At 39.6% G+C, this 576,716-nt stretch overlaps 9 protein-coding genes and 1 pseudogene across 16 annotated transcripts in view; 3 read left to right on the top strand and 7 right to left on the bottom strand.

Annotated features, from left to right (window-relative positions):
• Positions 1–32,058: 32,058 nt before the first annotated feature.
• tcima (transcriptional and immune response regulator a) lies at positions 32,059–33,244 on the bottom strand. The gene has a single exon (XM_066714525.1). The coding sequence runs from the start codon at positions 33,162–33,164 to the stop codon at positions 32,865–32,867; it is 300 nt and encodes a 99-aa protein (XP_066570622.1). The 5' UTR covers positions 33,165–33,244; the 3' UTR covers positions 32,059–32,864.
• A 42,789-nt stretch (positions 33,245–76,033) lies between these two features.
• On the top strand, positions 76,034–114,578 carry LOC136759480 (zinc metalloproteinase-disintegrin-like berythractivase). Of its 2 annotated transcripts, XM_066714519.1 has the most exons (24): positions 76,034–76,184; positions 83,179–83,267; positions 83,363–83,439; positions 83,522–83,600; positions 84,985–85,061; positions 85,586–85,766; positions 85,937–85,999; positions 86,323–86,394; positions 86,956–87,122; positions 88,189–88,270; positions 88,535–88,665; positions 89,197–89,374; positions 96,810–96,899; positions 100,704–100,899; positions 103,003–103,105; positions 106,207–106,363; positions 106,804–106,884; positions 107,251–107,344; positions 108,132–108,167; positions 111,115–111,214; positions 111,557–111,647; positions 111,975–112,043; positions 113,017–113,088; positions 113,440–114,578. In XM_066714519.1, the coding sequence occupies exons 1-24, from the start codon at positions 76,124–76,126 to the stop codon at positions 113,470–113,472; spliced, it is 2,379 nt and encodes a 792-aa protein (XP_066570616.1). In that variant the 5' UTR covers positions 76,034–76,123; the 3' UTR covers positions 113,473–114,578. The 2 variants fall into 2 exon arrangements, with proteins under 2 accessions (XP_066570616.1, XP_066570617.1); XM_066714520.1 differs by lacking the exon at positions 108,132–108,167.
• Positions 114,579–120,391: 5,813 nt separating this feature from the next.
• ppp3ccb (protein phosphatase 3, catalytic subunit, gamma isozyme, b) lies at positions 120,392–233,804 on the bottom strand. 3 transcript variants are annotated; one of them, XM_066714521.1, is made up of 14 exons: positions 233,231–233,803; positions 172,453–172,650; positions 169,891–170,015; positions 159,444–159,555; positions 152,632–152,777; positions 151,988–152,127; positions 148,440–148,517; positions 147,523–147,617; positions 145,702–145,827; positions 144,815–144,892; positions 140,542–140,626; positions 136,213–136,310; positions 128,584–128,610; positions 120,392–124,599 (listed from the first exon to the last, which is right to left on the bottom strand). In XM_066714521.1, exons 1-14 carry the CDS (start codon positions 233,280–233,282, stop codon positions 124,418–124,420), a joined length of 1,542 nt encoding a protein of 513 aa, XP_066570618.1. In that variant the 5' UTR covers positions 233,283–233,803; the 3' UTR covers positions 120,392–124,417. The 3 variants fall into 3 exon arrangements, with proteins under 3 accessions (XP_066570618.1, XP_066570621.1, XP_066570619.1); XM_066714524.1 differs by lacking the exon at positions 233,231–233,803 and adding an exon at positions 188,375–188,444; XM_066714522.1 differs by lacking the exon at positions 128,584–128,610 and having other exon boundaries at positions 233,231–233,804.
• A 7,979-nt stretch (positions 233,805–241,783) lies between these two features.
• Positions 241,784–277,123, bottom strand: slc39a14 (solute carrier family 39 member 14). 3 transcript variants are annotated; one of them, XM_066714517.1, is made up of 10 exons: positions 276,894–277,123; positions 257,848–257,930; positions 257,462–257,752; positions 256,394–256,580; positions 253,554–253,723; positions 250,780–250,902; positions 248,260–248,442; positions 247,333–247,540; positions 246,565–246,749; positions 241,784–242,931 (listed from the first exon to the last, which is right to left on the bottom strand). In XM_066714517.1, the coding sequence occupies exons 3-10, from the start codon at positions 257,714–257,716 to the stop codon at positions 242,782–242,784; spliced, it is 1,461 nt and encodes a 486-aa protein (XP_066570614.1). In that variant the 5' UTR covers positions 257,717–257,752; positions 257,848–257,930; positions 276,894–277,123; the 3' UTR covers positions 241,784–242,781. The 3 variants fall into 3 exon arrangements, with proteins under 3 accessions (XP_066570614.1, XP_066570613.1, XP_066570615.1); XM_066714516.1 differs by lacking the exon at positions 253,554–253,723 and adding an exon at positions 252,364–252,533; XM_066714518.1 differs by lacking the exon at positions 253,554–253,723 and adding an exon at positions 252,364–252,533 and having other exon boundaries at positions 247,357–247,540.
• A 2,753-nt stretch (positions 277,124–279,876) lies between these two features.
• Positions 279,877–319,679, bottom strand: piwil2 (piwi-like RNA-mediated gene silencing 2). Its single transcript, XM_066714515.1, has 23 exons — positions 319,481–319,679; positions 318,462–318,958; positions 317,638–317,737; positions 317,115–317,244; positions 316,306–316,542; positions 313,878–313,988; positions 313,058–313,175; positions 312,046–312,170; positions 306,158–306,238; positions 305,450–305,563; positions 303,773–303,961; positions 302,071–302,155; positions 301,602–301,691; positions 300,605–300,745; positions 300,217–300,330; positions 299,621–299,809; positions 295,496–295,597; positions 294,873–294,989; positions 291,508–291,596; positions 290,956–291,061; positions 290,460–290,713; positions 281,671–281,778; positions 279,877–281,146 (listed from the first exon to the last, which is right to left on the bottom strand). The coding sequence occupies exons 2-23, from the start codon at positions 318,945–318,947 to the stop codon at positions 280,990–280,992; spliced, it is 3,243 nt and encodes a 1,080-aa protein (XP_066570612.1). The 5' UTR covers positions 318,948–318,958; positions 319,481–319,679; the 3' UTR covers positions 279,877–280,989.
• A 26,025-nt stretch (positions 319,680–345,704) lies between these two features.
• Positions 345,705–409,392, top strand: htr7c (5-hydroxytryptamine (serotonin) receptor 7c). The gene is made up of 2 exons (XM_066714514.1): positions 345,705–346,682; positions 408,060–409,392. Exons 1-2 carry the CDS (start codon positions 346,216–346,218, stop codon positions 408,796–408,798), a joined length of 1,206 nt encoding a protein of 401 aa, XP_066570611.1. The 5' UTR covers positions 345,705–346,215; the 3' UTR covers positions 408,799–409,392.
• An 89,708-nt stretch (positions 409,393–499,100) lies between these two features.
• atad1a (ATPase family AAA domain containing 1a) lies at positions 499,101–514,294 on the bottom strand. 2 transcript variants are annotated; one of them, XM_066714513.1, is made up of 10 exons: positions 514,139–514,294; positions 513,160–513,367; positions 512,788–512,886; positions 512,133–512,253; positions 508,044–508,244; positions 507,464–507,570; positions 506,270–506,359; positions 503,583–503,633; positions 501,747–501,919; positions 499,101–500,054 (listed from the first exon to the last, which is right to left on the bottom strand). In XM_066714513.1, exons 2-10 carry the CDS (start codon positions 513,331–513,333, stop codon positions 499,928–499,930), a joined length of 1,143 nt encoding a protein of 380 aa, XP_066570610.1. In that variant the 5' UTR covers positions 513,334–513,367; positions 514,139–514,294; the 3' UTR covers positions 499,101–499,927. The 2 variants fall into 2 exon arrangements, with proteins under 2 accessions (XP_066570610.1, XP_066570609.1); XM_066714512.1 differs by lacking the exon at positions 514,139–514,294 and adding an exon at positions 513,829–514,124.
• Positions 514,295–514,648: 354 nt separating this feature from the next.
• On the bottom strand, positions 514,649–525,302 carry LOC136759475 (indoleamine 2,3-dioxygenase 2). The gene is made up of 10 exons (XM_066714511.1): positions 525,149–525,302; positions 523,922–524,017; positions 521,602–521,721; positions 518,843–518,961; positions 518,674–518,688; positions 518,469–518,568; positions 517,604–517,721; positions 517,157–517,208; positions 516,265–516,413; positions 514,649–515,998 (listed from the first exon to the last, which is right to left on the bottom strand). Exons 1-10 carry the CDS (start codon positions 525,245–525,247, stop codon positions 515,646–515,648), a joined length of 1,221 nt encoding a protein of 406 aa, XP_066570608.1. The 5' UTR covers positions 525,248–525,302; the 3' UTR covers positions 514,649–515,645.
• An 11,271-nt stretch (positions 525,303–536,573) lies between these two features.
• LOC136758340 (UDP-glucuronic acid decarboxylase 1 pseudogene) lies at positions 536,574–539,120 on the top strand (annotated as a pseudogene).
• A 13-nt stretch (positions 539,121–539,133) lies between these two features.
• LOC136759474 (disintegrin and metalloproteinase domain-containing protein 9) overlaps positions 539,134–576,716 on the bottom strand; it is a 68,003-nt gene continuing 30,420 nt past the window's right edge. Inside the window, exons 4-23 of one of the 2 annotated variants that reach the window (XM_066714509.1) lie at positions 575,373–575,451; positions 566,608–566,684; positions 559,548–559,746; positions 558,902–558,967; positions 558,024–558,095; positions 557,163–557,332; positions 556,561–556,642; positions 555,938–556,071; positions 553,918–554,089; positions 552,778–552,870; positions 552,176–552,371; positions 550,897–551,002; positions 549,553–549,736; positions 548,863–548,943; positions 547,701–547,806; positions 547,045–547,186; positions 546,136–546,214; positions 545,573–545,602; positions 542,410–542,480; positions 539,134–541,824 (exon numbers count right to left, since the gene is read on the bottom strand). In XM_066714509.1, coding sequence (XP_066570606.1) covers positions 541,767–541,824; positions 542,410–542,480; positions 545,573–545,602; positions 546,136–546,214; positions 547,045–547,186; positions 547,701–547,806; positions 548,863–548,943; positions 549,553–549,736; positions 550,897–551,002; positions 552,176–552,371; positions 552,778–552,870; positions 553,918–554,089; positions 555,938–556,071; positions 556,561–556,642; positions 557,163–557,332; positions 558,024–558,095; positions 558,902–558,967; positions 559,548–559,746; positions 566,608–566,684; positions 575,373–575,451 — 2,197 coding nt within the window. In that variant the 3' untranslated portion in view covers positions 539,134–541,766. The remainder of the gene's footprint in view (positions 541,825–542,409; positions 542,481–545,572; positions 545,603–546,135; positions 546,215–547,044; positions 547,187–547,700; positions 547,807–548,862; positions 548,944–549,552; positions 549,737–550,896; positions 551,003–552,175; positions 552,372–552,777; positions 552,871–553,917; positions 554,090–555,937; positions 556,072–556,560; positions 556,643–557,162; positions 557,333–558,023; positions 558,096–558,901; positions 558,968–559,547; positions 559,747–566,607; positions 566,685–575,372; positions 575,452–576,716) is intronic. The other variant, XM_066714510.1, reaches the window with a different exon arrangement.

Here is a 576,716-nt window from a genome sequence, read left to right as displayed (position 1 = left end):
TACAATGTACTTATTAAACGATTATTTTTCCACGTTTCCAAACCACATTCAACACTCAGACTACCGTCTGCGCTCGGAAACACACATGTGCGCTCGAGTTCCAGTCAATACAGAATAAATGGCAATAGCTGGCTGTGTGTGTAGCTTAATAATATTAATGTGTTTGTATATATATATATATATATATATATATATATATATATATATATACTGATTTCGTACATAATAAAATGCAGCAGAAGCAGAAGCTTAACTGATAAATATAAGAAGGTTCTACCTTAGGTAGTATGTCTTGCAGTCAGGACACATGCTGCACACAGAGCAGACCCCAATATTAACAATTACTCCCCTGTTGATGTTTACACCTCCTGTCCCAACATGCACCTCCTTAAAGGGAAGCGGTAGGGCTTCATGCATAGTCCATAAATAGCACTAAAATATATTTCTCAAATAATTTCCTAATATTGTATGCATACACTATACATTAAAAATATATACTGCAGTTGATAAGCATATATTGTATTATTATTAAAATATATTACACAAATTCCAACGGGGCTACTCGAGTGTATCCAAGAGTATTCTAGGAATCTACGGTATTTGTTTTTCATACAATTGCGTCTATTAATTTAATTATAATTTCATTTTATTATATTTTTTAAAGCATAATAGGTGAAACATTGTTTTAATCGGCACAAAGCAACACAGACATAGCACAAGCGAAAGACGCGTTTGGGTTGAATCGGTTGTTGTGGGGGGGCAGATTGATGTCACTTGTGTAATAAATAATCATCTATAACTTTAAAAGCATAATAGCAGAAATATTGTTTCAATCGGCACAAAGCAGCACAGACGTAGCACAAACGAAAGAGATGGGTTTGGTTTGAATCTGTTGTGGTGGGGGGGCTGACGTCACTCGTGTAATAAATAATCATCAATAACTTTAAAACCATAATAGTTCAAACATTAGTTTCAACGGCACAAACCGGCACAAACGTAGCACAAACGAAAGAGGTATGTTTGGTTTGATTCTGTTGTTGTGGGGGGGCTGAATGACGTCACTTGCCGAAAATAAATACATGTTAATATCTTAAAAACCAAAGCAGCACAAACGTTTATTTCAACGGCACAAACAAGCACAAACGAATGATATGGAATTTATCGTTTGTGCTGTAAGTGGGGGGGGGGGGGGGCAACTTCACGGAGATGTCCAGGCATCAGGGAGTATACCAAGGTAATTGTGGTGGTAACTTTATATTAAATCTTTTTCAGAGGCTTCTCTAGTGTCAATTTCCACCAAGAAATGTCCATTGTCTGAAAAAACAGAAAAGACACGCTGAGCCGAGTGTTCTAGTCGGATGCAATAATGAAATTAAGAGGACTTCCAACTGGACAAGTCCATTTAAATTTGATTCTGGTATTCTGACTGAAAAAGCAATTTTAACACACACACACCCACACACATCTTTCCTCTAAGCCTGTATAATATAAAGAGTTGGACCTGGGAGATTACCAAGAAAGGCAAAGGCACATGGAGGACTGTGATTACAAGCTGAGAAATGCAAGTGCAACTTTACATTTTTACTGACTATGTTCAAGAGAATTGTAATTTTAATGTAATGTGAATTTACAAATGTGTGGGTAAATTACTACTATTCAATATTCCCCTCATTGATTTGCTTCTTGTGTTAGTTTTGTTGTGTTAGTTTGCATATATTAAAACAGGTGATGGATCTGTGTACATTTTACTATTCATTTTGAAAGTTTGTATTTAAAAGTTAAAGTAAATTGTGCAGCGGAAAGTGATTTTGCATTCCCAGAATAAGCAAAAATACATAGAAATTGTATATATAACTTTAAACATATTGTTTGTTAGCATAATTTCTACAGAAATGCACTTCTGTGTACATACTGCAGCTATGTTGTTAGTACGCATATGTGGTGGTGTTGTTGCTTTAAGAAGAGAGTTCAGGGGAATTACCCTTCATTACGTTTCACCGGAAAGTTCACCCTGACCCTTGTGTTTAATGGCCCTTAACTTGGTCTCCCGTTTTCCATCTTGAATGCTTTGAAGCCCAGATTCCATTTGTGTCCCCGGCTCCACGTGTCCCTGCTGATTTGGAATAGCTCCTCTGATTTGACGTGGTCAATGCCTTTCATGATCTTGAAGACTTGAATCAAGTCCCCACAAGTCTCTGTTCCAAGGTTCAGTTCCCTCAGTCTCTCAGAGTAGGACATTCCCTTCAAACCTGGAATAAGTCTGGTTGCTCTCCTCTGAACTGCCTCTAGAGCAACGATATCTTTCTTAAAGTGTGGTGCCCAGAACTGTACACAGTATTCCAGATGAAGTCTAACTTGTGCATTGTACAGTCTTTAACATTACTTCCCTTGTTTTAAATTCTACACTTTTGACAATACACCCTAGCATTTTGTTTGCCTTTTCTATTGCTTCCCGACATGGTTTGGATGGGGAGAGTGAGAAGTCCACATAAACTCCTACGTCTTTCTCATGTGTTACATCCAGGTGTCAGCCCACACCTGAATGTAATCTCACTCCCTTTGAATAACCCAAGCTGCTGAGATTCTATATGCTGAGCCACTTATTTTTGTATTATCTGCAAAGTTGACAAGTTTGCTAATGATCTCAGAGTCTAGATCATTAATATAGATTAGAAAAAGCAAAGGCCCTAATACTGATCCCTGTGGAACTCCACTAACAACCTCACTACAGTTAGAAGCAACTCCTCTCATCGACACCCTCCGTTTCCTATACATCAGCCAGTTCATAATCCATCTACTTAACTACAGCGTCTAATTTTAGGATCAGTCTTTGGTGTGGAACCTTATCCAAAGCTTTCTGAAAATCTAAGTATATCATATCATATGCTTTCATGTGATCAACAGTTGCAGTTGATTGTTTAAAGAACTCTAATACATTAGCAAGAAATTATCTGCCTTGTCTTAACCCATGTTGACTATCACCAAGAATATGGTTTTCATTAAGACGCTCCTGTATTTTATGTTTAATAATTTTTTCCAAAGTCTGTAATTTCCTGGCTCAGTTTTTTTCCCCCTTTCTTGTAGATAGGTATTACATTAGCAGTTTTCCAGTCAGTTGGCACATCCCCGGTTTTAAGTTCATTTGGAATATTTAAGTTAGCAGCCTATAAATAATTTCCCTCACTTGTTTAAGTACTGTTGGAAATATACCATCTGTCCCAGGTGATTTGTTTGTTTTTAATTCTGCTAGTCCTCCTCATTTAACCCTGATCTGTCTTAGAGTTTGACTGGACTGATTGTTAATCTGTGGCATATTATCTGTTTTTTCTTTTGTAAAACTCTCTGTGAAATACTCATTTAGAAAATTCACCACATCCTGTTTATTTTCTAAGATACTTCAATTTTTGCCCTTTATCTGTTTGACTTCCTCCTTTATTGACCTCTTGCTGTTATAGTATTGGAAAAAGATCTTTGGATTAGTTCCAAGAGCTATGTTTCTTTCTATTTCCCTTATTTCTATTAAGTTTTGGTACAAATATCTTCTTGGCCTCTAGTAGTATATTCTTGATATATAACAATCAATTTTCGACTGAATCTGTATCCAGTGTGCTCCAGTCTAATACCCAGTTTCCACTAGCCACGTTTAGCTGCACCTCAGCGTGACTGTGCCAGTGTTACAACGAATTCAGTGACCGCTAGGATTCTTGTGAGCAGGTGGATGTGCGCATGCGCCAGGTGCAATCCCCGCTATCTGCCCTACGGTAGCACGTGATCACTCACTCGCGGCGCAAAGCACGTCATTGTCAATAGCGAATACGCACTGCTGCAAACAGAGCCAGTTGAGCGCTCCTGCGCGGCGCATAGCTGTCTCTACAATTGTACACGCTGAATGGATTGTTTAAAAACAACAGCAACTATACAAATTGTTTCTTGAGATGTGTATACATTAGTTACACTTACTGTAGGATGTAAGTATATGTACTCTAACTATAGGTTATCGAACTTTATATGCATAGTTAAAGTAATTGTAAGTACTGTACGATGTACGTGTATTTTTCACAGACCACAACAAACCCATTGACACTCTCGTTTACATTCATTTTTTTATTACTACTCAAGTAATACCACTTGTAAACATATGCAGACATCATACACTTCAGTGACATAAATGCAGTACGATCTTGTAAATGTTTATTTACTTATTTATTTGTAAGTAATTTAATTCCTTTTCAGCTTTTCACAACGATCACACACAGGTGAAGCAATAACAGAAACTTTGAACTTTAAAGGAGATTATAATGGTCAATAATGTGCCATCTGAATGCACATTCACACTTTTGCGGCACAGTTTCGTACATCATACCGCCTGAGTCCCAAACTGGTCCGGGGCACGTACTATGACGTCCCTTACACAACGCCACTGCATTTTGATGTACAGTAATGTAATGTAATGATGGCTGCTCTCGATGCGAGAGAGTAACTTTTCCAAAGAAGTGTGTTTACGTTTGGAAAATGATTAATCTGGAGCAGTTATTAATGCACGGTGGAAATGTGCCACACAGGATTAAGTGCTTGGAGACAGGGGCGTCGCAAGGGGGTAGGCATTCCAGGCAATTGGCATCCAAAAGATCGCGAAAATCCTGATGGAGAAAGGACTGCATCGGACTGCAATACAATGTGCCGTGACGAAACACTTTCCTTTTTTTTTACATATATATATAAATACACGCAAACATGAAATATTCATCCTGGATTTAAATTAAATGTCCCGATGTCTTGTAAATTCTCTCAAAATAACTTAAATGGCAGTTTTTAGCTTTCCCCTGTTTACACTATCTTAAAACTATTAAAATGTTTAAAACCGAGGCTAGTTTTTATGTAATCAATCGTATGAAGAAGCGCATATTTTCATAAGTTCATATTTATATTTGTAAGCCCTCATTATCGCTAACTATATATTAATGGTAATGTGAGAGAGGGTAAGGACCTCGTTAGCATGTAGGTGCAGGTAAACCAGTTCGTAAGGTAAAGTAAACAGGTGCCTGAGGACAGGAGTCACGATCAGATGACTGGACGCGAGAAACAATATTCCACAACTGGATGTTTATTAATTCTCCTTGCAAATTCCTGTAAATTGCCTTTGTTAATTGCTCATTTTAATTGCCCATGTTAATTGACCATGGTCTGTAAATAAACAGAAATATATATTTTTACAATAAGATCTGCATCAGTAATGTTTACATACACAGAGGAAACAGCATTAACTTAGTTAATAACAATAACTGCAGAGCTACATTCACTATAAACATGAAAAATACAGTTCAATGTTGATCTTATTATTATATAAATCATCCTGAATTAATCATAAACAGAATCGGGAACTTACATCTCCGAATTGACGAACGGATGGTGTAGAAAAACGGCAAGGAAAGGAGAGGAGGTTTGTTGTTTACTCTTTCTTAGCTAGGCATCCCCACCGCAGAAGTTGGTGCCCCGATCTGAAAGTATTTCAAAAGGCTTACCTCGGCGAGATACAAACCGTCGAAAGGCCATCAAGAATGCATTAGTGTCGAGGCTCTCTAGAAGATCCAGATGCACACAAAGGTGGTAAGGCACTTGAAGATTATTCCCCATCGTTTCTGCTGTTTCTGCTGACTTTAATGGTAAAAGGACCAAAGCAGTAAACTCCCGTAGACCAAAAGGGAGGTTTATAAAGACATAAGTGTGCTGGAGGTAAATCAGCCATCTTTGACACCTCAGGGTTGGATTGCCATCTACGACATTGCATACAGTGATTCTGGTGTCGTCAAATGGCCTCCCTACCATGCAGGATCCAATATTTCCGTTGGATCTCAGCAAAGTCTCGTTCCAGACCAGGGTGAAGGAGTCTCTCATCGTAATCTTGTATGACGAGCTTAGTTATAGGATGGCTTGGGTCCAATACAATGGGATGTATCATGTCCGGATCCAAGCACTCCACTTGAAGCAGACTATCACCCTCTCTGATGAGTCCAAGGCTCTTGTCATACTCTGGGGAAAGAGTCATTAGACAACTGTTTGCAGGTATTTCCTTACCTGTCTGCAGGACTTTGAGGTCATTTGGAAAGCTATCTGCCTGAACTCGTTTGAGAAGAAGAATCTCAATCTCCACTTGATGTTCAGCTGTGTACTGAGTGCTTGAACCAATGTCAGCTGCCCCATCCGGGGACTGGTGGGCGGCCATGACCAGGTCATTCCATGTACTGAACTGACTAGGATCCAGTAGGTGATTAATCTGCTGTACAGAAATATTTCCACAGAACATAGCCTTCTTTAGTTCGGCAGAGGCCTCATCCCACTCTTCTGAGGGCATCACTGGCCATGAATCTGCTGGCTGACACAGGAGTCAACTCTAGCAAGAGATTTCCTCTTGTGATGTCATCTGCAGGATTATTGGCTGTGTCCACATAAAGCCAACTTTGCATGTCCGTGAGATTCTGGATCTCTGATACACGAGTCCCTATGAACACCTTATATCTACAGGAATCAGATTTCAGCCAAGTAAGAACGGCAAAGTCACTCGTTGGATGGTCAGTGTGAGCTCTATGGAGAGCACTTGGGAGAGCTGGACTCCGGTGAGAGCTGCACAGAGCTCAAGACATGGCATGGAGAGCTGATGCTTAGGAGCTACACGAGATCTGGCCATAAGAAAGCTGACGTGGATGTGACCGCAATCATCCTCAGTGCGCAGGTAAGCAACGGACCCATATACACGTTCAGAGGCGTCGCAGAAGATGTGGAGATCTCTTTTTGCAGTTGGTGTGTCAGCACAAGGTGGGGTGTAGCACCTAAGGAGGGTAACTTGTTCGAGGTCTTTCAGCTCACTTTCCCAAGCAATCCATCATTCAAGCAGGCTCCCAGGCTTGATAGGATCGTCCCATCCTCTCTCTGTCTTCCACAGGTCTTGGATGAGCACTTTAGCTCTGGTAGTATATGGAGTGAGGAAACCAAGGGGGTCGTACTGACTGGCAAGGACTTGTTGAAATGTTCCTCATGGTAGGCTCCGAGTACTCAACTGAGCGATGCCTGTATCCAAGGGTGTCTGTGCTGCAGTTCCACCGCAACCCTAGTGTTGGTTCCTAGGGCTCTCCTATGCTCTGGGAGAGCCACAGTTCACAGCTTTCAGATCTGGCTTCAGGTGGTAGATGCTCAATAACAGAAGGCAGGTTGCTTGCCCACTGTCTGATCTCAAAGCCTCCAGATGATAGTTGCTCACGCAACGCTGGTCAATAAGCTGTTTGGCACTGGCTGCCGCTGTCAGGCTCTGAAGGCAGTTATCAACATAGAAGGCTTTGTTGATAGAATCCAAGACTTCCTCATATCCTTCACTGTTGTCTTGTGCATTCTTGCGTAGGGCAAACGTGGCACAGCATGGGCTACAGGTGGTGCCAAAGGGCAAGACTTGCCATTCATAGACATTAGGGGGTTTGTCCCGGTCCACATCTCTCCATATAAAATGGAGAAGTGGCTTGTCTTCAGGCAGGAGACGAACCTGGTGGAACATTGCCTTGATGTCCCCACAGATTGCAACAACATGCTGTCTGTACCTGATCAAGACTCCCAGCAGTGATGGACCAAGGGTAGGTCCTGGAAGTAGATGATGGTTGAGCACCAGGCCGTCATGTTGGAATGAGCAGTTGAATACTAGACGGTTCTTTCCATTGTGTTGAACAATGTGGTGTGGTAAATACCAGGACTCCTCAGAAGTTTCAATTTCCTCTGCAGTCAGTATCTTGACATATCCTGCTTCCACTAACTTCCGTATCTGCTGACTTTGAACCTCCGCAAGTTCAGGGTCTCTGATGAGACGTCTCTCGATGCGTCTTAGGTGAGGTAGTACAGCTTCCTTGGTGGCTTGGAAGAATGGAAAGTCTCGGGTCCGAAGTAATGGGGTTGCGTAACGCTGTACTCCATTAATGTCCACCCTTATGGTATTTGCCTCCAGTAGTTCTACAACCTGCTGATCCTGCTTTGATCTAGTTGCATACTTCTCATTAATATAAGGCAGGGTGTCCACCTGCCAGAGTCTTGCAACATTCTTCTGCAGATCAGATGTTGGAGGTGAGATAGACGTCAGCAAGCATTTCTGTTCTCCTGCTTGATGCTTGAGGAGACCAGCGGGGCCTTGCAGTGTCCAGCCTAGATTAGGGCGAACTGCAATGTGCCACTTGGACCTAGAGTCACAGGCATTATCGGTACTACCAGATGTGGGAAGTCCGAGCCGATGAGAACCGCTGGCTGAACCTGGTCCAGGTGAGGCAGTGGGAGCTCACGAAGATGACAGCCTCATACAGTATGGTGAGGTGAAGCTCTTTGCATATGCTGCATGGCTTCTTCAGGGTACAGGCCTCCAGTGAGAGTGAACGTCCACATTTCCAGCAATGCTCCTTCTCATTGATCCACTTATTTATCTGCCCAGTGGACAGCTTCTTAAATTCTGCACAGGCATTGAGGTAGTGCTCATTAGTGTTACAAAATGGGCAGTATGGCTTTGGCTTGTCTTTAGTCTTAGTGTCCAATGACTGACTGTTTGAAGGGCGTGAGCTTAAATCAGGTGGAGCTGTTTCAGCATTGTAATAGACAAAGGATGGTTTCTCCTTCTTCTTGGAGGTATATTGCTGCTCCCTTTTATCCGGCTTGGAGCCCTCACCTTTGTAAAGGACTGCTGCACGGTCAGAAATACGTTTGGCACGTGATTTGGTCTGAAGCCAGATGGACAGGTCATGAAGAGTGTAGGTTTGGTCTGCATCTCCCCTGAGTATGCCATGGTTGATGCAGTACTCCACAAATCCATCACGGTAGCTGGCTGGCAGTTTGCTAATCAGCCAGTGTGAGCCACACTTTAGCTCATAGCCGTTTTCTCCCACCAGTGCCTGTAGCATGCCAACAAGAGAGTGGACACACAGTGCAAACTCATCAAAGGCTTCAGCATCTCCAATTTTGTTCGGTGGAGCAGTCATGATGTTGCCCATCTCACTCTGAACAAGCTGACGGGGCTGTCCATATTTATCCTTCAGAGCTCACAGAGCAGTGGTATACGGATTGGGGTCATGCATAAAGGCCTTGGCTAGTTTACATGCAGTGGGAAGCTTGAGGCATCCTAAAAGCACTTGATATTTGTACTGCTCAGTGAGGAGCGTATGGCTATCACATTGTGACTAATGGCATAGGCCGAGTAGCTGATATGTTGTATCTGCGTGTGATCGCTGGGGTGCTGAATATGTCTCAGCTCAGTTCTGGTTCCTGTGACAGGTGTGATGTGCTGTGCTGGGGCACAGAGGGTTGGACGGCTGCTGTAATGCTGCTGGGGCTGCCCTGTTGCCTCTCTGGGTTTAGAGCATTAGGCTGACTGGCTGGAGTGTATGGGCCAGCATTAGCATTCAGAGTGCCCTGTATAACACTGGAACTCCTCACAGTCTGCTGGCAGCCTGTTGAAGGTATCACAGTATTGCTAGCTGAGGCAAATGAAGACTGCTCCGCAGGCATGTCCCCAGTAGGTGCCGCCATACTTGCCTCCTGTTCGTTTTGTTTGATGAAGGATGTGATCATGTGAGCTTCATCTAATTCCCTCTCAGCCTGTCTGAGACGCCGCTGTCGGGACAGCTGTTGGGTTACCATTTCTTTCTGTTGCAGGGCCTCACGTGCTTGATGATCTAGCAGTCTAAATAGTTCATCAGCTCTGTTTTTCTCATCTATCTGAAGTCAAACTCCTCTAACGCAGCCCGCTTCTGCTCCTCACTAAGAATGGCTGACTGCGTGCCTTTGAGAGATATGCTGGAAACCTGCCTTAGTGCTGTACACACAATGCGTTGTGAGGCATGGCCACTTTGCTCAGTTGTAACTGACCTGTTACTATAAGATGAAGAGGCTCTTGTTGGGATCCTTACCTTGCTGCGCTGTGTTCATGCAGAATGTATGGAGGAAGGTGCTTTCTCCCTCGATGGGTGGTAACCTAGGTCAAAGTCAATGAGATGATGTGGAATGTGTGTCTCCCGGTGGGCTCGGCTCCATACTGATGGTTGGCTGTGTGTGCTGGTGACAGGACCGCTTCGGTGGTGCTGGCTGCAATAGGATTGGGTTGGCTGGAGGCTGCGGATTCAACCTGTGTAGCACTGTGGTCATCCATCACGTCTGCACCGGCCATGCAGTGAACAGGGTCTGGTCCATCAGAACTTTGCTTCTCTCCCATTTTATCCTCAGGATACACTGTTTGGAGATCTGGCTCGAAGGACCATGTGAGAGAGGGTAAGGACCTCATTAGCATGTAGGTGCAGGTAAACCAGTTCATAAGGTAAAGTAAACAGGTGCCTGAGGACAGGAGTCACGATCAGATGACTGGACGCGAGAAACAATATTCCACAACTGGATGTTTATTAATTCTCCTTGCAAATTCCTGTAAATTGCCTTTGTTAATTGCTCATTTTAATTGCCCATGTTAATTGACCGTGGTCTGTAAATAAACAGAAATATATATTTTTACAATAAGATCTGCATCAGTAATGTTTACATACACAGAGGAAACAGCATTAACTTAGTTAATAACAATAACTGCAGAGCTACATTCACTATAAACATGAAAAATACAGTTCAATGTTGATCTTATTATTATATAAATCATCCTGAATTAATCATAAACAGAATCGGGAACTTACATCTCCGAATTGACGAACGGATGGTGTAGAAAAACGGCAAGAAAAGGAGTGGAGGTTTGTTGTTTACAAGTTTGCAGGAGAAAAATGGCTACCTAAGGAAATTTCTAGAAATGGCATTAACTAAATGTTATAACAAATGTGAACCCTAGAGAGCGACATCACAAGCTAAATGGACTTTCTGACACAGCCGCCCCCAAATTTGTATAACAAATTTGAAAAACATGAAGAAAGTCTTAAACTATTTCAAAGCAAAGCACACATGGTAAGATACACCAATGCATAAGTAACCTACATTTAATATTATCTATTGGAACAGGCATGGTGATATTAAAATGCAGGTTTACCAGTATTCATTTCGATATATTAAAGCTAGGGTATGCAATCCCGAGAGGTCAGCAGTTCGCAGCTTGTTTTGAAAGCATAGAGCCCGCCCTCGCTTCAGAGGTGTCTCCAAAGCCACGCCCCCTCTATCACACATGCGCACACACAGAGCAGAGTCTCAGCGCCAGGAGGAGAGACGTGTTGGTGGAATCGATCGCAACGCTTTCAGATTACCTCATGTCTCATTCACAGGTTAGACATTACAATAATAACGAACGTAAACAAATTATTTACGGATATTATGTTTTAAAAAATAGTAGCTGCGATTCGCCTTCCATTCTCGCGCTCGCCTCTGCACAGCGTCAAGGTTCCCGCGCTGATGACGTGTGATTGTCTGCGCGAACAAGTTGCGCGGCGGTATGCAAATATAGATTGACAGACAGGAAGGACATTATATCATTACATTCGGACCGAATGCAATGATAGGTCGATCCTTTTTTAGTCCTGTCCCTTCCACAGAAGATGTGTGTATATATATATATATATATATATATATATATATATATATATATATACAGTGAGGGAAAAAAGTATTTGATCCCCTGCTAATTTTGTGCGTTTGCCCACTGACAAAGAAATGATCAGTCTATAATTTTAATGGTAGGTGTATTTTAACAGTGAGAGACAGAATAACAATAAAAAAATCCAAAAAAACGCATTTCAAAAAAGTTATAAATTGATTTGCATGTTAATGAGAGAAATAAGTATTTGACCCCTTCGACTTAGTACTTGGTGGCAAAACCCTTGTTGGCAATCACAGAGGTCAGACGTTTCTTGTAGTTGGCCACCAGGTTGCACACATCTCAGGAGGGATTTTGTCCCACTCCTCTTTGCAGATCCTCTCCAAGTCATTAAGGTTTCGAGGCTGACGTTTGGCAACTCGAACATTTCTTTAGAAATGTTGGCCCATATTGATAGGATAGCATCTTGCAGTTGATGGAGATTTGTGGGATGCACATCCAGGGCACGAAGCTCCCGTTCCACCACACCCCAAAGATGCTCTATTGGGTTGAGATCTGGTGACTGTGGGGGCCAGTTTAGTACAGTGAACTCATTGTCATGTTCAAGAAACCAAGTCCTGCAGACTGTGCTAAAGTTGGAGGACTTTGGAGAGGATGCCCATACCTTCACTGAGCACATTAAAGCAATGCACCTAGAGATGGCAAAATGTAGGCCAAATCTGGAAACTGTCAAAGACAGAATGTACCACACTGTACATGGAAGGACAGAATTGATGCAAAGGCCTACTGCAGAAGTCACAGTAGTTTCCATTTCTTCAAATTCCTCAACTGGTAATTTATTTTCTATCCTTCCTTTTCAACGAGTTTTAATGAGCAGAGTACACTGTTGATTTATAGGATTGTTATATATAATATTATATGTAACTAACATGACCCTTGATTTGAACAGCAATATAAACATTGGACTCCATTCCACTGCTCCCAATCTTAACAAATGCAAAGTGTTGGGCATTTGAAAAACTATTGAAAGGATATATCCATGAAAATGTAGAGGAGTTCAAAAGGAAAGGTATGATAATTGTAAAATGTAATGAACAGAGCAAAATGTATTTAGATTTTACTACTCTTGTTCTTATACAGAGCTCACTCGACTCACTCCCTGGATTGCCTGAGATGTTGACTATACAGAGAGAACCACAAGATTGCTTTATAGCACTATGCTATGGTGTTTCTTTAAGAGAAACACTGTTCCCTTTGTTTGACTGCAGGTTTTAACATCCATCCCCTACACTTACAGTGAAGATAGTCACTGTGAAAGTGTTTGTTGTTAAATCAGTAATCTGATTTATTTTTGTCTTTTTAGAATTAGAAACCAATGCAGCAGTTTTGTTCCTTCCTTCATTATTTAGAGAGAATGGAAAACTAATATTTTGTGTAAACAAGGTGAGTAACTTGATTTGGGTTAATAAATTCAGCAGTCATTGTCTGTGGGTTAATTACATTTCCTCAATTGATAAAGTAAAAGGATATATATTTACCATGTTATTTGTGACATAAGTATCTGGAATTAATTTTGTGTGAGCATTTACCGTGTAAGAAATTGAGGAGTTTGGTTCCACACAGTGCATATAGGAAATTAACAGGGACATGCAGAAAGGTGGGGGGACAGGGGTGGTGCACTTTGGTCAAGAGACTCCCCCACCCCTCGCCGGATCCTGCTGTGTTTATACTAGCCAACGATACATCAGAGGGGCTCAACACACCCTACATTGTATGAACACATTTTTGTTCAAATTAAATAAGGAGAAAATGAAAATGTTAATACTGGTATTAAGGATGTGCTATATGTTGTCCTAAGAAAATCCAGATTCTATACACTTTTAAGGCATGTTGAGTGTTACATATGAACAAATAATTGTTATAAGCTTTTTGTTTTTGGTTGTATGTAATATAAATGTCAGCATAGTTTTAGCAAACTTATTTTTCATGTGTGTATATTTAAATACTAAATCATTGTTTGCTAATAGTTCACTTTTTAACAATATGAAATACCAAATACTTTTTTTTAGTTTTTTGTATGTAATTTAATAGTTTCAAGCATAGTTTTAATGAATCTACTTATTTGTATATATATATATATATATATATATATATATATATATATATATATATATATATATATATATATATATATATCATTATTTGCTAGTAGTTAACTTTTTACAATATTAAATTAAAGCAATGTTTATGTATATATGAACAGGATTACTTATTTGTAATTATTATTTTAATATATATTATATATTAATTTATATATATATATATACACTCACCTAAAGGATTATTAGGAACACCATACTAATACTGTGTTTGACCCCCTTTCGCCTTCAGAACTGCCTTAATTCTACGTGGCATTGATTCAACAAGGTGCTGAAAGCATTCTTTAGAAATGTTGGCCCATATTGATAGGATAGCATCTTGCAGTTGATGGAGATTTGTGGGATGCACATCCAGGGCACGAAGCTCCCGTTCCACCACATCCCAAAGATGCTCTATTGGGTTGAGATCTGGTGACTGTGGGGGCCAGTTTAGTACAGTGAACTCATTGTCATGTTCAAGAAACCAATTTGAAATGATTCGACATTTGTGACATGGTGCATTATCCTGCTGGAAGTAGCCATCAGAGGATGGGTACATGGTGGTCATAAAGGGATGGACATGGTCAGAAACAATGCTCAGGTAGGCCGTGGCATTTAAACGATGCCCAATTGGCACTAAGGGGCCTAAAGTGTGCCAAGAAAACATCCCCCACACCATTACACCACCACCACCAGCCTGCACAGTGGTAACAAGGCATGATGGATCCATGTTCTCATTCTGTTTATGCCAAATTCTGACTCTACCATCTGAATGTCTCAACAGAAATCGAGACTCATCAGACCAGGCAACATTTTTCCAGTCTTCAACTGTCCAATTTTGGTGAGCTTGTGCAAATTGTAGCCTCTTTTTCCTATTTGTAGTGGAGATGAGTGGTACCCGGTGGGGTCTTCTGCTGTTGTAGCCCATCCGCCTCAAGGTTGTACGTGTTGTGGCTTCACAAATGCTTTGCTGCATACCTCGGTTGTAACGAGTGGTTATTTCAGTCAAAGTTGCTCTTCTATCAGCTTGAATCAGTCGGCCCATTCTCCTCTGACCTCTAGCATCAACAAGGCATTTTCGCCCACAGGACTGCCGCATACTGGATGTTTTTCCCTTTTCACACCATTCTTTGTAAACCCTAGAAATGGTTATGCGTGAAAATCCCAGTAACTGAGCAGATTGTGAAATACTCAGGCCGGCCCGTCTGGCACCAACAACCATGCCACGCTCAAAATTGCTTAAATCACCTTTCTTTCCCATTCAGACATTCAGTTTGGAGTTCAGGAGATTGTCTTGACCAGGACCACACCCCTAAATGCATTGAAGCAACTGCCATGTGATTGGTTGGTTAGATAATTGCATTAATGAGAAATTGAACAGGTGTTCCTAAAAATCCTTTAGGTGAGTGTATATATATATATATATATATATATATATGTTTCCCACTATTTAACAAAGAAAAACAATGTTGAATGTTTATATAAGTCTGGTTATCCATCCATTTCAATAAGAACTTCATCCAATACAGGGTCACAGTGAGCTGGAGAAAATAAGCTGACCAGGCATCTTATATAAACACTTCTATAAATAAGTTCCACTAAGGTTTAATATGAGGTATATTAAAGCATTTCTTATTACATCAGAAATGTCAAAGGGATCATAAGGATATAGATCCCCCAATGGTTCTATGCCATGATACAGAAATCGCACCCTAAAAGGTTCCATTCAGAACCATTTTGGTTCAGTGGAAAGAACCCCTCATGGTTCTTTTGAAAGAACCCCTAAAAGGGGTTCTATATAGAGCCATTTAGGGTGCCATATATGTATCATCGCATAGAACCTTTTGGGGATCTATATAGAACAATTTCTTCTAAGAGTGCTGTTTCTACTTTTGAATATCTGGTATAACCTATGCTATAAGACTATGTTAGATATCGTAAAAACATTTCAGCCCAAATTTTATTGCGCTTTAATCTTAGAGGTATTTTAAAACACTAAAAACCAGAGTGCTGAGTGTCCCAGACTGCAATTTGACATTTCGTATCTCACAGTCACTTCCTAGGGCAGCTGTACCTCACGACAATGAAGGGAAATGCTGCCGGGCATAATTTAGGTGCACGGTTATAGCCCACGGGGGTGCACCTAAACATGGAAATGGGGTATAACTCTTGTAAGTACTGCCTCATACCTTCAAGGTTTGCTTTTCTAAAATTGTAGAGCATTGTTTTAATCTTGGTCCTTGTTTTTTTAAAGTATGCCTCAAAGCGAACCATATTGTGATCACAGTTGGTTCTCTAACTAGTGTCCCTCTGACTCTATCTTGGTCATTTGAAAATATCAAATCAATGCATGCACTAGTACCTCCTCCTCATTTATCCTGATCCTTCTTATAGTTTGACTGGACTGAATGTTAACCTGTGTATTTTTCTTTTGTAAAAACCTCTGTGAAATACTAATTTAGAACTTCCATTTTGCCCGTTAGGTGTTTCACTTCCTCCTTTATTGACCTCATGCTGTTGTAGTATTGAAAAAAGCTATTTGCTTGTTTTAGCACCCTGTTCTGGGGGGGGAGTGCGCACCATGGTGCTCTGGTGCTCAATTGCCCTCCTATCACCCTCTGAGCTGTCACTTTCCAACTCGGTGTCCCCCAGTTGGAATCTGTTGGGCATTTCTAGCTCTTGGGATGTCTCTAAGGGTTGTGCTTGTGTGAGTTCATCCAGGAAGGCAATCATTCTGTAAACCTAACACTGTAGTGGCCACATGCTTCTGAATTTTTTTCTGAGTTTTCTTTTTTTTGGTCTCTTGGTTTCTGTCCCCTGGTCAACTGCTTGACTTTCTTGTTACTGAGAAACTGTAGACAGAGGTAGACAGAGATGATGGATCCAAGTGCAGAGCTAGTATAGACTGTATGAAAAAACAGGCGAAAGGTCTGCGGCCGTGAATAACTTTGTCAAAGAGATCCGTAAATCAGGGTCGGTAAACAAGCAGGAAGTCAGGCGATCAGGCATACAATCCAAGACAGGTAATCCAGAAGGCAAGGTCAAGGAAGGGAAAGCTAAGGTCAATAACTAGTATGCTTAATAACAGAAGTGAGGAAATACTGACAAGACTTCACGAAGAGGTTATCTAACATATGAGAATATATAGAGAATGAGAAGAGATAGGTAACTGGGGACAGATGTGTGTTAATTGAACTTGAAATGTAACTCAATTATTCAATAATAAGGTGTGGGACAGAAAGCCAGGCAAAGGGGAGAGACAGTGGTGAAAAGAGTAGGGTGTCCATTTTAGGACATCCACACGCATCAGTCATCCTCGAGTCAAGTATCAAGCATCACCCACTCAAGTCTCCGGTATCAGGATCATTACTCACCCCTCCCTCAGTCAATCGTCACTGCTCCTCCTCACACCTAATCCTCCGACGTCAGGCATCAGGCATCAGGCATCACGCATCAGGTATCAGTTATTACGCATCTGACATCAAGTATCAGGTATCAGGCATCAAGTATCAGGTATCAGGCATCACGGAGCAGGTACAGTGAGGGAAAAAAGTATTTGATCCCCTGCTGATTTTGTACGTTTGCCCACTGACAAAGAAATGATCAGTCTATAATTTTAATGGTAGGTGTATTTTAACAGTGAGAGACAGAATAACAACAAAAAAATCAAGAAAAATGCACACACAAAAAAAAAAGTTATACATTGATTTGCATGTTAATGAGGGAAATAAGTTCTTTGTCAGTGGGCAAACATACAAAATCAGCAGGGATCAAATTCTTTTTTCCCTCACTGTATAACGTATCACGCTTCAGGTATCGGTTATCGGGCATCAGACATCAGGTCTGCTCCTCACTGCTGTTTTTTTTTTATGTTACAAAATCACACCTCACCCACTGATCCAGTCAATCTTCATTTAAATAAGGAGCGGGTTTTAGACGTGTGTTTGGGTCACTGCATTGCGATGTGAAAAACCCGGGTTTGAATCCTGCTTTGGGAATCATTAATATAGTACATTGATTTTTACCTTTCTTAATTAATAGAAATGCATCTTTACGCAATTAAATGTGCTGTATTGATTACTGTATTGATCATGCCTTTAAATACTTTGAAGAATATGGGATGGAAATCCAAGACTGTATCCTTTAAAGACAAATATTAATTGCTAATTGACTAAATCACCTTTCCTTCAACCTATTTACTTTCACCAACTCAGCAGCTCTACAGATTTTACTTAAATTAAGGCAAACTACAGACAAGACTAACTTCAATAAAAGCAAAATTAAAACAAAATCAGGACTGCTAGTGTGGTGGGTACAGAAGCGTGAACAGACCAGAGAGTATTAACTTTATGTGACTAAAATTTTGTGTATTTTAATGTACTTTATAGTAGGCATTACACTTGTTAATGTGTGATGATCGATGTTTCTGGCCTAGTTTTTTGGAGCAGCTGATTTTTCTGATCGTTCACCAGAAATGTGGCATGTCAGCGATGTTGCAATGTCTGGCTCAGGGAAAATGCAACAATGTAGCAACGACGATTTGGGACCATCACCACATCTTTCAATTAGCACAATTTTCCATCAAATCATACTGACATTAACAGCATCTGAGACTGTCCGACAGTTTATTAATTTCCCCACTGCGCTGCAACTATTCCTTAAACACGCCACATTCATAATCAATGATTATCCCTATATAATCAATGCTAGCCTAATCAATTCATAATCAATGCTAGTCTATATTTATGAAGGGCTTTACATTACATGTAAGACCATTTTAAACACAAATACAAGTAAAAAACAATCCACTCATTTATCCACATACAAAGCATTTTCATAATAAACTGTATTCGCGGTGAGGAATGTATTAATTTGTATTTTATTCAGTACAGAAAAAGTGTCTGAAATAGCGAATCATACAACGGAAGGATAAATAGTGTTCAATTTTAAGATGCATTTGCAGGCAAATATAAGGCACTTATAGATATTATAGTATAGATATTGCAAAACTCATGAAATCAAGATTGCCGGAAAATACACTCACCTAAAGGATTATTAGGAACACCTGTTCAATTTCTCATTAATGCAATTATCTAACCAACCAATCACATGGCAGTTGCTTCAATTTCTCCTGAACTCCAAACTGAATGTCTGAATGGGAAAGAAAGGTGATTTAAGCAATTTTGAGCGTGGCATGGTTGTTGGTGCCAGACGGGCCGGTCTGAGTATTTCACAATCTGCTCAGTTACTGGGATTTTCACGCACAACCATTTCTAGGGTTTACAAAGAATGGTGTGAAAAGGGAAAAACATCCAGTATGCGGCAGTCCTGTGGGCGAAAATGCCTTGTTGATGCTAGAGGTCAGAGGAGAATGGGCCGACTGATTCAAGCTGATAGAAGAGCAACTTTGACTGAAATAACCACTCATTACAACCGAGGTATGCAGCAAAGCATTTGTGAAGCCACAACACATACAACCTTGAGGCGGATGGGCTACAACAGCAGAAGACCCCACCGGGTGCCACTCATCTCCACTACAAATAGGAAAAAGAGGCTACAATTTGCACAAGCTCACCAAAATTGGACAGTTGAAGACTGGAAAAATGTTGCCTGGTCTGATGAGTCTCGATTTCTGTTGAGACATTCAGATGGTAGAGTCAGAATTTGGCGTAAACAGAATGAGTACATGGATCCATCATGCCTTGTTACCACTGTGCAGGCTGGTGGTGGTGGTGTAATGGTGTGGGGGATGTTTTCTTGGCACACTTTAGGCCCATTAGTGCCAATTGGGCATCGTTTAAATGCCACGGCCTACCTGAGCATTGTTTCTGACCATGTCCATCCCTTTATGACCACCATGTACCCATCCTCTGATGGCTACTTCCAGCAGGATAATGCACCATGTCACAAAGGTCGAATCATTTCAAATTGGTTTCTTGAACATGACAATGAGTTCACTGTACTAAACTGGCCCCCACAGTCACCAGATCTCAACCCAATAGAGCATCTTTGGGATGTGGTGGAACGGGAGCTTCGTGCCCTGGATGTGCATCCCACAAATCTCCATCAACTGCAAGATGCTATCCTATCAATATGGGCCAACATTTCTAAAGAATGCTTTCAGCACCTTGGTGATTCAATGCCACGTAGAATTAAGGCAGTTCTGAAGGCGAAAGGGGGTCAAACACAGTATTAGTATGGTGTTCCTAATAATCCTTTAGGTGAGTGTATAAGATATCTCTAAATCATATAGAGATATCTTTAAATGATTTAGAGATATCTCCAAACGATTTAGAGATATCAAAATAAGGTGCTTTTTAAAGATATATCTAAATGATTTGCAGATCTCAAAATGATTTGAAGATATCTTTAATCAATTTAGAGATATCAGCAAATAATTTAGAGATTTCTGCAAATCATTTAGAGATATCTTCAAATCACTTACTGTATGCAGAGATAGATAGAGATGTCTCTAAATTGGAGGTCATTTGCGGATATCTCTACATGATTTTTAGATCTCTCGAAATGATTTGCAGATCTCTTCAAATCATTTCGAGATATCTGCAAATCATTTAGATATCTTTAAAAAGCACATTATTTAGATAGCTCTAAATCATTTAAAAATCTCTGTTGACCGGACCAGCTCGCAGCATTACACAAGTCTTCAAGTGTGGCACTGTGAAATAGAGCCGACGACGTGGCCTTTCCCTTGTTGAGTGTGCTGAGATGTGTTCAGGCATGGGAAATTTAACAGTCTCATAGGTGAGCCTGATCGTGTCTGCCACCCAGTGTGCCATTCGGTTTCGAAACCACACTCCCTCTGGTAATGGAACCGTAGCAGACAAACAGTCTGCCTTGAAATTTCTGCATGGGAGAGACCTTGGTGATGCAGCATAACTACCTTGTGCCTTGTGTCTTGTTGCTGTACTCAGTCTTGCCATGGTGTATGACTTTTGACAGTAAACAGTCTTCAGCAATCTCACCTTGTTAGCTGAGTTTGGCTGTTCCTCACCCAGATTTATTCCTCCTACACAGCTGATTCTGTTTCAGTGAATGATTGTGTTTCAAACAACATATTGAATTGATGATCATTAGCACCTGTTTGGTATAATTGATACACCTGACTATATGCCTACAAAATCCCTGACTTTGTGCAAGTGTACCTAGAAGAATTGATGCTGTTTTGAAGGCAAAGGGTGGTCACAACAAACATTGATTTGATTTAGATTTTTATTCTGTTCACTCAATTTGCATTTAAGTAATTGATAAATATAATCTATTAACATGTCTATTTTTGAAAGCATTCTTATTTTACAGCATTTTTTCACACCTGCCTGAAACTTTTGCACAGTACTGTACATGCTTCTCCCTTGTTCACAAAATATTCTCTCGCATTGATTTCTTTCTTACTAGTAACTCAATCATGTCAGACATATCAGAGACTACAACTCACCCAATATAATATCTGACCATGCACCGATCACATTTACTTTAAACAATCGACTTACAAAAACCTCCCACTAGATGGCGACTCACTACGTCACTGCTTAAAGATGAAGAATTTGACACATTCTTCAAGAAAAAGTGGACATTCTTCAAGGAAATGAATGATTCTCAAGAAATATCATCATCATTACTATGGGAAACAGCTAAAGTAGTACTGAGAGGGAAAATCATATCATACTCATCATATAAGAAAAAAAGACTCGTATGCTAACAATCCCACAGAAACAGTTCAAAACGAATTAAGAGAAACCAAATTCAAACTCAATTAAACTGTAAATGAAAAAAACACAGTTCTTGGTACAAAGACTCAGACATAACAACTTTGAATTTAATGATAAATCCACAAAATATTTGGCAAACCAACTCAAGTAAAATCAAGAAAAATCAACCATTTCAGTTATCAAGGACTCAGAGGGAAATATCATACAAACTCCACAGGACATCAATAACACATTCTGCACATTCTACAGTAATTTATATAAAGCCCTAAGAATACCAAGCATAGCAGCTATCGACTCCTTTTCAAACAACATAATATGCCCAAAGCTCAATAAAGAACAAGCAGATAAGTTGGATACACCTCTCGTAGCAAACGATTTCGAAAAAGCAATCAACTTTATGTCAAACAATAAGGCTGCAGGAGGCGACAGCTACCCTATAGAATTCTATAAACATTTATGGCAAACAATCTCACCCTCATTTACCAAAATGGCATCCAGTGTTTCCAAATTAATTATTGTATTCCTTCTTTCAAAGCTGTGCAACTGCTGCCCAGTAGTGTGGATCAGCGTCTGTCGACTCTCTCTGGCACTGCGCTGTGGATTGTGGGCTGCTGCCCCCTCCACCTACTTATCCATGTACAATGAACGGACCCCAGGTACGAGGAACGGGGCCCTGATTTCAGGAAAAGGGGTAAACAAGGAACTGTTGCAAAACAACCCTTAAACAGCACTAAATAGCGACACTTTGATGAATAGGGCCCATTGTCCCGTGGTAGGCATCTTGCAAATATTTGTTCAATTTTCTTTCTTTGAAAGTTAACAATTGCCTGTACTTCCACGAGTTAAATCCCTGCTAACACACAATGTTGCCACAACGTTGTAGCAACGTACTTTATATAATTGTTAACTGGGATGCTGACTAGTTTCCATTATGTCTGCTTATTGTAGAATGGCGCAGAATCACCCGCTCTTTGGCTAGAGCAGCGTAAATAAAAACAATGTTGCAAAAATACTATTAGCGGGCAATTGCCTTACACTTGTACACTTTCATGTAATTATCTAGAAGTATTCAGTAATCTCTTACTCTTTTAAAAAAGTATTGGTAATCAGAACACTGGTCTGACAGGAGTAACTGTAACTGAAATACAGTTATCGAAATTCTGCAATCTGACTAAGTAACGCTACTACTTGTATTCCGTTACTCCCCAACCCTGCTTATTGACTAGTGTATGCAGAATTAATCATTTGTATTTGAAAACACAAGGATTTCTATGTTGAATACATACAAAACCAACACAATTTTAATTAATTCTACTGCCAGGTATTGAACGCTGCCTTGGTAATGGGTAAGTCCGTGCTGGTACTCATTTACAATAAATGCCAACACGTCACACCAGTTTAAATTCAAACTTGGATTCCATAGGTTTCCGCAATTACAGTTAGGTCCATAAATATTTGCACAGTGACACAATTGTCATAATTTTGGCTCTATACATCACCACAATGGATTTGAAAGGAAACAATCAAGATGTGCTTTATGTGTAGACTTTCATCTTTAATTTGAGGGTAGTGTAAGATATTATTTGTTAGAATGTATTTTTCTATGGGGAAATATCTTTCTGTCTGGTTTGGTACAGGAAACCGACATCTCCCTCTTTTTGCCTAGTTCCTTAGATTCTGAGGGGGCGCTAGCAGTTAAACTAGATATAATAGTTCAAGGGCAAACACCTCAAAGAGGCCAAGCAGTTAGGTTTCTTATTGCTACATCAAAATATTTGTATCACACACCCAAACCATGGTGTGATGTTAGCAAAATGTGATTGGTTAAAGAGAAACCTTATAAAAGAAGGAAAGGACAAAGAGGACAAAGAAGAAAGAGAAGATGGAGACAAGAAGAAGAATAAGAGCAAGAAGAAGAGAGAGAGAGACACCCGCTGCCGACCTGATCTGACTGACCTAAGCTGCCCTGTGAGGAAAATAGGAGAATAGGGGTAATATCCTATCCTTTCTATAATCCAATAGAAGCTTAATATTACTTACCTTCAGTAATATAATTAAGTATTCGTTTTCTATTTTTGTCATAAATGATTATTGCACATCTGTGACTTGACTGCATCTTCCCTCTAAAAAAAATCTTAAAAGAGAAACCAATTGACCTATGAGTTTTCAGTTCAATTATTTATTTAGATTGACTGAAAAACCAAGCATATGAAATTCTCTTAAATATTGGTGGCCAGTATGAGGAGGACGGATATTTGCTACAGTAGTTACATCCAAATTGGGTGAACGGTGTAGAAATTACACTCATTTTTATATGTGGTCCCCCCAATTTTAGGGGCTCAAAAGTAATTGGACAAACTAACTTAAATTGAGTTTCAATACTTGGTTGCAAATCCTTTGCAGTCAATGACTGCCTGAAGTCTGGAACCCATAGACATCACCAGATATTGGGTTTCTTCCCTGTGATGCTCTGCCAGGCCTGTACTGCAGCTGTCTTTAGTTCCTGCTTGTCCTTTGGGTGTCTTGCCTTTAGATTTGCCTGCAGCAAAGTGAAATGCATGCTCAATTGGATTCAGGCCAGGTGATTGACTTCGCCATTGCAGAACATTCCACTTCTTCGCCTTAAAAAAGTCTTGGGTTGCTTTCCCAGTATGCTTTGGGTCATTGTCCATCTGCACTGTGAAGCGCCGTCCAATGAGTTTTGAGCAGATACTATAGCCCTAAACACTTCAGAATTCATCCTGCTGCTTTTGTCAGCAGTTACATCATCAATACATACAAAACCAGTTCCATTGGCAGTCATACATGTCCATGCCAAAACATGCTTCACAGATGAGGTGGTATGCTCGGACCATGAGTAGTTCCTTCCATTCTCCATACTCTTCTCTTTCCCATCATTCTGGTAATTATGAAGTTGATCTTTGTCTCATCTGTCCATAGGATATTGTTGCAGAACTGTACAGGGTTCTTCAAACTCTAATGTGGTCTTCCTATTTCCATTTTATGGTAAACCCTCTGTATTTACTCTGGTGAAGTCTTCTTTTGATTGTTGACTTAGATATGCCTACCTTCTGGAGGGTCTTCTTGATCTAGCAACCTGTTGTGAATGTGTTTTTCTTCACCACAGTTGTTTTCTATGGTCTTCCAGGCCTTTTGGTGTTCCTAAGCTCACCAGTGTGTTCTTTCTTTTTAAGAATTAGTTGATTTGGCCACACCTAATGTTTTTTGCTCTCTCTCTGATTAGTTTGTTTTGATTTCTCAGCCTAATGATGGCTTGCTTCACTCACAGTGGCAGCTCTTTGGACTTCATATTGAGGGTTAACAGCAGCAGATTCCAAATGCAAATTCCACACTTGAAATCAAACCTAGGGCCGGATTAAATCAAAACTTTGACCCACCCTCTAATAGAAAACTATAGAACTGTACTTAGTTGTGGCTTCATTTTCAGTAAGATGACACTTTCTTCTAATCATAAATGTAACCGTTATGATGTATAGGTTTGTAGTTTGCTATTAGCGGGTGGGTCAAAGTTTTGATTTAATCCAGCCCCTAGACCTTTTATCTGCTTACCTGTAATTGAACTAATGAGGGAATAACACACCTGGCCATGGAACAGCTGAGACAGGTGAGCAGCCAATTGTCCAATTACTTTTGAACCCCTAAAATTGGGGGGACCACATATATGTGTAATTCCTACCGTTTACCCAATTTGGATGTAACTACCCTCAAATTAAAGATGAAAGTCTACACTTAAAGCATATCCTTTCAATCCATTGTGGTGACAAAATTATGGCAATTGTGTCACTGTCCAAATATTTATGGACCTAACTGTACTTCATTACCAATTTACAAGAAGAATCTGTACTTCAAGTGCATTAATACACTTCTGTTTCAAACATTGCACCATAACTGGAAGTTAGATCTGATAAAAAGGTAAATATGAAACTTCTGTATACTCCCAATTAATTTCTCCATTGGTCCAGTAGGTTTGAGTGACGGTTCTTCCTAACCCAATCAGTGAGCAGGGTGGGCTGGTCTGACAGTCACTGCTCTGCAACACATCTGACTTCACCACTGATTGGACCCATAGACTGAGTGGGTGCAACTACATGGCTTCGGAATTTAATTATAAACAAAGCATGTTTTTAATAAAAGTTGTGGACAATCGCTTTCTACATATTACATGTGTTTATTTTATACAGCATTTATTCTCATCTTTATCAATGGCGCCAATAATTGTGTGCATATGTATATCCGAATACACAGGCATCGTATTCATTAAGAGCATGTGATGTCCCAGTTTATGTTTAGGTAAGAAACACAAACACACACATACATACACACACACACACACATATATATATATATATATATATATATATATATATATATATATATATATATACACTCACCTAAAGGATTATTAGGAACACCTGTTCAATTTCTCATTAATGCAATTATCTAACCAACCAATCACATGGCAGTTGCTTCAATTCATTTAGGGGTGTGGTCCTGGTCAAGACAATCTCCTGAACTCCAAACTGAATGTCTGAATGGGAAAGAAAGGTGATTTAAGCAATTTTGAGCGTGGCATGGTTGTTGGTGCCAGACGGGCCGGTCTGAGTATTTCACAATCTGCTCAGTTACTGGGATTTTCATGCACAACCATTTCTAGGGTTTACAAAGAATGGTGTGAAAAGGGAAAAACATCCAGTATGCGGCAGTCCTGTGGGCGAAAATGCCTTGTTGATGCTAGAGGTCAGAGGAGAATGGGCCGACTGATTCAAGCTGATAGAAGAGCAACTTTGACTGAAATAACCACTCATTACAACCGAGGTATGCAGGAAAGCATTTGTGAAGCCACAACACATACAACCTTGAGGCGGATGGGCTACAACAGCAGAAGACCCCACCGGGTACCACTCATCTCCACTACAAATAGGAAAAAGAGGCTACAATTTGCACAAGCTCACCAAAATTGGACAGTTGAAGACTGGAAAAATGTTGCCTGGTCTGATGAGTCTCGATTTCTGTTGAGACATTCAGATGGTAGAGTCAGAATTTGGCGTAAACAGAATGAGAACATGGATCCATCATGCCTTGTTACCACTGTGCAGGCTGGTGGTGGTGGTGTAATGGTGTGGGGGATGTTTTCTTGGCACACTTTAGGCCCCTTAGTGCCAATTGGGCATCGTTTAAATGCCACGGCCTACCTGAGCATTGTTTCTGACCATGTCCATCCCTTTATGACCACCATGTACCCATCCTCTGATGGCTACTTCCAGCAGGATAATGCACCATGTCACAAAGGTCGAATCATTTCAAATTGGTTTCTTGAACATGACAATGAGTTCACTGTACTAAACTGGCCCCCACAGTCACCAGATCTCAACCCAATAGAGCATCTTTGGGATGTGGTGGAACGGGAGCTTCGTGCCCTGGATGTGCATCCCACAAATCTCCATCAACTGCAAGATGCTATCCTATCAATATGGGCCAACATTTCTAAAGAATGCTTTCAGCACCTTGTTGAATCAATGCCACGTAGAATTAAGGCAGTTCTGAAGGCGAAAGGGGGTCAAACACAGTATTAGTATGGTGTTCCTAATAATCCTTTAGGTGAGTGTATATAGTGATCACGCTCTCCCGTAGGCAGATAGCGGGGATTGCACCTGGCGCATGCGCACATCCACCTGGTCACAAGAATTCTAGCGGTCACTGAATTGGTCGTAACACTTGCATTTGTGATTGTACTGCTCAGCTCAATATAATCGCATTTCGGATTGGATAGTAAATAGCTGGTCTCGTTTTAAAATGCATTGATTTGAATGGAAACCTGCTTCGGTGAAATCTATATCATTTTAACGCATAATTCGGATAAGTGAATAAAGTTACCTGGTCCCGTTCACATTTTCACAATGCAATTTTCACGTGTAAAATACATACTGTTGAATTTCAGACTTCAATCATACTTAGTACAAGACAAAACAGTAGCAAGTTACCAGCTACACACTTTTAATTGACAAAGTAGTTTGAACTGTTTACATCATTATAACTCATTACTTAGCCTATACTTTTATAATATATATAAAGATGTGAGCTATCGAAATGTATCTGTACATTTAAGGCTAAAGATCAATATGACATTCAAACAATATAGAGACAATTTGTGTGTCCTGTGCAGTGTGTGAGCTGTGTCGGTGTTTATTCTGCGGTGGCGAAGTGGCGTCTTGACTCAGACACTGAGTCTCTGGGGGCGGGGCTTGAGTTGCGTCACACGCCCAGGGCCCGGCACGTTCACATTCACTTTTAGGTCGCCTTTCGGCCGCCTCGAAAGATAGGGACTAGTTTTGACCCGGGTCAGGGCCGCCTTAAATCAATGACCCTGTTCACATTTGAGTTAAGTTGGCCCTGGGCCAGCCTAAATCTCAAATGTGAACGGGGTCATAGAAAATACTAGTTGACTGCTAACTGAGGCAAATAGATTTGACAGCTAAAGATATATACGTTATATACATAATATACATACAAATGTATCTATTAGTATCTGACAATTCACGTAAATATATTGTTTAGCACATACAGCTAGTTTAAAAGTCTATATGTATGCTTTTACCTCATTTATGTACTTAATCAGATTGAGCAGTTTGGCTTTGTAGAGAAATTAAAAGGTTAAATGAAGAAAGATTAAAAAAACTAAATTTGAAATATCTACTTAAAATCTGTGCAATCTTCAGTAAGTGTATAGACTTATATTACCATCTACAACTGCCCTACCTTTTATTTTTTTACAAAGCAGAATCATGAATACATGAACAGTAGCTGCACAAGGAAAATTTAAGTTTTTCCAATCCTGGTAAAAACACAGGGAAGCTTCCTTTCAGAACAAGTAGCATTACTACTACTAATAATAATAATAAGGAATAATTAAATAATGACTATGCAGATATTGGACTGTTATGCCCTTCCTCACAAGGACAAGAGAAGTGTTGCAGGGAGGACAATAGGGATACTCTGTCGTTACTGCCCATTGTTTAAAAACTGAGGGAGACAGTCAGTCTGAACGCCACCTTATCCCACCCAGACCAGAAGCCTCTGAACAGCAATCCAGGAAGAGGTTCACTCTGTCTGGGGCGGCAAGGATGGACACCGAAAACAATAGAAACCCCACAAGGGCAATCCTGAACTTGACACAACTGCTCTCTGTTGTGTGTGGAAGAGAAACACATTTTAAAGTACACTGAGTGCTGAGCACTGCAGAGGTCAGCCAGTAAAATGACCTTGAGTTCATATTAGGATGCCATACATAGACCAAAACAAGAGCCTTTTTTCCAGTTTCCAGCATTCCACTGGTTTTACAAATAATACTGTAATAATATTACATACATTTTAAAACAACAATTCACTAGATTCAATGCTTTGGAGCATATATTGATTACATACACCTAACTCTGGATACAAATAGAAACAGTTGAAAATATACATTTCAACATTTGTTCTCCTCTATTGTTCAATGTTATAAATGAAATGTGTGGAACAAAAGCATACAACGTTTGCATGAATCTATTTTTTGTCTCTGGCAAATGTGAACATGATGTCATGGGTTAGAACCTGCTTTATCTTGATTGTGTCAAGGGGGCTGGTTATGGCTGGGGGGCGAGTTAAAGTTTCCAGGAGTAACCACCCTGGACTATTACAGAGGACCCAATTTGCTAAATAATGATTCACAACTTAAACCTATTAGTGACTAAGTCCATTCCCTGTCTCTCATAGCTCACTCCTGGCTTATGTAATAACTCTTACTTCTACTGAAATCAGCAGTGAAAAAAATATTAATCCAAATTAGTAAACAATATCAAATTTTCAACATTCCAATAGAAGTGTGGAGATCAGAATCACTATTTCCTGTCTTGCAGAATGAATCCATTCAAAATGCACAGCCACATTTTTAAACTGCTACTCATCAATGCCATTTTAAACTGGCCAAGCACAACAGTTCCGGTCATCATTTGGTAGTAAAGCTATTTCCATAACTGAAAAAAGGAGGATTTTAAAAAGGATTTAACGTGTGGGATTCTAACTGTATTGCAATAGATCATAGTTGTCATTCTGTTTTATTACTGTAATTAGTTAGCCTGGATGGCAACAGTAGATTGTCAGAAAGGGTAGCTTTCTTGCCCCACCCCCAAGATTAAAAACATGTATTGTAGTTGAGCTTGGTGGTCATGAACATTATGTAGCTCCTACAAGGTAATTAATCCAATTCTTGAAAGACTCTGGTGAATCAACATCCTGGACATAGTTGATCGATTTCTCCCAATAGCTCTTGAATGTCACTCTGTTGAAAAGATGCCCATTATTTCTGATCAGCATGACATAACCTCCACTTAGAAAATTCTTAGAAAATGAACACAAGAGCATTAACCATATGAAAGTAACCGATGTACAACACCGTTTGCCACACTTTTCCCCACCGCACCGGTTAACACAGTCTGGATAAATCTAATGGCTTAGTAATGCAAATTATGTGGTTTATTTTCTCAGAGACATGCAATAGTTTAAGTTTAACTTCCTCTTCCTAACCACACTCTTACAAACCGGTTTTTGCTGGAATTCAAGGCAGGACCTGTGTGGAGGAAACTCACCCGCCCTGCTGCCCTCCCTCCTTCCCTCCCAGAGAGTCTGTGTCTCTTCCTGTCGCTATAGTAATGGCCCAAACGCAGACACTGGAAAGCCTGCTGCTTGGCTGTCTGACAATATCAAGGCACTCCTACACAGGGCTTTGTGGAGAGCAGGAAGAGGGTGGGATAAGACAGACACTCACTGACCATAGCAAAAGGTGAGGGAGAAGACAGAGGACCATCTAATCTGAAAATATTTATCTTTCTGCCTTGAACAAACAATGGACTACTCTGTAATGTTTTTTTTATGTTTATATATATATATATATATATTTGGAGGAGGGGAGGGGTAAGATATTTTCACTTTCTGACAACTTTGGAATGAAATATGCATGAAGCTCTACCTGAGCTTTAGTGTCAACACTAGAGTCTTGCCTATTTTTCATGGCTATTTAGTTCCAGAACTAGGGAGTAACGAACATGTTAATATGATGTGCATGTGAAATGGATGCTGTTGTAATCCTGGCCATAAATTAAAGCCCCGTTTTCAGGAATCCCCCTAATCAGAAATAGGGGGATCATCCAAGTTTCAATTCTATCTACATCTCTCTCTTCTCTTTTGAGAATGTCTTAGGATGTTTTTTTTCACTTAGCCCTGTTACCCTTAGACACTGTGATACCCTGTATTAAAATATAATTTTAGAAAACATCCCATCAAAATCAATTTCTTTCAGTTGATGGGAATAAAATAACAGTTATAACAGTTATTAATGGTAATAGTTTCATTGTGATAGCTTGGCAATTTGCATTTATATTTTAAATGTTCCACTAGTTAATATTAGCCAGATTTTTACACTTCACTCGATCAGCGAAGTAATCACTATTGCTATGGCCTGGCAGATTGAGTGAAGGTAAATCAGTATTCCACATCTGATCACGGATCCTGTGTTAATTAGGAGTATTAATATATGAAACCAAAAGATCACAGTTGGAAGCCCCAAACATGAACCAACCTCCCTATCACAATATAAGGCCTCATTTGAACTCATGGATACAGAAAAAAACACTGTTTATATCAGTGGCGTGCATTGTGGGGTGCATGGGCTCAAGCCAAAAAAAGAGCACCCTGTGTTCACTGTGTGCACCTTGTGTTAAGTGGGGTCCGGGGTGGGGGAAGCCGCCAAAGTGTGTTCCAGGGGGGAAGCTGCCGAATTGTGGTCCGGGGGGCAGGTGCTCGTGAAAAAGGGCACTTTGGAAGTCTTATGGAAAAAGGGCATGTGCTCTGGTTGAGCCTTGCCTGTGCATGTGCCTGGTTTATATGCAAAAAACTTAAAACAATATCAATAGTCTTGCCTTTTTTACTTTTTACATTGCCAATATGCCTACCCTTTTGCGAATTACTTCACCTGAAATAATCACAAAAACTCAGTAAAATTGTTAGTTTTTCTATATAAAAATAAGGAAATAAGGAATAACTGTATTCGATACAACACGTTATCCAAAGACACACAAATACATAATGGGGGAAATATTGCTTAAGTAATTACATATTTGTATTAGAATGTTTACTTCTGCAAAACTGCAGAAATCTATCCTACATAGAACATTAAGCTTAACCCCCCTTCCCCCCACCCTCGGAACTCTAAATACAAACATTTTAGGTCCCATACAGTAGAAACGATAAGGGCACCTTGGAATCCTCAAGCCATGTCTTTATTTCCAGAGAAACAATGAGTTGTGTCTTTCTATACCCTCCTAGGGTTAAAAGGGTTGGGGGTTAAATATAAATATTTAACATTTATATTTATATTTTAACATTTAAATGTAACATTCATATTTAACTTTTACATGTAACATTTATATTTATATTTAACATTTAGATTTTACATTTATATTTAGACTAAATATTTATTTAATAACTATATTTATTTTGTGACTTCTGTGATTTAGTTACATATTTAATCAAACAATAAATATTTATTTTTCAAAAACGGAGATTAAGCATTTATTTAAGTATTTATTTAAAAAAACGAAATCTTTCTAAATGTGGAAAAAAACAAGGTTTAAGTTAAATGTGTTAAAAAAGACTATTTTACATTTGGTGCCCATAATAATGTAAATCACTGCAAAAACAATACTAAAAGGGTACATTTCAATAGAAGAATAATTTATTTAACAAATTACAACATGACTGCGCCCAGCGGCTGTCAGACACTTATGATAGTTATCATTACATATTTCTGTGGCAATGTCATTTAGGGTCACTGATCAACACAGTGTAAACAGGTATTACAGACCTTAATTGACACAGAGACAAGGCACAGACGTTAAACAGGCATTTGCGTTAAAACAACAATGTTTTCTGTATGCCATAGCATAGGTCTCGAGTAAAAAAAGAAAACATCTGTGCACACCTGCAAAAACGTCATACACCTATAAGGTGCAATAATGTATGGGCATTTTAACAAATGCATACAGTGACACCAATTAATCATACGATTAACTGTGTCTGTAAAGAATAGTCTCGATTTTGTTTAGCTTCCAAATGGGACCCGTATTGAAAGTCCACAGGCACTTCTCCATCCTTTGTTTTGTTGTCTCTTCCCCGGGCTCACAAGAGACGTAGGAAATGTATTTCTTGTGCTTTCGTGGCAGTGTTAGTGCAGTACTTGAACAGTTCTTGCTGGTTCTTGCTGATCTCCTCTACTCGTTCTTTGCCAGGTAGAGCCGCTATCTTGTTCCAGCAGACGTATTTGGATTCCATTCGCTCGGTACTGCAAGTCAAAGCTTACACTTACAGTGAGTTTATTTTCATAGTATGCTCCGGCGGAGCAGAGCAAAAGTGTCAGTGCAGTTTCAGGGAATACCTAGCCAAACCCACGATCTGCAGAAATTTATCTTTTTTCCTCTGTTTCAGTGCCATCAAGGCTTTGGCCGTTTCCTCTGGGTCTTGGGCAAATGAGAAGATGCTCTTCGCTCTCTCCTCCGCCTTCATGTCACCAGATTTCTTGAAGAGTTTCAGCATTGCGTCCTGTTTGACATTTTCGAAGATGTTAGCCACTGCTTTTTTGCGGTGGGCTGTGTCGAATTTGTTCCCGGTGACGACCGGGCACACTCGGCGCGAGTGAGAAGTCTCGAAAGACATTTTGTATCTGTTTTATGTCTTCGTAGATTGGTCAAGATGTCCAGCCTGTCCTACTCCAATGCTGAGCTGAGCAGTGTGCGAACGCTATATAAAGCCTCAGTGGCACCGCTCAAGCTGTTAAGCCCCGTTTATGACATCACTGATATACACACCCTGTCCAGGAACGCCTGTTTCTAAGCAGAGCAACCTCCAGTCAACTTGTCAAAAGTGTACGGTACATGCAAGTGGTGGTGTAGCAATCCCCGCTGCTCTGCAGTTGTACAGAGCATTCTAGATACAATGAAATTACTACGGTGTATGTCATATTTAAAACTAAGAAATAAGATGAACGAGTGGATGTTGTTAAGATAAAGATACAAATAAAAATGTGTCACGAGAAGTTAATTAACTCGTGATATGTTTATGCAGGGGGATTTTTTGCTAAGGAATTATAAAGAAAAACATACCACGAAAACATGAATCCCAAATCTAGACTACATTTTTACTTATTGGACGCTTTTTTACAGGAATTTTTATTTCCTGTGAAGAGCGTTTCCTAATAGTAATTACGTTAAACGTATTCATACTAATAATAATATTCAAACAATTGGTAGCAATGGCCATGACAAAGAAGAAAAACGTGTTGTTCTTTAACACTTTACGGAGTATGATTAATGTATTCATTTTCATTAATGCAACACATTTTGTATTCATTTTAACTTATGCTTTGTGTTGGAATGTATAGGTTACTTATTACACAGGATCCTTCGCAGATTGTTAAAATGAATGTTCAAGTATGAATACAATTTCAAAATAACAGTCCAGCGAAACCCATTTATGCGTCTTTGAATCAGAACAATATGTCACATATATGTGGGTGAAATTCATACGTAAATAGAAGAGCAAAACTTTTTTCCGGTGAATAAGGTTCGTATTGTTTTGTTTTTGGTTTATTTTTAAATTATATTCACAAAAGCCCAAACTATTTAAAACATTAAATAATTAAACCACATGTGTTCCAAGAAATTACTAAAAACTTTGGACTTCGATCGACCTCGATTTCAAATCGATCTTGATCAATGTCTGAATCTATATACTTTGTACAAAATGGTAGTGCACAGTGCCAGTCAGTTTGGTCCTTCAGTACAACAGCCACTCAAGATGCTTCACCAGTCAGACCAGTGTGGCCAGTGTGACATGTCCACTGTATGCTCTACCGCCAAAAAAAAAGGGCACGGTCTGTCTCTTGAACCAAGTAAGTTGATGTTCTCGGTGCCTGCATGGTGGGTCCACCAAGGTAAAGGTGGTCAGCACAGGCCTATAATATTCAGCCATACTGGTGTACCAATCTGGTGAAGTATGATGCATGGATTGGCCAATAAGCAGTTTTGATAGACAAGTTGTACGTGAGGCGAGGTTCCATGGTAATAGTAGTAATAGACTTAAGCCCCCGCCCCCCCCCCCCCACACACACACACACACTTTGATTTGAAAGATAATTACATTGCAGTGAATTCAATAACGTTATGTCCCCACACTTGTGAAGCCTATGGTGTCGTTGGATCATTTTGTTTGTTCTTTGTTTCTTCTTCTGTCTCCCCCCCCGACCCCCCGTCATAATTTATTGTTCCTGAAGTAATACATATTTATTGTATTTTATGTTCGTGTATGCTCATCACACCACATCATTCCCTAGTCCTAGTGTGGAATGTTGTGACCCCCGCCCCTTCCATATTAAATGTGCATATTACAGATCTTAATTTATATTTTTTGCAAGCAGATATGAACAGAAACATGGCTGACTTGAGCAGATTAAAGGCAAACACATTTAAATGAAAGTGAACTCCAGTACTAGTAGTATGCTAGCTAGTAATCACCAGAAGTGCACTGTTTATAAGAGTCTTTTCATAGTTCCTGTAAACAGTCCTGTAGGTTGTTTTTCAACAACCCCTCCCTCCCAATCCCCCCCCCCCATCCCGCCACCACCACATCCACCAACATCCCCACCCCAGGTTTACGCACTAGTATTTCCTAGACAGGAAGTAGAAATGAAATGAGAAACACATGACCTTTGGTTTTGGAGAAGTGATCATTTTATATAAGTGGGAAAAAAAAATGTTTTCCCTTTCAGTTTAATACTAAACTGGAATTTAATCAATACACTAACCAAACAATTCCAAGAACACTCTATTGACAGTAACATAGTCAACCTTTTCCATGGCAGTAGACAGTATTCTCTGGCCAAATATTCACACTTTACCTAAGAATGGTGGAAGCCCTCACTAATACAGGATGTCTATTCTTCACATGATACAAGGAACTTGGGTGTAAATGGCGTCGATGGAGAATTATGCACAAAGGGAGACATGATATTAACATTAATCACCAAAAAGAAAAAGATTTATTGAACTTAGGCTGGCAGACAAGATGCCTTGACTTGAAATAAAACTTCCCTTGAGTAGGAAGTGATGGTCAGAGCCATTGACCTTATGTTGCTGTAGAAGCGAAACACAGCAATGGTTCTGATAAGTATGGCTATATTTAGAGGCATCTTTCATCATTTCTCACAGAGTAAAAAACATAGGGCCTGCTCTGTCTTTCACTCAAACTCACATACTCTTATGTATACACAAGAAAATTAATTGATGATGAAAATGGGAATGTAAAATGTAGAAAATAGGAATGAAATTGCTGGAACAGCAGATTTCTTCATTTAGTTTTTTAAAATATGTAATAGAATGCTTTTTCATTTCCATTTCTACCTTCCTGACTTGAAAGCACCAGTGGTTATCAATTTGGCTCGGTGCTACAACCCATGTACTAACGCAGGAGAGATGTAGACAAGATTATTGCGTCCACAGATACTTGCAGTGATTATCTATTCACTGCAAGTCCACTGCACAAACAACAGAACTAGAGCATTGAAGGGAGGACTAATGCTGCTCTCAATGTTAAGCGATGCTCACAGACAAGAAAGAAGTTACCAGGGACACTGCTGTGTCAATCAATTTTCTGTGGGGAATCCCAGGTACTGTGGGAGGACACCACTCATATTCAAACCAGCATTTTCTGAGGCCCAACCTGCACTCCAGAAACTGTACCAATTCAGCCACTCAGGAGCCACACAGCAGCAGACTTTTCTACCTATCTATGGATTGAGATCATTTTGAAACTCTATTAATCTAATATGAACATGCTTCATGTTGGTATGTGATATAACACCAAGTATTTCAGCTCATGTAGCATATTCATTACAAAGCCATCTGGAACAGTTAAGTAATTATATACTCACACGGCCTATATACATTCAGATTTACAGCCCTGATATCAATGTATTGTCCTGCACTGTGATAAGATGCAGAACTGGACAGTTCATATGTTATGTGGTAATCCCCTATACCCAATCATCCCAGTCTAGTAAATTAAAAAACTGTATATTAACAAGTGTTTTCAGACAAGGCAAAATATTATTACAGTTCATCCCAGTGGTAATGCAATGTGTTCAATGTCTTTCTCTTTCAACCTCCCTCTGCCACTGTCCCACCTTTGTGAAAAGGAGCATTAGTGTGTTGGCAGATTCTTATGCTTGCATAACAAATGTCCATCAAAGCTAGCAGTCCACTGTTGTTCAGAATGGTATGATACATATTGGCAACAGAAAGTGCATTGCAGTGCATATGAATTCAAGCACGATCAGTTGAATGAGGCTTCTCCCATTATATTTGATAAGATAGCGTCGAGGGCCTTACATAATAGCTTATACAAACTAAAAACATTTTCAGCACAAACTTATTGTTTACCCATTACATAATCTTGTGTTGTGCACTATAGGCCAGATATATGAGGGTCTTGTTCACTGAAAAAAGAGCAGATTTTACCTGCAATGTCACTGTGAACTCAGCTGGGAAATTAAGGCAAAGATATAAAATTGTTGTACCTCATAACCAAAGTTGTTTGTCTTCTGCTCAATATTAAACTTTTTGGGGGGTTTGTGTGCAGAGAGACAGTGGTGACATTATATAATTGTGATTTAACTGCACCCATTTATACTGACTGTGGCTTAATGTCAACAAGTACACTACTGTGAGCTTTGATCACTCAGGACAAAAGCATACATTTAAGAGAGTGTTTTTCTCGATAATTGGAGCAGCCGAGTTAAAGTCTAGCTTATGGGCTAAAGTGATAATCAGGGAGATAATCAGCAAAATTGTGTTTTGGTTTTCTTTTTGCAACACATGATTAGTTTCTGTGCAGTGCAATACAAAAGTACTCCTGGCAAATTAAATCAAGTCTCTGGTTTTTTCACTGTACTTGCCTGTCATTCAAATCATGTCTTGCCCTTATAAAAACAAGATGCAAAGAAATACTTGTAAAAGGCCATACATGGCTTCCAGTCCAGTTCCTAACCCTTTTGCACTTTATTGTTTACTTCATGGTAAAGCTGCTTCAGTCATTAATTGCTAGCCTTGCTCTTGTTTCACAGAAACAGAGTTCAAAAGGAGACAAATTCCCCAAGGAGACACAACAATTTACTGCCCCATAGGCTAGAAATAATGCTTCCTGAGTCAGACTTGTCAAACTAAACAGGGAACATTGTCCAGGAATAGTTGCTTGCTTTTATTCTTCATAATTAATCAAATATATAAACTTCTCAAGTCTAACTTGGTTGGTCTGTAGACTTAATGTTATTCCTGTTAAACCCTTTAATGTTAAACCCTCTATTCCTGAGCCCTTAATAAGATCCTGCTTTTACTCCACTCATGCTAGTTTCTATTTGTTTCTGTGTTCGTTTTCTTGCTTGCTTGCTCTGCTCAGCAGTCTTGGGTGAAAATCCCCTAAAGTGAAATATCAACATGGCGTCAGTGTTTTGTTTTAGTTTTATGACCCATGTGTTTATTTCTTAAAAGCTTATTCCCAATGACCTCACTGAATCTATTGGATTATTTTCTCTGTTAGCAGTTAGGAAAAGTACCTTACGGGAGGTGTAATGTACAGCTATCCCACCCATGTGCTTTTATGGAAAATGTAACCAGTGATAGATAATGGCTAGACTAAGACAGTACTTCTGGTAAACTGTACTTTATTTTTCACCACAAGTGTGCAAACTACCCAGGCTTGGAAATGAGAGATTCAGTCCAGGTCCTGTCTTGATATGATCAGCATGATTCGCAAAAGCAGTCAGATACCTGATGGGAGTTGCTCGCAAACTAAGTGATAGGAACAGTGGATGCATGATACATTTCACATAAACCCTTGGAAATGAGTTTAAGTGAAACCCCGTGGGGATTTAGACATTACAATGACAACCAATGCCCCTTTTAAAATTACACTGTAAATCAAAGATTACATTGTCTGTTCACAAAAACTGCTCCGGCAGGAGCTTTCCAAGACCACCTTTTAAGAAATCCCTTCCCTTCTAAAATATAGCATTCACAACACATTTAAATTGGTTTCTAAAGCAAATGTACAAATTAAAGTTCCTCTCTATGGGGGGAACATGATACCAATTGGTTTCCAGTAAGTCCACACACACAGACCTAAGGAAGTGTAAAGGAAATGTATTACTTTAAAGCACAGAACTTTATAAAATGTTTATGGCATATGAACACATTTTAAAGCACAGAGTAACACAGACCTAAGGAAGTGTAAAGGAAGTTCACAGTAAATTATTACCTTAAAGCACAGGACTTTATAAAACTTATATTGCATATGAACACATTTTAAAGCACAGATCATAACTCTTCATAAGATTCATAATTTGGTTCTTTTTAATTGCAAATACACTTTTATGTATTATATTTCACCTTATCATAACCCCCCCCCTCCTGAAATCTTCCCACAATTACATTTGAACATGAAAATGCAGTTTTGATTCAAGCAGTGTATGCAAATAACTTTTTATATGCATAATAACCTTTTCATGTAGTATGCAGACTTTACTTGATAAAACAGGGGTTACAGTCGAGACTGTTCATATGGCAGGCAGTGGGCTTAACAGGGCTTGTTTCCCAGCATAAAACAAAAGGCACGGGGTGCAGGCACCAAGAGGAATTTGCACTGTGAGAAGGAAAACAAAGGACCTAACAGTAGAATCAATACTGCCTCTATTGTAACTGGGTGTGTTTATGGTAAGTTGTATGAGCAGCAGTTAACAATTTACTTCAGTTTGTTTACTCATTCTGAGGCAGGGTTACGTTAATGTGAGCTGAAGTCTAAGCCCCCACAACCCCCCCCCCCCCCCCCTTCGGCAGAGCACTGGCACTACTGTATGGGCCGGTAATGGAGGGAAGGGACTGCTTCAAAGCCTACAGTTGAGGCACTTACATTAAAAGTTCACATACTAGATGCTTAACTTCATCCTCAGGTCCTTAGGTTAGGTTAGGTCCTTTGTCACAAGTCCCAAAGGCTGTTTCAGATGACAGATAATATCATTTTATATCAAAGTTCAGCTCCTGGAAGCAGTAAAGCCATCCTAATGTTAATAAATAGAGGGGTTACTGTTAAAATATATCACCTGCGTTGCATTGCAAAGCAGGTTGCTTTAAAGGGGCGGCTGTCATTTTTATTTTATGGAGTTTTATCTGATGGAGATCACAGTACCAAAAAGTTGTTGCCATTTATGTCTACTCAATACATAATCTTTTTCCCATTCATGCATCTTGCAAATGTTGCTGCACTAAAATTGGAAGCTGTAGGTATTCAGGGTAATATAAGTAGATTATCTGGTTCATGTATAGGAAACAGAGGGTGTCAATAAGAGGAGTTGCTTCTAACTGGATTGAGGTTGTTAGTGGAGTTCCACAAGGATCAGTATTAGGGTCTGTGCTTTTTCCAATCTATTTTAATGATCTGGACTCTTGGATAGTTAGCAAACTTACAGATGATACTAAAATAGGTGACTCAGCAGATACAATCTCGGCAGCACAGGTTATTCAAAGGGACTTGAAGATAATATTCAGTTGTGGGCCGACACCTGGCAGATGAAATTCAATGTGGACAAGTGCAAGGTATTACATGCAGGTAACAAAAATGTCCACTATAATTACACTATGGGAGGAATGGAACTAGATGAAGTAACTTACCTAAAGACCTAGGAGTCTACGTGGACTCCTCACTTTCTCCATCCAAACAATGTTGGGAAGCAATAAAAAAGGCAAACAGAATGTTAGGGTATATTGTCAAAAGTGTAGAATTTAAAACAAGGGAAGTAATGTTAAATGTACAATGCATTAGTTAGACCTCATCTGGAATACTGTGTACAGTTCTGGGCTCCACACTTCAAGTAAGAAATCGCTGCTCTAGAGGCAGTTCAGAGGTGAGCAACCAGACTTATTCCAGGTTTGAAGGGAATGTCCTACTTGGAGAGACTGAGGGAACTGAACCTTTTCACCTTTGAACAGAGAAGACTATGTGGGAACTTGATTTAAGCCCCCATATAATGAAAGGCATTGATCACATCAAACCAGAGGAGCTTTTCAAGATCAGCAGGGACACACGGACCCGGGGACACAAATGGAAATTGGGCTTCAAGGCATTCAAGTCAGAAAACAGAAGACACTTCTTCACACAGAGAGTTGTTACAATCTGGAACTAAATACATCATTTTTTCTTAGTTCATTTTTTGGTGAATGCTGGTGAACTCAATTTGCCTTGGATATAGGTGGCAGCCACATAAACAAATGGAAATCAATTTTTTTCTCTCTGAAAACTTGACCCACTGAATATAAACCCAGGCAAACTAATTGTTTTAAGCAATGCACAGATGGCCTGACATTCCTGAGTCAACAAAGGGCAGACGTTGTGATGTCAGTGCCAACGTAAGTATTTGGCAAGTGCCCCTGCACTAACGACTTTGTGCTTCCTTGTTTTTCCCCTCCAAAGAGACTTTAACAAAACTGCAGACTCCAATGACTCATGCCTGACTCGGTGCTACACAAGTGCTGAAGCCAGCAGTATTAAAAAGAACCAGCCTGAACTGGAATCTCTCTCAAGATAATGAGAGTAGTGAGCTTTAGTGCCCTATCTGTCAGTTATTTCACTTCTTACTTGAACTCTGGCAAGACATTAAAGACATGATCAGGTGGAATACGTTAGGCCATTTATTTGGAAGGACGAGAAGGGGTGGCAACAACTGGGTAAGGGTCAATGCAGCAAGACAATCAAAGCCAATTGAACTTGGACTGCATTGAAATTACTATACTTTTACACTGCTGGGAGAACATTTGTGTATATGGGTTTGTCTTTTTTTATCTTCTAATTATTTGCTGTTATCACACACCAACACAAGGTTAAACTAAAACTGAAAAATAGACCAAAATATAAAATAATCCCTCTATGATGTAGTGGGTTTATCTGTATCTTTGAGTGTATTGAAATGCACACAAACAAACAAACAAACAAACTCCTGATTGTCATTTACGGTTTTGTATGGAACCTGGAAATAACCATTGAAATTCACTCTGCTGAAATTGTTCAAGCATCTTCAGTTATGTAGAACAGGCCTCTTATTAAGTGTCCCCCCACCTTAAAAAGTACTCTTTATCTGGAAAAGTTGCTTCAGTCTCGGACACATCTCTAGGGTACATATGTTTGAGCTGCACCATGACCAGGCAATAATTTACTCTTGTTTGCTAGCAGGAAAAAGGGGCAGGGCTGCGGCTTTTCTGATTCACTTGCTAGTTCAGGACTGTCGCCAGTAAATTATTATTTACCCTCATATTAAACATCTCATTTCCAAACTAAGGCAAATTAACACCCCAAGTCTACCCATGAATCAATAATACCCCGTGTCCACTAGCCACGTTTAGCTGCACCTCAGCGTGGCTGTCAGGGCCGGCTCATACGTTCTGCCGCCATAGACAAAACAATATAATGCCTCCCCCGACCCCCCAGAACAGGTGATGACGGTGTTTTGTCCGTGGTGCTAGCGGGGGGTGCTGACGGTGTGTCCTTCGTGCTAGCAGGAGGGTCTGATGGTTTTCTTAAAATAGAAAAAAAAAAAAAACACTCCTTTGGGCGCCCCTAGGATGGACAACGCCCGTAGCATTGGCCTATTCCGCCTATGCCACGGGCTGGCCCTGGTGGCCGTGCCGGTCCAGGGGGTCTCCACCAGGGCCCAGCTGTGCTTCCGCCTGTCCCCGAACCAGCCCCAGACGTCACAGCCTCGTACATCCTACCGCCTGAGTCCCAAATTGGTCCGGGGCACGTACTGTGACGCCACTGCATTTGGCTAGTGGAAACGGGGTATGAGAATGCAAGTAGTCAATCCCTCTGTTCTATTAAATCCACATTGATACAAGATCACTATTTTAGCTCTAATTTATAGTTATCAATCTCCCACTTTACCATAGCTCTACCCAAAAGCTGGTGTGGGGGCCACAATTTAACCAATTTAACAAGGCCACCAAGATATCCACTAAGCCGTGTGAACAAATATTTCACCTGTTCGTTTTTTTTCCTTTTTTTTTAAGCTACACTTCAGAAACGAGTCTCTGCAGGACGCTAGCGTGCATCACAGTCATTTTTGCCCGATGATGTGCATGTGCTTATTTATTAGACCTCCTTCATAAGCAGAGCCAGAAGGAAATGGGAAAGTAGTGTAGGCTGGTTTGTACGTAAATCAGATTGTTAGTTGTTTGGGCCCCGGCTTGGACAGATGATGTAAACAAATGTCAGGCTGCTTTAGGCAATAAGACTGAGGGAGACGACGGAGAGTGAATTACCGAGCAAGATGTTTGTGTGGTTTCCCACATAGGAAACCTCACTCAAAACAAAAGAGATCAATCAGTATTTGGATTAATCATGGTTATCCAAAATAAAACAAATCATTAGGGTTATGAGAACAGCTTGGGAGCAGTCTGGCAAAGATAATGAGACTAGAGTGAAGGTTTCTGGGAGAAGGGGGAAGAAATGTTAAGCCTTGCTCTTAAGAAAGAAGGGGAGAATGAAAATCAGAATGAAAATTCAGGGTATTGTTTTGTTTGTTTGATTATTTATTTATTTATTTATTTATTTATTAATTTAGATATGTTAAGTACTGGATGCAGAGCTTTGAGAAAGAGCATGCCATGTGGTTTGTAGGTGGCAGCAGCAAATACTCAGTGGGATTTTCCAAGGCAAGCTATGATAATTTATACCATATATTGTGACACTGCGTGGGCATGGACAGTTAGGCAGGTATTACAGTGAAAAGACGTGCATTTTGCAATCATTTCCATAAACAGGACAGGCTTCAGGGATTACATACCCCTCTGTGTACAACAATCATGTATAATTATTTTCCTGGACTTTAGATTTATTAACCTGACAAAACCCAAAACAGAGATTGAGACGTAGGTCAACAGCATTGAGACTGTGACTGGAATAAGAAGCCTCTGTTATGGCTTGCAGTTTCAATAATTATGAGAAGAAAAGCAGACCTGAAGGTAATCAGAGCTGTCCGTTTCACTTTGCTCTGTTATCAAAGCTTAATTATCACACATGATGAGTGACGGAGAGAGCAGTGACTTATTAAAGTTGTTCCTCACTGATTTTTATTAATGCAATTTATGTTTTCTTTATTGCCACAGAAACAGTAACTTACATTTCTTTACAACAAGGCATATTTTGTTTATGATCACTCATCAGATGAAAATAAGGAAATACAACTTCTGAGTCTGAGTACTATATAATACTATAATTTAGAATGAGAGAATTTATGTTCGCATTGGTTATATGGAATTTGGAAAATACGATCCCATCAGAACATTTGTATTTGTTGGTTTTAAAATGAATGAATAATCTGAATATCATGTGTATCAAAAACAGCAGCTTTGTTTCATATGACAAGAAATATGTTCATAGGCGATCCTCCTTTGTGTAACTGGAAGAATTTAATGAACCAGTCAATCTAAAAGTCTGGAATATAATATACTAATTTCAAACATTTCAGGTATTTCAAACCAATATCCAGGTCCTGCACATCACCAAGCTATAGTTACAAAGGTTACTGGAAGACAGAATTTGAAACTCATTCAAATCCAAACACTTCATAGCTGTTGGCCCAAACATGTGCCAACACATGTTAAAGGATTGCACTCTTGTGGATGCAAATGGTAACTGCAACAGCTCCTCAGTCAAAATAAAATAACTTCATACAAATAATTGTTTGAATTGATGCCTACAATTTCCTTGTTTTGTATTAGGGGTATTGTGGTACAGTACTACAGGGAAATAGTTTAGATTTCTATATGTTAATACAGGGGTAGAGAGAATCCCACATTATATAGTGGAATGTGGTCTGGGAGGTTTTATCAAGTCCGATAATGGTTCTGACACTTGACTAACACGTTATCTCAAACTATGTCATACAGATAGATTTTTTTTTGTTTTTTTCAAAGATTGGGATTATTGTTATCATTATCCACACTTACTGCAAAACAATTATTAGCCAACAAGGACCCTCTAACTAAACAGTAATTCTACACACCAATACCAATAAAATACACCTGCCCCCTTAAGTTCAGATAACATTAGCAGTTTCATTCGCAATGGGAACCAGTAATGTATGTTAATGTTGTGTACAGCAAGAATACACTGGACATCACAAATAAAACTACATTTATACACAGAAATAAGTATTTTTGCTGGTAATGCACATCTCAACAGGGGAAACTAAACTGAAACTCAGTTCTCTCAAGTCCTTGGAAAAAAAGCTTTTTAAAACTCTTCATTCAGTTTATGTGACCATTATTGTTGGTTTAATCCTACATAATGGGTTATGTAAAATCACTGAAATATCTTAATTGTCCACGTATTAAAACCTGTTATTATTATTACTATTATTTATTTCTTAGCAGACGCCCATGTCCAGGGCGATTTAAAAATATAATACCAAATCAAAGTGCAATAATACAGTGCAGTTCAAGGCATAATGCATTTTACAAATTCCAATGTACACAAGTGTATACGAGATATACAGTGAACAATATATAAGGTTTTACATCCTAGATTGGAAAAGCTGATACATGCAGACAAGATGTTACGTCACAGTCAATGGCCAAGGGAAAGGGAACATAGGGGAAATCAAAATAAACAATACAAGTTCTAGTAAGGCAAAGCAAAAAATATGACAAAACGTATAAATGCAATCTTACAGGAGAGTAAAGCCCCGTTTCCACTCTCGGACGCGTCCGGACGACCAATGAGGAAATCCTTCTCTTTCAGGAGCGGAGATGTGCTCTGGACTTGCAGACAGACAGGGAAGAGATCAGATACATTGTGTCGTAGCAGCCGATGTTATTAATATTGTATGATCAGCTGGCCGGTGTTTCAGGCTGTTGATCTGTGGATGGTTTGCAGGTCTGTTGTATAACAGCCCCGCGGAGACAATCAGTATGAAGGCGAACACGAATTAGTTAACGTGTGCTCATTTACAAGTTAAATGAATGCATAAATAAATACAGCAGATCTGGGTTTCCCTCTAAAACATTAAGGACTGGTTTAATAAATGCGTCCATAAGTCCATAAACGCCATGACTGAAACGTGCACACTTCAGTTAAATTATATTGTAGCTGCTGTTACTGTATGATTCATCGTGAAACGTGTGCATTTTGTTTAAACTGTAACTTGTCCTGGTTAACGACGTCTTACGTTGTCCTGGTTAACGAGAAGGGCCTTAGTCAGGGAGGTGACCAAGAACCCGATGGTCACTCTGACAGAGCTCCAGCGTGTCTCTGTGGAGAGAGGAGAACCTTCCAGAAGAACAACCATCTCTGCAGCACTCCACCAATCAGGTCTGTATGGTAGAGTGGCCAGATGGAAGCCACTCCTCAGTAAAAGGCCTGGAGTTTGCCAAAAGGCACCTGTAGGACTCTCAGACTATGAGAAACAAAATTCTCTGGTCTGATGAAACAAAGATTGAACTCTTTGGTCTGAATGGCAAGTGTCATGTCTGGAGGAAACCAGGCACCGCTCATCACCTGGCCAATACCATCCCTACAGTGAAGCATGGTGGTGGCAGCATCATGCTGTGGGGATGTTTTTCAGCGGCAGGAACTGGGAGACTAGTCAGGATCGAGGGAAAGATGAATGCAGCAATGTACAGAGACATCCTTGATGAAAACCTGCTCCAGAGCGCTCTGGACCTCAGACTGGGGTGAAGGTTAATCTTCCAACAGGACAATGACCCTAAGCACACAGCCAAGATAACAAAGGAGTGGCTACAGGACAACTCTGTGAATGCCAGAACCCAGACTTTAACCCGATTGAACATCTCTGGAGAGATCTGAAAATGGCTGTGCACCGACGCTCCCCATCCAACCTGATGGAGCTTGAGAGGTCCTGCAAAGAAGAATGGGAGAAACTGCCCAAAAATAGGTGTGCCAAGCTTGTAGCATCATACTCAAAAAGACTTGAGGCTGTAATTGGTGCCAAAGGTGCTTCAACAAAGTATTGAGCAAAGGCTGTGAATACTTATGTACATGTGCTTTTTTTGTTTTTTATTTTTAATAAATTTGCAAAGATTTCAAACAAACTTGTTTCACGTTGTCATTATGGGGTATTGTTTGTAGAATTTGGAGGAAAATAATTAATTGAATCCATTTTGGAAAAAGGCTGTAACATAACAAAATGTGGAAAAAGTGAAGCGCTGTGAATACTTTCCGGAAGCACTGTAAGTAGAAGTTTTAAGGACAAATGTAAGCTAGCCTACATTTCCGATCAAATATGATATGATCAAATACCTGAACACTGATGCTGTGTAATGACTTCCTATTCACATAATCCTCCTCACATTCTCCCAGGGGTGCTCTAATGGGGATATGCATACAGTCAATCGCACCAATCACCCTCGGGATTCCTATGCAAAAAGGTGTTCTGTATATAGGCCCAGCCTATGCACATTAAAAATAGACCAAGTATTTTTATATTGCGAATTACCTGCAATCGCATAAAAAGCTTCTTTGATCTTTAGAAGGCTTAAATAGCCAGGGAACACAACAAATGCATCCAGCAGTTTAGTGAGAGCAAGTACCACCTTGCGAACTGCACGACAGACAGTATTCCTGCTCAGAGGTGCAGCATCACCGATGGGATACATGAAGTGTCCACTGGCAAAATACCGCACAGCAAGGCACACTGTCTGTTCAACAGTGAGGGCATCACTCCAGCGAGTGGCATTGAAGACGTCTGGCCCTAGAAGCCGGCAAAGATACTGAATTCCCTCAGATGAGAATCGATATCTTTCACAGAGAACATCATCGGGGTGAACTAGAGGAGTTTCCCGGTCTCTAAACACCCTCGACCTGTGGAGTGAGCCCCTCACAACCCGTGCCCAATGACGATTGGGTCCCGACAAGATTGTGGGCGGAGAGGCGGTGCTTACATAGGGTAACATCGAGTTAACCACAAAGATACCCTGCTCGGAGCAGTGTAGAGATGCTGCGTATATTGCCATGACAGCATACCTCGGGTAAAACTTATTCACCTTTCGTAGTGTGGGTTAACCGGAAAGTTACACCCGCCCTCACAAAGTTACTCCTGAAGTTACCTGGATAAGCCAGTTACCTCACTTCATAGTACACCCCTCAGTCTCTATCGCTCATAGTGTTTTCTGTCTTTGTTTTTAAAATGAAACAAACCAAACCCACAATCGCTATGCTCCTCCCACAACAAGGACGGACTTGATACAATGGCCTGGTTTTACAAAAAAGCTTGGGGAACAGCACCCAGGACGGCACGGCATGGCACGGATGCCCAAGCCAGTGGAACCGAGGAATACTGTCTGAAACTATGTGTTTTGAGTAAGTGTCGGAAGGAGGTCAAGGACTCGGCTGTTTTGACTCAAGTGGGAAGGTTGTTCCACCACTTAGGGTCCATGGATGAGAAGGAGCTGGCTCTGGAGGAAGGAGAGTGCAGAGGAGGCAGAGTTAGTCTTTTGCCACCGGAAGACCACAGTGGTCTGAAGGTGCAGTATGGTTGAGACAGCGGTAGGTGAGGGTTAATGTCTTGAACTGAATGCATGCCGGTATTGGGAGCCAGTGGAGGGAGCGGAGTAGTGGAGTAGCGTGTAAAGAAATACCAGGTGAGCCACAGAGTTCTGGATGCATTATATTGCACAGTGCATATTAAACAACTAAATTAAATAATACAATACTATCAAATATCATTAGCTGAAAACTGGCAAATTACTGTAGTAATGAACTACAAGCTAATCATTATCATCATTTGGATGGCAACTGGCAGTAGGCTAGTTATCAAAGTGATGTGATTGGTTTTGTGGTGGAGGGTTTCATCACAATGTTCAAAAAAGAGATCATTACTTCATCTGATTGAGCTGGATTATTGCTTTATATATAATTTGTGAAGATATGTTAATTTCTCCTCACAAAGTTATGACATGTTAAAGTCCCACTACTTGGAATATAGAAAAAAGAGAAAACTGCAGTTAAAGTTCCACTGACATTCTCTTCATAAACTCCTTAGCAATATACACTTACATCCATCATATTTACATGACATTTATCATACATATACCTAACGTGTGTTTTGACCTCACTCAAGACATTATGCTTGAGTCACATATTAAATTACCCTCTCCCTCTCGAGTTTACATAGTCTTAGTTTATTGCACTTGGTACGAGCTGCTGTTTCCTGCAGCCATGCGAGGTCTTGTGCATTAAGCCTTGTTGTTTAATACTTTGTTTAATGATCTTACAGAGTGGTTTTCATGTCACTGATGAAGCTACAAAGCCATGTTTTACAAAGTTAGGATTACAACACGATGTACAGCACTGAACCGTGCACAACAGACCCACAACAATAAAGAGAGCATAATGATAGGAAACAAAAGCATTCCGCATTGCCATTAACCATGAAACCCATAATAAACGGACCAGTATCTTGCACTTTTAAAATGTTGCCATTTCAGGATATATAAGATTATCTTGGACAGCAGCATTTGCACGTAAACTGTGTGTTTTCGTCATTTTTACACCATTTACTGGAGTATATGGGATTGAGCCTGTTTTTCTCTGTGGCTGTACACCTTGATTAAATGCCTTCAGATTACTCTTCTTGAGCAGCTGGGTTGAAATGACACCGTGTTTGACAAGAGGAAAGCCTGAGCTTTGTTTGGATACTAAACATCACGGCTTTCAGCACCGGCTTGACACACAACTATTACATATAATAATATGCTAATTTGCTCAGACACGTTCAGACAAGAACATTCCTTTCGTGAAGCATTCTAAAATTAGTAGTTCTATTTTATAATTATTATGTTTTATTAATGCAACTGCTGGGGCGGCCAGTGAGTTGATTTTTATGGAGTGTAAATAAAAGTATATTACATTACAAAAGTTTTTATGTTTTTCCCCCCAGTACATTTCTTTCATTTTTTAATAATTTGAAAAAACATGTTATCTTTCAAGTTGGAAGCAATGCCCAAGGTGGAGGGGTTTCTGCACACTTCCATAGGAACCCAATCGAAAATGTCACTCAAAAGCTATCAAAGCTGCCATTGGCCCCTGTGCATGTCACTCAAAACAGGTCCCTTCCCACTTCCTGTTCTATAAAACATGACGTCTGCGCAGGTTTGTGTCTGTGTGTTGCCTTAAACCTTAAAAACTGTGTAATTCACTGGCTGGCTTCACTAATACTGTTGTTCACACAATGGCTGCCAAGGAGTCAGGAGGGCACAGATGTGGTATATCCTGTTATTCAGGGCAAGGATGGCCTCATCTCGCTTTCTGTCCATGGAGCACGGTCGTTTAGCACCTGGTGCCAAGACGGCGGTCAAGACCAAATTAATTGCCCCATTGGGGTCATATTACAAATTTTACAAGAGCTGTTTGACCATGGTAAGTCCCCATCCACGCTCAAAGTGTATCTGGTGGCAATCTCCAAATGTCATGTCCGGATTGGTGGTGAGCTCCCTGGGTCTCATTTCCTGGCTGCACAGTTTCTGAAGGGAGCTTGACGGCTATGGACCCCTTCACTGCCCGCATGATGCCTTGATGTAGTGCTGGACGCACTTTCCCAAGCCCCATTTGAGCCACTGAACTCAGCTGAGCTGAAGCTAGTGTCACTGTGTTTTTGCTGGCAATCACCTCTGCAAAATGCTTGAGCGATTTACACGCCCTGTCTGTACACCCATCGTGTGTCCGTTTTGTGGGAGATTGTTCCAGGGTTACACTATGGCCTAACCCTGCATTCCTCCTGAAAGTGCTGTCTCTATTTCATGTCAACAGACCTATTGAGTTGATGGCTTTTCATCCTCCTCCCTTCTCTTTGGAGAGTCAGCTTCACCTGCTCTACCCTGTGCCCTATTTGGAACCCACTAAGGACTAATTAGGCGCTCTGACCAACTGTCTGTGTCTTATGGAGCACGGACCCAGGCGCTTTCAAAGCAGCGCCTCTCGCAATTGGATTGTTGACACTATTATCATGGCCTACGAGTCCACCGGGACCCCGGTGGATGAACACCTGGTGGCCCACACGTCTCAAGGTGTTACCACATCATGGGCCCTTTTTCAAGGTGCCCCCTTGGCAGACATTTGTGAGGCCGCAGCTTGGGCTTTGCCACTTACATTTGACAGGTTGGATTTGAGGGGACCAGTCCCTTCCATTGGGAGCATGGTATTTGGCTGAAGTTGTGCCCCAGTAGCCCACGGCCTCTGGCTCCTGATTTCCCCTACCAGTCTGCCCCTGTTAAGCGCATCCTGATGGAGCTATTTGAACCGTGTCTTTCGCTTCCACCGGACAATGCCTTCCAGTCAAGCACCCACACAAGCTGCTCCTGAACTTGCTGACAGCTTGTCGATGTGTTCCCAGAGATGTGTCATTCGACCTCTAGGTACGTTGCCTTAAGAGGCCACCCTGTATATAGTTAGTTCATTATTGCATTGTGTTGCGGTGGTGCAGGTGTCACTATGTATATAATAATGTGTAAACAGCAGGACAGTGGCTCTGTTCTATCTTGTGTAGACGGGAGCTCACTACCGCTATTCTCAGCTGATGGCACTCAAGTTGTTATATATAGTTCCTTGGTCAGCAGGTCTGTGGCCCGCTCTGTCTGTCCTTAGTGGTAAGCACTTGAGCGGGCTCTCGTATTCTGCTGTGTACATATTTCATTTGTCAGCACAGTAGAACTAATGTTGCCCTGCGTTAGCTGGTCTAATCAGCAGGCGTCAACTCTCCTGTGTTCTGCGAGTGGCGCATGAGTTGGTTCCTGTGCCCCGTTGTGTATATAGTTCATTTGCACAACATTGAAGAGCTGGTGTGGCCTTGCTGCTAGCTGGGTTAATGGAGCAAGTGGCCAGTGCTCCCATGTTATGCAGAGAGTGCATGAATTGTTTTCCTACACAACGCAATGTTTATGGTTTGATTGTCATGGTAGAGCCTGCTGTTGTCCTGCTAATAGGTAACAACTGCTCCAGTGTTACGTGGTGGTGCATGATCTGCTTCCTGCACCCTGCAATGTGTATAGTTGTTATGACAACACAGTGGAGATGGCTGCTCTGTACCGTTCAGTGAATGTGATTTCTCCTGTGCTGCGTGGAGGCAGCATGAATGTTCCTGCTGTCATGCTGTATATACTGTTATGTCCAGCTGTGGCTACTCAGTTGACTAGCCAGCTGTGTGCTATTCAGTGGGTCTGTGGCCCCACTCCTGCAGGATCAGGGGTTCGCTGCCACGTTGATGCGCGGAGGGTGCACAAGTTGCTTGATTGCCGTGCCATATATTGTGCAAGTAGATATACGGCCTTGCTCCTAGATGCACTAGTAGAGCAGCCAACCTTGCTATTGTAAACGGAGGGTGTAAGAGTTTACCTGGGGATATGTAGCCCTGCTTTGTATATGCTGATTGCAGACAGTTCCCATTACAGCGTGACTGCAGTCATCGCTCCTGGGCAGCCCAGATTGGCCCCAAGGGTCCTCTGTGGCTCCTGTCTGGAGTTGTGTTGCCGAGGCCCTCTTGCGGTCGCCTCGGGGCAGGCTCCCTTATTAGCTTGCTGCGTCCTCCCTTATGACAGCTCCCGGCAAAAGAGGACGAACCTGTGCAGATGTCATGTTTTATAGAACAGGAAGTGGAAAGGGAGCTGTTTTGAAGGGCCAATGGCAGCTTTGATAGAGTGACACTTTCGATCAGGTTCCTATGGAAGTGTGCATAAACCAGTCCCCCTTGGGCAGTGCTTCCTTTTTTAGATAACCGGGGTTGTATTTGCAACCAATCGTTCCTCTTAGATGTTCTAAACTCTGTTAACCCCATACACTTCTATACCAACCCACTAGAGGGAGGCCAAACCATTAATTTGGAAGTGACTTTGAAACCAACTCCATTGTGGATCTCTGAGTAGAAGAAATTCATATGAGCTGTAATCACAAATATACAGACACCTATATAACCAAAGTAGTCAACAGAGAATAATTTCCTTTTTTTTGGAGTATGTATTGGGATATTATGAGAAGCATGCAGGATAAGGAATAATTATTATAATCTATAATCTATAATGCTCTTTAATCAATTCATGTGAAATAAGGTTTTAACAATAGATATAAGTTTCAATAGTTTAAATAATTTCTGTTTACACCTAAAGTGGCAGGTACATGTTTAAATATCATAACAACCCGTGCCCCATTACATATAACAATGGCTGGGTGTGGGGGATATTTATATGTTTTTAAGGACAAGTGTTGTGTTAGCAGCTGGAGTAATAAATTAATGTGCTAAAAGAAGAACTCAAACATTGCCCATTTTTTACATAATCCTATCTTAACAGTTCAAGAGTGATCCTGGTGATGGGACGAATTTGCTGTAAAAGTGTGTTAAGTTCTGGCAATTTGTCTTAATTATATGCTTATTATAAATCAGAAATAACTTCACAGGGGATTTTTTATTTTTTTTTACATTAAATGTAACAATCAACCCCCCTTCACCCAGTTTGGATCAGGATCCACTGTAACTGACCAACAGTAGCAAGTAGTATACATAAGGTAAGAGACTGTTTGGGAATGCTGCTTTGTGATTGGCTGGAGGGAGTGTGCATGTGATTATTAGTTAATATATTCTGTTTTAGTGGAGGCACACTCACTTCTCCTATAGGGGAATATAATGCATTTCAAAGAAAGATTGCCTTGTGTGATTATGGTTCATAAAAAATATGTAAAAATAATGTGATTTTGGTATGTAAAATTTCGTATTAATGTATTTCTAAGATTGTTTAATATGATTACTATTATATTTATTGTGGGAATGTGAAAATGTACATTTATAGAGCCACTTGTTGTAATGGATGGTTTAGCCAGTGGGAGGATCTTATTGAGGGTAGGATTAACAAGACCTCAGTAGGAGGCATCTGTTTTGGTGAGGTAGTAAGATACCTCAGAGTGTGCTGCATGATTTGCTAATTTGAACAAGTTATACCAATTGTTCTAGGAAGGTTGTTTCCCTCACTTATGTGTGGAGGGGGTGATTTTTTTAATTTCAAATTTTGTTATAAAAAACACTTAAAATTCAGAGGCCCCCAGGAGCACAGTGTGGCTGATTAACATCATCTTTTGATAAACAGGCTGGGTCTGACTTCCCTCCATGACCACATTTCCAAACTCAGTCAGCACTCTTCAACTCTGCCTGACTGGACAGAATTGCATCATCCACACAACTATGAGCAGCGTCATTTGTTCCCCATAATACCAAAACCCACAGAGTCAGAAATGTATTGCTTCATATACTTATATGATTCATATGACTCATATGATTGCTTCATATTTATTTAAGATTGTAGTCCTATTTAGGAAGTATTAGCTTCAGCAAACCCACAAAAAAACAACAAAGAAATAAATGGAGACCAGTTCCAAAGGCTTGTTGAACATTTCTAAAAACACAATTTTACAATTTTACAATTTTACAATACACCCATCAGCTGAAGGAGTGTAAAAACTAAAAAAAAAAGTCAAGCAGTTCAAGTACTGCCCAGTGTATTTCATGTTATTTCATAAGATCATTACATTCGTCGTGGAAAATCTGGTGACTATTTTTACAACTCTTAGGATTAACAAACATCTAAATATGTTGTCCTTGAAATGAGTAATGTTTATTCATGTTAACTAAGTAATTTATTCACCTTTGTAATTGCCTTATTATTCAGACATGAAGAAAGACAAACCAATACATTAATTCCTGGAGTCGTTAATTCATTAGTTACTTTTCATGACTTGTTGATGCATTAATTACTGGTTTGTTCATGTTAACTAACATATTAGTTCATATCTGATAAGGGGTACTTATTGTAAAGTGGTACCGCACAACCCGTTCTCAGTGTCAACTGGAATATTTTAGTTAGCGGCATATAAATAATTTCCCTAATTTCTTGAAGTACTGTTGGAAATATACCATCTGGCATAGGTGATTTGTTTGTTTTTAATTCTGCTAGTCCCTTTAGTAACTTCTCTTCATTTATCCTGAAGTACCGGTACTGGTAGTATTTCGGAGAAAACTACAGTGGAGGTTCTGCTCTCAGATTTAAGCTCATCTGAAAGTGGTGCCTTCAGTGGTGTAATTGGCAAAAAATAATGTACACCTCTTAGCCCTTGCTACAAAAACAAGAAGTTCAGTGTAAAAATAAACAAAATTAAGTATTCTCACTCAACTACATTGTGCACCATCAAAAGTTGTTCACTCCTTGACTTATTTCTTAAGAGATAGGATAAAAACTCAATTTCAAAAGACAGTGAGACTGCAGAGCCATGACAATAATGCAATGTGTCACTTAGGATGTACTGGGACCACTGATCTTAAACTATTTTTATCTGGGAGAGTGTGACGAGGGGGCAGGGCTCTAAAATCTTAAAAGCACAAAAACACACACATGCTGAGCAAAATTCGCAGTAGCAACTGTACACATCAAGGCAAGTACACATCTTAATGTAAAACATCTGCCTCTACAAGTCTTTTAGAATGTTATCCACAATGTGTGACTATTAGACTTGTTACACAGAAAAATTGGGTTCTGTTTACCACGGGCAACTAGCAACCTGTTGTTAAGACCAATTGTTAAAACTCTGTAAGACTGCATGATCAGTTGTGCAAAACAAAGACTAAAAACCAGCCAATTCATCTCTCACATTGACAGCTTTAAACAAGAGAACAAGAAACACCTGCTCTCTGTTTATTTACCCATTATACCCAATACTGATTGTTGTTTAACAATGGGACAAATTCTGCGTGCAGTCTTAACTGTATTGTTTGTTTGCTGAGGTTCATTAGCAACAATCAGTCAGAAAGATCTTTAGATTAGATGGTATGGAGCAAGGAATCAATAGTTAAGCAAGTTATATTAATACTACACATTACATTGTCTTACCTATTAAAAATTATATTCTTCAGTCAGGGGCATAGATTTTTTTTCAGAATTGGGGGGATGTGTCTCCTATGCCTATGGAATCGGTCATACATTATTGGGGGGGACAATTTAATGTTCCAAACCAAACCAAAGCAAGGCCTATGTCTTCTATGAGAATTTACCATGACAAGATCTTCTTAATACAGGTTGTGGCCTTATTAAGAAGGTTATCTTTCAAGTTGAAAGCACTGCCCAAAGGTGATTGGTTTCAGCACACTTCCATTGGAACCCAATCGAAACATCTCTCTATCAAAACTGCCATTGGCCCTATGCCCGTCATTCAAACAGGTCCCTTCCTACATCCTATTTGTATAAAAGGTGACGTCTGCACAGGAACTTTCTCTTTTGCTTCTTCGCCTTTGGAACATCAATACGTGAGAGCTCTCTGTGTGTTTGTTTGCAACACGAACTTGCACTTTCAGTTGGCTGGCTGCACAAATAGTGCTGTTCACCCAGAGATTCACCACATTTGTCTGTCTCTATGTGTATTTTTTTTAGTTTGTTTATTAACTTACACCATTCTGTGCCGACTGCCCTGTGGATGGGGACATTGACATCCTGGAAGAGACAACTCCCATTAGGATAAAAATGTTTCTTAATATGATAAGGGTGATCACTCAGAATAACTTTGTAATGATTTGCAGTGACTCTAAGGGGAAAAGCCATGCCAGGAAAATGACCCCCACAGTATAACAGAGCCTCCGGACCACCTCACTGTAGGGGTCAAGCAGTCAGGCCTGTGCCTGTTCTCTTGGTGTCACCACATATGCGCTCACCCACTTGTTGAGAATATGGTGAAGGATGACTCATCTGACCATATCACTTTTTTCCACATCTCTGTAGAGCAGTGTCTATGGTTTTTGCACCACTGACCTCTCAAATGGGCATTTGTCTTTGTAATGAGGGGTTTATGCACTACAACCCTACTAAAATATCCCTCTCTGTGTAGTTATTGCTGACACAGTCTGATCACATCCTGCATTGACATTCTCAGTCACCTCGGAAAGAGTTGCTCTTCTGTTTTATCTTACATATCACAGTAATGCACAAGCATCACGGTGATCGAATGTGTGCTTTTGACAACGATATCCAACCCTATTGACTGATGCAGATCCCATAGATCTAAATGCAAGTGTAACTTTAGTCACTTCCTATTGAAACACTACTTGAGACATTACTACCAGTTGAGCTGTCTTTGTGAATGAAGCTCCTGCCATTCATGCCCAATAATGACCCCTCTTTCAAAGTCACTTAGATCCTCTCCTCTTGCCATCTTGATCCAAAATCGAGGTCAACTGGGCCTGCTCAGCATTTTATATGCCACAGAGCATGATAGGATGTTAATTTCTTAATTGTATCATGCAGTACATCTGTATTCGTTATTTTCCTCCACTCATTTATTCAAGTTTTTCTTTTAATTTGTCATCAACAACACCCCACAAAATGCCCCAACAAGCAGGAACTAAAGACAGCTGCAGTACAGGCCTGGCAGAGCATCACCAGGGAAGAAACCGAGCATCTGGTGATGTCTATGGGTTCCAGACTTTGGATTTGCAACCAAGTATTGAAACTCAAAATTTAATTAATGATTATGTTTGTCCAATTACTTTTGAGCCCCTAAAATTGAGGGGACCACATATAAAAATGGGTGTAATTCCTACACTGTTCACCCAGTTTGGATGTAACTACCCTCAAATTAAAGATGAAAGTATACACTAAAAGGACATCTTGGTTATTTCCTTTCAAATCCATTGTGGTGGCGTACTGAGCCAAAATTATGACAATTGTGTCACTGTCCAAATATTTATGGACCTAACTGTATATAACACACACACACACACAGATGTATATATATGAAATAATTAAAGCACATATGTGTATGATTATATATATATATATATATATATCCACGCTGCTTTTTTTTTTGCCACTTTTTGGAATATTTACATTACTATGGAATGTAGGAATAAAAGTAATTTCCCCACATGCAACAAACTGCGATGCACTGTGTTATGACACCTTTCTATCAGAACCAGCATTAACTTTTTCAGCAATTTGAGCTACAGTATCTTGTCTGTTGGATCGGACCACACGGGCCAGCCGTTAATCCTCACATGCATCAATGAACCTTGGCCGCCCATGACCCTGTTGCTGGTTCACCGCTTTTCCTTCCTTGGACCACTTTTCATAGGTACTGACCACTGCAGACTGGGAACACCCCACAAGAGCTGCAGTTTTGGAGATGCTTTGACCCAGTCGTCTACCATCACAATTTGGCCCTTGTCAAAGTCGCTTAGATCCTTATGCTTGCCCATTTTTCCTGCTTCTAATGCATCAACTTTGAGGACAAAATGTTCACTTGCTGCCTAATATATCCCACCCACTTACAGGTGCCATGATAATGAGATTATCAATGTTATTCACTTCACCTGTCAGTGGTCATAATGTTATGGCTGATTGGTGTATATACACATTTAGTGCTCTTGGTCTTTTCAAAAAGTTTGTATTGTGTCCTCTTCTTCATCATCAACAGGAGATGAAGATGGACTTCTTTTTTTTGCTCCTCCCGAAAGGAACTTTAATAATGCTCCTGTGGAAAGATAAGAAAGCGTTGACTGTAAAACAGCATGTTTGTGTAGTCAATTTACCACTTATCAATCAAACAAATAAGTATAGCTAATGATTCTTGCAGAATATGAGAAGATGTTTTTTATTTTAGCAGAATATTTACCGAAGATTAAGCAATAAATCTGGATGAGGGATAGATAGATATCTATCATCATACAATTTCATTTACAAAATAGTTTTCACATGCTTGTTTCACAAACCAATGTAGTCTCCATTAGGCCTATATTTGTATTAATCTCAGTTTAGACCTAAATTTCACATAGGCCTATATAATATTTTTAGATTTTTAAATACAAATGAGACTTTACAATAGACACCTTTTCAAGCAAAATAACTTTTGCTCCAACAACCAAAAACAATAGAGTCAATTTGGGTAACTGTTTGTAGAAAACTATTCTAGCAATCTAGCTAAGCTAAGTTAGCAAACTATTTTATTAACTTTAGCATTGCTAGTACAGTGCCAATGATGGTGTTGCATTACTTAGCTAGCTTAGCTTAGCTACATTTACTTTTTCTGTGACAGCTACACACTTGTTAACTTCAAAACAAACTCGCACGAGAATCATGGGGCCCCTATAGGGAGGTTTGCGAGATGTACTTGCAACAGTAGTTAGGAGGGGGCGGGGAATCCAGGGATTTTTATTTAGACGTTGATGTCAATGCTGTGGATTCGATTTGGCTGCCGCTCTGGGGCCCCCTAGAGTCTTGCCTGGCCTTTTACGCTTCGCCTCTGCCGTGTCTGACCCCAAGCACGGGTAATCTGTCATAAAGATTTGATCTAATCAAACCAATTTCAATATTTTTAATCAAACCAGACAGTCCTATACCTTGTGATGGGTATAGGACTGAAACACATTGTCAATTTATTTGGTTAGTGGTTTAAAAAAAAAAAAAAAAGATACATAAATTGCAGGCTCAATTTGAACAGGCTCCAGAAGAAATTAAGTGCACTTTTCACAAACATATATATATATTTGTAAACAATTCAAAGGTGCAACCCCAGAAGAAAGAGGATATATATATAATCTTCAACTACATTGGTGGAGGTTGCTACATTAAAGCTCAAATTATTTATGAATAAAAGCATGTTCTTTTAAAAATCCTTTAAAAAAGTAAGCTACTTGAGATCTCCTTTTCGTTCAAAATGTATTTACCATAATTAATCATAAATATATGAACATAGAAACTGGTATTAGTGCCCTTCTAGAATGTCGAAGCAAAATAGCTTTTTTTCTTTTTTTAGAATATTGTCATGGACACTTCTCTTTTTGCAATACTTCTCTTGGTGCAGATAAAAACCTTTTATGAGCTGTTTCATAGAGTGGTACAATGCATTATGTAATTATTGCAGTCTCTACACTCTAGTTCCCTTTTAAAAAAAAAAAAAAAAAAAAGCAACATTGTTTAATGTGTCTCTTTCATGCTACAATGTTGAAGTAAGCCGACAGCCATCTTTCATTTAACTGTGGTCTTCATATTATACAGTGCTTCGGGAAGTATTCACAGCGCTTCACTTTTTCCACATTTTGTTATGTTACAGCCTTATTCCAAAATGGATTCAATTAATTATTTTCCTCCAAATTCTACAAACAATACCCCATAATGACAACGTGAAACAAGTTTGTTTGAAATCTTTGCAAATTTATTAAAAATAAAAAACAAAAAAAGCACATGTACATAAGTATTCACAGCCTTTGCTCAATACTTTGTTGAAGCACCTTTGGCACCAATTACAGCCTCAAGTCTTTTTGAGTATGATGCTACAAGCTTGGCACACCTATTTTTGGGCAGTTTCTCCCATTCTTCTTTGCAGGACCTCTCAAGCTCCATCAGGTTGGATGGGGAGCATCGGTGCACAGCCATTTTCAGATCTCTCCAGAGATGTTCAATCGGGTTCAAGTCTGGGTTCTGGCATTCACAGAGTTGTCCTTTAGCCACTCCTTTGTTATCTTGGCTGTGTGCTTAGGGTCATTGTCCTGTTGGAAGATTAACCTTCACCCCAGTCTGAGGTCCAGAGCGCTCTGGAGCAGGTTTTCATCAAGGATGTCTCTGTACATTGCTGCATTCATCTTTCCCTCGATCCTGACTAGTCTCCCAGTTCCTGCCACTGAAAAACATCCCCACAGCATGATGCTGCCACCACCATGCTTTACTGTAGGGATGGTATTGGCCAGGTGATGAGCAGTGCCTGGTTTCCTCCAGACATGATGCTTGTCATTCAGACCAAAGAGTTCAATCTTTGTTTCATCAGACCAGAGAATTTTGTCTGGTCGAATGGTCTGAGAGTCTTTCAGGTGCCTTTTGGCAAACTCCACGCGGGCTGTCATGTGCCTTTTACTGAGGAGTGGCTTCCATCTGGCCACTCTACCATACAGGCCTGATTGGTGGAGTGCTGCAGAGATGGTTGTTCTTCTGGAAGGTTCTCCTCTCTCCACAGAGACACGCTGGAACTCTGTCAGAGTGACCATCGGGTTCTTGGTCACCTCCTTGACTAAGGCCCTTCGCTGTGAATACTTTCTGGATGCACTGTAAGTCCATGATGTTAACTTTGGAGATGTTGATGTTGATTCCTTAAAGTTTTGAGGAGGATAAACGCTAAGGAAAAATTTCAGTAAGCTGAGTACAGATATCTTTCAAGTTGGAAGCATTGCCCAAGTGGGAGGGGTTTCTACGCACTTCCATAGGAACCCAATTAAAAACGTCACTCTATCAAAGCTGCCATTGGCCCCTGCTCACATCACTCAGAACAGGTCCCTTCCCACATCCTGTTCTATAAAATGTGACATCTGTGCAGTTCATCCTCTTTTACCATTTCGCTGGAACCCGAGTACATGAGCTATCTGTGTCTGTGTGTTGCATTAGACTACATCTCTGTCTTATTAATTATATTTATAGCTAATTTCGATCTTGTCCATCCTATTCGGTTCACAAATAGAGCATTTAAAAATAATAATCATGTTAATATAGTGCTATATTATCCGATTGCTTGCTGTGTTGGTTTTTTGTCCATAGGGCTTTTTCCTCCACAGCAGGCGCTAGCAGCGGAAGTAAAATCCGAGGTGAGGCTGCTCGGCCTAAGCCTCAGTCTGTCGTAAGAGATATCACTCCCGAGAGCTGCTCCTCCGACAGCTTGCGCCCGCACTACAGGTTGCGGCTGTAGGAGATCTCCCTATCTCAGCTTGCTGGGATCGAGCTCTGCTGTGCTCCACCATCTGCGGGTGTGGCCTTGGTTCTAGGCCCCATTTCGGCTGGTGGCCTGCTGCCCCCCGGACCCCACGCTTCACTCGGTGTCCACGACAACCCCCTCTCCACTTGTTACGGCAGTGTTTCAGTTGTTATTTGCCCCCTGGTACAAACAATGAACGGTGTGCCCCCACTGCACATTTCCCTGGTCACGCGTGTGTGCTCGATGATGAGCAGCCCAGGCCCTGACCCCCCCCACATCTCGAGTCTCCACCGCAGGCCCATGTGCCACTGGACTCTGAGGGGAGCCTCTGTGCCCTGTCTATGGACCAGGGCAGCAGACAGGTCATATGGGAAGAGGACTGCCTATTACTTGAATAGTAATAGCAGGCTTGAAGTCAGAGGCGGAGCTCATGGAGGGGGAACCGCCTCCCCCCCCCAACTCCATTGAGCAACAACACTCCTCCTGCTCCTGTAAATCAGGACCAGGAGTTCTGGGCGGTGATCCAGAGGGCCATGGACTACTTGCAGATCCCCTGGCCCTCTGACCCCACACCCCCATGCTACAGGTTTAAGAGGAAGCACCGGCCGCAGCAGCCCACAAGGGCCCTCCTGCTGGTGCCGGACCTCCTGGATGATCTGAGAGCCACCTGGGACCATCTGGCAATGGCCCCTGCCCAGGCTCATGTGGGGGAGGCCTATGTCAGAACCCAGGGTGCAGCTGAAGTGGGCCTGGTGGACTTCCCCTGAGTGAACTCTACCATCGCTGTCCACGGAGTCAAGTGACTTGGCCTGTCCTGACAGGCAATGTCGTGTGACGGAGACCCTGCTCCGGAGGGCCTACGAGGCTGGAGCCCAAACGGCTCAGCTGCGTAACACCGAAAGCCTGCTGGCCCTTTACCTGGCTCAGCTGGCTGAGGCCCCAGCCACTGCATCACAGGCCCTGTCCCCTATCAGAGAGATATCGGTGGCGGCTGACCTGCTGGTCAATGTGATGAGTCACGGCCCAAGGGCAACTGGACACTCCTTGGCAGCCATTGTGGCCCATCCACCCCCCTTCTGAGGCATGGTGTGGATGCGAGTGAGGGACCCGTTGCAGTGTGTGGCACTTTGTGTTGAAATCGCCGCTCTCCTGGAGAAGCAAGCAATTTGCAAAGCGCCCCCACTGGGGCAGCATTAGGGATTCTAATACCCACACTTCCTAGTAGACAGGAAAAATGGCAGTTTCCGACCCATCTTGGATTGGAGACGCCTGAACCGCCACCTCAGGGTGTTGCACTTCAGCACACTCAACCTATGCACCATGTCCCAGGCCATCAAGCCCGGTGACTGGTTAATTACTGTGAATCTGAAAGTCGCTTACTTTCACATCCCTATTGTGCAGGTACACAGGAAGTTCCTCCGATTCGCCTACGACGGCCGAGCATTCAAGTTTGCTGTTCTCCCCTTCGGCCTGTCACTAGCCCCACACACTTTTTCCAAGTGCATGGACGTCGTGTTCGCGTTGCCAGGGGGTCCATGTCTTCAATTATGCCCTGGCGCCAGTGGGTGGTTGCCTCCATACAAGCGTGTCTCTCCCTCTTCTGACTGAGAGCTTGTGTCAGGGTGTCCCCATGCCAAAGGCTGCTGGGCCTCCTAATGACAGCATCACAGACCCTCCGAGGACGCAGCAGTGGTGTTTTGGGTCTTTACAGATGCATCCTTGCTGTGATTAAGCACGCCGAGTCACAGTCACTTCAGCGTGCTGGAAGGTGCTCCGTTGATGGCGGAGCCCTTACAATTTGACCATCGGTGTGCCACTGGAACCAGTCTGGTGATGATGACAGATGCCTCCAAACAAGGTTGGGGAGCAGTGTGCGATGGACGTGATGTCCGAGGCAGGTGGACAGAGCCCGCACGGGCCCTCCATATCAATGTCCTGGAATTACAAGCAGTGCTCCTCGGACTGTGTCATTTCCTGCCAGTCCTACAGGACAGACATGTGCTGGTTCGGACGGACAACACAGTGGTGGTTGCTTATATCAACAGGCAAGGAGGTGTCCGGTCATGCAGACTGTCCTTTCTAGCATGCCGTCTGCTTCTGTGGGTGCAGCTATGGCTCCGCTCCATCAGAGCAGTTCACCTCCCCGGCCTATAACATTGTGGTGGACCTCCTCTCTTGGGGAGGCCTCCTACCACTGGCAGACGTTTAGCACCTTGGGGTCATATGACAATTTTTACAAGAGCTGTTGGACCACGTCTGGCGGCCATCTCCACTTGTCATGTCCGGATTGATGGCGAGCCCCCTGGGTCTCATTTCCTGGCTGCACAGTTTCTGAAGGGAGCTCGACAGCTACGACCTCCTCGCACCCCTTCACTGCCCGCATGGTGCCTTGATGTAGTGCTGGATGCACTTTCCCAAGCCCCATTTGAGCCACTGAACTCAGCTGAGCTGAACCTAGTGTCACTTAAGTCTGCGTTTTTCCTGGCAATCACCTCTGCAAAACGCGTGAGCGTGTTACACGCCCTGTCCGTACACCCATCGTGTGTCCGTTTTGCGGCAGATGGTTCCAGGGTCACGCTACGGCCTAACCCTGTGTGCCTCCTGAAATTGCTGTCTCCATTTCATCTCAACAAGCATAATGAGTTGATGGCTTTTCATCGTCCTCCCTTTGGTTCGGAGCAAGAGAGCCGGCTTCACCTGTACTGCCCTGTGCGGGCCCTCAGGTGCTATTTGGAACGCACTAAGGACATTAGGCGCTCGGACCAACTGTTTGTGTCTATGGAGCGCGGACCCAGCCACATTCAAAGCAACATCTCTCACATTGGATTGTGGACACTATTATCATGGCCTACGAGTGCACCAGGACTCCAGTGCCTGAACACTGGTGGCCCACTCGACTCAAGGCGTTGCCACATCAATGGCCCTTTTTCAAGGTGCCCCCTTGGCAGACATTTGTGTGGCTGTAGCTTGGGCATCGCCGCTTACATTTGTCTGGTTCTACAGGTTGGATGTGACGGGGCCGGTCCCTTCCATTGAGAATCCGGTGTTGGCTGCAGTTGAGCCCCAGTAGCCCACGCGCTCTGGCTCCTGATTTCCTCTCCCAGTCTGCCCATGTTAAGCACATCCTGATGGAGCTACTTGAATCGTGTCTTTCCCTTCCACTGGAGTACCAATGGCGCTTGAGTTGTTTCTCGCTACCTCGCTGTCTATATAGTTCCTTGATCAGCAGGTCTGTGGCCCGCTTTAGCTGTGTGCCATAGAGCAAGAGGCTGCTGCTGCTGTCCTCAGCGGTAAGCACTTGAGCGGTATCTCATGTTCTGCTGTATACATAGTTCATTTGTCAGCACAGTAGAGCTAATTTTGCCCTGTGTTAGCTGGTCTAATCAGCAGGTGTCAACTGCTTCTGTGTTCCGTGGGTGGCGCATTAATTGGTTCCTGCGCCCCATGGTGTATATAGTTCGTTTTGGACGACATTGTAGAGCTGGTGTGGCCTCGCTCCTAGCTGGGCCAGTGGAGCAAGAGGCCAGTGTTCCCATGTTATGCAAAGAGTGCATGAACGGTTTTCCTGCACAATGCAAAGTATATGGTTTGATTGTCATGGCAGAGCCTGCTGTTGTCCTGCTAATAGGTGACAACTGCTTCCATGTTACTTGGTGGTGCATGATGTGCTTTCTTTACCCCGCGATGTGTATAGTTGTTATGACAGCACAGTGGAGCTGGCCGCTCTGTATTGTTCAGTGAACATGATTTCTCCTGTGCTGCGTGGATTCAGCCTGAATGTTCCTGCTGCCACGCTGTATATACTGCTATGTCCAGCTGTGGATACACAGTTCACTATTCAGTGGGTCTGTGGCCCCGCTCCTGCAGGATCAGGGGTTCGCTGCCACGGTAATTTGCTGAGGGTGCACAAGTTGCTTGATTGCCAGCACCATATATTGTGCAAGTACATATACGGCCTCGCTCCTAGATGCACTAGTAGAGCAGCTGGCCTTGCTATTTGTAAGCGGAGGGCGTAAGAGTTTACCTCTGCTTTGTATATGCTGATTGCAGTTCCCAGTAGAGTGTGACTGAGCAGCCCAGGTTGGCCCCAAGGGGCCTCTGTGGCTCTTGCCTTGAGTTGTGTTGCCGAGGACCCTTAGTGGTCGCCTCGGGGCAGGCTCCCTTATCAGCTCGCTGCCTCCTCCCTTACAACGGTTTTGTTATACAGTAACCCCTCCCCCTTGGGCAGTGCTTCTGACTTGAAAGATAACGATAGGTTGCGAATGCAACCCCGGTTATCTGAAAAAAGAAGCACTGCCCAAGTGTTGCAAGGTCGCACAGGAGTCCTAGCTCCCGGCAAAAGAGGACGAACCTGCGCAGACGTCGCGTTTTATAGAACAGGAAGTGGGAAGGGACCTGAAGTAACATGCGCAGGGACCAATGGCAGCTTTGATAGAGTGATGTTTTCGATTGGGTTCCTACAGAAATGCCCAGAAACCCCTCCCCCTTGGGCAGTGGTTCCTTTTTCTGACAATTCGCAACCTATCGTTTGAACCATTGGGTGATTTTTCATCTTTTAAAAATGGGGTTGGAAATTTGCTGTATAGGTCTGTCTGATTGGTTCACATGGTTTAAATAAAGTAGACTAAAGTGTGTTGATAAGAAATCCCCAATGGGTTTATGAACAGGCACACAAGATCCATATAGTAATGGAAAATTTGCAAAGTTAATGGAAAATACAAGAATCTGGTCCCAATATAAATAATGATATGATGTACATAGATTTTCAAAAAGCTTTCGAAAAGGTGAAATTCATTGTGGAAAAGTGCAAGTTATTACATGCAGGTAATAAAAATATCCACTATAATTACACTATGGGAGGAATAGAACTAGAAGAAGTAATGCATGAGAAAGAGTACGTGGACTCCTCACTTTCTCCATCCAAACAATGTGGGGAAGCAATAAAAAAAGCAAGTAATGTTAAGACTGTACAATGCACTAGTTAGACCTCATCTGGAATACTGTGTACAGTTCTGGGCTCCACACTTCAAGAAAGATATTGCTGCTCTAGAAGGAGGTTCAGAAGAGAGAAACTAGACTGATTCCAAGGGAATGTCCTACTGGGAGAGACTGAGGGAACTGAACCTTTTCACCCCTGAACAGAGGAGACTACGTGGGGACTTGATTCAAGTCTTCAAAATCATGAAAGGCATCGACCACATCAAATAAGAAGAGCTTTTCCAGATCAGCAGGGTCATATGGACCTGGGGACACAAATGGACTTCAAGTGGGCTTCAAGGCATTCAAGACGGAAAACAGGAGACACTTCTTCACACACAGAGTTGTCACAATCTGGAACAAGTTCCCCAGTGATGTGGTTGAAGCTGAAAATTTGGGAACATGTAAAAATAGACTGGATAGGATCCTTGCATCATCAATCAAGCATGATCTTTGTAAGAATGCAGGCAAATTAATACTACTGTTAGAAAACTACAGGGTCATAGCACACAAAGCACAGAGGCACAAAAGAATTTCAATTTTTCTCCACAGCTGGGTAGTCTCCTTTGACCATGTAGATTTTCAGTTTATTTCCACCTGGAAATAAAATAAATAGGCTTTCCAGCTATGACGATAGTCTCTCCAGTATAGGTCTTTGGTGTGAGTTTTGAATGTGTCAGTGAAAGGTGGTTCAGCATTTCTTTAAACAGTTTTTCTCATATCAGTGAGACAGCTGCTCCAGCATCGATTTCCATCTTGATTCCCTGTCCTTGCAACAGTGGTGCAACACCTTATGCTATATAATCTACTTTTACTGTCAATACCTTGATCAGTAGCTTCTCTAAAGAGTTTATGTCTCTATTTGACTTTTCCTGCTTTATAACATGCAGGTGTTTCTTCTTGGCATGTCAGTTGGCTGTATTTCCTTTTCCTGGTTTTTCCTTATAGGTTTCCTTCACTGGTTTCTATATTTTGACTTTACAAGCTCACTACATTTGTCACTTCTTTTCACAATAATGATATGTCAGCTCCTTTGCCCAGCATGCATATGGGTGACCCTGTTTTCCACCCTTTTTGTTTTACCTGTGCTACTGTTACACTGTGTACTCTTGCTGCAGCCCCCAGCTGTTGTGATTAGCAGCTACCCCCACCCACAACCTTGACTGCTTTCTGTAATGTGAGATTGTCTTCAATGAGTATGTGCTTCTGTATTGCCTCACTCCATTAAGCCACACACAAGCGGAATGCGGATAGTGTCATTCAATGTGGCATTAAACTCACAATGTTCAGTTTTTTTTTTGGAGAATTCTCCCTCATCTTGGTTCCTTTTGTGAAACCTAATTTTTTGGGGAATTACAAGGGACAAAAATGTCCTTCAAAGGTTTCCACAATATTTACAAATTACTGGACACCTGGTTTCTCAGGTTGGACCAAGTTCCTTAGTAAGATAAATGTTTTAGCATCCATCACACTAAGGAATACTCCTCTACGTAGGAATGATCTTCCCCCCAGACAAGGTCATCGCAAGACTAGTGACCCGAATTATATTTCGGTTTGTCTGGGGGAGTAAAATGGAGAGGCTGAAAAGAGTGCAGATGGTGAAGGGTACCCTGGATGGAGGCAGGGGGGTCCCGGACGTTGTGCGGCTGATAAAGGCGCAGGGGCTGGCCTATGTGGTCAAGAACATCCAGGCTGCTGGCAAGAAAGTGAGTTTCATGAACCGCTTTTATTTTGCCAGCAGCCTGAGACCTTTCAGCCTCTGCGCCACGCAGGGTCACGCTACGGCCTAACCCTGTGTGCCTCCTGAAATTGCTGTCTCCATTTCATCTCAACAAGCATAATGAGTTGATGGCTTTTCATCGTCCTCCCTTTGGTTCGGAGCAAGAGAGCCGGCTTCACCTGTACTGCCCTGTGCGGGCCCTCAGGTGCTATTTGGAACGCACTAAGGACATTAGGCGCTCGGACCAACTGTTTGTGTCTATGGAGCGCGGACCCAGCCACATTCAAAGCAACATCTCTCACATTGGATTGTGGACACTATTATCATGGCCTACGAGTGCACCAGGACTCCAGTGCCTGAACACCTGGTGGCCCACTCGACTCAAGGCGTTGCCACATCAATGGCCCTTTTTCAAGGTGCCCCCTTGGCAGACATTTGTGTGGCTGTAGCTTGGGCATCGCCGCTTACATTTGTCTGGTTCTACAGGTTGGATGTGACGGGGCCGGTCCCTTCCATTGAGAATCCGGTGTTGGCTGCAGTTGAGCCCCAGTAGCCCACGCGCTCTGGCTCCTGATTTCCTCTCCCAGTCTGCCCATGTTAAGCACATCCTGATGGAGCTACTTGAATCGTGTCTTTCCCTTCCACTGGAGTACCAATGGCGCTTGAGTTGTTTCTCGCTACCTCGCTGTCTATATAGTTCCTTGATCAGCAGGTCTGTGGCCCGCTTTAGCTGTGTGCCATAGAGCAAGAGGCTGCTGCTGCTGTCCTCAGCGGTAAGCACTTGAGCGGTATCTCATGTTCTGCTGTATACATAGTTCATTTGTCAGCACAGTAGAGCTAATTTTGCCCTGTGTTAGCTGGTCTAATCAGCAGGTGTCAACTGCTTCTGTGTTCCGTGGGTGGCGCATTAATTGGTTCCTGCGCCCCATGGTGTATATAGTTCGTTTTGGACGACATTGTAGAGCTGGTGTGGCCTCGCTCCTAGCTGGGCCAGTGGAGCAAGAGGCCAGTGTTCCCATGTTATGCAAAGAGTGCATGAACGGTTTTCCTGCACAATGCAAAGTATATGGTTTGATTGTCATGGCAGAGCCTGCTGTTGTCCTGCTAATAGGTGACAACTGCTTCCATGTTACTTGGTGGTGCATGATGTGCTTTCTTTACCCCGCGATGTGTATAGTTGTTATGACAGCACAGTGGAGCTGGCCGCTCTGTATTGTTCAGTGAACATGATTTCTCCTGTGCTGCGTGGATTCAGCCTGAATGTTCCTGCTGCCACGCTGTATATACTGCTATGTCCAGCTGTGGATACACAGTTCACTATTCAGTGGGTCTGTGGCCCCGCTCCTGCAGGATCAGGGGTTCGCTGCCACGGTAATTTGCTGAGGGTGCACAAGTTGCTTGATTGCCAGCACCATATATTGTGCAAGTACATATACGGCCTCGCTCCTAGATGCACTAGTAGAGCAGCTGGCCTTGCTATTTGTAAGCGGAGGGCGTAAGAGTTTACCTCTGCTTTGTATATGCTGATTGCAGTTCCCAGTAGAGTGTGACTGAGCAGCCCAGGTTGGCCCCAAGGGGCCTCTGTGGCTCTTGCCTTGAGTTGTGTTGCCGAGGACCCTTAGTGGTCGCCTCGGGGCAGGCTCCCTTATCAGCTCGCTGCCTCCTCCCTTACAACGGTTTTGTTATACAGTAACCCCTCCCCCTTGGGCAGTGCTTCTGACTTGAAAGATAACGATAGGTTGCGAATGCAACCCCGGTTATCTGAAAAAAGAAGCACTGCCCAAGTGTTGCAAGGTCGCACAGGAGTCCTAGCTCCCGGCAAAAGAGGACGAACCTGCGCAGACGTCGCGTTTTATAGAACAGGAAGTGGGAAGGGACCTGAAGTAACATGCGCAGGGACCAATGGCAGCTTTGATAGAGTGATGTTTTCGATTGGGTTCCTACAGAAATGCCCAGAAACCCCTCCCCCTTGGGCAGTGGTTCCTTTTTCTGACAATTCGCAACCTATCGTTTGAACCATTGGGTGATTTTTCATCTTTTAAAAATGGGGTTGGAAATTTGCTGTATAGGTCTGTCTGATTGGTTCACATGGTTTAAATAAAGTAGACTAAAGTGTGTTGATAAGAAATCCCCAATGGGTTTATGAACAGGCACACAAGATCCATATAGTAATGGAAAATTTGCAAAGTTAATGGAAAATACAAGAATCTGGTCCCAATATAAATAATGATATGATGTACATAGATTTTCAAAAAGCTTTCGAAAAGGTGAAATTCATTGTGGAAAAGTGCAAGTTATTACATGCAGGTAATAAAAATATCCACTATAATTACACTATGGGAGGAATAGAACTAGAAGAAGTAATGCATGAGAAAGAGTACGTGGACTCCTCACTTTCTCCATCCAAACAATGTGGGGAAGCAATAAAAAAAGCAAGTAATGTTAAGACTGTACAATGCACTAGTTAGACCTCATCTGGAATACTGTGTACAGTTCTGGGCTCCACACTTCAAGAAAGATATTGCTGCTCTAGAAGGAGGTTCAGAAGAGAGAAACTAGACTGATTCCAAGGGAATGTCCTACTGGGAGAGACTGAGGGAACTGAACCTTTTCACCCCTGAACAGAGGAGACTACGTGGGGACTTGATTCAAGTCTTCAAAATCATGAAAGGCATCGACCACATCAAATAAGAAGAGCTTTTCCAGATCAGCAGGGTCATATGGACCTGGGGACACAAATGGACTTCAAGTGGGCTTCAAGGCATTCAAGACGGAAAACAGGAGACACTTCTTCACACACAGAGTTGTCACAATCTGGAACAAGTTCCCCAGTGATGTGGTTGAAGCTGAAAATTTGGGAACATGTAAAAATAGACTGGATAGGATCCTTGCATCATCAATCAAGCATGATCTTTGTAAGAATGCAGGCAAATTAATACTACTGTTAGAAAACTACAGGGTCATAGCACACAAAGCACAGAGGCACAAAAGAATTTCAATTTTTCTCCACAGCTGGGTAGTCTCCTTTGACCATGTAGATTTTCAGTTTATTTCCACCTGGAAATAAAATAAATAGGCTTTCCAGCTATGACGATAGTCTCTCCAGTATAGGTCTTTGGTGTGAGTTTTGAATGTGTCAGTGAAAGGTGGTTCAGCATTTCTTTAAACAGTTTTTCTCATATCAGTGAGACAGCTGCTCCAGCATCGATTTCCATCTTGATTCCCTGTCCTTGCAACAGTGGTGCAACACCTTATGCTATATAATCTACTTTTACTGTCAATACCTTGATCAGTAGCTTCTCTAAAGAGTTTATGTCTCTATTTGACTTTTCCTGCTTTATAACATGCAGGTGTTTCTTCTTGGCATGTCAGTTGGCTGTATTTCCTTTTCCTGGTTTTTCCTTATAGGTTTCCTTCACTGGTTTCTATATTTTGACTTTACAAGCTCACTACATTTGTCACTTCTTTTCACAATAATGATATGTCAGCTCCTTTGCCCAGCATGCATATGGGTGACCCTGTTTTCCACCCTTTTTGTTTTACCTGTGCTACTGTTACACTGTGTACTCTTGCTGCAGCCCCCAGCTGTTGTGATTAGCAGCTACCCCCACCCACAACCTTGACTGCTTTCTGTAATGTGAGATTGTCTTCAATGAGTATGTGCTTCTGTATTGCCTCACTCCATTAAGCCACACACAAGCGGAATGCGGATAGTGTCATTCAATGTGGCATTAAACTCACAATGTTCAGTTTTTTTTTTGGAGAATTCTCCCTCATCTTGGTTCCTTTTGTGAAACCTAATTTTTTGGGGAATTACAAGGGTCAAAAATGTCCTTCAAAGGTTTCCACAATATTTACAAATTACTGGACACCTGGTTTCTCAGGTTGGACCAGGTTCCTTAGTAAGATAAATGTTTTAGCATCCATCACACTAAGGAATACTCCTCTACGTAGGAATGATCTTCCCCCCAGACAAGGTCATCGCAAGACTAGTGACCCGAATTATATTTCGGTTTGTCTGGGGGAGTAAAATGGAGAGGCTGAAAAGAGTGCAGATGGTGAAGGGTACCCTGGATGGAGGCAGGGGGGTCCCGGACGTTGTGCGGCTGATAAAGGCGCAGGGGCTGGCCTATGTGGTCAAGAACATCCAGGCTGCTGGCAAGAAAGTGAGTTTCATGAACCGCTTTTATTTTGCCAGCAGCCTGAGACCTTTCAGCCTCTGCGCCATGGATAACACCAGGCCGCACTCGTGGGATCCCCCGCCGTTCTACAGGGCGCTCCGAGCCTTTGCGCTCGAAGTAGGCCTCCATAAAGCCGTGCTGGCCTCCTGGGATTATAAGACCATCTGTAGCCAGATGAGATCTACCCAGGAGACCAGCCGGATAGAAGATTTCCCTCATGAAACCTGCCGGTTTATCTGGGCTAACGCTACGCACGTTTGCCTCACGAATACGCAGAAAGATGTCTCCTGGATGGCTGTGAGTCGGTGTCTCCCCACCCGAGTGTTCATGCACAGAAGGGGCATAGCTCCTTATGACACCTGCCCCTATAAGGGTTGCCTGGGGAAGGAGACGGAGGCTCACATCTTTAGTGAGTGCCCCTCCGCCCACAGGGTCTGGCTCCTGTTTTCTCCGTTCCTCCACAGGTTTGCCGTTCCTGCGCGGGCGACCGCCCAGCAGATCCTGTACGGTCCGGCCAGGGGATTATCATCATCCACCCTGAGGTGCTGGTGGCGTGTCGTCTGCGCAGTGAAGCAGGCACTGTGGGAGGGACGGAACATCTGTCTATTCAACAAGCAGGAGCTGGACCCGATTGTCATCGCGCGGAGGGGCATGGTGTTCGTAAGGGACTACGTCAATCTGGAGGTCCATCAGAGGGGCAAGGAGGAAGCCTATAAGAACTGGCACATACAAGATCTGGGGGAGCTCAGGATCCCATGATGGGACCCACCTCCGGGGACGGTCAGTTCCCCCTGCTGGAGCCCGAGTCCAAGATCTTTTAATTATTTTATGGATGATTGTTTTTAAAATGATTTTAAAAATGAATCTTAATTGTTTTTAAAGATTTAGTTGTTTTTAAACCACTAATTGTTTAGGTTTTTTTTGGTTTAGTTTTGTTATATTCTTTTGTCAAATACATTGACCGTTTTGGATTTAATTTTAAATGCATTGGACCTTTTTTGTTTGTTTTTTATTTTTACCTTTTTAATTGTTTCTTTATTTTGTCCAATGCATTTTCAGTTATTTTCAATGTATTTGACTTTTATGTTGGTGAGCAGTTTTGCTTTAATCACATTTTTTTTTGTTGTTTTGGGCACGTTTATTTGAAGTTAATTGTTTTGTTTTTTGTTAAAATCAAAAAGATTTTAAATGTTTTTAAGTGATTTTAAGAATTGATTTTAAAAGATTTTAATCATAAGTATTAAAAAATTGAATTGTTTTTATGTAAATGCAAAATACTAAATACAATAAAATAGTATCTTGGTTCCTTTTGTGAAACCTAAATTTTTTGGGAATTACAAGGGACAAAAATGTCCTTCAAAGGTTTCCACAATATTTACAAATTACTGGACACCTGGTTTCTCAGGTTGGACCAGGTTCCTTAGTAAGATAAATGTTTTAGCATCCATCACACTAAGGAATGTTCCCACTTTGACTTACCAAACTGACCAAATGCCAGAGGCCAGACCAGAGGCATTTTGTCACTTTTTGGGGGTTTGCTAGTGATTCTCTTTTACTAGTTTACTTCTTCCTTCACTGTGTTTACCATTTTATATGAAATTTTCTTCTACGTGTTATCTAACTCAGAGGTTGCCAAACTGGGGTCCGCGGCAAAATCCACCCCCCCCCCCAAAAAAAAAACATTTTTTTAAATGTTTGTTTTTTAAATGTGGTCTGGTACTGAAAATACCATCAGTCCCCACCCAAACAACCCCTCCCACACTCTCTCATGTATTTACCGTCAGCACCCCCCCACTGCTCTCGTAAGTTTTTACAGTCAGTTCAAAGAGCAGATGTCCACATACTTTTGGCCATGTAGTGTATATTGTATGCAGAACTATCAGCCGTTTGCACAACACAAGCACTCAGTCATACAACAATGAATGAGCAATGGAAGGATCTTACTTTTACTTTCATCACCATTGACATCCAGAGAAAAATGCAGCATACTCTCAGTCCTCATTGCCAGTTTCTTTGTTGTGTCTTGACCCTTCCAATTAACTTAGACTCACTCAGACATGGTAGGCAACAGTGCTACATTAGTACATATTATTATATGTTATTGCTGTATGACTCAATGTAATGAATGTTAAGTAAATTGCAGGATTTGCAGGTTGTAATACAGTGGTATTTTACACACTCATGGTGCCCCCTAAACCATGGTGCCCAGGCAACACTGAGAAGACACTGTTTTGTGCTTCAAGTTAAAAACTATATTTGAATGGAGGGGTGGTTGTAGATAAGTAGAATGGAACATCTACCATTGCCTAGGTTATTTTAGTAACACCATAATTTAACCTACAGCGTTTATTCAGGTTTCAATCCAAACCCATTGCTACAAAGCTTGCATTTAATTAAGGAATAATTAAGGAAAATGTTAACATTTACTAATTTTATTTGGTATAGCACCCTTTGACGAGTTGCCACAGAGCACTTTACATATTGAGATCAGCAATGACAAGATCATGGTAAAGTAAACCATTTGGCACAGATGAGAGAAAAGCAAAAACCCCTATAGGATGACAGACTGTTAAAGGAGAAAATATATGTGGGGTCCATGACTTAAGGCCTAGGCCTAATGGTTGCCTCCCCTCCAGGTATAAAGGGTCACACAGAGACACAAAATTATGAAGTAAAGCAATAAAAAAGGGTGAAAACTACCTACATTTGACCAACCTCCCTTCTAATGATATGGGTAATGAATGTAGACGATTTATGAGCAAGAGCAGTATTTTCTGAATAAATCTTGTTTTTCTTCAATTGATTTGATTTTAATGGCAATATTTTACATCCCAGGTTAATCCCATTTTTAAAAAACAATCCATCATACATTTACCACTAGTGTTTATCATATGCAGAGGTTGTGTAGTGCGATTTAAGTAAATTGCAAAATGCACAATAATACAGTAAAACAGTACACCAACTAATGTCAACAGACCTTATTTTTTTCACATGTAAAACTGAATAAGTTTCTATTGATGAATATGGATTTCGCTCTTTAAAACAACAGCTAGCATTATAACACTTGTTAACTGAATAAACACATTGTTTTTATTCACACTTATGTGAATCACTCTATGCGTCACTTATTAGCATATCGCAACAGCCCATAAGAACGAGAAACAAGTCCTACATGTAGTGAATTACAGTTTGTTTCCCTCTACATATATGTAATGTGAAATTTTATGTAAAACAAAGCCACTATATTAAATAAACCCTGAACACACACACACACACAATCATTAAATAAATACGTTCTGGGAAAATTGGGAAAAATCTTAAAGCTAACCTAAGCAAATGAATCAACCATTATCTTGGCAAGTAGGCTGGTGCAAAACACTACCTTTCAGAAGTATTATATAGTTAGGAAAAGTATTGCACAGCTCACCTTTCACTTTCCGTTGTATTAACTTCATTTTACACACGTGATACATAATAATAAGTATTTCGTAACTAAAATGTGTTTTGCAATTGTACTGTTGATGAGCCAAAGAGCTTTCATATATATATAAAAAAAAAAATCGCTTATGCAAATGTGGTGACCAAAAGTGTTCTTGCGCTAAATTTAAACTTAAATTATTTCCCAAACGTCTGGTAACTTAAGGTGTAAATAGGCAGAGGCTGAAAGTGATGTAAAAAAATCGAACTTTTATGTGACGTTGATTTAAATCGAGACAATTGACAATATTATACCTGTGCCACATTCTTTTAATGTTAAACGTCGTGTTGAAACAAAGCTAACAGAAACTGAGGAAGTTTTTTTTTTTTTTTTTTTCCCAGACTAACACTAAATAAGGAGTGGCTTAAGCCGCTTTCGTGGGGGCAGGTGATCTATATAAACGTCTTTTTTTCATTCTCTTAGATCAGAAGCTCTGCCCAACTCTACAATGAGAAGCACAGCTGTTTTATTATGGATCGTTACACTGTCAAACTTAATCCATACTTCTGGTAAGTAACTGAATATCTTTCAAGACAGACACGTAAATGTAAAAGTTACTTTCATTATCCTTGTTGGACCAGTGTCTGTATTGACAAAAGGTGTGCACTTGAAAAATCTCGCTTCAGGTTACCAATCTGGATGGAGTAATATTTTGAGACAGAAATATTATGGTGAACGACAATTCTCGTGTTTTTTTTTTTCTCTAATAGTTTAGTATGTCAATTTATCATGTGAATAGGTATGTTGATTTTGTATTTGTCTGAGAGAAATGTAATCGGTTTCCCCCTTCATGTACAAGGAGAGAGTACATTTGTATATAGATATGCCAAATCCATAATTAACTGCCAAATAAACTAGTTTCGTACTTTCTTTACTGCGATTCTTGATTCTTAAAAAGGGAAAGCAAATATTGAATATTTTAATTCAGCCCCATTTTTTTTTTTTTTTTGGCCAAACCCAGCACCCTGATTCTTGTTCTGGGAGAGGTTGCTAAACCAAAGTAATTTACCTAATTACACTTTATATTTGTTTACAGCTCCTTAATTGCTGGTCTCAAGACAAGGAAACCGCAAAAATCTTAATTTAAAGCAATTCGTAGGTGCTGAGAAATGCAAGAATAGCCTGATTTCACAGATTGCAAATCTGCATAACCAACTGATAAGGTTTTAACTATGCAAATTTAGTTAAATTAACTTGGAGCCCAGCTGCGACATTAACAGAAGACCAGAGCTGTGTGCCAGGAACATAAAAATGCTGTACTTCCTGATCTCTCTTAATGCAGAAGTAGCTGGGCATTTCTGTTCAATAAGATAAGTGATTGTCTTACATTACACATTTCACATTACATTGGCAATATATCATAAGGAGCTGCAAGGTTGTAGTCAATTGGCAATGGAGAGTACAGAAGCTCAGAAACTCAACTGAATTGGCACTCGGCAGGAGTGGGTGCTGGAGACCACTGTATATGAGGAGAAGAGACAAGACCGAGAGTCTTGAAGAAAAAGTGATGTGGTGACAATTGTACAGATATGTTCAGGGATTTGGGGGAGAGGTCTAAATGGCTGGCATGGAAAAGATGAATGGACAACTTTCCAGCATCCAGCAAAGAACACTTTATTTTGATGTTGAAACAGTACCATGGGCAGAAGACTGCATCTCCCTCTAAAAAATCTAAAATCGATCATGTTACTCGTGTGCTTGTTGTCAATCCCTTCAGGCTCCTTTTTTTCCCTCTCTCTGTATTGACCGAAGCTGGGAGGGGAAGTGAATATGAGCTTAGGGTTTACCATGCACTTCAATGTAGGTTCAGCTAATGAAATGACACTGTCTTGAGGATTTATTTATCATCCTGTACAAAGTTCAATTACTCACTATTACTTCATCCTGCCAATATGACCAAGTTGCTTAAATGTGATTTGTGAAACTACACTTGTGCAATGGTGTTTTTATACTGCAATCAAGACCTCCATTTTTGTACTGTAGTCTGGACACCAGTTTTCTTAAGTGTTTTTAAGCCTTTGCCCACATACTGTTCATAACTAGTAGTCTCAAAGCAAACCAGAGCAGCCTATTGTTGTTGGTTTTGTGAAGTAACTTTATTGTACAAGAAGCTCATCCTGCAATTCTTGGATGGATCCTAGGGACTTGTGTAAAGTTAAAAAAAAAAAAAAACACAGCAGCTCTTTATTTCAGTTTCACCCATTAAGCTTGAAGTACATGCTTTGAATTGACCAGATTGAACACTCTCAATTTATACCTTCAAAATCTAATTAATTTTAAACCCAAAGTGATCTCCTTTACATATCTGTTGGTAGGTTTGTTTAGCTTTCTGGTCTTTCTATATTGACTGACTGTAAATAACAATGAAATGGAGCTTCCATATGTTGTATTCCATAGCTGAATTCTGAAGCCATTGTGAATGTGGGAACAACTTGCAAGTAGGGGTGGGCGATATGACTATTTTTTAGAAGTTTGGGTGATACACGATATATCTCTTTCTTGTTTTTATCCAATCAAGCTACAAAATAAGACCAAAGACATTCAAACTACAAGTATTTTGTTAATCGTTAAATATGCAAAACTAACAAATCCCACATGCAGGCTGTCATGGTAAAATGCAGAATTCAACACATTACAGCATAAGTGTTGTGTGATTACTATTACGTGTGTTATGGGATATATACACCGATCAGCCATAACATTATGACCACCTGCCTAATATTGTGTAGGTCCCCCTTTTGCCGCCAAAACAGCCCTGACCCGTTGAGGCACAGACTCCACTAGACCTCTGAAGGTGTGCTGTGGTATCTGGCACCAAGACGTTAGCAGCAGATCCTTTAAGTCCTGTAAGTTGCGAGGTGGGGCCTCCATGGATCGGACTTGGTTGGCCAGCACATCCCACAGATGCTCGATTGGATTGAGATCTGGGGAATTTGGAGGCCAAGTCAACACCTTGAACTCATGACTCATCAGACCAGGCCACCTTCTTCCATTGCTCCGTGGTCCAGTTCTGATGCTCACGTGCCCATTGTAGGTGCTTTTGGCAGTGGACAGGGGTCAGCATGGGCACCCTGACTGGTTTATGGCTATGCAGCCCCATACGCAACAAACCTTTCTATCAGAACCAGCATTAACTTTTTCAGCAATCTGAGCTACAGTAGCTCATCTGTTGGATCAGACCACACGGGCCAGCCTTTGCTCCTCACATGCATCAATGAGCCTTGGCCACCCATGACCCTGTTGCCGGTTCACCGCTTTTCCTTCCTTGGACCACTTTTCATAGGTACTGACCACTGCAGACTGGGAACACCCCACAAGAGCTGCAGTTTTGGAGATGCTCTGACCCAGTCTTCTACCATCACAATTTGGCCCTTGTCAAAGTAGCTCAGATCCTTACGCTTGCCCATTTTTCCTGCTTCCAACACATCAAATTTGAGGACAAAATGTTCACTTGCTGCCTAATATATCCCACACACTCACAGGTGCCATGATAACGAGATTATCAGTGTTATTCACTTCACCTGTCAGTGGTCATAATGTTATGGCTGATCGGTGTATACACATATACAGTATGATTTACTGTTACATAACAATATCACAAGTAATAGTAATCACACAACACACACGCTGTAAAATAATATAGATTCAGGTAGATTTACCATAGCCGGGTTTATAGTGGCGCATTTAACATCTGCTAGACAGTTACATTTCTTCTCTGACTGTCGCGTTTCGATTCTACTTACCGGTACAGCACGTGTTAATACAAAATAGTTATTATAATAATAATAATAATAATAATAATAGTATAAAAAACTGTTGTACAACTTCATCATATTAAGAAAAAGAAAAATAAACTTTCTGCATCTGTTTGCATTGCTTTCCAATTTATTAAAATGCAAACAGACTTTATTCTTTAATTTTATACAAATTGTATACATCTAAATTAGCAGAGGTGGGGGGTGCTTGCAGGTCGATTTTAGCCCGCCAACGAGAGCAGGGCGGAACGTGTGCGCTAGTGCATTAAAGTATCTTTTGGTTATTTTGGTTATTCTGTGTCGAGGTCACTCTCCATGTTTGTGTTTGTGAATGCAAATTTCTTGCCTGCATCCAGCATGTGTAGAAGAAGTGGTAAGAACGCAAAGCGTCACCCAAATGACGAAAAATATTGCCGTAAAGAGTTTTGCGACGCAACGTCACACGATAGATATCGTCATATCACACAGCCCTACTTGCAAGTATTCAACAGCTTCATCAAATGTATTGGGGAAATCTCGGGAAAGTTTTATTTCTGTACCACAGGTGCCAAATTGTTTATGAAAGGGAGAGAGTGTAGTGTAATGATTTATTGTTGCTGTTGCTGTGAAAGTGGTAGTAAACCGTTCACAACAGAAGTCAACTGATTTGCTTATCTTGTGTTCAATTCTGTATGCTCATGAGATATTTGTGCATTCAAAGTACACTGGTACTGCAAACACTATATTTGCATGTATTTCAAAACCATGACAATGGTCATGGTCATCCATAATGAAAAGCCACAGACACATTTCCCACCAGTGAATTCAGATTGTGCAAATTCATACACTGTAAATACATTCAATCTCTCCTATCCTATTAGTTTCGGAAGTAAATATCCCCCTTTATGGATATTTCCAGTCTGGTTAGAAATCATGCAGTCAAACAAATTGAAACAACCTTCCATATTGAGAATATTCCCTCTAGTCTTAGGATGAGTGAGAAGACTACGTGGGGACTTGATTAATGTCTTCAAAATCATGAAAGGCATTGACCACATGAAGTCAGAGCCGCTTTTCCAGATCTGCAGGGACACATGGACCTGGGGAAACAAAAGGAAATTGGGCTTAAAGACATTCAAGACAGAAAACAAGAGCCACTTCTTCACACAGAGAGTTGTTACACTCTGAACAAAGTCCCCAGCAATGTGGTTGAAACAAACAATTTGGGAACATTAAAATATAAACTGGATGTGATCCTTGGATCACTTGGTTATCAATGGACACTAAACAAGCACAATGGGTCAAATGGCCTCCTGTTGTTTGTAAACTTTCTTATGTTCTTATTTGTGCATCTTGTACTATTACAGGTTCTCTTATGCACTCCAGATAAAAGTAGACTTTCTCTTTGCACCTCTAGATAGAAGTGTCTATCTTTGACTGTCACAGTATACCTGTAAGTGCAATTTTAATAAAGGAATTCCAGCAACAAGGCATAAAGTTTGAATCACTATTGGCATTCAATGTCCTATATATTGGTAAATGTAATGGGTGTTCTGCCCCTTTTTGGTAACTGCTTTGGGACAATGGTGGAGAGAGAATTTGGGGGAGAGTGGGCAAATGCGACAAGTTATATATTGGCAGTAACTTGGTAATCTTTAACAGCAAATCTATTCTGCTTTATCTTTCGTAACCAAAACCTTTTAATGATGGAAGATTAAATATTCTTTTTCCTTTATCAAATTCAGATCACTCATTCATTCCTTTAGTCTCTCAATGAACCTGAAACAATACATCCCTTTGTTCAAATCTTTTTTTTTTTTTTTTTGTGCACCTTGCATCTACAATATTTGACAATGGGCTTAAGTATATGCTCCTGAACTGAGCAATGGACCTGATGTTATGTTACTGAAATTGTATTTCAAATATTCTTTAGATGAATGCCCATTATTGTAATTATAGTGTAGCAAAAAAACTTATTGGATATTAAGATTATTAACATGGTATTTTTGTATCACAAGTAACATTTTGAATAATTACCCCCCTCAACATTCTAATGATTAACTACAGCAGGGGTGTCCAACCCTGGTCCTGGAGAGCCCCAATACACTTAATCTCTTGTTACCCTAAATAACCAATATCTAAATACTGGGAACAAAGGGGAGTTACTAATCAATTAAGTCATCCAAGGGAATTCTTCCCTCAGGAGGCTGCAGGTATTCAGATAATTGCTCCAATGGTGTCTAAATTATTGAATTTACCACACCACCTGTTTCACTGATCAAAATGATATATTTCCAGGTGTTTATAAATTGGTGATACAAAAGGAGACCTCTAAAACCTGCTGGATAGGGGGCTCCCCAAGACCAGGGTTGGAAACCCCTGGATTACAGGTTATCTGTTTTTCACCTGAGAGAACTCTCTCAGTAACATCTGAAATAGCTGGAGGCATTTGTATCTAAAGTGGTGAACTCAATTAAATGTTGCAAATAAAATACCCCACCTCTCTAATTGGCTATTGAAGGACCAGGGGGAAGATACTCATCTTATTAATGTAATAACCCCTTCAACTGCTGTGTGTTAGTACAATGTACATTATACATTGTTCTACCCTGCCTTGGTGCCCTGCATCATCTATAGGGCTAAGCTCTGCTTGACCCTGAGTGTCTGTAAATAAGATCTTATCAACTGTGGGAACTTGATTGTGCGAGTCTGTAAAGAACACTCATTCAACATGCAGATCCACTTCTCTGTGACAAGGTCTGATTTTCCCCAAAGTATTTTATAAATATTTTATTATGCGTAAGACCAGTTTTCATTCCATTTATTGCGTTGAGCAGTTTTTCCAATTAAGATGGTTCATGGGTGCTTTCTTACTACTGTTTTATGTAAGAGGACAAGGTGCATCATGTTACAGTAAATCTTTACCAACTTTGAAAAATCAGGGCCTTTACTCTTTGTGGTTGTGTGTCTGTGAATACAGTGCGGACAAATTTCAGTATTAAAATACAATCTCTTTTCTTCCATTTCCTTACCTAGTGCTCTCCACCAAACCTGCCTTGTTTGTAACTCTCCTGGGCTTTTAAATTTTAGATTAAACTTCTATCTGCACTGATGTGAACATTCATGTTAATAGCATTTAATTCTACTCCTATGCCCAAACATGAATAAAAAACCATTGCTTAAGGGTGAAAGATAGTGTGAAAAAGTGTTTATTCGTATAACAAGTATAACAAGTAAATGCTTATCTAATGTGAATATTTGCAGGGAGCTGTCTTCATGAAAGCCGATGCCATAAACCCATTAAACACTGTCCTGTTATTGAACTAAAAACGTGAAACACTGATGTAACCAGTTATATTGATTATCTGCTAAATGCAAATATAGATGTATACACATTAAACAAGAAGTTGCACTTAATTAAGACCTTATATATAGTTTACTGTATATCTCGTATACACTTGTGTTAATTGAAATGTATTATGCCTTGAACTGCACTGTATTATTGCACTTTGTATTGCTCTTATATTTTGCAAGTCACCCTGAATAATAAATAATAATAATTATGACCACAAATGTTAATGAATTTGATTTACAGAGTTTATGAAAGGCCAGAACAAAAATCAAATGGTGCACTGTGATGTATGCAAGCAGTTTAGTCCTTACAAAATCATGCAATCCCTTCATGCAAATTTGTGGCTGAGAAAAGGAATGCTAAACTGATAAGTCGTTTCAACTTGTGCTCAACACCTGTGTCTTGGCTGTGTTTCAGTTGGACACCGTTCTGTTTTAGAGGGAGTGGAGAGGTACGAAGTTGTGAGACCACGAAGTCTTCATACACTACATAAGCGAGAGACGAAGGTACGCTGACTATATGAATGCAAGATCATATACCGTCTGATATAATTCAACTGGAAGATTGATTACTTCTGTCTTTTTGTTGACATTTCCTCCAGGCATCTCGGCCAGACATTGCAAAATACAGCATACAAGTGGGAGGAAGAGAGATTGTGATGGCTCTTGAGAAGAATGAGTGAGTAGGACTTCTACATTGCAGGACCAGCATGGACTGCAACATGACAACAAATATAATTTTATGTTTATTCTTCTCACAGGGGCCTGCTAACCAAAGACTACACTGAGACCCATTATACAGATGATGGTCAGAAGATGACAACAGCTCCTGCAGATCTGGTAAGTCAGCTAATTTGTTGGAAGTTAAGTGGTTGGTAGAGCAATGCTTGAAATGCTTGGTTATTTTAAACGGAACTTTGCTGAATTCTACAAATTCCATTGGCCCTGGACTTAAAGCTACACCATATATAATCAGTCAACCCTTGTTCTAGAAAGCTGTAGTACCTTCTGATTTTCATACCAGCTCAGAATTATTGCATCATTCACACAGAACGAAAGACAAACAAAAAACAACTTTCAATTACCAATTGATAGACCTATAGAAAACCCTTTTAAATCAATTACTTTCTAGGACTACTTTTTAATGAGTAGTGTGATAGTGGGGGGGGAAACCGTGAATTTGGCACCACTTTTTATTGTTTCTGTATGTTTTGTAAATGGGTTACAATGTTACACCCTCCCCTGCATGTAATGTCTGCATTACTGCTCCTTTAATTGAAATTTTAATTTTACATGGCAAATGTCTGCACATTAAAGCTAGGGTATGCAATCCCGAGAGGTCAGCAGTTAGCAAGCTTGTTTTGAAAGCATAGAGCCCGCCCTCGCTTCAGAGGTGTCTCCAAAGCCACGCCCCCTCTATCACACATGCGCACACACAGAGGTGGAATTGATCGCAACGGGTTCAGATTACCACATGTCTCATTCATAGGTTAGACATTACAATAATAATGAACGTAAACATCTTATTTAGTGTTATTACGTTTTTAAAAATAGTAGCTGCGGCTTGCCTTCCATTCTCCCGCTCGCTCTGCACAGCGTCAAGGATCCCGCGCTGATGACGTGTGATTCTCTGCGTGTACAATTTGCAAGGCGGTATGCGAATATAGATTGACAGGAAAGACATCCTATCATTACATTCGGAACGAATGCAATGATTGGTTGATCATTACATTCGGACCGAATGCAATGATTGGTTGATCCTTTTTTTAGTCCTGTCCCTTCCACAGAAGATGTGTATATATATTTGTTTTACATTTAGACCACTGAAATTATTGATTTCTATCAGGATGTGAAGAGACTTTCAACCAGTATAACAAAAAAAGTTTCTGGAAAAGATTGCATACCCTACCTTTAAATGCAGTTCCCATTAACTGGTTTCTACATAGTAACTGATGCATAATGCCTACCAAATCCTTGGTGGAGGATGGAGGATATGACGAAAGCACCACTGATTAAGTTAATTTTGATTTGTTAATTCTATTGATCAAGGAACATCTACTTTTCATCAAGTGTAAGTAGATCAGTGAATGAAATGGGCAATGTATTATATGGTCAAAGTCTAATGAGGACTGCTGTGTTACATGAAAAGCCCTAGAGGAAAGAACGCAGGAGAGGGCTACAGTGTGCATCAGGAAACCTATCTTTGTTTAAATTCTGCTTGCAGGATCACTGTTACTATCATGGGCACATACAGAATGACAGCGACTCTGCGGTTAGCATCAGCACCTGCGATGGACTGAGGTAGGACTGAGTGTCTGGGAGGCAGTTGTGATACAAGCACATATCCTGTTTGGGCTCCCAAATAGTGACACTGGGCAGTTCCTACAGGTTTTATAGGTACCATTCCTGGAAAAGACTGGTCTGGTGCTGTGACTTCTTAGCCCAAAAGTGTTTTCAGGATGGTAATCAAGACCTGAGGAATATATGAAAACCAGAAACCCCAGTGTCCCTCAGGGACTGGAAATGCCCCACCCTTGACCTCTGAGGCAGAGGCACAAAATGGGGGGAGACTGGAAGACCGCAGGGCCCTCCAGGACAAGAGCTGTGCAAGCCTGATGTCAGGGGTCTCAATCTCGTCGTTCTACATTCTTAAGTGTAGCTAACTGTTGTAGATGGGGATTAAGAGGTGTTGACCCTCAAATTGCTACATTCCCAACCTGCAAAGCACTATAGGGACTGCTTTTGGAGATGGTTTCATAGAACAAGCAATGCCTTCTTATTAGCATTATAGTTGTTGTTCTCCTTCCTCCTGTGGCTCCTCTTAGGGGCTATTTTAAGACTGCTGGACAGCAGTATCTGATAGAGCCCCTGTCCAAGGATGACACTGGTGAGCACGCTGTGGTGAAGTATGAGAGTGTGGAGCAGGGGCCTGCTGTCTGTGGAGTCACCAACACCACCTGGGATGAAGACTACCCTGTTGTCAGTAAAGTGCGTTCCAGAACATCGGTAAGATGTTTATAGGGCAATTAAACCTTTTTGTTCATAAATACAACCTCATAAATACAAGGCCTTTATTTACAGCATGTAAATGTAAAATACTGTAAAAAATGTAAGATTTAGAAATGCATTCTTGTCATTATGGTTGTATTGCTTCTATAATACTTTTTCAATTTCAGGGGCCATCTCTCATGAAACAGGATAAATATATGGAGCTGTACTTGGTTGCTGATAACAGAGAGGTGAGTTAAAAGGGCAAAGTTCTGAACTGAGGTTGCACTATGTAACTAACTGTAAACTGTAAAACAAGAAATCTTCGCTGTTTGTAGACCTACAAATCAACATTATGTAAATATTTACCCAAAACATTATTTGCGTGTTAATTGCAATGAATGAAAACTGAAACGGTCTTGAAGCCAAATAGGGCATGTACTTCAGTTAATATTAACTGCTGTTATGAACTAAAACATGCTTTGTATTCCCCTCGTACAAATCTAATCAGTGACCTCTTAATTTTTCCCTTCTCCACTTACAACTGACTTGCACAGTTTTGTACCCTTTGCAGTACGTGAAAATGAGGCGCAATCTGAACGATTTGAGAAAGAGGGTGTTTGAAATCATTAACTTCTCCAACATGGTGAGTCCTGTCTGCATACCCAGGGACTGAATGATACATATGCAAATAGGAATTGAGAATTTCAGTTTCTTACTGTCATTTTAAATGTATCTGGGAGGGGGGGGGGTATTTTATTTTAACATCAGATATTTTTTTTTTTTTCAAAGCAATTTCAAACCAATCACTATAATGTTATAGACTGGATCTAACTGTATGTAGTGCTTTTACAGAAAACCTATATGAATATTGCAACAATACATGAAAACCTTTTAGCCACCACTTGAAGATGAACCTTTCCATTTTACTGACATGGAATTGTGTTGATGTTTATTTTGCTTAACATAATGTAACTTTAAGGCATCAATATTAAATAGTTAAATGCAATTTCCAGACAAATACCTTGAGCTCTGTGGTTGTTTCCTAAAGGACCACACGTATTTCAGGTATTTAAAAGTATTTTACAGTCAAAAGCCCATTCTTGTGTGACACGGTTGACTTGCTTGTTGTGAATCCACGTTTGTGAATTGGTAGTGTTTTTTTGTTTTGTTTTTCCCTGTGTTGACTAGTGGTGTCTTTGTGCAGGTGTACAGGCCTCTGAAGACATTCCTAGCACTTACTGGACTGGAAGTTTGGACAGACCAGGACAAGTTTGTGGTGGAGGCTGCTGCTGGAAATACCTTGGGCAAATTCACAGATTGGGGCAAGGCCAACCTTCAGGACAAGAGGCATGACAATGCGCAACTCCTAACGTAGGTCAAGGGATTGTTTGGCTAAAACCCTGACCCTTTTTCAAAGTGAGCAGAAGTGATCCCATTGTCGAATTTGTGAGTGGACCTGGGATTCAAATCGTGTTTGCAGACCCTTACAAACACCCCCCCAGACAAAATCAATCCATGTCATCAAAAGACCAGTATTCAGTTGTGTAAATGTCTAAAGTAATTAATAATTTGTGTTAAATGTATAAGCTTTTTCCTTAACCAGCATATTGATTTTGGTCAGGTGCTTCATGCAACACCCTTAAGCTGAAAGGAGACTTAAGTACAAAACCAAATTTATCTTGTTTTTGGCAACTGGCCAAAATTCAACAAACAGTGGGGTAAATATTATATTATAATACATATTATAAACTCCCTTTACCCTTCCACCTCTCAAACATTGCAACTCCCTTTTCTAGAACATATGATGGGGGGGGGATTCTATGAGTTTTGTAAAATGTAAATACTGTAATCAAAATCTGGAGAGTCAAAAAAACAGGACGTTTCTGAACAAGAAGTTGATGAATGGACCTGCGTTGAGGTGAGCCCAAATTAGAAGCACAATCAAAACGTTTATACAATGCAAAGAAAAATCCCACTCTAACCTTGACTTTTCCTGATTCCAAATGCAGAAGCTATGCAACACAAAGGAATTTATAACTGTATGAAACCAAGTCCTATCTTGCTCCTGCTTTAGAAACTCCTGCTGCAGGGCTCATGTACATTAACCTGACATGCCTTTTACAGAGAAATGTAGTGGTGCTGAATCAAAAGATATTTTGGAATTACACCACATGTGTGAACTTGAGACAGTCCTGCATCAGTAGCCATTCTGTACATAGCATCTAGATGAGCACAGTGATGACATGGTCATCTTAATTGTAGTGCAGAAGTTGGAATCGTGAATCTGACTAACATTGGTTTACCTATTACCCTTGCTTCTCCAAACCAGAATGTGTGCCACTAGCAAACGGAGCGAAGGGAAAGCTCTTGAAGGAGCTTGCCTACTGGGAAACTGCATCTCCAAAGCTCCTCAACTGTTCCCTTGCTTGTTTTTTAGTGCAATTGACTTTGAAGGCCCTACAGTTGGATTGGCATACATAGGGACTTTGTGTTCAGATCAATCCACCGGAATTATACAGGTATTTTGTCGGTGTTGCATTTCTCTTGTGCAATCTTATACTATTGATGCATATCTTTATTACAGATTAGATTTCTTTTTAGTTGGCTGAATCCACAATTAGTCCAACAGGTGCAGGAGTTTATAAATGTTCAGAAATAACAGGTATACAGTGTTTTATAACCTGAAAGCTATAGCTGTGTGAGCGAGTCCATACGAGTGTCTGTTTATTTACTTTATTTACATTGAAGTTCCAAATTTGACGTCTGGAATACTTGTCTTTCAGGACCACTCTAATAGTGCCATTGCTGTGGGGGCAACCATATCCCATGAGATGGGACACAATCTGGGCATGAATCATGACACTAGCTCTTGTATCTGTGTGGATAGCTCCTGTATAATGGCTGCTGCCCTGAGGTACAGCAAACACGGGGTGGACAGATTGGTGACACAAAGGCACAAGGCTTCTTTACATAGACTGGCTTGACTGCGCAGGTTTAGATGGGAAGTCCAGATTTAAACCTTTATAAATCTTCACCCACATCCCAGTTCTCTAGTTTCATGTAATCAAAAATTGTGTACAGTAATGTAAACAACCTATGCTTAGTTCTTGCCAAAGCAGTCTTCTATAAGCAGGAATTCCTACAAAGTTAACAGTAAAGTTAGCACAGGACAGAATTTTCCTTTTCCATCACCAAATACCCATTATTGGAGAGCCTGATTTCTATACAGTAGTTTTCAAGAAAATATCCAATCTTTAAATATATAATTTACACACAAAGGCAATACTTCTTCACAACATTTATTTATCATTTAGTACCTTAAGCTCTGAAATATTATTTCAAATATTATGCTGTGCATGATAGAGGGGATCCAATGAAGTGAAGGTCTGTGTACCTTAACATGCCTCTTTCATTGCACAGGTCTGAACTTGTCTTTCTTTGGCAGCTATGATACTCCCAGACATTTTAGTAGCTGCAGTGACACGAGCTACGAAAAGTTCCTCAATGAGAGAAACCCAGAGTGTCTTTTAGACAAGCCAGCTAAAGAGGCCATCATTACCGATCCAGTCTGCGGCAACAGCTTCATAGAGAAGGGAGAGGAATGTGACTGTGGAATTGTGCAGGTACTGTACAATATTTTGGGAACCGCTTCAATTTCTTTCTCCATTGCTCCATAGCACATTTTTCTGCTCCATGGCTAAGTTTAATGGTCAGCTACAATTGCCTTCATTCTTCAATAACAGTATGTGGTGTAAGTCCTGTTGGAAACCAGTCCACCATTTTTTCTGTGATGGCGTGAGAGGGAAGTGGAATTTTAACATTTTTGTGATTACTTTCTTCATCTGCAATTTTTGCCTGTGCCTTTATATGTTAGCAGATCAGTGTAGTTTTTCAATGTCCTAGGTGACTGCAGCTCTGTGCAACTGGGCTAATAAGAGAAGTGCTGTATACAGTTATGCAATTCAAACTAAGCAAGGTTGCAATTTAATTAGCCCTTTTCTATTCTGTTTCCCGAACTTTGTAGAGAATCAAAAGGCAGAAGACCTTTAGGCTCACTAGCCACTAGCACAATGGCATTGGTTCAGAGATCAAAACTAGAACTGGTAAACAGGGACGAACTGGGACTAAAAAGCTGCCCTGGACTTTGGCCCAGTATCCCTGCAGATACTCAACCACCCAACATTAACCTGTTGAATGTAATTTAAAAAATACACCCAAAAGTAATTATTTATCATAAGAGGGTCATACACAATAACTATAATGCTGCATGCCAAAATAAATCTTAAAATCTCACTTTTAATAAATTGCTCAGGTGTACAATCACTTATGGAAATATGAAATTTATATGGTAGTCCCTATTCAATAAACATTGAAGAAATAGGGCTTGAAATGACATGCCTAGCATGTACATTAATCAAAAATCTGTCTGGCATCATCTTTCTGCTACGGTTTTAGGCTAGTTAGCTGGTAGGGATGTTAAATTTTGTTTAAATTTAGTAAATGTTTAAACTTAAAAAAAAAAAAAAAAACGTAACCTCCATAAACATACAACCCTTGCATGCCAAACAACCTGACTCTGACCGCTACTTATCAGCGTTTCTTTTTGTGTGTGTTTTTTATTTTTATATATAATTCTAATCTGGATCTAAGATCTCACTGGAAACAGTGCCCAAAAAAAAAAAAAGGGTTGAACAACAATTAATAATGTTCAAAAACCGGAATATTTTTTACCCATCAATTTTGATTTTACTTATTTTTTATATTTTAAAAATAAAATGGCATTCAAGAGAAAATAAACATTTATGAATGTGTTTAAATTGTAAACTAGCATGCACAATATAGTGTTATTTGTTTACCACTCTGCCCTGGCTCTCCATTGCCTACTGCTTGGGCTGCAGCCACTGCCCTGATTTTCTGTCTGTCTCCTTCTTCTGCTAATAATTCTCTAGTTTGAACCGTGCTGCAGTTGTGGCATTCTTGGAGTACTTTTATTCCTTTTATTTCACTTTTCAAACTATAACAATTGTATGAGTCTTCAGACAGTTTGAATTAAGTGTTAAGAGATGCAAAAGTTACCATTGAACATGGTTTCTTAAGTTCTTAACATGTATCTAATACCAATATTACTAGTCACTTTACTACTTAGTACATGTAGTTGTAAAATAAATTTCAAAAACACAAGCCCCTCTGTTTTTTTTAGGCAGTAGCCTGCTGCAATAGGGGGAGTTTACATGCAGTGGTTTTAACTCGTGACGTGATGATGCACATGCACATTTGGCATCAGTTTTGTGGTCAAGAAAAATGGCCCCAGAGGACAGGGTCAATGCCAAATTCTTTAATAAATTATGTTAAAATTAGGAAAAAACTGAAAAGAATGCCAATTCCACATTTAAACAGCATTGATCATATATATCCTTAAATGACTGCATTATAGTGCAAGATTTCAAGGTAAATTAAGTTGCTGATTGACTTTTCATGGTTAGCAATGTTGTATTTTTTGTTAATGGCAATGATCTTCATTTTGCTCTCCATCTTGTGGTGGGTCTGTTGTGCACTGTTACATTACATCGTTTTGTAATCCTACCTAAAAAGCTTTAAAGCCCAGCTGTACTGGTTTAATTTGAACAAGTTGTCACATGACAGCCATGAGTTCTACCTTGAATGGATTTTAAAGCATTACACCACTTGCCTTCTCTGTAACAGTCACATCATCCCTTCTCTCTCTAAAATAAAATCTGGAACGTACTGACTGCATGAGTTGACTGGCTTCATGTGCATGTTGCAATGGCTAGACAAAAATATTTTGCTACAAATTCTAATTTGTTTGGTTTAGTATTCGACAGAGTTCGGATTTGCTAAATGTGCTAAGTTCAACATCAGCAAATGCGGATGTGAAGTTCGTCACAACCCTAATGCTGTACATGATTGGAAATCCCCAGATCTCTTGGAGACATTAAATGTGTTATTCCAGCCTGATAACAGGCCCATTATAATATACATTGAGTGGGCCAGCCTAGATAATATAAATATGTATTTTATGAGTGCGTCTGGCCCTCTGCCCACAGGTCGACTGCCAGTTCTTTAGATGGCCAGTCTGCTACTGCTGGTAAAATATTTAAGTGAAACTGTGCAAATGACATCCCAGCCTAATGCAGCCCTTATCGGGGTTTTTTTTGGTGCCATTTTCTAAACTGGTATTTAAGAAAAACTCACGTCATAGGCCTAAGCAGAGCTGGCACCTGCACAAGATTCCAACACAAGGAGGAAGCTACCAAAAAGATATGAGAGATACCTGTGGTGAAACGTCTCCTTTCCTGTTTACCCTTGTGCTTCAGCACTTGCCTCTCTGTCTTTCTTTTATTCACAGCCATATTTCAGGAGTTTCAAATTACACGTCAACTGAATAACTTTGCAATCACAAAAAATATAATTACAATTTTTAATTAAAACTTATTTCATTTAACAGTCTTATAAAGTAAGGTGCAGGAGATCTTCTGTATTTCTGTTTGACATCGTTGCACACAATTTAGTACAGTTTGTACTAATCTAATCTCTGAAGAGGACTTCTACAATCAAGGCAGAGCTATGTATGTCTATCAGATGGGACGAGCATAGATAGGGCTTCAGAATAGCCTAGATATCTTGTGCCAAGGATGATTCTACAGGTTTGTCATTGAGGTGTTCCAGGAGTGCAGATTGTTGAACTGATAAAGAGCTGTGCCACACTGCAACTGCGTATTCTAACACAATACATACATAGGCAGAATAGATGAAAACCAATTTGGACTTTGATCTTCCAAACCTATTCAGTCTCCTTAATTGAAATAATGTATTGTCCGCTGTGGTGACCGTATAATTTACATGTTCGTCCCATTTTAAATTACTGTCAATTACGAGGCCAAGGATTTTAATTCTATCACATATTTCCAGAATATTCTGATCAATAGTCAGAATAGAGAGGGCCACTGGCCACTTATAGGTGATATGAAGCACCTTGCATTTCTTGGCATTCAACTGCATCTTGTGGTCCTTCACCCAGTCTATACAGTTCAGGGTGTGCTGGATTGTGTAGAGTTATACAAGACCTCTTCCACCTTTGAGACAGGGTAATCTCATCCACATATTTCCAGTGATTTGGAAAATCTAGGAGGGCGCTATTGATCAATACCTAAACCATAATGGGATCAAGAATAGTTCCCTGTGCAACTCCACATGGGGGATATTCCCAACCCGAAAACTGTCCTTGATATCGGACTTTCTGGTAACATTTAGTTATGAAGCTGCAAATCCATGGAATTAGCACTGGTCTGAATCCTAGATTGAGAATACATTGGACTGCTATTGTGTGGTATACACAGTGAAAGGCTTTTGCAAAATCTGTCACCATTGTACATACAGAAGACTTCTAGTTAGAGCCCGACCGATACAGTTTTTTTGGGTCCGATACTGATACCGATAATTGGGGTGCTAAATTTCCAGATTACCAATGTATCTAGCGATATTTACTTTTTTTTTTTGTTAGCATGCAAAACAGACAGACATTTTCTAGCATGGATCCCTCAAATTTGGCTCTCGGAGAGAAATTGTGTCAAATATGCACTGAAGGCAGGATTTTTACATTTGAATAATAAACTAACAAATTTTCATCATAAATAACAACCACAAATAAAAGATTACAAAAATAAATAAAATTAGAATAAGGGAGAATAAATGGAAAATAAAATAAAATAAAATATGCATGTTCTAGACCTTAGAACAGAGAACAGCTTGGTATATGAGCAATTTCACACACAAATAGATAAATGTGCATGTTCTATACATTAGAACAAAGAATAAGATAGTGTTAAGTTTTGGTCTAGCTTATATTAGAATCAGGTTCACAAGTCCTGCTCAGTTCTCAATACTGCCGATCCAACAGTGGCAGGTTACAGTGCAGGAATCACTAGGAGTCCATTATATTTATTTTAGTAAAAAACATTGAAATCAATAGATTAATTCCTATTTCTGGAATGTCTAAATCAGCTTCTTTCATTATCGTATGTCTACGTGCTATGCTGACAACTGTTTTATTAGGGTACATGGCTCAACTTTTATTAAATAAAGGAGACAGTTTTTAATGCAATGCGATTGAAATGACTTACAATGCGTGAATTGCATCAACCGTCTAGTAAGAAGTTGCCCTGGATAGCTGATGTCTGGTGCAAAAAAAAAAAAAAGCTTTTCAATTGTATAGGGTTCGCATGGAGTTATAGGCTACTTCCTTGTACCCAAAATGGAGTGGTGAACCTGTTGATAACAGGTAACAATTTCTGAAATGAAAGTTTATTCTTGTTGTCATGGTTTCCAGTGTTTGTTTGCGGTTTCGTGGTAAGGGTTTAGGCTTAAGCCTATAAGAAATGTAGTCCTAAACTATGAAAACGAGACATGGAGAAGTGTATGCATTGATGGCGTGTTTAATGATTATTAAAGCAAAACATTGCTTGATTGGTGTTGTCGGCAGTCCAACACCGACTCTCCTACATTGCTGTAGGCAGTCGAATAAAGAACCCTGTTGTGCAATTGCATTGCAATGTATGAGCAGAATTATATTGGAGCAGAATACATGTTTGAAGCTGGATACGGCCAAAATAGCCTGAGTGCCGATTTGTGCTGTAAAGTGCAATCATAGCATAAAGGACAGAGACCACTGTTCAGTGTTTAAAATATAATGTGTAATATCTCAAGAACCATGTTGGTACAAACAATTATTTTTGCTGCACAAACCAGCACAAACGTAGCACAAACAAATGACACCACTTCGGATCGATTTGGAGTTTAATGGGGTGCTAGTTGACGTCATTGCTGATAATTAAAAAATGAATATCTAAAACTATAACTGCACTGATGAAAACAAATACGGCACAAACCAGCACAAACATGGCACAAATGAAAGAGACTATTTTGGTGTGATTTGGATGTGGATGGAGTGCTGAGTGAAGTCACAGCTCCTAAAATATAATCTTTAATATCTCGGGAAACTATACCGGCACAAACGATGATTTTTGCGGTACAAACCAGCACAAATGCAGCACAAACAAATGGATATATTTTGATTCATATTCTGAACACGAGGTGCCAACTTCACTGAGATTTACCTAGGTCTCTCCAAATCAGTGGTTCTGATTCCATGGACCTGGGGATCCACTGCCCTGCTGATTTTATGTTTCAACACAGCTCTCGGGGTAGTTAAACATGTAGTTGAACAAATATTGATTTTAATTTGTTTGGCTTGCAAAGTTTGGGGATTCACATGCCTGTTATACCATTGTACAGTGAGGGGAAAAAAGTATTTGATCCCCTGCTGATTTTGTACGTTTGCTCACTGACAAAGAAATTATCAGTCTAATTTTAATGATGGGTGTATTTTAACAGTGAGAGACAGAATAACAACAAAAAAAATCCAGAAAAACGCATTTCAAAAAAGTTATAAATTGATTTGCATGTTAATGAGGGAAATAAGTATTTGATCCCCTATCAATCGGCAAGATTTCTGGCTCCCAGGTGTCTTTTATACAGGTAACGAGCTGAGATTAGGAGCACTCTCTTAAAGGGAGTGCTCCTAATCTCAACTTGTTACCTGTATAAAAGACACCTGTCCACAGAAGCAATCAATCAATCAGATTCCAAACTCTCCACCATGGCCAAGACCAAAGAGCTGTCCAAGGATGTCAGGGACAAGATTGTAGACCTACACAAGGCTGGAATGGGCTACAAGACCATCGCCAAGCAGCTTGGTTAGAAGGTGACAACAGTTGGTGCGATTATTCGCAAATGGAAGAATCACAAAATAACTGTCAGTCTCCCTCGGTCTGGGGCTCCATGCAAGATCTCACCTCATGGAGTTACAATGATCATGAGAACGGTGAGGAATCAGCCCAGAACTACACGGGAGGATCTTGTTAATGATCTCAAGGCAGCTGGGACCATAGTCACCAAGAAAACAGTGCCTGCAAGGTCCCCCTGCTCAAGAAAGCACATGTACAGGCCTGTCTGAAGTTTGCCAATCAACATCTGAATGATTCAGAGGAGAACTGGGTGAAAGTGTTGTGGTCAGATGAGACCAAATTCGAGCTCTTTGGCATCAACTCAACTCGCCGTGTTTGGAGGAGGAGGACTGACCCCAAGAACACCATCCCCACCATCAAACATGGAGGTGGAAACATTATGCTTTGGGGGTGTTTTTCTGCTAAGGGGACAGGACAACTGCACCACATCAAAGTGACGATGGACGGGGCCATGTACCGACAAATCTTGGGTGAGAACCTCCTTCCATCAGCCAGGGCATTGAAAATGGGTTGTGGATGGGTATTCCAGCATGACAATGACCCAAAACACACAGCCAAGGCAACAAAGGAGTGGTTCAAGAAGAAGCACATTAAGGTCCTGGAGTGGCCTAGCCAGTCTCCAGACCTTAATCCCATAGAAAATCTGTGGAGGGAGCTGAAGGTTCGAGTTGCCAAACATCAGCCTCAAAACCTTAATGACTTGGAGAGGATCTGCAAAGAGGAGAACTACAAGAAACGTCTGACCTCTGTGATTGCCAACAAGGGTTTTCCCACCAAGTACTAAGTCAAAGGGGTCAAATACTTATTTCCCTCATTAACATGCAAATCAATTTATAACTTTTTTGAAATGCGTTTTTCTGGATTTTTTTTGCTGTTATTCTGTCTCTTACTGTTAAAATACACCTACCATTAAAATTATAGACTGATCATTTCTTTGTCAGTGGGCAAACGTACAAAATCAGCAGGGGATCAAATACTTTTTTCCCTCACTCCAAATCTTAAAAATAATATAAAAACTTCAGATTAGCCAAATAGCTCCTTCAGTTCTTGTTTGGGTTAAGTAATTGAGAGCTGAGCTGCAACAAGTGAGGCCAAAGGCATCAGCATTAGACCTAAAGAAAGGTGACTTAATGGGTTCAGTGATATTAATAATTAGTTCACTTAACTAATTAGGCTGATGTAATAATTGGAATTAATATTTCTGTATTTGGGTGCGTGTCCCCAACCTCCGCAGGAATGTACAAATCCTTGCTGTAATGCGACCACCTGTACACTGACTAAGGGGTCGGCGTGTGCCGACGGAGAATGCTGTAAAGACTGTAAGGTAAGGGTTTTTTGCTTTAACGTTTTTTACTTGGGACGGGAGCTGTCTGTCAATTGGCTTTATATGATGTCACATAGATCAGGTGTCTGATTTAAGACCACACAAGTCTGACATTTTCCTTGTTACAAGCAGTTTTATCATATATCTGAAGAGAAATTACACAGGCAGAGAGAGGGCAGTCCTCACCCTTCAAGCAAGCCATAATAAAGATGCAGACAGCGGCCAATCATGAAGTTTATTTTCAGTACCGAATTCCTTTTGTTGACTAATTCCCAAATGGTCTAAGATGATTTGGCCATAAAAATAAGGTTGAGTTCCAAGGGCCACTACATTGTCAAACGAGTGTGCACTAGTTTGAACCCTAATGTGTGCTAGGTTATTACCCTCATGATACATTGGCTCTCAAAAGTATTCACCCCCCTTGGACTTTTCCACATTTCATTGTGTTACAACATTAAATCAGAATGGATTTTTTGCCACTAATCAACACAGAACATTTCCATAATGTCAAAGTGAAAAATATAATTTGCAAATTTTTCAAAATTAATTACAAATACAAAACAGAAAATAATTGAATGCCTAAGTAACCACCCCCTTTGCTATGACACACCTGATTGAGCTGTGGTGAAACCAATTGTCATTAGAAGTCACGTAATTAGTTGAATGGAGTCCACCTCTGTGCAGTTAAGGTGTGTCGCATGATTTCAGGTTAAATACACCTGTCTCTGTGAGGGCCCACAGTTGGTTAATACAATTCCTAACAACAGAAACTACATCATGAAGATGAAAAAACATTCAAATAAAATCTGGAATAAGGTTTTTCAAAAGCAATAATCAGGGGTAGGATATAAGAACATTTCCAAGGCATTGAATATGTCCCATTGCACACTAAAGTCCATTATTAAGAAATTGATAGAATAACTGTGAATCTGCTTAGATTAGACCGTCCTCAAAAACTGACTATCCGGGCAAGAAGGACACTATTCAGGGAGGATACCAAGAGGCCTATGGCAACTCTAAAGGTGTTAGTCTTCCACAGCTGAGCGGGGAGACACTGTATACTGCAACAATGGCCTGGGTGCTTCACAAAAAAGACTTTTTCTTCCCATAAAGAACTCTCATCAAATCTCAGCTAGAATTTGGCAGAAGGCATGTCAGAGACCAATTCTATGGTCTGATGAGACCAAAATAAGAGCATAAGAACATTATTTACAAACAAGAGGAGGCCATTTGACCCTTCGTGCTCATTTGGTGTCCATTAATAACTAAGTGATCCAAAGATCCAAATTTTCAGCTTCACCAAACGAGCATAATACACACCAAAATGAGCATGATGGGTTGAATGGCCTCCTCTCATTTGTAAACTTTCTTCTGTTATGTTCTTAACCACATCACTGGGGAGTTTGTTCCAGATTGTAACAACTCTGTGTGAAGAAGTGTATCCTGTTTTCTGTCTTGAATGCCTTGAACCCCAAGTTCCATTTGTGTCCCCGGGTGCGTGTATCCCTGGAAAAGATCTGGCAAAGCTCCTCTGGTTTGATGTGGTCGATACCTCTCATGATTTTGAAGACTTGAATTAAGTCCCCCCACACCCCGTAGAGCTTTTTGGCCTCAATGCTAAGTGCTGCGTTTGAGGGAGTAAATTTCTCCCTATTAATATATTTTAGGACTGTTAGTCAATTAAAATACTTGATCGGTTAATAGATGGGCATTAATTAATCGGTAAGTGTAAAGGTGCTTTCACACCGGACGTGATGCGGACGCGGCAGTGCAGTCAATGGGCGGGGTCTTGTTAAATCAAAGCTGTATGACTTTTGATTACCGAGCAATACGTATGAAAGAGCCTAACCTTTATTTTACACTATACATACCTATTTTTAAATTCCTCCACCACAATCATAATCCCCCCACAATAACCTAAATTACTCCATGCTATTGTGTGTTTGTTTATAATGGTTATTTTTGCTATTAATACGCTATATATGCAAGTTTTGTGTCATTTGCTGGATATGGTCAGAGCAGGCAACACCGTGCATTGCACACTAATATTAAGATTATGCTATTTATTTTAAATAAGCTTTAATCTGCCCATTCACCATTTATTGAATATCACAGTTTAATTTGATCGCAGCGGTGCTGTTGCACAATCCACAGAGTGATGTGCTACAACCAGGTATGACTGAAGATAAGGATGTCTACAATTTAATCACATCTCTCTGTTACAACTAATACTTTTTCGTTCTTATTTTAATATATTGCTTACATTATTATATCAAGCTAAAGTTTCTTCATTATCTTGCGATCCTGAAAAGCAATAATTATCAACCTCACATCACTTTTCGGACAAGATTGGCTTCTTAAAGTTGCAAGTTCAATGCATGTTCATTGTATTAACAGTTGTCGTATAAATATGAGATTAAAATAATGACTGATAAGTTTCTCCTCCATTTTAACTATTTCGATATTGCCAATGAACCTCATTCTCTTCTCCGATTGGCTAACAGGTGTCTACGTCAGTCACGGCACATTGTGGAGAAAGTTGAAAATAGTTTCTCTTGCATGCCACGATGCTTCGCTGCTTCTTAATATGCCATATGCCATTCCACGTTGCTGCATTGCAGCCGGTGTAAAACCCTGCTAACACAAAACATTGCCACAACATTATACAATGTTGTGGCAACGTTGTGTGTTAGCTGGGGAAGCCCCTTAGTCTAAGTGGTTGTGCCACACAGTAATACTTTAAAAAATACTAGGCATTTGACAGATTTAATTTGAATTACTCTGTGTTCCTTAATCCACTGTGCATAACCGTTTGTGACCTATCCTAAATATATGTATTAAATGTGACTACAGTGTTTTAGCTACATAAAAATGCAAAAATAAAGTTTATAAAGTTATAAACGCATTTAACTAGAATAGATTATACACGCATTATAAATAAATCCTGCCTGGTTGCAATCTGTATCTCACCTGTCTACAGTCTTTCATGTGCTTGAAAAACACACGCATTGTATAGCATTACAAGTGTCTTCTTACAACTGTAGTCAAATTGAGTGGACACTGAGAGTGATTACACCGCAAATAAACACTTGTTTAATTTATTTGTTTTGACTGTGCAGTGTACGTGTTTAGAAGAAAAAGCTCTTTGATAAGTTTTATGTTCATATTTCCATTTAAATATAAGATCGTTTGCCTATCATTATTATACCAAGAGCTATCTGTTAAAATGAGCAGTTTTGGCTCTTTTAGGTAGCTCGAAATGTCGGTGCTTCTATTGGCAAAAACTCTGATTTCATGTTGTAACACAATGAAATGTGGAAAAGTCCAAGGGAGGAGAATACTTTTGAGAGCTACTGTATTCATTAGAAAAGTTAAAGATTACTTATTGTTTCAAATTAAACATTTAAACTGCACACACACATGCACTTTACAAAGTGTGGTGGAGAAGCTTACAGACACATTGGTGTGGACTGTTAAAGGTAAAAAATATTATAAAACCATTCCAATCAAGTGGTTGCCGATCTCAAAATCCAGTAGCTTGTGATAAGTGGAGCACTGTGTACCTCTCTGACCTTAACGGCTGGTGTTTCAAGCACATTGGAAGTGCCTCGGTTCACATATTATAAATAATCCTGAACCAGAGTTTCAGAAAGCGAGGAGAGAATAAAAGGATGGGCAAACGCAGACTTGAGGGGAGCTGGTACATCAGTTCTCAATTAACATTTTTGCCATGGTTTGAGCTCCACAAAGAGTTTCAAATCAATCTTCATGCACTCTTAATTTCTCCCTTCGTCCCCCTGGCAGATCTTGTCAACAGACAGGGAATGCAGACGGCAGAAAGATGACTGCGATCTTCCCGAATACTGTGATGGCAAATCTCCCCAGTGCCCGGAGGATGTTTTCACAGTCAATGGGCAGCCATGCAGCAATGGCAATGGATATTGCTACAATGGCCTGTGCCCTCTTTTTACAGAACAGTGCATCAGACAGTGGGGACCTGGTAAGGCTGTACAGCATAAGATGCTTTGCCATAATCCAAACTGCAACAAAGTGCCCTTTGGGAACCAGTACAACAGTATACGAATATGTAGAGGAAATGCTGGGGTTTAAAATAGGGCAGAATACATTGTAGATAATTGTATAAATACATACATAGTGCCTTGGAAATGGTTTCACCCCCCTAGCATAAATTTCACATATTGATGAATTACAAATAAATGCAAACCAATGTGATGTGGTTGAAGCAGACAATCTGGGAACATTCAAAAATAGACTGGATGTGATCCTTGGATCACTTAGTTATTAATGGACACCAAATGAGCATGATGGGTCGAATGGCCCCTCTCAATTGTAAACTTTATGTTCTTATAATTGAAAATATTAAAAAAAATAATAATAATGATCAAACTTAACACCACTATACATTAAGGAGGTAATGTACCACCAGAACCCGCAAAGAAAATTAAATGTCATGATTGTATATGATTCACACACCTAGGCATAGGTGCCAACTATGCGGGGGCTCAAGGGCTTCAGCCCCCGCTGAACATTAAAAAGCGGGGCTCAGCCCCCCTGGAATTTTGATGAGTTACTTAATGATAAAAAGAAAATAAAACACCACCCCCCCATCCCCCCATCAGCCCCTCTGCTCTTGCCAATTATTTTATCTGCCAGTGGTCGTAGGGGTTTCAGCTTAGTAACTTAGAGCCCCCCGAGAATTTAAAAACTGGGTGCCTATGCCCCAAGGTCAATCTAACTGATAATCTCATTATCATGGCACCTGTCAGTGGGTGGGATATATTAGGCAGCAAGTGAACATTTTGTCCTCAAAGTTGATGTGTTAGAAGCAGGAAAAATGGGCAAGCGTAAGGATCTGAGCGACTTTGACAAGGGCCAAATTGTGATGGATAGACAACTGGGTCAGAGCATCTCCAAAACTGCAGCTCTTGTGGCGTGTTCCTGGTCTGCAGTGGTCAGTACCTATCAAAAGTGGTCCAAGGAAGGAAAAGCGGTGAACCGGCGACAGGGTCATGGGCAGCCAAGGCTCACTGATGCACGTGGAGAGTGAAAGCTGGCCCGTGTGGTCCGATCCAACAGACGAGCTACTGTAGCTCAAATTGCTGAAAAAGTTAATGCTGGTTCTGATAGAAAGGTGTCAGAACACACAGTGCATCGCAGTTTGTTGTGTATGGGGCTGCGTAGCAGCAGACCAGTCAGGGTGCCCATGCTGACCCCTGTCCATTGCCGAAAGTGCCTACAATAGGCATGTGAGCATCAGAACTGGACCACGGAGCAATGGAAGAAGGTGGCCTGGTCTGATGAATCACGAGTTCAAGGTGTTGACTTGGCCTCCAAATTCCCCAGATCTCAATACAATCGAGCATCTGTGGGATGTGCTGGCCAACCAAGTCCGATCCATGGAGGCCCCACCTCGCAACTTACAGGACTTAAAGGATCTGCTGCTAACGTCTTGGTGCCAGCACACCTTCAGAGGTCTAGTGGAGTCCATGCCATGACGGGTCAGGGCTGTTTTGGTGGCAAAAAGGGGACCTACACAATATTAGGCAGGTGGTCATAATGTTATGGCTGATCGGTGTATAAAGTAGCTTCATCAGCCTGGGGCAGATTGTGTAGATTCTAAATATTGTCCTATTTGAAAGTTTCATGATTGCAAATGGCAAGAAAGTGTGAAAACTTTGAAGGGGGGTGAACACTTTTACAGGGCACAAATTATTTTCTGTTTTGTATTTGTAATTAATTTAGAACAATCTGCAGACTATATTTTTCACTTTGACATTATGGAAATGTTCTGTGTTGATCAGTGGCAAAAACTTCTGATAAAATCCATTCTGATTTCATGTTGTAACACAAGTCCAATGTGGGTGAATACTTTTGAGAGCCACTGTACTTGTATACAACACTGTGTAATACTTGGCAGACTGATGGTTGTGGTAGGTGCTTCAACCAGTTTTGTCCCTTATGCACTGTTTTATCTCTGTGCTGAATTTTCGTAGCTTCTGTTAACTACTGCATGGCACAGAAGGCTGAACCGTTTTTGCCAAATAACTAATTCGCTCTTGTGTATTTGATTTTTTCCCTTCAGCGGCGACAGTAGCAGATGAAACGTGCTACAGTCAGAACACTCGTGGGGTGTACTACGCCTTCTGTAAACGCACCGACAATACATATATTGGCTGCCAGAGAAAGTAAGTGAGGGAATAATGAAAATGGTGGTGGAGAGCGCTGTCTAACATGTCAGTCCAAAATCTCCCATAGGTGTTCAATTGGGTTGATGTGGTGACTGCGAAGGCCATAGCATATAATTCACATCATTTTCATACTCCTCAAACCATTCAGTGAGCCCTCATGCCCTGTGGATGGGGGCATTGTCATCCTGGAAGAGACCACTCCCATCAGGATTGAAATGTTTCACAATAGGATAAGGGTGATCACACAGAATAACTTTGTAATTATTTGCAGTGACCCTTCCCTCTAAGGGGACAAGTGGACCCAAACCATGCCAGGAATGTGCCCCCCACAGCATAACAGAGCCTCTGGACCCCCTCACTGTAGGGGTCAGGCCTGTACTGTTCTCTTGGTGTCGCCACATGCACTCGCCCACTTGTCGAGAATATGGTGAAGGATGACTCATCTGACCATATCACTTTTTTCCACATCTCTGTAGACCAGTACCTATGGTACCCCAGTAATGACCCCTCTTTCAAAATCACTTAGATCCTTTCCTCTTGCCATCTTGATGCAAAATCAAGGTCAACTGTACCTGCTCAGCATTTTTATACATGCCACAGAGCATGATAAGATGTTAATTGCTTAATAGCATCATACAGTACACCTGTTTGGAGGCATCTGCATTTCTTCTGTTCTTCCACTAATTTATTTGGGTTTTTCCTTTAATTTCTCTCCCATCTGTATATCCTCTATCTGACAGAGGAGAATTGTAGCTTCACATCAGGTATTACTTCATATCAGGTATAACATCACTGTTAAAGTTCCATTTACATTATAATTTTTTTTGTAGCTGCATACACTAATATTCATCCACTTTCCAGTACATTTGGCACATATAATCCTTCCAAGATTTAAAATTAGTGTGCCTTTAACCTTTTAAGTTGACAGTCAAAATAGGGGATTTCCCCCTAAAAGGATTGGTCCAATAATTCTGTAATTACATCACATGCATATGGGTGGTATAATTTGAAAGGGAATCACTTTAATTGTCTTAATATATGTTCAGAGCATAGCTTGGAGTAACACAATACACATAACACAAGACAATGTGCAGAAAAAAATATTTGTATTATTTGTAGTTAATTTAGAACAATTTGCAGATTTGGTTTTCACTTTGACATTATGGACATTTTCTGTGTTGATCAGTGGCAAAAACTCCTGATTTAAATCCATTCTAATTTAATGTTTTAACACAATGAAATGTGGAAAGGTCCAAGGGGGGTGAATACTTTTGAGAGCCACTGTCGAAGGAGGGGGGACCAGCAGAGATCCCTCTAATTCAATCCAATTTCTTTGCAAATAGGCTTGTTTCAGAACAACTTAGCAATGAATCCAGTATATATTATTTGATGTTCTATCAAACACAGAGAAGCTCAGATCCAATTATGTTAGATCATTGTGATTAGTACACTGTAAACAGAGTTTTCCATCTTATCATTTTGAGCTCTTTACGGGTGTGTGTTGCTTCTACCAAAATGTGGATGGTTTTGTTTTGATCAGTAGACTGTAGGGTTCCAGAATACGTCAGAAAATATTCACAATTATGAGATTTTGTATTCTCTGCTCCTCTCCTCTGTCCCCAGATCGGGAGAGTCTAAAAGGCTTAACGTAGAAAAAAGCTTAACGTAGCTTAATGTGCTTTCAACATGACCATTACTTTTCTAACTTTGTATGTTTACATTTGGGCACTTATTAATGCTACCAATAAACTATGGAGACATTTAAGTAAAATTAACAATATGATAACGACGTTAAGCCCTTCATATAATACACTTAATGTGAATATTGCTCAATGTGGAAAGGGCTTATCGTGGTTTACTATACCTAAAACGTAACCATTTGTGCCCAACCTGTATAAATGACGAGGCTAGCACCACCCAGGCTGGTGCACAAAAGATTGGATGTTTAAAATGAATTTAATAGCATAATATTCTTGTTAAGCCTTAATGCAGCCAAGGTGAATTGCGCTTAACATTGAATGCGTGGAAATAGCTTAATGTGGTTCAAACATGGTACACAAAAGAATGGATGTTTAAAATTGTTTTTTAATGCATAATTGTCTTTCATTCAACATTAAGCGCAATTCACCTTGGTTACAATAGGGCTTAACAAGAATATTATACTGTTAAAATCATTTTTAAGATCCAGTCTTTTGTGTACCATGTTGGATGGTGTTAAAATTGTAATTTATACAGTTTGGGCATAAATGGTTAAGTTGTAAGTATAGTAAACCACATTAAGCTATTTCCACGCAAGGGGAAACGTCATTACAATTTCTTAAAGGCATACTTTTAACTGTTCCCATTAAATGACTAAGACCATTTTAACTGACTGTTAATCAATTAAATGCATAGATTTTAACTAATTAAACTTATTTGCACATTTTAATGAATTATTTACACCTATTCAGATAATATTTTAATGTGGGTTACATTTAACAAATTTAAGCAAACACTTTCCATCCCACTCTTTAAAGTTGTACGTGTGCTTTCTTGCTCTCTTACCTGTGTCACATTCTGCATTTAAATTGTAAAGTTACCTCTGTACTTCTTTTTCACGCAAGGAAATGCAGTTCAGAAACCCCGTTACTAATGTGGATTGTATGAGTTGCCTGTAACACATCTGGTACTGTGTAATGGGTGGAATAGGATTATTAGTATTTTTTTAGATTGGATTAAAAAAAACGAAATGTATACAGTATATTATTTACACAGGATGTGGGAAACACTGTAGGGTCTGGCGGGCAACATGTTGCCTGTGAGCCACGGGTTGGGGGCACCGCTGTTTTAAAGCCTTCAGATTGGTATAATTTCACCCTGTGGTTTAAAATGACATAAAATGTGGAAGAGGAACAACTGTGGTTTGTTTTGATACCAAATATGACTGTTTAATTAAAATAAGGATTGTGTTTTTAAGTTGCAATTCAGGCTGTAATGTTATACAGCTCCGGCCTCTTACGTGTTGGGATACCACGCCACTGAGAACATTATACACATCCTACTTGAGTTTGCTGCAAGGACAGAAAAGTGAAGCATTGGATTTGTCTTCCTCCTGGCAGGGATATGAAGTGTGGAAAGCTGTTTTGTTCCGGGGGCACATATGATCCAAAGGTCGGAAGAATGGTGCAGTTTCAGAACTGCAAAGCCAGCTTCTTCAGCACCGCAGCCAGTGACCAGGGGCAAGTGGCGATGGGTACAAAGTGTGGTGATGCTCAGGTAAGGTCTGTTTGGGGAGCTGCCCATCAAGCTGGGGTTATTGCCAACACCATAGCTTCCTTCCAATTTGTTGTAGATCTCCCATATGGCCAATATCAAGGAATATTATGTTATTCAGCCAATGCGATGCAACTGTTTTTATTTATTTATTTTAATGCAAAGTCATTTATGCCTATTCAAAATATTAACATAAGATCTGGTGAGGCTTAAAAATGTCTGTTTTAGGAAGGTGAGAAGGTAAATGGAATCAAAATGTGTTTTTAATTAATGATTGATGGAACTATTATGCATGTTCAGCAGAATAGTAATCGATGCACAGGGGAGAAAAATGGGCAGCATTTCCCCAGAACATTAGCCAGTGTCCTTTGGTCACTCTCTGCAATAGTTCAAGTTACACAGTCAAAGCTTGTAAAATACAATGTGAATTCCCTGTTTTTCAGGTCTGCAGTGATAATGAATGTGTGGATCTTGAAACTGCTTATAAATCTACCAACTGTTCCGCTAAATGCAAAGGTCATGCGGTAAGCAACTGAAATGAGAATACATGTAAGAAAGTAGAAAAACTAGGAAATGTCATTCAGAGATTGAAGAAATATTTCAGATTTTTGTACTTGGAATTCAATACCTTCGCACAGTGAGTGTGTAGAAATGGATGGACTGGTCACGTTACTGCTTTTAAGCATTTGTTTTTTGCTTGTTTTCCTGCAAGTTCTTTCTAATGCATTTGGTTAACTTGATAGATTCACTGGCTTAGTCCATTATGTACAAGGAAATTCTGGATCTTTGGTAATGTGAAATCCATTGATTGGCACAAGTTCAATTTGTGATTTCTTTGTGGTGACAATGTTCTGAATCCACTGTGCCTGTGACACTGGTGTGTACTGCAGGTCTGTAATCACAAACTGGAGTGCCAGTGCGAGCCAGGCTGGTCACTTCCTGATTGCGACCACCGAATTGAAGCTGGTGGGAAGCTGTCTCCAGGTATGTACAATGTTACTGCAACCCTTATTTGTCATTCATTTAAATCAGGGGGAGCCAGCCCCAGCCTAAAGTGCCACAGTACAGTAGGGTTTATAAGCCACCCTTGATCCTCTGTGTCTTATCACAAATAGTGCATTTTTAGTTCAGGAACAGTGTGGTCCAGAATGGTGGTTCATATTTCTATTCTAGATCTCCTAATGAAAATGACTGCTTATTCATTGATGTGAATATGGGGTTTGATATGGTAGAATGATGTGGAGATAATGGATACTTCACTCTATGGGCAGCAGTGTGGAGAAGTGGTTAGGACTCTGGGTTCAGTCCCACATGGGGGACACTTCTGTTGTACCCTTGAGCAACTTACTTTATCTAGATTGCTCCAGAAAAAAAAAATATATAATAAAAATGTGTATGTGTGTATATATATATATATATATATATATATATATATACACACACACACACATTATATATATATATAATATATATAAAACAATGTGATGTACATTGTAAAATTTATGTTTCCCTGGATAAGGGCATCTGCAATTAAATATACTAAAATGTATGTGTTGAAGCAGCAGGGGAAACCATGTAAAACTACTGTTTAGACTCCTGTTGACTGGTCTATTATTGATCAATCACAATTATTTGAATTCCTTCATTTACAAAATCTTCCAAGCTGCATTGAATTAAAAACATGTATTAATTGTACAAAATGGTCCCGATCCATATTGTTGTAAGCTTGTAAACCCTGTGATTTTGCAACTAACTAAATTATGTTGAACAGTCGACCAGATATCAGATTCTTATACACTGGAATTCGGTAAGTGTAGCAATCCTCTGGACTCCCTGTGTGAACTCTGTCACTTTTTTGCAATCAATTATTCAGATTTATACCCAGCATGCTGATTTTAGCAAGATCTGTAGTTAATGCCATTGATTACTCTACTCTAATGAACTTATGAGAACTACAGCAACCCAATCATCACGTTTTAAGTTTGCAGGGGGAAGATATTCAAGGACAGCATAATACTTCTTAGTCCTATTCTAGTTTCTTTATCCACTAATACTTTTTCTTTATGGTTCACTTGGAATCTTCAGACCCTCAATCCTACTAACTTTACATTTTAAGTTCTGCTGATTTTTACTTGTGAACTACTTTTCTCTTAATTCTGCAGAATTTAAAATAACATTTTGTATATAACTGAGTATTTTCTACTTATGTGCATAAGCATTGGCCAGTGTTGGATTACCTAGCCGTGCTCAAATACCTAAATCCTGAAATGACCAATCAGGAAAGATTGTCACATCTGACTTGCTGTAATATTCAACATGGCAGTGGTATGGTTTTTGAGCATGGTATTATAATTGTTTTTAGGATACAAATATAAGAACAGATATTTATCTGAAATATCAGCTATATACAGCTCTGGAAAAAATTAAGAGACCACTGCAATTTTTTCTTAAATCAGCATCTCTACATGTATGGCAGCCATTCCATTCCATTCATATTTTTATTTGGAATTTGGGAGAAATGTTGTCGGTAGTTTATAGAATAAAACAAAAATGTTCATTTTACCCAGACGCATACCTATAAAAAGTAAAACCAGAGAAACTTAATTTATTATTTAAATAATCGTAATTACATAAATTAACATAATTCTTTCCAGAGCTGTATTTATAGTTTGTTCATAACTTGCATCTACTTCATACCTTCATACTTTACCCATGTTCCTCTAGTCTTGTTGTCGGTTTTACTTATTTGAATTGTTCTGTTATCTCATCTCAGATTTTACCCGCATCTGTCATTTAATTCAGCGTTCAAAAATGACCACGTTTGTGTTAGGTTGTTTAGTGTTCTCCAAAAATGTTTGCCGATGTATTTCTTGCTGATGTGGCGACGTTGGGGGCGACTTGCTGGTTCCCCGGAAAGAATTGGCATAGCACTGCCAAGAAATTTCAATGATGCTTGCCGAATAAAATACAGCATCTTTCCCTGTCCATTAGTGTCCCCAACAAACCTTGGTGCCAAAAACTAATGGAGTATTTTCAAATTTAGTTGCCGAAGATAAGCACTGTAAATCCACATTCAAATAATATTCAATGACAAAATCATACTACTGATCACTGGCTCCATTGATTAGTAACAACGTCGCAAGAACGTGAGAATATCAGTGTGACTAAATTAGCTAGCTGGCTATGATGATGAAATGTAATACATGTGTCAGTTAGTTAGGGAGCAAAATTTTACAAAAACACTTCCTTCTGCCAATAAAACTCTCATTCAGAAGAAGCAGTGGTGCTGCTAGTACCAGTTGGAAATTAGATAATGGACAAATGGGATACTATCTGGCAGCCAGAGTCGGAGAGTGAGACAGAGAAATCAAATCAAGATGAGTGGGAGGAGAATCTTGAATAATCCACTGAAGAACAGCAGCTCAATCACTGTGAATCACTTTTGAAAACAGGGTGGAACAGGGTTCTCCACATTTAACAGTTAAGATTGCATGTACCTGCATGTCCCCATGGGTTTCACATTTTTGCATGATGTTAGAAGGAAGTGCATTGGTAAAACTGGGTCTTCATATTTAGTGAAGTTCTGTTTGAGAGAAGAGTAATTTACAGGTGCTCCCACATCCTTATTTTAATTGAATTAAACCACTTTAAAGGATCACATGGCTAACCCCCCTCCTACACACACAAAAAACAAAGATTGCAATTGTATTTAACTCAGTCTCCAGTTCTAGATTATTCTCCTTGTCTTTGGCCATAATATACAGAGAACGTCAGATAATACCTGACTCTTGACAGACCCTACCCAGAAAAGACACTAGACATCACTATTCAGGATAAGGACAGGCCACCATTTTAGCATTTGTCATGTGGTTTCCACTGTCCTATTGTGTGGCATATGTGGGCCCCCTCTATGGTGGGGTGAGTTGTTGTAAAGGTAACTGTCAATGAGGAACACATCTGCTTACCTCAGATCCACCACACTGTCATGGAATCCAGTTCTGAAGTCATGCTTTGTGCAGGCAGTGTTGCTACTTTGCTCCTCAGGTTTCTCCCTTTTTGTTGCATGTTGGCAACACTAAGAACACAAGGAATAGTGAGCAAATGGGTAAAAAGAACAGTGTGAACAGGGTTCGTGGATAATTTTGCCACATTAACACCACCACTCTCTGGAATGCACTCTCATTTTGCACTTTTGGAGTAGTTCTCGTCTTTGGTAGAAAGAATTAGCTAGGGTACTGTGCCTCCTTATTAAGAGGCTCAATTGCCATTCCCCAGGGGCTGAAATTATCTGTCAGTCATCTTTTTTATGGTCTGGATTTATTTACTCAAGTAAATTTATACAATTCTAGTTTAAACTGATTTCCAATTAAAACATTTACACACCCCTGGATTAAACTTAGAAAAACGTACTCCAGGCTTAATTAGAACACACCTCTCCAAAGATAGATAAATCAGTTTTGTTCAATCAACAATCTTTCTTAAGCTGAATGACTTAATGTTTCAAACCAAAGATGACAATACTTTCAACTGTGTTCATTCCCCTTCTTTAGTGTGCTGCATTTGTTAAGTATTTTTGTATTATGTAAATCTTAACAAATGTGCAACAAATAGCATAAGCATAAATAACAAATAGATTAATCTATTAACTTTTCTCCTCAAGAGTGCAGCCCTGGTTCCACATCTTTCATTGCTAGGCTGCCTGTAAGTCTCCTAGAATGCTGACTTATTGTCTGTCTTGTCCTCTATCCCACCAGGAGCTATTGCTGCTATTGTCATCTTAATCTTCCTGGTGGTCTTGATTGTTGTCATTACTGTGGTCATCGTGCTCAAGCGAAAGCGTGACCGGCGACTCAGGTGTGTAACGTGCAAGGATTTGGCATGTGGTGGCTGCTGCAGCCGTTGCTTGGGAGAGGGAGAGGACTGCAAAGAAGACTGCTCCTTAACCCTTCAATGAAGAATAGTGCCAAACAACATGTGTATCAATAAAATCGGCATTGTGCAGAGAAAACAATACTACCACCACCACCCTAAAAAAATCCGTTTCACCTCAAAAAGGAGCAAACAAATAGTAGACATACACATACCTATAGGTTTTATTTGCAAATCTTAATTTTAAAAAATACTTTTCATTTACGTACCCAAGCTACAGAAATCAATGCGTTAAGGTACTCACTGTAACACTCTGTTTCCCTGCAGACCCCCATCTTACCTAAAGACCCCTGGTGTGACCAACCCAAACTTTGCCGGGCAAAGGCAGCAGGAGGACAGGTTACAAGGCTACAGTCCGGTAGAAATCCAAGACAAATTACATTTTCCTAGGATTTATCTGCTATGTAAAGCCTTCATTTATGGGTTTAATTTATACACCTTAGTTGCCATGTGCATTCCTCATAGAGAGAGTCTTCTGCATTCAGATTTTACACTTTGTTTATTCCCCTGAACCCTTTTTATTAATTTTAGCATTCTGTTTAAACACATTTGGAAAAGCAAAAACTGGTCAAGGTATTAAAAGATTAAGGGAAACAAAGATGTGCATGATGAAAGATTTAAACTTTGATTTAAAAAAAAAAAAAGACCATGCTTAACCACACTCTACTTTGTTTTCGTTCCTTAGTATCCAGTGAGGGCAGCCCCACCCCCACCACCTCGCACTGCTGCAGCTTCAGCTCCCCCACTACCTAAAGTGAGTATTTCACCTCGCCAATACATATATACACATATATACATATATATGATAAATGGAAGGATATAAAAGTAAGAAAAAGTGCTATTTTCCAAACTGCAAAAATTGAGTGTACACACAGACATAAAGGAGTCAATCATGTTTGTGTAGCATGGCAAGCATTTCTAATATACACAGTATGTTTAGCTTTTAAGTACTAAAAATAAGCCATTATTTGTCTGGTTATGTCTAACATGATTATAGAAGTACTTGAAGTACTGATCCCATAATCCACTGCACAGTATCTCCCTAATGTACTTAAACGCCAATACGTTTTACAAATGTTCACAAAATTAATTAATTACATTAAGCGTTATACCATTAAACCATGTACTCACAATTTAGGTGTATGCAGTTGAAGAACTGCATTTCTTTCCCTGTGTGTCTGTGTGAACAAGGTCACTGTCTCATGGTCTTACTGTGCTACGGTACTGTGCTATAGCTCAACCCCGATACCTAGAAAAACCAGGTCTGATAAGAACCAGTTTTCACCAGCAATTTGGGCTTGATACATTGTACAAATCCCTCTTATATTAAACATTACGTATGCCTTAAATTTACCCCGGTTTAGCCATATATGTGTACCGAATTTCCACTCATCACGGGTGGAAGTTTTTAACTTCTCTAAGACTGTTCTTGAGATTGCCTCTTCCTTGCAGCTGCTTATAATAAAAACCTTTTGATTGGAGGTGCATCTCTCTCTGGATTTCTGCAACTCTTCACAGTGGTCTAAATAGCAGTGTCTTTCCAATGTACTTTTAACTACTAAAAATATTGCTTCTATTTGGGGCTATTTGTTTTAAAAATATGCTTTGAAGCAAATAATATAGACATGGACATATTAATTGAAGCATTTAATAGTATTATACAGTGGCAAATGCTACTTGAATTACTAATTTTTTCTAAAAAATAAATGCAAAAAAAATGTTTGCAGGTGGCACTGAAGCCCCATCCTCCTCCCATGCCCCCAGCTAAACCTGGCCAGTCTCCTGCAAACTTCCGAGCTGTAAGTACTACTTGGATTTAAAAAAAACAAGGAAGAACATGCGTACCTCCACGGTTTTGTTAGGTCTTGAGCTTTTCAGTTCAGTAACGTAACATTATAATGGGGGGGTCTCTCACAAACCTTCCACATTCTACTATAACTATACCATCAGTACTGTGTATAACAAATGGATAGTCTTTAAAATATTTGCATTAAGTAGAAATGTGATGCATGAGGCCATCTGCTAGATATAATCATTGTGTGCTATAGGTCTACTCCATCTGTAATTCTGTCCTTCTCACTTTAGACCTGTGGCAGCACCCCTGGTTCCCTTAACACCATCTTTTATTCCCCCCACCCTTACACACACAGGCTCTTAAACCAGTGAATAGCCCCCGAGTGTGAGTTTCTGGAGTACAGTGGAGAGAAAGTGAAATCTCAAGGTTTGGAAGTGCACGGTTGCCCCACACAGATCTGGATCTGCAAAACCTCTGCTCTCACTCTCGTATCTATCCTAGTACTACTAGGGATGTAAATTTACATGTTGGTATTGTCAGTTACAAAAAGGTCCCATTTATGTTAAAACAAGTTTTAATCTTTTTTTAATATCTTTATTTTTACCTGGTTTGATTTGTGAGAGGACTGTTGAACATCCATGAAATATGCAGTGTCGATAGGAGTGTTCCATTTGTTCAGATTGTACCTTAATGGGACAGGTTACACATATTGTGGGACTGGGAAAACCCAGATTTTATTTTCATTTGACGGTTACATGTTTAAAATGGACAGTTCTTGAGTACTCGAAGAATGTAATGTTTTAACTACTGGTGATCTAACAATGGTTATCATACTATGCAAATCAGATGCAAAATTACACAAACTACATTAATAACCCACATGCCCCCCTCACAAATTTAAGTTATCATTATCATGCTTGTTTACACTAATATAGTGACTTAAAGACAGAATGTAAGGCACATGTATAGTAAAGTGAATCTGGAAGGGTGTTTTTTTTTTTTGTAAATAGGGGAAATCTTTACATTTAAAAAATATTTTTATTATATTGCCCGTTTTAAATTTGTCACAGCTTTGACTGAAATTTCCTCAATGTATGATGTTAGCGATGACTGTGTGATCTTTGTAATTCCTATTATATGCACTCTTATGAATATAACAAAAAAGCTCTCGGATTGGAAATTTGTGTAAAGTCTGGAGTATAGTGGAAACTACAATGGAGATAAGATCATAAAAACATGAAATCTCGATGCAGTCTCCCCCAATGAACTTCAGGACAAATTACTGCCTAAGTGCACTAACTGCTTGAGAACCAATAATTTAATATTAATATGCTGAAAACCATCCAGATTGCTCTTGATTTCCAGTCTGAGAGCTAGTTGTTTTTTTTCTGCCCTTCCCCCCTTCCCAAAAGCTGAAAACCTTTATGTAATCGTGAAGTTTTGAATAATAATAATAATACAAACATTTCTAATAAAATGTCACTTTTAATATCAGCTGCATTTGCCAGACCAACTCGTGTAGATGGGTATATTACAAAATAAATCCACCACTGAACTACACATGGCAGGGCCATGGGTCGTGTAACCACTAGGTGAACTAGGTAGTCATCTACAGCTTCAAATTCTCTGCAAAGACTCTGCACATTGTACATACTACATAGCAATACTAACAGCCTGGTAAAAAAAATACAACTTTAGTCATTGCCTGAAGGATGCAGCCATGGAGTTTGGGGGAGATAAGAAGTAGAAACGCCATGCATTGCTTCCCCCAATGAACTACAGAAACTGCTGGATGCAGGCAGCCAGGGGGACAATATGTCTAGGCTACCCTTGTGCTAGCCCTTGGTGCAGCTAACAAAGTAGGGAAAGTGGGGAAATTAAGCAATGAATTACCAAACTGACCCTTTCTGTTGTAGGAACTGGAAATCGGCATTCCTTTCTTTGAGAGCTCTGTGGGATCTTTGAATGAGCACAAGTAGGAAAGATCCTTTAATGTCTCATCCAAAACACAGCTGTGACCCCCTTTCATCATGCCTGGAATTTCTGGTTGAAGGGATAGTGCCACCTACTGGTCAGCTAGCAAATTTCCCAGCAGCAATCGCATTTCCCTCAGAGGCCAGGCTTTAAAATGTCAAACCGTGAGAATGAATATACAAATAATCCAGGTCATCATTTTTCAAAGTCTGGGTCGGGAGGTTATAAAATTGGTCGCGAAAACGAAATGTAGAATGTATTTTTCTGTCTGTTTTTCTCTCGAAATATAATAATATGCAGTACACCTGATAGCCACATGAGGCAATATACAGCAGAGCACTCTATAAGCATGGCTATTAGTGAGCGCCCAACTGAAACGGTCTGTCGCTGGACCAAAAACTTGGCAACAGCAAGCTGTCCCGAGCCCCGAGCCCCGAGCCCCGAGCCCCAAAACTCATTAGAGCAGACATGGAGGATGAAGCAGTTCAATCTTTTTTTTTTATTTTTTTTTTTTTACCTCGGCAGCTTTGCTCCTAAATCGGAGACAACGCTGCAAAAAAACAAACAAACCCAAAAAATAAAAATAAACACGTGTGAAATCCACCTTAAAAGAGAAATTAGGAGGATCCCACAGACTGATACAAGAAATTAAATTGGGTGACACTGAACTAGGCCTATATCATTTCATTATTTCCCATCACTTGTTTATTGGTAGCTATTCCGTTTTTAAATGCATATAGGTGTGAATTTATCATCATTCTGGATTAGCATCTCAGCAGAATATCCAGTGCTAAGTAAAGCTAGCATGTGGATGGTTTTGCCTTTCACAACGACTTGTAAATGCGATATATGATTTTCCATTTTGACGAATAAAAACAAAGTTCAGTTTATTTCTGCACTTTGTGCCTGATATGCGCATTGCCCTCTCACCCTGCACACCGGACTGGACTGTGATATTGACAAAAAACAAACGGCTCATCTGTCCCATCAATTTTTGAAATACATGCACGCATTAGACAGGGCTCGCCAGTAATCAGGTGTGCGCAGCCTCAAAGGACGACAAGACGTCTCCAAGGTTACAAACCTGTCAAAACTAAGGTCGTGTCATGTATGTCCCACCTCCTAAAGGCAAAGGTAACCAATCAAAAACATCTCATACATGTTCTGCCCCCAGAGCAGTTATATCCTATAAGCGTTGGTTTCCTCCAAAGCCTCGCTTCTGCTTGAAGGCGGGAACTAAGCAGAGTGACAGTGCAGAGAGCCTTTGACAGGTTATAATTATTTTAAAGAAAAAGCCAGGAGAAATTAATGTTGATGTTTGGAAACCTTGGGGAAGCAAGGTCTGTTGCAGGAGAAAAGCCATGTGGGCAAACTTTTATTAGTGGTAAGAATATAATTTTGCTTTCTTGCTGTCTGGTGAATGTTGTGGGGGCGTTAGGTCATGCAAATTAAAATAATGTCTATATTTTGTCTATGCAGATATAGATATAATCGAGATTAAGTTTCATAGAGTCAAAGACGTGATTACTTTGTTTAACCTCCGACCATGGTCAATGGCTGAACTGTTTCTGGAATGGTGTGTTGCACCACCTTGCACACCGAGCCCGTCAGTGTCGATGGAGGTGCGTCAATGAGTTCGATTCGATCCATTTCACGTGAGCTACAAATGACATTGACCAATGGAAAACCATAGGAAGACATGTGGCTTGATGGAAAAGCTTATCTACTTGTCTAACCATGAAGAATGAAGTTTACAACAAAGCAAATAATTCGAAAATATATGGCAATAATTATATCGTGGAGGAGCAGGACACTACTGATGTAACTAGAAGTGGGAAAAGCACAGATAAACAACAAAAATGTGACTTACATTATTTACAAATATTTGCACTTTCAAATAAACAGTTAAATGTTGAACCGTGCATTCTGCTTTTGTTTCTTTATGGTGAGGTGTTCTTTGTTAGTGATTTTATTTTTAATCAGTGTAAAAATTAGGAAAGAGCTCCTTTATTTCTTCAGCTCAAAACGATGGACTATCTGTGGATAGCACTTGATACTAGTTTTAAGAAAGCTTTTAAGGATCTCTGTTAGATGCATGTTTTTAAATCCTCTTATTGTTTTTGGTAACACTTTACAATAATGGGCATTCATTCCTCATGAACACAGGAAAGACGCATGAATACATGATGTAATTCTTGTGAACTCAGATAAAATTAATTTGTAAAATCAAGTGTGTGAATTCATAATGATTTAAAGGCTCTTATTCATATGGAAATATTTTTTAATAAATTAAGTTGATCATGAGATATTTATATATATATTTTACATTTAATTCATGTTTTTCACAACCTCCTGGCAAGCGAGTAAGAGGGCATGAATTCATTACGATTCATGGTTATTAAAGGTCTTCTTTTCTCTGGTATGTTCCTCATGAATTTATGCTTAATTCCTTTGTAAAAAAAATGGTGTTGATCACGTGTACAAATCGGGAATGGCTATATGAATAAAATCAAACAAAATATATGGATTCATCACAGTTTTGAATTTTAAAATGTATTTTTTCTTGCAATAATCGGCGTTATGCCAAGTTACTTTTTCTTGGAAAGAATCATGCTTATTTACAAGCTAATCACATGCACTTCATGTTTACAACCAATTATTTTAAAGTCATGACTTATTCATGTTATTTCCTAATGAACACTGCATGAGCAGACCATTATAGTAAAGTCATACACGATGCATGGTATTTCCTAATGAACATAATAATAATAATAATAATAATAATAATGCCTTTATTTATTCAGCGCTTTCTTCATGGGGGGTGGGGGGGGGACAACAGAAGTGATACATATGGATGTTGCTGCATTAAGTAGCTGCTGCTCTGAAAAATAAAGCCTGTTGCAGGAAATATGACTCGGGTCCGATTATTTGTTGTTGGCGATCAACCTGGCGGATGGTGGGAAGAAGAGGGAGACCCGGGGAAACCGCGCAGACAGACACCGAGCCGAGACCCGAACCCAGCGCCACCGTGCCGCCCCCAAAATAAAAATACTATTTTATATGAATGTGTTATTTATTATTGTTTCTTAGATTTTTTGGAGTTATTCATATTTGCTAAAGCCGTCTCTCTAATTTTGCATTTCCCAAATTAGCTCATGCTCTTGTCTATTAAATCCATAAACGGCTCCTTCTGATGGAATTGTTAACGTATGTTTTCTGTTAGCACTTAATAATAATAATAAAAATAAAGCACTGTCACACTGCCTTGTAATAATTAAGTACAGTTGTTAATTTAGTAAATCTAGCTACTTTTAACCCCATTCTGTCTCCTACCTAAGCTTTCATTAATTCTAATACATTTTAGGACAGCCCTATAACTCTTAATATGTCACCACAAAGTGGACAGAGAGCAGAAGATACAACAATATTAATGACACTTCGCGCTCTGCGCAGTTGGCGCCGTTTCTCAGACTCTGTTGGCTCTTCTGAGAAGCTGCTCGGCCCACGTGACTTGCTTGCTGTCCAATGGCGTCAGTCAAATGTATTTCACAATGTACCTCCCTTTCCGTAATGGTTTCTGAAAATGCTGCAGCAGCTGCTTTATTTTTTCAGCAGTTGCACTTCAGGGCCACCGTAATTTTTCATTGTGGTGTGCATGTTTGAGTTTTTATTGCATATTGCCCGTTTTATCTTTTTGCTGTGTCTGTTCTGACTCTCGCTTGACTTGTAGCACTATGTGTATGATAATAGCGCGTTATTAATAAAATGTATTATTATTATTGTAGTTGAGGAGGTAAAGAAACAGTGGCATAGTTTGCGAAGCGCACACGGGTGTAAGAAACAGGAAAGCCTGTGTGCTTGGCGGTTGAAACACATCTAATGTGCAATGTCCTTGACAGACAACTGTTCAGGTGACGGATGGTGTCGGATGCACTGAGCAATGGCCTTCAGATCAGGCTAATCATACGTTGTTCACACAAAAACAAATCTCACAAATCAGACACGCAAACTCCCAGATACTATCCCATCAAATCTACATTTCCATTACCCCACCCTGATTTGTCACGATTGGCCAAAAATGTCCAAATAATACAATATCGGCCAATTAATTGACAGCAAAATTGCAAACCTAAATGTCAATTTGCACGGTGCGCGCAGTCTGAACTCCAGAGGAGGTGATCGCTGTTTGGCACTAGAGCTAATGTAGATGCGTTTTAAATGTGCCTTTAAATCTGTGCACGCAGTGTCAGCCCTGCTAACACAATGTTGTAGCAACGATGCATGTTAGCGGAAGCCCCGATGATTAATAAAATGGAAGAAATAAAAAGTAGGTCGCGACAAGTAGCTCTCATGTAAAAAAGGTTGGAGACCCTGGTTAAGATTAAATCGCCATAACGTGCATACTCTCCCAATCGGTAACATTGCTCGTTTTTGTGGAGGCAGGACGTTGAACAAATCTCAATGACTTGTTTGTTGCGCACAGTAATTCACCATAGGATTAAGGATTTAGCAACAATTTTAAAATCGCGTTCTATTTAAAAGTGTCCCGGGATTGTGGGGCCGGCTAGCAACCCTACTTAACGAGAGAACGAATGCTCTGGTGATATAATAATATTGTACTTAATGAGAAATTGGGCCGTATAGACTTTGTCTGATTGCATGTTCTGTGCTTTTTTGTGTAGTCATTGTTAGTTGGGTCGTGAAGGTTTGTCATTCTAGAAATGTGGGTCGCCACATCTAGGTAATATAGCTATTCATAAAATGATTTGCTTGAGTCCTGTATTAAGATCTTCACTTTGATTCTACAGAGGTTTCATTAATAATTCTGGGGAAATTAAAATATAAGTTTAATAATGGTGCACTTAAAGTGGAAGATCACTTGAAAATTGATCAATTACAAATATATATTTGTTAAGGCCCATTTATACTTGATTCCATTTTAACAGGTTATTGTTAAATTATGTCCCTAAATTAAAGTGCGCACAATCTGGTGTAGGTAGGCAAGTACCCATTCTGATCATTCTTTCTGTGAAGGTGAAATTGACCACATTAGGGATACCTTTCTATTGCTGAGGTCTTTAACTACCCATCATAAATCCATTGTTAATAGTTTCAAGTGTTAGGAACTACATGCTATATAAAATAATATGCAAGTATTATGCCTCAGGGATTAAAACGATTTAAGATTAAAAGGCCACTGTGGAGTCAATATCACCTCAAATAAAGACATCAGCCAAACAGATCTGTAACAAGTCAATCCAAACTTTTTAAACCCTTCGTCTTAAATAGGTTTAGAATACGAAAGACCAAAACACATTAAAATAACAACAAAACAAGGTTGATTTTTCTCTATTTCTTCTCTTTTTTTTGAGTGATACAGCTACATAAATCAAGATTAATAGAGGCCTTGCAATACAAGTACTTGACCAAAAAAAAAAAAAAAATTACAGCTATTAAGAAATTCTTAATAAACAATATTTCTGTACATTCTGCAAGATATGTTTTGAAACTTAGACAGAACTCAGAAATGAAGCCCGGAACTGGGCCTTACGTTCCCCATCTTTCACACCCCATCTTGTGTTTTTGAATGTGAAAGAAGATATTTGAATCTGCAGAGCCCTTCTGAAAATATTGAGAAACTGCCCTGCAAAGTTGAATGACATCCACAATTAAAAAAAAAAAACAATAATTATAATAGTCCATATATCTAAGTACTAAGTAACCATGTGCTCCCAAAATCCTACGACACTTTGAGACAGGGTTTAAAACTAACTTCCTCCATGACAAATACATAGAAAGTAAACATGTACCATAAGGATGAAAGGAAAGTCTTGTTTTTCAGACCCGCATTTGTTTTGCATCTCCCAGTTTCTTCCCTTCATACATGTTGCAAATGCTTTCGATATACCGGGTGATTCTTTCGCTGCATTTGCAGGTTAAACTCGCTCTTGACAATGCCAGAGGAGGAAAACAACCTTGTCAAAAAACTCTGTGGAACTGGTTTCTAAGACATGTGTGAGGGGTCATAAATGGTGGTTGCACCTTGCTGAATGCCCATTGAGGCAAAGTGTGTAATACCTTCCCCCCTTCTCTGCTTCGTGAAACTTTTAAGTACGTTTTCTGGCAGAGTTAACATGGCACATAATCAACACAGAACGCATACACTGGGTTAAACATCAAGAAAGAAATTGAATATGCAAATCCATATGATACCCACACTTTTTACCCTCCTTTAAAATAATTAAAATACTACACTTGAAGCTATGAGCATAGAAGGACATATAGGCAACCTCACTAAACACACTTAAGCATGTGTAATTAAGATATATTGTTTAATCAGTTAAACTGTATCCCTCAAAAGGGCATTTCCCTATCACACTTATCAGTTCCTTCTAATCATTAACCCCTTATAATTGTGTGATCACCAGTGACACAATCTCCCTTCCACCGACAACAAATTGAGATGAAAAAAAAAAAAAATCGAATTAAGAGGATGCGTTTTTTTTAACAGGAGTTTGCTTAAAAAAAAAAAAAAAAATACCCCACTTTAATTAGAGAAGAAAAAAAAAAAAGTTTAACTTCCTTCCCGATTGTCTCAAATTATCTTAGGACTGTGGGACCAACTGGCAATGTAGTTTACAACAGAGAAACTAGAAATTGTTTAAACAAAATACATTTTGAAAAATAAAAATGGTAGAGAGGGAGATAAAAAGAGAGAAAAAACACTTTTACCAGATGCATGTTTGTTAGAGCTCCCATCTTGGGAAACAAATGTTGGTCTTCAATGGAGATATGGGGAATTTTAGGCTATTCACAAACCCATTATAAAAAAGGTTTTTATCAGCCCATGACACTGTGTCCATCACACCACCATACTTGTGATCATCCCCGTTTGCTTTCAGATGCCATAGGACACACAAAGACTCAAGGGAAATACCAATTTCCTGGGGGTGAGGGTGTAGGGGTTGGTGTATGTACTTACATCTATTTTGGTTCTCACATGCTGGCCATCTCACTGTAAGCCAGTAGTACATTTCAGTCCTAATCTCACATCACAGAAAGCAACACCAAATCAGGGACCAAATTAAAGAGTTTTACTCAACAGATGAAAATAAATGGAGCTGCATCAAGAGATTATTCAATCCCATTCTACTTGAAGGAATTTAATAAATTGGGGTAGAGCAAATGCATTCTAGTTGCTTTCTATAAATTTTCAGGTTATTGCAATCCTGCAATCAAATGAAAATTCCATTCCATGTTTAATAAGTACAGCATTGTGTAGCTGTACTTCAGTTTTAAGTATCAATCATCCAATAATCACTCTACGCAGCTATAGAAGACTTGATTTTAATACTACTGAATCCACAACTAAAGTATACGTTTTTTGTATAGAGCGAAACAATACTGGGAACCGAATGTATGCATTGCTTTTTAATACACAATAAATTGGTTTCAGTAATTTCTGTGAGAATATTTCTCCCCCTACCCACCCTTCCCCCAATTTGAAAAAGTTATTCCTCATTTTGGCTTGAAGGATATTTTCATTGGAGGCTTTTCTGCTGGGTGTTTCTGCTCAGATCAAGGATTAGCTCTTTATTGTTCTGTTTTTCACGCCCAGGAGATTTCTAAAGAAATAACGAACAAGATGTCACAAACCTGTCATCTTTATTATTATTATGGTTCCAGTTGGTGATTAAAATGCAATTAATTTTTTTTTTTTTTTTTTTTTTTTAACTTAATTTTGTTTGCTGAAGGAGCAGATTCATGTATGGTTCTTTACGATGTAAAATAAACTGCTTTAGAAGAGACATTCTATTGGGTTCCATTGAGAGGCAGACCCAGTGATTTTGTGCAATCCAGAATAGTAGCAGTTTTAGTCAGTCGGGAAATTACTGACTCATACTGCATTCAGTAAATCAGTTAAATGCTGCTGGCAGCACCAAATCAAAGCAGTGTAAACAACATGAATTGGGAAGTCTGAGGACCCATAATACAAAGTAACAAATATAAATTCAATGGTGGTCTATAACCTATCAAGAGAATTTAGCAAGTTGGTATCTACTGCTGTTTATTGCTCTTCCCTTGGCTACAAAAACATATGTATTGAATGGTCTGTTGGCCTTTTCTGGTTGTGTATGAATTGCGACACACGCATCACCTCCAACTCAAACAGACAAAAATCGATTTTATATGTAATAACTAGGAAAATAACCATTAATAAAATAGCATTAAGTATATTTAAACAACTGCTGCCATTGAAGGGAACTTACTTGTGTCTAACACACTTCAATAACACTGCCAAATGCAGTATGCTAGGAAGTGGAGACACGACGAGATCAGCGGACAAAACCAAAACAGAACAAGTGTTCCAATAATAACCCTTAAATCCCCCGTCCCCAAACAATTTTCCACAGATTTTCTTCATAGTGCTGAAGAGTGGGCCTCTGTACCATAATTTCCTGTTGTTTGACAGTTTGGAAACAAAATCAAAACAGAAACAGTCTCGTTTAAATAAGGGAACACTTAAAAATAAATATATATAGAAATTAATGTGTTTATATATACACGTTATATTTTATATATATGCACACATGTACATGTATGCACATACATATATGAGCGCCAAAAAAAATAAAAAAAAATAAAAGTTGAAAACATTCATGCAATCCTTCATTCCTTAAAACACTTTACCAACACCCTTCACACTTTTAAGGATGTCTACAGATTTTCCATTCTGCTGCAGGGGACTTTGTGATAGTCTGTACCTTCTCTTCTCCTCACACTTTCTCCATTAAGTTTTTATTGATTGCTTTCCTATAAAAAAACTAGCTAGCTTTTTTTATTTTTTATTTTCAGTTGGACACATGTAGAATATATATTTTTTTCAAATGTTCCCCCACAAAGGACATAAAACACAATACAAGAAGAACTCAATTGAACTAGTCATACAGAACTCTTAAATAATAAAAAGGTGTCCTATTTATTATTATTATTTTAATCTTATACACCAACTCAAGTTTACAAAATGGTCTGGTTACTGTTGACATCATTTTGGGCATGGGGCCCCTTTTTTGTTTCATTTTATATACCTACACCCCACCCCTGCCTTTGAATATGGACAATGTTTTCTTAAGTTTCTTATTTTAATAAATACATTAAAAAAACTTTGTAATTCTAATCTTCCCTGTATATGTTCTGTATTATTTATTTAATTTCCCCTATCATTTCCAGCCTGACTCAAATGAGTCGGGAGGGAGACCCTCAGAGAGAGAGAGAAAGAAAAAAAGAAAATAAAAATAAAAGAAAGAAGGGCGGGGGGGGGCCTGTAGAGGGAGTGGGGGCAAGGAAGGCAAGCCCAGTTACTGTCCCTGGTTGTCTGTCCCATTTTTATCTGGGGAGTTGGCCGCATTTATGGAGTTGACAGTCCCATCAGGCTGTTGCATGGCATCTCGACGAGGGGGCATCCTCTCGTTTATCCTGTCCAGACCGCGCGCCTCCTCGAAGCTCCGGATTTTGTGTTGAGGCGAAAAACCTTGGATAGCTGGTGAAAAAGAATTTAGGGGAAAGACAAACAGAAAATAGGGAGGGGGGTGGGGTGGTGAGAAGAGATTAGAACATCTCAAAAGGAAGCTTACAAAACATACAAAACAAGTCTGTGATCCCAAGTGATATCACCTCTCCACACTGTGCTACAGAGTAAAACCTGTCTCTGGCCTTACTCGAAGACTTCATTCTTTTTATCTTTATCTATATCCCAACATGCTACAGGCTCCGAAAAGCTTTCCATATTCTTTCAGAATTGCCAGCCTTGAAGTCAGCCCGTAAGATGGCATTTAACAAGGCAACACTGGCTCTTGAAGCAGGTTTTATCTGTACATCATCATTATGAACACACAAGGTTAGCACAAAAACACATGACTTGTAACACCCACAGGGGCAACAGATAGCCCACCATCAGTGTTAGATTGCCTTGTGGTTTAGATTCCTCTGTATTTTAGCATCACACTGGTTAGTATTGACGACACAAAGCTGGATCATGGTTCCACTTCCTCCAGCAAGTCATTGAATGACTCACTTCATAAACAACTTTATGATCAGGTTTTATAATGACTTTACAGATCCATGTTTTTGTGCTTGCATGTGTTGGGGATCATATATTCAGTCTCACTGCATTTTATTTAATGGTACCTCATTCTAGTTGTGCAAAGCTCCCGTCTTCAAGGGTCTTCCAGTTTTCTTACATTTTATTTATTTCCACCCACCCAGATCTTAAGCAATTTTTTTGCAATATCGATACTGCAAAGACTAATGACCACCTTAGAGCAGTGCCTCATTTAAGCCAATCGCAGATCAGAGTGAGCTGAAGGCCTCAGACGATTGTAAATATATATGCCTTTTATCAAGTTGCCTTATTTTTAGGAAGGATAGCATGTCGACTGTTGTATGTGAACAAACCTGGGAAGGGAATCATGTTCCTTTCAAAATTACTCTTAAACCCTGTTAGCCTCTTGAATATCACCATGAGGGACAATTAAATTAAATTAAAGGGTTACAGCCAAGGTTAGAACACATCATAAAGCAGGACAGATCATGTTAAATACTGCAAACAAAGTGATCGAAGCTTGAGGCGTTTAACGTTCCCAGACTAAAACATTAACACTTAAACCGTGCATTTGGGAATTCCAGGTCAATCCAATTAAGTTAGAGAGGGAGAAATAAAGGTTTATTAAAGCATGACTTGTGGAATTATCTTGCAAGCTATGGAAGGTAGACTGCAAATGCCTTTCAATTAGATCTTTCCTTCCATAGTTTGTTTTTCATCCAATAAAATCATGATAATCCTCCATTACTAAAAGTTGAGACATTTTTAAATTGACTTTTATTAGAATGCTTTCAGTATGTCACAGATTTGTTTCCATTATTATTTATTACTAGAGCCAATGGAGCAGCAGGATTTTGCTATGTTGAAAGTTTTGTCAGGGAAAAATAAACCCATTAAAAGCCCATTGCTTCATTTCTTCTATGCACACCATAAGCACCACACCATTTGTATTTAACAGGTCCCAAAACGCAAAACAGTGATATCATACAAACAAGTGCAAAAAATATTTTATTTAAAAAGTACCTGCTGCCCAGAACAACCTTTCAAACTGGTTGGGTTTCTTAGTTAATAAAGTCAACATTGTAATCTTGCTCTTATGAACAAAACCAGCACACATTTAATTTTTGCATCCAATGGTTTCTCCCTAGGAAGTCACATTTGCCAACTGAATAATGCATTTTTGATCTGTAGTCAATCCTACAGAAAAGGCAATCAAAGCAAAGGTATTTGAAAAACACAAGCCACTGTTCCTTTTCAGAACAGAAAAACTGTTGCAGCCCATCTGTGTTTAATATCAATTTACAAATCATATGGGTACACAAGGCAACTTGCCTAAAGCAATATACATCACTGTTGGACTATAGTCATGGCATACTTAAGATGGGATTTAGTCAGAGTGATTATATATAAAAAAGACATTATTTAAAGAATAAAATTGTATTCCAACTAAATGGTTTCCTCTTGCATTGGGCCAATTAGAGGTGTTGCATTAATAGAAACAACAGACACTTCCTGGTGAGTTATTATTATTATTATTTTTTTTAATAACACAAACACTTGTGAATGGGGTAGTTTGCTATGATCCCAAAAAGGCAGGCAGGTACTTTTTAACACTCATAATAATGAAAATGATAATACATAGTCATTATAATCACAATCCTCATAATAAACAACATTCACAAACACACATAAAATCATAATTTAACTTTTTTTTGCTCGTTTGTGTTTGAAGATTTTCATCTAGTGCTTCCATTATTATTATCTTGGACTATTATTTTCAGGCATCACACACCGAAAACTGTTTATTCTTGCACAACCAGGAGTCTTGCAGTCTTCCTCATTATACAGGCACAGGATAGATATGCTTTAGGACTCCTCATTTCACTGGTAGTTATCAAGAGTAAATCTGGATGCCATGCTTGTTTATGACATGCACTTTGGCTTCTCTGAGCTTTTTCGCACAACAGTTTGCACCTCATGCAAAAATTGAATATAAACAGAGCAGTTGCAGGCAAGGTGTTACGTTTAAATGTATACAAACATAGCACATTTAGTGTTGAGCAAGGGAACAGATTAGACTAAAAATATCTACAAGAGAAAACAAAAAGAGCAGTTACAATGTATAAACCAACTCAGTTTGCTGATGGATCAATAATTTAAAAAAACAAAAGTAGATTTCATTTAGAGTCTCCTTAGGTTTATATTCTCCTAGAAAGGCAATTATAAACTTAGCTTTTTAGTTAAATATAAATAATAAAGCTCTTTTTATTCCCTTTTTTGTGCAGTAGGAGAGCACAAGATGGGTGTTTGTAACAATTGAAAGTTTCCCTAATTCTGGTACCTTAAAGACAGGCCAGGATGTGCTGGCCAAACCTTAAGTGACTTCAAGAGATGTACTCAAATGTCATCTGTGAAAGTAGCTACAACATACACAGTTTAACTATGCACCAAGGATCAAAAACAGAATAAAGCAGAATCCATGTGATTTGTTGAAAAAAATATATAGATTGTTCATTTTTCATCTTAGAGAACACAGTCAAGACAGACTGTGACAAAAAGAACAATTGGTTTTTGTTTTGGGTTGGGAGCTGTATCTGAAGAATGCACTAAGTTCATAAATACATTTCTCCAACTTGGGGATTTTCCTCCTTTTCATATGCAAAGGAACTGTCTCAAAGTGACAGCTTGACTTGACCTGCCCCCACAAAAACAAAAACAAAGCAAAAAAACAACAACTGAGATATGTGCTAGAGAGAATAACACTTAGATATACATGCTTTTCTCCTTCAAAACACATTTTATCAATGTTAAACAAGTGAAGAAAGCAGTTAAAGTATTCTGTTTTCATGAGCTATTTAGAGAATATTCAGAGGCCAAACTGTACTAAATCCAGAATCTCTTTTTAAGGGAAATCTGAGAGAACAAAGTTAAATCTAAAATTCATACCCTATTCCAGAATTACTAAGGCAACACTGCGACCAATGGAAAGCTTTTACCTATTGCTTTGAAAAATGGCTACAAAGCTTAGATTCTTATCTTGCAGTGTCCTGCTTCAAGACAAATCACAGACAATTAAGAAACCCCTCAGAAGCGGAGCCACGACGGCGATTCTGAATTCCTCATCCAATTTATGCCAGGAAAAGAGATGGATGTAACACTAAAGTCAGAGGGAGATTGGGGCGATAAATTGTGTGATCTGTCTTTTGAATTCCAAAACCTGGTACATGTTCACATCAAACTCCCTGCAGATCTCTGGTCACTGGTGGTGCAAGAGTATCAATTTTCCATAAGAATGCAATGTCCTTCGATAACAACAACAAAAAGAAACAGAGCAAGAAAGATATTTACAGAGACAAGAAACCACGTATTGGGGGGGAGATACAACACAAAACACTGAGATGGTTCCACAGACCAATTGCGTACCTCGTGCCTCCTCAGCTTCTACGGTGGCTGTGTAAGTGTGAGTAGTAGTGCCATGCCAAAAATGAATGAAAAAGAGTGAGTTAAGTTATCAATGCAACCAGAGATCTCCCACACATCCATCAATGTCCCACCCACCCCTCCCCACATTCCAAACACCATCCCACCCCCTCCCAACCCACCCCACAATCCCCCTCCCAACCCCGCTTTGGAAACAAAAGAAGCCAGGGGTTAGGCAAAGTCAGGTAAAATCAGACAAGCAAAGTGAGAGACAGAGCAATGGTTGGCTTTCTTTCTCCTGCTTGTTTTCAGATTCCCTGTAAAAGAACATCAAAAGACTCTCAACCTATCTCTTCCAGACATCTAATCAAGCATGTTATCCTGCTTCACTCTTTTGTCACCCCAGCCTCCTTTACAAATCCCCTTCAATCTGTTTTTTCATCACATGACCCGTTTATAGCTCCACAGATTCTCAACTTGATTCTTGCTACCCTGTCTATTTATAAAGCAGCTGGCACACATAAGTTAAGAGGCAGTAGACTTTAAGCGATGGCTGAGCAGTGCAACATACAGCTTTGCCTCAAAAAGATGGTTATAAAACGGTGTCAAAAAAAAAAAAAAAAAAAATATATATATATATATATATATAATTTTTTTTGTTTTTGTCTTGTTTTAGTCAACAGAAGATTACTATCCACAACCACAAGTATGAAAGGCTCCCAAAATAGTTTGAGCAATATTTATGAATGCTTGGATAATTTTTTGCAAAGAAGTGACTGATGCACAAGAATATTGTATACCTAAAGACAAGGGGGGAAGTTCCTGATTTCTTGTTCCAGGGATGGAAACCATTAAAAAGCCAGGGCATTGTGAGCATGGCAGGACAGCTCAGGCACTGTGGGCAGAAGCTACAAGATACTTGTGCAAGAACTTCAAGTGCAGGTAAAACTTTTAAAACATACACTTATAGGGCCAAATCCAACAATTTGACATACCTGCTAACTGCAAAGTACAAACCTGTATTCCCATCAAATTTTAATTTATGTAATTGATCTAGCCCAGGGATGGCGAACCTTTTTTAATGGAGTGCCCAAAGTCTGGTTTGTATACTTTGCTAAGTGCCAAAGGGTGATAAATTAGGGATATAACAATTTATACAGGGGCTAAACAACCCAATATTATAATATTTATATATTTTTTGTTGTAATTAGGTTATTAATTAAACATGCCAACAAAACAAACAATACAAAAAAAAAAAAAAAAAAAACTATGGACAGATAGAACTGCCGCCACCTGCATCCACTGAACCCACCCCCTTATCCCACTGTGGTCTGGAGAGCAAGTATAGCTCCTGTGTGCTAATGGGACTTCTGCTGCAGAATATGAAGCTGAATGAAGAGAGGCACATATTCTTCCCAAAAAAATATTATAAATATGGAGGTTCCATTTTTGCTCACAGATTGTCAGTTTACATATATTGTAATAGCACTTCACTAACTCGATCATTTTTAGAATATGTCCCTTTTTATTTTGGACAATGAGAATATTTAATCCTCATTCAAATTAAATCAATCAAACTTAATTGTATATAGTGGAACACCATGCCAAAGCACACCACAACATTAAAGAATAAAGAAGAAGTGCATCATACAATTAATCAATTTTAATGTTGCAGTATTGCTACAGTGCAGTAAAATGCATGAATCACATTTCATCACGCATTAAGTTTGAGGATTATAATGCTAAAGTACATTTAAAAACCCATAAAAATCACAACCTACCTATAAAACAAAGTCCCACAGATTCTCCCATTGCCCTGCCGTTTCATACAAGAAGTAGAAATTTGTTCATTTGGCTGCATTAGTAACCCTTCCATATTGTTTTGTTTGCACTTGCACTCAATCATTACCAAAGCACCTTCGTATTTTCCCCCAATGCATATTTACTTAATATTTACTGCTTTTACATTTTGTAAAATAACTAAAACTGGTAGATTAATATACATTGTGTGGCACTTATGTTTTAAGACAAAATAATGCAGTGGTATCAATCTACTGCGAGTATAAGTGTGCAGAAAATATACTTTACATATATACATCAAAGGCATAATTTTTTTATTTTTGAGATTTTACAGCTTTCTTTTGCCAACTTCATGAATTTTTTAAACTGTCTTGATTGTGGTCATTTCTCCATTTGATACAGGAGATAAACAAAATGCTTTCCCCCCGCGTGTTCAACAAACACGTCCATTGCTGACTAATCACAACAGTACAGACTTACAGTTTTTGTCGTCTTCCTGCTGCTCCCACAGTGCCGCACAGCAGCATAAACAGTCATCACAACATTAACATTTCTTTTGGCAGTTCTGCTCGGATCTGCGCAGCTCCACCAAAGGTAGCGGAGGATTCTACAGTTCTGCACATAACTGCGAAAATCTGCACACAAGAACCTGACCTAAAACATGAATATTTCGAAAATAACATGAGCGCTGCTTAATTACTTATGGGCGGTGACGTCACTGCCAAATATACTGACTGGTTTTCTAAAGTGCCAATCAGTTTAGACAATTGAGGGGCGGGCTGGCAAAAATAAAAAAAATAAACGCAGATAGTCGGTCACTTGTCGTGCCAACCTATATGGCTCTGTGTGCCACTCTGCGCACGGGTGCAACAGGTTGGCCATCCCCGATTTATCCCCAGGCCAAATCAAAAATTCGACCTATCTGCTAAACATAAATTACAAACTCATACCCAATCGTGTTTTGATTTATAAGTAGTAGAAAATGGCTTCTGAGAATAAATTAAAATACGATGGAATACAGGTTTGTACTTTGCGATTAGCAGGTGCGTCAAATTATTGGATTTGGCCCGAAGTGTGTATGTTTTAATTTTTTCCCGCAGGCTCCATAGCAAACAGTTTCCATGGGGACATAAAGTTTACAAATGAGAGGAGGCCATTCGACCCTTTGTGCTCATTTAGTGTCCATTAATAACAAAATGATCCAAGGATCCTATCCAGTCTATTTTTGAATGTTCCCAAATTTTCAGCTTCAACCACATCGCTGGGAAGTTTGTTCCAGATTGTGACAATTCTCTGTGTGAAGAAGCATCTCCTGTTTTCCATCTTGAATGCCTTTAAGACCAATTTCCATTTGTGTACCCGGGTCCGTGTATCCCTGCAGATATGGAAAAGCACTTCTGGCTTGATGTTGTCAATGCCTTTCATGATTTTGAAGACTTGAATCAAGTCCCCACGTAGTCGTCTCTGTTCCAGGGTGAAAAGGTTCAGTTCCCTCAGTCTCTCAGAGTAGGACATTCCCTTCAGACCTGGAATAAGTCTGGTTGCTCTCTTCTGAACTGCCTCTAGAGTAGCGATGGTGTGGTGCCCAGAACTGTACAAAGTATTCCAGATGAGATCTAACTAGTGCATTGTACAGTCTTAACCAGGATCTGGTTATACATTGCCTGATTCACAATAATCAATGCTTACAGAGAGGTGGAACTTTTTACAGGCTGGTGCAAAAACAACAACCTTGTACTGAATGTTGAAAAAACCAAGGATCTGATAATTGATTTCAGGAAGAAACGGCCCATGTATACCCTGATCTCCATCAATGGAACTGCTGTGGAAACTGTACAGGGTACTTAAGTTCCTGGGAGTTCATCTGGCCGACAACCTATCCTGGTCCCTGCACATCTCCTCTTTGGTGAAAAAGGCTCACCAGCGGCTACACTTCCTGCGGCGGCTGAAGAGGGCTCACCTAAATTCATCTATCCTCACCACATTCTACAGGGGCACCACAGAGAGTGTGTTGACCAGCAGCATCTCTCTCTGGTATGAGAACATTAACACCTCAAACAGAAAGGCCCTGAGGAGGGTGGTGTAGTCAGCAGAGAGGATTATTGGGGTCACATTGGCATCTATGGAGGACCTGGCTCAAAAATGAATACTGGTCAAAGTGACCAGCATCCTGAAAGACCCCACTTACCCCAGTCATAAACTTTTCTCTCTCTTGCCTTCGGGCAAGAGATACAGAAGCCTGCGTAGCAGCACTGTCAGGTTCAGTAAAAGCTTTTACCCGGCTGCTATTAGATTGTTAAACATAACACTTCAATGACTGTACCTGTCACTTATTTTATCTGCTGCTACGCAAATGTGCAATCATATTTATTGAGGTTGGTGCAATATTAATACAATTGTCTCTCATAATCTCTCTCTCTGTCCCTCACAACTCTCCCCCTCTTGTTGTGCAATAATATATTGGTGGAATATGCACTATTTATTTAGTTGTTTGTTGTTATTTATATCTGTGTTTTTATATGGAGCCAGGCTTGTAATTTTGTTCTGCTCTGCATCTTTGATGTCTTTGCTGAATGACAATAAAGAATATTCTATTCTATATTCTATTCTTCTTCTAACATTACTGCCCTTGTTTTAATGCTACACTTTTGACAATATACCCTGACATTGTTTGCCTTTTTTATTGCTTCCCCACATTGTTTAGATGGGGAAAGTGATGTGTCCACATAGACTCCTATGTCTTCCTCATGCATTACTTCTTCCAGTTCTATTCCTCCCATAGTGTAATTATAGTGGAGATTTTTATTACCTGCATGTAATACCTTGCACTTGTCCACGTGGAATTTCATCTGCCAGGTGTCGGCCCACAACTGAATATTATCTAAGTCCCTTTGAATAACCTGTGCTGCCAAGATTGTATCTGCTGAGCCACCTATTTTAATCTACCAATTTGACATGTTTGCTAACTATGCCAGAGTCCAGACCATTAATATAGAGATGATCAGTAATGCAAGGTCATTGGGAAAAAGACTGAAAGTGGGCAATCTTAATCCTTTCATCAATACTGCTCATTTCCACATAGTAAATGTGAGAGGGCTTCCTGCATGTGGATTTTAATTTGTTAATTTGATGAGGACGTTCCCTGTAAATGCGTTCCTTTAATCTCTGTCTGGATTGAGGTTGGCCAGAAATCTCTCGGTTCTCAGTCACCGAAGTGACACCGTTGGGAGTTTACACTGCTTGTTGACAAATGTATTGAGGCTAAATCTTGTGGGCACTGAAGAGACAATGGCGAGAGGCAAGAGGCTGCAAGTCGATTTATGGATCAGCCTTCCGATATTCAATGCCTTCCACAGACTTTTTCGCCTCTCCATTAATTAATCCGATTCCTGTTTCAAACTCTTGTGGATCTAAATTAAAATGGAGGAACGTGTGAATGGTGAAATTGGCTTCATTTTTATGGGTTCTAATTTAAACCGCCTTTGTACAAATTGGCCTTGCTTTTTCCATTTCAAATAACCTTAGAGCCAACCCTGCAAACACCAGTGCCACAATTTTATTGAAGTTCTGTGGAATACAATTACGTGTAGCTATTGTGATGTAGTGCAAATGTGGTGAGCATGGTGTAGGAAAACCAGCAGTGGTATGAGGATTTGACATGTATGTGTGACAAGTTTTGCTGAAATTAAGTTCTGGGATTGGTCTATCCAAACATCCTCTGCAATTACTACTACGGTGCTTCAGTCTCTCCTGGTTTCTTGTTTATAATGCAGTGGTGAGTGCATGCCCAGGGTACTAATGAGCTCCTTAAAAACAAAAAAAACACTCCAGACATTTTTAGTTTTCCACATTTCAATGCATCATCCTGTACAATCCAATTATCAACTGCTGAAATTGAAAGAGCTGAATTAAAAAATAAATATAAATGCCTGTACTTATGGACTGCATATCACTAAAATGTATACATGTTTGTTTTTCTTCTCGATGAGGAATAGTATTTGTTCATGAGAATAGTAATAATCAAGAAGCCAAGCATGCCGTTGTAGTTTAATTCAGTGTTGGCCGATTTTTGGAAATTCTCATACCTTTAGGGATATGTTATTAGTCAATGTATATTTTTATGCAGTCATGCTGCAATACCATGAGTTCTCAAGCAATATATATATATAAATATATATATATAATTTTTATAAAATAAAATAAATGCAATATGGCTCTTAACTGATTCTGAGGACAATGGAAGCAGAGACATTCCAAACCCAAGTTCTGGGTTTAATTGCTTGGTTGGTTTGTTTTCATATTCTGTTCAAGCAACCTTACTAATTCTCTACTAATAGATCCAAACATAGAAGGTCCCTCAATGGCTCCAGTTAATCTGGGATTCCTCTGAGAATGGTCTTAAAACAGCACAGCTAATACCCTAACACTGCCATGAGAGAGAGAGAGACACATTTCTTCCAAGCCTCCAGCAGAGTGCAACACTGAAGCACGCTTTGATTATATCATAAAAAGCTGCAGATTGACGGAGACTCAGACTGATATATTCTCCAGTGGATACATTTCTGAAAAAACACCCTTAAAGTTAGCAAAGGAAAATATTAGTGAGGGACAGGTAAAGTGCATCAGGCTAGACACTGGAAAATGCAAACAACTTTCAAAAGGAAGCATGCAGAAATGCACACCAACACAGCAGAGCACTTCAACATTATCAAAAGGCAAATGCACTATATGATGACATATCTATAGATCTTTTACCGCTGTTCGGAAGAACACAATTTTAAATAGGTGCTTGGGATCAAACTACTTTAAAAACACAAATCGAGTCACTTATGTATCCATAAGTCATGTTCTACAAAGTTGTGAAAAATTAGCTTAAGCTAATTTAAAGTAAAATCCAAATCAAGTAAATATATAAATACAAAGTATAAAGTCATGGCTGAATAACACTCATTTCCATTGCTATTGAAAACATTGATAAATCTTGATGAGCTGGCATACATTTGCACACTACTAAACCACCATGTGCAATTATAATTGAGATTTTTATTTTTGTATTTGTTTCTTGTATTGGATTTCATATCCCAGCCTGACTTGCCCCAGGTGATTTCTGATTCTAGCACAGGCTGTGTCCAAGCCATTCTTGTCTGCCTCCTTAAGTCTGGGGTGGACAGAATTAGAATGTGGTCACTGGCTGGGGATTATTTAAGCATTACATCAGCCAGTGAGGTCAAGGAGGAAAAGTAGGGTGGAGATGCAGGTCAGGTCATGTTATAAAATAACCTCCCTGGCACAATGAACTGGTACACCTTGATTTCTCCAACATACTTCAGAGTGCAGAGCTGAGTTTGGACCACCAGTAGCATTTATCCACTGCCTGCGTGTTTGCAGATTAACATTGCATTCAAGCAATTAATTAACTTAAACAGTGAACAATTGGATGCACCGACTTTCACACCACTTTTCACACTAATGAAAAGGAAGGAAGTTTTTGATAGTTACCTATTCACTTGCTTTAGTTTTTCCCCACGTCCACAAAAGGGTGTGAATTTTGCACATATTGGTAGAAGTAGAAATTGCCCTACTGGCTTCTTATTGTGTCTTTCTATCCCCACCCTGGAGGTATGAATCAACTTAGTGTGGTAAGAGAAGGTCTACTCTCTAGTGAAGTGTTTAGGCGCAGTGCTCTGTTGTGTTGGTTGGAAGTGACAGAGGAGGACAGCTTGCCGACGTCAGTCCAGAGCAGGGGCAGAAGGAGAAGGAGGTGGTTTGGGGAAAAGGGGGAGGTGGGGAGAGGAGGAAGGAGGGTTGAATTGGTGTTAACAACACACTTACCGCTCTGGATGGTCTGTCGCCCCCCAGACAGCACGCCTAGGGGTAAAGTCCCAGTGGGGGTCAACCCTTTGAGCTGCAGCACACTCTCGCTCTCCTCTCTGGGCAAACAAGGAATCAGTATATGTCAGCCCCACCAGTGCAGATTAATGCAGAATATCAAGGCAAAGCAATGGAATCTTTTGTCTTCCAAACGGTTCCAACTTGGGTAAAATAATAGGCCAGGCACCCAAGCATTCAAAGTATCTGTGACAATCACCAAAACTTAAAAATAAATTTATTTTCACAGCATGACTTGCCCAGATAGTGCCCAATCTGGCACTAATGATCAAAGATTTTGTTTAGTTTTTTAAGCAATGGGTACTTTTAAGGAATACAAGAAACTAGGTGTTCCTCCATTGTGTACTGTTGTGAGATATTGTCACTGCCTTTGCTGTGGAGTCAAAATATACTATATATTGCTGAAGCTCAATCACAGTGCATAACATCTTCAGCTGCATAACATGCACATGAAAAGGGGCAGGAAAACTTTGGATGAAGAATGGATTCAAATAGATTTACACATTTGCTTCTATGGTTCAAATTCATAAGTTCTTCAGTTTAAGGTTTGTCCACAATGATCCCTACATTTCGTAACAGTAAAGGCTGAGATTGTACACATGCTCTCTCACTTTCTCACATGCCCCCCATTAAGTACCACATGTCAAAGTTCAAAAGGACATTCTACTCAAACATAGAACTTAAATGTTTGGAGCTTGATTAAGGTTGTAAGGAGATGATAGATTATATTGACTGTAGCTATTACCTTTACCACCGATGGCAGGAAAGATTGTGCTGCTTGCAGTTTTGTTTGGTTTTATCAGTGTTGGTCAGTGCTATTGATGCCTCACTTTCCTCCGGTTGTGTGACCTTTACGAGAGTCAGCGCACGGTCTCTTAAGTTCTGGTGGAGAAGTTCCAAGAAAGGAACGCTGACAAAGGCGATATTTATCACCCATACACCAAGGTACTGACCAGCACTGATAATGCGAGTCCCTGCGATGTGAGGTGGGAAATAAAAAACAACAACTACATCTTCTTCGTTATCCTATGCTGACCTGGCACTGATACTAAGCAGAACTTTGTATAGCATAGTGGGGCATTCAGAAGCTTAGACATGTAAAACACTAGATCCACATATACCCAGTAGTAAAAATGGGCAGGTATACAAATACTGGCACTTCTTAAAAATAATAAACGTAAGTTTCACTTTGACAAATTGTATAAATTTAACTAATTACAATTACAACAGCAGCAGCAGCCGCCCTATTAATCGCTGTAAAACAAATTAGAAAATGTAGTTATGGTGGCACTTCCTATTGCAATGGTGTTTCTATGGTAACACACATGCTTCATAACTTGAACTTCTCCCTGCGCATGTGTGCGCAATACGTTCAAAAAAAAAAAAAAAAAAAAAAGAAAACCTATACTACACTGATTTTTCAAGTGTGAGTTAAAAATAATTCAGTAATGGATTGATTTGTCATTGAAGTAAAGGATCGATTTGCAAGATCCCTGCTGTGCATGATGAAGGTTGTGTAAATACAGGAACGGAATACAAAATAAATACATAAATAACAGTAAAAAAATTAACTGAGGCATTGAGAGCCATCTTTTTCGATGGATGAAGGGAACGATGACAGTGACATTCATTAATTCATGAGTCATCAAGTGGACATTGTTACAGTTGAAGAAGGAACAGTCGGAGAAATAAACATGAATGATTACGTGATTTAAGGTAAGCGCAATTTAAGCAAAGTTAAAATATAAAATGAAAAATGTTAACTGGAGAAAGAATAATGTGAGTTACAGCACTACAACATTTTTAGTTTTTCCCCTCTTCTTCTCATAACGGTACTTTTCCATTTGCATTTCGACCACTGCATATACCTCTATCCAGACATCATTGTGCTTTGTAGCTTATGAAGCATTGACACCATTACACCTGTACTACACAATGCCCAATACAGAAGAGCTGATCACAAAGACCTTTTTATTTGCTTCTTCTTCTCTCAATTCTCTGGTATACACATACACTCACCTAAAGGATTATTAGGAACACCATACTAATACTGTGTTTGACCCCCTTTCGCCTTCAGAACTGCCTTAATTCTACGTGGCATTGATTCAACAAGGTGCTGAAAGCATTCTTTAGAAATGTTGGCCCATATTGATAGGATAGCATCTTGCAGTTGATGGAGATTTGTGGGATGCACATCCATGGCACGAAGCTCCCGTTCCACCACATCCCAAAGATGCTCTATTGGGTTGAGATCTGGTGACTGTGGGGGCCAGTTTAGTACAGTGAACTCATTGTCATGTTCAAGAAACCAATTTGAAATGATTCGACCTTTGTGACATGGTGCATTATCCTGCTGGAAGTAGCCATCAGAGGATGGGTACATGGTGGTCATAAAGGGATGGACATGGTCAGAAACAATGCTCAGGTAGGCCGTGGCATTTAAACGATGCCCAATTGGCACTAGGGGGCCTAAAGTGTGCCAAGAAAACACCCCCCACACCATTACACCACCACCAGCAGCCTGCACAGTGGTAACAAGGCATGATGGATCCATGTTCTCATTCTGTTTACGCCAAATTCTGACTATACCATCTGAATGTCTCAACAGACATCGAGACTCATCAGACCAGGCAACATTTTTCCAGTCTTCAACTGTCCAATTTTGGTGAGCTTGTGCAAATTGTAGCCTCTTTTTCCTATTTGTAGTGGAGATGAGTGGTACCCAGTGGGGTCTTCTGCTGTTGTAGCCCATCCGCCTCAAGGTTGTACGTGTTGTGGCTTCACAAATGCTTTGCTGCATACCTCGGTTGTAACGAGTGGTTATTTCAGTCAAAGTTGCTCTTCTATCAGCTTGAATCAGCCGGCCCATTCTCCTCTGACCTCTAGCATCAACAAGGCATTTTCGCCCACAGGACTGCCGCATACTGGATGTTTTTCCCTTTTCACACCATTCTTTGTAAACCCTAGAAATGGTTGTGCGTGAAAATCCCAGTAACTGAGCAGATTGTGAAATACTCAGACCGGCCCGTCTGGCACCAACAACCATGCCACGCTCAAAATTGCTTAAATCACCTTTCTTTCCCATTCAGACATTCAGTTTGGAGTTCAGGAGATTGTCTTGACCAGGACCACACCCCTAAATGCATTGAAGCAACTGCCATGTGATTGGTTGGTTAGATAATTACATTAATGAGAAATTGAACAGGTGTTCCTAATAATCCTTTAGGTGAGTGTATAGGTATATAATTTAAGATATAAGCACTTCTTAGCTCATAGTTCTAAGATCTATGCTTATTGTATTTTGTACTGACTGTATTGCTGCAATGTATAACATTTTGAAATGTTGTGAAAAACTAAGTTGTTCTGGATAAGCATGTCTGCTAAGAAATTATTATTATTATTATTATTATTATTATTATTATTAATAGTATTATCTGCATTCTTTCACTGTTTAAATGGTATTGCTTTTCTTACTGAAGGAACATGTAACAAATCATAGGTCTCAGAACTTGAAACTAGGGATGTTTGGGGATGACCGGTGATAGCCACTGGGATAGCAAAAGTGTATGGAAGTATGGAGAGAAAAATAAAAATCACTCAAATAGTTTTGTCGTCATTAAAATCAAACACCCTTGAGTTTATGGAGGAAAATGCTCTGCCATTACCTTTTGATCCATTTGACTATCGTCACTGGGATATCTGATGAGCTTCTATGTGCTTTTAAATGCTTATCACTGAAATTGTTAATTTCAAAAGAACTCCCCAGCCTATAGACTTATAGGTATTTGCGTCTTGAATACCTACATCACCCTCCTCAACTTTACAACATTACTTTAATGCACTTCTATTTTGCACTATTATGTTCTCTTTCACAGCTCCCCATTACTTAGTGACTTATTTCTGCCCCAACTCATTTTTCCTTTTTCTTTTGTTTTACTGTAACTGCTTCTGGTTAATGGTATCTGCTCTGACCCCACTGCACTCAATATTAAAACCATCTCATCGTATTTTCACTGATTTTAGTTTAAGTAAAATGTAATGTACCTGATTGCACATACTGTAACATGTAATGTTTTGAGAAAAACATTAGTTATGACTAATGTAAGAATTAATGTAGTATAATTTTAATTACTTTTGTATTGCAATGGTTATGGAAAGCATTACAAATAATGAAACAAACCTTTAGTAGTGATTAACAGCAGTTGGAACAAGGCGCAAGTGAGAAGCATATGTATTTTTAGACTGATCCAAAGAGTGTTGTACATTCCATACCTGAGAACAGAGAAGACTCTGGCCATCTTGCCAATGGCTCTGATCTTGTTTCGGATCACCTCTTTGCGCACTGCTGGGGTGCCACCTGTCACAGAGAAACAAAAGCACATGTCACAACACTGACAGAGGCTGCAGATCCTGAGGTTTTAAACAGATGGTTCTGACAAATGTCCATTAGGGAGCCAGAGACCAGTGCTTCAGTGACACAATGGGTGTTTTAATTCACAGACAGAGGCACACAGTGAGCATTCCACATATTTTGTCTATCACACTTTGCCATTCTTTCCCTGTAGATCTTATTATATACAGTCCTTCTTCTTGTGTGGTATCTTTGATTCTTGGCATAAGACTAAAACTATGACTGATTTCTTCCAGTGACACCAACCAACATTATGCATAATGTCAAATCTTGTGTTCAGCTACCCAGAAGCCATCAGGATTAACAAGAACAAACAACACAGACAAAATGAACACAAATCCTGAGAGCGATTATTAATGGAAGGAAAACTATATCGAAACAATGCTAAAACACTGATTAGTGAGGTTTTAATTAGGTATTGAGCAAATATGGGATATCAAAACAGTAGGATAGGATACAGGATTTAACCTTGCTTTTATCATTGTGTTTTACCGTATTTGTTTTGTATATATTGATCCAAATCCAACTGTTCCATTATTGCTTGGCTAAGTCCAGATAAAAAATGTATTACAGACAAACCACACAATGATTAAACAGAAGAATTGTTGCTTTGAAACATTCAAAATAAATTATTTGGGTGATATCGTGGAAAGAATTGTTCTGGAAAGAGTCCAGATGACGAGCAAGAAAGTTAATCCCAGGAGTCACAAAAATGCTAGACAACAGACTTGCTGGCTTGAAGCAAAGATTTCACTGGTGGTGGTTAAAAGGGAAGGAAGGAAGTCAACCTGAGAAATGTCCTCACATGACACCGACCAAAGACCCAAGAACATAAATTAAAGAGACACTCATCATGTGGAATAGGAGGTCAATTCAATATGCGAAGGATCATGGGTGTTATGTGAAACAAAACCACGTGTTGAGTGTTTACAAACTGATCCTTTAATACAAAATTAAAATTCATTTCAAAATTTAATGATAATAGAATGAGTTTCTGCTTTCACCAGCTATTTGACCTTCAAAATTCTTAACCACAAATATTTTTATTTGTTATTTTAAATGCATTTGCATACTTCCTTAAAATCTAGAAAACTCAAGTTTATGGTTTGTTCAACACTAACCAGCACATTTACTCAATTTGTGCAAAGTCTTGTTGCTGACTGGCTTTAGAGCACTATAATACTAATGACACTGCACCTTAGTACACAGAAAACTATTCAAAAGCAGCAAACATCTTTGCAAAGATAACTGCAGCAAACTCCATGCAAGATCTCACCTCGTGGAGTTACAATGATTATGAGAACAGTAAGGGATCAGCCCAGAACTACACGGGAGGATCTTGTTAATGATTTCAAGGCAGCTGGGACCATAGTCACCAAGAGAACAATTGGTAACACACTACGCCGTGAAGGACTGAAATCCTGCAGCGCCCGCAAGGCCCCCCTGCTCAAGAAAGCACATGTACAGGCCCGTCTGAAGTTTGCCAATGAACATCAGATGAGACCAAAATCGAGCTCTTTGGCATCAACTCAACTCGCCGTGTTTGGAGGAGGAGGAATGCTGCCTATGACCCCAAGAACACCATCCCCACCGTCAAACATGGAGGTGGAAACATTATGTTTTGGGGGTGTTTTTCTGCTAAGGGGACAGTACAACTGCACCGCATGAAAGGGACGATGGACGGGGCCATGTACCGTAAAATCTTGGGTGAGAACCTCCTTCCCTCAGCCAGGGCATTGAAAATGGGTCGTGGATGGGTATTCCAGCATGACAATGACCCAAAACACACAGCCAAGGCAACAAAGGAGTGGCTCAAGAAGAAGCACATTAAGGTCCTGGAGTGGTCTAGTCAGTGTCCAGACCTTAATCCAATAGAAAATCTGTGGAGGGAGCTGAAGGTTCGAGTTGCCAAACGTCAGCCTCGAAACCTTAATGACTTGGAGAGGATCTGCAAAGAGGAGTGGGACAAAATCCCTCCTCAGATGTGTGCAAACCTGGTGGTCAACTACAAGAAACGTCTGACCTCTGTGATTGCCAAAAAGGGTTTTGCCACCAAGTCCTAAGTCGAAGGGGTCAAATACTTATTTCCCTCATTAACATGCAAATCAATTTATAACTTTTTTGAAATGCGTTTTTCTGGATTTTTTTGTTATTCTGTCTCTCACTGTTAAAATACACCTACCATTAAAATTATAGACTGATCATTTCTTTGTCAGTGGGCAAACGTACAAAATCAGCAGGGGATCAAATACGTTTTTCCCTCATTGTAACTAGACGCAGTTTCTGGTTCTTGTCAATCACAGATCTATTTGGTGGAGGTGTGTAACTGAAACGTATGAGGATGCACAACTTTCAATGTGTGCGCTGCTAGAAACACGCGTCTTCCTTGGAAATCAGCTGTTTCCGCCACTGACATAGGAGTTTCTATGTGAATGCAAGTCTCCTGTTGTGATGACCGAATTCATCAATAAGATCAACAGACATTAGTTTGAGGTCCTTATGTACAGGTGAATGAGTCCATAAAGTTTTTCCTCCATCATAGTGTATATAAGCACGTTACACGTACATGTACTGTACTGCTGGATCGCCTGTCTTTACGGTGTCCATTTTCACTCTTGCTTGAGTGTAGCGTGTGGGTATATGAGCGCGTTCTAAATACAATGTATAATAATGTAGCTGAGGAGGTAAAGAATCAGGGGTAGCTTGCGAAATGCACATCAGTTCAAGAAACTGAAAAGCTGAGTACTTTGTGTGGTTTTAATGAATCCAATGTGCCGTCCTGACAGACAACTTTTCCGATGACGGACTACAAATGAGGTGTTGGATCCAGAAGCAAGCATTTGCCGTGCTGGGCGTCTTCATCCCCTGTCATTATGGCTCCAGTCACAATGATGCATTAGCACCTAAAGCTTAAGAGAATACACTGGAGTCCACATGGTGCAGAAAACTGTCTCCAACGTAAATTCAATGTAAAGTGCACCTATACTTTCCACGGGTGTAGCTGCGCCCCAGGTAGACCCGAATAATCAACGATTAATTGCACTTAGTTGGGGGGACGGTGCTTCAATGTGCACTTGAGATTGTTTGGCTCTTATTGCGTGGTGTATTTTCGAAGCGATCGGGGGAAAAAAATCATTTTTTCTGTTTATGCTCTGTCTGCTTACGCACGTTATAACAATCTCGATTTCGCGATTCAGGCATTTTACACATCGTGCAAAAACATTCAAATTAATCAACTGAAATTTGATTAATCTGCCAGCCATATACCCTACATTCAAATATTGTGAGAACTAAGGTTTACCTGAAGTACTAAAAGTGTGTCGCCTTCAACCAGCTTCTATTCCCAGTCCAGGATTGTTGGTTAATCTCTGGATTCTGGACCACATGTAGAAGACTTCTTGGAAATTGACTCAAGTCTAAAGTGTTAGTTGTCCAAACAATTGCACTATGAAAGGCATGACTGAATGTTACAGATATGTACTGCACGATGCCATCAGTGTCCGGGGTGTGTTTGAAATATTTTAGTAAATTGCCTGCCCCTCCATATGGGAATCCTTATATACGATTACGAATTCACAGGATATTAATTATTTTGAAGTTCAGTAGCTTGAACAAGGTTTTCTACGTAGTTTAAGGCCCAAGTCGCTGTATTTAAACACACATTAGGTTTGCCAGTCTGCACACATGGAATGTTTCATGTACAGATTATCACCTTCTCCTACACAGTTCTGTGGCCTTGCTGTGGATGTTATCTGTCAAATTGTATGCCAATTCAATGCCAATTACTAAGAATTCCATTTTGCACAGTAATGTAATAAAGCAATTTGTTACAACATTATCTGAAATCAATGATTGGCCAATGTGAGAGTTGTAAAGGCTGCCTGAGCTATGCAGACTGCAATTTGACAACATCGCTTTCTCTGTGCATTTTGCCCCCAAGAGCTTGGGTAACAAAGGCACTGCTTCTGCTTTGATGGCGATCTTTAAAAACTTTCATGGAAGATTTTGAGATTTGGCAGAAAATTGTGAAAATGAGTAACTAACAAATATCAACAAAAAATTACCTGACAAGGAAAATGAGTTTGTTATTTAATTCAGTTTACACTGCCCCGGTCTCTGAGTTCAGCATCTTACCTTCACAGGTATCATCTCCTTCCGACATGAGCTCGTCATCGGAACAGATGTTCAGGACGTTAACAAGCATCTCTGTTACTGCAGGACAGAATCACACATCTGGATTAGGGGGCTTTTCATATTTCCGTGTTTATTTTATACTCCGTTTCACCTTGATAAAAATACAAAGCGTAGAACCAGACCTTATCTGGTTTGCAGTCAATGGAAAAGAAGTGGGGTAAAATAGAAACGAAGAAACCAATGTGATTTTTGATGTCAATGCCAAACTGAGTATATTTTAACAGTGACAAAAAGCTAGCAAATGGTCAATTTCTGTAACAAAAAGTATGTGTGGCAGAATAAAAGGCAAGTTACATCAGTTATTGTCTTATTTTGTCATACAGATTATCTGCCGGACAATTTCCCAATATTCAGTCAGTAAGTTAAAGTAGACTATTTAGTTCCACTAGGCAATCCCTTGATTAAATGTCTTCCTTTGCAACAGAGTGCGAAATATACAATGACAAACGGGGGGGTCAGCAAAAATTTTGAGAGCGGGGGAGGGGGGGCTGGGTGACGGTCCACTTTTACGTTACGATAAATTCATGTTTCGACCCCCCCTCCTTCTATTTCTGCCTCTTTCGGGGGGGTCCAAGTCTTAATTATGGGGGTTTAAATCCCGCAATCCCACCCGTAATTCGAAACCCTGCTTTGCAATATGTTTGGAGACATGGGTCCAATTTAACATGTACAGATTATATGAATGGAGTGGGATGCTTGAACTGCACTCACATACTATTGTATCGGAACATTTGTTGTGGCTATAGTTATTTAAGATCAGATCTTGTGTTCAATGAGCTCTGTTTATATCATTAACATATCATATAACACTTGTCCAGCACTCATACCCTTCTCTCCCACAAAGGGCAATGACCATGTAAAGACATCCATGAAGTTAGGGAGCCAGTACGGGTGAGGAGAGCAGTTGAACTGTCGGATGTTCATCACGTTGTTCTCGTATTTCAACACAGCAGCTGCAGTGGGAAGAGACAAGCCATAGTTCATTCCTCTTGGTCTGAGATCTTTAGCAGTCCAAGATGACCCTAACCAGACATCGCTGTTCAGATGGAGCATCAATCCCAGAGGTCGGTTTGTAGAATTAAAGATAAAAGGCACTCTTCCCAATAACCCTGGTACCAATTCAGGTTATCAAATTAAAGTATTAGTTATTATAACTATGACTATTATTGTTATTAACTCTACTGGAGGGATGGAACACCATTCTTCCAAAAGATATTCCCTCAATGATTTGCTGTGACCCTTCCCTCTAAGGGGACAAGTTGACCCAAACCATGCCAGGAAAATGCCCCCCATAGCATAACAGAGCCTCTGGACCCCCTCACTGTAGGGGTCAAGCAGTCAGGCCTGTACCGTTCCCCTGGTGTACGCCTTTCCTCCTCCCATCCTGATGCAAAATCAAGGTCAACTGGGCCTGCTCAGCATTTTTATACATGCCACAGAGCATGATAGGATGTTAACTGCTTAATTGTATCATGCAGTACACCTGTTTGGAGGCATCTGCATTCGTTATGTTCCACCACTCATTTATTCAGGTTTTTCCTTTAACATACATATATACACATACACACACACACGTATATACCGTATTCGTCCTAACAGACGTGCATGCCCCAATAGATTTTACCCCCCTCAACGAGATCAAATTTTGTTTTTATTTTTGTGTGATTTTATATTTTTTGGGTGCATGACCCAAGGTTATTGTTGCTCATGTAATGTGAACAGATTAATTAATAAATAAGATGTATTTTAGATAATACATTAAACTTGTATTTAAAGTAATAACATGAAATAAACAGGAATACTTAAATCACCAACTATGTCACCCACTGCATCAGGACTATCAATTAATTAAGCACATTAAATGGACAAAAAAAAAAAAAATTCTAACAATAACATATTTAACATAAAATAGCACAGATTTCTGGTTTCCAGGTTGTCCCAGACATGCAAAGGGACTTGTCTTTGTGCATTGGGCGTATATTAGGACAAATATGGTATCTACATACACGGCTCTGGAAAAAATTAAGAGACCACTGCAATTTTTTCTTAAATCAGCACCTCTACATGTATGGCAACCATTCCATTCATATTTTTATTTGGAATTTGGGAGAATTTGTCAGTAGTTTATAGAATAAATCAAAAATGTTCATTTTACCCAAAGACATACCTATAAATAGTAAAACCAGAGAAACTGATAATTTTGCAGTGGTCTCAATTTTTCCAGAGCTGTATACATATGAGAATCCCAGTGTTACCAGGATGACAACCCAATTGCAGAGGTAGGAGATGCCAGAGAGCTGGAGTGTGCCAGTGTGTCTGTGTTTGTTTTGAAATGTGATCTGCATTTGAGGCAGCCAGTTCACACGGCCTGCGGAGAATGAGGCTCTGTACAACAATGCCAAGAAAGCATCTGTCACACACTGCGCTGTCTGTATGAATGCTCAACACCTGAGCTGGATTTGTGTAAAATTAAAACTGTCTAAAAATACCATGGACTCTTTTTGCTAAATGGTAAAAAAAAAAAGTAGATATTTATCTATTGGTCCATGATAAAATTGATTTGTTTTTTTAATATATATATATATATATATACACATCTTGGACAAAATCCAATGTGTATTGGATTTGTATGTATTGTTCTTACTGACCTTTGTTGTTGTACACATCTAAGTAGTTTGGTGCGGAGAAAATTGTAATTAACGAGGGGAACCCCGTCGTTTGGCTTTTTCTGTACATTCGGTACCTGGGAAGGAAAAAACAAAACAGTGCAAAACAAACTAGGTAGTGACTACTGTCATTGTCCTCTTACTAGATCACTTATTTGTAAAGATTGTCCACAATAACAATATTTAATGCAATTCCATCAACAAGATTGATTCTCAATAAACAACTGCACTTTAAGAACTATGAGGGTGGTAGGTGCCCAATAGAGTTCTTGGCATCACCTGACCAATAGGTGTCTCTGGGGAGCCAAAAACCTTAGGGATTGAGCTCGTTAGCCCTTAGGAACCTGGCACTGCATACGTGTCCCAAACTGAGCCCTTTTCATATGGGCGAATATACTTTTATATACAAGCGAGTGAAATGTTTGGCGATATATACATCCCACTGGGCTCTTAGGGTTTAAATGTGATTGTCACACTCCCACTAGGCTAGAACTCAAACTAGAGACTTCAAAAGGTGTACTCTGCTCCTCAGACTGACATGATGGCCTACAGGTTAGTGTATAATTCCTGTGTTCAAAGACACAGCACATAGCAATGCAAGGGGTCTGGTGTTCTTAGACTTCCTTGAAGCCGACACTACATGCTGCCTTGAGCAGTGTGGCAGTCTGATCAGCTGTGGCAGCATTACACAAAGGTGCTCACGTATGAGCCTCATTTCTCCAATTCTACTTGTCACTCTCCATCTTCTACAGGATGCACAGAGCTAGTCCTAATTATTTACTGTACTGGAAAGTTGTAGAAAATCCCAACCAAAACAAACTCGCTAAGTCTTAATGCAGCAACTCCAGGAGATTTTATTACATTTGTCAAAGAAGGGAAGAAAAATTGCATGATCTTACCCGGCATCTTGAGCTTCATGTGCCCTTATTACTGACAACAAGTTATTATTTAGCAAAAAGTCACATACTGCTGGATAACTGAAAGGGAAACAGAGAGAGTTGTTGGCAATGGGAGAGCACACTGGATCATGCTGCTTTCCTTGAGACTGTGCGTAACTGCATTTTTTTTTAAGGCTGCCCTGTAGTTTTAAAAACTAAATAAGAAAAAAAAAAATGTTTTTCTTCTGATTTGCACTTTCCCTAACCCAACCCCACCTGATTGTAATCTCGGGCTGTGAGGTAAGGCTAACAAACAGATTCAGACTAGTTTGAGGCACCGTAATTAATGGCTTGGATACCCACAGCAGTCCCAAATGAACAAGAGTGCCCTTGATGTGGTTACTGCCGTTTGTGCCAGAGACTGCCCGGGCAATTTGGGGACCACCAGCACTTGGTTAGGGCAGCTGAAATTAATGCTAGCTGGGAAAACCGTTCAGCTTGCGCATGCAAGAACAGTGGCAAAACATTTCTTCAGGTAGAGCTAAATGAATAACCCTACATGTACAAGGTGATGCAAGGGTCTCCTGTGCCTAAATGTTTTCCCTGATAACTTGCCCCAAACTGTCATCAGTAATGGCTGATGTAATGGAAGCTTATTTGCTCTTAACAGACGTGGCAGAGGGAATGACAGCCTGAAACCTCCCTGCATGGTGGAGGGAGCCAAGGAGCTGTTGCAGGGCTGGAAACTGCAGTGGTGGAGGGATGCTAGGCGGTGCTAGGATAAGCAAAACTACTAACACAAGGGGAGGAATATGTGACACTGATGCTTTTTGTGTACTTGAGGGAGTAGCCAATTGGTTGTGCTTGGGGGCAAGAGTGAGGAGAGATGTAGGTGGGAGTCCAACTTTAGTTTTAAACTTGAAAAGACAGGATTCTTCTTCGTCCTTGCAGCCAGCAAAAGTCTGAATGACTGCACAACCGCTAAAACCAGGCTGGGGTGTCATTGGATTTGTGGGTTAGAGACATTGTGAGAGTTGGTTGAGGGAAGTGTCGGGGAAATGCTTTGATTAGGAGAACAATGTAACTGCAGCATGGCATGTGAGGGAGTCGTGTGGAGTAGTTCAGGCATCATAACTAAGTATAGGGCTCAGACTCGAGAGGGTTGTTTTACCACGTCACCCAAAAAAAAAAAAAAAAACCACATTCTGTAAATACACTGTGTAATGATTTACAAATATAACAATAATATGACAAGTACGAATCAAGCAACTAAGACCCAGTTCACACTTATTAGGCCGGCCCTGGGCTGCCTCAAATTTAGTCCTACTTTTTTTTTTTTTTTTTTTTTTGTAGGAGACCCTGTTCACATTTGCGGTTTTAGGAGGCCTAAGTGCATTCACATATGCGGGCGAAAAGGAGGCCTAAAGCTAAAGCTTACAGGTGTATGCAATGTATTTATAAATCTTATAAACTTATTAATACTGATATATATATATATATATATACATACATATACACACATATACATATATACATATATATATATATATATATATATATACACATATACATATATATATATATATATATATACATATATATATATATATATATATATATACACACATATACACATATATACATATATACACACACACACACACACACACACACACTCACCTAAAGGATTATTAGGAACACTATACTAATACTGTGTTTGACCCCCTTTCGCCTTCAGAACTGCCTTAATTCTACGTGGCATTGATTCAACAAGGTGCTGAAAGCATTCTTTAGAAATGCGTTTGTCGTCATTTTTAAAGTCTGAACTTTGCATTTTTATTTTCCTTTTAACTTGGTCGGGCGAGTGATTGATACCCATCGAAAGAAGCCTTCTGTGATCGATCGATTCTGTATATTTATATCCTCTTAGACAGCAGCGCTCATAAACTTCCTTCGGTTTCTTTTATAACTTAATCTTCCATCCACATTGTAAACAGTGCTTTAATTTCTGCATCGTCCCAGTTGTTCCTACAACGACATCATTTGTAATTGTACTGCTCAGCTCAATATAATCGCATTTCGGATTGGATAGTAAACAGCTGGTCTCGTTTTAAAATGCATTGATTTGAATGGAAACCTGCTTTGGTTAAATTTATATAGTTTTAATGCAAAATTCAGATAAGTGAATAAAGTTACCTGGTCCAGTTCACAATTTCACAATGCAATTATGATCTGAAATTTAACAGTATGCAAGTTTACCAGCTACACACACTTATTTTCATTGACCGAGTAGTTTGAACTGTTTACATCATTATAACTCATTACTTAGCCTATACTTTTTAATATACACTCACCTAAAGGATTATTAGGAACACCATACTAATACTGTGTTTGACCCCCTTTCGCCTTCAGAACTGCCTTAATTCTATGTGGCATTGATTCAATAAGGTGCTGAAAGCATTCTTTAGAAATGTTGGCCCATATTGATAGGATAGCATCTTGCAGTTGATGGAGATTTGTGGGATGCACATCCAGGGCACGAGTGGTACCCGGTGGGGTCTTTTGTTGTAGCCCATCCGCCTCAAGGTTGTACGTGTTGTGGCTTCACAAATGCTTTGCTGCATACCTCGGTTGTAACGAGTGGTTATTTCAGTCAAAGTTGCTCTTCTATCAGCTTGAATCAGTCGACCCATTCTCCTCTGACCTCTAGCATCAACAAGGCATTTTCGCCCACAGGACTGCCGCATACTGGATGTTTTTCCCTTTTCACACCATTCTTTGTAAACCCTAGAAATGGTTGTGCGTGAAAATCCCAGTAACTGAGCAGATTGTGAAATACTCAGACCGGCCCGTCTGGCACCAACAACCATGCCACGCTCAAAATTGCTTAAATCACCTTTCTTTCCCATTCAGACATTCAGTTTGGAGTTCAGGAGATTGTCTTGACCAGGACCACACCCCTAAATGCATTGAAGCAACTGCCATGTGATTGGTTGGTTAGATAATTGCATTAATGAGAAATTGAACAGGTGTTCCTAATAATCCTTTAGGTGAGTGTATATATAAAGATGTGAGCTATCAAAATGTATCTGTACATTTAAGGCTATAGATCAATATGACATTAAAACAATATAGAGACAATACTGTTTGTCTTGTGCAGTTGCGCAAGCTGTTTTGGTGCCTGTGTTTATTGTGCGTTCGCGAGAAGCAGAATCTCCTTTGACTCAGACACCGAGTCTCTGGGGGCATGGCTTGAACCGCGTCAAGCACTGACGCTTTCCACCTGGCCCAGGGCCCGTCGCGTTCATATTCACGTTTAGGTCGCCTCCAAAGATTTAGGCCGGGTCAAAAAGAGGGACTAGTTTTCACCCGGCCCAGGGCTGCCTTAAAACTATGACCCCCGTTCACATTTGAGTTAAGGTGGCCCTGGGCCGACCTAAATCTCAAATGTGAATGGGGTCTTAGTTATTTCTTTGGACAGTGTGGTGATCGAGTGACTGAATAACTGAAAACAGGCCTGAGAAAATACATTCAAGTGGTGTGTAGTGTCGCATCCCAGGCGTTCATACCTGTAGAAGTAGGAGCAGCCTCTTACAGTGTTGTGACTGAAGTGTTCTGCAGACTTCTCGCTGCCGTAGTCCTCTGAGGGATCTGACCACAGCAAGTCGCACATTGGCCCGAATGCTGGGGGCTCCTTAAACCTGTCTAACTGGAAAAACATGAGACCACTTCTCAACACACTGTGCTGTGACACTCTCCTATCCAAATCTTCCTGTTTTGGGACAGTTTAATATTGGGATATCTTTTTGCAGCAGTGGTTCAACATGAGCTCCACATCTTTTGATGCCAAGCAAAGTAGGCTGTTGACTAAAGGAAAAATAAATGCTGATTAAATCGTTGCTGCTTTGCATCTTTTAGAAAATATGCAAATGTTGCTTTGAAACTAAATTCTGGATATGTATAATACATAATACTCCTATCTATCCATGCATCCATCTATTGATTTGTCCTTTGTTTCACTGAGATGGGACGATTTTTAACAGTTGTGGGGGTTTGCAGTTTTTAAATGATGTGCTGTAGGGTGGGTGAAGGGAGGGGGGCTTTTCCTTATTCTTTCTTTCTGGCACTGTTCTGGCACTTGTTTCTGCACCATAGAGCTATGTGTGGTTATTTCAGCCCCCCCATCAGACAAGTCCTGTAAGGAGACACTTACTTTCCTGATGTCATCCAGACAGTTGATCTCTGGAGACAGGCCACCGTGCACGCACAGGAACTGCTGGTTGAGGAGGGCAGCGAGGGGGAGGCAATCGAACGCATCCATGCAGGCGTCATACACGCTCTCTGAATATTTGATCTTACCTGTGGTGGGGGGTGCAGAAGACCACAGTACATCAGTCAGCTTTCACCTCCTCCATTTTAACACCACAACATTGCCATTCGACTGCCTGGTTTGTTTTTACTGTATCCCACGTTACAACAAAGTGTTCTGGGGACACAGTTTCCAAAGATTTGCAAATGATAAATGATGCATCTTGAGAACTGCAAATCAAGAAGCGTCACTTCTGAGAAACCTCATCAGTAATTTCGACGGCATGCTGCCCTGCCTTTTGTTAATGGGTTACACAAAACTACTGTGGGGTTTGGAACAATGTGTACAATAAAATAAACTGTTTCTACCACAAGGAGGACAAAAAAATAAAGATATATAAGCCATGAACAACCTACTTGGCTCTAGAAAGACCCTGCAAGATTCTGTACAGTTACAAAATGTTCCGGATAAACAGGCCCAACTAATAATACTCTGCCTTTAAAGTCATAAAGGTCAAGAATTGAAGATTTACAGCCCTACAGGGAAGCACTAGAAAGGGGATAGTCTATCAGCTTGTTTTTAGTGTTCGAAATGAATTAATCAAAAAAGGGTTTCCTATCCCGAGTTCCCCAAACACATCCCCTAATTTGGTCAATTCTTATCTGGACTGTACCAGGTTAGAAATGTTCTAAGAGACACTTATTATTCACTGTTAGATACAGTTTGCAAACTTTTAATACATAGGCTATATACAAATATTTCAGATTATCACTTGGGAACTGTCAAACTGTCACGGAAATGCAAACCACTGTATTGGACACAAAGATTTAAAACAGAGTAATCAGGGAGGCCATAATAGATGCCATAAACATATTTGCCTGGAATATTGATTTCAAGATTTAGTTTAATTGACTGTAATGCAAAATTTAAAACCATTCAGTGTGGATTTATGAACCTCTGGCAAATCTCTTTACAACCTACATTTGTTTTTCATGAGTCTGGAATTGGTAGTAGAATTTTCTTACAAAGCCAAGCATTTCACAAAGACCACCATTCATACTCCAAAGTTTAATTTGAATTATAATATATTGGTATATATTTTATATGTAATATATGTTATATATTTTTAAATTGCTATATCAATAAACATGAGAACATAACAGGTGTAGTCAGCAGTTTACACACCCTTCATTTCAAATATTTTTCAGCCATTCATTTAACTCCATAAATATCATTAATTATACTATAGTTATTTATTAACAGTTTATTTTCAGATTGCTGAACTGAGATCCTGGAGAAAACAAAACAATTACAGCTTACTGAACCAAGCTAAGGAAATATCGCAATAAATAAAAAAAACAACCACTTTCAAATATAATGTATATATAAAGAAAGACAAGTTTATACTGCATATAGCAAACTTAAATAAGCAGCAAAGTAGTTTTATGAAGCAGTGTATAGAACCGTAAAGACAGTATAGTGCATTTAATCCATCAATTTACAGGCAACATGAAGAATATGTAAATTGGGTAACAGGTGATGCAACAGCAAATCAGTTATTTTATTACAAAAGGTCAGTGAAACATTCAGCATTCACTCTGTTCACTGTGACCCATTCTTGTGCCTTTTCTCTGCTTTAACCATGGCAGCCCACCAAATCACTGCCGATTGGTGCTCCAGTGGGAAGAGCGGTATTACGATTGGTCGGGAAAGATGCTGCCAGGTATCTAGTGTTGTTGTGCAAGCAGAGTTATTTCTGTGGTCATTAAAGTGTCACTGTGGTCACTCAAGGTGACAGTACCAGCACAGGAGGAGGAAGGCAGAAGGCGCATTTCCTGGGTTTATTTTCAACTTCCAATTCCGGTCATTCCTTGGTTGACAGTGTGTATTTTTATTTTGGGGAGATCTGCATCCACATGAAGAAACACTATAGTAGCAATATTTAGTGTTCTGTAATAATGTAACTTTTTCAGAAATGTATGCATTGGACATATTCTTCAAATGGAAGTAAAGTTTATTTTCTGGTTGTTTTGTTATGCATCTCAAAATATCCTGCATTCTCTTCAGATCCATCTTCCTTTCAATCCTAAAATGATTAAATGTTCTTTTGTTTCAACAGAATTGGAGAATCGGCAAAAGAAGATAAATATTCCTAAATGAAAACAAAACGGACATCGTAGGTATGTATTCTTCAGCACTGATAAGGAGAGTCTAACGCTAACGTCTACAAATTCAGACGACGGCTCGTTGTCAAGTCTTCAGCCTGTCGCTGTACTTTGGTTGAGTTGGGGCTTTAAACCATGATGTGGCTTTGAGGTTGTTCGATGTGATGTAAAGCACCTTATAAATAGAAGTAGTTCATTTTTGCACTGTTAAAAAAAAAAGATTGGGGAACCAGTGATAGAGAATAGTTTCAACATTAGATGCTCCTTCGGCGTGTTGCAATCATGGTTTTAATTAAACACATCTGCTGCCCCTTTGCAGTGTGGGGTTCAAAAATCCCAGATGACAATGACTAAGGCCTTGCCTCACATGGGTTATCTTCCCTTTTATTACTCAGTTGATGGCAAAATGAAATGTGTCCAGCTATAAATTACAAGATCAAACAGCCTAAGTGGTTTGTCTCTGTCCATTGCTGGGGGGGGGGGGGAGATGTTGTGAACAGGTGACCCCTCTGAGATTTCTTTAAATACCTCAGCAGCAAAGCCACACCACTAACAGGTGTCAGACTTAAGGGATAAAAATAACGATCATTTGCCTTTACCATTAAACCTATCTGTGAGGGCTATTAACACTTACAACTGGATCATCAGCACATAAGAAATAGTAGATTAAAACTGCAAACAGTGTATCCATCCTGGTCTCTGCCAAGATACTGCTATATTTTAAAATGCCTGCCCAGTTATACAACAGAGAAGATGGTTCACTATCATTTGACGAGATGAGATATTTTATTATTTTGTTTGAAATTTGTCATGATCTGTGTGTTTTAAAGAACCAAATTTTAAACTAATTTCTAGGGCCAACAAAATGCTTTACAACAAAACCATGTGCTTGAACAGTGGCTATTCTGAAGTGTTAAACTGCCAATTGTAACACATTCTACACAGTGCTGAATTCTCACTTGAGCAATGGGCCTTTCTAAATGCTTGAACTGAACCGACTTTACATAAGATTTTGTTTGGTTTGTGCCTAAATATTGTGAGAGTGAACTTACTGGTATTGCAATTTCATAAACTGAGAATAGCATCCATGTTTTTCTATACTGCATTCTCCATTGATTCTTATTGCTATGGTGCAACTTCCCAATATATTATCATTTATTAGTATGCAAACAGCACTTCTGATTTCCCTGGCATGTGACGGTGTACCGTGCCCTACCATTAAACTTAAAGTATTGTAACTAATTGAAATTGAAAGTCGTCCACATGTCAAAAATAAGCAGCAATGTCTGATTCAACCCATCTACCCACTGTTTTTGGACAAACCCTGCACTCCCCTGGGACTTTGAGCAGAACCTGGTAAACAGGCATTGGTTTGAAAACGACTTTCTGATTAAACAAAAGCTTTGTTATTCACCACATAGCATATTAACAGATTTGATGGATTGCAAGTTTCTTTTTTTCCTTTTTCTTTTTTTTAATAAAATATACATTTTGAACCTAAACAATTAAAATAAAATAAAAAGGAAAGGGAAATAAACACCACCAACCAGCTTCCCACAGAACCAGAGGTAGCAACCAAATTAAATACAAATATGAGGGACTGAAATCCAGAAAAGTGATCAAATTTCTATATTTTGTAGGCACACATTGTTTTTTAAATGGTTTAATTTTTAATGATTTTCATTATGTTAATATTAGTGATTTCAACAGATTATACAATTGTTTCAATTAGAAACACTAACACAATTAACACTGTTTCCTTCTATGTTAACATCAACATGGAACATATCAACATATATTGTGTTGATTAATATTGTATTATATTTCATACCAAAGTTATGCCATATTTTCAGGCTTCTAAACTCATTTGCATGCTGATAGCTGACATCTGGAGATTCACTTGGCTGCACAATCTAATGCAGAATGTGTAGTGTTAATTCAGACTGCTGCAGTGTTTTTCATAACATGGAAAACACCAATTGGTGTATATTAACAAATACAAAAAACAATTATTTCAATTTCTCAGTTAAAATTGGTACAACAGTTAAATCAATAAGCTGTTGTACCAATTTTGTATTCAATACCATGTTTTCTGCCGTTGACCACTTTTTTTTTTTTTTTTTTTAGTTCATATCTGAAGTGGATACAGTAATTTAGCAATATGAATCAAATAGCTTTTTCCCCTGAAGTTTCAAGTGGCATCCTGGATAAGCTATTAAGACTGTAGGGCGGACAGTGCTGATGATATTGTTCACTGGAACAAGGCATTGTTCAATTTTCAAACACTGACTTTTAAAAAATAAAGTATACAGAATTGACTTTGCCACCAAAACTCTCCTTCAAACCATCGGTGTGATTAGATCTTTAGAAGAGCTCTTGGTATTTTCTGCAATCTAATTAAAACACAGGAAGTCATATGGTTTCCGACTGGTTGAGGGTCCACAGAAAGTTACAGCTCTTCTTAACAGACCTGTTTGCTGACAGTAGTCACAGTTTGTCAGTTTCTTGGCTGAAACCATGCAAGTGTATTGAAGAATTAACATTTTCCACAACATTAAAATGCATCTTAACTGTACACTTATTTGTTCTCTCAAGCCTGTTAAGGGTGAAAGCCAAAACTTCGTCAATGTTTGCGTGTTAATTCCTTCATTACCAAACTTTTCGTGCAATATGAAATTCTGATCTGGCAGGACAGGCAAGACTAATTAAAACAAGTAGTTTATTATTCCATCCATATTGCAACACAAAACTTCACAAAAATTGAAACTTATTGGATGCCTTTCCTTATGTCTTACCCTTTCAAGGGCTATGCTTGCAAAGCACTGTTTGGCAGTGGAGCTCAAATGTCAACTGTGTTCATGCTGTGACACCATCAATCAATAGTCTTGATAAATATTCAACATTGAACTGTAGGGTTTCTTACAATTGGTGTGTGGTGAAATGTGAGCATTGGAACATACTTGATTTGGAGTCAAATTCATACTGATTGACAAATTGGGGCACAATTCAACCAGATAATATATGTGTTTGAGAATGTAATGTGTATAGCAACAGCTTGTACTTACACTTACACAGATGAACCACAAGTGGGGTTCAAGGCAGCTCAGTGCATTTCCTGCTTTGTACATATCTTATTATATTAATTTAGTTTCAACTTATTTCCCACTGAAACACTCATCAAAATTAGCGGAGGCAAATAAATAAATAAATAAATAAATAAATAAATAAAATAAATGACTGCGAGATTGCATTTGGAGAAACAAATGCTCGAAACGTCACTGATCGAAGTCTGAGCTACATCGAGAGTGCAAATCTGTAGGGAATAGTTGGATGACATTCAAGAAATCAAGCTGAGGACAGAGTTACAGCAAAATAAGCTGCAAAACAAAAAACTGACTATTAAGTTGGAAGTCAGCACAACCCCTTGAAGCAAATGCATTCTGGTCATTAGAAGTATGAAATACATAGTTTGCAGAAGTGGGGGGTGGTGGTTTCTGTTGTGTATTAAAACAGCACTTGCCAGGCATTTTGTTGAATTAAAACTATTTCAAGCAGGACTCTTAGTTTAGCTGACTACCTCAAACGCACTCAAAGGTTATCATTCTCCTGCCTCCTACTGATCAATCCCACTCACAGTACTCCCATAGCCTGTGCATGATACTCAAGAGAACACGTCTGATTGACATGGCTTGGAGGCAATTAAATGTGTAATACGAAACATTCACAACCATGGTACAGTATATATTTTTTCACATTATTATGAATTTTTAATCAACCATTAAGAATTAACAGCCTCTCTCTCTCTGCAGGGGTGTCAATGTATTACAAAAACAGATTAAATACTGCAGGTGTTCAGTCTAGATTGCCCTGGAAAGGGCTGAAGAATCCAAATGCCACAAGGAGCAAGTACTTCAGTGATCGAAAAAGACAATGTTTAAAATTCCTCTGAATAAGAGACTGCAATGAAAATATAATCTCACAGAGCCAGTGAACTGAAGGAAACACCTGCGCTTGCCTTGAGCGATCAAGCAGGTAGAATGTGACTTTATGAATACATATTAAAAGGAAGCAAGGGAAGAAATAAGTCTTGATCAAGGGGAAGCCAACAACCAAGTCAGGTCAGCAGGGGGTAAAGAAAACTTAAAATGTACACCATTTCAGCACTCACCAAAGGTGCTTTGATCAGACAAAGTAAAGCTGATCTTTAAACAGCCTATAAATGACAATGCTTTCTACGAAGGTTTGTATGTCCAATTCTGTGCCATACATCACATTCCAGAGAGTTAAGAGTTTACCAGAAGTACACATGTCCTAATTTAAGCCAAGGTACTCTAACCACAGAGCAAGAGTAATTGGGAGTGCAGAACAGGACGGGACTAAGGCCAGCACCATGTCGACAGGTTCAAATCAACAGGTGGCTGCAAATGCTGTCAGCTGTTTCTATTCAAATAACTACCATGAACATAAAGGGTGCCTGAAATGTCTATGTACTGTGCTTGTGTGTGCACACACATTCCCTTTTGGAGTCCTTGTGTGTAACTCACTACTTACACTCCTGTTTGAAGGTGAAGTACTCTGTGAGATGCCGGCACTCGTGGTTCCCTCTGAGGAGGAAGAGTGTGTTCGGATAGTTGATCTTCAGTACCCAAAGGAACAGCACACACTGCAAGAGGAAAAAGAGAAAGGACAAGGTCAGCAAAGCCCAAATGCCATAGATGGAACCAGCGGTCTCTGAAGTGCACAAAGGAAGGTGCATTTATTACACTACTTTTGGGTAGAGATGTGACTATTACTAGAGCACAGACCCAGAAGAACATTTGATCTACCTCCAAACCTTTCTAATCAGCAATTAAGCCTTTGGCACAGATACAGTATTCAAGTTCAACCAGTTTGAGCTATAAAAAGACCTCCAGACGAACAAAAAAGGACTTGCATACATTCTAGTTATTTCAAGTCAGAGTTCCAGCTTGGGACAGAATGGAGCAAAACAGCAATAAACGTTTCATTTTCCGTCATCTTACTATGAACATAGTTGCTTTTACGGGTGCCTAAATTTTGATGGATGGATCGATGGATGGCCATAAGAAAGGAAGCCATCACAGATATAGAGTTAAGGCTTTGCCTATAATCCCCAAGAGAAGACCACTGCCTTCATTAACTGAATGCAACTGCAGGCCTGTAATGGGGCAAACTCTCATTCACATTTTTTAAAAGCACAATATCAGACTAAAACAAGGTGTTGATTAATGATACAATGCAGCATGCCGATCGCAAGGAGGCCCAAATCCCAAACCAGTAGTTGCTGCATTATTAATAGTTATTCATTTTAATTTATTACTAAATTATATAGCGCCTATCATATTAAAAACAGCTCAAAGCACTTTTGAGGTTTGAGCAGGTGATCAAAATGGCCAAACTAACAAAGCCAGTTTGTCAAAAGCGGAGCAAATTTTAGGTAGATATCTGTTGGTTAGCTACTTTCCAGAGGTGTTGGACCATAGACAGTGTGCAAAAATGTGACAAGTGGAGATCTTTACTGCAAGTGTCAATGTAAGATTTCTCAGAACACCTCATGTACCTGAATGTCACTGTCTTGTTGATTCATTATCAATAGCTTTTTCATTAAGGGTATATTTAAATCATTATCTCAAGGGTAATATGTATGCACATATTGGCCTCAGCAAGGGTCACTGGCTATGTAATTCTGGGCTTGTTCTGCAGCAGAGCCTAATCAGTGTAATAGTGCTGCATCATATTTGTTTGTCAGGACTTGTGGCATTGGAAATTTAAGGAAGACATTGGAAAATTGAGTATGAAGTAATTTCCTTAAGTTACTGCTTAGGGATTGTTTTTTCTAATTTCTCACCACTTTGAATACTCTGGCTCTGTAGACCTGGGTTGCTGAAATCTCAAACCTTTTAAGGTGCAACTCAAACTAACAAAACAGAACAAAACATGGCATGGTAAGGTAACAAATTCACAGACACAGGCACGCTATGGCTTGACCTACCCTGGGATGATTGTTGCAGTCTTGGACATGATGTGAATGAATGCATTTAAAGATGTTTTAATAGAAATACAGAAATTGGAAAACAGACCGGGTGCTTTCCTTTTTAACTTGGGGAAATATTGTATACATAAAAATAAATTACCAGTCCTGTAACAAATGCAGCATCAGAAACCGAGCAGTGGGATTTATGGTCTAAAAAAGCACATTTTGCCTGGTTTCCTGGGTTAATTTTCTCCAGAAGCTAAATTATTCTATTTAGAGTAACGATTGGCAATGCAGAAAAAAAAGATCTTAAGATAAATTTGTTTGTTTTATTAATACATTAAAATACTACTAGAGAACACTCTTTGCTAACCTGAAATATAAGCTTATGGCAGTTATCTTGGTTTACAGTTTCAGACACCAAATATACCTGGAAAAGCCTTTATTTTTACAGCTAAAATATTGCAACATTTGAAATGGTAAATCAGCTTTCAGTGTGCCAATTGAAAGAAATGTCAAGGAAGCCAGTCTTCTTTAGAGGAAGAGGCAAATAAGATGTGCATCACTTTGCAATGACTCTCTGGTAGATTATACAGCCTCTACTCAAACAGAGCCATCTAGTACTGTAGGTGATTCAGAGGCAGTTCTGGTTTGTTCACATCACTAGACAATCAAATGCAAATGCTCCATTATAAATAAATCCGGATAAAGTATATTTAATTGTACATTAAAAGAAAAAGCACATTTTAAGTGGTTTAATTATTTATATGTTTGTAGGTCTAGATCAGAACCGGAAGACTTGATCTCACTGCAGCAGCACGCAAAAGACAATTGTTTTCAGGGCTGCTGCTGCATCTTCCCACTCAGTACTGGAATTGTGGTTAGTATTCAGTGTGGGAAAACAGGAAGATCATAAAGGAGATAGAAGGTAATAAAACTCAAGGCTGCTGTGGGTCACGACAATCTAAAACAAACCAATTCCATTTATGTTTTTTTCCTTGATTGCTAATGTCTTTAATATATTTATTTATTTGTCACACAAACAGAATAAAGCAATTGCTAGAGAGACAAAGGATTGGCATTCTGCAAACCAAATACCTAGGTAACCGGGGTGATGGCAGGTGCGTATTTAAATGTCAGTTGAAATTACAGATGGAAAAAAAAAAAAAAAAAAGTCCCTGCTAAGTAGAATAATAAGGAGAAAATTGCAGGTAATAAGACCATTAAGGTAATGCATTGCACAGTAGCAGTTAACAATGCTTTGGGATGTTAAGGACAAGCCTCTCTATTTCCAGATGCTTACTAAAACCATCCTGGTCTGAGTACTGCTGGGTTGGAGTGCTTCAGACTGATTTCCATTCCTAATGAGGTGAATTAACGAGACAGGGCACACTCCCTGTTCTCTTCTTTCACTCTGCACGCGAGACTGAACAAAGGGAGAGGGAGGGGTTTTCAAAGCAATGAAAAGGGAACGCCTTGTATAGTATCCGCATATAAACCGGGCTCTCCTTCCCAAGGCTGAATGCTAAGCTGATGCAAATGGTGGTATATAGCTCAAGTGAAACTGGTAGCTTTTGGACACATTTGCAAGAAGCACCACAGATGACTGAGGTGTAGTTCTAACACAATTACCACACTAGAAGCAAAGTAATCAATTGGATGACCTGGTTAAGTAATCCAATACATTGATAGACTTGGAGGTTTAATGACCATTTGTCTCCAGTGCAGGAATTACCGCAATCTAGCAGAGTAACAATACCATGTAGAGTAAAATATGTAGGGTGCTTTCTACCTACAATGTGTTTCAGTGAAAAGATGCCAGATCTTATTATCCATCACCCTCGCATTTCATTTAAATAGAAAATAAAAAACAGACTGGTTTTCAAAGACACTATTGGTAACTGACTTCTGGCAAAATCCTCCCTTGAGAAAAATACAAGCAATATTGGCAGACCAGCAAGGCAGTACTTAAGAAGGAGGAAAAACCGACAGTGGGATTAATAGAACAACACACCCCTTAGACAAAATGAGATCAAGTGTTATGATGTATGATCAGTCACTCAAGTTCATCTCACATATTCCCCTCAGAATTCTGCCTGGGTGGAATAGCCTCTCCAAGCCCGAGTCTTTGGCAATAACATGAAATCCTATAGTCTTGGCTATGGAGGTCTCTGGATCAACTCAGGTCACCTTCCCTGCGTTCTCTTCACAGTAGGTATTATACACAGGCCCTGGCACAGCTCTTGCACTCCCTGCCCACTGCAATTCAAATTTGTGATTAGTCTTATTTTATATCTGGATTTCAGCTGCACAGTAAATGTAACAAAATACTCCTAATTAAGTACCCTCCCTCCACCTTTTTTTGAGACCTGAGTAAGACCTGCTTCATTTTAAGACAATTATTTTTCTCACAGGAAGCACTGTGGTTCTGCAGTTTCCTCTAGGCTCAAAAATGGCAGTCAAGTCTCTGTCTGAATTCTAACCATTTAACTTTCCAATGGTCTTTTAAGCCAAAGTAAGAACAGCTCTCGTGACCGCAGAGCAAATGGTGTTGCTTTGCGTTTGAGTAGTATTCCCTCCAAGCTCATTTTGAACGTCTTCATTAAGAAAACTTCAGACAAAGTTAATCAGACATGAAGTTCTGAGGAATTTATTTTATTTTAAAATCATAACTTCAAAAAGGAGTTGACAATGTCAGTCTAAAACTGAGCTTAATCTTGTGTGTATTAAACTCTGTAGAGTTTTGTGTCAAACAATATTTAATGCGATTCAGAATCTGTAATATGTTGAAAGATTAATCCCCTTCTGAGAAAGACAATATTAAACTGAGCATTCAGGTGTCCAAATATAAATTCCTTTACTCTCTTAATACAAATTTGCTGAAACACCTGGCTGGGTACTTAACCCTGGACAACTGTTTATAAAAAAGATCTGGCATATAATTTTGACACTGTGCTCCAGGTTCTGATGGAAGATCACTTAAGGTTAGTCATCACTCTACGAATGACACTTTCTACTTTCGCTGATTGCTTGCTGATTGACTGAAAGTTTTTTGCACCCCCTCCCCCACCCCCAAATAAAATCTGAACTGAGGGATGACTGTGCAATGAAGAATTGAGGCCATGAATTTCTACTTTACCTGCACCTGTCACCAGGAGTGAATCGAACACCATCGATCAGCTTGGTGATGGAAAGCTAAGCCAGGGCAGCTGAGAGATGGTTGTACACTCATCTTGCACATGAAGAGGAAAAGGTGACGATCCTAGTAGTCATTTTCAAATCAGCATAGCCTGACATACTTTTCATTTTAAGGTTTACAGTTAGTACATGACTGACTACTCCGTGAGCATAATTTCCAGTCAGGTCCTACAATATTTTGTGTACATAAACAAACACTTGCAAAACAGGAACACACTCACTACCGCAGTTGATAGATTAAATGTTGTGAGGCTGATCAGGTGATCCAACTTTTATCCCGCAAATTAAGATACCTCAGCATTGTAGAGATGTAACAGTGTTAGTGCTGGAGTCACAATTACCCATAATTATTTGATGTCGGTTTACAAAGGGTGCGTAAATACTGGTGGCGACTGCGTGCTACACTGAAGGTCAACACCACTATCAAACCCTGCCTGAGCTGGGAGCCTTAGATGAAGGGACCAGAGAATACGGTCCACACTGCTGTTGAAGCTCAATACCACTCCTGCAGATAAGTCAGACCCCCTTGGGCACATAAAAGAGTGTTTTGATCACCTGAGTGACTTTGTGACAGAACAATCTCCTCTGTCAGGCCTCTTGCTCTTTCACACACATCCTTTCATCTGTGACATTTGGCCAGGTCTCATTGAGCACCAATCAAAGACCTCCTGACAGCAGTGGCAATCAATGGTCTCAGAGAGGGCCTGCCTGGACCCCCCCTCCCTTCCTCCCCCTGCTACGGAGCTCCAGCTGAGAGGCTTAGCCAGGCGCTTTCATTCCTGCCTAACCCTGGGGCTAATTTAAGCTGTACTACATTATTTAACCTGATCTCCCGGAATCCAACTTCTAAAGGAAAGGCCATGGTCTGCCTTGGTTTCTGGTTGCTCAAGCAGAGAGGTTTTGCTGGACTGCTGGAATAATAACTTTGCTTCCCACCACTTATTTCATGAATTTATGCTCTTCCATCTAATTGCCAAATCACTAAAAATGGACAGTCACTGTCATATATGGGGAAATGATTGCACCACTATAATTGAATGAATGAAATGTATGCTATTATGGCAGATGATCCTGGAATGCATTTCCAACCGATAAGAGGAGAGGAAATGAGTAAGCACAGTAAATGTCAAACAGTACCTATAATACCCTAGAGCTAGACCCTTCATCCTACTAAGAAAAATGTATGCACATTCCAATATGACTGGTAAAAATGGCAAAACAAGATCATCCAATAAATACACCTAATCAGGAGAGCCCTATTCAGTTTACTAAACTGAAATAAAAGCAGTGATTCTGGCATGAACAAGAATCATCGTGGCAGATCATTTTCTAATTCTCCTAAAACTATATTGGATGGTCAACTTTAACCTTTTAACCTACATCCATATGTCTGTCTTTATATTATTAGTATAGGAACACCAGCCAACCACCAGAGAAAAGTATCCTGAGTACTGTCATTAGGTGCAATTACACTGCCATTTCTGATCCAGATCAAATGCATTTGATTATGATCAGTGGTGTCGCGTTCACACTGCCATTTGATTAGGATCAACTTTCAGCCGCCACAGGGGTCCTCACATGCATACTAGCATGCAAGCCCAAATTTAAATATATGAATATATTACATTATTCCTTTATAACACAGCTATATCAAAAACTTTTATCTTGTTGTAAAACCAACGTATTTGCATATTTTACGCAACGGAAGCATTTTAAATACCTATACATTTTTTGCAAACATAAAATACGTTATTTTTTGCTGCCGAAGCATTTTAAATTAAAATACAATTGTATATTTTTTGCCAAGATAAAGTAACAAGGCATTTAGTGTTATTTTTAATATTTTATTTGTAATAAGGGAAGTAGGAAGAGTCTCTTTATCTGCTCCACTGATGCATGTCTGCCACCTGCCTTTAAAAGGCCGCCGCATTAGCACGTCAAACAAAACTTAATTATATGTATATTAAATTAGTCTTTTAGAACATTTTAGATATATTGTATTTATCTTTTTACAAATTATTATAGCAAGTTCAACCAAAGCACTTGCATATTTTTTCACAATCAAAGTATTGAAAATAAAAATACAAATTATATATTTTTGGTAACATAAAATAACAAGCCATCTCATGTTAGTTTTAACAATATTTTATTAATAATATGGGCAGTGTTCTCCTATCTGTTCCACTGATGTGAAGGCTTGTTTGTCTGCCCCCTGCCTCTAAAAAACATGCCGCTGCATGCCGGAACGTAACCATCTTCCTGAGAGGTTTGATCCGACTGCCGAGCTTTTACACTGCCATTTTTGATAGCATTTGATCCGGATCAGAAATGGCAGTGTAAATGTGCCTATTGTATCCATAAAAATAATTCTGTCAGCAGCTGTAAGCATCTCACTGCTGTTTCAATATTGTGTGTATAGGTCACCAAAACACTTAAGTTAAAGTACTGGTTTGGCTCATCATCGTGTAACATGAAATTGTATCTACACATTGGGCTCATCCCTAGTTCAAATCCTAAACATACAAAAACCAAAACAAAACAAAATCCTAAATTACATTTCCCACTGATCAATCATGTCACCTAAAACCAAAAAACACTGAACATGCAGTTAGTTCTGTTCCCTACTCAAATCATCTCCAACCTGTAAAATACAAATTCCACAAGCTTAGTACGTCAAGTGAAAGTTCAAAATGTATACGTGAATTAAGAAAAAAAAAAAGATTGGGTGTGTAAGTGTGTGCATACAAGTGTCCATTGCAATTTAATCCTCTAATCTACTGTTTACAGCACAAAAAAAATGTAGTGTTTCCCTTCTTTGCTTGATTATCCAGTCCCTGCAGCTTTTACTGCCTGTTGATCAGTTTCCAATTCAAAGGCATCTACCACTCAGCTATTGCATTGTGCAAGGTTGCCAGTAATACCTCAGGGTTGCTTGGCAACCAGGAGTGCAGAGGAAATTGCAAGGGAGACCCGAAGTCAATGAAAGAAGGGCAGACTCCCTAGCTGAATTCGTACCTACAAACAAACTGTTTCAATATCCTGAGAAATAGAACACCAATCTGTTAGATACACAGCTCTGACAACAGACTTGAAAATCTCGGCACTGACACACAATATCCTAAGCACAGCACAGAAGAAGCACAAAATTATTCAAGATGCAACCGTTTCTTTTGAGTTCTGGACTTTTTGACAAGGTTTTTGTTTATTTTTCTCTACTCTTTGGAGGCTAGTTAAGTTAGACCAATTAAAATATTTCAGTGTAAATATACTTACACCAATACTTATTTTAAGCACATGATAAAAATATAAATCATGTATAATGACCACCACAAAACTATGTCTAGCTTAGAGTGTAAAAGTGCAATTTACAATCAAATAAGCCACTCAAATAAGGAAAAGTAGTTTTTACTTTCTACTTTCTTTAGTTTGTTCTTCATAAATAATGCTTAGTACATACTTTCAAGTCATCAATGCAAATGTCAAATGGCAATGGTTGTCAACATAACATCAGTTTAAATCCAAATCAACAAATATTTGTATTTAATTTGTATTAAGGAATAAAAGCCTTAAAAGAAAAAAAAAAATTGTAGGGTAAATTTATAAAACGGAAACATGCTAGACTAGCAGAACACAGTCCTCTTCCATGGGACTCCATGCTGGGCCCTGTTACTGTAGCAGTGTATAAATATTGTGTATAGATACTGACTCTAAACAGAAATAGCTGGTGTTTGTAGGCTGGGATGTGGCAAGGGATGAGTTAAAAGCCACATGAGGTAGCCGAGTGCAAAACCCTCGACGGAAACACTTGACTATTGATACTGCCTCTTTCCCTGTGACAGGAATATAAACACAGGGATTTGATACAGAACTCAGCAGGGGGCAGAGGCGCCAATCTACAGTGCAGCATGGCTCCCAGTTATACACATGCTCACTTGCAATGTATTGGTCTAATCAAGTCTAATTAGTCATCAATTAACTGAGCTTCTCATGAAATCCTTCTGCAGCACCCACCAAAAAAAAAAACTAAAAAAAACGATCACTCTCGTTAATTCAATGATATTAGAGTCTGATCAGAGATGCATTTTCAATTCGCATACACGGAATCAAGTAGTATGCTAACACAATGCCCCTCCTGCCAGGAAAACACGGCAATCTCTCTGCTCTCAAGCTATTAACCTTGTGATTATCACTTACATTCCAAATTTCTCACAAAAGATAACATTTCTCCATGTTTATTTATTTTATTAATTTGCAGATAACATTGATTTACAGCCTTACTTAATAAAAGGGGGGGGGGTTCTCATTTAATGATTACAACAATTAGAAAAAATAATAGGCCTACATCACTACAACACTAATTCAAAGTAGGCAAACTGCTAATGCTTTCTATCGGACTAATAGGTTTCTGCTTCTTCACATAGTGAAATAGTATTAGAATATTTCTAGCTTAGACCAAGATTGAAATAACCAAGGGCTAAATGTAAAGGAGTGCAGAGAAAATACAGTAAGCCTGAGATGAACATAAAGTTTACAAACGAGAGGAGGCTATTCGACTCATAGTGCTCGTTTGGTGTCCATTAATAAATAAGTGATCCAAGGATACTATCCAGTCTATTTTTAAATGTTCCAAAATTGTCAGCTTCAACCACATCGCTGGGGAGTTTGTTCCAGATTATAACAACTCTGTGTGAAGAAGTGTCTCCTTTTTTCCATCTTGAATACCTTGAAGCCCAATTTCCATATGTGTCCCTGGGTGCATGCGTCCCTGCTGATCTGGAAAAGCTCCTCTGGTTTGAAGTGGTCAATGCCTTTCACGATTTTGAAGACTTGAATCAAGTCCCCACGTAGTATTCTCTGTTCCAGAGTCAAAAGCTTCAGTTCCCTCAGTCTATCCGACTGAGGGCATTCCCTTCAAACCTGGAATAAGTCTGGTTGCTCTCCTCTGAACTGTCTCTAGAGCAGTGATATCATTCTTTGAGTGTGCATCCCAGAACTGTACACAGTATTCCAGATGAGGTCTAACTAGTGCATTGTACAGTCTTAAAATTACTGCCCTTGTTGTAAATTCTACAGTTTTGACAATATACCCTAACATTGTTTGTCTTTTTAATTGCTTCCCCACATTGTTTGGATGGAGAAAGTGAGGAGTCCACATAGACTCCTAGGTCTCTCTCATGCGTTACTTCATCTAGTTCTATTCCTCCCATAGTGTAATTATAGTGGACATTTGTTACCTGCATGGAATACCTTGCACTAGTCCACATCTGCCAGGTGACTACTACAATACATTTAGAAGTGTTAATACGTTAAATACATGTTAATTTGGATTCATGTTTTTTTTCTGACAATGTGAACGAAAAGATGCACATTCGCCCGTTTTCTCATTGAAAATAGTTACATTTCAAAATATCACTGTCCTGGTCACAAAAGCAAAGTTTGTGGGTAATAACAGCCATCTTCTATACTTTTGATTCATAAGCAATTAGGAAATAACACTTACTACCCAGGAACAAAAAATTGTGTTACATAGTGTAATCAGAAATCAAAACACTTTTAGCCTCACATCTCAGACTTTGTACTAGCTTTGTTTAAAATTGTTCAATACCTTGATTTCTTGACTACCTTATCACCTTTATCAAACCATTATCAGGTGTGAGAGAAGTTCAGGAATGTGGAATTACTGCATGTATCACAAACATATGAAAACTGAAACAAGCAATTTCATGGCAATACACAGTGTTTCAAGCTGTGGGTGAGTCCTGTGTTAAAATATAATTATTGACTTGTAAGGAGTCCAAGGTGACTCACCTCAATACTGAAGTAGCCTCGATCCACATAGTCTCCCAGGAAAAGATAGCGTGTGTTGTTGGGCGAGCCCCCAACTTCAAAGAGCTTCATCAGATCAAAGAACTGACCATGGACGTCTCCACAAACTGAAACCAGCAGAAAAAAAAAAGTGACAGGAAGACTCTTTAAAATGATTTGTGAACAGAAGTGGCAGGCACTGTGCTTATCAAATACAAAATAGGAAACACTGCTCTAACCAAAGTATAAAATAGGTATGCACATTTTGTTGTCGTGTTCTCTTCTGAGCGGATGGGAGGTTTTGCAGCACAGAAACGAGTTGATTAAGAACTGATTGCAGAATTTGGAGGTCTTAAAGAAAAAACAAAAAAACACTAGCAATTTACTATTTTTCTGTGTGTGAAGAATTAGCTTGGCAGTAAGAGTTGGGGACACTCATGAAAAATTTAGACCAGGTATCATCCACAAGCAGTACACAAACAGTAATTCAAACACGGTGCAATCCTAAGAAATCTGTGATTCAAGTACTAACACACTTTTAAGACTATAATATATAGATATGGTCTGGCCAAGCTACAGGGGGAACAGCTGCAGTTCCGAGATTGGAAGAAGAAAAACAAAAAAGTGTAATGGCCTTCTCTTTTACGGCTTTTTTCTAATAACCCTAGAATATATGACTGGAATTTTAAATTTTCCTTACCAGACTGACTCACGAGCTATTTCAACAGATGTTATCTAACAGAAATCTAATGGCACAGAGCCGCCCACGTTACACGGACCCTCACACTCAGTAATCTTTAATTCTGATACTGGCAGGATTTTACCAATTCGTTTGCCTTTGTTCCAATAAGCTTTAAAATCCCCTTAGTAAAAGCAAGTGTATCATACTAGGATTTCCATCTACTGTTAAAGTTGCCGATTTGAAGAAAATAAAATAAGAGGTAGCCCAGGGTGGGGTTTAAATGCATTTAGCAAATACTTTGAAGACTGTGTTCATTAAGCTACTAATTACACCTCAAGCAATTGGAGAAAAAAAAAAAAAAAAAAAAAAAAAAAAAAAAAACTTGCCTGTCCCATCCTTTGAAGATGACAATGCTGGAGTGGGTTTATATAATGAATAGGTGCATTGATTGAGTTGCCAGGGCTGGTAATTGCTAGAGCCGAGATTTAAAAGGACTACAATTAGGGCTGTGCGATATGACGATATATATCGTATGATGATAGAAAAACGTCTATCGTTTCATATTATACTATATCGTTTATATTGTGGTGTCGCAAATTGCAATCTTTACGGCGGTATTTTACGTCATTACGACGCTTTGCATTCTTCCCGGTTCTTCCACATGTGCTGGATGCAGGTAGAAATGTGCACCAAAAACACAGACAGACATGGAGAGTGAACTGACACACAATAACCAACATAACCAAAAGGTACTTTAATGCACAGGCGCACACATTGCGCACCGCTCTCGTCGTCGGACTAAACTTGATCTCCAAGCACCCACCGCTAATTTAGATTGATATAATTTGTATAAAATTAATAATAACGTTTCTTTGCATTTTAATGAATTGGAAAGCAATGCAAACGCATGCAGAAAGTATAATTTTCTTTTTATTAAGATGAAGTGGTTCAACAGTTGTATTATTATTATTATTATTATTATTATTATTATTATTATTATTATTAATTATTAATAACAATTTTGTATTAACAACGTGCTGTACCGGTAAGCAGAATCGAAACGCGACAGTCAGAGGAGAAATGTCCCTGTCTAGCAGATGAGCCACTATAAACCCGGATGTGGTAAATCTCCCTGAATCTATACCTTCAACAGCACGTGTTGCGTGATTATTACTTGTGTTATTGTTGTTATGTGACAGTAAATCATAATGTGTATATTTATGTGTGTTCTGAGGAATATAAGTCGAAACGCGTAAGCATTATAATGTTCACTTTTTCTCTAATACATAATTTTTGAGACCTCTGTGAATATTGACTGTTTTTAGACGGGAGCTGCTGTCCTTCCTTCCTTGACCGGATAATTGTTCTATATAAAATCCCTGGGATAATCCCTGGCATTTAAGATTTATTAAAACTATTCTAACGCCAGCTATTTTTAAACTTTTATATATATATATATGAAGGATTAACGAAATACTTGTAGTTTGAATGTCTTTGGTCTTATTTTGTGGCTTGATTGGATAAAAAACAAGAAAGTGATATATATCGTATATCGCCCAAACTTCTAAAAAATAGAGATATTATTTTTAAGTCATATCGCCCAGCCCTAACTACAATCTTTAAAAGCATACGAAGAGAGCAACTACTCTGTAACCCAAGACTGACAGTCCTCAAATCAGAACTTATCAACAGAAGAGTAACAATGGCACAATGCTGAGACGTGGAGTTTAGGTGGTAGAACTAAGTCATGAGGCTTACAAGCTAGCTTCACACACCAATATCAACAACTAACATATTACTGTAGGTAATGCAGTCCAAGACCTGGGTTAATCTGGGTTTCATGAAAGCAGCCATTGAAAGCCAAAGGCTTCATTGTCACCCACCTGTGATGGGTGCCTCCACCTCGATCATGGTCTTTTCCTGGCGCAGAATGGCTGCCCCATCGTTGATGATCTTGAGAGCCACCTCCTCCTCCAGACGGCCTTCCTTGACCAGGTGGCTCTTCAGCACCTCCACCTTGGGCTTCCCATCTTCAAACAGCTCCTTCATGGTGAGGCGCACCGTTGGGGGAAAGGGGACGGCTGCAAAACACACAGGCACACACAGGACACTGTGTTCAATAGATTTTGTTACAGCTTTTAGAAATGATTACATAGTTGATCAATTGTTATTATTATTATTGCTGCTCTTGTAGTTTTTATTCTCGTTTCCTGGAGCATTTCCTGGATCACTGTATACAGTGTTTCCTACGGGATTCTGTTTGCAGCGGGGCCACTGATTGTTCTAGCAGGGTCCGGGGGCATGCAGCTGTTAGAAGGTCACCTCTGACTTTAGTGTGACAAATCAAGAGTAGAATGTTTAGTTTGTGTGCAATGATGAATTTGTATACTAGCTTATCCACTTGGTCTAAATGTTAGTAGAACGAGAAATCTAGGCAACAAATAGGTAGCAAGACATGTTTATTATAATAAATATGCTATAGATATGAATACAAAAACTAGTACGGATGAGAAGTGAATCTAACATTTGATGGTTAAAAAAAAAAAAAAAAAAGTATATATTTATTTTATTTTAAAGCCTGTACTGTTGATTGGCTCTCTATGTAGCTGTAATGAAGATTGATGGGAGGGTGGGATTTGTTATTTGTTGTCTGTGATTGGCTAACAATGGTTGTGTGCAGTTCCACTGTGATCGGTGGAATTCTGTATATCTGCGCTACAAGAACACGACCAATGGCTTCCACACAGAGAAGTTTTGCATGGAAATACTTTGAAAAAGTACATTTAAACACTGTTAAACATATAATTAGGGCTGCAACAAACGACTGTTTTGATAATAGATTAATCTGTCGATTATTACTTCAATTAATCGATTAATGGGATAAAAATAATTCCAGCATTAAATGCAAGTGTTTTATTAAAGTTTTGAGTTCCTCATCTTGCGCAATGCTATTTAAAACAACTTGAGATGGCAGTTATTAAACCAATAGAAAACATATGTGCAAAAAATAAAGGGCTTAATTGGAAATATTGTATATATTATCAGGTGTTTTTACATTGATCTCAAAACACAAAGCTGTTTTACTCTTCAGTTTGAAAGGTGCTAAACTCTTGATAAATAATGAAAATTAGAGTAAACGTCAAATTCAGTGTTTACAGGCTTTTCAACATCAAATAGCTTCCACGGCAGTCCAATACTGGACTGTGGAGGTAGATGGGTTTTTTTTTCCTGAAATGCAAGACAATATTTAAAATGTACATGCACACTGAATGATACATACATACAATCATAACTTGCATGAAAAGAAAAACATGTGTGATCATATTCACTTTCCCACCTCGCACACTGACTGTGAAACTAGTTTGATTCGAACTGATTTTATGTGCATTAAAAATGACATCGAACAATGAAACACGAGAGGAAGACGTGGATAGGAAAAGCTTATGATCTGCGTGTCTAACCACGAAAAACCATACAACAGAGCAAATAAATATAGACCGACAATATATGGCAAGCTATCACGGAGGAGCTGGGCATGAATGGTACCTACTGTCTGATGTAGCTAGAATTCTACAAAGTGGTTAAGCACAGATCAAGAACAATGTGACTTACATTATTTACAAAGACTTACACTTTTAAATAGTTTAACGTTGAAACATGCACTCTGCTTTTATGTCTTTATTGAGAGATGTAGTTTATGTGCGATATTTTTAACATTTTGTAAAAATGTAAAAGCTCATTATTTCTTAAGCAAAACGAAAACCAAACTCAAACGTTTTCCATTTGTTTTTTCATTTACAATATATATTTTGATTTAAACATTTATGGCAATAATTTGATCATATGGTCCAAGCCTTCTGCAGCACTGGGCCATGGCTGTGCAACACACTTCCAGAGGCTGTGAGAAGTGCCCCTACCCAAGCTAGTTTAAAGAAATGTCTTAAAAATTACCCCTTTAAATAAGTTTTTATGGATATCTGTTAGTTGCAAGTTTTAAAATCCTCTTAGCCTTTTTTTTATAGCTTGCTCCCATTTATTGGGTTCCAGCTTGTTTTCTTGCTTACTTTGTCTTTTTACTGTGCCTGGTTTGACTATTGCTTGAGTGTAGCGCGTGGGTATAAGATTGCGTTACATACAATGTATAATATGAATATTATTATTATTATTATTATTAACAACAACAACAACATAGTTCGGTCATAGACGGACAACTTTTCGGATGTCAGACTATAAATGACGAGTCGGATCCAGTGACACTGCCTGTACCAGCTGAGCGTCTTCCTCCCCTGTCATCACGACATCACGTGCGTTTTCTCTTCAGTGTTCATGCATCATTGTCGCGATCCCGCGCCATTTGAGTTCATCTTTGCTCATGTTGCAGCAAACCGTCTTCTTTGCAGTGTTCAGTGCTCCGATACTTTAGAAGACTTTCACGGCTTTTCACGGGTGTAGCTGCAGCCTGCGCCATCTTTAAAGTTTTTTTTTTTTTTTTTTTGTAGCTGTGCCCCGGTAGACCCAACTAATCGACAATGAAATTCTACAGCTATTTCAACCCTCCAAAAAGCCAAACACCCTGCAACACTAGCAATGAAAGAAAATGAAAGAGGAGGAAAACAAATTTAAGCTGTACACAGCCGTAACTCGAGCACACAGGTCTGTTTCCGAACGTAGAGCTGTCCGTGTTGTGTGTGGTTTGGAAATGTGGAAAAGTAAATCGTTTTGGTTAAGTAGATCGTATACATTAGATACATATAGTCCAATACATTTTGTATTTCGCTGTTATGACCGGAAAACAATGCCACAAGGACACTAATGTTAAGGCATTTTCATTGCAGTTCACGTTGCTAAACTATTATTTCTTAAAAATTGAAAAAGAAAATCATTTTGGTCGGTCAGTTACAGCTGTGATTGAAAATATTCCTTTTTAAACAAACAGTCACAACCTTTATAATTAATCTGAAATTGTAACAATAAAAAAGTTGATAATTTCACAATAATACAAGTCTGACACGAGATGCGTGAAACTAGTTGACAGGTCTGCTTATTGCTGCTGTTATGCCATTAAGAAGGTATTTTTACATAACAATGTTTATATAACAAAGTTGTTAAGTATTTTAAAATAAAGTTCACAACTTTTGCAATTGCAAAAATGGTCACATTCCATTATTTCACATTTAATGCATGTCGCATTTTGAATGGGGGGCGGGCGACTATTTGAGTTGAGGACAAGAGCTGTGGAATTTACCGAAAGTCAAGTTATTTGTCATGCACATCCGTACTGATATACGACTACATACGACTGAAATGGCGGTGTAGATTCAGCAGCGGCTGACTGTAGATTTCACCCTTTATGAGACCGAACAGTCAAACATTCCAAATTACCATGACTAATGAGGGCTTCCTCAAAGAGAAGTTTTATATTTAAATACTTTGACAAACTCAGTGTAAAATAGGTTTAATGCATTAAACTAGGGCCCGACAGATATATCGGAGCACAAATATTATCGGCCGATACTGGCCCTTTACAGAAATCTGTATCGGCATATATTCCAGGTTTTTCTGTTGGGTGTCTTATGATAAAGAAAAGTGTGTGCATTGGGATTCCATGGGGGGTTGAGTGGGTGTTTGGAAGTTATTATTCTGGGCACCTTCACAGACTTCCAATGGAAGCCACCCTGCTTCGATCAAAGAAGCCTTGATGAACCAAGCACAGCCTGATGCCATGGAGTGAAAGTAAGTGTTGAGCACAGCCGTCTGTATTGGGTAAAGCTGTGCCCAGCAAGTGCCAATTCCATCATTCTGGGCTCGAGAAGTACACTTTATGGATTGTTTCTAAGTGGCTGCTGGCAGCTAATACGCTTGGCATGGCAAACAGTGACATGTGAAGCCAGGCACATGTTTTATACAATCATACACAGCATATGGATGAGAAAAAAATATGAGAAACTGGAACATAGTGTAAACATGTAGGCCTGCATTTTCCTCATGACAAGATGGTGAAAAGATTGTTTTGACATTTTTAATGCTATTCTTAAACATTTAAGAAAAATAAACCGTGATTGATGACTAATATATTGCAACTTCCTTGGAACATAAAAAGGGCTTAATGTTGGTTGCTTAAAAATGGTTTAATGTCATTTTGATGTCAAAGATAAACTGCTTTAAAATGAGCTGAGAATTCCCAAAGACACATTTGATCTGCTAAGTGAAAGATGGAACTTCACTATGCTTGTCTGACCTTAAGCATTAGCTACACAAGAAAACTGTGATTACCCTCAACGTGCAATTATAATGCTTCTGCTTTGTTCTACCCCTAATATAGAAGATATGCAATGTAGTTATGTAATGCACAGATCCCTCATTTCTACCAGAACGTTATTTTCAGGATACTCTCCAAATCTGTATTTTGTGGAAAACCTTTTAAAATATACATTAACTTTGGTTACGTTTCTGCAATTCAAAATATGTTTTATAAACATTTGTTGGCTGGACTATTAAAATACTACTACACTAAATATTCAATCCAAAATGATAACTGTCACTCTCAATAATATGTAAATCTTGAAGCACATATGACATGGAGGGTCTCATTTCAGGAGGGAACTCAAAAATGTTTTGTTTATCATTTTATTTTTCCCAAAAAACACAAGCAGGGCTGTCCTAAGTGTTGTGGTTAGTGGGCGTACAGCAACAAGCCAGAGGGCCTGGATATGAATTGTTTTCACAAATCAGGAAACGGCTGTCTGTAAAATGCCCTGATGCTTCCACTTGCAGGGGTTTAGCACAAACTAAGCACAGGCACGACTGCCAGACTCATGTCTGAAAACCTCATCTCGGAACACTACACAGCCTACTGTAAAACGCTTGTGTACACATGTTCACTAAACACACTCGTGCCTCGACTGCACTGGCTGAAGCGGCCGCAGCACCCCAGAGCTGTCTGTAAAACCAGGCCGTTGTTGGAAGTTGGAAGACCGAAAACAACACTACGATTGATAGAGCCTGATGTGGGAGGACTTGTGTATTTTATTCTTTATGCTTTACATGATTGGAGACCTTGTAATAAATACTTTTCTGTTAAGAGATTAAGAGCTAAACGTGTATAGACAACATCATACTCACGCATTACGTTACTGAAGAAAACTTTTTCAGGTGCAACAATAAAATATTTGCTATTATTATTGTTATTATTGTAATCATCAAGATATGTGCTAGTAGATGTCTTTTAAATGGCACAACCTGACTCACTTAACTTATTACTCTTACTACAGATTTGTAACTGCAAACGACACTTTTTGACGTATTATTTTTAATTTTTAATTTACGCCCTTAACCAGGGCAAGTTAGTTGAAACAAAATACACATTCCACTATTAATCATACAGTAACAGCAACTACAATATAGCAGGTTTAATTTAAAGTGTGCACGTTTCAGTCATGGCATTTATGGACACATTCATAAACCAGTCCTTAATATTTTAGAGGGAAACCCAGATCTGCTGTATTTATTCATTCATTCATTTAACTTGTAAATGGACACGTTAACTAAATTGTGTTTGCCTTCATGCTGATTGTCTCTGCGGGGCTGCAGATATTTATTTTGTTGAGGAAAAAGGACTGAAAAGGAATTTTACTTAATTTCACTCATGCATATTTTTTATGTTGAAAAAAGATTACCATTTTTATTGTTTTGAATGTTCCACCTCAGATTTGTGAAATGATCCACTGTTTGGCAAGTGTTTGTCATGTTCTGACCATAAATAGTTTAAAATCACAATTCACCATCTGGTTTCTTCAAATTTCAGTCAGGAGAAAAAAAATCAGCCTTTAAACATGAAATAATGATTTAACATTTAATCATGATTATTGATATCGACTGATGTGATTTTTTTTTTTATCCTGACAACATTTTTGGCAGTATCACCCAGCACTAATTGGGACAAAACAAGCGCTGCATCCCTGTAAATCCCATTAAAACACCACTAAAATCCAGTTGGATTCATAACACTGCCTAATAAATTGCAAGCACAAACGTCACTGGAGCTAAATTGTCAGCCAAAGCCACTTGTTTGGAGAGCTAGTACCATGTATTCCAGGTCAGCCGATGACATGACCTTTCTGAGACTGGTCTAATCTTTATTCTCTACCTTTCTGAATATGTGCCGATAGGCTCCCATGAGATACGATTGTAGACCACATGCTCTGACAGGATAGTCATAGCCTGGGGCCGAGCATTCTGCTTTAGAGGCATCAAAATCTCTTCAGGGCAGATCAGTATCAAAGAGGCAGAGCTGGGACCGGAACAAAGCAGCTCCCAGTACCTTTACATTAACCACTGGACTCCTTAGCATGCTTGTACACATATATACACATATATATACATATGTGTGTGTAGATATACAGTGAGGGAAAAAAGTATTTGATCCCCTGCTGATTTTGTACGTTTGCCCACTGACAAAGAAATGATCAGTCTATAATTTTAATGGTAGGTGTATTTTAACAGTGAGAGACAGAATAACAACAACAAAACCAGAAAAACGCATTTCAAAAAAGTTATAAATTGATTTGCATGTTAATGAGGGAAATAAGTATTTGATCCCCTATCATTCAGCAAGATTTCTGGCTCCCAGGTGTCTTTTATACAGGTAATGAGCTGAGATTAGGAGCACTCTCTTAAAGGGAGTACTCCTAATCTCACCTCGTTACCTGTATAAAAGGCACCTGTCCACAGAAGCAATCAATCAATCAGATTCCAAACTCTCCAAAAAAGTTATAAATTGATTGCATGTTAATGGAACGGAGGACAGCCATAAACATTAGCGTTACATGGCCAATGCAGAAACCTAAATGATACATACATACAGCATAGCTTGAAGCACTTCATTTTCACCTGGGCAGCACTGCAGAAACTGACAAATCAGAATCACAGAGTTATTGACCACACATAGCATCAGTAATCATGGAGTCGCCCTTTCAGTATTGCGTGAGTTTTCCCAGAATCCATGCCTGGCTCGCTAGAAGCACAGCATCAGGATGGAGATGAACAGTATATTATATATATATATATATATTATATATATATATATATATATATATATATATATATATATACACACACACACTCACCTAAAGGATTATTAGGAACACCATACTAATACTGTGTTTGACCCCCTTTCGCCTTCAGAACTGCCTTAATTCTACGTGGTGCTGAAAGCATTCTTTAGAAATGTTGGCCCATATTGATAGGATAGCATCTTGCAGTTGATGGAGATTTGTGGGATGCACATCCAGGGCACGAAGCTCCCGTTCCACCACATCCCAAAGATGCTCTATTGGGTTGAGATCTGGTGACTGTGGGGTCCAGTTTAGTACAGTGAACTCATTGTCATGTTCAAGAAACCAATTTGAAATGATTCGACCTTTGTGACATGGTGCATTATCCTGCTGGAAGTAGCCATCAGAGGATGGGTACATGGTGGTCATAAAGGGATGGACATGGTCAGAAACAATGCTCAGGTAGGCCGTGGCATTTAAACGATGCCCAATTGGCACTAAGGGGCCTAAAGTGTGCCAAGAAAACATCCCCCACACCATTACACCACCACCACCAGCCTGCACAGTGGTAACAAGGCATGATGGATCCATGTTCTCATTCTGTTTACGCCAAATTCTGACTCTACCATCTGAATGTCTCAACAGAAATCGAGACTCATCAGACCAGGCAACATTTTTCCAGTCTTCAACTGTCCAATTTTGGTGAGCTTGTGCAAATTGTAGCCTCTTTTTCCTATTTGTAGTGGAGATGAGTGGTACCCGGTGGGGTCTTCTGCTGTTGTAGCCCATCCGCCTCAATGTTGTACGTGTTGTGGCTTCACAAATGCTTTGCTGCATACCTCGGCCCATTCTCCTCTGACCTCTAGAATCAACAAGGCATTTTCGCCCACAGGACTGCCGCATACTGGATGTTTTTCCCTTTTCACACCATTCTTTGTAAACCCTAGAAATGGTTGTGCGTGAAAATCCCAGTAACTGAGCAGATTGTGAAATACTCAGACCGGCCCGTCTGGCACCAACAACCATGCCACGCTCAAAATTGCTTAAATCACCTTTCTTTCCCATTCAGACATTCAGTTTGGAGTTCAGGAGATTGTCTTGACCAGGACCACACCCCTAAATGCATTGAAGCAACTGCCATGTGATTGGTTGGTTAGATAATTGCATTAATGAGAAATTGAACAGGTGTTCCTAATAATCCTTTAGGTGAGTGTGTATATATATATATATATATATATATATATATATATAGTGTCACAGGCTGGAGTGATGAGATTTTGGAATTAATCCTGCCACCAGGTCATTTTACACTGAAGCACTTTACCCCAGCTGAAATGTAATCAATAGTGAAATTGATTTCTTTCCTCATCCGAAGCCTATCACGAGTGAGTGGGCACAAGCTTCGTCAGACTGCTGCTGTGTTGCTGTGTATCAAACTCCCATCTCACACAGGCAGCCCAGCCAGCTGGAAAGCAATCACTATAGTCACTGGAGTGGCAGGAGCCTGCATTGCTCCCTGTGCTGACCAGCAGCAACTCCACAAACAGAAGCCTGCTTATATTATAGACCTTTCTCAGACTTCGCTTCTCCCACACAAGTGACCTATTACCAATGGGGTCTTGCAGTTTAAAAAGCAGCTGCATAACATCCCAAAAAAGGCCTAAACATACTAGTAAACAGGTGAAATGCCAGTTTACGATTACAATCCCGTGTGTAATTTCCTGGTGGGTTAGTTATGGTTGCATTTTATTCTATCCCCCACCTACCCCACATTGATTTTTAAAGGTTTTGCACTTTAATGTTTCTCGTTCTGAAAAATTGTATTAGATAGGTTCTTCTATTCAAGTGGACTTCTGGCCATCTTTAATTTTTTTCTGTGTACCACAGCACACACTCATCATAAAAAGTGATTGAAGGTTCTGACAAACAAGAGCGAAATGTGTTGCCATACGATTAATACTGTGATATCAAACGAGTTTAATAGTGGGTTTGTGAAAATGACACTTATGTCTCCACTTTGGCAGAGATGGCTTTTGTAGTAAGACTCATGTGCTTAACTCACAACTCTTAAAGCTAGGGTATGCAATCCCGAGAAGCCAGCAGTAAGCAAGCTTGATTTGAAAGCATAGAGCCCGCCCTCACTTCAGAGGAGTCTCCAAAGCCACGCCCCCTCCATCACACATGACATACACATACAGAGCAGAGTCTCAGCGCCAGGAGGAGAGACGGGTGGGTGGAATCGATCGCAACAGTTTCAGATTACCGCACGTCTCATTCACAGGTTAGAATTACAATAATAACAAACGTAAACAACTTATTATTATGTTATTATGTTTTTAAAAATAGTAGCTGCGGTTCGCCTTCCATTCTCACGATCGCTCTGCACAGCATCAAGGAACCCGCGCTAATGACGTATAATTGTCTGCACAAACAAGTTGCTTGGCGGTATGCAAATATAGATTGACAGACAGGAAGGACATTCTTTCATTACATTCAGACTGAATGCAATGATTGGTCGAACCTGTTCGTCCTGTCCCTTCCACAGAAGATACATATATATATATTTTTACATTTAAACCACTTAAATTGATTGCTATCAGGATGTGAAGAGACTTTCAACCAGTATAACAAAAAATGTTTCTGGAAAAGATTGCACACCCTACCTTTAAAAGAATAATTCACATTATAACGTATACTGGAATAAATCAGAAAACTTGGAAAACGCTTCCAAATAATGGCTTTCATACCTCACTATTTGACCTTTAAGGAGCACACATATATGTTTTTGTATAGGGATAGGAGGCTTCACTGGGCATCCTTAAACTGCATTACAACTGACAGCTATGCTAAACTAAACAGATCAACTAAATAAACATCTTACTGTTTATATATATATATATATATTTTTTTAAAGCAGATGAATGAACACAAAAAAGATGGATGATCAAAAAACCTCCCACACTTTTGCTCTCAAGTTCTCAAATTCTCCTGGCTTCACTTTTTTTGAATGAACCCTGCTAATGAATAACGACTATTTGCAAGGGAAGTAAGCACTGAAATGAACAGGTTCTGAATTATTGGCAAGTAACTGACAGAATCGCTAATATCTCCCCCTAAGCAAACTGAAAGGGAAATTAAAGAGGGAAGCATTTTGCTAAACGCCCACCTGCTCCACAACTCTTGTAGGAGGCACAGAGAGAAATTCTATTAGATAATAGGGGCCTGGGAGTGTGTAGGAGCACCTAGGGCAGTTCTGGTTGCAGATCACGCCAAGGAGCCTGAAGTAATTGACTTAGGAAGGAGGAGCACACTGCAAACTAACAGGGACGAGGTCTAAACTTTCACGCGGAACAGTGCCAATCACAAAGGGAACAAATCAGGAGATGAGCTGTCAGAAGAGCAAATTACTGGTTACATTCTGGAGGGGTTGTGAACTGGACTCATGTGGCAAGACAGAGAAAGAGAGGGAGATAGTGTAAGAGACGCATCATTTTGTACTTTTATATTCACTTTATTTAAACCCAGTGCATTAATCAAAATGCAATACAAATCACTTACAAACATAAAATTAGCTGAATACTCAAAGAAAGAAAAAAAAAAAAACAGCTCTCAAATTTTAAAAATAATCAATATATGTATATATAAACACAAACAAATTACCTTAAAACTACAATTATTCTACAGTAGTCTTTACAGATTAAGAACAATCTCTCATTCTGGCAGATAACACCATGAGTACACGTAACTCTAAACACTGCTCCACATTGTACATAATTTTAAGGTATTCATAATATACAGTTTTCTATGGTGTAGATGGGGACCATATCTTTCGAGACATGAAATGTCACCATGTCTGTAATTTCCTTCCACCGGGGCCCCTTCTTGTCATATGGGCTGACACTGGAAAATGAAGCCGCTAATGTTAGCTGTCTTTCAGCAGGGGTGTTGGGAGTGGGATAGGAGCTCACATTTGTATCTTGCAGTGCAACACATTGTTCTCGTTCCACTGTGTGTTTGTCGCAGGTGCTGGAATAGGTTTGTCGTGCTGCCACTTACTTGAGATAGCACAATAGTTTATTTGCAAAACCGAACCACTTCAGTGACATTACTGCCTTTTTTCGTAACTACCTCATCGGCATTGAGACTCTACCATTGACCGATGTGTAATTAGTGTAAAATAACATGCAGCATTTGCACGTTATGACATAAAATACCAGTTTAGCTAATTAAACATTTTACACATCGTGCAAAAATTTAATTCTTTGCCCAGCCCTACGTTGATGCTCTTTGATGTAGAAAAGTCTGAAAAACACAGAATTTCATGTGTTCTTTATTTTTCATTCATTTAGCACCTTTCAAAATTAAGAGTAAAACAGCTTTGTGTTTTGAGAACAATGTACAAAAAAAAAAAAAAACTGTTGCTAAATGCACTTTATAAAACCTTTTTATTTTTTATAACTGCCATCTCAAGTTATTTTAAAGAGAGCATTGTGCAAGATGTGGAAAAACTCGTTTCTTTTAATAAAACAATTACATTTAATGCTGGATTTTTTAAAATCTGATTTGAAGTAGTAATCGACAGATTAATCGATTATAAAATTAATTTGTTGCAGCCCTACCTGCAACCATGTAAATAATGGCTGTAGTCTATTGCTTTCTAGATAACCATGAGCTAGTTTCCCCTTGGACCACAAACAGGACACTCATCTGTTACTCTGTGGTTAATTGAAAGAAAGGAATTCTCTACTTAGGCCATATGCACCCCCTCCCCACAGTGCATCTCCAGCCCTTTTGCTCAAGGGTGGTTTATACTGCGTTTACCAGGCTGGACTGACAATACTCACTCTATATTTATTTGTCCTCTCCAGTGTGAATCGGGTAAATCTTTTAACTGTTCAAAATGTTAAAAATGATTAGTTTTTAATGAAAACTAAAAGTTTTGAACAGTTAAAAGATTTACCCGATTCATAAATAAATGTAGCCATATTGCCAAAGGGCAATTATATATTCTGATAGGCAGCAGTAAATGTAATCTGTATTTAGGTTGACCTTTTTACAATCACACAACGGGAGTTGAGGTGCATAGAAATGACACACTGCAATTAAACATCATGAATATATTTGCTTGCTGCTAATTAGTCACTGGCCAAAAGGCTATGATTGTGTAGTAGTATTCATAGATTAAATGTACTGCTGCCTATCAGAATATATAATTGCCCTTTGGCAATCTGAGAAAATCAAGACAAATGGATGACCTAAACACTTGCCATACGGTATCTCTGCCGCAAGTATACCTTCTGAAATGGGTTTCAGTACAGCAGGAAACATCAGAACTCCACAGTATTCATGACAAAAAGTATAGCTAGTTAGACTTGGCTGCCAAATACAATATGTGAAAGTTCAGTGTTCCATTACTACGCAATTTATTATTTTATGTTGGATATATTAAAAAGTTCTCCCCCTAAACTTTGATTACTTGGAGTTCTTGAAAATTGAAGTACAGAGGTTTATAAAGATCCTTTGTTTTGTAGTGTTTTTAGCCGGTTTTCAACATCATAATAAAATGATAGACCTCCAATCAAAAACGATATCATGGAATATATATTTTTATGACTATACAAAAAATCTGATATCGGCCCAGCCTATTTGTGTTATAAAAACTGGAGAAAGATGCATCTTTAATGCACTCTCTCTTTAAATATCAAATCTGGTTGTCCTCCATGGACCACACTGCAGTGGAGAACTTCAGCTCAGGTAAAGGGCTCTAAGGAGTAGTTTGAAAACACGATGCCTTTAAAATGTAATTTCATAGGACAATACTAATAATCAAAAGGTAAAAATAAAACTATGTATGTAATGTATTGCCTGCATTTTCTGTCGTCATTTATAGTACATGGGGTTCTAGAACATTTCTCTCTTTTTCAAAAGGGATAGTTTCAACCTGGAAATTATTTCAAACTTAAATGTAGAACCCCAGCTTTGGGCAGAGGAGAAAGCAGAAACATAATACATTACATTTAGGTTATTAACCAGAAGTTGTCAGGATGCACAAAATAAGGCAACACAATGAAACCTGCTTTGTGTATGGGCAGTTGCCAAATCTAATTGACAAGGAGTTTAACTGCATTCAAATTGATATTTAATTAAGGAAGGGGAACTGGAAATGAATCTCCACTGGTTTCTATCAATCACCAAACTCCATGAAAGTGCACCATCTTTTAGCTGAAGAGATTTAAGTACTTAATGAAGGACCTGGTTCTGCATAGGCATTCCCTTGAGCAGGAACTGACTGCTCACACACATTGTAAAAGCTACATGGATCAAAGTGCTTTTTCTCCCATCTGAAGTAGGGCTGTGCCGGTGACAGATTTTTGATATCGATATACCGTTGAAGAATTAACTGCAGTGATCGGTATTACTGTGGGTGGGTGTGTGGCTTTGTTCTGCCATTATAAAAAGTAGGAGGACTCTTCTATTTTATTGTTCAATCAAACAGTAGAACTAGTTACTACACAAATACAGAATAAATGTAAAATCAATACACAACACTAACCGAATAAAAAAATATTTAAAAGAATGATGTGCAGATTACATTGCAAATTATTTTATTAAGTGTTATGAGTTAAAATCCCAACTTTAAATGGAGCATCTGAAGTAGTCTTTTTACATTCAAATATTTTAAGTAACTATATATAAATTAATACGTTTCAGTGCTGGTGTTTTTAAGTGTTACAAATGTGTGCTTTCAGTGATGATGTGTGTGGCGGTTCCATGACAAAAAAACCAACATGACTCTCTGGCTTTAATGATGCTCACAGAGTTGCAATATTTCACTATTCGTTAAAAACAATGTATAAATGGAGCATAAGGTACCTGTCAATTTGTTATGTACTTTTCATGAGTTTTTAATCACAAACAATAAGGTCACAGATAAAAGACTGTCATCAACAAGTTCTCTTTTGGAAATCATCTGTGGTTAAAACAACTAGTGCTATAAATAAATACATACCAGATTCAGTATGTATTCACATACAAATTACATAAAACTCCCATAGAGCTATTAATAAATCATGAATAACAGATATAGTCAGTATTCAATTCAGTAACTACATTAATAAAACAACTACATGTCCTACAACGATTCAAAAACAGCCTTAATTTAAATCCTACAGTTACCCACTGCAATTGTAGTATTTTCAACTCTTTAATCTCACCCCTTTTTATCGATAACTCTGGCTACATGTTGTAAGCTAAGCACGCTTCCTACAGAAACCACTCTTTCGGCGTGTTTACATGGGGTGTGTTCACGTCATGCAGACTTTCCTCATTCTGCTCAGAATCTTACCATTAAATCAATGCATGCTCAGACCTTCCGCAGATTCTGTACAGAATGACTAAAGTGAATGACTGAAGCCACATAGCGCTCTGGTTTTCAAAACCTAAATGCATGAGATTTGTCATTAAAAAAGACAAACCAGTAAGCCTGAGGTGGGGGGGTGCAAGTATTTGTTAAACGCGCCGCACGCGTGAGCGAGGCGGTTGGGCATGCGCGTAGCATAGTTTGTTCGAAATGGGTGATATGCGCGTGACTTCAGAGCTATGTATGCAAACACACACTTCTAGCATAACAATCCTAAATACTGAAACAAAACAAAAATGAGGAATCTAAATTAGAATGATACTTTAAGGCCACAATGAAATCCGAATGTGTTGGATTTCATGAAATCCGAATGCGTGAAATCGCACGATTTCATCAGGTGAAATTAGATGAAATCCTGATGCAATCGCACGCTATATAAAGGGCATTTGGGAGCGAGACTACGTGGTGAAGTTTGGAGTTTTGAAAGAGAAAAGCAAGAAAGAAGATCAAGAGTGTAAATACTTCTGTATACGCCTATTTAGTTATGGCAGCTTCAGCCATGCTGTACATTGTGGCAAAAAGAAGACGGCTTCACTGAAGTCTATGCAAGTGTACACTCAGTATTTGTTGCAGATATTAATGAAAGCAATAATTTGTTCAAAACTTGTACTTTAATATTTTTGCGATTTCTAACACCGATAGTCTTACATTGTTCCATGTGTGCATGTGTTTATACAAAACGAAAACCAACAAAAAACATTGCACACTTTTCTTTGCTAAAACTATTTTTGTTACACTGAATCACGGTATGCATCAAATCTGGAAGTCGTCACAGTATATTTCTTAAGAGATAATTAATCAAGCTAATAAAAATGTCCATTATAATGACTGGCAATTATACGGTTAACACTAGAAGTGCCGACATTTCAAACTACCTACAAGAGCCAAAAAAAGTATAATAATGATAGACAAACGATAGAATAAAACTAGCACAAATTAAGTAATGTATTTAAATGGCAATATGAACATAAAACATAACAATGATTGTTATAAATGACAAAGCGTTTTTCTTCCTCAAAACGGGTACACTTCACAGTCAAACACATAGATGAAACAAGTGTTTATTTTCCGGGGGTAATCGCTCCGTGTCCACTCAATCTGACGATAGATGTAAGAAGACACTTGTAATGCTACACAATGCGTGTGTTTTTCAATCACATGAAAAACTTTACACTGTTGGTGAGGTAGAGATTGCAACTTGAACGTGATTTGCGTTTATGCAGCTAAAACACCCTAAGCGTATTTTATACATATATTTAGGAAAAATCACGAACGAGTATCCGCAGTGTATTCAGGAACACAGAGTAATTCAAATTACATTGTTAAACTCACCAGCCCTGCACTTCTAGCGTTAAATTATAAAGCCGAATCACGCAAGAGACCACATCACGAGAAGTAGTACAGTATCTGCGCACAACTGCGGGGTTACAGCCGCTGATGGGAAAACTAAACTTTGGATTCAAACTAGATTCGTAAACAAATATTGAAGACAAAGGAAAGGTTTTCTGTTTGATTTGCATGCAATGCTTTTGTTACAAGGGCAGTGTGAGTACAGCATCATGTGAGCACAACACCCATTTGCTGTGGCAATTATAATTTAGTTTGCTGATTATAAGGATTTTTTTAAATATACATCCTTATTTTATTTTTATTTTTGAAAATTAACATTACAGCATTGTTATAGTGTAATATCAATGACTAGTATTTGTTAAATTGTGTGCCACAACCACTTAAAATCTGTTACACTTATTTTAATAAGTGCCCGATTAATCAACCAATGCCCATTGATTAATCGATCAAATATTTAAATCGACTGACAGCCCCAATATACGTGTGTGTGTGTGTGTTATTGTAATGAAATGTATGGTTTGTATTATTAGCAACGGTACGCTATCCTGAGACATCGAATATTTTGCTTTTGACAACTTAAAAAGACATGAACAAAGACTAATCAAGGCTAACTTACCAGTATACAAAATAATATTTATCAATATAAATGTTTAACTTTTCATGTAATTACTGGGCAAATATTTAACACTAGAAATCTGTGAAAGAGCAACCCCATGTAAGATACAAGACTTGAGGAAGATTTGAGGAAAATGAAATGGGAGGTAAATACAAGACTGAAAGGAAAATGTTTATTTAACGGCTTTTGCCAATTTACCACAGTTTTGTGTACGAGACAGTAGCCGTAAACAGTGTGTAAACTGGCGCTTCCCTGGCTCTCCTGCAGTGTTGCCAGATTTGATTGACAGTATACAGCCCAATCACAACATAAATCCCGCCGACTCCACTAAAAACCGGCCAAATTCAATTGATGATAGAAAACCATATCTATAGCGCAATAAAACAGTACAACAAACTAAACATGGAAAATATTGCAACTCACAGACCATGGCACACTAAAATATATTAACGCTAGATTTATTAAATTAATACCAATTAACTAATTTGCAATGTAATTTAACTTGTCTGTTTATTTGGGTTAATACACCAAATCCCTTCAATATCTTTATGGAGGAGAAATAGTAAACAATTCAGTTATGGTATAAAACGTAAATAACAATAAAATGTAGATTAAAAAAAACGTCCTTACCATTATGATGAATCAACTGGTCTTTTGAACATGATTGATAAACTTGAATAAACTTGAACTATGTACAGTCACAAAGTATAGTTAATGTACTATAATATAGTTAATATGCATTTGCACTGGAACCCCTTGTAATTTCTCTGGCAAAACGAGTGTAACCATGTCATGCCAAGAAAGCTCTTTTCCAATTTAGAAATTGAATTTGATGAGTGGAACTAGGGAACATAAATCCCAAACCAACTTGCAACGTAAGCAGGATACAGTTATACAAATATGTTCTTAAAATACATTCCTTGAGTATCTGGTTGCATCCCCTGTTCATACTCAGCTGTTGTGTGTGGATTGTGTTATAATAACAACATAAATGGTGAGGTTTGTTTATTCTTAAATATGTTATGAAGTCCGAAGCTGACTTTCAGTGTCTGTTGGCTAACGATTAACCAACAGTCGCCATTACCCTCCCAAGCCCATTTTTTTCATGTACACGGTCTGTAAAATTAGCCCAATTGGGAAAGCAACACTGTTCTCTTGTCCAACTTCCAATCCGCTGTTCAAGCTTCCCAGTGACATCATAGATTTTGTCATGTGACTCCTTCTTGCTCTCTGATTGGATACTTGTCCAGTGTGATTTCATGCGATTTCATGAAAATTGGACTCTGCTCTATTGCTTGAAATTGGATAAAAATCGCATGAAAATCGGATTTCTTGCGATCTCACAATGAAATTTCGAGGAAATCCTGGGCTGCATTCGGATTACATGAAATCGGATTTCATGGAAATTTAATTGTTGTCTCGTGGCCATTATGCTCGCAGCACTTGCTCATGGAACTGCCACAGCAGGGATTCGACCCGGATCTCCTGCGCAGGCAGCACTGCCGAAACCTTACCGTATCACCAAATAGTTTTCAGAATCATTACAAAAAATATAAAAAAGACGGTATTGACGATTAATTAATTTTCACTGTGGTGAGAGGGTGACACTGCAGTGAGGCGGTATAACGTTTACGGGCACAGCCCTAATCTGAAGGGTTCGTAATAAACCCTCCCTCCTGTTTTCAAAGCATTGTCAGGTGTGAGACTTTTGAAACTAACCAAGCTACAAATCTTGAGATTTAAAGGTTGCAGTCCAGATGCACTAGCTGCTCCCCAGAACTAGTGTAAAATTCTCTACTCTGCAGTCAATTTATACATAGCATGCATTTGAACAACAATAAAAAAAGCAATGTTTGTACCTCAAGTGTTTTCTAATAGCATTGTCCTACTTAAATGCATTTTGCAGTGAAACTAATATCAATACTAACTGCTCTCTTTCCATTTCTGTGTCCCGCACTGTATGCATCAGGCTCCTGTTTCAACAGGTTTCTCAGGCTGAACAATGCTGGAATGCCATAACCTGTCTGATCTTGAGCCGAGAAATCTAGCATAGGGAATGATATTATGACAGCATGCTTCTGCCATTAAATTGTAAGACACACTGTTCAGCCTCATTCGTTCCACTACAAGGCCTAAAGGCTTAACAAATGTACCCAACATCCTGCACAAAGGACTTTTTCTTTATTTTCTTTTTTTCCTAAACCAGAGAGATTCAATAATTTTTGGCTGATAAGATATTGCATACAGAAAAATACTACTCTTACAGTGTTCCACATTTAATTAGCACTGCACTTCTAATTAGGGATGCACCGAAATGAAAATTCTTGTCAGAAGCCGAAACCGAATAATGAAACACTTGGCCGAAGGCTGAATACCGAATACCGTATACCGTTTTTCACATTTTTTTCTATTTATTTTGCCAATTTTTTCACCATTGCATAAATTAAATAGTCTAAATGTGCTTTTTACTATTTTGTCTTGCTTTTCAATGACAAAATTAATTACAAAACTACAATTTAAAAATATTTATTTAACACTGAACATTTTTTTAACATTCCAGCAGACATTATACCAACAAAGCACAACATAACTTAAAATAAATAAATAGGTAAAATAAAAATATTTTTATTTGGCCATCTTTGAGCTGGCCCCCTTTTTGAATAGCCTATATTAGGCCTATAACTTACTGAGGGTGCATAAATGTGTGGTGAACAATTATTCAGGTAATTAATCAATCACTATAACAAAAGATAATTGCACAACTGTATAGACTGGACAGGTGTGTATGAGGGAAAATGATCTGGACAGAATAAACATGCTCCCACACAGTTTCTACTTGCAAGTGTTATAAGGTCTTTGATCAAAACACTGCATTCTATTGAATTATAACTCTTGCTAGTAGAGGCGGGAGCATCGTTTTCAAATTAATCACATATGCAATAACTTGTCAGCTAATGGGGATTTGTATAAACACCAACACATGAGAAGGGGTGTTATATGGTGATACATTATTGCTCTTCATACTCTTCCTCTTCAGTGCTACTCCCTTCTGTGGGTTTCTGCACGTCAAGGTAAACAATATATAGCCTCTAGGAATAATGACAGATAGTAACGTCCTTTCCATTGGTCAATGCCATGCACGCCGCAGAATCTCCGCTACGCAGCAGAAAATGAACATCTCTATCACAAATCGTTTCCCCATAAATTAATACGTTGTAATTGATGCAACTGATTAATACTTATCTAACACAACAACTTTGTTAAATAAATATGTATGTACAAATACATTATTAGAAGACATATGGAAATGGCATAATAACAGCAGACTCTCACGCACCGTGTAGGAGTATTATTGTCCCAACATTATCATGACTTTTTATTGTCACAATTTCAAATTAACTATAAAGGTTGTGACTATTTGTTTTATAAAGGAATATTTTGCAATTACAGCTGTAATTGACCGAACAGTATGTTTTTCTTTTTCAATTTGTATACATTTTCATTCAATTGCCAGTTTAGCAATGTGAGCTGCAATGAAAATGCCTTAACATTAGCGTCCTTGTGGCAATGTTTTCCGGTCACAACAGCAAAATACAAAATGTATAAGACCTATCTAGCTAGCTAATATGTACAATCTACTTGACTAAACGACTGACTTTTCCTCTCCTCAAGTTACAGCGAAAACAGAATAAACAGCAATAGCTGGTTGCTATTTGATCGCATCATCAAAAACGTCATTGTTCAGTAAAATTTATTCGGTCGTTTCACTTATTCGACCAAACACTGAAAGTGCTATTTTCAGACTAATAATTTCAGTTGCCGAACATTCGGTGCATCCCTACTTCTAATTAATATGACAAATTTACACAGGGAAGACTGCAGGCAGAATGCAACTCACTTTGAAATTCCTAGTAAAAGCCAAGGATTCCCCAAACCTCTCAGAGGAGATTCCAGTCATTCGAGTGTATTCACTGTGGGACAGATTCACAGCACATTGCAGTGAGTGATGCCTGCCAAAAAATTCCCTACATAAAATCATTAGCTGCCTGTCTTCAGACCATACTTGACTGCTAGCTAGACTACAGCTTCCAAAGCATTATGAATCTAAAGCATGCACACCAACTTTGAAAATGACATTTATACAGGTTAGTATATGGAAATGCAAAATCTAATTGGCAAGTAATGCCCATAATTTTCAGTCTAGGAGAATCCAATTCAATAAATCCACAGCCTTGCTATTTCAAACACTTTTCTGTTAACAATAGGCCACAATCAATAACAGAATAAAGCAGGTCACAGAACAATCCCCCTATGGAAAACAATCTTTGGTTAGGATTTTAAATAGCAATGAACACTGGATACTTTAAGCCATGAACAAAACAATCACCTATTCTGAAAGATCCAGTGGTTTTATTATTAACCACATTCCTATGATCTAATGCATTGTAAAAGCAGAATAGGTGAGGACAGGTGAGGGAAGGGAAAAAATGATAAGAACACAAGTCTAAGTTATACAACTGATTAATCCTATAACTATCTCTTGGGTATTTTAAGGCATGTTATCTCAAAGTCAAATGGCTGCTTCATAAAAGGTGGACACTGACAGGAATAAATCTATCATCTCGAAGGCAAATATACATACATACATACATACATACATACAGGATAGATGACCACTTCGACACTGTTCTGTATGAATAATACATTTGTGATTATTGGGGCCTGTCTCTAGTAAAGTATCTTGCAGGAGCTAGGCTATACCCTGACAATCATGTTTCTAGACAGAGAAACATTTCCTGAACTCCAACACAGCCTCTAAACTCCACAAGCCTCATGGCAACACACGTGATCCATCCAGAGAAAAGGTAAACAAACATGGACATGGTCATTTACAGGTCACGTTCGGGAAGCGTAGATGTCCGCAGTTATGCACAGATCTGCGCTGCTCCACCAATGGGATTAGTGGATTTCTGCACATCTGTGCAAAACTGTGGAAACAAGAACACAACCACAAGCCGCTGTTGCCGTGTGTAAAGACACGGCCAGGGAGGTGAGAGTCTACTCTGCTGTGAGAACTGGAGGTGAGCAACACACAGGGTACATCCATGCCACAGTATGATCATCGCATTGTAGGGATCAATATTTAGCACGGACCTGGGTTAATTACAGATACTAATTGGTATTTGAAAATATTATTTTCCCTGTATTAGAGTATGTTAAAATAACCTGCGCCGAAACAACCATTGGTATTTGAAGTATTTTAATAAAAACATATGAAAATCTTATTCTCTGGTTATGTTTATTCTTACCGTTTCTTTTTTCTTATTCAATCAGCTCAATTGGTGCCGATCGCGTCGTAAATATTCAAACATGTTTAACAAAAACAAAAACTTTGAGAAGTTCTTTCATCAGACTCGTGGACTGGAAAACTAAAGCTCAAAACAAAATAGGGGAGGGAACACACCACAGTCTATAAGAGGAGCAGTTGAGGAATTTAAATTTCAGCTTTGATTCAACTGGTAATTTATCCCCTTAACCGACCCTGATGATAGAAGGCTCTTTTTGAAGGCACAATAAAAAGTAAAGTAGGAGTTCCTGTATAGGCTTTGTAGCTCCCCACTAGTTCTCGGGTAAAAGAGGACTCTTCTGAAACTGGCATTTCCCCCCCTTGTGCAGCACAGAGGTGGGCTGTGTTTGATGCCAGCTGTTGAGAGATGAAGGAGATAGCGATATGGGGGACCTGCTGTGCACTTGTCTCTTACAAGGACACAGACTGACAACAAACAGTGAAAGGTCTCTGATGTAGGTCGGTCCTTCGTCTTTTCTTTATTTTGATGTGGGGGTCCCTTTTGCGGTTACTAGGAATAGAAACAAGCCCAACAGTGCAGCCACATGCTACAGAGCTCAGAGCCGTCACTGAGACAGCATGAGCCAGTGTTAGCCATTCAAGTAAAATGTCAGCACAAACACTGTCCCGATTAACCCTGTTCAGTGAAGGCAAGCACACAAAGAACCAACTTATTTTGTTAGCACCTGTCTGTTTCTGTGGTCAGACCAAGTCTATGCCAAGCAAGTTATTTTCTTTACAAATCAGCAGTTTAAGATGTGCGACCTGAAAGGGGCATCATAAAATACAAGTAATTACATTTGTCCTGCAATTAGTTTCCTATTACAAGGCCTAAGATGCTCTACATCAGACCCCTTTCACATTAAATGCATTTATTTTGTTGATTGTGTTAAACGTCCTGCTTCCAATACATCCTGTTGTCTAGATCGTTATCTTTCTGGTCTATTGCTCTAATCACACTGTGTGATGTTTAATACATCAGCTGCTGTATTGCACTCCAGAGGAAGTAGACCTGTAAGGAACAATGGGCAACCCGGAAGAGAAAGCACTATTGGAGACACTCGAGCACACGCAAATGGTAGTCTTGCAGTTGGACAACACCCATCAAATCTTCATGCAGAAGGAGACCCAAGCTGAATCAGCATCCAAAGGCTGCTGGAGATTCCGGTGTGAGAAGTGGGTTAGTGGCACATCTCTCCGTGATTGGCGACAGGGTGGCTCTAAAACCACTCTGGCTCGGCTGGCCTCTCTTCGGGACAAGCTGTTGCGCCCCAACGAGATGAGTATAAATAAACCATAAGCACTCCTGGGCCTACAAGGCATGCCAGGGAAGGGCCTGTAAGCTGCATATGAGCGCTAAAGAAAGATTAGGCAAAGTCTTCATTAGCCTGAGATTCCAGGTTCAGAGACTGTTTATTTAATGCCCAGCCAGGTGCGGACAATCTCCCGAGGTCCCGTGGTTTCAGGACAGAGTGCAAGATGACAACAGCAAGGCTAGGAAGTGTCAGCTAAAACTTAGACCTATTTTCAGCACAAGAAAGGAGCCCAGAGGCCTTCACATAGTGTGCTGACAATCTTGGACAGTTTCCCCTGAGGTGGAAGGCAGCCACTATCTCGTGTGGCTAAATGTGAAAATGAAGGGTGAATTAATTTGTAATTATTTTTTTACTTGTACAAGTGACTCACCCTGAGGTTAATACAAATGCATTTATGGAGTAGCATCAAGGGGTTTTGATTCAGCTTCCACGGGCAAGCTGTGTGGCAGAGCAAACACAGCAACAATGAAGTCCTGTGTGGCTAAAGAGGGGTTAACCTAAAGCACTGGCCGATTTAAAATCCACTTGGGTCAGCAACCAAGTTTTTCTCCATGCCAAGCCTTGCTCATGTCTTAACATCTGACATTTAACTCCAGGCTGAACAGCTGCTTGAAAACAAATGGAACCTCAGGGCTGGGAAGTTACAACTTTCCCGCTCCTTGAACTCAGTAATTGCTATTCAATCCTGATAGTCATTTTACTCTTAGACCCCTTTAACACTTACTAGGTCTGCCATGGGCCTTCTCAAAATTAGTCCACGTTTTTTTTCTGAACCCGTTCACAGTTGAGGTTTTAGGAGGCCTAAGTGTGTTCACGTATGTAGCCGCAAAGGAGGCATAAACTAAACGCATGCTGGGAATGAAAACAATCTGCTTTACAAACCAGTTACGCATGACATTAGGTATGCTTACAGGTGTATTCTATGCATTTATATCACAACTTATGAATATTGACAATCACTTCTTAACCCTTTACAGACAACACTTTCTAATATATTTAAAAAAATACACAAGACATGTCGGTTTAGCAGCTTTTCAATAGGGAATCAAATGTCTATCTTCAGTTCTACAAGTCTAAAAAAAAAGTGTAAATTGTACACATTTAATGGCTTTAATTTCTACATCTTCCCAGTTGCTACCTGGGAGACATTTTGAAGTGTACTAAAGTCAAATCATTATAGTTGCATATCGGATTGCATAGCAAACAGCTTGTCTCGTCTTATACAATGCATTGTTTTTAATGGAAACATGCTTTGGTTAAATTCATAGTTTTAATCCATAATTCAGATAACTGAATAAAGTTACTTAGTCATGTTCACAATTTCAAAATGCATTTTACACCTGATAATTGCATGCTGTCCACTACAGTAAAGTCCAGACTTCAACCATTCTTAGCAGAAGAAAAACAAATGAGAATTTGTATGAGAGAAATCTGAATGAGAAACTGCAATGCTAGAAAACTGCAAAAGGACAGTAAGTCACTGGAAAGAGGGTGTGGAATGGTAAATGAAGCTGCTTGCTTCACACTTGGTGAAGTATGAAATCTAAATTTCAATTTTGTGGTTTGCAGCTGCGATCTCCAGCAAAGTAAAACACCCAAATAGTCCAATGAGATTTCAATTCTGAAATTAAAATACCGAAAGAGCGCAATTTGCATTCAGTATTCCTGGAAAGTGCAGATCAATGTGGGGAGATTTGCTAAACAAATTGACTTTGACCACATGCACCCGAAGGACCAATTATTTACTTGATGCAATGAAGCCTATTCATAAAGTGCTCATTGCAGAGTCATAATGGAGATTACATCAATAGAGTAATTTGACAATATCCTCACAAATTGGATACATTGTTCCCCTATTCCCATGGAAGCGTCAACACAAACCCATGCAGCTGTTCCTGAATTGTATCAAGTCAATCACCTCAGTGCCTTTCTTCTGCCTTCTCAGAAAATAGTAAGAAGGTTCTCACCATTTTGTGCTGTACTTAGGGATGGGCGATATATCCTAAAAATAAATCAATATTTTTTTAGAATTTTCGGTCTCAATATTTTTATTTTTTCCTCAAACAAGCTACAAAATAAGACCAAAGACATAAGTATTAACTAATATTTACTGTCACATAACACAATGTTTACCTTGCTTTGCAATTCATAAAAATGTAAACAAACTTTATTATTTAATTTTATGCCAATAAAATGAAGGGGGGGTGCGAACACGTATTGGGATGGTGGAGTAATTTCGGGGGTGCTTGCAGATCGGGCTTGGCCATGGCGAACGGTTTAGTGAACTTGCACTAAAATGTATTTTTTTATTTTAACTCCCTCCTCTTCATTCCTTCTCCCACCTTACTTTTATAAATGAAGAAAGCAATTCGCTGCTTCAAAAATTACTGATGAGTGTCTTCTGCAAATGATTGACCACATAAAGAGTGACAAGCATTTCCTTAAATGTGCAGTTACTCCTCCCAGATTAGAACATAAGAACAAAATCTACAAACGAGAGGAAGCCATTCGACCCATAGTGCTCATTTGGTGTCCATTAATAACTAAGTGATCCAAAGATCCTATCTAGTCTATTTTTAAATGTTCCCAAATTGTCAGCTTCAACCACATCACTGGGGAGTTTGTTGCAGATTGTGACTACTCTCTGTGTGAAGAAGTGTCTCCTGTTTTCGGTCTTGAATGCCTTGAAGCCCAATTTCCATTTGTGTCTCTGGGTCCGTGTGTCCCTGCTGATCTGGAAAAGCTCCTCTGGTCTGATGTGGTCGATGTCTTTTGTGATTTTGAAAACTTGAATCAAGTCCCCATGTAGTCTGCTCTGATATCTATATCTATCTTGAAGTGTGGTGCCCAGAACTGTACACAGTATTCCAGATGAGGTCTAACTAGTGCATTTTACAGTTTTAACATTATTGCCCTTATTCTAAATTCTACTCTTTTGACAGTATATCCTAACATTGTTTGCCTTTTTGTATTGCTTCCTGCTTCCACATTGAATTTCATCTGCCAGGTGTCAGCTCACAAATGAATATTATCGAAGTTCCTTTGAATAACCTGTGCTGCCGAGATTGTATCTGCTGAGCCACCGATTTTAGTATCATCTGCAAATGTAACAAGTTTGCTAACTATCCCAGAGTTCAGATCATTAATCTAGATTAGAAAAAGCAAAGGCCCTAGTACTGATCCCTGTGGAACTCCACGAACAACCTCACTCCAGTTAGAGCCAACTCCTCTAAATTGACACCCTCTGTTTCCTATACATCAACTAGGTCATTATCCATCTACTTACATTACCCTGAATGCCTACAGCTTCCAATTTGAGGATCAGTCTTTGGTGTGGAACCTTATCAAAAGCTTTTTGAAAATCTAAGTATATCATATCATATGCTTTCACGTGATCTACAGCTGCAGTTACAACTTCAAAAAATTCTAATAAATTAGTAAGACATGATCTGCCTCATCAAAACCCATGTTGACTATCTTCCAAGAATATGGTTTTCAATAAGATGCTCCTCTACTTTCTGTCTAATCATTTTTTCTATCATTTTACAAGTAATGCAGGTGAGACTGATTGTTCTGTAATTTCCTGGCTCAGTTTTGTCCACTTTCTTGTGGATGGGTATGACATTTGCCATCTTCCAGTCAGTTGGCACAAGTGTCATTTGGAATATTAGAGTTTGCGGCCTAAAAATACATTTCCCTCATTTCTTTAAGTACTGTTGGAAATATACCATCTGGCCCAGGTGATTTGTTTGTTTTTAATTCTGCTAGTCCTTTTAGTACCTCCTCCTCATTTATCCTGATCTCTCTTAGGGTTTGACTGGACTGATTGTTAACCTGTGGCATGTTATAATTTTTTTTGTAAAATACCTCTAAGATACTTCCATTTTTAGCAGTTAACCGTTTCACTTCCTGCTTTATTGACCTCTTGCAGCTGTAGTATTGAAAAAAGCTCCTTGTATAAGTTTTAGCTCAAAGAACTATGTTTGCTTTCCTGATCCCTTTCTTAAGATCTCTTTGCAGTTCAACATATTCTTTGTATTTAGTTTAATCTCTCTCTTGATTGTTTTTTACATACTTCTATTAAACCATTTTGGCCAATGTTTGTTGGTCCTCAATTTGCTAAGTTTTGTTACAAATTTCTCCTGAGCTTCAAGCAGTATATCCTTAAAATATAACCATCCATTTTTAACTGAATTTGTATCCGGTGTGCCTCAGTCTAACTCTTCTGCCACCTTATACCTTAAAGGTTTGCTTTTCTGAAATTATAGACCATTGTTTTAGACTTGGTCCTTGATTTTTGAAAGAATGCCTCAAAGCTAACCATATTGTGATCACAGTTTGCCATTGGTTCTCGAACTACTGTCCCCCTGACTCTATCTTGGTCATTTGAAAAGATCAAGTCAATGCACGTGCTCTCTCTGGTTGGTTCCCTGACAAATTGAGTTAGAAAGCAGTCATTTACCATCTCAACCATTTATATTTCTGCTTCTGTAGTCCCAACTGGGCTTTCCCAGTCTATGTTTTGGAAATTGAAATCCCCCATTATAACAGCCACATCCTTGCTACATGCAGTCCTGATTACATTGTACAATGCAACATTTCTGAATATCTGAATTTGGTGGTCTGTAACACACTACTACCACTAATCCTCCAAAGATTCTGTTTCGTTACTAGGATCTAATTTGAGTTCTTCTGCCTCAATGTAATTTTTTGACATATAATGATAACCCACAACCTCTTTGATTTTGCCTGACTCCCTCCTAAACTGTGGGTATCCTTTTAACTTGAATTCATCCTCATCATTTTCTGTAAGCCATGTTTCTGTCACTCCTACAATATGATAGTCACACACCAGCACTGTGGCTTATAGGTCTAACATTTTGTTCCTTATACTCCTGTTATTGTGGTACAAACATTTCAGGACTTTCCTACTATAGTTTCCCTTGGTTTTCTTTCCTTAGTCAAACATCTCCCATTGTCAGAACTCCCTGCCCCCATGGTCCCTAGTTTAAAAGATTCTCAATTACTCTGCACATACGCTGTCCCAATGCATTAGCCCCCCTTCTATTTAGATGTAGACCGTCCGGTTTGTACAGGTGCCACCAATCCCAGAAGAAAGAGCAATGCTCCATAAATATTAAAACCCTCCAACCACATGTTACATTTTCTAATCTCTTCCCGTCTTCCTGGTCATGCACGTGGTACCGGAGGTATTTCAGGGAAAACTACCGTGGAGGTTCTGCTCTTTAGTTTCTTTCCTAACTCTTTAAATTTGTCTTGCAGAACCTCTGCCCTACCTTTTCTTATGTTATTGGTTCCAATGTGGACCATGACTAGTGGATTCCCCCTTAGGCTTTGGCCAGCAGCCCATCTACTAGTTTTGGGAGATCTGCAATCTGAGCAACATTACATGGTATCTGGGTCTGCAGAAATACATACTTACATACAAATGACAAACTCAATACTCGTGATATATTATTTTGTGCAAAATGCTTGTATCGACTATATCGCAAAAACTCGGTATACGGCCCAGCTCTAGCTGTACTACTGACAAACTATGAACAGTTGTCACCAGCACTATGCTACTTGACACCATATAATCCCCAAGGTAAGATCACAAGCCCCTTTCGTTGACCTGTTTTGTCCAGTATCCACTGGCGGACGAGTCTGGCCCATTGACAAGTTAAATGAATGAATAAGTAAATACAGCCGATCTGAGTTTCCCTCTAAAACATTAAGGACTGGTTTAATAAATGCGTAATTTTAACTCCAAGTCCATAAATGCCATGACTGAAACGTGCACACTTTAGTTAAATTATAACCTACTATATTGTAGCTGCTGTTACTGTATAATTACATGTGAAACTAACTTGCCCTGGTTAAGGGCATCTGCTAAGTAAATTAAGAATCATAGGGCAAAAAGTGTAGTTTGCAATTACAAATTAGGGATGTGACGGAGCATCCACATCCGTCAAATGTGGATTTTAAAGCATTAAATCCATCAAATGCAGATGCGGACGTAGCATATTTAGTTGTAGGTTGAGGGGCATTTTGTATTTGACAGTATTACTGTAAAATCAGTTTGCTACAGTTTTTATTAAAAAAAATTATGTTGTATTTGATGTTAATAAACTTATGTTTTTTTTTTTAGTTTTTTTTTTTTTTTTTAACTCTGTGGGGTCCACCCTATGCAAAACGGCCGGGGCCGGGCCACGCGTTCTACGTCATATTACTCTAATCCTGTCTCCCATGGGTGCTCAAGGTAGAGCCCTGCATTTCAGCCCAAGACTTATTTACACCCCTCAAGCCAGGTTTCGGGCCAATTTTCACGTCATAGTTCACACGCGGGCCGGGCACCGTCCTGTTTTAAGCCTGCTTTAAGGCTCCTCCTCCTTTTTATATTTTAGACATTCATTAATTAAAAAAAACTATGAGAAGGTGATGATGGTAAAACAAACATAGAAAGATATATATAATCTATCACACTGACACGCATGATACAGTCTGCTCACGCACACAAGTTTTCCCACGGACAACACGAGAGCATGCTACCGTGCCTGCGCAGACTGGCTCGCATGGTGTTAGTGTCCCCACTAGTGGCAGCAGCAGCAGTGTGTCTTCAGCGCAGCTGGAAGAGGACAGAAGAAACAGGACTGGACTGAAACCTCCACTGTGGATGCTGTGCTTGTTCTCCACGATGCTCTGTAAGAGACTGTTCTTCTGGCTGTAGCCATGTTAAGACTAGGAGGCTGTTTTGTTTGTTCTTTGATTGGACTTTATTGTCATTAGTCTAACTGTTGTAGACTATTGGACATAAGAATGGCCATGTTCTATGGTGATGCCTTGATATTTGAGGTAAGGTAAGATAAAATAAAAAATAAAAAATAAAAACACACAGGTTATGCGTTTAGATCGTACAGCCTGTTCGTTCGTTTTTCCTCACGCCATTGCGAGCAGCAGAGCAGCCTGGTCAGCTTGTCAAAAATGCCTTTTTACTGTGGTGGTGATAAACATTTAAACTAACATTGTGTGATATGCTTGAAGTGTTTTATATCTATGGATTTTATTGTAGGCAAGTCAAGTGTTGATTTGAGAGGCTAAATTGATCAAACGTGATCAACTCACTGGCCCTTTGGTCCTCACTTTAAAAAACAAAAACTTTAATTTAACAAATAAAAAATGCTCCAATTTTTTTTCTAAATTAACTTAATAAAGAAACGAAAAGAAATATATAACTACTTTGCCAGCTGCAACAGTAGTATAGGCTGTGTAATGGGGGAAAAAAAAAGATTGTGATAATCTGTCGGACAAGGGCAGGTCTGGAACCTAGATTTGAGGCCCGTGCAGGGCTTTAGCTCAAGGCTGTCAAACCACAGGTCTTTAGCTTTCGAATTATGGCCATTTCCGTAGAAGCATTGCTGAGGTAGAGGCCCGTTTTAAGAAACGCGCATTTTTTTGGGGGACGCCCCAGAGGGGAGAGGGGGGCCGCATTCCAGGCCCTGTTGCCTGAATCCTGTCCCTCATTGGCAAACGGGTCTGTCACTCTCTTACAGGGCAGGACTGTAGCTTTCCAATGATACCAAATACGATACCCATGATACCCATATCCGAGCAGGCTAGGTTGCGCGGAGCGTGCGTTTGTGCGAGAGCTCACCGACCGCACATGGGAAGCAGGGCGCATACAGAAGAGAACAGACGCAATTCTCTGACAGAGCAGAAAGACGCGATACAGAAAGAACAACAAATACAAAGTAGATCAATAGAATCAGACACAAAAAATAAAACACCTTACCCTTCGAAAACAAATCACAGATGCTGATTCTGTTTACAAATCTGTAAAAGTCACTGACAGTCTATTCTGTAAAGAATAGAATAGAATAGAAAGCCATGGCCGTTTTGTGGCTGGAATGAGTACTACAACAACAGTAAAGCCTATGTGGCTATGAAAGGCCTCAAGTGACAATATTCAAAAGCCAAATGTTTGGAATTCTGTTTCCCTGTTTAGTATTATTTTTTATTTGTATATAGTTATTACGGCTGATGGTAGTCTAATACAAATGGCTGTAATTTCTGTTCTGGAGGTCAGATTTGAGTGGTTCTTTTTCATAAGACTTTGAAGTTTCACTGTCCAGTGTCAAAAGTCTGACTGGAACCCTAAAAAAAGTGTTATATTGACCATAAATTCACTTTTTTCTTATAAGCGCTTTTGTTTTTCTTCACTTTTTAGATTTATTTCTTAACTCTGGTGGGGCAAACACAATTATTTCTAGTATTTTCTGAATCTCCAGTTTGTGCTGAGTGTTTCCATAGAAGACACTTGGCTCCAGCCCTTGTAGTTACAGAGTTACAAGTAAAAATATGACAACAATTAAAATCAGGCAAAAATGGGAGGGGGGGGACCTCACAGTAATACAAAGTATTAAAGCTGCAAGGCACAGCTGTACCGGTTTAATTTGAACACATTGTCACATGACAGACATGGATTCCGTGATGGAAGAGTTATTCTTGCGCATTTAAACCAGGCATTTTCCTGCAAAACCTGCCCGAGAGCTGCACTAGAGCTACGGTGAGTGAGTGAGGTTAAAACACACATGCCAAGTCCGCCATAGATGCCACCAACAATGAAAATACATTCACTTCGTAGGGTGGTACAGCAAGATACACTTCAGCCTATCTTGCAAAGACAGGTAGTCGATACTGGTTCATTTTCCACAACAACGGGCTTTACTTTCGTTTAATTAAAGTTTCTTCAAAATATTTAGTCACCTCCTGTGGTGTAGTAGTAGAATAAAAAGGAGCAGGTGCTGCACGCCCTGTTTGTATATGAACCGTTACATTAATAAGCAGGCTTTATTACTTATTCTGATCATATTAATTCATACAAAAACACTGCGCAAGGGAATGTTTTAAATACATTTATTAATATTTGTAAATATTTAGAATTGAGAAGCATGGGATTGAAAGAGTGGCACCACTAGACCCCTGTGTCAGAGGCAGATTTTAGCACCACTCCAACAGCATTACAGACCTATCTGTAACAATCACATCATCCCTTCTTCTCTGTAAAATAACATCTGGACCATACTGAGTGAATAAGCAGACTGACCTCATGCATGTGGGTGTTGCAATGATAGACAAAAATATTTTGCTTCAAATTTGAATTAGTTTGGTTTAGTATTCGACGGAGTTCGGATTTGCTAAACGTGCGAAGTTCGACATCTGCGAATGCGGATTCGAACTTCGTCATAACCCTATTACAAATCTGAAGTAAGTTAAGGGAGTCAAGTTGTGCCGTTTAAAAGGCGCATCTGCTAGCACATATCTTGATGATTACATTAATAATAATAAATTGCAAATATTTAGTTTTATTGTTGCACATGGATAAGTTCTTACGATAACATAGTGCTTGTCTGAATAAAATGTCTATACATGTTTCTCTTCTTAATATTTCTTAACAGAAACGTGTATTTATTATGCCGTCTACAATCATGTAAAGCAGAAACAATAAAATAGAGCCTGACGTAGAAAGGGCTTTTGTGGCTCGCTCTCATAGTGTCATTTTCCGTCTTTGTTTTTAAAACGAAACACAACCCTATCCCACAAACGCCTTGGCTTCTCCCACAACAGGGGATTGATTTCCTAACAATGGCCAGATTGTACAAAAAGCTCTGGAACGCGTACAAGGATGGATAATGTTAAATTATAAGGAACAAATCTGTATTTCCCACAACAACTCAGACAAATGATTAAATAATTGACCCATGTAAAGCATGACCTTAAAAATAGGGGGCTAGTTTTTGGGTAGTGCAAGACTAGTAGTAATAAATGCATCTTAAATTAAGTCCTCAAAGAATACAAATGTTTAAATATTGCTTAAGATTTACCCCCCCACACTATTTTTATGTAAAAAAATAGAAACAGAAAAAATGGTTTACAGTATTTCTACTTATACACTGAATATCACATCCTGTGTTTTGTTATGGTATTTCACCAAAATGTTAACAGGATATTAAACTCCATAATCAAAGCCTAAAATGAAATGGAATACAATATCTCCCGTCCAATCCTGTGTCTATGCTACCTTTCTCCAGGCCAGGTCCTCTGAATGCATCATGATTTCAGCTTCTGCAATGGAGAATGTAGGCCTTTCACATGCGCCACAGGGCCCGATAGGAAATGGAGCTTGGAGCAACCATGTCATTAAGGGGTTTAATATAAATGACTGTAATCACAGCACGGATTGCTCAGTTCAATTAAATAATTATTGGGGCCGTTAGCCGTAACACTGTAGCTGCAATCTTGTTCACACCACTATTGGAATAACTAAGCAGAAATGCATGCATTCGCCTTTGTTGTCATCAGTTCATGCAAAAATACTGACTGACAGGTCTCATTTAACCTTGTATAAAGAAAACATATAAATGACTCTAGTCAAGATGCAGATTGAGCCATTTTAGGCTTTCTATGGAGCCTGTACAGCTTGAAGCAGAGTACCTGGACAAACTTGCCATCTTTACAAACTGGCTTCTACAACATTCAAAAGGAGAATCGGTGACAGTGACACGGGCGTTCTCTGTTCAGACTAATTACTCTGCATGCGCTTGAAATAAAACTTGCTCTCAAGCTTGTGCAAGAGGCAGATAAACATGATAGGATAATTTTCATATCCTGAACAATTTCAGGAACGAACTAATTGGGGGTTGTCCGGCAAACAGCACACAAAGAGATGAAAGGATTCTTGGGTATCAGATCCCTGTCAAAAAGGATGCTGAATGGACACAATCACCACTCACTCCTTCCAAGTTACAAATGGTACATGAACTACAGCCTCAGACGACATTACGGTCACATACTCTGACCAGCCACAATTCTGGATGCTGTACTTTTGGTAAGATTAATATAATTACACATTAGGAACCAAATTACCTCTCTCCCTGCATTATAGGTCACCTGATCCCCTTATAATACCAGCCTACCCAAATGAACTAGCCATGAACAGTCCGTCCTTAGTATCTCGATAACCATGAAAGCAGTTTTTCCATTCCAATTCAATTTGTAATCTGTTTTTCAACTCAGTTAAAAATCCAGTAGAGACCATTATGTTAAAAGCAAACAATCTGAGTTTGGAATGGGTCTGAGAATTGAAATTGGCATTGAAAAAATAAAAATCACCCTAACCCTGCATGCAAGGATTATTAAATGATGTATTGTTCTAGAGCAGTAGTTGCCCAGACCAGTGGTCCACTACAGTCCTCCAGGTGGTCCACAGACTGATGTAAATTCAGGCTGATCCAGAAATAATGACATTATTCTGTTGTTGAATTCATATTTTACTTCTTATAATTTAATTTAAAAGTAAACTTAATGAAAGTATTCAACAGAAAATTTTGCTTTTAATTAACAATATGGCATTTCTTATCGACTAAAGTAAGCCATCCCCGCTTCATTCAGTTAGACACACAAATGGTAAATGGCAGAGGATGATGGAAGTGCAGTGGCGGCGATTTTAGGGTTATATGTAATGGTGGGGTAAGATCTAAATGGCCCAAAAAAAGAAACAAAAATCTAGCGGTGTTAAAAAAAAAAAAAAGTATGTTCCAGTAATATGAATAATTTTGTATAACAGGAAATCAGAGATAATAATCAGAGATATCTGCTTTGGTCACCAGGGGTGGGGTGCTGGGTGTTCTAAGGAGATGTTATAGATACCAGTGAAGCACCACTGCCTGATTGGCAATTCCAACTTAAAAAGCAAGTAGTAACTCTTTTTGTTTCCACAATGTGCCCACATCAAGTATTTTCACTTTTAAGAGGTTTCGAGTCAATAACATTTTTAAGACATGAGGGCATGGATTTGAAGTTCCTTGTACAGGATTGTGGTTTCTGTTAGTTTGACATTTCACTCGGCTGCAAGATGACAACTTATTCTCCAGGCCTAGATGGGACAGAAGTGCCTATGGTAGCCAGAACTATAGACAGTGGCTATACAATCTTAGGATATTGCTCCACCTACATCAGAAAGAGCAGTTTCACTGATGCAACCAAACTGCAGTTTGGGGTTTAAAGTGAAGGCACTTTATTCCTGAAAGGAAGAAAACAAATCTAGGCAAGTATTTTTTTTTTTTTTTTAATTCTCTCTCCTAGAATAAAGACAATTGAATGGACCTGGTGAAATCAAATGCACTGAAGAAACAAAAACTGCCAGATTAGATTAACTGTGGAAAGTTTGTCCTTATGCACAAATAAATGCATGTAAAGTGTGTATTCAGCTTTGTTTGTTTTCTTCAAAATTTACTTATTGCACATAAACTATGGAGCAAGTGACAGGGGTCATATTTGGAAAATTTAGTAGTGTGCAATCAAAAACCGTCACTACCGTTTTAACGACACTTAAATGGTAGGGGTGCATAACTTATTTTTTAAAGTAATTAAGACACAAGGTCAAGGTGTCACGTCACATCGAGGTTTATAGTTTATATCAGATCAATGGGTGTGTTATAAACATATTCTACTTATACTTGATGTCTGAACTACATACAGAAAAAAACGTATGATCCTAATTTAAATTATATTTTTATTGTGGGCTGTATTGAGTCTAGTGGAAGGCCATTTCTGGACAGCAGGCCATAGGCTGTGTAACCCTGCTCAGGGTTCTTACACTTTTTCAACATTCCAGATGTTTTCCAGACTTACATTAGATTTTTCCTAATTTGTCATCTCTTTCTGAATTATCTTATTCAGTCTGCTGGCATATTTTGTCTATTTTCAGTGATATTTGATAAATTTACTTTTATTATTTAATTTTATTTCTTTTTTAAATCTGTGCTTAATAACCTACAACTGCGATAGAAACTAAAACAATTTCAATTGTTTCAAATGAAATGAAACATTGGAATAAGCATCTGCCAGATTGTTCACAGCTGTAGCATCATCACATTTCCATAAAAACTGTCTTTGAGCACGCAGATGGAGTTGCATTAACTCTGGTGCTTCAGTTGCAGGGAGCAGAAGTGGCTCAAACTCAGTCTCTCTCTTGCAGGAGCACAAGATGCCTTTCAGCCATTCTTTAGGTCCAAGAAGTGTCGGTTGTCTGTACCAAGACATTTTCCGATAATCTAATGAATTCTCCTGTGTATAGGCATAGGTTTACGACCCCCTACCCCCACCACCTGACAATTTTCTGAAAACATGGGGCTACTTCTTTTTATTCAATATAATGCATAATAAATTAAACTTGTATGGGTGAAGTTTTTTTTTTTGTCAAATAAACTAATTGAGATTGCCGTCAGTCCATGAGCAAGTGCTGCCAGAATAAAGTTGACTACTCATAGCCAGACCCAGACAGAATCTGGGGAAGTTGTCTAACTTCTGCAGAACCTTTTCTGTAAATTCTGCATTCATTATTTTTATATTGTTTTATATGCAACAAACAAAAAAAGTAATGTTTATTTAACAAAGTTGTTGTGTTAGATAAGTATTCATCAATTAGAAAGTATTAATTTATGCAGAAACTATTTTTGATAGACATGCGTTTGCGCTTGTGCAACTGCAGAATATAGGCATGACCAATGGAAAGGATGTTACTATGGTCTGTCATCATCCCTAGAGATGTTATATTTTTCTTCCCCCAATCACAGATCATGGCTCTTTTAATATCTAACCAATCCAAAGGACCTCTCTCAGCCCTGAAACTCTCAGATAAGGCAGGTGTCAGATTAGGCGCTGCTCCAGAGCAGATGAGACTATTTTACAGCGCATGTGTTGCATGACATGCTAATACATGGGGCGGTAGTGTTTAATGTTACAGTAAGTAATGCTTTAATTTAGTTTATTATTTTTTAAATGTTATTTTTTTATGCATTTTTCATAAAAACATCTGCACCAGCAGATTCTGTCTGGCCCTACTCATAGCCCATTAAACAGGAAAATACATTTGAGAATTTATTTTTTCCTATTTTAGTCATCTTACTTTTATAATTGTAAGCTATTCTAGTTTTCTTTTATTACTTACACAGTATGGTTATGATTTGTTGTGCTCCAACGATTTGATAATGTGATCGGACTAATACTAATAATAGTATTTGGCTACCATTTAACTAATAGTGAAACATTGCAGCTCCTATGCAATCATCGTTAAGTCAATATGTTGGGATTACTGGCAGGAACCTCCATACACAACATAACTGAAAGCACATGTTGTTTGTAAAACTTGTAAAACTAATACCAGCCACCATGGCACAGCCCTACGTGTGAATGAATTATGTACAGTGATGAGGTTGTTACACTGTAGTGTTGTTTTTATAGTACATTGTATACTTAACAAAAATACAAAATTCTTAGTAAAAAGAAAAAAAAAAAAAAAATCTAATGCTATTTTCTTAGCGCAAAACAATATACGATGCATATTAGAATGGTATTATAAGGTATTTCATGGATATATAGTTCGATTTTGGTTTTAAATACTAGGGTTTGGGGCTTTAAATGGGCCATTCTGAATAATGGGAAATAAGGTCCACCTGCTCATACTTTAACGGTTCAGGGTTTCCCGCAGCTATATGAATACAATGGGTGCTTGAAAGTCTAACAAAAAGTACAAAAACCTATAAAACACATTCACAACCCCCTTTAAAAAATAATTAAAAAAAAAAAAAAAAAACGAAATCAGGAAAAATGTATACGAAAATTCTAAATAAAATGTATTTGATATTGCCATACATGGAGATGGAAAAAAAACAGATCCACCCGCCCAGCAAAAAAAAGTCAAGGAAGTAATTTGGCAGCTTCTTCAAGATTAGTTCGGCCACCTCAGCACCCCATTCCTCTCTGCGACTTCAGGAAGCCATAGTAGCTGAGCTGAACCACTCCCTGCTTTCCCCTCTACTGACAGCAAGGAAGATCCTCTGGCTTGGTGGAAACTCCTGCAGATAAACTTCCCCAGAATGAGTAAGCTGGCATGAAAGCATCTTCTGCATTCCTGTAACAAACTCACCATCAGAAAGGGCATTCAGCACTGCAGGAAATGTGGTGACATGTCACCGTTCATGCTTGAAACCAGAAATGGTACACATGCCAGTTTTCATGACAAAAAACCCTTCAGGCTAGTAAAAGTGAAAGACAACTGTATACTGTATTTTATGTGGGCTTGGCCTATAGTTGACTATTTATTTCTATTTAGTTCTATATTTATTTTAAGCTGCTAATTATTAAATATGTCAAATAAAACAACTGGATGTGTTTTTGACCATGTCACAAGGAAATGTAAAGCGTATTGCCATGTCTTTTGACAAGTTATTATAAGTGGATTTCTTTTTTTTTTTTGTATAAAAGGAATTCGATACAAATAAATGTTGCTGCACAGGATGTATTCGATCTGTGATTAATTTAGTGACACTTATTGCTTATTGTAATTGATTGAGCTTATGTGGAGGTCATCTAGGAAAAAATGCTAACACTGAATTTGTGAAAAACCTTTTGAGTAATTTATGGATCCCAGTGTGTTTTAAAGCATATTCATAATACTATATAAATGTATTAGCTGCCCTTAAGAATAAGTTCTGCCAGGTTAGTTACAACCAGTTAGCATAGGCTGTGATTGTACATTACATACTGATATGCTAACACAAATGGCAACACAGGACAGTTTTAAAATCAACAAAAACATGCACTTTTAATAACGGAACTGCAAGTTTAATTATCCTGTAGCAGGGCTTAATGCTGTGGCTGTTCAATGCACTTCCAGAGGCTCTGAGGAGCGTCCTACACATTTAAAGAAATGTCAAAAAAATCTTTTTTTTTTTTTTTTTTTTTCAAAAAAGTGATCTTGGTTAGTTACAATTTTTTAAATAATCTTTTAATTAATTGCTCTCCTTTATTGGCTAACCTAGTTGCTTGTTTTCTTACTTATTTTGTTGTCTGTGTGTACTGCAGTGCACTGCTGTATTGCATCTGTGTACTGTGTCTGTTTTGACTGTTGCTTGAGTGTAGCGCGTAGGTTTAATAAGACTGCGTTATAAATAAAATGTATAATAATAATGTAGTTGAGCAGGTAAAGAAACAGGTGTAGCTTGCAAAACACACAAGAGTTCAAGTAATGGGAAAGGCTGAGAACTTTGTGCGGTTTAAACAGATCCAACGTGCCGTCCTTGACGGACAACTCTTTAGATCCAGGCAGCAGCCTGCACCAGCTGAGTGTCTCCATCCTGCCATCGCAGCTCTAGTGTGCCTCTCTTCAGCTAGGTGATTGGATATCATGCCTAATCACCCGCTGCACTTTTGATACTGTAATAACAATTAGTGTAAAATATCATTATCATAATCATGTCAATGTAGTATTTCCTTACTTGCAAATGTGAGAAAAATGCTCGTGCTGTAGAGCTCTGCATAGAGGTATAATATATGGAAAATATTTGGGATACTGAACTTATTGTTAATCAGATCATGACAGAGGCAGAAGTAATACACATTTGTAATTTCTGTAAACACGCTGCTCAAAACAGAATGGCAACTAGATGAAACAGCAACAGATATCTGGAAAATAAAACTTAATTTATAAAGTCATGGTTTCTACTTTATTCTGGTAATCCGATCAAGTAGAAACACTGCATACGTTTTGTAGAAACTAAGATAAAAATGATTACTAAAGACAAAAGATATTCTAAGTATGATTAACTCTGGTTATGCACCAGTTACATACAAAAAATATATATATTTTGAATTTAAAATTGGAATCTGGAGTCAACTGGAATGGCACTGGCAAAGACAGGGGGCACAATCAACAATAACAATACAACTGGTGGACCAAGCTGACTTCATGTGTCTTTGAAAAGGTTTTGGGTCACACTAACAACTAAAACAAAAGGAAAAAAAAACGTTTAATAGCATTTAGTAGGGCTGGGAGATATATCATGAACAAAACAAAAAAAGTATATAGTGGTATTCATTTATGGACCAGATTGGACTTTGGGTTCTTTAAAATACCCATATGACACCAAATTTTCTATGCTAATACAATGGACTAGTTATACCTCATCTGGAATACCATGTACATTTCTGGGCACCACACTTCAAGAAAGAAAATCGCTGGTCTAGAAGCAGTTCAGATGAGAGCAACCAGACTTATTCCAGGTCTAACGGGAAAGTCCTACTCGGAGAGACTGAGGGAACAAACTTTCTTCTAAACTTCTTAGAAGGAATGCAATCAATCCCTACATTAATAAATAATTACATACCAGGGCTTTCATTCAATTATTTGTGTGTTAGTGTGTGTGTTGGGGGGGGGATTTCCCTCCCATGTGTAAGTACACTGGGGGATTCCACATTTTAAGGGGGAAAGAAAAAAAAAATTGTTGCAGAAAAAGTAATAAAGTTTTAAATGTTACTCATTTGAATGTTATTTAAATTTTCTTGCTTAAGATTCCCCAAATTTGGCTCTCAGAGAGAAAATGAAGTCAGGATTTTTACATTTGAACAATAAACTTTAGGTTAATATTCATTTTCATCATAAAAAACCACAAATCAAACTAAATAAATTAAATGGAAGAATAAAAGAAAAATATAAAAATATGAATGTTCTATACATTTGAAGAATGGACAAGATATATGAACAATTCCACAAACAAATAGAAAAATACATTAGAATATTTTTATGAACATTTATAACCATAGTGGGTGTGCGCGTTTGTTTCACTATGTTTTTAAAAAAAGTGAATATAATTACTGTAAAACCAAATAAACATGTATTTATCTGAAGTCTGACGAAGGATTTTGTGGTAATTTGTAAACAAAAATATTTAGCCAATAGTTTCAGAAATTATCAGTGCATTATCTGCGTTTATTCCTGGTAATTGCCGATAGTTTCTAAAAGCTGTTATTGACCCCGATTTAATCAGCCAACTGACCTCTAATGTATAAATAAATATGTATTATATATTTCAAAACGTTGTTAAAAAAACCTGAGAAGCATAGTCTACATAAATACTTTTTAAGATTTTTTGGAGCTATAAGTGAGTGTGCAGGTATTCTTTTCTTTTTATATGATATGATATTTTTCGATACCCAACACCTCCTAAGGTAGTCAGATGTACTTGTGTATAATCTATTTATATATATATATATATATATATATATATATATATATATATATATATATATATATATATATATATATATATATACACACACACATACACTCACCTAAAGGATTATTAGGAACACCATACTAATACTGTGTTTGACCCCCTTTCGCCTGCAGAACTGCCTTAATTCTACGTGGCATTGATTCAACAAGATGCTGAAAGCATTCTTTAGAAATGCTGGCCCATATTGATAGGATAGCATCTTGCAGTTGATGGAGATTTGTGGGATGCACATCCAGGGCACAAAGCTCCCGTTCCACCACATCCCAAAGATGCTCTATTGGGTTGAGATCTGGTGACTGTGGGGGCCAGTTTAGTACAGTGAACTCATTGTCATGTTCAAGAAACCAATTTGAAATGATTCGACCTTTGTGACATGGTGCATTATCCTGCTGGAAGTAGCCATCAGAGGATGGGTACATGGTGGTCATAAAGGGATGGGCATGGTCAGAAACAATGCTCAGGTAGGCCGTGGCATTTAAACGATGCCCAATTGGCACTAAGGGGCCTAAAGTGTGCCAAGAAAACATCCCCCACACCATTACACCACCACCACCAGCCTGCACAGTGGTAACAAGGCATGATGGATCCATGTTCTCATTCTGTTTACGCCAAATTCTGACTCTACCATCTGAATGTCTCAACAGAAATCGAGACTCATCAGACCAGGCAACATTTTTCCAGTCTTCAACTGTCCAATTTTGGTGAGCTTGTGCAAATTGTAGCCTCTTTTTCCTATTTGTAGTGGAGATGAGTGGTACCCGATGGGGTCTTCTGCTGTTGTAGCCCATCCGCCTCAAGGTTGTACGTGTTGTGGCTTCACAAATGCTTTGCTGAATACCTCGGTTGTAACGAGTGGTTATTTCAGTCAAAGTTGCTCTTCTATCAGCATGAATCAGTCGGCCCATTCTCCTCTGACCTCTAGCATCAACAAGGCATTTTCGCCCACAGGACTGCCGCATACTGGATGTTTTTCCCTTTTCACACCATTCTTTGTAAACCCTAGAAATGGTTGTGCGTGAAAATCCCAGTAACTGAGCAGATTGTGAAATACTCAGACCGGCCCGTCTGGCACCAACAACCATGCCACGCTCAAAACTGCTTAAATCACCTTTCTTTCCCATTCAGACATTCAGTTTTAGGAGTTCAGGAGATTGTCTTGACCAGGACCACACCCCTAAATGCATTGAAGCAACTGCCATGTGATTGGTTGGTTAGATAATTGCATTAATGAGAAATTGAACACGTGTTCCTAATAATCCTTTAGGTGAGTGTATATATATATATATATATATTATATTATTATATTATATATTGTATTGTATATACATATATACATACACACACACACACACTAAAAGAAAGAAAATAGTTTAAAATGTTGGATTCACTTGTTGATAGTGCCATCATTAATGAAGAGTCGAATGTCTGACTATTCGGTCTCATCCACAGGAGGGACGTGCCTCTCCTGCAATCGGCACTGTGCAGCCTGCATGATGAACAGAGACTGGTGACGTGAGGGTGGCTAGGATTAATAGTGATGAGCCTAGATGCATTTGCACAATTGGAGATTCCAAATGTAGGGGAGAGAAACGCACACAAAAATTGGCGATTCCAAGAAAAAAAAAATGTACAGACCACACATTTAAACAGCCATAGTTCCCTGATGACCTTTAGCAATACTACAACTCAACATTACTGCCTAGGTCACACTACATGATTTTAAGCCTGACTTTAAGCCTGATTAGAGCCCGATTTGACCCTGCCGACAAATCGGCAATGATCATCACGACAAGTAGCCCGGTCGGGGCATGTCCCCGCCACTAATGGTCGTGTAGTGCGAGACAGTCTGCAATGCAATCACTTGCCCTACGATTTTATTAAACGTTTAATATTTACGAGTCAATCGGCACCGATCATGGAGGATGACATAATCAGCGTCACACAGAGACCGGCAGCAGCAAATGACAGTTGAGCTGAATAAACATGACAGGAGAATTAGATTTTCGTAAGTATATTAAAATACTCCAAATACCAATGTTTGTTTAGGGCCAGGTTATTTTAAAATACTAGAATACATGGAAAATAATATTTTCAAATACCAATTAGTATCTTTAATTAACCCAGGTCTGCGCAAAATATCCATACCTACAATGCGATGATCATACTGTGGGACGGATATAGTCTGTAACTGATGCTTAGCTCCAGCTCTCACAGAGTATACAGACTATTGCCCTCGCCTCTCCAGCCAGGTCTTCACCCACAGCTAGGGCTGTACCCGACAGTCGAATCAGATTTGGCTGTTCAATACAGAGATTTGACTATTCGTTCCATTTCTCTTTTTTGTTCATAATAGACTATCTGGCAATCAGAAAATCGATTGGCATGAGTTTCAGTAATGATTTCAACCACATTAACATAAGCAAATGCAACAGACTCACGGGGAAAAAAAAATTGCATTTAAAAATCGCTAGAAGACAGCTGCATATGATGCAAGATTTGAATTGCGGTCTATTTGAATTTCCGACAATGTCGGGCTACCATATGCATGTCAGAATAATGTGACAGGCAGCACACATGTATTTATTTTTAAATCAAGCTAACCAAAATGTTTTATTTCACTGTAAACATTAAAAACAACGTGTGAGTAAACAAATGACCATTTAAAATAAATTCACAACATTGCCCGACTGACATCTCTTCTTACAACAGGATAGGCCTACTTCTTTATTTATCTTTAAAACAACTAATAAGTTGTTTAAATGCCACCATACTTTAGACTTCTTCTGAGACATAGCCTTTACCAACAATTCCACCACCTCAGGTTTCAGCTTCTCTCATCAATTAAGCCGTGCCGTAAGGCCAGCGTATTTTTTTCAAATTGTTTGCAATGGGAGCACCGCGTATTTAAAAAGCCAGCAGCGTGACAAGGGGCTTGGCGTTTCTTTTCTGGTCGCCGAGAGTTGAAAAATGTTCAACTTTGGGTAAAACGCAGCATTTGCCTCAATCACTTTTTACCCAGCCAATCACAGTGGAGGAGGGGCGGGACAAATGCCACACCGACCGTCCGTCCTCTCTTTACGTGCTTCAGCCTTCCCTTCATCCAGAGCAAGGGCCAGAGCAATTACTCTACCTTGTGCCGACATTTTACATTCAGTATTTGTTAGCAACACAAACTATCTGTAACATTAGGTACTTCAACAAATTACTTCCGCGGATATTCCATATCACAGCACTGAAACAACGCTGAGCCTCCAAAGCGCTCTGGCGCTCCCAGCTGGGCGCTTTCAGGAGAGCGCCTGGCATTTTCAGCTGCAGAAAAGGCTAACCACCAGGCAGCGCATGTTGTCATGCAGATTCTTTTTGGTGCAAGGGTGCCAGCTTGCCCTGCTACAATATAAAATATAGGCGTACATCTCCAATTATTGTAATACTCCAATAACTTTTGATTTGAAAAAAAAAAAAAAGACTGCTCAACCCTCGACTGAGGGGTCTCCCGACTGATGATTCGACTCATCGACTTTCAGGGGGCAGCCCTACCCACATCCCTCTTTTCTCTCCGCTTTTTGCGCTTGTCCACACAGCAGCTTGTGGTTACGTTCTTGTTGCGCAGATGTCCGCAGTTTTGCGCAGATGTGCAGAAATCCACTGATCCCAATATCAACCAAATCTGACCTGTAAATGTCCCTGTTTGTTCACGTTTGTTTACCTTTTTTCTGGATGGTCACGGATCACGTGCGTTTCCGTGAGCTGTGGCGAGTTTAGAGTCGGAGATCCCCACAACAGAGGATTTTAGAATTAGTCGTGAAGTGTCCCCCACCCTGTACTTAAACAATCGTGTAGTGTGGCTGCTTCACAACGCAAAATACATAAATTCAGTGCAAAATAGTCGTTAAGTGTGAGCTGCCCACCGTTCACAAAATTGGGTCGGATTGCAGAAATAGTGAAGTGTGACCCCAGCTTTAGACTCATCTGTCCCCATTGTAACGGATTGGCTCTGCTGCCGAACATATCAAGAAGCAAATTTTGGCCAGTCCTGTCAGGGAAGTGTGAATTTGGCGATTCATAATCCACAAATGTGATAAATGGATATCAATTAAAATACAACATATGCTAGATTGGATATTTAGAATAACTATTGCACCTTTTTTCCCCGCTAACGAAAAACTGTGGGAATATCAACCACAGACCTATCAAGGGCCCTGATAAGAACCTCTCTCTTTCAAACTTGACAAACTCTACTAATCGAAGCTCTGTGCTGCCAATGTAGTACTACATTACACCAATCGACACTATTTAACCCCTCTAAAACAGGCCCTTCTCTCTGCTAATTGCACTCTTGGTTAATGTGGGCACTACTCGCATTCCAACGCATTCATTAGCAAAGAAGCTCATTGGAGTTGGAGGCTGAAGTACTCTACTTCAGATCTGCTCCCCAAGCTTTCAGGTTACTCATAACAACCACTGGAACCTATTCAGAAGATGTGCTTGGCCTAGATCTTGCCATGCAGCACTGAAGGGGACATCCAAAAGCAAATTAACCTTGGTTGTATCCTTTATGTTGTACGGTTACATTCCACACTCAATGGAGTGTAACCATAATTTAAAAACTACAGCTGAACGGCATCGCTTTGCCTTGAGAATGTTACATTCGGGTATGATGGTGCGATGATACGAGCCACCTAGTAGTTTCCTTGTAATGCAATCGGACTGCACAGGCACAGACCATCATGAAGCATCGTTTCTATCCTCATTTAGGGTTTCCTGCAGAAATTTGAATATACAAGGTGGTCTGATACTGAATTGTTTACAGTGAGCACCCCCCTCCCCCATTCAACAATCCACGAGCATAACACACCATCAAGTGGGCAGGGGGTGGGGGTGGCTGTTGCTTATGGATTGTTGAGCGGGGAGAGTTTTTGTGGGGTAGGGTTAGCTGTTGTGAACAAGAGCGGGGGGCAGAGCATGTGTGTTTGTGCTTTAAAGTTTGTTCAAATTTCACAAATCTGTTTAGGCAGGCAGCACTGATTTTTTGCCAGACGAGCCACCTGCATAGCACTGTGGGAAACCCTGCTCATTTCTCAGACCTTTGTTTTCTTCCATACTGCATGTGTATGTGGGATTCTAGAGATCAAAGGTGTAACTTCCCCCATGGTGTGTCTAACAAAAACAATACTTAGCGATGCTGTCCATTGCACTGTACTTCCCAAAACATCAGATCTAAAATAATGACAATGTGTGGGGATATTTTAAGTAACATACTCAAGTGACATAGTCACTCAACATGTGACTTAGGAGGTGGCATAAACTGTTAGCAGACGCCATACTTTCAGATTGACCTTAAAGCTGTGGTATCATAATTTTAGATTTTTTTCAGAATTCACTTTTAAAAGTGCTGGTAGGTCAAAACAACTATCTGTATATTTTATTTGTAGATTTTAAAGACTATAAAGTGTATACAAAACACGACTGAAGTTGACACCTGTGAAAAGTCCAGCTCACCCGAAGCTACGGATATGCATGACGTCACACCAGGTATAGCCTGCCGTCTCTCAGGCTGTTTTGCTGCATTAGCATTGACAAAAACCCGTTTCCAAAAATAATAACAATGCACCCAGGGGAGAGAGACCATGGTAAATAGTATAATATATGGTTGCATCCAGGTATATAACAGCAGCTCTGCATTATTAAGGCCCTAAAAAACTTACAGTGAAGAAACAAGACATTTTTGTACAGAATTCCAAGCTGGGAGACGCACCTCTGTGATGTGCTGCTCTGTAGGGCTGCCACCCAACACGCAATCCTGGGACATTCTGAGACAGGATGGGGTTCATAATTTGCTGCTCAATTTAAATAAATGAATGTGCTAATTATGCCTACACTTTAGCTAAAATTAATCCGGTTGCTGAATGACTGACGGTGCAACAAACAAGTCATTGTGATGATCAGTTCAACATCCTGCCTCCGAACTGCCGAGCAATGTTACCGATTGGGAAAGTAATTGCACGTTATGTCAATTTAATACAGGATTAACTTAAATAGAAAGTTAACTAACGTATCAGTGTCTGCAGATGAACAAAGGAAGTATTAGGTTTAATAATTAAATACATAAAAAGAATACATGTAAATACAGTACTGTGCAAAAGTTTCAGGCAGGTGTGAAAAAATGCTGTAAAGTAAGAATGCTTTCAAAAATAGACATGTTAATAGATTATATTTATCATTTAACTAAATGCAAAGTGAGTGAACAGAAGAAAAATCTACATGAAATCCATATTTGTTGTGACCACCCTTTGCCTTCAAAACAGTATCAATTATTCTACGTACACTTGCACTAAGTCAGGGATTTTGTAGGCATACAGTCAGGTGTATGATTAAACAATTATACCAAACAGGTGTTAATGATCATCAATGCAATATGTAGGTTGAAACACAATCATTAACTGAAACACAAACAGCTGTGTAGGAGGAATAAAACTGGGTGAGGAACAGCCAAACAGAGCTAACAAGGCGAGGTTGCTGAAGACAGTTTACTGTCAAAAGTCATACACCATGGCAAGACTGAGCACAGTAACAAGACACAAGGTAGTTATACTGTATCAACAAGGTCTCTCCCAGGCAGAAATTTCAAGGCAGACAGGAGATTCCAGATGTGCTGTCCAAGCTCTTTTGAAGAAGCACAAAGAAACGGGCAACATTGAGGACCGTTGACGCAGTGGTCGGCCAAGGAAACTTAATGCAGCAGATGAAAGGTACATCATGCTTCCTTCCCTTCGCAATCGGAAGATGTCCAGCAGTGCCATCAGCTCAGAATTGGCAGGAAATTGTGGGACCCTGGTACACCCATCTAGGGAATAAAATGAACACCCGCCAAATGCAGGTAGGGGCAGTGGCGGGTAAATCCGTCAATTTTACCAGCCATTTTGGTGGGTAGCCAACAATCGTATGGGAACTCAACTTTTAGTTTCTGATAGAGTATTTGTCGGTATGTTTCAATATGCGATTTGTTAAACCGCAATATCATGTTTTTTGAAAATATATGGCACCTGGACAGTCTTCATGAAGAGCAATGAAGCAGATGTAAGGTGGTTAAGGATGTGAAAAAATAATGACTTAATTACTTTTCATATTCATAATTACTGACTTTTTAATTACCTGGATCAAAGTGTTACAAAATTATAATATGACAGAAAAGGAAAGAGGACCGCAACGAACACATTAATAAATACACAGCCAGCTATTGCCATTTATTATGTATTCGCTGTAACTCAAAGACACAGTTATGTTTCATAACGCAGACTTGCAGTCCGAGTGTGGTTTGGAGAGGAAAAGTCAATCGTTTAGTATAGTAGTTGTAAAAATTAGCTTGCTAGATTGCTTATACATTTTGTATTCTGCTGTTGTGATCGGAAAACATCGCCACAAGGACGCTAATGTAAGGCATTTTCATTGCAGCTCACATTGCTAAACTGGCAATTTAATGAAAATGTATAAAAAATGAAAAAGTAAAACATATTAGTCTATCAGTTACAGCTGTAATTGCAAAATATTCCTTTATAAAACAAACAGTCAAAACCTTTATAGTTAATTTGAAATTGTGACAATAAAAAGTTGTGATAATGTCGGGAAACAATAATACAAGTCTGACACGAGATGCATGAGAGTTGTGTCTGCTGTTATGCCATTTGGGATAGACGATAGAGAAACGTGTGGTTTGTTTACATTTACATTGCGTCTTTGCTGGTGTGCATGGTATTGACCAATGGAAAGGAAGTTACTGTGTCATCATTCCTAGAGATTATATATTTTTTACCCAACCACAGACTCTATGAATATCTAGCCAATCCAATGAAATCCTTTTAATGACATGCAGAAACCCAGAGAAGGGATTAGCACTGAAGAGGAAGAGGAGTATGAAGAGCAATAATGTGTAACCATATAACACCCCTTCTTGTGTTAATTTAGTGTGTTTATACAGGTCTCCATTAGCTGCCATGTTATTGCATATGTGATTGTTACATTTGAAAAAGATGATCCCGCACATTGTCTCTACTAGCAAGTTATAATTCAATAAAATGCAATGTTTTGATCAAAGATCTTATAACACTTACAAGTAGAAACTGTGTGGGAGAATGTTTTTTCTATCCAGATCCTTTTCCCTCATACACACCTGTCTAGTCTATACAGGTATACAATTTGCTTTTGTTATAGTGATTGATTAATTACCTGAATAAATGCCATGTTTTAACATGTTCACCACACATTTACACACCCTCATGCATTTTTGGTGATGTTTGCTTTTGGCTGGTAAAAATACCAAGTGGCTGGTAAGTTTTATCCTTCTACCAGACACAGTGGCTAGTGCCCCAAAAAAATAATTTTATCCCCTGCACCCATCTACTGTCCGGAGAAGTTTGGTCAGAAATGACCTTCATGGAAGACTTGCGTCCAAAAAGCCATACCTCCGATGTGGAAACAAGCGACTCAACTATTCACGAAAACACAGGAACTGGGGTGCAGGAAATGGCAGCAGGTGTCTGCAGGCTACAGTGAAGCATGGTGGAGGTTCCTTGTTAGTTTGGGGCTGCATTTCTACAAATGGAGTTGGGGATTTGGTCAGAATTAATTTTCTACTAAATTCTGAGAAGTACAGGCAGATACTGATCCATCATGCAATAGCATCAGGGAGGGATCCGATTGGCCCCACATTTATTTTACAGCGTGACAAAAACCTCAAACATACAGCGACAGTCATTAAGAACTATCTTCAGCATAACAAGGAGTCCTGGAAGTGATGGTATGGCCCCCACAGAGCCCTGATCTCAACATCATCGAGTCTGTCTGGGATTACATGGAGAGAGAAGCAACTGAGGCTGCCTAAATCTACAGAAGAACTGTGGTAAGTTCTCCAAGATGTTTGGGCCAACCTACCTGCCGAGTTCCTTCAAAAACTGTGTGCTAGTGTACCTAGAAGAATTGATGCTGTTTTTAAGGCAAAGGGTGGTCACACCAAATATTGATTTGATATAGATTTTTCTGTTCACTCACTTTGCATTTTGTTAATTGATAAACAATCTATTACATGTCTGTTTTTGAAAGCATTCTTACTTTACAGCATTTTTTCACACAGTACTATATATTAGTATTATTATTCTAATTAGACCATTATTTGCCATGCATGATAATTAAGCACTATTATTAATTTGAGCAAAGGTGTAGGAGCTAATTATCAGGTTAATTTCTCTCAGTTAAGGAGTCTGTCTCAAAAGTGCGCCGGGATTACAACAGCACCCCACCACATATTAATTAAATAAAATATGTATATGTTATCCAGCTCTCCTGTATTTGATGTCAGGGACTGTGGGGGTGAATTTTCCTCCACATCAACACTTTCACACAAAATATTGGACCCAGTAACAATGCTTTCACTGTCATCTGCCATTGAACACCAGTGGTTAAAATCAGTTAAATATCTGGTGTGACCTCAAGCACTCTCACTCTTCCGGGTACAGGAGACAATTTTTTTTTATTAAACGGTCTAACAAACAAAAAAAACGTATTTTCCATCTTATAAGCAATGGATGTAAATAAAAATTTCAGGACATGTTTAGAAAGTGTAGGTACAACTTTTAATGTAAAAATAAAAAATGATACCCATCTTAAAAAAAAAAAAAAAAAAAAAAAAAATCTGCAAAGCTCTTTTCTGTTGCAACTGAAGGTACGCCACCAATTAATATAACTAACTCATTGAGTTGCACAAGAATTGTCACCCCAAGAATTCTTTCAAGAATCCAAATAAAACGTTTAGCTTGACAGCATATTTCACACTACACATCCAACATGTCAGTTTAAACCTCAGAAATATGACTCATCGTTTCAAAGCATTTTTAACCAGGCATCATTTCTAAAGTAACAGCATTCTATACTGTATGGCCTTGTAAGCTAGGGTGGCATTTGGCTGAGAGGGCTCCAAAAAGTAAAAGGGAAAAAGTTGCCATTTGGGAAGGCTTTCAGAGTAACTTCATTTGGCATAAGACTGCACTCCCTCTGCCTGAGCCACTGCAGCTGTCAGTCAGGCCAGAGAGAGGACCTCTGCGCTCACTCTTGCTTATTTGGAAAACTTATCTGCCTCCACCCTCCATCCAATCACAAACCGCACCTCCACTCACCCCAACATTCCTTAACTCTTTGCATCCTGGACTGCTTTCTTTTCTTTTTCTTAAAACCTTCAAATATGAAATCCTGGCTTTTTCCAGGACCAATTCAACTATACTGGAGGAGTCCATCAACTATAGAAACCACTATCCCTTCTGATAAAACTGGCCCAGGGAAAGGTGCCCAGGTGAACACAATTCTTCATCTAACTAATTTACTTCACTCATCATGACCCACATTAATGGCTGTGGTGCCAGGGCTGTTAGTCAATTTACAACGCTCTCCTTGACACCACATGGAACGACAGTCATTGTTATTACTGCATTCAAAATGAAAAACTATTATTTTCACAACTATTATCAGTCTGTGTTTCAGAGCAGGGTCTGAATGGTTAAGAAATTATTTATGCAAAACGCATTCTGTTCAAGCAATCTCAAAGGTATTGCCTTCACCTTCACACCTATGCATGCACATTTATTGCATTACACTTACCCATGCACAGTTTCTAGGTCACAATTCACAACCGGCCCACCAAATTCCTCTCTCCTTGGAACGTCTGAGCTGTTCAATGGCAAGCCGTTGTGACATTTAATCCTTAACCGGATGTTAATTAGTATGCATTTTTGATATCAAGAATACAATTGCCGATATCAAGAATGAACTGCCAATTGTTGATATCAAAAAATGTATTTTTTATATCAGAAATGCATACTAAATTAGCAATCAGTTCTATTTCTGATATTAAAAAATGCATACTAATTAACATCCAGTTCTATTTTTGATATAAAAAATGCACACTAATTAATATCCATTGACATGTAACTTAACCCTTCACCCCATTATTTTCAGATCATTATAAATAAAATGCATCAAATAAGTTTATCATAATACCAATAAAATAGAAACTAGAGAAGAGGAACTTTCAAACGATGTCTGACTCACGTATGTAGGGTCTTCCTAGCTTGAGCTACAGGCTTGTAAAATCTGACATTTCTCATAGTGTACAGGACTAATTTGCATATGCTCGAGTTTTTGTTTGTACCCTGTCAGCCTATTAGCCTTTATAATATGAAAGGCCACAACTTGTTTCATTTGATACAAGATAAATGCACATGGTACAAACTATCAAGGAGAAACACACAAATAAACAGGAAAAATGCCAGTAGAGAATGGCAATACCACCGAGGTTGTTCAACAGTGAACAGGGCAATGTCAGACATTAACAATGAGAGGATGGACAGTCTGAGATCTGCATTATTCACATCTACTGGGGGACTTTTCCGAAGAAAGGGAGTAACTATAACATGGAAAGCAGCCGAAACCGAATGCTAATTAGTATGCATTTTTTATATCAAAATAGCAGATAATTCTTGATATCAGAAATTCAGTTCTTGATATCAGAAATTATGGATTAAATGTCACAATGGCTTGCCATACCGTTCCAAGTCTGAATGGTGACATCATAGGTAGCTGATCAGCTGGAATGGGCACAGCTTCGTCCCTGCTTTATAACTGAAAGCCCTGTTGAAACTGTGCATGATTTTCTCAGCCCAAATCCAGCTGTCACCACTAACTCAGCAACAAGTGGTTAATAGTAGTGATTATGACACTATATAATTACTTCATGATCCCAGCTTAAGATAACAACTATATATTTCCAGTAAAGGAGAATGTTTTAAAGGGAGCAGCAAGAATTTGAAGAAATTAATATTACAAATTGTACAACATTGGGAAGTAGAGGTTACTGCTTACATTTTCCTGAATACTGCTTTTTAAGCTTATAACATAACAATTAAATTGACAATTTTTGCTGATTACTATCCATTTATTCCAGTTTAATTAAAATGTCTTTGTAAAAAATATAAAATAAATTAACACTTGAATAAAAACATATCAAGAATGATCCCAAACACTAAAACGCAGCTTAGCATGGCAAGGGACAAAACCAAAACTTCCTGATGACAGAGTAGTAAACCGTGACTCGGATCTTTACACTAATTTTTCTTTTTCTTTTGTAAGTGATCTGCCTTTGATAGCAGGGCAAGCAGGGTAAGGGTGACACACGCTGATGCCAGATGGGCTGGCCCGAGATGCTACCCTGTCTGATAGTGCACCAAAGTCCCATAACGTTGCTATAGGAATCAAAACAAGAAAAGTAAACAGCTTTTCCGCAAATCAGTTTATAGGCCAGGCATGAAGTGGCTTTGCTTGCCGAATACCCACACATGCTACAACATGCCAAGCCAAGGAAAGCACAACATTTTCTCCAATGTTGTAGAAGAGAGGTTAGGAGAACATAATCAAAACAGGCATATAATATGATTAATAAGCCTAACTGTGTGCAGAGTACTGATGAGGTGGAAAACAAACAAAAAAATGGCTCTGGATTCTCTCTGGTGCTCTGGCTTAATTTAAAGAGCATTTTAGTTCTCTCAGAGGAGGGAGAAAGTCACATGTCATTCCCAAGTTGGATATTTCTGACAGTATCACCCACAGCAAGACTCTTCTTTAGTCTTTCAGTCCCAAAGATTGAACTGATCAGCTACATCTCCAGAATAGACATAGTAAGACTTTGGAATTTACTACTTGGGACATAATCAAACAAAAATGTAAAGACCAACCGGATGCAGGGCTCAAGACTAACTTTTTTTTATTAGGAGCACTGTAGCCCTTAACTGAACATTTTAGGGGCACAGGCAGAAAATGTAGGGGTGCACACCTTAAATCAACCTGCAATGCAATTTTTCACATTTCCCCCATTTTAACTGTATTACTGATAAGTGCTTTGGTAATAAAGAAACTACAATGTGCCGTTTTATTTTAGTTCACAGTCACATTTTAATTGAATGGTGCTTAACAAATGCACAAAGTATTATTACTGTCATTACAGTGCAAAAACCAATACAAATACATTAAATGTAAACATGAGGTAAGTGGTCACTGGTCACTGTCATTACAGCATCAGAACAAGTAAACAACCAGTTGCCTCTCCTTACTCTCCCTTAGAGCACATCCCATCATCTGTTTGAGTGAATCTGCAATAGCGCGAATGAATTGCACTCATGCTGTGTTGTTACTATGTGTAGGATACATTTTTTCGCCGTTCTTTTTCAACAATTCAATGTGACCCTTGAATTTGGTAAATGGTAGTTCCAGCTTAACTATGAAATAGGCCGTGTTGAATTTCACTACCATTTCAGCCACTGACGGGTAGCTTCCTGCCTGCGAAATGCTACTGGAAGTGGCGATGCCGTTTCATTTGTGTATCTGTCTCGGCATATTTTGTTTTAAGCTGCTGTTGTGCTTCATTAAGGTGTCGTGTTTAAACTGTGCGGTGCCAGTTGCCTTGGCAAACTTGGTTTTCCCCACATGTTGTGGACCACATCTAGTGCAGTAGGTACAGTTCATGGTGTTGGTATCTTTGCTAAATCTAAGCCATGTAAACTCCCTCAGCCATTCCCGTCAGAAACAGTGTGTTCTTGCATTTTTCACCACGGCCTCTTCTGACTAACTCGCAATTTGCTGCTGTGAAGGGCCTGGCTCTGGTACAGGAGGAGCCGTAGATGGAAAAGATGCATCAATGGTTAGTTTCGCCATGGTTTACTTTTATGGATGATGAGTGTGACGCCACGAAAGCAAGACACACAAGTGTAGATGACGTTACCCACGCAGTTGACTAATCACTCACGGATCCTCCCCCTCTCACACACATTGGCCAACTCTGGCAGACTCACTCCCTCCATTTTTTTTTTTTTTTTTTTATTTCATGTTGAAAAACGTCAAATTTGCAGGACGCACATGTGCGAGTAGATGTAAAAAAAATACTTGCACGGTCTCAAAAAATGGTCTCAAAATGTACCCATTTGGTCGCAGTCTGGAGCCCTGACCGGATGAGCCGAGATTAGCGTGGGCAAAGGTAGAAAAGCTAAAACTGAAGGCCACCAGCCAAACCCTCATCTGCACATCCAAATCAGTTGAAAAATTCAGCATCCTTCAAGAGTTGCAGAAAATCAGCACAGCGATGTTTCTTTAAATTGCTTAGCAAGAAACTGGCCTTGTACCCTTCTGAACGGCCCTGCCATGTCCCATTCCAGAACCTGGTTGGGATTCACTTTCTATTACCTCAATCACACCCCAGTTTTAAATACCTCTGTTGCATAACGAACAGGAAATCCATTCTAACTTAAGGCCCTTTTTTTTCCTGGCAATGAGATGCTAACCCAAAGCGTATTTCAATTTTTCAGCTTATCTTATTTGATTTGATTATTAATTTAGGAGTCTGTGAATTCTCTCTGGAAAAACAGATTACAAATGTAATAAGTCATTAAAAGCAGCTCCCAAAAGAGATTGAATCCTGTACAGTGGTGACAAACACAGAAGGGCTTGGCTCATAGTGGAGGTGAACGTATTGAGCACAGCTAGCAAATGGGAATGTGATCATGCAAATCAGACCGTCACAGCGGGATGGGCCAGTTTTAATCAGCGGTAGCGGATCCCATAATCCGCTAAGAACAGAAACACACAACACTTGAAGACTTTGGGTAATCATTTCTTTCCCTCATTGGAGTTCCTTTAGTTACCAGTACATCTGACAGACCATCTAAAAACAAGAGTTCAAGTTTTTTTGGGATCACATAGTGAAAACATTAATGCCTTGGTTCCACTGGCTTAAGTGTCCGTGCTGTGCCATGCCATGCCGTGCCAGACGCGTCCCAGAGCTTTTTTGTAAAACCAGGCCGTTGTGAAGTCCCCTCTTATGGGAGGAGCAGAGCAATTGTGGGTTTCGCTTGCGTTTCGTTTTAAAAACAAAAGCAGAAAACACTACAAGTGATACAGCCTGACGTGGAAAGGACTTTTGTTTCCGTTTTATTCTTTCTGCTTTACATGATTGTAAACAGCGTAATAAATACATGTTTCTGTTAAGACATATTAGGAAGAGTTAAACGTGTATAGACAACATTATATTCAGAAAGGCACGTTCCTATAAGAATACGTTTCCATGTGCAACAATACATATTTGCTAATTAGTATCATCATTTGTGCCAGCATATATGTATTTTAAACGGCACAACTTGACTCCTTTAACTTATTACTCTTTCTGCAGATTTATAACTGCAAAAAATACCTTTTGCCGTATTATTTTTAATTTACTTAGCAGACATCCTTAACCAGGGTGAGTTACAGTTACAAAATACACGTTTCACGATTAATCATCCAGCTACAATATAGCAGGTTATAATTTAACAAAAGTGTGCACGTTTCAGTCATAGCGTATATGGACGCATTTATTAAACCAGTCCTTAATGTTTTAGAGGGAAATCCAGATCTGCTGCATTTATTTATTCATTCATTTAACTTGTAAATGGGCACACGTTAACTGAATCATGTTCGCCTTCCAACTGATAGATTTTCCCTGCACACCATTCACAAAACAACAGCCTGAAACACTGTCCAGCTGTTCATAAAATATTAATAAAATCAGCTGCTACCACTCCGATTATTATCCTTCAGTTTATTTTTTAACTAGTCAGGGCACTGCACCGGTCCTGTGAAATCCAAGTTTTTAATACACTCAGATATTAACTGTAAGCAGTCATTGTTTCTGTACGTGGATTTCACTCCATGCTGCTAATAAAACTGTAATTTCTTTGTGATCGCACACAGCACTTGATATTATATCTTCCAACATAATGTAGCTGATCTCTTCCCTGTCTGTCTATAAGTCAAGATCACATCTACACTGCTGAAAGCAAAGTATTTCCTTAGTGGGCGTGACGGATGCTTATGGCCAAGTCTGGCAGCAGATAGTTAACCATCCAGACGCTTAAGCCAGTGGAAACACCCGCTTAAGCGTCCGGGGCCGTACACGTCGGGATGCGTCCACCAGTGGAAACGGGGCATAACTGTGTCCCTGCATGAGCACAGGTTTTGTTAAAATTCCCCAGAGTTTTTCAGATAAAATGAAGGGACAGATATATATATATTTTTTTTTATTGGAACCTGATTCTTGCTATCCTCACTATTAGAGCCAATTCAGAATTTTATATTGGCTTGAAATTTTACTAAGAATTATACCTTGGCTTTAGCTCAAAAATTTTTCCCTTATTCATGATCCATGTATTTTAGGGTCAGTTTAAGTGAGAATCACACCAACACTATGGAAGTTGTCAAATATGTTTATACTGTTGGAAAGTTGTATCTACTTTTTGATTTAGGCCTAAACAAAGACAAACTACTGTTTAAGTAGGACAAAAATATACATTTTAATTATCTCCATCAAAATAATTGCTCTAGAGCAAAAACCTTTGAAAACCACGCTTGCCATGGTCCCTCTTATGTAATTGCCTAATTTCCGCACTGGGTTTCCTCTATCTTGGTACAAATATCAGTTTTGTACTTCACTGTCTGCATTCAAGGCCAACCTACCAGATACCATTTAACAACTCCCCCACCCTCCCATTTTGTGTTAAAGTTGCAAGAACATTTAAACATGGCAGGGCTTTGGTATCTTCTTCTACATCTTCAACACATCAGCCTTTGTTGTTGCCCGAGTCCAGCTTCTCACAACTATGTTCTGATCTTTCTCACAAAGATAAGCAACTCAAATGTCTCTACTAAGTAGCACAAGAAATGTCTAACATGAGGAACCACAGTAGCTCTCCTCTCTTGTGTTGATCCTAAGCCAAGGGTCATACAGTAAGCTTCAAAGCATCAGCCCTCCCCTTGGAGTTCCCCCTTTCGGCAAGCCAAGCCATGATGAGAGGGAAGAGTCAACATCAGATACTGGGAGTGAGAGCAGCCCTACTGATTAAAACACAGCCAAAAAAAGCAACACAAAAGCTCAGAATGTCTACAAAATGCTTTGATAAGCTGGCACTCATTAGGAGAGAAATTGCAACATACTTTTGGGGGGCCTGGTTTTGCCCGTGGGCAAGAAGTGGGAAAACTGTCCTTCGTGATTCAGTTTATATGGTTTGGGCAATAAATGTATCTAAATTATAGGATGGTAGAATTAGGGTGAAGACAGATCAATTAAAAATACTTAAGTGTTTAACACAGTAGTGCTAGACATCTCCCCAACTGGAGCTGTGCAACAGGGCTCTGGTGAGAAATATGTTTAGAATGTTAGACAAAACAATATACTTAAGAAATGAATGAATATAGCCCTGTGTAGGCCTACTTATGTGCTCTCATTACACTGTAAAATGTTGTATTTTGGTGTGTACAATTGTGCAAGTGAAAAATGTCCAAACTACACCAAAAATTCAGTACAAAAAAATAAATAGTAGAATGATCACTGGGAACGGACAACCAGTGAACACCAGTCTCCAAGATCAGCCCTAGGAAATCAGAATATGTTATGAACCTATAGAAGGCAGTCTTTGCAATGATCAGGTATCATATTGGCGAGGCTATGTATTCACGATAATGTATTGCAGTATTTTTAAATATCTATAGATAAAAAAGGTAATTTTACTTGTTGATCTGAAGAGAAGCTTTAGTTATTTTTTATTTTACTCTAACTCACAAAATGACCATTAAGTACTGTAATGAAAAGCAATCGCTCACCAAAAATAAAAGTTAAATTCTACATCGTTTCTCCGTCGTCGACTGGGTTAGGTTATTTAATACAAAGCACATCTGCTTCTGTCTGTGATTCAGATATTCTTTTTTTTTCCACATAAGCAGCAACTGGGAGACGTGACATTGCTTGGTAACAACGCATGCGTTTCACAAAATTAAGTGTATTCTTGTCAGTTCTATGAAAAACAATTCTAACAATCCTAAAGTTACTTACTTTAGTTAGTTAAGCAGTTGTTATGATTACTGCATTACAACTCGAAGTCAAGGCCAAAATATTTGCAGACCTCGTTTTCGTAAATGTCATAAAATCAAATGCCATATTCACTTATTTCAGCAGACAGAGTTGCCTATGCATTTTGAAACAAGTTAAATTAGGCCGTATTGCAAGATGCTGTTTCTAGGGAGTAATGCCACCCTCCATCTTCCTTCAAAACCCCTAAGGGGTAATGACACGTACAATACCGATGTTCTAATTAAAACCACTTAAACGATACACAAGGACCTAAGCTAAGATAGTTAAAATACAAAAACCAACGCTATGTTTCACCAGTTGTGCCATTTCCAACATAAACGCACAGTAGCCCGGAGAGAAAATAAATAGTTTCGGGTCCCAGGTCTAATTTAGTGCTAAATTGTGTTAACCCGACGTACAAAAGTGATAAGGAACCAAAATTCATACTCAAGATCCTAACGTTGCGCGATTAAAACCCACGCTGTCACTGTTTAGCCATCACTTTTCTTTCCACTCTTTGGCTTCTGATGCTTAAATTAATATCCCTCTGGACTCATCTTCCCCAATAGCCTTTCCAACTTACACATGACCAATCGCGTTTTGCTTGCAGGGTCGGCAATACAAAGTTCTATTTCTAAGAAATCAAAGAACGGGGGGACTTTTCAGATTATAAAGCATTAATTGCAAAGTTTCACCAGTTGTAGTATAATCTGATAGATTGGTTATCGTAGTTTGTTTTGTAAAGACAGACAAAAATCAAGTCACAGGTGAGCGAAATCGAGTGTTCACTCGGTGGGCCACTATCACTATCCCTGCTAGTTACAGCTCGGACGCCTTCACAATCTTGCACAACTTGCAAACTGTCTTTGGACGTGTGTGGGTCTGCAGAGTTGCAATGTATCGTTGAATCAACTGGGATGCTATTCAGTTTAATTTACCTTCATTGGCTTTCGCCAGAAAAATAAAACACGTTGTTTTCTAACCATATGTAGTAATGAAAGGTTTCGTTCGATGTCCGTCTTTTTCCTGTAATCGAGATGTTGTTGACACTATTTCTTCCGGACTAGATTATATTGCAGGAAGAGTTCAAATTGTACCATGGACTAAAATGCTCATAACTGAGCCGCAGATACCCGAATTATACATTTCAGAGCAGTCTTAAACTATAGTTTTGTAAGCTTCAGGGGATGCCTAAAAAGGTGCTACAAATATACGCGACACACACACAAGCATTCTAGAAAATATAAACCACCACGACAGTAAACTTCAATGTAATCGCTGGATCTGAATTACAAGGGTAAGCCTGTTAAAAAACAAAAACAAACAAAAAAACGTATTTTTAGCCGATCCTTGTGTGACACGAATCCACGTCCACGTCCTACAGCTAGAAACCAAAAAGTAACAAGACAACCCACCCCAAATAAAAGCAGATTTCGGTTACCAGTTCCGCTTACCTTTAATAATCCGTTCGGTGGTCGATTGTTTATTCTGGTCTTTCCCAGACATCTTTCACCTCGTCTCACCTCGGCAATTTGAAAATATTATAAATCCTCCGTGTGTGTTTATTCCTTCTTTTTCCCCCGATTTTCAAAACCAGGACAACCCAAAATGGGAGTTCCTAGGTTGGTTGGGAGGAATAACCTGTGAGGGGAAGGGGAGGGGGGAGCCCGCTTGATAAACGAAATTGTATTCGTAAATGTTGGTCTTCTTGTCTCTCCCTTTCGTTAGCGATCCAAGATCCTAATAGTTTCTCTCAGAATCAACCAAGCCCAAAAACTTAAAAAAAAAAAAAAAAAAATGCAGCCCGGAAAAAAACGATTCTGCAAATCCAGTCTCCCCACTTTTGCCGAGTAAAACTGTTTTAATGCCACAATGTTTAGCTGCTGGTCAATTTTTTTTTCTGTATTTCGTTGCTTTCGGGCCTGTGTCTGCCTCGCTTTTCTATCTCCCTCTCTTTCTCGCTCTATCTTCTAGTCTCTCTCCGTGTTCTCTCGGATTAAATTCTATAATCCTCCACAAGCGGATTTCCTACAACATGGCGGCAAGGAGTCAGTCGTTGAAATGCACTTTGGGTAACGTAGTGTTTAGACCTTTCGTGACAGAGAACTTGTGGCAGAGAAACACTACATTTCCCTAAGACCCTTGCGTCGTAATAGTTGTTTGAAAAAGCCTGGTGCGTGGATGTCAGGGAAATGTGGTTCGCATTCACATCATAGTAAATGGTCATTAGCGCCTCGAACTACATTTTCCAGAACACCTCGCTCCAAAAAATAGTACTGTGCAAAGTGGTTCGGGTAATGTCGTTTTCAGATGGTGCACATTACACGACAACTCAAGTGACAATATTACGTACATGTGTGTAATTTGTATAGTACCTAGTACTGAATCAAGTTAATACTTTTATATTACAATCACTTATGTTGCGTGCTCCGTTTCTCACGTCAAATACTATGTTATGATGATTGATGGAGCTATATAGATTGAAACAGATTTACATCAGATCAAAACTCGTTTTTAAAAAAAAATCAGCACTGAAAGCAATTCTGAAGATTTTAAGGAAAACCTAGACCTTTCACACAAAAAAGTAATAAGATTATTTATCATCTAAACAAAAATAAATCAAAGAGAAAACAGCCTGGAGAACATTCAGAGAGTAGATGGTATACTAAATGGTGAGCTAACATGCTTAAATAGGAAAGTCTGCTTCTGTCAAACCTAACAAAGTAGTATGGCAAGATGTGTGTTTGAAGGCAGAAGGAGACAGAGTAAACGATTAGGTTCACCTGTGTTCCTGTGGTAATAGGTCAGAAACGAGGGCCCTGTTTCAGAAAGCAGGTTTAACAAACTCTGAGTTGGAACCTGAACTCTGGGTTGACTAACTCTGAGCTGTCAAACTCAGAGTTTTCGGTTTCAGAACAGATGATAACAAGTAGTTCAATCAACTCTGAGTTGGGTTAACTCGGAGTAAAGCGCGTGCATGAGGAGCTCAAAAGCCCTCATCAATAGAACGCAGAGAACACGATTCAACATGGCAACAGGAGAAAAGGGCTCGAACCTCTTACTTCTCCCGAGTGGATTTAGACATATTAATGACTGCATATGCAGAATATGAGTATATATTTAAAAAAAAAAAATCAATACATTAGCAGCAGCAAAAGAACGTGAGCTGGCGTGGCAGAAATTTGCTGACCGAGTCAATGCATGAATATTAATTGAAAAAAAAAGAAAAAAATTATCTCGAGTGTTCCACTTATTCAACATTTATATATGTGTGTGTGTGTGTGTGTGTGTGTGTGTGTGAAATAGAAAAATAGAAATTCAACTGCTGGAACATCAGTTAAAGGTGGGTGAGGTGCACACAGGTGGATGATTTTACTTGTTTGAACAACACAAAAAATATTAACTACTGTACTGCATTTGTACTTGCAGGAAATAAAGAAGACTTCATAAACAGAAAGGCATATTGTCTTTATTTGACACTGGGGAGGTGATGGGTCAATCAGAAATGATGGTAGCATATTGTGTCTCAATGCTCTTCCATCTCATGCGTCAGCGGGGTGGTCAGGGTCGTTATCAGGATTGTTCACTGGTTCAGTAGGACATTGTTCTCCTCTAATTGTGGCAATGTTGTGGAGAATCACACATGCCACAATCATGCCACATGCACTTTCTGGGGTGACCCTGAGCCTACGAAGGCACTGGAACCGGGCCTTGAGCATCCCAATGGTCATCTCTACCCTGGCTCGTGTCCTGCCGTGAGCCAAGTTATAACGTTGCTGCGGGCCTGGCTTGGGCTCAGGATCAGGGTAAGGGTTCAGCAAATAGGGCTGGCAGGGGTACCTCTGTTACCGAGCAGGTAACCATCGAACTCTCCTATGATAATACAAGGATACAGTTATCAGCTGCAATAGGAGGAAACTAAATATTGATTGTAATAGGATATAGCTATATATATATATAAACTCACCACGGGCAAATCTAGCGCTCAGTGTACACTCACAAAATATTTGCGAGTCATGCACAGAGATTTCTGCGGAGTATTTGTGCTTCAATATCAACTGGCTCTTCAAGAAAAGGACACGCCATGTCTGACACCTCCTTCAGTCCGCAGGCTGCAGCTAAAGAGGAGTTAGTTAAAGAAAACCTGCCAGCGAGCAGGTCAGCTTCACGGAGTATGTTGCCATAGTAAGAGACTCAGAGTTGAGTTGAACTGGCTGTGAAACCGAAAACCCAGAGTTTCCTTCAACTCTGAGTCAACCGAGTTTTCACTAAACCCGCTTTCTGAAACAGGGCCCAGAGCTAGAAGTTTGAATTGTGTGAACACACCTGGAAGTTGGAAGGAGAGTTCCTAGAAAATAATAAAAAAATACTCAGTTTGATGAGGAGAGATGAAGACAGAAGTAGACCATACAATTGCAAAGTTTAGTATGATGGTGGCGAGCATAGATGATCTGAAATAACACATTAACAGAGACTGCACGCATTTCTCATTTTGTATTACTGCAGAGACCGTTCCCTTCCTCTTCTGTTCATTTCAAAGAACTGCTTTTCAATAGAGCACAATACACAGATCTGCTGGCTTCTTCAACCTTGATGTCATTTATTTCAATGTCCCCAGAAAGAGCTAATTTGTATGTGTGTTTTATTGCATGTGTGCATTTAAATGTATAAGCCCATTTGTATTATATTGTAGCAATGTGCAATGTCATATTTTAATGTGGCTGATTGCCAGCATAATTCCCTCAGAATCTTGAGACTAAGATTTTTAAAGTTACTATCAAACAAAATACAAATTAGCCATTATAATTTAATTAAAAAAAAACCTTTATTTGAGAAAAAAAAAAAAAAAAAATTAAAAAGACATTTTCCATTCCATACATTGAAATAGCACACAATTGCAAAGAGACAACACATTGAAAAACAAACCTGTATGTACAAAGAACATTTCTACATGTATATTTTGATTTCATGAACAAATCAATAAATATTAAAAGTACATCAGAGAGAAATTGCTAGAGAGTGCAGAGAGGCAGAAGGCAAATTGATTATTTTCCCTGTCAGTTATTGTCAACCAAAAATGGCCCCCTTCCCCAGCACACACACTGCTGTCAGTTGAGCTGACTTTGACAGATTTAGTAGATAGGGCAACAGTGTAAAGCCTTGGTCGTTTCACTGACCACCACCAGTCTAATTTGACTGCTCCAAAATCAGGTGAAAGGAGTCAACTGAAGACAAAGTAGGCCCTTGGGACTACATTTGGACAACCTAGCGTTAACTAGGGATAGGTCAACTCTCCTGTACATAATGTAGATTGTGTGCCTCGTTTCCGACACCAACCAACATTGGGACTTCTACTTTTGCTTTCATTGAACATTGCATACCATAGATCAGTTTTGTATACTTTGGATTCTATGATTCCTCCATCAAGGATGCTTATGCGTTTAATATTGCATGGACAACTCCCCCTCCCCCTCCATACATAAAGAAACACTTAACATACAGCCAACCTCGGCACATGTCAGATATTCATTTTAATTTCTGTTGCTCACCTTGCAGACCTGAGTGGATTCCAGCAAAATATATGGGAATTAAAGCTTCTGGACAAACAAACATGTAAAAGAAAAAATAAGTCCAATGCAAGACTGAGATATAGTTCTTCTGTATTATTTACTTAAACTAACAGATTCGGAGTTTCCTGGTAAGCTAAACAAAGACCAAGAACCACTTCAAGAGATCCAAGATAAGGTTTTTAAGCTTATATAAAATGCATAAGGGCAAGTTTATTAGATCTATATTAATCTATGGCTTAAACAAAATAATAATAATAATAATATGTAAACACAATGGGAAGTGCATAGGGAGCATAGTTTTAGTTCTGTAATCAGTCACCATTAGATGACAATGCCATTCCAACAAAGCTTATAGTATTAAGAACAATTTGAATGCACAATTCAAAACAAACTTCTGATACATGATAGATCAATGGCAGTCACATGATTTAGTAAAGGTTTGTTTACTACAAACAAAGAAAAGTAGGCAATTATTGCACAGACTCCCAGTTCAGTTCTATGCAATCACAACTTTGTAATGAAAAATGCTTCAGCTTTCGATGCAGAAGACACTACCAGGTCATATTGTTCTGTGAGAAATACAAGTTATTTGGAAAGGAACAAGGGGAATAATGAATGTACCAATGAAACCTACATAGATTTTTCCATATCTACACACATAAATCAGCATGTCCACCATAACTGTACGTAACTGCAACAAAAAACTAAAATCAGAGAAACCAGCCTTCGTAGGCTAGCTAGACTTTCGCTCTCTAGTGTTCCAGCGGTATCACTTCACAATTACAGCCAGGAACAGCACTCGGTTGAACTGCTTCATCTCCTGACATTTCTAGCATTGTTTCTCATCTTTACTTCTCCAAACACCTTTTGCAAAATTTGCATCAGAAATGGCGGGAAAACATATGGACAATTGCATATTCATATTTGAAGGAACCTACCTATATAAGTAATGTATAATACAATTTCCATTACAGTAGCTAATGTCAAAAGTTATCAAGAAAAAAAAAAGGAATATCACATTCCAGCCTAGAGCAGAGTGAACTATGAGGCTTGTTTTTGGTTTAGAATTTAACCATTTGAAGACACAAATATATATACGTTGAAGACATAATCTGCATATAACTTTTCCTAAGAGCAAGTTACTGAAACTGATGACTACAGATTGATCTTTGCTTATCTATTTACTTACAAACCCTTTTTATAAATGCTTATATCCAATAGAAGGCGCAGTGGCTTTAGAATAATAAGACTAATGTGCAGGTGCCATGTTGCCCTCCTGTGGTCATGAAGGGACTGAAACCTAAAAATTTGACTAAAGTTATTTTCTCTCCAAGTTTGAGAATTAATCTTGCCTGTCACAAAAATGGGGAAGTAAAATTTCAAGTGCTTGAAAACAATGAGGGAAATATGACCCCATGTTTCATAAAATGAACAATTAACAGCAAGAACCCCATGCTGAAGAAGCCAGACTTATTATCATTTGATTAAAACAAATATATCAATTTGTGAATGATTCACATATACTGGGGTCTAAATCCACAACATTTGGATTGTGTCAAGACCAATTTAAAGCTAGTGGGAGAAAAGTAAATCCTTAATGAGGTACATGCCACCTCACAAAAAAATAAAAACTTTTGAATTTATTACAAAACAATATTGCAAAATATATTATATTTAGTGTAGTGCAGTCTATCCCACTCTTTCACCTCCTCCTTCCAGAGTAAGAATATCGGCCTTTTTTATACAGTATTGCAAAGATAACCAACCAGGAGAAGTTCATTCTACCACAGAAATTAGCAGAGCTGACAAGCAGGTAATGTTTTTCTCAAAGCACCGAGATTAATAGTAAGTTGCATTATATCACTTTTAGGAACAAGGACATGAAAGAGGTGGGGAGATGCATTTGTTGATTCTCAGATGCCCCTAAACTAACTAAAATTTACCGTGCTGCCCAACCCCAACAAAAGTGTTACATGCATATATTGAACACAACAAATTTGCTGCACCAAGTGAGAACTTTAAACGGTTTCACAAACAAAGGTTTTCGCCAGGAAGCATCAAATTATCTCCTTAAAAGAGACAACTGTTAATTGCAACGCAAAGCGCACTACCACACATTCAGCTGAAAACATTCCGCAGGTGAAACTCAGAATGCCCATGAACAGAACAATCAGAACACTGCAAATGTTCCCTTCATCAAGACTGAAGCAATCCAAATCCCCAATACAACATACAAATTTCCATTGAACCCTCTGTCAGCTTAAAAGTGCATCTGAATCACCTGGTTCTAAATACTTGGAATACTTGAATTGTCAAAGTCGTTTGTTCAATTACATAAATTACTGGTCCTTGAGGTCTAAAGGGTGGTAAGGCATTTGCTCCCAACATTCTGCAAATGACAGGCTTCGATGCCTGATGGCAAGAAACTAATCTTCACAATAGTTCTACAGCTATCAGCCATGGAAGATCTCATTTCTCATTACCAAACCCGGAGTTCTTCCATACCTCATACAATAATCTGTTTTGGTGATCCCAACCTTCAAGAATACGTCGCCTATATATTCTATAGAGGCTGTCAACCCAAGCTTAGTGCACATTTCTATCGAAGCTGAGCTCCACAACACTAACACTTGGTTCATTGGGCCTTTTTGCCTATTGTCAGGTACTGAAGCATTGAATATGGTTCATGAAAGGGTTTGTTTCAGTCAGTCACTGGAAGATCAATGGGAAGAAGAACCTGAAGTGTACTTCAGGGTTGAGAATAAATCTTCTAGTATTTTTAGGGTAAAGACCCCACAGGGAAATGAATGAAATGTAGATTTCAATACATCTCTCTCTCAACCCTAACACTTCCATAACCATAAGCCTAATCCTTAGGCACATTTTTTTTTTTTTTTACTTCCCAGTCTTTAAAAGCCACAAAGATTACTTCAAATAAAGGCAATATGGTCTAAAAAGCAGATCCTTTTGTCACTTTTTACACATGCTTCTTATTATATAAAACATACTATTTGTGATCTTGAAGGCTCGGTTTTAAAATGGTTTATGGTCAAATCCCATAAAAAGTGAAGCAGTAGTAACTGTCAGTCCTGGGCATTAGGATATTACATCAGTCTGTCAATCTGCAAGAAGAAGCTAGACCAGTTGCCATAAGAATGATGTGTCCGACTTTGAATACATTGGAAGGAAAGATGTAAATAGAGCTGGATGAAACACAGTTAAACAAAATAACATAAAATGACTACAGCTGTGCTGCTAAGTAATGACATGGCAGGACTGAATGGAGGACCTGCAGAATGGGAGCTAGTGTAGCAACTGGAATCATACACGAGTATAATTATAATGTAGCAGACAAACCCCAATATTAGCTTTCAACTTGCAGCAAAAATTTGATATCAGTTTAAAAGTATCTAGCTCTTGCAACCACCTAGATCTGTATTGTAAAGTAAGTTGAGACTACTAACCATTATTATTCATTAATTACCATTATTTTTTAAATACTATTTTAGCTACATCAGTTGCAAAGCTGGGGTAAAAACTACCAGTTCAAACCGTTAGATAATAGACAATCACAGGCATTAGCAATGGAATGGAAAATGTAAACTCCATTTCTTGAGAACTAATCCAACTTTAACTTCATGTTGTCTTGGTTTTTCATTTTCACTACAAAAAATAGACACTTATTTCTATTCATTTCTATGTTTTGTTAAATTTTTGTTGTCTTCAGCACTAAAATATTCACTAAAAATATAAATAAGTATAGATTTTAAAATGTCATCAATATGATAACAGCTGAGCAGCTGCCTGTGCAAAGTAGTGTAAACCACAGAGAGCATCTCACATCTGAACACAAAAGAACAAATAGGATACCCTGTCTGTCTCCACTAGAAGAATGCACTGAGCTGAGCCTTCCTAAAGACTAAACATAAACCTGCTGCATTACACTAATACTAGGCTCTAGTGAGCTCTGGGCTATTCAAATAGTGTAGTTGTAGTGATTCCATTCAAATAATTAATATTGTGCTTCTGCTGCAGGCCTGTCAGACTCCAGTCCTGGAGGTCCAAAGTGTCTGCTGGATTTCATTCCAGCCCAGCACGTGGCTCCTTAATTGTTCTAATTAAACAATTAAGATTTAAGACTCTGAAAAGTTCTATGGTTTCAATGTTTTGAGTAAATCAACCAATTGTAAGGTAGCAGGTATACAAATGATATATTAAAAGTAAATTATTACATTAAATAATTGGAAGCTCCTGTTGGAACAAAAACACTGTGCCCACACCCCCCCCCCCCCGAACCTGGACTGGTGTCTGACACCCCTGTTCTACTGTGTACAAGCTCTTGGGATACAGTTCATGGAGAGTTGGGGAACCTTGTGTTTTCATTCCAGATGGATTACTCGATTACTACATGAACTGAAGTATTTCACTATTTAGGAGTAAGATATCAATATTCAGTATTTTATTGTAATTATGCACACACACCTACACACAATATTAATTAATTAATTAATCTTGACAAGAGCCCTAAAATTAGATTCCTTCTCCCTGGAAGATATCACTTACATCATTTCAAATTTTAGCTGTACAACACACAAGCAGACAAATGTGCTTTAGGGCTTAGCAATAGCCGCAGACCTACACGAGACACACTGTATACAAAAGCAATTGCATCAAAGCAGCAATTATGAAAAAAAAAAAAGCCCCAAAATGTAAAGCTATGGCAGCGAAGAGCTACAAAATAAACAACAAATAAACAAAAAGGACCCCCCAACAAAAAAGCCATCTCTACAGAACAGCCTGTATTTGGTCTTTGTTTCAGTCCCAGAGATTTGTTTTTGCTGGTCTTTCCAAACTTGCTCACTGACAAACAAGGCCTCCATTTGTGAACGAGGGCCATTATAATCTAATACTCCATGGCAACCAGACATCGTCAAGGCTCAGTTGAAGTACAAAGCCTGAGTCTTCATAGGATGGGAGCAGAGAAGCTTTGCTGGAGCACTGCAGAAGCATGGTTACACTCGGACATTAGACCAAACAGCTGTGAAGAGAATTCGTCGGAACTTGCAGAGCTGCGATTGTGTTCTCTCAAACCTCTTAAGCTGTTCTGCCGGAAGCTGGGTTACAAAATCACAGCCTGTCAAAACACTAAAACCCAGCAGACATTCGCATAACTCTGTAACACCACATTAGGTTTCCATGGAGCGTTTATACACCATGATCCAATTTCCAGTAGCTTAAGTAGACCTCTGGAGCTGAAGAATCTCTAGGGCAGTGTATAAAGGAAGTAATAATAATAATAATAATAATAATAATAATTTTGGAGAAAAGGTTCAGGTCATAGAGAAGGTAGTTAGGCAGATGGGACCAGGCCCGGCCAGGCGCCCTGCTGGCTGGTGTGTGATGTCCCAAAGTCAGAGCCCCTCCTGAGCCCAGGTCTATCCCAGCTGTATCTGCCCCGAATACATGGTGAGAAGCAGCATGATGATAAAGCCAGTCAGCAAGCCTGCATTCTGGATGGCAAAGCTCACCAAGGAGCTGCCAACCCCTCCTTCCTCTTCCTTACTGACCTCATTCATTTCAGGGAACTGGGAAAAGAGGGGAGAGTGAGAGACAGATAGTGGTATGAAAGATAGATGTCTCCAGATAATGTGGAACTCATGACTGTCCAGGTCTGTTGAAGTGCCCTCCCATCAGGAATGAATGGATCCAATGCATATACAGTGAAAGCAAGCCCTTGACATTGATGGGAATATTGTGATGGCGTGTATGGATTTGTGTTTTTAAAAACACACTGGCAAATGTGCATTATGCAGCACCAGCTAATTAAATGGAATAGATTTATTTTTTTCAAGTTACCACCCCAATAATCTATCTGTTCAATCCTTATGTTGTCCATTTCGATTGGTACTTATACGTGCCCTTTCACAAGCAACTGGCTCCGTATCCTCACTCCCATCTTATTTAATTTGAGTAAGCTACTTTAGGCCTAGACTGTGGTTTCAGTTAACACTAGCACCGCCATAGCCACTTTTTGAGTGCCTTTTGCAAATCAAATGTAAATCTCTGTGTATGTGAATTTCTCCCGCATGTCCATTTGTATGCATTACTAAATATTTGAATAAAATACAGTTGTTTCAGCTGTAAACTCACCTAGGCTTTGTAATAAAATCAGCCATTGTGAAAGAATGAGGCTATAGTCTTGTTGAATGCTGAAACACGAATTTCTACATATCATATATTCATATATTATCATTATTTTATTAGCAGATGTAACAAAATACACACAATTGAAGAATCGCACCTGACATAGCTCTCGTCTGCCTGTCCTCTAATCAGATTCCTTTGGAATTTAATCTTGATCATGTTGCAAACCCAAGTCTTTGGGTCAATGCCTTAAATCAGTCACCTGTTTGATCATGTATGCTAATTATTTTGTTTTAGGTCTGCCGACAGGCTGGCTGGATTAGCATTTATTAGACTGCAGTTGGCACTACAATTCAGTATCTATACAGGACTGAGAAGATGCCCCTCAGTCTTCAGCCATGAAAATGTTATGCGTGATGCTCATATGTAAAAATACATAATATGAAAAAAAAAGTTTTATCCAACTGTTTGTACTGTTGTAGGTAGTCTGAAATCTTGGAGGTTCTAGTGTTAACAAAAGCCACTTTCTGTTATAAATCATTACACACTTTTGTAATTTGCGATGGTGCGTAGTTGAAAGATTGGATATGGTCTAGAGTTCTGCAACAGTGCTGGCAGTAAACAAACACAAACACATACACATTGTACTCTTTTGGGAGGGCTTCTGAATGACACTGACTTCTAAATTACTTCAGAATAACTTGTACACATTAACAGACCTGCCAACCCTGGACATAATTTTTGGAGTAGCACATCAGCGGTGTAAGCTAAAGGCACTTAAAATTGTTGCATGTGTATGCGCAACATTCCTCAAACTGTCAACCAAAAAACAATACAGTATGCATATACTTCAAATAACAACTCCTTTATTACTTTTTACGTTAACCTGGTGTCCTGGTATCGTGATAGTTCTCCCTGATAAGCACTCTCTCTCAATATAAAGTGCAAGTAAATTATTAATAAAAAGAGCCTCTGTAGCTACCTGAAAACATAAGTATATGTAGCTCATTGCGGTTTACTTTAGCTCTCAATACAAAAAGACAAGATTTAATGAATAAATAAAGTGAACAGCAGCACAATCAATGAATAATACCTAAAATAATAGTGCCTTTTTGTTCTAGCTAACATTGCTATGCCGTGCATGGCTGCAAGAAGGGATCACACGTTAGTTTTGTTTCCAACACTCAGACATGAGAGTGGAGAGTCAGAAGATCTGAAGAGGAGCGCCAAAGGTTAATCCATTACAGTATGTTCTATGTTCAGTATTCTAATGCTACATGTATGTGTGTAATTACGGTATATTCTGTTTCCTATGATCTTATGCAATGTTGTTGTTTTGAGGGAGAGATAAAGTGGTTACTGTGTTGAGAACGAGTAATATGTGGTGAAAATACACTGTGTTAAACTATAGTGATCTCTTGTTGATTTAACAGGTAATGAAATAACACGATGTAACAATTCTTGTTCCTGGGTAGTAAGTGTTATTTCCTAATTGTTTATGCCTCAAAAGTATAGAAAATGGCTATTATTCCACACAAAATTTGCTTTTGTAACCATGACAGTGATATTTTGAAATTCACCTATTTCCAATGAGAAAACAGGTGAATTTGTCTTTTCGTTCACAAAGTCAGAAAAAAACAACATATGAATCCAAATTAACATGTATTTATACTAAAGTAATACAAAAATGACTACAAAAGATTTAGAAGCGAGTCGTTTTGAGATTTACAATTATACTGTAAGTATAAATTGCTGGGGAGTTTGTTCCAGATTGTGACAACTCTCTGTGTGAAAAACCCCAATTTCCATTTGTGTCCCTAGGTGCGTGTGTCCCTGTTGATCTGGAAAAGCTCCTCTGGTTTGATGTGGTCGATACCTTTCGTGATTTTGAAGACTTGGATCAAGTCTCCACGTAGTCTCCTCTGTTCAAGGGTGAAAAGGTTCAGTTCCCTCAGTCTCTCAGTAGGACATTCCCTTCAAACCTGGAATAAGTCTGGTTGCTCTCCTCTGAACTGCCTCTAGAGCAGCGATATCTTTCTTGAAGTGTGGAGCCCAGAACTGTACACAGTATTCCAGATGAGGAACTAGTGCATTGTACAGCCATAACATTACTGCCCTTGTTTTAAATTCTACACTTTTGACAATATACCCTAGCATTGTTTGCATTTTTTATTGCTTCCCCACATTGTTTGGATGGAGAAAGTGAGGAGTCCACGTAGACTCATGGGTCTCTCATGCGTTACTTCATCTAGTTCTATTCCTCCCATAGTGTAATTATAGTGGGCCTTTTTGTATAGTGGGCCTGCATGTATTACCTTGCACTTGTCCACATTGAATTTCATCTGCCAGGTGTCGGCCCACAACTGAATATTATCGAAGTCCCTTTGAATAACCTGTGCTGCCAAGATCTGCTGAGCCACCTATTTTAGTATCATCTGCAAATTTGACAAGTTTGCTAACTATCCCTGTGTCCAGATCATTAATATTGATCCCTGTGGAGCTCAAATAACAACCTCACTCCAGTTAGAAGCATCTCCTCTAATCGACACCCTCTGTTTCCTATACATCAACCAGTTCATTATCCATCTACTTACATTACCCTGAACGCCTACAGCTTCCAATTTGAGGATCAGTCTTTGGTGTGAAACCTTATCAAAAGCTTTTTGAAAATCTAAGTATATCATAGCATATGCTTTCACATGATCCACAGCAGCAGTTGCATGCTCACAAAATTCTAATAAATTAGTAAGACATGATCTGCCTCATCTAAACGGCATCTTTTGTATGCGCTATACAACATTTTCTTTCTCTTGATATTTTTTTGCATACTTCTATTAAACCATTTTGGCCAATGTTTTTTGGTCCTCAATTTGCTACGTTTTGGTACAAATTTCTCCTGAGCCACAAGTAGTATATTCTTAAAATATAACCATCAATTTTCAACTGGATCTTTGATGTCAAAATGAATACATGCTACGCAAAATGCGTACTGGTTGGCAGGTCTGCATTAAGTGCTAACTGGGGAGAGGTCAGTGGCCCCCAGTGCCCCCCAGTGCCCCCCACCCCCTACTCACCATGTCTGCCAGGGCAATGTAGAGGAACATGCCCCCTGCCAGGGCAAAGATCCAGTTGGCAGAGAAGTGGCTGCCGGCAAGGATCCCGAAGCCCATGCCCAGATAACAACAGCAGGCGGAGATGAAGTTAAAGAACAGAGCTTGCTGAATACTCATACCTGCATTCAGCAGAATCACAAAGTCGCCTGCATACAGGAGAGTGAGAGTGCGAGAGCGAGACAGCAAGAGTGTGAGAGCGAGGGAAGGAGAAGAGTTAGATCTTGGCTCCATAATATCAAAAGATATCTGACAATGAAGCCAAAATTAAATGGATAACATGTATATACAGTCAATACAATGCACTGTAGAAAACATTATTTGTATGCTTAATCAGTGCACTTTAGAGATGTCTGCTATGGCAAAATTAATTTTGTCCTGCCCTTTGGGAATTTGAGAGAGGGAGAGAGTGCAAGTAGAGAAGTACATCAGCGAGTGACCACCTGTCAAACCATCACAGCTTTGTGTTTAGGAGTTTAGAACCTTACATCGTGCTAGAATTAACATTTTCACATTTGAACAGTGTAGGGCTGCAGGAAAGTGTCACAATCCACAAAGAAATACATAACTAACACCACAAAGCATTTGTGTAACATCCACATTGCAACACAGAGATGCTCTTAAGTTGAAAATATGCTTTGTTCTCCTTTCCAAAGAGGAAAGAACAGATACAAGGATTATAGGCTCATGAAAATAGATAAATATGAAAATTGAATATAGCGCTGATCTAACCAAGCTCGTGTGGGAACTCCTCACACAGGATGGCCACCGAGGTGCTGATGCCCTGGAAGACTGACACAGTGAAGGACGCTCCAATGGCAAGACCGTCTATGAAATTGTGCAGCCCATCGCTTAACGTGATCATCCAGGCCAGTGTGCCGATGTCCGAGTACGCAGTCCCCTTCAGCCAGTAGCATGCACCCTGGGCACTCTGAGAGTCCTGTGTGGGGTACAGTAGAGGCTTACACACCTGCCTGCTTTGTGAAGTTGATGAAAAAAATGTCAGTTAACATCATTAGCGCCTTAGAAAGCTCTATTATCTTCGAAAGGATACAATTCCTCACAACCCAATACAAGAACTATTAAGATACAGTAATCCATCGCATATCCGTTCGTCACACATCCGCCCTGACCATTTACTCACCTTGGTCAGATGAATCACAGGAGTTTTGCGTAAAGCGCAAAGGAAAAATGGCTACAAACCCACATTTAGGAGCCATATAGTTTATTAGTTTTATTATTTAGAAGACATAATAAATAATACATTAGAAGACTTATAATTCGGTTATTAGTTATTACTATGGAGCCTCACGGTTTTCTGACCGTGTTGAAATGCCTTCGTTAATTTAGGAAATCAACCTATTAATAAATACTGTAAATAGCGGTGAATACTTATGTATAATAAAAGTTTGATTCGATTTATTTTACTACGGAGTCTGGTATGGTTTACGTGCATCACTCTGTTATCCACTCCACACAATTGGAGCTAAACTATCTTTGCTGCTACAAGTACAAGTTTGTCCCAGGAATTATAATGAATAAACTGATTGCCTTTACTCATTAGTAAGTTACATAGCAAGTGGAAAACCAGCATCAACCTTTCACTCTCCCCCTCCCCCTCCCCCAAAGGACCGAGACTCTGGCCCCCATTGCACTAACCTGGGCAGACATGGTGGTCGTGAGGACCTTCCCTTCCTCGCTCAGGCCTCGGGCTTCTACGTCAGGCCCGGGGAGGGCAGGCGGCACCACTTCTCCGTTCTGCAGCTTCTCCATTACTCCATCCTCCATGTCAGATTTGGAGGCGTAGCGCTCAGCAGGGTAGTGACTGTGACCGTGGCCTTTCTGGAAAGAAAACGCATGAAGAGATGTGACCGGTTAACTTAGAGAAAAGCTAGTCTTGAATTTTAAGAAGATCTTGTGCAAATTGAAGTTAAAATTGGCAGCCTCAAACTTAACTCCTGGAGGGCTATATAGTTAATTTTTGCTTTGTGTTTCCAACCAAGCTCCCAGAATTACTTCTACATTTTACTTCTAATATATCTAGTGCTTCTCTCCAGACTGCAAATTATGTTATAGGTAGTAGTATCTTGAATCAAAAGAATCTCTTAAGCCACCAACTGTAGAAGACCTCAAAGCAGTTTAAAAAATAAGGTTTATTGTGAGATTCCAGGCAGCTCCACTTACAACAAAACCTCCAAAAGGTGGCAACCCACAAGGAATGGAGATTGAAAAGCCCTGAATCAAATAGGAGTATCCTTAGTCAGTTTGCTGCACAAATAATGCTGTTCACCCAACGATTCGCCACATCTCAGTGTGTATTATTTTTAGTTTATTAACTAATGTCGTTCTGTGCTGTCTGTGTTCTGGAGGTCCGGCTGCGTTTCGGCCCTGCGTCACCCGGTGTCCATGGAAACCCCGGCACACAGTGTATGGTTAAGCCTACAGGCCTATGCAGTACTTGTATACCACAACAGAACACTCGGTATAACACAACTGTGTATCTCCGACAGCAAGGTTTCGGTTTCAGTGTGGTTGTGCAGTTGCACCCGTTGTTGGCCAAAGTAGCATTGCCGGGTGGAGATGCACGTACAGCGGCCAATCATGCTAGGTGCTCCACTTTGTCGCAAGGGAGCCCCACAGTTGCTGTGTGCCTCAGGTGCCCGCACTGATCGGCTCCACTGCTGCATGCTCCTGCCAATGCGCTGTGTGGCTCGCGTCAAAGCATGGAAAGACTCTGAACCTCCTCTGCTTGATCCCGCCGTTGCGCCGCTTGCGGTCATTGAATCTCGCCCCCATGAATTGGAGAGGCAATCTGCCCCGTTTGTCTGGCGACCACAGGCGCAATTCAACTTTGGACCCCAGTCCCACTAGGGCATGCCTCAGGTCCCAGTCACGTACAGGAGGCACAGATGGTACAAGCAGGCGGTGACTGCTCCGGTGTTAAGTAAGGGCACAAGAGCTGGTCTCTTTTCGCCCTGCTTGTGTGTTATAGCACAATAGAGCTTGCTGTCGCCTGCTCCTAGCTGTGCTAGTTGAGCAGGAGGTGACTGCTCCTGTGTTAGGCAAGGGCACAAGAGATTGGCTCTTATTGCCCCACTTTGAATATTTAGCACAGTAGAGCTTGCTGTAATGCTCGCTCCTAACTGTGCTAGTTGAGCAGGAGGTAGCTGCTCCTGTTTAAGTGTAGGTCACAAGAGCTGTCTCTTATTGCACCACTTAGTATACTATTGCACAATAGAGCTACTATTGCCCCACCCCTAGCTGCTAGTTGGCAGAAGGTGAGTGCTCCTGTGTTCAGCGGCGGGTGCATGAGCAGCTCTCCTGTCACCCATGCTCCATATATGATATTAGTATTTGTTGAAGGTGAGGGTAGAAGCGCTACTGGCCCTCCCCTCTCTGCATTACTGTTCCCAGTAGAGTTTGACTGATGTCCTTACTCCTGGGCAGCCAGAATGTGGTCCCAAGGGGCCCCTGAGGCCTTTTTACCTGGGTGACCAACACGCTGTCTCCTCTATAGACCAACCCAGGCCTGCTCCAGCTCTGGGCCTGGCCCATGAGAAGGATTGCTTGATAGCCTGGGGTCTGTCAGACACGGTAGTAGCCATAATACAGTTATCAAGACTTCCCTCTACATGGTCACAGTTTTTCTACTGCAAGGTCGCAATTTTTTCGCACCTGGTGCCTAGACGGTTAATTACCCCATTGGTATCATATTACAATTTGTTGGACCAGGGCAAGTCCCCATCCACGCTCAAAGTGCATCTGGCGGCCATCTCCGCATGTTGGCAAGCCGGGGTTGAATTTGCAACCTATCGTTTCAGTTTATCAAGGTAAGCAATCTGGAAACAAACTGTGCTGTTGCCAAACTCAATTAGGTTTTTATTACAGCAATTTACAAACATGTCTTCTGGTGATACTCCTAATACCAGATTCAATGCACTCTACAAAATAACACAAATACTGAGAAACAGAAATAACACTTTCAAAGGTTTTAATTTGGAAATAAACATTTGTATCATATGAACACTAACCGGTACAAGCAAAGGTTTTTCCACTGCATAACTTTTGAGCCAGGCAACATTTTAACCTGGTTCTTTGAACATTTGATCTATATTGGATCGATAAGCCAGAAGTTCAAAGACAGCATCAGCCCAATCAAGAAATTGAATGAACCCTCACCCCATCTTTTTGCTTCAGCACCATTTTGAGAACCTTCTCAGTGAAGAAGAAAAGATAAAAGCCCCCGAAGACCACAGCCGACTTGGACACATAGTAATCTTCCAGTGGGTTGAAGCCAAATGCCTGAAAGACAATAGAAGAGAAGCATGTTGCAAATCCACAGAGCCTAACGTAACCAAAAACAGCATTTACACACAAGGAGTTGGGGGCAGCCTATTTTGGTCTCCACAGAGAGCTGCGGGTGACTATTTTATGTGACCATGAACTAGTTATTGATATTTCTTAGGATATCCCTTAACTTGGCAATGCTTCTAAGTAATGCTTTGCTTCCAGTAGTTCAACTACAAGATCTTTATGAATACCTAAGGAAACGCACTCTCTCTCATCCACTTTTGAACCAATTCAGAGAGGTTCCAAAACACTGTATTTGGACAATAGTAACATTTACCTACCACAAAAAATGTGATGTAGACCGACTGATTTGGAGTTTACTTCGGTTTATTTAAAAGGCACAGATATTTGTCAAGAGGACGGTACTTTATTGGTAAACATTTAGTAGAAAGGCTACTGTTGATACAACTGTCTGTTTAGAGATGGTAACATCACTTGAGATCTTTTGAAGGTTCGGGGGTAAGATAAAGGCTTTAAACTGGAACTTTAAACTCCAACTCTAAGGACATCTTTGGACCATATTAACAGTTCCAATAATAGAAATGTATGTTCTGTGTCAATACCTTAAAGGAGCGCAAACAATACCACAGCTCTCACAGGAACAGGATGTGAGGTCTGGCTGAATACAGTGACATCATTTCAAAGCACTTGTGGTTTTAGTGCCAACTTATTGCACATTGCATTTTATTAAAGCTTTGACCAAATCTGTATATCGGCAGTGTGAATCTGCAATTTTTCAGTTGGCGAGTAAAATGTCTCCAGCTGCATTTAAGTCTCCTACACATGCTCTATTTAAGCACAGATCAGTAATCCTGTAGTTTTATCTTCATTAGACTGCTTAGTAGTATTGAAAAAAAAATGGTAAACCACTGTACATTGACAATGTAGCTTTTGTTCATTTCGATGTGCACATATTGGGCAGATAAGGCTACACCCAGTGCCAGATCTCAACATCTTGGATAAAAAATACAAACTAAAATAACTAGTCCAAATTTCCCTGCCTTATTTAATTTCTTTCTTCTGTGGGTGTTTTTTGGTGAAAACTGATTGAACTTGCTCGTAATAGAAGAATGTATGTAAAGCATGAATCCTAAAAAAAAAAAAAAATTAAAACTGAAGTAATATACCAGCATTCTTCCAATCCAAAGCTTAAGGGCCAGACAATTCAAACATCGCTGGTTTGCGATCCACACGAGACCCCAATTAGAATGCAGAGGTAGACATCCACATTATGCAATACAATTTTACCGATAATGCCGATAATTGAGAGATCTAAAAACCACACCTGACTAAGGCCCTCGAGGATTGGATTTGCAAAAAAAACCCGCTGCCATACGTCTCCTCGGCCTACCCAAGTTTAAACATTTAACAGCTTGGCGCACTTCCCCGCCCCCTCGCTCAATGCCACACTACCTCTGGGATGAGCTGAAACAAGGCGTTGGAGTAGAGGGTTCCAATCGCTAGGGCTATGAAGTACAGTAGCAGCCTCTTGTAAAAGGTTTTCCTCATGAAAGGAACCACGCAGGCTCCCACCAGCGAGCAGAGGGAGATCACTGTGACGCACAGGAAACCGTAACCCCATACTGATGCACCGCCGTGTCCGTACCAAGAAAACACCCCCGGGAGAGGACGAGAGAGAAAGAGAAAATCAATCATACACCAAAAAGGATAGGGGAAGCTCACATTGGAGAGAGAAAGAGGGAGGGGGAAGATTGAATTAGTTTTATCAGAGTGCCGTGATCCGCTCCTCTGATCTAAAGGGGAAGGCTTGTCATTTCTCCATTGCTCAACGCCACCACCTGCATTAAACCACAGCATCTAATGCAGCATAGAAGCGATCACATCAATTCAGAAGAGGAATCAAATTGAAAAGCTGGAAGTAGAAATCAATGCATTGCTCTGGTATCAGTATGTAGCTTCACTGTAGCCAGTGCAGCTACCACAAACTAGTGCTGAGAGAGAGAGATAGAAGACTTGGAAGGTTAAGCCAATTTATCCACCTACTGCAATTAGGAGATTCAATACTACACATATATTTAGAATTTTAACATGAAAAGGGTCTCCCCTCAAAAGAGGTATGCACCTTCCCAGATGTTTAGCACTATCATTCTAATTCCAGGAGATACAATATAATTAATACCAAGGGAATAATGAATTTCCAATTGCTTTTTTCCACCCTATTAGTCTGCTCCAATTGCACCACCCTCCTGTCCATCCAGACCAGTGTAAGGAATCCACAGGGCATTATGATGAATCAATTGGATGTTTATTTAATAATAAAATATAGAGCTACTGTAAGGCTTAAGCATCAATTTCTTATGGACCAATACATTTGATTAATTTGAAACTAGGGCCCAGCTATAGGAACTCTTGGAATGTACAGATCTGTGGAAACTCTCAATGTTTGGTCTGCTTTCTAGAACAGGAGATCTGGTGCAAAAATCACAGCAAAAAGAGAGCAATCATGACCTTTGAGAGAAAAGAGAAATCCTTTTATTATTACTTTATTTTCATGCAGCTCTGTGTGGATCCCAGATGAAGCCGAGCGAGTGAGAAGTGGGAATGAGAGAGGGTGGAGAGAGTAGGTGCTAGAATTACTGCACCTCTGGGATGAGCTGGAAGACAGCAGTGGAGAAGAGAGTGCCGATGGATAGGGCGATGAAATACATCAACACCCTGCGCATGAAGCGTGTCTTCATGCAGGGCACCACGAACACGCCAGTCAGAGAGAAGGCGCTCACCAGTGTCACACTGAGAAAAGCAAATCCCCACACTGCAACAGAGAGCAACAGCAAAAGCTGCAATTATGAACAGTGGCCACAAGAAGGGGCAGGAGCACTAGCAGGGAAAAAAAATAAACAATCTCTGTGGATGGAATCAGCAGGCCCAGGTTTATACAATTGTGAGGCTGGGAGTGATTTCAAGTATAACACTAATCTGATCATTTCCAAATCAGCCTTTAACACCACATTGTAAAAACCTTCCCAAGATCAGTCAAGTCCATGAAATCTAATTTCAGGCAAATCGGCAAGTGGGTATGTTTGTTTGGAAAGAAAGGAGGCTGTTTACAAAGAGAGATGTGTGAATAACAGTTTTTCAACAGTTATTTTGCATTCTTTGTTTTACTGTTAGACATGAACTGCAAATACAGATGGGTGGGGAAACAGAATAGTCTGTGACCACAATGTCTAAAGCCCCCACTTGACATGAGCCACGTTACCCCCAAGGCAGGCTCAAACAGGCCCATGGACTGCTGAGATCTGGCCTCTAACCTGCAAGGCAAGCCCCTCTGACAGCTAGATATTAGTTACTTAGATCATTTGTACATTGGGCACTGAATTATTCACACACTCCATTCATTGATAAGGTGCAGTAATTCAAAAGAACGAGGAAGCCAACTGTGGAGAAAAACAGATTAAGCAGTGTTAATGAACACCTGAGAGAACAGACTCCATATTTCCCCAGCACTACATGTAGGGCCCTTTGTTTTCAGTCTCTCTCTCTATAGGTCTTTAAATATGTAATTATTCATCCATCAATAACCACTTCATCCAGTACAGGATGAGGGCACGCTGGAGCCCAACACAGCACACAATCATTAACAAAAGTACAGTGATTTTCTTAAAAATGGTATTGCATGCCTTTTTCCAGTGTTGCATCAATGAACAAGCTTGTTAAAGCTACAGAGTGAAAACAATTGAATCAGACCAATTTTAGTAATAAATATACATATTGCTTATAATAACAGATTTAAATTGCCTGGTTACACAGTCCCACATGAACACTGTTAATGTAATATTGGGGTTTTATTTTAGGTATGGTAGTCCAAAGCTCCAATGTGTAAACAGCCATGTAAGGATTAATCAAAGTTAAAGAACTAAAAAGGAATGAGTGAAAACCTAGGGCCCTACTAACACAGAGATGTCAGATAGGAGACAAAGTCATTTTCTCAAGCGGCATTCCTAATCTGCAAAATAAAATGTGTTAATTCTGAAAAAGGAGAGCAATACTTGTTAACTGCACAGGACTCATACACTGTTCCAATGAATATAATTTAAGACAACTATTCAGGACCAAGCCCTGTGCTGCTGAATGATATTGTTAAAGGGAGCTGAAAAACATGATCTGTGACTCCAAGCTGAAGCCTTAACAGCAAAGCCCTGGAAAGATGATTTTGTTAATGAATCATTTGTTAATGAAGCTTAAGAGGGCTGTGGAATTGTACATGGCCCATTATCTTAATATGTTACTGTGTGAACCATTTCTCTTCCTGGAGTCCCAAAAGACAGAGAAAACAAGATTAAATTGAACATTGAAGGGGACTGGTAAGCATGTCAATCTTACCCAATACAGAGAGAAAGCTTGCTCACTGTATGAAAATTGCCTGCAAACGCAAAGGAGGAGATGGATTTCAAGCCACAGATTTCTACATTTCCTTATACATGATAGAAATAAGATTTTATTCATTTCTGGAATAAATAACAATATAAAAAACTAAATAACAATAGTAAAAACATCCTTCTTGACCTATGCAGACATACTATTTGACAGCACACCCAATAAAGAATTTGAGAATATTGGCGTTTATTTTAAAAACTCAGTGAAGTTCTTTTATAACAAAGGTATGCTTAGACCTACCTAAGTGGTTTAAATCAATTAAACTTCTCTTTAAAAGCCAGTGTTGGTCTTTTAATTAGCATGGGCTGCTGGTAGGCTATTTGTGAGTGTCATGGTTTGACTGGCAATCAAACAACTTTCTAAGTGAACGCGCCCCCCGGAAAGCAAAACCTAAAAAATAAAAAATAAATGTACAATTTTACATGTCTAAAAACTCCTGTTAAATGTGCTTGGCAAGTTATCTGGAAGCAACAAGTCAGTTATTTCTCAGTATCTAATCTAGGTATTTGACCTAGACAAAAAAGGGCACTTCAAGGTCTGACACAAAAGGAGAAAAAAAAAAAAAAAAACAGAAGTGTCCTGGCAGAAAATGCATTGCGATTCTGCCTGCTTTGACCGCGTGTCATTTAGCAAATGTATTCATCTTTACCAATGAGGAACAAGAGTAGATGGTATCCTGACTATCTTACAGTGGGAGGAAGATCAAGAGGTATTGGGAGTTTTTGTTTATTTAAAAGAAAATCTTTGCATTTCCAGTTCACAAAGTGTTTCACAGTGGACTCTCTTGCTTTCTTTCTTGATGAACCAATTTCTGAATCTTTGTTTCCTCATTTGTTATCTTAAAAGTATTTTAAACTAATTGGCTGCTTCTACATAGTAAAATACCAAACTAGAGTGAACTAAAATATCAGCTTTTCCTTAGTTTCAGAAATCTCCACAGGGTATAAATTTTTTTTTTTTAAATAAAAATTAACAAATAAACTTGAGCTGTTAACTCCAGCAGTTTGTACAGACACCTTATCCATTTGTGTCTGTCGAGACTCACCTTCTGCAGAGGTGGGCCCAACCTCCTGGTGGTGGTCCTTGGCCTGCTCCTCCTTGGCTTCCACCCCACAGGCCCCTGTCTGAAGCTGCTGCAGGATGGTGGGGCAGAACACCTGCAGCCCCTGCCCATCCACCCGAGAGTCCTCCTTCAGACTGTGGGCTGCCAGGAGAGACTCTGTTGAGAGGCACTGGAAGGGAGGTAGAGGGGGGGAAAGAGAGAGGAGCCCAAGTAAGGCCTGAGTCAATCCATAACTGACTAGCTGATTGACTAGCATGAGAATGCAGTTATATTGTCTGCATTGGCTGGTCGATTAACCAGTTGGGAACCTCCATGACACCTCCTGCAGCATTAAAAACCTGGCCAAGGGCTGCGACTGACAGTTTCAGTTCAGTTTATGGTTCAGCCAGTTGAGGATCAGGGTGCCAGGGTGCCAAGGTGCCCATCCTCCCCACAATGCACATTGGAGTCCTCTCCAGTCCCCTGCTATAGACTGTTTTTCCATTCATTTTCAGGCCTTTGTCACCAAATTATTTTATTTGAAGCATTGTTTTAACAAAAGATAACATCTGGTTTCCCTCTAATTAGTTTACTTTTGGGCATTGGTCACCATTCCTGGTCCTCGAGATCCCCAATCTAGCAGGTTTTATAGATCACCCCAAACAATAACTATCTATAAAGGGCTTGGGAGGGGGGTGGAGTGCTGAAGGTACTGGAACAAAATAAAAAACTTTTGTCTGGTTTCACAGACCTTGATTAACACTAGTTTAGATTAGTTTAGTCCATGACTAGTGGTAACTTGGGTCTGTGAAACCAGCCCTTAAAATGTACCGTAGCAGTACCTTCTTTATACATTTTCTCTTTCTCCTAAGAAATAACAGACTGTTAGAATGATAAAATATTAGGAGACAAAAGAAAAATTGTATACATGTAACACTGCACCAGTCTGTAACAGGAGTTGTCTATTTATCTGCACCCAGCTGCATGTTCCAAAACCTCAATACCAATCAATCAATACCAGCATATGCTCCACTTCAGTTGTTTTATGCAACTATTGTTAGAGTGCTGTACCCTAGAGATGTTGGTCTTGGGTGAACGTCGGTCTGTAGTGTTGTTTCCCAGCCCCACATCCAGCCGTCCCAGCAGGGCTCTCAACTGGGGCACAGAGAGGGTGTCGTTGTCGCCGTAGCGGGAGAGCAAGTCCTGGAGGAATTCAGCTGGAGAGGGCACCTCTGTGCCCCCTGCTCTCCCCGCTGAGAGCATGCAGAGCAGCAGGGCTAGGCTCACTGTCAGCTGGGTACAGTCATGGCCAGGCCGTTGGGTCATGACTTCAAGAGAAAGGACCTGGAGTGCAAACACGTCCTGGGAGATGGGAAGAGTGGAGAGAAAATCTCAGCTATGGGAAAACTACAGGACACAGGGACACAGGAATCTCAGTTTGACTGAAAGACCATTACCTCTCTGAACTCTGACGAATCTGTCTTCAGGTATCCTGTGCCTCTCTATGAAGTGACTGGATTCTTGTTAACAGAATGAAAGCCTGAAAAGACACATGAAATTAAAATCTGTTTCCCAGAGGGTCACTCCCTTGACTGTACAATAATAAATACAACAGTATAACAATTGAAAGGTATGTTTATATTTATATTGAAAGAAAATAGAGGACAACTTGATTTGGCTCATATTGCCTCAATGTAGTACATTGTAGAAATACATTTCTTTAATAAAAAAAATTCTGGTGTCAGGAAATTGCAATGTATTTATTAAAAAGGCCTTTACATAGTTAAAGCACACAGAGGGCAGTCCTTTACCCTGCTTGCCTCACATAGTTGAATTTAAATGATCATCCAAGATTCGTTTACACAAAAATGTGATGAACAGCTCCATATAAGCAAACATAACAGCAAGATTCAACAATAAACCATAATATGTCACAAATACACTTCTGCTTTTGTAGTTTTAGGGTTGATTTTTGTGTCAAAAAGTATCATATCTAAAAAAGGCAAAGGTTGACATGATATTCTTCTTTTAGGTTTATTCCATGATATAAAAAAAAATCTTACTGCATTATAGGTAAAACTGCGTTATTTTCTAACTTGCTTCAGCTTCGAAATCCTGTCTTTTATAACAACAATTTTGTTATAAGCTGATTAAACATACAGTGTATTAACACAGGTAGCAAACACTTAAATGCAACCATGTGGACTTGGTTTCATCATACAGTGTGATACTTAAGAATATGCAAAGGTCACATAAAATATCAGAAAACCTCTAATTACAAAACCTGCCAAGTAATATGAATGGTTAACTATTAAAAAGTTTGAAAACTACGTTTTTACTTATGGAAAAGGTTAAAATGAAAGTAAAGGTAATCAACAGTCAATGTTATATCCCAGACTTGCAGACAAGACTTACTTATGCAATGAAGATCGGAATTGAAGTTTAAAAATGCTGTAAATGTGCTGGGCTTTCATTTTCATCTTTCAAAACATTTTTTTCTTTACCATGTTATAAATGGGTATACGTGTACAACTGGTCCTACAACATTCTTGGTACCTACAGTGATGGAAAAAAGTATTTAATCCCTTGCTGATTTTGAACGTTTGCCCACTGACAAAGAAATGATCAGTCTATAATTTTAATGGTAGGTGTATTTTAACAGTGAGAGACAGAATAACAACACAAAAATCCAGAAAAACGCATTTCAAAAAAGTTATAAATTGATTTGCATGTTAATGAGGGAAATAAGTATTTGATCCCCTATCAATCAGCAAGATTTCTGGCTCCCAGGTGTCTTTTATACACGTAACGAGCTGAGATTCTCTTAAAGGCACCTGTCCACAGAAGGAATCAATCAATCAGATTCCAAACTCTCCACCATGGCCAAGACCAAAGAGCTGTCCAAGGATGTCAGGGACAAGATTGTAGACCTACATAAGGCTGGAATGTGCTACAAGACCATCACCAAGCAGCTTGGTGAGAAGGTGACAACAGTTGGTGCGATTATTCGCAAATGGAAGAAACACAAAATAACTGTCAGTCTCCCTCGGTCTGGGGCTCCATGCAAGATCTCACCTCGTGGAGTTTCAATGATCATGAGAATGGTGAGGAATCAGCCCAGAACTACATGGGAGGATCTTGTTAATGATCTCAAGGCAGCTGGGACCATAGTCACCAAGAAAACAATGAAAACACTACGCCGTGAAGGACTGAAATCCTGCAGCGCCCGCAAGGTCCCCCTGCTCAAGAAAGCACATGTACAGGCCCGTCTGAAGTTTGCTAATGAACATCTGAATGATTCAGAGGAGAACTGGGTGAAAGTGTTGTGGTCAGATGAGACCAAAATCGAGCTCTTTGGCATCAACTCAACTCAACTCAACTCGTGTTTGGAGGAGGAGGAATGCTGCCTATAACCCCAAGAACACCATCCCCACCGTCAATCATGGAGGTGGAAACATTATACTTTGGGGATGTTTTTCTGCTAAGGGGACAGGACAACTGCACCGCATCAAAGGGATGATGGATGGGGCCATGTACTGTCAAATCTTGGGTGAGAACCTCCTTCCCTCAGCCAGGGCATTGAAAATGGGTCGTGGATGGGTATTCCAGCATGACAATGACCCAAAACACACAGCCAAGGCAACAAAGGAGTGGCTCAAGAAGAAGCACATTAAGGTCCTGGAGTGGCCTAGCCAGTCTCCAGACCTTAATCCCATAGAAAATCTGTGGAGGGAGCTGAAGGTTCGAGTTGCCAAACGTCAGTCTCGAAACCTTAATGACTTGGAGAGGATCTGCAAAGAGGAGTGGGACAAAATCCCTCCTGAGATGTGTGCAAACCTGGTGGCCAACTACAAGAAACGTCTGACCTCTGTGATTGCCAACAAGGGTTTTGCCACCAAGTACTAAGTCGAAGGGGTCAAATACTTATTTCCCTCATCAACATGCAAATCAATTTATAACTTTTTTGAAATGCGTTTTTCTGGATTTTTTTGTTGTTATTCTGTCTCTCACTGTTAAAATACACCTACCATTAAAATTATAGACTGATCATTTATTTGTCAGTTGGCAAACGTACAAAATCAGCAGGGGATCAAATACTTTTTTCCCCTCACTGTACATATCCTATCTATGCTCTGTCAAAACAGTCCTTTCTACAGACAGTGTATTCCACAGCAAAGAATTCACCTGTGAGTTCACCTGTGAGTTCAAAATCAACACTTGACATGTTTTCATTTGACATTGCCAGTCTCAAAGTATTAAACAGTAAGAAAGCCAGGTAGCAGTTTAGACTGCCCTCTCATGTAGGTGCAAACCTATACCATGGATAGCTTTTGTATCACATAATAAAGGCTTGCACAACTTGAGCTTGGAAACATCACATTCTTTATCGTCAGGTTTTTCCACATATATTCTGAGACATAAGGGTGTTGATTTTTTAGTAATTTGGAAAACAGCATCTTACTCCTGCCTACCTTAAGATTAGTCTCTTTCAAGGTGAGCCAAAAAGCTGAACCGAATGACATTTTTCAACAGTCCCCAAAAAGGAGTCTATGGAAAGCCTTACACTGATTGTGTAAGGCGAACTCTAAAACAGACATGAATCATTCATGCCTAGTCAGTTCCCCAATTGGATGGAGGTATCAGTGCTACAGCAGGTATAAAGGGCAGCATCAGTTTCACTACAATTTTACATTGTATTCATAGTCTTTCAAAGATCAGCATGTCAATTTATGGTCTCATTTTAAAATAGACCCATAACCTGCAAGGTTAGTCCAGGCTTGGGCTCTCAATGTACTTCATCTGCACTGTAGGAACCAGGGGCAGGTTGCACTAAAAAGGTCTTACTTTAAGTCTTAGCCTTAGTCTAAGTCCTGTGAAATTACGCAAAGACCTCGCGATAAGACCATTGGACGAATAGGGTATTGCTACAGACTAGGGTTGGCCGTGCACCAGCTCTGGAACCTGGAGCCAGCTCCAGGACCCGGAGTGGTTTTGTTAGATGTGATCCAGAGCCGGAGCGGAGCTGGAGCTGGCATTGATGGAGCCAGAGCGGAGCTCATCGGAGCGCTCCAGAGCCTGGAGCCGGAGCCGGAGCTGAGGTCATGGAGCTGCTCCAGTCTTTCCCCCCCTTCATTAAAATCACCCAGACATTAAGTCCAGTTTTCTTAAATTAACAAAATATATAACTTCATAGTTGTGTGTTGGGGTTATAAAATAAGAACAGTACTCACTCCAGCTATTAGTACATAATACATCTTTTTTTTTATCAATTGTAATTATGACACCTTCACTGTCTCACTCCATTCAAGAAGTGATTCTATAATCTCAGGGCATCTCTCATAATCCACTTGCAAAAGAAGTAAAGTCCATTTTAACTCTAAAGTTTTAAGTATTTCCAAAGTATTTTATTACAACCAAATTCTTCATCTGCCTAAATTAACCTCATTTTATAGCCATCTGTTATCTGAAATGTCCTGACTAGTTTGTCCAAAAGTTGGCTGCCAGGGAGTTAAGGTCACATGCAGGAGTCATGCCCCCTGCACCTTGTTTGCCACTTTTAAGATACAAAAATACTGGACCCCTGGTGGGGGACTGCTGGCAATTAGATGATGATGGGGTGGGGGGTTGAGGGAAAATTGTACACTGATAACATTTTTAACAACATATTCAATAGATTAGAGAACTTAAAATAACCGGACATCTTCCAGAAATACTGGACAGGGGGTCAAAGTACATACACTACATGTCCAAAAGTATGTGGACACCTGCTCGTCAAACATCTCATTCCAAAATCGTGGGCATTAATATGGAGTTGGTCCCCCCTTTGATGCAATAACAGCCGCCACTTTTCTGGGAAGGCTTCCCACTAGATGTTGGAACATTGTTGATGGGATTTCAGCCACAAGAGCATTAGTGAGGTCGGGCACTGATGTTGGGCGATCAGGCCTGACTCACAGTCGGATTTTCTATTCATCCCAAAGGTGGGATGGGGTTGAGGTGAGGGCTCTGTGCAGCCCAGTCAAGTTCTTCGACAAACTATTTCTGTTTGGACCTTGCTGTTCACTGGTTTTCATGCTGAAACAGGAAAGGGCCTTCCCCAAACTGTTGCCACAAATTTGGAAGTGCAAAATCACCTAGAATGTCATTGTAGGATGTAGCATTGAGATTTCCCTTCAGTGGGACTAAGGGGCCAAGCCCTGAGACCATTATTCCTCCTCCAAACGTTACAGTTGGTCTATGCATTCGTGCAGGTAGCATTCTCCTGGCATCCGCCAAACCCAGATTCCTCCGTCGGACTGCCAGATGGTGAAGTGTGATTCATCACTCCAGAGATCGCAATTCCACTACTCCCAGTTCAAATAGTGACAAGCTTAACACCACTCCAGCCGACGCTTGGCATTGCGCATGGAGAGCTTAGTCTTGTACGGCTGCTCAGCCATGGAAACCAATTTCATGAAGCTCCTGACAAACAGTTCTTCTGCTGACATTGCTTCCAGGGGCAGTTTGGCACTCGGAAGTGATTGTTGCAACCAACGAAAAATACTTTTTATACGCTACGTACTTCAAGCACTAAACAGTCCCGTTCGGTAAGCTTGTGTGGCCCACCACTTCATGGCTGAGCTGTTGTTGCTCCTAGACGTTTCCTCTTAACAATAACAGCACTTACAGCTCAACAGGGCAGCTCTAGCAGGGCAGAAATTTGTTGGAAAGGTGCCACGTTAAAAGACATTGAGCTCTCAGTAAAGTTCATTCTACTGCCAATGATCGGCTAAGGAGACTGATTTTACAGTGGCTCTCAAAAGTATTTACCCCTCTTGGTCTTTTCCAAATATCATTGTTACATTCCCATAATGGGAAAATTCCCATATTGTCAAACTGAAAAATATGATCTGCACATTTTTCTAAATTAATTACAAATACAAAACAGAAAATAACTGAATTCATAAGTAATCATACCTTCAGTCAATATTTGGTAGAGGCACCTTTTAGAGGCAGGAATTACAGCCATGAGTCTATGTGTATAAGTCTCTACCAGCTTTGCACATCTTTGCACATCTGAACACAGCAGTCCATTCATCTTTGCAAAACTACTCAAGCTCCATCAAGGTGGATGGGGACCTTTGGTGAACAGCAATGTTCAACTCTTTCCACATATTCTCAATGGATTGAGGTCCAGGCTTTGACTGGGCCACTCCAGGACATTGACCTTTTCATTTTTAAGCCACTCCAGTGTGGCTTTGACTGTATTTTTGGGGTCATTGCCCTGCTGGAAGATTAATCTTCTCCCTAGTACCAGGTCTCTTGCAGACTTCAGCAGGTTTTTTCACAGGATTCTCTGTACTTTGCTGCATCCATTTTGCTTAATGCTGCCACCATCACGCTTCACAGTAGGGATGGTGTTCTCAGGATGATGTGCTGTGTTCGGCTTCCACCAAATGTCACGCTTAGAATTGAGGGCAAAAAGCTCTATAGAATCTTCCTCTACTTGGTCTCAGTCTCCCACATGCCAAATACACGTACTGCCCCGTTTCCACTGGCTGACGCGTCCAGCCCAGGACGCTTAAACGGGTGTTTCCACTGGCTAAACGTCTGGAACCGTGTTTTGTGGATGGTTAACTGGCAGACATTGCCGTAAGCATCTGTCACGCCCACTAAAGAAATACTTAGGATTTCAGCAGCGATGTGTGCTGGACTTGATAGACAGGGAAGAGATTATAATCTCAAATTTTATTAGCAGCATGTTGTGAAAACCACGTACAGAAAAAATGACTGCTTACAGTTAATATCCGAGTATTAAAAACTTGGATTTCACAGGACTGGTGCAGTGCCCTGACTAATTAAAAATAAACTGAAGGATAATAATCGGATCATAGCAGCAGATTTTATTAATATTGTATGAACAGCTGGCCGGTGTTTCAGGCTGTGTTGTGTGAATGGTGTGCAGGACAATCCGCAGAGACAGTCAGTGTGAAGGTGAACACGATTCAATTAACGTGTGCCCATTTACAAGTTAAATGAATTAATTAATAAATACAGCAGATCTGGGTTTCCCTCTAAAACATTAAGGACTGGTTTAATAAATGCGTCCATAAGTCCACTGTATATTGTATCTGGATGATTAATCGTGAAACGTGTGTATTTTGTTTCAACTGTAACGTGCCCTGGTTAAGGACGTCTGCTAAGTAAATTAAAAATAAAACAAATTATAAATAAACACAAAGTATTGTTTGCAGTTACAAATCTCCAGAAAGAGTAATATATGAAGGGAGTCACGTTGTGCCGTTTAAAATACATATATACTAGCACAAATCACAATGATAATAATAATACTAATTATTGTTGCACATGGAAACGTATTCGTAGGGAACGTGCTTGTCTGAATATAATGCGGTTTATACACGTTTAGCTCTTCCTAATATCTCTTAACAGAAACGTGTATTTATTAAGCCGTTTACAATCATGTAAAGCAGAAATAATAAAATAGGCACAAACGTCCTTTGCACATCAGGCTCTATCGCTCTTATTAGTGTTGTTCTCGGTCTGTTTTTAATGCGAAACACAAACCAAACCCACAGTCGCTGCTCCTCCCATAACAGGGACGGATTCACAGCGGCCTGGTTTGAAACAAAGCTCTGGGACAGGTCAGTGGAGCATAACAGAATCCACTGAAATACTGGCCGGCTGGCAACCCTAATTGCTAGACATCATTATAATGTTCTACTTTTTCATGTATAAATGGTTAAACAGATGTTTGTTATTAATATTTTGTTTTTGTTAAACGGTTATTTACATAAAAGAATTAAAAAAGGAAACGTTATAAATAATGATCGCATCCTAGTTTGCACTGTTTTTAGTGGCTCCGGAGCTGGAGCTGGGACTGCTGGGACTGCTGGAGCCGGTCTGGAGCTGAAGCAAGGGGGCTCATTTCTTTGTAACAGTGGCGTAGCCACGGGTGTGCCAGGGTGTGCCTGTGCCACCCAAAGAGGCAGCTGGCACACCCAGAAATCAGACGCAGAATGCATTTTTTGTTATAGCCTTATGCTGGGGTCACACTACACGATTTCTACTATCCGAACCCGATTTTGTGCACAGTGTGCAGCTCGCACTTAACGACTATTTTGCACCGAATTGGTGTCTTTTGCGTCGTGAAGAAGCGCACACAGCCGAGCGCTTCAGTACAGACACACACTGCACCACTGATCTGCCATCAATGTCGTGGATCTGCGTCACAGCCTCCCCACTCGCACATCACGCAGAAACACGCATGATCCGCACTGAGGCAACACACACAGACGTGCGCATTCACAGGTCTCATTCCTGAAGTGCAGATGTCCGCAGTTCTCCAACGGGATCAGTGAATTTCTGCAGATCTATGCAAAACTGCGGAAATCTGCGCAACAAGAGCACGACCACAAACTGCTGTTGCTGTCCGTGTTCGTGTGTCGGACAAACGCACAAAGCGCAGAGAAAAGAGGATGAGTGTGAAGACATGGCCGTGAGAGCTGCAGCTGAGCACCAGTCACAGATCTATCCATCCCACAGTGTGAGCAGCGCATTGTAGGGTCGATATTTAGCGCAGAGCTGCGTCAATTACAGATACTAATTGGTATATTATTTTCCCTGTATTAGAGTATTTTTAAATAACCTGCGCCAAAACAACCATTTGTATTTAAGTATTTTAATAAATCTGTAATCTTATTCTGCTATCATGTTTATTATTCGGTTTCTTTTCTCTTCTTCAGTCAGCTCGGCTCTCATTGGCTGCTGATCACGTCACTCTCCACGATCGGCGCCGATCGAGTCGTAAATATGAAACAGGTTTAATAAAATCGCAGCGGCTCCCACCAGCTTACGATGAGATCGGAGGGCAGCGACGCATCAGCCCGTCTCTCACTACACGACCATCGGCAGCGGGGATCTTGACGATCAGTGCCGATTTGTCGTGAGGGCCAAATCGGGCTTAAATTCGTGTAGTGTGATCCCATCATTAGGCTATTATGGTCTAATTATAATAATAAAAGCCTATGTAAAGAATGATTGCACTGTGCTGTTTAAAATAACGATAACAATCAAAGAATGGACTACTGTGTTGTAGAGAAAATTGGATGTGGCACACCACGTTTTTCAGATGCTTTGTAAGCGCCTCGAGGAGGGAGATAAACAGTCTTCCTCGTTTCAGATCAAATGACGTGTTTACACTGTGGAGCTGAATGTCAGTTGCCAGTGATGCACTTAACTTGACAAGATTTGTTTAATATATAATGTAGTATAATATGATATACAATTAAGATAAAGATGCACATTACATGACACTCACTTTTTTCCCCAATTAATTTTGTATGATTTTTAAAAAGCATTAGCATTGGTAAGACAGAACTTGTGAAGGTTGATTATGATTAAATATTATAAAGATGCATGACACCACACTCGTTATTGTTTATTTAAATGTTTTTATTGTATTAACACCGAGATAGCTAACACGTTAACTTTCTTGCATATAATGACATGTAGCCGCTTAGCCAACATGAAACGTTACTTAGCACTGGCTTAACTACTGTTGCTAAGCAGCAAGTCTGGTCTTATTTTTGCGAAGAGAACGTAAAAACAAAAATGGCTGCTTGTGAAGTAAAAAAAAAAAAAAGATACATTTCCCCGATAATGAAAAACTTGCGATAGTTGAGCAACTAATCATAAGAAAACGGGTAATTCTGGGGGGAAATGCAAACAAAAATAAAGCCTTAAATGAAATAACACAAAAAGCAAATGCCATCAACGCCGCAGTAGTGCGCACTGCCAATGTAATTTTGAATTCGTTTTTAAAAGTACTTAGTTCTACGTAGGTTTAAATACAGTACAATCATTAATAGAAAGTGTATACGTTTTTATACAAGCTAGCAGGGAAACCACGCCGTGCCATCCTGACGATTCTGTGCAACTGCAGCCGGGTTTCTTTAAAAGCGACAGTGTGCTCAGCGGGTTCTTTTTACCTCGGCATAAAAGCATGTTAAAAAGAAAGTGCAGGTATATACACAACAATCGCTGACATCTACATTTAATAAGCATGTTGGGGGTGGGGGGGCGAACACTTCCTGCTTTTGCTTTTATTAACCGTTTCTTCAAACCTACACAGAGTGAGAAACCTCACTGTGCTCACATTATCTGACATAATAGTTGAAACTTTTTATATTAAAAATATAAATACATCACATAATACGCAGATTGTTTTTGAGTGGTGTTTCATACAAATGGTAATTTTAACTTAGGCCTATTTGTATAGTCACAATTATTAATATACACTCACCTAAAGGATTATTAGGAACACCTGTTCAATTTCTCATTAATGCAATTATCTAACCAACCAATCACATGGCAGTTGCTTCAATGCATTTAGGGGTGTGGTCCTGGTCAAGACAATCTCCTGAACTCCAAACTGAATGTCTGAATGGGAAAGAAAGGTGATTTAAGCAATTTTGAGCGTGGCATGGTTGTTGGTGCCAGACGGGCCGGTCTGAGTATTTCACAATCTGCTCAGTTACTGGGATTTTCACGCACAACCATTTCTAGGGTTTACAAAGAATGGTGTGAAAAGGGAAAAACATCCAGTATGCGGCAGTCCTGTGGGCGAAAATGCCTTGTTGATGCTAGAGGTCAGAGGAGAATGGGCCGACTGATTCAAGCTGATAGAAGAGCAACTTTGACTGAAATAACCACTCGTTACAACCGAGGTATGCAGCAAAGCATTTGTGAAGCCACAACACGTACAACCTTGAGGCGGATGGGCTACAACAGCAGAAGACCCCACCGGGTACCACTCATCTCCACTACAAATAGGAAAAAGAGGCTACAATTTGCACAAGCTCACCAAAATTGGACAGTTGAAGACTGGAAAAATGTTGCCTGGTCTGATGAGTCTCGATTTCTGTTGAGACATTCAGATGGTAGAGTCAGAATTTGGCGTAAACAGAATGAGAACATGGATCCATCATGCCTTGTTACCACTGTGCAGGCTGGTGGTGGTGGTGTAATGGTGTGGGGGATGTTTTCTTGGCACACTTTAGGCCCCTTAGTGCCAATTGGGCATCGTTTAAATGCCACGGCCTACCTGAGCATTGTTTCTGACCATGTCCATCCCTTTATGACCACCATGTACCCATCCTCTGATGGCTACTTCCAGCAGGATAAGGCACCATGTCACAAAGGTCGAATCATTTCAAATTGGTTTCTTGAACATGACAATGAGTTCACTGTACTAAACTGGCCCCCACAGTCACCAGATCTCAACCCAATAGAGCATCTTTGGGATGTGGTGGAACAGGAGCTTCGTGCCCTGGATGTGCATCCCACAAATCTCCATCAACTGCAAGATGCTATCCTATCAATATGGGCCAACATTTCTAAAGAATGCTTTCAGCACCTTGTTGAATCAATGCCACGTAGAATTAAGGCAGTTCTGAAGGCGAAAGGGGGTCAAACACAGTATTAGTATGGTGTTCCTAATAATCCTTTAGGTGAGTGTATATTGCTTATTTTACAGCTGCTTACAGACTACATAATAGGATATTGAATTATTTAAATTGCGGATTCTGAAGTTGTCGGCCCCATTTAAACTAAAAAAGAAAAACTAGGTTAAAAGAGAGGACCTTTACGTTAAAGTGTTGGAACTGCAGAAGGGAAATATACTGTTGTAAAGGGAAAAACTTGATCTAGAAATCAAAATGTAAAAGTTAAAAATGGCAATTCGAGCTAAAAGGGGAAGGAGAATATGATTGTAGTTATTAGTTGTTGGTTGTTAATACATTTGTCATTATTTATAATAAAATCTAATCTAGTATCTGTATTGTAATAGTTCACCTAAATGTAAGTTATTAATTAAATGAAACATTTCAGTGACTATTATTAGTCAAACTTCCATTATTTTGTATGTAATTAAGTATTGATTTTTTTTTTTTTTAAAGCTTTTGCATTCTCCGTGTTATTTCTGAATTATTTATACGAGAAGGCTTTTGCCTGGCATATGTGCTGTCATGTTGGTTTCATGTCAGTTTCTATAGCAAGAGATACCTTTCCCCATTTAAACCTGGTGTAGGGTAGGCTTAACAAATTACTTAAATTTCAGACCAAACTGATTTTATTTTATTTTGTGCAACAGGCCTATTTATTTGGGCTTAAATTTAAGTCTAAGACCTAAAATATTGTCTTAAAAGCTCAATGTGAGAATTTCAACATCATGCTGGGGCAGCCATGACTTAAAAACGGACAAAACATCATATAATGTACACAGCCGCTGTGCTAGTTCTTGCACAAGCAACTGGCCACAATCACAAACTTAAAAATAGACTGGGTAATAACTTTTCCACTGTGTGGGTAGACCTGCACCCACCAAAGCTTCCTCTTTATGGTCAAAATTATACCCAACTTTAACTCTCTTTCAAGGTCCTGGATTTTTGCCATTTACATTTAAGTCATTGTTTAGGTTAACATTGTTGTTTAGGTTAGTTTAGGGAAAAACACCACTCAGTCCTCTCCTTTCCTTGCTAGAGTGAAGTAGGTCTTGCAAACCTGTAATTTCCCTTTTAAGGTTTGAATGTCTCCCCACTCCCACCTACTCTTCCTTTAACATTCTTCAGTGCAGGTGACCATATTTACAATTAATAGTAGAACCCTTATTACTTTTGCTTCCTATATAAGATGGGATAGTTACAGGTAGGAGAGCAAACTCAAATTTTCTTATTTGTTTAACCAGTCTGTAGATAAATACTGACCTTGTTTTGTGTCACTATCGGCCAGTATGTCCTGGTCTAGTCTTGTCTTTATCAAAGCATTTAAGCACTGCTGATTAGACAAGTTATTGAGTCTACTGTTCTATAAGGGCCCAGAGCTCCTTTCATTCTGGATTCCTAAACTCTGGAAATAAGACTAGCCAGTTCCATCCCAGGTTAACATTTCAATTTTCCAAATTCAACAGGAGTGACATTTTTACATTACTACATATTAATGACTGGGATGCACTTTCACAGCTTGGAAGTGGACAGTTTTTGTTTTCTTGTTTCACAGCACAGATGTGGAATGCAGCAACTACTCCATCCCATTGCAACACACCCAATAACACATAGCCCGATAAGACAGTTTTGACTGAGAAACCAATTTGTATGCAGGAAATTACGCAAGGAGATATACGTAGGTCAAGTTATGTGGTATTTGGCGTTTGGGACACTGTTCACATCCCTGACTCTTTCCAAGGAGCCCTATGGGAGTCCCAGTATCTCCCTTCTCATAAAGATATCAGTTCATGCTACATCCCTGCTCTGTGTACTATACATGTATTGCAATTGTCTTCATTGTGACCCATGGCCTTTATACTGCCTTACATATTTTACCAATGGTGTGGTTCACCTGCACAGAAGACACCTTGCTTAACATTATGAATAATTTCTTAGTAGATGCATTGCCCAGGGATGCTTACAGTTGTTATGCAACATTTTACCAAACATACAGTACTGTGTGACACTTAAACGGGTGTTTCCACTGGCTAAGCGTCCGTGCCATGCCACACGCTTCCGTCCTCGGACGCGTCCCAGAGCGTTTTGTGAAACCAGGCCATTGTAGCAAGTCCATCCCTGTTGTGGGAGGAGCAGAGCGATTGTGGGTTTGGTTTGTGTTTCGTATTAAAAACAAAGACGGAAAGCAACGCAATACAGCCTGATGTAGAAATGACTTTTGTTTCTGTTTTATTCTTTATGCTTTACATGACTGTAAACAGCGTAATAAATACACGTTTCTGTTAAGAGATATTAAGAAACAGCTAAACGTGTACAGACAACATTATATTCAGACAAGCATTACGTTACCGTAAGAAAACTTTTCCATGTGCATCAATAAAATAAATATTTGCTATGTATTATTATTGTAATCATCAAGATATGTGCTAGTAGATGTCTTTTAAATGGCACAACCTGACTCCCTTAACTTACTACAGATTTGTAAAGACACTTGTTGCCGTATTATTTTTAATTTACTTAGCAGACGTCCTTAACCAGGGCAAGTTAGTTGAAACAAAATGCACACGTTTCACGATGAATCATACACTAACAGCAGCTACAATATAGCAGGTTAATTAACTATCATCCTTCAGTTTATTTTTAACTAGTCACGGCACTGCACCGGGTCCTGTGAAATCAATGTTTTGCTAGTTTTTAATACGCTCGGATATTAACAGTCATTGTTTCTGTACGTGGATTTCACTCCATGCTGCTAATAAAACTGTATTTTCTTCGTGATCGCAATGCGTTTTTCTGGATTTTTTTGTTGTTATTCTGTCTCTCACTGTTAAAATACACCTACCATTAAAATTATAGACTGATCATTTCTTTGTCAGTGGGCAAACGTACAAAATCAGCAGGGGATCAAATACTTTTTTCCCCTCACTGTACTACCACATATCTTGATGATGATGATTATAATAAATGGTAAATATTTGTATTGTTGCACATGGACAAGTTTTCTTACTTTAGCTCTTCCTAATATTTATTAACAGGAACCTGTATTTATTACGCTGTCTCCAATCGTGTAAAGCAGAAAGAATAAAACAGCCACAAACGTCCTTTGCACATCAGGCTCTATCGCTCTTATTAGTGTTGTTCTCGGTCTGTTTTTAATGCGAAACACAAACCAAACCCACAGTCGCTGCTCCTCCCATAACAGGGACGGATTCACAGCGGCCTGGTTTTACAAGAAGGTTGGGAACGCATTCGGACCTGCACGGTCACTTAATAACAAGTGGGAGCGGCGCATTACTATACAGAAACCAAAACAGGCTGAAAGAAATCAACGTGACTCATAGCTTACTGCACTATTTACTGTTCAATCAACTATTTTTTTTGCAGTGACTAACTGAATGAAGAAAAAACCTGCTCAATCACTCTTACATAAAACTGGTTCTTCAATATTTAAAATCTAAAACATTTCCCCACCTTGTAAATGTGTTCCACCATCAGTACACAATGTTCACGTGGATTAGCCATAGTAAAGAAACTGTGTAGTATTGTGTAGAAGTCAAACACAAAACATAATGGTTAACTATGAAACTTTGGGTTCAGAAACTAAAAAGAGAGCCCAGAGCAATTTTGATTAACTCTTTATGGATGACGTCTGTTATATATATATAGTATAGTATAGTAATGTATAGTAATGCCCCGCTCCCACTTGTTATTAAGTGACCATGCAGATCCATTTTTTTTTAATACGAAACACAAACCAAACCCACAATCGCTCTGCTCCTCCCACAACAGGGATGGACTTGCTACAATGGCCTGGTTTCACAAAACGCTCTGGGACGCGTCTGAGGACGGAAGCGTGTGGCATGGCACAGAGGCCAAATTCATCAGTGACAATTGGTGTGACAATATGACAATTACCAATTAAGGGGCATTCGTGTTTGATTACTCACCATTACTGAGGAAATGCGGTCCATCAGAGGGGCAAGGAGGAAGCCTATAAGAACTGGCATATACAAGATCTGGGGGAGCTCAGGATCCCATGATGGGACCCACCTCCGGGGACGGTCAGTTCCCCCTGCTGGAGCCCGAGTCCAAGATTTTTTAACCATTTTATGAATGATTGTTTTTAAAATGACTTTTAAAAATGAATCTTAACTGTTTTTAAAGATTTAGTTGTTTTTAAATCACTAATTGTTTAGGGTTTTTTTGGTTTAGTTTTGTTCTATTTTTTTGTCAAATACATTGTCCGTTTTGGATTTAATTTTAAATGCATTGGACCTTTTTTGTTTGTTTTTTATTTTTACCTTTTTAATTGTTTCTTTATTTTGTCCAATGCATTTTCAGTTATTTTCAATGTATTTGACTTTTATAGGTAGCAGTTTTGCTTTAATCACGTTTGTTTTGTGCACTTGTTATTTGAAATTAAGTATTTTATTTTCGTTAAATCACAAAGATTTTAAAAAATTTAATTGATCTTAAGAATTGTATTTTTAAAAAGTTTTTAATCATAAGTATTAAAAATTTGAATTGTTTTTATTTGTTAAATGTAAAATACTCCAAACAATAAAACAGTATTTTACTGAGGAAATGTCTGTGTGAAACACTGACTACAGTGCAGTGGTTATTCAATGAGCTTCAGAGCCATTTGCAGCATACAACTACTCTGCTTGCAATGGAAGAGTTTTCTGTGGGGTAAGTTAAGCAGCACCACTAGAATGAAAAAAAATGAACTAACTAGAAAGCAGCCATATAAATTACATAAGAAGTAGATTTCAAAAAGTTCCTCAAAAACTGTTGTACAGTTTCTACCCCACTTCCACTGCATGCACATTCTTTGACCTACAGTACCAAGCAATGTTAAAATATAGATTTTTTTTGTATAAACATTAATTCAAATGGAGCACTCAAATGCAAAGGCCAGCAAATAATTAAGGAATATTACATAAAACCAAGACTGTCCCTATTGGTTTTACACTCCCTGACTAGCCCACTCCAGGAAAATAAGTGACCGCTCCAACTACTATTACAAATATTAATTTTAATGTTTTGTACATTAACATTAATATTTAAGGTATTTATTTATTATTGGTATTCCCACAGAACAGTGTGGGTCATATCCTGGTCAACGCCACATCCCACAGAATAATTTGTGAAGCCTACAGAACTTCAATGTATAATGCATTACATTACTTAAAGTTTAATACAGTTAATATTGTATTGTTGATATTGAAACTGCATTGCTTAACCCCCAGATCCTGTATTTTAAATTTACAGTAAGAAAAAAGTCACTTACGAATTGAAGAAGAATATCAGCAAACCACTCTGTCTTGTGCAAACATCCCAATGCGATAGTGAGAAACAATCTGAGCCTTTTTAAAGAGTCACTCCAAATCTATGGGCTGTAATTTTTGTTTGCACAAACCATCAATTTTGAACTGTTTTTCCTTTCCTAGGAGAGGAGTGCATCTACAATACATCATCCCCATGTATTACGTATGGTCACCACTTTCAGCAATATCTTAACATGTACACACATGGTCTTTAAAAAAAAAAAAAAAAAAAAGTCTGATGTCTCCTTATCTACTTCAATGTCTTTCACATAATCTGTTAGATTTAAGAGTAAAGTTCCATTTTAGAAAATGTTGCAGCATCAATTTAACTTTGATGTTAGACAATTGCCAATATGTCCCATGATAGTGTTCATTCTACTTAATTGCTTTTTCTTCATTGTTCACACTGAACCCACCTGCAAAACATGTTTTATCCATTTCAAATAATTTTGATGAAACTAAACAAAATGTAGGCTATGCCAGAAATAGACTTACTGCAAAATCACAGTAAAAAAATACAAAAAATGTAAGTCATTGAAATATATAATTTACATATCTTTGGCATTATGACTCCTTCCTTATGACACAAAGCTGGTTATGATACAGCCTTCTTAATGCGGTTGTTGTCCACTGCAAGACATTCAAAACAGCATGGAACTGCACACAGACTCACCTGAATGGGTTTGGCTTTGGTCAGAGTTCAGTATATTTGCTTTTTATTTTATACCAAATTTATTTTTTTAGATCATATAAGACGGTAGTATAAGTAAAGTATACATGAACAGCATTTCGAGTTTAACATCGTTAAACTGACAACAATTCAAGTTCATCCATCGGCTGAGGAAAAACTGACAGTTGTGAGATATAACTGGCTGATGTGAGTGGGTAAAGGAGATAGACACGCATTGCCAACAGGTAGTTTGAATTTGTCAACTCCCTCCCACACAGTTGACAATCCGTCAGAAGCCTGCTTTAGGTTTTGGGAGGGGGAAAGTCAAATTTCAAGGTACTGGCCCTGCTGGTCAACCAGATTTTTAAAATGATGTCAGACCCTGCAGGGCTATAATTGTGGTTTAGAAAGGGGTGGTGGTGCATGTTGGGGTAAGGACATTTTAGGTTTAGGTTGGGTTGGGGTTAGACTACGCTATACGATCTAGTCAAGATTGGTCAATGTAAAGTATTTGTAGATAAACATGCATTTACTCATGATAACAGGTATGTCTCCAAGCCACAATATTACAGTGAACCTGTGATCAAGCTGTAAGTGTTTAAATAATTAGATGCTGCATTTGAAGGTCAGTCCTGCATGATGCAACCTCTAATCTTACAACAATTACCTTTTTCTATCTGCAGTAGGGTTATAAATGCAGGTTGCTGCCAGTTTGTGTGATCTTCAGGGTTCAAATTGGTGAGAAATTTGGGGGGGGGGGGGGTTAAAAAGAAGATCAACACAACCAACAAAACACAAACAAGGAAAGGAAAACGACGACAGCAACAAACATACAAAGACAAATTCCAACCTTAGTATTAGGATATTGTGTATAATTCCTTGTATAGAGTGACTGCAAACAAAACGATATTTTTTTAAATGTAAGTTTGATTTTAAGATAGTAGTGATAATATGCCAAACAATGTCTTAGTGCTTCTTTTTGTGCCAGATGTTACCAAAAAAAAAAAAAAAACATTTACAAATACCACTTTGGTGAAACTAGATGGTACTTCTTTCCCATAATGCAGGTAGTCTACATGCAGGGACCAGTTTAACAGGAACCACCATGCCTTTCATTCATTTTATATGTGCTGTGCCCGCAGACTGGGACATCTGTAGGTATTTTCCATATGTCATCACTAAAGAGTGTTGACACTGTTGCAATGTCTTGCGTTTTAGTTTAGAAACTATAAAAAAAACAATCACTTCCAATATAACTACTAAACTACGGGACGACCACAGAAACCAATACCACGATATTGCAAAAAATAACTCGTAAAGCCATCATTGTTTTTACAATGCATGTATCGGAGACCTAGTCTATTGAGAATTATGACCCAAGGAAAACGTTCGGAAACTATCATTCTAATTGTCCAATTTGTATAATAATTGCAGTTAAGTATTCGGTTTGAAAAGGTACATAATTTAATCAACTTTGAAATCCATACAATTTTTACACGAACGCATAGGAGGATCTAATTAGAAGAGACAACTTACTTTGTAGTACAGATGTATCGTAAACTACAATTGGCTAAAGTGACACTCTTTTCTAGTGTAGAGATTATCAGAATGCACGTTATTTAAAAATCGGGATTTCTCCGATGGATCACGGGATACATTCGTGGCAAAAAAATAATAATAATAATCCGCTTCTCACTGACCCCTGCACTTTAAAACGTCACAGCATCATTTGGTCTCAAAACAACCAACAGCCATGCTTACGTCTCAATGCGCCGCCAGGTCAAACACTTGCATCCTGTTAACATTGACAGGATTATATTCTCCCAGTTATTTTGTTCTCTATCGCTGCACTTGAGATTTGAACAGATATACGAAAAAGCACAACAACGCATGCAATCTGCAAATCATTAGATTCTTCCTCCCTTTAACCGACTCACTAGGCCAAATTACCAAAATGAGATTACAAAAAAAGACCGAGAGGAGACGTACACAGCTAGAACACTTACCGGTATTTTAAAACATTCCCCCTTTTGTTTAAACCCTCGTCTTCTCTTTGTACCCGGCTCACGTCGCTTGCAGTATTTAGAAACGGATGCGGGACATGGCAAAATGCATACTAACATCGGTTCTGGAGAATTATAGCTCGACTAAAGTCCTCTCTTGTGCCAGCTCTTATGTCTCTGCATACACTATCAACGTGTAACCGCTTCCAGGCAGACATTGCTCTTCCGTGACGTCAGCGACAAACCAGCCCCCAAACGTGCCTCCATCTGTACAATTTAAAGGCAACGCATTGGGCGGCCAAAAGCAAGCCAATGAATGAGAGGGTGCGACTAGGTGTGCATTCGTGTAGCGCAGATTTCCGCAGTTCTGCCGTGCTCCACCAATGGGATCGGTGGGAGTGTGCAGATCTGTGCAGAGCTGCGGAAATCTGCGCTACAAGAACGCGCAGTCACATGCCTTGAACAGTCAGCAACGTGCGTCTGTGTACTTTCTACTACGCGACAGACGTGTAACACAGTCGTTCAAAGAACACCTAGCCTAATGTTATGTAATGTTAGTGACCAAGTTAGGAAACGTGGCATTAGCATTTTGAAGTTCAAGGAAAGCTCTAGACCTGACATCATTTATTTGTTGTAAGGTCTATTAGAAAGTTTCTACAGGCTGTTTCATCCATTGCACAGGTGTCCATGAATACAATCTGCATTATAAAATGAATATTTTATACATCTGAACCAATAGGCTTGCATTTACACTTTAAAATACTTCTATTGAAGAGTATACATAAATCAATTAACGTATTATTTGCAAAAGCTTGTTTATTTAATATCGATCATAACGAAAGATAAAGGGAATCGTTTTTAAAATGCTTATATTTATCTGTTATAAGGAGAAATAAAGGGAACGCAACACAAATTACACATTTAAGCTTTAGGCTATTCATTTGTTAATATATTGCCCCCTCTCGCTGAACAGCATACATAATTTCTGGCTCTCCTGGTTATTAAACAATAAAAAACTGTTACTATTTAAACTGCATTACTATTTCGTTGCCACTTCTGTGAAGCACCCGGGCTATTGTTGCAGTATGCTCAGCTCAGCTGTGAAAGACTGTAAGAACATAAGAAAGTTTACAAACGAGAGGAGGCCATTCAACCCATCGTGCTCATTTGGTGTACATTAATAACTAAGTGATCCAAGGCTACTATCCAGTCTAGTCTCCCTGACTAATGCCCCTCTCGCCTGGATACTCAGTTTTTGAGGACAGCCTGATCTAGGCAGATTCACAGTTGTGCCATATTCTCTCATTATTTCTTAATAATGGACTTTACTGTGCAACGGGGCATATTCAATGCCTTGGAAATGTTCTTATATCCTACCCCTGATTGGTGCTTTTGAAGAACCTTATTCCAGATTTGCATTGAATGATCCTTCATCTTCATGATGTAGTTTTTGTTAGGAATTGTACTAACCAACTGTGGGACCTCCCAGAGACCCCAGAGAGGTGGACTCCATCCAATTAATTACATGACTTCTAAAGACAATTGGTTTCACCACAGCTCAATCAGGTGCATCATAGCAAAGGGGGTGATTACTTCAATTATTTGCAGTTTTGTACTTTAATTTAGAACAATTTGCAGATTTTTTTCACTTTGGTATTATGGACATTTTCTGCGTTGATCAGTGGTAAAAACTCCTGATTAAATCCATTCTGAATTCATGTTGTAACACAATGAAATGTGGAAAAGTCCAAGGGAGGTGAATACTTTTGAGAGTCCCTGTATACAAATATATTGCAGGGAGGCTATCTTGTTGTGTTATCGCATTCATATATTTATATTGTCAATATTGTAGCGTTACTCCTTTTTGCTACTCACAAAAAGCTTTACAGCTTTACAAGTAACACTGTCTCAGGCTCTCTCAACCAACTCTACCCAGCGGGCACCTCTATCTCTTAGCTTGCACCCCCCAGTCAAAGGCTCACCAATCACTGTGCCCCCCTTGGTCCCGCACCATAACTACAATAACTAATTCCCCTTAACCATAACAACACAGACCCCCACACACTCCTCCACCCTCAATACACAGAGCTGACAGGCAGTCCCAGAGTCCCACATCGCTATATGAATTCTAGCCTATTATTTTTGCTTTTTGAATTGGACGTTAGACACACATTTGGACACAAGCTGTCTATACCTTTTCATTTATATTGTAAACAAGTACTGAGATAAAACACAATTATGGTGTTTGATAGTTAATTTCTCCTTGTGTCAGACATCAGCTGACCTTCCATACAATCCATACTATCATTATTCCATCAGTACTGTATAACGAACATTTGAGTTGAGTTGAGCAGAAATGTGATGCATGAGGGCGCATCTGCTGCTAATTATCATTCTGTGCTATATGGTTTGCTCCCTGTCCCTAATTCTGGTCCCCTTAATTTTAGACCTGGAGAAATCGATACAGTGCAGAACATTTCAGTTGTGCAACAGAGGTGGTCAGTGTACAGTATACACAATAGATTTTGGGCACCAACTGTGGTTAAGACCGGAACCGTCGGAAAAGCCAACAGCTGTATGGCGGTTAAAAGATTGCATAATGCGTGCATTTTTATTTTGCAACTACAACGAGTTTTTCAGAGTGAGTTTCCCTTACGGTTTCAAGAGCACTGTAGTGCTCGAAACTCCAATTTCTAGATTGTATGATATCCAGTTAATATAGCTAAATGCAATAAAAAGGAGGAAAATGAACCTCCACCAAAACGAATTAATTTCGAATCAGTTCGGGATTGCTCCAGTAAAATGCCCAGCTGTATAAATGGGTACAAATGTAAGTCACCCTGGATAAGCGTCTGCTAAATGACAAATAATGTAATCTAATACTCAGGCCAGGAGGTGACACAGTAGTAGACGGAAAACTTTATCCACTTTCTGATTTCTCTAAACAATAATGGTAGCTCAAACAAACTCCACAAGCAGAAAAAGGTACACTGAATGTTTTATTCACATTGGAAAAACAGACCAATACGATTTCTGTATCAACTCCAGTTGAATAACAAACAATAGGAATTACATTTTTCTGTAATTAACAAGCAAAACAATTACATTTGTTCAAATGTATTGAAATAATGTGTCCTTCTTCACAGGCTACCATAAGTGCATCGCACTAGCACCCTTCACAAATTCCCATTTGTAATGAAAAAACAAAACAAAAAAACAAAATACATTAATGCAAGAAACTAGAATGTTACAACTGTACTTCCAACAACCTGGGGGATAGTTATTTTTAAACTAGCACCACAGAATGAACAGTGAACTTAAGTGGATTATAACAGCACTTAACTAGTTGGAATTTCAACACAAAGGCTGTTGCTAAGAAAAAGGCATTTGGTGCTGAGCCTCCAACTGCCGATATGTAAGCCTATTAAGAAAACACTACTTCATAAAGTATAATGTCTAGAACAGCCATTTTTCCCCCATGGCTAAATCAAATTAACACATAACAATGGTCTGGTTACGTAGATCTGCACTTTCTATAAAAAATAAAATTAAAAAATCTATATTTAAACACTCCTGGAACACATGGCACTGCAGACCCTGTACTGCCCCATAATACCTTCCCCAAACTTCTGAATTCTCTGCATTTGAACATCTTTTACATATAAATGTCAAATGTTGAGTTCTGACTGAAGAAGAGCCTATGAAAAGATCCACCTAAACTCCACGAAAGGACCAGAGATAAAACACACAGACAGATGACTAATTTGGTTTCAGATGCCTACAGTGTAGGATAATAGCAGGTGTGCCAATAGAGATTACAGTTCACCTGCAAGGCACCCAGCCAAATACCATGTAATTGTTTTTAGTTCCTCCTTATTTATCATTTCACCAGTCTAGGTATTCATATACACATAATTGGACAGGGCCATAAGAACTGTAGTGAATCTTTCTTCAAGCGATTCATTCCAAGTTAAAATAAAATAAATGGTATGTTGTAATTTCTGTACTGCAATCAAATCTGTAGGGAAGGTGGATACAACAGAACTACAGTTCCCACAGTTAAAAAATAAAAAATATAAACTAGAATAGACAGTGGAGTTCACAGGAAAAAAAGCTTGTCTGAGAGCTGGATTGCTGGTTCAGAGTGCAGATACTGCCCTGACAGAAAGGCCAGCTTGTGAGCGTATTTGCAGGGTGCGGGGACTCTGATAGTTCCTGGCCAGTTCCAGTACATGTGGCACATCTTATAGGTCAATCTGCCAAGAGAAATTATCGTTAGAGCACACTGGGAAGTGTATGAATCACGATCATTCATATATCCTTGGAAATCTTCCTGCTGAGTGGAACAATGTGAGAAACCACTCAGCTAGGCTCTTCCCATTATGCTATTGTTTTCATGATTAATAGGAGGTAGTTGGTCCCTTTCCAGCTGCATTCCCCTTTGTCAGTTTCCATGGCTGCTGTTGCTTGTCCACGGTGATATTTTTGGAAGATCTACTCCTGTATTCACTGGGGATGCCTATCACTGGTTCTTCGGGACAACCTGATTTAACTCAAAAAGGCAAAGAGAAGTGTTCCTTCCCTTTAGCAAGGCCAAATGCTCTTTATCTACATATTCCACAAATGCATATGTAAGTTGAAAGAATCTACACATAGAACTGTGGCCAACAGCAAATATTTCATCCTATGCTTTTCAGGTTTCCATTTCCTATAACCTGATCAGCTGCCTGTCAAAGAAAATGGGGTACAAATGCCCACAATACTGCGAACATTCACTTGCCTTTGTAAATGGTCCGGGGTGAGATTGGCTGTATTATACAGAGAAATGTAGTGTGTGGGTAGACCACAACCCTGGCGAATGTGATGAGCCATTAAGTAGAAATCAACCCTAAATTGAGAAGAAATTGAAAAGTTCAAGTAAAGCAACATTAAACAAAAAGTAAACAATGTAATGAGGTTATCTCCACAAAATGAATCCAAGTTTGTTTTGAAAGGACATGAACTTGTCCTTATACAAACTAAAACTATATTCAAGTTACTTTTCAGATTGAACAAAAATACAGAAGTTTCGTGCAAGTTAGTCTTTTATATTTTATTACAGGATTTGGTTTTCTATCTATACACATTTCTAACTTGTTTAAACCTCTACTGCATTTTTCTATTAGAATAAGGCCTCCAAAAGGCATGTGAACTATTGATTGTAATTACAATGAAGTACCCCAGGCAGTGTTTCCTACAGGATTCTGTGTTTGTAGTGTCCAGAGCTGTGGAATTATCAATAATCAAAATATTTGTCATGCACATCCCTACTGATATGCGACTACACACGACTGAAATAGAGGAGTAAAGTGGCACGAGTCACTCTTGTTGGTCCGTAGTAGTAGTAGTAGGCGCTCTAGCCTGGTAGTAGGAGGGCGGAGCGGCTTCCCTGGTAACACAATGTTTTGCCACAACATTGTAGCAATGTAATTTACATTGCTACAACTAGGGCTGGGTGATAAATCGATATAAATAATGATCGAGGTAATTACTTCCCTCAATAACGATATAAAGACGTTTAGATTAATTTTCGATAATGTCGATAATTCGGTACAGCAGTCCAATTCACCTCTATGATGCAGTAGGAACGTGCAGAGAAGTGACAATATGAACGTTTACACGCCCCCTAAACACACTCGCGCCTCGGCTGCACTGGCTGAAGCGGCCGCAGTGCCCCAGAGCTGTGTCTGTAAAACCGGGCCATTGTCGGAAGATGGAAGACCGAAAACAACACTACGATGACCACCTGATGTGGGAGGACTTAAGTGTATTTTATTCTTTATGCTTTACATGATTGGAGACCGCGTAATAAATAGCTAAACGTGTATAGACAACATTATACTCAGACACGCATTACGTTACTGTAAGAAAACTTTTTCATGTGCAACAATAAAATATTTGCTATTTATTATTATTGTTATTATTGTAATCAAGATATGTGCTAGTAGATGTCTTTTAAATGGCACAACCTGACTCACTTAACTTATTACTCTTACTACAGATTTGTAACTGCAAACGACACTATTATTTTTAATTTACTTAGCAGACGTCCTTAACCAGGGCAAGTTACAGTTCAAACAAAATACACATTTCACTATTAATCATACAGTAACAGCAGCTACAACATAGCAGGTTTAAAGTGTGCACGTTTCAGTCATGGCGTTTATGGACACATTTATAAACCAGTCCTTAATATTTTAGAGGGAAACCCAGATCTGCCGTATGTATTTATCTATTCATTCATTCATTCATTTAACTTGTAAATGGACACACGTTAACTAAATTGTGTTCACCTTCATGCTGAATGTCTCTGTGGGGCTGTCATACATCAGACTGCAGATATTTATTTTGTTGAGGAAAAAGGACTGAAAAGGGATTTTACTTAATTTTACTCATGCATATTTTTATGTTGAAAAAATATTTTATCATTATAATTGTTTTGAATGTCCTCAGATTCGTGAAATGATCCACTGTTTGGCAAGTGTTTGTCATGTTCTGACCATAAAGAACCACAATTAACCATCTGGTTTCTTCAACTTTCACTCAGGAGCAAATATCAGCCTTTAAGAAATAATGATTTGACATTTATCGTGATAATTATCGATATCGACTGATATGATTTTTTTTATCTTGATAACATTTTTGGTCATATCGCCAAGCCCTAGCTACAACTTTGTTGCAATGTTGTGTGTTAGCAGGGTAGTGCCACGTTTGTAAAGGAAAGGAGTTAAACTAGGACTGCAAGCTGAAGTATCAAAATATATAAAACAAACATCAGCCAAGATATAACATTTGTTTTGCAGTGGCGGTGTAGATTCAGCAGCAGCATACCGTCGCTCCAAGATAGCAGTGTAGGAAACACTGACCCCAGGATTATATTACTTTAACTTTATTTGGCAGACGGGAAAAGCTACAAAAACGTTGTAACCTGGGGTGCCAGGAAGGAAAACCCAACCAATAACGGAGCTGGACAAAAAGTCTGACAAAGAATAAGGAGCAAAAAAAAGAATGCGTCATAGCTGTCACCAGGACACAGGTATAGCATTAATGAAGATCATGGTTTGGTTGTCTTGCACATTGCTGAACTGGTAAGAGAAAGGTGACTAGGAAGACCAGGTAGATTGTTCATTCATATTTCTTGCTGCCTAACTGGAGACCTGGGTAGATTCACAATAGATATATTTTGCACTAGATCAAAATAATAAAATCAGTAGCAGAATGATGGTTAGTGTGCAATATTATAAATACACATTAAGAAAGTCCTTAATTATTGCCATTTTACCCGAGGCCATTCTAGTTTCCAATGGACTTTAAAGTTCAACAAACAGGTTCATTTAATATAAACAAAATATACATATATCCCCTTTAGAACATACAAACAGAATACATCGCAACCCATATTTAGGGGATTAAACATTTAAACAGCACTGAAACAATACTATTTTGGGGATTATAGCACAAGAAATTTCAAGCCATGAAGAAGGCAGGTAGAGGAATAAGAGCAATAAATGAAAAAAAAAAAGTCAGGACTGGCTGCTTAAATGCCAATTCCAACTAACATTTTTAAAGCACAACAGATGCAAAATATATGCAAAGTTGCTTTTCAGTTGTACAGGAGAGCAAACACTTGAAAGCATGGAATGAATGACAGATAATATGAACAAATAAATACATGGAGGAAAACTGGTTTAAGGAAGGAGAGAAAAGGCTGGTTCTAGAGGAGGGCTTATACATCAGACATTAGAAGCAGTGTACACATGGATGCAGAGTGCCCCCAGGTGGTACACCAGACTTCCCTGTAATTTCTTGTGTACACAGAAAAATTACTAATTAAAAAAAATCTAAATTTGTAATGTTATGAATTTGTTTAAAAAAGCTTGAGATGGGTTTTCATATTTTCTATTTTAATTAAAAAAAAAAAAGTTTATTATGTCAATTAAGTTCCTGTTAGGTACACCGGTACTGCGCACACCAATACTTGTGTGTTTATACCGCTCTCGATGGCTAAATGGCTCGACCTGGTTTTGCATGACACAGTCACAGTCGCAGAATTAATGATATGGCAGACGATGTCAGAAGTATGCTGATAGAGGGCATTAAGATGAGCAGATGCTTTTCACTACAATTAGATGAGTCTACTGATGTCGCCGATTTGGCTAATTTGCACATTTATATTAGATACGAGTTTGAGGGCATGTTCCATAAGGACTTTCTGTTCTGAAAGCTGCTACCAACAAGAACTAAGTGGGAGCATATTTTTCTTTGGAGCGAATTTTATCAAAGCCCAACCAATTAATTCATATCTGTTCAGTGTGCTTTGTAATGAAATGGGCAGTGAACATATGCAGCTTTTGCAACATACTGAAGTGAGATGGTAATCAAGGGGCAGAGGCTCATGAGGCTCTTTGAACTGCACTCTGAGGTACAGATGTTTCTGCATGACCAGAAATCTCCTTTGGCAAGTCTATTTGATGATCCAGTATGGATGGTACAATTAGGCTACCTGGCTGATATATTCTCACTGTCACGGTTGCCTCGTGGGAGGACCGTAAAGCTATTAGAGAAAGGACCCAAGTGCAGAGCTACTACACTGAGCAGACAGAAACCAAGGAGAATCCAATAGCGAGGTCGAGGTCACAGGCAAAAGGTTGAAGTCCAGGAGGTCAATAGAAACAGGGTTACAGAACAAGGGGCTAAGGAGAACAAGTAACCAGGAGAACAAGGAACCAGGAGAAGCAGGTAGAGCTGACAACACTTTGCCTAGAGTGAGGGCAGTGAGGGGTTTATAAAGGAGAGCAGGAACTACGAGGACAGGAGCAGGACCAATAAGAACAAAGGACAGGAGTAGAAGTGCACAAGGGTGAGGTGAAATGTTAATTGATAGAAAGAAAAAAGGAAAGCAGTGAAGGGAGCAGGAAAAAGCAAGAGAACATTGGCGGCCTCTAGTGGAGGAAGAGGGTCAGGGCTAGGGAACTGCGACACTCACGTTTGAATGAGTGAGCTGAATAGGGACTATAGGGACTCTCTTTAACATTTTTTGATGCATCTGTCAAGATCACTGCTATGAAGAAAAAGCTACAGCTTTTTATTAATAAAATCAAGGCAGGTAATGTCTCTGCTTTCCTAACTCTGAAGAACCATCTGCACACAGTGAAATTGGGCTACAGCTTTTTATTAATAAAATCAAGGCAGGTAATGTCTCGGCTTTCCTAACTCTGAAGAACCATCTGCACACATATGGTATGGCACTTGATGCTGCAGTTTGTGATGTGATTGTTGTGCACCTTTTGTCATTGGAAGAACAGTTATCAGTATTTTCCAGTAGAAGCCACACCAAAGTGGATCAGGAACCCCTTTACTGTTGATGTCACGGGAATACCTGAGGATCCAAAGACAGAGTGACTACCCAGCCCTCTCATTAAAGGGTGTGCAGTTTTTGATGCCTTTTGCTACTACCTATCTTTGCGAGAAAAGTTTCTCTGCTCTCACTGCAATCAAGACAGTATCGCAACAAAATTAATGCTGAGCTAGATCTGCGTTTGAAGCTCACTGCCCTCGTCCCTGACACTGCAAGGCTTTCCTCAGCTAAACAGGATCACCCCTCTCACTAAAATGGCAAGTGCTCAGTGCTATTTTTATTATTTTTGCATGTGCGTGCGTGCGCTCATGTTGGTCATTGAGATTTTCTGTGGTTCCTATGAGAAGATGACTTGTAGGTGGTACTTGGATGCTTTGGTTTGATCAGGGGTGGTACTTGGTTAAAGTTTGAGAACCACTGGTCTATAGATTTATACAGATGCGCTCTAACTTAGTGCCTCGAGTGTTGAGTTTGATTTAAACATGTAGATGGCACTGATCAGTCAAGAACAGAAGAAAGAAACTACTGTTCAACCATGTCTGGAGAGATCGCAAACGAGATTCTCTTCGCAAGAATTTTACGGTGCATAACAGCTGCATCCCAAAAGATGAATCGCAGCTCCTGATTGAAGAAATTTCCTAGCTCCATTAGCCTTACAGGGCAGCTTCTACACGCATTCCAAATGTTTTCCAACTCTAACACAGATCCTCTTGTGGTCATTATTATAGACCCAGCCTAGGAAAACGCAAACATTTAAACTCCCCCCTCCCCCCCTAAAGTGACAGGGGCGGACTGACCACCACCACATCATAATTGTCCAATTTTCTTCCGTTTGCAATTTGTTGTGTAGAAGTTTCCCAAGTTCCAAAAATAGAGCTAAAATTGGACTTCCTGTTACTTTATCACCTCTCAAGTGTCTTATCACTTATTACAAACATATGAATTTCATCATAACAGCCTTTACAAACAGAAAACCAACATTTACAGCAATATGCGCAAGATCTGTAAAGTATCTCAGCTTAAAAGGGGAGCAAACACTAATACACCTTGACAATACATTTAAATTTTAACAATGGGAACAGCATTTCTCTCTTAACTCCTGTCCTGCTTAAAGGTCTTATGATGTTCTCTGACTTTCTCTTAGGACAGCTTTGGCTTCTATTCAAAAACAAAATCATTACGAAACAATGAATCATTATTCACCAGGAATTATAATCACAGATAAAGATGTGATGGAGCTGACAGAAATCCACATCAGTCAAATGCGGATTGAACATGACAATGAGTTCACTGTACTAAACTGGCCCCCACAGTCACCAGATCTCAACCCAATAGAGCATCTTTGGGATGTGGTGGAACGGGAGCTTCGTGCCCTGGATGTGCATCCCACAAATCTCCATCAACTGCAAGATGCTATCCTATCAATATGGGCCAACATTTCTAAAGAATGCTTTCAGCACCTTGTTGAATCAATGCCACGTAGAATTAAGGCAGTTCTGAAGGCGAAAGGGGGTCAAACACAGTATTAGTATGGTGTTCCCAATAATCCTTTAGGCGAGTGTATATACACACACACACACACACACACACACACACACACACACACACATACATATACATAGACACACACACATACACCTATCAGCCATAACATTATGACCACCTGCCTAAATTGTGTAGGTCCCAAAACAGCCCTGACCCATCGAGGCATGGACTCCACTAGACCTCTGAAGGTGTGCTGTGGTATCTGACACCAAGACGTTAGCAGCAGATCCTTTAAGTCCTGTAAGTTGTGAGGTGGGGCCTCCATGGATCGGACTTGTTTGGCCAGCACATCCCACAGATGCTCGATTGGATTGAGATCTGGGGAATTTGGAGGCCAAATCAACACCTTGAACTCGTGATTCATCAGACCAGGCCACCTTCTTCCATTGCTCCGTGGTCCAGTTCTGATGCTCATATGCCCATTGTAGGCGCTTTCGGCAGTGGATAGGGGTCAGCATGGGCACCCTGACTGGTCTGTGGCTACGCAGCCCCATACGCAACAAACTGCGATGCACTGTGTGTTCTGACACCTTTCTATCAGAACCAGCATTAACTTTTTCAGCAATTTGAGCTTCAGTAACTCGTCTGTTGGATCGGACCACATGGGCCAGCCTTCGCTCCCCACGTGCATCAAAGAGCCTTGGCCGCCCATGACCCTGTCACCGGTTCACCGCTTTTCCTTCCTTGGACCACATTTGATAGGTACTGACTAGGGATGCACCGAAATGTTCTGTAATTCTTGGCCGAAACCGAAACTGAATATAATGAAACATTTGGCCGAAGGCCGAATACTGAATTACTGAAAACGTGTTTTTTCGCATTTTTTTCCGCCAATTTTTTCACCATTGTATAAATTAAATAGTCTAAATGAGCTTTTTACTATTTTGTCTTGCCTTTCAAAGAAAAAAATCAATTACAAAACTACAATTTAAAAATATTTAACATTCCAGCAGACATTATACCAACAAAGCACCATACAACTTAAAATAAATAAATTAGCAAAAACATTTTTTTTTTATTTGGCCATCTTTGAGCCCCCATTCTTGAATAGCCTATATTAGTCCTATAACTGACTGCTGAAAGAATGTAATGTACTCTGTACACCTACAACAAAAAGTGCATTAAAAAGAGTGCAAAAATTCATGAACCCACAACAAATGAATAATCATCCTAGACATAAGCCTACTTTAGCCCTTTTCTTCAGGAAAAGTGGCAGGTTCTTCTTTATGAAAAGTAGCTTCTCTGCTTTCAAAACATGAAAAAAAAAAAAAAAAAACTTACCAGCCACTTGGTATTTTTACCAGCCAAAGGCAAACATCACCAAAAATGCATGAGGGTGAAAAAATGTGTGGTGAACATGTTAAAACGTAGCAATTATTCAGGTAATTAATCAATCACTATAACAAAAAGATAATTGCACACCTGTATAGACTAGACAGGTGTGTATGAGGGAAAAGGATCTGGATAGAAAAAACATGCTCCTACAGTTTCTACTTGCATGTGTTATAAGGTCTTTGATCAAAACATTGCATTTTATTGAATTATAACACTTGCTATTAGAGGTGGGAGCATAGTTTTCAAATTAATCAATCACATATACAATAACATGGCAGCTATTGGGGATCTGTATAAACTCACTAACACATGAGAAGGGGTTTTAAATGGTGACACATTATAGCTCTTCATACTCCTCTTCCTCTTCAGTGCTAATCCCTTCTCTGGGTTTCTGCACGTCATTAAAAATATTTCATTGGATTGGCTAGATATTCATAGTCACGGTCTGTGGTTGGGTAAAAAATATATAATCTCTAGGAATGATGACAGACAGTAACGTCCTTTCCCTTGGTCAATACGATGCATGCCAGCAAAGATGCGGTGTAAACAAACCACACGTTTCTCTTTAGCAGAATCTCGCAGCAAAAATTGCATGTCACTAACGCAAATCATTTCCCCATAAATTAATACTTTAATTGATGCAATTGATGAATACATATCTTACACAACTTTGTTCAATAAATATCTATGTAAAAATACATTGGAAATGGCATAATAACAGCAGACGAAAATGCCGTACATTAGCTTCCTTGTGGCAATGTTTTCCGGTGGCAGCAAAATACAAAATGCATAAGACCTATCTAGCTAGCTAATTCATACAATCTGCTTCTAACACATCAACTTTGAGGACAAAATGTTCACTTGCTGCCTAATATATCCCACCCACTGACAGGTGCCATGATAACGAGATTACCAGTGTTATTCACTTCACCTGTCAGTGGTCATAATGTTATGGCTGATCGGTGTACATTTATTTATATATATATATATATATATATATATATATATATACACACACACACACACACATACATATGCACACATATACACACAGCTCTGAAAAAAATGTAGACTACTTAATATTGATTTCTGAACTTGGAGAGGTTTATTAATTTTTTCCAGAGCTGTATATATAACCACAAAAGGGAAACAAAAATATATCAGCAAAGAAATATACTTTATATCACTCAATACTGCCCTACCCTCCCAGTTATGCCAATGGCGAGTAGGGTGGGGGACAATTTAATGTTCTGCATAGGTTTAAAATTAATGGTATATTTTGCTGGACTTACCAGGCCTTGCTGGTGACGGTGTGGTCCAAAACTGTCCCGGGGGGAGGGGTGCCAAAGCGATCTCCACAACAAGAGTAAAGTGTGGTGCTGATCCTCTTCTGGACCACAATGAAGGCGAGCTTGGGTTCGTAGTTGGGGAATGTCTCGAAACACTTCAACAACTGCGGGATCTCGTACTTCTCCACAGTATTCAGCTGCCCGTCTGAAACTCCGTCCCTGTACACCACAATCTTCTCGGGGAAGCAGTGGTTTACCTTAGAGATCACACAGCGTTTGTTTTTTGATTTTTTAAATCAGTGCTTTGAAAATGGGTTTTGCAAACTCCATGAATGAGTGTCTGAAAACATACAAGCCCCATCATAAATGCCAAACAAATATTTGGCACCTGAAACTAGAATTTAAAATATAAAGGTGAGATAATGCACCAAAAGAGCAGGATATTAGTAACTACACAGCTGAGGCAGCTTTAATTCTATACTAGAGACAGCTGGGTTACCTCGAAATACTTCTGCAAACCAGCTAGGAGACAGATTCGGAATCCATTTATAATCTCCTCATTGGGCATCTGGAATGTGACCCGTGAATACCATCTAGTCAATGAACTGGAAGAAAGACACAAAATAATCCTTGCTGTAGCAAATGGAATTACAGGCTTAAACATTTTTTGTTCTTACATTCATTTCATGCAAACCCACAACTTGCTCAACTCCCGACTATTCCCTCTACAGAAGGAATAGGTTAACATTACATTTGAGTATTTTAGCATTTACATACATCAGAATCTGTGTTAATATTGTCAAAAGAAAAAAATATATAAAAATCAAGATGCAAACTTCATTTTACACTTAATGAAAAACAGTTTAAATTGGCACTGGCTGGATCTTTACATTTTTCAATGTCAGGTATTTAGAGATTTGCCAACAGATCTCAAGGTACAATCACAATCCTCCACCCCATGGATGTCATTGACCCTTCATGTATTACAGATATATACATATATGCTATACACATTGACACCAAAGTGTGGAACTTGTGGACAGGACATTACTTGTTAACACTGGCCACAAAGCCCATGACTGATCGGTTCTTCCGGTTTGAGTCATGATGCACGTCAACTCCAATCACCATCAGATGTTTCTGTCAGAGGAGCAGAGAAACCCAGTTGTAAGATGTCACTTATCTCCAACACACTACCGTCTAACAATGGCCCTAGGTTCTTATTTCTGCAATGGTTATTTGTATGGCTGACACCTTAGTCCTAAGCAACATCCATTCAGTAACATTCTTACAAAAAAAACTTTCCCATGTAAATTTGTGAAACTGGATTAGTGTTAGGCAGGGATATGGCAATGTGGTACCAGGTACATACATACATACATAAACACACACACACACACACTTTACAAATATCAGTATTTCCACGATAGGCATTTATTTATTGAGTAATTGATAATGGCATTTGACTGGTGTCAAATGTTAAACACATTGTACACATCCTAAATTGTAAACTATCAAGGAGTAGTGAATTGACAAATCTAAAATTCAAACAGCAGGGCCAAATGCTAAATGTTCATATTTTACATTAAAACAAATAGTTTATGGGAAGCAACACAACTGGAAAAAAAAAAAAAAAAACTTAGTAACTTTAGTAACACTAATGGTTCTGAAATCCAAAGGCACCCACCCTGTCCTGCATTTTTTCCCCCACGAACGTGGAAATCCGTTTAAACTGAAGATGCTTATTTAAGGTTTCTTAAAAAAGCAACACACAGCCTTTCTATGTTTTGATTTGGTCTGTAATTCGATAAAGAAAATGTGGCACTAAGCTGAAAGTGCACAAGTAGGCACATTTTCTCACCACATAATTTTCACATGATTTGTAGGAACAGTGAGAATCGTTTACTTTGAGAACCCAGCGAAGCTCTTAGGTCAAAACATCATTATTTGCAACAAAAGGAAGGAAAAACCTACTGATGTCATCGAACTATCCATCTTTGAAGCTGGAGGTATTCAGGCTAATATAAGTAGATGGATTATTAACTGCTTGATCTATAGGAAATATAGGGTGTCGATTAGAGGAGTTGCGTATAACTGGAGTGAGGTTGTTAGTGGAGTTCCACAGGGATCAGTATTAAGGCCTGTGCTTTATCTAATACACCGATAAGCCATAACATTATGACCACTTAATAAACCTCTCCAAGTTCAGAAATCAATATTAAGTAGTCTCAATTTTTTTCAGAGCTGTGTGTATATGTGTGCATATGTATGTGTGTGTATATATATATATATATAAATATTAATGTACACCAATCAGCCATAACATTATGACCACTGACAGGTGAAGTGAATAACACTGATAATCTCATTATCATGGCACCTGTCAGTGGGTGGGATATATTAGGCAGCAAGTGAACATTTTGTCCTCAAAAGTTGATGTGTTAGAAGCATGAAAAATGGGCAAGTGTAAGGATCTGAGCGACTTTGACAAGGGCCAAATTGTGATGGCTAGACAACTGGGTCAGAGCATCTCCAAAACTGCAGCTCTTGTGGGGTGTTCCCGGTCTGCAGTGGTCAGTACCTATCAAAAATGGTCCAAGGAAGGAAAAGCGGTGAACCGGCGACAGGGTCATGGGCAGCCAAGGCTCACTGATGCACGTGGGGAGCAAAGGCTTGCCCGTGTGGTCCGATTCAACAGACGAGCTACTGTAGCTCAAATTGCTGAAAAAGTTAATGCTGGTTCTGATAGAAAGGTGTCAGAACACACAGTGCATCGCAGTTTGTTGCCTCACAAATTAAATTCAAGGTGGTATGTGCAAGGTATGAGATGCAGGCAACAAAAACATCCACTATAATAACACTATAGGCAGAATAGAACTAGAAGACGTAACGCATGAGAAAGACCTTTCCCCATCTAAACCATGTGGGGAAGCAATAAAAAAGGCAAACCAGAGGAGCTTATCCAGACCTGGAGACACAAATGGAAATTGGGCTTAAAGGCATTCAAGACAGAATACAGGAGACACTTCATCACACAGAGAGTTGTCACAATCTGGAACAAACTCCCCAGCGATGTGGTTGAAGCTGGCAATTTGGGAACATTCAATATTAGACTGAGTAGGATGCTTGGATCACTTATGCCTCGGTTCCACTGGCTTAAGTGTCTGTGCCGTGCCGGACACGTCCCAGAGCTTTTTTTGTAAAACCAGGCCGTTGTGAAGTGCATCCCTCTTATGGGAGGAGCAGAGCGATTATGGGTTTGGTTTGTGTTTCATTTTAAAAACAAAGACAGAGAACAACACTACGAGCGATACAACCTGACGTGGAAAATACTTGTGTCTATTTTATTCTATTCTTTCTGCTTTACATGATTGGAGACAGCGTAATAAATACACGTTTCTGTTAAGAGATATTAGGAAGAGCTAAACTTGTATAGACAACATTATATTCAGACAAGCACATCCCCATAAGAATACGTTTCCATGTATACCAAATATGTATTGTTATTATAATCATCATCATTTGTGCTAATCTATATGCATTTTAAATGGCACAGCGTGACTCCCTTAATTTATTACGCTTTCTGCAGATTTGTAACGGCAAACAATACTTTTTGCCGTATTATTTATAATTTACTTAGCAGACGTCCTTAACCAGGGTAAATTACAGTGGAAACAAAATACACATGTTTCACGATGTATCATCCAGCTGCAATTTAGCAGGTTATAGTTTAGCTAAAGTGTGCACGTTTCAGCGTCCAGGCGCTTAGCCAGTGGAAACACCCGTTTTAAGTGTCCGGGGCTGGTCCGTCAGTGGAAACGGGGCATTAGTTATTAATGGACACCAAACAAGCACGATGGGTTGAATGGCCTCCTCTCGATTGTAAACTTTACGTTCATATGATCTGAAAAAAATTGAAATCTTTGTACCAACTGCATGTAATTAGTTAGTAATACAATTTTTTCTCTTTCGAATGACTGCTCAAGTCAATTTCTATTAGAAATGTCAAAACTCTTATTGCAGTTTACACGTTTCCCACATCCTTCTCCAGCCAGCTACTTTTCTTTCAATATCCATAGGTCATTTAATAGAGATTTCCCTGGCATTTAAAAACAAAACAAAGTAATGCAATACGATACGTCTAATACAAGTAAGCCTGATTTTAGACGTTTCCATTTGAGTGTTGCTCTTTGGAATTGTAAATTGTTAGTTTTCACTACTAACCTCATAAAGGGCAAGTACAATTATGAGGCTAGTAGTGAATACTTTGAGTAAATAAAAGCTGATTAATAAATCCCAGTGTAATTTCATAGACTTTTCATGTTCGAAGTATTCTGGTCATGCAGATACTATTGATTAGTAATTAATTCCAATTAATGTGGAGTAAGTAGAACAGGGCTTTTCCAAGGCACTTACCAGGGGAACATTGACACTCCAAAGCTCTCCCCCTAGCTTGCAGTTGATCTGCAACAGGATCTTTTGGGCCACACTCCTCAGTTTTTGAGGCTGGGAGATGGTCCTCACATTTATGGCCTATATCAGCCAAACCACAAAAATAAAAATTAATAAATACATACATAAAAACAAATCTGCTTTAGTCTGAATGTTAGTTGCATTTATCTGGCAAGAGGTCATGTTGCCATTATCTCTACTGTTCTGAAACATAAGGTCTTAGAATACAGAAATATAGTCTTTCAGTGACAATTATGTTCTAAGGCATGCTGTTACTATACTCCTGTGATAATGTATATAACCGCAGAACCACAGACCAATATCTCATGACCACACTTACAAATTAAATCAGATTGCCAATTTATAAATTATGACAGTAATTAGCAAACTTCGCTAAATTAACAAAAACCCTTTCATAACCTTTAAAATACCACATTAAAATTCAACAATTTTCAAGGATTTCAAGCACCTGTACAAACAGGTCAGAGTTAAGCTACTCAAGGCAAGGTCTTTGTTTATAAGGGGGTTCTGGTTTAATGCTATTATAAATATGACTACTGTGAAAGGTAGACAGTATACAGGCCGACCTGAGAAGGAACAGGAGTCTGAATGCAGCAGAGTTTTTTTATCGCGCTGTAGAGGTCATCTCTGTTGCCAGTAATGATACAGATCACAAGCTGCACATTAGGCTGGAGAAAGAGTAAGTTTTGTTAAGAAACCGTGAGTTTCAATTAATTAAAATCACACCCAAGTTTTGAGAAGGAGGTAAGATTGTTCAAGTCAGATCACAGCAATTTTTATTCCACAGAGACCAAGTCAAAATTGTAACCTACCAGCAAATGGCCAACTATAAACTTGTGCCCAGTGGCAGTTTAAATCTATTGTCAGAAGCCACTTCGTGCAACATATCTAAAAATGGCATTGGGTTGGTCAAAGTTTTTATTTGATCTAGGTCTATCTAGGGTTCAGAATGTCTAAACTGCATATTCCTTTAGTAAGTTGGGACCAAACGAATAAACAAATTTAATTTCAAATGTAGAGAACATGTAGAATAATGCATCTTTAGACTGCATTTTAAGGTAACACTTTTAAGCAAACCCCAACACTGGTTTTATACCAATAATCTATAGATTGTATAATTTTTCAAATGGGAGTATTTTTATTCGACAATACTCCTTAGCGATGAGGTTCAACATAATGGAAAATCAAGTCAGGTGATGGTGTAATCTAGAGGTAAATGTTCTTGTAATGAGTAAAGCAGCCCGGCATGGATAAGTGGTTGAAAATGGCTTCAATAACCCAATGAAGCCACTAACCAAATAGATCAGAAATCTATATTTATTTTCTATGCAATTTGCACCAATCTACTCCCCACCATAATGCTCCGTATTATTAATTTTGTACTCTTTCTGGCACTTTAAATATACTGTAACTATACCATAGATAATTACGCCTTTTCTCAACATCACTGCACACACTAATGATGCAACTATTACAACTACCACACTGTGTACTTAATTTTAGTAAACTACAAATTTATGCTGTATAATGCTGTGTGTGTGTGGATTAAATACATATATTATATACACACACACACTCATTCTCCCAAAACATGTACCACTGAGGCTGATCAACAACTTGGCAATAGTTTACATTATATAACTTAAAAGCATCCGTGCACTACAGCATCTTCACTACCATGAGGTGCTGGCCCAAAAAAAAAAAAAGTGTAAGGAAAAACTGATTTTGTAGTCGCACTCTCACATATTAAGTACTTAGACTGTTCAAATACCTAATAAGTGAGGGTGTGGCTACAAAATCCACACAAACAAATTAAAGGAAAAACCTGAATAATTGAGTGGAGGAACATAGAATGCAGATGTCTCCAAACATTTGTACTGCATGATACAATTAAGCCGTTAACATCCTATCATGCTCTGTGGCATGTTTAAAAATACTGAGCAGGCCCAGCTGACCTCAATTTTGGCAAGAGGAAAGGATCTAAGGGACTTTGAAAGAGGGGTCACTATTGGGGCATGAATGGCAGCAGCTTCATTCATAAAGACTGCTCAACTGGCTAGAGTCTCAATAGGAACAGTGACTAAAGTTACATCTGCATTTAGATCTATGGCACAGGTCGGCAACTCGCGGCTCGCAAACCGTATGTGGCTCTTTAACCCCTCCTCAGTAGAGCCCTGCATTTCAGCCCGAGCCTGACGGGCCCCGACTTATTTATACCCCTTGGGCCAGGCTTCGGGCCAGTTTTCACGTCATAGTTCACACGCGTCCTGTTTTAAGCCTGCTTTAAGGCTCCTCCTCCTTTTTATATTTTAGACATTAATTAATTAAAAGAAACTATGAGAAGTTGATGATGGTAAAACAAACATTGAAAGATGTTTTATAACCTATCACACTGACACGCATGACACAGTCTGCTCACACACACAGGTTTCCCACGGACAACACGAGAGCATGCTACCGCGCCTGCACAGACCGGCTTGCACGATGTTAGTGTCCCCGCCAGTGGCAGCAGCAGCAGTGTGTCTTCAGCGCAGCTGGAAGAGGACAGAAGAAACAGGACTGGACTGAAACCTCCACTGTGGATGCTGTGCTTGTTCTCCACGATGCTCTGTAAGAGACTGTTCTTCTGGCTGTAGCCATGTTAAGACTAGGAGGCTGTTTTGTTTGTTCTTTGATTGGACTTTATTGTCATTAGTCTAACTGTTGGAGACTACTGGACATAAGAATGGCCATGTTCTGTGGTGACGATTGATTTTTGAGGTAAGGTAAGATAAAATAAAAAATAAAAACACGCAGGTTATGTGTTTAGATCGTACAGCCCGTTCGTTCGTTTTTCCTCACGCTATTGCGAGCAGCAGAGCAGCCTGGTCAGCTTGTCAAAAATGCCTTTTTACTGTGGTGGTGATAATAAACATTTAAACTAACATTGTGTGATATGCTTGAAGTGTTTTATATCTATGGATTTTATTATAGGCAAGTCAAGTGTTGATTTGAGAGGCTAAATTGATCAAACGTGATCAACTCACTGTCGGCCGCTGGCCCTTTGGTCCTCACTTTAAAAAACAAAAACTTTAATTTAACAAATAAAAAATGCTCCAAACATTTTTCTAAATTAACTTAATAAAGAAACGAAAATAAATAACTACTTTGCCATTAAAAACAAAACTGAACAATTTTAATGGCTGCAACAGTAGTATAGGCTGTGTAATGGAAAAAAAAAAAAAAGACCGATAATTGTGATAAGCTGTCGGACAAGGGCCGGGGCCTGAGCATCTCGGGCCAGGGCCGGGCTAGGGCCTAGATTTGAGGCCTGTGCAGGGCTTTACTCCTCAGTGGCGTTTCTTGTGTCTCTATATAATCATATGGAAATTAAAATTACCATTAACATAGGCTCGTGTATGAGAAGATTAATAGTTAGAATAGGCAAGGCTTAACCACAGCTTTGCATAGAGTAAAATTAGTAAAATTAGTATTTTTAAACACTATATATTGTACATGCAGCGTAACACATTTTTAAAATACTGTCAAAATAAGTGACAAGTGTTATTTTTATTTTTTTGGTTAAAAAAAGGCTTTGAAATATTAAAATATAGAAAAAGTTTTAAACTGTTGGATGTTGTTCCATGTGTCTGTACTAAACACTTATCTAAAGTATTTATTATCGAGTGAATATAATAATTTGACTGGTTACATCGACCCATGTCTTCTCTGGATACATACATACATAGGCCTACATCACTTTATGTTTAGATGAGCTACAGAATATAGAAATCGAGAGGATCGAGCAGTGGCTACAGCTACCCCAAACTGTGTCTTAGCTCCCCGAGTTCAAAAGTCAAACTTTGTATTTTATTACAGTATGATTATGGAGTGTGGTGTTAACCCAAACATCTGTATATTTGAATGATAACGGCGAGTCAGCACCACTCACTGACAGCTCATAATACAATTAGCATAATCTATATGACACATGCCAAGGTTGAAGTTCTTGGTGTTAATTCGTTTGGTTAAGAGACAATGTTTTTGGCATTTTAACAGACTGTCAAAATTGTATGTATTTTGATTAAGTTTAATTGTATTTAAATTGATATACGTGTTCGATTGGCTAGTGTTAGTGGGTTTATTTGGCTTTAGTATGTATTGTTTATTTTATTTTCGTGTGTACATATTTTGTAAAATACAGTACATTATCCGATTTAAAGTAATTAGCTATTATTGCAATGATTTGCAATCAGTAAAGTTTAAAACCAAAATCTTTATGTATGAACACACGTTTTACACTCTAAAAAGTAAAGGTTCTAATAAGAACCTTTTAGGGTTGCGGGGCTTGATACTGTGGAGGAACCCCTAAACCCTAAAAAAATTTTCTTAAATCAATCATGATCATGATTAAAAAGGTTTCTTAAATGATCCCTTGCGTTTACGACAGACCTCGCAGTTCTTAAAACAACCCTTTAATGAAAATAAACTCACAGCTCATTTAGGCAATCAGTAGTGGTGGTGAGCTAATATAGCCTAAATAAGCTGTGTTACCCGCATTAAAGGGCTCAAATGTTTTGCGGCTCCAGGAAATGTATTTTTTTTTTTTTTTTTGTCAAACTACTCTTCCAGTAGTAAAGCTTGCCGACCCCTGTATTAGATCATTAAGTGTCCCAGCTGAGGCCCTAGTGGAATATGTGCTCTCTGTTCACCTCGCTGGTAAGCTGTGTGTGGACGCTCTTGACATAGGTCTCAGTTCGGTCATCCCTCAACTCCACGCGGATAGGGCGACCCAACCTCAGCCCCATGGGCCCCGCCACTTTCCCAAAAGTAGCCACCAGCTCCTCTGCCTGATCAGAGCAGCGCCGGGGGTAGAAGATGGCCCAGCAGTTCAGAGGGATCTGGTGGGGAGAGGTATGGAACATAGCCAAAGTAAATCCAAACGTTCCTGTACATGGTTAACAAAACTCAAAAATGATTTGGTTTTTCAGTTTTGACTTTTTATTATTACTTGATTTCTTAGCAGACACCCTTATCCAGGGTGACTTACAATTGTTACAAGATATCACATTATTTTTTACATATATACAGCTGGGCATTTACTGGAGCAATCTAGGTAAGGAATCTTGTTCAAGGGTACAACAGCAGTGCCCCCACCTGGGATTGAACCCACAACCCTGTTCTATCTATCCCTTTTTAGATCTTATAAATGTAACAGGTTTGTCTGCTTGATTGACAACAGATGTTATCTTCAGAATGCCAAAAAGGCATTCCATAATGCCATAGTTTAGTCATTGACTGGACTCACACAGCTAATGGAGGTGTCCCTGACTACTTCTCTTGACCAGCTGACGTCTGGAGAGGTCACAAATGAAGCTGCTTGCAGGCAGATAGTCTCCTGAGGCAGCGTCCTTCCGTCACACTGTCAGGATGAGACAGATACACAGCTCGCATCATTAGAAATGTCACATGTAGTTTGCTGTGGGGAGTTTGCAGTCAGACCCTTGACTCAAACCACCGTCTCAGGCACACCTCCAAGCAACCGATGCGCAGAGTGACCAACCCCTCTTCCAAGTTGGAACACTCTTCCAAGTTCAGAGAGGACCGATGTCACCGTAACAAGCTCATACACCTTGAGCCCTAGGACACCTACTAGCGGAGGAAAAATAAGGAAGCAAGAGAAAGGCTAGACTCACCACAAGGATTTTGGAGCCAATTAACAGACCCCAGCGGCTGAGTTCCTTCAGGGCTGCCTCGTTGCTCTTGATGTTTTGAAGAAGCTGCTTTAAAGAGTTTGTGTGTTGCTCAGCACTCACATTGATATGCATGGTCAGGTCCTACCAGAAAACAAAATATATGTATATGTCTTCAATCGTTTTGTCTGTGTGGTGTAGGTTGAAGACAATTACCCATATGCAGAGTTCTCTCAGTGTGAAACAATTAGATGAATTAGAGCTGGTATTACTTATGGATGTTTTCTCCCCTTTTTTAAATGGGGCTCTTACCTTGAACAAAGATAAGTATTTTGTGACTAAATGTTCTTCTGCAGAATAAATAAATACATAAAAGGCTATTTTGGGGAGAACAAATTAAATATATAAATACTTTAGTGTTTTAGTGGAAGGAAAGCTCAACATTGTATTTGAGTTACCCTTTAGTTTCAAAATATGTCTTTTATTAACTAATGTATGTTTTCTGTTCAAAACAAATTCCACACCCAGTTCCACTTAAGTGTTCAAAGCACAAATGTTCACAGGGTAAGTCTGCATATACTATTTATCAGTGCTGCAAAACCATCAACCCCGATCCAGTAAGATTTGTCAGTCACCCTAAATAGCAGATTTTCAAAATTGTGAACACATGGAAGTTGTTAAATCAATTAAGCAAACAACTTGCTCAATTAAGAAAGCTCTGGACATTGAGGACTGAAAAGGGCAGTTAAATTTCTTTATACAAAAATACCTTAAACTTAATTTATCAAATCACCTTCCAGGTGTCAAAAAATGTATGATTAAAGGTTACCTTAACCTAAAGGGGAGGGATCTCAAGGAAGGTTTGGCAGCACTGCTATATGCTCTCCCCACCCCTGACCAAAAAAAAAAAAAAAAAAAATCAAAAAAATCAAAAACAAAGTGTATATGCTCTCATTCACTACAACCCCCCCCACCACCACCACCACCACCACCATCTTACCTTCATGGCTCGAAAGTCTTTTCTCATCTTGTCAGGGATCCCTGTCATGAAGGACAGCTCAGGAAGGAGCAAGATCTCTCCAGTAATAATCTGCAGACAAAACCTGCTCTATAAACAAATCCACTTTCCAAGCAAGTACTTATTTACTTTTTAAAAAGCTGCAGCGCAGGTGGCAAAATAAAGTGAACGGATGACATGGTGCAGGAAAACCAGTAGGTGGCAGTCTTTCCTGATAAAAATCCAAACTCATGAGAAAGAATGGAAAGATAAAAGTGAAGTTAAATTATTTACAGGCTTTCAAAATGAAAATGGGCACACTGAGATCTTTGAGGATTTTAACAATTAAAAACTAACCCTGTTCACTAGACAACAATTTCAATCTGTTTGATTCTGCATTATTTCAGAAGTGTTATTACGTAAAGAGGAAGTTTAAACAAATGCAGTGAGTGAGAAGCCCAAGTGTGTTCACCTTTCCTCCAGGCTTGGACCTTTCTTTAGGGTAATGGACAAGAAGTGGCTGATCCAGCTCCTTGATGGAGATGCCATAGTTTTTGCTGTTGGAGAGGATGAGGATGTTTATCATCTGGAGAGGATGCATGTAGCTGTCTTACTCAGTAAGGTGTTGCTACCAGCCATATTTAACATACTGTGAAATACTGAAATAAACCACTTAAACAAAACAGTGGCCAGCAACTTAGGTCTGTCTGATTGTTCCCATCACCATGTTAGTTCAAGAGAAGGTCCTTACATTTACAGGATACATTTTGAATTATAATGACTGACTGAGTGACAGGAAGTGTATCTGTGGAGGATAAACAACCTCGAGCAAAAAAGACATTTGGAATTAGGAATGTTGTGTTAGTGGTATACGTTTATTATATTTCTTTCTTCAATTAAATTAAACAATTAAGACGTGTGTATGTATATATACAGTTGTATGCAAATGTTTGGGCACCCCTGGCCAAATTACATGTTTTGTTGATTTTCTAAATGAAAAGAAGTTTAAAACCTCAAAGGACCTGCAGGAAGGGTTTAGCTGTCACGGGTGTAGTGGTGCACCAGTCCACTGTGCAGTGTTGCTTGCACAAACATGATCTGCATGGAAAAGTCCTAATAAGGAAACCTTACCTGCGATCTAATCACAAAATTCAAAGTTTCAAGTATGCAACACAAAACTTAGTGCTGTGGCCTGATGAAGTAAAAATTGAACTCTTTGGCCACAAATCACTGAAAGTACATTAGGAGAAAAAAGGAGAAATATTTGAAGGAAAGAACACCTTGCCACCTGTTAAGCATGGTGGTGGATCTATTATGCTTTGGGTTTGTGTGGCAACCAGTGGCACAGGAAATATTGTGCGGGTAAAGGGAAGAATTAATTCTACTAAGTATCAACAAATCCTAGAAGCTAATGTCCCACAGTCAGTGAAGAAACTGAAGCTGAAAAGAGATATTAAAACAAGACAATGATCCAAAACGTACCTCAAAAATCAACCATGAACTATTTCAAGTAATGAAAGATTAAGGTCTTGAATTGGCCTTCATAGTCCCAGACTTGAATATTACAAAACATCTGTGAGTAGATCTCAAACATGCAGTGTATGCAAGACAACCATGAATAGAAAGACAGTTAGCCATGTACAAGAAATGTTTGGAAACTGATTTTTGCCTAAGGGGGACCAAGTACTGACTGATAGGGTTCCCAAACTTATGTACATGCCATATTTATGGTTATTTTTATATTTTTTCAATCTATTAAATTCAGCAAATAAATAGTAACTGTTTTCAAATTTGCAGAAATATGTCACATGTGTGTATAGTGTGTTCACTGCAGAGGCTGCATTAACTTCTTTTTATTTAGAAAAACAACAAAACATGTAACTTGGCCAGGGGTGCCCAAACTTTTGCATACAACTGTGTATATGTATATGAATACGTATATGAATACATTAGTTGCAGTAATGGGCTGAAGACTGCATGTTCTTTTGTTGATTTGTAAAAAAATATTTTAAAATATTTTTGTTCTGAATCTCTTCAGTACCTTTTCTCACAGAAGACTGTCTCAAGTCAAAGACAAGTCAAAACTTCAGGTGTACTGCTGCAGAGAAAACTATTGTCAAAGGGGAAATTTGAAACAGTTGGGTGGAAAACATCCCAGGAATCTCAGAGAATACCTGTAGTACTCAATGAAAGTGGTCTTAGACCCATCTGTCAGGGTGAAGGTGTCTTTAGGGGACTTGGTCCAGTCGATTTTGTCCACTCGGTAAGTACGGTTATTGTAGCGGGTGATCACAATGTTGCCAACCAGTTCTTTGGTACATTCATCCTGAAAACTCTCCCTGCTCTGCTGGTAAATAACATTCCTGGCAAGCAAATAATAAATACATTAATAGATATATACATAGCCAAGGTTTTTGTGTTCTGCTTGATTAATTTCTAAAGAGACTCTTAAGATTAGTCAGAGATAGCATTTTCATATTCTTTTCTAATGTTCTCTCCTAGCTCAAGTATGAATAACCAAGATAGACCGGCATTATATCAAAGGGAATATAGAAATACAATAAAATACTGGCAAAAAAAAAAAAATAGCTATATATATCTATCTCTATATATATCTATCTATATATATATATATATATATATATATATATATATATATATATATATATATATATATATAGAGAGAGAGATATATCTATCTATCTATCTATATATATATATATATATATATATATATATATATATATATATATATATATATATATATATATCTCTCTCTATATATATATATATATATATATATATATATATATATATATAAAAACACATGTTGGAGTATACTATGTTTGCTCAACCTTAACAGCTTTCCTGCATCTTGAATTACTTTTAATGTGTTTAATAAATAGAAATAAGTATCAGCCCTTTTGAGGCAGGAAGACTTGAGAGCAGATATAGTTACCAAGTATTCAAGGGGAAGATCTATATACAGACGGGTAACAAATTTAAGGAAAAACCAACAAAGTGTCTCAGTAAGGTGTTGGGCCACCACAAGCTGCCAGAACAGCTTCAATGCACCATGGCATAGATTCTATGAGTCTCTGGAACTCTACTGGAGGGATGGAACACCATTTTTCCAAAAGATATTCCCTAATTTGGTGTTTTGATGATGGTGGTGGTGAGCGCTGTCTAACATGTCGTTCCAAAAGGTGTTCAACTGGGTTGAGATCTGCTGAATATGAAGGCCATAGCACAAGCTTCACATCATTTTCACACTCGGCAAACCATTCAGTGACCCCTCATGCCCTGTGGATGGGGGCATGGTCATCCTGGAAGAGACCACTCCCATCAGGATAGAAATGTTTCACCATAGGATAAAGGTGATCCTTCCCTCTACGGAGACAAGTGGACCCAAACCATGCCAGGAAAATGCCCCCCACAGCATAATGGAGCCTCTGGACCCCCTCACTGTAGGCGTCAAGCAGTCAGGCCTGTACCATTCTCTTGATGTACGCCACACATGCACTTGACCACCTGTCGTAAACATTAGACAGCTGAGCAGTCTTTGTGACTGAAGCTACTGCCATTCGTGCCCCAATAATGGCCCCTCTTTCAAAGTCACTTAGATCCTTTCCTCTTGCCATCTTGATCCAAAATCGAGGTCAACTGGGCCAGCTCAGCATTTTTATACATGCCACAGAGCATGATAGGATGTTAACTGCTTAATTGTATCATGCAGTACACCTCTTTGGAGGCATTTGCATTCGCTATGTCCCTCCACTCATTTATTCAGGTTTCTCCTTTAAGTTGTTATGCATCTGTATATACATTTATAAAATAAAAACATAACCCACATGATGTCCAGAACAGAGTCATTCCGAAGCACTTTGTGGGAGACGTCCACTGATAAGTATAGCCCACCATCGGTGCGCTTCATACAGGAGGCAAAACCCGGCCACACTTGTAACCTGCAACAAATACAGATCTGACTACTGCGTGTACAGAAAATTAAAAGGATGATGCTCTTGAAGTAAAAAGGCCACAGTATAGAAGTTGGAAACAGGTGGAGTGAGTGACAGAACAGCCTTTAAAAAAAAAAAAAGAAGAACAGACCTTTGCTGTGGAAAGCCAAAGGAGTTACGTTAAGTTGGGTATACAGTCAGTATAGCACAGGGCAAAAGATTATTATGGGCCCTGAGAAGAGCCTGTTCAACTCCAAATCTGTCTGTGGCTGGTATTTGGTAAGTTAGTTTCTAATCATAAGGTTTAAAGAAAATCAATTTAAGGTTCACAACTGTTTTGGAAGCAAATTATATACATTCAAAATAGTGCTCATCATATTTTTAACAATTTTGTCACTTCAGTTATCACAAGGACAAAAGTAAGTTTTACAGTAACATTTTGCAGTTTCTTATTGAGTGGCAGGTGCCTTGGACAAAGAAAGGCATCTGTCACAGCATGGACATTCATTGTCAAATTTCCAAGCCTGTCAGAACTGTATTTAAACACTTTGCGACAACAAATTCACAAGATTTCTCTGCTAGGTACTTGAGCACACGTACCTGTGCTTTCCCAGAATTACTGCGCTCGTGGGGTCATAGTGATTTCGGCCAACAAGTTTGAGTCCCAGTATTTTCATTACCCTTGAATACAGGAAACTCACATTGAAGGATACAGCTTAAACTTTCTTTAACACTGTATTATTTAAAGACAATATTACCACTAGTTTGATTTCCAGAAGAAGAAGAAGAAGAAGAAACAAAAGTGGTATGTAGGTACATTAAAACAAGCCCGCCAATAAGAAGTTAAAATATTTAAAAGATAATTCTGTTTTGCCTGTGAGTCAGAATGAAACCGAGATGAACTACTCTACAATTTATGCAACAAATCTCATTGAAAGCTCTGCACTTGTGAAAATAATTAAACTGATTCACTGAGAAGACATTTCTACACATTGCAAAACTGCTTTTAATTAGAAGAGCACATTGCATTTGTTTGCATAACTAGAATAATGACTATATACAATGTGACTGTATAGATTTTTAGTAAAATATATTTCAGTTGAGCTTCAGTTTACATAGTAAATGGGTTGTACTGAATATACTTTCTTACTCTGAAATTCCATGTGAGGTTCAATAAACACATGAAGCAAAATATGTGGGTTAGACAACAGGGTTTTAGTGTGGGAGTTGACAGCTAAAGCTTTTGTTCACACTGCCTGTTGCATGTTTGGGTAAAATCAGACATGCTAACGTTTCATGCTGATTGAAAGAAGAAAAAAAAATAATAATAATAATAATCTCCAATCAGCAGCTTTATACAAAAGCCTGCAGAAATCTATAGTGGAAAATCAAATCAAAAGTTAAAATTCAGGGTCAGACTATAGGCCGAGAGATCCGAGGGACCATATTTTGCATCTCAGCTGTCAAACTGTAGTAAGAGGTTACTACAGTCGAATTGCTGGGCATAGGAAAGGTCAGATTAACCACAGACATTGTAGACTACACTTTAATCAGCAATTCTGTTGGGGTATTCCCCAATTTCAGTGTTTCTGCCAAATGCAGGTTAGACTGACACGGTTGGAAGAGAAATATCCAACGTTTATATATTACATTTCAAATGTCTCACATACTGGAATGACAATTCTCTTCCTTAGGTATCCATTTAAAGTAATGAAGCTTAGACTCACACATGGCTCAAACCAGCATGTTGCATTATCCTGAATCCTAATTTGAGATGAAGAGGCGTTGATCTTATTTATTTGTGTGTAGCTCCTTGATAGGTTGTGCCATATGCATTTATCTTATATCAAATGAAAGAAAATGTGTTCCCTTTCATATTATAAAGGGTTAATCAGCCGAGAGTAAAAAAACAAACACGAGCATATCCAATTTGTTGCAAGCCCTGTAGACTCACATGGCCAAATTTCACAAGCCTGCAACTCAGGCTAGGAAGACCCTACATATGTGAGTCTGCCATCTGCCCCATTATTAAGGTGATCCAAAAATAAAGGGGCAGAATGTAAAGGGTTAACATTGAATACATGTGTATGTCTACATATCTTTGTAGGCGACCCTAAATCTAGAACACCCAATTTGTTTTAACAAATACATTAAATAACATTGTGTGAGTGTTCTTTAAAAAAAAGTCTAACTCCTCCCCCACTGCTAGTCTAGGACATTTAAAATACATACGAATCAAACATTACATGGTGTGTGACAAAACCTAACGGCTAACATACAACTGAGTTAAGGATAAAGTAGTGTTGGGCTGTGCAACAAAATGAGTGTCAGATATTCTGACCAGAGTCAGAGTCTCATTAGGGTAACTCACAGTGGCTGCTGCTCTCCCTCTGATTATAGTTAATGTCTTTACATATTTTACCACAAATGCCACATTGTTGAAAGAAAAGCTGGGAACAACAGGCATCTTTCACGTGTACATTCAGAGCTGGAAGTGCTCTCTAATCAAAACTTATATTTTTAAAGTGGAACAAGAAGGCCAAAAGGGATTAATTGAATAAAAACATTGTTATTATTTATTATATGGCTGAAGTCCTCATCTAAGACTTACAGGACTTTCAAGCACTAAAATTCAATGTGATATATAGCTCTGGAAATTAAGAGACCACTGCATTTTTTTTTTAAATCAGCATCTCTACATGTATGGCAGCCATTCCATTCCATTCATATTTTTACTTGTAATTTGGGGAAAATGTTGTCAGTAGTTAATAGAACAAAACAAAAATGTTAATTTTACCCAAACACATAACTATAAACAGTAAAACCAGAGAAACTGATAATTTTGCAGTGGTCTCTTAATTTTTTCCAGAGCTGTATATAACATTATATAATTGTATAATATACAACATTGTGCAGGGTCACTACAAACAATACAGAGAAATGGAAAAACACCAACTAAGCTTTAATCTTTGTAATTTTAGGTTTCTAAAAATCATAAATTAAATTCAACCTCAGATTTGAATCTTAAAAACAAGGAATTGGCCATGGTGACTCGACTACAAGTTTGCCTCAAGGACATAATGTATAATTAAAGTGCCTTTGGTTTAATGATTGTAAAACGCAAAACACTGATTTCCAGCAATGAATAATGGTACTTCAAAAAGAGACTCCTTCAAAACAGAAGCTAAAAGCAATTATAAAAAAAAAAAAAAAACAATACCTATTAGAATTTCTGAGGTTGAAAGCAGTCTTTAGAACATATCAGCAATTGCAGCAGAACGAGTAACATGGGCACAATGTTGAATACAGGCACAACGGCAGCTCTTTATGATCTGCTATCATATTTTGTCTCACTTAATTTAACTTAAATAAGTGTTTCGTTTTGGATTAAATGTAGAACTTTCATGTCTTCACTGAAATCTAGAAGGGGACTCCAGATTTTATCCAACAGAAAAAAAATCCTACTGCTATCCTTTACATGTAGGGCTTTCATTTTTCACAAAAAGCTTTGGGCCAGGGATGGGCACGAGTATTCAAAAGGACATTAGTATTCAATCACTTCCGAGAGTTGTTGAATCCTGGGAGATGAGGTGTAGGCGTAAAAAAATGAAACTTTTGTCTAAATTAAATATTAAAATAAGCTATCAGTGTTAGAGGTCGACTGATTTATCAGTGGGCCGATTAATCAGGGGCTGATAACAGCTTTCTGAGACTATCGGCAATCAGCAATAATGAACGCCAATAATGCACCAATAATTTCACGAAATATTTCTTCAAATCACCATAAAATCCTTTGTCAGACTTCAGACAAATAATAAATACATGTTTATGTGGCTTTACAGTCATTATTATAATTGATTTACAATTGTTTTTTTAACAGTTATGGTGCTTTACGTTTCTCTGGAAGCTTCTGACTCTGTGTGCCGTGGTGAAAAACACACACCCATAGAGAAACACTGGGCTCATAAACCAATAAATGTTTTACTAAAACCCTCATAACCATTAGAAAAGTGTTTTTTAAAGCTGTGCTGTATTTGAGTATGGTTTTAGTTAGTGTAAATTATTGTCATGACTGTATAGCATGGTATTGAAAGCATACTTTTACTGAAAAGTAAATTTGAAAAGCGATTTAAATTAATAACTAAAACAAAGCAATTACAACAATGTTTCCTGAAGATGTTGATTGGATATAATCAATCAAATTTTCTCCAAATGACAAGCAAGCTCAGAACGCAGAAGCTCAAGAAAATGAGTGTAAACACACACTTCTCAGAAAATGTTGGATAAAAGTGAAACTATACATCCATCCATCCATTTCAAATCCTACATCATGTTTTGGCTATGATTTGGATTGCAATACTTATAACATACACAGTAAATAAGATACACTTCTGAGGGCATTTTTAAATACATTGAAAAACAACAACAACGGAGCTCCCTCTTGGGAGAAAATACAAAGAAGGTGTGCTGTGGTATCTGGCACCAAGATGTTAGCAGTAGATCCTTTAAGTCCTGTAAGTTGCAAGGTTGGGCCTCCATGGAGCATTAACTTGTTTGTCCAGCACATCCCACAGATGCTTGATTGGATTGAGATCTGGGGATTTGGAGGCCAAGTCAACACCTTGAACTCGTGATTCATCAGACCAGGCCACCTTCTTCCATTGCTCCGTGGTCCAGTTCTGATGTTCACGTGCCCATTGTAGGCGCTTTCAACAGTGGACAGGGGTCAGCATGGGCACCCTGACTGGTTTGCGGCTACGCAGACCCATACGCAACAAACTGCGATGCACTGTGTGTTCTGAGACCTTTCTATCAGAACCAGCATTAACTTTTTCAGCAATTTGAGCTACAGTAACTCGTATGTTGGATCACTCCCCACGTGCATCAATGAGCCTTGGCTGCCCATGACCCTGTCGTCGGTTTACCGCTTTTCCTTCCTTGGACCATTTTTGATAGGTACTGACCACTGCAGACTGGGAATACCCCACAAGAGCTGCAGTTTTGGAGATGCTCTGACCCAGTCGTCTAACCATCACAATTTGGCCCTTGTCAAAGTCGCTCAGATCCTTACGCTTGCCCATTTTTCCTGCTTCTAACACATCAACTTTGAGGAAAAAATGTTCACTTGCTGCCTAATATATCCCACCCACTAACAGGTGCCACGATAACGAGATCATCAGTGTTATTCATGTCATAATGTTATGGTTGATCATTGTATAATTACAATTAATCTTAACCTAAAGTTTATTGTTCAAATGTAAAAATCCTACTTCCAGTGCATATGTCACAATTTCTCTATGACAGCCAAATCTGAGGAATCCATGCAAGAAAACTGTCCGTTTTGCATGCTAAAGTAAATATCAGCCGATATATCTGTTACACAAATTCTGCTTCCGTATTATTGGTATCGGACCCAAAAAAACAGTATCGGTCAATCTCTAATCCGTGTGACCCATGCTAAGGGTTATGACATTTGAAACCACTAGCACCAGCACCCGCTCTCATATACTCTCATATTTTTAACTAAATGTCCCTGTATCCCGAAAATCCTCTCAACCGGGACATTTAAACGATTTTTTTTAGCATTCCATTGTTTAGATTCTCTTAAAACCTTACAAATAGACAAGGCACGTTCTTATGTGATCGATCAAATGAAGAAGCAAATATTTTAATTATATTCTTAAATCCGAATTACTGGTAAATACATGTAATATGGTAATATGACTATAGATTGTTTTCTAAATGACAACATAAACAAAGGGCACTGAGAGTGTATGGGTGCCCACAGAGATATCCACTTGCCTGTGAAACCAACACGATGCTTACTGTAATTTATTAAGTTTATATGGAGGTTATCCAGGAAAAAATGCTAACACTGAATTTATGAAAAACAGTTTGAATAATTTATGGAGTGTTGAAGAGTGTTGAAGCTGTATTCATAATACTATATAAATGTATTAGCTGTTCTTAAGAATAAGTTCACAATCATTTAGATAAATAGGCTAAAACTGTATATTTCATACTGATATACTAACACACGACTAAACACAGGACTGATTTAAGCAACACAAATGTTCACTTTTAAGAATAATGCAATGCAGTTTAATTCTCCCTCAGACAAATAATAATGGATAATATCTAGGATACTAAACTTATTGTAAATATTGATCAGGAACATGATACAGGGAGAAGTAAACATTTGTTATTAAAAAAGAAAAGCAACTAAAATGGCAGTAAATACAATATTTTTAAGTGATTTGTTTGTTCATATTTTTTCAGTATGCCTCCCCCCACACTCTCAGTGGTAACAGTAGCAACCCACACCCCCCCGCTTTCGCACGGAACTGCCTTTTTGTTTTCTACGAATATTAAAAAAAAAATGGAATAATGAAAACATTTCAAACGCTCATCCCTTGGGCACCTTTGGAATGCTAGTATAAAAGTTCCTTCACACTCCAGTTGTGTGGGGGGGCTGTGATCCATCTCACCTTCGCAGCACCACATTGTAGAAAGGCAAACACAGGTCTGAGTTTGGTGGGAGGATTTTTGTCATCTGAATCTTGATGTCAATCTCTTGGTTGTCAGTGCGTCTCTCACTTTTTAGGTGAATGACCTGCAATGACAGGTCTCTCAAAGTGTGAGATTGCTCTCCATTCATATTAATTTGGTTTATTTTCTGGACGCTAACAATAAAGAATTGCAAAATGCAAAATGCAATGTCAGACACAGCACTCAGGATGTGGCCCCCTGAAATGTGACCAACTTAAAATAAGCAATTTGAGTTGTGGTAGCTGATATCCCCTGCCCTTCTACTCCAGCTCTGACTAAGCGATTTTGCTGAACGTTGTGGTGTATATCAATGACCATGCATGATTCTTTTTTTCGCTACACATTTTTAGTTGAGCGAGACATTCGACACCGTGGAGTGGGAGCATGATGTGCAAGAACTGACAGGTCTGCTTTGTCTATGCTTCCTCAAACAATTCAGGGCATCTTTACAAAGGAAATATCCCATCCTCATTCTACTTTTCAGAATATATAATTAAACCAACCATTAATTGCATATAACTGCAGATCTAACAGAAGCAAGTTAATATATCCAGGAAATGAACATCTTAAACATGCCTTATAACTGGACCATTCAGGGAATGTATTAATTTTCAGTTACTCACTCCTCTGATCAATTAAATCCCTAAATATCATAAACATGATTCCTGTAGGGTGTCAAGTTATTCAAATACTTGGCCCTATCACAGCATATTCAATTCTGGACTAGCTACAATGGTCCAAACCGATTATTTATAAAGACGTAAAATTCCAACCTTTTTGGTAAACATCAATCTCCACCTTCACTCATATGCACAAATAAGTACTGAATATAAAATCTAGTTCTGGGTCAACGAGGGTCTGCTAAAAATCTCCCTACTAGAAAAAGCCATCCTTTTTCAAGTAAGGTGCTATATGTGTAAAATTTGAGAACAGGGATTTAACTGAACCCACCTCCTTCAGCTTTATTGGGAGGTAGAGAATGGAGCCATCGAAAGCAATAACATCCCCTGTCACAGCCGCATGGTCCTTCAACATCCCGAACCTCATACCACGGGACTCCACACTAGGACTGGAACAGACAAGCACAGACAGTCTATCCCTTTCTGAGTGACACATTAGATCTCCAATGGCCTTCATTGTGAAACTCACAGGAGATGTTTGAAGGACCCTATGTGGATGTGGCAGTATTATTAAATATTTGGTTGAAAAGGAGGCACAATCCCCCCCATCCCCCACAATTACTGATCAATTTTCTTCTTTGCTCTTAGAATACATAATAATTAGCTGCCAAGTGGTACATTACAGTGTAAAATCAGTTTGTGTGTACTTACAAATAAAGTACAAATTATTTGATGGCAGATCATTCCAATTAATTAATTTAAATGTCATGAAATGCTATAGGAAACATGTCAGAACTCTTTTACTTTGCATTTAGAGAGACAGCAGAAGTTTATCCATTTAAGTTAATTACCCTAATGATGCTCACATTAATAATCAGTGTAGACAGTTCTTCAAATAATATAATCCAGCTTATTCAATGTCACATGAACACCTACTAATTAATTCCACTGAGATGCGAGGATATAGTAATTACTTTAATCTCCTTTCAGGCACGTTCATTTTGCTTTCAGCATTGTCAGTTGACCCGTCTTTGGCATGCTAAGGGAACTGGAATCATCTGCAAGTTTAATCTATTGATCACAAAACAAGCAAAAAAGTGGATTTCTGTGGATAACTACCTTAATGTGCAAGAATGCTCTGAAAAATATACCTGAAAGTAACATGGTACTGAAAGACTGCTTCGTTATTACAGCTTATGGCGATGTGGTTTGAAGCAAGAGTCAAAGGACTTCCCTTCAAACCTTTCTTCTGTAGTGGCTCACTGTAGAAGGAAAAACAGAGAGAATTGTGTTTTCCCCAAAATAGAGCTACTCCATTATCCATTCCTAAACAATATCCTCAGGAAGACAATATGTGGTTTAAGGCCTTGGTTTTCTACAAAGTATTGAGAACTGATGAAGGTTCCTTTAACTGGCAAAGTAGAGTTTTTACAAGCCCCATACTGTAATAAGGGAGATACTGATTAGCAGGGCTGTCCCGAAGGGTAATTTTTTTTTTTTTTTTTTTTTTTTACTTTGAAGGTTCGAAGCTTCCTTGGTGCTAATTTGAATAATGTATTGATGTCACATTAGCTACTAGTGTATAGATCTGAATGAAAATCCTACTTTGTTTTTTTTACAGGTAATCCATTTAACAAAATAAAACATCCCCTTGTAGTTTAAAATAAGTTCTCGAACAGTAATCATGTTTTTATAAATTTTATTTACAAGCAAAGTTTATATTGATTTTACTTGCATGAAACATGTTAACCTTCAAGTAAAAGCACCTTACTCATAATAAACTGTATACACAGTGATGTATGTCTGTTAACTTTAATTTGTATGTTACTCAATAAGGGAAGTGTCGGAAATAGCAAATCGGTGTAAAACCCTTGATGAATGTGATGTTTTTTTACTACTGAAAGTACTGGACCAGTACCTTAACATTTGGGTTAACTATAATAGAAAGACTCCCTTATACAGTTCAGAGTTTGTCAACATTATATATTATACCTAAAAAAAATTACGACTCAATTGCAACGAACTTGCAGAGTTAGTACTAAATATGGGATCATCTCCAGTCTGTTGCTTTCGGTTCTATGCTATTGACCCATTAAACCTAATAAATAATGAATCATAAATTTTAACTTACGTTTAAACTTTTTCCTCCTTGATATTTTCAGTTGCAAATTTACATTAAGCTTTTGGGGGGGTCTTCTGTGTATTAAACAACAAATTCCAAACAGCAAAACTTTTCGAAACACTTTTCCATTATATTGCACTTTACTGTAAAGATCGTGGCTAAAGAAACAATTAAGCAGAATAATGCAGCAGTGCCACAGGCATGCTTGCAGGATAGTGCTCTTTCAGAACAAACTTTTTTTTTTTTCCAGTGATAATCATATATATTTTCAAAATACATTGTTTAAATGTAATCTGGCCTACTGACACTACGGTGGAAATCGAGGTGCTTCTTATTACAGTTTCAAACTTTTATATCCAACAACTATTATTTATGGTTAGTAATGGGTAGTATACCAATCAAATGTTTTAATTTAATCAGTGGGACATCTGAAGTGTGGTTTAGTATTGTAATGCTTGTGGGGGTTTCCAAGGAGTCGACCCAACTCATCATTGCGCGTGCAACAACAAATCGTTTTATTATTACTGCAGCACACACATATCTCAGGGACTGAACACACTCTCACACTGACTCGTTCTTCTGCCTCCCTTCACCTTTTACCCTTTCCCTATGCTCCTCCCCACCACACCGCCTTCACCCCATTAACTCTTTATCTGGTGCGCTGGCACTCTACAGTATTTGTATGAACAAGAGAAGAAAAAAAAAAAGTTTGTAAAAACCTTTGAAGTTCTGGAGACCGAACAAACTTTCGAACGTTCGAATCTTCAGAGACAGCCCTACGGATTAGCAATTAATGGTCTGTGTTTTACCTAGAGAAGAGAACTTAAATCTGATCAAAGCAGGTGGTGTTGTATTTAATTAAATGCTATAATGTTATGAGCTGAAAATACAGCCACATTATATATATACTCACACACACACACACACCTGTTCTTAACCAACAATATCATAGCAAAATCAAACTTAAGACTAGAAATTTCAGCTGGTTTTGATTACTGAAACACTTGAATGAAGAAGTAGTTATATAGGTTTCAGGATGCTTTTGTTAAGCTTCCTACTTCTGAAACACTCAGTATTCACCCTGTTCCCATAGTTAAATCAGTTTCAATTCAGCTCATCAGGTGGGAGGTAGCTGAAGAGATAGATTTTTAAATGCCTGACAGTGAAGAAAGAGAGAACTCTGGAATGACCAAAACATTGATGAAGATACAGAGCTTCCTTACCTATAAAAGATCTGAGAACTGGGTTAACTTATTAAAAAGTGCTGGCTGGTGGCTAAGACTAATTCCAATGCCTCTTACTATTGAAGTCTCTTTTAAAAATGTAAATTGGATTCCCTGATGAGGAGGCTTGGATTAAAGAATCAATATTTAACTTCAGATATAGAGGAATCAATAGTTCACCCACATTCCTACATTAAAGACATTTCGGTGCATGCTGGAGAAGACAGTACTTACTGTGGGGCTTCTCTCTGGACTTCTCCAACGTGTGTGGTCAGTTGAGGGAAGGGCTCTGGAGATTTGGCGGCCTCTCTGATGGGAGATGGAGATGGAGCTGCTGCTGGGCTGGGGGCTGAGGTCGGTGAAGGGACACAGAGGGGGGATGTTGGGGAACCTCTGCCCCAGCCCAAGGGAGCTGGACTTCCTCGCCCCACCCTCATCATCTGAGAGGCTGGCTCCCCGTGTCCCAGGGGACTGCCAACAGAACACAGTAAGGTCTTCCAGGTTACAGCACTGTCCAAAACTCTACTCCCTTGCATTCACAGTGCTGCACTAGCTTCCGGTCACTGGCAGATTAAGGCCCACTTTACACTATGCATTTAAACTGTATAAGTTGGCTTCTAAACAATTTAAAATTGCTAGATATGGTTGTGTAATTTAGTATATGAAATGAAAAAGCCCCATGCAAATATAATCTTGCTGTTGGTCCCCTATAGCTCTCACATGGAGTTGAGATGAAAATTCATTTTTTGGTGGGAAAACTAAAGTTCTAGCTCATTAAGAGGACGTGATTATCCCGGTGTCAAATATAAAGCCAAGTGTGAAGGCTTGTTTGAAATTTGCCTTCACAATAGTGAAGGGGGGACACATTGTGCCAGTGTGGCAACCTAATTTATGGTGGTTAAAACTTAAATACCAGCATCATAAGCAAAAAATGTTGACTCAGAAATGCTGGAATACTCCCTACAGATATATAAACAAAAATGGATAAGTAACTTAACCACTGAGAAAGCAGAAAGTCTCCACAGAACCAAATACTGGTCTACCTGCTGCCTCCCTTTGCCTCCTCTGTGATCTCTTCTCCCCCGGGACCAGTCCACTCTCCAGCAGGAGTTACTTGAGGTTTGGGGTCCACTCCAACATCACCAAACGCACCCCAAGCCTGGTGAGCCCCAACTGCACAAGACAACACAGCAGACAGGAGGAGTTAAACATTCTGAAACCAAATCAGTGAAATAATTACACTGCACTAAAAAGCTGTGATTCCTTATCACGTTTGAAACATTTTATTTTAAAAGATATAGGTTTTGAAGGTTCCTAATGCTGGTGAAAGATTTAGCCTACTTCTCTCTCTCCAATCAAAGTTCAGTGAACTCTCTGCATTTATTTCATATTTGGTTTGCGTGGTTTCATCTTATTTGCTTTGTTTAATTTTGAAATTAAAAATTAGTTCACCTGAATCTCTGTTCAGTGTTTTTCAGGATTATTTTCATGTTCAACCTTTCCAGGTTTGTGAGAACAGGCCCCCTCAGCCTCCACAATGGGCGTCATTGTCTTGACTGTACTCACCCACTGGTGATGCCCCCCTGCCCCAGGACATCCTTCCTTCAGGCTCAATGCCCATTCCCCGGAACAATGACACAAGGGAAGGTTTAAGAGGAGATTCCAACTAACAAAGACAGAATTAAACATGAACTGATTAGAAAGAACATCCAAGACCCACAGGTCACAAACCCTGATGACTATATAACTCATTACACAGGTACAAATCAGAGTTCACTGTTCACTTAGTCAGAAGTAAGCTGGTCAAAATAGAGCATTATTATGTGGCTGATGCCTATACCCAAGGCAACTCACAAATAGCAATTCAGTGCAAATTTGTTTCACATAAAATGCTGATTGCAAACTTAATACAGAAAGTCACATCATTTAGCAACATACGTACGAGTTGCAGAAGCTACAGAGCAAGGGATTAAATATACATTTCAAACAGCATAGTTGTAGAACCAAGATATAAGGTGATCTGAGTTTCCAGTGTGAGCAGTAGAAAGTAGTACCGGGAGCTGCTCCCAGAAAATGCAGCATTTCATCACATTCTAAAGAATACAAAAGGTAAAACACTTGTGAGTAAACGTTCTAACACTCTGTCACAGAAGTAAAAAAAATGTTTAGACTGCATCGCAGTTTTGGATTTGAACCACAAAGTAATTTAAACTCTCATTCATTATTTCATTGCCCTTTTAAAAAAAAAAAAAAACCTGAATCAAATTTCCAGCCCAATTATTGCAATAAATGATTCTGTCTTGATTCAAATAAGAGACTACAGATTCCATACAGATTCGCAGCGCGCCACTGCAGCTTAAAAAACGTGAGTCATGAATAATTTTACTCACCCGCTTGACGGGGGAGGTTACGGCTTCCTGTACCACGTCTAAGCCTGGCACATCTTCAGGTAGCGGCAAGACTCTCGCTGGGCTGACAGGGGGTGCTTTGGCACTACCGGGGGACGTAGATAGCTCCCTTGTGTGCCCAAAGTCTGTCTCTGTAGTGGGAAGGGGAGATCTTGCTCGCCCAACAGATGGCGCCACTGTAGGGAATATCACTGCCCTTGCACGCCCCAAACCATGCTCCACAGTGGGTAACCTAGCTCGGCCAAGAGGGAGCTCCGCATTTTGGAATGATCCTTCACTTTTGACTGGTTCATCACCGGGGAATCCTCTGGCGCGGCCGAACACAGACATGCCCGGCAAAGGCAGACCTCGCGCACGGCCTAAAGCCAGCTCCTCGGGTACCAGCGACCTGCCCCGCCCCAGCGTCGGCAGCCCCGGCATGCTGAGGGTACCAGGAAACCTCGGGAAACGCGGCTGATTGGGATCCATATTTTATGATGCTGGGACGAGTGTGAAGAGAGTGAATAATATATATATTTTTAAATGAATACAAGTTTATTGTTGTCCATGAAAATGGAAATCTCCGCTCCTGATCTTTGTTAAATTGATAAATGCTGTTGAATTGCGGCCTAACAAACTAGCTTTTAATAACTTTAGTGCAGTTACAAAAACAAAAAAAACATAATTGCTTTTGAAGAATTTCACACCCACATCTCACTTTTCTACAAAGGGAGTAAATAACCCCTACCTCAAAGTTCACCAAAATCACGTGTTATGAAAGGAAAAAAACTAGACTCATTATTGCGTTTACACCTGCTAAGAACACATCCCGTTTTCATTTTATGCCAACAAGGTAGGTCTGATTTGAAATACATTTAAATAATCTGGATAATTTAGCCTTAACGAATATATATATATATATATATATATATATATATATATATATATATGAAAACCAGCACGTGAATTTAATCTATTTAACCTCTTCCTCTATTGCAGTAAATACAACAATAAAACATTACCTGATACAAATTCCGCTGATTCTTTCAGGAAAATTAAGTGAACTTCCCGCTAGAACAACATTACGAAACAAAACAAAAAATGTGTCGACCAGAAAAGTACCTTTCCGTTAATACTCAACACACAACCCTCCAGCTCACTCCGCCCTTTGGCTCTGTACACCATCAATCAAATTGGTCAACACACGGCCCTCCAACTCAAATCGCCCATTGGCTCTATAATCCATCTATCAAAATATTCCCCCCCAGGAAGCGAGTGGAGGATTTACATAACGTCACTTTGAATGTAACTTTACTAGGAACTATGAAGACACTCCACGTGGTACACGAGTTTCGTTTGCACCAAATGTCTTCAAGTTATATAGATAGTATACTAAATAATGTTTAAAATGCAAAGTATACTAAATAATGTTTAAAATGCAAAACGTTAGACGAAACTCAATGAAGTTAAAACGTTTTCCTACAGTTGCTTTACATTATTATTATACACATTTTTATTTCCAACGAGGTGAATGTTTTTCTGGAGTTCTCATTCTCATTTGGATAATAATACCCTGGTTTTAAGGGAGGTCTCCATGCCAACCCGGAATCCATTTTCTTTGTTTGTTTGGTGTAGCTTCTGTCAATGGCTTACTGTTGACATCATCAAATACTTTTTTCAGATCATTTAGTTACTGTAAGCAATGATCTAATGATGTAGCTTTTAACAGAATTATAAATTTTAAACCATAATGTATTAAATCAATTACAGTTCTAAGAACAATTCTTCAATCAAGCCCTGATATCTGGTATAGTAGCTCGTTTTAATTTATTAATAAAATGCTTGTATCATAGGCATAATGGAATACTTTAATCTCTTTATTACATGTAGCTATCTTTAAAACAATTGTATGTTTTAACAAAAGATTTGAGGCAGTTCAAAATAAGAGTAAAGGGATATTAGGCAACCCTAACAGATGTATATTGAATCTTGAATTGAATTATTATTTTTATAAAGTGACTTTCCTTCTCTAGTTAATGGTCTCTGTAAATCATACAAACTTATTTTGGCAAATATATACAGAAATGCATATACCTTCCTAAATGAAATGTAGGCTTGTGGTGAAAGACTTAAGTAGACAGCTTTGAAGTGCTGTATTATATGATGCAGGCCTGTGCTCACCAAAGTATGACAGATAACACATCCATGCTGGAGATGCCCCCAACTGACATATGGGCTGCCATGCCCATCTCCACAGAGACTAGCACCACATTCCAATTGAAGATTTATTTTGTGAAACACAGACATTCACAAAGCAATTTATATATTACATAGACCAGGGCAACAAACCCAAGTACAAACTACATGCTGGTAACAGAAGTGTTCCCCACCTTCTTCCTCATGTTTGATAACAAACAATAAAAGGTGACTTAAAACTAACTTATTGACACTAAAGTAATTCTACCTCAGAATCAAAACATGAATAAGCCATGTTCTTAAAAGAAATAGCATTAGCTAAAACAACCATTGGACAATTTATATTTCACATACAATGCAACATTCCAAGAAATCTCTGCGTTAACATTTCCGAAAAAGAACACCTGGCTTGTTTGGTATCAAGTGTAAGGACATGCTTTGAGGGACTTGAAAATGTAATTGATAGAACTAAAACAACATAGAGAGTTAGAAACTCTAGGTTACATTTGAACCATTTTTTACATTCCTCAAAGCCATCACACCCCCAGTACATGTTCTGTTGGAATCAAGGGAGAGGAATGGCAAAGACTGCTTCGAATCGAATTTCAGTTTTATTCTAAAATGTATAAAAACAGAAAGTTAAAACAAGCAATTTGGAGTAGAGTGGTACAATTTGAAGTGGAACAACCTGGGAGAAGAAACCAAGGAGACAAAATTCAGGAAGACTGAACGGAACCAGAACCAGAACTTCTCAACCAAAAACCTGAAAGCTTTGCAACAGTCCTTAAGTGTACGCAGTCTGCCAGCCCTCCCTGCTATCGAACGTCTGCATAACTCAATCTCAGTAAACCACACAGGTAGTATATTTTGTGTACTAGTCAAGAATTAGGTAAATCACAATTACATAAACCCTAGTTGTGTATGAGATCTAAATTATAGGAACGGGTAGCGTAATTATATTATATATTTTTTGTTATTAAACATGTTTTGTGCCTTGAGTCAAAACTTGAGTATTGGATAGATCTCTCACTCTTACTTTTAATATTATCCACCCTGCTTGTCTCTGTCCTATCTTTGCAAATACATGTTGTCTATTTACTTTTTTATAAATAAACCTATATCTTGTATTAAAGGGTACAGCCTCAAGCAAGGTTAATTCATGCAGATCAACCTCACCACTAATCTGAGTTCATATTAGATAAAGTATTGTGGTAACTTGCGTAACAACCCGGTCTTGTTTTCAGAGGATTTGACCACTATGGGTTATATGTATGAGGGTCACTAGATAACAGGACTTTATTCAGCACTCATTATTTCTTCTGATATCGATACCAGATAAACAAACCACACTCTAAGTTAAAGTCCTAGGTCAATCGAAAATACTTACTACTTAAACAATAACTGTAATGATAAATTAAAACAATTTGTCCATTGCAACATTTTGGCTGTATCTTATCAGATCAGCATCCTTTCATTTCATTCAACGATTTACATCTCCAAGTTTAAAGATATGTAGGGTTTCAATAATTAAACAATGTTTAACAATATGGTAAGTTTTATGAGATTCTAAGAATAGAACTGAGATTCTCAGTTCATAATTAATAATTACACAAATGACATTAGAAATATGTTTGTCATTCATAAATAATGTAATCAGATTTATTCAAATCAGGTTTCGGTTTAAATTGAAGTTTGTGGTGCTTTTGAATAAGGAGGGGAACTTCATCAGCTGTTTCACAGCCCTTGATTAGCACTAAGCTTGTACTACTCTACATACAATACCTATTTTGAAAAACCTCATTAATGCACTGGTAAAGGAATCCAGTCCACCACCATAATGGAATATGTAATGGGGTTGTAACAGAGTGTGAGGCAGATTAAGTAAGAATGATTTTAGTGAATATTTTATATAGTATCAATATGAAACAAACTTCAGCAGGCAGTCCTACTAATTTGACTCCAACATCCTGCCTTGGGAAGATAAATAATTATACTGCAGAATTTACAGCAACTGGAGGATAAGCTGAAACCAGTCAAAGTAATTTGCCTCATGATCAAAGCTGAGTTTAAACCTAGCAATGCAAAATGTAAAGATTTGAAATGCTGGTGAAATAATAATAAATACATAAAAATAGCATAACCCTACATATCTAAATTACACACACACACACACATACATGTAATTTTGTTTTACATTACTGATTCAGATCTACGTTAATGGCTGGTTTCACAGATCAAGTCCTGGACTACTCAATGATATTTTGGGTAGGGTAATCCTAAGGTAATTCTAAGCAGGGGTAAAAGTGGAAGTAACCTAAGTCCAATTCTGCAGAGACTGCATTCCAATGGCTGTCTCAATAATAAAATAAGCGTATTTCACTTATGAAGAGGGGGGGTTGGGGGGAGGGGTATTCACACAGATAATAATCATAACACAAAAAACTATCAATACAAAAATAGAGCAGTCACTGGAATGGAGGCAGTTAAGTAAGAATGATGTTTTCATAAGTAGCTTTGAAAATAAATTCTGCACAGGAACAGTGTTCTAATGTGGAAACAAATTTGAAGAAATTATTGAATTTTGTAACAAATAGGTTGGAAAATGCTGAGAATTACCTTTTTGTTTCATTATATTTGTGTGTGTATATATTATCTCCTTGTTATTCCAATCAAACATCTTTCCATGCTTTTTTGTGTAATTCGCAGTTTCTTTAAGAAAATAAATAATTGGATCCGAGAACAAACACAAATATGTGACATAATTGAAAGAGTGAAAGTTTGTGCCATACACATTGCAAGAACAGATGAACCAAGGAGACCTTTGAATGGTTACAAAGACATGAAAAAAAAGAAGACCACATAAAATATAGGAAGGTGAAATAATAAACTTTGCAGGGGTTCCATGGAATAGAGACTATTCTGATACAGTTTGGAGAGAAAAGGCTTTGGGGATTTCCACCTATTGTTTTTACCAACTATTAAGTCAAGAATGATCACACTGTAGTGAAAGCTCACATAAAATCCAAAAGAGGGTGCCAGAGACAAAGCAGGGATAAGTTTGAAAGCAGACCTCATGACAGTAAAACTTCTAAAGACCCAGGGCCAGTTCTAGACATTTGGAGGCCCTAGGCAAAATTTATGTTGGAGGCCCCCGTCTTGATTGGTGGACTAGCGCAGTAGTTCCCAAACTTTCTGGGTGGTGCCCCCCAAGAACATTTAAGTCACAGCTAATAATAATAATAATAATAATAATTTTATTTTAAAGCCTGTACGGTTGATTGGCTCTCTATGTAGCTGTAATGAAGATTGACGGCAGGGTGGGATTTGTTATTTCTTGTCTGTTATTGGCTGACAATCACAGATCTGCGCGACTCCGCCAATGGGATCGGTGCAATTCTGCAGATCTGCGCAGATCTGCGGCGCTACAAGAACGCGAGCAATGGCTTCCTCTCAAGTTTCTGCGTGGAAATACTTTGACGAAGTAAATTAAAAAACTGTTAAGTGTATAATATGTGCAGTGCAAGTAATATACCACAAATCTACAGGTGGTATGATAACCCACCTAAAAGCCAAACACCCTTCTGCGAAACTAGCAATGACAGAAAAGGAAAGAGGAGCAACAAACAAACTGATATTAAAACACACACAGCCAGCTATCGCTATATATTTTCACCTGAACTTGAACGCACAGGTATGTTTCCGAATTTACTTCATAAAGTTGTTGTATTAGATGAGTATTTTAAAATAAAGTTCAGAACTTCTTGCAATTGCAAAAATTGTCACATTGCATTATTTCGCATTTAATGTACTTTTTGTTAATGCGTTTCCAAAATATTGCAGCAGAGAGTCCTGACGAGCTCGTTTCCACTCGATTACATTTTGGAGCTGCAAGTTATTCTTATGTATTTATTTTACCGTAATTATCACCTCATATAAACTGCTGTGTATTTTGATCTGAAACTACCAATCAACGGCTTCACAGACCCTGCTTTCTGACAATCCTCTATTCTGATTGGCCAGGACTGGAGATGGAAGAATCCACTAAATAACCGAGACTCAGTTTCCACTCGTGTGAGTCGCGACAGAACAGTTTATTTAATGTGTGTAAGTGCAGAAAAAGATATCAGTTTATCCAGTGCGATTTCACTGGGGCGGCAATCAACAGTTGTCAGATGCCCTCGGGGATTTATTGTGTCTCGTCTTGACTTTTTACCTGTTCTGCCCTTTCCCTGCGCCCCCCATAAAGGGTCTTGCGCCCCACAGTTTGGGACCCTGGACTCGCGTATAGGGATGTGACGGTTATGTAGGCCCCGCCTCCAAACCCGAGGCCCTAGGCAATTGCCTACTCTGCCTATAGGTAGCGCCGGTGTTTTGACAAAGTCTGACTTTGTCAGAATGAGCTGCCTAGTGAAAGTACGCGTGCGCAGTGAACACGCCTATACATCTGTTGGTAATAATTAAGTATATTTAAAATGATTTTGACCGTGTTATGTCATAGTGACCATTTTGCTATTTACGCATAGATGACAGGATGAGCTACATAGGGTTTGAAAGATTCTAATACAGTAACAGTGTTGAAAAACAGGGGGAAGCCCATTCTGACAGGTCCCTTCTGTCCGACAGGATGAGCTGCTTAATATTTTCCGTCGGGGCAGCTCATTCCAGCCAGTAGCCCATTGTATTCAGATACCGGGCAGCCCATCCTGATCGGGAAGCGCAGTTTGGCAGAACACCGGCTAGTGCTGTTTGTCCGTATTCGCTGGAACTCGAGCGCACAGCTGTGTTTCCGAGCGCAGAGCAGAGTCAATCGTTTGGTCAATTAGATTGTATAAATTACTTAGCTAGATAGGTCTTATACATTTTGTATTTCGCTGTTGTGACCGGAAAACATTGCCACAAGGACGCTAATGTTAACGCATTTTCATTGCAGCTCACATTGCTAAACTGGCAATTGAATGAAAATTTGAATGAAAAAGAAAAAAATATTGGTCGGTCAGTTACAAATATTATTTTATAAACAAACAGTCACGACCTTTATACTTAATTTGAAATTGTGACAATAAAAAGTTGTGATAATGTCGGCAACAATAATAATAGAGTTGACAGGTCTGCTGTTATTATGCCATTTCCATACATCTTCTAATAATGCATTTTTACATAGATATTTAACAAAGTTGTTGTGTCAGATAAGTATTCATCAAATACGACGTATTAATTTATGGGGAAACGATTTGTGATAGAGACGTGCATTTTTTGCTGTGTAGCGGAGATTCTGCTGAAGAGAAGCGTGCGGTTTGTTTTCATCGCTTCTTTGCAGGCGTGCATCGTATTGACCAGTGGAATGGACGTCACTGTCTGTCATCATCCCTATAGATTATATTTTTCACCTAATCCAAAGGACCTCTCTCAGCCCTGGCACTGATAAAGCAGGTGTCAGGTTATGCGCTGCTGTGAGAGCAGTGGAGTGCAGATGAGAGAGAAACAGACTTTTACATTGTAGCTTATAAACAATGACTTTTAAGGGCCTTAAGAAAATACTTTGAAATGCAATTACTTTTAATGACAGGCAGAAACCCAGAGAAGGGAGTCAGGCGACAATGTGTCACCATGTGCCCCTTCTCTTAGTTTGGTGTGTTTACACAGATCCCCATTAGCTGCCATGTTATTTCATATGTGATTGATTAATTTCCTGAATAAATGTCATGTTTTAACATGTTCACGACACAATTATACACCCTCATTTATTTCTGGTGATGTTTGCCTTTGGCTGGTAAAAATACCAAGTGGCTGGTACGTTTTTTCCTTCTACCAGACACAGTGGCTAGTGGCCAAAAGAGTTAATTTTATCCCCTGGCTGGGAGTACTGGCCTCTTACCAACAAACAAACAGTAGATTTTCTGATATAAGCTAGCTCTGTTTTTCTTGCTTTCATCTACCTTGTAAAATGTATGCAGTTAAAACAACATAGCCAGGGATTTGGGGGTGTACATTACAAAAATCTTTAGGCAAGATAAGCTGACGATGGTGCTTGGATATACTATGATAGTGTGGGAGTTAATCTTATCTCCCAGCATGCAGATCTCCACTAACCTGCTGGCTACCCAGTGGGTAACAGGTCTATAGATAACTGCTCCAGGAATTAATGAGCAAATTGTGGAATGCTAGAACTGTCACACTTCAATTCCAGCTTTGAATTAGTTACAAACTGACAATCCTTGTGTGTGTAGAGCTTTGAATGACAAATAACACTTAGTGAAACACTGATATATAAGGAAAATATAATATAGACATCTAGGGGCATATAGGCAACCACATCTGAATTCAGTTCAATTAATTGGATTATTTACTTGTTGAATATTAATAAGTATAGTTTAATTAACAATATTTATGAAACTAGATAAGTAAGTAACACTTTTTCAAAATAAGGTTGCCAATATTTCAGTCTGTAACTGTATACAGTATGCTGTATATACATATACCACTTTATATATTGTGACGACACACTGGGTGGCATGCTGAGGACCTGCCCTGGGCTGCCCTGTACCTCTCTGGACCCTTACTGTTCCCCACCTCTATTAAAACGGTTTAGTTTTGTGTACCTTCTTGGTCTGTCTGTTTTGTTTTTGCTCATGCGCACTGTAAATAATAAATCACCATTTTGCACCATAACCCTGTCTACATGTTCCTTAAACCCCGCCTGAAGAGCCCCAGCATCATGTTCTACCCCACACAGTGCCACAATATACAGCTCTGGAATAAATTAAGAGACCATTGCAAATTGTTCTTAATTCAGCATATCTACATGTATGGCAGCCATTCCATTCCAGTGTCTGCACAAAACAGTGCTAGTAATACCTCAAAAGTAATTGGAATCAAAAAATAACGATTGACCATTTCAAAAGAGTTAAAAAGGAAAGTTTTGAGTGAGGAAAAGAAGGGTTCAATTCTGGCTTTACTGGCAGAGGGATACAGTCAGCGTCAGGTTGCTTCAATCCTTAAAATTTCAAAGATGGCGGTTCATAAGAACAAAGTCAAGCAGCAGACATTGGGGACAACAAAGCTACAGACCGGCTGAGGGCGAAAATGACTCTCCGACCGGGATGAATGCCAACTCATGCACGTCGAAGACGGTTCAAAACAGGCTCCTAAGGGCAGGGCCGAAGTCATGCAAAGCTAGAAAAAATGAGACGCAGAGAAGAGCCAGACTGAGGTTTGCAAAAGACCATAAGGATTGGACCATAGAGGACTGGAGTAAGGTCATCTTCTCTGATGAGTCCAATTTTCAGCTTTGCCCAACACCTGGTCGTCTAATGGTTAGACGGAGACCTGGAGAGGCCTACAAGCCACAGTGTCTAGCACCCACTGAAATTTGGCGGAGGATCGGTGATGATCTGGGGGTGCTTCAGCAAGGCTGGAATCGGGCAGAAAGCTGAAAGCGGGAAACCTGTGATTGAAAATCAGGGTTATTCCACCAAATATTGATTTCTGAACTCTTCCTAAGTTAAAACATTAGTATTGTGTTGTTTAAAAATGAATATGAACTTTTTTTCTTTGCATTATTTGAGGTCTGACAATACTGCATCTTTTTTGTTATTTTGACCAGTTGTCATTTTCTGCAAATAAATGCTCTAAATGACAATATTTTTATTTGGAATTTGGGAGAAATGTTGTCAGTAGCTTATAAAATAAAATAAAAATGTTCATTTTGCCCAAACACATAACTATAAATAGTAAAACCAGAGAAACTGATAATCTTGCAGTGGTCTCTTAATTTTTTCCAGAGCTGTATATAAAAAACCTCCATAACCCATGTCAACTGGATCTTTTGTTTGTTAATATCCAAAAGAGAGGAGTGATTATTAGATATATACACACAGACAAGCACACACACGTATATTCAACACATTCACTATGATATTATCTATAAAGAAGTGGTGTTCAATTAGCAATATTTATTCAAATTAATTAAGTAAAAGTTGTGACTACTTTCACCTTAATTGTACATATGACAGTGAGGACAGTTATTCTGTCAAACCTGAAATATAAATCGCAGTTCAGGTGTATCAATATAACTATTATGCTGGAAGATCTGAGACCCCAAGGTGAGGATAGCAACAGACTTTGAAAAACCAGCGATCTCTTACACAAAACGTAAAAAATGTTTTAAGTGTGACTGTAAAACTGGAGAGTAGCCCTGTCACAGACTGGCCTACTCCTGTGTGTGCTGCTAACAGCTGTTTATAACCGCTGACAGACTGTAATAATTAGATAATAGGTTGAACCCCCCAGCCATTCAGTCTAATCCTTGTCAGCCTTCTTAAGAAAAAAAGATGAGTCCATAATTGAGAGCTTTTCATATCGATTCCCCATTCAGAACTTTCAGTCATGCTTCAGAGCAGTACTGGATGGAAAAATAACATTCAGAACAGACAATACAGAAAAACAACAGAAAATGATCCTGAAAGAATCTTGTAAAAGGCCTCCGATTCTTTCTTCTCCCTGCTTAATGGTGCCAGATAACAGCTTTTAAAATGTTTATTACATGACTCATGTCAGTCTTTCAAACATTATACGGGGAATTTTGTGGGGGAAAACAGAAAAACAACAACGAATAAAACATTCAAAATCAGTATGATCAAGTTTTTTTTGTTTTTTTTAACAGAGTTTGGTGTTGAGGAAGGACCAAATTACAGTTCCTGGAGAGAAAATATATCCTTAAAACAGGAGCATTAATTGTAAAATAATAATAATAATAATAATAATAATAATACAGTAATGCAATTTAGTTAATGCATTATGTTCTGGTGGCAGCATGGACTGCTGCCGCCAGAAGGGAAAGGCGGGCAAGGGCGCCCTCACTTTTCAAACTCACCACACACACATTTAGGGTGTCCGAACCCTATAAGTCTATTTTATTCTTGTAAGTTTCTATGCACCAAATATTTGAGGAGCTCAAGACTGTCCATATACAGAAAGCTTTACACTTCCTGACTAGCCCTATCCCAATGTGTGCCTCTACAGAACTACAGAACCTTAAAGTACTGTAATTCATGAAATTACAGCTGCAAACACACTGTCCTGTGGAAACAAATTGTGCCCACTATATAGAAACTGAATGTACAATCCATTCAATTACGTATTGTAGCTCCTGGTTATTAATGTACTGATACGTTTTAAACAGCATTTGGCAATTGCGTGCCCCCCTCCTGCAGACCATGGTGGATCATTTCCTTTCAATGCATGAGAATTGCCCCCTCCTGTGGGAAAATTAATATACAATATATTGATTGTATATTAAAACTTCATTACTGTTGCCCCCCTGCTCCCGCGGTATGGACAGCACACTGGAAACGCCCCCTCCCGCAGAAAGACATGAGTGACAACTCATTGGGTTAGCATTGGGTAAAGGATGGAGAAATAAAAACAAACAAGGAGAATCCTGGGTCTCAGCAGTAGATAGGGAATTGGCTGATCTGTTTTGTTTTGTTTTTTCCCTGTTATTTTTAAAAATGGTGCGGTGCCTCCACCCCGGTAACGCCAACACAAAGAAGTGCCACTATACAGTTAACCGGGGACAAAAATATATACAACACCCCCAAACATTCAGCCACTAAGTAACCACAACACTAATAATACCTGTAGTAATAACACAAAATACTTTAAAGCAACTAGTACTTTTTAATAGTTACTGAAAAACAATAAGCGGCACACTGAGTTATTATTATTAATAACGCCACAAAATTAAAACCACGGCCTGTAGTGCATTTAACTTTTACCCCACCCTAGCAATAATAATAATAATAATAATAATAATAATAATAATAATAATAATAATAGCAACACACACAAATTTAGTAAACAAAACAATCATGTTGATTTATTTAAACACATGTGAGTAGAGAAATAGCATGCAATCAAGTAGTCAATTGGGGTAAATGTGAAGAATCAAGAAAATAAAACCACAGAATTGATCTCGCAGCCTCAGAAACAAAATAAAAACAACACGATTCACTGTGAAACAAATAAAAATATACCCACAAGTTCAAATTGTTATGAAAAGTCAATAAATGTCCAAATGGCCAGATACGTTGAATCCGTTGTTTTTTTTATCGTGGTTGGAGATCTCGAAATAATAATAAGATTGATAAAAAACTTAAAAACAAGTCAAAATTGTCCTCTTTGGCCTTGCTGCTGAGGGCTTAATCGAATTGTACTGCAAAAAAAAAACCCTCTTCATCTCGGTTATACACAACACAGTTCAACGAGGACTTATTCACTCACACAAAAATATACTTGAAGTAATAAAAGAGCACAGTCCCACCAGCTGACAAACGTAAATAAATATATAAACACATCCCAACAACAAACTCACGCCACCTCCTCACAACACAGCCTGCGGGTCCGAGTAATTCCCAGCCGCTCGTCTGGACTCCCGTGCCAGTCAGCGCCAGCAGGCCTGATGATGGATCGTGTAACCTTCGCCAGTCGTAGAAAGCACTGGGTACCGCCTAAGATCTACACTGTTTACACTTTGATTTACATTGATAAAATAAATGTAACGAATGAACAACAATAAACACAGTACAAAAAAATAAATTAGGAATGATGTCCAGAAAGATTTGTTTTACGGGCTCGTTAGAGTCTCCGTATACCCTGCACTGCAACACACTGATGAACCTCTCTGCACCGACTAACTGAACTGACCTGGCGATTGTTTGGTGCATGAAGTTTTATTAGATACCCGTTGGCAATGGTTGTTGAGGTGTAGGGGACCCGAATAGTGATTGGACGATGTACAGGGGCGTTTCTGGTCAATCTGGCAGCCTAGGCGAGATCTCTACAAATCCCCCCCAAAAAACAAATACCAGCTTAAGGGGAAATAACACTTCTTAATTTTAATAATATAAACACATAAGAAATACAAGTGCAACATTTTAAAAAGGAGAATCAAAATATTGTGTGCAGCTATAAATTAAAAAAATAAAAATAAAGACAACATCAAAACACAATATTTACTAATGTGTAAATATTTAACAACAGGTGCATAAGGTGGGTAAACAAAAAAGACACTAAAAATAATTGCATTATGTGTGCTATTACAACAGATGAAGGGCAGTTACTACTGTCTTAAATCTGGACACACATCGATTTCATTGCTGCAAAATGATCATCATCATAGGATAGCTTCCTTGACACCTCTCTGTTTATGCACATCATCACAAGGCCATTGAGACGGTCTTGTGCCATTGTGGACCTGAGGTAGTTCTTAATGAGCTTCAATTTTGAGAAGCTCCTCTCTGCAGAAGCTACTGTAACAGGAGCAGTTGTAGCGATTTTTAAGCTTCCACTTCCACCCTTTGCCCACTGCCTTGCCGGGGTCACACTACACGATTTTAAGCCCGATTTGAGCCCGATTTGGCCCTCGCGACAGATCAGCACTTATCGTCACGACAAGCAGCCTGGTCGGGGCGCGTCCACACTACCGATGGTCGTGTCTTCGATCACTTGTCCTCCGATCTGATCGTAAGCTGGTCGTGTTTAATATTTACGACTCGATCGGCATCGATCGTGGAGAGTGACGTAATCAGCAGCCAATGAGAACTGAGCTGACTGAAGAAGAGAAAAGAAACAGGAAGAATAAACATGACAGGAGAATAAGATTTCCATACGTATTTATTAAAATACTTCAACTACCAATGGTTGTTTCAGGGCACGTTATTTTAAAATACTATACGCTTTTTTGTGTTTGTCTGCACAGACGAACACAAACAACAACAGCGGCTTGTGGTCGCATTCTTTCCGCAGTTTTGCACAGATCTGCAGAAATCCACTGATCTCATCGGTGGAGCAGCGCAGATCTGCTCTACACAAACGTGACCTGGGACCTGTTTCAGAAAGTGGGTTTAGTGAAAACTCAGTTGACTCAGAGTTGAAGGAAACTCTGGGTTGTCGGTTTCACAGCCAGTTCAGCTCAACTCTGAGTCTCTTACTATGGCAACATACTCCGTTAAGCTGGGGTTGGCGATGGCGGCCGTGCCCCTTCATGCGTCGTTTTGCCCCTAGGCTTCCAGCCGGAGAGTCTATTGTTTCCCCACACTGGCGGCTGGACCCTGCGGCGCTGGTCAGGCTGCAAGCCACTGGGCTGTTGCGGTCTAGCTTGAGGTCTCCCCTGCCTCGGCCACGGTCTGTTTGGTTGCTGATGTCCTCACAGACGGTGTTGTGGCGGCCGTCTCGTCTGCTGGAGGTCAGCATATTTGGAAGCTGACTCTTTGGCCTTCACTGACGCTCAATAGAGAGGTCCACCGACTCTCCAAACGTCTGGCCCGGGGTGATGGGAGCATCAAGGAGGACGGACTTGTCTTGGAGCTTCACCTGCATCAGCCACAGATGGCGTCTGGCTGCCACCATAGCTGCGAAAGATCTCCCCATAGCTTTCACTCCCTCTTGCAGCAAATCCGTCATGTAGGCGTTGACGAGCCCCAATTCCTCCACATCCCCACAGATTGGCACTCCCTCAGGCATCCCGTCAGGTGCCCCATGTACAGGATGAGGATAGCCTGCGCATTATTGTCTCAGACAGCTGAAGTTTCCGCAGCATATGCCTTTTTCAGCATCACGTCCGTCGTCCTGCACTGTTTATTAGGGCAGAGCGGCTCCTTGCCCAAAACAGCACCCACTTGGACCAGCCTGGACACAGTACCCGATCGGTGGGAAAGATCCCAGTCCCTTTTGTTCCACCCCCGCCGCTGCGTACATCGCCTACGCCTGTCTGGAAGTCACAGGAGCTCCATGTGGACTGTACAATGTCCAAATAGTCGTCAAGCAAGGGGAGAGTCTCCGTGGGCCTCGCGGTCTTCTCCCTGACTAATCGGTTTTTGGGAACCTGCTCTGGGCGCACCATGGGACATCCACCACCGTAGCCGCCCACCTCATCAGGGCTTTGAACTCTACGCTCGGTCCTTGAAACAGTTCCGACACTGAGCTCACTCTCTCGGTCTCTTCCGCAAAGGAAAGCGCATCCGAGATATCGGAATGAGAAGCCACGTGAGATAGCGCCTCTTCCGGTGGTGGTGGTAGTCGGGGTGGCGGCTGGGGAAGACGGGGGGCTTCCTCTCCAGTTGGAAGATGGGCCACCACCGTGTTCAGTATTTGTTGTTGAGAGTCCAGCCTGTCCACCAGCACCCCGACTGTTTTGATCAGTGACGCAATCCCTACAGTCTCTTGTCTCCTGCGACGCGGAGGGGTTCACGCAGCAGAGCGCCTCGCCGATCGGGAGCAGGAGCATCTCGCCCTCAGGGATCTGCCTCTCACAGAGCTTGGTCTCCTCCCAGGGGAGCGTCTGCAAGGAGGTGGAGGTGGAGGTGGAGATGGGGAACCCGACTGCACTCTCGCTGAGGAGGAGCGAGATGAGGACGAGTGTCTCCGCCCTGGAGAAGCGCTCGCTACGGTACCCCGCGGAGCAGAGCCCACAGAGGAGTGGTGAGCGGAGCTTCTGCTGCGACGGCTGGCAGACAGGGAGTTTCTAGCTCTCTTATGGCGTGTTGCCTCACAAGCCGCACAATGCACACAGCCTGTCAGCACATTCCTGGCGTGCTCCTCTCCTAGGCAACGCACGCACAGATTGTGGCCATCATCCGAGGGCAGCTTGCCCTGGCATGAACAGCGATGGAAAGCCCCTTTTGGCTTCATGCCTGTGAGAAGGTCTGTCTCTAGATCATCCAAGTCCAGACCCTCCAAGTATATCGACAGCTCTCATGGTAGAAGCACTTCACCAAACTCCTCCGCTCTGAGACTGTCCCCCTCGATGATGAAGTCGAGGTTGTCAACGTCGAGGTCTGAGAGGTCGACACGGGTGTCCAGAGGTCGAAAGTGGGTTGACATGAGCTCGTCGAGAGGTCGATGGTCGAGGAATCGACGAGTTCGATCGATGTCAACAGCAGGGTCGAGGAATCGATGAGGTAGGTCGATGTAGACAGCAGGGTCGAGGGATCGCCGAGTTCGATCGATGTCAACAGCAGGGTCGAGGGATCGATGAGGTCGATCGATGTCGACAGCAGGGTCGAGGAATCGACGAGTTCGATCGATGTCAACAGCAGGGTCGAGGAATCGATGAGGTAGGTCGATGTAGACAGCAGGGTCGAGGGATCGCCGAGTTCGATCGATGTCAACAGCAGGGTCGAGGGATCGATGAGGTCGATCGATGTCGACAGCAGGGTCGAGGAATCGACGAGTTCGATCGATGTCAACAGCAGGGTCGAGGGATCGATGAGGTCGATCGATGTCGACAGCAGGGTCGAGGGATCGACGAGTTCGATCGATGTCAACAGCAGGGTCGAGGGATCGATGAGGTCGATCGATGTCGACAGCAGGGTCGAGGGATCGACGAGGTTGATCGATGTCAAGCGGCGGGGGCGAAGGATCGGTGGGGTTGGTCGATGTCGACAAGGTCGAGGGATCGACAAGGTCGAGGGATCGACGAGCTCGGTGTCGAGAGCTGTTTTCGGCGTGTCGAGCAGGTTAAAATCCGCCAATAGAGGTCGAGATCCCAAGTCTACCCTCTCCTATCGCCACTCGAATCTGTAAAGGAATAAAAATGGTACAGAAAGTAAAATCATGCAGTAGATCTCTGAGGAGGGACCGAAGCCGGCTCCAAGTGAGACTCCTAATGCACACTTACCTCCAAGAGAAGCTGAAACGCAAATAATAATAGAGAAAAGACCGTAGTCTGAGCTCCAAGAGATAGATATAGAGAAAGACTAATCAAGGATATAATCCGATGAGGAAAATCTAACTCCGAAGAGTAGGGGAGCGCACTTCTCAAGCTTCAGGGTCGCAAGCGAAACCGTCAGCAAATTCACGGGCAGGTGAAAGAAGAAATGGCAGGGAGATGCAGTCAGGAGGAGACTTTTCACAGACGCCAAGGGCAGGTCTCTCCTGACAGCAGGGCCCCTATTGGGCAGCTTTGGTGCATGCTTTCAATGATTGGCAGGTCAGAAGGTTCTTCCCATTAGGTAATGGCTGTCTTTCGATTTGAAAGGGAACAACAACAGCGGCCTGTGGTCGTGTTCTTTCCGCAGTTTTGCACAGATCTGCAGAAATCCACTGATCCCATTGGTGGAGCAGCGCAGATCTGCGCTACACAAACGTGACTGGAGTGGTGTACCACGAAGGGAGTTTAACCTACTAAGATTTAACTCTGGGTTATCAAGGAAAGTCAGGGTTGACTCTGATTCCCTAAACTGGTGTTAAACAGTACTACGACGGTGGTTAAGATGCCGGTTAGTTGACTCGGTGTGAACTTAACTGGAGTTAGTGGAGTTCATGTAAAAGGGGCGTGTTGGGCAGCGCATGCTCAGTTTGTGAGCAGTGTCTATGCGCCGTATTGTCCCCGGAACAATGCAGCTGATAATGTCAGGATATGAGGGTTTAAAGAAAGGTTAGCGGCTAAATGTAACACTGTGGCGGCCAACAAAGCCAGGGAGGCTTTTTGGCAGCGCATTGCCGACAGAGTCAATTCGTAAGAACAGTGTTCTTGTCATATGTTCTCTATTTTGTCTTAGGATTCTTGTTTTATTTGTAATATGATTGAGATGTAAGGACACGTAAAATAGTCTATCTAAATATGTGAAAACAATTAGGATAATTCAATTATAGCCTACACATGGACTACATATCTGAAATTGACCCGTTACTCACTGTTATTGAATTAAGATCTACTCCCTAAAGCACCTAGGCTGTAGGGCTGCCTGTATGAATTTAATGCTATTGTGTTAAGAATAACTTCATTCTTACAATCATTTTAGCTGCACCCCCAGTGGAAAGCGCACCTGCAACAAGTTCGGATGAAATATAAAAATATTCTATCATGTGGTGTGTATTAATACTTCTCATCAGTAATACACAGTACAGATGTGGTGTGTATCCTACACGTATAATAGCTTATTCATGTGTTAACAGCAAACAGAAAAAAGATAGTGAAAACTGGAGGAGGGCATGATTCATGCATATTTCACCACTCTTGGTCTTGGCTCACCACCTAATGTGTTTTTAATTGTCTTGAATATAAGTAGAAGTTTTAAGGACAAAATAATGTAGACTAGCCTACATGTCAGATCAAATACGATATGATCTAATACCTGAACACTGACGCTGTGAAATTACTTCATATTCACATAATCCCCCTCATGTTCTCCCAGGGATGCTCTAATTGGGATATGCTTACAGTCAATTGCACCAGTCACCTTCGGGATTCCTATGAAAAAAGGTGTTCTGTATATAGGCCCAGCCAATGGATATTAAAAATAGACCAAGTATTTTTATATTGCGAATTACCTGCGATCGCATAAAAAGCCTCTTTGATCTTTAGAAGGCTTAAATGGCCAGGGAACACAACACATGCATCCAGCAGTTTAGTGAGAGCAAGTGCCACCTTGCGAGCTGCACGGCATACAGTATTCCAACTCATATGTGCAGCATCACCGATGGAATACATGAAGTGTCCGCTGGCAAAATACCGCAAAGCAAGGCACACTGTCTGTTCAACAGTGAGGGCATCACTCCGGCGAGTGGCATTGAGACGTCTGGCCCTAGAAGCCGGCAAAGACACTGAATTCCCTCAGATGATAATCAATATCTTTCATAGAGAGCATCATCGGGGTAAGATAGAGGAGTTGCACGGTCTCTAAACACCCTCGCCCTGTGCAGTGAGCATCTCACAACCCGTGCCCAATGTTGAGGTCCTGACAAGACTGTGGGCGGAGAGGTGGTGCTTATATAGGGTAACACCGAGTTTGTGCCGCAAAAATCATTGTTGGTTCCCGAGATATTAAACAGGGTTGGCACTACCTATAGACAGAGTAGGCAATTGCCTAGGGCCTCGGGCTTGGAGGCGGGGCCTCCATTACCGTAACATCCCTATACGCGAGTGTAACAGGGCTCATTCATGTCATAATGAGCTCGTTACAAAGTAATGTAACCCCTCAGTAAAAGTAGTACAGTGTTAATCCTCCTGTGGTAGGAGGCCTAGCCTGTTATCGTAGAGGGCTTAACACTGTACTACGCCGGAGCCGTTGCAGTGCAGAATGCCGGTGGTGCGTGGCTCAAATCCCGGGCGGTGAATCCCAACCCGTATTGGCCACACCAGTCCACCAATCAAGAGGGGGACCTTCTACAAAAATTTTGCCTAGGGCCTCCAAATGTCTAGAACCGGCCCTGATATTAAAGATTATATTTTATGAGCTGTGATGTCACTCAGCACCCCATCAACATCCAAATCGCACCAAAATAGTATTTCGTTTGTTCTACGTTAGTGCCGGTTTGTGCCGTATTTGTTTTCATCAGTGCAGTTATAGTTTTTTAGATATTCATTTTTTAATTATCAGCGATGACGTCACCTAGCACCCCATCAAACTCCAAATCGATCCGAACTGGTGTCATTCATTTCTGCAACGTTTGTGCTGGTATGTGCAGCAAAAATAATTGTTTGTACCAACATGGTTCTTGAGATATTACACATTATATTGTAATCAATTCACAGTGGTCTCTGTCCTTTATGCTATGATTGTGCCGATTTGTGCTGTAAAATGAACAGGCTATTTTGTCCGTATCCGGCTTCAAACGCGTATTCTGCTTCAATATAATTCTGCTTGTACGTGGCAGTGCAATTGCGCAACAGGGTCTTTATTCGGCTGCCTACAGCAAAACAGGAGAGTCGTTTTTGGACTGCCGACAACACCAATCAAGCAATGTTTTGCTTTAATAATAATTAAACACGTCATCAGTGCATACACTTCTCCATGTCTCGTTTTCCTAGTTTAGGACTACATCATTGTGTATAGGTTTCAGCCTAAACCCCTACCACGAAACCGCAAACAAACACTGGAAACCATGACAGTTCACAAATTATTACCTGTTATCAACAGGTTCACCACTCCATTCTGGGTACAAGGAAGTAGCCTATAACTCCGAACCCTATACAATTGAAAAGGTATTTTGTTTTGCACCAGACATCAGTTATCCAGGGCAACTTCTTATTAGACGATCGATGCTATTCACGCATTGTAAGTTATTTCAATCACATTGCATTAAAATCGGTCTCCTTTATTTAATAAAAAGCTGAGCCATGTACCCTTGTTGTTGAAATGTTTACTCCTATATATATATCAATATGTTGACAAATAAGAAGTAGCCCCACGTAGTTTAATCCGTAACTCGATGTTTGATAAAATGGCAACATTGGAGAATCATGCGAGAACGTATCAGAATATTAGAATAAGAAAATGCGGTATGTATGTGCAGACCGTCAAAACTTAATGGCCCTGAAGGCTCACTGACATGCGTCTGCGTTTTCACAGAGGTCCGTTCATAGACAGTTGTTATGGAAATGTATTGATGGTTTGAAGGAGTACTTTACTGAGCTCACTTCAGTGTGCATTAGATAGGTTGGGTACATTGCCATCCACAGACTGAAAGCAGACGTTTGTTACACTAAATAACAACAACAACAGAAAGTCTATTATATTTATTTTAGTAAAAAACATCGATTTCAATCTAATCATTCCTAATTCTGGAATGTCTAAATCAGCTTCTTTCATTATCGCATGTCTACGTGCTTTGCTGACCACTGTTTTATTAAGGTACATGGCTCAGCTTTTATTAAATAAAGGAGACCGATTTTAATGCAATGCGATTGAAATAATTTACAATGCGTGAATAGCATCGATCGTCTAGTAAGAAGTTGCCCTGGATAACTGATGTCTGGTGCAAAACAAAATACCTTTACAATTGTATTGTGTTTGGAGTTATAGGCTACTTCCTTGTACCCAGAATGGAGTGGTGAACCTGTTGATAACAGGTAATAATTCGTGAACGGTCATGGTTTCCAGTGTTTGGTTGCGGTTTCGTGGTAGGGGTTTAGGCTCAAACCTATACAAAATGATGTAGTCCTAAACTATGAAAACGAGACATGGAGAAGTGTATGCACTGATGAAGTGTTTTATTATTATTAAAGCAAAACATTGCTTGATTGGTGTTGTCGGCAGTCCAAAAATGACTCTCCTGCTCTGCTGTAGGCAGCCGACTAAAGACTTAAAACAAAACAAAAAAACACGAACACTGTACAGGCCTAGGAGGGTGGGTTTACATCTCAGACAGCATGCCTACGTACACAGAAGCAATACAACAGACAGTTGTCAACAGATGCACATTTTACAGGGTGTTACATGTACAATTGCTAAGATGTCTGAATGTACGAGAACTGAGCTGTGGGACCAGGATGAACCCCAAAGAAATGCAGCCATGACGAGAGGGTATAATTCCCATAACGCGGAGGAGAGGACTGAGGGGGGCAGCAAGGAAAGTTTGGGAGCACAGGGGGCAGCAAACCATTTGCCCTGGTAATAGGCACTGAACCCGCCAGGGGGCGGGGTGAAAATCTGCAAGCAGCCAATACGCATAGAAAAAGGTGATGCCACTCCATTGCTGCAGGAACAGCTGCCACATGCGGAGTTCCGCAATGCAATTGGCCATGAAGGTGATGTGGTGATGGAGGGACAGAAGAAGTGAGTGTGAGCAGATGGGAAATGATGCACATGGCATAGTTTAAATGGGTGAGGAGGGAGAGATGAAGAACCAGAAGTGTTGAAGGAGGCTGGAACCGAGTGGCAGTGCTGGACGTAGCAGGGCAACAAGTCAATGCCAAACAATGCAAAACATTGAAGGCTAGGGGGGGTCTTGATGACAGGGTATTTAGACTCTTTGACCGGAAGTGAGAATGATGACATCGGAGTTGTCTTACTCCCAAAATAGATTTATAAATTCCACTTACAATACAAAAACTGTAGCCTAGTAGTTATTAATGTACACCAAATGAGCACGATGGGGCAAATGGCCTCCTCTCGTTTGTAAACTTTCTTATGTTCTTAAGTTCTTATGTTCTAATTGGACCTTTCTTCTTAAGAGTACTAATCAGGCTCTAATCCTTCACTCTCATATTACAGTCACTTAATGTGGGAGCAGCCCTGGAGATACAGAGTAGCTGTAATTGAGTTTTGGTATTTTCGTGTGGTTGCTGTCAATTACATGACACTAGCAAATGTCTACAGGGACTTGGTGGCTGCATTGTAACACTCTGAATTGAGCAGCCCCCAAACTGCCAGCATGGTCAGTCATGTAATGCAGCACTGGTCTCCTATCATTGGCATGGCCATCAGCTCTGTAAATCATGGTGCCTTCTTGTCATTGATAGAAAATGGACCCTTCCTAGGCTGCAAGCTGTAATCACTTGCACGTGCAGTGGCTTCCTTTTCCCGTAGACTGGGGAGACAGATGGGCAATTTGATCGTGTGAAAGTGGACACCGGTTGACTGCCTCCACTTGAAGTAACTGAATTGTTAAAAGCTTGTTGCACTTAAGGTTGCTAAGCTGATTTTGAACCTACAAGGTCAGATGTCCCCCTGAAGGCAAATTTATCTTTTTTTATCTTTCTTCTTCATCTGCCTCTCACGGGACTGACACAGTGACATTGCTACCCTGGGTTCTCAGAAACAAGCTTCCTGCACAAGAGTAACACTTCCTCCACTTGTTCGGTGTATGATGTTCGCAGCTTGTTTAGGCTGTGGGGCTCAGGTCTTTGGAAGCGTACAGGTGATTGTGATTAAAATCCAGGTGCCAACTTGATCTGAAACACTTAGATCAGAAGTCTACAACTCTAGTCCTCGAGAACTCCAATCCAGCAAGTTTTTTTAAGGTCAACCTTAAATATTAAATTAATGAAAACTGGGAACATTAAATATTATTATGTATATATGTATATATATATATATATATATATATATATATATATATATATATATATATATATGATTAAGTAGATAGATATTTGAGGGTTAATTCAGTAAAACAGCGATAACTTGAAAAGAACACTTGTACATCTTCCAGATGTCAAGGACCAGATTTCCCATAATTGATCAGTAACTAATTCCAAGACTCTGGAGAGCACCAATTCAGATTAGTTCATAGGTTTCCTGAAATTATCCATGTCTAAGGAATGGGACTAAATATTAGTTATGGATCAATTAGGAAAGTAAGTCAAATACATAGGTACTGGAGGGTATAAGGGTATTTGTTCTGAAATTATCTCTAAGTTACTGAATTGTACCAAAACACCTGCCAAACTGATCACAATTAAAAATGTCTCCCAGTCTTTTTGAAGCAGTGATAAACACTGTGCAGGTTGGTCTACAAAGCCCACTGGATTGGTGCTCCAGTGCCAAAGACCCATGCTTTAGAAGTAATGGATTTAAATGTTAGCAAATGGACTGAGACACTTGTCAGGAAACAAGTGGGAGAGCATAAATAGAATGTGATGGGAAGGTCAGTCCTTGGTTGTATCTGTGGCTTACAGCTCAGCTGCAGCATATTAGCCCACTGACATTGAGGGGCTATAAAGGACTTTAGTCATCCAGGCATTTCTATCATTGCGCTGGCATGGTCTGCACATCTGTGAGGATAATTTATGTCATTACTTCGGTCCAGACAACAACTGAAAGTGATAATGCAAGTTGCCAAGTTGAATGTGGCCCTAATGAAATATAATGTACTATGCCAGTGGCTGAGACCACCGTTACCAAAATTACTTCAGCTGCAGTGATGATTTTCTTGAAGAATTCAGGCTGTACAAATGCTTTAGACTCTTATGGCAGCTGGAAATGAGAACAATGCTCATCTCAACTGCTGTACTAGAGCTTTCGCCTCCTCCAGAGTGTCAATGGTTTGTTTAATCACAGATTCTGCCTTCAGGGCTATGGAAGAATAGTGGAGCAGGAAAGAGTGTTTTGTTGTTCATAATTGCTCTGTGTCATTTCCTACAGCTACTCTGCCTCTGAAGAACTTATGGGACATGATGTAAAGAAACACAGCTGTTATTTCTTATGAAATACATATTTGTTCATTTAAACAGGCACAGCATAATAGACTATGTTGAAAGAATGAATGAATTAATTAAACAATTAATACTGTAAAACAATAACAGCAACATGGTTAGCAACAATTTTATTATAGCTCTGTCAATACTGGTAATATCACTCACTAGAGTGTTTACATTTCCTCTTGAAGGGATAATTCTATTCAAATTATGCTAATATTTGAATATATATCCAGTTTTAAAGTGCAGCCTATATATTGTACTTATACTATTTTCTCATGCTATGTGTAACTTTGTATTACTTCCCCAGTAAGGGTAGACTAACACTGCTGCACAGAAGTAATGTCAAGGCACAATAGCAGACCATCCATAGCAACAGGCAAGATGTCAAGTCATAAGGCCTCGTACATGACATGGAAACTTTAGACAGTGTACAAATAAACATTGTATGGTATAGCCTATGTCTTGGTTTTACTATTGTTTCTTCAGTACTTTATATGTTTATTTCTAACTCAGTTTCAACCATTTCAAACTGGGAATGATACTTAAAGGGGGTACATGTTTTACATGGGTTGTTTTGATCGGGTTAGTAATAATGAAGCAAGTGACAATTGCCTTCTAATGTTCTCATCTTAAACTGAGCAACTGCCATATGGCCATATGATGACACAGAAGAACTATAATACATTTGGTGAATACACAAACTTACCAGTTTGCTGCACATACTGTATGCCAGTATAGATATTGCCATTTGGAGCTAAATGCATTGACGAGGTTGGAGAGGGAAATGAGAGCTAGAGAATAGGGGAGTGAATCAGCTAGCACCCCCAGAAACACAGCTGTGAGGTTCAGGCAGAGGCAACCTGGAAGGAGCTTGTGATTGCAGGAGCTCTGAGACAAATACTTTTGGTCTGTGCTTGACCTTTAAACACTCCTGCAGAATGGATGTCTTGCAAACCCAAATGATGTGGTTCAGACATGGTGCACTGGTCTAGAATGTCTAGTCCCTGGGCACACACTGTCCTTCTGGCTTTTGTTGTAACTGAGCTCTTTGTGACTTAATCAAAATTTGAATTGAAGTCCAACTGATTGACTTCGTTTCACTTTTGAAATTGCTTAGCTTATAAAAACTTGAGAGAATTGAAGCCTTACATTTTTAAGATTTAATGGCAGCAGTGTGGACTATCCACTTCCCAGATAGCACAGCATCGTCGGGCCAACGTCAGCCCGACGGATCATGAGTGGTCGGGCGTCGTCTTTTTGCTCATCAGGTAAACATTAGCCCGACGACGTGGCCCGATGTTCAATACCACACGGCCCGACGTCGGTTCATTGTCGGTCGGTTTTGATCTGCAAATGCTCATCCCCAAAAGTATTCTTTGCTCTTATCCGGTATCCAGTGTTGCTCGTTGCTTCGCTGTCCTCGTCCTGCAGCCCTCAGTGTTTTCAGAACTCTTTCTTGATCTTGTAGAAATATATTGCAGAAGAGCGGAACTACAATCACACTTTTTCAATGCTTCGTTTTCTCTCTCCATGGTGAGGTATGAATGCGGGAAGCTTGACAGAGTATTTCTAAAATTTGTATTATCCAATACACACAGTTATTTAAAAAGCTGACGTCTTATACATGTTCAACAGAACCAAGACTAATTAAATAACGCATTTAATATTAAATAAGTAAATGTGCAGTAGCCACTTGGGAGAATTACACATCCCCAGATCAAAACCCAAGAGAAAGACATGTCGGATAGTATATTCAAATCACTCAGCAGAAGCACCATTTTTATTCACAAATAGTAGATGAAACATTTAAAATAATAAACGACAAAAGTCTGATCTTTCCTCTCAGTGATCGGGTGCCTGAATCCTCTGGACACGATTGTAGATAAACAGATAAACAAAAAATAACTACGACATTCAAATAAGCAGTATTCATTCTTATAACTGTAATTTTAATTGTCAGTATTGACCACATTTTAAATAGTTATGTGAATGTCCCCTTCTGTCCTGTAGCCATTAAGTTACATTTGTGGCTAATTCAATGTCCTCTTACAAATAGAAACAAACAGCTCGTTTCTGTGGCATCTTCGCACACAACGCCTGTACTTAATGAAACCGACTTCGAATAAAATGCGAAGAAAAAGTGAACACTTGTTTTTCACTTCTGACAGATTAGTTACAAATTGAAATACATTCACTACATAATGAATTACCCAACTGGCTATATTGTAATTTACATTCACTTTTACATTCACTATTATTTTGAATACAACCACATACCATTAATGTGTCACACATACAACATGGTACTTCAGACAATTAAATATGATACTTTTGAGTACATTTAAACAACAGTAAATTTAAATATTTTAATAATAGCCCAGTGAACTCACCTTCCAGCGCGCTCTTCGGTCTGACGTCATCTGAGGAGACGCCTCTTCTCACTCTTCAAAGAATGAAGCTGGAACATTTTTGACAGTATCAAACATACTTATAATGATGATTATTCACGTATGATATTTTAAAGTTATATAGTTCAATGTATGAATGATATCATATCTGTCGGCATTTAGTCAGACGTGATCAATCTCGCCGACCGTAACTGCAGTCCGACCATGCCAACCATATGCTGACGTCGCCTCAGCGTCCTGTGCTATCTGGGTTATCTAGGATTACTTATAATTATTACAATATATCACATTATTTTGATATACAATTACCCATTTATACAGCTGAGTTTTATCAGCCCTCTCATATTCACTGTAATAATATCATGAATGTAATAGTATATGTTTGACTATCAATAAAATATGTATAATCATAATAATATGTTCAGAAGCAGCTACATTTGTATATTACGTCGTATTGTTTGAACAAGCGTACATTAAAATAAATTACGCTGCGTGAAGTAATAAAACATAATCTGTATTATGTCTTTCTATAGGGATGCCAAAGTACTAAAGAACTGTCGCTTTAAAACCCAGGGGGAAATGAACCCGAGCGAAAATGAGAAACCCCACGCATGTGTATCAAGCTGAATTACGCTGCTATCTGATGTCAGTATTTGTATGAACAGTAGGCGTTACAGCGGGAGGAAACGGGTTCATCTTCAATGCGAGCTAGCACACTGGAGTAACAACGCTCAGCTGACGGCACGCTGGGACTCGGAAATGACAGGCGATGCGTTTTGAATTCCTAGAATAAACTTTAATGTGAAGTAACAGTGAAGGTGGACTCTAGAGTAAAGACTTACATGGCAGACCGGTTTGGATGTTAAGTTTACCTCACTTGAATTAAAGTTTCCTTCTATTGCTGAGCGAGAGGAACCGGTCTTCTATTTCGGAACAACATAAAGTCTCTCTGTCCTGCCAGTGAAATGTTGGTTTGCACTGGTGCCCGCACCTCTAGGGCAACTTGATGTGGATTCCATACAAAACGGAATTATTGGGTTTATTATCACGGCGTGCGGTGTCCCTCTGTGCTGTTGCTTCTTCTGCGTCTTTAGCGTGTCAAGGAAGCGGCAAATGGACCCGAAGGCTGACCCAGACGGATGATAAGTATGCTTTTCCCTAGTACAGCGCACTGTTGGCGAGGTGTCCCCAGCACCAACCCCTCCAGCAGCCGCAGCTCCCGGCCGTGATGTTCGCCACTTCAGGCGCAGAGCTCACCTTGAGTCACCGAGACGATGTTTGGGAAGCTTCTAATGCCACCACCCCAGTATATTCTGACAACAGCCACCCCACTGCCGCCTCGACCCCCAACGGGAGTCTGTCGTGCGGGGAGCAGATCGACTTCGGCCAGGCGGAGAGGATTATAATCGGGGTATTGCTGACCTTCATTACAGCGGTGACTGTGATGGGCAATACCTTAGTGGTGATAGCGGTGTGCGTGGTTAAGAAACTACGGCAGCCTTCCAACTACTTACTCGTGTCCCTGGCAGTAGCCGACCTGTCGGTAGCGGTGGCCGTCATGCCCTTTGTGATAGTGACGGACCTCACGGGCGGAGAGTGGCTGTTTGGAGAGGTGTTTTGCAACATCTTCATTGGCATGGATGTAATGTGCTGCACCGCATCCATAATGACGCTTTGTGTCATCAGCGTCGACAGGTAAGGTATTTGTTTGGTGCAAATGTACTGATGGTTAGTGCGCAGAGGTTTGATTTAATCAAATCTTTGGTTTAATGGGTTAAAGTACACGAAGTACAGTTCGAAGGCCACTGTTTCATTTCAAAGTCATTCAATCAAGCATCAGTCAAGTGGCCTAAAAATAAAGGAAAAAGTCGAGGGGGAATGAATTAAAGTTGAGCTTACTGGTCAAACATTTCTTCTTTGTGCGCACCAGAATTGACAGAAACTGAATCATTATTTTTATTTTTATTTTTGCCAGAATCATTAATTTCTTTAGATCTGAAATGTAATGGTTGGAATGATACCAATCGTCCAGTCTCAATGAATAAGATCCGCCTTCGCATTTTTAAATGGAAGTTCTGGAAGAAAGAGCGCCTTTTAAATGGGAAGTGCCTTATGTTGTCCATTACGAAGGACGCTGGGTACATCTAAAACAACTAATTTCGCCTCTTGTGCTCCTTCGATACACTACCTAAATCACCAATGACAATTATTTAGATTGTGACACATTGAAAATTGTCGTAAAATCCTGATGATACCTATGCAAACTGTCTTCAGAATTCTGTGCTGGTTAATTAAACTGATTAGAAGAAAGAACTTAATGATTACTTAAAATATATTCATCACCACATAACCTACTTATCTGACTACCTTCTTCAGGGGTTCTTCGATTAAGATATGACTTAAATATTTTACATAATGCTGTATTCTTGAATGGGATACACACGGATCCAAAGTTTATAATTCAAGAACGACCAAACAAATCCATAACCACACATGGTTTATATTACCTATGTCCATATATAGATTTTTTGGGAAAGGGTTAATTTGTTCTTGACAATCATTATCTTATTTGCAAACTTAACCGACTGAATAACATAGAACATATACCACTGTAAATTACAAAACAACATCTTCAAGTGTCCTCAATTGTCGAATTGTCGAATTGGTACTGTAGAGAGATTGAGAGGTGAAGCGTGAACCAGTGGATTATCTGAAATTAAGCTTTCTGCAAACCAACGAATTGACGCAGACTGAGATATGACTGGTAAAAATGTATATGGATTCCACAGCAGAATATATAATGTATGTGCATTGCTAGATCAGTATAGTTTCACACTTATGTTTTCAAACGTATATTTATTACCACACTGCTAAGCTTATTGCACATGCTGTCTGGTGCCAGCAAGCTATGGCCTCCAACCCCAGTCTTGGACAATATCAGTACAATGGTAAGAAAGTAAAATGTATATATTTTTATACAATATTTTATAAAATGTGTTCTGTTACATCCCTAGTCTTTTTTTTTTTTGTAGAAATTTGTTACACCATATTGCTGCTATATCTGTCATTTAAATGTGGATTTTAACATTGCTTCAGAATCCATTTTAGTGGATTAGTATGCATTAGCAATCATGTGACTAATCTATCCAGAAAATGTGTGCACAAATCCAGTCCCCAACGGCTACAGGTTTTATAATCCTCTTTAAATCACCTACACCTTAGCAGATAGCAAATGTGTTAAATGTGTTCAGATAAGCCAGTAATGAGTTGTACTGTGTATTTCAGAGTGCAGATGAAGTGAAAATCTTTACTGATCCTTTGCAAGACTGCATTGGTGTCCAATCTGAGCCAGTAGCTTAAATAAGACAGTCACACTTTTCTCATAATGTCACACTCTTTATATTAGCAGCAATTTAACAATATTTAATCTGTGCCCACTGCCACATATATAAGAAAATCTATGCAGACTGGAGTGGGCTGCTGGAATACAAATCTATTGACTGTTGAATGCAGAATAAAAGGAAATGAAAAATTGTGTTTTCTGTATCTTTGCAATGATTTAATAAAGATGCAAGTTTCTGTTTTCACAACTAATTCTTCCAAGTGACTGTTTCAAACCTGGTTTGATCAGCAATTCCTAAACTTTATACTTGAGATCTAGTTTCTAGTCTACATGCCAGCTAAGTGTTAAGATGCTACAATCTGTCATTTCATACATAAGAGTAATTGAGCAAATGACTTTTAAGAGTTCAGTTCAGGAACAGAGCAAAATAAAAGAGAAGCAATGCAATTAAAAGCGAAACTGACTGAAATAGCTTCAACACGGCTTTCTTCCAGAAGACACAAGAAAAAAATGTTTGTTCATTTTCATTCATTATTAGTTGTCTAATGTTTGGAGAGCACTCCCGTGATACAAGGAATTTCAGATAAAATATATATTTCTTGTCCAGATTGGCATGGACAAAAAGAAAGTCAGCATAGGTTTGTTTGTGTGTCCTGCATTGTCCAGCAAACATATTTTAAGAAATCTTGTCAATATATTGGACTGTTGACTATCTGAAATAAGGATCTCGTTTTCATGGTTTGTGTTTTGTGTTATTTCCTCAGAATTTGAGTAGGACTACATGTAGCTCCCTCAGTGGAAATATAAGACACAAACTGGTTTGCTGTTAATACATTTGTATTTTATGTATATGTTTAGTAGCTGAAAATATCTAAAAAGGTCAAATTAATCAAAGGATGAGTCCACATTAAGCCTTCAGCTGAAATAGCTCAGTTGAAAAAAAAAACAGGAAGAAAAACACAGATTACATTAATAGTCTGCACTAAAAGTCACCTTAAAAGCAAAATAATGCATGAACATGCACAGCAAAATCTACAGTATTAAAATTACAGTGTTAAGATATAGTGTTAAAAATCAGTTAAAAATCACTCATTGGGTGAAATTAACAATCTGAGAGTTAAACCATCTGTAGAGTCAGTGTTAATACTAGGTGTCAAAATAAAGAGTGCTGAATTAACACTGTACTGGTGTAAAACCAAATAAATTAACTTTCCCACAATGCATTGTGGTAGTTTCCAGAATAATTGATGTTCCCTTTCAAATCGAAAGACAGCAATTACTAGGGGTAGTCAATTATTTTGTGTCTGTGTCCAAATTTCTTGGTCAAGGTATAGTCAAGGTCCAAGGGTGGGGGGGGGGGGTCACACCTTCAAATGCCCCTTTCCAACACACACACAATTCTGTGAATTAGTAATATACCCCATTGCTTATATTTAGTACATTCATTTGACAAAGTACAAAAATAAAATGTTTAAATAAATGTATATATTAGTATTAAAATGGTTTCAGACCACTTAAATTTTAATTTGTTAAAGATTATTGTAGTCATATAGATAAACATAATAGAAACTTTCAAGCATTGTGTGTCTTATTAGATTCAAGTATTTACCATTTCCCTTTGTCCCACTGTGAACAAGCACAAAATAAGTGTTGAAAAATGGTGTTGAAAAATTTAGGGTGGGGGGTCTGGGGGTCCTCCCCCATAAGATTTTGACAACTGGAGACCTGAAATGCACAATTCTGAGTCATTTTGAAGTAAAAAAACATAGCTCAAATTCTCCATGAAATCAGGCAGATTTGGACTCAAACATATCTTTGCTTCACAACCACACAACACCAGCGACACATATCAACCAACATTATATATGCAAACTAGACGTGGTTTCTGTTGCTTGTCAATCACAGATCTATTTCGGTGGGTATCTCTAATTGAAACGGGTGAGGATGCACAATTCTCGATTTGTGCGCCTACTAGAAATATGCGTCGGCATTGGAAAGCTGTTTCCACACCTGATGTAGGAGTTTCTAGGTGAACACAAGCTATGACACCGTGCACCCCCCGGTCGTGTGTATGCACTTTTATATTTTAGAGGCGAGGTTGACATATGTCCACATGACAAACGATGCACATTTTAGCTGCTTATTTATTGAAATCAGGAAAACCGAATACCTGTTTTGTTTTTGTGTTTTTGACAAGTACACTCTTGCCCCAGTCCAGAATGTGTACAGAGATGTTCAAACAGGGAATCTGCAAGCAATCAACTAACTAACTAACTAAAGGGAACACTAGCTCTATATAGGACATTCCATATTAATACGTAACATCCTATTGGCTAATATCCAGGAATTGCTGCTACTAGGTTCCACACTAGAACCTCCGTAACATTACTTTAAAAAATAAAATATATGATAAAAAGTTAATTAAAATTATTCTCGCGGTCCACTCAAAAGCGTCTGGCGGGCTGGATTTGACCCGCGGGCCGCCTATTGTCTACCCCTGGCCATTACCTAATGGGAAGAGCCTTCTGTCCTGCCAATCATTGAAACTATGTACCAAAGCTGCCCAATAGGGGCCCTGCTGGCAGGAGGAAGACCCGCCCCTGGTGTCTGTGAAAAGTCTCCTCCTGACTGCAGCTCCCTGCCATTTCTTCTTTCACCTCACTAGTGATAGTGCTTTAGTGTTGTTCGCTTGCGTTTGCATTAAAGTTCTGCTCTTCAGAGTTTGGTTACATTTTTTGAGAACCTCTATGGAGTGTCATTCTAATTTTTTGCCTCTTTGGAGATCAGACTACAGCCTTTTTAAGCACTTTTGCTTCTCTTCGGAGGTAAATGTGCGGCGGGAGTCTCTGCTGTAAGATTGTTATCTCCTGTACCACCCTGTTCTTTTTTCACAGATTTGAGTGATGAAGGAGAAAAAGGGAAGAAGGAGACTACTCCAGCTGGAGCAGCCTCCTACTTGATCTTCTCCGCTATCACCAAACTGTCTCGACCTCTGTCGGCGGACTTTAAACCACTCTGTCGACCTCAACCAAAACATCTACCTCGACCAACTCTGTTAATCCCTCGACCGCACTGTCGAAATAGACCACCTCTGTCAATCACTTGACCTCTCTGTCGACATCGACCTCAATCGACCTCGACCAACTTCATCGACCACTCAACCACATCCGTCGACCTTTGTGCTACTGCATCGACCTCTCGACCTTGACGTCAACACATCGACCCTCTATCGACCTTGGGACACCTGTGTCGACCTTTTGATCCTTGATGTAGACAACCTCGACGACAACATCGAGGGGGACAGTATCTGCACTGAGGGGTTTGGCGAAGTCATTCTGCCTCAGGAGCTGACGGTCTACATAGAGGGTCTGGATGAAGGAGATATCGCGACGGATCTTCTAATCGGGATGAAGCCAAAGGGTCCGTTTCACTGGTGTTCCAGGTGCCAGGGCAAGCTTCCCTTGGAAGGTGTGTGTGCTGCCTGGGTGCGGAGCATGCCCAGCGTGCACTGACGGGAGAATTAGTGAAATGCATGCCTTGTCTGTAGATAAAGCCTGTCTAATCTTCTCGGGAAGCAACGACAGAGTAACTCTCAGGACAAACCCGGCCTTCCTGCCCAAGGTCGTGTCGTCATTCCATATAAACCAACCTATTGTCCTGGAGTCTTTTCATCCCCCTCAACATACATCGCATGAGGACCGCAGACTACACACACTTTGCCCTTTCCGGGCCTTGCGGAGGACTGCGCAGAGCCGTAAATCCAACCAGCTATTTGTCTGCTACAGTTCCACCACCAGAGGGAAGGCAGTTTCAAAACAGCATCTGGCACACCTACAAGACTACTAATGTTCCCATGCCTGAACACATCTCAGCACACTCAACAAGGGGACAGGCCAGATCTGTGCAATGCTGCGACCTGGTCCGGTCAACAGACCTTCACAAGGTTCTACCGCCTCAACGTGGTGGACTGGCTGTGTCCAAGCACCCAGGTACTTCAAACTGCTAGCCCTCAGGCACTGTGAGGCTCTGCTATCCATGTCATTGTGGATTTAGGCTTAGTCAGGTGTCAGGACTCGTGACAGCTCTGGTATAGTCTTCCCATTAGGTAATGGCTGTCTTCTATTTGAAAGGGAACGATAGGTTATTATCATAAGCTCGCTCCCTGAAAAAGAAAGATAATCATTACTTTTCAGGGTTCGCTCGACCAGACAACCTTTCTGATGAAGAAATGGCAGGGAGCTTCAGTCAGGAGGAGACTTTACACAGATGCCAGGGGTGGGTCTTCCTCCTGTCAGCAGGGCCTCTATTGGGCAGCTTTGGTACATAGTTTCAATGATTGGCAGGTCAGAAGGCTCTTCCCATTAGGCAATGGCTGTCTTTCTTTTTCAGGGAACCAGGGTTCTGTTTTTTCTACCCTAAGTATGAAGTCATGTCTTTGAGTCAACACCTATCAAATATAGGTGCTTGTGCTTGTGAGCATTACCTGTATATGCATGACCAGTTTGCTTGTCTTACTGGGTCTGTATATTTATTTACTTAAACGTTAATTATAAAACCAATCAAATTACAATAAGTTTTTAGATTTATATGTATATATACACTCACCTAAAGGATTATTAGGAACACCTGTTCAATTTCTCATTAATGCAATTATCTAACCAACCAATCACATGGCAGTTGCTTCAATGCATTTAGGGGTGTGGTCCTGGTCAAGACAATCTCCTGAACTCCAAACTGAATGTCTGAATGGGAAAGAAAGGTGATTTAAGCAATTTTGAGCGTGGCATGGTTGTTGGTGCCAGACGGGCCGGTCTGAGTATTTGAGTACTGGGGTTTTCACGCACAACCATTTCTAGGGTTTACAAAGAATGGTGTGAAAAGGGAAAAACAACCAGTATGCGGCAGTCCTGTGGACGAAAATGCCTTGTTGATGCTAGAGGTCAGAGGAGAATGGGCCGACTGATTCAAGCTGATAGAAGAGCAACTTTGACTGAAATAACCACTCATTACAACCGAGGTATGCAGCAAAGCATTTGTGAAGCCACAACACGTACAACCTTGAGGCAGATGGGCTACAACAGCAGAAGACCCCACCGGGTACCACTCATCTCCACTACAAATAGGAAAATGAGGCTACAATTTGCACAAGCTCACCAAAATTGGACAGTTGAAGACTGGAAAAATGTTGCGTGGTCTGATGAGTCTCGATTTCTGTTGAGACATTCAGATGGTAGAGTCAGAATTTGGCGTAAACAGAATGAGAACATGGATCCATCATGCCTTGTTACCACTGTGCAGGCTGGTGGTGGTGGTGTAATGGTGTGGGGGATGTTTTCTTGGCACACTTTAGGCCCCTTAGTGCCAATTGGGCATCGTTTAAATGCCACGGCCTACCTGAGCATTGTTTCTGACCATGTCCATCCCTTTATGACCACCATGTACCCATCCTCTGATGGCTACTTCCAGCAGGATAATGCACCATGTCACAAAGGTCGAATCATTTCAAATTGGTTTCTTGAACATGACAATGAGTTCACTGTACTAAACTGGCCCCCACAGTCACCAGATCTCAACCCAATAGAGCATCTTTGGGATGTGGTGGAACGGGAGCTTCGTGCCCTGGATGTGCATCCCACAAATCTCCATCAACTGCAAGATGCTATCCTATCAATATGGGCCAACATTTCTGAAGAATGCTTTCAGCACCTTGTTGAATCAATGCCACGTAGAATTAAGGCAGTTCTGAAGGCGAAAGGGGGTCAAACACCGTATTAGTATGGTGTTCCTAATAATCCTTTAGGTGAGTGTATATAAAGGACTGTTAGAAGTGTTGCGAACCCAACCATGCATGAGTGTTGATTTAAAACTTTTTGGATGGTCGTGCATGTACACTTTGGGTTGATTTTAACACCTACAGCAGAGGTGTCAAACTCAATTTTACCAAGGGCCATATGATCATTTCAAGTTTCATTCGAGGGCTGCATAAATATTTGCTCGACCAACAAGTTCAGTTTTGCAGCGAATCCAGCGCTGGGAATAGTGACGTTTGTGAGACAGTTAGAGATGGCTTGGCAAGTTGAAAAATGGAAAAGATTTCCTTGCTGCATTTGCTTCTCCCATAAACGTAATTTAAGCTGAAATGCTTTCACACTGTCATATATCTCTGTTATGACCTGTTTACTGCCCTGTAGCTTCACGTTTAAGGTGTTAAGATGCTCAGTAACATCACACAGAAATGCAAGATCGCACAGCCAGCTTTCACCCGAGAGCTTTTCACCTTTGTTTTGCAGAAAAAGTCTGATTTCGCCCTGATTTTGAATCCTGACTGAGTCAGTGCACTTCTGTGTGATAAGGCAAATCATCACATTCAACGTTAAGCTCCTCAAGGGATGCCTGGAATTGGTGCTGATTTAAATCTCTAGCCCTGATCAAATGTACAGTTATTGTTACCGTGTGCATCACATGATCCATATTCAGCACCTTCCTACACAATGCTTCCTGGTGTAGAATGCAATGATACATTGTCCCGGGACACTGACAATTTTCCTCCCATAGCTATTTTTGCATCCTAGGAAGCAGACCTGTTTTTTAACCACACAGTGCAGGCAATGGCTGAAGGGGATTGTATTTTTCACATGCAATTTCCTCATTTGCAAGCTGTCACGGGTCTAATTACTTAATGATACACCACCTTTACAGATTAAAACCATTTGGGGGCCGTATTCGGCCCACGGGCCTTGAGTTTGACACCTCTGACCTACAGTGTTAAATTTGCTAATTTTGCTGTGTAGTGTTGTTTACATTGGTACAGAGCACATTTTTGACTCTACACTATTAGCACTGTAGTGTTAATGTTGAACACTCAAAGTTTTCAAAATTAACTCTGAGACAGTGTTAGAATTTAGAAACACTTTTAAGATTCGTGGTTCCCATATATACACTTTAAAGGTGTTGAATTGATTACTCATGGTGTTACATTCGAACATTCAAATTTGCTGTGTGATATCATTTTTGAGAGACACTGAGAAGGGCGACCAGTTGAGTTTAAAGAGGTTTCTCGCTGAAGAGTGTTTTGCAAATCTCCAGCTGGCCAGGGGAAGCCAAGAGGTCAGTGGCTAACTGTGACTCTCTGACACCTGGGAGATAATATTTGTCCTTTCTTTTCATAGCATTATTTAAAATCACAGAAAACTGCAATAGTACAAAGACGATTCTTTGCTTGGGGATGGTGGGGCATGTGGTCATGCGGAGGGATACTGAGAGCTAGAATGGGCTTACGCTAACAGATGGTCATTGGCCTGGGTGGTGGCAAGGGGGTATGTGGTGATGGTACAGGAAAGCAATTTTGCAAAGAGCATTCAAATAAGTTCCTTTTGATACACTGGTTAACTCTGAAGGTTTAGGCATCATTTGCTTACAAGCTTAGTAAATAGTAAATGTAGCAGGAAGGACCGTGGTGGTGGTGATGAACACTTGCCTCAGATTGGTTTTCAGAACAAAGTAAGATATGATAAGAGACTAACACGATGTGTGGAGAATGTATGGTATGAGTCATTTTCAGAGCAGTAAAGCAAGAACATGAGATATAGCATGACTGGACTTTCATGGCATAGAAGAGATTTTACATAGTAAAATACTGTAATGGCAGAAGCAATCTCTTGCTGAATGGGGCAGCTTTTACTGAAGACAGATTGGTGCATACAAGATTTATTTGAGTGACCTGTAAAGGGGACATAAAATAAAAATAGAAATTAAAAAAAAAAATGCCACCCATGTATTCAATGCCTGAACACTTAAGGCATCCTTTTATAAAGCTAGGTTAAATGGACTCCCTCCCAAGGCATTCAGGTGAGTTTTTGCCTGGAACTCCCCCCGCCCACAATCGACCAGTAATTGGTAATTTTACATTTACTTAAGTATGTTTTGAGTTAAGTATTGTACTTTGCTACTTTTAAAAAAAGCATTTGTTACAGAATACAAATTGTGTAGGCTGTCACTTTGTTTTAATTTTTGGGGGGGAAATACGTGATTTGGGGGATTTTTTTAGGACCAGATTGGGGGGAATTTATGGAGAGGACCTGGCAACACTGAAGGAAAGTTAACTAGCTATCTAGCCATGAGTATTAATGAGTAGGGATGTATATTTGTTTATTGAATTTGAAGATAGATCGAAAAACAAGCGTTTAATTTCGACCATCACATTTAAAGATGGGTTTGTGGTTTATTTATATATTTGGGCAAACCAATATTAATTCAAGTATTAAAAAAAACAACAGCAGACAGCAAATATCTCTGCGTATGTGCATTTCTCCCGCTATCCGTTCTTATATGTCACTAATATTTGAATTAAATAGCTATACGGCGTTTCAACTGTGAATTACTCAAATGTAATAAACACTTTCTTCTCCAACCATGGAACCGTCAGTTTATGCGTTAGGATATACTGAATACAATATAGACGACAATCTGGGCTTTGTAATAAAAAATTGTAATTGTGAAAGAGTTATAATTGTGTTGATTCCTAAAAAGTGATTTTCTACAAGTCATATATTTATATATTATTGTCATTATTTATTTTATTAGCAGATTTGCACCTGCTATAGCTCTTGTCTGCCTGTCCTGTGATCGGCCAATCCAAGTTTCTATCTTTCCTTTGGAATTCAATCTTGATCACGTTGCAGACTCAGGTCTCTGGATCAATGCTTTGATCAGTTACCTGTTTGATGCTAATTATTTTATATTATAGGGCACCGTAGTGTTGAAAAGTGCGTTTACTGCATTGATGTAATGCATCTGTAATACTAGAGACGGAGCCATTTCAAAGCGCTTTCACATTGCATAATACTATAGGCTATGTAATATTTCACTTTCATGCTAATTTTATAACTAGTTATTTGTTTTATAATTGTATATGTCTTCTAAGATATGTGCATACCGATTTATATAATTTATTGTGTAAAGTTTGTTTTATTCTTCTTCTTTTTATTACTGTGTATGTATATGTGCACATTTTGATACATAATTGAAGAATCACAGGTGACAGCTCCTGTTAGTTTTTTATACCAATACTTTTACTTCTAGTTGAGTAAAATGTCATCAAAGTAACAGTACTTCTACTTGAGTAGGATTTCAGTACTCTTTCCACCCCTGCAATCAACTTCCAACTATGTCAAGGCCAAGTCAATGATTTCCTAGTAAAATGATGGCTGATTTTCAAGCACACCTGAGTTTCTGTCAACCATTCTCTGTGATCTGACCTTTGTCACCCATTTGCGATTCTTTTCTGGCAAGGTTTTGTCAGAGCAGAATAGGTTGAATAATTTGTGACAACACTTACCTCCCCAATTCATCATAATAGGAAACTTTCTGAAAGGAGTTATTACAAATCAGTTGACACATAATTGAAAGACAGCGCCACCCACAATCCTTTACAAAACATGATTTGCAGCCCATCTCGCTAGTTTGTGTTTTAGTGTCTATCTGAATCCAGGCAGCATTTTTTGATAGTATACAACTCCCCAGTTGACCTGCATATTCCTGTTCTGCTTTGCTGTCCTGTTTATGATACTCCCACTTTTTCCACCCCTCTCAATTCTTACAGGTATGCACATGTTCAAAATGTGCTTATGACACATCCCCTACACCACCACCACCCCTCCCCCAGCAGAGAATCATCTTTGTATTATTATTATTTTCTGTGGCTATTGCATGCATTATAACACAATGGAAAACAATGTGTTCTTAGATTTAAAAAAGGTATCTGAACAGGTCTATGTTGCAATAATAAAATATCATATTACACAGATATTTTGTGAACTTGGTTCTAGGTGTGTGTCCTGGAAGTAACATTATGCAATTGTCGAATCAATTATACTACATCACATATTTTCTCAAAATATAAAAAACATTATTTTTGCTAAATTAAAAGTTATCACAATGACCACTCCTCTGAACACTTTTGAAAGCCCATAAAACAACGCTCACTTTTATTGCACCTCAGGGCTTCCAGGACCTTCTACCGGACAGCTCATTTCATTTCGGACACATTTCTTCAGTAATTTAAAACTGAGTAAGTTCGCAGGAAAATGTCATAAACTGCTGTCCTGTACATCTATGTTGAGATGTAGGAACCTGGAAGGTTTGAGCATGATACGCAGCAGTGAGTGAAAGTTTAAAGTTCACCCCCTGAATTTAATGAGCATAGATATGTTGCCGTTACTTACTTTTTGTCCTGCTTTACGAGATGGGAGCACGTCAATTCGTCCCCATCAATTCGCACCAGCGACAATTCGTCCCCGCAACAATTTGTCCCCACATCAATTCACCCCATCATTATACTTTCCCCACTTGAGCATTTGTAATCATGAGTGCGTTCATTTATTGTAGAGCCATAGAACACACATATGTGTATATATAGTAGGCAGGCTATATTAATATATATATATATATATATATATATATATATATATATATATATATATATATATATGACGAATTGTGGCAGGATGAATTTACAGGGACGAATTGTCATGGACCCTTATGAGACCCTTACCCCCCCCTCTCTCAATGCTTACAGGTGTGCACATGTTCAAAATGTGCTCATGACCCATTTGTCTTTGAGATTACCTGCAGACTACCAGTCAGGAGGCAACTGAGCAGACATTACTGCTGCTTTGAACAAAGCTGTTTTGTTTAAAGCCACTATAAAGAAAAAATGCAGCTGCTAAGCATCCCTGTCAATACCAGCCTGTTATATTTTAGTGTACTGTGGAATGTTGTACAGTAAGCCAATTTCTAGCACATGGGGTTTATCTTGCAATGAAGTACAGTGAGGGAAAAAAGTTTTTGATCCCCTGCTGATTTTGTTTGCCCACTGACAAAGAAATGATCAGTCTATAATTTTAATGGTAGGTGTATTTTAACAGTGAGAGACAGAATAACTACAAAATAATCCAGAAAAACGCATTTCAAAAAAGTTATAAATTGATTTGCATGTTAATGAGTGAAATAAGTATTTGATCCCCTATCAATCAGCAAGATTTCTGGCTCCCAGGTGTCTTTTATACAGGTAACAAGATGAGATTAGGAGCACTCTCTTAAAGGGAGTGCTCCTAATCTCAGTTCGTTACCTGTATAAAAGACTCCTGTCCACAGAAGCAATCAATCAATCAGATTCCAAACTCTCCACCATGGCCAAGACCAAAGAGCTGTCCAAGGATGTCAGGGACAAGATTGTAGACCTACACAAGGCTGGAATGGGCTACAAGACCATCGCCAAGCAGCTTGGTGAGAAGGTGACATTTGCAATTATTTGCAAATGGAAGAAACACAAAATAACTGTCAGTCTCCCTCGGTCTGGGGCTCCATGCAAGATCTCACCTCGTGGAGTTTCAATGATCATGAGAACGGTGAGGAATCAGCCCAGAACTACACGGGAGGATCTTGTTAATGATTTCAAGGCAGCTGGGACCATAGTCACCAAGAAAACAATTGGTAACACACTACACCGTGAAGGACTGAAATCCTGCAGCGCCCGCAAGGTCCCCCTGCTCAAGAAAGCACATGTACAGGCCCGTCTGAAGTTTGCCAACATCTGAATGATTCAGAGGAGAACTGGGTGAAAGTGTTGTGGTCAGATGAGACCAAATTCGAGCTCTTTGGCATCAACTCAACTCGCCGTGTTTGGAGGAGGAGGAATGACCCCAAGAACACCATCCCCACCGTCAAACATGGAGGTGGAAACATTATGCTTTGGGGGTGTTTTTCTGCTAAGGGGATAGGACAACTGCACCACATCAAAGGGACGATGGACGGGGCCATGTACCGTCAAATCTTGGGTGAGAACCTCCTTCCCTCAGCCAGGGCATTGAAAGTGGGTCGTGGATTGGTATTCCAGCATTACAATGACCCAAAACACACAGCCAAGGCAACAAAGGAGTGGCTCAAGAAGAAGCACATTAAGGTCCTGGAGTGGCCTAGCCAGTCTCCAGACCTTAATCCCATAGAAAATCTGTGGAGGGAGCTGAAGGTTTGAGTTGCCAAATGTCAGCCTCAAAACCTTAATGACTTGGAGAGGATCTGCAAAGAGGAGTGGGACAAAATCCCTCCTCAAATGTGTGCAAACCTGGTGGCCAACTACAAGAAACGTCTGACCTCTGTGATTGCCAACAAGGGTTTTGCCACCAAGTACTAAGTCGAAGGGGTCAAATACTGATTTCCCTCATTAACATGCAAATCAATTTATAACTTTTATAAAATGCGTTTTTCTTGATTTTTTTGTTGTTATTCTGTCTCTCACTGTTAAAATACACCTACCATTAAAATTATAGACTGATAATTTCTTTGTCAGTGGGCAAACGTACAAAATCGGCAGTGGATCAAATACTTTTTTCCCTCACTATATACAGCAGAAAATCAAAGCAAGTAAAAACTACAACTGGCTTAATAGCTGTATCACAATCAATCACAGGACACCAAGGAAGATTAGAGTTTTTGTACAGCTTGGATCAGTGTAGTATAGTGGAAAGTGTGTACTTATACTACTGAGGAAAAATGTAATTGCATCAAGTAAGTCAATGAAATAGCACTTGAAATAAAGTCAAAGGTTTATCTCTATCAATACTGAGATATATTTCTGAAGGTCTGTCTGACTTCAGCTAGATAAAACGAAATGCATCTGTGGAATACAGCACACACATAGGAAATATACAGTGAGTTCAATAGATGTCAGGTTGGGAGAGATCCAAATGCAAAGCCTCAATCTACAAATGCAATCCTATACTTTATTTACTTTGCATTCCTGGTAGATGTTGTTTGTAAGTGTATGGACAGAAAGTAATTGGCTTACTAACCCTGAGTATAACAATCATGTCACCAAAAAAACGCATAAAATGTATTTTATGGAGGACAGATAATAAGGAAAAGTAGGTAATCGTATCAGCTTCCTATCAGTGTTTCTGTACTTTCTTTAATTATCTTTCTTTCCCAACATTACTAACCATTTCTGCACTGAGAGTATAAATAATGGCCAGCAACACAGGTCTCTATTTATGTTCTGCAGATTGTGTACGACTTCACACAATTGGGAAATGGAGCTGTCCATAAATCTCTTCCAAGTTACAACACATTTCTATTGACCGGAGTCAGATTTGTCATTAAACATTAATTACATTAATTACAGTGTTGTAAAGATTGTAAAGAAGGGGTGACTAAATGCTCACATTGGGATTTCCAATATACTTGTTTTTGATCAATCTCCCTTCAATTTCCATTTCAGTGGCTCCAAAAAGCTAAAACAAACATACAAACACAAAGAAAAAAGAAAATCAGCTTGGCAATGTCTACTTGTGGTCAAACAGTTTTTTTGTATTTTCTTATAATTCAAAACATGTATCCACCTTTATCGGTGGACCTTCATATTTTCAAAGTGTCATTAGCTTTGTTTGGGGAATTGAAAGAACTGATATACCAAATGGATACCAAACTTGCTCTATACTACAACTTATATATTTCTATACTACAGCATATATTACTATAGTCTAATATATTTCAATTATGTCAGGCTTCCTGAGAAACATTACTGCATTTAATAATATCAATGGGACAGAACCTCCCTATGTCATGGGTAGCACATTTCCTTTTCAGTATTACATAAGAAAGATTAAACAAACCTACTATTCATCTCAGCCCTAGATATAAAAAAATAAAAAGTAATAATATAATCATTCAATATAAATTCCAGGAAGTGTGGGGAAAAAAAGGTTACTGATTAGTTCTGATGATTGAGTGTTAAAAGAAGAATAAAGTGGACTATTATATGTGATTTTCTTAAATGGGGGGAGAACTGGCAAGTGTGGAGTATTCAATCAATCACAGCTTTGTAGCAATCAATCTAAATGCTTGTGCAACAGTAAGTGTGAGCATTAACGAAGGGTAATGTTCGACCTGCTTTGCATTCTGCCGTCATCTAAAGGATATATGAATAGTATGAAATCCTACAGTCTACTGTCACTCACTTCAACCTCCACTGAAATGTAGACACCACCTGCGTGATGTGTGGCAGCCATTTTTGCACTAGTAGCATCACCATACTGCAGATAAGAGATGTGAGGAGTAGTTTAGCCAGCAAGCTACAGGAGGATTCTTTAGGTGTGGCAGACTGGGAAACACCAATCTTGATGATAGCCAGGTGAAAGAGATTGTGAAACCATAGGGAAACCATGGCAGGTAGGTATATTAGTGTAAAGACAGAGGAAACCAATTAAACAATTCAATGGGATGCTATAATGTAGTGGATATTTTGGTGTACTTCCCAAAACACAGCCTAATAAAGCCCCTTTCATTGAACCATGTAATGATAAGATTGCAGTTCATAATATGAAAATTTTGAATTATAAAACAGTATGAACATGGTAGCATGTGCCGAAATTCCCCTAATTTAGCTGATCTGCTTCAATAATTGGGAGTGTTTTTTTATAATAGTACCACCAGGCATCTTTAACTGGTTACTTATCAGGAGTTGTATAGACAGTTAGAAGAGCTCTACCATATACAGTGAGGGAAAAAAGTATTTGATCCCCTGCTGATTTTGTATGTTTGCCCACTGACAAAGAAATGATCAGTCTATAATTGTAATGGTAGGTGTATTTTAACAGTGAGAGACAGAATAACAGCAAAAAAATCCAGAAAAACGCATTACAAAAAAGTTATAAATTGGTTTGCACGTTAATGAGGGAAATAAGTATTTGATCCCCTATCAATCAGCAAGATTTCTGGCTCCCAGGTGTCTTTTATACAGGTAACAAGATGAGATTAGGAGCACTCTCTTAAAGGGAGTACTCCTAATCTCAGCTCGTTACCTGTATAAAAGACACCTGTCCACAGAAGCAATCAATCAATCAGATTCCAAACTCTCCAACACGGCCAAGACCAAAGAGCTGTCCAACGTTGTCAGGGACAAGATTGTAGACCTACACGAGGCTGGAATGGGCTACAAGACCATCACCAAGCAGCTTGGTGAGAAGGTGACAACAGTTGGTGCGATTATTCGCAAATGGAAGAAACACAAAATAACTGTCAGTCTCCCTCGGTCTGGGGCTCCATGCAAGATCTCACCTCGTGGAGTTTCAATGATCATGAGAACGGTGAGGAATCAGTCTAGAACTATACGGGAGGATCTTGTTAATGATCTCAAGGCAGCTGGGACCATGGTCACCAAGAAAACAATTGGTAACACACTACGCCGTGAAGGACTGAAATCCTGCAGCACCCGCAAGGTCCCCCTGCTCAAGAAAGCACATGTACAGGCCCGTCTGAAGTTTGCCAACATCTGAATGATTCAGAGGAGAACTGGGTGAAAGTGTTGTGGTCAGATGAGACCAAAATCAAGCTCTTTGGCATCATCTCAACTCACTGTGTTTGGAGGAGGAGGAATGACCCCAAGAACACCATCCCCACCGTCAAACATGGAGGTGGAAACATTATGCTTTGGGGCTGTTTTTCTGCTAAGGGGACAGGACAACTGCACCGCATCAAAGGGACGATGGACGGGGCCATGTACCGTCAAATCTTGGGTGAGAACCTCCTTCCCTCAGCCAGGGCATTGAAAATGGGTCGTGGATGGGTATTCCAGCATGACAATGACCCAAAACACACAGCCAAGGCAACAAAGGAGTGGCTTAAGAAGAAGCACATTAAGGTCCTGGAGTGGCCTAGCCAGTCTCCAGACCTTAATCCCATAGAAAATCTGTGGAGAGAGCTGAAGGTTCGAGTTGCCAAACGTCAGCCTCGAAACATTAATGACTTGGAGAGGATCTGCAAAGAGGAGTGGGACAAAATCCCTCCTGAGATGTGTGCAAACCTGGTGGCCAACTACAAGAAACGTCTGACCTCTTTGATTGCCAGCAAGGGTTTTGCCACCAAGTACTAAGTCGAAGGGGTCAAATACTTACTTCCCTCATTAACATGCAAATCAATTTATAACTTTTTTTGAAATGCATTTTCTGGATTTTTTTGTTGTTATTCTGTCTCTCACTGTTAAAATACACCTACCATTAAAATTATAGACTGATCATTTCTTTGTCAGTGGGCAAATGTACAAAATCAGCAGGGGATCAAATACTTTTTTCCCTCACTGTATTTAAACATCTTGAGGACAAACTGAGCAGAATATATATATATATATATATATATATATATATATATATATATATATATATACAGTGAGGGAAAAAAGTATTTTTTGAACCAAAAGATATTAATTGAAATCTTAAGGGAACTAATACCTTTCTTAACTTGACATTTTTTAATAATATTTTTGCTTATAAAAAGTTTGAGAATTCAAGCACCTTATCTGATCTTTATATTTCCCCAACTGTTCAAAATAGTTACAAAGCTCAGATCCACCAAATTATCACATCAGTTAAGGGTTCATAGCTGAGATGCAAGAAAAACAAACAAGACGGGTTTGAAAGGCTTGAGAACCACTGCGCTGAAATATTGCACTGAGCATGTATAACAATACTTGAAAGAATGGGATTTGTACCGTGGATTTATAATTTCAGGCAAGAATGGGAGTGCTTTTAAAACAAATGTTATTTTTCTGAACTCTTAATGGCTTTGCAGATCTTGTCAAATCAGCTTTTTAGAACAGTGTGCTCTGACTAGGTCAAAGTGAACCTATTTAAAATTGACACTGAATTGCTGCACCCTTAGTCTTGCTCAGGTCAGTAATAAATGCTCCACAAAGCTCAAAGCATTGTAGTGTTTCCAAGTAAATGTTATTTCATTGATCATACATTGAAAAGAAAAAGAAAAAAGAGTCAGCTTGATTTGAGCACATTTTCTAATGCAGTTGGTGGAACAAAAACTGAGATGCAGCTATTTATTTATTTATTTATTTATTTATTTATTTATTTATTTATTTAAGAAATAGGTGGAGATTGTTTCTGCTGTGAAATAAGATGTACCTGTGATTTTGATCTTATTTTATCATTCATTATTTATTTTGTGTTCCCCTCACCTAGCCCTTGCTGCTCTTACATGTATTGGAACAATTATCACTGCACAGTGAAGCTAGAGAGAAGCTGGGGTATGCCTTTGGGGTTTCTGCTGGGGTGTAGTTACTTAATTTAGTGTTCAATAGCATTCAAAATATCCCTGCATGGCTGTGATGTATATAGCATGGACTTCTTTTTAAATGCAAAACCATGTATTTGCCTGTAATATCCACTTAAGGAAAAAAGCGTATTTTTGAGAAGCTGCACTGTGAAGATCCTTTTGAGAACCTAAATGTATTACTGTGTGTTTGGAAAGAGGAAAGTTAATTTTGCAGAAAATAAAAAGATCATGGTAGGTTAAAGATGCATTGTTCATACTGCCTGGAAACTAATTTTGAAACTGACTGACTGGAATCACTAGCTGACTCACAATGTAACATTTCTCTCCAGAATTGGAAATAATAATAATTAAAAAAAGTACAAAATATATACTGGAATTTCTTATTAACATGTGTTTTTTCCCCCCTCCATGGTGATGTTGTATTTATTTATTTATTGCCATTGTGGCTTGTTGGTTGCCATGACGCAGGACAGTTTCAAATGAAATAAATGAATAATTCAATGACAAGACAAAAAAAACGTTCTAAAGTTAGTCCCATTTCATCTCAATAAATACATCAGGGAGTATTATTATTATTTATTAATTTTATTTCTTGGCAGACACCCTTATGCAGGGCGACTTACAAAATATAAGCAGAATACAAAGTGTAAGTATAACACGCTAGTTACAGAGGAAAGAAGAGGATCGATGTTTAAATTGCAGACGAAAGTTGTGCAGGCTGATAAAAACATTGAGATGAGGAGTAAGGGTGAATTCAAGTGATAGGCTTTAAAAAAGGCTTCCACAGCATGTGCCTGAAAAACTTGATGGAAATGGTAATTAACAGTGAGAGATGTACGTATGTGACAAATGGGTTATGGAAAGATGCTGAACAAACATGACAAGAAAAATGGGTGTGGGAAAGAGGATAATTTTTCTCATGCAAAGGGATGCAGTCGGGATTGTAGCTGTTGTCACATGCACAGCCCAAAAGGAGTGACAGTACCTCTTTTTACCAGGGGATTACCAGAGGGTACAGACAAGTTGCCATTCCATTCGTCACATTTTCAACTGGATAACATAAATGTACACAATCCCATTTAAAAAAGTGAGTCAGGGAACACATGGCAGTCATCTGCCCCAAAGCCCCCCTTTGCAGAAAATCATAATAGACGCAAAATCAGTGGACAAAGCTGTGCCTTTAATCCATTAAATGGGGACAAAAATTGCAAATAACTTCTAAATCCTTTCTCACAATTGATTTAATCAGCTGGATGTGCTTTTCCAGGTCATAAATATGCGATGCCAGCTAAATGCGATCTCGGAATGTCTTTTGAAGTTACGTGCAAGGACTCTCAATCCATACTTCAAGCCGTTCCAGTACAATCTACTGCTTTACAACTGAATCGAAATGAGTTAGGAATCAATTATGCCAAACTATTATTGTGTCGCATTTCATTTGAAGGGGCAATTATTTGTTTGTATTAACTGTTCACAATAAGGTTATAAATACATTATTACAGATGGAAAATGAATGTGAGCAATTTCATATTCATGCACACTGTCTTAGATTTATATGAATGGATATGAAAGATTTTATTATGTTTTATTAATGCATATTAAAACAGGGCTGAAACTTTACAATCCACTTCAGCTATCTATGTCTTATTAGGGTTCGGCCAAAGCTCTCGAAATCTGTTTCTAAAGGAATGCTTTACGAAATTGTTAACCCAAACCCTCAAAAGTAAAACACAACTGGGAATCAAATAACATATAATTGACACTGACATAAACACCTATTTTAATAAATTGAATACCTAATTTTTGCAATTAATACACTCCCCTTCAAATAAAGCATCATTGGATCTTTGAAAGGAATGTGAGGCAAGATCTTTTGGAGAGGAGTTTTGTCCTGTGTGGATGTGTGTTACTCTCACTCTTTAAATCTCACACAAAAACATCAACAAGCAAGACGGTTCATTTCATTCTCCAAGGGTTTTGACTCTGATCTGTGAATCAAGTATCGTCACTCTGGTTAGTCAGCGGAACTCTATTTATCAGTTTTTTTTATGTATATATATCTATATTATCATCATCATCATCATTGCAGTCACTCATTTGTCACTTACATCCTTCCTCCCATTAATTCCCCTTGAGCTGTTGTTTCCATAGGGTGTTTCAATCACCCCCAGAATTCCTTCTAATTCACAGCAGCGACATAGTCTACTGCCATCTGGGTGCTCATCAATGTCATCCAGTCTAGTAGGCACTAGGATATGGTAGCATAACTTTGTTGTACACAATATGATATTGATATATAACTTCTTATACTATGCAGTATTCAAACTCCCACTTCCAAATTTAACCAAACTGATTTAACCAAAGCAGATAGTTTCTCTGCTTGAAAACTATATGGAACTAGTTTTGTAATAGTCATCAAGGGAGTAATTCACTTCACCTTGGAAGTTCCAGTACTGAAGAAACATTTTGTTAGATCAGTTCTGGACTTACAATGCATAGCTCAGCATGAAGACATCCTCCCATGTTTGGCACTCTTTACTCTCTCCTACGGAAACGCAGTTGATGAAAGTTGCAAGATGAGCTGAAATCAGTCATTTGGGGAAGCACTGAACACCTCAAACGTGCTCTGTAATGCAGGCCGTGTTTGATCACATAAACATCTCCTGAGGGAAAAGCATCTGTAGAAAATATTAATATAGGATCCACAAATAGCTCAGAAACAGCCTTCAGTTTATAATCTCCCATTTTTTGTTTAATTTTTTTTTTTTTTTTCCCAAACTATAAACAAAAGGAGATTTACAAAACTGGGGATTAGCGTAGAGCCACTGGAGGTCGAGCAAGGTCTGTGTCCTCTGTCTAAAGATTACATTGTGTTGATTACTCCTACTGGATGCAGATAAGCAAAATTCTGCTGGGGGAATAGTATACACAGTGGAGGAATACAAAAAAAATCACACTACATACATTAATTCTAAGGAGAATGTAGTGTTATCTTTGAAGTTGGAAGCACTGCCCAAGGTGGAGGTGTTTCTGAGCACTTCCGTAGGAACCCGATCGAAAACATCACTCTATCAAAGCTGCCATTGGCCTTTGTGCATGTCACTCAAACGGGTCCCTTCCCATTTCCTGTTCTATAAAACGTGATGTCTGTGCAGGTTCATCCTCTTTTGCCATTTCGTTGGACCCAAGAACGTGAGCTTTCTGTGTCTGTATGTTGCATTAGATCTTAAAAACTGCGTATTTCAGCTGGCTGACTTCACTAATAGTGTTTTCACCATCGTTTCGCAACATCTCTGTCTCTATTGTGTGTCTTATTAGTTATATTTATAGCTAATTTCGATTCTGTCTGTCCGCGCACCAGAGCTCCGGCTGCGCTTTCGGTTTCAGTTTCGGTTCACAAATAGCACATTTAAAAAAAAATATTGTGTTAATATAGTTCCATATATTATCTGATTGCTTGCTGTGTTGGTTTTTGTCCACTGGGCTTTTTCCTCCACAGCAAGAGTGTTAGCAGATCTCGCACGCGATACAGCAATACAGGCCGCAGCTGCCCAGGAAGCACTGCCCAAGGGTTGCAAGGTCACGCAGAAGTCCTAGCTCCTGAAAAGAGGATGAACCTTCCCAGACTTCACCTTTTATCAAACAAGAAGTGGGAAGGGACCTGTTTGAGTGATGTGCGCAGGGGCCAATGGAAGCTTTGATAGAGTGACATTGTTGATCGGGTTCCTACAGAAGTGTACAGAAACCCCTCCTCCTTGGGCAGTGCTTCCTTTTTCAGATAACTGGGGTTGCATTCGCAACCTATCATTGTACGGAATGTTTCAAGTCCTCTTCTACCCATTTCATATTTACAATGTATAGTGTATTTTTGCTACCTTATCAATATATAAACTGCCTAGTTAAACAGTACTTAAAATGTTTGATTCAAACAGGACTAAAAAGCAGCAGATTATCCTATATCATGTTTTTTTCCAGAACTTTTGTGATTGCTTTACAGGGCACTGGGACCTCCTTTACAATTTCAAACTCAGATGTTATGTGTAATTGGACATTACTAGACCATGTGTGCTTTTAACCATCTCTGGTGTTCTGTATAGGTTTAATTCTACTTTTCAGCCACAACAGTGGCTGCTACTGTCCCTACTTTGGCATCCTCAGAGGAAAAGCAGATCAAGGTAGAGAAAATACAAAATAAAACAAATACAGCTTAGACATTGTAAGAGATTCATGATTTACACGGAAATATTAAGAGACGTGTTTTGGTAGTACTTTTTTATTTTTTCCTGTAAATGAGTCATTCACAGCCTAGGGAGGCTTTGCTAAAATGGTTCACTTACCCTGTGCGTTAAAATGGACTTGGTTCATTATTACAAGAATAGCTATTTTATGCACCATTTACAGATTCACTCCTGAAGCACAGTGATACGCGTGTGGTACAAGTTTCCAGGTATTTACAATGATAAGAAGATGCAACCTTTAACCGAAGCAGGAGCAGATTGTTCAATGGAGCTCACTGGAAGTCATTAATTCATTCCCTCAATTAATACATGAAAGTACATATTTCAAGAAATATGCTTTCAATGTATCAATAAATACCTATTAGGCAGCTTGGAAAAAAGTTTCACAACAAATAGATTGATACATATTTTACATATATATACATTTCTGATTTGCTGGTTCATTTTGAAAACTGGAGGATTGGCACTTATCTGACAAGTGGAGTGAAACCTATTTGAATCAATGATGTTTGCCATTAATCATTGATTCAAATAGGTTTCACTCCACTTGTCAGATAAGTGCCAATCCTCCAGTATTATTTGTAAATACAAACATTGATTCCCCAGTGTTTCTCTCTCTCTGATTATCGTTATTGAGCAATAAGACAGTGGACTTAAAACACAGGTGTAAGAATCAATTATAGCACTGAAACAGTATCATATGATTCTCAGGTAGGTGCGTGTTGAAAATGTTCTGGACACGCCACTGTTCTCAGGGCAGAGACATAAGGAAGCACAAGCTTTATTTGTTTGCTTAACTCTAAAGAATATTTATCATAGTAAAGTTGTACAAGTCATAAACATGGCACTGCATTGCACTGTTCAAACATGTTCGGACATGCATATAAATGAAGATAAAATCTTTTGAAGAAATAAAACATTATTTGTTGTGCAAACTATGCCGTTTGCACGAAACAAAATTCAATCGCCAAGTCATTAATGTAAATCAAGATTCCTCCATTGCTGTGGAGTTTGCTCAGGGTTTAACAATGACATTAACAACAGGCTATTATACTGTATATGCAAATGAAAAAAACAGTATGTTAAAAAAACAAACATCTAACACAATGAAAGGGTTAAAATATAATGGTAATGAAGTTATTTTATTGCTGTTCAAGGTTAATAAATCGAACCACGGTTCCCACTCCCCCCAGAACTTATACAAAATGATGGGGATGAATACAAGTTGAAAGAATACACACAGTTTAGGAGAGACAGGCAAAATCAAAGAGGTAGTGGGGTAGCATTATATATCAGAAATGACATTGAGGCACAAGAACTCAAATTAGATCATGCTAAAGAAACTGAATCATTGTGGGTCAAACTTTTGAATAAAAGATCTGGAGGATTAGTGGTAGGAGTGTGTAACAAACCATCCAATTCAGATATTCAGAAAGATGTTGCATTGTATAATGTAATCAGGACTACATGTAGCAAGGTTGTGGCTGTTATAATGGGGGATTTCAATTTCCCAAACATAGACTGGGAAAGCCCAGCTGGGACTACAGAAGTAGACATAGAAATGGTTGAGATGATAAATGACTGCTTTCTAACTCAATTTGTAAGGGAACCAACCAGAGAGAGTGCATGCATTGACTTGATCTTTTCAAATGACCAAGATATAGTCAGAGGGACACTAGTTAGAGAACCAATGGCAAACTGTGATCACAATATGGTTAGCTTTGAGGCATACTTTCAAAGAACAAGGACCAAGTCTAAAACAATGGTCTACAATTTTAGAAAACATTGAAGGTATGAGGCAGAAGAATTAGACTGGGGCACACTGGATACAGATTCAGTCAAAAAATTCCTAAATATACTACTAGAACCAGGCTCAGAAGAAATGTGTACCAAAACTTAGCAAATTGAGGACAAAAAAAGAAAATGGTTTAATAGAATTATGCAAAAAAAAAAATCAAGAGAAAGAAAATGTTGTGTAGTACATACAATAGAGATAGAAACAAAACACTGTATTTATGTATTCCATCTCAGTGCATTTGTGGTAGAAACACGTGAGGCATTGTGGTTGAAAGTGCAAAAGTTATCCAGGTATCGTTTTAACAGAAATGCCTAAACGTGCTAAACATGCTGTTGATGTTTCTCTAGTCAGTCTGGGCTGGAAGTGACTATGACTGCTGTCTCCAGTTCGTTTATGAGTGAAATGAATGACAGATGCATGTGTACGAGAAGCTTGAGGAGCAATAAAGGAAGTGAGTTTTATTATTTTTTTCATTAGTATTATTCTGTTGTGTAGGTTGAATGCAATAGGTTACACAAGTTGAGTAGCATCCTGTGAACTACGCACTGACATTGATAGCAACACGTATTGCTGGGTGCTGGGTGAATTTATGCTATGTCCCCTACTTCTGAAGATGCTTGTGTTGCCTTTGCTGTGTTGGTTGTGAATGTTGTTATAATTGTTGCAGATCAAATGTTGATGCTGCATGATTTGTTTACTGGCATAGAAACAATGTTAATTAGCTTTTTCAGTTGGCTTATTTCAATCAGACTAGCGATGTTTTAGTATGGTAAATTTATAATGCTTTCTGTGCTTTTAGTTCACTCATTTCCATTGATAGTGTGTTTGAGAATATAATATTTTGGAATTTGGAAACATTATCTTCAGCCTGCTATAATGGACTGGATGTTTTTTTTTGGGGGGGGATTAGAAGGGGGGCCTTGAAAAATGTCATAGCCCCGGGGCCCAATGTGGTTTAATGCAGGCCTGTATGTAGGTGAAGCGACTTACGAAGTGTGGTTTGTACAGGCCTGACAATTGGTTAAAGACCCTGATCTCTCAGACAATGAGAAGCGATGAAAGCTGTTAGACAGTTTGATGCCTCCTGCCCTCAACACTGCCGTACATTTGGGTGACACAGCTTTTCTTTTCAAGGTCATCACCTAGGTCAGTGTAACATTGCAACAAATGCCATTCTTGTGCAGCAGAAGCTGTGCAAGTGATCCAAGCAGAAAAACACAAAACATTACATTCCTCAAGCATCGTCACCTGTGTCTTTAAACAGGTAAGAGCTTCCGTTCCAGCCACCTGCAAAGTTGTAATCAAGCATACATCTTTTACTGTACCTGATGACCTTGTAGGTGAGGCTTGTGAAGTTTTGGTTGATGGCAAGGAGTGTGCATGTTTCTTGATAGTGGTTGTGCAGGTTACATGCATGAGACATTATAAAATACTTACCTAAACCACCGTGACTTAAATTAAATTGCTATAATTACCATAGAAGGTGCTGCTGTGCAGAGGCTGCATTACTCAGGGTATGTTGAATTGAAAGTTCAGTTGCCAAGTGAAATATGTGAAACTGAAAAATAATTTAGCATTTTAGCTTGTTTGCACTGATCACCAGTATACTCAGCGTGGGCGTAGGAACAAATTTACTGAGACTTGTTGTTATGTCTTGCAGAGATACTATTGGTAACAATGTTGTTGATCAGACACCCATTCAAAGTGATTTGACCCAAAGTTTGAGAGCTGTTTGTCAACAAGCCTATGTCCTCCCAATAGAAGACAAGATGGGACAGCTAATCTGGAACAGTCAACACCTTACACTGCTAAGTGGCCAAATTGTTGAGGTTCTTGGTGAATTTGTTGGAAAAGCTGAAAAGTGTAAGTGTGCTATTTTAGAAGAGCCTTCTGAACCATGCTTACCAGGAGGGTTGGTTGTGTTCAGTCAGATTGTTTCTATTCAGAATTAAATTCAAATGTCGTGTTCTCATCAAGAACAAGTTCCATGACTACCTTTATGGCTGTGAATTCTGTGTTGAAATTGATAACAATCCATTAACATATGTTACAACCACCAAATTGGATGCTATGGGACATTGCTGGCTTACAGCGTTATCCCTACGTAACTTTGACATACAGTACCACGAAGTGCAGATGCAGATGTACTATGACGATGACCACATAGATTTTCCCCAATTATTGATTCAAAGGTTGAGGAGAGGTGTAAAGTTGAAGGGAAGGAAAGTTCAAAAGTTGCTGTTCAGAGTAATGGATTTGCCTGATGCCCTGGTTGAGAAAGCTATTGTGGATGCCATTTCTCAGAGACACGATGTGACAGCGATTGATCAGTTCTTGGCACCTGTTGCTCATGTCCAAATCCAGGTAGCTGGAGATGATGGAGAGTCCCCCAGAATTTGAAGATTCAGAGCCATGGCCTGGGCAGCCCTCTTTGGATAATTGTAACTTTAACCTGTATCATTAATGTTGGTATTTAAACATTAAAGACGTTATTTCTATCACATTTATAGATTAGCCCATGCAAGCAGACTTCTCTGGCAACAGTGTGATGGAGCACGGAGGCTTTTCCTCTGCAGGTTGGTTTTGCTGTACTTATGGATTGTATTATGGACTTACAGTCTCAAATTAAAGCAGAGGACACGTGTACCATGTCTTAAATCTCTGGGGTGTAGCCAGTATGGTGGTAGGGTGAGCTGACTGGAATATGAACTCTGGATTCCAGTCTAGGCAATATCAAGTGCAACATTACCTGTGAAATGACATGCATATGTGTACTCTGGTCTTCACAGCTATACTTATTATCTACACCATTACCTCTTAGCTCTTAGGGGTCTGTCTGTGGACAGAAAATCTCTGATCTAATCCCAGGCCGAGAAAAGATGTTAAATAAGCCATGTAAATATTTATTAAATTTGTATTGGAGTAGTAAAAAAAAACAAAAAAAGGAAAATGGAAAAAATGTTTAAAAAATAACTAATTGCCCTAAGTCTGCCATTCACAAAGACCAACTGAACTGAAGCACACTGCCCTAAATAGAGTTGAGAACCAATTTCATCTGCAGGATTGCAATGGCGGATTCTAACAAAAGCTACTATGGCTGTATCCAAGAGATAAAGAACACTCTGAAATCAAGTGTGTGGTCCCTTTTGATGACCAATAATGGTGCATCACAAAACTGCCAGAAAGCATTTAAAATCAATAATCACACCATTAATATCAGTGACATTAATTAAAAAGCTGTATTTTTTTCATTTTATTTTTTATAAATTGGTCACTCTCCTCAAAACAACCCTTAGGTGATCCTAGTGCCACCGAAACTGCCTCCAATCCATCAGCTTAACCCAGAATAATACTGGACCTGTTTGTTCAAGAAGATATAAACCACATCCATGCCTTTGCATATTGATCATGAGCTCTTTTTTGTGCGTCCTGTGCTTTCTGTAGACATTCCCCCACATGCAGTAGATCCAGGTACCATTGAAGTCTCCTGCCCATCAGTATTTCAGCTGATGACATTCTGGGGTTTCATTTTGTTTCAAGGGATCCTCAGGTCACCTTCTCCAAGCCTTTAGACGCTGACAATGTGTCCCCGATAATTCGACCCTGTCAATCCATCACCATGACAATTCGCCCCCTCATATGTTCTCCAACTGAGTTTTTGTAACCACGACTGCATTAACTTATTGGAGAGCCGAACATATACATATACAGGTATATAAATATATATATAGCCCACACAAATATACATTATTATTATTACTATTATTATTATTATATTATATGAATTAATTTGAGACTAACTCCAAGAATTCACTCATATACAACTAATCAGGACAGCTGGCTACAGTGGCTGTACACTGCTTAAAACATGTGTCATGTGAAAGTTTGTATCTCTGCTGGCATAGTAGTTAAGGAACAACTCTGTGAGCTGTGCATTGTGGGTTCGATTCCAGCTGTATAGGTGTTATTTCTTATGTATTTTGTTAAATTATTATAATTTAAAATATAAATAATAAGACTAAGAATACTACTAATAACAATTTAGCTCTACTGCTATGTCCTTGGCTATTCAGTCAAAATATAGGCTACATGAACATTATACAGAAATAATCATATATGATGTACAGTTCATAAACAGAAGAGAATGAGAAAAGGTAATGATAGACACCATCCAAGAACAATAAGTAACATTTATTTAAAAAGTGATTTTATTATTATTATTATTAATAATAATAATAATAATAATAATAATAATAATAATAATAATAATATATAAATATGTGTGTAGGCCATATATACACTGATCAACCATAAAATTATGACCACTGACAGGTGAAGTGAATAAAACTGATAATCTCATTATCATGGCACCTGTCAGTGGGTGGGATATATTAGGCAGCAAGTGAACATTTTGTCCTCAAATTTGATGTGTTAGAAGCAGGAAAAATGGGCAAGCATAAGGATCTGAGCGACTTTGACAAGGGCCAAATTGTGATGGCTAGACGACTGGGTCAGAGCATCTCCAAAACTGCAGCTCTTGTGGGATGTTCCCAGTCTGCAGTGGTCAGTACCTATGAAAAGTGGTCCAAGGAAGGAAAAGCGGTGAACCGGCGACAGGGTCATGGGCGGCCAAGGCTCATTGATGCACGTGGGGAGCGAAGGCTGGCCTGTGTGGTCCGATCCAACAGACGAGCTACTGTAGCTCAAATTGCTGAAAAAGTTAATGCTGGTTCTTATAGAAAGGTGTCAGTATGCACAGTGCATCACAGTTTGTTGCGTATGGGTTCTGCGTAGCCGCAGACCAGTCAGGGTGCCCATGCTGACCCCTGTCCACTGCCGAAAGCGCCTACAATGGGCACGTGAGCATCAGAACTGGACCACGGAGCAATAGAAGAAGGTGGCCTGGTCTGATGAATCACGTTTTCTTTTACATCACGTGGATGGCCGGGTGTGTGTGCGTCACTTACCTGGAGAACACATGGCACCAGGATGCACTATGGGAAGAAGGCAAGCTGGCAGAGGCAGTGTGATGCTTTGGGCAATGTTCTGCTGGGAAACCTTGGGTCCTGCCATTCATGTGGATGTTACTTTGACAAGTTCCACCTTCCGAAGCATTGTTGCAGACCATGTACACCCTTTCATGGAAACGGTATTCCCTGATGGCATTGGCCTCTTTCAGCAGGATAATGCGCCCTGCCACAAGGCAAAAATGGTTCAGGAATGGTTTGAGGAATACAACAATGAGTTCAAGGTGTTGACTTGGCCTCCAAATTCCCAAGATCTCAATCCAATCGAGCATCTGTGTGATGTGCTGGACAAACAAGTCCAATCCATGGAGGCCCCACCTCTCAATTTACAGGAAATGCTGCTAATGTCTCGGTGCCAGATACCACAGCACACCTTCAGAGGTCTAGTGGAGTCCGTGCCTCGACGGGTCAGGGCTGTTTTGGCGGCAAAAGGGGGATCTACACAATATTAGGCAGGTGATCATAATGTTATGGCTGATCGGTGTATATATACCTGTATATGTATATGTTCTCATGCTTTACAATAAGTAAATACACTCATGGTTACAAATGCTCAAGTGGAGAACGTTAGATGTGGGCAAATTAACATGGGCCAAATTGCCGTGGGGGTGCAGTAGCTCAGCATCAATTTTGTGCCTCAAATTCTAAACTTCTGGAGCCATAAAGACACATTTTTCATGTTTTAGATTTAGCCCAGCAGTTGATAACCTCTGTAAAACCTCTTCCAGTTTTTATAAATGGGCATTTGCATTGAGGTCTGTCATCTAGCTATTCAAGGACTGTTTTCCACTGTGTGCTGAAATATGGCAGCCAAATGGCAGCCTGTTATATTGGTAGAGTCCTTTGTGTGTGATGATGGTCAAATAATCCTTGGATCTTTCATCCAGAAGCAATTGCTGGTAAGCTTGACATATGTCGAGTTTTGTAAATGACTTGCCTCCTGCAAGTAGATCTTCTATTTTTGGAAACAGGTAGGCACCTAGTATTGAAAGCTGGTTTACTGTTAGCTTGTAGTCCCCGCAAAAGCACACTGATCCATTTGCCTTAACCACAGATACAATCAGTGCAGCCAAACGTGGAAAATGCACAGGTTCAATTAAACTTTTCTGAGTTTACATTATATATAGTGTATTCAGATTCCATTTCAGAATCCTCATTGACCTACTTGTCTGCTGGTTTGTGTGTGTGTGGTAGGGGGGTGGTAGAGTGTCGTAGCTGTGTTTTACTTTTAGTGCGTTATGTCTTGTTATGTGGCATCTTTTCTGACAAGTATGGCATTCAGTTTCTAGAAATCTACAGTTTTCTGCAACATGTGATCCATCACATCTATAGCATTTCCCTGATAACGCAGCCCCACGAATCACTTGTGTGTCCCGTGATGCGAGCTCCATGGCCTATGTAATTTCCAGCTCTTTCTTAAAATAGAAAAGGTTGGCTATGACAATAAATAGCTCCGGATGTGGTCATCTTTAATGCCTAATGCTAATCTGTCTCTAAGCATCCGTTCAAGCATTGCCCCAAACTCACAGTGTTCTGAAAGACATCTCGATGATGTAGCCACAGATTCTCCCGGTAGTCTGTAGGCTTGAACCAAGCACACAGTAAATCAAAGCTCTTATGAGTGTATATGAAGTTTCTTTTGAGTATATGTCTTCGGTCAGCATATACACAACCAGTTAAAAGTTTTAGAACACCTCAGGTTTTCCAGTTTCTGTTTACATAGTTTAATGCCTCAATGTACTCTAAAATTAAAGCATAGAACAAATAAAGAATTGGAGATAAAATCTTGGAATCGTTTTGTTTAACAAAATGTAACCCCTTAAGCTGACAAACCCCTCTGGTACCCTTAAAAGTGTGCTAAATCTGTGTGCTTCTCTTCAATCCCATGTGTATTCTTCACTGTTGTGTTGTTTACCAAGTGGTATCCCATGAAAGCTCAGAATCTTAGCTTTCTAACTATGTGAAGCATTCTCGGTTGCAAGAAATTCTGTTTTTATAGCCCCACCCCACCCCGTATTCTGAATTGGGGGTTGGGGGGATTCTTGGTCTGAGTAGGAATAGAAAATATCACACAATATTGACAGATATGATATATTCTGAAACCAGACAGTCTACTGATGAAAAAAAGTAATCCACTTTTTGGTAGAAGCAAAACACACCCGTAGAGACCTCAAAATGTCAAGATGGAAAACTCTGTTTACAGTGTACTAATACACAATTGGATCTGAACTTCTCTGTGTTTGATAGAACATCAGATAATATATACTTTATTGCTAGGTTGTTCTGAACAAAACAAGCCTATTTGCAAAGAAATCTAATCGAAACTGAGTGATCAGTGACCGTCTGAATGAGACCCCCCCCCGAGCAGACATTTACCCCACCGGACTCTGAATGACGGTGGGCGACACGGAAACGATTAGCACATTGGAGGAATACAGTGTAACTTCTATGCACAGAAGCTATGCATAACACTACCAAATAATGTTTAAAAGGGTGTAGAAACACAGTATTTAACTCTGAAATGTACACTATTTTTCAGTTTTTGATAACCTAAACTTTTTTTTTTTAACCTTGTGCAGTTTACCACTTACCTTTGTACCATTTCAGGTTATTCACTGGACTTGAACTGCTTAAATTTCAATAAAAACTGGACAAAAGGGGGTGTTCTAAAACTTTTGACCGGTAATGTACTTAAGAAGATAGAATGTTTCTTTCCTGCATCCTCCACGTCCGATTAGTCCTTGTTGCCAGATGTTATATTTCTTATTATTTAAAGATGATGCAAGATTGAGAAAACAGATTTCTTTATTGAATCTGGAACACATACTCTAACCTAGAACCGGAAACCCAGGTTTGGTTGCCCTATAACAACATTAAGGGAGATTTACAATTCTCCTAATATAACTGACTCTGTTACTTAGTTTATGACAGAGTGCATTTAGAAGAAACAGCACACTGTTGAATGGAAATCTATCTATTTACCTGAAGAAAAAAGTATGTGATCAATGCATACTACTAGTGTGTGTCTGTCAGTTCTGTGTGTGGAAGGTGCGGCAGATCATTTGGCCTCCTCCTCAAATGGCCTTCTCTCATTTGAAAACCTTCTTATGTTCTGTAATTTTCCTCTTTCCCCAGTTTTGCCCCCTTTTTTGTGGAGTTTGGTGGCATTTGCAGTTTTCCAATCAGTTGGCACATCTCCTGTTATAAGTGTCAATTAGAATATTTTAGTTAGCGACCTATAAATAATTTTCCTAATTTCTTTAAGTACTGTATACTATCTGGCCCAGGTGATCTGTTCGTTTCTAATTCTGCTAGTCCCATTAATACCTCCTCTTCATTGTCTCCTGATATCTCTTAGGGTTTTACTGGACTGATTGTTAACCTGTGGCATGTTATCTGTTTTTTCTTTTGTAAACACCTCTGTAAAATACCTCTAAGATACTTCCATTTTTAGCCTTTAACTGTTTCACCTCCTCCTTTATTGACCTCTTGCTGTTATATTTTTGAAAAAAGCATTAGTTTTAGCTCTAAGAGCTATGTTTCTTTCTATTTCCCTTTTTGCTTTCCTGATCCCTCTCTTAACATGTCTTTGCAGTTCTATATATTATTTGTATTTTGTTTAGTCTATAATATCCCTTGTGTGTGTGCTTTACAACAGTTTCTTTCTCTTTTTCTTTTCTTTTTAAGTAAATAAGTCTGGTTGCTCCCCTCTTTTTTTGCATAATTCTTTTAACCATTTTGGCCAATGTTTTTTGGTCTTCAATTTGCTAAGTTTTGGTACAAATTTCTCCTGAGCTTCTAATATTTTTTAAATATAACCATCCATTTTCGACTTAATCTGTATCAAGTGTGCCCCAGTCTATCTCTTCTAAGTACTGCCTCATACCTTCAGAGTTTGCTTTTCTAAAATGATTGTTTTAGACTTGGTCCTTGTTTTTTTAAAGTATGCCTCAAAGTTAACCATATAGTGATCACAGCATAATATATACATGAAGATCCCCATAACATAAAAAAGTCCTTAGATTGTACACTACAGAAAACAAAGCAGAAAAAGGATGTGTAGATGTCACAAATAAAGCCTGTACCTCATAACAGATTATGTGCAAATGTATATGGCTAGGTTGTTAACAGTTAATAAACAAACAAACTAATAAATTAATGCACCAAGAAAAAAGTACATGTGATGTGGGTCAGATCACAGTCAATTTGAAATCAGAGCTTTGCTGCTTTGCATGGGAAGCTTGTGATAACTAGGGAGAGATTGTTTGCTTCTGGATTAGTCTTTTCCAGGTAATGGAACTGGCAACATAATTACAGTTATATTTACATAGCACAGCCTGCACCCTTTACTCAAGCAGTACAAATGTCAGTTAAGGAGTGCCATAGAGTAGCAGTTGTGAGCCAATCACTAACAAACAGGAAACACGCACTTTTTAAAAACATGAATGGTCTTTGAAACACCCATACCCAGGGAAGAACCAGAAAGGAAAACTAGCAGTTTAACTTGGAACCAATGTTATAAAACACAGCTGCTCACACAGCTCCTCGAAAACCAGCTCAAACAGAAGGGAACCTTTTATGTCCATCACACAACCAACATGTTACGTCACAAAGTATCCAAAGCATCAAGAATGCCAACAGAGTGATAAGAGAAATCCTGAAGGACTGAGGTATAAAAAACATGTATTTATTACATAACAAGAAAGCAGACAGTCTGTTGGATAGTTTATTAACAAGATAGACTCCATTTAGTTGTCAGTGGATTAATTGATTTCAGCGTTCAGTGTTATGCAAGTAAGATGGTATGATTCTGGTATGATTTTTACAAAAGCACTGTAACAATTAATACTTTCAACCATCATTGTATGTGTGTGTATGTATGCATGTGTGTATGTGTGTGTGTGTGTCTATATCTATCTCTCTATGTCTCTATTGATCTATATCTATATCCATATATATCCATATTGTGTTTTATCCCTTAATCTCAGAACAACAGGATTACAAACAGGTCTGCCCTATTTGGTAAGACAATAATGCAAACCAGTTTGAAGCATCTCAGAGAGACAGAGAGAGAGAGGGAGAGAGGGAAAAAGTGCCACTAACCACTATTTAACTACAAAGGAAACAATGACTGTTATACATGTATTTCTTCTTTCTTTCTGTCCTGCAAATCAAGCCAATTGTGATCCAAAATCATACTGTAATAGTAGCAATTTTGAGAACTTGTGTGCCAATGGCTTCACATTACATTCAAGGGAAAAAAATAAAAACAAGACACACTATCTGAAAAAACTGTCAAAGCTTTCTTTTTGTTTTATTCTCAGTTTGGAGAGCTGGATCAAAATCATTGACTACCACAGGATCTCAAAGGATTCTAAAATAGCTGCCATTACTCTAAATTGATGTTTCCATTAAGCGCTTTCGCATGAGATAATTCATCTCCAGGAAAAAAAAAAAGAGAAAATATATACGTATTTAAGCATACTTCTAGAAAGAGTCAATAAGGTGTGCAGTTATTGTGCAGATTTCCAGTATACATCGTGAAGAGATTACTGAAATAAAATAACCCAGCTTGGTAACTGTTTGTAAGGTTTCAGTTACTATGACAACAGTGACCTGTATCCCAAAATGATAGCCTTCATCCAAAGATTAAAAAAACAATGCAATCTGGCCATTTAAAGTATACTCATTGTAAGACTTGACTCACATGTAGGGTCACAGCTGTTGAATAAGACATAGGACAGATCAGCTTGTTTCTGTCACTTGTTTTGACACCCACATTGACTGTGACTAGGTAAACATACCCTCTCTGGCCCACCAGATGTGGTTTTAACAATTTAGAAAAATGCTTTGCAAGTAGTTTAGGTGATTTTGATTAATCTCACACTAGATGATTGCAATCTTGTATGTCATGATTTTGTTTATAAAATGACTAATCAGTGCATTCATAAAGCGTCTGAGAGTGATAAATTGGTGCCTGAAATGTCTGAAAGTGACGTCAATTTGGTCCTACTTTTACACTTAGGAGTAAAAGCTATCCATAAAGAATTAAAAGTACTCCTTACTCAACTAGGTCCCCTAACTAGTTAGGAGTTGGGAGATGGCAGCAATGAGAAGACACCTGAGTGCACCTTCCGTGAATGGAAATGTGTTGCAGCGGTGTGATGATGAAGACTTATTGCGACGCCAATATAGATTTGACAGAAATGTAATATTCTTGGTCAGAAATGCAGTTTCTTCCGCCACTGTCAGAAATGTGGCACTGTCATAAGAGACAAAGGTGGTGACGATGTTGCAGTGTCTGGCCACAGGGAAAATGCAACAATGTAGCAGTGATGATTTGGGACCATCATCACAGCCTTCAATAAGCACAATTTCCCATCAGACCATAATGGCATTAACAGCACCCGAGATCGCCATTATTTTTTAACAAAAATTAAAGTAAAAAATTTGTTTCAAAATGAATGAAAAATTATCCACTCAGACAAAGCATATTCATAATAAAGTGGATGCACTGTGATGTATGCATGTTAACTTTAATTTGTATTTTATTCAATACAGAAAAGGTATCTGATATAGTGAAGCGGTGTAAAACCCTTCATGAATGTACTCCACTGTTTCCAGGACAATTTCCTATGTACAACGGAAGGATGAATAGTGTTAAATGTAAGATGTGTTTAATAGTGTTTGATGAATATTTTATGATTGTGATTATCAATGTGGAATTCATTTAGCATTTTAATTCCATGTAGCACCTTAATATCCTTGTAATGAAGGAAAGAGTGGGGAAACAATTTTTGTGTCAAATTATAAACAATTAAAAGGCTGAGTTAGCTCAGCATATTCATATAATTGTCTTTTTGCTTCTGCTTGTCTATGTAAAGACTCAGGCCACAGGAACAGCCAATGGAACACAGGTCTATAACAGGCATGTTATGAATAACTTCTACCTCCTTCTCTGAGCGAGGAGTAATTTTACTCCTAATCTAACTTTTAGCGTGATTCCTAGGAGTAATTCTGAGAGGTTTTATGCATACAGGCCCAGATAATCTCCTCTGGTAGCTCCTATATATATATATTTTTTTCAAAATACCAGCCAGACAGGTATTCTGATCTTCCAGACAACCAAAAGGCAAAGAAAAATTTGCAAGGCCCACTTTTATTTTCAAGATATTCCCCGCAAGCAGAAGTAAAAAAAACAAAAAAACACGTTTATTTTTTATGGTAACGGGTTCAGAAACTAAGGGAGGTGGACCCAAGTGCGGTGATAGCAAACCCAAATAGCAAAGTCAATAAACGGGTGTGGGGTCAGAAGCCGGTAAACAGGAACAAGAAGGCAATCCAGAAGTCAGGGTCAAGAAAATAAAGCTAGAGGTCAGAACCAGGCAAACAGGGCAATACAGAAATCCAATAATCAGAATATGTGGGGAACAGGCACAGGTCGAGACACAGGAAGGCAATTTTAGTCACTGTCTCGACCACACTGCACCAAGCTACCTTCACTCGTCTCTCCATACATCCCCTCCAGACCACTGCGTTCCTCCAGTGCCAGAAGGCTAACTCTGCCTCTTCTCCACTCTCCTTCCTCCAGAGCCGCTCCTTCTCATCCCTGGCCCCTAAATGGTGGAACAACTTCCCACCGAAGTCAAAACCACCTTTGAGTCCTTGACCTCATTCCGGCGCTTACTCAAGATGCTTCTTTTCCGACAATACTTGTAATATTAGTCCTCTATCCCTGCTAGATAGCACTTCACAGTTTTATTATGTTTCTTGCATTCTTGATTGTTTCCTCCTTGCTCCCTTTCCCGTAGCCCTTGTCTGTGACCCTACATCTTGACAGCACTTAGGTTTCACCGTCCAGGATGTAGGAAGTCACTTACTGTACTTGTGTAAATTGTAAATTGGAATTTGTGAAATTTATTATTTTGAATTGCTGTTTTAGCTAAATTGAATTTGTAATGATTGATGCCTTGTACTTCACTGTATTTTTGCACTTTGTTTGCACTTATGTTGTAAGTCACCCTGGATAAGGGCGTCTGCCAAGAAAAAAAAAAAAAAAAAAAAAAAAAAAAATATATATATATATATATATATATATATAATAATAATAATAGTAATACGAAGGCTAGAAATGCTTAGGTTGTTACTATGAAGTAGACAAGGCTTAGCAGTGAGTGAGGGATATAAATACACAGGGCTGAGGGAAGCAGGTGACAGAGGTAGGGAGTGAGAACCAATGGGAGAAGAGAGTGATGGAAGAAGTTCACATGGAAGCCTGAAATGTAAAGTGGATGATTATGGAAGGCGAGGAGCTGGGTTAGTATTTAGGGGAAGTGGGGAAGTGCAAAGGGAAGACATGACAGTACCCCCCTCCCCATGGCTGGCACCCAACACTCATGCACCCCTCCGAAGTGGCCTCCCTCGGGGTCTGGGGGCAGAAGCTGCCGGATGCCTATGGTGAAACTCGGTAATAAGGGCCGGATCCAAAATGTCAGAGGCCTGCACCCAGGATTATTCGTCTGGCCAATACCCCTCCCAGTACACCAAATATTGTAGGCGGCCTCGTCGACGACGGGACTGGAGAAGAGACTGGACTGCGTATGTAGGACCATCATCAAGTTCCAAAGGAGGTGGAGGAGCAGTGGCGGGAACAGCATCAGGTCCCAGGGTATGGGCAGGGTCGGTCACCACGGGCTTCAGGAGGGACACGTGGAACGTGGGGGAGATGCGGTAACGAGGAGGTAACTCCAGGCGATAGGAAACAGTTAACTTGACGGATGATGTTAACTGTAGCAGGGACTGAGTTTTCTTGACAGGAACTTGAGCCAGATGTCCCGAGTTGAGAACCAGACCTCCTGCCCAGGCTGGTATTGTGGAGCTGGTCTCCAACGCCGGTCAGCTTGTGTCTTCTGACGGCGAATTACTCTCTGGAGGCATATGTGTGCTGCCTGCCAAACCTCATTACTCCGCCGGAACCATTCATCAATGGCCGGAATGTCACACAGCTCCCCTGACCATGGGAACAAGGGTGGTTGATAGCCGAGTACACATTGAAAGGGGGTGAGGCCGGTGGAAGAGCTGATTAGGGAATTTTGTGCATACTCGGCCCATGGCAAGAACCGGCTCCAGTCATACTGGGAGTAGCTGCAGTAAGAGCGCAGAAACCGTTCGCGTGGAGCCTTGTGCCGTAATACTGAAGGGGCAACTGGAGCACAATTGTCAGAAAGTATAAAATTGTTTGGTGCCCGGAAGACAAAATGTGCAGTACACAGGAACAAAACAAGAAATAGGTAAGAAGTAAATCAAAAGAAAAACTTGGAAACAAAACAAAATACACACTCTCAATAAACAGAGAGTGGAATCACAAACAAACAAGTTATTTTTGGTTTTTGTTGCCTTAGATTTGGGGTTTTAAGCAAACCCTCCCAGAGCCCATCCACTTGCTCTGGCTTGTAACTCTCTCTCTCTGCTCCTGGACAACAGGGCACAAGATGTACAGGCCTTGACAAAGCGGGTGACGTTGGAAACTAGGGTTGGCCACAAATATTTACTTTGGATTAAGGATAGGGTGCGTTGGACTCCTGGATGCCCAGATGCTGGAGAGGAATGAAGCCAACGGAGGAGCGGAGAACGGACAGCAGATGGAACATATGTCCGAGAAGCAGGGCAATTAGGAGGTGTTGGTTCAGAGATGAGACCTTGTGTGATCTGATCCATGATATCCCATCTGATAGGGGCCACTACACAGGAAGGTGCCAGTATGGGGTCTGGATGGACAGTGGTATGGGACGAATCAAACTGACGAGGCAGAGCGTCGGCTTTAGTGTTTTTGGATCCGGGTTGGTATGTAGTGGTGAAGTGGAAGCTAGTGAAGAATAAAGCCCAGTGCGCCTGACGTGGCTTTAGATTACGATGGTCCCTAAGAACGAGGAATGGGTGTTTAGCACCCTCTAGCCAATGTCTTCATTCTTCAAATGCTAGTTTTATGGCTAGGAGCTCCCGGTTGCCGATTTCATAATTGCGTTCTGCTGTCGATAGTTTCCTATCGGGTAGAGTTTACCAGGTTGACTATGACGCTGGGAGAGCACGGCACCTACTCCAGACTCAGAAGCGTCCACCTCAACAACAAAAGGGAGTGAGGGATCAGGGTGTTTCAGGAAAGGGGCAGTAGTGAATAGTGACTTGAGCTGATTGAAGGAAGAAGTGGCTGACTCACTCCACACCAACCTCCGGGTGCCCGCTTTCAGGAGAGAGGTGAGTGGAGCGGCGATGGAACTAAAGCCTCTGATAAAACTCCAGTAAAAGTTGGCAACAAACGAGGAACCTCTGTAGCTCCTTGATGGTTTGAGGCTGAGGCCATTCAAAGACAGCTCTGGTCTATGTGAACACCGTCAGCGTCAATTATGTAACCCAGGAAGCTGATGTGTTGATAATGGAATTCACACTTCTCTCCCTTCACCAACAGTCCATTCTTCAGGAGACAGCGAAGGACCTGACATGTGAGAGATGTGTTCAGAGAAGGTCGGGGAAAAGATCAGAATGTCATCAATATACACAATGACACAGCAGTTTAGAAACTCTCTCAGCACCTCATTTACAAAGGCCTGGAAGACTGAAGGGGCATTTGCTAATCCAAATGGCATTACCAAATATTCATAGTGCCAGCTGCTAGTGATGAAAGCTGTCTTCCATTCATCTCCTTCCCTGATGCGGAACAAATTATAATCGCTGCGCAGGTCAAATTTTGTAAAAAACCGAGCTCCCCTCACCTGCTCCAGAGCAGCAGGAACTAGAGGCAAAGGATAACGATATTTAATTGTGACATCATTAAGCCCTCTGTAATCGATGCAAGGCCGGAGTCCCCCATCTTTCTTGGCCACAAAAAATAAACTTGCCGCTGCTGGAGAGGTAGAGGGTCGAATTAAGCCAAGTTCCAAGGCTTTCTAAATGTATTCCACCATGGCATGTGACTCAGGGAGAGAAAGGGGGTATATGCGTCCCCTAGGAGGAGAAGTTCCAGGAGATCTATGGCACAATCCCAAGGTCTGTGTGGAGGTAGACGGGAAGCCTGAGTTTTATTAAAAACCACTGCCAACTCCCTATACTCGGATGGGATCTGAGGGGACGCAGAAAGTAAAGGGCTCTCAATGTGAGTCGCTCAGCAAGGGAGAGATAAGCAGCATGAGAAGCAGTGGGATCCCCAGGATAGTATTTCACCTTTCATCCAAGAAATGGTCGGGTCATGATGAATAAGCCAGGGAAGACCTAGGAGAATGTCAGCACCGGGAGTGTCTATGACCAGAAGAGACAGATGCTCAGTGTGTAGAATGCCAATTTGGAGACAGATGGGGTTTGTTCTTTGATTTATGCTGCCGGAATCGATGGGCTGATTATTGACGGCCTTTACTCTGAGAGGTGGGATGAAAGGAACAAAGTGAATTCCCAGCCTTCTGACCGTAGCTGTGTTAATAAAATTACCTGCTGAACTGGAGTCTAACAAGACAGTGACTGGAACGGCCTTGGCACCCCAGTAAGGGACACTGTCCTGTTTGTACTGTGGCTTGCTGGGGCACGCTGGGGTGAACTGTAGTAACTGCTGCAGGAATACCATCTGCAGGGGTTGCTGCTGCTGAAGAAGTGGCAGATGATGGTTGCCTGTGTACAAGCTTCTGGAGGGAGTCTGTGGTTTTACGCAGTAGCACATCATGCTCCTCAAGGAGGGCTCCCTGGGATGTTAAGGCTGTACAGAGGGTAGAAGGCTCCGCTGGGTCCATGTTAAGGCTAAGTCTTCTGTAACAGGTTCAGAAACTAAGGGAGGTGGACCCAAGTGCGGTGATAGCAAACCCAAATAGCAAAGTCAATAAACGGGTGTGGGGTCAGAAGCCTGCAAACAGGAAGAAGAAGGCAATCCAGAAGTCAGGGTCAAGAAAATAAAGCTATAGGTAAGAACTGGGCAAACAGTGCAATACAGGAAATCCAATAATCAGAATATGTGGGAACAGGTCGAGACACAGGAAGGCAATAAGAAGGATAGAAATGCTTAGGTTGTTAGGTTGTAGACAAGGCTTAGCAGTGAGTGAAGGGAAACACAAGGATATAAATACACAGGGCTGAGGGAAGCAGGTGACAGAGGTAGGGAGTGAGAACCAATGGGAGAAGAGAGTGATCGAAGAAGTGCACATGGAAGCCTGGAATGTAAAGTGGATGATTATGGAAGGTGAGGAGCTGGGTTAGTATTCAGAGGATGAAGACCTCTGGTGTTGAAGTGTGGAAGTGCAAGGGGAAGACATGACATTTATTAAATTATCTCCAACTGTTCTTTACTCATTATCATTTGATAATTATTTGTGGCTTGAATGAAAATACATAACAGGGGTTCTCACTACATTATATATTTTTAAACAACACTCCACTCCAACTGCTATCCTTCTTTCTCATTTGTACACCAGACAATAATAATAATAATAATAATAATAATAATAATAATAATAATAATAATTATTATTATTATTATTATTATTATTATTATTATTATTATTATTATTATATTATACATAATGAATAATATACATATTAATATATGAGCTGTGTCTTGCACCCCCAGAAAGGGCATCTCATTAATAACTAATTGATCCAAGGATTTTATCCTATCCTATCCTATTTATTAATGTTTTCAAATTGCTGGGTTCAACCACATCGCTGGGGAGTTTGTTCCAGGTTGTGACAACTCTCTGTGTGAAGAAGTGTCTCCAGTTTTCTGTCTTGAATGCCTTGAAGCCCAATTTCCATTTGTGTCCCCGGGTCTGTGTGTCCCTGCACATGGTCGATGCCTTTCATGATTTTGAAGACTTGAATTAAGTCCCCACATAATCTTCTCTGTTCCAGGGTGAAAAGGTTCAGTTCCCTCAGTCTCTCCGATTATGACATTCCCTTCAAACCTGGAATAAGTCTGGTTGCTCTCCTCTGAACTACCTCTAGAGCAACAATTTATTTCTTGAAGTGTGGAGCCCAGAACTGTACACAGTATTCCAGATGAGGTCTAACTAGTGCGTTGTACAGTCTTAACATTACTTCCCTTGTTCTAAATTCTACACTTTTGACAATATACTGTAACATTCTGTTTGCATTTTTATTGCTTCTCCGCATTGTTTGGATGGGGAAAGTGATGACTCCATGTAGACTCCTAGGTCTTTCTCATGCGCTACTTCATCTAGTTCTATTCCTCCCATAGTGTAATTATAGTGGACATTTTTGTTACCTGCATGTAATACCTTGCACTTGTCCACATTGAATTTCATCTGCCAGGTGTCGGCCCACAACTGAATATTATCTAAGTCCCTTTGAATAACCTGTGCTGCAGATATTGTATCTACTAACAACCTATTTTTGTATCATCTGCAAATCTGACAAGTTTGCTAACTATCCCAGAGTCCAGATCATTAATATAGATTAGAAAAAGCAAAGTCCCTAATACTGATCCCTGTGGAACTCCACAAACAACCTCATTCCAGTTAGAAGCAACTCCTCTAATTGACACCCTCTGTTTCCTATACATCAACCAGTTCATAATCCATCTACTTACATTACCCTGAATGCCTACAGCTTCCAATTTGAGGATCAGTCTTTGGTGTGGAACCTTGTCAAAAGCTTTCTGAAAATCATATCATATGCTTTCACGTGATCTACAGCTGCAGTTGCATGTTCAAAAAATTCAAATAAATGATCTGCCTCGTCTAAACCCATGTTGACTATCTCCAAGAATATGACCAAGAATATAAAACCATAAAGGAGGGCTGGGAAGACCTGCTGTAGGGACACTGAGATGTACAGTACTCAATTTGTCCAGTTATCAAAAAGGCAATTCACAGCATGGATACTGTTGAATCTATACAGATAAACATATTGATGGATAGGTTAAACCTTTTTAAAAATAGTTGGACCAGCAATGAGTAAACATTAAAAATATGCATTTATCTCTGATAATGTAAATACGGAAAGAATGACAATGCCTACATGATTGGTTTAGTTAAATATGTCAACTTCTAAAATGACCTGCCCATGACTATTGGTGTTGAGAAAATCAATCAGCATCACCATTGCTCTCTGGATTCCCATGTGACAATGATTTAGGGTTCACGTTTTGTGGATTTTATTTTCACATAAGATGGAACCCTATGCTTTGGAAGGTTTCCATGTAAAGACCATGGAATGGTTACTTTTCTTTCTTGGTCAAGCAAAACTGATATTCTTTAAATTAGCCTTGCCTGAGTTCAGTTTTGAGGCTCTATGGCCAGGCCAACCAAATAAAAGAGAACACAATCTGATCTCTTTGTAATGAAACTATCAAGGCCTATCTATTTCAGATCACACTAGCTGAATTTATGACATCTGTGCTAGATACATTGCTCTGTTATTCTCAAGGTTGTCTGCTTTTTGAGTTTTACTGGTGTGGTGAAGTAAATAGGCTAAGTTAATAAACATTCTCATATGAAAGTGCTGGTTTTGTGGAAAAAGAAGATACAGAATATGAGTTCAGGTCTTCAAATGTAACACATAAAAGAGATTCAAGACCTTCTCTGGGGCCATCTACAAAAGTCCTCTGTCAAGCCCTTCCTCTTTGCACCAGCATTCCTTTAATTCCATTAATAGGCCCTCGATGAAAACTGGTCCACTCCTTACTGAAGCTCATCTCAAAACAAAAACCTCATTATTTTCTTTTTGTAGTTTTTTTCCCTTGGCTTTCCTACGCACATACTTTGTGTTGCTATGGTTTTGCATGGTTTGTTGCAAGACTTACTCTGAGTCACCATGATTTGATTTTGCTTTCCTACAACATTCTATGGCTTTACCGCGATGCATTAAAATACAAATTTAGAGGAATCATTTCCCCCAATGAGGTAAACTTCTCTGGAACAATTGCACTTATGTTGTAAGTCGCCCTGGATAAGGGCGTCTGCCAAGAAATAATAATAAAAAAATAAAAAAAAAAAATAATAATAATAATAATAATAATAACAATATTTGCTAGATTGACTGGTCGGAGTGCCGAATAGTGCCTGCATATTAACATCAGCATGTAAGAAGGAAGGTAACAATAAAAAGATGCATCTAAAATTCCTATTCACGTCCAGGTAGACTCAAGACAGACTGTGTTTTAGCCAGTCAACGTGTCTGAATGTTTCAAAATCAGAAAGTAGTGTAGGAGTTAAAGGAAGAACAACACAAGAAACCATCCTTCTCTTGCTACACTTGCAACCTATATTTCCCTTATCAGGCCATAATAAATGCAATAAGGGATTGTTTAATTACACAAATGGGTGCCATTTCACATACCGTCATATCTCTGTTTGTACAAAGTTCAAAGTTTGTTTGCTTTTTCTTTCATTTTTTTTCCTCCCCTTTAGCTGCTTTGGTGTTGAAACAAAGTAACTTAAAAACAGATACTGGCTTCTGTAATCTATCAGCTAAGGCATGCCCTAACAGATCCCACTTCTCCATAAATACAGTTACTCTGGGGACACTGTTCATGTGCTTGCATCGCTCAAGGTAAACTTGTGTTTACCTTTTCCTTCTCTTCCATATCTAACTATCCTCAGCGGAGCTTTAAAGGCTTTCAAGATTGGGGAATGGAGGGTGATAATGGCAAACTTAATACCACTGGAAGTCTCCAACACTGATTTTGTTATTTTTTATGCCAGGAGAATGGAAACCTCTCCAAAAACGAAAGCTTTGTGTCCTGGAACTTGCCTATGCTTGAGGCTTTCTTGTACACCACAGTGAGGAAACTCAGTCTTTGCTGGATGAATCTAAATAAGAATCGACGGAAACATACACTGCAAACGTATTGGACAGGCAGGTTGAATAAACAAACAAGAATAACAGAAACAACTATCTGATAACCACACATTTCCTGATTTAGGCACAAAGCCATACAGAAGGTGGCAAAAGAAAACAGAAGAATCAAATTAAATAAACAACCGTCATCCATCCACATGACGTAACAGCCATCTGTACAAATGAGCTCCTCTTGTACGTACATATGGCCTAAATCCCTGATGGGTTATTGATTCCAGTAGAACTTTATCTAAATATATATATAACACTTACTCCTCACCAGCAGATGGGCACGATGGGATGACTATCTACCAGGAGTGACTCACTATTGCTGTGAAAATTCAAACGTCAAAAACTAAAATGTTCGAAAATAGAAAGCGATGGGACTGGAGAGTCAGGACATCAGGAGTGATGCAACAGGGCTGCAGACTAGGTAGCTTGGATGTGGCTGTCCGTTTGAGAAATATGACCCAGTCGTGTGATCTTGCCCAGAGAGCTCTGCTTTGACCCCACTGCCCACTTATTTGACGTCATTGAACTTGTCCTTCACAGAATCTTGCCCTGGATTTTGTACTGTAATCTGTTGAAACACTACAATTTGGAGTTTGGCTATATTAAACACTAAATTTTGATTTTTTCTGGTTTTGGCATTTATTGTCATATGTTCAGTGAAATGTGTACATTTTGTGAAAACTGTCATTCTCTTGGGCAAGTAAATAACTTCTGCACATTGTCACTAAGGCTGAAAAGATTACTGGCACTGATCTTCCTGTAGTTGAATCTCTTTATATCCAATGAACCCTCAAGCGTGCCAGTTTGCTAACCTCAACTTTTCCCTTCTGGAAGATGGTTCAGATTTTTGACAACAAAAACTTCTCAATTTAAGAACAGTTTTTTTCCCGCTGCTATTAGGGACACTTCTCTGGCTTGTACTTGGACATAAATATATTTAGTTGATTGTGTCCTGGGTTCAATGTCTTTATCTAGCACATTGGCTTTGTCCCATAGTTACTAATTTCTGCTTGTAATTTTTTCATGTGATGTTGTTTATTTATCATGTTTTCTAGAGCTAGAGCAATAGCGTAAGTGTAATACAGCTAATTTATCATCCTGTACTGAAGACAATTTCCACCAGCTTGGCTGTGTGGCAATACTGTAAATACAATTATTATTATTATTATTATTATTATTATTATTATTATTATTATTATTATTATTATTATTATTATTATTATATAATTCTAATACTAAGAAGAAAGGATTTTGAAAATGGTGGGGCCATAAGAGGGCCATGATTATTACAGACATCTGCTAGGGGGGTCCAAGGGCATGCTCCCCCTGGGAAAATTTGATTATAAAATGGATTTTAAAAACTCAGTTTGTAAGCTAAGATTTAAGGAAATTACAAGGATAAGCTGGGCTATTCATAACAATCCACCACAAATGTACTACCATATTTGCTAGCATTTGCTAGTGAAAAAAATATTTTAAAATTGACATTAACACAATAGACACCAGTGATACCTTATTGTCATTAACACAATTCTCCACCACCCAAAAGTGCTTCAATATGGACACATCCCTGAGTATTTGTTCAGTGCAGGAGGGAATGGTATTAGTGAACAAAATAGGGTCTCCTTACATCACTGGAATGCTTAAGAAGCCCATTTTAACCCATTAGCTAAAGTTACTGCTCCACTGATAATGAGTTGAGATAACCAGAACCAGCTAGGGTTACCATATCTGAACTTTCAATAGAGAGGACACTCCAAAAGGTGGAGGGCTGGAGGTGTAAACAACAAAGTGTTGCTTGACCTCAAACAAATATTTACATGCAAAAAAATCAATGTATTAATGTCTGAACAATACGTTATGATTGTAACATTCAATCCCTAGACCCTTATATAACATTACAGTTGCAAATATATAAAAATCGGTAAAATAAAAAACAGCACTGTTCAATATAGGGATAGGCCGAGCCAGCTCCAGGACCCGGAGCCAGAGCGGAGCTGGTCAGTTTTTGTTAGTTGTGCTCCGGAGCCGGAGCGGAGCTGGAGCTGGCATTGCTAAAGCCGGAGCGGAGCCCATCGGAGTGCTCCGGAGCCTGGAGCTGGAGCTGAGGTCATGGAGCTCTTTCCCCCCTTCATTAAACTTACCCAGACATTAAGTCCAGTTTTCTTAAATTAACAAAATATATACCTTCATAGGTATACTTGTGTATTGGGGGTTATAAAATAAGATCAGTTCTCACTCTAGCTATTAATACATAATACATTATTTTTTATTAATTGTAATGATATGACACCTTCACTTTCTCACTCAGTTCAGGAAGTGATTCTGTAATCCCAGGGCATATCTCATAAACCACTTGCAATAGAAGTAAAGTCCATTTTAACTCTAAAGTTTTAATTATTTCCAAATTGTTTTATTCCACATCTGCCTAAATTAACCTCATTTTATAGCCATCTGTTATCTGAAATGTCCAGACTAGTTTGTCCAGAAGTTGGTTGCCAGGGAGTTACATGCAGGAGTCATGCCCCCTGCACCTTGTTTGCCACTTTTACGATACAAAAATACGGGACCCCTGGTGGGGGGGTGGTTGCGAAATGTCAACCTAGAGGGGCTGCTGGCAATTACACGATGATGGGGTGGGGGGTTGAGGGCAAATTGTACACTGATAACATTTTTTACAACATATTCAGTAGATTACAGTATTTAAAATAACCGGACATCTTCCAAAAATACTGGGCAGGGGGTCAAAGTACACACACTGCATGGGCAAAAGTATGTGGACACCTGCTCATCAAACATCTCATTCCAAAATCATGGGCATTAATATGGATTTGGTCCCCCCCTTTGATGCAATAACAGCCGCCACTCTGCTGGGAAGGCTTTCCACTAGATGAAGGGATTTCAGCCACAGGAGCATTAGTGAGGTCGGGCACTGATGTTGGGCGATCAGGCCTGGCTCACAGTCAGCTTTTCCATTCATGCAGCCCAGTCAAGTTCTTCAACAAACTATTTCTGTATGGACCTCACTTTGTGCACGGGTTGTCATTCTGAAACAGGAAAGGGCTTTCCCCAAACTGTTGCCACAAATTTGGTAGTGCAAAATCACCTAGAATGTCATTGTAAGCAGTAGCGTTAAGATTTCCCTTCAGTGGGAGTAAGGGGCCGAGCCCTGAGACCATTATTCCTTCTCCAAACTTTACAGTTGGTCTATGCATTTGTGCAGGTAGCGTTCTCCTGGCATCTGCCAGGTGAAGCGTGATCGCATTTCCACTGCTCCCAGGTCAAATGGTGGATAACTTAACACCACTCCAGCCGACGCTTGGCATTGCGCATGAAGATCTTAGGCTTGTGCGGCTGCTCAGGCATGGAAACCAATTTCAATGAAGCTCCCGACAAACAGTTCTTCTGCTGACGTTGCTTCCAGGGGCAGTTTGGCACTCAGAAGTGATTGTTGCAACAAACAAAAGACTATTATTATGCGCTACGTACTTCAGCACTCAACAGTCCTGTTCTGTGAGCTTGAGTAACCCACCACTTCGCACCTGTTTCCTCTTAACAATAACAGAACTTACAGCTTACCAGGGCAGCTCTAGCAGGGCAGAAATTTGACAAACTGATTTGTTGGAAAGGTGGCATCCTATGACGGTGCCACGTTGAAAGTCATTGAGCTCTTCAGTAAAGTCCATTCTACTGCCAATGCTTGTCTATTGCTGTGTGGCTTGATTTTACAGTGGCTCTCAAAAGTATTTACCCCTCTTGGTCTTTTCCACATGTCATTGTGTTACAACATGAAATCAGAATGGATTTAATCAGGAGTTTTTGCCACTGATCAACACCAAAAATGTAAAAGTGAAAAATATGATCTGCATTTTTTTCTAAATTACAATTACAAAACAGAATCACCCCTTCAGTCAATATTTGGTAGAGGCACCTTTTACAGGCAGCAATTACAGCCATGAGTCTAATTGTATAAGTATCTACTAGCTTTACACATCTGGACAGAGCAATGTTTGCCCATTCTTCTTTGCAAAATCTTCTTTGCGCCATCAAGTTGGATGGGGCCCTTTGGTGAAAAGCAACTCTTTCCACATATTCTCAATTGGATTGAGGTCCGGGCTTTGACTCGGCCACTCCTGGAAATTGACCTGTTTATTTTTAAACCACTCCAGTGTGGCTTTGGCTGTATGTTTGGGGTCATTGCCCTGCTGGAAGATTCATCTACTCCCAAGTCCCAGGTGTCTTGCAGACTTCAACAGGTTTTTTTACAGGATTACTCTCTACTTTGCTGCATCCATTTTGCTTAATGCTGCCACCACCATGCTTCACGGTAGGGATGGTGTTCTCAGGATGATGTGCGGTGTTAGGCTTGCACCAAATGTCGCGCTTAGCGTTGAGGCCAGAAAGCTCTATTTTGGTCTCATCAGACCATAGAATCTTCCTCTACTTGGTCTCAGAGTCTCCCACATACCAAATACACTAATTAGAAGGGGTGTCCACATACTGTTGGCCATGTAGTGTACAAATACAGGACAGTCTGCTAAAATACTGGCCAGCTGGCAACCCTAATTGCCACAGACACCTTTATAATTTTTTACTTTTTCATGTATGAATGGTCAAACAGATGTTTGTTATTAATATTTTGTTTTTGTTAAACAGTTATTTACATAAAATAAGTAAAAAAGGAAACGTTATAAATAATGATTGCACCCTAGTTTGCACTGTTTATTGTGGCTCCGGAGCTGGTGCTGGTTAAAAGCAGCTGGAGCTGGAGCAGTAGTGTGGAGCTGCACCAGAGCAGATCATGCACCCACCACGTAATACAGGAGCAGTTGTCACCTATTAGCGCAGCTAATGCAGGAGAACAGCAGGCTCTAGCATGACAATCAAACCATAAACATTACGGTGTGCAGGAAAACCGTTTAAGCACTCTCCGCATAACATGGGAGCATTGGCTGCTTGCTCCACTAGCCCAGCTAGGAGTGAGGCCACACCAGCTCTACAATGTCATACAAACGAACTACACTTTTAGAAAACCAAACCTTGAAGGTATGAGGCAGCACTTAGAAGAGTTAGACTGGAGCACACTGGATACAGATTCAGTTGAAAATGTATGGTTATATTTTAAGAATATACTACTCGAAGCTCAGGAGAAATTTGTACCAAAACTTAGCAAATTGGGGACCAAAAAACATTGGCCTTAATGGTTTAATAGAAGTATGCAAAAAAATATCAAGAGAGAAAATGTTGTATAGTGCATACAAAAGAGATAGAGATTAAACTAAATACAAAGAATATGTTGAATTGCAAAGAGATCTTAAGAAAGGCATCAGGAAAGCAAAGAGGGAAATAGAAAGAAACATAGGTCTTGGAGCTAAAACTAATGCAAAGAGCTTTTTTCAATACTACAGCAGCATGAATAAAGGAGGAAGTGAAACAGTTAAATGCTAAAAATCGAAGTATCTTAGAGGTATTTTACAGAAGTGTTTACAAAAGAAAAAATGGATAACATGCCACAGGTTAACAATCAGTCTAGTCAAACCCTCAGAGAGATCAGGATAAATGATGAGGAGATACTCAAGGGACTACTACTAATTAAAAACAAACAAATCACCTGGGCCAGATGGTATATTTCCTACAGTACTTATAGAAATTAGGGAAATTATTTATAGGCTGCTAACTTAAATATTCCAAATTAAACTTAGAACAAGGGATTTGCCAAAGGATTTAGCAAACTGTTCAGATTTGCACACGATACAAACATAGGTGGCTCGGCAGCACAGGTTATTCAAAGAGACTTAGATAATATTCAGTTGTGGGCTGACACCTGGCAGATTAAATTCAATGTGGACAAGTGCAAGGTATTACATGCAAGTAATCAAAATGTCCACTATAATTACACTATGTTACATTTATGTTACCAGAGGTCATCGTCTCCAGAATACTAATCTTGTCTCTCACAATCCCCAGCAATCATCCCATTAACATTCTTCATTTACACTCTTCTCCCATTGGCCCAACACTGCACATCCCTGTCCCCTGCTTCCCTCTGTTCTGTATTTAAACCCCCTGTTCCCAGCATACAATGCTATGTCTTGATTTCTCCCTAGAGTCATTTCTAAGTATTCCCCATCTCTTTTGATTGCCACTGCCTTTCAACCTCTTATTGCCTCCTTTTGACCATCGCTTCTTGGATTACCCTCTACGGACTTGTTTGCATGATCACCTGACTTCCTGCCTGCCCCCTTGACCATTCTTCTTGCCTTGTCCTATGGATTCCATTTGCTGGCCCTTGACCCACGCCTGTACGACTACTATATGATTCTCCGCACCTGGGTTCTTCTGCCCCTCGCCAGGTATTAGACACTATGGGAGGAATAAAACTGGAAGAAGTAACAGATGAGAAAGACCTAGGAGTCTATTTGGACTCCTCACTTTCCCCATCCAAACAATGTGTGGAAGCAGTTAAAAATGCAAACAAATTGCGATGGTATATTGTCAAAAGTGTGGAATTTAAGCAAGGGAGGTAATGTTAAGACTGTACAATACACTAGTTAGACCTCATCTGGATACTGTGTACAGTTCTGGGCTCCACACTTCAAGAAAGATATCGCTGCTCTAGAGGCAGTTCAGAGGAGAACAACCAGACTTGTTCCAGGTCTGAAGGGAATGTCATACTGAGAGACTGAGGGAACTGAACCTATTCACCCTGGAACAGAGAAGACTATTTGGAGACTTGATTCAAGTCTTCAAAATAATGAAAGGCTCAAATCAAACGAGAGGAGCTTTTCCAGTTCTGCAGGGACACACAGAGACAGGGATACAAATGGAAATTGGGCATTCGAGACAGAAAACAGGAGACACTTCTTCACACAGAGAGTTGCTACAAACAAACTCTCCAACGATGTGGTTGAAGCTGAACATTTGAGAACATTCAAAAATACACTGGATAGGATCCTTGGACCTCTCAGTTATTAATGGACACCGGACGAGCACGATGGGTCGAATGGCCTCCTCTCATTTGTAAAGTTACAGGTACAGTTTAAATATATGTATCTTGAGTAATTGCCGGAAGGTGGTCAGAGACTCTGATGTCCTGATTTCAGTGGAAATTAGGGTTGTTCCACCACTTAGGGGCTAGGGATGAAAAGGAGTGGGCTCTGGAGGAAACAGAATTAACAAACACAAATCTTAAATGCTGCAGGATAGAAAAACAAAAAATTCAAGGAAACATTTATATTTAGTTTCAATGCAATGCTTCAATCTATAAGAGATCCTCAAGAGAACTTACTTCAGTCTCAAGCTGAGTAGGATACATATATCTGTTACATCATATCTGCCTATTATTCTTAAATCCAGGTGAGAAGTGTAACCCCCAGAGTAAGACTGTATCAGGACTCCTTATGCACATCAGACCGTTAAAATGAACTCTCAACCTGAGCTTCTCAAACTCCACTGAAGCTTTGTTTAATCCTCAAAGTGCTGTGAAAGGAAAATCCAAATCAGCAAACCAAAAAAACGAATACAGTGGGAGACAGGCTACACAATATTTTATTTAAAAAAGGCTGCCTTAATCAAACAGAGCAGATACATTTGAGTGCCTCACTAAAATGTGTAACAGGCTGAAACCTCAATTCATCAGTCAAGCTACAGTAAAACTAATTTACAGAATAATCAAGATCAGTTCACTCCCCCTGCACCTGAAACAGCATTCTGTATCACAATATCTCCCCCTCACTTTCACTCTCACTTATTTCTTTCACGAAGCACAATAAGATTAGCTGGTAAGATTAGCATACAATAACATGCCATCAGGTTCTGCAATCACTGCTCAGACCTGCACTTTCACTTCAGTCCCCAGACCAAAGAGCTTATCTCCAGCTCTCTCCTCTCTCATCAGCCTCCCCTGGATCTGCTGATGCTATACACACTGGCTTGTCTATCAGGGCCGTCAGCTCATTAGCACGCTGCAGGAAACTAATCACAACAAGTGATCGTGACACTCGAACTTTAATGGCAGCAAGGCTTCTTGTCGCTCAAGACGGCAAGCGTGACCTGTTAACATTTTCACAGCTTACATTCCTGCATTTTGTCAGGTTAGCCTCCCTTCTTAGCATTTATGTCTGTGTGTGTAAAAAGAAAAAAAAGTATAATTTATTTTGATCAGTCAACAGAGAATGCTTTAAACAGAGAATTACACACTCTTGCTCTGTAGATATTAGGATTCTAGCCCTGGTTTGCCATGTGAGATAACCTTGCACTTTCTCTGTACAAGCAGCTACTTCTTGCATAAACTGCTAGTATTAAGTGGGAAAACCATGGGATTAGGGACTTAATTATCTCCTAATACATACAGAGCAAACAGAACCTTTTTAATTAATAAAAACAACAACATTGTGCCTTAGGTCTTTATTTTTTGTTGTGTTCCTTTTCATTTCATTTGTATTCTAACATTTTATTAAGCATTTATTTTACATTGTAACCAGACAAAAGTGCCACAAGTCAGTCAAGACAGTACTTCTACTGTAATTTCTTATTTATCAGCATGTAAAAACAGCCCTTGTTTTTGTCAGCTCTGTCTATTTATAGATACTATACTATACTTCAGATTATAATGCACATATTTAGAAATTCCATCATCACAGTATAGAGAAGCTTACAACTATTTTTACCTATGTGGAAGGCATTCAACATGTGTACGGCCCTTATAATGGTGGTAACACGGAGTAGCCCTCCATAGTGTGTACTGTCATCATCCATGCCAACCTACTCTGTGTGGTCTGCTCTGCATGTGTAACTTCACAGTCATGGCCCCACAGGGCTGAGTTTCCTCAACGCATTTGTTGGAAACACCCAGTTTAGCAGCCTGCTCTGTAATCAGCAGATAAGCGACGTGTGCCAACTTCAACAGAGACGGAACTTGGTGTTTCCCAATAGAGGTGGTAAAATGTATCACCTATATTTACCAACTTAACATATGGCATTGTTTTGGAGTCTGGCATTTTAAGGTCTATCAAACTATTGTATACAGTGTCGAAATAGCATACTGCCTGGTAACTATATTTGGGCATGAACATTGGCTGTTGGCTTTTGTTTGATCCTTGTTGGCATTTACCATACCAACTGCTGGAGAGACCTCAATTTGACCTTGATGGATAAATATAGATGGGGCTTATTATTGTGATTATTATTAATATTATTATTGTTTTGTAGAGAGGAACACCTATGACTGATTAATCCCAAAGAGATAGAATTAGTAACTCAAGTAGAAGTGTAACTCTTAACTGGATTTTGAAATAAACATTGCCTGTTTCTTTATTCTTGAAAAAATGTAATGCCGTTAATGTGGGTATTTCTAAGCAATCTATTTGGTAGACTACAAAAATGTGCAGGTAGAGTCTATACTTATTCTTAAGACACCTAGCTCTGCATACTGTTATGGCTTTTTTCCATGCATTGGTTACCCTTAGAGTGGATTGTAACTGCTATTAACTTTAAAATGTCTTGAAGGGTTGTGCACTGCTGAATGAAGGACTGTCATCTTGCTCTCCAGCTGTTCAAGCTTTGCACTTTTGAAATGAGGCAGGGAAGACCAATAACTAGCTTATGAAGTTTGTGAGATGGAGCGTACTTGGATTAAGGATCAAGACTGCAAAAAAAAAAAAAAAACTCTGCTTCAAGTGATCAGATACCAGACTATTCCTTCTCTCTCTCTCTGATGACAGCTTTTATCCGACAAGGCTTGGCCTGCCACCCTCTTTCATGTGATTAACATGAAAGACACTTAATTAACAAAACTATCAATAATAGAATGTGCTCTGAAATCATAGAATCAGTCTACCCTATTATATCTGTTCTCACTTCACAGGGGGAGGGGGTCACCTACCATTGTTTAAGACCCATGCTACCATGCAAGAATAGGAATATCATTTTCACTGAGTGCCACTAGCAGTGAGGACTGATAAACTGTAAAATAACAGAACAAAAAAGGACAGAAGAAGGTCAAAGTAGCTTTCACAACACCTGTCAATTCAAAGAAGTGTCATTGTACATGCTTCTGTTGAAAATAATCTATATAGGTTTCTTTCACCTTTTATAAGGCTGGGAAGCATGAGGGTTTTAGTCAAAGAGCTACCATGAATTTTTCATACTTGCACAGTAAACCACTGTCCATCAGTCGTCTGAACACTGCAATCACCTATCACTAATTTCCCTTCACTCTGCTACTTTTATTGTGGAACTACTCTAAAGGGGTCTCCACATAACTGGAACTGGCTTCTATAGACAGCTGTCCTTTATAAAAACACAGGAGATTTGCAGTTTACCGAAGTGGAGTTCAATTTAATTTCCTCAATTCCTTTTCAGTCGCAGCCCCTTGAAAAAGAAAACTAGCCCAAATCAAGTGGGGAATTTCTGGTAAAAAAAGAAAAGTGCAAATACGCCAATATCAGTTTTTGGGAACAGTTGTGAACCAATTATCTCCAATATGTGCTTACATAAGCACATTTTCTATTTTTAACCAATAATGAATGGCAGATTCCTCCAAACGGGTGAAAAAATATTTAAAAATGCATATACATTATATTGTACTACAATCCACAGTTTAAAAAAATATTTTCCTTATATAGGCTATAGAAAAAATGTTGTTTTTAACTTACATATTACACTCCCACATTTGTTTTTTAGGGCTAGATTTATTAAAGTATAGCGCATGTTAGTTGCAAATGACTAAACAATGTCATAACACATACTAAACAAGCACAATGACTTTTGCTTGGTTTAAAGAACTGTTTTGAGACAATAATTTGTCTTTACAGGTATGCCATTAATGAATATTGAATTCTGTGTGTTTCTAAAAAGTCAGAAAAATGGGGTGGAGATCATGCAAATCAGGTGCACAGGTTGCCAGACTTAATGACACTTACATTTTGTCAGATAGTGAAGAACTGTGGAATTGTGGAAAACACTTTAATTAATCAATTAAAGGGCAGTGTGTCGGGGGAGAAATACAGTGATCTTAACAAAATCAGGAAGAGACTCACTGCCATACAATTATTGAGCTAGTGGATGGTCTAAAAGGTGATCTGCAGCCTGCCACCCTCATAATGTTATCCCTGTAGTGGTGAGACTATTGTCCATCCTGCATTTTCTTGCCTCTTGGTCTTTGCAGGGGATCATGGTAGCAGTCCGCATTCTCATATGCATTACCAATTGTGCTTCTTAATTATTTTTATTAAAACTCCTATTCCAAGTCTTATTTATTTTTTTAATTAGGTTTCACAATGTATTGGGAGCAATAGACTGTACATATGTGCATGCTTATTCAGAGTAGAAATAGATAACACACCCGACCTATGAGTGGTGAGTTGATTTGTGATTCACAAGTGCCAAGGCAAAGTATCTCAGGTCAGTCCACAACTCCTTTATTTATTTTAAGAAAAGTCAAATATTAAACCAACTGAATGACAAAAAATATTGAAATCGCTGTCTAAGTAAGTATACCTGCTTTAAATATCTAAGGTGAAAGTGATGAAACACTCAAAAGTACTCAAAACCTGCAATTCACACTGACATTTCAGCCATTATATTGGCTTTGTGTAGCAAATAAGGTTTAAAGATTTTTTATTTTTGTAGCTGTACTACACCACTGAAGGCACCAGCTTCAGATTAGGTTCCTTAGTTGGCACTGGGATAGTAGGCAAGAGAGGAATAGTTACATCAATCTTTGTTTAATTAAAATTGAGGATGATATAGGGAACAAAGGAAGTTAAAAAAAACAAAAACAAAAAAACCCGATGGGAGTATTACTTGTGGACTCCTAGAGGCCTTGAAGCACCATGTAATGGGGCTAGTAACTGTAAGATTTGCATAACTTCAGCTCAATCCCACTTAATCTTGTTTTACAGTTGCCAAGCTACACTATGCTTTTAGCCTATGGAGATTTTCCAATTGTATTACCAATTCTGAGAACAGTACAGATACTGGTGTGCAGTGTAGTACCATCCTTTACAGGCAGAGATGCTAGAGGTGCTAGAGAGCACTAAAATAAGGCAACATTATAGACCTCCCAATAAAAACTACACTTGTACTACAAAGGCTAAAACACAAGGTGCAGTAGTTACAACAATAAAAGCAGATATAAGAATAAAAGTACAGAATAAAATGTTAAAAGCAATAAAAGCCATCTTGTTGTATTCTAGTCTAACTGTCCATCATCCTGAGGGAGTTTAATTAAATTAATCCTTTTCTTCATATGTCTGCTGTGTCACTCGTCCTTTCCAACATAGAACTTGAGAACTTGACCCAGTCCACCCATGGAGACTTAGTAGAGAGACACGTTCAGCAACATAGCAGGCATAATGGCAGCATAGGAACCAGAACCCCTTAAAACAAACACTCAGGCATAATTATTTTTATTTTTTTATTTAGTTATTAGCAGACACCCTTATCTAGGGTGACTTTCAAAACATTAGAGCATTATAAGAGGTGAGTTCAACTGCACAGAATTCAAAGCTAGTTGAGCACAAGGAGAGAAAGGGGAGGGACAGAGAAGAGGAGAGAAGGGGAGTGCAGCAGCCCTGTTCCTCCTCCCGACCCAGTAGGACAAGGGGAGTGGGACAGGACAAACAGAGGATAGGGCAGCAGGTTTGGTTGAGTTCTCAGGGGAGATCCATGTTTCGGTGAGAGCTAGTAAATCCAGAGAGAGGTGGGAAGGAAAAGCAGAGATTAAGTCGGCCTTGTTGGAAGCTGAGTAGCAGTTCCACAGGCCTCCTGTAAGGGGAAAATAGGGGAAGGAGGAGGAGGGGAGAGGCAGAAAGATGAGGTTAGAAGGATTAGGGATACAGTGTCAAGTTGGTGCGTGCCATGAAGCAGGAGAGAGTAGGACAGGAATCGGAGAGATAATCATAACTGCCTGGTGTTGATGTGTGGCATTTGCTCGTGGTCTTCTCCTCGCTATGGTCCTACAGCTAGAGTCCCTGCCCTTTGGAAGCGTGGCTCTTCATATGGGGGGCACTGAAGGCTGCTGGCACAGCAGTCCTGGGTGCTGTTAAATAGTCCACCTGTAACTAATTAGGAGAGTACACACCTGCATTGCGTTGAATTACAGAACTCTACACAAGTCCCTCCCAGTCGGGAATGCTAATAGCACAATTAACAGCTGCTTCTCAATGCAGACAAGGGCAGTGTCAGGCACACAGTTATACTGAACAATAGCTCACAACAATACTAATAATAGCTTGCAATGCAACCAGTTCTGATTACAGAAACTGTGTTGATATATGGTAAAAGTGCAATAAGTTGCAAACTAACTAACAAACAGTAGCTGCCGTTACTACAATACAGGTGCAATGTACACCGATCAGCCATAACATTATGACCACTGACAGGTGAAGTGAATAACACAGAAAATCTCGTTATCATGGCACCTGTCAGTGGGTGGGATATATTAGGCAGCAAGTGAACATTTTGTCCTCAAAGTTGATGTGATAGAAGCAGGAAAAATAGGCAAGCATAAGGATCTGAGCGACTTTGACCAGGGTCAAATTGTAATGGCTAGACGACTGGGTCAGAGCATCTCCAAAACTGCAGCTCGTGTGGGGTGTTCCCAGTCTGCAGTGGTCAGTACCTATCAAAAGTGGTCCAAGGAAGGAAAAGCGGTGAACCGGCGACAGGGTCATGGGTGAAGCAGGTAGCTTCAAATTAAGAATGAGAAGCACCTGCCTTTAAAACCTAGGTGTGTTGGGGGGAGGGAGCCAGTTGCCTACCAATCATAGAGCTCTATTGACAATTCAAATAATCACCATTAACACTGTTTACAACCTATCCCCCCAAGTGCAATCAAACCAAATTCAAAAGTGAAAAAAATAATTAATGAAAATTAAGTAATTGAAATAAAAAGGTGCAAAAGTAAAGTGAAGCAAACAATAAATCAAATAATAAAATAACGTCAAAATTAACATTAACAGTCAAGTGACTGTTACATTTGTTTTAAATTGTTCAATACTATATGATATTTAATATGTATTAAGATATACTATTATTATTATTATTATACATTTTTTGTAATCAGACAGTGGATCCTTTACATCCATGGATACTGATGTCAGTACTTAATCCAGCTTTATCTACATGGAGGAAAGCAATAAACCAGCCACATATAAGGACCTGAGCCGTGGCTGGAGTAGTGTGTATATTAGATTAAGCACAATTCAGTAACCGCAATTTACTTCTTAAAATGTTGCCAAAAGCTCACGCAATGCTTCTCAATCAAAGATGTTGGTACCAATATTTAAATAATTATCCATCATTAAATCGTATTTAAATGATTAACACTTTTTTTCTTAGTATATCAGATTTATTTTTATTGTATTTTGCAACTCAGAGAAACAACGATGCTACTTATGGTATGTTTGTGCTGTTACTGGCTTTTGTTAGTACATCTAGGCCTTAGTGTGTACAGAACAGGTAGGTCTACTACTATACAACAGACAAACACATATTTACAAGTGCTCACATCTGTAAAACATGAATTGACTGGCTGTAATTGCTAATTGATGCACCTGTCAATCATAGATAGTTTTACAAGGAGAAAAAAGGTGGAAACATTGCTGGGAAGGAAGGATTGGAAATGGCGGAAAGCTTCTTGACATGACCTTTAAGATACTAATACCATGATACAAAAATACTTGATCCGTGACAACCCCAGACAACGTTACAGTTGCCAGGGATTGAAATTGGATCGGGCATCTTGAAAGGCTGAAGAATTAAGCTGTTTTGGCCCAGACATATCGCGATCGACCAGCGAGCTGAAAGGTGGAAATTGAGTTCACACGCATAGTTTACAGAATGAGAAAGTTCTCAATGGTATTACTTGTCCTATATCAGGGAGAGCTGGGTCTTTCTTTTTCATTATGGTATTGCACAGAGGTGAATCTGACCTTTGAGAGAATTTCACTTTCAGTTTGCCTTACTTTTCCCCCCTGCAAAATCATTTGACATACGAATGGTTTGTGAAAATGGGAAACTAGTAACAGATTCCTGCTCAAGCCTTTCTGAAAGCTATTAAGGAAGATGTCTGCTGGGCCTGAGCCAAGTATTTCACCCTGGCAGTTAGATGCATCACTACATAACAAAGACTTTGAATTAAGGATTCTGTGTAACCCGATTGGTCTGCATTTTCTACTGAAAGTCTCTTTTCTTGACTGGTAAAACAGGCATTGAAATCCCGCACCCCTCACTTTGCTTAGCTTTATTCACTTAGTTTATGCTACTTGTGGTTGTTTTAGTTTTATTCAGAAATAACTGATTTTAATCAAAATTACTGGAGACCTTCTCAGCAGATGGTCTGATTTTAAAGCAGACTCCTGTTAGAAAATATTAGTTAGAATTAGGAAGGTGCACTTGAATTCTGGGACATTTAACACTTTTAGATAGGGTCAAGGGTCATTAGACTTTCCTTCACTGCAGGTAAGCAGGACAATAAAGAAAAAAAGAAAAACAAAACACAAAGTTTACACACTCTATAAATTGTTGCTGGAGCTCATATACTCTCTACAATCTCAGTATCAGATTTTTTCCCACCACCTGAAACACTATTCTAAGCGAGGTCAAAGTATTACTGGCCACTAGTGGTGCATTTCAAAAATTAAATGGAGTCAGTGGTCACTCAGTATCAGACCGATTATCCTTTGTTTCTCCTTCTAGGTACCTAGGCATCACCCGTCCCCTCACCTACCCTGCCAGGCAGAACGGGCAGCTGATGGCCAAGATGATTGTGGGTGTGTGGCTGGTGTCGGCTTCCATCACCCTGCCACCCTTCTGCGGCTGGGCACACAATGTCAACACGGCCGGAGTGTGCCTGATCAGCCAAGACTTCAGCTACACCATCTACTCCACTGCCGTGGCATTCTACATCCCCATGGCCGTCATGCTAATCATGTACTACAAGATCTTCAGGGCTGCCCGCAAGAGTGCCGCCAAGCACCGCTTTGCCGGCTTCCCCCGCCGCAATGACCTAGAGACGGTGGCAAGCGAGGGCCTGAAGATGCAGGGGCTGAAGCCTCCCGGGATGGCCGAGGAGTGCGCAGCCCTGTCCCGTCTGTTGAGCCGTGAGCGCAAGAACATCTCCATCTTCAAGCGGGAGCAGAAGGCAGCCACCACCTTGGGCGTGATCGTGGGTGTCTTCTCCATCTGCTGGCTGCCATTCTTCATCCTCTCCACCGCCCGGCCTTTCATCTGTGGCGTCTATTGCAGTTGCATCCCCATCTGGCTGGAGCGCACCCTGCTCTGGCTGGGCTATGCCAACTCTCTCATGAACCCTTTCATATACGCCTTCTTCAACCGCGACCTGCGCTCCACCTACAAGGACCTCTTGCGCTGCCGCTACCGCAACATCAACAGGCGCCTCTCTGCCGTTGGGGTACATGAGGCCCTGAAAGTTTAAAAAGTCCAGCTGTAAAAAGTCAGTCTCAAGATACAAAAGATCCCAGATTCCACTTCCAGCACTAAGCTCTGTGCAGGAGATGGTGAAGCTTTGCGTCAGCACAACTGGCTGGAATCAAAAACGTTGGCATATTGGGTTTGCTGGTCCAGAATCTTAGATTAGGGAGATGAACGGCAATGCACACTGGAGCCGGAATGCAGTTTCTCCCACTGCACGTCACGTACTGGTCCTACAATCGTATGTTTCTGGACCACTCAAAAGCAGATCTGTTTCAAAAAGGAGGCAATGTAAAGAGTACCCAATGTGAGGCCAAAAATTATTTATATACATGTGTGTGTATATATATATATATATATCCTTGGGGCTTATTTTTCAGCCTACAAAACTACATAGTGGGCTTGTTATTTTTATATTGACTCTTCCAGTGCTATTCCAGGCTCCACATTACCTGTGTTGTCAGTAACAGGGTGGTCTGAGATGGCAAGTATGGGACTTACACACACAGAAATTTCTTTAACATTTACAGTTTGGAACTGTGATTTGAATATCTGTAGTTTTGAATTTGTCCTAGCTCTTTTTGAAGAGTGATGGAAAAAAAATAAAAAATGTGAAATTGTTTATTTTTCAATATGATACATTATATATATATATATATATATATATATATATATATATATATATATATATATATATATATACACATACACAGACTCACACAAGAGTACATTAAAAGGTTTGGAATTGGAAGGAATGATACATGAAGGGTATGGTTATGCAGTAGTTGGATGGGAATGCCTCTCACAATGTAAATTTCTGTTTTCAGGGTAAGGCAAAGATTACAGACAGGAGAAGAACAAGCTGGTGTATAAATATATAATAAGCTTTGTGTATTTTCCAACGGAAAACAAACTCATGGGGGTGTATGAACTGCAGAGCTTCTTAACACTGGTGTGTACAGGTTCAATCTGAATTAAGCATTTGTGATTAAATGGCAGCAACTCCAATGGATGTGATAAAATGGTGCCGATAGATTTTTGGTAATTTCTAATCTGAAAATAAAATGCATTTGGATGTAGAGTTCCACAGTCTTGTGTAAATGGCCCCAATTGCACCTTTACTCTGTTGTTTCAAAACAGACCAAATGCTTTAATTTCTCCTCGTATAGAAGTGTGAGGGGGGAAATTCTGTGTCCAATCCATCCAAACCATTTAGTCCACAGACATTAGGAAGAGCTAAGTGGCTGAATAAGTTGCAGCACACTTGAGGATGAGGTTACTCCCCAGAAATAACTGCAGACTCTTGAAATCTATGTCACACTACTGTGGAGTGATATTTCTAATGGAGTAACCCAACTGGAAAGAACATAAGAAAGGTTACACATGAGAAGTCGTTCAGCAGATACAACGGGGCTGGTTGCTAGTACCATACTTCATTTCAGATCTTTATGCAGCCCTTTCTTGATTGTTGCTAATAAATCAATTTCAGCAACCTGCACAACCAATGACAGGAGTTGACATACTACAAAATAAACTCATATTTAGCAGCCTGATCTTAGGATTCAGTTCACAACCAATTGAGTAATGGTTAATAATGTTGGAAATCTGAAATGTCAAATTTCAAATGTCTGCCTTTCAGTTCCCAAAGGCAACAGGTGACTAACTTACATGAACTGGAGTGACTTGACTGTCAGTACAACACTTTTAGACAGGACAGGAATTTAAACTTAAACAGAAAGAATTATGCAAATGCTAGTGCTTAGTTACTGTGCACGGGTCATGGTTAACACAGAGCAGTGAATCAACATGACCGATGTGGTTGGGAGAGTAAAGGTGTCTTAGGTTTTATATACATATTTTGAATGATCTGATAAGAAAATATTGACTTTAATTAAATGATAACCAAATGCAATAACAACTAGAATAATAATAGCTAAACATGCACATATTATAATCCTTTATTCTGTAGTTAAAAGTATTGCTGTGATGCGTAAATAAGCAAAAGCAGTAATGTAGTTAAGGTGTAATGCTTATTTTAATGTGAATGCCTTTCTGTTTAAAGGCATTTTTAAAATCCTGTACTGTCAGTTATGTAGTTACTTGTGTGTTATCCCAGGGACCTTGTTTTGCTTAGCACCACCTTTGAAGGTGTCTTTACTTTGCAGAATGTTTGATTTGTAGAAACCCAAGGTCGTCCGGCACACTGAAAGCTATTCAATTTAAGTGATGTTTAACATCGTGGACTGACTGCACCAGATATCAATGGTTTTTCTCTCTATGTACTTGATATAGAAAGTGATTACTAATGATCCAAGTTTTCAATCTTCAAATAAATAAATTATGAATAAATAAAGTAAACACACACACAAACATTATTGCAAAACTTTAAATACCCCTTTTACCTAAAAAATAAACTGACAAAAAGGATTTTATCATCGTTTGAACCAGAGGCATCATGCAGGTACATTTATTGAGGGCACGGTCAGAAAAATGAAACAAAATTACAAATATTGGGTATCAAATGCCTTTCCATACATCTAGGGCACTATATTTATCAACCAGTATTTATTTAACCTTATACAAACTGTAGGGGGAAAATACAATGAAGCCTATGTAATTTACTAATATTTAAAAATAAAACAAAATGTGCACTTTTACGCTTTATGTTACTTTCCACATCCAGTGTTAAACATAATTAAAATAAAACATATATTTTACATTGTATAAAATAATATTGCAGTATGAAACACATTGGATGTTTTTTCTTAATTAATAAAAAGTAATCAAGCATTTATGTTTTGTAAAGAAGCCACAAAAAGCACCCATGTAACTTCAAGCCATGACATCAGAGGGGCGGTATCAAGAGGGTGTATTTTGAAATGGATGTGTTTGTATAGAGTTATGTGGGTTTACTTGCATTAAAATGATGTGATCACAGACATTTATTTTCATATGGTCAAGACAGATAGGTTTGATAATTATAATGTGTGTTTTACTAATTAGGCTACGTAGTGTAATATTGATTGATTGATAAATTCAATAGTAGTTCAAAAGACAATAAATGGTGTATATACAGCCCTGGAAAAAATTAGGAGACCAAATATTTCTAAAATCAGCATCTCTACATGTATGGCAGCCATTCCATTCCAGTGTCTGTTGAATTCCAACACAGGCACACCTCATTGTACTGATTAGGTGATCACCTGAACCAAATCTTATTTAACAAGGAAAAGTATCAAATCCACTGCTGTGGTCATCACTATCCTCTTGCTATAGGACCAGCTGGATGGCAAAAACAGTGCTAGTAGTACCTCAAAAGTAATTGCCATCAAAAAATAACTATTGACCAAGCCAAAAGAGTTGAAATCGAGTCAGGAAAATAGGTTCAATTCTGGCTTTACTGGCAGAGGGATACAGTGAGCGTCAGGTTGCTTCCGTCCTTAAAACTTCAAAGATGGCGGTTCATAAGAACAAGGTCAAGCAGCAGACATTGGGGACAACAAAGCTACAGACCGGCTGAGGGCAAAAACGACTCTCCACTGATCGGGATGACAGCCAACTCATTCGAATGTCACTCAACAACCATAGGATGACATCAAGTGACCTACAAAAAGAATGGCAAATGGCAGCTGGGGTGAAGTGCACGGCGAGGACGGTTCGAAACAGGCTCCTTGGGGCAGGACTGAAGTTGTGCAAAGCTGGAAAAAAGCCCTTCATCAATGAGAATCAAAGAAGAGCCAGGCTGAGGTTTGCAAAATACCATAAGGATTGGACCGTAGAGGACTGAAATAAGGTCATCTTCTCTGATGAGTCAAATTTTCAGCTTTGCCCAACACCTGGTTGTCTAATGGTTAGACAGAGACCTGGAGAGGCCTACAAGCCATAGTGTCTCGCACCCACTGTGAAATTTGGAAGAGAATCGGTGATGATCTGGGGGTGCTTCAGCAAGGCTGAAATCAGGGAGATTTGTCTTTGTGAAGGACGCATGAATCAAGCCACGTACAAGGTTGTCCTTGAAGAAAACTCTGACAATGTTCCCCAACTCTGAGGATTGTTTTTTCCAGCAATGCTCCATGCCACACAGCCAAGTCAATCAAGGTGTGGATGGAGGACCACCAGATCAAGACCCTGTCATGGCCAGCCCAATCTCCAGACCTGAACCCCATTGAAAACCTCTGGAATGTGATCAAGAGGAAGATGAATGGTCACAAGCCAGGATTGGCATAAAGTCACGCAACATCAATGTGAAACACTGGTGGAGAGCATGCCAAGACGCATGAAAGCTGTGATTGAAAATGAGGGTTATTCCACAAAATAGTGATTTCTGAACTCTTCCTAAGTTAAAACATTAGTATTGTGTTTAAAAATGAATATGAACTTCTTTGCATTATTCGAGGTCTGACAACACTTTTTTGTAATTTTGACCAGTTTAAATTTTCTGCAAATAAATGCTCTAAATAGCAATATTTTTTATTTGAAATTTGGGAGAAATGTTGTTAGTAGTTTATAGAATAAAACAAAAATGTAAATAGTAAAACCAGAGAAACTGATCATTTTGCAGTGGTCTCTTATTTTTTCCAGACCTGTATATATATATAGATATATATAGATATGTATATGTGTGTGTTTCTTTAAAAAAAATATATATATATATATATATATATATATATGATAATCTTACTCATTCATTTTCATCTCCCATTGTGGATAAATGTTTTAGGACCAAGATGGCCTCCTTAAGTTTAACAAACACATTGGATAATATGTATACTTCAAACTGCCACCGAATATACCCACACACATGCAGACTAAGCAATTTCAACAAAATTATAATTACAATTGGAATTAAATTAAATAAATCAATCAGCATGTTTAGTGTAAAATGTACCTTTGCTGCCTTGCATTACATTTTTGTATTATTCAATTTCCACTGAAACACCAGCAGTACAAACTGCTTGTGTGCTTTTGAGTATATAATGTATTTGAAAATGGTGAGGGATCATTTTATGTACTGAAATGTTCGTACATAGACTTGGGTAAAAAATATGAATTGAAAATAATTTGTGCCTCAATGGCATGATGTCACTGGTTTGAACCACCTGGAAGGCTTTGCTTTGGAACTTTTCCCACGAGTTGGGAGGACTTTGTCCGTTTGAAGGAGCACTCTAAATTTTCTAGGCTTTCCAGATTTTTTACACATTATGTTTTCTCGCATAGTTCTCTCGTAATGGTTTTAAGAGTATAATCTGTTCTTACTAACCATTCAAGAGAGAGACAAAACATACAGGTTGCAATGTGGAAAATATTTATGGATGCACAATGTTTTGTAGACCAATTAGCTGTCTGTGTGTCTGATCAAATTATTCTAGTCCCTTACAAACCCCTCCTTTTATTGTGAAAATAAGGGGAAACTGTCACTTTGTACTAAATCACAAGTGATGTTGATTTCAGCCCTTTTTAGACTCTCAGCAAATTATTTTTAGGAGCAGTCTGTCCTTTGATACTAAGACAGGTGGAAGTATCCCTGGAGAATTTGTCAAGAAATCAAATAAAATCAAGTTCGAAACACAAAATGTAGAAATTACACAACATGTAATGTTAGCAATGTGTAATGTAATGTTAGAGTGTGTCACTGGGGGGTGAAACCCGCTGCTAACATCAATCACATTAGACTGAATTGGTTGGATCTACATCCAGGCCTCCAAACCTTGGTGAGATTGGTAAAAACCTTAAATAGAAGCTACATTTATATTGTGTAAGCTCAATTTTAAGACCCTATAATTTAATAGGTGTTAACATTATATAAATACATGAGTAAAGGCTATGTGTCATATATATGCCTATATTATTGGTCACATAAGGTATTTGCTAAGAGATGTATTAACTTATATTAAAATATCTACTACATGGTATCAATTAACTGGTATCAATGGTGTAAACTAACAGTTAAAAGCTAAATAAATTTGTTTAAATGTATGTATTGCCTAGTCCTCAATAAGGCTTGCCATAAACAATCATTCATTGGCTCTTAAGCAAATTCATGACAAAATAAGTTTTAAAACGTTTATTTATTAATTGATTACTAATAATGAATAACAACTGACAATAAGTTAACAATTAATACATACCTCTAAAGAAATAATAAAAACCTTTCTTAAATATTGTACCAGAAGGTCAGTCACCCCTCATTGGGGGATTGTGTAACTATTAAACAAACAAACCTTTACCCTTATATACATAGGAGCTGTTTTTATTGGTGTTATATAGGGAAGGGAAAAAGGATGTTTACATATTGGGAGAATCATAAAACTGACAGGTGGAAAACATGCGCAAAAACAGACGGCAACAACCTTAAAAGCTGGTAATAAAGAAAAGGAAAAGAGATCAAAATCAGTGAAAGTAAATATTTTTGTATGGGTTCACTAAAGTTATGGGTGATTTATTTTGTCTGTTGGAACTGTGTCACATGTTTTCCAATATCTGTCCAAAAAGCAACCTTTCTGCATTTATTCCTCTGTTCTTTTCTGTGCAAATGTATTTTTCCAGTGATGTATTTTACAGCATTCCAACTTGGATTACCCTTGACATATCAGGAATATATATATATATATATATATATATATATACACTCACCTAAAGGATTATTAGGAACACCATACTAATACTGTGTTTGACCCCCTTTCGCCTTCAGAACTGCCTTAATTCTACGTGGCATTGATTCAACAAGGTGCTGAAAGCATTCTTTAGAAATGTTGGCCCATATTGATAGGATAGCATCTTGCAGTTGACAGAGATTTGTGGGATGCACATTCAGGGCACGAAGCTCCCGTTCCACCACATCCCAAAGATGCTCTATTGGGTTGAGATCTGGTGACTGTGGGGGCCAGTTTAGTACAGTGAACTCATTGTCATGTTCAAGAAACCAATTTGAAATGATTCGACCTTTGTGACATGGTGCATTATCCTGCTGGAAGTAGCCATCAGAGGATGGGTACATGGTGGTCATAAAGGGATGGACATGGTCAGAAACAATGCTCAGGTAGGCCGTGGCATTTAAACGATGCCCAATTGGCACTAAGGGGCCTAAAGTGTGCCAAGAAAACATCCCCCACACCATTACACCACCACCACCAGCCTGCACAGTGGTAACAAGGCATGATGGATCCATGTTCTCATTCTGTTTACGCCAAATTCTGACTCTACCATCTGAATGTCTCAACAGAAATCGAGACTCATCAGACCAGGCAACATTTTTCCAGTCTTCAACTGTCCAATTTTGGTGAGCTTGTGCAAATTGTAGCCTCTTTTTCCTATTTGTAGTGGAGATGAGTGGTACCCGGTGGGGTCTTCTGCTGTTGTAGCCCATCCGCCTCAAGGTTGTACATGTTGTGGCTTCACAAATGCTTTGCTGCATACCTCGGTTGTAACGAGTGGTTATTTCAGTCAAAGTTGCTCTTCTATCAGCTTGAATCAGTCGACCCATTCTCCTCTGACCTCTATCATCAACAAGGCATTTTCGCCCACGGGACTGCCGCATACTGGATGTTTTTCCCTTTTCACACCATTCTTTGTAAACCCTAGAAATGGTTGTGCGTGAAAATCCCAGTAACTGAGCAGATTGTGAAATACTCAGACCGGCCCGTCTGGCACCAACAACCATGCCACGCTCAAAATTGCTTAAATCACCTTTCTTTCCCATTCAGACATTCAGTTTGGAGTTCAGGAGATTGTCTTGACCAGGACCACACCCCTAAATGCATTGAAGCAACTGCCATGTGATTGGTTGGTTAGATAATTGCATTAATGAGAAATTGAACAGGTGTTCCTAATAATCCTTTAGGTGAGTGTATTTTTGAAGAAAAAAAACGTTTCCTGAAAGCACAACAAAACAACATATGGTATGTCCAGCTGATAATATCTGGTTACTGAAAGTAACAGCTCAATGTAACACAAAGGCTTTAATGAGTTTGATAGGTTACATTGGTTAAGGCGGCCTTATATGACTGAACAAAACAACAGTACCGGAGAAAAGCTTACATACTTTTCAAAGACTCTGTGTGTGTGTGTGTGTTTGTGTGCGTGTGTATGGATGAAATTATAGTTGTCCTAACTCTCATTCTGAATGGAAATGTGAGAGGCAATCATTTATTAAAACTGACCATCAAGACATGAAGTGTACTGTCAGAACTGAATTGGCCTGGTGAGTGGATTTTGAATAAAGATGTTCGTTAACAAAACCTTATGATTCTGCAGTGGTATCATGCTGAAATTACAGCTGAACTACAGATGGCTCTGTAAGATCATAATTCGCTGCTGCACATTTTCTTTCCTTTTCATCATGTAAGACACAACCAGTTAAAACATGTCCTTAAATGTTGATGAGCTGTGTGTGCAGCAGTACAATAATGACAAAGTTATTAATGTGCTTGTCTGCAGAAGATTCTTCAATCACAGGGTCCACATAAAAAAAAGAATAGCAGATATTTTTTTTTTTTTTTTTTCTACTAATATATAATTACTTGATTTTTTAGCAGATACCCTTATCCAGGGTGACTTACAATTGCTATAAGTCATCACATTATTTTTTACATTTATCCATTTATACAGCTGGGCATTCACTGGAACAATCTAGGTACCTTGCTCAAGGGTACATCAGCAGTGCCCCCACCTGGGGTTGAGCCCCTGATGCTGTGCTCTAGAGTGCAGAGCCCGGACCACTACTCCACACTACTGCCCAATTATATATATTGTTACGAACTGGCAAAAGAGACCATTCAATTTGAACTCTAGGCTGGCAGAGACTGTGTTGTGTTGTGTAAATTATAAACTTCAAATTACAGTGTTTTACAAAGAGAGCGAGAAAAGATTCCACTCATACTGCTACACACAAAACAAAACAGACAAAAATGCTGAAGCAAAAACAGATTAGCAATTTGTGTGCAAATAAAATAAAAAAAGAAGCTAAGCATGCTACCAGCAACATATACCTCCTTTGGCCACAGTGGGGGACAGGTACATCTGTATAATCAGAGAACTGAGGCCATAAGACCAAATAAAACAAATAATTTTCAATTATGGATGCTAGGCAACTAATAAACTACAATAGGAATGGCTTGAACAAGGTAAAAGGTTGAAGGACGTATTCTGGGTATTTTTTAAATAAAAAGCATGGTTCCAAAATATATGTAATGCTAAAATGCTCGATTTCATTTTACATTACCTGAGTGAGGTAACAATGAGGTTGAGAACTATCCCCAGCATCTAGGACCCATTCAAACTTATTAGGATGGCCCAGGGCCTCCTCAAATTTAGTCCTACTTTTTTTATAGACCCCGTTCACATTTGTGGTTTTAGGAGGCCTAAGACCCTGTTCACACTTATTAGGCCGGCCCTGAGCCGCCTCAAATTTAGTTCTACTTTTTTTAAAGACTTCGTTCAGATTTGCGGTTTTAGGAGGCCTAAGTGCGTTCCCTTATGTGGGCAAAAAGGAGGCCTAAACTAAATGCATGCCGGGAATTAAACAAATCTACTCAAACAAACCAGTTACGCATGACATTAGGTCTGCTTACAGGTGTATGCGATGTCTTTATAATCACAACTTATTAATATTGAGATATATATATATATATATATATACATACTATTGATCGGTTCTATATTATAACGATCTCGAGCCTCACTAAGAGCCCTGGGCCTTAGGGATGCGGAAAGATTGTTGCATTGTGGCACAGGAGACCGGGGCTCGATTCTTCATCTTGGCGGGACCTGAGACCCCTCAAAATGTGTTACAATATTTTCTTTGAAAGTAATCTTAACCCTTTGCAGCCCAAGCTTTCTAACATAATTTTAAAAATTGCTGGTTCAATGGGGAATCTAATTAATATATATGTCTGTCTTCGGTTTTGCAAGTCTAAAAGTGCTGTTATACAATTCACCCGAAAGTGAAGCACATTTAGTAGGACATCTACATTAAATCACAAGAAATTGTATGCATTAGTTATCAATAGCCTACTGAGATTTATAATCTGAAAATGTCTATTACATACACTCACATACAGTACATACATACATACAGTTTGAACTTTGCATTTTTATTTTCCTTTTAACTTGGTTGGGCGAGTGATTGATACCCATCGAAAGAAGCCTCTGTGTTGCTTCTATAGTTATATCCTCTTAGTCTTAGACAGCAGCGCTATTCACTTCCTTCGATTTCTGTTTTAACTTTATCTTCATCCACATCATCCCATTTCTGCATCGTCCCAGTTGTTACCTCCAAGCCGGCATTTGTGATTGTACTGCTCAACAAAAACAATAAACATTTATTTTTCAAAAACGGAGATTAAGCATTTATTTAAGTATTTAAAAAAAAATAACGAAATCTTTATAAATGTGGAGTAACAGTATTTACTAAATGTGGAAAGTTAAATGTGTTAAAAAAGTAAAAAAAAATTGTGTGCTATTTTACATTTGGTGCCCCATATTTTTGGCTATTGCTCAATCTATATTGTGTATTGTCTTTGTTGAATTTCAAAATCAGAGAGTAGATTTTCACACATCAGTGATGGCACCATCCTTCACAGAAAACCCATTTTTGAAAAGAGAAAGAGAAGAAATGGGAGGCGAGGGGGGGGATTGCTCATCCATGCAAACTTCAACAATCATTTACAAGCTCCATTAAGCAAGACATGTCTATTAAGTCTGGGTGGCAAGGAAGAGACCAGACTGCTCAATCGCAGAGCTACAGTCTTCTCCTGTTGTAGTATACTATGGTATAGCAAGGTATAAGGTATACGGTATAAGGTAAGGTACAAGGTATAAACCAGGGGGGAAATAAAATCAGGAAAATATACAGAGAGGTTAAGAATCAATTTAATGACAGATATAGTTGCCAATCTTCTATGGCTATAATGTTTAAATACAGTCCTCGTGGCCCTTATTAAAGTAGATTGTATAATTTTTAAACCGTCACCGAAAGAAGATCTAAGCAAGTAAAAAGATTAAATTCAATGTTCTGAACCTCAAGGACCGGATTTGATGTTTTTTCTATTTAAAAGGCTAATTACTTTTAATATGGTGCATATTTAAAAATGTTTAGAGATCAGATTTCTTAAAATCAAAATATATAGTAGCTATGTATAGTATATGTATAGTTTTATGCAGGATCACTGTAGCTGTGATGACACTTATAAAAAGCATTGGATGAAAACATTACACCTTCAATTATACTGCACACCAGAGTTCCCAACCTTGCTCAAGTTTTTTTTACATAAGGGTGCACTTGATTTTAGTTTTCTTTTAAATTGTATGTGTTTAAATGCTGCCTTTTTTTGTGGATTTGAGACTGAAATATTCAGCTTCATGGTTGAGGTGCAAAAGCATCAGAGGGTTATGTATGGTATATATTTTCAACAAACAAAAAGGGCAGATGATTGCACTGTGAAGTCAACCCCTGGGGGACCTTTTACAGAGTGGAACTGAAATGCCAAAGACTGGGAACAGAAAACAGTGTGTGTTGTCTTGACTGTTCTCCTCAAGTACTTTGAAGTAAGAAAGGTCTGTTTTAAAAATCTAATCAGTTCTTTGTGTGTTTGTTCTAAATGAAAAAATTCAAGGAAAAAGTCCACAAGCCCTCAGGATCCCAAGGTCTATTAATAATATGTGCATATATACATGGCCCTCCAGAATTATTGGCATCCTTGGTAAATATGAGCAAAAAAAAGGCTATGAAAAAATGTCATTGTTGTTTATCAGCTTGATCTTACACTCAATATAAGAGACATCTAACCTTTAAATGAGGTAAAATTGTTTAAAGAATAAATATTTTTTAATTAATAAATATTATTCTCAAAAACATGTGTCACAATTACTATGTGCACCCTCCCCTTGCCAACAATCTTCTTCTATAATGTTTGATGAGATGGGAGAACACATAGCAGAATTTCTCCAGAGTCCTTGGTCCTCAGTTGTAGACCCTCCCCTTCAGCTCACCCAACTTTTCCCGGTTTTCAATGGGGTTTTAGCCTGCTGGCAGAGGCAGGCAGATAATGGTCTAAAATCTCCTCGTAATTGATAGAATCCATGATGCCATGTACCTTAACAAGGTTCTTAGGGCAGCTGGAAGCAAAACAGCTCCACAACATCACATCCACCACCATACTACACAGTGGGGATTAGGTTATCATGACCATCCCTCCCTAACACCAAACCCAACTCTGGTGTTTGTGGCCAAAAAGCTTTATTTTTGTCTCATCTGAACAAAGAACCCAGTTACAATCAACATTAAACCAACGCTAATACAATGACATTTAGCAAACTCCAGGCACTGATGTTTGCATTTTGATTATTATATTTAATTCTTAGCAGTTGGCCAGGGTGACTTACAAAATAAGAGAATTATAAAAGTGCAATACAGTCTAGAATTACAGATCAAAACATAGTACAGATTACAAGTTCTACATACAATACTAATCCCATATTTACTCTTCACTGTTTTTTGCCAATTGTTTGGTATCTCATGAAAGCTTTCTAACGATATGAAGCATTCCCTAATGTGAAAAAATTAGTTTTTACTGCACATTGAACCTGGATTGCCTAACAACCCCACATTTGTAAAGGAAATGCCAACGATAACACTTAGTTAAACCAAGATTGCACGCTTACAGAGAAAGGAAAAAAAAAAAAAAAAAAAATGAAGTTATGGTCTGAGATGTCCAGGGGTGTCACAGAGAGTGTAGAAAGGGAGCAGCCTCTTGAGAAGACAAAGATCCAGCTGGCGGGCTGTCCTATAAGTGGGGGAAGAGAGAGAAGTTAAGCACAGAGGAGGGGAAGAAATCAAGCAGAGTGGGAGATGTTGGAGAGGTGGATGTTCAAGTTCGTCCAGGAAGGAGGCAAGTGGACCAGGAGGGCAGTAGAAGTAAGCCTTGTGCGCTAAGAAAGTCACTAACCAACTAACAAACAGTAGCTGCCATTACTTACAATACAGGTGCAATATATTGTGACCCAGTGATGCGGCTGTATATGCAAAATGGAGCAAGTATTTGGAGACAGATTTTTTTTTTTTAAACAAAGACTCAATTTATTACCTTTGTGGCTTGAAAGTAAACAAAGCACAGGGTCTTCTCATCATCCAAAACAAACAAAATAAAGACAAAAATAAAAGCCTAGCTCTGTAAAGACCACTACCTTCACCCTGGTTCCCCTAGCTACAAGTGGGATGGCTAACCCACTTGCCCAACAAACCAAAACGTTTAATTAGGTGAATAAAACAACAGATTTCCCCCCTCTTCCACAGTCCAGATAAGCTTTTGTATCAGTGCAGATGCATAACCTCCTTACCAAACTCTCCTCACTCACACACACCCAGCACAAACAGAAACACCTTTATCTCCCCACTTAATTAGCTAATTTGGAGATGCAGTTGTTGTTAATTAACTAATCAGGCCCTGAAAAGAAGTGGCTAGAACATGAGTTTTTCTGGAAACAGCGCCCTCTACTGTCTTAAACTCACATACCTATTGTCCATCACCTTTCCACACACCTCATTACAATATATGTATAAATAAACAAGTCAACAAGCTAAAACAACTGCTACTTAGCTGAGCTGAGCTGAACTAGGCGACTTCCACACTGGCCTGATGAGAGTAGAGTCCAAATGGAGATGGCATCTAATTGTAGTTTGATGACCCCAATATTCAACCAATTTCTGCAATTCTCCAACTATGATCCATGGAGATTTTTTTTCTCTCTAACCATCCTCTTCACTGTGCATCACTCTGAACAATATACACTTGCATCCTCTTCCAAGCAGGTTCATCACAGCTCTATTTGATTTCAACATGTTAATTATTTCTCTATTAGAGGTATTTCCAGGCATGTAGCTATTTTTCTAACATTTTTCTAATTTAATTTGTCTGTTTTCTGGCCTTCCCCATGTTGATAGCTGACTAAGGGACTTTGGCATGTGTGTCACCTGATATGTATTCCCCAGTGAAACAGGACGTCATGGATGTCCAGTTCAGAATGATTCAGATTAACTTACAAATGTAAAATATCAATGAGAAAATACTTCTATTAGATTTGGTTAATAAGAATTTCTAGGGGTGCCAATAATTGTGACATGTTTTTGAGAAGAATATGTATTTATTGATTAAGATAAGATCAAGCTGATAAACAACAGTGACATGCTTGATAGTCTTTTTTGCTCATCTTTACCAAGTTTGACACTAATTCTGGAGGGCACTGTATATACAAACATACACTACTCACACAATAGAATAATAAAAAAGGTGCCAGGCACAACAATGTTGTATAGCCATAACAGCAGTAGAAAGCATTTTGTCTCACATAAACTGCTGCTTTAAATGGCAAATGTCACTGTCAACATAATTAATGTTAGCAGTGAATGTAAGGAGTATGACAATAGGGATAGATTCAGTTGGGGCTGGTCTTACCATGTCCTTTCTTATGGTTATATATGGTTCTTATAGTTATCATTAAACTTCTGGCAAGACTGGGCCAATATTCTCTGCTAACACTTAATCAGGTCAACAAATAGGCCATGAGCCTTGTTTGTGCCCTTCAGACTATCATCTCCTCTCTTCACATATATCAAATTCATTGACTTGTATCAATTCTACTTTCTGACTTTTTTTTATGAGTACATCTTGTATTTTAACCTCAGATTATTTATTTTCTTCAAATCATGGCTGTATCTGACATACATGGCTTCCGATTGTAAACTACTTGTGCAAGTTTTTGTGAATTACATTGTCACGGACACAAATACATGGATTAGTGTCTGACCCAAATGCCATTGCCCTAAAACTCACAAATTGGCTTTTATCAAGGCCAGTATCTGTCATTGCAACACTGTATTACAAACCATACATATTTATAGATGATCTCATGATTTAATCACCACAAGCTTCATTATCCAATGAACTTTAATCAAATTAATTTGTAGTTACATGGTTTTGATAACTCCCCACACCCCCTAACACACGATTCAAAATTCTTAATACCAAATAACTGCTTGTCAAGCTGTGGACTAGAGAATGAACTGGATATTACAGATTTTTCTTTCCTATATCATATCAGAAACAAGAAGATTATATTGTGTATGTGTGCGTGGGGAGCAGGTCAACGGCTCCTGAAAGAAGTAGCAGGATGACAATTATATGAACTCAAACAGCTATATATTTCTCAAACAATGCATCTAGGTGACTTGTCAGGATTAACCGCAAACGAAGCCCATGACAGCCGGGACCAGAGAGTTGACGGGTGCCACAGCAAAACAAAAGAGTGGTTCTTCAAGGAAATTAGGTAATCTCCAAACATCGTTATTTCCCCTGTCACACTCCTGTCAGGAGGGGAATGAATGGAAAAAATCACTTGTTGTGCTTGGAAGGAAAACTGTGAAACACCAACTAACAAGGCTGAGGAATAAACCAGCCCCATTGTACCCAATAGGCTGTGGTGCGTTTTACATATCTTTTACATATTTTTTATATATGTCTCTATAAGACTATTGCTAGGCAAACACATTACAGCATTCTAGCCAAATCTGGCTTTTCACTTGCTTGTAGACCCATTCCTTTAATAAACCTCAGAACAATAATAACTTACTACCAGATAACAGTGAACCATTTAAGACAGTGCCCCCCAGTTTATAAATAGTCTAGGTGGGACTGCACTGATTTCCCCACATAGAGGTGGATTAGAGATACAGTGATGAATTTGAAACAACTGCCTATATCATCAACTGTTTTAACGATTTTCCCTCACTGCAGTTTTGTAAAGGTGTATGATAGAAGAAGAAGAAAAGAAGAATTGATACATTATTCAGCATGACTGAAGAAGAAGAAAAAAGAAGAATTGATAAATTAAGAGAAATAAATCAAAATAAAATATACAGGCACTTTTACAAAACTGCAGGGAAGGAAAATCGCAAAAACACTTGGTGATTCCATCCATAAAACACATCAGAATGGCAACAACCGTAAATAATGCATGAGGTAGGGGGGGACCTGAGGAGAAGATCTCAGTATAGGATCATGGCTACAATGCATTGCTTTCAACTGTCCTTCAAGAAGCAATCAATTCAGGAAAGCTTTGTGGTGGAACTAACTTGTTAAATGTATTCCGAGAGCAATGAAGGAGTGAACTATGCAGCTTTCTGGCATAAACTTCAACTTCATTGCCTCTACTTTGCAATCTTGCATGAAATATGCATCTGCTGCTCTTTACACTTTGTGGCAAATAGTTTGACTAAGCAGCTCTTGTTCATTTCAGATTACACTTGGAACATAAGAACATAACGTTTACAAACGAGAGGAGGCCATTCACCCCATAATGCTCGTTTTGGTGTCCATTAATAACTAAGTGATCCAAGGATACTATCCAGTCTATTTTTAAATGTTCCCAAATTGTCAGCTTCAAACACATCACTGGGGAGTTTGTTCCAGATTGTGACAACTCTCTGTATGAAGAAGTGTCTCCTCTTTTCTGTCTTGAATGCTTTGAAGCCCAATTTCCATTTGTGCCCCCAGGTCTGTGTGTCACTGCAGATCTGGAAAAGCTCCTGGTTTGATGTGGTCAATGCCCTTCATGATTTTGAAGACTTGAAGTATCCACGTAGTCTTCTCTGTTCCAGGGTGAAAAGGTTCAGTTCCCTCAGTCTCTCCAAGTATGACATTCCTTTGAATAAGTCAAACCAGGAATAAGTCTGGTTGCTCACCTCTGAACTGCCTCTAGAGCAGCAATTTATTTCTTGAAGTATGGAGCCCAGAACTGTACACAGTATTCCAGATGAGGTCTAACTAGCACAGTCTTAACATTACTGCCCTTGTTTTAAATTCTACACTTTTGACAATATACCCTAACATTCTGTTTGCCTTTTTTATTGCTTCCCCACATTGTTTGGATGGGGAAAGTGAGGAGTCCACATAAACTCCTAGGTCTCATGCGTAACTTCTTCCAGTTCAATTCCTCCCACAGTATAATTATAATGGACATTTTTATTACCTGCATGTAATACCTTGCACTTGTCCACATCTGCCAGGTGTCGGCCCACAACTGAATATTATCTAAGTCCCTTCGAACAACCTGTGCTGCCAAGATTGTATCTGCTGAGCCATCTATTTTTGTATCATCTGCAAATTTTACAAGTTTGCTAACTATCCAAACCTCACTCCAGTTAGAAGCAACTCCTCTAATCGACACCCTCTGTTTCCTATACATCAACCAGTTCATAATCCATCCACCCTGAATACCTATGGCTTCCAATTTTAGGATCAGTCTTTGGTGTGGAACCTTATCAAACGCTTTCTGAAAATCTAAGTATATCATATAATTTGCTTTCATGTGATCTACAGCTGCAGTTGCATGTTAAAAAACTCTAATTAGTAAGATATGATCTGCCTCATCTAAAGCCATGTTGACTATCTTCAAAAATATGGTTTTGATTAAGATGCTCCTCTGAAAAACATATTCATGGAGATATGTATCACTATTGGGCTAACTATAGAGCTTTGGCACTCAGGTCTGTAATCCAGGTCAGTAATTGCAGGCACATGGCTCCTGCTGAATGTGTGTGAAATGGCAAATGCTTGTCCCCAACTGCACTCTTGACTCGTTTTACTTCCCTTATTTATTTGTCACATTCTGCCAGTTGTGATGAAATGTTGTCCTTAATCAAACCAGCTATTGCAGGATGGGAAACGGATTCACCTGATGAGTCAGATGGGTTAAACCCTGAAAACATGGCCAGTCTAATGACTATGAAAATGGCTTGTTCGGGCATCCAAATACATTCACTTAAATAACAATAAACAGAAAATGGGCTTCACTTGCAATACTGATTGTAGTCGTCAGAGCTAAGATCTCTGTATGAGTCTTAAAGTGCTGAATTATACTTCCCCTAAAACGGTTAATTTATTCTGGATTGATGTGCTGTAATTTGAATACACACTTGTGGCGAAAAAGAAAGACCTGAGAGTTGAGGTTTATTATCACTCGTCTGATTGTTATCATTACTTGTTGACTTCATAATGGGGAGCATTCATTTCTTGGCAGGGAGGGGGCGGTGTAGCGGCGATAGATCATTTTAAACTGCATAGTGGATAAGGATCATAATTTAAAACATAACATTTGCATTTTTATATAAAGCTATACAACTTGCAAACTTCTTCTTGTATTTACAAATAAGAGATCCAAAGACATCATATTTGTATTATAAAATTATGTATAATTTCCCTTTGTATTAAGTGGTCTAATTTGTTTCTCTTCTCCTCTGCAATGTTCAGTTATAGGCCGGAGTTATATTAATCTCAGCATAGATTCTGAGCGTTACATTTGTGCAGTAAAGGTCTGGGTTTTTGTCATGCATTCATCACTGTCAGCATCCAGACATGTAGCAAAATGAGGACCCAGATACATAGTAAAAGTTCAGAATGCTAGTGAAGAACTGTGATTTCGGAAGTACTACACAGACAACATACTGAATCCTATCTATGATATTAATTGATTTGGCATGCATTTCAAGTCAATAAGTATGTGAGTGGGTGGGAGTGAAATAACTGGTACTATGAACTGGATTCATAGTACCATAGTACCAGTTCGGAGTGAAATAACTGGCTATGCTTCCAGTCCTTTTGAACTACTGCGCAAAGCCTGAGGAAAATCAAATGGTAGAGCCTGATTCTCTTGTACAGTACCAGTGAATCACACATCTGCATGGCCTCTGGCATGTTCCACCCAACTCCTTCCCTCCATACACACCAGATGTAACGAGGGCAGAGACAGAAAAGGAGTGACTGGGTGCAGTTCTACTAATATAAAAATGTAATCCTAAAAAGTTACACAGTTATAGGGCCTTCTATAGAAGAGGCACCAGAACGCTCCCCATTGCAAAGATTAAAGGTAGACTTAGCCGTTATAGTCCTGTCCTAATTGTAATGAAGCAGAAACCTACTTACATTCAATGGGCATCTTAGGAGCAACAAAAAATTGCCATAGGCCACAGAGGATTGCAACTCATGGACATCATCCAGTCCGCAGTGTTTCAGCAAGGGTTTACAGTCTACAATATGTTGTACAGTAAGTTTGCAGATATTAGGCAGCAATCAATAACAATATCGACCTCACCTTTGATTTACCTTTCCCTTATCTTCTCATCTAGCCATCCACATGTACAGTTGGCTTACTTACTTGAGGATAGCTTTCCTTGATTTGACTGACTGAACACTGAGAACAACTCCAGTCTGCCATAATACTCTCAAAAGCACACTATGGGAATTCAGTCTTGCTTATGTTATGGTGAGCACAATTATAATTTTGTTTGTCTGTTTTCTGACTAGGGGGCATAGATTGTGATGTGTCACGCAGGAAGATGACATCATGTTCCAGAGCATCAAGTGGGCTGGGTGGGGTATTTGTATTCCCATAGGGAACCACTGATTAAAAACAAATCTACCCTGGGTCATTCCCACAGGAAGCATGGACAGACAGTTTGGGGGTCAGTTGTAACTGTCATTCAGGTTTCTTCTTTGAATTGTTATCAAGTGCAAAATAACTTTTACTCTACTGGATGACAATCAACTGTTTTATTTACCTGCCAAAACAGTTAATGAGATTTGGTTTATTTTCATGTGGGCTGCAGATTTGGAACAGATTTAATGCTGAAAAGGACAAAAATAGGAGTGCATGTCAACTGGGCAAGAGTCTTTGAGCAGAGTTCTCTCAGTCTTTAAGCACTCAATAGACAATAGAGTTATCGTATATCGATGATGATGCACATCATTGCTGATCTGTTTCATTTTAACTTTGTGTCGAATCTCAGTGCAGCTGAAAAAAAAACACATCTGTATCACATATCGTTTCCCCATTAATGAATACTTAGTGATACATGATCTGCCCAATTTCAGATCAGAAGGTTAAAAGAACATTTGAACATTTAAACATTTAAACATTTTAAAGAAGTAACAAACGTGCTTTCAGTTTTGTTTTGTGTGGATGCTCTGTGCTAAGAACTTTTTTTTTTAATCATACTGTAACAAAATAGGCTTTTTGTTTGCCATTTTTATGGGAGTTCAACACCAACAGCAGGAATAACTGAGAAGATGCAGGGTTCAACATGAACAGGAACTTTATTGAACAGTGCAGTCTTCATGCTGAGCACTATGACACTCTCTAACACTGAACTACTCCCAATCCCTCCATGCGGGAACCGGACACCCCTATTTATGCCCTCTGGCCCCGTGACTGGCTCCTCCAATCACGGTGCCTCCCATGTTCCCACTCAGGGCTAACCTTTAACCCTGAAACTACCCCGTAACACAAGCATGCCCATGCACCACCCACGTGAACCACGAAGCATGCACGCACACCGGTAACCGCCCGGCCCCCCAACACACAGACAGTACCCCCAAACACACACACACACATATTATCAAAAGTTTGAAGAACGAAAAGGCATCCTCTTCTGTCATAAATATACTAAATAATTTTACAAACCTAAAATAGCCTACAATCATAAAAATAAGTTGACTGTGATTGGGGAAAAAAATCCCAAATGTGTTTTCCTGTCTTAGAATGACTCTTTATTCTCGCAGCATTTGCTCATGACTGAGGTAAAAATGGTTATCTTTCAAGTCGGAAGTACTGCCCAAGGGGGAGGGGTTTCTGCGCACTTCCGCAGGAACCCGATCGAAACGTAACTCTATCAAAGCTGCCATTGGCCCCTGCGCTCGTCACTCAGAACAGGTCCCTTCCCACTTCCTGTTCTATAAAACGTGACGTCAGCGCAGGTTCGTCCTCTTTTGCCTCTTCGCTTGACTCAGGAACGTAAGCTCTATGTGTCTGTGTTTGTAATAAACATTCAAACTGCGTATTTCGGCTGGCTGGCTCACTTCATAGTGTTGTTCACCACATTTCGCTACACATCGTCTCTGTCTTGTGTGTGTTTAATTATTATTGATAGCTAATCCCGATTCTGTCCCGTCTGTGCACCGGAGGTCCGGCTGCGATTTCGGTTTCAGTTTCGTTCACAAGAAGAGCCTTTTAAAAATAATAGTCGTGGTTATATAGTGCTATATATATTCCGACTGCTTGCTGTGTTGGTTATTTGTCCACAGGGCTTTTTCCTCCACAGCAGGAGCGCTAGCAGCGGCAGTAAAATCCGCGGCCCGGCTGCCCGGCCGGCAACAGCAAGGTTGCGTGTGGTTGGTGTCGCAGCGCCCCCGTGTATATAAACGTTGAGACGCACTTACAGTGGCGGGCCCGCTAGGCGCTCCACTTGTTGCAGAGGCATTTCACTTGTTGTGTGCCCCCGGTGCAAACACTGATTGGCGCCTCTGCTGCACGTTTCCCTGTGCACGCGCGTGAGCGCTCGGCGATGAGCTCCTCTCGCCCCCGCCACTGTGCCACTTGCGGCCACCGCACCTTGCCTGCCTGGAGTGGGGAAGTCTTATGCCCCGTCTGTCTGGGCACCGACAGCGGGCGCGACCGGAAGTCCGCCATCTTACCGGGCGCCGCCGCACTTGCCGCCCAGCAACTCCCCACTCCAGCGAGTGACAGGGGGGCCTCAGGGGTGCTGGATCTCCGCCTCTCCCCGAGCCCCTCCGTCCCCTCCTCCAGGATGGTAGTGCTGGGGACAACCGCGCCTCCTCCACCTACTCCCGCTGCTGCGCCGGCTGTCGCTCCCACACCTGCCATGGCAGCTGCCCCCCCACGCGACAGCCGCGCCGCCCCTGCCTGACGTGCATGCGAACGATGAGGAGGAGCGATGGAGCGACGCCCCCAGGCTCCCTCCCCCTCTTCTGAGTCTTCGTTGGCCTCCTCCCCGCCATGCCGTTAGCAACGGAGATCAGGCTCAGTGGACAGAGAGCGCAATGAGGCTATCCTTGCTCTCAGCAGCAGGATGGACCAAATTTGCGCTCTCCTGGCCACGCAGGCAGCACAAGCAGTGCAACAGGTGCCGCCCCCCCTACACCATGACACTCCGCCGCTGGCTCACACTGCGCCAGTGGAGACTGAGGGTAGTCTGTCTGCCCCATCCCAGGAGGAGGGCAGCAGTCCTCACGAGGACTCAGACTGGCCCTCTGATCCTGCCCCACCACGCTCCAGGTTCGAGAGGGGTAAGCATGCGCAGCGGCCCACACGGGCCCTCCAGCTGCTGCCTGACCTTCTCGAAGAGCTGAGGGCTACCTGGGACCAACCGGCAACAGCCCCCACCCTAGCCAGGAGAGGGGAGGCTTATACCAGGACCCAGGGCGCGGCACAAGCGGGCTTGGTGGATTTTCCCAGTGTAAATTCCACCATAGCCGCGCTCGTCTCCCTACCTCCGCTGTCTGCGGAGCCACACGACCTGGCCTGCCCCAACAGGCAGCTGCTCCGGAGGGCGTATGAGGCTGGAGCCCAAGCGGCTCGCCTCCAAAATACGGAAAGCCTGCTGGCCTTGTACTTGGCTCAGCTGGCGGAGCCCTCGGAGCAACACGGCACATCACCCATCCCGCCCCCTATCTCGGAGATAGCGGCGGTGGCGGATCAGCTGGTCACGGTGATGCGCTAGGGGGCAAGGGCGACAGGGCGATCCTTGGCAGCCATTGCGGCGGCGCACCGCCAGCTTTGGCTGTCCCAGGCACAGCAGGTCCCTGAGGTGGACAGGACTCGCCTCATGGATGCCCCTATCTCGCCGGGCTTTACTTTTGGCCCCTCTGTGGAGGAGATGCTCTCGCGCACCGTCCAGGAGAGGGAGCAGTCCCTGCAGCTTGCCCAAGTGTACCCGGTGGCACCTCGGGTTCAGCAACGCAGGCTGTCTGCGGCAGCTCGCCGGCATGGGAGGCCCCCCGCCCGTGGCTCCCAGGCCACAGCCCAGGCCACAGGCTGGACCACAGCCCAGGTCACAGCCTCGCCCACCTGCCGATCTCCGCCAGTGTCTCACTGGCAGGCAGGCGCCCCCCCATGCTCGCCGCCTTGGCCCGACCCCGCCTCCTCCACCACTCGAGCCCCATCCCTGAGGCGTTCCAGCAGCATCTGGCCCACCTTTACACCCCCCAGCAACTCTCCAAATGGCAACACTGCACCCAAGACTCATCCCGCGAGTGAGGGACCCATTGCAGTGTGTGGTGCTTCGCGTCGAAATCGCCGCTGTCCTGGAGAAGCGAGCAATCCACGAAGTGCCCCTACCGGGGCAGCACGAGGGATTTTATTCCCCATACTTCCTTGTGCACAAGAAAGATGCCGGTGTCTGCCCCATCTTGGATCTGAGGCGCCTGAACCGCCACCTCAAGGTGCTGCGCTTCAAGATGCTCAACGTGCGCACCATGTCCCAGGCCATCAAGCCCGGCGACTGGTTCACCACGGCGGATCTGAAAGATGCTTACTTTCACATCCCCATTGCGTAGGCACACAGGAAGTTTCTCTGCTTCGCCTTCGAGGGCCGAGCTTTCAGGTTTGCTGTTCTCCCCTTCGGCCTGTCGCTAGCGCCACGCACTTTTTCCAAGTGCATGGACGTCGTGTTAGCCCCCTTGCTTTGCCAGAGGGTCCGCGTCCTCAATTATCTAGACGACTGGCTGGTTTGTTCTCACTCGAGGGAGCAGGTTCGGATTCACACGGACCTGATTTTAGGCTGCCTCTCCGTATTGGGCCTTCGGGTCATCAGAGCAGTTCACCTCCCAGGCCTGTCCAACACGGCGGTTGACCTCCTCTCTCGGGGAGGCCCCCAGGTCTCGGAATGGCGCCTCCACCCTCTTGTTGTACAACAACCGTGGAGCCGGTTCGGCAGGGCGGACATGGATCTCTTTGCCTCGGCAGAGTCCACACACTGCCCACTATGGTTATCCGTCCAAGACCGCTCAGGAACCCTAGGGATCGACACGCTAGCTCACAATTGGCTGTCTCCTTTATGCGTTCCCACTGTTCCCCCTTCTCCCGGTGGTCCTGGAGAAGGTCAGGAGAGAACGGGCGACAGTTCTGCTGATAGCCCCGCGGTGGCCTCGCAGATTCTGGTTCGCAGACCTGATCGCCCTCCTCCACGCCCTGTCCCAGGTGCAGGGCATGCTTTGGCACCCCAATCCGGGCCTCCTCCAGCTCTGGGCCTGGCCCCTGAGCAGGAGCGATTGATTGACGTGGTAGTTGCCACTATTCAGTCGGCGAGAGCTCCCTCTACGAGGTCGCAGTATTCCTACCACTTGCGGAAGTTTAGCACCTGATGCCAAGACGGCGGTCAAGACCCAATTAATTGCCCCATCGGGGTCATATTGCAATTTCTACAAGAGCTGTTGGACCAGGGCAAGTCCCCGTCCACGCTCAAAGTGTATCTGGCGGCCATCTCAACATGTCATGTTCGGATTGATGGCGAGCCTCCGGGGTCTCATTTTCTGGCTGTGCAGTTTCTGAAGGGAGCTCGACGGCTACGGCCTCCTCGAACCCTTTCACTGCCCGCATGGCACCTTGATGTAGTGCTGGACGCACTTTCCCGAGCCCCATTTGAGCCACTGAACTCAGCTGAGCAGGCAATCACCTCTGCAAAACGCGTGAGCGAGTTACACGCCCTGTCCGTACACCCATCGTGTGTCCGTTTTGTGGGAGATGGTTCCAGGGTCATGCTACGGCCTAACCCTGCGTTCCTCCTGAAAGTGCTGTCTCCATTTCATGTCAACAGGCCTATTGAGTTGATGGCTTTTCATCCTCCTCCCTTCGCTTCAGAGCAAGAGAGTTGGCTTCACCTGCTCTGCCTGGTGCAGGCCCTCAGGTGCTATTTGGAACGCACTAAGGACATTCGGCACTCAGACCAACTGTTTGTGTCTTATGGAGCGCGGACACAGGGCCAGGCGGTTTCAAAGCAGTGCCTCTCACATTGGATTGTGGACACTACCATGGACTACGAGTCTACCGGGACCCCGGTGCCTGATCACCTGGTGGCCCACTCGACTCGAGGCGTTGCCACATCGTGGGCCCTTTTTCAAGGTGCCCCCTTGGCAGACATTTGTGCGGCTGCAGCTTGGGCCTCGCCGCTTACATTTTCCCAGTTTGGATGTGACGGGACCGGTCCCTTCCTTTGGGAACCCAGTTTTGGCTGCAGTCGAGCCCCAGTAGCCTGCAGGCTCTGGCTCCTGCCTTTCCTCTCCCAGTCTGCCCCTGTAAGTGCATCCTGAGGGTGCTAGTGAACCGTGTCTTTCCCTTCCACCGGACTATGCCTTCCAGTCGAGCACCCACGCGAGCTGCTCCTGGATGTACAGACAGCCCTGTCGATGTGTTCCCGGGGCTTGTCGTGCGGCCTACAGTCATGTTGCCTTAAGAGGCCGCCCTGTATATAGTTTGTTCATTGTAATTGTGTCGTGGTGGTGCATGCGTTGGCCTGTACTTCGCTCTGTGTATTGGTCAGCAGGTCTGTGGCCCGCTCTGGCTGTATTACGCCATAGAGCAGGGGACCGCTGCTCTTGAGTTCTCCAGTGCCCCGCTGTGTACATAGCTCATTTATTTACACGGTAGAGCTGTAGTTGTCCTGCGTTAGGTGTCAACTGCTTCTGTGTTCCCGTGATGTATATATGTGTATATATGTATTATGTGTTAAACAGCAGGACTGTGGCTCCATTCTAAAACTGTTCCCAGCTGACGGCACTTGAGTTCGCTGCCTCGCTGTGTATATAGTTCCTTTGTTAATACAGTAGAGCTAATATTGCCTTGCGTTAGCCAGTCTAACCAATGGGCGTCTACTGCTCCTGTGTTCCATGGGCGGTGCATGACTTCGTTCCTGCACCCCGTGGTGTATATAGTTCGTTTGTACGAAATCTAAATTGTCAGCACAATGGAGCTCTTCCACTCTGTACTGTTTAGTCGAGTTGGATGCTCTTGTGCTGCACGCTGACAGCATGAAGGTCTTGCTGTCATGCGATATATATGTATTGTGTATTGTTCAGCTCGGCTACTCTGTTGACTAGCCAGCTATGTATTATATTGTATTTTTCTCATTGGGTCTGTGGCCCCACTGCTATTGGATCAGGGGTCCACTGCCATGATATTGCGCGGAGGACGCACAAGTGCTTGATTGCCCGCGCCAGACATTGTGCAAATAGATTACGGCCTCGCTCCTAGCTGCACTAGTAGAGCAGCCGGCCTTGCTCTTGTAAGCGGAGGGCGTAAGAGTTAACCTCTGTAGCCCCGCTTCGTATATGCTGATTGCAGACAGTTCCCTGTAGTTCCTTGAAAGATAATGATAGGTTGCGTATGCAACCCTGGTTATCTGAAAAAGGAAGCACTGCCCAAGGGTTGCAAGGTCGCGTGGGAGTCCAAGCTCCCGGTAAAAGAGGACGAACCTGCACTGACGTCACGTTTTATAGAACAGGAAGTGGGAAAGGACCTGTTCTGAGTGACGAGCGCAGGGGCCAATGGCAGCCTTGATAGAGTGACGTTTCCCTTGGGCAGTGCTTCCTTTTTCAGATAACCGGGGTTGCATACGCAACCTATCGTTTTATATTCAGACATTCAACAGACATTCACCAATAGCCATTTAAAGCTATACAAATCAATCACTAATTCATGGTTTGCCACAGAAACATCAAACTAGATATGATGTATTCTAAAAGGATCTGGCATACTTTTACGACTTTTGTTTTGAATCAAAATTCTACTTTTGATTTAATAGAAATGCATAAAGTCAATAATATTGCATTTAAGGTTGTAGAAATCAATAACTATTTATTGGATTGTCACAAAAAATTACTTTATTTTACATAGTTACATAGTTAATTCAGCATATTATGTCATCTCACCTGATCCTCACAGAGAATTACTCATAAAATATATTTTAAAAAATATATATTGTGGGAATGAATCTAAGCACAATTGGACAACACCACTATTCTTCCCCCTTTCTCAGTTTTCCATAAACCATAACTATACTGGTTATTACAAAAATTACTATGTACTACAAAATATCAAATAAATTCCTCTTGTTGGTTAGAAGGTGAATTATTGTCATATGGCATACATGCACTGTAAAATTAAATTGTTTACTGAATGCAATTCTTACGGCAAAGAGGCTCCTTCCACTGTTCATCTTCTTTTGCTGTGGTGAAGTCTCTCTTATTCCCAGACACGAGGTGTGGTACCATTGCTGGCAGAACATTGTATCTGCAAAATGAATAACAGAAACACATGTAACAGTACATACAGTACATTCTTTTTGAGATGATATTATATATGACATTAAACAACTATAACAACATGAGCATTGAACTACAGGTGTGAGAAAAATGTGTAGGTTAAAAATCAGGTGTGACATCATTGTGGATGTATCTTTGCAGTTCAACATATTCTTTGTATTTTGTTTCATCTCTGTCGTGGTGGGTGCATGTTCTGCTTCCTGCACCCCGTGATGTGTATAGTTGTTATGACAGCACAGTGGAGCTGGCCGCTCTGTACCGTCAGTTAACGTGATTTTTCCTGTGCTGCGCAGAGGCAGCATGAATGTTCCTGCTGTCCTCGTCCTGTAACCCGCAGTGTTTTCAGAACCCGTGTAGAAATATATTGCAGAAGAGCAGAAATATTTCTAAGCATGGTAAATATAAGCAGAGTATTTCTAAAATTTGTATTATCCAATACACACAGTTATTTAAAAAGCTGACGTCTTATACATACTGAACAGAAAGCTTAATTAAATATGGAATTTAATATTATTTAAGTACATGTGCAGATCCCCAGATCCCCAGATCAAAACACAACAGAAAGACATGTAAGATCATATATTCAACTCACAATCTTTATTAAGGAATAACAAGCACCAATTTTATTCTCAAATAGTAGATGAAACATTTAAAAGAATAAATGACAAACGTATAATCTTGCTTCTCAGTGATTGAGTTCCTGAATCCTCTGGACATGATTCTAGATAAACAGATAAACAAAAAATAACTGTAAACTATAAGGCATTAGCTATATTCATTCTTATGACTGTAATTTTAATTGTCAGTATTGACCATTTTTAAAATAGTTATGTGAATGTTTCCTTCTGTCCTGTAGCCATAAGTTACATGTGTGGTTAATTCAGTGTCCTGTTACAAATACAAACACAGTTTCTATCGTTTCTGTCACAGTTCAAACCACATCCCCAGTTCTCCACGAGATGTCACCATCACCCTTTTCCAGTCACCTCTCCTTCATTCAATCATTCAGTCAACATTCCTGAAACCCATGTGCACTTCTGCAAATCACCCTCTTCTCCCATTTGCCCTGCACCTCCCAACCTGGTTTTCTGTTCTACTTATAAACCCCTCACTACTCCCAGCCTTTGTGAATTTTTGTCAGTATTATACTACAACTCTGAGCAGTATCTATCGGAGCCTTGTGTAAACCTTTGAAGCCTTGGCTCCCTTGCTTTGCCCCTTGACCTTGATCTCGGTCTCGGACCTCCTCTGACTCGGTTTGCCTGATCGCCCAACCCTTGACTGTGACCACAACAACCACTTTTGCCCAACCTTTGATTGCTCTGTCTTGCCGGTATTTGGCCCACGCCTGTCTGGCCACCTCTACTATGCACTGCAACTGGGTTCCATTGTTCCCATGCCCCATGGTACATTACAGTTTCTGTGGCATCTTTGCATCCCAAAATGCGTCCCTCAAGGATGTTTGGTGTGGCCCCCGAAAGCCAACCTTCAACCACCCCTTTTCTGAACCTTTACTATACACCGATCAGCCATAACATTATGACCACCTGCCTAATTTTGTGTAGGTCCCCCTTTTGCCGCCAAGCATGGGCACTCTGACTGATCTGCAGCTATGCAGCCCCATACGCAACAAACTGCGATGTACTGTGTGCTCTGACACCTTTCTATCAGAACCAGCATTATGTTTTTCAGCAATTTGAGCTACAGTAGTTTGTCTGTTTGATCGGACCACATGGGCCAGCCTTCACTCCCCACGTGCATCAGTGAGCCTTGGCCGCCCATGACCCTGTCGCCGGTTCACCGCTTTTCCGTCCTTGGACCACTTTTGATAGGTACTGGCCACTGCAGACCGGGAACACCCCACAAGAGCTGCAGTTTTGGAGATGCTCTGACCCAGTCGTCTAGCCATCACAATTTGGCCCTTGTCAAACATGGTGTAATTTCAACCCACCCAAAGTCTTTTAATCAAGGTATATAGCCACAGTGAAGGACAGGGTCAGTCCCAAATGCATCAGTAAAGGGTGTAAAAATTATGTAAACATGCCATTTCCACATGTAAGTCCTCCATTTGTGTGCAAATGCTACTGTCTGAAATAAGCGTATATTTCCTGAAATGGCCACATTTTAAAATGCAAGATAACTGGTCTGTTTATTGGGGGTTTCGAGGTAAATTAAATTGCTGATGGTCATTTCATGGTTAATGACAATGTGGAACACATATGTCAGGGATATGCATGACAAATTTAATGAAATATGAATATAAGTGTATATTGCTAAGGAGTTTGTGAAGATAATGTCAGCAGAACTTTAACAGTGATTTTCTTAGTTTTGTATATTCCAAGTAGTGGGACTTTAACATTTCATAACTTTGTCAGGAATTAACATCTTAATATATAAGCAATAATCCAGCTCAATCAGATTAAGTGCTCTATTTTTTTTTTTTTTTTATTGTGACTGGTTTTGTGGTGGAGAGTCACATCACTTTGATAGCTAGCCTACTGCCAGTTGCCATCCAAATTATGATAATGATTAGCTAGTTAGTTTGCCCGTTGTCAGCTAATGATTTTCTATAGTATTATATTTATTTCATAGTTTTTTTTACCTGAACTGTTTATTAGTTATTGCTGTTATTTCAATGTGTACAATGCACTATTTACATTTGTTCTGTGATAGGCACTATTTAAAGTTTGTGTCTTTTAGTTTAACCTAAACATTCTCTCCACCATGGGCACCACTAAAATGTTTTTCAGCAAGGTGGGGGGCCCCACAATTGCATCTCGCCTAAGGTCCCCCGAAGGCTAGGGCCGGGCCTGCAGCCACCTATCCAGCATATTTGATGTTGCTATTTGAAAGTAATTACTTAATTTCAATTTTGTATTTAGCCTTCAGTCTATTGTTGATGCCTTTATACTCTCACTAACAGTGTTGATCATTTTAGCAGTTAGGGAGTCAAGGTTGGGGGGAAGACCAAAACATTCTGCTTTTTAAAAATGAAACAAAATACCATGCTATTGTTAAAGCTTTTAGAATGGATTTAATGCTGACAGTACATTCTGCATCCTGCTCCAGCTCCAGACCAGCTCCAGCAGCCCCAGCTCCAGCTCCAGAGCGGCTCCAGTGCAGCTCCATACACATGCTTTTTACCAGCTCCAGCTCCAGAGCCTCAAAAAAACAGTGCAAACTAGGATGTGATCATTATTTATTACGTTTTGTCTTTTACTTCTTTTATGTAAATAACTGTTTAACAAAAACAAAATATTAATAACAAACATCTGTTTAACCATTCGAACATGAAAAAGTAGAAAATTGTAAAGATGTCTGTGGCATATTAGGGTTGCCAGCCAGCCAGTATTTTAGTGGACTGTCCTGTATTTGTACACTACATGGCCAACAGTATGTGGACACCTCTTCAAATTAGTGTATATGGCATGTGGGAGACTCTGAGACCAAGTAGAGGAAAATTCTATGGTCTGATGAGACCAAAATAGAACTTTCTGGCCTCAACGCTTAGCGCTACATTTGGTGCAAGCCTAACACCATCCTGAGAACACCATCCCTACCGTGAAGCATGGTGGTGGCAGCATTACGCAAAAAGGATGCAGCAAAATTCCGAGAAATCCTGTAAAAAAAAATTGCTGAAGTCTGCAAGAGACCTGGGACTTGGGAGAAGATTAATCTTCCAGCAAGGCAATAACCCCAAACATACAGCTAAAGCCACACTGGAGTGGCTTAAAAATGATAAGGTCAATGTCCTGGAGTGGCCCAGTCAAAGCCCGGACCTCAATACACTTGAGAATATGTGGAAAGAGTTGAACATTGCTGTTCACCAAAGGACCTCATCCAACTTGATGGAGCTTGAACAATTTTGCAAAGACGAATGGGCAAACATTGCTCTGTCCAGATGTGCAAAGTTGGAAGAGACTTATACACATAGACTCATGGCTGTAATTGCTGCCAAAGGTGCCTCTACCAAATATTGACTGAAGCGGTGATTACTTATGCATTCAATTATTTTCTATTTTGTATTTGTAATTAATTTAGAAACAAATGCAGATCGTATTTTTTACTTTGACAAATTCTCGGTGTAGTTCAGTGGCAAAAACTCCTGATTAAATCAATTCTGATTTCATGTTGTAACACAATGACATGTGGAAAAGACCAAGAGGGGTAAATACTTTTGAGAGCCACTGTAAAATCAAGCCACACAGCAATCTCCTTAGACAAGCATTGGCCTGAATGAACTTTACTGAGAGTTCAATGACTTTCAACGTGGCACCGTCATAGGAGGCCACCTTTCCGACAAGTCAGTTTGTCAAATTTCTGCCCTGCTAGAGCTGCCCTGGTGAGCTGTAAGTGCTGTTATTGTTAAGAGGAAAAGTCTAGAAGCAACAACAGCTCAGCTGCGAAGTGGTAGGCCACACAAGCTTACCGAACGGGACTGTTGAGTGCTGAAGTACGTAGCACATAAAAATTGTTTTTCATTGGTTGCAACAATCACTTCCGAATGCCTTTGGAAGCAACGTCAGCAGAAGAACTGTTTGTTCGGGAGCTTCATGAAATTGGTTTCCATGGCCGAGCAGCCGCACAGTTCCCTCAGTCTCTCTCAGCAGGACATTCTCTTCAATCCTGGAAAAAGTCTGGTTGCTCTCCTCTGAACTGCCTCTAGTGCAGCAATATCTTTCTTGTATTGCTTTCTGAAAATCTAAGTATATCGTATCATATGCTTTCATGTGATCTACAGCTACAGTTGCGTGTTAAAAAATACTAGTAGATTAGTAAAACATGATCTGCCTCATCTAAACATATGTTGACTATCGCCAAGAATATGGTTTTCATTAAGATGCTCCTCTATTTTCTGTCTAATAATTTTTTCCAACATTTTACCAGTAATTTACCAGATTGGTCTGTAATTTCCTGGCTCAGTTTTGTCCCCTTTCTTGTGGATTGGTATGATATTTGCAGTTTTCCTATCAGTTGGCACATCCCCTGTTCTAAGTGTCATTTGGAATATTTTAGTTAGCAGCCTATGAATTTCCCTAATTTGTACTGTGGGAAATGTACCATGAGGCCCAGTTAACCTGTGGCATGTTATCTGATTTTTGCTACAAAAGCTATGTTTCTTTCTATTTCTCTCTTTGCTTTCCTGATCCCTCTGTTCAACATCTCTTTGCAGTTCTATATGTTCTTTGTACTTTGTTTCATCTCCATCCCTTTTGTATGTGCTATAGGCCCACAACATTTTCTTTCTCTTAATCTTTTTGCATACTTCTATTAAACCATTTTGGCCAATGGTTTTTGGTACAAATTTCTCCTGGGCCTCTAGTAGTATTTTCTTGAAATATAGCCATCCATTTTCTACTGAATCTGTATCCAGTGTGCCCCAGTCTAACTCTTCTAAGTGCTGCCTCATACCTTCAAGGTTTGCTTTTATAAAATTGTAGACCATTGTTTTAGACTTGGTCCTTGTTTTTTGAAAGTATGCCTCAAAGCTAACCATATTCAATCAATCAATCAATTTTTATTTGTATAGCGCCCTTCGCAGGGTAGCCGCAGAGCGCTTTACATACAACAAATGTACAGCAAAATACAATAATACAATAAAGTAAAAATAAAGACAGACATTTAACAGTTTAAGTGATCTAAAAAAAGTAAATTAACATTTGAATAAATAAACCATTTAGGCACGGAGGAGAGAAAAACTAAAAAAACTCCTATGGATGGCATGTAGGACAAAATAAATCTCTGGGGGTCCACAGCTTAAGGCCTAGGCTTAATGGTTGCCTACCCACCAGGCAGTATAGTTGTTACAGCACCAAGGGGATCAGAAAGTTCTTAATTGGTACTGCTGGCTGTGGTCTTCCCTCTGGTGGGGGCCTCTCGGCAGTCCTCGGGGTTGGGGGGAGTTGGTACATCAACAGCCCTTGGGTGGCGATGGCTCGTCAGACCTTGGGGTGTAGGTGCCCCGTTAGCCCTCTGTGGTGGTGGGCCTCTGAGTTGGGTTGTGCCTTGTAGGGCTTCCACGGTGGGGGATGAGGTGCCTCATCGGACCCTCAGAGGGGGCTGTTGCTGGAAGACAAAAAGACAATTGTGCTCAGATACTGGTCATGCAATGCAAGACATCTCCAAAACAACTGTGCATTGCATGTCCATGGCACACCGACGGCATTATGGGCTAGAAAAACAGAGACTAAACAGATGAGTCTTCAGCTGGGATTTAAAGGCTAAGACAGAGGGGGCATCTCTTACATTGCCTGGAAGATCGTTCCACAGTTTCGGGGCCATATAACTGAATGCTCTACCACCTGCGGTTTTCTTGTGTATTTTAGGGGCCACTAAGTAACCGGCTACCTGGGATCTCAATGGCTGACCTGTAGTGTATTCGATAAGGAGATATTTTAAGTAGGGAGGTGCCAGTCCCTTTAGTGCTTTAAATGCTAGTAAGAAAACTTTAAAATCTATCCTGTAGCGCATGGCAGCCAGTGAAGAGAAGCCAATACTGGAGTGATGTGTTCATGTTTTTTTGTTTTAGTTAGAATTCTTGCAGCAGCATTTTGGACTAACTGAAGTGCATGGCATTACAGTAATCCAATCTAGATGTAACAAATGTGTGTATCAATTTCTCAGTGTCATGTAATGAGAGGAATTATCTTAGTCTAGCAATGTTTCTAAGCTGGAGGAAGGAAGATCTTGACACATTCTGATGTGTGATTCAAAGGATAGATTTAGAGCACAGATGACACCCAGGTTTCATGCCATCTCCTTAGGGGAGAAATTAAAGTTATCATTACTCAGTTTTGATGAACAGTTTTGATTTTTGTCCCCTAAAATTAGGACTTCTGTTTTATCAGAATTAAACATAAGAAAATTACTTGTCATCCATGTATTAATCTTGGCCAGATATCAGATTCTATGTCTATGGTATTGTTAGGATTTACTGACAAATATAATTGTGTTGTCTGCGTAACTGTGAAAGTTAATATTATGGCGTCGAATGATATCACCTAAAGGGAGCTTGTACAATGAAAAAAGTATAAGTCCAAGGACTGAGCACTGTGGTACTCCATATTTAACCTCAGTTAAATTTGAGTGGTTCTCATTAATCTGTTTGACAGATATTATTTAAACCATGATAGAACATTGTGAGACAGGCCAACAAGGTTTTATATGTAGTGTATCAAGATTTGGTGGTCAATTGTGTAGCACATAAGTCTAGTAAAATAATAACAGTGCCGTGTCCTAAATCAGAGAACTGAAACATGTCATTTAATAGTTTTAACAGGGCCATTTCAGTACTGTGGGCAGAGCGGAAGCCTTATTGAAATTTTTCATGAAGATGATAATCAGTTAAAAAAGCTTGCAATATGTTTACAACTACTTTCTCTAGAACCTTAGAAAGGAAGGGAAGGTTTGAAATAGGTCGATAGTGTTTAAGTGAATTAGGGTCTGCACTGGATTTCTTAAGAAGTGATTTGCCATTCAAATATCAAGTCAATGCACGTGCTCTCTCTGGTTGGTTCCCTGACAAATTGAGTTAGAAAGCAGTCGTATGCCATTTCAACCATTTCTATTTCTGCTTCTGTAGTCCCAACTGGGCTTTCCCAGTCTATGTTTGGGAAATTGAAATCCCCCATTATAACAGCCAGATCCTTGCTACATGCAGTCCTGATTACATTGTACAATGCAACATCTTTCTGACTATCTGAATTGGGTGGTCTGTAACACACTCCTATCACTAATCCTCCAGATCTTTTATTCAAAAGTTTAACCCACAATGATTCAGTTTCGTTAGCAGAATCTAATTTGAGTTCTTCTGCCTCATAGTCACGTCTGACATATAATGCTACCCCACCACCTCTCTGATTTTGCCTGTCTCTCCTAAACTGTGTGTATTCTTTCAACTTGTATTCATCCCCATCATTTTCTGTAAGCCATGTTTCTGTCACTCCTACAACATCATAGTCACCCGCCAGCACTGTGGCTTCTTGGTCTAACATCTTGTGCCTTATACTATTGGCATTGAGGTACAAACATTTCAAGACTTTCCTACTAACAGTTTTCCTTTGTTTTCTTTCCTTAGCAGAACATCTCCCCTTGTCAGAGCTCCCTGTCCCCCTGGTCCCTAGTTTAAAACCCTTTTGTTTTGATTTGGGATCTTGCATACAACCCCACCAGTGGCATCCAAATATAATATTACAGGTTTTCTAAGCCGCAAGTGGTGTACAGCAATTCCAATGCCTGTACAAATGAACAGCAAAAGGATCGACTTGCAGGTGTTGTATATAACCAGAACAAAAGTTATAGGATTTTTCACATTATTTTATTATCCTTTCCGCAAGCACTAATTCTAAAATTACATCATCGTGTAGATCATGTACTGCTGTGGACCTCTGAACTGATAACTTTTAAAACCTCTTTAGACAGAGACCTTTTGATGTTCCCTGCTAGCAACTCAGAGGGGTGTCTCTGAGTTTTGAGTAGTACTCATTACTCACACCTTTTTGCAGGGCTTTAGCAATTTACCTTTCTTCAGGTAGGTAGCACGGCATGATTTTACCTCACTTCTGTTATGTTTGACATCACCAATACGTGTTACATGCAGATTTACCTTGTCACATTTTTCTGATGTTTTTTCTGGATTTGGAAGCGGTAAAGAGCTTTGCAGTCCTTGAATTTACAGACTAAATATGGGCACTGTTTCTTTTGGCTGTGCCTCACCTTCATGTGCTGATATCTTAATATTAGAGTGCAATATGGATTTACTTTCCTGAATCTGTTAATGGCTTCTTCAGCTGGTAGGTACCAGACAATGGTTTAATTTTCTCCTGTTTTCTTTTGTATTTGAATAGTAAAGGTCTTGGGTCCTTGTCTACATTATCCAGTGTCTTTTCTATCTTAATTTCCTTCTCTTTTGTTCCGTATTTCTTCTCTATATTCCTCAATTCCCCCATACTATCCTGAATGTGTTCTCTCTTCCTCATTTATGCCTACATTATCCTGAATGTTTTCTCTCTTCCTCATTTCCTTCTCTATCATCCTTAATTTTTTCTTCTTCGATTCCCCCTACATTAGGGGAGAGTGGGGTAATTTTTGCTATTTTGTTTTAATTCAGCATCACAATTAATAGCTTAAATCGTTTAAGCTCTAGAGCAGATGGAATTAATATAAAATAATACATATGTACAAAATCATTCATTCTTGCCTTCATTTGCCTTTAATTAGTACATTATGTATAAGGTATGCATAGGCCTTACTTCAGATGCAGCCCTTAAAAAGCTCAACATTTCTTCCATATCATTAATTTCTTGACTCCACTCCATTTTTACAAACACATTGACCACAATACCGGTTAGTAAGACGAAGGTGATTCTCTCATTAGTATTGTTAGTCGGACATTAAATAACTAATGCAGGTTAGTTTATGTCAAATAACTTTTCATTATACAGTGAGGGAAAAAAGTATTTGATCCCCTGCTGATTTTGTACATTTGCCCACTGACAAAGAAATGATCAGTCTATAATTTTAATGGTAGGTGTATTTTAACAGTGAGAGACAGAATAACAACAAAAAAATCCAGAAAATGCATTTCAAAAAAGTTATAAATTGATTTGCATGTTAATGAGGGAAATAAGTATTTGACCCCTTCGACTTAGTAGCAAAACCCTTGCTGGCAATCAAAGAGGTCAGACGTTTCTTGTAGTTGGCCACCAGGTTTGCACACATCTCAGGAGGGATTTTGTCCCACTCCTCTTTGCAGATCCTCTCCAAGTCATTAAGGTTTCGAGGCTGACGTTTGGCGTAGTGTGTTACCAATTGTTTTCTTGGTGACTATGGTCCCAGCTGCCTTGAGATCATTAACAAGATCCTCCCGTGTAGTTCTGGGCTGATTCCTCACCGTTCTCATGATCATTGAAACTCCACGAGGTGAGATCTTGCATGGAGCCCCAGACCGAGGGAGACTGACAGTTATTTTGTGTTTCTTCCATTTGCGAATAATCGCACCAACTGTTGTCACCTTCTCACCAAGCTGCTTGGTGATGGTCTTGTAGCCCATTCCAGCCTTGTGTAGGTCTACAATCTTGTCCCTGACATCCTTGGACAGCTCTTTGGTCTTGGCCGTGTTGGAGAGTTTGGAATCTGATTGATTGATTGCTTCTGTGGACAGGTGTCTTTTATACAGGTAACGAGCTGAGATTAGGAGCACTCCCTTTAAGAGAGTGCTCCTAATCTCATCTTGTTACCTGTATAAAAGACACCTGGGAGCCAGGAATCTTGCTGATTGATAGGGGATCAAATACTTATTTCCCTCATTAACGTGCAAACCAATTTATAACTTTTTTGTAATGCGTTTTTCTGGATTTGTTTTGCTGTTATTCTGTCTCTCACTGTTAAAATACACCTACCATTAAAATTATAGACTGATCATTTCTTTGTCAGTGGGCAAACATACAAAATCAGCAGGGGATCAAATACTTTTATCCCTCACTGTAGATTCTCCTGCACGGGAGTGGTGAGCCATCCTTATTGAAGATGACATTCTTTTTTTTTTTTTCTTCTTGGATTTTTCATTTATTTTTCCTTTTCTTTGGGACCCCAAAGGACTTTAAACATGCTCCTTCAGATTTCTACAATTGGTAGGAATATTGAACTGCACCACATTACACACACATTCACATGGACATTGTTCTCATTTGGACCCTTTCTTTTTATTTTAGTTTTTTTTGTGCTGCTATTCTTCCAGACAACCAGTAATGGGTATATTGGGTACATGATACATCATTCTGTTGTAATAAATGTATGCTGGCTGTTTGAGGAAAAACCACAGTGACTGTTCCCTTTGTTTTCATTTCTAAATATACAACCTCTCATACGGACGTAGGATTAGAAGTAGCCAAAGGTGGGTTACATCATGAATAATAAACTCCAAACTGTTAAACTTATCTAAACTTATCTAAACTGTTAACTTATTTAAACTTATCTCTGCCTTCGGGATCAGATAAACGCACATGGCACGAGGTTCCACGGGGTGTCTGTGTGGTTTGGAACGAAGGCAGTCCATTTCGGCTTTGTCCAATAACTTCCTAAGTCGATGTTCCTGGAAGTTGGGGTTTCACGAGAGTCTTTTCCAAACAGATTTTCCACTGGTTTGAAGGCTCCAAGGGTGTGCACAGGATGTCTTCTTGGCAAGCAGGGTTTTCCACCGTAGTCTTTGAGGAAAGCAGGGCCCTGTTCATTTCGAAGGGTCAAGTTTCTTAAGACTCAATAGCAATTTAAATGACTGAACACTTCTGTATTACAGTCGACTTAATCAATTGTCCAGCTGTAGTAACTCCACTGATCAGATGGGTACAGGTGGGCAAGTGCAGTTTCTAAACTTCTTTACTTAATAAAGTTCTTTAAAGAATTCTTTGTACTGCTCAATCTCCTTCTACCAGTTAAATTCTTCTGTTGCAAGCAAAGACTGGGTTGGTTTCCGGTTCCGGTTCTGGCAACAGAGCTAAGTTGAGTTGAGGCAGCGAGTTACCAGTTCAGGTGAGAGAGAGAGCAAAAGTGCTGTGCGCTATTTTTTATGCCTGATAGATCATGATTGGTTCTTGAGTTTGTGAGATTGGATTTTGGTGCCAGCCCCCAGTCTCCTATTGGAGGAGGCTTGATTCATGCCTGATGCCAATCCATGCCATCTTTTGGAAATGCCAGTTTGCCTGGGTTCATAGCTCTGTTTCGGGATTTCGGCTCTCACCCGCTTCAAAGGGATTTATGATCTCCAAACCATATTCCCCAGACTTTTTCAAAGCAGGGATTCCAAGCCATTTGGCCCATTCTAGGTGAGCCGATGAGCTTAGGAATTCTGGTAACTTTGGGGGAGAAGTCTTCTTTAGATCAGAGCTTCAGCTCAGGGCTAGAATGCTCTTATCACAATACACCCCCCTTAACGCTACAGAGCGTATGTACTCCAGATTGAAGTGGTCTGTGAGAACAACTAAAAGGTGGTGAGCGCCCTCCAGCCAGTGTCACCACTCCTTAAATGCCAGTTTGATTGCCAGCAATTCTCGGTTCCCGATGTCATAATTCCTCTCAGCAGGGAGAAAAATTCACAAGGGAAGAGATTTTGCCTCAACACCGGATTCTGAAGCATCCACCTCCACGACAAAGGGAAGCGAGGGGTCTGGATGTTTTGAGATGGTGCCATGGTGAAGAGGGTCTTCAGATACGTAAAAGACACTGACCAAGCTTGGACCAGTGTGTCCAAGCCAGGCTGCGCACGGCACCTCTGAGAAGGGATGTAAGTGGAACAGCAACAATACTGAATTTCCATATGAACCTCTTATAAAAGTTTGAAAAGCCCCGGAATCGCTGCAGTTCCTTTACCATGCGGGCTTGTGGCCAGTCTGTGACAGCCTGCACTTTCTGGAGATCCATATGCACCCCTTTTTCAGCATCGATGCTGAAAAAAAAAAGCGTGCACCTCGGACTTGTTCCAGTGCAGCTGGCACCAAAGGAAGAGGGTAGCATTATTTAATGGTGAAATCGTTCAGACTCAGGTAATCAAGGCAGGGGCACAATCCTTTTTTGACATGAAGAAAAAACTGGCAGCAGCAGGAGAGGTAGACGGCCGAATGATCCCCAGTTCTAATGCTTCCTGTATGTACGCCTTATCCGTCCCTTCCTCACCAAATACTTGACTCAGCTGTTCGTCCAGTCACTGGTCCTCTCCCGCCTTGACTACTGCAGCTCCCTCCTGGCTGGCCTGCCTGCAACTACTACCCGCCCGCTCCAACTCATCCAGAACTCTGCGGCTCATCTGGTATTCTCTCTGCCCCGATACACACACGCTACTCCACTGCTCTGCTCCCTCCACTGGCTCCCGATACCGGCATACATTCAGTTCAAGACATACATCCCATACATCCCCTCCAGACCACTGCAGTCTTCCGGTGCCAGACCTCCTCTCCACTCCCCTTCCTCCAGAGCCCGCTCCTTCTCATCCCTGGCCAGTAAATGGTGGAACGACCTTCTCATAGAAGTCAAAACACCAGAGTCCTTGACCTCCTTCCGGCGCTTACTCAAGACGCATCTTTTCTGACAGTACTTGTAATATTAATCCTTTTACTCTCCTGTAAGATAGCACTTCACAACATTTTACCATGCTCCTTGCATTACTAGTACTTGTATTTTTGATTTCCCCCTTGCTCCCTTTCCCATAGCCCTTGACTGTGACCTAACATCTTGACAGCACTTAGCTTTTACATTCCAGGATGTATGACTTCAGTCATTGTATTTACTTGTGTAAAATGGAAGTGCTTAAATGTATTATGCTTTGTATAATGTAAATTTGAATTTGTAATGTTTGATGCCTTGTACTTAATTGTGTTCTTGCAATTTGTATTGCGTTTATATTTTGTAAGACTCCCTGGATAAGGGCGTCTGCCAAGAAATAAAAATAATAATAATAACGTATTCATCCATTGCTTTGGACTCCGGGATAGATTGAGGATATATGCATACTCTGGGTGGAGCCAACCCTGGCATCAATTCAATGGCACAGTCTCCAGGTCTGTGAGGTGGTAAACAAGCCACTTTGGATTTATTGAAGCGGAGAGGTCTCTGTATTCTGAGGGACAGATGAAAGATACTTTCGACGTGCGTGGCTCCACACGGGATAGACAGACATTGGGAAAAGCAGTTTGACCCCCATTTGATTATTTCACCATCGGCCCAGGAAATGGCTGAGGGATGATTGGCAAAATACAATGAACATTGTATTAGAAACCCCTCGCATCTATTTGGATTGCCATCAAACTTTTCTAGAACTGCAAGTTGGACAGCCTGTGTCCCAGTTGCAGGATTAGCAGCAGCAGGAGCAACATCAGCAGCAGTGACAGGGGCAACCAGAGGACTGACTGGAGCTGCGCTTGATTATAGCTGCTGAAGTAGTTGATTCAAGGCGTCCACAATTTGTTGCAGGTGTCATGGTTAGTCAGACGGGCATCCTGAACAGCCATGGTAGACTGTTGTTCAAATTTCTCTGTTGGGTCCATGTTCTGGCTAAGTCTTCTGTGACGAAGCAGCACAGTCGTGAGCAACCCAGATGTGGAGAAATGGGAGTCCAGGGATAGGCAAAGTCAATATTGGAAAACAACAACGTCAAGAATGATCCGAAGGCTAGGTTGATAAGGCAAGCAGGGGTCAACGATAAGGCGAACAAGCTGGTAGGGAGAATCCGGGAATCTGTGGTCGGGGTACATGTGGAGGTCGTAAACAGGCAATCAATAACAGTGGGGTATACTTAGAAATGCAACTCGAAAGAAGACAAGACTTAGCCATTAGTAGAAGTGACCAGGGGGTTTACATACAGGGCAGGAGAAGGAAGGCAATTGGTGCTGGAGCTTGCTGAGTGAATGAGAGCAGAGGGAGATAAGAGAGAGTGCATTGGGGCTTGAGGAATGTGGATTGACTCTGGTGATGATGACCTCTGATAGTGAGTTGGAGAAGTGCGGGAGAAGACCGTGACAGTATGTAGGAACAATTTATTTTCATGACCAGGGTGGTGTACCTAATAAAGTGGCAACTGAGTGTAGATATCAGAATCAACTCCTTTTGAGCAGCGACTTTTCTGCCCGGCCCCTTCTGAATGGAATACAGCAGACTAGTTAGAACTTTGACTACACTCCCTCTATCAAATCAAAAGTAGAATTTTGATTCAAAACAAAAGTTGTAAAAGTATGCCAGACTCTTTTAGAATAAATCATATCTAGTTTGATGTTGCTGTGACAAACCATTAATTAATTATTGATTGATTTAAATGGCTATTGACTTTGAATGTCTGTCGAATATCTGTCGAATGTCTGAATATAAAATCAATTTTACCTCCATTTGCTCATGGATGACCACAATTACACATCTCACTTAGGGTATTTGGCAGAAAAAGCTTTAACCACATAAGTTTTACATATTTCAACATGTAGCCCCATGTCGTTTTTTAACTGTCCGCAGGTGATACTCTTGCAATGAGGTTCATTCAGATATGGTTGCTATGGCGATGTGTTGATGCTACAGCTGTGATCAACCTGACAGACACCCAGTCCAATGTCTCATACCACAAACTGTTTAAGTTTCTATTGCAGCTGCAGGGTATTAATTAAGCACAGCTTTATATTGAAGAAAGAAATGCAGATTGCCACTCCACAAAAATAAATAATAGGTGCGCACTTCCACTACTCCTCCTACCCTGCGCAACATGCATTTCCCCCATCGCAATGTTTGAACATCCATCATAGGCAATATGTAATTTTAAATATCGGATACATTTGGAGGCTACTGCATATGTACACACACATACAAATGCACATACATAAGACTTGCACACATTGGCAAATTAGGCTACTTTGATGAGTAAGCTAATTCCATGTACATCACCAGTTGCTAGTATTCGCCAACATAAACATGACCAATTGGTTCTCTTTTCCAGGAATAATCAAATTGAATAATCAGAGTGAATCAAGCCTGCAGGCAGACAACAATGGGTGTGCAACTGCCTCACAGCAAGCAAGACAACTTGCAAGGAGCTCGGGATAGTAAATATTCATTCTGTCATACTGTAAATTAAAATTTAATCCGTTTTACTTTCCCTTGCCACTTCAACACTTCAACATCGCCATAATGCTCTTGAAAATAGCTGTTGTGCTGATTTGGATCAAGCTAGGAGAACACAAGCACAATTTTGACACTCCAAGACTATCCTGATTGTCCTTCCCCCGTGCACAAAACAAGAGCAGTCATCTTTAGTCCACTAGTCCACTTTCAAAAGTATTTTCCCTGCGTCATAGTACTTGAACAAGTTGCAGTTTTTCCATTCCAATTCCATTTGTACTTCCTTTTTCAATTTAAGTCTTATTCCAGTGGTCAGGACCTCCTTCTTCAACTGTTGGAAAACAATTGTAGTGAGGACCTCACCAGTCAGGTAAGGTGCAATGATGGAGGTCCATTGAGCTGATTCCATTCATTAGCAGTCATCTGAAAAGCACAGAATTAGGCCTCCATGTTGTCTTTGGTTGTCAACTTGGTTGTGATTTTTTTTCAAGCGGGAATACATCTTAAACCAGAAATACAACTGAAGTTGTATTTGAAAACAGGTTAAAATAGTGCCATTCTGTATAGCCTGAAAGAAGGAATGGTTAGAAGATAAACAGTGCCTATAGAAAGTATATACCAAAGGCTCTCAACCTGGGCCCCACAGGACCTCCTACTCTGCTGTTTTTTGTTCCACCGAAGCTCTTAATTATTTAATTGAACACAACACAGCACATCCCCCAAAGAACAACATCCCTACTTTAAAATAGGATGGAGGCAGTATCATGTTATGGGTATGTTTCTCATTGGCAGGGACTGAGACAGGATAGAAGAGAAAATTAAAGGAGCACAGGAAAGTCTTTGAAAAGAACCTGCTGCCCTCTGCAAGAAAGCTGAAACTGAGATTGTTGAAGTTCACCTTTCAGCATTATGACCCAAAGCGCACAGTCAAAGCTACACTGAAGTGCCCAAGGAACAAAAATAAATATCCTTGAGTGGCCCAGTCAGAGCCCCAACATCAATCCAATCAAAAATGTGTGGCATGATTGAAGATTGCTGTCCATCAATGCTCTCCAAGGAACTTGACAGAGAATTAACAGTTTTGTAAAGAAGAATGGTCAAATATTGTCAAATCTAGGTGTGCAAAGTTGTTCATACTATCTTGATCAATTAATTGCTAGTATCTCATTGACTCAAATACAATTTCTTAAAGGATCACAGGGAGTTCTTCAACATGGAATTTTACTCGAGACACTCAAAACTTTGTCTTACCAGGGAATGCACCCCCACTGCCCCCATAGTCTTTTATGCCTGTATCAAATGAATGGGTCCTTATTTGAGGATTGATCTCAAAGATCGGGTAGTCTCTGTGATTACATTTGTCAGTTGCTTTTAAGAACCTGAATATCATGCCAGTGCTATTCAACATTAAGTGCCTGAATCAAATCATGTCACTTTTTGCACTATGCGTCTTAAAATGCTCACTTATATCTCAAGACAACCACTTAAAACTGTAGACTGTAAGAGATGCACAATTTTCAGCACAGCAACATTCCCGTTTGTCTGGAGAAGGAGGCAGACTGCAACATTAATGTGCTCTGAAAACAAAAGACTGAATTCTGAATTATGTAATCAAGGAAAAATGTACTTAAATCTCATACTGCTTTTAGTAGACTGTAGTCACAATCTGGAATAAACTACCCAGCGATGTGGTAGAAGCTGAAAGTTTGGGAACATTTAAAAATAGACTGGATAGGATCCTTGGATCACTTAGATATTAATGATATTAATGATATTAATAACGAGCATGATGGGTCGAATGGCCTCCTCTCGTTTGTAAACTTTCTTATGTTCTTATGTTCTTATGTAGTAGTAGTAGTACCAAAGGGCACTTTCAGCTCATTATACTAGAATTCTTCCCAGACAATTGAGGCAGCTATCCCTTGAAAACAGATATGTAGAGTTTGGGTGATTATACATTGCAAGGATAAAAAATTAGAACCTGCTATTTCAAATAAATAATATATAATAATTTTAGTTTAAAAAAAAAGGTCCATGGGCCAGATTAAATCAAAACTTTGACCCACCCGCTAATAGAAAACTACAGAACTGTACTCAGTTGCGTAGCCTGTAGCCTGTTTTCCTATCCAGTAAGTGATAACATTTTACATATACTTAAAAATCAAATCATTTTACATACTGTGATAGTTTTCCTTTAAAATACAAGTTCCCAGAAGCTGTGAATATACCCTCTGGGTACTTACGCAGCAATCCTGTTGAGTGATGCAGCATTTGTTTACGGGCTCAGGAGGGAACTAGCAAGGCACCAGTGAAAGTGAGTGAGACTCACCATGTTAAGACAGCCTTTTATGAATTCACCTAATATAACATGCATGTTAGACTAAGAGGCTATCTCTGCCTGCAATTGAAAGGATCACCCTGCCAGCTTCCCAGGTATCTTTTTTTTTGTCATGCCCACAGCATCATTCTCACATCCACTGCTAGATGTCACCCCAGTCCCAATTTTCCGTTCTGTTCATCTTGCCTTTTTTCCTCATTATTGAATAATTATTTTCACCTGTCTCATGTTTTGCTGCCCATCAAATCTGTCTATTTAAACCCCATCCAGCCATACCCTTATTGCAAAGTCTTGTCTGCCGAGCCTGTTTACTGACCCTTGCCTGTTTTTGAGACCACGTTTTCTGGATTCCCTTTGTTACTCTTTCTGCCCTTTATGCCTGATATATCGACACTTTCTTGTTTTGCCTACATTGCCCTGTTCACTGGTATTCAATCCATGCCTGTTTTCGACCTGCCTTTTGCGCACACCTGAGTCCTCCAGTACCCCCGTCTGCTCCTGTGACCCGAGTACTTACAGTGGTCCTATTAACATTATGTTTCTTATGGTTTAAACAAGTTTTACTACACTGTGTCATGAATATACCATGCTCTACCATTATCAATATAACTTCCAAAAAAATTAAGCATGTTGTACCTTAGAATTCACATGGTCTAGTGAAGACATGTTGAACTACCTTCAACAGCTACCTTTGTTGCCACATTCAATAGCATTTGAACCTGTAAACCTCCAGCAAATGTAATGTTTTAAGGCTCTTGAGTAGTGCATCGGGTGTAATTCTCCACCCAGAAGGCAGGATGTGTCATATACTCTGGATCCAGATGGTCTCCAGTCTGGACTATCCTATTGCGAATTTCTCCAGGTGTTCTCAAAGGGGTTACAATCACAATTGGTCACAAGTTGCCAGGGTGGGGTGGGTAGAAATCAGTGGGATAATCCTCAGTAAATCAAAAACACTAGTGACTCCCTGTGGCTTTCCATATAATTGTCAGCAGTTGCAGGTACATCATACCCCCCATGGTGATCTACATGGCTGTCTGGGTACTTTGAGCACTTTTTGTACGACCTTGTCTTCTGAAGAGGCACAGTAAGGGAGCAGTGTGGCTAGCAGACTAATTCAAGGTTTTAAATTGGGTTAAAAAAAAAGGGCAGTAGAAAAATAATTGGAGATTCCAAATTGCTGAGCTCATTGTGTCAGAATTATCACATTATTATTATTTATTATTATTTTATTTTTTTATTTCTTGGCAGACGCCCTTATCTAGGGCGACTTACAACATAAGTGCAATACAAAGTGCAAGAATACAGTTAAGTACAAGGTATCAAACATTAAAATTGCAGTTTCCACACCATCTTGGATTAGAGACACCTGAACTGCCACCTTCAGCATGCTCAACCTGCGCACCATGTCGCAGGCCATCAAGCCCTGTGACTGGTTCATCACGGTGGATCTGAAAGTTGCTTACTTACTGTGCGGGCCACACTAAGGACATTAGGCACTTGGACCAACTGTTTATGTCTTATGGAGCGTGGACACAGGGCCAGGTGCTTTCAAATAGTAATTCTGATACTTACAACACAAGTGCAATAATAGAGTTAAGTACAAGGCAACAAACATTTGTTTGAAACAAACTTACATTTGTACCCATTTATACAGCTGGGTATTTTAATGGAGCAATCTAAGTAAAGTACCTTTGCTCAAGGGTACAAGAGCATTGCCCCATGTTTTAAAGACATCCAACATGGATAGGAAGTTCTTTACATTTTGCAGTCCTGCAGTTCTTTACATTTTTAACTACTGAGCTGTACCCCTGCATTTTTCTGAGCAAACCTAAGTCTGGAACTACACATCGACAATTATAAGGTGGGAAATAGAACAAAGGTGCAAAGAAACTGACCCTTGTTTTCCATCAGTCTAACCATTTCTTTCAGAGACTATTAATCTATCTTCCCACCTCCCAATCCACCCCCTCCCAAGCAATTTTAATCAAACGCAAGATACCCTTTTAATGAAAGTAAAGAGAGCTTTCAATTGAATATCCTTTGCTATGCGGTTATTTATTAAAGCCTCCCCTGTCACGTACACCTTCATTAAACCACAGGAAAGTGTTCTTGACCTACTGTCATCATCAACTCAAAGCAATCTGAGTAATGTGCAAACATTGGTGTTTAATTGGAGAACTGAATTACACTCTGATTAGTGTCATTTAACCCCAGTACCTTCAGAGGCAGGTCTTCAATGAATGTTGATGTACAGGGATATTGAACAAAGAGGAAGACCTACATGTTCAGATATTGCATTTCTAAGCAGTACCAGTTTAGGTTATATAACATTCCCATACAGAATACCTTTTGTAAAAATAAATGTAACTATATAGATACCTTACATATGTATGCATCCTGGGAATTACATGATTTGGACTGGTGTGCATGGCTCCTGATTTATTATTTTTATTTTTTTTAAATCAGGCTCAGTTTAATAATTCTCTGTGTGACTTCCACCTGTTACAACTCATCTACAGTTTCCAGGAGATAATGAGTCATCAATTCACACCACAACAGTCACTGTTCACACCTCATAATTGCATAGAACCAGACACATTTAGATAGTTTAGATTTTATTTATTTTTTAGGTGCTAACCCCAGAGATGGAAAAATCACTAGCCAAATCCTGTTTGTGTATTATTTTTTCCACACTACACTTCTGTTGAATACAATACAACTCCTTGACATTAGGGAAAACAAATGGATAGCTTTTAAAAACACACTGGAGCATTTGTAATTTGTATAAACCAATGCTTCAGTTTCAAGGGAGTATTTTTTCTTTGAAATAATGATACAGCCAATGAAGAATTTATATAGGCAAAAATATGGATTATAACTCATAATACAACAGGCCCTCGAAATGGAAGATCAATACAAAAACAAATACAGTCTGATGGTTTTACCACTGAATTGAAGCTCAATATTATTATTTCTTCTCGAAAAAGAAATAATTGTGTGGGAGAATGAATGGAGAAAGAGATACTTTCTCTTCATATCGTATTTGCTCAAAAGGAATGTTGAATCAAATGAACAGAAACAATTGTAAATTTATAACAGAATAATTGATGAGTCACTGTGGTTGTATGGTTCATTTAAGAAAGGTTAAAGAAGTCATGGGAGAGATTTTGAACCTACGTCATTGCTAAAACATGTCTCCTTAATAAAATACACATTTAGCTCCTGTGATGCAGATAAAATAAGTTTGAAAATAAAAAGATGTTTCCTTTGGGGGGACCATGCGAAACCACCAGTTAGCTCATCCCAACAGTAAGACTGTGTTTCTTCAGCACACCTAACATTGCACACTTAACATTGGCACATGCAAATTAGGGAGACTCTGACATGGGGGAGGTGGGGACTGTACAAAAACTTTGCCATTCAGTCATATCTGGCATATTATGGCAGGTTGTGAAAGCCTTTCTCTATTTTTACATGTCAGTGTGGAATGCCCAAAGCCCAGCTCCTCCAATTACAGGATGTAGCAGGGATTTCATAGTCTAAAGTTGCATGGTCCTGAAAAAGCACAAGGAGTGTTTTTCAAAATATTTTTTTATAATTATTCTTCTCTTCTTACACAGCTGCTTTTCAGCTGATGGTACTAACTAAGCAAAATGCACATTAATTATGGAGCTATTCTGATTTGATAATATATTCAAATACTTCAAATAATTTTGTGAAGGGCATATTTGTTCAATACGTCTCTGTGTATGTGGATACTTTGTCTAACAGAGAAGTCTTTAATATAATAGTCATATAAGTCTCTCTTATATTACCATTACCATTAAGTCTTCTCTCTTGATACATGTTATACCTACTGTTTAGCCAGATGCAGCAATGAACGCACTTTCACATTTAAGATGTTTTATGCCAAGTTGTTATCCCAAACTACACTGAATAAAAATATAAACGCAACAAGCAACACTTTCAAATATTTTACTGAGGTACAGTTCATATAAGGAAATCAGTCAATTGAAATATATTCATTAGGCCACAGTCTGAGGGCTTGCTGACTGTAGGAATGTCCAGCAGAGCTGCAGTCAGGTCAAGACCCTGGTCAGGATGATGAGCCACAGATGAGCTTCCATGAGATAGTTTGTACAGAAATACTTTGGTTGGTGAAAACAGTTTCAGCAGCTGTCCGATGATCATGCAGGTGAAAGAGCCAGATACTGGGTGGTGTGATTACACATTGTCTGCTGTTGTGATGATGGTTGTACATACTGCCAAATTCTCTAAAACGTCTTTGGAGGAGGCTTATGGTAGAGAAATAAGCAATAAGCAATAGAGAAATAATCAGCTCTCTGGCACCAGCAAATGTAATGCTCCCTCAAAACTTGAGACATCTGTGGCATTGTGTTGTGTGACAAAACTGCACATTTAGAGTGCCCTTTTATTGTCCTTTTATTGTCCCCAGCAAGATGCAGCTGTGTAATGATCATGCTGATTAATCAGCTTCTTGATATGCCACACCTGTCAGGTGGATGGATTATCTTGACAATGGAGAAATGAAATTTGTGAACAAAATTTGAGAGAAATAAGGTTTGTGCATGTGGAAAATCTGTGGTATCAGCACATGAAACATGGGACCAATACTTTACATGTTGCATTTATATTTTTGTTCAGTATAATTCACTCATTCAAAACAATTAAGACTTTTAGGAGCTACTCAATAATAACCTTAATGGATTTGGGTAGGGCTTGTACCATAAGGCAAACCAGTCATATCAAATAATCCTGTCTGCAAGATCAGACACAGACAGACACAGACGCACATGCACACGCACACACAAAGAAACTAATTAGAGTCAACATTATTAAAATCATGACACGCACTCTGCATCCCCTACGTACTGACTTTAAAAAGCAATGCATTTTAATGAGTCATATCCTCTATGCTTGTGTGTTATTCTTAGCCACGACAGTTTTTAATATTAACACATTGTCATTAATATATTTTAGTATTTTTTTCTTCTTTGAAGCTCACTGACATGTCAGATTATACACTCACCTAAAGGATTATTAGGAACACCTGTTCAATTTCTCATTAATGCAATTATCTAACCAACCAATCACATGGCAGTTGCTTCAATGCATTTAGGGGTGTGGTCCTGGTCAAGACAATCTCCTGAACTCCAAACTGAATGTCTGAATGGGAAAGAAAAGTGATTTAAGCAATTTTGAACGTGGCATGGTTGTTGGTGCCAGACGGGCTGGTCTGAGTATTTCACAATCTGCTCAGTTACTGGGATTTTCACGCACAACCATTTCTAGGGTTTACAAAGAATGGTGTGAAAAGGGAAAAACATCCAGTATGCGGCAGTCCTGTGGGCGAAAATGCCTTGTTGATGCTAGAGGTCAGAGGAGAATGGGCCGACTGATTCAAGCTGATAGAAGAGCAACTTTGACTGAATTAACCACTCGTTACAACCGAGGTATGCAGCAAAGCATTTGTGAAGCCACAACACGTACAACCTTGAGGCGGATGGGCTACAACAGCAGAAGACCCCACCAGGTACCACTCATCTCCACTACAAATAGGAAAAAGAGGCTACAAATTGCACAAGCTCACCAAAATTGGACAGTTGAAGACTGGAAAAATGTTGCCTGGTCTGATGAGTCTCAATATCTGTTGAGACATTCAGATGGTAGAGTCAGAATTTGGCGTAAACAGAATGAGAACATGGATCCATCATGCCTTGTTACCACTGTGCAGGCTGGTGGTGGTGGTGTAATGGTGTGGGGGATGTTTTCTTGGCACACTTTAGGCCCCTTAGTGCCAATTGGGCATCGTTTAAATGCCAAGGCCTACCTGAGCATTGTTTCTGACCATGTCCATCCCTTTATGACCACCATGTACCCATCCTCTGATGGCTACTTCCAGCAGGATAATGCACCATGTCACAAAGGTCGAATCATTTCAAATTGATTTCTTGAACATGACAATGAGTTCACTGTACTAAACTGGCCCCAACAGTCACCAGATCTCAACCCAATAGAGCATCTTTGGGATGTGGCGGAGCTTCATGCCCTGGATGTGCATCCCACAAATCTCCATCAACTGCAAGATGCTATCCTATCAATATGGGCCAACATTTCTAAAGAATGCTTTCAGCACCTTGTTGAATCAATGCCACTTAGAATTAAGGCAGTTCTGAAGGCGAAAGGGGGTCAAACACAGTATTAGTATGGTGTTCCTAATAATCCTTTAGGTGAAGATTGAAATAATTTAAACAATAACAAAAATGTTTGATATTGCTTGGTGCATGAATCCCCTTACAAAGACATATGGGTTTTCTTTAAATAAAAAATAAAGCTCTTTGTCCTTTCTGCTTTTTCACAGTAGTCACTGCAGCACTGGGAGGCGAAATGCACTGGCCAGGGTACTAGCCGTGGCGAAACTAAGTATCCATAGATTACATTAATTGACAGCGCCCTGGTGGTAATTGTGCGCCCTGCTTGGGGAAACAGCCTTTGCACTTTGATAATCCCTGACATTGAATCTAGAGAAGACTTGCCTGAAAGAAAGAGGAAACAGAGTTACACTGCGAGTTATGATCACACCATCATTGGTTAGATGCGGCCCCTCTACAGCAGCCAGCACTTTAGATCCTGGACCTGGCAGTGTGGAGAGAGAAGCGTAAAGAAGGGTGAAACAGAGACTTGATCATTTATATTCTTAATGTGTGAATGTGGAGAAAAGAAACGATAGGTTATTATCATAACCTTGAAAAAGAAAGACAGCCATTACCGTATGGGAAGAGCCTTCTGACCTGCCAAAAATTGAAAACATGAACAAAAGCGGCCCAATAGGGGCCCTGCTGTCAGGAGGAAGACCCGCCCCTGGCGTCTGTGAAAAGTCTCCTCCTGACTGCAGCTCCCTACCATTTCTTCATCAGGAAGGTCATCTGGTCGAGTAAACCCCTGAAGGGTAATGGCTGTCTTTCTTTTTCAAGGAACCGGGGTTATGATAATAACCTAGTGTTCCCTTTCAAATCAAAAGACAGCCATTACCAAATGGAAAGACTATACCAGAGCTTTCGCAAGTCCTGACACCTTACAAAGCCTAAACCCACAATGACAAGGATAGCAGAGCCTCATGGTGCCTGAGGGCTAGTAATTTGAAGTACCTGGGTGCCCAAGCCTGGGTGCAGCCGGTCCGCCACGTTGAGATCTGTGGACCGGACCAGGTCGCAGCATTGCACAGTTCTTCAAGTGTGGCACCGTGAAAAAGAGCCCACGACGTGGCTTGTCTGAAGTTTGCCAATGAACATCTGAATGATTCAGAGGAGAACTGGGTGAAAGTGTTGTGGTCAGATGAGACCAAAATCAAGCTCTTTGGCATTAACTCAACTCGCCGTGTTTGGAGGAGGAGGAATGCTGCCTATGACCCCAAGAACACCATCCCCACCGTCAAACATGGAGGTGGAAACATTATGCTTTGGGGTTGTTTTTCTGCTAAGGGGACAGGACAACTGCACCACATCAAAGGGACGATGGACAGGGCCATGTACCGTCAAATCTTGGGTGAGAACCTCCTTCCCTCAGCCAGGGCATTGAAAATGGGTTGTGGATGGGTATTCCAGCATGACAGTGACCCAAAACACACAGCCAAGGCAACAAAGGAATGGCTCAAGAAGAACCACATTAAGATCCTGGAGTGGCCTAGCCAGTCTCCAGACCTTAATCCCATAGAAAATCTGTGGAGGGAGCTGAAGGTTCGAGTTGCCAAACGTCAGCCTCGAAACCTTAATGACTTGGAGAGGATCTGCAAAGAGGAGTGGGACAAAATCCCTCCTGAGATGTGTGCAAACCTGGTGGCCAACTACAAGAAACATCTGACCTCTGTGATTGCCAACAAGGGTTTTGCCACCAAGTACTAAGTCGAAGGGGTCAAATACTTATTTCACTCATTAACATGCAAATCAATTTATAACTTTTTTGAAATGCGTTTTTCTGGATTTTTTTGTTGTTGTTCTGTCTCTCACTGTTAAAATACATCTACCATTAAAATTATAGACTGATCATTTCTTTGTCAGTGGGCAAACGTACAAAATCAGCATGGGATCAAATATTTTTTTCCCTCACTGTAGCACCTTATAGCCCGGACAGGGCAGAGTGTATGTAGTCTGCAGTTCTAATCCGATTCATGTGGAGGGGGATGGAAAGACTCCAGGACAACAGGCTGGTTTATGTGGAACGCCGACACGACCTTGGGCAGGAAGGCTGGGTTCGTCCTGAGTGACTCTGTCATTGCTTCCCGAGAAGATCAGACAGGCGTTATCCACAGACAAGGCGTGAATTTCACTAATTCTCCTTGCCGATGTTATCGCTACACGAAAAGCTACCTTGAGCGAGAGGAAGTGGAGCTCCGTTGTGGAGATAGGCTCAAAGGGAGCACCGCTATGTCTTTGCAGCACTAATTTCAAGTCACAGGCTGGAATTGTGTCCTTTATCGGTGGTCTCAATGGGCTCAATGGGAAATGGGCTCCTGGGGAGACATTGTCAATTTTATCATGACATGCCAATATGGCAGCCAGATAAACTTTCAGCGTGGATGCAGATTTCCCGTCTTCAAGCAGCTGTTGCAGGAAGCACAGGATTGTCATATGGGGCATGACACTGGATGTACATGCCTCTCTGTTCTGAAAAACTGACCACTTGTAATTATATTGGGCCCTGGTGGAGGGGGTCCTGGCCGATTGCAGCATTTCCACACCTCCGTGAAGTTGGCACCCCATATTATTAAATAATCACCAAAACTATTCCATTCATTTGTGCTGTGTTTGTGCTGATTTGTGCCGCAAAAATGAACGTGCTGGTTTGGTGTTTGAGATATTAAGCATTCTTCTTTGGGCTGTGTGATGTCACTCTCCACCCCATCTCGCTCAAATCGCTCCAAACCGTTGCTGGTCATTTGTGGTCGGTTTGTGCCGGTTTGTGCCATTAAAACAAACATTGTAACTATTTCCCTTCCTTAGATATAGCAAGAATGTTTTCGGGAGCGGTGACATCACTCTCCACCCCATGTTGTCCAAACCAGTGTCATTCGTTTGTGCTCGATTTGTGCCGGTTTGTGCCGTTAAAATGAACACTTTATCTATTTTCCATTCCTTAGAAATAACAAATATGATTCGGGGCTGTGACATCACTCTCCACCCCATGTCGTCCGAATCACTCCAAACCGGTGTCATTCATTTGTGCTCCATTTCTGCTGTTTTGTGCTGTTGAAAGAAACAATCTAACTAATTCCCTTACATAGAAATAACAAAATCTCCCGGATCTGTGACGTCAGTCATGCATTTAGCCCATCTCGTCCAATGCACTCATTTTCTGACTCGTTCGTTTGTGCTCTCGGTGCTTTCTTACCGTTGCTGTCATTGTTTTTTTTCTTTTAATATTGACAGTTTGATCATTGGCAGTAACATCAAGCTTCAAATCCAAATCACATATGCCCTGTATTTGTGCTCATGTAGCACTTGTTTGAATTCACCTTGTGTATTTTGGTACTTAATATAATGTTGTTTGTGTTCTGGTTCATCGCTGAATCAAGTATTACATCTCGTTTATTACCATTATGTTTTAGGAGTTTATTCAAAGTAAAAAGTAGACAAACTTTACCTCAATTAATATATCATTACGGCCACTGCGTTATAATAACCGTTTGCTTGATTAGTTAGTGTGTAACTTGATATAAGTGCAGCTTATGTTCAAAATGGTTATTGCATTATGCAACGACGATGATGGAATGATTGGATAGGATAAACAGTTTGAGATAGTTGAAGCTTTTTCATCTTTGCATTTGAAAGTATACACAAGCATTGGGTGTTGTCTGTTCTTTGTTCCATCTTTGAATAGCAATGCTGTAAGCTCCATACTGCTTGATACCTTAATCTTCAATATTGATTACATGTTGAAATTTAAACATAACTAATTACTAAATTTTTTAACATTAATGATATTTCAGATGATAATGTGCTGAAAAAAAAAAGAAACAACAGCATAAGATGGGTTTTTGGTCTTAACTGGTCTACCAGCCTTGTCTTTCGGCTGACTTTAAAGGGGCTTTGTGCACTTTTCAAGTGGTCAGACTGGGAAACCAGGTTAAACCAGCTAAGACTAGAAAACCAGCTTAGGTTGGTTTCATATGGTTGGCGTTTTTTCATCAAACTAATTATTTCTTTTGGCAGGTAACTATAACAGGTGTCACCCCGGGAGGGGCGCAAGACGAGGCAAAATAATAAAAGTAGCCGTACTACGCCACCTGAATTTCAGCTGTTGAGTATCAGGACTCTTAGGGCTGCAACACCCCCGAGCAGCCACAACCAATTAAAAAAATACCTCTTCCTAAAGATTATTTTATCCAGGGGTCCACACACCAGTTACAGCAGAACAGTACAAAGGGATGGGTTTCAATAATTTAATACAATTACTTCCCACATTTCATACAAAGGTTAATAAAATACTGGACTCGTCCACCAGAGCTCCCGGACCGTCTTCCACTCGAGCGGTAAGCTAGCCTCTTGATAGAAATCCTGCCTTCGTCCGCAATACCTCAAGAAAAAACGGAGGAGAACAGAGGAAAAGAAAAAACAAAGAAACAACCAGTCGAGTAAGAGGAGCACTTAAATAATTGCAACAGCACAGCCGGTGGAGCACCAGCTTCCACTTCCGTGGCTTGGTACTCGGGACAGTTGTACTGATCTCAAGTCTCCCGAGTGTATGCCTCCAAGCCAATTGTTGCTCTGCCCCCCTCTGGTGCTGGAAACCCGGCTGGAAGTTCTGCTACTCTCGTGTAGAAGATCCAGTAAAATATAAAAAATCAAAAAGAATTAACAGCTCCCACCACAGGGGACTACCCAAAATCTTTATTACCGTCCGTCTCACTCAGCCCTTGGCTGAGTTGCGGCGTGAGAAACAAAATAAACAATATTATAAAAGAGCGCTCACAATAAAATTTTTAAACGCCGGCAGTGTGACGTAGCGTCTTTTTCACGCTGAGTGCTGAGCGCTGGGCGTTTTTTTTCTGGTCGCAGAGAGTTTTCAACTTTGGGTAAAACGCAGCGCTCGTCACTGTCACTTTTAACCCAGCCATCCAATCACAGTGGAGGAGGGGTGGGACAATTACCACACCGCCCATCCGTCCTCTCTCTACACGCTTCAGCCTTCCCTCTACCTTGTGCCGACATTGTACAGTCAGTTTTTGGCTGCGTCCCAAATCGCACGCTTGCTCCCTACACCCTTCGACAAGTGTACACTTTGCGTGACGTTGTGCTGACGTCACAGAGTGTGCACTTGAGTGAGGAGGGTGTAGGGTGAAACTAAAAGCACTCAATGGGACACACTTCAGCGTCAGCATTCAGCACCTTTGCCTTTGTCTGAAAAAGTACCTAGCAGTCTTTTCTTGTATTTATATTTAATTAAAATAGTAATAATAATAATAATTTTGAAATACACTGTTCGTTAATATCACCTCCTAGTTTTATAGGATACTACTTCAGTAATTAATTAAATTATAGTTTCCAAAACATGTTTTGGTTTAACTTTCTAATCGTATATTTAAATCATGATTATATAATAATTTTATTTTATCTATCTACGTATTATTTCCTTGATACATAATTTAACAATTTCTACAACTGTCTAGCTAACATTACATTTATATACACCCGCCGCTGCTATATTTTCCCAGTTGACTTGTCTCCGCCTTTAACGCAAAGAGTTCTGGGACTTTAGGGAGTGCTAAAACACTTCCGCATAAGTGTGCTCTTCTGTACACTCCGCTGAAGGGAGCATTAAAGGGCACAAACGGCTCGATTAGGCTCCCTTCACTCGTTCCCTAAGGGTTTGGGACAGCCCTTAAGATGGCCACCGTAGTACTTCCACCCCGCAAGGGAAGGGAACGAGGGAACAAGTGTGCGATTTGGGACGTAGACTTTGTTAGCAACACCAACTATCTGCGAGATTAGGTACTTCCAACACATGACTTCCGCGGATATTCCGTATCATTGCACTGAAACAGCGCTGCACCTCCAGAGCGCTCTGAAGCCTCACAGCCGGCGCTTTCAGACGAGCGCCTGGCGTTTTCAGCTGCAGAAAATGCTTAGGTGGACACATGGCCTTAATACTCACCGCTCTATATGCACTTAAAGCCAACAAGAGCGCTTAAAATATTACATCTCTCTCCAGTACAACTGCGTCCAATCTCTCCTTCCTTCGCCTGTGCTACTTCTTCCCCCTCTTCCTCCCTTTCCTTCTGGTAAAGCTATTTTATGTGCTCCCGTTAATTGAACGCAGGTGTTTTGGTGTGATACTTTATTTGCCTCGTGAGAATGTGCGCAAAGCAGGTGTCCTCATTTGTGATTGGTGACAAATAAACTAAAGTGAATACATGCAATCAAATAAAAAGGAAAATAATAGTGAAGTAAATAAGTAGTCCAAACCAAAATAAAGTGCTCAAAACGAAATAATGAAAAACAATTAATAATAAATAAACAAAAAGTGCAAGTCCCAAGGGTGACACAGGTTCCCGAACAATTGCTTTAAAATATTTGAAACATAATAAAACACACACCTCACCTGTCCTTGCTTCACTGTTTGTGCAGCTTTCTCTGAGAACTGCAAGCAGAGACTACCAAAATTTGAAGATAAAAAGCTTCAAATATCTCAATTTCTTATGAAACTGTTTATCCTATCCAATCATTCCATCATCATCGTTGCATAATGCAATAACCATTTTGAACATAAGCTGCACTTATATCAAGTTACACACTAACTAATCAAGCAAACGGTTATTATAACGCAGTGGCCGTAACGATATATTCACTGAGGTAAAGTCTGTCTACTTTTTACTTTGAATAATCTCCTAAAACATAATGGTAATAAACGAGATGTAATACTTGATTCAGTGATGAACCAGAACACAAACAACATTATATTAAGTACCAAAAAGGTGAATTCAAACAAGTGCTACACGAGCACAAATACAGGGCATATGTGATTTGGATTTGAAGCTTGAAGTTACTGCCAATGATCAAACTGTCAATATTAAAAGAAAAAAAAACAATGACAACAATGGTAAGAAAGCACCGAGAGCACAAACGAACAAGTCAGAAAATGAGTGCATTGGACAAGATGGGGTAAATGCATGACTGACATCACAGATCCAGGAGATAATTTTGTTATTTCTATGTAAGGGAATTAGATAGATTGTGTCTTTCAACAGCACAAAACAGCACAAATCGAGCACAAACGAATTACACTGGTTTGGAGCGATTTGGACGAAATCGGGTGGAGAATGACGTCACAGCCCCGAATCATATTTGTTCATTTCTCCCGCATCACCATGATCTCTTAAGAGAGAGCTTGAGCCCTTTTGGGACATCCGACAGTAGTGGACAGCACCCCTCTGAAGGGGGGGGCAGAGTGGAATTGGAGGGGGTATCTGTGGGTCATCGTCATTCACACCCAGGAGTCCTGGGTGCAGGCTTGCCATTGGTCGAGTCCAGTCGGTCTGTTGAGGTGGGGTGGGGGTGGCGATGGTTGCCTTGTCCCTTCAGGGATGCAGCTTCACAGGGGGCTGTCAGGCTTCCGTGTTGCCCTTCGGCTTCCAGCTGGAGAGCCTACCTTTCCCTCTTGCTTGCGGCTGACTTCTGCGCCCTTGCTCAGGCTGCGAGCCACTAGATTGTTGTGGTCTGGGTTGAGGCCTCCCTCTGCCTCCGCCTCAAGGGTTGCTGGAATCCCTATAGGCGCTGCTGCGGTGGCCGCCTAACCTGCTTGAGATATTATTAGCATATTTTGACGCTGTCTTCTTTGCCTTTAACGATTGTTTGATAGAGAGGTCCACTGTTTTTCCGAAAGTCTGGCCCGGGGTGATGGGAGCATCGAGGAGGACGGACTTCTCCTTGTCCTGGAGCTTCGCCTGCATCATCCACAGATGGCGTCTGGCTACAACCATAGCTGCGAGAGATCTCACCATGGCCTTTGCCCCTTCTTGCAGTAAGTCAGTCATCTAGGCATTGACTAGCTCCATCTCCTCTACATCCGCCATATACTGGCGCTCCCTCAAATGTCCCGTCAGTTAACCCATATACAGGATTAAAATGGCCTTGCATTATTATCCCAGATTGCTGAAGTCTCTGCCGAATATGCACTGCTTATTAGGGCAGAACCACCCTGGACACCGAGTCTCCTATTGTTGTGTACATGGCATCCGCCTGCCTAGAAGTCATAGGAGCAGATGCCGGCTGACACCACGTGGATTGTACAATGTCCACGTAATCCTCAAGGAAAGGGAGGGTCTCCGCAGACTTAGCGGTCCTCTCTCTCACCATCATCGATTTTTCAGAATTTCTTCCTGGGGGCAACAGGGAATGTCCACCGCCAGAAACTGCACGTCGCATCAGGGCTTTAAACTCCATACTCGGTGCCTGGAAATGCTCCGACACGGAACTCGCCACCTCGGTCTCCCCTGCCATCTGAGGGCAGCTTACCCTGACATCCGGAACAACGATGGAAAGCCCCCTTTGGCTTCATCCTGGTCAGCAGATTTGTGTCTATGTCTCTCTCGTTCAGACTCTCTAGGTATAGTGACAGTTCTTCTGGCAGATGGATCTTGCCAAACTCCTCAGCACTGATACTGTCCCCCTCGTTGTTTAAGTCGAGGTTGTCGAGGTCCGAGAGGTCGACAAGGGCGTCTAGAGGTTGAGAGCAGGTCGTGTTGTCGAGAGGTCGAGGGAACACGAAGGTCGACAAGGTTGGTCGAGGTCAACACGGGATGCAGAAGGGTCGAGGGTAGGTCGATATCGATGAGAGTCGAGGGATTGACAGTTTGTCGACATCGACAAGGTGTTTGTTTAGCATTGCTCTGGATGTATCGAGCAGTTTAAAGTCCACCGACAGAGGCTGCTACAGAGGAGGAGTCTACGTCTCTGTCCTCTCCTACAACACTCAAATCTGTAAAAGAGAATAATGGTACAAGAAGGTAAAATCCGTACAGTAGATCTCCATGGAGGGACTGAGGCTGGCTCTGATCAAGACTCCTACCACACACTTACCTCTGATGAGAAGCAAATAATATAATGAAACAGACCGTAGTCCGAGCTCCGAAGAGACAAGGTAAGAATTAACCGCACTCCTCAGAGTAGGTGAGCACATTTCTCAAGCTTTAAGCAATCTTGAGCGATGGCGCCAGTGGCCCCCCTACGCATGAACGAAACACCGTCATCAACCCCCCCGTTGTGTGAAAGAAACACCGTCAGCAACATCCCACCCCCCACCCACCGGTTGTGTGATCGAAACACCGTCAGCACCCACCCCCCCCCCCCCCCCCCAAAACACCACTGGTGCCACCCCAACATTTCCAATGGCCCCTTCTGGGGGTGCCACTGAGACAAACAGCCTGTGCATCAGTGGAGCAAATAGGAGAACAGTGTAGCGTTATGTTGGGTGTATTTTGATAAGAGCATTTTGGCTCTGAGCTGAAGCACTGATCTAAAGAAGACCTCTCCCCCCCAAAGTTATCAGATTTCCTTAGCTCATCAGCTTGGAACTGGTTTGCATCAGAGTGACAGTTTTGGGGAGGATGGCACCGAGAATGGGCCGAATGGTTTGGAGTCCTGCTGTGAAAGGGGCCTGTAGGTGATAAAAACTCTTTGAAGTGGACGAGAGCCGAAATCCCGACATAGAGCTACGAACCCGGGCCAACCGGCATTTCCAAAAGATGGCATGGATTGACATCAGTCATAAATCAAGCCCCCCTCCAATAGGACACTGGGGGCTGAAACCGAAATCCAATCTCAAAAATTCAAGAACCAATCACCTATTGATCTGACAGACTATAAAGAACAGCGCACAGTCTCTTTCTTTCTCTCTCTCTCACCTGAACCAGTAACTCGCTGCCACAGCTCAACCTGTAGCTCTGTTGCTAGAACCGGAACCAGAAACCAACCAAGTCTTTGCCGGCAACAGAAGAGTTAAACTGGGAGAAGGAGATTGAGCCGTACGAAGAATTCTTTTAAAGGACTTTATTAAATAAATAACTTTACACACTGCGCATGCCCGCCTGTGCCCACCTGATCAGTGGAGTTTTACAGCTGGACAATTGACTAAGTCGACTGTATACGAAAGTGTCAGTCATTTAAATAGCTATTTGAGTCTTAAGAAACTTGACCCTTGGAACGAACAGGGCCCTGCTTTCCTCAAAGACTTTGTCTTCAAATAAGTACGGTGAGAGACCCTGCTTGCCAAGAAGATTTTGTGCACAACCTTGGAGCCTTCAAACCAGTGGAAAATCTGTTTGGAAAAGACTCTACATTCGCGAAACCCCAACTTCCAGGTGCATCGACTGAGTAGAAGTTCTTGGACAAAGCCGAACCGGACTGCCTTTGTTCCAAACCACACGGACCTCGTGCCGTGTGCTGTTATCTGAGCCCGAAGACAGAGAGGCCTCTCTGCGACGAAGTTCAGATAAGTTTAACAGTTTGGAGTTCATGATTCATGACATTTGAGAAATCAATTAGAAATGTTAATCTGTGATTCATAACTCTAGAATGTGTAATATCATTTAGTTTTCTTAAATATAAATGTGTGTTGCATTAAACTGTTTTGTTGATAATTTTAGAAATAAAATCTGTCAACGCCGAGAAATATCTTCTCATTCCTGTTTAACTGTTTAGTCTGAAATTGACACAAGTTAATAGACATTAGATTATTGGTGGCCCTGCCTATCCTTAATCATTGAATAATAATCAGTTAAGGGAAATTGTGGTAACAAGTAATGATAGGATCTTTCTCGGCACCTAAACGTAAATGAGACTGATATATATATATAACGAGAAGTTACCTGACATTAAATACTAACCTGCGTAGTTATTTAATGTGTGACTAACAATACTAATGAGAGACTCACCTTCGTTTTACTAACCGGTATTGTAGTCAATGTGTTTATAACCTTTTTTTGTTTAACGATTTGTGTGTTATCATATGCGATCCCATGGTCTTTGATTTGGTCACGGAAGTGATTTGTCTTTGATTTGTTGATCTAGAGTTGAATTTTAATTAGTTTTACCTTTTGTATAATTAGTGTAGTGCTACACATTTAGTCTTTGTTTTTGAATAAATTTGACAATTTATATCTTTGGAATTGGTGTCTGTGTCCAATTATTACAGAAATTGAATTCTACAAGATTCCAGGATTCGTGATAAGGTGATACTATAAATTCACTTCTTTAATTGAATTAAAGAATTACGCTACAACAGTTCCCTGCTTTCCGTATTATAAATAAAATACTGTTTAAAATTAATATAAAATAACAACCCAGCTAACACACAACGTTACCACATCATAAATTAAATTGCTATAATGTTGTGGCAACATTGTATTTTAGCAGGGTTGTTATATTATGTTAGTAGAAATATATAATTTTATTTCTATTTTCAATGTTTCAGTTGTGAAATAATATGTAAGTTTTTTTATACAGCCCTGTACTCTAAAAGACTCATTTACATATAATTAAGTTTGGTCTGATGTGCTAATGCGGCGGCGTTTCAAAGACAGGTGGCAGACATGTATCAGTGGAGCAGATAAGAGACCCTTCCCTAATTCCCTTATTACAAATAAAATAGTTAAAATTAACACTAAATGGCTTGTTACTTTATCTTAGCAAAATATATATCATTGTATTTTAATTTAAAATGCTTTGGATGTGAAAAATATGCAAGTGCGTTGGTTTTACTTGTTAGAATTATATAAAACCACAGTTTTTGATATAGCCATGTTCTAAAGGACTAATGTAATATATGCAAATAATTAAGTTAGTACTTGCATACTAGTGCACATGCAAGGACCCCTGTGGCGGCTGAAAGTTGATCCTGATCAAATGGAAGTGTAAACGCACCACCACTGATCGTGATCAAATGTTCTGATGCAAGGTCTGCCTACTACTCTAATTTAATAGATATGAATAAGAATAACCCGTGTTTTCTTTTTTACACAGTAGCGACACTTACTAATCAGTAGGTAAAGCCTTCAGAGATGATTCCCCCAATATCACCTGCAATGACTTCATGGATCATTTCAAAAGTGTAGTGGCGCAGCTTTCTTACAAAATGCATCCACAGTTGTCTATGTGAAGCAATGAGTCTGATGCGAATAAAAACGTATCTACAAGGTTATTCGTTTGACTGTTTACTTTAAAATAAAGACAATACAAATAAATTGTTTTCATACGGTCAAAAACCGTGTTGTTCAATAGACTCCTTCTTTCCTACTAAATTAAACACTGATGACAAGGCATATGACGTCAGGCAGACTAAACTAATGGAGCATTTAATAGGGGGTTCCTAAATTATCTAAATATAGATACATTTTTAACATTTACCAGTATACACCTAAATAATAATATTGATTAAGAAAATACATTTTTTCTTGAACTGTGGCTCTTACAAATAGCAAAATTAGAAGACAGATAGAACTGGAAACATACAGATACTAAAGCCGATGCATGCAGTCCTTCACAGCCCCTGCCTACCTTGGACTCGTTTAATGCAGTAAATCACCAGGAATTGGTCTCCTAAAATGAAAACTACAACCTGCGCACTAGACCCTATACCCACTAAACTATTAAAACAATCTCTGCCATTAATTATTCACCTAATACACAATATTATTAACACCTCTTTATCCTCAGGATCTGTTCACGAATTGTTTTAAAATAGCTGTGATTAAACCACTTCTTAAATAATCCAGTGCCGACCCTAACTCACTCACTATTGACCTATTTCAAACCTTCCCTTCCTTTCTAAGGTTCTAGAGAAAGTAGTTGTAAACCTATTGCAAGCTTTTCTAACTGATAATCATCTTTATGAGAAATTTCAATCAGGCTTCTGCTCCGACCACAGTACAGAAACGGCCCTGTTAAAAGTATTAAATGACATGTTTCAGTCATCCAACTTAAGGCTGGTTTATACTTCTGCGTCTGCGTCTCTGCGTACATGTGCGGGCGTCGTATGCAGACGGTTGCACAGGTGTCTGCCAACACACTTGGAAGAGTGACGCGTCCAGAGGGGGCAGTGTCGTATCTACACATCGCAATCAACAGAAAACGAAACTCGTTATCTATGGTGCACCTACGATTGTATAGATGTAAATTAATACATACTGTTAATGACATTTTATAGAAACTACATGCACACACAAATACAAATTGCATCCTTTATGTACAGATCTCTATTGTCTTGCTATAGTTGGCCAGAGACTTAACACTAGAACATACATACACACATCTTTGCGTATGTGGATTTCTCCTGCATATCTCTTCTTATATGTTACTAAATATTTGAATTAAATACATATATGGCGTTTCTGCTGTTAAACTCCTCAAAACCACCAGACCCGCAGTTCATGTGATAGACTATAGCCCACTGAATAATATAATAAATATAGCCAACAATATGGGCTTTTGTAATCAAATTAATAATTGTGAAAGATTTATAATCATGTTGATTGGTGAAACACGCTATTTGCTATACATCATATATTAATTATCATCAGTATGTATTGTATTAGATTTGCACTTGATATAGCTCTCGTCTGATCGGCTGAGCAAGTTTCTAACTTTCCTGTGGAATTCAATCTTGATCTCATTGCAAACCCGGGTCTCTGGATCAATGTCTTGATCAGTCACTGTTTGATCATGAATGCTAATTGTTCATTCCGTCCACGGAAAGCAAAGTACATTTTACCTTTCGTCCTTTGCGCCTACACACAGACATCACACACCAGTCGCCCCAGCACTGAGCGCTTGGCCGCGGTTCTCAGAATGTCCTACTCGGCCTGACAAACAGGACGCAGAGACGCGCTGTTGAGATTGCGGAGGAGTGCGATTCTGCGCCTATGCGGGCCTCTGCGGCCTACGCTTACCCAGAAACCCCTGCTCTGTGTCGCTACGCAGAGACGCATACGCGTACCTACGCAGAAGTATAAATCGGCCTTCAGGACACGCCACTGTAATTATTTTATTAGACTTCAGTGCAGCTTTTGAAACAATTGACCACCAAATCTTGATACACCGCTTAGAAAACCTTGTTGGACTGTCCCAGAATGTTCTATCATGGTTTAAATCATATCTGTCAAACAGACTCCAATATGTACAGATTAATGAGAACCACTCAAATGTAACTGAGGTTAAGTATGGAGTACCACAGGGCTCAGTCCTCGGACCTATTATTTTTTCATCGTACATGCTCCCTTTAGGTGATATCATTCGATGCCATAATATTAACTTTCACAGTTACGCAGACAACACAATTATATTTGTCAGTAAATCCTAACAATACCATAGACATAGAAACATAGAATCTGATGTTTGTCCAAGATTCTGAAAAAACAGAAGTCCTAATTTTTGGGACAAAAAACTAACTGTTCATCATACAGTGAGGGAAAAAAGTATTTGATCCCCTGCTGATTTTGTACGTTTGCCCAGTGACTTTTTTTGTTTGTTTGTTTTCCTAACTCTTGAAAACTAATTAATTGGTTCAATAGTCAATTAATTCATTAAGAGCAAATGCTCCATGTTTAAAGTGCTTTTTCAAATGCAAGGATCCCGTGGAAAAGTTCAATCACATCTTAAATGAGACATCCATAAGAACGACAGGGTTTGATTTAATGTGCTAGCCTTTCCGTGTCCCTATCCAATGATGCTTCATAAAGAATAGACAAGTGTTTAGAATATCTCTCTGCTAGGGCTAAAAAAAGGGAATATTTAAATTTAAAAAAGTAAAATGTCAGCAAATACCAATTTCCCCATTTAGAGCACATGCACAGGGCTGGCATTTGAATCGGGTTGTTAGGGATTATTTAATTTCATAATGTCTTTCTTTGGCATTCTCTGTCGCAGTGAAAAATGTCTTTGTTATTTTTTCACTGTGGTTGAAATTGCTCCAGGTGTGTAGTCCATCAAAGATGATTACTATATGTTGTTCAAAATCGTTTCTTGTTAGGAAGCATTGTATTTTGCATAGTACAGAACATTTTTAATCTAGCTGCTTAATTTATGAAGGGGATAACTTTACAATTACCAATAATTTCCAATCATTAGACTTTTTTGGATTGCCCCGTTACTTCAGCCTGACATTGTTGCGGTGGCGTTTATTTGATAATTAAATAAAATCAAAAGAATATTCCCTAAAAAATAAAAAGTGTGTGTGAGAGAGTGTGTGACTTTGAGAAGGGAGATATTTTGTTGTTGCTTGGACTTGATATGTAGTTCTTGGCTCCAAAAAATGTAATCTGACAATAAATTATTTAGCCTTGAAAGTATATACAGTGAGGGAAAAAAGTATTTGATCCCCTGCTGATTTTGTACATTTGCCCACTGACAAAGAAATGATCAGTCTATAATTTTAATGGTAGGTGTATTTTAACAGTGAGAGACAGAATAACAACAAAAGAATCCAGAAAAATGCATTTCAAAAATTGATTTGCATGTTAATGAGTGAAATAAGTATTTGACCCCTTCGACTTAGTACTTGGTGGCAAAACCCTTGTTGGCAAGGTCAGACGTTTCTTGTAGTTGGCCACCAGGTTTGCACACATCTCAGGAGGGATTTTGTCCCACTCCTCTTTGCAGATCCTCTCCAAGTCATTAAGGTTTCGAGGCTGACGATTGGCAACTCGAACCTTCAGCTCCCTCCACAGATGTTCTATGGGATTAAGATCTGGAGACTGGCTAGGCCACTCCAGGACCTTAATGTGCTTCTTCTTGAGCCACTCCTTTGTTGCCTTGGCTGTGTGTTTTGGGTCATTGTCATGCTGGAATACCCATCCACGACCCATTTTCAATGCCCTGGCTGAGGGAAGGAGGTTCTCACCTAAGATTTGATGGTACATGGCCCCGTCCATCGTCCCTTTGATGCGGTGCAGTTGTCCTGTCCCCTTAGCAGAAAAACACCCCCAAAGCATAATGTTTCCACCTCCATGTTTGACGGTGGGGATGGTGTTCTTGGGGTCATTCCTCCTCCTCCAAACACGGCAAGTTGAGTTGATGCCAAAGAGCTCGATTTTGGTCTCATCTGACCACAGCACTTTCACCCAGTTCTCCTCTGAATCATTCAGATATTCATTGGCAAACTTCAGATGGGCCTGTACATGTGCTTTCTTCAGCAGGGGGACCTTGCGGGCGCTGCAGCATTTCAGTCCTTCATGGAGTAGTGTATTACCAATTGTTTTCTTGGTGACTATGGTCCCAGCTGCCTTGAGATCATTAACAAGATCCTCCTGTGTAGTTCTGGGCTGATTCCTCACCATTCTCATGATCATTGAAACTCCACTAGGTGAGATCTTGCATGGAGCCCCAGACTGAGGGAGACTGACAGTTATTTTGTGTTTCTTCCATTTGCGAATAATCGCACCAACTGTTGTCACCTTCTCAACAAGCTGCTTGGTGATGGTCTTGTAGCCCATTCCAGCCTTGTGTAGGTCTACAATCTTGTCCCTGACATCCTTGGACAGCTCTTTGGTCTTGGCCATGGTGGAGAATTTGGAATCTGATTGATTGATTGCTTCTGTGGACAGGTGTCTTTTATACAGGTAACGAGCTGAGATTAGAAGCTCTCCCTTTAAGAGAGTGCACCTAATCTCAGCTCGTTACCTGTATAAAAGACACCTGGGAGCCAGAAATCTTGCTGATTGATAGGGGATCAAATACTTATTTCCCTCATTAACATGCAAATCAATTTATAACTTTTTTGAAATGCGTTTTTCTGGATTTTTTTTTTGTTATTCTGTCTCTCACTGTTAAAATACACCTACCATTAAAATTATAGGCTGATCATTTCTTTGTCAGTGGGCAAACGTATAAAATCAGCAGGGGATCAAATACTTTTTTCCCCTCACTGTACACCGACAAAATTGAGTAATGATAACTTTAATTTCTCCCCTAAGGAGATGGCAGGAAACCTGGGTGTCATCTGTGATCTAAATCTATCCTTTGAATCACACATTCAGAATAGGTCGAGATCTTCCTTGCTCCAGCTTAGAAACATTGCTATACTAAGACAATTCCTCTCATTACATGACACTGAGAAATTGATATACGGATTTTTTTACATCTACATTGGATTACTGTAATGCCATTCTGTCAGGCAGCACAAACAGAGATATTTCTGCACTTCAGTTAGTTCAAAATGCTGCTGCAAGAATTCTAACTAAAACAAAAAAACATGAACACATCACTCCAGTATTAGCTTCTCTTCACTGGCTGCCATGCGCTACAGGATAGATTTTAAAGTTCTCTTACCAGCATTTAAAGCACTAAAGGGACTGGCACCTCCTTGCTTAAAATATCTCCTTATCGAATACACTACAGGTCAGCCATTGAGCTCCCAGGTAGCCGGTTACTTAGTGGTCCCTAAAATACACAAGAAAACAGCAGGTGGTAGAGCATTCAGTTATAGGGCCCTGAAACTGTGGAACGATCTTCCAGGCAATGTAAGAGATGCCCCCTCTGTCTTAACCTTTAAATCACGCTAAAAGACTCATCTGTTTAGTCTCTGTTTTTCTAGCCCATAGTACCACTGGTGTGCCATAGACATGCAATGCACAGTTGTTTTTGGAAATGTCCTGCATTGCATGACCAGTATCTGAGCACAACTGTCTTTTTGTCTTCCAGCAACGGCCCCCTCTGAGGGTCCGACGAGGCACCTCATCCCCCACTGTGGAAGTCTGACGAGGCACAACCCCCCCTCCGAGGCACCCCACCACAGAGGGCCAACAGGGCATCCACACCCAAGGTCTGACGGGCCATCGCCACCCAAAGGCTGTTGATGGTCCAACCCCCTCCACCCCCCATTGGCCAGTGAGAGGCCCCCATCAGAGGGAAGACCACAGCCAGCAGCACCGATCAAGAACTTTCTGATATCCTTGGTGCTGTAACAACTATACTGCCTGGAGGGGAGGCACCATTAGGCCTAGGCTCTAAGCTGTGGACCCCCAGAGATACATTTTTTCCTACATGCCATCCATAGGAGTTTTTGTTTTTTCTCTCCTCTGTGCCTAAATATTTTATTTATTTAAATGTATTTATTTTATTTATCATGTAAATTGTTCAAAGGTCTATTTTTATTTTACTTTATTGTATTATTTATGTATTTAATTCTGCTGTACATTTGTTGTATGTTTACCAGTCTGTAAAACACTCTGTGGCTACCCTGCGAAGGGCGCTATACAAATAAAAATGTATTGATTGATTGATTGATTTGATCCGCGTTAGAAATGGCAGTGTAAATGTGCCTAATGTAATGATTGTTTTGTGCTCTTTGTAGTAGGTTAGTTGGAATAATTGAATCAGTTGAAAAAGTGTGACTGGACCTTAATTGCTGAAGTATATGATCTAAAACACTTGAAGAAAATACATCTGTTACGTGCAAATGCACATGCCAAGTTCCCACCAATAGAGAGCAACCAAAGTAATGACTGCCCTTTCTTCAGAGGTCAGTGCATTAAAACAAAAATGTGCAGAACTGAAGAGCAACTGTGAATTGCACATATTCTGGTGGTTGGATTATTAAATGGGGGATCTGGTGAAAATGAGACAAGGAGAAGTCAATCTGACCGACTGTCACAGTAAACTATGCATACCTGGAAGGTTTGCCACATCAGTAGCTAGGATAGTGAATAGAAGACAGGGTAGGAACAAACAGTATTTATAATAATGAATGTAATAAGTAAATATACCAAGTTAGGTTTGAGTCCTAGACATTTGAGGCTTTACACCAGTACTCTCCAAACTTGGTCCCAGAGAACCCCCATCCAGTGATTTATATAGGGCAATCCTTAAATCTCAAACACATTAATTATTGATAAATTAAGATAGTGTGGTCATTTGTGTAGTTAATGGAAAACACCTGCTTACTTGACAGAATTCAATAATTCAGAAGTCTTTCAAAAAACCTTCTGAAGTGGAGCACGAATAATTTGTCCTATGCCTGTAGAACTAGAGGATCCTAGGGTTTTGATGTAACCTTTGTGTTTTATTATTCATCTGAAACAATCCCTGCAAATGACTACACGATTATGTAATTTACCTTAAAAACCTGCAGGAGTAAACAAGGGTACCCTACAGCAATGTTACCCTTACTTTTTCCCCACTCTGGCATGTCTATTTGTGGAATTAAAGTATGGCAAATCACCACAATATAAACTATACCACCAACATTGTACTGCAAATAGAGCACTGTAATAAAAGGGAAAAATGTACTTATAATAAAATGGTCAATAGAATACTTCATTATTTTCTTAATAATTTGATGGACTTTTTTAATGTGGATTTGAGATTTAAGGTGATAAAACATGCTATGGGCCGGCACCAAAAAAATTAAATTAAAAAAATGCAATGAAATCAATCAACCTCATCACCACTTCAGAGGAACTGTGGTGGATTTCTCATTTGAAATCTCCCAATGGGTTTAAGAGAGAATAGATTTGTTTTCCTCGCAGTATACTTATAATGGCATAATTGGCTTTTCTCCATGATTGTGTGGATAAACACAACTGAAATTCAAAGGAAAAAACTAAAAAGAAAATGAAAATCAACAATGAAATAAACAAAACAAGAGCCAGAGTGTGGAAAAGTCCAAAGCTGTTTTCTCCACCATCAGAATGTAAATGACCTGAGTAACAGCTTGCAGTGAGTCATCAGAGGGGTGGGGGGGAGGTTGGGGGGATAAGTTAGAAGTCAGTTTTTAAGATGGAACAAATTGAAATTCATATTGCCTGTATGCCAAAATAAAAAAAATATTTGTGAAGTTCATTGAAGATTTCCCCTCAGTCAAAATTAGAGAGATTATGAATGCTCTCAGCAATCAGCAGGTAAGAGCACGCTTCCTAGATAACACTGAACATGTGTTCGCTGGGTTATCTCGCTGTACAGTAAAATAAGCAAATCTTTTTCATCCTACATGTGCAAAAGGAGTGCTCCGAAGCTGCCAAATTGCAAATTATGCATTGAGATAGAACCGCTCTTCTGTGATTGAGCAGGGCTGCAAGTCACTGCCTCATGTCTTCATTATGCTTGCGCTCTCATGCCTCATATGCACAGTCATTTCCTCTGTGTACATCTCTCTGAAAACAAAACGTGCATCATCAGGTTTGCCCGCATCACACCTCATAGCAAACGCGTCTGAACGCCTTCCTTTTGTTAGATGCCCATAACAGGAAAAAACATTACTTCCTGTCAGGTTCCAGCCCACCTACCTTGTCAATCTAAATCGAGCCTGAAGACCCACAGGATCTTTAGATTTTCCTTCCAGCTGAGATCAGTTAGTCAGTCATACCAATTACTGGATAATTTAGTGAAATGTATCCACCCCAACTGACTGAAGACTCCTACGCATCCTGAACACCTGGGGAGGGGGGGCTTCAGGACCAAGAATGAAAAATGTTGATGAAAATTAAGATGGCAAACATTTTTTTTTTTTCCTTTATGCAAAAAGCAAAAATCCAGTTGCACTTGTACAATCCCTTATGAACCAAACAGATTAATTTGCTCTGGTATTCCTGGTTTAGGGCACCTGAGTGGCTCAATCAGTAAGAGCCTCTGTATGGAGTCAAATTCAAGGCTTTATTCTTCAGATTTTGGTGGTTCAAGTCAAGTCAAAAGGCCAAAACAACAACAATAATAAAATTATAGCAGGAATATATATATATATATATATATATATATATATATATATATATATATACAGTTAGGTCCATAAATATTTGGACAGTGACACAATTGTCATCATTTTGGCTCTGTGCACCACCATAATGGATTTGAAAGTGTAGACTTTCATCTATAATTTGAGGGTAGTTACATCCAAATTGGGTGAACGGTGTAGGAATTACACCCATTTTTATATGTGGTACTCACAGTTTTAGGGATTAGTATTTGGACAAACTAACAAAATCATTAATTAAATTGTGAGTTTCAATACTTGGTTGCAAATCCTTTGCAGTCAATGACTGCCTGAAGTCTGGAAACAAAGTCATCACCAGATGTTGGGTTTCTTCACTGGTGATGCTCTACCAGGCCCATACTGCAGCTGTCATTATTTCCTGCTTGTTCTTGGGGTATTCCCAGCAAAGTTAAAATGTCACTTACAGATTTTTAACCTTGGTGTTGATTATCTCGCTGACAGATTGTCCTGCAATCAGATAAGCTAACCTCCAACAGACCACAATTTGACAGCCTAATTTCAGTGGAATAGAAGGTGGCCTCTAGAGCCCTTATCCTTGGATTCCCTAGCTAAGCTCAACAGCCTTGCAAATTGTCAGTGCACTGAGAAGATTAGTTTTAATAGCCTTTGCAGAACTTTGAACTGCCAAGTATTCTCTGGAATTTTTTCTTTCTTCGTCTTAAGTATAACAGTTTTAGTCAAGGAGAAAATAATATCTATAGATTGACGTAAATCAAACAAAGTTAAATTCTCTACAAAATAGTGAAATTAAATTAAAAAACAAATCTCTGCCTTAAAAAGGGGGTAATTCAGGGATAACAAAACTGGTCTTATAAATTGCTAAATTCTTCAAGGCAAAAAACATTTGCATACCCCACACTCGAAGCTTATACGAATCGTACAGTCAGTACCATCCTGCATCAGTATTTTAGAAGAGAAGTTTCAGTTTTCTGTCTAATTACATCTCGCCACACCTTTAGTGGAATCATTATATATATATATATATATATATAGCCTTCAAAAAAAACATCATAATTCAGTGTATATGGTAATAAAGACCCACTTAATTAACAGAATAGAGTGCAACTACCTTCTTTAGATACAGTGCATTCGGAAAGTATTCACAGCGCTTCACTTTTTCCACATTTTGTATGTTACAGCCTTATTCCAAAATGGATTCAATTCATTATTTTCCTCCAAATTCTACAAACAATACCCCATAATGACAATGTGAAACAAGTTTGAAAACTTTGCAAATGTATTAAAAATAAAAAACAAAAAAAGCACATGTACATAAGTATTCACAGCCTTTTCTCAATACTTTGTTGAAGCACCTTTGGCACCAATTACAGCCTCAGGTCTTTTTGAGTATGATGCTACAAGCTTGGCACACCTATTTTTGGGCAGTTTCTCCCATTCTTCTTTGCAGGACCTCTCAAGCTCCATCAGGTTGGATGGGGAGCGTTGGTGCACAGCTATTTTCAGATCTCTCCAGAGATGTTCAATCGGGTAAAAGTATGGGCTCTGGCTGGGCCACTCAAGGACATTCACAGCGTTGTCCTGTAGCCACTCCTTTGTTATCTTGGCTGTGTGCTTAGGGTCGTTGTCCTGTTGGAAGATGAACCTTTGCCCCAATCTGAGGTCCAGAGCGCTCTGGAGCAGGTTTTCATCAAATGTCTCTGTACATTGCTGCATTCATCTTTCCCTCGATCCTGACTAGTCTCCCAGTTCCTGCCACTGAAAAACATCCCCACAGCATGATGCTGCCACCACCATGCTTCACTGTAGGGATGGTATTGGCCAGGTGATGAGTGGTGCCTGGTTTCGTCCAGACATGACGCTTGCCATTCAGGCCAAAGAGTTAAATCTGTTTCATCAGACCAGAGAATTTTGTTTCTCATGGTCTGAGAGTCCTTCAGGTGCCTTTTGGCAAACTCCAGGCGGGCTGTTATGTGCCTTTTACTGAGGAGTGGCTTCTGTCTGGCCACTCTACCATACAGGCCTGATTGGTGGAGTGCTGCAGGGATGGTTGTTCTTCTGGAAGGTTCTCCTCTCTCCACAGAGACAAGCTGGAGCTCTGTCAGAGTGACCATCGGGTTCTTGCTCACCTCCCTGACTAAGGCCCTTCTCCCCCGATCGCTCAGTTTGGCTGGGCGGCCAGCTCTAGGAAGAGTCCTGGTGGTTCCAAGCTTCTTCCATTTACAGATGATGGAGGCCACTGTGCTCATTGGGACCTTCAATGCTGCAGAAATTTTTCTGTACCCTTCCCCAGATCTGTGCATCGCTACAATCTTGTCTCGGCGGTTTACAGACAATTCCTTGGACTTCATGGCCTGGTTTGTGCTCTGACATGCACTGTTAACTGTGGGACCTTATATAGACAGGTGTGTGCCTTTCCAAATCATGTCCAATCAACTGAATTTACCACAGGTGGACTCCTATCAAGTTGTAGAAACATCTCAGGGATGATCAGTGGAAACAGGATGCACCTGAGCTCAATTTTGAGTGTCATGGCAAAGGCTGTGAATACGTATGTACATGTGCTTTTTTTGTTTTTTTATTTTTAATACATTTGCAAAGATTTCAAACAAACTTCTTTCACGTTGTCATTATGGGGTATTGTTTGTAGAATTCTGAGGAAAATAATGAATTTAATCCATTTTGGAATAAGGCTATAACATAACAAAATGAGGAAAAAGTGAAGCGCTGTGAATACTTTCCGGATGCACTGTAGATTAGTGTAATTCTGTCTATATAAGCCCAAACACAGAGACTGCATTCTTCCCTAACCCCCAGATGTTTTCAAACACAAGGATTATCCAATAGATTGCAGAACTATAGCCCATTTGCCAAATTGTTTTCAACCTACCAGTGGGTTGGGATATATATATTAATAACTACAGATACATCCTTTTTATATCCCTGGAAACTAGAGACTTGGGGCTCTGACGTTGCAGGGAAGATATTGACTTGTAAAGTAGGGGGAAAATTTGACTTGGATTTGAAATTGCAACTCCTTCAATTTGTATCCAATTTTGTCTGTCTTAAAAGTTGTATTCTGACTAGTAAATTAGTAAATAAGTTTACATTGAAATTTCTTCATAAATCCAAAAATGTCATAATTCAAAATTATGCTATTATTTATCTTGAAGGTGGTAGTGTTGCCATATAGTGTGTCTAATCATGATCAACAATGCAGAAACTGGTTTCATTTGAGTGGTCCCACATGCTTGTGGCCATTATAATGGAGAAATTGCCCTTTTCAGTGATGACTATGTATAAAAGCCATATTGCTGTTCACCAAAGGTCCCCATCCAAATTGATGCAATTTTGCAAAGAAGAATGGGCAAAAATTGCTGTGTCCAGATGTGCAAATCTGGTAGAGACTTATCCTGGTGCCTCTACCAAATATTGACTGAAGGGGGTGATCATGCTATCAATTATTTTCTGTTTTGTATTTGTATTTAATTTAGAACAATTTGAAGATTATATTTTTCACTTTTACATAATGGAAATTTTCTGTGTTGATCAGTGGCAAAAACTCCTGATTAAATTCATTCAGATTTCATGCTGTAACACAATGAATTGTGGAAAAATCCAAGGAGGTGAATACTTTTGAGAACCACTGTATTTTATACAATAAGAGACATTCTTAACACAATGTATTAAGTTATTTAAGAAACTACGGAAGCAAGGCACAAGCATTGTATGAACATGGAAAAGCCATGGGTAAAAATGTTCAATAGGGCTTTCCTTTTTCTTACCATTTTCATTTGTTTAAATTAACATGAACATGACTATAGAGTTTCAACATTTTACTTTCAAAAATAAGCTTGTTCTCTTTCCTCGTACTCATCCAAAGTAAGGTAATGCAGATATCAAAACTCAAGAGCAGGGACTAGTTTGGGGTGTAATTGGGTGGTATGGTGCAAGACAAGTAGATGACATGGCCCTGCATTTGTTACTCCCCACCTTTGCACCCCTGCCATGCTTTATAGCTGCATTGCATCCAATCAAAATGGCTTCACTACTAAAAAAAATCTGAATCATTGTAAATCAGCTTCAGGTTTAATGTCTCCAGAGGCACCATGAGGATCTGAGAATCTTGCTGCAACACTGGCACTACACCTTGGGAGGTTACCATTCAATTACATATATGCAATAAAAGCAAGGGGACACAAAAGAGGTCTGGAAACTAGTAGACTTTAAGCAAAAGAAAAGAGTAAGAATATTATATAATATTATACACACACACACACACACACACACACATATATACAGTGAGGGAAAAAAGTATTTATTCCCCTGCTGATTTTGTACGTTTGCCCACTGACAAAGAAATGATCAGTCTATAATTTTAATGGTAGGTGTATTTTAACAGTGAGATACAGAATAAAAACAACAAAATCCAGAAAAACGCATTTCAAAAAAGTTATAAATTGATTTGCATGTTAATGAGGGAAATAAGTATTTGACCCCTTCGACTTAGTACTTGGTGGCAAAACCCTTGATGGCAATCACAGAGGTCAGATGTTTCTTGTAGTTGGCCACCAGGTTTGCACACATCTCAGGAGGGATTTTGTCCCACTCCTCTTTGCAGATCCTCTCCAAGTCATTAAGGTTTCGAGGCTGACGTTTGGCATCTCGAACCTTCAGCTCCCTCCACAGATTTTCTATGGGATTAAGGTCTAGAGACTGGCTAGGCCACTCCAGGACCTTAATGTGCTTCTTCTTGAGCCACTCCTTTGTTGCCTTGGCTGTGTGTTTTGGGTCATTGTCATGCAGGAATACCCATCCACGACCCATTTTCAATGCCCTGGCTGAGGGAAGGAGGTTCTCACCCAAGATTTGACGGTACATGGCCCCATCCATCATCCCTTTGATGTGGTGCAGTTGTCCTGTCCCCTTAGCAGAAAAACACACCCAAAGCATAATGTTTCCACCTCCATGTTTGACGGTGGGGATGGTATTCTTGGGGTCATTCCTCCTCCTCCAAACACAGCGAGTTGAGTTGATGCCAAAGAGCTCGATTTTGGTCTCATCAGACTCAATCATTCAGATGTTCATTGGCAAACTTCAGACGGGCCTGTACATGTGCTTTCTTGAGCAGGGGGACCTTGGCGCTGCAGAATTTCAGTCCTTCACGGCGTAATGTGTTACCAATTGTTTTCTTGGTGACTATGGTCCCAGCTGCCTTGAGATCATTAACAAGATCCTCCCGTGTAGTTCTGGGCTGATTCCTTACCGTTCTCATGATCATTGAAACTCTTGCATGGAGCCCCAGACCGAGGGAGACTGACAGTTATCTTGCGTTTCTTCCATTTGGGAATAATCACACCAACTGTTGTCACCTTCTCACCAAGCTGCTTGGCGATGGTCTTGTAGCCCATTCCAGCCTTGTGTAGGTCTACAATCTTGTCCCTGACATCCTTGGACAGCTCTTTGGTCTTGGCCATGGTGGAGAGTTTGGAATCTGATTGATTGATTGCTTCTGTGGACAGGTGTCTTTTATACAGGTAACGAGCTGAGATTAGGAGCTCTCCCTTTAAGAGAGTGCTCCTAATCTCAGCTCGTTACCTGTATAAAAGACACCTGGAAGCCAGAAATCTTGTTGATTGATAGGGGATCAAATACTTATTTCCCTCATTAACATGCAAATCAATTTATAACTTTTTTGAAATGCGTTTTTCTCGATTTTTTTGTTGTTATTCTGTCTCTCACTGTTAAAATACACCTACCATTAAAATTATAGACTGATCATTTCTTTGTCAGTGGGCAAATGTACAAAATCAGCAGGGGATCAAATACTTTTTTCCCTCACTGTATATACTTTCAAGGCTAAATAATTTATTGTCAGATTACATTTTTTGGAGCCAAGAACTACATATCAAGTCCAAGCAACAACAAAATATCTCCCTTCTCAAAGTCACACACTCTCTCACACACACTTTTTATTTTTTAGGGAATATTCTTTTGATTTTATTTAATTATCAAATAAACGCCACCGCAACAATGTCAGGCTGAAGTAACGGGGCAATCCAAAAAAGTCTAATGATTGGAAATTATTGGTAATTGTAAAGTTATCCCCTTCATAAATTAAGCAGCTAGATTAAAAATGTTCTGTACTATGCAAAATACAATGCTTCCTAACAAGAAACGATTTTGAACAACATATAGTAATCATCTTTGATGGACTACACACCTGGAGCAATTTCAACCACAGTGAAAAAATAACAAAGACATTTTTCACTGCGACAGAGAATGCCAAAGAAAGACATTATGAAATTAAATAATCCCTAACAACCCGATTCAAATGCCAGCCCTGTGCATGTGCTCTAAATGGGGAAATTGGTATTTGCTGACATTTTACTTTTTTAAATTTAAATATTCCCTTTTTTTAGCCCTAGCAGAGAGATATTCTAAACACTTGTCTATTCTTTATGAAGCATCATTGGATAGGGACACGGAAAGGCTAGCACATTAAATCAAACCCTGTCGTTCTTATGGATGTCTCATTTAAGATGTGATTGAACTTTTCCACGGGATCCTTGCATTTGAAAAAGCACTTTAAACATGGAGCATTTGCTCTTAATGAATTAATTGACTATTGAACCAATTAATTAGTTTTCAAGAGTTAGGAAAACAAACAAACAAAAAAAGTGTTGTGGGCCTCCAGGAACAACCTCTTTAGACAAAGAGAATCTTTGTTGCACTTATTGAAGATGCCTATCAAAGCCTACAGGATCTGAGCTCTCCAGGACTGGGGCTGGAGCCCAACACCAGAGAAGGCCAATTAAGCCTCATCTCTTTATCTCAGACATCCACTGCAAGATAACAGCAATTCACAAATTAATTAAAACGCATCACAGATAATCTGCGAGTGAATCACAAACGTTCAAGGGTTGTCATGTTCACAAATGTTTTTCTATATTAGAGGATGAAGAAATGCAAACTCAGAAAAAGGAAATGGCCAATTAGTAATTATGTATCTCTCATTGTCTCTCGTTTCCTGGACTGGCATTATGTCATGCCGAGTAATTCAGGCTGCCGGGAGTGACAGCTCATTTCCAGTGACCTATAATATTATAAAGAAGCACCATACGTATTGCATCATTAAACAAAAAATTGAATGAGCATCTCGGAGGAATACGACGCAGGCTGTAGAGTGTTGGAAATCAAGTCACTGTAGCAAAACATTAAATAAACATAAAGTCTAGCTCTCATTAAAATGTGCTTATTGGCCCCAGAGGTTCGTTTGTAACATTATAGCGGATTGATCCTCACCCTCCTGTCTTCGGATCAAGTACACTTCAAACACAGAAAAAATAAAAGAAGTGGGGGTGGGGGAGGGGGGTGATATAAAAAAATGGTGTACGTGTATTTCACTTATGCAGCCTCATTAGATCTTGTTTGTATTGTTGCAGAAATAATTCTCCTCAGTCATTCTGGGTAACTGGTAACCATTTGATATGCGGAGAGAGAGGGAGGTTTGGAATGTATTTTGAACAGATACGTATTGAATTAATTAAGTATTAGCATAGTGTAGGAGCTCTGTTATGATAAAAAAAAAATTAATCAACCCCGGTACAGACAAAGGGCTACATCAGCAGGGAGTAAGTGACTGGGTTTCTATAATTAAATGAACATGTAAAAACATCAAGAAATTAATGCACAATATATTTATTATTATTGTTATTATTATTATTATTATTATTATTATTATTATTATTATTATTATTATTATTATTAAACAGTTCATCTTCTTATAATCAGGTGATTTGTTATTAGCATCATATTTAGTCCATCAATATGTGTGGAAAAATTAAAGTGTTTCTTTAAAAAAAAAAAATCTGATTTTGTAAATACAGCTGTGTAAAAAATTAAGGTCTCTTAATTTTTTCCAGAGCTGTATGTACACCAATCAACATTATGACCACTGACAGGTGAAGTCAATAACACTGATAATCTCATTATCATGGCACCTGTCAGTGGGTGGGATATATTAGGCAGCAAGTGAACATTTTGTCCTCAAAGTTGATGTGTTAGAAGCAGGAAACGTGGGCAAGCGTAAGGATCTGAGCGACTTTTGTGATGGCTAGAAGACTGGGTCAGTGCATCTCCAAAACTGCAGCTCTTGTGGGGTGTTCCCGGTCTGCAGTGGTCAGTACCTATCAAAAGTGGTCCAAGGAAGGAAAAGCGGTGAACCGGCGACAGGGTCATGGGCAGCCAATGCTCATTAATGCACGTGGGGAGCGAAGGCTGGCCTGTGTGGTCCGATCCAACAGACGAGCTACTATAGCTCAAATTGCTGAAAAACTTAATGCTGGTTCTGATAGAAAGGTGTCAGAACATACAATGCATCGCAGTTTGTTGCGTATGGGGCTGCGTAGCCGCAGACCAGTCAGGGTGCCCATGCTGACCCCTGTCCACTGCTGAAAGCACCTACAATGGGCACGTGAGCATCAGAACTGGACCACGGAGCAATGGAAGAAGGTGGCCTGGTCTGATGAATCATGAGTTCAAGGTGTTGACTTGGCCTCCAAATTCCCCAGATCTCAATCCAATCGAGCATCTGTGGGATGTGCTGGCCAAACAAGTCCGATCCATGGAGGCCCCACCTCGCAACTTACAGGACTTAAAGGATCTGCTGCTAATGTCTTGGTGCCAGATACCACAGCACACCTTCAAAGGTCTAGTGGAGTCCATGCCTCAACGGGTCAGGGCTGTATTGGGACCTACACAATATTAGGTAGGTGGTCATAATGTTATGGCTGATTGGTGTATATGTATGTAGTAATTTCTGATGTCTTATTATTTTCCTGGCAAAAATATTTAGTCGACCAAAGTAAAGTAAAAGGGGCAAATAAACTGCCTGCAGATGTAAACCTCTTAAAACACAAACACCACCCCCACAATTAAAACATTACCATCATACATTTTGAACCATAAACACTTCTACTGTACTAGCCGAGGAAGGCATCAAGGGACACTGAATTAACTAATTGCTAAAAACATGTGCAGAAGTGAGTTTGGCCGGTTACCTGGAGAGAAAAATGTGAAGGTGACAGTCATGCATCTTTAATGTTCATTTTCATTATGAAGAACCAATGTAATTTTCAATGTCATTTTTTTCCTCTCATCGTCTGCTTTTTAAATTTATCTGTGGATCGGAGGACCTCTTCAATAGCAACTTCTCATTACACCTGAATGTAAGGAGCGAATCACGTCAGGGCAATTATTCCCACAAATGGGGAAGTCCTGGAGGACCTTCGCATCTACCATTTAACCTCTTAACAGTGACGAGATGAAAAGACAATAAAATTCTCCGTACTATTCTGTTTAGACTAAGTTCAGGGTCATTAACTTCTTGCTGATTTAACCCTTGACTACATGAAATGCAAACCAATTAAATTCAGTTGCGGAAAAGCATGACTGCCTATCAGCAATGGGGGATACTTCCTGTTAGGCTAAGAGTTATATATATTTTGCACCTGTATTGTAGTAACAGCAGTGACTGTTAGTTAATTAGCAACTGACTTTGTCCTTAGATTGACACACAGTTTATGTAAATCAGAAGCAGTTACATTGTAGGCTGTTGTTATTATTTAGCATTGTTGCGAGCTATTGATCAGTGTAACGATGTGTGTCTGGCATGGTCATTGTCTGTATTCAGATTTAAAGCAGACATTAATTGTACTCTTAGCAGTCCTGCCATCACAACAGCCTTGTAAATGTATTGTCTAAATTCCAGTTTAAATTAGCCGGTGTGTCAGCTCTCTGCATTTCTTTCCCATCACTCACTCCTGGATCCTCTGAAATCCAGCTTCTACACAGTTCACTCTACTGAGACGGAACTCCTGGCAGTCACTGACTCCCTCAGCTGTGCTCAGGCGGCCTCCCTCTACTCAGTCCTCATCCTCCTTGATCTCTCTGCAGCATTTGACACTGTCGATCACTCCATCCTCCTCTCCTGCCTCGCTGACCTTGGAATCTCTGGGACTGCTCTCACCTGGTTCTCCTCCTACCTCTGGATGCACTGGATGCACTCACACCAACTCAAGCTCAACCTCTCAAAATGGGATCTCCTCTTTTTTTCCCCCCTCTTCCTCACCTTCTGCTGATCTCTCCAGCTCAATCCCCTTGGAATCTACACTCACCTAAAGGATTATTAGGAACACCTGTTCAATTTCTCATTAATGCGATTATCTAACCAACCAATCACATGGCAGTTGCTTCAATGCATTTAGGGGTGTGGTCCTGGTCAAGACAATCTCCTGAACTCCAAACTGAATGTCTGAATGGGAAAGAAAGGTGATTTAAGCAATTTTGAGCGTGGCATGGTTGTTGGTGCCAGACGGGCCGGTCTGAGTATTTCACAATCTGCTCAGTTACTGGGATTTTCACGCACAACCATTTCTAGGGTTTACAAAGAATGGTGTGAAAAGGGAAAAACATCCAGTATGCGGCAGTCCTGTGGGCGAAAATGCCTTGTTGATGCTAGAGGTCAGAGGAGAATGGGCCGACTGATTCAAGCTGATAGAAGAGCAACTTTGACTGAAATAACCACTCGTTACAACCGAGGTATGCAGCCAAGCATTTGTGAAGCCACAACACGTACAACCTTGAGGCGGATGGGCTACAACAGCAGAAGACCCCACCGGGTACCACTCATCTCCACTACAAATAGGAAAAAGAGGCTACAATTTGCACAAGCTCACCAAAATTGGACAGTTGAAGACTGGAAAAATGTTGCCTGGTCTGATGAGTCTCGATTTCTGTTGAGACATTCAGATGGTAGAGTCAGAATTTGGCATAAACAGAATGAGAACATGGATCCATCATGCCTTGTTACCACTGTGCAGGCTGGTGGTGGTGGTGTAATGGTGTGGGGGATGTTTTCTTGGCACACTTTAGGCCCCTTAGTGCCAATTGGGCATCGTTTAAATGCCACGGCCTACCTGAGCATTGTTTCTGACCATGTCCATCCCTTTATGACCACCATGTACCCATCCTCTGATGGCTACTTCCAGCAGGATAATGCACCATGTCACAAAGGTCGAATCATTTCAAATTGGTTTCTTGAACATGACAATGAGTTCACTGTACTAAACTGGCCCCCACAGTCACCAGATCTCAACCCAATAGAGCATCTTTGGGATGTGGTGGAACGGGAGCTTCGTGCCCTGGATGTGCATCCCACAAATCTCCATCAACTGCAAGATGCTATCCTATCAATATGGGCCAACATTTCTAAAGAATGCTTTCAGCACCTTGTTGAATCAATGCCACGTAGAATTAAGGCAGTTCTGAAGGCGAAAGGGGGTCAAACACAGTATTAGTATGGTGTTCCTAATAATCCTTTAGGTGAGTGTATGACAATCTCTCCTTCTTCTTCCGCTAAGAACCTAGGAGTCACCCTCGATCTTGCTCTCTCCTACACCCAGCACATCACCACGCTGACACGCACCTGCAGATTCTTCCTGAGCAACATACGCCAAATCCGACCCTACCTCAACAACTACTCGACTCAGCTGCTCGTCCAGTCCCTGGTCCTCTCCCACCTGGACTACTGCAACTCCCTCCTTGCCGGCCTGCCTGCATCTACTACCCGCCTGCTCCAGCTCATCCAGAACTCTGCGGCTCGTCTGGAATTCTCTCTGTTCCAACGATTTGCACACGCTACTCCACTGCTCCACTGGCTCCCAATACCAGCACGCATTCATTTAAAGTCATTGACCCTCACCTACCGTTGTCTTGACCACACTACCCCAAGCAACCTCCAGACCCTCATCTCCCCATTCCAGATTCCGGTGCCAAAAGACTAACCCTGCCTGCTCTGCACTCTCTTTCCTCCAGAACCCGCTCCTTCTCATCCCTGGCCCCTAAGTGGTGGAACGACCTTCCCACTGAAGTCAAAACAGCCAAGTCCTTGACCTCCTTCCAGCACATCTTTTCAGACTCTACTTGTAATTTAGTCATTAACTCTCCTGTAAGATAGCACTTTTTTTTTTTCATACTACTTGCCTTGCATTACTAGTACTCATATTTGTTTTGATTTCCCCTATGCTCCCTTTCCCTTGGCCCTTGACTGTGACCTAATATCTTGTCTGCACTCATCAGCTTTTACAATCCAGGATGTAAGACCTCATATGTCGTAATTGGAATTTGTAAAATGTATTATGCTTTGAATTGCACTGTAGTATGTAAATTGGAATTTGTAATATGTTTTATGCCTTGAACTGCACTGTATGTTTGCACTTTGTATTGCACTTATATTTTGTAAGTCGCCCTGGCTAAAGATGTCTGCTAATAAATAAATAATAATAATAATAATAATAATAATAATTTCTTTAGATCCTTTTCACTGCAGTGGTAAACCTGAGCTTTCACAACTGACAGGTAGGTTGGTTACGAGAACACTCAAACTATCCAGTGAATTTCTCAGGGTCCTCCCATTGACCAAAAATGTGATTTGCCAGCGCTATCAAATTCACATTTACCTGTTATTTGAAGCTTTTTTCTACCAGCTTGTGATCTGGGTGCATAGTCTGATTATCCTCTTTACAAGCTGCAGGCAGAAACTCCAGCCTGATCACCACAATTGGCTGAAAAAGCAATCAACCCTTCCTGTCACTGGACTGACCATTTAAATTTCCCAATGTTAGGGATGGTGGCATACAAATTCTAGAGAAGTTAAGCTAGCGGTTGTATTGCCAACTCGAAAACCCACAGCAAATATTTTTGGCTTACCTTATTCTCCGGTTTGTTTTTAAAGTGACCTCTGATTAATTGAACTAGGAAACTAGGAATTTAATGTTCGTCAACATTTGAAAGCATTAATGCCTAAACACTAGAAAGAGAAAATACTATTTTATAAGAAAAAAAGACAAATAATTTGACACACTGCACATGGAGTTTATGGTATTATTATGGTTTATTACTTCGAATGTGTCTTCACAGATATTGCATTTTCTTACCATCTTTCCTAGAACTTTATTTGATACTTTATCCCCCCACCCCAAAAACATTTGTGAACATGTGTGTGTGTGTGGGTGGTCTAAATGTATACATCAATTTGCATCACAAAATCAAAGAATTCACACAATGTACTAAATGAAAACACACTGCAAATGGAAAATAGGATACTCTATGGAGGTAGAAGAGAAAAAAAAACAGCCTATATAGTAATGCTCGAGACATTTGTTGTAAATGGTAAAATGAAACATGATACAAGAACACACATGGTAACTAGCCATACAATGATAATGTACTTATTCCACAGAAGTAATTTAACCTTTCAACAGAGGTAGTACAAGGTTCCCTTAATAAATCCCTGGGATGTTTTCACCCATGGAAGAATCTTGTGCAAACAACAAAAGCAAAGACAATTTGACAATTACATTAACGACATGTATTGTTGCAGTTTTCCAGCAAATAAATGTTGGCAAACAAATGTTTTGCTTTCCTATGCAAAATAATTACAAACTTAGTCTACTGGGGTTATAAATGTAACCCCCTGTCCAGGCTTGGGGAGTTTTCAATACTTTCCTTTGAGACAAAAAAAATATTCTCAGATGGAGTCAAAATTGAATACAATTAACTGTGGTCATTTTCTCTGATCTACCCAAGTGAGCTCTCTTTTCAGTATTATGCCTGCTCAGAGCTTTTGAATGATTTTAAACAGCTGGATACTCAAATTCTCCAACTTTTTCATAATGGAAACTACTTAATTAAGCACATTATTGGTTAGTTCAATAAAGGATTTAACTAAGAAATCAAGAGCTTGGCCAGAACAAAAACATGCACCAGAACCAGGGCTGAGGACCACTGACCTAGATCTTAGGAAAGTTCAAGTGCCTGCATTCATTGTCATCATCATTTGATTTGGAGTTTCCTTCAATTCTTCCCCTAGTGTAAAGTCTGAAATTTAACCCCTATACAAAGATCATGAACGTAGGTGGCTACCCCCGTGACCAAAACACACTGGCTCTGGTTTTGGAGTAAAGTGCTACAGTAGGCAAATGCAGAGGGATCAAGAGGGGAGACGCTGCTGATAATGAAAGGCATGTATAGGCAGTTTTGCTTTGTGGTGTTAATTTGGTTTCACAATTACTTTCCAAGGGTGTTCCAATTCAAATAAACCTGCAGCTCAGGAAGTAGTAGTCTGTGTGTTTGGGGGTAATGGGGTCGATTTCCTTTCGCGTTTCTCCAATGCAGACTTGAATATGTTCTGAACTGACAAACATTTCTTCAAATGGAAAAGAACATGTTTAATATTAGATAACCAATTTATAACATGTTAAAGTAATGCAATATTCCAGAAGATTTGGATGTGCCTTTTATGAAGCTGCCTGCTTATAGTGACTAAGCAAAGATGAGTTTTAATTTGATCAGAAAAGGATATGATTTAAATCTCACTAAAAAAATCCATCTCTCTTATAAGTAGGCCTTAATTATAAATATAAACAGAACCTAGCTAACAACCAAAGCCTGCAAACATCAGCACAAAATACATTACATGGCTATCTAGTTGAGTTAATGAATGAGTTTAATGGATGCATTTGAAAAAATGACAGGAAAAAAAAAAAGGAAAATAAAATGCAGGATATTTCTGGTTTTCACCTTTCAATTATTGGTGATTAACTGTGGTTTTGACATATATAAAATGTGGAAATTAAATGACTGGGTACATTTAAAGGTTGCTGCCCATCCCCAACAGATAAAAAAAACTGGTTATGTTTAAAATATACAGTGAGGGAAAAAAGTATTTGATCCCCTGCTGATTTTGTACATTTGCCCACTGACAAAGAAATGATCAGTCTATAATTTTAATGGTAGGTGTATTTTAACAGTGAGAGACATAATAACAAAAAAACAATCCAGAAAAATGCATTTCAAAAAAGTTATAAATTGATTTGCATGTTAAATGAGGGAAATAAGTATTTGATCCCCTATCAATCAGCAAGATTTCAGGCTCCCAGGTGTCTTTTATACAGGTAACGAGCTGAGATTAGGAGCACTCTCTTAAAGGGAGTGCTCCTAATCTCAGCTCGTTACCTGTATAAAAGACACCTGTCCACAGAAGCAATCAATCAATCAGATTCCAAACTCTCCACCATGGCCTGAAGTTTGTCAATGAACATCTGAATGATTCAGAGGAGAACTGGGTGAAAGTGTTGTGGTCAGATGAGACCAAAATCGAGCTCTTTGGCATCAACTCAACTCGCCATGTTTGGAGGAGGAGGAATGCTGCCTATGACCCCAAGAACACCATCCCCACTGTCAAACATGGAGGTGGAAACATTATGCTTTGGGGGTGTTTTTCTGCTAAGAGGACAGGACAACTGCACCGCATCAAAGGGACGATGGATGGGGCCATGTACCGTCAAATCTTAGGTGAGAACGTCCTTCCCTCAGCCGGCATTGTATTCCAGCATGACAATGTCCCAAAACACACAGCCAAGGCAACAAAGGAGTGGCTCAAGAAGAAGCACATTAAGGTCCTGAAGTGGCCTAGCCAGTCTCCAGACCTTAATCCCATAGAACATCTGTGGAGGGAGCTGAAGGTTCGAGTTGCCAAACGTCAGCCTCGAAACCTTAATGACTTGGAGAGGATCTGCAAAGAGGAGTGGGACAAAATCCTTCCTGAGATGTGTGCAAACCTGGTGGCCAACTACAAGAAACGTCTGACCTCTGTGATTGCCAACAAGGGTTTTGCCACCAAGTACTAAGTCGAAGGGGTCAAATACTTATTTCACTCATTAACATGCAAATCAATTTATAACTTTTTTGAAATGCGTTTTTCTGGATTTTTTTTGTTGTTATTCTGTCTCTCACTGTTAAAATTCACCTACCATTAAAATTATAGACTGATCATTTATTTGTCAGTGGGCAAACGTACAAAATCAGCAGGGGATCAAATACTTTTTTCCCCTCACTGTACCTCCTCTTGGCATCTCAATGTGGGTATTGGGTATCTCCTAGGGAGCTGAATTTCCGAAATTCTTGAGCTTTCAAACGTAAAAATATAACTGCGTATTCCTAATTTTCTTTTGTCTTTTCAGTAGTAGAGATTGGAAAACAAATTAAATACATACATACATGGAAATAAAAGAGCACATTAAGTTTTCTTTTTCTTTACTTGGAGTCGCAGTCCCAAGTTTACACCACCCAGAGTTAAACTCAATCCCATCGGCTGGAAACAGACCACTTTTAACACACTCCGATAATTAAATGTGTATAATTAAATATAAATAAATCCATATGTATTTATCAGTGAAAAAAACTGGTCGATAAGTATTGCATCATAAACATTTATTGAATCACACAACAGTTTCAAATGAAGGGTATGTGAAAACTTCTGACTACAACTACATATGCCCAAACCTTTTTATAACCCAGTATCAAGGTTTTACTCTGCAGATAAATACATGTATAAATGCATAAATAAATAAATAAATATCTCAGTGTGGGAACTGACGTTGCTTCAGAGGTGAAGGAAAGAGGTAGTCATGTGAAGATGTGGATTTTACCCCATGGTGTTTTAACCTGATTAGGCAAGTTCTGCAGACAGTGAAATAAATTGTACACTAGCTTTAGCTTTTGACTCATGTTCCCAAATCAGAACTTGCTTAAACCCCATTCCAAACCTGATCACAACTGGACATAACTAGATGGGCCAGCTGGCAACAAATTGTCTTGAGCTGAAAACGTGCTGCTTTTCAATCGTTGGAATATATATAATTATTGTCATTTTATTTTATTACCGTTGTAAATGATTTATCTGCCGCAGCGTGCTGAGCCTCTTGGCTGTGTTGTCGATGCAAATGAGAATCTGTTCAAATATCAGCAAACCACTTGTAGCAATGCAATGCAAATAATCTTGCTGTGACCACTTTACTGGCAGGCTAACCAGCTGGGGGAGTGCTAAGGTGAATACAGAAATGAAAGAGAGCTAGGAAATGGGGCCATTTTTGAAAGTGCTTAATATGGGCCGTCCTCATCATTCATCACCTTTCATGGCTGTAAAATGAAAATTCATAACATTACCAAAAAAAAAAAAAATGTTGGATTAGATGCAAAGATGCATGAAACTACTCATATCCAGTTTACTACGTTCACACTGACTGATGAAAGGGGATAGGCAAAACTCATTTTTATTTTTACTTTTACTTTTGTGATGAATGAATCATCAGTTTAGGGCAAATTTGGAAATTAAGGAAGAGACAACTCTCCAAATCAAAGGCGTGAACACAATTAGGGCATCTATACATTAAAACATTAACTCTCCTTTTGCACCGTCAATCAATTAATTCCTGCTGATTAACCAATAGAAATATCTCACCGCTGTTCTAGGAATTTCAGTATTAGTCCTTCCCCCTCCCTTTGAGACCCTATCCTGAAACACTAACTGAAAATTCACATCTTACACAGCTTTAACGGGAAGACCAAAACTGAAGACTGCAAGTGCAAGAAAAGCAGATTTAAAAACACAATAGTGACATCTAGTGGTCACCATGTACAGGGTTTTTAAAATTAACTATTGTGATTTTTTGTTCCTTCTGTGAAGTTGAACAGAGCCACATAATTGTTCTCAGGCTTCAACGCTTACGAACAATGCGGTTTGGAGGCTGAGAGTATCCTCCCACTTGTAGGTGATGGGAAGGCTCGTGAAAAGTACAATTGTCACAGCAGAAGCTTTCTTTCAAGAGATCAGTGCTATGGAAACTGAATATACACACTGGCCAAAAAAAAAAAAAAAAAGCATATGGGTTATAAAAGGACGTTAGTTTTTGATTGGGAATGCTGATGGTTGATATTGGAGGATTTTGGACCAAAGAAAATTGACGGCACTCCACCTTTTTAAGGCTGAAAAGTCACATCTCTGACCTTCAGACAAATAACAGAATGCAGGGAGCATGCACACACAGACATTCAAAACTGCAAAAAGTTTTGTTGTTGTTTTGTTCTAAACTGTTCCTTCATTTGTTCATTGCTGGAACCGGAGTTTACACTGGGGCACCTTTTATTAAAATAAAATGTACAATTTGGATGGATATTGTGCAGACCCGTGACTGACTACATCCTGTTTTCGGGCCTGACATATTGACTTACACTAGTTAGGTCTGAAATGTAAAATCAATAACAATAATTATATACACAAAAGCTTTATACAAAAATATGACTTCAGGCTATAATGGCAGTAATACCATATCATTATGCACCATTAATTTAAAATAATATTATTATTATTATTATTATTATTATTATTAATAATAATAATAATAATAATTAGTAAATCAGAGTGGAAAGATTGAAACCAGTGATATGATATAAGCTCTATATGCACTTTTTCTTTCTTTTGTGCTATAACTTGCACCTGAAGCAGTGAAACTGCAGACCATGGTTTATCCTCCACTATTAGTCCCTATCTGCTGGCTATGACTTTAATTTTTTGATTGATATTCCATCCTGTACATGATCACATTTAACTGAACTCACCACCCCCCCCGCCAAAAAACATATATACATGAATATATTAAAACAATTTAAAATGTGTCAAGTGTTCTATAGTGGTATTGCAATTGTATTGGTATTGACCCCCCCACCCCCCGTAAGAGTGCAAGTTGTTATATTTCAAATGCAAGAAAATGTATGTTGCCTTTTGTTTGGGAACCACTGGTCTAGAGTCTTTCAAAACAACCAGCTTGAATTTCCCTCCAAAGCCAAGATCAGCCAAGTGTGCGTGTGTGTGTGTTTGTTTGTTTGGCCTCCCCATGATATGTAATGTTTAGTCAAAGACACTGCAACATCACAACACTCTGACTCAGTGGAGTAAAGGCAGAAAAATGCACCACCGATCCCTATCTAACCAGTGAGTGTTGTTATACCACTGAGGACCTAGAAGACCCAAGTCATATAGACATCTAAGTGTCTCTCTCTCAGACACACATACACACACAGACATACATATAAGTGTCTTCATGGAGGAAAGTATAAGAAAAATACTCATAAATGCTGGTTGTAACCTTGGCTGACAGAAAGACTGACAGAAAACAGTAACATACATACATACATACATACATACATACATACATAAATAAATAAATAAATTGGTATCCCTTGGCTAATTTAAGGCTGCTTCATTCCTTTAGAAAAAGCAGGCGTTAAAATCTGAGAACAGCCCCACAGGAGGTCTAGAAATATTTCCTAGTGTACTTGCATGACTGAGAGCTCACTCCCTTTCACAGTCCCACATGGAGCAACAGTGGAGAGGAGGGACAGGGCTAGTCAAGGGGCACATCTCGCAGGACACACTGGGACACGGTGGCAGTCTTAGACTCCTTCATCTTCTCCAGCCCAAAGAGGAGGTCCAGTTGGGTGACAGGCCGCAGTCTGTCTTCATCCACCGGCCTTTGAAAAGACAGAAACACCCAAGCTAAGATATTATGGGATTCACAAAAACACCAATTACAATACTTTCCAGGATGGGACATGGCCTACATCCTGCAAATCAGATGTGTCAGTACCTTTTGTCTTTAAAATTGGAACTGCAGTTTAATTAGGATTTTTTTTTTCCTGATACTATTATTTAATAGCAGACTTGCTTATGCAGGGTTACTTACAGTTTTCACAAATATCATTTCCAAACCAATACAAAGTACAGAGAATACATTAAGCATACATGTCATCCTAGTACAAAATGAGCTAAAACAAGTAGAAAACACAATAGTGTGCCATCCCTGGTGTGTACTGAGGAGCAGAGTAGGTTTATGTAACAAGTAGTTACAGTAAGATTAATAAAAGAGCTACAAATATCTAAGTAATCTGGAGCAGAAGGGATAATTTTATTGAAATAAGAATGCATAAAATAACAAAATCCTCACACTTGAGCACAACTGATGTTCTTGTTAGACTGCACTTGTAGATCCTAGAATGCCTTTGCAACCTACAAAATGCAAGCATAGTCTTCCATTAAAGAAACATTATAACCGGCTTTGAGGTAGGGCTGGGCGATATGACTTAAAAATAATATCTCGATACTTCTTGTTTTTCTCCAATCAAGCTATAAAATAAGACCAAAGACATTCAAACAACATGTCTTTCTTTAATCAATAAATTTGCAAAACTAACAAAAACCAAATGCAAGCTATCATGGTAAATATGATTTTTGTTTTACCTGACCTAAATAAAATACCTGAGTAGGTCTATATTAAATAAATAAATAAATAAACAATACAAAAATGCCTATTATGCCTGTATAAACAATCCACAAAATAAATACTGGCTGTCAAATTACATTTTGATGAAAAAGCACGAAATACACTCAAGCCTGCAGAATAGACTTCATGAAGCCCACAGAATGCAACACATTACAGCGCAAGTGTTGCGTGATTACAATAACTTGTGGTGTTGTTGTTATGTGACAGTAGATAAACACAGTTATGGGATATAGAGATATATATATATATATATATATATATATACACATACATATACATATACAGAGTATTATCTACTGTCACATAACAACAATAACACAAGTTATTGTCATCACGCAACACATGCGCTGTAAAATTTGATAGATTCATTCAGGTAGATTTAACACATCCAGGTTTATAATGGCGCATTTAACATCTGTTAGGTGTTTTGATTCTACTTAACGGCACAGCACAGCACGTTAATACACAACAGTTATTATTATAATAGTGCTGCGGGAAACCCTGTGTGTGTGTATGTATGTATGTATGCATGCATGCATGTATATGTGTGTATATATATATATATATATCCACATTCACTTATGTTCTTAGTGTGTAATTCAAACATTTAATAACTATTTCATTCATTCACTTCCATTGCTTTTAAAAAATCTTAATATAGCGAGTGTAATATTCAAGATCGTAATTCCACGCACCCATGAACTCAAGGTAAGAAGATGAATACTGTAGCATAAGCAAGCGTGTTGAGTCTAAATGCAAAAATAACATGAATCAGTCAGTGAATTTGATAGCACGAAACACAAAAACTTAAACAAAATGTGCCACTGAAGGTTCGGGGGGGAATATAGGAATAGTCTATGATCTAAAAGGAGTATTTCCTCACCGCTCCTCTTCTTCGCCCTCCTGTAGCTGCTGGGCAATCTGTTTCATCTGCTGTTTACGTACGTAATCCCTCACACGGTACATCGCTGCGTCCCTGCACAGCTCTTTCAGGTCGCTTCCAGAGTAATCCTCTGTCTTTTCCGCAATCTCCTTTAGGTTGATCGCGTTACTGAGCTGCAAAAGGGGTGAAGACCAGACTTGGGTTCGTATCAAATCAAGCAAAATGTCAACAGGACTCCACCCAAACAACAAAGTGCATCAAGACAGTTTGCAAGATTCAGACTGAAAACGATAGTGAGCCTGAAAATCACTGACCTAATGGTAGGCCTTGGTTGAAACCCCATCTGCATTTTTAAGATTATATAAAAAAAAAGAAACAACCTTCTAAGCACACCCTGTACCAACTGAATTCAATCAAAACTTACCTGTGCAGGATTTGTTACCCCTCTGAAGAGGACAGTTTTGAAAATGTCCGAAAGGATCATAAACTGGTGACCTTGACTGAGCTAAGTGAATGGTTAGAAGTGGGGCTAGGGTCTAGGCTTAGAAGTTCTTAGCTCAATAGATAGTAGTAAGTACCATCCCAAAGAGCATTTGAACACAAACCTGGCAAAAAAAAAAGCAGCAAAGGAAATGTTCTTAAGATTCAGTATTACATGAATACTTCACTTTAGGTTATCTTTACTGTGACACAGATCATTATTTTTTTGCCATTTGAGTAAAGGAACAGTGATTTCACATGAAGAAAAATCCACTTCTCTCTTCTTTGTCAAGAGCAATCATGGTGAAAGCGTTGGTCTCTAACATTTTCAATCTGATCATTACAACCATTCTTTGTGGCATATCTTATTAATGTGATCTGTGCGATTTTCATGGATTGTATTGGATTCAGCTATTTCTTCTTTGTTTCTCACCTGACAGATAACTACAATGTGCAAACAGAGATATAAAAAGATTTAAAAGAAAAGAAAAGCCACTCGGTTTAAATTTTAAATATTATATAACAATAAATACATATACAATAAGTACATATGCATATTGCCATTGATAATAGTGTGCACAGTCGGTCAGTTCCATTATGGGGAACAATAGACCATCTGCTTAATTTCTGCTTTGTGTGTTCTGTTAATAAAATATGACACTGAATATCACAGGCCAGTCTAACCCCCCTTATTCCTGTAACCCCTAACCCCCCCTTACTCCAGTGTCACACTATACATGACAAAGCAGTTTGTAGGGAACTGAAATGAGGTAGCAAATTATGCTCAAAAAATGTGCACTGCAGTGGTTTAGGAAAGAAACATTAACTTTATTCTTTAAAAGATAATGCTTAAGTCCTTAAGCCAAGAGAAAGGCAAAATGAATGTATTCATTTCATGTATGTCTACTCCAACAACATTCAGCAGTTGTTTAGAGGGAATAACATTGTAGAATATAATGAATTTCATTACCATCATTAAATGCACTCAAACCTAACACACATGAATAATACGTCTATTGTTTAACTCTTAGCATCCCAGTGTGACGTGGAAATAATGTATTATCCAAATTTACCAGACCTCTGTACGTGAGCTATACGTCACCCTGGGTACCTAAGAGGTAAGATTGTAGGTGACACCTAAGGCTAGAAGGATACAGCTCGGCGCAATCATTGATCTTTAATCAAGATTTTTTAGCATTAATGAGCAAAAGAGGTGACTCAAGTACAAATCTTCAAGGGGAACAGAAGAGATCTATATCTGCTTAATTGCAGTTACCCAGGGTTAACAAACAGACCGAGGAGGGCTGATGTAGGCCTGCTTGGAAACAAAAGTAAATAAGTATTAAAACTACTTACATTTTCTCCAGCTAGAATCAACTTAAGGATGTCTTGTCTTTGCCTTTGGGTCTTTAGAGGAAAAACACAAACAACATGCCCATTAGATCATTGGATTACAAATACACAACTGATATCATGCGCTCTCTAGATCATCAGATTCCCTGAATGTATAAACAGTTCCTCTTCAGATTTCTGTGTAATTGTTGCTTTGTATTATGTGAAATTAGGTGCACTGTTGCATCAATATTGTTAAAGAACAGATGCTTATTAAATAGTTTTGAATGTACAGATTGCCGCTTCTTCACTGCATGTGCATCATCTGGGCTTTGATCTGGGCAATCTTTCGCTTAAAAGCAACAGCAGATAGATTTCCGACCATAAAATTGCAATATTTGCTATTCTGTAGAAAAAAGAAAAAAAAAAAGTATTTGATCCCCTGCTGATTTTGTACGTTTGCCCAGTGACAAAGAAATGATCAGTCTATAATTTTAATGGTAGGTGTATTTAAACAGTGAGAGACAGAATAACAACAACAAAATCCAGAAAAACGCATTTCAAAAAAGTTATAAATTGATTTGCATGTTAATGAGTGAAATAAGTATTTGACCCCTTCGACTTAGTACTTGGTGGCAAAACCCTTGTTGGCAATGACAGAGGTCAGACGTTTCTTGTAGTTGGCCACCAGGTTTGCACACATCTCGGGAGGGATTTTGTCCCACTCCTCTTTGCAGATCCTCTCCAAGTCATTAAGGTTGAGGCTGACGTTTGGCAACTCGAACCTTCAGCTCCCTCCACAGATTTTCTATGGGATTAAGATCTGGAGACTGGCTAGGCCACTCCAGGACCTTAATGTGCTTCTTCTTGAGCCACTCCTTTGTTGCCTTGGCTGTGTGTTTTGGGTCATTGTCATGCTGGAATACCCATCCACGACCCATTTTCAATGCCCTGGCTGAGGGAAGGAGGTTCTCACCCAAGATTTGACGGTACATGGCCCTGTCCATCGTCCCTTTGATGCGGTGCTGTTGTCCTGTCCCCTTAGCAGAAAAACACCCCCAAAGCATAATGTTTCCACCTCCATGTTTGATGGTGGGAATGGTGTTCTTGGGGTCATTCCTCCTCCTCCAAACACAGCGAGTTGAGTTGATGCCAAAGAGCTCGATTTTGGTCTCATCTGACCACAACACTTTCACCCAGTTCTCTGAATCATTCAGATGTTCATTGGCAACTTCAGGCAACTTCAGGCCCTGTACATGTGCTTTCTTGAGCAGGGGGACCTTGCGGGCGCTGCAGGATTTCAGTCCTTCACGGCGTAATGTGTTACCAATTGTTTTCTTGGTGACTATGGTCCCAGCTGCCTTGAGATCATTAACAAGATCCTCCCGTGTAGTTCTGGGCTGATTCCTCACCGTTCTCATGATCATTGAAACTCCACGAGGTGAGATCTTGCATGGAGCCCCAGACCAAGGGAAACTGACAGTTATTTTATGTTTCTTCCATTTGCGAATAATCGCACCAACTGTTGTCACCTTCTCACCAAGCTGCTTGGCGATGGTCTTGTAGCCCATTCCAACCTTGTGTAGGTCTACAATCTTGTCCCTGACATCCTTGGACAGCTATTTGGTCTTGGCCATGGTGGAGAGTTTGGAATCTGATTGATTGCTTCTGTGGACAGGTGTCTTTTATACAGATAACGAGCTGAGATTAGGAGCACTCCCTTTAAGAGAGTGCTCCTAATCTCAGCTCGTTACCTGTATAAAAGACACCTGGGAGCCAGAAATCTTGCTGATTGATAGGGGATCAAATACTTATTTCCCTCATTAACATGCAAATCAATTTATAACTTTTTTGAAATGCGTTTTTCTGGATTTTTTTGTTGTTATTCTGTCTCTCACTGTTAAAATACACCTACCCTTAAAATTATAGACTGATCTTTTCTTTGTCAGTGGGCAAACGTATAAAATCAGCAGGGGATCAAATACTTTTTTCCCCTCACTGTACACCGACAAAATTGAGTAATGATAACTTTAATTTCTCCCCTAAGGAGATGGCAGGAAACCTGGATGTCATCTGTGATCTAAATCTATCCTTTGAATCACACATTCAGAATAGGTCGAGATCTTCCTTCCTCCAGCTTAGAAACATTGCTAGACTAAGACAATTCCTCTCATTACATGACACTGAGAAATTGATATACGGATTTTTTTACATCTACATTGGATTACTGTAATTTCTTTGTCAGTGGACAAATGTACAAAATCAGCAGGGGATCAAATACTTTTTTCCCTCACTGTATTTCAGTTCCTGGTTTAAGAACACAGGGCCCCACTGCCATCAGCCTTGTGAAAGGGGAAATATACAAATTATACAGACATATACAGATTTTTCGATATTTTAGACATATACTGATATTTAGTTTACTGCAGTATCCTACAATACCTGCCAGTTGCCATTTCTTTGAAGCAGCCAGCAGCAGATTACTTCATTGCGAATCAACAAAGCTTGGCATTCCATGCAAGTCTAGATAAGTAAGTAAGTCAGAATAACGTAGCATGTACATATTGTATTATACACATTAAAAATAAGAATAACAAAATGGACTGGAATAGTTTAAACTACCAATCTGGGTAACATATGAAGGTGTAAAACAAAGAACAATCAACACATTTGCCGGCTTGGAGTGGGACTGAATGCAAGTTCATTCTTACAGGTAGGTTGATCTGGAAGGTTGTAGGCATCCTGCGAAGTATGGCCGGGTCCACATCCTGAGGCCTGTTTGTGGCTCCCATCACCATCACCTAGCAATTAAAATGCATCGAAACAGCATCCTTTGCATATAATGCCTTCTGCATAACAGATTTGTATGTATTTCTGTCTGTCAAAGCGTTACAAAGTACAGTAAATACAACAAATGCAAAATACAATAAGCACACATCCTAGCAGAAAGGAGGCAAGTGCCGAACATTATAAGGTTCCATCCCTCCTATGTACCAAGGGGTATGGCAGTCATAAGTACAGAAGAAGTTACAGTACCATGATTAAAAGTGCTAAAATCAGGAGCATATTAGTTCAATCACATTGCACATGACATCACGGAGATATTATGGGGATGTTGGCTGTGGTATTACTGGTATAGTCTGATGCATAAGCACTAATGTTTAGGAAGTTTAACTAGTGTATTGAGATTGTTGTATTACTCTACAAGACACCCTTAAACTCAAGTAAGCGTAAGCATTTACTTAAGTTGTGTCGTGCAACTGGCCAAAAGCATGCAGCAAAAACGGCACTAGTTTAGTACTGTAGTGTCCATGGACATTTAAAAAAATCTCACTCAGCTGACTTCCCCCATTTTAATACACCTTAAGGTTGTTTCAGGTCTGTCAGTAGCGTAGTATGATGCACAGGTAACAAGTAAAGTTTGATGGTTTAACAAGACAGAATATGAATTGGTCCCCAAAAACATGCCCAATAGACTAATCCCATTAACTTCCAGAAAGGGGTATCTTAAAGTCCTCTATATAAATAAACTAGGCTCATGCAATGGATACGAGAATATACCGTCCAATTGGATTCTCCCAAGGGGAAATAAATGCTCTTTACTGATAAAATATGGTACAAATGAAATAGATCAACTATTGGAGGATGTATTTTTCTTCCTCTACCCTGTCAAAAGTGTTTACTTACTGTCTTCACCTCTCCAAAGTTAGAACAGGTAATACAATACGGTATCAAACTCATTAAAAAAAAAAAAAAAAAAAAAAAAAAGTGATTCCAAAATTGACGGAGGTTTAAAAAGACAATTGCCTATTCCATACACAATTTTTTTTATGGAAATTTAGAAGCAGGTCTATATGATACAGAATCCATATATTAGGGAAGAGACCAGTGGGAATGTGTTATACCTGGGAATCTGAGCCAGTCTCCAGTCCATCCCACAGACTCATGAACTGAGCTTTCATCATGGCTGTGGCTTCATGGTCCAGACTGGAGCGATTGCGCAAAAAGGAGTCTAGTTGGGAAACCAGGCATAAAAACAAAACCATCTGAAAATACGGTCAATTTACCACTGAATACGGTAGACGAGTGGAGAGAAGAATTAAACATAGTTAAGATAGAAAATTGACATCATAAAGTGCAATGTGATTTTCAAAGCTCAGTTTTTTACCAGGAGGTGTTTAATGTCACCAGTGTCATCAGGACCTTGGTTAAAGATCCCATCTGGAAGACACAACCAGCTCCTTGATATGATTAATAAATAGGAAATTCACTTGTGTGCAAGACCTGTAGTGGCATACACTAGTCTAATATTAAGAACTATGCAGGAAGAGCTGTTCCAAACAGAGAGTAGAGTTTGGTTTCTGAATAATCCTGCTACTCAGAATGGTATCACAAAGTACCCCTCCAAATCAGACACAAATGGAACCTTTAAAAATCTCTTACTTATTTGTGCAAGTTTAAGGCCAGACATTTAGCAAAGGTTACCAATCTCGTCGATGAAGATGATGCAGGGCTGGATTTTAACAGCCAGGGAAAAGACTGCAGCAGTGAGTTTCTGCGACTCTCCATACCACTTGTCCGTCAGCGTGGAGGCCTGCAGGTTGATGAACTGACAGCCCGAGGCCTTGGCTGTGGCTTTGGCTATCAAGGTCTTCCCACAGCCCGGGGGCCCATAGAGCAAGACACCTGTAAGGGCAAGGGATGAAAATGGTGGTTTGAAAAAACACTCTGCAAACAAGTTGGTGCTAATTTGCATAATTTATGATGCCGTCACATTAACTACTACTATATTATATATATATTTACAGGTAATCATGTTTTTATTTATTTTTCAAAAAACACGTTTGCATGTAGCCTATAGGTACTGATTTTACTTGCATGAAACAGGTTAAACGTCCAGTAGAAGCATTACAGTTAACTTTAATTTGTATTTTATTCAATACAGAAAAAGTGTTGGAAATAGTGAATCGGTGTAAAACCCTTGATGAATATACAGTAACAGTGTTCAGTAACATTTGAAAAAGACTATACTGAAAGTAGTAGCCTTGTCAGTAACTTTGACATTTTAGTTAACTATAATAAAAAGGCTCCCTTCTACAGTCTCAACAATATATAGCCTACTTTTTCATATATTATAATATTATTATTATTAATAGTTAAATTGCAACGGACTTGCAGAGGTAGTAGTAAGTTGCATACTAACCACGGGATCATGTCCATTATGTGGTTTTCACTTCTATGCAGTACCCACAGGTCTCAGGGACTGAACACACTCACACACGGACTCGTTAATCCTGCCTCACTTCACCTTTTATGCACTCTCCCTACACTCCTCCCCACCACACCACCATTAACCCATTATTGAGTGAGGTACACTACTGGTCAAAAGTTTTAGAACACCCCCATTTTTCCAGTTTTTATTGAAATGTAGGCAGTTCAAGTCCAGTGAATAACCTGAAATGGTGCAAAGGTAAGCGGTAAACTGCCAGAGGTTCAAAAAAAAGTTTAGGTTTCCAAAACTGAAAAATAATATACATTTCAGAGTTACATGCTGTGTTACTACACCCTTGTTAAGCATTATTTGGCAGTGTTACGAACAGCTCCTGTGCATAGAAGTTACACTGTATTCCTAAAGTGCACACACCATTTTAAAGCTTACTCTCTTGGTTACCAGCGCGTTTCATTCTCAAACACATCCGATTTACAGTTTCCATGTTGCCCGCCATCATTCAGAGCCCAGGGGGGTCTCATTCAGACGGTCACAGATCACTCTGTTTCGGTCAGAGTTATTTGCAAATAGGCTTGCTTTGTTCAGAACAACCTAAATATGAATGCAGTATATATTATTTGATGTTCTATCAAACACAAAGAAGTTCAAATCCAATTATGTAAAATCATTGTGTATTAGTACACTGCAAACAATTTTCCATCTTGACATTTTGAGCTCTCTACGGGTGTGTGTTGCTTCTACCAAAACGTGGATGGACTTGTTTTGATCAGTAGACTGTCTGATTCCAGAATATGTCATAATTGTCAATATTTTCTGAGATTCTGTATTGTTGCTCAGACCAAGTATCCCCCCCACCCCCCGTTTCAGAATGGGGGTTACAAAATACAATTTTTTCACATCAGAGAATACTTCACATCGTTAAAAAGCTTGAAGTCTCCATTTTCATGGGATACCAAACACTGGGCAAACACAACAGTGAAGAATACACATGGGATTAAAGAGAAGCACACAGATTTGGTGCCTTTTAAGGGTACCAGAGGGGGTTATCAGCTTAAGGGGTTACATTTTGTTAAACAAAATGATTCCATGATTTCTATTTTATCTCCATTTGTTTATTTGTTCTATGCATTAATTTCAGAGTACATTAAGACATTAAACTGTGTAAATTACAATAAAAACTAGAACAATTTATGTGTTCTAAAACTTTTGACCAGTAGTGTACATGCTACAGTATTCAAACGATGTCAATGTCTTATATATATATATATATATATATATATATATATATATATATATATATATACACAGTGAGGGAAAAAAGTATTTGATCCCCTGCTGATTTTGTACGTTTGCCCACTGACAAAGAAATGATCAGTCTATAATTTTAATGGTAGGTGTATTTTAACAGTGAGAGACAAAATAAGAGCAAACAAATGCAGAAAAACGCATTTCAAAAAAGTTATAAATTGATTTGCATGTTAATGAGGGAAATAAGTATTTGATCCCCTATCAATCAGCAAGATTTCTGGCTCCCAGGTGTCTTTTATACAGGTAACGAGCTGAGATTAGGAGCACTCTCTTAAAGGGAGAGCTTCTAATCTCAGCTCGTTACCTGTATAAAAGACACCTGTCCACAGAAGCAATCAATCAATCAGATTCCAAACTCTCCACCATGGCAAAGACCAAAGAGCTGTCCAAGGATGTCAGGGACAAGATTGTAGACCTACATAAGGCTGGAATGGGCTACAAGACCGTCGCCAAGCAGCTTGGTGAGAAGGTGACAACAGTTGGTGCGATTATTCGCAAATGGAAGAAACACAAAATAACTGTCAGTCTCCCGCGGTCTGGGGCTCCATGCAAGATCTCACCTTGTGGAGTTTCAATGATCATGAGAACGGTGAGGAATCAGCCCAGAACTACACAGGAGGATCTTGTTAATGATCTCAAGGCAGCTGGGACCATAGTCACCAAGAAAACAATTGGTAACACACTATGCCGTGAAGGACTGAAATCCTGCAGCGCCCGCAAGGCCTGTCTGAAGTTTGCCAACATCTGAATGATTCAGAGGAGAACTGGGTGAAAGTGTTGTGGTCAGATGAGACCAAAATCAAGCTCTTTGGCATCAACTCAACTCGCCGTGTCTGGAGGAGGAGGAATGACCCCAAGAACACCATCCCCACCGTCAAATATGGAGGTGGAAACATTATGCTTTGGGGGTGTTTTTCTGCTAAGGGGACAGGACAACAGCACCGCATCAAAGGGACGATGGACGGGGCCATGTACCGTCAAATCTTAGGTGAGAACCTCCTTCCCTCAGCCAGGGCATTGAAAATGGGTCGTGGATGGGTATTCCAGCATGACAATGACCCAAAACACACAGCCAAGGCAACAAAGGAGTGGCTCAAGAAGAAGCACATTAAGGTCCTGGAGTGGCCTAGCCAGTCTCCAGACCTTAATCCCATAGAAAATCTGTGGAGGGAGCTGAAGGTTCGAGTTGCCAAACATCAGCCTCGAAACCTTAATGACTTGGAGAGGATCTGCAAAGAGGAGTGGGACAAAATCCCTCCTGAGATGTGTGCAAACCTGGTGGCCAACTACAAGAAACGTCTGACCTCTGTCATTGCCAACAAGGGTTTTGCCACCAAGTACTAAGTCGAAGGGGTCAAATACTTATTTCACTCATTAACATGCAAATCAATTTATAACTTTTTTGAAATGTGTTTTTCTGGATTTTTCTGTTGTTATTCTGTCTCTCACTTTTAAAATACACCTACCATTAAAATTATAGACTGATCATTTCTTTGTCACTGGGCAAACGTACAAAATCACCAGGGTATCAAATACTTTTTTCCCCCACTGTATATGTGATTGTCTTGGTATATTTCGTCCATAAAAAAAAAAAAAAAAAAACAGGAATCCACGTATTCACGAAAAAGTTTTCATCCCAAGAACACATTTCAGGATTAGCACTAAGAGCTGTCTGATACAAGTCAAATAAGAGAGCATCTATAAAAGTGAAAGTGTTATTCTCTCCTGAGTCTATGTAAAAGGACATGCACTATATATTATGAAGGTATTGGGATTCTCCCTCTGCCAGTAGTAGACTATAGCAGGTGATACAATGTAATGTATTTGGAATCTTTTGGGGTTTATTCTAAGGACACCATGAACAAAAGTGCATGTGGCAATATTATGATCAATAATGTACTGCCTGAATCAAAAGGATGTAATGAGGGACCCACACATTTTGAATAGCAACCCCCCTCCACTTTGTGACACATAGTGACAGTGAACATGTGGCATTTGATCTTTCTTTTTTTGGTTCAGGTCATGGATGGTGTCACCTTGGGGCGGCTGGAAGAGCTTGGAGCCTGTGAATAAGTGTCTCTTTTGAAAGGGCAGGATGACAGTGTCCTGGAGCTCAGTGATCACCTCGTCCAGCCCGGCAATATCCCTCCAGGAAACCTACAGCACCAGCAAAAGACCACAGTCTGTCTATCGATTAACCAAAAGACAATAGTTGTATATAATCCAAGAAACTAATAATTAAAAAGTAAAAAAATAAGTATAAAGTAGCTCCCAGAAAGGAGAATATAAACTATTTACTGTATAGATTCAATTTACTTTAAAGCTTTACAGACAAAACAGAATTAACAACATTAAACCATTAATATACATATAAAGAATATAAGAAGTACGTTTTCCAACTACATCTTTCTTTTTCCTCCATTACTCATGTTAAATGCATTTTGGTACAAGAGGTGCCACTTTACAGCAAGTTGTATTATGTGGTAAAGAAAATATTCTACCTGACATTGTTTACAGATACAACCCTAACTTGGGAATATAGAATATCTGAATTCACTAAAGACATATTTTTAAAATCAGTAATTTAAAGTGATTTCTTGCCCATTTTTTTTTTTTTTTTTTTTTTTTTTTAATGAAACCGGTACGAGATGAATAGAAGTGCAATGTTGTGGCTGTCATTCTAAGGATTACCTTCATACTGCGAGGATCCACAAGATGTGAAGCGATGTTCATCTCGTATTCATTCAGCTTAATCCCCTCCACCCCAATCTGTTTCATCAACTGCTCTGCCTGCACACAACAGAGAAACCTGACATCGGCACAGTGTTGATAGCCTACTACACCTCCTCTAGAACAACTCATCTGCCCATGTATGTTCTAAGCCAGGAGTTGACTTTAGGCTTTGATTACCAGCTCCCTGAAGGTTTTAGGGGCATCTTATAAAGGGGCAAATGAGTCAGACCTAGAACAGATGGCTGAATTGACATACAAAACCAAATCTCTGTGTCAATGAAATCACCCTCCTAAGCTAATAAGAATGGAGTCATTCCTGTTGTACCTTACCCTTTTTTTCGCCTGCAGTTTCTGCTTGCGTGTGGGGTCAAGTGCATCCACCACCCACTTGATGCTGAAATAGGTCGCGGCTCCAAAGATGGTTAGTCGGACCACCAGACCCACCACTTCGTTCCGGGTCAAAGGTCGCACTAGGGCATCGCGGGGAATCTCTTTCAACAGCATGTTAGCTCACGGCAGCGCCTTCGACGATAAGAGACTGCAGGAATACCACACATTTAGCCCGGGACAAAACAGTCAAAGATATCATTAATAGCTGTTAGCAAGCGTCATGACACGGAAAATGTCAATGTATGCAATAATATATACACTATTAAATTACGCAATGAACATGATTTGTCCAGAACAAAGGGGAATGTGAAAGTTAATTTACGAAAAACCATGCCAGCATTATAATGCATAACAAACTTGTAAGCAATGCCACAAAAGTTATAACGCCAAACAATCAACACTGTTACGTATCATGTCTGGTGATGCAGCCTAGGTCTGACACTGGGCAATAGATTACTGGGATAAACATCCTCCAAGTCAAACTGTTAAATCAAAACAAATATTAATACAATGGCATACATTATAGTTTGTGACCAGATTTTTTCCATGTATACTAACGTGGTTAGGCGATAGGTGAAATGAATTACAAAAATCACAAATACAAAGTACCTCTGTTTACCGCGCAGAACTACAGAAGCTGAAAGATGTCGATCAACTTTTATATATTGAAGATGTTCCTGATCTTAACTGCAGGGGATATTCCCTTTAGTCTCTGGAGAAGTATTTCACCAGTTCAGTTTCACCGAATGGCTTTCATTAATTTTAAAACGGAAAACAACAAGCCTTAGATTTGCATGCGTCAATTAAAACGTCCGTTGTATGGAAGGAAAGTAAAACATTCAAACGATAGCGTATACAATGCTTTAAAGCGGTGTTACAAACACAGAAATGCATGTATAAATGGAAGTAGTACACCTACTGTTATTTCCTGCAGCATCCTCCGTGTTACCCAGTGTGGTGTCACGGTGTGGAAACAAGGGTTTCACATTCAGTTCCTAATGCAAGGTGCACCTGTTCGGAGTCCGACAACTAGAAGCGCGGAAAATTGAGCTTTTATTTTATTAAATACTTCTCTCACTTGACAAACCTATGATGCGATCCCTACCAATATAACGTTTGCTTTAAAAACGGTTTGTAACAAGCAATAACCGATTGAATCACGAATATTTGGATCCAGGAAATTCCCCCACTGTTCTTAAAAATTAAGCGTGTGTTGTTCTGAATGCATTTACCCAAGTGCAAATACATTTCCAGATGTTAGTGTCAAATTAGTCTGCCTAATGCCTATTGTTTAGACGGAGTCATAACCTTTACTTTGAGTGGCTACTGAAAATCAAAACATGTTTTAATTTCGGTTACTGAATTGAAATCACCCCCCAAAGAAAAACGAGAGGGAAGTACTCCTCGACAAAGATTCAAAACATTGAAGTGACATAACATTTTTTTATTTACAGTTCACAAACACGTAAATGTTATAAATACTGTAATGACCGCTAAACCTTGGTCTGGATTCCATGGGAAATCCCGTCCCTTTATATTTCTGCACAAAAACACATATGCATCATATCATATTCTCTGAATAAACAGGGGACTTACAGAGCTAACTGAAGCATGTTTAAAACAAAATGCAAAGGATGTTCCTCCTGCAGAGAAGTAATAAATATGACATTCTAGCATACTTGCTGTATGAGTGTACAGTGGCGTTTCATGTCCCGGTGTCTCTCATTCTTAAGAAAGTTCAGGTCAAATCATTAAGACCGTTATAAAATTCACAACCTGGTTATCATATTACACAGTTCCACAATTCCCTATGCGTTATGACAGTTGCGTGAAATAACTTATTAAAATCACGGTTTGTTTTGCAATTCTATTTCCACATACATTGTACATAAACATGTGCAGAAATAAAACAAAATCCTCTGATAAGCAAGCTTAAATTTTATTAAAAGTTGCTAAAAATGCATACTACTACTACTACTACTACTACTACAACAACAACAACATAGGGCTAGAGAATACCTTTACAGCACACCCTAGTGTACATATACATATTTATCCGAGGTCTGGTTGCAGTTTGGACAGAAATAGGCATGCAAGTTAAATATTAACAATTACTCACAGGAACAAGAATGTCTTGAGGGTGTACCAGGAATGATATGAAAGCACTTTATATCAAAACAAATGGTACACAATTAACCCTGAAGCATGTTATTGGATTTTCATAAATACATATAAAGTGTATGTGCTCTAATTTTGCAGGCATAATTCTCGCTTTGTGTAAACCTCTGCAATTTTCATTGCACTTGTTAAATTAATAAATATTAAAACATACAAAGTTACATTAAAGGCACCAGTGATGTTATATTTTCTTCGTAGTGCAATTTAAAGTGACTGTAGTTTTCAAGGTTACTTTATACGTGTGCAGCTCACGTATTAGTTATAAAGACATTTTTGGCAGAGTCCCGAACACATTTAAGAAAGCATAACACAGTGGTGCCACCAGTTCCCATTTCGTCCAATGCAGAGCATGTCCCACGGAAAGGGCAACCCACACTTTTGGCCTTGTTGGCTGGGATTGTGATGTACTTGACCACCGTGTTGATGTGATAGTTCCGTAGCTCGACCATTTCAGTGACACAGGCATTGAAGGCAAGACTCAGTTGGGCGTTTGCACTGGCTAGAACATACTCCCGTAGAGAGGGTTTGTCGGCGACAGTCTCAATAAACAGTCGGTGTGCTGGAGGCATGTAATCACGCATTCGCTTCAGGAAAGAAGCGGCTGAAACACCAATAAACACAGGGTTTAAACCACATATCAACAATTGCTATAGTACAGATTGAATGATTTCATATTGGTGTATGAAGCACACAGAAACAAAACCAAGACCTTTGTCATCTGTTCACTCAAATCACAAGTCTATTTTTTGCAAGGATTGCAATATTCAGAAGTCTAACAGTTTAACATGAGTAAATTTAGGAGACCACAACACCCACTATTAACGGTCTGTGTATTAGATAGCAGTTGGATATATCAATGACCCTCACCAATTTCTTCTCTGTGCCGAATACCCAGTAACTCGTCGAAGCACTGTATAGCGGAGCTCTGTGCTGCACTTCCCCCCGAAAGCTTGCGTGGCTCCTCAGACACCCCCTCATATAGCAGTCCGTCCGGTAGCATAGGGTTATCTTTCCACCTAAGGGAGGGATAGCAGGAGGAGAGACACTTAATTACTTTGTATTGTTGTTGTACCCATTTGCCATTAACTCTACTTGATTTTATTACCATTTCTCCTGGTAGGTACATAATGAGGAACCAGTTCATTTTCTAATAGAACACTGCAATACAATGACCTAGTTAATTTCTATAGACACTCTCGCTCTATTGTCCAAGAGCAGGGGTTAGATTGGCCCTGTTTGCATTTCACTGTATGGAGTCTCGACTGAATACAGTGATAATGCTAATCTACAGAGGTTGATCATTCAAAAGTAGTTCCTTGATCATGTAAATAACTCCAGTGGCCTGTAAAGCAACAACCAACCACTTTGTTGTAACAAATAGCCCCAGTCAAAAGACGTTTTATAGCCAATCTCCTTAGAACAATGATAATTCATATCCCATCTCTGCTAGTACCTGAACATTTCCAACTTAAAATTAACAAGGTTTTAACTTATTTTTCATATACCTCTGTATATAACATGTGTAGGAAATGTAACTAAACTTTTTATTAAGTATCCAACAGTGAGATCTTAAAATAACAAAGAACAGGACTACTCCCACCATCCTTCGTTCTGAGATAGATTTAACTAAGTCACCACTTTGTTAAAGATGCACTGTATGGATCTTAATATCTCTTTTGGAAATGACAGGCGTCTTAACAGAATGTGTAAGAAACTAAGCATGGCAGCCTAATTCTACTTATTTGTAGAAGAAACTTGCCCTGAGAAAAAGATACGCAGGAATCCATGAAACGACAAAGGGTTCACATATTCTGTAAAAAAAAGAAAAAAAGGATATTTTTAAAAGAACACTTTCCATTTCAAATGTCCAAAGAAAAAGAGTTGGAGGACTTAAACCTGACTCCATCAAATTTCCCCCATTTAAAAAAAAAAAAAGTTTAAAAGATGAGGATTAGAAGTGTAAAACTGAGCATAATGGACAGTTAGGCAACTAATATTGATTGCTGCGATTTGTCTCCATGTGTTCCCCAACCCTGATTGTCAACATTATCCTGCTCTTTGAGATCTGCATGCCACTCCACCCTTTGGTTGAAGAATGATGGACTGTTCAGGGGGCCTGGCTTAGCATACATGTAGGAATTGAAAATCAGAACATGCTCATTTTAATTCCTTGAGGAATTAGTGCCACCCTAGGAGGAGAAAATACCATGCATAAGCTTGAATATCTCCCTCATCTTCCTCAGGGACTTGGCAATGGTCAGAAGAGCCTTGTGCATGGAGTTCACATCATTAGTCACCATGGAGTTCATCACTGTGGCGATGCCCTGGAAGAGAAGTTCACAATCCCTCACATCCTCACATTTCCTCTACCCCCACCACCACATAAGAGAAGTAAAATGTCTTTGAACGTCATTTATAATCTCATCTGTGATTGTGAACAATAACATAATTCGGTTTCCCCCAGGAAAAAATGAACAGTTCCTAAAAGAGAACAAAATTACCTATAATGAAAACCTCCATGGTTTCACAGTCCCTGTCCCTCAAAGCACACACTGCTTTCGCCCAGTGCAAATTCAGTGGCAGTGCCTGTAGCCTACTTTAAAGCACTCGATTCAGGACAAATCTCAAAAGCCATATCCAGTAAAAGTACTAAAAGCATGCATTTTTCCCACGAGCTAGAGGATACGACTTTAATAAAGCTTGGTCTAAATTGGTTTACCACACAAAATCAACTCCTGAGGCTGCTCAGGTGACAGAATGTTCAGGACACAGGCTTTTTCATAATCATTAAGTCCTCGGATTGATGCAATCCTTGAATTGTAAGCACTTGGGGCTCGTACTGGGAGAACTAGATTATGGCTTTGTCTCCTGGAAGTTGCGTGGAAGTCTTGGTGCCGAGCCGAGGTTGGCAATCCCACATTGGGATGAAAAGGGGGCAAATTAGAGGTTCTAAAAAACAAACAAAACAAAAAAAACACACACCTCGGTCTCAAGTATTTCCTTCTAAGGGCTAGTTGCACCAGTCAGGAGCAATGGGTTTTGTAGTTCAGCTACATGGACACAAACGGTACCTGTAATCCTGTACTGGCTGCCTTCTCCACCATTAGAGACACCAAAAGGAATCCTTTGCAGGTCTCCCCACCAGGGAATGTGAACACAGTGTCCAAGTTCCTAGGGTTCAATTAAAGATACTACTGTTTTTTTTTATTAATACAGATCAATCAAAAGGAGAAGTTGGAAGGCACTCATAACTTAAATAAGATGAGATTGACTCACCCCATTTCCATTGGCCTTTCAGATTTCATAGACAGGGGTTGGCAGGTTTAAAAAAGATAAAATAAGGATTAAAGTTAGATACTGGGCTATATCAAACCAATTACAGATATATATCAAGTAGCTATAAAGGACACTGGACACATATGGAGCCAGGAGGAATGGCACTTACCCATTGGGATCCTTCTTCTTCCAGTTGGCCAAAACCGAGTCGGCATAAACCAAGATTGGAGGAAGACCTAGAATTTCTGACACCTCACAGAATGGCACAGCCAGAGTTTTTGGAAGGGTCTGTAAATAAGCAAAAACTGTCAATAAGTAGATTGTGACAGGCGAAGAATCTTATTCACACCAAACTCTGGATTTCAGAATTCACTTTAGTTTTATTGTCACTACAACCAGTCAACAAATGAGCGTCTGCAAAACTAAAGTGATCGGTGATTGGTAACTGATTAGAAACTGGTCTCCAACCTTGGTTCTGCAGTATGCCCAGCAACCAGATATTTTAGGCATTTTCAACCTTTGGCTAAAGATAGAACTATCCAAGAAATTTTTAGAGTCAAACGCTGGTCCTTGAGGTTCATAGTGTCTTGTATAGTTTTGTTGTTTTTAATATGATACACAGTGTGGTTACATTTCTAAAGTATATTCCAACATTTAAAACAAAATTTATATTTATATATTGTAATCCCACGTACACTCACCTAAAGGATTATTAGGAACACCATACTAATACTGTGTTCGACCCCCTTTCGCCTTCAGAACTGCCTTAATTCTACGTGGCATTGATTCAACAAGGTGCTGAAAGCATTCTTTAGAAATGTTGGCCCATATTGATAGGATAGCATCTTGCAGTTGATGGAGATTTGTGGGATGCACATCCAGGGCACGAAGCTCCCGTTCCACCACATCCCAAAGATGCTCTATTGGGTTGAGATCTGGTGACTGTGGGGGCCAGTTTAGTACAGTGAACTCATTGTCATGTTCAAGAAACCAATTTGATATGATTCGACCTTTGTGACATGGTGCATTATCCTGCTGGAAGTAGCCATCAGAGGATGGGTACATGGTGGTCATAAAGGGATGGACATGGTCAGAAACAATGCTCAGGTAGGCCGTGGCATTTAAACGATGCCCAATTGGCACTAAGGGGCCTAAAGTGTGCCAAGAAAACATCCCCCACACCATTACACCACCACCACCAGCCTGCACAGTGGTAACAAGGCATGATGGATCCATGTTCTCATTCTGTTTACGCCAAATTCTGACTCTACCATCTGAATGTCTCAACAGAAATCGAGACTCATCAGACCAGGCAACATTTTTCCAGTCTTCAACTGTCCAATTTTGGTGAGCTTGTGCAAATTGTAGCCTCTTTTTCCTATTTGTAGTGGAGATGAGTGGTACCCGGTGGGGTCTTCTGCTGTTGTAGCCCATCCGCCTCAAGGTTGTACGTGTTGTGGCTTCACAAATGCTTTGCTGCATACCTCAGTTGTAACGAGTGGTTATTTCAGTCAAAGTTGCTCTTCTATCAGCTTGAATCAGTCGGCCCATTCTCCTCTGACCTCTAGCATCAACAAGGCATTTTCGCCCACAGGACTGCCGCATACTGGATGTTTTTCCCTTTTCACACCATTCTTTGTAAACCCTAGAAATGGTTGTGCATGAAAATCCCAGTAACTGAGCAGATTGTGAAATACTCAGACCGGCCCATCTGGCACCAACAACCATGCCACGCTCAAAATTGCTTAAATCACCTTTCTTTCCCATTCAGACATTCAGTTTGGAGTTCAGGAGATTGTCTTGACCAGGACCACACCCCTAAATGCATTGAAGCAACTGCCATGTGATTGGTTGGTTAGATAATTGCATTAATGAGAAATTGAACAGGTGTTCCTAATAATCCTTTAGGTGAGTGTATTTTGGAATATAGAAAATATAAAGATCACACCTCTGCCATGTATTCAAAGTAGATTTAGATCTAGGCTTAGATTGAATGTTCAGTTTATTAATGGAATAGAAATTAAGGTCTAATTTGAATCTAGCTCTTACATAAAATATTCAGTCAATTTGTATTTGCTTAAACCAAGTTAATTATGTGAAAAATAATTATAACTGTCAAATGCATAGGTTATTGATTGAAAAAATTAATGTCTTTGAAAGTTTTAAATTGTAAAGAAACAGTCACTGTAGTTTTTAATGTAGTGCTTAATGCCACTTTGTTCAGATTGTTGTTGAGGTCTGGTTTGTTTGTTGTATTAAACGCGTACTACTATTAATGATCTATTGCAACCAATGTCCACACTGTAATTTCCTCTAATTTGTAATACTGGCTCTGGAATTATAGTTTCATAAAGTTTTTTATTTTTATTGTAGGAATACTTTTGGAAGTTGTAGGGTGATCTGAAAGTTTTTTGTTTATTTTGTATCGTTGTAGTCAAACACCCATATATGGGTACCGTCGGTGCTCAATTTCCACATTTCAGATCTCTTTTTTTTTTTTTTCTGTCCACATCCACATTTCTAGGTGTGCGACAATATTGGATTTTTTTTACACAACTACCTTGTTTTGTTTGTTGTTATTGTAATTTAGAATTTAAATGTAAAATTGATGTCATGTTTTTGTGATGTGTTACTTGCCATTTGGATAGAGAAACTGAACAGAGTAAGACAACAAATGAATACTGTAGAGTTATTACAGAATATAAATCTGGTAAGGGTGCCATTATTAGATTACTTTTTTTGGATAAAGTGTTAAATCAAAATGCGAATCGACGTATAAAATCATCCAGGATACCATGAATTTAAAGTATGTTTATACCATATGGATTGAGACATTTGCTGAAGTGCAAACCACAAACCAGGCACTGTATATCCCCATAAAACCAGTGCTGGAGATCATTAACAGAGATATACAGAATACCGCTTTACCTTGGCAGGTTGTTCCTGTCCCTCTTGCCACACGTACCCCATGGTAATGAAACTCAGTGCCAAGTGTGCCAGTCTCAACTCCCGGTGCCCACTGAGGTGGTGTACACTCAGCAGGGGCATCTGTGGATAACACAGGAAACAACTGTCTGAACAATGTTATATAGTTGCCCACACAGAGAATGGGGCTCAGTAGCTAAGCACGAGAACACTTTCACAATCGCACTCCCCCCTTGATGCTCCCCAGCTTTCCCAGGCTAAAACCTATCTTTCCTCGCCTCCATCATTTTTATTTTTTGCAAGAATGGAAAGGGTCTCTTTCACCCAATTTAAGTGAAATGAACTGATCTAGAACAATTTCTGGTTCTCTGAAGCAAACCACCACTATTGCTGTGCCATAAAAAAGGTGTTACCAACTTTGAACTACTTCTACTAATAATGATATGGACCAAGGCATTTCTCACAAAAGCCTAGAAGTTTTTTTTTTATATATATATATATATATAAAAAAATAATAATAAATGTCAAGGACACTTCTATATACACAAACCATTTGACAGCATGAAAAACCTAAATTAAACAATGTTAGGATGTAAAGAGTAAAATAAAACTAAAAATAGAAATAAAATGACTTGCACAATCCACACCACAGCCAAAAACAGTTGTATTTCATTTTTTTTGTAAATACCAAATAGTTTAAGTTTTTAACTATAGATTATTAAAAAAAAAAGATATTCAAATAATGATTTCACAAAAAACAGTTAAAACCGCTAAACGGTGAAGAGTTTTAACACTACCTATTGAAAATGGCTTTGTTTTACTGTTAGTATTGATAACATAAGTTTACAAATGAAAGGAGGCCATTCGACCCATCATGCTCATCTGCTGTCCATTTATAACCAAGAGGTCCAAGGGATCCTATCCAGTCTATTTTTAAATGTACCCAAATTTTCAGCTTCTACCACATTGCTGGGGAGTGTGTTAAAGATTGTAACAACTCTGTGTGAAGAAGTGTCTCTAGTTTTGTTTTGAATGCCTTGAAGCCCAATTTCCATTTGTGTCCCCAGGTGCGTGTGTCCCTGCTGATCTGGAAAAGCTCCTCTGGTTTGATGTGGTCGATGCCTTTCATGATTTTGAAGATGTGAATCAAGACCCCACGTAGTCTCCTCTGTTCCAGGGTGAAAAGGTTCAGGTCCCTCAGTCTCTCAGTAGGACATTCCCTTCAGACCTGGAATAAGTCTGGTTGCTCTCCTGTGAACTGCCTCTAGAGCAGCAATATCTTTCTTGAAGTGTGGAGCCCAGAACTGTCCACAGTATCCAGATGAGGTCTAACTAGTGCATTGTACAGTCTGAACATCACTGCCCTAGTTTTAAATTCTACCCTTTTGACAATATACCCTAACATTCCGTTTGCCTTTTATGGATTTAGTAAAGATTTTACATCATTTTCAAATATCTACTTCACTCAACAAATCTGTTAGCTGAAGAATGATTTGTCCCAGGTGTTTTGACAATTTGCTCATTAATGTTTTAAAAACATCAGCAGGTGTAACTAGTTGGTGATTAAAGTTTAACGAGTCTTTGATTTCAGGATAATTTAGCTGCTGTATGCAATTACATATTTTTTAAGTGTTTATAGTATTCCATTGCATCTCAAATACTATTTCAATATTGTATAAATAAAAAATACTTTCCGAGATTCAAATTCAATTAATAATAAACAGTTACATTGTGATCTGTATTCAACTTACAAATAGTATGCAATTATTTACTTTCAAATCTCTTACTGCTATATGCATTTCATTATGTTCAAATAGTCACTTAAAATTGTATTATACACACATTTATCCCAGGTCTGATGAACACATAACACATACTTTTTAGTACATTGTTGGCCATCTTTCAGAATATATCTGCTTTCATCGCACAAAACGTCTGAACAGGGTTTTCTTGGGGACTCTGTGGGGTTTTCCCAGCCCACTTCTATGTTTCTGGTTCTCCCAGGATTGCAAAAGCAGTGACTCAGATACTCATGTCTAGTCAACACAGGGCGGAATGTAAGCGAAGAACCGATCGTGATCGATACCATGTTCTTACAGTGCATGTGTGTTTTTATCTTCAGTACAAACATAACCAAATGCTTTTAATTTGCTGCAAAGAGGGATTTGAGCATTGCAAGTCTCACACCTGATTGAGCTATATGTATTTTATTGAAATCCAAAACATACAAATGCACAGTGTAGTTTATTTCGGGGACTGACAGAAGCTGCAGGGTTCAAGTCCAGTGCACCGCGTTAGCAAACCGCAAGGTCGGAAGCCTTACCTCTTTGACTTTGGCACGTAGTCGATGCGTCTCAATGTAGAAGGCGAGGTTGGTTGCGGTCTCCATCCATATCTGATAGTAGACGGGTAGGTTTGTCTGACAACGCACAACAGAAGTTGCATATGGTGAGTATAGGATTACTATCCTACCAAAAGCACTGAGATTGAAAACCTCAAAAAAATAAAAAAAAAAATAAAAAAAATAATAATTATATATATATATATATATATATATATATATATATATATATATATATATATATATATATATATATATGCTTGGAAGTTGATTTTAGAACACTTGTATGATAGTACAGCTTTATGGATACAGGCGAGGGGGGAGGAGTAATTTACCATGATAGGAGCAAAGGGGATTTCTCCTGAGATGAATACCAATCTGAAGAGATAACGTGTAACAATTGTAACGTTTGAAAAAATTATTGTCGGTGGCATTTCTGGGGAACACCCAACTTCCCAAAATGAGAAGGGCCTAGTTTTGAAAAAAAAAGAGAACCACCAAGCAGAACACTGTACAGTTTGTGCTCTCCACACCTCTTCTAAACGGGCGGAACTGTGATGCGTCCTAAAAAAAGGTTAACCTAAAAATAAAAAATAAAAGGTCAGATTTATTGCCAGTTAGGTTAGTTGAAGGTATCTTTTCATTTATTTACTAGACTCTGAGCAGTGTTGAACTCTGGTTTTGTAGACGTGGTAGTTATTGATCCCATGGAATGTGGATCCTTGGTTTTCACCTTTCGAAGGCCTGTGCACACTGCTCCAAACTTGACATGTCACACAGGAGAGGGAGAAGAGGTGAAGGCTGCAGGATTCACTGAAGAAAATGTACTTCCCAGCACTAAAGCCTTGAGGGAATTCATATTACAGAGGGCCATAGGATTTTAAGCCTCAGACACATTTTCATTAATCTATTTATATACAGAACCAGGAGTTTAAGAAGGTTATGAGTTCTTTACCCTTTTTTATTTTTTTAATTGAGGGTTTCTTACACTTGAATATGATAGCTTAATACAAGTCAGCTTACTCATGAGGGACACAGTTGTGCTTTCACATCAGACAGCCTTTATTCCTACAAAGGTCAGGAGTCATATAGTTTGAGTTTCCATCTGTGCTGAAGACTTAGGGGAAAGAGCTTTATTTTCACACACAAAAGTCAACTCAAATCTAAATTAAATTAAAACACATACCGATAAAATAAGATTCTGCTTACCAATGGTGCTTCTAGGACAAATCCATATTCTTCAGATATGTGGAAAGCTTCAAGTCTGATCTGATGTGGTACTCTTTCACTCTTGTCCTGCGTCTCCATGCCTCCTGCACTCAGAGGAACAAATCTATCAGTCTGCTTTGTTGCCTCAGACACACAAAATACAGCAATGATAACAGTGGGGCTGGCTTTTTATAAGCAAGCTCAGCATTAACACAACCCATTGAGAAATAGGTCACATGATAGGTACCAATTATAGAGTAAGCCCCTCCCCCGCTGTTTTTGTTTAACTTCATTTACTTCACTAAAAGTTTCACTTCTTCCCAGTGAAGATTGTGTTGTTGTTGTTTTCCCAGGTCTGTCTTTGCCATGTTGTGCTTTCTCCTACAACCACAAGGTTAAAAAAAAAAAAGTGATCTTTTCCAACATTCCTCAATCATTTTCATAGTACTTTCACAAGAAAGGAGGATTTTAAAAACCTAAACCTCTCCAGTGACAAATATGCATGTACCAGTTTGAGCTATTTTTATAATGTAACAGTGAGTAGCTATAATAGCCCAGATGAGCATATTATTGATTCCAACTTACAAAGATTCTTTTACATTAGATCATAAGCATTCACAACTGCACGAATAGGCTTCCTGACTACTGGGCACAATACTTTCTATAATATCAGAGGTACATATTTTAGAACTTTTGTCATGAAATTGATTTCCCTTATAAAAAATGAGCAAAAACAAAACAAAATAAACATTTCATTTTATGTTGTTAACTTCAGTTAGAACTTTTATCTAATGTTTTTCCCCATTTATTAGGAAAAACAGGCATTGACTTGAGTGTGGGAAAAAACAAAGTTTGCAGGTCTTGTCAGGAAAATGCCTAGATCAGGACATGCTGCACTAATACAGTACTAATACATGTCTCACTAAGCTGTTACACTTCATCTGAAGGCAGCTTTTACACTGATTCTAATTGTGTAAGTCACCTCACACCCACACACACAGACACACCCACCTGAAAAAGAGGGTCTGAAAAGCCTCTTTTGAAAGACATAGCTAAAGATCATTGAAGACCACAGGTTGATACACAATGAGAGAGATAATGCTATATCTTATCAGCAGTATCCTGTCTGGAAGAACTAGTTCTCAACAGGAATCCAGATTTTTTTTTTATTGTACGTACGTATTGTTGTATGTTCTAAGCACAAAATCCCACATTTTATGGTCAAATGCACACTTGAAACTTGTGATCATCATGCAGCAAATAAAGGCGAAGGATCATGGTTTTACAGAAGAATTAGCTTTTGTTTTCTCAAACTTCCTTTTCAAGAAATCAGTCAGATTTCTTGTGGTCATGTACACAAACACAATGTCTGCTGTAGCTGCAGCTTTAAACACTGTGACAACAGGTGTTGACCACAAACTTTTGTGGAACGTTATAAAACTGTGAAGCTGGGGGAGATACAACATTGAAAAAATGCCACAGTTTGTGACATGTCCAGTCTCCCAAAACTATTGACAAGAATTAGTGAGGAATCTGTCTTTTCTGTCAATCAGTTTTGGGGAGAGGTGATTGGATTAACCACCTTCTAAAAAGTAGATGAGAGCTCCATTGTAACCTTTTATGGCGATTAGCAACTGCCATTGGCTGCTTTGAAGGATGGGGTGGTCAGTCTAGAACAGTGGATTCTCGCAGCCTTGGCCTTAGAGACCCCCTGCCCTGTTGTGTTTTTGTTCCCATCGCACTCTCAATTAGTTAGTTAAAGCTTAAACCTGGACAAGGGTGTCTGCTAAGAAATTAATAATAATAATAATAATAATAATAATAATAATAATAATAATAATCAATGGTCTGGAAGGTGAGTTTGAAAACATGTATAATGCATAAAAGAGAGAGTGTCTTAACAAAACTTTGTAGTACCTTTGCCTTGCAGTACTCAGTGTTTTCTGTGCTCCATATTACTACTCCATATTACTATACTATACTATACTATACTATACTATATATTACTGAATAAATCACGTTTAACCAGAATTGTCCATTTGCACCATTTACTTAAACAAGTTCAATTCCAACATTACTAATTTATTTTAGAGCAGGCATCTCCAACCCTGGTCCTGATGACCCCCAATCCACTTAATCACCAGTTTCTAAATACTGGAAACATATAAAAGTTATTAATCAATAAAGCAAGGCAACCAAGGGAACTCCTGCTTTGAGAAGTTGAAGGGCTAAAATTAACCTGCATAATTGATCAGAATGAAATCCTTCCAGATTTGTATAAACTGGTAATAGAGGGGATCTCTAATCCCTGCTGGATAGGGCTTCTCCATGACCAGGGTTGGAGACACTGGATTTAGAGTATTGATTGCCACCATTCCTAATATAGTAATTTAAGTTTAAGGTATGGTTTTGCGCCTAAGCTTCATTTAATACATTTTAAAATGAAACAGTCTTAAGAGTTCACAGGGATATAGCCATGCATTCTATTCTCATGATCGCTTGAGTAATTTGAGGTTTTATCTGGAAACCGAGAATAGATTCTTGTTATTTTCTTCCCTTTCCTACGCTTTTCAGGAAAACACATGCTGATCAAACCACATGCTTGAATCTTGTCAGGATTTCAAAACTGGATTTTCCATTAACACCAAAGTGTATGTGAAACACATTGTAAACAAAATGAGACCAATTCAAAGACTATGAGGAAGTGGAAAGAGACCTATAGCACTTTTGTCACTGCCTAGACCTAGTGAAGCCCTAGAGCACTAGAAAAACATGTACTAATTAATCACAACTTGTTCTAATTAATTAGTCCAGTTCAATCATTAGGGCACTAAAAACAAAAAGACATCAGGACTTTTTAGAACCAAGGATACAGATCAGTGGTTTATCATGACCTCTAATGATAAACATTTGAAAATAAGCTGGAACGAATTTGAAGACATTGATATAATGACAGATTATTATGATTATTGTTTACATTTAGCAGGTCACACCCTTAGGAACTTAATTACTCTTTGAAGTGTGGTGGTTGAAAATGCTGTCTCATGATGGGCATAATTTCAAAACACAAATCTCAGGCCAGGATTCCAATTGTAACTGGAACAAGTGGACGTCCCTCAAAAACAGCAGCCCTCCACAACCAGACTTGAAAAAACATTTTACAACACGCTGAAATGATAAACTAATCCATATTACTGATGAAAATGCAGCATGGCATAGGCTGATTATCTATAAGCACACTGTACTGCTTCTGTGCTGTTTTTAATGTTAAAATTTGACCACAGTACACAATATTATTTGATCTATTTCACTGTGATTTGTACTGATTTGAGTTGAATTTTAGTGTGACTTCTGTTGTGTATTGTACTTACTATGATATGCAATGTTCTGTGGAAATTATACCTAGCTCACCTTGTCACAAGGGCTAAAGCACCTGTCCATGTAGGGAAAATTAGTAAGCAATTGTTTGCATCAGCTTGGTTTTAGTTGTGTTTGTGCTGAAGTGTATCTCTATGTTCCGGAATGTCTTGCCTAATCCATTTCAAAATCATGCCTCAGATAACCTTGAATAACTGAGCAGCACAGTACAGAGGGTTCATAAGGCTAAAACCTGACAATATACAACATTGAAACCACTTATAATGTCCCCATTTCTAGTTCTGTTTTTGATCAGCAGCTCATAGAAAATGAACTTGTATATACTTCATCATGATGTACTCCCCCAACGGGAGTAATTCTGGTCTTTTAAAATCTAAATTATTTGCCACAAACATCCAAATAACCTTACACCAGTATGGACCCTGGGGCCTTTAATAGATCTGCTTGACTGATCAATATCTCAAGTGTTCTGAGGCTTTGGCACACTGTGACCTATAATACTAACTAGACTGGGGGCTATAACTAGAAACAAGCAAGTAAACTGAAATAGATGTATATGTCTATATATTTACTTCTGGACAATATTAAAGGCATTCCCATAGAAGTGATTTTATTATTTATTAGTAGGAGATGTAGGGGGGATAGAAGGAGAAGTAGAGGAGAAGGAGGCAAAATCAACAGCAGAGATAGAAGGAGGAAGAGGAAGGGATGTCCAGGGGAGTGGTCGGAGAGTAGAAGAGGAACAATCTTTGGAGAAGATGAGGTGCCCTGCCTTATGAGTAGGGGGTGACAGGGAGAAGCTGAAATAGTGACGGATGGTTTGAAATCCATCATGGATTGAGTGGGAGGTGTTGGATGTTGAAGTCTCCCAAGAGGATGATATGGGAGGAGAGTGAGCAGAGACTTCATTACATCCAAAATCAAAAAAGCACTTCCCATTTTATTTTTTCTCTCTGACAATAAAAGTGCAGATGCATGCTTAGAAATCGGACACCTTACCAGTCTGTGTAAGTATGTGCATCCTGAGGAGATACACAGAGAAAAAACAAAACAAAAACATGACTTAAACCTACTTTTTTTTGCTAGATGAAGGCCTCCAAGAGGTTACCATTTGTTTTTCAATAGTGGAACAACATCTGTTTTCCTGGTCACTGGACCTTTTATGGCTGCAATGTCTCTCTGTGCCATTACCAGGACAGCAATATAAACTAATCATCCAGATGCATATAGATTTGGGTTTAACTGACCAAATGTATGGTTTAGGATTGTGGTTTAGGTTCTGGCTACTAGTACTTCAATATATGTTCAGATGTTAACAATCCCTTGAGCAGGTGTCTTAAAAACGAACAGAAATGGGGCCTTTGCACCCTCTTGTGGACAAAACAAGAATGACTGCATGACAAGAGTTGAAACGATCAGTGCAGAAGCATAAAGGGGAACTTACAATACTTTTAATTACACTAATACATTAATTGTATACTATAAAAAAAGAGGGTGAATGAATAAACTAAATACATTATTTAACATTCATGTAATAACATTTGATAATATGTACAACACGAGTAGCACAACAATTCCTAAAATTATTGGCAGCAGTACTAGTATAACACATTACATTTTCCCACAGTTGTCCATGGGGGAGGAGCCACCACAAGTCCACAGCAACTCTTAACTGCTGAGCAAAGTCTGTTTCATTATGTTACACACGTTAGAATATGAAATGCACATCTGTTCTTAAAGTCTTGTTGCTTTATAAGAGGAAAAACACTGTAAATGTCCACTTAAGTAATGCACTGACATTGTGAATACATGCAAATGGCTGCACAGATCAGATTGGTTGGCACTTACTATTCCAGCATTACAAAGAGAAAATAAAGAAAAATATTGCAATAGAATGGCAAATCATGACAGTTCAACTTTAATCTGGAGAGACGTTTTTTATTTTATTGAAAAACCATTCACATTTGACAAAAGTGTTGATCAGTTCCAAAGAGTCCCTAATAGTGACAGTGTACTTTTTTGCATTTCAATAAAATGAAACTAAAACAGTACATTTTTATTCATTTCACAATAACAGACAAAAGCACCTCACCATTTTTATTGTCAGGCACGTAACAAAGTATTCACAAGGATTTGAGAAGGAGCTGACAGTCACTATTTTTACTACCATACTGCATGTTATGAAGGCTTTGAGCTAAGAGGAGTTCATAGGTAGCTCCACAAGCTACTTGGCAAACTTGTCTGTCTGTCTAACAAATCTAAATATGAAATATTTAGTCATACCCTATTTATTTTTACTATTGCAGAAAAGTGCACAGGCTCTGGGTGTTTTTTTGGGAGTGGGTCACCTTTCTCTGGGAAAAAAACCGAATACAAATAAATACACTTAATTAAAAAAATAAAATAATAATAATAATAATAATAATACTTCCACCTTCTTGGGATATTTGTAAATAGTTATAGGCACTGTGTTTAGTTTGAATGACTCAGGATGATTAAAATGGTCAATTTTGGAAATTTCAGGGAAAAAGAGAATCTGACATAAGTAATGGCACTTAAAATACTGTTTGTAAGAGGCAGTCTGTCTCTCACCTATTTTTGCCCTCGGAGAACAACTGAATTTAGCTAGGAAGAAGCAGAGAAAACTGTTCACTTCACTCCGTCTCATTGACAGAATGTATGCCTTTCCTTCAACTTTCAGGCAATGAAGAGGTGGAAAGGGGAGGGCAAAACATCTATTTTTCTTCTGTCTTTTTGCTCCCCTGCCTTTACACAAATGCAGGTATAACTGAGTCGTACTGTGAGGTTTTGGAGGAGGACAACCCAATCTCGCACCCAATTTTCATCTTACCGTGCATAAGTATCTGGCAACAAAAGTATTTCCCAGCATTTGCTGCTTTGCATCCCTCCTCCCTCCTCCACCCTAAACACCACCTTTGCAGCAGCTTATTCCACCTAGTGGGGGGTGTTTCCAATGGCCGTGCCTTCATTCCCTTAGTCAAGCGAGTCTAGGCCAAAATAAACGATCTACTATATGCATCTTTTGGGGTTGTCCAAACTCATGAAACTGAATAAGAGGAAAAATATTGTTCTCACTGACGTTTTCTTTACCAGTGTGTATTATCTTTCCAAATTGCCCAAATAAAATGGCTTTGGAGATTCAAAGATTTTAAAAAATAATAGTAATAATAAATAAATAAATAAATAAATAAATAAAGATTATTAACACTGCACATCAAGACAAGCTTGGTTTCTTGAACTCAACTTTTGTTTTAAAGTTCATAACAGGGCAGACTGGGCTTGGTGCGTGGCAGAAAAGTGAAACAGGTTGTGCCATACACTCGAAAAGGTTGGCAAGAATTGATCACCCAAAGGGTGAGTACGAACAAAACTGGTGCCCTGCGTAGAACTAATAGCCATCGCCCGTAGCCATACCATTCTGCAACTCAACACTAGCAATCCACTGAAGCTAGTGTTAAGCCACTGGGGCTATTATATTATATTCTTATTATAATTATATTATTATAATAGCCCAGTAAACACAAGGAAACCCATACACTGAGGAAATTATCAAACGTTTATAGATACATCCAGATTAATGCTCCATTTCTCCTCTCCAGAATCCACATGCTTCTATTGCATGTCAATCCCAAGGCAACAACGCTCATTCTGGAAATCTCTTGTTTTGTGTGAAAGGGTACCTCCCAGCATTTTGCTGGCATTCAAAGTCAGTGTGAATGGGGGTGCAACAGAATAAAAGCAGGCAAACGCCTGAGTGTGAAAGTTGTGTAGACTTTGTGACGTAAGCAAAGTTACACTCCAGCAAAAATTTCAGACATCACAGAAAAAATAAAATAATAATAATAATAATTAAAAAAAAAATATATATATATATATACACTCACCTAAAGGATTATTAGGAACACCATACTAATACTGTGTTTGACCCCCTTTCGCCTTCAGAACTGCCTTAATTCTACGTGGCATTGATTCAACAAGGTGCTGAAAGCATTCTTTAGAAATGTTGGCCCATATTGATAGGATAGCATCTTGCAGTTGATGGAGATTTGTGGGATGCACATCCAGGGCACGAAGCTCCCGTTCCACCACATCCCAAAGATGCTCTATTGGGTTGAGATCTGGTGACTGTGGGGGCCAGTTTAGTACAGTGAACTCATTGTCATGTTCAAGAAACCAATTTGAAATGATTCGAACTTTGTGACATGGTGCATTATCCTGCTGGAAGTAGCCATCAGAGGATGGGTACATGGTGGTCATAAAGGGATGGACATGGTCAGAAACAATGCTCAGGTAGGCCGTGGCATTTAAACGATGCCCAATTGGCACTAAGGGGCCTAAAGTGTGCCAAGAAAACATCCCCCATACCTTTACACCACCACCACCAGCCTGCACAGTGGTAACAAGGCATGATGGATCCATGTTCTCATTCTGTTTACGCCAAATTCTGACTCTACCATCTGAATGTCTCAACAGAAATCGAGGCTCATCAGACCAGGCAACATTTTTCCAGTCTTCAACTGTCCAATTTTGGTGAGCTTGTGCAAATTGTAGCCTCTTTTTCCTATTTGTAGTGGAGATGAGTGGTACCCGGTGGGGTCTTCTGCTGTTGTAGCCCATCCGCCTCAAGGTTGTACGTGTTGTGGCTTCACAAATGCTTGGCTGCATACCTCGGTTGTAACGAGTGGTTATTTCAGTCAAAGTTGCTCTTCTGTCAGCTTGAATCAGTCGGCCCATTCTCCTCTGACCTCTAGCATCAACAAGGCATTTTCGCCCACAGGACTGCCGCATACTGGATGTTTTTCCCTTTTCACACCATTCTTTGTAAACCCTAGAAATGGTTGTGCGTGAAAATCCCAGTAACTGAGCAGATTGTGAAATACTCAGACCGGCCCGTCTGGCACCAACAACCATGCCACGCTCAAAATTGCTTAAATCACCTTCTTTCCCATTCAGACATTCAGTTTGGCGTTCAGGAGATTGTCTTGACCAGGACCACACCCCTAAATGCATTGAAGCAACTGCCATGTGATTGGTTGGTTAGATAATTGCATGAATGAGAAATTGAACAGGTGTTCCTAATAATCCTTTAGGTGAGTGTATATATGTATATATATATTTTTTTTTTTGGCAGGACAGAAATGTCAGAGGTGTTCACAATCTGGATTTGTAGTAGTACAAAAATGACATCAACTGTAGTAGTTAAATCGAACATTCAAGCAGTGGTTAGTTTTACTTTGGATGAGCACTGTTTCTCATCACTGTTTCCATCCAAGTTTGTCAGTCTTTATACCCTGAAACAAAACCAGAGTACATACATTGACCTGTGGTGTATTATTTAGGAACTGTGTATCACTGTAACAAACTATTTAGTCCCATCTAGTTTGGAAACAAAGCAAGAAAAAAGGGCAGGATTTTCTGTAGGTGTAGATGCTACACCATCAGCATTGTCTTAGGTAGCACTCAATAGGTAATTGTAATATGATGGGGTAACTCTATACCTTTACACCACAAACACTAACAAAATAAATTAAAACTCCAAGGCCCCTTTTCATCATCTGATATGTGTTTGGACAGAAAGCATACCAAATATGTATTGGAATTTGGAGAAAATAAAATTATACTAGTTTTAAAATGTACCACATAAATACTAAGCTAAGCAAACAAAGCATTGAAAAAATATTATATGTGAAGCTGCTCAGTGAAAACAGACCTATCAAGCATAAACACTCAACAGACACTTATAATTTGGCCTTAAATTCTGACAGTCCGGGCCCTTTCATAGCTACTTTATAATTCACATTTCCTTTTTGTTTGGAGGGATATCAGATCTGAACAACTCAAGCAAACTCTAGTTTTCCCCCAGGCAAGCTAACTTTCACCTTTACAACTGTAATGGCACCGTGTAACCTACGTGCACACTGCCCGCTAGCCGGGGGCGGGTCTTATTTTTAAACTAGCGAGTAGAAAAGAGAAGGCACTTCAATATGCAGAGCACATCTGCCTCCCATTGGCTGTCGCCGAACTCCGTCACTGCGCGCTCGCTGCTAATTTGCATAACGTTGAACTTTGCTCAGCTCTGCGCTGTCGCTGCCGCCCGGAGATTTTGTCTCAGAGCGGATCCGCCCCCTGTCGCCGGAAGTCGCAGCTCTCATTGGAAATGTGGGAGGGACGGAACATCTGTCTGTTTAATAAGCAGGAGCTGGATCCAATTGTCATCGCGCGGAGGGGCATGGTACTTATAAGGGACTACGTCAATCTGGAGGTCCATCAGAGGGGCAAGGAGGAAGCCTTTAGGAACTGGCAGATACAAGATCTGGGGGAGCTCAGGATCCCATGATGGGACCCACCTCCGGGGACGGATATCTCCCCCTGCTGGAGCCCGAGTCCAAGATCTTTTAACCCTTTTTATGAATGATTGCCTGTTAAAATGAATTTTAAAAATCGAATTTTAACTGTTTTTAAAGATTTAGTTGTTTTTAAAGCACTAGTTGTTGTTGTTTTTTTTTGGTTAGTTTTGTTTTATTTCTTTGTCAAATACATTGACCGTCTGGATTTAATTTTAAATGCATTGGACCGTTTTGGTTTGTTTTTTATTTTACCATTTTAATTGTTTTCTTTATTTGTCCGGTGCATTTTCAGTTATTTTCAATGTATTTGACTTTTTTTGTTGGTAGCAGTTTGCTTTAATCACGTTTGTTTTGTTGTTTTGTGCACTTGTTTATTTGAAGTTCATTTATTTTGTTTATGTTAAATCACTAAGATTTTAAAAATTTTAAGTGATTTTAAGAATTGATTTTTTTTTTTAATCATGAGTATTAAAATTTGTTTTGATTGTTTTTTATTGTAATGTAAAATACTTTTACCAATAAAATAGTATATCTCATTGGAAATGAATGGGAGCGAGTCGCTCTGTGGCGCTAGCGAGCGGCCAGTGTGACGCACCTCGAGCGTTTTTTTCTGGTCGCCGAGAGTTGAAAAACTGTCACTTTTTACCCAGCCGTCCAATCACAGCGGTGGAGGGGCGGGACAAATACCACACCGATCGTCCGTCCTCTCTCTGTCAGCGTTTTTCCACCGACATGGAGCCGGTGCTGGAGCCGGAGCCGCTGCTCGGCCTGGGATCCAGCTGATCTTTTGGGAACCGGCCCGCTTTTCCACCGGTATTGGAACCGAACGCTGACGTCACTGGTGTGGGCGTTCCCAAGCACGAAACAGAAGTGGAGAAACACACGGAGATAATAATCAGCACCGAGGCGACTGCGTCTTTAAACCCTATTTAACAATCAAAATTAAACTCATTCAGCTAATGCACACAGTACAGATATATTGTAAAAAACAAAACAAAACAAAAAACCGCGAGATCACATGTAGACAAGCAGAAACGAAAATACAGCTATACGAATATGCTAAGATAACTCAGACTTTTATACAGTTCATTATGAATATACTTTGTATGAGTGGATACATTTTCATTCATTTTGTGACGTATTTTTACTTTTATTCTTGTTTAAAAAACAATGACTATAGGCTAGCATATTTTTTATGAATGCGGCTGTTTTAGGGGTATTTGCGGATGATCTCAGGTGATGTTAATGGTTTGATGGGAAATTGTGCTTTATTGATGAAGTCTGGGATGATGGTCCCAAATCACTGTTGCCAGACACGCAGCAATGCGCTTATGTTCTGAAAGTCGCCCTGGATAAGAGCGTCTGCTAACAAATACACAATAATAATAATAATAATAATAATAATAATAATAATAATAATGTATGTAATGTATGTATGCTTTGTGTAATTCGCCCTGTGCTAAGAAAATGAATGTATCCATAAATTATTAATCATGCGCAAACCAACCCGGTTCCAGATTAGGCACCGGCTCCTCGTCGGTGGAAAAGCCTATCTGTGTGCTTCAGCCTTCCCTTCATCCAGAGCAAGGGCCAGAGCAATCACTCTATCTTGTGCCAACATTGTACATTCAGTATTTGTTAGCATCGCAAACTATCTGCGACATTAGGTACTTCAACACATGACTCCCGCGCATATTCCGTATCACAGCCTGAAACAGCGCTGCGCCTCCACAGTGCTGAGGCTCCAGCGGCGCTGTCAGAAGAGCCGGCACAAGTGTTGCCAGGTCCTGTCCATAAATTCCCCCCAATTGTGTCGTAAAAATCCCCCAAATCACGTATCCCCCCCAAATATGATTGCTGGCTGAAGTGGGGTCCAGGGGGGGGGGGGGGGGGTTTAAATCAATTGTCCCAAACCCCTAAATTCCCCCAAGTTCTAAATAATATCCCCCCAACATTTCCCCCAAATAAATGTTGCCACCAAATTTCCCACTGGGCTCTTAAAAATCCCCCAAATTTAAATCCCCCGATCTAGTAACAGTGGCCGGCAGTGTCAGCGCATGTTGTCATGCAGATTCTTTTTGGTACAAGCGGGCCAGCTTGCCCTGCTATAATATAAAATATAGGCCTACATCTACAATTATTGTAATACTCCAAAACTTTTGATTTTACTGTCAAAAAATCTGACTGACGACTGCTCGATTCGACTGAGGGGTATCCGACTGATGATTCGACTCGTCGACTTTCAGGGGGCAGCCCTATAAAATTCCAATTTAAAGTTCCGTTCTTGGTTATTGTCCTGATTCACAGAGGGTAAAAACAGTTGGCTGAGGGGAAGGGGTATCAATAGCATAACAAAAGATTTTAGGGGCTCAAAAGTATTTGGACAAACTAACATAATCATGAATTAAAATGTGAAGGCAAAACGTCCCAAGAACAAGCAGGAACTAAAGACAGCTGTAGTACAGGCCTGGCAGAGCATCAAGAAGAAACCCAGCATCTGGTGATGTCTATGGGTTCCAGACTTCAGGCAGTCATTGACTGCAAAGGATTTGCAACCAAGTATTGAAACTCACAATTTAATTAATGATTATGTTAATTTGTTCAAATACTTTTGAGCCCCTAAAACTGGGGGGACCACATATAAAAATGGGTTTAATTCCTACACCATTCACCCAATTTGGATGTAACTACCCTCAAATTAAAGATGAAAGTCTACACTTAAAGGACATCTTCATTGTGTCCTTTAAACTCCATTGTGGTGGCGTACAGAGTCAAAATGATGACATTTGTGTCACTGTCCAAATATTTATGTACCTAACTGTATACAGACGTGCTCAAATGTGTTGCTACCCTTACAGCTCATTGAAATAATGCTTTGTTCCTCCTGAAAAGTGATTAAATTAAAAGCTATTGCATCATGTATACTGGCATGCCTTTGATATGTCATACAATAAAACAAAGAAGCTGTGAAAAGAGATTAATTATTGCTCATTCGACAAAGATATTCTAAAATGGCATGGACACATTTGTTGGTACCCCTTAGAAAAGATAATAAATAATTGGATAAATAACATTGGACTGTTCTGAAGTGGCCTTCTATGAGTCCTGATCTGAATCCTATTGATGCACCCATCAAACCTGAGACAGCTGGAGCAGTTTGCTCAGGAAGAGTGGGCCAAACTACTTAACAGGTGCAGAAGTCTCATTGAGAGCTACAGAAAACATTTGATTGCAGTGATTACCTCTAAAGGTTGTGCAACAAAATATTAGGTTGAGGGTCCCATCATTTTTGTCCATGCCATTTTCATTTATTTTATTATTTACAATTTATGTTGAAAAACAAAAGCAAAAGCAAAGTCTGATTTCTATTAAATATGGAATAAACAATGGTGGATGCCAATAACTTTTGTCAGATTCAAGTTATTTCAGAGGAAATCGTGCATTCTTCATTTTTTGTAGAGGGATACCAACAAATTTGAGCACGTCTGTATGTATAATCCAATATAGACACCATTGGAATGTTAAACATGCCGAGTTTAGCTAAAAGGGTTGGAGCTCGTCTTCTTCTGGCATCGACATCCGAGGTATATGGAGATCCAGAAGTGCATCCTCAGAATGAGGACTACTGGGGCCACGTCAATCCCATTGGACCTCGTGCTTGCTATGATGAAGGAAAACACATGGCAGAAACCATGTGCTATGCCTACATGAAGCAGGAAGAAGTGGAGGGCAGGGTGGCCAGGATATTTAACACCTTTGGTTCTCGAATGCACATGAATGATGGCCGAGTGTTGAGCAACTTCATTCTGCAAGCACCCCAAGGAGAACCTCTCACAGTGTATGGCCCAGGAACTCAGACAAGAGCATTCCAATATGTCAGTGACCTGGTGAATGGACTGGTGGCCGTTACGGCAGCAGCCCTGCCAATCTGGGGAATCCAGAAGAACACACAATTTTTAGAGTTTGCCAGATTAAGCAAGAGTCTGGTTGATAGCAAGAGTCAGATCCAGTTTCCTCCAGAAGCACAGAATGATCCACAACGGAGGAGGCCTGACATCAGGAAAGCAAAAATGATTTTGGCATGGGAGCCTGTTGTGCCACTGGAGGAAGGCTTAAATAAAACTATTCACTACTTCAGCAAATAACTGGAATACCAAGCAAACAACTAATACATACCCAAGCCCAAACCTGCAAAAATCAAGAAAGGCAGACCAAGACACAATTAAAGAGCACATCACAAAAGGGAATGGTAGACCTGTTGAAACAGTTTGTAAGAGTACAGTGAATGCTCATAATGTAAAAACAAAAATCAAGAACATTGAGATAACACATTTTTTCTTTGGGGTTTTGTGAAAAGCAAACTGGACATTTCTCCTCAATCAAGCTTGCTTTACAAAGATGGATGTGTGAAACTTTTGTCACCTGTCCACTTTTTAAATTTAAGAATAGACTGAGAACTGTTGTCAAGTGTTTAAATTAATGTTGTGTTTTATTTTATTTTGTTGGAAAGATTTTACTTTCAGTGATTCTCATTGAAATTGAAAAAAAGGAAAATAAAGAGATTATTAAAAATGTCTACAGAGTGCCATATACGTCATGGCTTTCCTATGCATATAGACCAAGCTTTAAATGAGCTCACAGTTTTGTCATGTGTCTATATTATTAACTCTGTAATAAATCATATTTAACCTGAATTGTCTTAGTTCCAGTCACTTTTACAGGAGGTCCATTATTTCTTACAACCGCAATGTTTGTTTTCACATTGTTCCCCCCAAGTAAATCTGATTGACTGGACGATAATGGTATGTACTGTTAATTGCAAGATGGATGTTCAAAACAGTCAAAGTATAAACAAGGGAGTGTTCAGAACGTGTCAGGTTTGCAAAAATCCCATCTTCTCTCAGTTGCTTTATTTGATATCACCTGTTGGTATGTTAGTTTTTGTATGTTTTTATGCTGCAAGGAGAAAGTTTCCAAAGATGACAAAATAGAATGTTTCTATTTTTTCAATTTTGTCTGCTTTGCATTGCCAGTGGCATTCTTAGCCAAGCATCAGTGACTTATTTGCAATCCTTATCAATCTGCATATTAACCTCTCATATCAAACTTACTGTATTGTAATTATACATTTACAATTTGTCAAGGCAGGAATACCAATTGTGTGAGACCAAGCTATTTGTATAAATACTATTTATATATAGTTTATTTACAGTGACCGGGCACATTTAAAAGGAGCTGAGAAACATTGGCAGCAGTAGAATGCTCATTATATTCTTGCATCCTTCATTTTAATTAGGTCTATTACTTATTTTGCAAAGTATTTTTTTAAGTTTGATGAAACTCATTCAGGCTAGTGTTAGCGTGCACAGGTCGGAGCCTCTGCTCAGATTCGAACCGCGCCATCATAGGCACACCTCTGAGCCCTGTGCTCCACCCAGCAGAGCGACCAACCCACTACGGCAAAAGACCAGTCTCCCAACGCGGGCAATTTATAGACTCTTCTGAATGTAGAAGGATTACATAATTGCTACGAGCTCCTTACACAATGACCACATTACACTGGCGAGTACTTTAAAGACTGCAGGTCAATTATTTGAGGTTAGACAGATGGTTCGGTTTCTGTAATATTGTGAATTGTAATGAGACTGCTTAAACACTGACTTTGAGGCCTAAATGCATTACAATTGAATCTCACTCTAGGGAATAGCATGGTTTCAGTGGGTGAATTAATTCTAGTGCAATTTTTTGGTGTGGACTAAATATTTTGGATGTCTTGCGGGATTAATGAATGCTTTAGGCACAGTGTTTACTTATAACAAAATTATGAATAAAACAGGTCAACTGAAAACAGGTCTTAGCTGTGAATTGTCTACGAAGTAGGTATGAAAGGGCTTTTAAAGTTAAGAGGTCAAAGTTCAGATTGTACTTTGCCTCACTGTGAATCTCTCTTAAATCGTCTTTACACTTCCCCTTCCCCTCAGCCAACTGTTTGTGGAACTTGGTAAATCAATGTATTTTGTGATATTGCACATATGGTGAGTTGATAGTCCTGAACTTGCATGTTTTTGAAGACTTTAAAAAATATATATTGTAGTGTTGTGAGGTTCAGAAGCAGAAAAATGGTGTCCATATCCAAAACACTCTCCTGGATCAGATGATATATATATAAAAAGACAATTTTGCGGCTTGTTCCTTGTTTTGGGAAAACTTGTACCAGAGGTTTGAAGATAAAAATATATTAAAATTAAATAAAAAGCACTTAGCCAGCAGCATTGAGAGATGCAGCAGGACAGTGGTTTGCCAAGTGTGCTGATAAATGATCTGCTGTGAAAACAGCTCATAACCAAATTCAAATTAAAGAAAAATGAAATACAGTAGCAGCCCCAGTAAAGTCTTCGTAAAATTCAGAAGTTTGAGTTTGGGATTGGGGGGGTAGGATAACATTCGCTGGGATCCTCCAATGGTAAAGATAAGCCAACAATCATTTAAGTACATTCCACATCAGAACTATAAGAATTTAAAACAATCTTAGAAAACAATCAAACATAAAAAATATTTAAAAATCTGCATTTTGTTCCCCCCCACCACATCAGGGACTTGCAAGCTGCTTTTTCAACATTCCCATGGTTTGCAAATGTAAAGCAGTAACAGAACAGAGAGTGGCGTGTTCATTTGGTGATGGCATTGTCTTCCACCCTGCCAAGTCATAGTTGTAGTCAAGCTTGAAAAAAAAGAAGCTGGAGATTCTCGTCTGCCTCTAATACAAAGGCAATCGTTTATCAGGTGGCTGTCTGTTACTGTCTGGATTAAGCTCTTTTTGGTTCAGGGGAGAGAGCCTCATTTGGACAATGCAAGCACCCCTCCCCAATAAGCTATACAGGAGGAGGTGGGGCTGGTCTTTGAGGCATAAGTTGCTGTTTCGCAAAGGATCTGAAGTGAAAGAAAAAAACAGAAATTAAACAGAGTGACAAGGAAATCATATTCACAATTTTAGTATTGTTGTTTCTTTGTTTTAGTCATCTCTTTCACTCTCTTATGTTACTGGTTTTAGTTTTTGTTTCTGTGGAGGATAATCTGTCTTATTATTCAGAAACTGTAGTGCAGTTTTGTTTCAGGACATTGCTGACATACTGAATAAATGAAGACAGTAAATGATAAAAATACAAATAAAAATGGATTTGTTTGTTTGTAAATTGTATATAAAATGCATGAACTTCAAAATGCACATCATGGATCATAAAAGCAAAACAGCAGTTTTGTTTCAGTGGGGTTTAAATTAGGCCGTGTTAAAAGGTCATTGACACACTGATGGCAAATTTGCCAGTGAAAAATTCAACATGTAACACAAAACGTTGGAGCAAGCCCAGAGGTCTATAATCTAGGTACCCAGCTATTGACTCGAAAAGCACATCTTTAATTGCAATGTCCTTGAATTGTCTAAATAATCAATGCCCAACAAAGCAGGGTTTTAATGGTTTACAGTGTATCTCTGGACTCTGCGGTTCAGACCCCCACCTGGGCTGAGAGGGTGGTGGTGGTTTGGTTGCGTATGATGGGACTGCGGCGGTCCGGGTAGTCTGCACAACCTGCAAGAACACAGATGTATGTTAGGTAACACAGAGGGGAATCGCGCTTGGCATACAGTCCCTACTGTATAGCCTTGCAGATGTGTAGTGTATAAATTAGTGGAGTATAGGTTCCAAACTGACAAAGAACGTGTTGGGCAATGCATACACCCTTCCATAAGCTAAACTGGTAGATCAGGGGTAGCTAACCCTGTTCCTGGAAACACAATCCTGCAGGTCTTATAGATAAATTATATAGGTCCCTAAATGATCAACCACTGCATAAGTTGAACACATGGGAAATTGGACTAATTAAACCCAACAAATCTGCACACTTATGCAGTTAATGAGCTGGATAAATAAAATAAAAACAGAAGTCACTGTGGATCTCCAGGACCAGGGCTGGCCACCCTTGTGGTTGCAGCAGCACCAAAATACACTGACTGTTGCACAGACTGTACAGAATGTTGAAAAATTCAGACTCCAGGCTGATGACAGGCCAAGCTTTCTGCTAGATGAACATGCTCTACAGGGGTATCTTACTAACCTGTCATTAAAACTCAAGCACTGCCAGCCCTGACAGAAGCACACATCCAGCGAGACATAGATACAGACAGATTGCAAATTAAGCCACTCCACAGAACACCAGGTTCTTTTAATTTTCCAAAGGTCACAATAGGAACAGACAGCAAAGAGGTTGACAGGAACTCACTAGATTTCTGAATGGAATGAAGTTTGACATGGGGCTCCCCTTTTTCACTGTTAATTGAGATGTAAGTATAGTGCAGCCACTTCTCTTTCAGAACTGTAAATATGGTTGAGGAATGTGCTTTATGTCATCAATAATGTATGGATTTAACTTTTTAATACACTTTCCAAATTCTACATGAGGAAAAATAGTAGGAAGTGATGCTTTAGTATACATGCCAAGTCAGGGAAGTGGTCTTCTGTACTGGAGAGATCAAAGCTATCTGCAGTGAGACTGTTCTACAGCCAGCTACTAAGGAGATGCTGCGACATATTATTCAACTAAATTGGTGTCTCTGCGAATACATGAAATAATTGATCCTGCAGTTGGGATTGAAGTGAGTGCAAATATGCATATATTACTAAGGCTTTAGTCCCAAGAGACAAGACGGCTACAGGATCAGGTCCTGAATGGATTTTATATAGTTCAAATTCTAGTTAAATTCTAGTTTCCTCTCCCTGCAATTCAGACCTCTGGACCAGTAATATATATATATATATATATATATATATATATATATATATATATATATATATACACTCACCTAAAGGATTATTAGGAACACCTGTTCAATTTCTCATTAATGCAATTATCTAACCAACCAATCACATGGCAGTTGCTTCAATGCATTTAGGGGTGTGGTCCTGGTCAAGACAATCTCCTGAACTCCAAACTGAATGTCTGAATGGGAAAGAAAGGTGATTTAAGCAATTTTGAGCGTGGCATGGTTGTTGGTGCCAGACGGGCCGGTCTGAGTATTTCACAATCTGCTCAGTTACTGGGATTTTCACGCATAACCATTTCTAGGGTTTACAAAGAATGGTGTGAAAAGGGAAAAACATCCAGTATGCGGCAGTCCTGTGGGCGAAAATGCCTTGTTGATGCTAGAGGTCAGAGGAGAATGGGCCGACTGATTCAAGCTGATAGAAGAGCAACTTTGACTGAAATAACCACTCGTTACAACCGAGGTATGCAGCAAAGCATTTGTGAAGCCACAACACGTACAACCTTGAGGCGGATGGGCTACAACAGCAGAAGACCCCACCGGGTACCACTCATCTCCACTACAAATAGGAAAAAGAGGCTACAATTTGCACAAGCTCACCAAAATTGGACAGTTGAAGACTGGAAAAATGTTGCCTGGTCTGATGAGTCTCGATTTCTGTTGAGACATTCAGATGGTAGAGTCAGAATTTGGCGTAAACAGAATGAGAACATGGATCCATCATGCCTTGTTACCACTGTGCAGGCTGGTGGTGGTGGTGTAATGGTGTGGGGGATGTTTTCTTGGCACACTTTAGGCCCCTTAGTGCCAATTGGGCATCGTTTAAATGCCACGGCCTACCTGAGCATTGTTTCTGACCATGTCCATCCCCTTATGACCACCATGTACCCATACTCTGATGGCTACTTCCAGCAGGATAATGCACCATGTCACAAAGGTCGAATCATTTCAAATTGGTTTCTTGAACATGACAATGAGTTCACTGTACTAAACTGGCCCCCACTGTCACCAGATCTCAACCCAATAGAGCATCTTTGGGATGTGGTGGAACGGGAGCTTCGTGCCCTGGATGTGCATCCCACAAATCTCCATCAACTGCAAGATGCTATCCTATCAATATGGGCCAACATTTCTAAAGAATGCTTTCAGCACCTTGTTGAATCAATGCCACGTAGAATTAAGGCAGTTCTGAAGGCGAAAGCGGGTCAAACACAGTATTAGTATGGTGTTCCTAATAATCCTTTAGGTGAGTGTATATACACACTATTACTGCAGTGATTGTGACCAAAACTCATTATTACTAAAACAGGTGGAAATCGAAAACAAACATTTGCTTGTGATGTGGGTGATACAGCTGTTGGGCGAAGCGGCAATTAAGAAAGCTGCAGTAAGATTTTCCAGCAGCTTTTATAGGACAGGAAGTCATTGGGGTACAGCAGGACAAACAATTTCTTCTGGATTCAAAAAAAAAAAAAAACATTAAACAAATGCCACACATCAGCAATCAGGTTAGCAATGACTGGGACCATTTCATTAGTGAAGATGCAGAGAAACATGCAGATTTCCCAAAACCCTTCACAAACTTCCTTCAGAAAACATATTACCAGCTCTTCATTGTTTCCAATAATTTACATGGTCTTAGTATTCATGCAGGATCCCCAATGTGATTAGAACAGTGCAGTAAACTGCTGCTGGAGTCCCTGAGCTGATAACTGGCCAATTTCAGAGGAAATTTGTAGGTTATTTTGAAGTGAACACCACCACTGCCAAATAGAGAAGTGTACAGGGCTCTCCAGAAGCAAGAAGCAAATTCCAAAAGATCCACTTGTCAAGTGTAAAGAGACAGACAATTCCAATTACCTCTTCTGGTGGTAATAACTGAACCTGGTGCTTTATTATAAAAGAGAGAAAAAGTGAGCCTTAGTGATTTCAAAGGTGGGGGGGAAATAAATAAATGTATCTGACTTAATCTTTACAGGCAGGAGGGCTACATCCCTATATACATTCCTAAAGAGATGGGAAGAAGTGAACTATGCTACTGAATTTTTTTTTTTTTAAATACATAATGAGGCAACAAGAAATTACTAAATAAATATGTTTAACATACCACAGAGACCTTCCAATGAGCTTGAGGTTATACAACTTATTTTTCTCTACTAACATGGCATCCCAATTCAATGCAGAGCCAGGGAAAGTGTGTTACAGAAGCTAACCCTGTAAAATTGTGATCACAAATCTCAATAAAAAAAAAAAACACAGGAGAATGGGAGATGTGATGCAGAGATACAGTATAGGGTTGTGTCACTTCTACTGCTAAGACTATGTTAAAGATGTTGTGATTTGTGTTTCTGAACTACTGTAGCACATGCATAGAGTTAATGGTGGGAGAGGAATGGGAGATTACAGCGTTTTGGAATACTCACCCCATCTTTCACAATGTTGTTGGAGGTACTTCTCGGTGGCTGACTTCTTCCAGGGGCTGTCTGAGGTCTGCCCTCAGTCCTGTCAAACAAAGGAGAAGGACACTGTTGAATCTATAGACAGAAGACAGTTGCACAGTTAAGTTTCACTTTATGTGTTTCTTGAGTTGAGGGTGTTACACAAAGCCAATACACTACTTAAAGAAAAAGGAAGTTACATAAAGGAAGTAATACTCAATAGTCTTCTAAAGCCTACATTAATCACTTAATCACATGATCAAACAACGGGGTGAGTGAAATGGTCTGGCTGTGAGAGTGTAGATTAAGCTGGGGTAAATATAATACCACAAGCCTCCACATTAACTGTAGCATGTTGGAAGTTGTCTCTTAAGAATAATATACACATGAGATACCATGTGGAATATTTGCTGTATGTTCTGTGGGTTATTGTGTGCTGGTTCCTAAAGGAATCACGAGTTTTCATTTCTTACAAGCGGTACTGTCTACTTTTTCTTATTATAACCCCCAATCAGTTTCCATCACTGGTTAAAGGAACAAGCCTAAAAGACACTCAGAAATTAACTATTAAGACTGTTAGAAGATGCTTTCCCAATAGCTAATAAAGGCGTGAAAATACATTGATGAAGACATCTCATCTCCCAATTAAGACGTTTTGGTGCAGCTGTGTCACTTTTACCCAGGAGAAGAATTTGAGAATAACAATATCGAGAGAGGATTTTAAAAGGAAATTTGCCAAATGGCCATCGTTCATTTTAACCTTTGTACCACAAGACATACTGTACTGTAGGCCAGTGGTCCCACAAACCCTAGCCCAGGCTTGTGTGGTGGAAAAAAGGAAAACAGAAGGAAACACACAGACACTCTAGGTCAGACTTTGCTGGCAGTACTCACTCATATCCCTGGGATCTTTTCTTCCTACAGAAACGACGCCGCAGTTCATTCCTCCTGAGAAAGATGTAGGCTGCCAGCAGCAAGAGAGGGATGATCAAGAAGAAAAAGACCAGAAGGCCGTCTCGTGTCGAGGTGTCCTTGTCTGGGAGGGAAGAGACACAGATGACACTATCACTGAAACACACTGCAGCAGATCCATGCTCTCAACACAATGCAGCACACACAAGCTGTATACCGCAAGGAAACCAAGTGCACTTACAGATCAATGTTGCACAGTGTGAAAACAATCACTATATAGAGCTTAGCTTACAGCATATATTTGTAGTGCAAAGGATGCAAATGTTTATTTTTACAACAATGGTAGCTAAAGCAAATCTCCCAAAAGACTCAAGTTCTAGGTTCTTCTTGAAAAAACAACAACTGTCCATTAAGTAGGCCTTAAGTAATTCAGAGATTGCTTGCAACATTTAAATACTCAAGCACTCAAGGACCGGCGCTCCCTTAATTAGAAAATACCCTGTAAATTGCTCAGATCAATCAATCCTTTACATATTGTCATTGTTCAAAATGAGGATTTGAAGTGACCTAACTGGATTCTTTCCAGGATGAGGGTTGTAGACTGGTGGTATACTGAATCAAAAAGTGCTGATACTTACCATTGTACGTGGGCCCACTATCTATACTTCCTCCATAGCCTTTGTTCTCACAGTGAGGAGGTGCCCAGTTATTATCACAGTGGCAGTTTTTGTTACTGTTGCACACCTTGAAACAGAGAACAAAGTAAGATCTACATTAAGAAGAAAAAAGAACAACACAAAACATCTAATAATTACAAAGACAAGGCTGACATACCAACTATAGGCACTTTCACAAAAATTGATGCAGGGCTTTACCAGCAGCATACTACATTCAAGCTGACATTTTGGAAGTGAATTCCCTATGTTTCGAAGTTTAAGATGTTTAAGTTTAAGACGTATTTTTGCACAGTGTATTCAGGAACACAGAGTAGTTCAAATTAAATCGTTCAAACTGACCAGATCAGTGCTGTTTAGTGTTAAATTATTAAGGCGAATCACGCAAGATATTGGCTATAGTGCAGTGTCTACACACTAACTGCAGGGTTTCAAGCCACTAAATGGAAAACTACAGTCTAGCTTTGGATTCAAACTGGATTTGTACGGAAACATTGAAGACAAAGTAAAGGTTTTCTGTTTCATTTGCAAGCAATGCCTTGCTTATAAGTTTCATTACAAGTTTACAGTATCATTTGTGAGCAAAACATCCAATTATAATTTAGTTTGCTGATTATGATTTAGTGTTTTTTTTTTCCATTCCTGTTCAGTGTTGTTATACTGCAATATGAATGCCTAATATTTATTAAAGTAATTACTGTGTGGCACAACCACTTAACGACTCTTACACTTATTTTAATAAGTGCCTGATTAATCCAGCGATTAAATGCCCATTGATTAACTGATCAAATATTTTAATTGACTGACAACCAAAGGAATAATACATTATTATACAAACTTACCCCCGCCCCATTGAACGTAGGTCCTAAACCAATCAAATTAGCCTTTTTTTTCAAGGTGGGAGGAGCAACGAGGGGATCGTAAGAGAGTTAACTCTTTGTGGAGCAGATAAAATGACGTGACATTCAACAGTCCCTTGACATTGGTAGGGACATGTCCCTAAATCAGTACCGGTGCTTGTGTGTGTGCTGTGTGATTCATCTTTTGAAGTGACCACATATTCTACTTGATTAAGTTCTTTTGTTCTAAAGTGGACAGTCTTGTGTGGGTGTGAGGGCTTCCTCACCCCATGGCCATGGCATTTCTTCTCTACGTCACAGTCGTAGTTCAGGACTTCAGAACTCACACACATGTAATTTAAACACACCTGAAAAATAGAGGAACACAAACAAGTAAAAACAACATCTGCCGAGTCTGGTTTTCGATACTGGGATACAATCCTCGATGTGACATTTGTGAGAAGCTTTGTGTGCAGTCTCCATTATGCATTTGAGGAATAATTATATTTTCAGCCTGTGGGACCACTGGTGTGTAAGCAAAGAATTTTACCAAACAACTTCAGATTGGTTCATGACTGAAACACTGCAGGAGGGCAGCTCGGGACTAATGTGACAGAGGGTAAACTTCACTGTGACTGACATTACACCATTAAACTGAAATTAAGGAGCTGTGTGATAAAAAATACTTTTACAGACATTCCCTTACATTAATGTCAGTCATGTATCCAGTTCTGGGGGTCAATTATAAATCGAAATTACATTTGCCAAGGAAGGTAATTTCAAAAGCACCATCCTCCTGTATATTCCATATCATAAAAATGTAAGCAAAATCAGACTGAAGGGGATCATGTTTGAAACATGTTTGAAAATCCTAAGCCTGAAAGTGATCCATTATATGGATTACAAATTATACAAATTATAAAATCAGCCCTCCATTTGTCTGTTTTAGGCAGCCTTGAATGGGGATTTCTGGGTACCTTGTCCTCGCCACATTTGGTTCCCTCATTCACCATGCCAGGGTCGGGCACATCAGAGCCCAGTTTGAAGTCCACCCCCCAGCACGTGGTGCCAGCGATGGGTGTCTGGATGATGGAGGGCTGGATACCATACACTGTGCCTGTCTGCACATTCTCACACTGCAGCTTCCCACACATGGCATTCCTGGAGGAAGAGATGAAAACCCCAGTGACAATCAGTGGAGGAAGCAGCGTTCACACACTCTGCATTAGTCTTGTGCAAATCCAGGAAAATGTTTTGAAGCAGTTGACTCATCTGTGCGTATGCATCTGAAGATAGGGGAGACCATATAACTCTTGTAACTGGGACAAGCTAAAACAGGACAGGCTTTGAAAGTTGCCCTTAAACATAAATTAGGGCTTTGCAACTAAAGGTAATACGGATCTATTCCCGCTGGCTGAATGAACTGCTGATTAAGATTATACTGAATTGCTCAAGAGAGAGTGATAAACCAAGCCTTTGCCTTATTAAAGAATGCAAAGATTATGTAATAAATTATAATAAATTTAAAATCATACTTGGCAAAAGGAGGCTTTATTTCCTTGTATTTCATTGTGGTATTATTTAGCAAGTTTAAACTCATAGACTGCTTTAATTTCCTGTCCTATCTCAAAGCACTCCGGAGATAGGAATCGTTCTCGCTGCCCAGGCTTCCCAAACCCTCAGACAGTGCAGTGTGACTCAGTTCAAAGATATTGTTTAACTCGCAATTTTAGTTCAGTGGACTAAAACTGAAAACAAGTTTTCCTTCACAGAAATGATGTCCTCAGTGTCCCAGTTTTCAGTCACTATGGCAGGTTTTCTGATTAGGTTTTCCAACTTGAAAAAACAAAACATTAAAAGCACCTCTGAATTATAGATGTTTATTTAAAAATAAATAAAAGACCCAGGCCATGCCCATCTAAACTGATGGATACTAGGACAATGAGAAAAAATCTCTCATATGTATCTATTCATTGTTTTTTGCCAGCACAGCCCAGTGTTGCTTCTTGCTAACATACAGAACCAAATCAAATAAGATTACAGAAACACACTACGGGACTGTAGGTATGAGAAGGAAAACAAGAGTGAGAAAAACTGTAGCTGAAGATTTGTCCTCAAATGCTTTTCAAATAGATGGTGAAATAAGGTAAATTAAGGGTGAGGGATTTCTAAAATCAGGTACAGGTGCTTTTTAGACCAAAGTGAACATAGTGAATATTATTTAAGCTTTCAGCAATCACAGAGACTGCAAATTACAGGGAGTGGGGTAATTCATTACAACTGAGTCATTCAGTTTGACACTCTCAAACACACAGACTTACTTGCTCTCACACTTCCTGTAACCTTGACCTTGGTATCCACAGTTTCCAAACCTGTCTCCCTTCAAGTTGACATCTTTAAAACAGACTTCTGGAGCAGCTTTGGCTTCTGTAAGGTAACACAAGCAAACTCTTATCCCATCATATACATTTGCTCCCTTTTGGATCCTTATTCAAGCAATGTAAAACAAAAGCTGTTTTTCCCAACCAATTTGTCTTTTTCTTTTTTAAGAATGTTATTTTCATTTCAGGAAGTCTATCAAAAAATGAATGACGAATAATGCTGACTTTTTCTTTTTACTTATTATCCGACAGGATAAGATAATTTACCAGCAACAGAGCAGTCCCCTGATTTAGACTTCCTATCAGCTTATTTTATAGTGCAAGAAAAACAAGTATTCATGTTTTTAGTCAGACAGTTTTCTATTTTACACTTAGTAGAAGCTACATTTTGGGTAAGAAATGTCTCGTATATCTTGAGTAATAAATGGCACATACTCCAAGACCCAACTTCAAGCAAGCCACATGTCTTTGTGGTTTACTGCAATTAGCAACAGGGAATGTCCAGATTTCATACAGAGAAGCATAGACAAAGATGAAAAGACAGAATAAAAAGAGTTAATAAAGATGTATTCAAAATGTATTACACTTTTAAAAAAGACTCTTCAACTGAATTTTTATTTCTCTGCTTTTTAATGGGATTGGCATTTTAAAGAATAGTTAAACTATTCCAATTTCCAAATTATTGTGAACAAAATTAAGGGGAACAAAAATAATGTATGACAACTGGTTAACGGAATGTATCAAAACATAACAGCGCTATTAATAGTCAATAGGGCTGCTACCTCAAGTAAGAGGTGCTTTAACCATATAACAAAGTGACAAAGTGACTGACACCATTTTATACTCTTATACTCCAACTCCTTCATACACAACCCAACCCAACATAGCTAACCTGAGTGAAACCTTTTATACCAAACCTGCAACCTAATCTGAGCCCTACACTAAAGAGTCAGGGTAATGTTCCAGCCTGAGACTTGTGAAAACATACAAACATCACAGTCTGTGCATGATATCTTGGTTATTAACAATGTAGACTGAAATGTTGTGTTTGGTTTGCAAGTGAGGGGGTGACCAGTAATGCCTCAATCAAAAGATCTCCTGAATCCACAACTGTATAAAAGGGGATAAACTTCACCACACAATGAAAGATGGACAATAAAAGGATAACAGAATGCAAGGATTGAATTAATTAATTCCCACCCTTTGCCCCGCCACTCACTTTGTCCAAAGATGACTTGGCACTGGCTATCGAAGTGTTGGCACATTCCGTTGTAACAGTAGGCCTGGCTCGTCTTGCAAGGGTGACCATTTTGCTTGAAGACATCGGGCTGACAGAGAGGAGAGGAGCCGTTGCAATACTCAGGGAGATCGCATTCATCATGACTGCCTCTGCACACTGTACCACCAGGTATGTACTGGGAGAGAAAAAGAGGGGGAGAAAGAGGGAGAGAACAATGGGGGGAGGGAAAGGGGGAGGAAAAGAGGCAATGCTGAAACCAACCTCTTCTAACACCCACACTGATAAGCTGTACTACCATCCATCAATTAGCATCAGTGTTCCTTGCTATTTGGCTTGATAAAGAAACACTGCGAAAGGACATGAGTTTATGATGATATGCACTACATATCTGGGAGATATACTGACTGAGGAACATGTTAAAATTATGTCAGTGCTAATTAAGTGATTAAATAATTATATTTCAGAGGCGTGTATTACTTTACATTCTGAATATGATGATTTTACTCACCATGAGAGTGCTTCCCTATGATTAGGGAAGATGCAGTGTGTTTAGTATGCTGCATGCTAAGTATTGGCATTACCTGACAGTTCTTACAACACACTCCGTCAGAGCACTGCGCTCCGGCCTTCAGCTTGCAAGTTTTCGCTTCACAACAAGGATCTTTCTCACATTCCTGTGTGTGGTAGAGAGGGATGCAATGGGTGGGTAAGTGGAGATATCTGAAAACACTTAACAGTCCATGCGTTTTGCCATTACAGGAATCAGAAGCAATTTAGAACCGCATTCTCCTGCTCTTGGGAGTTCCCAAGTACCTCAATCTTTAAAGGCTGCAGGTTTGTCCCTAGAGTCTAGAAATGTATGTTTGAAATCTATCCTGGCAGGGCACATTTGTGTGTAGCCCCATCTAAATCAGTTTAAATGTGCCTTTTAAAATTAGTACAGTGGTCACCAAGTATTTGGAAATAGGAAAAATAAATAAAAATAAAATACGGTTTGTCATTTGTCAATGAAGTAATAAAAGCAGAAAGTAACAGATGCTTTCTGCCAAGCTGGATGATTGTTTAATGATGTCAGAATCATGAGATTTTGTTTACTGCAGCCCCTAAATTAGGTCTCTTCCCAAAGAAAGTGGAAACCTTTACCAAGCCAAGAAATAAATTAAATGTTGTCAAATCCCCTTCTTTAAAATACCCAATGCTAGTATAACTATATAAAGAATGGCAAAGTTCTTAACATATTTTTTCTACTGCGAATAACAGTATAGGCTACACTGCTGCTAAAAACACATAGAGGTCTGATAACTTCCAAGCTAAGCATCAGACCAGGTTTCCACTGCATTCTTATTATAAGTGACCGCTTGCATTTTGAGGGATGGCGCCAAGGTGTCCATGTGAAAAAAAGAGATAGATAGACTAAATAAGGTTCAAGTAAAAAAAACTAACAAAAAAAAGAAACTCAGCATGACATCTATGTCACATACAGAGGCCTGGTGAATAGGGATTTTTGTTTAGCCTGTTAAATGTTTGTGTCACATACACCACACTAGATCCTTTGAGGGTTAAGGTGTCGATAAATCGAGTGGCAGAGCTGTTGAGGGGGCTTGATCCAAAATCCAAGCAGGCCTTTTAACCTGAACACTGGACTACAGCGCCATTTCTGTTTAACGCACAGCTTGTGTGTCCCCAAATAGTGAGGGAGTGCCAAGTGATTGAGTGAGGACCTTGTCAGAGCCGCAGTCACACTCCTCCCCCACATCCACCAGCTTGTTCCCACAGTAGGGGGGGCTGTAGGCCTCGTCCGGCCGTGGGATGTTGAGCAAGCAGTTCCCGCCATTGTTCAGGATCAGCTTCTCAAAGTCATCCGAGCTGCAGCTGCTGAAGTTGCGGGAACCACTGAGGGAGGAGAAATCGGAGACAGAGAAACTTAGATTCCACTCACATCCTGTGACATTATGAGAGACAAGATTCCTACTAAGCATAATCTAAAAGCCATATTTATATGTCTGTTTATTTATTTGTCTTTTGTTGGTTTAAAACAGTTTGGAGTCACTCCCTAATCAGGATTTGTGACTTAAATAGCATTTCCACTGTATCTTACCATTCAGCATAATACTCATTTAAGACATTCATGCACATGAATTACAAATGAGAAGTGTTTATCTAAGTTTTCATCTAAGCCACATATAAGCCTGTAGAAAAAAGTATATATACATATATTTATATGTATATATAAACATAAGAAAGTTTACAAACGAGAGGAGGCCATTTGACCCATCGTGCTCATTTGATGTCCATTAATAACTGTGATCCAAGGATCACGTTCAGTCTATTTTTGAATGTTCCCAAATTTTCAGCTTCAACCACATCACTGGGGAGTTTGTTCCAGATTGTAACAACTCTCTGTGTGAAGAAGTGTCTCCTGTTTTTTGTCTTGAATGCCTTGAAGCCCAGTTTCCATTTGTGTCCCCGGGTGCGTGTATCCCTGCAGATCTGGAAAATCTCCTCTGGTTTGATGTGGTCAATGCCTTTCATGATTTTGAAGACTTGAATCAAGTCCCCACATAGTCTCCTCTGTTCCAGGGTGAAAAGGTTCAGTTCCCTCAGTCTCTCAGTAGGACATTCCCTTCAAACCTGGAATAAGTCTGGTTGCTCTCCTCTGAACTGCCGCTAGAGCAGCGATATCTGCCTCTAGACAGTAACCTGTCCTCGCTATGGCGAACTCAATTATGTCTATCGATCATTATAAGGTTTATGCTGATTTAAAAGATAATCAGTAAAATATCATGCTATTGTTTGCTTCTTACACTGCCCATGCGAACAAAGCTAGTTACATCTGCTTGCAATGAATGACACACATTCTTGTTCACACATTCTTAGGTTTACAAGAACTGTAGCAACATTTGCTGCCTGAAAATATTTTCTTTACCTGCATATTCAGCAAGTGAAAATATTCTGTATTTGTTATAGGAAATGATCTGCTAAAACTATATATAGCTTTTTTCCAACAAAAAGCATATGCATATATACACCACAACCCTTTGTATTTTGAAAAGATGGCCAGCTTTTATCGACCCAGTGGGTGCCATATTCCGGCTGTGTAAGATGTGAATTTTCCCTCAACCTACATAATTTTTCACTCCAATTCCTCCCCCATCTTGGAGCATAAAAGAATTTCTGTTGAGATTTGGCTTCAGTTGAGAGACGTGATAAATTGAATGCTAGAAGTAAGATTTGCATTTTCACATTTAAAATGGTTAAATGCTTAAGGGAAAATATCCTCTGATAGTATGTCTATAAAAACGTTTTTTATTTTTCAGCTCTATGCATGAATCCAAATAAATAATAAATCAGATGTAACTGTATACATCATGTGATCCATTGACTTTTGTGTTTCATCATTTGCTTAAAGTTGGCCTTTGCATCTCGAACCTGCATTTAGTTTGCACATTGGTCAAGACTTTATTAAACATCACATAATAACCGTAATGTTCAAAGATGCTTTTTCATTAGGCAAACCATGCTACAAGCATTTAAAATCCCACACGTTATTTATATTCGCAAACATTAAAAAATACTGGTCATTTTATAACTATGTTTTTGTCTTCATGTTTCTGCTTTCTCTCATGTAATTATGTCTGCCTTTATGGATTTATATTTACTGCAGGACAAGGCACAATAATGGGATTTAATAACACAATTTCTAATTATATAGCTAGGCAGATAAATATAAAGTTAACTCACCTAGCACCAGAGTTCATGATACAGCTGGAAACGGCACAAAGACAGGATCGCCCATCATCGTGGTTCATGCCCAAATTGTGTCCAAGTTCATGGGCGACTATGGAAGCAAAAGCCTGGATGTTGTTGTTTGTGTACTGCAGGGAAGGAAAGATTAAACGGGAAGATCAACAGAATTCAACAGGAGAAAGGGGGCATTATGACATAATGCTGCTTATGTCCAAGTACACCAGGGACTCTAGGATTGTGTATGAGCAGATGCATACAGACAAGGTTGTACTGGAATTGGAGAGGTTTTGATTTTCTTCTATTCCTTCACAGGATGCAAGAAAGAACAGGGCAGATATATGACCCAAGTGTACTTCAGCATAAGAAACCTTCCCTATGTTTGTTTCACAGCAGTGACAGTTTGCAAGCCCATGATAGTGGGACAATAGTGGAACTCTCTATACAGTATCTGCTGCAATAGGATAAGCACCGAGCTACAAAATAAGATCACAGGACAGGTAAACTTCTCATGCAGGTGGTGGAGTAGTAATTTCATAAAGTTGGTATTCTTTAAAGCCACTGAGCTAACAGAAGGGACTGTGAAAGGATGCAGTAGGGGGAGCAGGGCAGGGCCGTACCGCATTGATTCCTCCTCCATGACTCCGTGAGCAGACAGTGCTGACGAACGCCATCCCAGCCGTGCCACCGAAACTCTTCCTCCTATCAGACGAGAGGACTGTGAGACTCCCAGACCACAGAAGCTGAATAATGCTTTGCTTAGTTCCAGGTGTTTGGGAGAGTATAATTTGACCCATTGGATGTGTGATCTCAGCCAGGCTGTTAATTTATGCATTCAAATTTTGGCACAGGCCTAATAACACCATCCACAACATATCACATGGATTCAGTTGGCAGTATTTCTACTATTCAGTTTGACCCCAGAGAGTGGAAAAGGTGCTCTTTTAAAATGGTATCTCAAAAACATTCTGTGTTTCTCCTGACATGGTAATGTCAGTTAGCCAGGTCTTTATGCATCACATTGTACTCAGTCCCTTAATGTGGCACATTCTGCTTGAAATGCATTCTTTCGGTGTTCATTTCACTTCTGTGGACTGTTGACTTTGGCAAAATGCATGATACTAAAAAGCATAGTACTTCAGAAAAAACATCTGATAAAACATAAAGAGAACCATGTTCACTGCACTGTGGAGGGCTACAGGTAGGGCAGCGCCAGACTTACAGGACCAGTTGAGCACTGTCGTGTCTCCGGCGAGTCACCAGCTCCTTCTCTCTCCACTGAACAAACAGGCCCAGCACCTCGCCAGCGCTGCCATCAATATTGATCATATTCTTTTGGTTCCAGATCTCCAGTCCCACCAGGACTATACGGATGTTTAGGGCAACATACATCTGAAGAAAGCCATTGAGAGGGGGCCGGGAGGGGAGGGAGAGGAAAATGGAAAGATGAGTAGCGAAGGACAAGTAAACATTAAAGCACAAGTGTACATGTGAATTCCTGGGCAGCTTCTGATAGTGATCTACATAATCTTTGTGATCATGACTCCAGCAGAGCCTAAACCACTCCCATTAGGGAGAAGGATAAGGGAGAGAGGGGATGGGTGAGTTCTCAGTGATAGATGGCTTTAAAAGCATGAAAGAAAGAAAGCAAGCAAAACCTTGGGGTCAAATCTAAACACAAGGCAGTGCCAAGATATATGTATGGATTTCTTAATGGGATGGAAAGAACCCAAGCTGTGAAAATTGAAAAGAGAATGGACATGCTCCATAATAGAATAGAAATCCTTTGTGGAAACTGATATATTTACACACACACACATACACATACACACACACACATATATATATATATATATATATATATATATATATATATATATATATATATACAAATACATACATACATTTAATTATCAGATGAAAATTCATACCCAGATCACATTGTACATGTTATCAAACATAAAGAGCAAAACATTTAAAAACCTCCTGTAGACATCCCATTATACAGGGAATATGGTAGATAGAACATAAAGTCCGTGCAGTCGAAAGATAAATGGCTGGATTTCAGGTTTTTTGGACTCACGCTGTCAATGTAGTTGGCAAGGTGAACCATTTCCTCTCGCACTGCAGTCTGATTGCGGTTCATGTTGTTGAACTAGAGGGAAGAGAGGACATGTTCACATTTAGATTTCCAAATGGTACAGAGGAGACAGTAAAAAGGATTACTAGTCAACCCCATTCACTGTGGTATAATCACAGGGTTTGCCGTGTAAGAACTACTAGTCTATATTCAAATTAACTTCTATAATGAATGCTATAGCTTCTTCTTCTCTGGAACAAGGCGTGTTTTAAATTCTTCCAAATAATAAGTTAGATCAGTTTACCTAACTGAATTAATAAATAAATGGATAATAATACTAATAATATTAATACTAATAAAGGAAAATCATATTTTTTCCATGAGATGCTACAGGGAAAAAGCTCTAACATTGGGCCTTCTACCATAATCTTTGCATTTTTATTCCTGGGAGTTTGTGACTATTGCATTAGTCTAATAATTTGCTCAGTTGAAGATGCTTCTGATGATTCATGCTGTAGTAGCTACAGAACAATGGAGACTTGGGGAGCTGTATTACACAGATGCAGCTGGTCAAATAATATTGCTAATACGTTTAGAAGAGCATCTAATTATTAGTGTGAAGAAGTGGCTTTCAGCCCTGGGTGTCTCTTCAATCCATGGCAATAAAAAACAATTAAGGCTTTATCTGATGCAACTGAATGAAAACCAGAAGACAATGTAAAAAGCAACAGGAATCTTAAGGTTCACAGCTTAATCTTCTTCAATATTATCTTTTTCCTCTGTACATCATTGATTAGGACCCCTTGCTTTGGTGTTATCATGGTGGTGAGACCCCCCAAGCCCACCCCCCACCTCACATTGCCAAACACACAGACCCTCACCTTCTCATTGTCCACTACCAGCAGTAGCTCTACATAATGAGTCTGGGGCAACACAGCCCTCTTCCTCTGGAAACAACAAAACAGAAATTTGAAAACAGCACTGACCTTTCTGATATAAGTGATTTAATTCAACAAAACAAAACAGAAACCATACAAACCATACAAAGTGACACTTTTAATTGGCTTAAGTGTTTGACATCTGAATTGCCCTTATCCAGTGGCTTCAAGTACTCCAATGTGTGCTTTCAGATAACTCATCAGCCCCCTTTTAACCCAGAAAAATTATTTGAACACAGTGTGCACAGTGAGATATAAAAGGAATTGTTTCATTGGGAAGGGTGTGAGCTCTTAGAATTAAATGACTGTTGCAGATATTGGACACTTTATTCTTAATCATAAAAAGTTTTGCTTTTTTTATGAGCTCAGTTGACATTTAAGTTATTAAAAAAAATGTGGGTGAAAAAAAAGTGTACGACTACTCAACTGGACGTATAAAGAGGATGACTGCTCTAGAAAAATAGAATGTTACAAAGACAGAGCACATTGATTTTGAAGAAGTCACTTTGGAGTACATCTGGAATCTGGTGACAATAGCTGGCAATTTTTTCCCATACAGAAAAATACACACAAAAACAAAAACACTCACTCTCAACAGCTGTGTCATAGATAATGGATCCAAGACCCATGCGTGTGTGGTCTCTGAGGGATGCTGCTCAGCATGTGGGACTCCACAGACCAGAGGCTCTGACAGGACATTTTCCAGCCGATAGATGAGGTGCTGGAAGGTGGTGGAAGACTCCACGGGCTCTATTCCATAGCTGCCATTGGCTGTATGAAGAATACCTCTGGGGGGGGGGGGGCGAGAAAAAAAGCACAGCTGCAATTGACTTGCATACTACAGTTACACTGTGATGGGATCAATGCATCCTTTTTAATTCGATTTTTATACTTCTGTGAAAAACAATGTACTTTTAGTGATTTATATATTACAGCATGTGTAACCTTGTTATGCTTCCCCTGGATGGGAACAAATACATTGCTGCACAAAAGTCATGACAAGGCAGACTTAAATCGAAGATGGCAGGTAGTGTGCCAAGTTCAGAGTGGAGGAAAGATACACAAAACGCCCAGACCAGAAAACGATCTCAGAAAAGCAAATGTTGTGGTTAACCCATCTGGTTCCAAGACATGCAAAGTGTGGGAAGGATGTATATTTTTTATATCCTTTAATAGGAAATGTAAAATGATAGATAGAAAAAAGTTATTTAAGGCAAAATTTGGGACTGCCCCACGAAACACTTCCCCTAGACATATTGATTGGTGATGGCTGTGTTTCCCTGTTTGCATTTACATAATGTCTTGACTTAAGAACTGATCATTACTACTGTGGATGATATTATTATTATTAATAACAACAACAACAACAACAACAACAACAACAATAATAATAATAATAATAATCCTTACACTTATATAGGGCTTTTCTATCCAAGGTACTCAAAGAGCTTTACATGTTAGGGGGTCCCACCTCCACTACCACCAATGTATAGCACCCACCTGGATGATGCGACGGCAGGCATAGTGCGCCAGTACACTCATCACACATCAGCTACTCAGTGGGGAGTTGGGCAGAGACAGATTAATGCCAGTTGTATTGGGGAATAGATTAGGGCCATAGTTGCCACGACACTGGTGTAATACCCCTACTCTTTTTGAGAAATGCCCTGGGACTTTTTGTGACTACAGATAGAAAAATAATAGAAACATCTCATACAGCTTGCATTCATCATGCAGAATAAACTAGCTCTAGCATGGAGACACACTTGGCGTTACAAGTTGCCATTCAATCGACATCAGTTACTTTTTAATAATAAGCATATGTGAGCACCCATTTAATTGTAGAGAAAGTAGCAGGAATTCTGAAATACAATGTTGCTTGGTATTGATTGGTTAATTTTTATAACTGGTTTATTGACGATTTGTTTTTTTCTAAATAAATGTATACATATTTACTATAAAATTTCTAAGTAGTTTATTTTCACCCAAACATTTATAAGAGGTATTTTTAAACAGTTAAAGTTGGGAAATAATGTCTGTCCACCTTGCTTATTATTAATTTGATTATTAATTTGTTCCTGAAGTAAAACAGGAGTCTGATTGGAAAGTATGCACAGAACATCCACTTTGATCCACATGCAACGACAAACCAAGGTAGACATTTAAAATGCTTTGTTACTCATCTTCATTCAATCATTATCGATTTCAAAATAATGGAGCTTCTTTAGAACAGTGCAGTAGATTTTTCCTGTTTCAACTATAATTTCTTATTGGGATTACTTACTTATTTCAGTTGAATTATCTCCAAAACACACGTTTGCTCCAAGAACCAGTTTTCAAATGACAGATCAATACCCCCTCCAATTTAAAGTTAGCTCAGGTTAAACTTGTCTGAAAAAAGGCCTCTATGCTGCTATTCATTTCCTAAGTGTCACAATGAGCCTTCCATTTGGGAGCATTAGCCAAAAACATTATCCACTCCCGTTTAATACTTGTGAAAAAAATGAATGAACACATCTTTTAAGCCCCACTTTGAAAAAATGTAACTGTACAATAACTGGACATGTGTAAACTAGTTCTCAGTCCAGACTGGATTCCTCAAGGGATTAACACCACTCTTTACTTATAACTTGACTTTTTTGGTTTCTGTGCCGTTTTATGGTGCACTTTCTAAAGAGGCTGCCAGAGGAAGGCTGTGAAAAATCAAGTATTTTTGCAAAAGCAGTACAAGATTGGTCAGCGATCAGATTGAAAGAAAAGAAGTAAAGCAACAAGAAAATATATAAATAGTAATTAAATGAGCAGTAGCAGTTTTTGTTCCAACAGGGACAGAGAGTAATTAAGCTTGTGGAACCATTCAGCTGAATGGCTTGCTTTATTCGACTTAATATAATGGCTTTCTGCTCTTATAATAAGTAGTGGTAGGAGGGGTTTAGCAAGTAGAACAAATCCTGCAATGAGACTCAGGTTTCAGAACTCACATCAGTACATTATTAATTTGATAACCAACCAAGAGCAGCTAAGACCTTTAGAGGGGAAGAATTTATAAACCAAACTGAAGTTGACATGAGACTCAATTCTGTTTGCAGGATATTTTCCCACCCAAAACAAAGTATTTAAGAAACGAAGACCTAATGAAATAAATAAATAAAGTGGTTCAGTTAAGGGCTCAATAAGTCAGAGTTTGAAGGAAAATTAAAAAGCACGGGTATTTAGGGAATGTATAACCTTGGCATAATGGGCACCATTGTAAATAAAACTAAAGACCCCAGTATAACCCAACAGACAGACCTTGTTGTACAGTAAAGGTATTTGCATCAAATGTAATATCACTAGAGACAGACTCAACTCGAGGTTTTATGTTCCTGCCTGCAATTATCGTGCACCTTCATTTTCACCTTAAAAACTGTCACTGATCAGGATCAGGATTCACAAGCTTTGAAGGGGCCTGCAGTTTCACATCACTCAGGACACTTGTGACATAATTTGACATTATTGTAGGATTGGAGTTACATAATATTAAATGTACAATAAAGAAAAGTTACATTGTAACACAAACAATGTTAAACAAGTGGGTGGTTAAACACCCACCTGTACCTTTAACTAGAGATAGTAGCCTGGCCAGGTAAAAACTTCACTTCCAACAGTCCTCTGGTTCTATCTCTCCCCCCATTGGCTCATTCAAATCCTCCATGGTCCAATCACAGCCTAGGCAGCACCTGTTAGTATATGCAGGGCAGTCATAGCTGGGGTGACTCCATTGTTTTCCTTTCTCAATCCCTCCTATTTCTATCATTTACTTTGATCAATCCTACTAACTCTGTTCAGATATCTATATACTTCTTTGTTTTTGTTTCTATTAGCACTGTTGTTTCTGTGGGGGGTTATTGTGTTGTCGAGTGTTGTTTTACAGTTTGTGTGTTGGCTTGTTTTGGACTGCTGCATTCATCATTCCTGGATTATTCACCAAGACCATTGCAACGCTCTCCATTTTCTCCAACCAATCTTTTTTACTGGACTTCTGCTGGGTGACCTCACTGTTGACATTGGTTTGTTTTTCCATGATCATTTTCATCAAGACTTGGACATTGTGAATTTATTTAGTTACTCTGCAGGACAGTTCACTTCACCTTTACTTTGTTACTTTTCTTCAGCCTGTTCCTAATTGCATTTCCTGGACTGCATCCATTTCAATCTCATTTATCTAAATTCCCATTATTCTAATTGTTTTCTACATTTATGTGTTTGTTGGGTTGTCTGTTGTGGAGGGTCTGAACGTGAGACCCCGTTAAAATTTATTAGGACGGCCCTGGGCCGCCTCAAATTTAGTCCTACTTTTTTTAGAGACCCCATTCACACTTGCGGTTTAAGGAGGCCTAAGTGCGTTCACATATGCGGGCGAAAAGGCGGCCTAAACGAAATGCATGCCGGGAATAAATAAATCTGCTCAAACAAACCAGTTACGCAGGACATTAGATCTGCTTACAGGTGTATGCGATGTGTTTATAATCACAACTTATTAATATCGATGTAAATATAGGCTATTCTATCGGTTCTATATTTTCTTTGAAAGTAATCTTAACCCTTTGCACCCCAAGCTTTCTAATTAAAAATGTGCTGGTTCAATGGCGAATCTAATTAATATATTTCCCTTTTCAAATGTCTGTCCTCGGTTCTGCAAGTCTGAAAGTGCTGTTCTACAATTCACCCGAAAGCGAAGCACATTTAGTAGGACATTTTACATTAAATCACAAGAAATCGTATGCATTAGTATACAATCGTATGCATCGAAAGCAGCCTCTGTGATGCGTCTGTAGTTTTATATCCTCAAGACAGCAGCGCTGTGCACTTCCTGCGGTTTCTGTTTTAACTTTATCTTCATCCACATTGTAAACAGCACTTTCATTTCAGCATCGTCCCAGTTGTCACCTCTAACGCCGGCATTAGTAATTGTACTGCACAGCTCTATTTAATCGCATTTCAGATTGCATAGTAAACAGATGGTATAGTTTTGGAATGGAATGGAAACCTGCTTTGGTTAAATTTATATCGTTTTAATGCAAAATTCGGATAATTAATAAAGTTACCTGGTCCCGTTCACAATTTCAAAATGCAAATTTCACGTGTAAAATGCATGCTGTTAAATTCCAGACTTCAATCATACTTGGTACAAAAAAAAAAAAAACAATAGCAAGTTTACCAGCTACACACTTTTATTTTAATCGACCGAGTAGTTTGAACTGTTTACATCATTATAACTCATTACTTAGCCTAGACTTTTTTAATATATATATATATATATATATATATATATATATATATAAGATGTGAGGTAGCGAAATGTATCACTACATTTAAGATATATATCGATATGACATTCAAACAATACAGAGACAATACTGTGTCCTGCTGCGCGATGTGTTTACTGTGTATTTTTTCCGCGTCTCTCAGACACGCAGTCTCTGGGGGCGGGGCTTGATTTGCGTCACACGATGACGCTTTCCACTCGGCCCAGGGCCCGGCGCGTCACATTCACATTTAGGTCGCCTTTCGGCCGCCTCGAAAGATAGGCCGGGTCAAAAAGCGGGACTAGTTTTGACCCGGTCCAGGGCCGCCTTAAATCTTTGACCCCGTTCAAATTTGAGTTAAGGCGGCTCCTGCTTCAGCTCAACACTTTTGTATTCTCAGTACTTCTCTACCTTTACTAAGTCCTTTTCCATATATCCATTCATATCCTCTGCCGTACTCTGCAGTCTTTCTTTTGTCCAATATTCTATACTTCACTTATTTCATTGGTTCTTTTCTATCCTATCAATGTCATACTGAATTCCCACAATAAACCACATTTATTAAAAATGTACACATCTGACATCCCTGTTTGTTATTTGTCACCCTTGCTGAAGTACTTTAACTGTTTATAAAGTGGGCCAGTAATTGCTCCGTTTGGAGGACAGTGTGGCTGCTTAACAGTCGCTTACAACTGGTGATCGTGACAACATACAATTAGCATATGTATGTATATATATATATATACACACACACACACCGATCAGCCACAACATTATGACCACTGACAGGTGAAGTGAATAACACTGATAATCTCGTTATCATGGCACCTGGTCAGTGGGTGGGATATATTAGGCAGCAAGTGAACATTTTGTCCTCAAAATTGATGTGTTAGAAGCAGGAAAAATGGGCAAGCGTAAGGATCTGAGCGACTTTGACAAGGGCCAAATTGTGATGGCTAGACGACTGGGTCAGAGCATCTCCAAAACTGCAGCTCTTGTGGGGTGTTCCCGGTCTGCAGTGGTCAGTACTTATCAAAAGTGGTCCAAGGAAGGAAAAGCGGTGAACTGGCGGCAGGTTCATGGGCAGCCAAGGCTCATTGATGTACGTGGGGAGCGAAGGATGGCCTGTGTGGTCCGATCCAACAGATGAGCTACTGTAGCTCAAATTGCTGAAAAAGATAATGCTGGTTCTGAAAGAAAGGTGTCAGAGCACACAATGCATCGCAGTTTGTTGCGTATGGGGCTGCGTAGCCACAGACCAGTCAGGGTGCCCATGCTGATCCCTGTCCACTGCCGAAAGCGCCTACAATGGGCACGTGAGCATCAGAACTGGATCACGGAGTAATGGAGGAAGGTGGCCTGGTCTGATGAATCACGAGTTCAAGGTGTTGATTTGGCCTCCAAATTCCCCAGATCTCAATCCAATTGAGCATCTGTGGGATGTGCTGGCCAAACAAGTCCGATCCATGGAGGCCCCACCACGCAACTTACAGGACTTAAAGGATCTGCTGCTAACGTCTTGGTGCCAGATACCACAGCACACCTTCAGAGGTCTAGTGGAGTTCATGCCTCGACGGGTCAGGGCTGTTTTGGCAGAAAAAGGGGGACCTACACAATATTAGGCAGGTGGTCATAATGTTATGGCTGATCGGTGTATATATATGCTAATTGTATTAATAAAAAACACACTTTTCCTACAAAATTCAGGCATACACAATGCAATGGAAGAGAAAAAAGTCACTTTCACAATAGACTGATTGTTTGAAACAAAAGTTTCCATATCCTTCACAGTCCCAAAATTAAGGAGGAATAAGTATAATTCTTGTCTTTATTTGTGCTTTGAACTTTTAGGCAAGTAAATGCACCAAGTGTAAAGAAGTTCATAACTAAGAAAATAAGAGTTTACAAATGAGAGGAGGCCATTCTTCAACCACATCGCTGGGGAGTTTGTTCCAGATTGTGACAACTCTCTGTGTGAAGAAGTGTCTTTTGTGTCCCCGGGTGCGTGTTTCCCTGCTGATCTGGAAAAGCTCCTCTGGTTTGATGTGGCCGATGTTGGTTTTCAGTTGATGTAACGATGAATGTGTTAGTCAATAAAATATTTGCTGTCCAACTGTCTTTAACCAAGTGACAGCTAAGGAACAAGATAACTTGTTGTGTTTTTCTGAGTAGAATATCTGTGTGGGCTGACTTGAGCCAGTTAGAGGCCCAGCATAATTATATATTAAAAAACATTGGGCCTTTAGCCATCAGCCTTGAGTTTCCCGACAGAGAGAGAGTGCATAATCTTAACCTCTGTCTAATCTGCTTTAATTTTCTCTGCCTTGAGAATAGAATGTTTGCAGGCATCTATCCCCTTACCTTAGACCAGAGCAGATGCTGAGAGCCACTGTGGAGTCTGGGATATCTTCCACAAAACCCTGGTAATGGCAATGGTTCTGGAAAAAAGAGACAAAAAAGAAAAAGGATTAAAATGACACAACACAAGACTATTATTTTGTAACTGGGCTTGATCATTTCTGGTTGGTATTTTTTAGATTGCACATTTACCATGAATAAAAACAAATCAATAACCGTAAAGTGCTGCTCTTTCAAACCATCTTAATCCCACAACTCTTGTGTTGCAATGTTTAAAAACGTGGATTGTATATATACCTGGAAACATGATCTCATTGTCTCCTTATTGAGACAGACCTCAAGGTGAAAGGTTCTTTTAAATGAACAATAACTAATTTGAGTCCCCAGTCTTAAGAAATTACTGATTTAGGGTGACCCATAAAACCAATTGGATTGGGCCCCTCCAATACAAAGGTTGGTCACCCCTGTTCTATGTACTTGTACTCTTCCAACTCTTCCACTTTAAGACTACTTTATTTTCACTTGCTGAAAGCTCACAGCAGATAGATAGCATAGATAAAGACTGTTGCAGACTAACTATGCTCACAAACGAACATTTTAAAAAGGAAAATGTAACGAATAATAATAATAATAATAATAATAATAATAATAATAATAATAATAATAATAATAATTATTATTATTATTTTATTGGTAGATGCCCTTATCCTGGGTGACATAAGTGCAATATTATGTTGAATAAACAAAAGCAAGAAGACCCTTGAGGTGGACTGGATTGTATTTGTTTGTTTTTGTCCATTTGACAATTAAATCCAATCATGCCACTGTTCAGGTTAGAAGTTCCTCTGACTTGTGGTGCATATTGAAGAGCTTCAGAAAGGTGTTTTTATTTGCCAGAGATAACTCTATATATTTGTTGCTGTGATAGGTGAAGACTGTGTCAGGTTTGGTGGAGGGAGGGAGGGGGGAGTGCTGTCTGTAGTCTTATTTCTTTAGATTGCTTCAGGCTTTCAAACTCTGTCAAGGAGCCTTCGAAATAGACTCACAGAAAAAACACAAAAATGTTAAGTAATAAGAACAAGATATAAATAAAATGTAAAAGACCTACAGGTTAATATCTTCTGACCACTCCTCTCCTGCCTTGTCAGTTTTTTTCTGTCTGACTTTGCCACCTTCTCCAGTGCTGCCTCCCACATCCCAATGCATTATCTGACTTCTCGCTCTCTCTCCTCCTCCTCCACCTTCTGCGCTCTCCCTCAGTCATCCCTGCATGCGCCTCCACCTCTCCTTCCATCTTCATGTTCAGCCTCCTATCTGACTCCTAAGCCCTGATATGCTGTCAATGCTAGTATGCCCTTTGTTCCCATCCCTGTTCTGCACCCTTCCAGGCTCTTGTTCCCATGTTTCTCCATCCATTTCTCTAGCTACTCTCCTACTCTGATTGACAAGAAATGTTCTCCTTCCAGATGTGTAACCCTGTCTTGCCTCAGATCGTAGCACTCGTAGACGGACAACACAGGACACCGCAGAGATTCTAACGTGGCATTGGGAATTTAGGGGCATGGAATGCAAACCTAAAGGCATGCAACTGAATATTTTGTCACTCGCCTCACACTGATCCTTAACTGTTACCGTTATGAAATTCACCCCCAGTAAGATACTGGACTATGTAATCTAGGACTCGGTTCAGCCAGTCTCTACCTGGCCTCACTAGAGACACCAGTGTAGTGAAGCAAACAAAATACAGGAATACATGGCGAGGCCATACTCATAGGCAAAAAAACAATAAGCGAATTTACACTGCCATTTCTGATCTGGATCACATGCATCGGTAGCATTTGATCAGGATCAGAAATGGCAGTGTAAACGCTTGGCGATCGGATTCAGGGAAATGGTACAGATCCAGATCAAATACAATTGGTAGCATTTGATCCTGGCAGTGTAAACGCTCGACCGGCTCAAGCTCCGGCATGCACTGCGACGTTGTGTGTATTAGAGATGGGGGCAGACAAACAGCCTTCACATCAGAGGAGCAGATAGGAGAACACTGCCCTACTGCCCGTATTATAAATAAATATTGTTAAAACTAACACTAAATGGCTTATTATTTTATGTTAGCAAAAATATATAATTGTATTTTTATTTTCAATGCTTCGGTTATGTTAAATATTGAAGTGCGCTGGTTTTCCTTGTTATAATAATTCGTAACAAGATAAAGACAGTTTTCGATACAGCCCTGCATTCTAAAAGACTAATTTAATATACATATAATTAATTTTGGTCTGATGTGCTAATGTATAATGTAATAAAGGAATAATGTAATATATTCATATAATGAAGTTTGGACTTGCGTGCTAGTGGTGGCTGAAAGTTGATCGTGATCAAATGGCAGTGCAAACGCAATACCACTGATCGTGATCAAATGTTCCGTTGCATTTGATCTGGATCAGAAATGGCAGTGAAAATGCACCTACTGTCTCCACTGTCATTTTCCTGCTGGGTTGTACTGAATGAATGGGTGCTTGCCAAGAGCTTTTCTCTATAAACACAAAGATGTCCTTCAAGCATTTCAAAGAAGGCAAAATCTATTGAGTGGCAGACTGATAACTCGAGTGATGGATCAATGATGTCCTTAGAGCAAGTGATATGTCATTTAGTAAATCGATAAGGTAAAAGGGAAAAAGAAGGTCGGACAGTTTTGGTTATTTGAAAATCTGTTCCTTCTGTACTATAAATGTACATATTTTAGTTACACTGTGTTGGAGACCACATGGAAAGATTTTGAAAACAATGTTTGTGTCTTACACACAGGAAAATTAATTGCATGATTTATTCTTTTTTTTAATTATAATTCTCTGATAAAGACCTAAGGACACATCTGTGAACATCCACGTATAATGAAAATCAAATTCACTTCCTGAATGGTTCCCAAAGGATGTTGAAAGACTTCCTGTTGCGAATGTTTCCATATTCTCCACTTTAAGTTGAGTGCAGAAAAAAAAAAAAAAAGTCTTGTCTTGGCTTTGCAGTCTAATGACTTGAACACAGTAGCCCACTGCTTTCAAAGATTTAATGGCATAATAAATATTGGATTTCTTTTTAAACGGTTTGCCTGCATTGTTTGTTTAAGTAGCATGTAGTTTGTACCACCAAATTGTCCAGATTTGTTAGGTACTTTTTGTGTGTGTGGCAGATTTACTTCATCTTTTGTTTAAGCTAAAAAGCTTGAGAACAAAACACCATGTTAATCCAGTAGTCTAAGTCTGGAGGCCACAAGCACAATAACAGAAACATTAGTAAATAATTTTGTCAATCTACATGCAAGGGAGTTACCTTTAAATAAAAGTACAGTAGACTCATGAGTGTTTTCCTGGACTGAAGGAAATTCACACTGATTTTAAATCACAGAAATACTCATATTGACAAAACAATACCACCATTCCTAGATTTTTAAATTTGTTTATCACAATGGTCAAATTTTAGATATTGTTTTGAAAGGGCCTACTGTCACTAGCTGGTGCACAGCTGGCCAAACACTGCTACTTAGTGATGGCCCCTTGTGAATGACAAGTCAAAACAGGTTGGTTAGTAACCGGGGTTTCACACTAAGGTGGTTATTAACAAAGAAGGAAACAAATTTAAAGAATGAAAGAAAAAATATATATTGTGACAGTGTGAGAGAAGTGGTATAGGAGGCAAGGTACTTCAGGACCACATGGTTTCCCCATTCACAAGGCGTGATTGCAAAAATGCCATGCAAGCTGAAGGCATGACAAAATTTAAATCCCATGGCACACTGCCCTTCTCCACTGTAGGTAAGAAAAGGAGAAGTGTCGGGGAATGAGGAGATACAGGTAGCAGCACACTACTTTGAAGAAAAAGATGCTTGGCCAAGAAAGTCAATTGGCCAAACAACAATATTAAGGAATGCACAGTGTGAGAAGAAATCCCTCTAGAAAAAGAAAATACACCAGAATTTTGCTCACGTCTTTTGGAAAGGCAACCTTTGACATTAAGATTACTTCCCCAGCCAAAAAAGGGCATACATCATGTTGCTGGTTCTAATTAGCAGCTCCTGCCCACAATGAGAAGTATTCTTCAGGGGGCTGGAAGAAATTAAACTGGTTGCATGCGTCTCATGCATGCACTCTCCCCTCATAACAGAGAAACAGCAGGTGCACTCACTTCCTTGTATTACATTTGTGTTGATCTTTCTGAAACTATAAATCATACACATACAACCTATTGACAAGAAAATAACAGTTGCCTTGAACTCCTGTTAAAAGCAGCATCAGCAGTTCAGCCACAAAACAGCCCGGAGAAAGAATAAAGAGAGCACTGTAGTTATGACACACTCTTAATATCCTCTCAGTCTGGAAGTCAAACAGTTCCTTGGTGTCTATCTCCAAAATAAAAGTCTGCACTTAAAATCATACTCTTGAATGATTTTTGGTTATTCCCCCCCCCGATCCAACTACTGACATTTATATAAGCAGACTTTATATGATCAAAAAAAAAAAAAAAGAAGAGCACAGTCCTGCTTTTGTTACCATGATTATATAATGTCCCCTTAACTCGGCCCTTGACAAAAGAGTCTGTCCTTTGTGGCATCACAAATGTCACACATTGTTGATTTTTAAACGTCCAAGGAGAGCAATTATTCCTGAAGCTTGTACAGTCCCTTTGGAGATTGTCAGAACAGATATAAGTTCAAAAATTAGTTAGGCCAGAACTCTTCTGAAGTCAAGACAACATTACTTCTAAAATCTATGTTTGTGTAAGGTTGGAGCAGCATGATAACCAGACTAGCACATGTTCTACTGGATTAACACTGACATGATAAGTGCACAAAGCCTGGTACAGAAAGGCTCAAAGGGGTTAAACCACAGGATTGATTCTGCATTGATCATTCTGCTCTCCAGTTATAAGCTCTCTTTTATGAGATGTCCTGGAAGGAACATGTTTACAATGACGAAACAAGAAACGTTAGTCTCTGTTAGTCTTGGCTGGACTCTATTAAAGTTCAAAGGGTACAAACAAATAAAATAAATATGCTGAATTGCTTCTTCCCTTCTATGGTTTTGCACTCATTTCCCAAAATGTTTCCAAAAAAGAGGATGTGAAAGTATCATATTCTTTCCCCTTTCCCTCCCTTCCCTTCTGAGAAAGTGTAGTGTAGAACCCCCACTTGGGTTCAATCTCAGTTCAACATCAACATTCAGCTAGACAGTGTTGCATTATATTTTGTAATAAAGGATGATGATTCAATTCTTAATTTGAAAATTGAATAGAATCATTTTATTATTCTATGGAGGCATTCACATTCCTGCAATATTTTTACTTCTCCTTTACAGCTTATTGTATTATGCTCCTAAAATAAACACATCTGCAGCACTATCTCAAGCAACAGATAATCTGCAGCTGCATTTTCCTGTTTTTTCTCCTCCTGATCCATTCAGTTTTATGATAATATAGAAACCTCCAACATTTATGCACATGTGTACAAAACATTCCTATATTAATTTATGTTCTTATCTAATCAATAGTACAGATATCATATAAATTCATAACAAAAACCATGTTACCTTAACCAGTATCAGTGAGAGATGGTTTGAACAAGTGGCAGTTCTCTCTGCAGTTTTACAGTATGTAAATTAATTCTGTTCCCAAGATTTGTATTGTAATGATTATTATTACAATTATTATTGTCAAAGCATATTATACAATGGATAGATGTGATAATTACACTTTTCAAGAAAGCATGGCTCTCAGCAAAGAAGATAACACACTTTTGTATTATAATTACAACCTGTCTACAAATAACCATTTAAAGTGTTTCCAGATCTGCAGGGACACACAGACCCGGGGACATGAATGGAAATTGGGCTTCAAGGCATTCAAGACAGAAAACAGGAGACACTTCTTCACACAGAGAGTTGTCACAATCTGGAACAAACTCCCCAGCGATGTGATTGAAGCTGAATATTTGGGAACATTCAAAAATAGACTGAACATGATCCTTGGATCACTTATTTATTAATGGACACCAAATGAGCACAATGGGTCGAATGGCTTCCTCTTGTCTGTAAACTTATATGAAAAATATGCTTCCATATTTATTCACAGCATTATATTGAAAAAACAATCTATGTGTGTCATATCACACATCAGTTTGCAGAATTCTGCAATTTGTATCAACTGGTAATTAACACATTGGTTTTCAAATTCCAATTTCCAATCTACTTAAGTACAATAAAGGGAAATATGCTATGTATGCTAAGTACTATGCTTCTTCAAATCAACACTGATCTGTGAATGAAAATAAGGTAAAACCATTATAGACTTTGCCCTACTTGTTGGGTAGGTCACAGAATGATCACTGTAAAAAATGCAGATCTTCCATCTAAATAAAATAAAATAATTCCGGGTTGACAGATCCATAAAGGACAATCAATTAACTGCCAAGATAAAACGGTCTCAGTCAGTCACACCTAGTGGGAATAGAAAGAGAAACTTTAGTGATCACTAGCTCTATTTTATAGCCATCTTGCACAAGATTATGATGAACGATGCCAGTGGGCAGCACATAAAATGCTGCATCCCAGATCTCTTTTGCTCTTCTCTCTTTGAAAAGTGAGTTTCAACCAATTTTGCATGCCAGCTGGTTACCAGAGCTTTTATGACACTTAAGGTTTCCAGATGATTGTTGGAGAAGGGAATATGTATGAAACAGCTATGATAACACCTGGTAAAGATTACAGCATCAGAAAACCACAACAGTCAAACAAACCTAAACTGGAAAGCAAAAAATAACTAAATACAAATTTTGGCAGGGAAATAGCTTGGAAACTATGATCATAGAAAGTTTACAAACAAGAGGAGGACATTCGACCCACCCAAGCTTCAGTTGCAATTACATTGACTTAATTGTTCTTACAGTTTGTACAATGCATTATACAAACAATTCTTAAGGACTTTTCTTGTCATGATCAGAAACAGAGACAAGTTTGATTATGCCAGAAGATCAACTGGCAAGAGATGAGAATAGAAAGGGTTTGCTAGTGTCTCCCTGGAAGCAGCTGTAGTAGTAGACGTACCAGCACCAGTGAGGTTCAGACAGGTAGGAGGTGGTCTTACAAGTGATTACTGTTAAGTGGGACTAAAAAGCTCAGTTGCAATAATATTTATTTACCTAATTGTTCTTACAGTTTGTACAATACAGTATGCACACCATCTTTAAGGATTTTTTTTTTATAATCAGAAACAGAGACTTATGATTATGATTGACTAGCAAGAGATTAATATATAAGAAAGGGTCCCACTCCAGCAGTGTTAGATGCCTACCCTTAGCAAACCCCAAGTGAATATGTTTTAACAGTAACTGGTATCAGAAATACCAGCCATTTGTAACAATCATAATGTGTTTTCCAAATGTGCCTCCCTTAAAACATTTAGCTGCATGACGCCCCTGCTGACACTACATTTAACTTGAGCTGTGTGTGTGTGTCACTCACTGGTATAAGGCAAAAGAAGAAAGAATGTAAAAATACATTATCATAGCAGTTCAGCAGCACAGTGTGATGGCTATTTTATTTCCAGTTTCTCAGATTTGAACAGAATCTGAAACAAGACACGACTTCAGGAAATCACAGAGTCTTTTCATGCAAGTTTCAGTCATTCCAAACGTCATGGCTTAAGAGTGACAATTTAAATCAGTAAGGCTGAATTTTAACCTAGACCAGTCTTTATGATTTTTGTCCAGGTGGACTTACTATATTCCTAGGGGCAACAGACATGCTTTGAACAGTGCCTAATTTCAAATCTATATTTGAAAACATGGAATAAAAAGAAAATTATGGCAAATATATAGGAGAGTTTTGGCTTCGTTTTACATAGACATTTTAATTCCTTCACTTTTTAATTTTAATTGCCAAACACCTTGTTGCTTGGATTGCAACAGAACTACAGCAAGACTACTTGGACAAAACTGGTTAGGGGTTTGTCTATGTAAACACCATTGTTGTAATTCAGCCTAACCCATTTTAATTTATCATTTCCAGCATGGCAGAAACTCACATGTTATCACAGTCATAGATGTGAGGAAAGACTATACTTTATCAATCAAAAATTAATGACTCAGAACATGTTCTGGGTTCAGGCTGCTCTAATTGCAGAGTAAGTCTGCAGGAATCAGTTACTGTACTAGAACCTCAGCTCGAATCCTTAACTCTGTATAAACAACAGGGAGACAGAAGCTGGTTTTTGTTGAAAACTGAAACCAAAAAAGGTCTCTTCCTGGATAACTAAACCCCTCAGGGGAAGAGAATGCCTTGGAAGTATGGTTCTGTGCCGTTTCCTTCCCAACAGCGAGTGATGTACTCTTGATGAATCTCTGGAGCCTCTCCTCCAGACCTTTCCCTGCCTCCTCCCACTTCCCACACAGACGCTGCTGGGAACTGTGGAGATACTTTCCACGCCTAGCATTCCACAGGGCATTAGCTCACTGCCCCACTCCATACTGTAATAACCTGACAATCTGAGATGATGCTCTTCATCTAGAGATATGCAGTACAGTGAGATTGTGTTCATTGGTAAGTTATGTTAAAATGAACATAATGTCTATACTGAGCCAATAATTTGTTCAATTAGATGGATAAAAGCTCTTTAGGAATGAAAATGTGAAGACACAGAGGGGCCCTCCAAGACCAGAGTTGTGAGCCCCATTATCAGAAGACACCAGGACTGGGTATCATAACACTAGACCTTACCTTCACTTCTGGTTTCTGGGTAATCAGAGCCCCTTCCTCAGAGTACGTAAACACTGTGAAGTCTTCAGGGAGGAGTAGCCTATGAGAGAACAGCAGAAGCAACACACAGGATTACTCCCGCTGTCGGGGTTGATACAAACACACCAATTCAGTTTAATTAGATGTTTTGGGCTCTACGTTGACCTTCCCTGTTGTACGCATTCACCCACCCAACACAGTGCCCTCTAATTGCAACCTAGCTGCAAAGCCATCTCAGTCAGCTGCCAAAACAGAGCACTTACTTACAGAGCATCTGTCGATCCCAACTTTGAAAGAAGTGTTGAATGCAATATATTAGGGTGATGTAGCACTTTGATGTGAAGAACACCAGCAATTTGTTTTGTCAATTATAATAATAATAATAATAATAATAATAATAATAATAATAATAATAATAATAATAATAATAATATAGAACAATAATATAGAATTTAGGTCACTGATTCCTCTATCACAGGTGACAGGCATCTCTTTCTTGTAGTTTCTAATTAAAACCAAAACGTCTGACTTGAAATCAACATTGTCCCATGATCTCATAATCGTATATACATCAAAAACGCAGTGTAATCTGAGCATACCATAGCAGTTGCTCTTTGAAAGTGGGAGTGAGAGACTGGTAAGGGGAAAAATATACTTATGGGCCTTTAAGTTTTTATTAGGTCTACTTTGTAAAACCCTGTCTCAGCAATTTCCATTTTCCAGATACAGGACAGTTTGTATTCAAAAAATGTAAATGCCTGCTGATAACAAGTTTATATAAAACAGGTGATCTCATTAAAAATTTGGCAAGAAAAGAAATCAACTGAAAACCCCAGAGAAGACTACTGGCTTTTTTTTGGAAACAAACACTTTAATAGCCCTATTCTCCCTTCCGACAGATTGCCTGCTTTCACAATGATCACAGCATTAATAAAAAATTGAAGGTTAATATGGAAATCAATGCGCAGAGTGGGTGTCAAGAAGAAGCATCCCGCTGACAAGACTGCCTGCAATCAGCATATCATCGCCTTCCCAGCACAATGCCACAACTACAATTATTAGCAGATTCAGAACATGTGTTATTAGGTTATGTGCGTGTGAAAGCTGTACAATCTTTTTTGATTACAGGGTAAAATATGTCCCCCCCGCCCCTCACTCCTCCCCACACGTAGACACTTACAATTCCAAAGCTAAGCATAAGACAAGAAACAGGACTGCGTGAATTACTGCAGACTACACTGCAGCTGACAACTGTAACTACACATATCTGTTAACTAAAAATGAAAGCCAGAATAGAGAATAAAATGTCAATATGTGAATTAAAAT

This window comes from Amia ocellicauda, chromosome 9, assembly GCF_036373705.1.
Source record: "Amia ocellicauda isolate fAmiCal2 chromosome 9, fAmiCal2.hap1, whole genome shotgun sequence".
Lineage (NCBI taxonomy): Eukaryota > Metazoa > Chordata > Actinopteri > Amiiformes > Amiidae > Amia > Amia ocellicauda.
Note: the sequence above shows the minus strand (reverse complement) of the source record. Positions and strands in the feature narration are given on the sequence as shown.

Bases quoted from the DNA above. Each gene is read 5' to 3' on its own strand.
- htr7c (XM_066714514.1), top strand. From the start codon at position 346,216: ATGTTCGCCACTTCAGGCGCAGAGCTCACCTTGAGTCACCGAGACGAT. The intron at 346,683-408,059 runs GTAAGGTATTTG...TTCTCCTTCTAG, and splicing joins TGTGTCATCAGCGTCGACAG to GTACCTAGGCATCACCCGTC.
- atad1a (XM_066714513.1), bottom strand. From the start codon at position 513,333: ATGCTGTTGAAAGAGATTCCCCGCGATGCCCTAGTGCGACCTTTGACC. The intron at 503,634-506,269 runs GTAAGAATGAAC...TTTCCTCTAAAG, and splicing joins CCTTCCAGATCAACCTACCT to ACCCAAAGGCAAAGACAAGA. The intron at 500,055-501,746 runs GTGAGGAAATAC...GTCTTTTCAAAG, and splicing joins GAGGGCGAAGAAGAGGAGCG to GCCGGTGGATGAAGACAGAC.
- slc39a14 (XM_066714517.1), bottom strand. From the start codon at position 257,716: ATGACCCAACGGCCTGGCCATGACTGTACCCAGCTGACAGTGAGCCTA. The intron at 248,443-250,779 runs GTGAGGGTTCAT...TTTTCTTTCCAG, and splicing joins TGCTGAAGCAAAAAGATGGG to AAAGGCCACGGTCACAGTCA. The intron at 247,541-248,259 runs GTTAGTGCAATG...TACCCCACACAG, and splicing joins CGACCACCATGTCTGCCCAG to GACTCTCAGAGTGCCCAGGG.
- ppp3ccb (XM_066714521.1), bottom strand. From the start codon at position 233,282: ATGTCTGGGAAAGACCAGAATAAACAATCGACCACCGAACGGATTATT. The intron at 159,556-169,890 runs GTGAGTCACCTT...TTCCTCTTGCAG, and splicing joins GAGGCTACTTCAGTATTGAG to TGTGTGCTGTTCCTTTGGGT. The intron at 144,893-145,701 runs GTATGAGTGCTG...TCTGTCCTGCAG, and splicing joins GCCCTTTGTGGGAGAGAAGG to TAACAGAGATGCTTGTTAAC.
- piwil2 (XM_066714515.1), bottom strand. From the start codon at position 318,947: ATGGATCCCAATCAGCCGCGTTTCCCGAGGTTTCCTGGTACCCTCAGC. The intron at 290,714-290,955 runs GTAACCCAGCTG...GTGATCTCTAAG, and splicing joins GTTTGCAGAAGTATTTCGAG to GTAAACCACTGCTTCCCCGA. The intron at 281,147-281,670 runs GCAAGTGAATGT...TTCTCTTGGCAG, and splicing joins ACCCCGGACCATTTACAAAG to ATTGACCTATAAGATGTGCC.
- LOC136759480 (XM_066714519.1), top strand. From the start codon at position 76,124: ATGAGAAGCACAGCTGTTTTATTATGGATCGTTACACTGTCAAACTTA. The intron at 76,185-83,178 runs GTAAGTAACTGA...GCTGTGTTTCAG, and splicing joins AAACTTAATCCATACTTCTG to TTGGACACCGTTCTGTTTTA. The intron at 83,440-83,521 runs GTGAGTAGGACT...TTCTTCTCACAG, and splicing joins ATGGCTCTTGAGAAGAATGA to GGGCCTGCTAACCAAAGACT.
- tcima (XM_066714525.1), bottom strand. From the start codon at position 33,164: ATGTCTTTCGAGACTTCTCACTCGCGCCGAGTGTGCCCGGTCGTCACC.
- LOC136759475 (XM_066714511.1), bottom strand. From the start codon at position 525,247: ATGGAGACGCAGGACAAGAGTGAAAGAGTACCACATCAGATCAGACTT. The intron at 517,722-518,468 runs GTACCGTTTGTG...CTTCTCTTCCAG, and splicing joins CAGCCAGTACAGGATTACAG to GGCATCGCCACAGTGATGAA. The intron at 516,414-517,156 runs GCAAGTTTCTTC...TCCCTCCCTTAG, and splicing joins CTGCGTATCTTTTTCTCAGG to GTGGAAAGATAACCCTATGC.